This window comes from Vanessa cardui, chromosome 15 (assembly GCF_905220365.1).
Source record: "Vanessa cardui chromosome 15, ilVanCard2.1, whole genome shotgun sequence".
NCBI classification, from domain to species: domain Eukaryota; kingdom Metazoa; phylum Arthropoda; class Insecta; order Lepidoptera; family Nymphalidae; genus Vanessa; species Vanessa cardui.
Window position 1 is genome coordinate 4,682,860 of NC_061137.1, and position 576,716 is coordinate 5,259,575.

The 576,716-nt window shown below is 32.1% G+C and overlaps 15 protein-coding genes and 1 pseudogene across 32 annotated transcripts; 9 read left to right on the plus strand and 7 right to left on the minus strand.

The window, feature by feature from the left end:
• The first annotated feature begins 11,398 nt into the window (after positions 1-11,398).
• Positions 11,399-13,981, plus strand: LOC124535731 (annotated as a pseudogene).
• Positions 13,982-39,837: 25,856 nt separating this feature from the next.
• Positions 39,838-46,201, minus strand: LOC124535693 (V-type proton ATPase subunit D). Its single transcript, XM_047112002.1, has 6 exons — positions 46,044-46,201; positions 45,836-45,953; positions 44,545-44,692; positions 43,457-43,672; positions 42,180-42,310; positions 39,838-40,708 (listed from the first exon to the last, which is right to left on the minus strand). Exons 1-6 carry the CDS (start codon positions 46,082-46,084, stop codon positions 40,619-40,621), a joined length of 744 nt encoding a protein of 247 aa, XP_046967958.1. The 5' UTR covers positions 46,085-46,201; the 3' UTR covers positions 39,838-40,618.
• A 278-nt stretch (positions 46,202-46,479) lies between these two features.
• Positions 46,480-48,976, plus strand: LOC124535793 (zinc finger protein 234-like). Of its 4 annotated transcripts, none has more exons than XM_047112145.1 (4): positions 46,480-46,780; positions 46,869-47,296; positions 47,541-48,016; positions 48,101-48,976. In XM_047112145.1, the coding sequence occupies exons 1-4, from the start codon at positions 46,649-46,651 to the stop codon at positions 48,334-48,336; spliced, it is 1,272 nt and encodes a 423-aa protein (XP_046968101.1). In that variant the 5' UTR covers positions 46,480-46,648; the 3' UTR covers positions 48,337-48,976. The 4 variants fall into 4 exon arrangements, with proteins under 4 accessions (XP_046968101.1, XP_046968102.1, XP_046968104.1 ...); XM_047112146.1 differs by having other exon boundaries at positions 46,869-47,293; XM_047112148.1 differs by having other exon boundaries at positions 46,869-47,293; positions 47,553-48,016.
• Positions 48,977-50,191: 1,215 nt separating this feature from the next.
• Positions 50,192-51,414, plus strand: LOC124535817 (heme transporter hrg1-B-like). Its single transcript, XM_047112179.1, has 3 exons — positions 50,192-50,469; positions 50,706-50,879; positions 50,954-51,414. Exons 1-3 carry the CDS (start codon positions 50,346-50,348, stop codon positions 51,109-51,111), a joined length of 456 nt encoding a protein of 151 aa, XP_046968135.1. The 5' UTR covers positions 50,192-50,345; the 3' UTR covers positions 51,112-51,414.
• Positions 51,415-52,200: 786 nt separating this feature from the next.
• On the plus strand, positions 52,201-95,619 carry LOC124535784. Its single transcript, XM_047112118.1, has 7 exons — positions 52,201-52,408; positions 90,039-90,230; positions 90,542-90,722; positions 92,469-92,573; positions 93,208-93,359; positions 93,853-94,359; positions 95,218-95,619. Exons 2-7 carry the CDS (start codon positions 90,050-90,052, stop codon positions 95,565-95,567), a joined length of 1,476 nt encoding a protein of 491 aa, XP_046968074.1. The 5' UTR covers positions 52,201-52,408; positions 90,039-90,049; the 3' UTR covers positions 95,568-95,619.
• Positions 95,620-99,016: 3,397 nt separating this feature from the next.
• On the plus strand, positions 99,017-162,073 carry LOC124535788 (spectrin beta chain). 12 transcript variants are annotated; one of them, XM_047112131.1, is made up of 39 exons: positions 99,018-99,330; positions 128,175-128,348; positions 131,161-131,312; positions 132,231-132,404; positions 133,353-133,641; positions 135,067-135,238; positions 135,925-136,053; positions 136,935-137,147; positions 137,592-137,789; positions 138,754-138,883; positions 138,973-139,122; positions 139,900-140,039; positions 140,407-140,531; positions 141,476-141,606; positions 142,213-142,358; positions 142,768-142,891; positions 143,907-144,157; positions 144,912-145,071; positions 145,561-145,699; positions 145,990-146,171; positions 146,756-146,870; positions 146,959-147,083; positions 147,163-147,353; positions 147,781-148,943; positions 149,280-149,541; positions 149,691-149,895; positions 150,078-150,272; positions 150,390-150,569; positions 151,152-151,396; positions 151,485-151,708; positions 152,384-152,580; positions 153,151-153,909; positions 154,226-154,373; positions 155,212-155,274; positions 156,137-156,139; positions 158,604-158,697; positions 159,136-159,315; positions 159,684-159,854; positions 160,741-162,073. In XM_047112131.1, the coding sequence occupies exons 2-39, from the start codon at positions 128,213-128,215 to the stop codon at positions 160,742-160,744; spliced, it is 7,665 nt and encodes a 2,554-aa protein (XP_046968087.1). In that variant the 5' UTR covers positions 99,018-99,330; positions 128,175-128,212; the 3' UTR covers positions 160,745-162,073. The 12 variants fall into 12 exon arrangements, with proteins under 12 accessions (XP_046968079.1, XP_046968087.1, XP_046968084.1 ...); XM_047112128.1 differs by lacking the exon at positions 156,137-156,139 and adding an exon at positions 157,414-157,557; XM_047112127.1 differs by lacking the exons at positions 155,212-155,274; positions 156,137-156,139 and adding exons at positions 156,644-156,757; positions 157,414-157,557.
• LOC124535886 (tigger transposable element-derived protein 1-like) lies at positions 122,059-123,489 on the minus strand. Its single transcript, XM_047112286.1, has one exon. It carries the CDS (start codon positions 123,487-123,489, stop codon positions 122,059-122,061), a length of 1,431 nt encoding a protein of 476 aa, XP_046968242.1.
• A 171-nt stretch (positions 162,074-162,244) lies between the features above and the next one.
• On the plus strand, positions 162,245-167,851 carry LOC124535789 (brachyurin-like). The gene is made up of 7 exons (XM_047112137.1): positions 162,245-162,446; positions 163,553-163,684; positions 164,476-164,629; positions 165,082-165,180; positions 165,728-165,864; positions 166,955-167,011; positions 167,176-167,851. Exons 1-7 carry the CDS (start codon positions 162,279-162,281, stop codon positions 167,293-167,295), a joined length of 867 nt encoding a protein of 288 aa, XP_046968093.1. The 5' UTR covers positions 162,245-162,278; the 3' UTR covers positions 167,296-167,851.
• A 1,358-nt stretch (positions 167,852-169,209) lies between these two features.
• Positions 169,210-173,836, plus strand: LOC124535688 (brachyurin-like). The gene is made up of 5 exons (XM_047111996.1): positions 169,210-169,448; positions 170,539-170,815; positions 172,235-172,330; positions 172,606-172,805; positions 173,716-173,836. The coding sequence occupies exons 1-5, from the start codon at positions 169,242-169,244 to the stop codon at positions 173,818-173,820; spliced, it is 885 nt and encodes a 294-aa protein (XP_046967952.1). The 5' UTR covers positions 169,210-169,241; the 3' UTR covers positions 173,821-173,836.
• Positions 173,837-175,408: 1,572 nt separating this feature from the next.
• LOC124535624 (brachyurin-like) lies at positions 175,409-178,528 on the plus strand. Its single transcript, XM_047111898.1, has 5 exons — positions 175,409-175,652; positions 177,061-177,337; positions 177,496-177,591; positions 177,744-177,943; positions 178,306-178,528. Exons 1-5 carry the CDS (start codon positions 175,446-175,448, stop codon positions 178,411-178,413), a joined length of 888 nt encoding a protein of 295 aa, XP_046967854.1. The 5' UTR covers positions 175,409-175,445; the 3' UTR covers positions 178,414-178,528.
• A 639-nt stretch (positions 178,529-179,167) lies between these two features.
• Positions 179,168-219,471, minus strand: LOC124535623 (fasciculation and elongation protein zeta-2). Of its 2 annotated transcripts, none has more exons than XM_047111896.1 (7): positions 219,007-219,471; positions 188,996-189,104; positions 187,559-187,690; positions 186,393-186,513; positions 183,157-183,413; positions 182,397-182,472; positions 179,168-181,647 (listed from the first exon to the last, which is right to left on the minus strand). In XM_047111896.1, exons 1-7 carry the CDS (start codon positions 219,414-219,416, stop codon positions 181,565-181,567), a joined length of 1,188 nt encoding a protein of 395 aa, XP_046967852.1. In that variant the 5' UTR covers positions 219,417-219,471; the 3' UTR covers positions 179,168-181,564. The 2 variants fall into 2 exon arrangements, with proteins under 2 accessions (XP_046967852.1, XP_046967853.1); XM_047111897.1 differs by lacking the exon at positions 219,007-219,471 and adding an exon at positions 207,830-207,848.
• Positions 219,472-220,342: 871 nt separating this feature from the next.
• On the plus strand, positions 220,343-223,305 carry LOC124535611 (dnaJ-like protein 60). Its single transcript, XM_047111880.1, has 6 exons — positions 220,343-220,522; positions 220,592-220,685; positions 220,758-220,927; positions 221,411-221,575; positions 221,669-221,771; positions 222,995-223,305. The coding sequence occupies exons 1-6, from the start codon at positions 220,461-220,463 to the stop codon at positions 223,091-223,093; spliced, it is 693 nt and encodes a 230-aa protein (XP_046967836.1). The 5' UTR covers positions 220,343-220,460; the 3' UTR covers positions 223,094-223,305.
• Positions 223,306-225,629: 2,324 nt separating this feature from the next.
• On the minus strand, positions 225,630-231,311 carry LOC124535848. Its single transcript, XM_047112237.1, has 5 exons — positions 231,195-231,311; positions 230,116-230,200; positions 227,941-228,124; positions 227,116-227,327; positions 225,630-225,875 (listed from the first exon to the last, which is right to left on the minus strand). The coding sequence occupies exons 2-5, from the start codon at positions 230,190-230,192 to the stop codon at positions 225,671-225,673; spliced, it is 678 nt and encodes a 225-aa protein (XP_046968193.1). The 5' UTR covers positions 230,193-230,200; positions 231,195-231,311; the 3' UTR covers positions 225,630-225,670.
• A 1,430-nt stretch (positions 231,312-232,741) lies between these two features.
• On the minus strand, positions 232,742-327,543 carry LOC124535590 (arylalkylamine N-acetyltransferase 1). 2 transcript variants are annotated; one of them, XM_047111850.1, is made up of 5 exons: positions 327,442-327,543; positions 250,485-250,609; positions 249,924-250,104; positions 245,380-245,585; positions 232,742-233,028 (listed from the first exon to the last, which is right to left on the minus strand). In XM_047111850.1, the coding sequence occupies exons 2-5, from the start codon at positions 250,553-250,555 to the stop codon at positions 232,845-232,847; spliced, it is 642 nt and encodes a 213-aa protein (XP_046967806.1). In that variant the 5' UTR covers positions 250,556-250,609; positions 327,442-327,543; the 3' UTR covers positions 232,742-232,844. The 2 variants fall into 2 exon arrangements, with proteins under 2 accessions (XP_046967806.1, XP_046967805.1); XM_047111849.1 differs by lacking the exon at positions 327,442-327,543 and adding an exon at positions 278,538-278,772.
• A 3,025-nt stretch (positions 327,544-330,568) lies between these two features.
• On the minus strand, positions 330,569-338,919 carry LOC124535695 (zinc finger CCCH domain-containing protein 14). The gene is made up of 12 exons (XM_047112004.1): positions 338,678-338,919; positions 338,434-338,476; positions 337,806-337,970; positions 337,020-337,663; positions 336,197-336,441; positions 335,510-335,656; positions 334,850-334,973; positions 333,964-334,145; positions 333,253-333,366; positions 332,411-332,931; positions 331,403-331,603; positions 330,569-330,797 (listed from the first exon to the last, which is right to left on the minus strand). Exons 1-12 carry the CDS (start codon positions 338,714-338,716, stop codon positions 330,592-330,594), a joined length of 2,631 nt encoding a protein of 876 aa, XP_046967960.1. The 5' UTR covers positions 338,717-338,919; the 3' UTR covers positions 330,569-330,591.
• Positions 338,920-341,053: 2,134 nt separating this feature from the next.
• Positions 341,054-395,392, minus strand: LOC124535752 (G-protein coupled receptor moody). Of its 2 annotated transcripts, none has more exons than XM_047112069.1 (9): positions 395,101-395,153; positions 358,230-358,309; positions 352,564-352,704; positions 350,017-350,187; positions 347,044-347,171; positions 345,385-345,538; positions 344,104-344,330; positions 342,749-342,892; positions 341,054-342,123 (listed from the first exon to the last, which is right to left on the minus strand). In XM_047112069.1, exons 2-9 carry the CDS (start codon positions 358,298-358,300, stop codon positions 341,864-341,866), a joined length of 1,296 nt encoding a protein of 431 aa, XP_046968025.1. In that variant the 5' UTR covers positions 358,301-358,309; positions 395,101-395,153; the 3' UTR covers positions 341,054-341,863. The 2 variants fall into 2 exon arrangements, with proteins under 2 accessions (XP_046968025.1, XP_046968024.1); XM_047112068.1 differs by having other exon boundaries at positions 341,865-342,125; positions 342,667-342,892; positions 395,101-395,392.
• Between the last annotated feature and the right edge of the window lie 181,324 nt (positions 395,393-576,716).

Sequence of the window (576,716 nt, forward strand, 5' to 3'; positions counted from 1 at the left end):
AATACAATGTAACATTATGGAATCTTTTATTTATCTCTTTCAGTGTGCATAGACAAACTAAACAGATAATATTGTTTATTGATGTTTATTCTTAAGCAGATGTAGATATTATTGTTGTTAAAGGTTCAAATGTACACAGCCTTATCAGGAAATCAATTCAAATCTCGCTTTAAAGCCGACGCTCGTAAGTCTCTACAAAATTAGGAGCCCTTTTGTTTAAAGCAATTGAGACGTTCCTTCTTTGTTAACCTTTTTAGTTTAGAGTCATGCGAACTTATGCATATAATATACAGCGGGAATAAAAGTCTAGACAGGAAAAGTAATGAATGATCTCAAATCGATTATAAGAGTCTAAACTTAACGGTACGCTTTTTTATATTTTTATTGAATATCTTGAATAAAAAATAATTTAGTTTTTTAATACTTTGAAGTATTTAAATGAGGAAAGTACAATGCAAGGATATTTTCCTATGCGGCTTTATTCAGGCAGCTAAAATTCGGTCCCCTCGGCTCCAGTAAGCAATTCGATCACGGTCCAGTCAGTACTACTCATTCATATTTTATGATGAACATACCAGTTGCATTTCATCACCATAATTATAGTTTGTACATGTAGTTTTTAGTGTAATGTACGAAACCTAGCGGGGGAAGCGCTGTTGTGTTGTAACTACAGATTGCACAATTGCCCTGAAAGGACGGCAGCCGGGATAACCTCGTGCTGCTATACGCAAAAGCAAGGAGTGTGCTCAGCCTTTGAGGAGAGCTCCGTCGAGCCACGAGCGGAGCACAGCATGAGCAGTACGTATTATCACAACCCCGCAGCCTCTCCAATCCATACTGAAAACTATCATCGCAGTGGTTACAGAAAGTAAAAATTCCTCAACGGTTCTTCCCCCATGGGACCTGAGTTAATTTCTGAAGGTAAGGTGTTTTACCAAGCGTACCAGCTGTTATATCCCTAGATGGGAACCATACACTAACAGTTAATGCTCATACAAACAACAATGCTTTGTACAAGCATATTCATGCAGGTTTTTTGGATATTGGAGACAGTGATATTACAGGCAAGTTATAAGCGTCTTAGTTACCACGGTTAATGACTTAAGAGTTATTTAAAATAATTCATATACCTTCAAGTGATTATCCATAGGCAGTGGTAACTTACCTAGTATTTATGACACCTTATATAATACATATATGAAATACTCGTAGCAAGACGCGAGCTAAGTCTTAACTCTTACCAAAAATAAATAATATAAGTATAAAAAGATAATCGTCTCGCTTCCACGCAACAATCGGTATCTCTGTATACAAGTTTAGTGGATTATATTTAAATCACGCGATTATGACGCGCGACAAAATTCTCATGTTGTTTTTTGTGTCAAGCAAAAAGTACAAAGTTGCAAAGTAACAATGAAAAGTAACTGTGTAATTATTAAACGTTAATATTTATTAAAATGATAAATACATTTTAATTACCATCAATATAAGCTTGCCGGTATCCCGTTTTGCAGACATTTACAAGATATTCCTGATGCCTGAAGGAAGATTTCCTTGGGATGGTGGGTGGCCATAATAAACGTGTTGCCTACGTATTAGATAGATGACTTTACAATAAAATATACATCGGTTCTTATGGCACCCACAGTTTGGTATATGCGTTGGTTCGGTTGAAAACTTGAAACGTACTACAATGCAAACACACTATTAAAAAAATATGCATTTATTATATTTGATTACAATCAAAATACCTATTGAATGTTCATCCAAGAAATGCATACCATTAATTAATTACCAATAACAAATAATTTTATATAACGTGAATACATCACTCAATAGAGATTAAAAATATTCGGAGAGCAAAGTGGAAGAGTAGATTCAACGAATCCTACGAAATACCCCTGCAGCCAATTAGCGCAAATCATAAAGGATCATGCTGCATGCATGTTATTCGAAGCCTTGTTTCATATTAAAATATTCGGTTGCTCTTAATAAAATTTTAATTAAATTTATTTTATATCGTATTATGACGAACCAATTGATTAAATATGTGTATCATTAACAATAGTTTACTGTTAAAATTGAAACTGGATACATGTATGAGAGTACATATTTCACTCGGCAAATGCAGGTTTCATCACGTTAACTTCCTTCAACACCAATCATAAAAACATTTAATTATTGAAATTCGGTGGAAAGCACAATGTTGGGTTATTCACCTGTCATAAATAATACTACTGTATTTGTAATTTACAAATGTTGAGACGAGATGGCCAAGATGAATGGAGAAGGTCGACATCGTGAGGAAACCTGCATGTGTCTAATTTCATAAAAATTCTACCACATGTGTATTCCACCAACCACCAAGTGATGGAATATGTTACAAACCTTCTCCTCAAAGGGAGAGGAGGCCTTTACCCAGCAGTGGGAAATTTACAGTCTGTTGTTTTTTGTTACAAATATCTGTTCATAGTTTTTATTTGGTATCGTTAATATACACATATTCATTAACAAAAGAAGCAGTGATATTATTTTGAAATCAATGCACATAACGCGCTTCGTACGCACACGTTCATAGCACGTTTATGCTAACGTAAAATGTATTATGTAGAGCCGAGCAACGCCTCCGGCGTATAGTTATGGCGGTTATCCAAAATGTAACAACTTACGATCAAAAATCTTAGTAAAGGTACGAAAAATGAAACCATTATATAAACGATATCTATGAACATGATCAAACAAAAATCTTTCGACCATTGAATTAAAAATAAAAACAAGTACATATCAATAAGGTCTAACCCACACATGTATAAGTTCATCAACTATCAATCGTGCAATAATTAAATGAATGTTATAACATTTCATAGCTTTTGTTTTTCCAAGGCCCTAACTTAACGGCCTTGTCATAACTTGATTACTTAAACTTTAATTTACAACGTTGAAAATGCAAGAACAATACCACAGCTATCACGAGCGGAATGTAGTCTAAACTTCTGTTACATTGACGACAAAATACATCCGTAGTCGACAAAATGAAATCAATTTCACCGCAGTCTTTAAACCATTGTAATAAGATTGAAAATCGCATAACAATATGTGTATACGTATTTCGGTAATAGCAGATTAATTTGGTAAAAGCTCGTTACATTGACCGATTAATCTCGGCCTTTTTTGTAACGCTTATGTTTCGGTAATAGGATCGATTTTTGATTGGTCGGGGGGTGTTTTAAGGGTGGAAATGACAACTTCGTGGTGGCCAATGATGGGATGACTCACATCACTATCGCCATGCATTCTTCACTCGTCCCGTATCCGTTTCTGTATTTTTTTTTTATTTTTTTCACTTACACTCGTACTTTTGTGTCGACGTGCTTAATGGCTTTCGGTAACCAGCGTCTATTACAAGTTGAAACTGTTAATAAATATGAATAATAGAGCACAAAACGAATTTTAAAAAAGTATAACCATTTTATTATAAAAATAAATTTTAGTTATTACAAATATATATTAAGAAAAAGTCATAAGTAATAATATATTACTGTGATAAATTATGTTAACAACATGAATAAGCTAATTATGACGGGTTTGTTTTTTTTTTCATTTCTCTTTTTAAGCATTGCCATTTACACCTTTTTTGTGACTTAGTGTCTGCTCGTAATGAGTCTTAATTAGTATTTAAATAATCTGTTTTAAAAATATTTGAAAATAGAATATTAACATGACAGCTTCTATGGAAGCGTTCGCCATCTTGTAATGAATGTAACCTTGTATTAACATTAATTTGTAATAGCATTGCAATAACAAAACGTCATAAGGTGAAAGAACAAAATGCTTTTATTGACTGCCCATTTTTTAGGTGAACGCTATCAGTATTCTGAGTCGAAATACGCAATATACATACAAAATGTACCTATTCTAAAATCAGAACAATCTAAGCCTTGTAATATATCGCGTGTGCCAATAAGAATAAAAAAATAAAATTTTAGAACATTCATTGTAAACGTTAAACATAATTATTATTAATAATAAAATATTAGAAGTGTCTATGGATTTATATAAATAGGTTTTGGAAGACTTCAAAAACAGACAGTATTATGTTAACTTATTCGTTTTAATTAAAATGTTAATTAGTAAGACAATATCATATGGAGTTAGCGGTTTAGCGCATTGTGATAAAAATAAATATAAGTAGGTATATTGTTTTTCGTATGCCCCTGACTCAAATGCTCCCACAAAGTCCCGCTGACCCAGAAAACATTAGCGAGTATATGACGAATTAACTACACGTTGATTAAATAATATTGTTACAGAAATCTATTATAATACCATTTTTTAAATATGTATTCCTACTACAAAATATTGAATATTATAAATCCATTGATATGTTTAGTTCCTAACGCCATCTATTGTAAAATTACAGAAACTACGTAAAATAATTTCTACAGGCTTATTCGTAAAATTTTAAATATTAACATTAGTTATAAAATGAATATAATAAATATCAGTTATGTTATTCGTTTAAAACAAAGTTATGTTTGTCTCTATTAAATATAGAATAACTTCCACTTACATCGATTTTCAAAATTTCTTCAGAATATAATTGCTACCTGACTAAGAAGTAAAATAAAAACATTCATTGTATTTACTCATACAGTTACAAATATAAGAATTTTAATACTAGTTTTCGCCCGGGCCTTCGATCGCGTTGAGGGGAAGGAGGAGAGAAGAGAGCTATGAATTAGAGAGAAAGAGATAGGGATATTGTAAGCAGTTTCATTTCTTCTAAAAAAATTCTGTTTGCTTATTTTATTTACTATTATTCGCACAATTTATTTTTATAATATACTTTTAATCTTGAACTGTATAAAGATGCTTGCTTAACGACTTGTAAGTATAACAATGTTGATTAAATTGCGTATCTATTACATCTAAACATAATACATACATACATTAATATACAATAATGTATTTGTTTCATTAGTGTATACAGAGTTATTAAGTCAACAATATCAAAGATAAATTTAGATCAAACCTTTATTTGACCTGATTTAGACAGGTAACTTCAAAGTTGCTAAAAGATTAACAAACTATAAATAGACAATAAGTTTGTCAATCATCTTACCTAGATGTCAAGGTAAGCTTAAAACATAATACAGCATAATTTATAAGTTTAGTAAAGTATAAAGAGTTATTTATATTACATATATATTACAATTACTATATAAAATTATACGATTAAGGAGTCCGTGTATGTTGACCGTACAATTAAATAAATATAAATAAATAAATATGAGACAACATCACATACATTACTCTGATCCCAATGTAAGTAGCTAAAGCACTTGTGTTATGGAAATCAGAAGTAATGACGGTACCACATTTACAATTACTATGTAAGTGACGTCGAAATCGGTCCAGCCGGTTGCCGAGATTCGCCCGAACAAACAAAAACTGTCAAAAAAAAAAAATTATTATTTTGATATATGCACCTTGTATACATACATATGCATTTAGTAAAAAAAGGGTTATTTTAATATTACGCGATTATTAAAATTTTAAGATTGTTTGTGTTTGTCTAAATAGCAATTTCTTACAGATTTTTTTTAAATTGTATTGTATTGTATCTGCATATCCATGTAGATAGATAAATATATAATTTTACCTATTTCATACGTCTTCAAAACTTTGCTTAGCAAATGACCGTAAATAGAATAATTGAAAAGTGTTAAGCTTGAGAATATATTCTACAAAATATTTAATAAGTACTGACAACGTAATTAAATCATTCATTGCACGTCTATCTTTAGGCGTTGCTTATAACAAACAGTTCAGTAGATGGATACAAAAAATATTATTTCGTTTCGATTTCGAACCATCAGGTAAAAGAAGTTGCACGACGAAACTGATGAGGTTATCTATCTGTCTCTTTCTCTCCGTATGTCCCTTCTATCTCATTAATAACCACAATTGAATAGTAGTAGAAACTTTGTAACTGTAACTTGTATACGCCATTTTTTTTTACATATATAACTGTTACGAGTTCGTGTATTTTGAAGGAATTTCTAGATTACATTTGTTTAAGGTTTTTTAGCGAAGACTTCTATTACACTGCATGAAATATTCTGCACATATACATAATATGTATTATATAAGCATGTTTTTTTTTAAATATATGCTAACAATTGGATTTTATGTTTTGTTTACTCAACAAAAGTGTTTTAAATTTCAGCAATTAAGCTCTTCGTTGGATATTTCTTTAAATTTATGCCTAAACATTTGATCCAATCATTCAACATTCACAGGTTATTTTAAATATAAGATCGTATAACAGTTAAAAATGCTGTTTATGTTTTAACATGTTATTTGATTACGGTATCCAGCTGCCAAGTTAATTGTATTAGATACTTAAGAGACATTTTACGCGTTTCGCTACCAAATTAAAAGTATTAGCTACAGAACAAGAATAAGCTCATTTACAATTTTTATTTAAAGATTTTATATTTACTTTAATTTTAACAACCTTATTATTAATTTGCCATTTCCTAAAATTGCCATCCGGCAAGCATTCCATTAAGGGTCCTATAAGGATACATACATATCTGGAGCTATATGCGTATAATTCACACAACAACAACAGCCTGTCCATTTCCCACTGCTGGGCTAAGGCCTCCTCTCCCTTTTGAGCAGAAGGCTTGGAACAAATTCCACCATGCTGTTCCAATGCGGGTTGGTGAAATACATGTGTATTATGGCAGAATTTTTTGAAATTAGTCACATGCAAGTATTCTAACGATGTTTTCCTACACCACCGAACACGAGATAAATTATAAACACAAAATTAGGACACGAGTTACAAAGTTGTGCCTGCCTGGTTTGAAACCGCAATCATTGGTTATGATGCACGCGATCTAACCACTGGACCATCTCGGTACTTTCATTAATTTTAATTCACACAGAAATAAAGAAAATACATTTGTACTTACGAAATATTCGTAAAAAAATGTCGTCGATTAACACTGATATTTTACGATCTTGTTCGTTCACTGAGACGTAAATTTTATAGGTTTGTAACACTTCTCAAGTAAAGCCATTCGACCAAAATCAAAGAACATATTGTGATACTATATAAAATAAGTTATTACGATATAATTGTCTGAAGAAATCGACAACTATTCAAAATCTTACATTAAGTTCAACAGTCATTTTCTATGCAATTGACATTTTTCCTATGCCTTTATATAATTAATTATGTACTAAGTACTTGCCATATAACGCCACATATTATCCAATTACGAAAATTACTTAATTAATAACTCGTTTATAGGCCACAACTAATTATAAATATGTTCTGTAATTATATTTACTAACATGTAGTTCATACAATTTTATCATATATAGGTACACAAATATTTAACACATGAAGGATTGAATCAAGCCACATGTTATATTATTAATTATTTCTCGTTATAAGAGAGATAAATTCATACGATATATTCTAACTAAGTTATAAAGATTATAAAATAACTAATACATAATAACAATCAATTTATTTTCAATTAAGTAATTTATTAAAAAGGTCGTAAGAATAATATAATTTCTTAAATAAAAAGTCGTTCTTTTAGGAGAATATCAATTATTTCTTTTCGACTTAATTAATTTTTGTTTGGACCTAACTGAACCTAATTGATAGATTGATACAACTAGGAGATTGATCAATCCAATTCCTAAGGTAACAATTTAAATAGGTATGAGTAACGTTAATTGATAAATCTATATCACATATCATTTAATTGGTTGCCCTTTTACGAATCTACTACCGATTAACAATCGCTATTAAATATCCTTTACACTCGAACAGGTGGTGTATGAAACGTTAAACAAAAGACAACCTATCACAACAAATCAACTCTGTAATAATCAAATCCTTAAAGCGTCATAACGAAATTGTACTCTACACTCAAATACATAAAATTTATTTTCCCATCAAAACCTGACCCTAATAAAATAAGTACGAGCCCTATTGTTACTTACGCAAAGATGTAATCTCTTATTTTATTATTACCTGACTTGAAAGGGCCGGAAGAGCGTATCCTGCGAAATTTAACCTTATACGAATGCCACAAAGTTTATATTCATTTGTAATTATTAGATTACAGAAGTGTGGTCCATAGTAATTGTACACGGTCACTATACTACAGTGAAATACTGCGACTTTGTCCTTAAAACAAGAGCTCTTTATTCGTACGTATTGTGAGCAGATCTTTTGTACAACTGAAACCTAGAATATGATAAAAGAAATCTAGGCGTCGGCGGCTAGCCCACCCATTTTAGTACAATATATCTTCCAAGGAATTACGTTTCGTATATTATATTTTTTTGTAAGAAAGTAATTTGTTTCAGAAATTGCTTTGATTATAGAATGGTTCTCTATTACCTATGATATATATCAAGATGTTTCCTTTATTCTCGATAACATTGATATTGATATTGTGTCTATTTTTTTAACTAGAGACCCGATCCGGCTTCGCGTTACAATAGAGGTCCATAAAATAGAGAATATTTAAGGAAAATTGTTTTTTATTACCAGAAACCCTTCGCTGGTGTTCGTAGAACAAACTCACCAAATATCACTATTGCATAATATAAAACAAGGACGCTTACCACTGTCGGTCCCTATATATGTTTAAAATAACACCACAGATTTTGAAGCAGTTTTTTTAATATATAGATTGATTTGAGGGGATGGTTTATAATACATGTACAAGAAAGTAGAGAATTTAAAAGGTGGTTTCATTTCACCCGTGAGAAGCTGGGATGGGTCGCTAGTAAAACATAATCGGAAAAAGCAGACACAAATATTTATTTTTCTTTATATATAATTATACGAATAGGTTGGTAGACTGAGAAATGGGCTGTCTTATAATTAGTGGCTCATAGAGTTTTAGCACATGCAAAAAATATTAAAAATCACATAGTCAATACTTCAAAAACGTTACGAACTAAGATATCCATATTATTGCATTACACAATTGTTATTATTACTGCTTTATTGTTAATGATAATCGTTATTTAGTTAGCTGATAACAATCTAATCCGCAGCCTCCTAAACTCGTAATAATTCGAAAGCCTTAACGAAAGGAAATTAAATTTTTGAAGTATTTAATAATATTGCTCTTCAACCTGAAGTTTTAAATAAATCTTTGTAGGTATTATATAAAAAGGTTAGTCGTCACTTTTGCTTAGCATTGAAGAAACATTAGCCATTCTTTGTATCGCTAACACGCCGCCAAGTGGCATAAGCTATTATGTGTAGCTATAATCACACTAGCTCACTCATTAAAAGAACTATTAAGTAGTGTATTATCGATCAAAAATTAAATGAAATTATTGTGATATTTATTTAAGCTAATGACAACTGTATTGACTATTTATAATATACGTAAATTAATTATGTTTAATATTTATTACTATTGGGAATTTGTACATTATTTCAATAAAATAAAATTTTGACAGCCACTGACTATAGACTATATATAGCCCTTTTTTACTCGCTTTTACTCAATGCATATGTACACAGTACATATACCAAACTAACATTTTTACATTTTTTTTCATTTTGACGGAACTTTCACTGGTAGATAACTGATATATAATAATAAAGAGTAACTTAGGCTACAAAAACATACATTTTTTTGTTAAATTCAAGCGCGTACAAGGTTGCGAGCACAGCTAATTTATAACTAAAAGTCATATCGTATTCAGAAGTATTAGTTTTAATCTTGCTGTAAAAGCATGAATTTTCATTCAGAACTTATTAGGTAATATCTCTGATGTCCTCATGCACCACATTCCGTATGGGCGTGATTCACTGTGTCCATGGCAAATGGCGGCTCTCATGGTGATAACTACATAAAACCTGCATGTATCAATTTGCACCTTCTTCCCTCATAAGGGGTTACTCTCGTTTCCAACATTTTGTTGTTCTTTTTTTCATACACAATCTTGTACTTTATTCAAAAGGGTTAATCAATAAGTTACACTCAAAATGAAGAGACATAAATATCATCAATAAACATTAAACTTATACCAGAAGATGCAGAGCGTGTCGAAGAAAGTTTTTGTAGATGTGTATGTACCTGTAGTATTATATAAGTATCTACATTTCACAATTGCACCCGATTTAAAAGTCTGTTGACGTGAATGCATACAATAAATACGCTAAATCTAATATATTACATTTGTATTAAACAAGTTAATATACCAGAAGTTGATTAAATTGAATAGATCTTCTCTTAATCGAATTTTAAAACGACAATCGAATATCTCGGCATCGTGAACAAGAAAACACATTAAATAACATTAGAATGGAGAATTCTATACTCAGCGACAAATGCTGTCATGAATAATTGAGTGCACAGGTACTATTATCAGACTGTATAAAGATTGATGTGTTGTTTTATATGTTACTAGTGGTCGGACGCGGCTTCGCTCGCGTTTCGGTTGTCATGTGTTAGGTAAGAAAGTATTATAAATATATATGAGTATTTCTATGTCCTTTCTTTGTGTTGATACCAAATTTCATGAAATTCGGTTCAGCGGTTTGGTCGTGAAAGAACGACAGACAAACAGACCGACAGAGTTACTTTCACATTTAAAACATTAATTTATTGTTTCGTCGGCCGTTGAGGTAATTGAAGAGTCGCTTGAAGTCCGCCTTCGTTTTCCAAGACTTGCTGAATATGGGCCAGACATAGTGATTGTGACCGTGATGGTAATACCACTTTTGAAATGTAATTTCAGTAGATCGGGATGGCCAAAATAATATTATCATTTTACAATGATGCTTCAATCTCTCTATCTCTTGCTAGAATGCCTCACGCTATAGTCCAATTGTTTTATAATGACAGCTCAATAATATTTAAAATAAGAAATAGTGTTACATGCCAGTATTAAATGCTATGCCATATAAAATAATATTAATTACAATTAAGTTAAGTTAGGGGGGGAAGCTAGGGTATGGTGTGGTGGGAATCGCTGTTAGTGAGATCAGCATTACCTATAAAATGCCAAAGAGCCTTCTGCTGTACTCGGGGCGGAGTACCGTATTAGCAGAGCCCTAGCCAGTCCACGTCCCCGTCGTCCTCCCTGGGACCTGCTGCAACTGCGCCGCCCCGCGATAACCCTGTTGCAGCTGAGCTAACGGATGCAGGGCGAAAGGCGAGTATTCTGCGCCTCAAAATAGAATCAACTCACAGGGAGGACCCCGAAACAAAACCGAGCAGATCCGCAGGCTCTGAAGCGGCAGCCCCGCTAGCGGATTAAGGCACAGTGGGCTAATCACCTGCTTGCCCGACAATCACCGATTCATGAAACTGAAACAGAGAGAAACCGGACCGATCATTTACCGACGACTATTGGCATGAAAACACGGACACGAATTGCCTTTTGGAATATACGTACGCTCACCGACGATAGCCGATTAGCCCAAGCAGAAGCAGTAATGAGATACAAACTGCACATACTCGGTCTAAGCGAAGTGAGGAGAAACGGTTTCGGGGAGCTAAGAACGTCTGGGGGCTTAACTTTGCTGTATTCAGGTAAAGAATGTGAGGAAGATGTACGCGAACACGGTGTTGGGCTCCTCCTTTCTAATGCAGCGAAGACTAGCCTTCTGGACTGGAAACCAATCTCGGACCGGATCATGTACGCCCGATTCAACTCAAGAGCCCGGAAAATCTCAATTGTGCAGTGCTACGCCCCAACCAATGCAGCAACAGAAGAAACCAAGGACAACTTCTACAATGCCCTCAACACCACCCTGTGCAAAATAAAGAAACAAAACATCGACATCGTCATGGGAAATCTGAATGCAAAAGTTGGGACGGATAACACAAACCGCGCACGTAATATGGGCACGCAGGGACTTGGGTTGTGCAACGAGAACGGGGAAAGATTTATTGAGTTTTGCCAGAATCATGACCTAACCATCGGAGGAACATTATTTATTCATGGCGACCACCACAAATACACCTGGAAATCACCCGATGGCGTCACAAAGAACCAAATCGACCACTTTGCCATCAGCTCTAAATGGCGTTCGTCTTTGCTCGATGTCCGTAACCGTAGGGGTGCCGATATGGATAGCGACCACCATTTGGTCGTTGCTGAAGTTCGACTTAAGGTTGCGGTGGCCCGCGCAGCTGGAGGACCTGGCAAAGTTGGAAGGAGGTTCGATGTGAGTAAACTAAACGATTCAGTGACTCGAAGATCGTTCCAACTGGAATTACGCAATCGTTTTGCCGCACTCGGAACAGCCTCAGACTCATTGGACGAAGAGTGGCATAACATCAAGGTAGCGTATACTGAGGCTAGCTCTACCGTTTTGGGGCGTAAATCACCTCACTCGAAAGAGGACTGGATGTCACAACGCACATGGGATCTGATCGAAGACAGGAGAAATCTCCACCTAAGACTCCTTGAGACTCATGATGATGCTGTTCGAGCCGACCTTAACTCGCAATACCGCCAAAAGCGTAAGGAGATCTATCGCAGTACACGCAAGGACAGGCGACTGTGGGCTGACGGTATTGCTGATCGTGCTCAACAAGCTGCTAATACTGGGAATTTGAAGGAACTTTACAGCGCAACAAAGTCCTTGGCTGGGAACAATAGGGCTAGGAAGAGGAAACCCACAAAATCTAAAGATGGTCAGCTTGTTGTGACATCAGAAGGGCAGCTGCTGCGTTGGCGTGAACACTTTGAGGAGGTCTTCCGCTTATCTGCAACATCGACACCTGACGCGATAAATGTTAGTTCCCCACAACCTCAACTACTCGACATTGATACGGAACCACCATCACCATCAGAGGTGGCAAAAGCAGTCCTCTCTCTGAAGACCGGCAAGGCGCCAGGGCTTGACTTGATCACAGCCCAGATCAAGCATCTGGTCTCGTCTACTGGACATCGGGGTGCCTCCGAAGATTGTGCGCTTGTTGGAGATTATTTATAGAAAATATTCCTGCAGAGTTACTCACGACGGCCTCATTTCGGAAGACATTACAGTGCATGCAGGTGTCCGCCAAAGCTGCCTCCTATCGCCTCTTCTTTTCCTGGTCGTCCTTGACGGGATAATGCTTCGCATCACAGATAAACGGCGCCGCGGGATAGAATGGGGATTATCCAATATCTTAGAGGATTTGGACTATGCCGACGATCTCTGCCTGCTGAGTCACACCCACGCCGACATGCAAGCAAAGTTAGATGATCTACGGCAGGAAGCAGCAAAGACAGGACTGAAGATAAATACCCGGAAAACCAAAGAAATGCGATCTGGTGTGAAGAACAACTCACCGTTGCTGATTGGCACAGAGGCGGTGGAACGCGTCCACCAATTTACTTACCTCGGGAGCGTCGTGTCGGAAACGGGGGGATGTGAGGAGGACATCGCCTCACGGATCGCCAAAGCCCGAGCTACTTTCGCGCAGTTGAGACCTGTTTGGCAGTCACGAAAGCTGACCCGAAGGATCAAGCTCAAAATCTTCGGGTCCAATGTCAAAGCCGTACTGCTTTACGGGTGCGAGACGTGGAAGGTCACAAAAGTCATCTCACGCCAAATCCAGGTCTTCGTCAACCGATGTTTGCGCCGCATTCTCGGGATTTACTGGCCCGAGACCATCTCCAACTCAGAACTGTTGGAGAAATGCCGCGAAAGCCCCATTGATCGACAGATTAAACGCCGCAAATGGGGATGGATTGGCCACACACTCCGAAGGGATCCCGAACACATTCCCAAGCAAGCCTTGGATTGGAATCCTCAGGGGAAGAGGAAGCGTGGCCGTCCTCGTCAAACCTGGCGTCGCACTGTGACAGCTGAAGTGGCGAGCATCGGTATGACGTGGAGCGAGATGAAGCATGAAGCTCAAGACAGATCGAGATGGAGAACCTCTGTGGACGCCCTCTGCCCCATCTAGGGGTCATAGGACTTTAACAACATAACAACAACAGTTTTACAAATTATTGATCAATTAATTACAATAATAATTGTTTATAATAAAGTAAATTCAATAGCCCCTGCCAAATTAATAATATGCAATAATAATGTTATATAAATTATGACATAGAATCAAATGTCATAACACCGTATTGAAGGCTAAGGTTACTCTCGTAACATTATATTACTGGAAGCAGCCTATATCCTTTCTTGGGGTCAAATTTGCTTCTTGCAAAATTTCGTCAAATTCGATTCAGCGGTTTGATCGTGAAATAGTGACAGACAGACAGTCAGAGCTCCTTTCACATTTATAATATTAATATAGATTATATTGTATTTTTTAGAGAAATATTAAATGTTGTTGGCTGAAAATTGTATTTTAATGTAGAACGTCTATTGACGCGGCGTGGGGTAAGTCTCTTGTTTCGCCATGCCCTGCCGCCATCTGCCCCCATCTATGTGCGTTGTATGTATCCTATATACCTACTTTATATATACTATATAGCGACAGAGTAGGCATAGGATAATAATAAATAAATTTATTTTATTAAGGAAATTCTATGACATTTTATCTTAACGTCGTTTTCCCCACTGTCGTTATCAAGTTACATTCTCGATTCGCTAAGAATGAATTACTTCTAAAATGTCATCTTGAGAGCTTTTGCAAATTACAAATAATAAATAGATGAAAAAACAACAACTTAATAATTATATGTTCATTTCAACAATATACGTTTTACTTAGTACGTATATAATTACTACGATTTGTTTGTTTTTGAAACATTGTTTAATTTTTTTTTTGTTAACATGCGATTCTAGCTTATGTGCAGCATTCATTTTACCACTTTTTTTCTTATCTGCAAAATAATATCCAATAGGCCTTGTGCTAAAATATTATCCGTAAACGATTATATACCAACAGCCCAGGTGATCCTTTTGATGGTATTGAAGTTTATGTATCTGTGGCAAGTCATAGCAAAGATATCGTATTTAAACTTCTCCGTGAAAACATATATGCCAACTTCCATGGTGATCGGTCCAACAGTGCCAAAGTGTGTATAAATTAATTAAAAAAAGCCGCCTGCGGCGTTGTGATTGAGACTACTTATTACCTAATACTACATTGTCGGAACTTAATGTGAAAACGCAATATATTTCTGTCAAAATAAATTAGTGTTTCATTACAAGGACATAGAAATAACTCTCGAATATTCCAGGCACAAAGGATTGCCATCATCGTTTAAGCATTGAAGTAAATGAAGGTGTTCATCATCTCGTATTCGGTAGTGGAGAATTTTCCTTCATCATGAGAAAACTTATATGAAATTCGTCGCGTTTGATCAGCGCGTAGTCTCTACTCAACTAGACTACTGGGAGTGTTACTTTACATCTTTTACTTTTATAAATATCAGAGCTAAAGTGACCTTTGAACTTTGTAAAAGTATCAAATCTAATCTCTTAGAAGAGATTTTAAATAAAATGTACATAAAGATCTAGGTAAGATGATTTGCGTAGGAAGCTCGCTACGATGTATCTATTCCCGTTGAGGAAAAGTTCGCTGTGTAAAAATAGTGGCAGCTCTTGACGTAAAACTTGAGACTAATAATATAATAATAATATAAGATTTTTTAAATTTTCTTTTCACAAAAGTTGTAACTTATAAAATAGAAATGCTTCAATTTTAAAACTCTATTATCGATATTATTCCTATATTTCGAAATGTTAATTCAAAATCCCAAAATAAGTTCGCAATCAATGATACCATTAACAATGTGAAAAAAACAATAATTTGCATAAATTTAGAAGTACATACACACATATGGTAAATAACGAGGATAATTGCAGAGGTGAACCGGTTCAATAAAACAGACCTTCGCGCTCTACATCAAACCACCTCTCTTTCTCTCCTGTATCTTTCTCTCTCTTATTTGACATCTAAGATATTGCGAACATCAATAATTAAGACAGTTCGTGAAATACTGTAAAATTATTGTAAATACTAGCTTCGAATTTTGTAATATTGTAATGAATAATTGACTGCTACATGATTATAGAATTTTGCAAGACATTTAAATATAACCTTCTATATAATATACAAGCGAATTGCCCCGGCCTCGCACGGGCGTAATAAAGATACTATTTAGTATCAATATTACATACGATCAATACGTACCAAGTTCATAGCTTTTTTTTTCGTTAAACAATACAAACCGTTATGTCCATGCCGCTTAAATCTGTAACATCTTCGAAAATTTTCATTAAAATTACATGACGCAAAGCGCTATATTGATTAATATTAAATGTACAATGTCTTTACTCAATTGGATTAAGATTAATGAGGTAGTGCTTAAAATCGCTTCGAAAATAAGCCCTTTCTTAACGTAAAAAGTAATTTAAAATTTTTTTTATTGTGGTTTGAACACGTGCATCTTAACCGATGATTTCGGGTTCAAACCCAGGCAAGCACCACTATATATATATGTTCTTAATTTGTGTTTATAATTCATCTCGTGCTTGGCGGTGAAGGAAAACATCGTGAGGAAACCTGCATGTGTCTAATTTCGTTGAAATTCTGCCACATGTGCATTCCACCAAGCCGCATTGGAACAGCTTCGTGGAATATGTTCCAAACCCTCTCCTTAATGGAAGAGGAAGCCTTAGCCCAGCTGTAGGAAATTTACAGGCTGTTACTTTACTTTACTTTAGAAGTCGAAAACAAATTAATAGCAAAACAGTTTTATCCGAAGTTAAATAACACAATGACAATTTACTTTTTATTAACACGAATTAAAAAGTTGATGCTTTGAATGGTAAGTTGATTGAGAGTTGATTTCGGAAGACCGAAATGCTTCCGAAGCAATAATACATAAATGAATTAGATACTTATTTAGTACAGTTATGAAACTAATAATGGTTGTTTATGATGTCGATAAATTAAAAAATATATATTAAGATCGAAAATCACAAGTAACAATACATGGTTAACTGTGAAAATAACTAATTTTATTTTATTAATTTCTTCATCGAGTAACATAATAATGTTTTGGAAACACCTTTGTCAATTTTAAACATTAAAGATGCTATAAATTAATAAAACGAATTAATAAAATTAACTTGGTGGTAGGGCTTTGTGCAGGCCCGTCTGGGTTGGTACCACCCACAAATCAGTTATTCTACCGCCAAATAACAGTACTCAGTATTGTTGTGTTCCGATTTGAAGGGTGAGTGAGCCAGTATAACAGGCACAGGTTGGTGGCAAATTGACGATGTAAGGAATAGTTAATATTTCTTACAGCGTCATTTTCTATGGGTGATGGTGACCACTTACCATCGGGTGGCTCATATGCTCATATCCGCCAAGCTATACCATAAAAAATAAATTTAAAAAAAGATAAAATAATGATCACGTGGAAAAATGTTATACAAAATATTGTAATTGAAAGATAATTTAAATATAATCTAATTCTCCGTATTAAATACTATTTACTAAAAACAGTCCATTACCTATCCTATTATTATAAATGAACCCCATTGAATTGATTTTGATGGAACTCGGTATGAAGTAAGCTTGAATCCCAAGAAAAGACATAGACCATTTTATACCTGACATCAACGACCGTTATTCCTAACACGCGAACAGATCTGCTGGCAACAATTATTTCCTGATACATTAACATATACGTGTACCTATGTATGTATAACGTGTGTACTTGCTATATTCATGATATAACAAACTTTTTAATTAAAATGCATAATAAGATTGTACAATAGGTATCAATACTAACTGTCCTTTAACATAGACAAAAATATATTGTCAGAAGACAATATATATTTTTATCTAAATTACATTTTTATAGAAGTAATTTGTTTTATATATCGCTGTTCAAAATGTGCTGCCGCAGCACAGTAACGAATTATTTGTATAAAGAACGATTAGTATTAATCCAATACCCTTAAAAAATATGTATATAATCATTAAAAAATGACAATATATGTATTTATTTATGAACATTGAAACAACATTGGACAAGTGGACCACAATACTAGTCACCGCCATTAGATCCATACATACATACACTGTAACTATATACTTATGACATGGCACAAACGACATTTCAGTATCAAGAAATAACATATAAATCAATACTACTAGATAGACGGAAACCAGTTATGATATAAGAAATTTTTACACGTTGGTGTAAGCAAATATAGAATACGGAATAGATTACTGACCTTATATTGCTTGATATCACGATAACCACTGGGTTATTATTACGTTATTTGGAGAAAGAGGACAAAATAAGCGGGCAGACGTCTATGACGGCTTGTAAAGACGGCGGTACACTGCAAGCAGAACAAAGCTATAACGTAGTATCGTTATTTATAATGCCGGTTTTTTTTTTTTATTGGAGATAAGATTAAGTTTTAATTGCACTAAAAAACCTTATCCTATATCTCTGTCCTTATCTGTCTTATTGTATTGTATAACTAATCATTTAATTTAAATTTAAATGAATAATTATAATAGGATAATTAAAAAAAAATCGAAACCTTACTATAAATATATGGAATGCTAGCAGCATTTCTTAAATCGCATTGCCGATCCACTTGCAAGAAATGAACCACTCTGAACAGAAGAGGCGAAGCGAAGTGTGACATTTTTAATAAAGGTACTACTACTACTCCAATACATATAAAGATATACAATTGAGACAAAGGTGTTTTTTTTTGTAAAAATATTTACATCAAGCTGTGCCCGCGTCCTCGTACGCATTTGAATTTAACAAAACAAAATATGATTAAGTAACTCCTTATTATATCAGTTATCTGCCAGTGAAAGTCCCGTCAAAATCGGTCCAGCCGTTCCAGAGATTTATAAACAACGCACCGCACATTATGAAATAACTGTATATCAAGAAAAAATCAGATAACAATTAGTTACAATAGAAAGAAGGCGGAATCACTAAAATACAACATTAATTGATTTACAACGTTATAGCTGCTTGACAAACATCGCTAACCAAAAGCAACACACGTTTATAGTGTAACACTTGCAGTGGAAACCTAACTCTATATCTGACGGGCGTTACCAGTGAGATTCTGCCGTTGAACGGGTCTTTTTTTCCCTCTCGAAAACTCCACGTACCAAAAAAGGTGAAAACGGTGCCTTTATGAGGATACGAATCTCTATCCGTCGCAGACTTAGCTAAACGATGTGATTTTTGTGTCTTCATTCTTACTCATTAAATTTCTGTAATATTTTCTGATGTTTTGTTTATTTCATAATTTATCATTAATAGATGATCTTAAATTAAATATTTTTAAACTATTTCGTTGTAGTAATTATTGAAATAATTCTGAAGAACTGTTTGTTTTTCAATTACTATATATTGATGCATAAATGCATTTTGTGGTATTTTGTTCAACGGCAAAAAACAAAACTCTAATGTATTTTGATATTTGATTGAATATCAATAAAAAACTTACACATATAACATCATTTTATACTCATTGATCATAACAAAACGCAATTTGCCTCTTTAAATCACAATAAAGGTATGTATTTCAATTTTGTATTACATTATCTTTAATCAAAAACAGTAGTGTATCTAGTTACACTTTTTATAATATATTAAAATGATTTAAAATTGATAATGTCTCATGAACTGACTACCACTGATGTATATACATATGTAATCATTACGAATGTATACATATACATATGTAATGATACTATTTTGTAAGTTTATTTATTTTTAATATAGTTTTGTTTTAAAGAACAAAAAATAAACATATTTATACAGATATCAAGATAGCAGCGCTTAACGCCATCTCTTGGCAAAGTGTCGCAACAAATTATCAATGTGATTCGAAGGAAATATTATAATATTAAGTACACAGAAAATGTTATGTTTATGTTATTCAGAAGATAGATTAACAAATTAATTATTATCAATTTACTTAAAATTGTTAAATAAATAAGAAATCGTTGTAAATTCAAATACAAATGTAAAAAATCGTACACAGATTGGATAACGAATAAGGTTTTATATATTTTTTACCCCAGTGAGAACAAGTCTCGAAATAATAATATAGTAACGCGAAGCATACAATGTTGCTTATTATGATTGTGTTACACGCGCTGAATGCAACACTTCGTATTTGTAAGTATGCGGGATCACGTGCCGACCAGAGTTAAAATAGACAGGCTATTTGCTGCATTGGGAATCAAACCGTTGCTCTAAATTGTCGATTTAATCATCAAACAAATAAAATTGATATACTGCTCAACTTACTCGGGAATCTTGATCATTTCATGTATATATAACTTTATTATTGTTACTTTTTTATTACGTAGGTTCAACGTAAGCTTATTAATTAATACTCCGAGATTTATCTTTAAAAACTTGAATGTAACAAAGAGCTAAAAACTAAAAGTCTGCGACTTTATAAATCGCCCAACCAGTCTTGAGACTGGTCGACTCCGCCATATGTTGTCTGTCCCCGTTACACCGTACCCCCTGTAATAGTTACGACGATATCGTATCGAAATTTGTAGCTAAAAGGCCGAGGGGCAAAACACGTGTAGATAAATAGGGGGAAATGCGAATGGTTCCACAGATTATATATATCTATAAATATGTCAATAATTTATCGGCTATTGAAATTTAAGCATTTTCTTTCATATAATCTATAGCGCACTTTTTATTTCTTCTAAAAGAACACCAACATTTTTTATAACAAACAAAACAAAATTGTGTATCAATCTCATTGTGTTAAAATGGTGTTAGATAACAAACAATTTAATTTAAGTATCATTCGTCTCTTTTAATCAATAAAAGTATAATTACGTAAGTTGTAATAAGATGTTATATACTATGTATAATGCTGTGTAATAACGTAATAGTTAAAAAAGTTTTTCTGGTAGAAAGCAATGCCCTTAAAATGTCTCCAAGGCTTCTCGCTCTGCTGTTTTCCAAAAACGATGCCTCCAAGTAGCTCTATTGTTCGCGTTGAATAATTATATGCAGTGTACAGCGTCTTTTTGTAACGCGAAATACACTGAATTTCCTGAGAGTAAGTATTATCATTCGCCTGTGCTGAAATTTTAATATCTATCACGAACAGTGTGGAAGATTCATTGCCTCTCAATATCAATGAACAATGCTTTAAAAACAAATTAACAAACTTAAAATAAACCTTATTATTAAACATTAAGAACTTATTTTAATTGTCGATTAAAATGTACATACGTCATACTAAATAAAAACGAACCAGTAAGTAAGTAGTATTATACTTATGTTTTAAATATCGATTTAACACTTTCATACCTAACTTTTATAGATATAAAAGCCAGCAAATTGATTACCAAGAAGCTAAATATAAAACTAACAAATCATTTTCAAAACAATTCACAGACAGTGACATTATAAATGAACCTAATGATGATAGTGACTATTTCCTTTATTTACATATAAAATAAGTTATTTTATCATTTCATGTATTTTATACTAGCGACCCGCCTCGGTTTCGCACGAGTGCAATACTGATACTAAATATACATAATTTGTTTATTTACTATATTTATTTATTTACTATATCTTTCTTAACTATATTGTCTTTGTATCAGTGGCGGATTTACCAATAGGCTAAGTAGGCCTATTGCTGACAGAAATATCACCTAGCTGATAATAATAACGGGAATGAGCCGATGTTATAAAGACGATAGAACACAAATCATAAAGTTGCAATTACAAAATAAATGTAATTAATTTTAATTTCAAAAGTCAGCAGGTGCGGCAAAAATTGAATAGCCTACTAGCGGCAAATTTGTAAATCCGCCACTGCCTTGTATTATATACAAAAACCTTCCTCTTGAATCACTTTATCTATTACAACTAACCGCATAAAAATCTGATGAAGGGACAGAGAAAGCGACTTTCTTTTTATACCATGTAGTGATTACAATATTATACAACATACAGAGAACAGATGGTAGGAGTAACTAAAAAATTACTCCAAAAAATGGTTCGCAAAGGTCCTCTTATCGATTATAGCGATCTCTCACAGACAAGCTTAAAAAAAGGTTTGGTTCAAACGTGTGGAGTTAAGTGCAGTAATATAACAGTAAACTATACATATTTTAAGTCATTGTAACTCGTGAATCAATGGGAAATAATTAGAGGGGAAAGAAAACTCATAGATAATTATAATTTTATGTAATTCATACTATTGAGTCTTACTTATTGGTTCATTCACTATAAACTATTTTTCACTGCAGAGTCCCCCGATCTAGTCATAGACAATTATTACTTTTTAATAAAATCATATATTCCTAACAAGCGTGACATAGTTAGATGAACCTTCTTTATTTTATGATATAGGTAAGCGGACGAGCAAATGGGCTGCAATTACCATCCACATAGACAATAACGCTTTGAGATATATTAACCACTTCGTACCTACATTGCACTGACCTTGTAAACTAAGATGTTATGTCCCTTGTACCTATAGTTACACTGGCTCACTCCCACTTCAAATCGGGAAACAACAATAGTCGGTCTTGCTGTTTAGCAAGAGAATATCTCATGAGTGTATAGTACCTACCTAGACGGACTAGCACAAAGTCCTACTACTAAGTACAAGTATTTACTACCTATATTTCCAATGCGCCACCAACCTTGGGAACTAAGTGTTTATGTCCCGTGTGGCTGTAGTTACACTAGCTCGTTCATCAAGCACAACTATACTAGGTATGTATAAGTAAAAATCTTTAACGACCTCCATGGTCGAGTCGTGTGTACATCGGTTTTCATGGGTAAGCCATTCCGAGGTCTCGGGTTCGATTTCCGGTCGAATCGATGTCTAAAAAGTTCATTAATTTTTTGTTGTATTGAGGTCTAGGTGTTTGTGGTACCGTCGTTACTTTTGATTTTCAATAACACAAGTGTTTAAGCTACTTTCATCAATATTTATTCAAAAACAATTGTTCAAACACACGTTTTACTATTGAAACACAATGTTATATTATCAAATAAAACAAAAGAAAATTCATCCATGATTAATCAACGATTCGCTTATTTTAAGTATTGAAGTCCTTAAAATCGATATGCTTTTCGGGACGGCTTGTTTGTGGGAACGAACGAATAACGCTTTGTTCGACCCGCATGATATCTTGATACAATTGATTCATTTTTCATTGAATAGGTCTCTTTATTACTCATTAAAAGAGTACTTTTAGAAAAACGCCTTGATTTAGGCTCGGGTTCCATCACAGGTCACTAATTATTGTGAAAAACAGGATAGTAAATCTGTTTATTTGTAGAGCAACTATGCAAATTTCTTGCCGTTTCTTTTCGCTGAAGGCTGCTTTCTGAAACGACGGCAGTATTTAAACATGGATGATTCAAAAACACTTCATTGTGTAAATTTTACTAGAATCAATTTTGATTATATTTGATTTTTATTTAATATTAAAGATATCTTAATATTGAGAGAGAAAAAATATTACAATAAACTGGAAACTAATTGTGCTAAGCGTGTGCAACAGAAAGGAATATATAATAATTTTGATGTACATTTATGTAGAATGTAGAAGCTTGCCATTTTATTTCGCTTATATTATTATGTAAAATATGAAATACGTAGGTGTACTCGTGGCACTAATAGCCAATTAGTAGGTACCTAATAACGAATACAATTCGTAAGCTTTCTACATAACATAGTATTCTAAAAGTAATGTCTGTGTGTTTATATGAACTAATCTTCTTTCTATTGTGAAAGATAGAATAAATTATAACTTTACGCTGCAACCCTAATGTGCGAAGCAGTGAGCACAAATATCAACCATTTTGTTCAATAGTTCAACTTCTTCATTATGACGACATATGTTTTAAGAAGGCTGCAGTGTGTGGGCCGTCAGTGATGGTAGGTGAACCCTAAACACCGGCAATGTAAGTATAATTATAAAACACTCTTACGTCAGCACTGTATAGCCAAACGAGAGTGTGAAACAAACAGTATTGTCTATTATAACACTGGATAACTCACCATTCAAATCAAAGTGAACCTCAATATGAATTACTGTTTAGTGTTAGAATATCGTATACCATTATTTTATTGATAAAGATAGAATAACTTATACGCTATTATGGAACAGTGAATGGGTACCCAATGGACCTGCATAAGGCTTATTCTGTAAACGATATGCAACTGTTATGGATTCGAAGCAACCATGATATATATGAAGAGTCGAGATGGCCCAGCGGTTAGAACGCGTGCATCTTAACCGATGATTGCGGGTTCAAACCCAGGCAAGCACCGCTGATTCATGTGCTTAATTTGTCTTTGTAATTCATCTCGTACTCAGTGGTGAAGGAAAACATCGTGAGGAAACCTGCATGTGACAAATTTCATAAAAATTCTGCCACATGTTTATTCCACCAACCCGCATTGAAACAGCGTGGTGGAATATGTTCCAAATCTTCTCCTCAAAGGGAGAGGAGGCCTTTAGCCGAGCAGTGGGAATTTACAGGCTGTTGTTGTTGCTGTATGATCTGAAGTTAACGCTGTGGACTGTAAACTAGTTTGCTAGAGTTTTAAGAGTTGGTCGTTATGTAATAGATATAAAGGTCCCATGTCCTTGGAGTTTGCTTCATATCTAATTTCATCTGTTGTATGGTCGGAAAAGTAAAGCAACAAACAAACAGACAGAGGAAATTTCTCTTTTATAATTTAAGTATAGATTTAAAAATATATAATGAAGACTTTGTTGTTCGTTAAAAACAAGCTTCAATAACTCAGAAGGGATGGTTTTAACCTTCGCCTGTGACCTTCAGATGTAGACACAGCTGGCTCTACGTACAAGAAACGTGTGTGTGTGTGTGTGTGTGTTATACGAAATTAGTTTGTGTGTTAGTGACGTATGAAATATTGTTGCCCGCGTATTTTAGCTAGTTCATGAGAAATGATTAAATGTCATCATGTTCTGACGTTGAAAATATTTTTACATATTTTTTGTAATGTAAATGAGTTCTTAAAAGATTTTTCGTTTGCTTCTTCAGTAATATCTTTCTATCAGTCAACTGAAATAGGTATTACTTTAGGTTATGTTTTATAACAGACATATATAAATTACCAATAAATTTATTAGAAGAGCTGACCTTTTTTTTATTTTTGTTTAAGTTGTAGTGTTGCCAAATTTGATACAAAAAAGGAATATTTTTGACGTAAGCAACACTTCGTAGATAATATATTTAATCTGTAACTTAAAAAGGCAATGTCCTAACTGTCAAATAAATAAGGTATACTTGTTTTCGAACACATCATCAAAAATCTTTAATGAAATAAATTTCTGTTGATTTTCTTAACACGGAGTTTATTTTCTCGCAAGGGGTCTTTACTAAATACAAAATAAATTCAGCCTTAAAAACTGGCTTATTAAAACCTTATCGCTACATAGCGATCTCTTGAAGCAACCAAATATATATTATATAACAAAATATATTGCAGTGCATATATGCGTGCAAACAGGTGCGCTTTCTGCCACCGATGGGCAACAAATCCGACGAAACCAGAAAGAGCTCATTTCAACCAAATGCTTTACGTACTTTCCGAGACACAGGAATGTATACAGACTTCTATTTTCTAGACTCGAAGTAGTTACTGAAAATCTTTCGATGGAGGTTTTCTATCTAAAATCCGTTTCTATAATAAAATTCCGCAAACATTTTTAACTTTGCCGTCTCGTAAATTCAAATCGTTTATAAAAAATACATTGGTAAAAAAGGCGTATTATTCGATACAAGATTTTGTAGATGATTAAAATGCGTAGAATTAATACCTGTTGACTTCCAGGCAGGATATATTAATTTAAGCAATTGTATTAACTAATATGACTGTATTTTTTTAAATGTTGAAAAAGAGTAACTACTTACTGAGTTTCTTGCCGGTTTTTCTCGGTAGAATCTACTTTCCGAACCGTTGATAGCTTCACTTAATTGTTAAACGACGATTCAATAGTGTTTGTAAAAGCCCACTTGAATAAAATTTATTTTGATTTTGATAATAACTTTTATCGGCCTGACTTTTAAGATGAATATAGGACTTCGAGATCTGTGACTATATATTTAGCCATTAAACCGAGGAGGCAGTCGTCTTGATCTTTATTGTATTCCCTAATATGTAAAAATGATAATGGATTTATATTTTGGCTTGTATGTTGAAGGCACGTCACTTGATATCTCGATATAATGTTTATAATACGTAAAGTAAGCGGTTGTGTGTAAGTGCCTACGAATGGACCTCGAGGAAAGGCCGTGGAATCCCTGGGGAAATACAAGTAATTGATTAAGAAGCTTAGGTGGTTCTTCCATACTAAGTGGTTATATCATAAATTCTAAACTAGTTTTAGAATTTTGAATTATATTATTCTGTTACTTATTTTACTAAGTAGTATACAAAGCAAGAAAGTCTGTTTAAATATATACAATTTCAATGGAGTGAGGATGTCAAATATATATAAATCCCTTTAACTACAACTACATTAAAATTATTTGAAAATAATGGAATTCTTAGAATTAAAAAAAAAATTAAAACTTATGCAGTAACTATTTTATTAATATTGGTATTTATTTAAGCACACATGTAAAAACGTCAATAGCAACTGCATTTTTAAGTATTGCGTCATGGATATTTATCAAAGTTGTATTATTAAAATATTTAGTACATAAATATATAATACTTACAAGATATTTTTTTTAAACATATAACAGCCGAGGGTAACGTACGATTAGCATTTTTTTTAATTAAAAAAAAATTGTCTGTGTATAAAAAATACTACTTTACTTTCTCCATACTAAAACGATCAATGCTATCTTCTTAAACTTTCTCACTCAAATAATATGTGTTTACATATTTAAAAAAAAAACTGTAATGCCCTAAATTAATTAAGGTAGTACTAATATTCCTATTTACCCCTCCTTATAATCTTTTACTTCTGCTAGGAGTTAGAAGTTAGAACGCCAAAGTGATCAGGATTGATTCTGCGACTTTTTACATCGCTAGTCAGCCCTTAAAACATTACACTATTAACGCTTTTTAATACACCCGAAGACGACAGATGCTTGTGCATTAGATAAATCACAAGATATCGATTGACTATCATATGCCTGCAAATAAATGTCATGCAGGTACTACAAACTACAAAACACAAACAAAATATAAAAAGACAATTATGCAACTGTAATTCGATAAAAATTATACAGTAAATTTGATTTAACTCTGATTTTAAGTGTTACTGAAGAAAGCTCACTCGAAAGCAAGAAATTATATATAAAGAGATTATGAATCTATCTAAATATATTTTACTATACTTTTAAATAAAAAAGTTGTGTACGTGACAAAAATTTTATATAACATTTGGCCTTTTAAATATACAAATTTTACTTAGCGAGGTCTCATATCTTAATCTTTGGCCTTCCGAACAGCTGACATTGACAGACATTGAATTATAACGTGGTTTATAACTTAAAATCGTGAAAAAAAATGTACTATCTGTGGAAAAATATTTGAACTTATTTAAAAAAACAAGTTTATATTATTTATCGTACATATTTGTCCGCTTTCCTTCTACTAGATATTGATTTGAATATTTGTATGTTGATACACAGTCAAAACAAAAAACACACAGACTACAAAGTATATACATACTAATAGACACACTACTAGAGTAGTATGACGTTTGTTGAGTGTCAAACCTAGCTGTCACTCACACTAACATAATAAAGTGGGCTTGATTATTTTAGTTATTTTGTAATTCGATAATTTGTCTAGATATAAAGGTAATATAGAGATAAATATTTTCTATTGCTATGTTCCAAATGGAATAGACAGCTACGCATTTCATACTAAGTATTATTTAGGACTACCATTACTTATGTAATTATGTTATGTCATACTTTTTGTCTAACATAATTATTTTTAGATTGTACATGTATTTCTAATGTCATACAACTGCGAAAGATACACTAGTAATTGCATATTGTATGTTTGTCGTATAATAAATTCAAAGTCTGAAATCATGTATTAGGCCTGCTTTCTCGCTAGTAAGAATACTCGCCCCCTCGGCCTATGATACTTATTGTTTGGTATTCATGAAAGGAGTACCTTTGTGCATCATAACATATCCTATGTCGCTGCCAAAATATACAAATGCAATATTAATTGCGTTAGTTTCAGTCGCGTTCGGATAAATTAAATATGCTAGTGGGTGGCACGCGAAACCTTGCGTTTATTCAAAAGATTTTTACACATTTTCCAACCTGTGACAGGTTTCGTTTGGATTTAATTTCAGTTTAATCTGACAACGTCTGTTTGCACGTTTTATACTTGTTTTTTTTTTTTTTTAATATATACATATATACAGCCAAAGTGCCGCTCTCTGAACGGCGAGTAACTTTTTCTGCTGTCTAAAATTTATTATTTGCTAAAAAGTAACAATTTAGTAAATTATAATTAAAAATCCCTTTGGCTCTTCAAAATAAGACCATAACCGATCTTCTACATGCAGCTATCGTCACATAATTACTGGGACAAGAATCGGCAGACGCTATTAATATATGAGATGGTGAAACTACAATTAGAATTGAAAAAATCTTTATGTTAGCATAGTTATAATTATTGTGAAAGGTCATAGAGTATGTAATATCATGCTACGACTTACGACCCACGGGACGAGCAACGACGTTAAACGCGAATGAAACAATGGGAAGCAACTACTTTAATATTATGAGATACTAGTTATCGAACGCGGTTTCACTCGCGTATTAGCTGTTGGTCATCAGCTGATAGGCACAAAAATTTTTCATGTTAGCCTAGTAGCATTCAGTTCAAGTTTGTTTCATACCAATTTTCATCTAATTATATTCAGTGGTTTGGAAAAAGTAACAGACAGACAGATAGGGGAAGGTTCCTTTGCATTTATAATATGTTTTTTATGGTATAGGTTGGTGGACGAGCAGATGGGCCACCTGATGGTAAGTGGTCACCATCACCCATAGAAAATGACGCTGTAAGAAATATTAACTATTCCTTACATCGTCAATGTGACATCAACCTTGGGAACTAAGTTGTTAGGTCCCTTGTGCCTGCAGTTACACTGGCTCACTCACCCTTCAAACCGGAACAAAACAATACTGAGTACTGTTATTTGGCGGTAGAATAACTGATGAGTGGGTGGTACCTACCCAGACGGGCTTGCACAGAGCCCTACCACCAAGTAAAGACTATGTAATTTTATATAAAACCTTATTCTTGATTTTTTTTAAAAAAAAAAAAAGTCTTTGAGGAGTTTGTTGTGAGATGTATTGAGCGCCGTAACGAGTACCAGGCAGAGAGATCGGTTGGCATTATACAAATGTTTCATAATAATATTTTCTTATAACATTTTATTTAAAAAAGTGTCTCCGTCTAAACCCTTAACCTTAATATCCTTCGAAGTGGAAGAAAAACAATGTATTATTCTCTTTGTAAACAGTAATAAATGAGTAGAAGTTTTCTGTTATCCCTGGCTGAAAATATTACAAACCCATATACCTGCATAAAAGGAGTATAAGGATTCAATTTTTAATATTATTGAAGACACACAAGAACATGAAATTTACTCTAATTACGTCCATAGTCTACAACCAACCACGACAAACCGGACAGGCTGCGTTTTTTTTACGCATGTTAGTATATCCATTTAAAATTAATAGTATATGTAATAAGTATGTAACATACTTGGAACAATCGTACTCTGTATAGTTTATTAAGATAATTTCAAAGATGTTGCAAATTCTATACCTTACAACCAATCAGTTGGTGTTCAACACGGATAATTAAGCCTAAATAATATAATTACCTACTCACAATTCGAAAGATACATGAAACGAATATCGGACAATATCTCGTATCATATAAATATATTTATAATGTGTTTTTTTTCGAAATGTTGCTATGAAAAATAATAATAAAGAAATTATGACAAATAAATGGAATATATTATGGAAAATAAATCGTTGTATTTGAGGTAAAAGCAATTTATTTTCTTAATATTATTTTGCGTTCTTTTCCACGCATACGGAAAATCAACAGGAAAAGCAATAGAAGATTTTAATAAACCCAGCTGGGTAACAACGCCTTTTCTGTTAAGATAAAAGTAAAGTACTCTTTGTCCCTGTCAACATAAGTAAACATCATAATATCGATTTGGTTTTTATATAAAAACGACTGTACAAAAAACTAAGACAATATTTTACCATTAGTGAAATTTAGAACAATAAGTACATATATTTAAAAAATGGTTTCTGAATATAGCTACTTTATAAACGTTGTAATTAAAATTTATGAAACACTTGATACAACTTTACTTGGTGGTAGGGCTTTGTGCAAGCCCGTCCAGGTAGGTACCACCCACTCATCAGTTATTCTACCGCTTAATAAGAGTACTTAGTATTATTGTGTTCCGGTTTGAAGGGTGAGTGAGCCAGTGTAACTAAAGGCACAAGGGACATAACATCTTAGTTCCCAAGGTTGCTGGCACATTGACGATGTAAGGAATAGTTAATATTTCTTACAGCGTCATTGTCTATGGGCGATGGTGACCACTTACCATCAGGTAGCTCATATGCTCGTCCGCCAATCTATAAAATAAAAAAAAACAAATTTTATTTCTTACGTCATAGTATTGTGTAATAAAATTTTTGAATCATTCAATAAATCCAACATTTTGATTAATATTGGTATATTCATTGATTACTTCAGGTTTTTTATTTGTATTGATACACTCTAAACAATGCTATACATACACTCAAAAACGTTAGAAAGCAATGGATCCCGTCGCTGCTGCAGGACAGCATAAGAGAGCGTCAAGTCACTTGCCGTCACTATTTACAAAGTCGGTCTTACTCGTAACGCGCCTTTACATATTTCACATAAAACCTCATTATCGTATGTATTTATACAAGCAACAACAACAACAACAGTCTGTAAATTCCCATTGCTGGGCTAAAGGCATCCTCTCCCTTTGAGGAGAAGGTTTTGGAACATATTCCACCACGCTGTTCCAATGCGGGTTGGTGGAATGCACATGTGGCAGAATTTCTATGAAATTTGTCACATGCAGGTTTCCTCACGATGTTATCCTTCACCGCTGAGCACGAGATGAATTATAAAGACAAATTAAGCACGTGAAACAGCGGTGCTTGCCTGGGTTTGAACCCGCAATCATCGGTTAAGATGCACGCGTTCTAACCACTGCGCCATCTCGACTCATATGTATTTATGTATGTCGATTATTAATACTGCTTACTTGTAAAAGTTGTTTTTTCAATCCCACTAATTTTAAAATTCCACAATCATCTTGCTGTTTCATGATATTAAAATATTATCCATATAGCTTGAATTTCTAAACAAGTTCGCTAAACTACGAACAAGAAAAAAAAAAGTTAGAGAACCACTGCCGAAGATCAATAGAGCTCAGCGTACCTTATATATAGTATTGAAATACAATACTGAGACTGGTTTTAATAATTCTCTGAACCGATTTCACTAAATATCAATCTCATGAAGCGTGTGTTAAATAAAATACAATATAAGTGTATACAAAACACATTTACTTATAAGAAATTAAAAATATCGTGTTTGGATATCAGCTTCAACTTGAAATTAATTGAGCTAAACTGCAGTTTATTTTTATTAATCGTTTATTGTGTATTTTCTTGATGTAGAATAGATACGTAGAGTTATAGATATAAGTTTATTAGAAATATTTATTTTATTTTATTTATAATATACTGCGATAAATAATACAAATCCAGCATTTTTTACAAAGCTTATACATAGATCCGAAACTCTCCAACGATGATCACTCGTGACGTTTACAGGAAACAACACTCAACCCCCGCCCCCCGCCAGCCAGCCGACCCGCCACCCTCGTCCCAACCTCCCTTCCGCTACCAAGAAATAAGGCAGATTACTAGAGAATTTTCATGCAATATTTTTAACGTTATTACAAACGTTGTGCATTATTACTCGTAAACAGTTCATGTTTAGTAATTTACTGATACACTCATATACTGTGGTGGAACTTGTACCTTCTAGTGTGGTTAGTTCTATTGTAATTCACATCTATGTTGTCTATGGCTAGGATACTTAGATTTAAAAACACATTGCTTAGCAATTAAAAAAACGATGTAGTTTATCATTTAATAAATTATCATTTTTAATTCAGTCCACCAGAATTTGGTAGAGTTGACAAATCCTTCTACAGTACACATGGCTGTTGGTTCTGTCTGTTTCTCTCTAATCGAGACCTCTTGCCTCATCGGATTACGTGTGTATAGACAGTTTACCTGCCTTTGACTTGTATCATATCTGCTGAGCTGGCAACTCTTTTCGCACAGGGAAAAAAGATTTCAGTTAAATATTCTCCAAATGATCTGATCTGATTTTATATGATCGTTTGATTCTTCAACAGCTATGTCAAAATCTCGTCAAATCAGATCGTGATAGAGATATAATAAAATGTGCACTGGCTTTCGCTCATATAATGTTGCCAGTACAGTTGGCAAGTATTTATTGCAATCGTTCGTTATATATGGGCCATATTTTTTTTTTTATTTCGGGGCAGGAAGATAAACATAACCGCTCTACCACCCGGGCTAATCATCCGGTAATGTAGACTAATTTATCCTTAGATATTGGCATTGTGAGGAAAATTATTCGTTAAATGGTTTACCAATAAAATGGCAATATCAGCCCTTATTGAATAAGATGTTGTTTTTGTGTTAAGTAACCATTACAGACATCATAAATTACCAATACAATTATTAAACATATACATATTTTAATCATGTTGATAATCACTTGGATTCATTTGGAAATAACAAGTATTATTTTGGTTCAATACAGAAATGAAAGAGGTAACCACTTATGTAATATGTATGTTACGTAATTATAATGATAAAATAAGTTAGTTGTTTGGCACCGTACCACATTTCGTGTTTCTTGTTAGCAGATGCCTAAAGACACCATAACAATTACTTAGCTATTGTAACTATATAATTGACCCTGAAAGCGTTACATTTTTTGCCATATCTCACATTGATATATTCATATCAAATAAAAAACTAGAATTTATGCAGGCGTGGCCGCGGTTATAAGCATGTGTAAGAAGTAAGTATTCACCTCGTAAGAGTTGATATAAAATGGCTCTCTGTACCTAAATCAGATAAATTCCAAGTATAAAACTACCGTGAAAATGAAATCCAGTAGAAATCCTATTAATCTGAGATTATACCGGGTAAGCAAATAATCAATCTTTCTCTTTTGAAACTATTTTTTATATAATAAATAGAATTACAACTGAACAACTTTCGACTCTAATTTAAAGGAAATAGAGTCTCTTAAATCGCCTATTACTTTAGTATAAGTTATATAAATTGATTTTAAGGTCTATAAGTGGTAGTGTTACATAATTATAAGAAACCTAATTCAATATCTTCCGAAGTTCTCATATACACTATTATTGTAGCACCATACCAAAAGCGCTCATTTGGTTTATTAAAAAGAAAATAACAGATTCGTTCTCGTATACTACTTAGATATTGCAATACTTATAAATTTGTACTAGGAAAATTAATAAATAAAAATCCGACACGAAAAAATAAGCTAAATTATACAAATACACAATATTAATGCTCTCTCTTTCTCTCTCAGTGCTGTCTCTAACTCTTGCTAAACCTGGTACTCAACATTTCATTACATATTTGATTATACCAACCGTGATGGCCCAGTCGTTCGAACGACCGATTCTTAACCGAATATTGTGCTTTCAAATGGGGCACGCATTATTAATTTTCATGAAGTTTTTTTTATCCAATTAGTCATAAATTAGCTGCAAATTTTTCACATGTGCACCAATCAGAATTGGAGAATTTTAGTGGAATAAAATTCTTATCTTTACTTCAAACGGATAAGTTTGCCCAGTATTGCGACTTTCACTTTATGATAATAGTCTCAACCTAATCATTTTCCTTTTGTATTCACAAACATTACTGCTCGACAGTTGAAAACGAGCGAGCTAGTAAATCGGACAATTCTAAATTTACCTCGAAACGTATAATTACTTTGGACCTCCTGTAATTCGTTTACGATTAATATTAACAAGAAAATTGACCCTGTATAGATTTGTTAATTTAAGTTGAACGTATCATAAAAAACACGGTTCGATTCGATTCAAATTTTGATATGTTTTTTAAATTGACTTCTTGACCTTTGTAGGTCTTTTGACGGAGATAAGTTTGTCTGTAAGGGATGACAAATGAACTTAGCTGTAGTTTCGAATATTAAAGTACAGTTAATATTTTATATCGTATTCATACTGAGATGTTAAGTGTAATTTTTTATTTTAAACAGGCAGGCTATGTGGCGAATGGTTACTACCCATAGACAGCGCACTGCAAGAAATTTTAATCTTCCCTTGCATCTTCAATACCAACCAATATAACGACAGCATGTCTCTTGATCATTTCTGCAGTTACACTGTCTCATTCGCCCTTGAAACCGTTTTCAAAGGATAGAATATATGATGAATGGGTGCTACAAGGCCTTACTCAAATCCCTAATATCGTGTCATTTAATTGTAATAACTACAAAATGTAGTATGTAATAACTCTATCGACTACTTGACAGCTACAACTGGATATTAGATATTACGTTTCTTACTTGAGTAATTATACTGGCTTATTATTCAAATCGGAATATATCAATACAAGGTATTGATGCTAAGTGATGGAATAATTGATGACTAGCTGATACCTCAACAGACGGGCTTGTATTAGTAAATTCATTGTACTGGCCGAAGAGTTCAATAATCAATTATAAAAATAATTATACCCTATATAATAATACAACTAAATACGTAAAAACACGTGAATAATACTTTATAAATATTAATGATATCAGACTAGACTAAACAATAACATCATATATATTACAACGTAGAAATACAATTCATTATTAAGAACTTACATTGTTTTAATAGTAGAAATAACGATACCAATTTAACGTTACTTCAGGAGTAAAACAATTGAAAGAAATAAGTTCAAATAAGATTGGTTCAGAATTTCAGGTTGGTTGGCGAATAAATAAGTCTGTTCATGCCCAAACAAATATCGAGTACCTACTAAAATATTTCATCGGGCTGCAGTATTATTCTATTGAAAACCACTTCGTGGTATGCTATTGTTATGCGTGTACATCATATAAATTAATACAGTTTTAAAGAACGACGATCATTTGAAATTCAGACTTCAGAGTCATACCAATTTTCTAAATTAATTGTGAACTTTGGAGCTTTGAAACGCAATGATTTTGTAAAAATTATACACTAAAAACTCCGAAACGGTTTTCAGGTAGGCATAACAAATGCGGGTTGTTGGAATACACATGTGGCAGAATTTTTATGAAATAAGACTCATGCAGGTTTCCTCACGATGTTTTCCTTCACCGCCGGTATCCAATCCGTCTCCTTAAAGGGAGAGGAGGCCTTAGCCCAGCAGTGGGAAATTTACTGGCTGTTGTAGTTGTAGGCATATCGAAAAAACATCGCTTAATTTATTGATAATATAGTATTCATTTATAAGTATAAGAAACAAAGAATCACATTTGTGAATTTAAAGTTAGTATGAAAGAATAATCTTCCATTGCTATCTATAATAATACCGCAATACATGTAACGTTTGTTTTTGTTCCATGCCGTTTCGAAATCATACGGCCTCAATGATTGCTGACCTTCATAAGAAAATGATTCTCAATAAATAGCTCATTTAGGATTTTTTAATTTAAATAAGTATATCAAGTTGAATATATTTCGTACAGCATTAACAATAATTAACAACTTTATTATCGTTTGCTCACACATAAATGATTACACAATTTTTTTTTGAGACATTTGTTATTTCTATTAAGGATTTCCTGTGTACTTGTATCTAGGTAGGAGTACCGATATGACAGATTACCAGCCTCTCCTAGCCCTAAACCAGTTGGTGCTTTACGCAAATATTATCTAATTTTGGTAATAGTGTGGTGTTAGGTTTATGCTAGTGTGTGTGTTTTCATACGTGTTTACATCCGAGTTTGTAGTGTGTACTATGAAACAAAGTCATCTTGGGATTAGAATATCTTGGGCTCACTAAGTGTGTTCCCAAGTCAGCATTAGTTGCTTGTTGCTGAAATTAATTACCTACGTTAACGCGTTGTGTATTGTAAATGCATTGTGTGATTTGTAGCGGAGAATATATACCTGTTACGCATACCAGTATTCAATCTATTCCCACTTATAATATGATGGCCCGGCGACCTAACAAGAAAGAGTTCCGCTCGATGGCTTTCCGAAGCAAAATAATGTAAACATTGCTAACTTCCAAACTTCGGGCGACTAACTGAGAATTTCTTGACAGAAAAACCGTTTTTTCCCGACTAAGATTAATCTCGGCATTAGTATCCTCTCCACTAGACGAGAAGCACATATCATAGTCTTTTAACATGTAAATAATATAATGTATGTAAATACCTACCAACCTATATGTTTTGATCCATAATGTATAAAGTACACTTTGAATTTCTTGAAATTAATACCAATCATTTATTTCTAAGATCTAGAACGATCAACTAGTTCCATGAATACGATACTAAGTGCATATTTCTGGCTTGTACTCGACTAAAACACAAGAAAATTCCCCCGCCACGTATCCATAAGAGGCACAAAAGCTTGTTCTACATTCATCGCGGGATACGCCCGCGTCATAGTAAATGAAGTCGCAATAATTCACCCCCCGGTTACCGGATACGTTCCTTTCGTTGAACGAACGCCGACTAGTCGAGCGACTCGTCGATTGGTTTATCAAGTTTCATATGTAACACAACTAGAAAATTATATGTTACATTCTGTTAAGCCTCTTTATAATTCCGTCGTCTTAACTGTAAAGAAACAATATATTTTAAAGTCAGTTCAAATACAGATTATTGTTAAGGGTAAATTAAAATCACATTTTGTGTTAATATGTATTTTATGTTAATCGTATATTTTTTTATAGGTAATGAAACCTTTAAAATAAATTGATTGTTATGAAATATAGACAATGTCATGCGTTTGTCAGAGCAAATTTTTACAAACGCGCCAAAAAAATTGCGTAAAATAAAATATAAATTTATCGGAACCTTTTGGAACAAAATTCATCGTCAACAAAGAAAATAAACGAAAAATGAAATCGATGCGGTCAAACTCATATTTAAGTTCTTGTACGTCGTGTTATTCAGGGCGAAGTTTTCGAAAAAAATTAAATTACAGCAGAATCAGACACGGGCTGAAGAGGTCGGTACCGGCTGCGATTGTCCTCTGGGCATTCCACAAAATTCCTTCAAAAAACGGATTAACTTCTCGGAAAGTGATAGGTTTCCTAAAACGTCATTTCAAAGTCGCCGACGATCCACGGCGAACAGGAAAATCTATTGGTAAAATGTTACGGTGCGCTGTTGAGTTCGGTCTGATAAAGAAATGTGGTAATAAATATTACCTGGTAAGAAAAAGTAAATAATCTTCATGATTTGGTATAAAATTGATTGTACGTTTTAAAATAAAACATCGTAATTATTACATTTGCATGTTTTCTTTTTATTATTTATTTTTTAAACAATGAAGCTAATGGAAACGTGAGCTCATAAATTGGTTCAAACAGTATGACAAAGTTTGTCCGTTTGGAAATAGAATGAGTGGTAGGTACTGGCCAGCAGAGTCGGATTAAAAGGTCTGGAGGTCCCCGGGCCACAAAGCAGTGGAGGCCCTAGACAAACAGAAGCGTGAGCAACCTAATAATTATATTATCATGAATGAATTACTTTTTCATTTCAATCATTAAGCTATGATTTATATACTTGTATATTGTATTTATTAACTTTTAAAATATTAAATAATAACATTATTATAATTTGACTATATCTTGGTATTTGTTAACTTGCTGAAAAATGTGGCCCCCACTAATGTGGAGGCCCCAGGGCAGTTGCCCCGGTTGCCCTCCCCTAAATACGGCCCTGCTGGCCAGCCAGACATACCTCTTCTGAGAAGCCTAAAGTGGGTCTAATCATTACCTACCTTGTTGATACTACGTTAAGTGCACATAGGGCCCCAACGAACTAACATATAGCCACTAATAGTAAGGGGCACGACCGCCCATAGGCATTGGCGCTGTAAGAAAAATTAACCATTCCTTACATCGCCAATGCGCCATCTCTCTTATGCACTAAGTTGTTATGTCCCTTGTGCCTGTAGTTACACTGGCTCACTCACCATTAAACCTAAAACACAACAATGCTAAGTATTGTTGTTTGGCATTAGCATGTCTGATGAGTGGGTGGTACTTGCACAAACCCCAAACCCCAAGTAAAAATAATAAATCTTTAAAATAAGAGAGAAGAGAGGGAAAGAGAAGAGAAACAAACGGATACAAGGACCAGTAAAATACTAGATAAAATATTATTTTTTAAATAAATAAATAACTCTATTTTTTTATAACGTAAATTCCTGCTTTAATATTAAAAATAATAAACAAGTAAACATATGCAACAGAGAACTCGGACATTTAATACATAATACTAGAACGTTATGAAGTTTTTGTGCACAACATTTAAAACAAAAACAAAACACTATTTTGCAAATTAATATACGATGTAACGCCACGTTATATGATAACCCGAATGGAATCGAACCGAGCACAGACATGCTAAGGCCAAATCAAGGCCAAACCAAAGCTGTACCGCGACAGTGCTATCCAGCACTAACTAGTTTGGATCCCCAAGCCTGACTGCGTTAATGCAAGAGAAACTTTTGCCCATGGCAACCGAAATAAAAAAAATACAAATTTAATCGCGACAGCGTAATAACTTACAAAATCATATGACCTAATATATTCGTCAATTTGACACGTCAATTTACATGCTGTAACGCCACGCTATATGCAAAGCCGAGTCGAGTAGTACCAAGCCAGCCAAGCTAAAGCTAAAGTCAAAGCCAAAGCCAAAGCTAAAGCCAAAGCCAAAGCCAAAGCCAAAGCTAAAGCCCAATGCCAAAGCCATAGCCAAACCGAGCCAATCCAAGCCAAGCCAAGCCAAGCCAAGCCAAAGCCAAAGCCATAGCCAAGCCGAGCCAATGCCAAAGCCATAGCCAAGCCGAGCCAAGCCAAACCAAGCCAAGCCAAGCCAAAGCCAAAGCCAAAGCCATGCAACGACTATTAGCGACGTCACATCCGATTATACATTGAGGGAATTGAATACCCGAACCATTCCTTACGGAACGTCATTCGCTAGCTTATGCTACGGAGTCTGGATGACAACTGTAGTAACTAGAACTGTAGTAAAAAGAAGAGGGACGTCGCTATAGCAACGGGCAAACAAGATAGAATAGAGTTGTAAGAAATTTAAAGGACGAATAATAAAAGATATTTATAACATGGTAGTTATTATTACCTTCCGCTTCAAAGCACTTGCCCTCTCTGACGCGAGAATCTATAGCGACGAATAGCGTCGAATGGCGCGATAGGGAGCTATTTCAATAGATTGTGTAAATCATCAGTAATCGGTTTATTGAATTTGCCGATGCTACATCTAAGTTGTGTCGTACTATATTCAAATAATTTCACATAACTAATGAATACAACACGATTAAATTTTACCTTTTATCTTTTAGTTTTTTTTTAATATTATAATAAATATTCAATTGTGTTTCATAGGTAAAATAAAAAAAAGTACAATTTCATCAATAATAATATTTAATATTTCACTTTTAAACTTGTATTTACATGATTACTTAAAATATACTGATCTATAATCAAACAACAATTCAAAAACCATAAATATTTCGGGTGTACTTAAACAGATTTATGCTCAATAAGCTTACGCGGCCTTTAGACCGATCTTGACGTTTTATTTGCAACTACGGATATTACAGATAATATAAATTCACGTGACACAGATAACAAACGGTTACAGATAACGAATTAATGTTATCTTTCCTATCGTAGTTTTACAAATAAAACTTAAAATGTATTTCACTAAAAAAAAACTGCTGGAATGCTTACATACAAGAACCTACATATATGCACGAACAGCCAATTTTACGTACCATCGGACTTTAAACCATAACACCGGGTGATAAGTTATATTTTCAAGCGAACAACAATGACAACATTATATATACAGAGCTATGAACACTGTAATATCATTAATTTCTTTATTCAGTCAAACCGGAAAGCCTTAAGTGTAATTTTTATGATTTAATATTGGATAAAAATTAAAAAAAAAATCTAATAAAATTCTCCTTATTATACATAACAATAAGAATATAATCAATAGTTACTTTTAAAAGATAAAAATAATACTGTAAAAATGTGTGCGACGATTGAAAGTATATAAAAATAATTGTCACCGACTATTAATAGAATATTAAATTAAGGTCAGGTTGGGATAGCAATGTTTGGCTCCAATTTGACTGTTTGCACTACGAAGATTAAATAGAAGGATCCTAGATGGAACTTAGAAGAGCAAGTCTTCGTCTCCCTCGTCGAGTAAGTTGGCGATGTTGTCGCGCACGTCTCTGCTCGCCAGGAGCATTGCAGCTTTTTTCTATAAACAAATAAAATAGCTATTTCACATGTTACAAAAATAGTAAATACATAGAACTCCAGTTTTAATATTTAAGTACAATTTAAGTCATCAAAATTTAATAGTAAAATCCAATAGACAGGGGCCATCTGAAAATCAGTCTTGTGCATTAGCACAGCTTATACTGAGATGAACCCCTTGCTAACTACACTGTGTTCTTTAAATTTATTTATTTTTTCCTGTATAATCTATGTAATGCATGTGTGTAGCAAAATAAATGGTTTAATAACTTGAAAATAGTTTTCAAGGTAAAGTGTTACTTTAAAACAATTATTCAAAAATATAAGAAACAGTTAGTATATTAGTACGAAATGTCAAATGGAACGTAAATTATTTTTTTAATTTCGAATTGGAGAAAGTACGGCTGACGTAATCGTTGAAAAAAAAATTGAACATAATTTAAAAAAGGAACGGATAATCTAAAACATTTTGCATTCAAAATCAACGTATATGTATTTAATTATAATTTTCAATAAATCTTTTTTTTAAGATGGAAGCGATTGGGAGTTCAGTTACGGGCACAGGTGCAAAATACGCTTATTAATGAGTATGTAGTTTGAATCTGTTAACAAATTCATTCGTGAAGAAAAAATATACATCTTAAAATTACAATACTACGCACAATTTAAATAAAATTGAGACATAAATAACTATTAACTGTGGACAACAATTATTATTGGAATGAAATGTTCGAAATCTATATTTATTAATAAAAAAAAATACAATATTGACACTATCAAGAAAACTGTATAAATAAATAGTACACGATGTCATATACAGATGGCAGTTGATAAAGATCACGTGCAAAACTAAGATGGTGTAGTTCGATCGTAGTTATTCTACCAATAAAGAAAAAGATTGAGGAAGCTCAAATAATTCCTACGGTTTTTCATGCTGGCACGAAAAGACAATCAAAGCCCAATATTCTCTATTCAAACAGCTCATAAAAGCACTTGTGAATAACCATATTTCCGTATTGAATTAGATATAAAGTTACCACCAGTTCAAAAAGATTCTAACGAGCGAGAAAATCAGTTTAAATTTTTATATATCCGGCCTAAAAATCTATCCACACTCAATCATTCACCACACTTTTTTATCTTTACTATAATCTTGTTTTGAGCATTATGAGTAATATTTATCCATACCTTTTGGAAATTTTGCCAATATATAACAGCAAGTTTTGTGTCAGTCACTCTAATGTTATTTCAAAAAACCTTTTAAAATCGAGACAACTGTGACGCATTTCCTATTGTATAATATTATATATAACAAATTATCGATGGCGATTTCTCTCGCATTTTAGAATTTAGTTGTTTAGGTATAAAGAAGCCTATGTCCTCAAGATTCAAGTTTGCCTGATAAAAAATTTCATCAAATTCGGTAGTTTGGTCTTAAAAGCGCAAAAGCCTATAGATTCAAATATGCTCACCGCTTCTGCCTTATCCTTGATAATCTTCTTCTTGTCCTGGATCTTCTTGAGCCGGTAGAACTCCTCACGCTCCAACTCGTCCAGTTCGGAAATGATGTACGCGAGTGTACGCTCCAGCCGTGGGATGATAACTTAAATTACAAAATTATACTTATATACATTTCATGAATAATAAATGAAACTCCAGTAGATTGTCTATTCAAATCATCAAAACAGTCCTTATAATAAATACATAACCATAAAGTAAAAAAAAAAGCTGAGATGGCCCAGTGGTTAGAACGCGTGCATCTTAACCGATGATTGCGGGTTCAAACCCAGGCAAGCACCACTTTATATATGTGCTTAATTTGTGTTTATAATTCATCTCGTGCTCGGTGAAAGAAAACATCGTGAGGAAACCTGCATGTGTCTAATTTCATCGAAATTCTGCCACATGTGCATTCCACCAACCCGCATTGGAACAGCGTGGTGGAATACGTTCCAAACCCTCACCTTAATGGAAGAGGAGGCCTTATCTCAGCAGTGGGAAATTCACAGGCTGTTACTTTACTTACTTTATACATTTCATGAATAACAAATGAAACTCCAATAGACAATGTCAAAACAGTCCTTATAATAAATATGTAACCATAAACTAAAAAAATATATCTTGCCCTTTAGATAAATACAAATGTAGATAAGGATGTTGTGTAAGCAATTAATGCCATTGATTATTGGATTTCAGAAATATAGATACAATAATTGATATGCATTTCATTTCATACATAACATTTAATATCATTTGAGGATTACTTTTTATTTTCAAAACTATGACATAAAAATTCTAGTCCAAGATTGGCGGTGCATCGCTGACTTCAGAAGTGATTAATATTACTAGCAGTAACTATGTCTATTGGCATTGGTGACCACTTCCCGTCAAGTGGCCCATTTGCCAGTCCACCTATCTATTTCATATAAAAGTGATAATGTAAAACAGTTAACTAAATGCTTATGCTTCAGAATCTAGGATTGTGAAGAAACAAGAGATTAAATTAATCATTAAAATGTGACCAAAACCACAGCAAAGGTATTGTATTTTTTGTAACTGTAAATTTACAATACCTCGACCAGAATAAAAAAAAAATTAAAGCATTGAATATTAACTAGAAATATTTTAAAAATATTGTGTTAATTACTCATTAGACCTACTAATTTGATCTAGTAATTTTATAAGTCAATCAAGAACATTAATAGTAAGAGACTTTGTATCAAATAATTCATAAAGAAACAAATATTACCGTGCTCAATGGCATTGACACGCCTATTGGTGACCTTGATAACCTCATCGAGGGTGACGAAAGACGTCTGGAGGGAGGCCAATTCGACGAGCAGTTTAACTGCGCTCTGGAAGTTCTTCTTCAGCTTGGTGAGCTGCTGTCCACCTCGGGCGAGACCAGCCAACTCATATGTATCGGAGCCATCTTGGTATGATTCGAAGATTGGGAGGGTGACACCTGGAAGAAACAATTGTTATAGAATGGCAGAGTTATCAAAATCGTATTATAAACATAAATATTCACTAAACTATTATGCTTTAATAGTAACTAGAAATGGTAATAAACAGTATTATCAGAAAACAGACACTACTATAAATTTAGTGGTTAAACCTATGATCTGTCTTTCAGCTACGGTGTCCCCCAACTAACCCTGCTGGATGTGTTCTGTCATCACTCTACTCCACAAATACTTTACTCTTTCGAATTTCACGTGCCCCTGGTCTTTGCAAATGGTATCCTCCTTTGCGTTAACAATCTCCAGGGTGCCTTACTAGGATGCTCCATTTTTCTGCGTTACATTTTATCGTCTCTTACATACTACACATATAAGTCCATCTATCAATAGTCTCATTAAATAAAGCTATAATAATAATTCTCTTTGCCTAAGGAGAGCGGAGTTAGCCCCTTGTCCGTTATAACTACATCTTGGTGCATATCCAAGTCAGTGTGGTGAAAATGCTCCCTCAGTTAGTATAATAATATTCATAGTCTATCCAAGTCCTCTTTTTTTTATTTGTATTCCTCTCATCATGCAAATGAAAGACCTAATATTTCTGCCAGCTATAAGCTAACCTCTTGATTACATCTTAAGTTATCTGGTTACAGAAAGATGATATTTGTCCAAATATTATATGTATTCGTATTTTTTAGTTATTATAACTAAATCTATGTTAAGGATAAAAGATTGGTTTAAAATAACAATCAATGTGTTACTGTTGGATGAAACATGCTTTATCAAACAGAAGTATCCAACTTGCAATGAACAAACATAACAGAATAAGTTAATATTCACCTTAAAATTATAATATGTATTTAAATGTAGGACTTACCAGCAACATTGTCTTTCTTGGAACGGATCTTAATTTGAGCCTTAGTAACGTTTTGCAACACAACTTGGTTAAAATCTCCAGTTGTGAACTTAGCCTCAGCCAGTGAAAATGCAGCCTCTTTCATCACTTCACCCATAAGGGTTTTAGTCTGAAATATATTGTATCTTACATAATCATAAAGCACAATTTATTATCTTACTATACAATTTTAAATACCAATTTATGTATAGAGAAAATATGAAGAACATACATACATATAAATTCTTTTATTCTTTATATAGTAACATGCTCTCCATTTTCATCTTTAAATAGACAATACTGTACCCCCTTAGGACATGGAGTTGTTGCATGTTATATAAACAATAATCTTTCTGAATAAATGGACTAAATAAAAATATCATTCTTTTAAAAAAGATTAAACCCCAACTTATCTAATAAAAAATTAACATGCAAATTTTTTCCAACAATTATGAAAATCGTACAATTCTTATTAGAATTCAATATCTATCAAAATATAACTATTTACAAAATATCTTTATTAAACAAATTAACATAACATATTATGTAAATATGTAATGTTAATTTGGTGTGATTAATGGCCAGTATAATTCATAATTAAATTGAATATTCTGCCTTGATAATTCCAAAATTTCATAGTGAGTTTTATATGTGATATCAGAAGAAATTCTAAATTAATAATGTTACCAATAAAATAAGGAAATATATTTTTAAAAACAAAAATTAAAATCATTATTTAGCTTGTATTCAATATTTATTTGATCTTATATACTGTGATTAAACTTTGCAATACTGTTATGACTAATTATTTAAATTTTAAAATTAAAAATACTGAAAGAGAAAAACCAGTGTTTAACTAAATACATATATTATATATTATAAGTATCATCATAAATTGTTAAAAAGATTGACCCTTTAAATGTATTACTTGGTATGTTACTAGGCCAAATCACTTTGAGATAAAGTTTTAATTAATTCTGGTCTTTACCTTTGTTTTCAACATTTATACACTTTTATGCATAAAAATGATTAATTTTGAATTTTATTTAGTTGTTTTTTTTTTATATAGAATTACCAACGTAGTGACTACCTTCATAGTAACTATTTCATTATTTAACTAGAGTTACATTTATTAAGCAAAACTTATTTTTAGTCACATTATATTTATTTTGTATTGATACTAATATATTAAGAATACTTAATTATGTCACTTAGAATATTTTCAAAATATTTAATTCACGACTTTTTCTATTAATAAAAAAGATCACCTTACCTCGATAATTTTTCCCAGGATCATACGGAACCTAACTTGTAAAGCATCTGCTTTCTTTTTCAAGAGACCATGGCCTTTTTGTGCTCCAGCCAGACGGCCTTTTATTAACATTTGAGCCCTAAAACGCAAAATAAAAACCGTATCATCTACGAATAATTTTATTACAAATTGTATTACTTAACGATTCAATAATTAATATGTAACTTACCCCCGAGAAGGGAAAATCGCTAATTTATCTTTTCCAGACATATTGATTTAGGAAAATATTGGCGTTTTATCCCTATTCAGGATTTTTACTCCCAATTCCAATCACCTGATGACAGAAGACAAGTTGGTGATAAATGTGTGTCTATGGCTGGTCTTGTGATCTCGTTTATAAAAATTTTAATTTAGTATATGTATCCAATTTATACAACAAAAATCAAAACATATTTTTATACAAATAAAAATAAATACCAAAAATTATTGCTATATTAATGATTCACAGGTTAAGGAGAGGTTTCCTAATTTACTTACTAATTAAAAAAAATAATCAACATTTTATGTTAAGTAGTCCATGACAATAGACCATCAGAAAAACGTCTTGATTGACATATGTTGTTTTCTGTTGTCAAACGTCAACCCTAATTTATAATGTTGTCAAACAAGTGTATGTAGATTTGTGTGAACTATCAAAAATAATAATTAAATAATATAAAATGATTGATCTTGCAGGATCGTACGATAAAATATTCGAATGAAAAATGACGTCTGTATTTTTAAAATATCATGTATGATTTTAAATAGTCAAGTTATTAAGTTTCATTTCCTAATATGGAAGAAAATATTTCAATAAATTTATGCAGAATTTGTTTAGATAGTGGGGCCAATATTTCTATATTTGCAAAGAATGAAGATGAAAACTGTGATATACAATCTAATCTATCATTATGTTTGAAAGAAAAGGTATATATTTATAATAAAAAATAATCTCAAATTTCCTTAGTTGCACTGGACTTGACCTGAATCTGAGCATTCTTTTTTACATTTACAGATAGAAGATATAGAGGGTTACCCACGTTTTATATGTCAAGCATGCAATGATATATTAAATACGGCATGTAGTTTTATCAATAAATACAGGGACACATGTAAAATATTGGAGAATGGATTAGATATTTTAAAGCATGAAAATGAGGAGCTCAGTAGTGTAAGCTGTAAAGAACAGTCTGAAGAAGAGATTGAAATAGAAACTATAAAGAATGAGTATAAAAGTGATGATGATGACGATTTGAGTGATCATTGTCAAGATTTTTTCAAACCATTACAACTTAAGCTTAATTTAAAGTTAGAGAAGGAAAAAGTACCGAAAGTCATAAAGAGGAAAAGAGTGGTTGCCAAAACTAACAGTAAACAAATCACAAATAAAATAGCCTCTTCTATATTAGAAGGCGAATTTGCATGGAATGGTGATGAATGGTGGTAATATTATTTAATTTTATTCTATGAAATCTATCTAGTATTAAATTATATACTCTTTTATAAGATTAAAGAACTCTGCCTGGGATCCTACTAAATTTAGTTTTAAATAAGAGATGAATTGTAATTACCTTTAAAAAACAATTTAATATCAAATTTTAAATTGAACAAAATTTTTAAATTTTTACAATACTCCAATACAATACGATACTTACAACTCCTATCCGGTTTTGAAAAACAATATTAGTTTTCTTTTCAGTTTAAACTCCAGCAAAAATAAGCAATCCCTAGACAAGTCAAAACGGATAAAACAGAAACCTGAAATTCGAAAAAGAATAAAAATAAAATTACCAAAAACAAAGAAACCAAACCCACCAAAACTATGTGATTTATGTGGTGAAGTATTTAAAAATCAAGATAAATTATCAATCCATAAGAAAAATGTACATTTCAGGAACCCTGTTAAATGTATACATTGTTTGAGATTGTTTGTATCTGATTATTACCTAAACAGACATGTGAAAAGAAAGCATGAAACAGATAAAAAGTTTATATGTGCAATATGTGGACGAGGATTCGCCTTTAAGGGAGAACTTAGCAGTCACAATAAAAATGTACATAACAAACACTTGAAACCAAAGAAACAATATAAATGTAAATTTTGTAATAAACTATACAAATGTGCTAAATCTGTAGTAGTTCATGAAAGATCGGCTCATACAGGTATACTGTTATTTCTTGTTATCTCTTCATACCTACATCTGGCTTATCTTAACTTCTTCTTCATAGACTCTTTATGTGTTTCAGGTCAAAGGCCAGCTGTTTGCTCTGTATGTGGAAGCAGTTTTTTCCATGATGACTATTTAAAGGAACACATGCGACTTCATACTGGGGAGACTCCATTTAAATGTCCTATCTGTGACAGGGGATATGCTCAACGATGCAATATGAAGAGCCATCTCAGAATACATAAAAAATCAGAACTTGATGCAGCTACTTTGAGTAAACTGAGGCCTAACTATTTAAGACTTCTCAAAGCATAACTTTACATACATTATTATAAGCTAGTTACAGGACACTATATTAGTGTCCAGTTAATAATTGTTATTCTTCCAGAAAACATTTTCTTTTTCTATATAGGTAAATATTTTTAAGTAAGCAATTAACGTTACTGTCAATTCACAGTAAAAATAAGGCAATATTCAAAATTATTTAAAACAATAACATTCTCTATACAAGACAAAACACTAATTAGGTCTTTTTGTTTATTAAGATTGGGATAAATTATCTTGCTTAAGTTTGACCATTATTATTAATAACAAATTATATTTATTGAAGAAAGTAACATCTTTAAAAAGGATGGAAATATTATATTTAAGAGTTTGTTTTAAACATTAAGTAATTATTACCTAAGTATGTAGTTAAAATAATTGTTTAAGACCATTGATCATGGTGTAAAAAAATCTATTTTTAAGAATACTGTTAATAGATGTCATTATTATTTGTTACATTTTCATTGTAAAATGATATTATTTGTTTCCAAATTGTAGAAGATTATATACAGTCTTCAAGACTCCTTGCTATGTTAAAAAAAATTGTTATATATTGAATATTTTTTCTGTTTTTAAACTGTATAAAGAATTTCAAAACACTTAAAGGAAATCACAAGCTAAAATAAAAATAATCTTTACTTTTAACAATTTATATTTTTTAAACGTACCTTGTAACACTACATTCTTTCCTAAAATTTACATTACATTAGGAAACTTATTGTAGCTATTGCACTTTTTGTCTATCTAATCCTAAAAAAAATCATTAAAATAAAAAAGGTCATCCACATATACATTATTCATAGTAAGTATATAAAATTCAATATTATATCTGCATTAACAAATAACACAAACTCCTTTAATTAGAATAATGTAGGTATCCTTCATGCATTGCAACTTTTCTTCATAATTTGACAGAAACCACATTTCAATTTCTTTTAACTCTTCATTTTATAATTTTAATTCAAGTGCTTTTAATCTTAATTCCTCAGTATTTTGATGAATAGTCTCTTTTTACATAGAGTCATTTTTAACTTCCCTGTTCTATTTTATCTTTCATGTAACTGCCGCTTAATATTTATTAATTTATTTACTATTTCGACTTTTCTCTATTTTGTGGCGTTTTGACCGATGTTTTATTTTAAAATTTAAATTGAATTTTCGACGTGGAGGCGAGATTCGACAAATTTACTAACTTTATTATATCTATTCAAATGATGTTGTAGTAAACAGATATGTTATTAACGCGCAAAAATGAAGACTAGAAAACGTCCTAATTGTGACGTTTGCCTTAAGTTGTTTTACGTAGTAATACGTTATAATACATCATAATTACGAAGTAATACATTTTGCGTAATTAAAACATCTAGTTACCCCTTTTACTTATTGTTTTTATCAAGCTATCCTTTTTACTTTTAACGAAATGTAAAAATAAACTAAAATAAACGGTCCCCAGCGCGGCACACTTTTTTCTGTTGTTTAGTATGGATATAACATATCTGTTTATTAGAATATCATTGATCTATTCTATTTAGGTGGTACAAATAAATACATCCACCTCCATATGTTTGAAAAAAAGACCATTCCAAATATTAAACTAGGTATATCTCAACCTGAATTGAGAAAAGAAATTTAATAAATAATTATATGCGCTGAATATAAATATTTTACATTCGTAGATAATGTCGAAATATCGAGCTCCACCGAACAAAAATAAAAAACATGGTAAAAGTCCCGAAATTAATACCTTCAGTATTTTATTGTCTTTATTATGTTATATATTGTAGATTAAAATAATGGATTATAGCCATAGTCTATACAAATAAGAGCATCACTATAAGAGACATTTTAATTGACATTTTAGTTGTCAAATGTCAAAGCTTAGAAATAATTCGTTTCGGTGTCGAACTTTTCTTTATTATTATTTACTACACTAATAGTATTGTTATTTTGTTTTTCATAAATTTTTTAATCATATAGTTAAAATATTTTATCGAAAAACAATGTTACGCACCAAAATTCATATAGCCATAAGTGCTATTGGTGCAATATTGGGATTGTCAGCGTTTATATGTTTTTGCATTGTTTATGCAAACATTGAAGCTGGGATGTGGGCGTTATTGTCCGGTAAGTGTTTTGACTTTCTCAAAAGATTAAGTGCAAATTTTAATTTAAATGCGTTTAAACAAGTTTAGACTGTAATACTAGAATTATTTTTAATGAAAATTTCTCATTTTACTTTTTTGTTATATAGTTTAATTACATGTACATATTGATAATACTTATGAATCAGACTTATAACTAAATGATAAAGATTACAACATATTATCCGTATTGCCTCATAATTACTAATTTTGTTTCAGGCATACATGCATCATTGACTTTTATGCTACATTGCCATTATCTGAAAGAGTCCCTACATGTCAACTTTTCCAGAAAGGCTCTTCAGTATCTAGGAGATTTTGGAATGGTCGGTTTTGTCTCTGGAACAGCTCTTACACTGTTTTATTTGTTTTTGGAAATATACTATAAAGCTGGTAAGTTATAATTCAATTTTTGTGTATGATATAGATTAGTTATAATAGATATTCATTTTATTTTTAATTCTCAGATGTTCTACCAGTACAAACAAGCATAATCATCCGCATGGTATGGTCCTTCATGATGCTTAAATGGGGTCTATTGTTATACATATTTACAAAAAAATACCTACGCACCTATAACGATCATCAGCTGTTCTCTGAAAACCCAAACATTGAAGAAACATAATTATAACAAATTTTAATATTTTGTTTGAAAAATAATCATTTTGATGTAGTTAAGTAGTTACATAAGTGATTTATATACCACTATTATTGTGTATTATATGATATTATTTACAGCAACTTTAATGTATCTTTCAGAGACAGTCTCTCTTGAAGATACAATTAAATTGGTGTAAATATACATAGTTTATATAACTTATTGAATTGCAAATTTCCTTTATGATTTGATTGAATTATATTTTGAATAAAGAATAGATAAAATAATGGCAACACTCATTATAATGATACAAACGCATCATATCTTACAATATGTATTGAAAATTTTGTTTTGTTAATTTTGGGTATGTATATGATTTTTTTTTTGCAATGTAATTTTAAAATTTTAAAATTTCTATTGCTCTTTACTCACTTATCAACTATTTATTTTAAACTTTTAATATTAATGAGTAGTTTCTTTTTTTGGCATATTACTCTACCTTTGGTTTAAATTTGCTTGTAAATGCTAATATTAGTATAAAACTTTGTGATATTTTTTTATATATGTAAATCATATAAAATTGACTGAAATTGAATATCTGTAGTTGTATTAAAAATGCTTTACCTTATGCTCTTTTTAAATTGTAAGTTGTTTTTAAATTTATTTTTATTTTTGCACGATTAAAATTTGCCGTAGTTTTATTTTGCATTTACTTTCCAAATTGTGTTATTATGATTCGGTTTTAATGAAATCTTCATAAACAAAAACCAGGGTATGACTTAAGGCATTATTTATGTTAAGTAGTTAGTGGTGATAGTAAATTTCTCAAGCTGTAATGTTTTATAAATAGTATTACTGTTAAGATTGAAAATTTTATCTACTATTTATTATCTTTACATCGTATGTATTGTAATTAGATAAATAGAAAATAAACTTGTTTTTTTACAAATTTCGTTTTATTTTTAAATCCATTTGACAAATAAATTAAGTGATCTTAAAACAAATTTGTTGTTTGGTTTTCTAAAAGGATCAAAAGTCCTAGTTTTCAAATACCCATGTAATCATGCGCTAGCGCATCCCGTTAAAATTGTTAAGAACGTAAGAACTTATAAGAAAGATGCTTTGAAAACATTCAGTGCAAAGACAAGCGAGCGGCGCGCCACACGTGAAGAGATTGCTGCGTTCGAAATTTAAAGACGCGCGGGAAAAATGTTAAGAACTTATATATATGATTTCGTGTAATGAAATTAATTTAAACAATTAAGTGTTGTTTTTATTCATTTATAGTACATGTGGATTTATTTAAAGTAATACTCCGTTAGTGGTAAGTGAATAGAAATATTTTATTAAATAGTAATTTAAATAATATCGTATTCTTTATGTTGTTTCGATATTAACTTTTATCGTATGCTGTATATTAGATTTCAATACTGTTTTTGTATAAATATTTTATTTACCATAATATCATAGACATTTATTTTTCTTCTACCAAAATTTTATTAAAACTTCCGCCATTCGAGCGCTATTTTTTAAAGTAAATTCAAAGACAAGATAAGCTATAAATAACAACATCATTTTATGTACATTTTATATATAAGTATAAAATGTACATAAAATATAGGACTATAAACATGGTAACTATAGCTTGGATAAGCTATAGTTACCATGTTTATAGTATTCGAATAATTTCTATTTCATGTCATATTTTATTTGCGAAAGTACAAAAATACAATAGCGTGGAATGTATCGTAAGACGATTCGTCGTTATTTTTTAACATAACATAGTTTTTTTTTTTTATCATAGCTGTCGATTTTTTTAACGCCGTTGACTATATTGAATTTGTAAGAAAAACTTGACTTCCCGTAATCCCAACAATAGTAAGAGTATAATAGAGATTCGTGAACTTAAAAAAATCTTCAAAATATGCACACAAAAAATATAACAAGTTGAATTGGTGTTTTTTTCAATACAAACGAAAGTTACCTTATTACTAGTATTTTATTCGATGTTTACCTATATTTCTACTAAAGCTGTCAAAAGAAGAGTACTGTCGTATTTAGTTTGAAACCATAAACACCCACAATAACAAGCCATTTAAAATTAATACCTAAATTATTTGGTTTATTGCTATATTATTTTAAAGCTAAGAAAACTTTAAAATTTTAATGGTAACTGAACTGAACAAGACAATAACATAGGTCAATGGTATCTAAATGAATTCCTTTTTTTCAACTCGAAGATTGCTGATGCTATTAGTTATGGGACCTAATTAAGTGTCGTATGATATAGATATAGTATATAGACGATTTGTTAAAATATATCACATCTAAAAATACCAGCATCTAAATGCATAATATGCAAAATTTTCATTTACCCATAAAATTAATATAATAAAATTAGTAATAAAAAATTAAGGTTACTTTAAATTATTATATACTGAAATATTTTCTCGTAAACAATTATAGAAATAAAAAAAGTATAGTTGAAAATTTTAGATTTATAAATGTAATGGAGAATTCTCTATTTGAAAGCAATAGACATTGTACTAGAGACATATAATGGGGGCATCGTTTGAGCATTCGTTCCGTTCCGCTGAGGGCATCGCTAATGGTTCGTCGTTTGTTATTCAGGCGGAGCAAGGTGCAGGAAGAGGAAATTATGTAAACATTCTAATGATCATGATTATATTATGATTAATCTCGAGACGAAATGGTGAATTATTTATGCAAAAATAAATACATAAACGGAAATAATAGATACATAACATTCCATTTTTGAATAAGAGTTCGTTTGAACGGTTGAAATTATAAAGTAACATACATAATTATGTGTATATGGTACATTATAAATGAGATCGGATAATCTATATTACGTAGTTAAGTATTTTTCAGAAGAGATAAAATTTAAATTACAAGGAAAATTATATTACACTTCTTGATCTTAGCTCTGAACAGGATAAGGATTTATAACTTTTAGCTATGAGAGAAAATCATGATAAAATGCCATAACAGGCAACAGCTCAGCAGGCTGTCAGTATGTTCGATGAATGTGGGTACATAATTTCCAAAATATCGGACATTTGTAAACAAATCTAAAAGGTATCGATTTAAGAATACATATGTAATTATAATAATTTTTGCAAGCATACCTATTTAAATTGGAGATTATGGAGAAAGCTTATTAAAAGCTAGAGTATGAAATTCTTAATTATAAAACTTAGTGTCTAACTCTAAAATTCTCTCCGGCCATAGTTTCAGTTGGAATTTACACAATACCCAGTAGATACTAAAAGAGACATAAGAGTCGGTTCATAAATAAAAAAATAATATCTCCAAACACACATACACCGAAGCGTATATAAAAAATCTCTAAAAATACTGGGTATTTTCAATTTTATAACATGTAGCTACGTATATTTAGAAAGGAATTAAATTATTGCACTAACTTATTTTGTAATAATGCTTTCAAATAATCGAACACAAAATGCATAGTAATAGTTCTTGGTCACTTATTGATATTCTATTTTCTTTTTTGCAAAATTGAGGAAAACATGATCTACTTATTAGTTAGCCTGTTACGATATTTTTTCTCTAATTTCTATTTTTTATGGCAACATTAAATTTTGCTGTTTAACTTTTAAGTGTCGAACAAATTGAACAAGGAATGTAGGTACTATACTCCAGTGGCGTGGCAGGACCAGAGTATTATGGACAAGATACATTTTCTGAGATCCTATGGAAAAGCAACATCTCCGAAATGTATTTTTTTAAATGTTATCAATACTTTATATGGATTTTGGATTATATGGATTATGGATATTATATGGATTATGGCGTTACTGGGATTGAAAACATTATCATTTTTGTTTTTATGTATGAAAAATATTGGTATGATTAAATTACTTAAGACTAAATAAATACACTAGAAATATGACATCTGCGTTTGATATTTATATTAATAATTTAAAATGTAAAATTTAAAAACTGAAGCTATTACAAAATATCATATATTATAAAGTATTTATTTATTCATTATGTGTTATGCCAGCTGTACATCCGGACTTCGTGTAGGAATTTCGGTACCGTCCCAACCAAAACACAAAGGACCTACTCAAATACGCACGAAATCGACTCAACCGATTAGAAGTTACATACACACATCCAGAAGATTTATATATGTAGATGTACATAAAGATGTTCCATCGTTAAAACTTTATGGTTCTACCAACTACGTGTGAGTCTGATTTGTCGGAGGAATTTGCTCAATAATTATAAACCTATTGTAAAATCCACCATAAAACGGTTCCATTTAATACGTTCACGTAAAATCCTGATTGAAATGCTTTAGTAGTTACTACCCATATAGCAATTCAAATAATAAAATCTGAAATAACTAAGCTTTCGTTTTTTATGTTTCTTTTTATATATTTACATTCCTCTATTGGATTGTTTAATATGGGTAATGGTATTAAACTACCAGCTGCCTAGGACTCGTTACGAGAGAGATCATTATTTTTATTATTTAAATAATGAATATGTCTAGATATCCTTATCCAGAACCCAGGCTACCTCAATGTCAAATTTCATTACGATCGGTTCAGTGGTTTAGTCGTGCTGTGGTAACAAACGGACAGATAGAGTTACTTTCTCATTTATAATACATATTCGTTATTGTACAGGTATTGATATATTGATTTTTTATTGTTATTGTATTATTAAACATCGTGTAACATGTGCTGTATACGTCTAGTTAAGGAATGTATATTATAATGGACCGTCCAAGTGTACATTTACTTTTAGCGGGATAATTCTAGTTACGCAAAACCGGCTAACTTAACTAGGTAGTCGACACAGATATCTCAATGTATATGGGGTAGCTGACTTTAACAGTAATCTAACTGAACACACTTTATTTATGTCCAAGATTATGTTCTGGATCTTGTGAACTTCATGTACACAGTAAACAGAAAACGAAGATTCGAAAGAGGTCGTAGCTTAAAATCCGCGACCGTAAATCGTACAAGTACCTGAATGATTTTTGTACCTAAAAAAAAAAGTAAAGTAACGGCCTGTAAATTCCCACCGCTGGGCTAAAGGCCTCCTTTCCCTTTTTAAGGGGAAGGTTTTGGAACATATTCCCCCACGCTGTTCCAATGCGGGTTGGTGGAATACACATGTGGCAGAATTTCTATGAAATTTGTCACATGCAGGTTTCCTCACGATGTTTTCCTTCACCGCTGAGCACGAGATGAATTATAAAGACAAATTAAGCACATGAATCAGCGGTGCTTGCCTGGGTTTGAACCCGCAATCATCGGTTAAAATGCACGCGTTCTAACCACTGGGCCATCTCTGCTCTCTTTTGTACCTACGTGTAATTTATATCATTGTCTGATATGAAATCAATGTTTAACATCGAATAGGAATACAAAAGAGATATTTGTACCTAACCTATTGTTAAAAGCATTAGCTATACAAATATTAAATAGAGGTAAAATGTGTTTCTTTGAATGTAGAGCGTAATCTGCCGAACTATAGATCTAAATCGAAAATGTCTTATCTGGTAGAGAGTTACATTATTCCGGAGTGCTATAGGTTAAATGATCTTATAATCGAAATCGCGGTAGATCACTAGTCTTACTTACATGCAAATAATGAACCAGTTTTCACACTGTTACCCGGGTCACTATATAAGTTGGCATATGTATGATACATATATTTTTTGTAACTCATGGCCAGATGTCGCTGAAGGATATCATCTATATCAGTCTATCTTTAGATACACTTCTGCTAGGTTCTGAATCTATAATAAGTATTTTGATTGTAAGATTATACATTTGTTGCAAACAATTGCCCAAAGCAATAAAATATTAATAAAAAATATATTTTAATAACGCTTGCAATACCTGCACACAAATTTTCGAAATGAAATATTTCGCTGTCTTGATTTATAGTTATAATTTATGTAGTCTAAAACATAGCGCACTTAATTATAGTAGAAATTGTAGTACATAGCTAAATCGAGGTTATCGTGTGTAGTAATTGTGCGATAGAGATTTACAAAATATCCGCCGTACCTTCGACCATTGTACATATCGGTTCTATTGTAGAACATCTTACATTGTGTTTGTTGCAAAACCCCATTGGTACGTACTAATAAAACGTATGAGTTTTTATTTAGGTACAAGTCTCAACTTATATGACCTCTACGCTCCATTTATTTTTGGGTACTTAAATATGGAATAATTAATTCAAATTTTATTGGTGTGGAGGTCCTATATATGAAATAAAATCTATTTCAAATGTTAACTAGTGAATTATTTTCAAAACAATCTTATACTTCTGGTGACTGTGACAACTATAACTATCTAGTATATTCAATTTTGTATTATTTAATTGCTTTAATAAAACAACTAACTATGCCATGTTCCTCCTTTATTTCATCATCTATCTGCCGGTGAGTAAGTCCCGTTAAATCGGTCCAATCCTTCCAGAGATCAGCCGGAACAAATAGACAGACAGGCGCACGAAAATTGAAGAAAAAAAAGTTAATTAATAATAATATAAACTAACAGACACTCCAATTTCATTATATATATAATTCATATGATTCGTCGCTTTGTTTTATCGTTTAAAAACATCAAGATAGAACTATGTATAAATGTATATGGTCTGTATTTTCGTTTGTTAAATAACATTTTATATTGTTGCTGTCAATCACTATTACTTACATGCAAGGTGAAAAGTATCGTGACAGTTCAATATAAAATGCCAATGAGAGAACTAAACAAAACGTGTTTGGAAAAATTAGGTTTACGTGACACAGTTGACTTAAACAAATGATGTTAGGTAACACAATAGGTACGTTGGAAGTAAAACTGATAAAACGAATGTATTAATGGATACAACATTCACTTTTCCAATCCTACTATAATTTTCATACCAAATTGCAATATAATTTAAATGAGAGCTATTAATATAGAGCTTTTTGTATTTATGTATAACTACATAGTTAGCGTCCACGGCTAGCTTATGTTTAAGGATCTAGAGATATCTATCTAGCCTAGCCTGCCTAATATATATCCTTCCTTAGAGTTCAATCTCGTTCTGTAAAAAAAATTTTCAGCAAATTTGGTTCAGTGATTACTTTCGCTGTTACGATATTAGTAGAGATAAAATTGATTTTAATAATTTAATTATTTTTGTAACTTTCAGTTTAATATTTAAACTTCTTTAAAAGTTTTATAGGTTTTTTACAAAATAATGTTCCCTTGAGATAAAAACAAATACTTCTTCAATAATATAATATCCATATTTATGAATGGTACGCGAAACAATTTATTTATTTATGAAAATAATATGATGTTACTGTAATTGTAATGTTACTGTCTCTGAAATAATTTATGTGATTTTATTCCGGAGATTATAAAAATACAACACTGTTCCACTAGGTACTTAATTTTTACTTCAAAAGATCCGTTAAAATTTTCGCAGACATTGAATACGCCATTTATCTCGGAACCATAATGAATACCATCGATTATTTTAGATCCGGCCGAATCGTGTCACTTCAATTCAAAGTCAGTTGTTTAATTAACTTTATTCCTCCATAGTTTAGGTGTTCAACTGATACAGATACACCTCTGAATTGTTTCAAAACGAATGCTCTTTTTTATTCAAATTTTTGACCACTCACTAACAAGGTCACTTCGTAATGTCCTTCTGTGTACATTCTAAGTAAGTAATAAAATTCGAGCTTAGTATTTTTACGCATTAAATATTGTAATTCGCTTAATGACAAGATAATTCCGTAATAATTGTCATGTAATATGAAGTCATCCTTCTTGGTCCCCAAATTTGAATAGATAGTAATCCTAAACGGATGTATAATATTGGTGACTAAATCAGACGCTTGTCTAGATAAAAATCTATGCATCGCCATTCCAATATGCAATACCTCAGCCAATCCGTAGATACATATTACCTATACAATTACACCGGAAATATTTTGTGTGTTTTAATGACGAATAGATGTAAAACTAATATAGATTCTGGTCGCTTAACAAAGGCGGCTATTAATTACTTGTTTAAAATACATCTTTACATAATAAAAAAGGTTGATTGTATTCTATTTCCTATATTTATATAATGCTTCTTGAGTATGTTTATTTTTTATAATGATTCGTTGAAAGTACCTTCGAGTATAGATTGGTATCTCATAATAGAAAGTGAAGAGAACTTACAAACCTTTTATGTTACGTAATTACATCTGAGAAATGGCAAATTACTTAAACACATAAAAAGGAATATATTTTATATCGTTACATAATGCGAATAACAAGATACGATCAGTTTTATATGTGTTTGTGAATCGTGAATGATAAACGTATTCCTATGTAATATAATATGTAACATCGATCAGTACAAAATAATGTGCCAAGAAAATTAAAGCATTTTTTGAATTAATTACTAATTTACTTTTAGAGAAGTCACTGTTTAATTGTAGATATATCTTTTTAACTGTCATATTTTACTTCAGCAATATTTGTTATAAAGAGGTTTTATAACTACTATTTAAAAAAAATACTGAACACAGAATAGTTAAGTGAACTTCAAACAAAATTAACGATACGCTGGAACTTTTAATTAACTGCGTAAAGAGGATGCACTTCGTAAAATGATATTGCATAATATTATGTTTCATAAATATGGTTAATAAATTATTCGAACATTCATTCGAAATCAATACTCGTACTCATGTTATATGTTCAAGTAAATACATCGATTTAGCATTTACTTTCTAGATTACATCTTGAATTTAAATCTTGTCTTACGTGTTTTTTTTGCGAATTTATCGTGATTCGTATTTTCGATTTTATTTGTTACCGAATTTTCGTAATCGCAATTTGCATTCGAAGAAACGCAATAACTTTTATTGAAATTATATAATTTCGACTGTAAAGCTTTGTCATGATTGATATGTATTAAATTACCCACAGTTACATTTTTATGTTTAAATCCCACTGTCTTTGGTTATGTCTACAAAAAAAAAAAAAAAGTTAATATACTCTGTAATGAAGTTACTTTTTTTTTAATTATTATTCGCTAATTATATTAAGACTTACGCATGGACTTTAAATACTTGTATTTGAGCGCAATTTTTTTAATCTATCTAAAAGGCATTGAATTCATAGGTATCGTGTAGAATCTCTCTCATCCCTTGTAGAATGAGTAACAAAATATGGAATACTGACTAACTTTCCTTGATTCTATACTCAGATGATATAACATATGTAATGCATACCGCGTGATGCGTCTCAATGTATTGCTTGTAAGTAAATCTTATTAGAATGAAAAGCAGATCTTACGATCTAGCGATGACGCGCAGAGACGCACTTTCATCACTTATGCAACCGAATACACTCAGACTTATTGCTAATTAAATAAGTATTTAAAAGTGTTATAATTTCTAAACAATATGTAGATTTCTTAAATTAATACTTCGGAATGCAACGTTTTGCTTTTTAATCGTATAAATTATAATTTATACATATTTTTATTCATTAAAACATAGTAAGTGGCAGGTTTCTATACGACAAAATATTCATTTTGTGAATTTATTTTAAATATGAATGTAAGCAATGAAATCGGTATAAAGAGGAAAGAAATAATAACTATTCCTTAGCGATAATACGCCATATCCTATCTAGGATGTTATGTTCCTTGTCTTTGTAATTAGGTATACAAACTCACCGTTCAAACGGCGTCATAAAATAATTTATGACTAATTTTTAAATAATGTTTTAAAATTATTTATACAATTATAATATTATAACACTATAATTTAACCATATACATCTATTTACTTTGTTAAAAAGCTAAATCTTAAACTAAAGAATAAAATCTGTTTCTTCCTTATACTGTCTAAGAATCAATAATTATTTAAATTAATAACTATAAATAGCAATATATAATAAGGTATTAGCTTACTTTCCTTTAGTACAAACGAGATATACATTTTAATTTAATACTTTACCGACTGTTATTAAGGCAGGCTATTATCCTATAATTATAATTGCATAAGATTGTTAATAAGATGATTATAATTTTTGATGTCGCATGCCATTCGAGATTAACCTCCTTTTCCAATAATAAGAAATAAACGAATTTGCCTTGTAATATTTATCTGTATTTTAATTGTGTTTTGATGACTGATTATGTAACTATATGATGAGGAATTATTATACATTTTTATTTTATTTCTGCATTAACATATAAATCTATTTATTTAGATCCTAAACTTATAACTACATGTGATTATATTTGGGGAATTGACAAAGATATATTTCTAGTTTTCTAGCGATGTATAAATTCCTAGTGACAACTAAAGAACATTGTAGACTATAAAAAAAGATGGATGATAGACATCGGAATGTTTGCTGTGCACATAACGGTGCCCTATATACTAAGGCACCATAGCGATCGATAATAGCTACTTCAGAGTTAAATTAAACATTTGATTCAATGAATTGAATAAAAATAAAACTCAATTTATCTGTAAATCTGTGTGACTTAAAATTACTTTTTATTATTTAGTGTGTTACTTGCCTTACAGCTCGGCAAAATTCGAATTTTAAAATCGAAGAGAAATTATTTAATTAGCAAAAGATATTAATTACGACATACATCATTAATTTTTATCTTATCAATAACAAACTTGAAACATTAATAGTATTTAAGATATTATGTAAACGAAAAAAATAAACATATTTATGCAAATTAACTAGATCTAGCTCATTAGTAATATGAAGAACCGTTATACGTCCGACCTCCATAAATCATTTCTGTACATTAATTTCAGCTAAATGTGCCACATAGATAAATTAAGCACATTCTCACACAAAACCAGTCCCACGTGCGAATAGCGACATACAATTATTGTAAGTCCAATAGCGAACGCTATAAATTTTCCAATTTATTTACTACTATCTAGTTCGTGCATCCAACAAATACTAAGCTTAAACTGGACCTACACTGAACGCCTACCTGTACCTTTCTCGAGGTATTGTAAGGCGTCTTTTACATGAATGTTAGAATATTTTTCATTTATTCACATTGCATTTCACTGTTATTTAAAAAAAAAAGTTTGTCTATGTTTATATCTCATCGACTATTAGTCCTCGACTAGAGTAGTCTAAAAAAAAAAACAATAATTTCACAGTGATAATAATACATGTTCAATTTATTTTGTAAAATAATATTGAATATATTCCACTGACATCTGATAGGTAAAAATTACACTTTAATAAAAAATAACCAGTAATATGTTTCTTGACGTATTGTATTTCAATATTACATCTATCGCAATATTCAGGCATCACCTTTCTTATGTCCTTGAAGGATACAATAGAAAAACTGCTTTGTAGGATGGAATAAAAACATAGATTATACGAGAAATATTTAGATAAGGGAGGATAAAAGATTGCCTTGTACATTATGCGTAATATATTATACCTACATAAATAAATCAATAGACAAGTACCTACATAGACTAAGGACGCGTTGTCAAAACATTATTTGGACTATTGTATATCGAACTTATTTCCTGTCAGGAATTAAATATTGTGTATAAGTAATTATTAATACTTTAAAGATGTTGTGTACTAAATGGAAAATTACTAAGCCCGCTTTACAATAGCGTACTCGTAGATTCATTAAATTGAATCTATGTAACTGATATCAAGTATTAAGAAAGCAAAACACACGTAAGCATGTAGTCCCGGCTCGCTTCACAGGAGGTAGAGAATGCTTCGATAACAGTTTATCTACTGAACAATGAGGTTCAGGTTGATTGCACTTGACTGCGAATGGCTTAGGCCTTGTACTTCCGCCAGTTGGATCACGCGAGCCTAAGTTTAACGGCCCCATTGAACGTTAGATATTTACTTGCATAGGTTTAATTGTTTCGTCTGTTCCGAAAATATCGTATTGCATACTTTTATTTCGTTTATGATATATTATCGATTTTATATTCTAACCAAGATTCTTAACTATTTTTTAAATTTGTTTATAAAATGAATTATTATTGGAATCTTTACATTATAATACAATGAAATGGACATATCTTCAAGACATGGTCTTCTTAAGAAAAATTTCAAATGGTTTGACACTTGTGTCTGCGTATGTGACTTTGATTTTATTTCCTTATCACGATGGTTAAATTCCAAACGAATTGTTTATATATATTAGATGTGTAAGTATACCTAGTTAATAGTAACGTTAAATAAAGTAGGGGTTGAAAAAGAGTCTAACATTAAAATTAACTTGTCTTAAATTTAATCAAATGTCAATTTAAAATGTAAATTAAGAAGAACCCGACAAGCTCTGCAGTTTTTCCTCAGTTGTATATACACACGTATATACTACATAAAAGACATAAAATACTTATTCCTTTTTTGATAACTTTTTTAAATAATATGTTTTTTTTTTTAGTATTTCTAAACATTATTCCTAAATCTGTCCTAAATCAACCACATCATTGTTTTTTCTGTAAATAAAAAAATATTAAGAATATACAAAGCTAAAATCCTTAGAGGGTTTTTAGTATTACTATTTTGTTTGTTTATATTTAGATACACACCTGAAATAATAGATGGAGTAAGTTTGCCGGCACATCGCGAGTCGCGACTGATATCAAATTACCGTCGTGATCTGTAGGGCTCGAGTAACGGGAACCGGCTGTCTTAAGGCTATTTATTAGACTATTATCGTTACAGTTACTTCAAGTGCTTTCCTTTACTTAAATTGCTTAAACAATTGTTAGTTCGAAGCTTTTGCGTAATGATGGTCTGCGGGACCCGCAAAGGCAGTACATGTACTACAGCCATAAATACATATTTATTAATGATGCATTATATTACTAATATATTGAATATTGTATATATATATTGTATATATATATTGTGTATATATATTTAGATGTGATTTTTATTAAAAATATGAAGACTTCTAAAGTTTGGCCGTTATTCTTGCGTTAGCCCTGATGTAAAATTATACTTTTTAAATATAATTTTATCGTATTTTTTTAAAGTTAATAATATTTAAATCATAATCAAACAAGGTAATATCTCTCAAGGAAAAACGTGACATGAAAGTAGAGTAAAAGTCTATAAATGTCCAAGTACTAGGCATATCTTTGAAATGGTTTATACGTACCGTATTCCACGGTTTTGGAATGCGGGACATGCAACAGAATTTCATCCAACTATCCGACGTCTTTATCGCCGTATGGGAGGAGAATAATTAATTATAAACACAAATGATTAATATCATGAAATCACAGCTTGCACGGTTTTGAACTTTTAACCTTAATCTAAAATTTAATTAGTTCCGCAGTACTTTACGAGTAGGAACATCAAATGAGTAATTGATATGAATCGAACCATTCATTTTTACGCCTCAAGCTATAGGAAAACGTATTACTTCCTAGTTCATCCAGCCATTACATGAACTTGATTGAATAAGCAAAGCAATTTATTCGTCTATATGCTAATACAAATTGTATGTATGCTTTATTGCAATTTGCGCTCCTGTTTCAAATGTATGGGATATGTTAGCCGGCCCACGCATACAAGATTTGCCTGTGTTTACCTCAAATAACGGTATTGCATTCCCCTAGGCATTCTGTGCTTGTGTATGCTTTGTAAATTGTAATAACCGCTTATATATTCTAAGGAGGAAGTTGTACATAAAACAATACTTAATTACTTAGATATTTGTACTGGACGGTAATACAATTATTATTGAAATATAAATATATATAAAATTTGGTCGATAGTTTTTATATAATAAAAAATAATTAAAAAGATCTTTCTACGAGTCTGGTCGTTTTTGACCGTTTTTGGGGAAAAGGCTAAATTTTATATAAGAAGAATTCAGCGTCCAAGATGAAATGAAAATGCCCAGTCTGTTGTAATGCGTGGATTTTCTATATTATGTTACTTTGCTTTCCAATTTGGCATTATTATCATAGAATACCTAATTTTGAATTACTCGTAGAATATAAAAATATAATATTTGTAACAAAGTACGAGCTCACGTGTACAAATATATTATTAAATAAAAATACATGAATAATCTGTAGGGTTCATTAATATGAACTGTATAAATTATACATGTATTATGATACTTAAATTTCAAGTTAATGTATAACTAATTTTACATTTAGAGAAAGTCATCGCTTTTATAACTCCATTAATTTTAGCTTCTGCTCCTCATTGTAGCAGCGGCCGTAAAATTTTAAATGAATTTATATCGACCATAAAAGAAACCCAAACCAAGTTATGTTGAATTTATATAGTTTAATTGCATCCACGAATAATTTACGTCACAGAAAACTTGTCTTATGTTGATATTATTTTATTTTTATAGTCTATGGTAAATATTATCTATGGTCACAATTTAGGTTGCATCTATCTTAGAGCGTTTACGACGAGTCTAAATATAGAATGACATGTTTTTCTTGTTTGCACAGATAATGCAAGCGATACCGTATTATGCACAGACAAGTTCAACTTTATCTAACGGAATGCCTGACCTACATCAGGGCTTCTCATTACATCACGGCACGTGTTCATGACTAGTCTAGTTTTTTTAGCAAAGATGACATTCATCTTGTTAAGGACATAAGGTTCAATTTGGTATGACATGTTTGTTTAGGTAATACCAGTAATAGGTAGCAGACTATAGAGCAAGTCATCGTTCTGGGCGGTCACGGTCAAGTAACGGTGAGTTATGCCCTAGAAAAGGGTCCGGTGAACTTTACTGACGTTATGGCTTTGTTATGAACTAAAGTTATTATCACATAAATTTTGACTTCTACACGAATATCTTCTCAGCGTAACCTATTTCTGTGATAATGATCTTTAGTAAATAGTCTCACACAAATTCCAGAAAATCTACAATGTGTTGGATTTATTTTTCTTTGGAAAGGTTTACTTTCGAATGAAATAAAATGATTGAACTGTTTTGTATGTTTGTAAGGGAAGGTGTTTAAAGTGATTTTATGTTATTAAAGTCATTTCTGTTACGACATCACATTACAATATTTTATTTTTGTCACCATCGATTTATCTGTTATGCAGTTATAAACACAAAAATATGTAAAATTCTACTTCGTTCTTGGTTAGAGATATTAGGTGGTATAGATATCATCATATAAAAACAAACTTATTAACTTTCTCCTTTCACTTAACCTTTAATTCATTTATTTTTAATTTGAAAGGTTTTTTTCAGATTGAAATATGTAGGTAGGTACTAGGAATTTTCACAACAAAAAACTACTACTAGATTCAATAATAACATTAAAAAAAAACCATATTTATAGGTACATGTGTGTGAATTCCCCGAATACATGAATGGAGCGGGCTTGTAAAAACTTATGCGGTTATCTCAACATCAAACCGTTTTTTGGTAATTGGCAGTGTTTATACTCCATTTATAACTAAAAGCCGAAATAAGAAATTGCACCTGTGGTTTGACTGTCTTATGTCCTGCACAGTTGGCTACTAATCCTATTCACCGAATACCTGGAGCGGGCTTGTAAAAACTTATGCGGTATCTCAATCGTATCGTTTTTTGGTAATTGGCAGTGTTTATACTACATTTATAACTAAACTTAAAGCCGAAATAAGAAGTTGCAGATGTGATTTGAACTGTCATTTGTCCTGCACAGTTGACTTCTAATCCTACGAATCCCTTAAGAGGCCGTTTATTAGTTGTATCAGTTATAGTAGTATCATAGTAGCGATCATGATTATAACGTAGTAATAGCACATACAATATAACATATAATACTTTAGTGTATCATTTTTAAACGGACCAAACATAACCACATTATTTGCTCAACTAATACTATAAATATTGGCCCGGTAGGAAACATTACCTATCGTTTGACCCTTGCCATTTCACCATCAACCACAGGGATTAGATAGCCTGGAGTCCCTAATCAGTACCTCTGCTTCAGATGCTGAGTTTGATATCATAGAACATTGACCGTTACATCGCGATTACCGTAGGATACCTGCAGGGAACCTAGACTAAGATGCCTTGAAAATGATGATGGTTCGTGACGAGATAGCGCTAGTTTACACGTTAAAGCTAACTCAGACCGGATGACATAATTAGTATAATCGTGTCTCTGCTGATTTTATTTGTGTATAACATGATTAACATGGGAACATACAGATGAATTTACATCTGCAAATAAAAATGCACGCAATAAATATTAGGTTTTTGGAGGTAAACTTCTGTCGTATTTTAAATAAGCAGGTAATTTTTCTTGTACAAAAAAAAATTTCTGCTGTCATTTACCTGAAAGTTGTTGCTATATATATTTGATTAATATTAAATAAATATTTTTAAATGAATTCATATAGTTTCTTTACAATACGACAAAACTTTCCCTCCAACGTATTATTATGCATTTTTTTAATATAAAAGTTAATTAAGTTTCTACAAATTGCTAAATCATGAATAGGTAGACTGGAATATAAAGGCAAAATATAATTACTATGATTTACAAATACAATTATTAATCGAAAACAGTTTCTTTTTATTATTTTACAAAACAAGATGAATACAAGTTAGATGATTGCATCTGAGTTACTCTGTCACTATTTAATTCAAGCATAGCGTGAGTCGAACAAATAAGCTTAACCAAGGACTATGACCCTATGGGATTTCTCACGGGTCCAATACAAATATTAAATAAGATCTTGTGAAGTGGCCTTGTAGATGTTCGATTTCGAAACTATTAAGTAATACTTTGACTTTTTAAAGTCACTCTAAAAGACTTATTTCATCCATGTGTTCTAATGTTTTAAAAAAAATTAAGAACGTTAAGTTCTGTAAACGTGCCAGTGTTAACTTCATAATTATGTCAAAAGCTTTTCAATATAACGTTGAATATATAATATTATTGGTTATACAATATTTAAAAAGAAATTCTTTCTTGAAATTTTAGTATCACCTTAGGAACGATTGTTAATTTTTCTTAATGTTGCTACTGTGATATGCCACATAAAATATCTAAGCACAATTCAATTTCATTTTGATCATACATTTTCATGATTAATATTCTTTCCGCTCAATAAAATGTACCTTGCATTTTCATACACAGGAAACCATCATGTACTTGGGCCCTCGGGAGAGACTGGGTTTTATGAATTATTTGTGTTTTCGCAGAGCTGTATTTAGCGGCAATAGAATATACCTTATCTTCTTATTTATTTAAGATCCTGATATTAGTCAACTTAATTTTAATATTTTAATATAACCAAATGAAAATAGTATTCGTGATTTTCGCGCACGTTAGAAAGAATTTAATTGTAAGTAATGAATACAATTATAATAATTAGTATAATTAAAAAAGAAACTGCAGTGTTTTGCTGGTTCTTCGCAGTCGGTATTTTTACTTTTGATTAATTGAATAATATTACACAGGCGCATACTAAAGAAAGTTTATTTTGAATTTGAATGTTAGGACGTATTAAACAATGGCATCTACAATTGGATTTACTACTAAACCAATTATGATCATTCTCGACTTTCACGATACCAAAGTCAAGGTTCTGTAGGTCATAGGCACAAGGGGTCGTCACGAGGAAACCATACTGATCGATCCTGTACTACATTATCAAGTTCGGTCATTCTATTTTGAACTCTATTTCGAAGCGATAAGATAATTTTTAAAATCGAATAAGTTATGCCGCTCTAGACATGTTAAATACGTGATAAGGATATGAAATTTGATAATTATGCGACGTAGCGGGATCGCGTTCCGTATAACGTAGAGCGTGAGCCAGTTTAAAAAAAAAAGAGTTCGAGAACCTTTTTTTTGTATACTTAGACGCATTATCAACATACAATAGTATTGTTACATTTTAATACTATTAAAGTGCAAGGTCGATAAGAACAATGGAATGTATATAAATCTCGGCAAGTTGTATAACATGGCAGAAACAATAAATAAATTTAAGTACCTTCTTTTAAAATTTCATAACGTAAGTATAAAAATTTAAAAAAATAGTTGGTTTGTTTATTGTTATTTCTCCGTCAATACGAACGCACCATAACTACTGAATGCATCTGTACGAGACTATGACCAATCGACTCGGAATATTCCGTAAATAGTAGGTAATAGGCTTTTTTGAATTTTCAAAATTCAAAAAAGCCTAAATTTTGTTGTCCCTTCCCCCCTCTAGTTAATGTCCAGTGATGCCTTTCTCAGCGATTACATTTTGAAGTACTGTCCAATTAGCTTATAATTTTTCTCTAAGTAATAAAGAGGTCTTATTTAATTAGGTCATGAAAATAAAAAAATCATCATAATACTTTTATTGTAATATAAATATTTATAGAGACGTTATACTAAAAAGAGTAAATTACATCAGAATTACGGATCAGATATGCAAATATATGTTATAGCTCCACGGGATGCATGATACTGTCGGAAATGTAAGTAATATTACTATAATCTTTATTTACGGGCACATTAGCCAGTGATATCGCGTTATTAATAACTAGATTGTGATTCGCTTGTGCAGCAGCCGACCTAAACCTCGTTTATCAAAGGTAATCATCATAGCTGTGCTGTTTAGTTTCCGGGAAGCACTTTATGAAAATTTTCAAAGAGGTTTTATTGAAAATACAGATATACATTTATTCTTTAATCTATTAGACACGGCATTTCTTGTTGTTATAAAGTTTTTTATAGTTAAGTGCTTTATTTACAATTAAATAATATGATATAAAGTTTACATTTTTATTAATTATATTAATAAAGCCTGTATATAAATCAACGAATGCGAACGAAAAGGATTTTAGTATTTATAAATATTTTTTTTTTAATATTTTTATATTACATAATAAACCTTATATATTATTATTCTGTTACGAAGATGGAAAGGACTTGAAACATATTACATAATGCTTTTTCCCTTCGGGTTGATGGATGTACAAGATTCAGAATTACATACGACACATGCAGATTGCAGGGCGATCACGACTTTCCCTTCACCGTCGAGCACGAGAAGAAATATATACACAAATTCAACACTAAAAATAGTCTGTTGTGCAGCTAGGGTTTGAACCTGTGGCCTTTGAGATCCACGTTTTCTACCTAACGAATACTTACCTTACCTACTTATCTTGGCGGTTAACATATCCAAGCAGGAAAAGTTAATGATAAAACAAGGCTAGATTTAGGGAAGGTAATAAATTTCCCACAGGTAGCAGGGGTAAGGCATCTTCTCCCTTTGAGGGGAAGATTTGGGCCATGTTCCACCAACTTTGCTCCAATGTGGGTGGACAGTATTCGCTTGGAGAATCTCTACTAAATCAATATATCTAAAAAAAATTCAAGCACTACAATAACGTGTTAAATAAATAGTTATTCTATAGGGTTTAGCTAATTTTGATTATTGAATCACGTCTCAAATCAACTCAGTCTTATAAAGTTTAATCACAGAGGCTCTCTCATGAATCCGGACTTGATTAGTCTAAACCAAAAATAATGTTATTCTTGTCCTTACTGGTTCACAAAATGTTGTCTTAAATTTTCGCGATTATTACACTTTGAAATAAAACTAGCTATAACGGATTTGAATCGCATATATTAAATACTTTTTTTAATTTTTGACATCCCGACGTATCGAGCACTTTACAGCGTTCGTGGTCACGGGTAGACTCAGATCGTATAGATTATTCTTTCTTTAGACTTATGATGCATACAGAATATACTCAGTATCTGTAACAGATGTACGTAACAATTGTGCCAAATGTAACATTGTTACATCCGAAGACGTATAATTCATCAAATAAAGGTAATGTTTAAGCACAGAGTTATTATGAGAAACGGTGATATTAATTAGCGGTTTTGTTTCGCTCGGTCTCGCTTCGCTGGGAAACGAGATGCTAAATGTGTTTTACTTGTTGCCAATTTCACAAAGTTTTTTTTCCGTAATGACAACTGCGGTCGCTCATTGGTCGAAATTCGACTGTAATTCGTTGCTATAAAATGAGACTTCACATCATAAATCCATTACCTGCTGCAAAGGTTACATGGCTTTCTTAAATTTTTGCAATCATTTTCGAGATATTAGATAGGCAAGGCTTCGCTGAACGAAACCTTTGTCATCATTACGATTAAAAAAAAAACAATTACAAAACAGTGCATATGTGTTGTGAACGACTGCATTTGAATACATAACATTTATATTTGAATGTATGTATAAGTATAATGTATTTGTAAGACACTTAATATAAGCTTCAAAACTAATCCATGCTCTTCATGTGGATATTTGGGGTAAACCGTTTGTTTGAATTTATCAAGCGTAGGTCATGTACTAGACACGTGCATAAATATTACAATTGAGATAAGATAATGTGTTCTACGATGCGATATCAGAAATTCGGTTGGAGAAATGAATCGCAACAAAATCGACTCCATGTTATTTTAACAAATCCGAACACTTTTCCTACCAAAAATTTTCACAGCTTCTTCAAGCTTTAGAATGTCTTCTATGGTAAAGGTCATTGACTCATTTTCGATACTAAGAAACGATTTATTTCTTATGTATTCTTGTAATGAGAAGACTAATTATAATTTACAGTTACATTGAATCACCAAACTTACTCAAGTGTAAACTAACGTCCACCATCCTAGGTGTTGATGAAAAAAATTTGTTACCTTAGTTTACCAATATACCGAAGACATTTTCGAACTTTATTTTTATCTCATTAGTTTCGTCACCAAAGAGTTTTAATGAAGAATAGTTAGGTGTGATGTATTCTGGTGTTCTTTAAATTTTTATCGAAATAAAGTTAATTATACTACGGTGACTACCAGTCCGCCCGGCTTCACACAGATGGACATAAATATTTTTTAATATTTTACTCTTTTGTTTATATATTTTTTGTTGCTTTTTCCGACATCTTACAATTGTCGTTCTAAAAAAAACCTTAATAAATTATATACCTAAACCTTCCTTATGAATCTTTTGTATACAAGTAAAAACCGCATGAAAATCCGTTCAGTAGTTTTGGAGTTTATACCGAACATACAGACACGGCCCGTGGACTTTGTTTTAAATATGTAGTGATATGTAGTGATTATTTTATTGATAAAAAGCAATGTATTATTTTACATTGAAAAAATTATAACTGATAATAATTTTAGACCAAATAAAAAACGACACACTTGTCAACATGTCGTATTATAATTTATGTATTAAATAGTGTTTGCTCGGCTCCAGTTGGATAACAATCACGGACCTCCGAGAGTGAAAGCGTTCCGCCGGATTCACATGTGATCAACCTCAGTTACGTCAAGATGCGTACGGTTTTCTTTGCCAAACGATGGCGATGATAAAGTATGAAGATCTATTCGCGAGTTTAAATAAAACAATTACATCTTTAATCGTTGACTTACTAAAGTAAAGTAACAGCCTGTAAATTTCCCACTGCTGGGCTAAGGCCTCGTCTCCCATTAAGGAGATGGTTTGGAACATATTGGAAATTAGACACATGCAGGTTTCCTCACGATGTTTTCCTTCGCCGCCGTTCATTGTTGACTTACACAGTGTTTAAATCATAACACCAAAGTTAGGTTTTATCTGTGGTATCTTATTCGAATCAAGTAAGATTTATTTTCAAATGCGCGTATTTTTAATGTTGTTAGTTACTTAATAGGAAAATATAACAATTTATTATCAAACAAATCAATTATGTCAACATTCATTACACGAAAAAGAGCATTTTCGAACGATTGAATATGTACGATTTGACATTTTAACATATTTTCTCATGACGATATATTTAAAAAAGAGAAATAATTTTAGATTCACGTTTTTTATTCTAAGAGATTTTTTGTTTAGATCTAAACAAAAAACCCATTTATAACCTCGACTAATATATGTAACGGTAAAAAAGTGATTTACATATTATAGTTAAATTAAAATAAGCAATAAATATGTTATAACGTTCATAACGGAACGTATATTAAAATAAAAAAATAAAAAAAAACACGCTAACATTCTAAATGACAAGTAACGGTTACAACACCAGAATGCAAACATACAAAGTTGTTTAAAGAGAGAAAACATTTAATGTTTTTATGCCTCCACGCATAACAAAGGAGTTTCATCTTGATGGGGAGACAAATTGACAGGTGTCTACGTCGAAAGAGCTTCGAGTGGGCCTCAGTGACTATTAAGTAAACTGATTTTATCATCTGTAGCTCAGCTTATGTAAGGTTTAAATGGCTTAATTAGAGGTTATTTATCGAAGTTGTGTTCTTTTATATTACTAATCGATTCGAATCTTCTTATCACGTATTTCAATTGAAGCAGGTAAAAAACATTGATTTGTTATTAGCTTCATATAGCTAGCTTACATATTATGATTTTAACAGTTCTTTATTAATATATCTTTAGTAGTTTCCGTCCGTGACTTAGCTCGCGTGTTAGAGGGGAGGTATATAGTTAGTAGGTAGTTGCTAATTGTATGTGCTATTCCAGACTAATAATATATCTCTGTGCCAAGTTTCCTGCAGATCCGTTTAGGAGTTTAGCTTGACTGTAATAAAAACGTCCACCCATCAATACAAACTTTCGCGTTCATAATATTCGTAAGAAGTACAACACTATTCCATATAATTACATGCAAATATAGAAATATGTTTATTGGTTGTTACTTCTCTCGTGATAGGAAGAGGCTATTCAACTGAGGCTATAAAAATATGATTTAATATTCTCTGTATCTTTTAACAAAACCTCTACTACCTGATGTAACTCATACGTTCTACTTGTAATAAAAAGTAGTAGAAACGTACGGTACTAGAAGATTACGTACCACTTGTAATAAGTTTGTAATTTTTATAACAGAATCTCTAGTAAAAGTGTGTAGCGTTCAGTACTCCTAGAGTCTGGTTACCGTTGCGATTTGCGGTCGTGTACGACTATGTATGATGTGAAATTATGTTTTCTACAAAGACTTTGTTATTGTTAACTGAAAACAATTAAACTTTACCTATTATTATAACAGTCGCTTTTTCAACGATAATTAAAAATAAAGATATCAACCAAAACAATACTTATTTTGTTCTTATTTTACGTAGTTATTTAAAGTTCGTAGCTTACAATAGATTGAAATAAATTGATATCAATCGAGGTTATTGAATTTCTAATGTCAAATTTCAAATTAGTATTGGGAAAATGCTCGTTAACTTTTAACATAAATATTAATCAAAGTATTGAACAAAATATTAATTAATAATCTTAAATATTTTAAATCTTATATTAATATTAAAATTAGTTTTATTGTCTATTGTTTGTCTTTGCTGAATCACCATCGATGCTTCGCCTTATACATAATAGAAAGAGTAGTAAGCTGCAGCAACATTGAGAGCATAAAAATAACGTCAATCAATGTTGGAAATGATAGTTTTTGTTTTAATAATAATTTACAAAAACAAAAAACGATTTCACCTACAATTTTCGTCTATTGTCAAGACCATCGCTTAATGCTATGAGCATTACCAAAAGATGGATGACTACGAATGAAACGCTGACAGGTTGACAGATTGTTAGCCTCGATTTGCAAAATGCACTTTAAAGTAAGTATGCATTACTTTCCCTGGCTGACATTCACAAAAAATAAACGTGAGAATTAGTTATACGTAAATAAGATACACATCTATGTCATGAATTCGAGAAACCTCGAACGAATCTACAGAAATTAAGGAGTTAAATGTACCGCAGTTTTATTAATCCCGGACTTAAAAACTCTTTTAACCAGTTTTTTGTACCTTCAAGACTAATCATTAAAGTCCAAGGCAGACCGTAAAATTAAAAAAAAAAAAACTTGTAACGCTTAGTTAATCGATTCAATAAAGTTAACGACGATAAAATTGAAAACGTCTCCACAATATATTGTAACTATTAACATCCAACTAAGAGACGTCCGTTTTCCTGTTATGGGAAATTAATATTCTTTTACTTATATTCTGCCGTTAGCGTGGTATTTACGAGAAAACACATTTCTCGGGTTTCCGCCGTCCCACAGAAGCAAGACTCATTACCAGGTAACGGAACCGATGCCTTGGTACTGTTAGAATCACAGAACATTCCGGTGGTTGTGTACTAGTTGCTCGCTTAATGGGTTACTGGCATTTATGTAAGGGTTACTAGGATACACGCTGTCGTGCACAAGTTTATTGTATAAACAGAGTATGACAGTTCTATAATACCATGTACAAATTATATACTTAGTATTGTGATTTTTGATGTATCTATTTTACGTCTACAAGCTTCGATCACATACTATATTTTCTTGGTGAATTTTATAATTTATCTATGGAAAATGTTTTATTAAATATACAAAGTACAATACCTAAAATTATTACTGTAAAAAAATATGTAACCGACTTAGATCTTTTCTCTTTTATGGTACGTCAACTTTTGAAAATTTTCTTTACTTTTTCATGTAAAAATATTGTCATGCCTGTATGGAAATTTTCGACCACCGAACCTAAATATTTATTTATTGTTTTTCTTTTTTTGATTATTCAAATATCATATATTTCTGTTTTATTTTGTAAGCGTAGCTTTTGTCACAAGACGGCCCTATTGTCTGCCCTCGAATGTCTCGAAGAAATATAGACCAACCCAAATTGAGACAGTATCTTATTAATTCAACCTCAGACACAAATTCATATTACACATACAATTGGGACACTAATATATATTTTCGCAAGCAATAAAATGTTTTAATCTATTAAATTACACTATATGTATATAAAAAAAATGAAATGGTAAAAAATGTAATCAATACACATCAATATGGTTGGTAATTTCATCCTTAATATGTCAACTATCAAATTTTTCTGAGAATTGGCCTTAAGATTATAGTCACCGACGTTATTTATCTACCGATTTAGGTAGGTATTGACATTGCTACCAACTATGAATAATAACGTATACTGACAATGCAAAAAACTTCACGCTTAATGTATAAAACCTTCAAAAAAGTATACTTTTGGGATATTCATAGGGATAGTTAAAACAGTCAGAGGTTTATTAATTATTAGTTATTTTACCCTTTTATAGCACATATATGATATGCTTTTAATTTTTAAATTAAAGTTGGTACGAAAGCAAGAGGAATGATAGCAAAATTGATGCATGGCTCAGTGGTTAAAACGCGTGCATCTTAACCGATGATTACGGGTTCCAATCCAGGCAAGCACCACTATGTATATATGTGCTTAATTGTGTTTATAATTCATCTCATGCTCGGCGGTGAAGGAAAACATCATAGGGAAAACCTGCACGTGTCTAATTTCATCGAAATTCTGCCACATGGGAATTCCACCAGCCCGCATTGGAACAGCGTGGTGGAATATGTTCCTAACCCTCTCCTTAGTGGAAGAGGAGGCCTTAGCCCAGCAGTGTTAAATTTACAGACAATGACATTTACTTTCCGCAATTTCGATCCTATGGATTAAAAATACACATGTAATACTTTTAATAAGGTTTATGAACTAGTAATCCGAGTTCCAAGTGTTTCGACAAACGGACAAAGTCATCATTTGAAATAAGAGACGAATATTTGCATAGTGTATTTGCTTCAGCTTTTTGCGCGGCGGTTCCGGCATTTATTTTGTTAACGTTTGCCGACTTATAATTCTATACATATAATTCTTAGAGAGCTTTGAATGAGCTTTACGATATGTAACTATTATATGTAGAGCTTTTTATACATATGACACTTGTCATGTTATATCTATATTCTATACTAGCTGTGCACGCGACCTTGTACGTCTTTGAATTTAACAAAAAAATATTTATTATTGTAGCCTTATTTACTCCCTATTATATCAGTTATCTGCCAGTGAAAGTCTCGTCAAAATCGGTCCAGCCGTTCCAGAAATATACATTTCCCAATTTTTCAATGACCAGTAGATCTAAAAAAAATCGACCATCACAATATAATATACCAACACTAACACCCACTAAGATACAAAATAATAAAATTTTCTACATGAATTTACTTATAACATTTTTGCTAATTTACTACACGACTTATTACAAGACGTATAGAATTTAACACGACATTCGTACAATTACTTACAACTCATAATCAGGTTTACATGTAATCTTAATTTACTCTGAGTACTTGCATTGTATATTGTATTAACGACACACTTGTAATTTTACAAAAAAATATTATTACAGTATAGTTAGTGTAGATGAAAAGTTTCCTATACGAATACATTATATACCTACGTAGAAATATTACATTTCCAACGTTGTTACTTGCCATTCTAGACGATATAAAAAGGCGAAACTCATCAATTGTTACGGAGCCAATGTCAAAGAAACTTGTTCACAATGCCTGTGAGAAATAATCTTTTACTGAAAGAATATCTAGTGTAAGATATCTATTCTATACAACAATATTCATTTGTATTCTGATTATTAGAATACAAATAAGTATTCCTATAAAATTTAAATATTCATTTCATCGCTTACAAAATCAAATTAGAAGTAAAGATTTTCGCTTGTATTTGGTCTCTTCCATATACTGTTACTTTATAAATGAATGACATATTGTATACAAGCTTCACTATAAAATTCATTGTTAAATAGCAGCCTGTAAATGGTCTAGTACTGGATAAAGGCCTCCGCTACACTTGAGGAAAATGTTTGGCACTCATTCTACCACGCCGCTCTAGGTTGGTGCATGAATGCACACAGCAGAATTTCATCCAACACATGCTGACTTCCACCAAATTGTTGTACGGCTAATATTTCACGAGATGAATAATAGAAAAAAATAATGAAAATTTTCTAAACTTCCTGAAATCGCTAAGCTATGATAAAATTTTAAAATGATACTCAAAAGTAAAATTACAGTGTTAAAAAAATACTTAAACCTCTGAATTTGTTTATAGTTATATATTGCTAATGTAAGTGATATTATTCATTAACAAAGCCGTATTTTTTAATGTTTATAATATATTTACAAAAGTACTAGTAGTAGTAGTAGTAACGGCCCGTAAATTTCCCACTGCTGGGCCAAGGCCTCCTGTTCTATTAAGGAGAGGGTTTGAAACAAAATCCACCACGCTGATCCAATGCGGGTTGATGGAATGCACAGGTGGCAGAATTTCTATGAAATTAGAAACATGCAGGTTTCCTCACGATGTTTTCCTTCAACGCCGAGCACGAGATGAATTATAAACACAAATTAAGCACATACATATATATGTATAGTGGTGCTTGCCTGGGTTTGAACACGAAGTCATTGGTTAAGAAGCACGCGTTCTAACCAGTGGGCCATCTCGGCTCTCACAAAAGGCCTACATGGTTATGACACATTAAAACAAAAGTACTTTTAGGTACTTAGCTTTATATAGGAAAAAGTTGTTCCATATATTTTGGATACTTAATATGAAGGACATCCAATGTGAAACCACAGAGTTCTCAAAGTTAGAACATTGGTGATGCAAGGAATGTTTAATATCTCTTAAAGAGCCAATTAATTAACCAACTCGCTATCAAGTGCCCCATATCATTTCCTACTAATTTACTTTTAATATAAAAGAATAGATAGAATATTTCAATGAACTAATATTTCAAAATGTTTCAGGAAATTATTACGTATGTTTAAACTGAAATGCTTCCTGTAAAATTAGTTATTAGCATGTCGATGTGCACGTCTTAGATTCTCTAAATTGTATACCAAATAAATAAGCCGATTTATGTGTAATTGATGTTTATGTTTATTCAAGCGTATGCTTCAAATCATGCTATGTACGCATAGCAAGAACAATATCAAACGAAAGAACTTATATATATTGATATCGCATTACCTGAATCATATCATAATATTTTAGAATTAAAACTGTTTGAAAACGTAAAATTAATTCTAAGGGTAATAAATTAACCGGCGATTTATTAATATCGTTCGTAATTTAAAAAAAAAACATCATCTTTATTGATGTATAGGAACGTCGACGATCGAAGTAGAATTAAAAGCAAAAATATACTAAAGGACTGAAATGGATAATCTACTAAGTATATGTTATTATAATATGTTTATATGCCTATACTAAGGAAACATGGTATCATTCAGACACGTGCATCGTAAAATATAGATCTGTATAAATTACAAATAATAAATGTGGCGGAAAGATTCGTTACACCAGAGTAGATAAGAGGACATCTTACGGTGTGTATATACAAATGTATACATATTGTACTATTTCCCATGAGGACCACCTATGTCTAGATAGACTTTCAAAGCTGAGAACTCGTCGAAAAAAATAGTAGCCAATGGATTGACCAATTAGTACACGCACATTAATACAGACATATATTGTCCATATTGTATATACAGGATATATTGTCCGTGCGTCGTGAAGTAGACACGTATAATTTTGTTGCTAAAGTAATTAATTATTTCTTAGTGTAATTATTACTCTTTAACAAAAACATTTTCACTGTTTGTGCTCAGTAATTGTGACATTATAATATTGTGAAATTTTATAACATTTTGTGTTGTATATTTGAAGATATTAGGCAAAAACTTTCTAAAATCAGTGCATTTAAAGGACATCTTTAACGTTCTTTAGTGATCGGAGTGTGGCAATGTTAATGAACTTCATATATAAAAAATATAAGTTCACTGACCTCTCGTAACACTGTTTGCTCCAAACACAAATACGAGGGACTTTTTTGCGATATATATACATAGGGTTCGTGGCGCAGCCGTAGAAACCGCGCTTATTATTAGTTATACCCTAGGTTCAAATCCGAGCTTAGCGTTAATATTATTTTTCTTATTTTTCTTTTTACTCATTAACCATGGCTAATTTTATGTGTGCTGGGTGCCCTGATGAACTTGATGACTCTCAGGCATTACAATGTCACAAATGTAAAGACAGATATCATGTCATATGCACACGAATATCGAACCAGGATTTTATAGAGATGAGTTTGGAAATGAAAAGTCTATGGACTTGCGATGCATGCAGATGCAAACAGCCTAGGAAAGGTGATCATTCCAACACTCCCGTACGCAATACTCCGGTTGAAATGGAATTTGTCACTCAGCGCGTTAAGAGCCGTACTACTATTTGCTCTTGTTTGTCGGCTACTAATGTTCGCGAAATAATTAGAGATGAATTGCGCAATATTCTAACTAACGACCTGTATCCAAAAATTCAAGAATTAAAAAACACTGTTGCCTCATTTGAAGTTGCTTTAACATCTATCAATTACGATATTGAAAAACTTAAATCGGAACAGTCCACCCAATCTGTACAGTTGAATAATTTAATTAAGGAGAATGAAAATTTGCGTGCTACAAACCAAACTGTCACAAATCGCCTTATGCAACTTGAGCAGCATACACGAGCGGCAAATATTGAGATCCAATGTGTTCCAGAACATAGACAAGAAAATTTAATAAACACTGTTCAACAGTTAGGTAAAATCATAAAATGTCCGGTAGCAGAAGAAAACATACATTTTTGTGCAAGACTTGCGAAGATGAATGCTAAAAGTCCACGACCGAGATCGATATTGGTTAAGTTCAGCAGTCCTAGGTTGCGCGATGAATTTTTAGCAGCTACTATTAAATACAACAAAAATAATAGTACGGATAAACTTAACACTAGCCACTTGGGAATCGCTAATACCAAGAAAACTCCAATATATGTGGTAGAAAATCTTACACCAGAAGGAAAACTTCTGCATGCTGCAGCTCGCCGTAAAGCAAAGGAGCTGGGTTTCCGCTTTGTCTGGGTTCGTGATGGAAAAATTTTTGTGCGTAAATCTGAAGGTTCAAACTATGTATATATACGAAATCATGACACTGTCAGTAATTTGTCATAAAATAACGCTAAGTTTGATTATTGTATTTACTTTTACTTAAGGGCCCTTTACAAAATAATATTTCTCTATACTATCAAAATGTCAGGGGGTTAAGATCAAAGACAATTGATTTATTTAATAACGTAATCTGTAACTCATACGATGTTGTAATTATGACGGAGACGTGGTTGATTGGGAGTGTTTTTGATTCTGAAATCTTGGATAGTCGTTATGTTGTTTATAGACGTGATAGGGAGAGTAGTGGATTCCACGCTTCGAAAAATGGAGGTGGTGTACTCATAGCTGTATCTAATCAATACAATTCTTCGCGAATGTTCAGTTTCGAGTCCGAGTGCGAGGATCTTTCGGTTTGTGTAGATGTATTAAACGCCCAAGAAAAGATTGAAAAACTTTACATCTGCGCTGTGTACATTCCACCTCCTGTACAAAAGCATATATTTAATCATTTCGTCGATAACTCGAATCGAGTACTAGAGTCCGTTACCGATAATATACTTATCGCTGGCGATTTTAATCTCAGTAGCATTACATGGTCATTGGATACACATAGTCATCTTTGTGCAGAACCCTCCAACAGTTATTTACAAAACCTTTTAACAGACTTTCTCTCATGCAATGAGTTGTATCAATTCAACTATATAAAGAACAATAAAAATAAAATTCTTGATCTTGTTTTATCGAACATTGAAATTCATACTACTTCATGCCTTGATCCTCTAACATGTGTCGATCCCCTTCATCCGCCTTTAGTTCTTTCTTTCGATTTAACAAATTCTACGTCGCTCATCCCTAATAGCAACATTACCAAATTTTGTTTTCACAAGGCAGATTACGCGAATATAAAGAAAGAACTAAGCGAAATTGATTGGAAGGAAATTTTGAGTGAGTGCTCCTGTGTTGATGATATGGTCTCATTATTTTATGCCCAAATTCGTAAATTGATATTAAAATATGTACCAAAAAAGAAACCCCGCAGTCATAAATATCCTATTTGGTTTACTTCGTGTCTGATTAAGTGCATTAAAGAAAAATATAAATATAGAATAAAGATTCGAAAATACAACAATCCTCGCGATAAACTAACTTTTGACTTATTAAAGAAAAGGTGCGAAAAACTTTTGTCATATTCTTATTCTAAATATATAGATCGTCTTGAGTTATCTTTAAGGTCTAATCCTAAGTTAATTTGGTCATTTTTAAAACAAAAAAAGGGGAAGAGTTCTTATCCATCAAAAATTAAGGGCGACAACATAATTGCGTCCAGCGGAACGGACATCTGCAAGGTTTTTGCTAAGCAATTTTCGTCAGTTTATAATAAGAATGATGGTTACCATGCTACCAATAATGGAGACATTTCTGTAAATTTATGTAATATTACGAACCTTAGTCAAATATCTTTTACTGTAGATCAGGTTTACAATGTTTTAAAAAGACTGGATTCTAATAAGGGAGCGGGAGCTGACGGGATTCCATCAATTTTTGTCCATACTTGCGCTAGAACATTGGCTTTACCACTGACACTAATTGTCAATACTTCTCTGTCAACTAGCACTTATCCTACCTTGTGGAAAAAGGCCCTTGTATTGCCTTTGTTCAAAACTGGTGATAGAGAGGATGCTAGGAATTATAGACCTATATCAATTATGTCTGTTTTTGCGAAGGTATTTGAGGTACTTTTATATCCTGTTGTTTCTTGGCACTTCCAACAATTCGTTGCACCTGAACAACATGGGTTTGTGAAAGCCCGATCCACAGCAACTAATCTTGTGTCCTTTGTTGAAGACATTACTGAAGTTCTTGATACTGGCATGTGCGTCGATACAATTTACACAGATTTCAGTAAGGCCTTCGATAAAGTTGATCATGGTGTTTTAATTACTAAACTAGAAATTATAGGTATTTCAGGCCCATTACTGGAATGGTTTCGGTCTTATCTTATCGACCGGTCTTCAATTGTTATCGTTGATGGTTATGCTTCGGAACCATTTTTTACGCAAACCGGCGTACCACAAGGTTCTCACCTGGGTCCTTTGCTGTTTAACATATTCATCAACGATATCAGTAGTTGCTTTAAATACTGTAAATGCTACTTGTTCGCTGATGATCTGAAGATTTTTAGACCTATCTCTACAGATACCGACAGAGAACTCCTACAGGAGGACTTGAATAAGCTATCCTTATGGTGTCGAAATAATGGCATGACTTTGAATGCTGAGAAGTGTCATGTAATAAAATTTTCCAGGAAAAAGACTTCTTTTGCGAGAACATATTTAATTGATGGTACAGCTCTGTCCGAAGTTCCTCACATACGTGATTTAGGAGTTATACTCGATAATACTTCGGTATAATATCCACATTGACAATATTGCAAACAAAGGTTTTAAGACTCTTGGCTTCTTTTTACGTAACTGCAAGCAATTTAAGAATTCACGCTCTAAATTAATTATTTATTCAGCCTTGGTACGTAGCATTTTAGAATATTGCAGTGTTGTGTGGAATCCTCACTTCAATATTTATTCACAAAGAATAGAAAGTATTCAAAAACGATTTCTTTGGCATTTGTGCTTTGATCTTAACCTAGTCAAAACTCTTAGGACATACGAAGACAGGCTTAAGTTCTTTAAACTTCATTCACTTTCGGATCGAAGACAGCTCCATGATCTCACCTTCCTGTATAAATTGGTGAATGGTGTCATTGACAGTCCCTGTTTATTGAAACAGTTAAATATTCGTGCACCGGTGAGGACACTAAGACCGTCGTCTTATACTCCATTTGTTGAAAAACCTACACGCTCACGTCAAAGACGCTACTCTCCAATTAATAGATTAATGTTGAGTTACAATGCCATCTATAAATTAACAAAAAATAATTGTACTCTTTCTACTACGTCACCCACTATAGATAAAAAGAATTTAGATAGAAAGATGGATATTGACATATTTTGTGATAACCTTGTGAAATTTAAATGTAATTTATTAAATTTTTATTCATCATATAATTCTAATTTAGAGTAATCTAATAATTATGATGGTTGTGATGCATTACTTATTAATTTGTTATTGCCTAATATCGGAAATCCTTGTTACTCAATTATTCTTCAATTGATTTGTTTTATATTTTATTTTATTGGACATTGTAATTATTTATTTTAATATTTATTAATGATATTAAAGTACAAATTTATAAATATGCTCAATTTTATCTAATTTGTTAGGATATGTTATTATTTATTATTTTAATGTTTATGTTGATGATTTTCTTTCCTATTTTTGTTTCTTTCAATTTGTAATTTTACCTGCATGTTGTGTCTATTTTGCTTTGAAATGTGTGTAACACCTATAATTAAGATAACATTTAGATTTTAATATTAGTTGTTTTATTATGCTCTACTCGCTTTTGTTAATGTATATCTTGTTGGTGTTAATAAATAAATAAAAAATAAAAAATAAATACAGACTGTCAAGTATAAGTTGGCGTTCCTGTGGCAGCACCTGCTACACCCTTTGCCTTGCCACTTTTTTGTTTATTTTACCAATACCTCCCTAGAAAATAATCTCTACGTCTCATTTTTGATAGATTTTGGGTAAGTTTTCTTAATAAGGGTAAATAAAACTAATAACATATAAATGAACAAGAAAAATTAGTACATGTTTTTGCCACATGACAACTTACACTTGACGCGCTATAAAGTAGAATGACGTTTGGCAAGTGTCAAGGAACTGTCACGCACACAAAGATAATAAAGTTGGACCGTTTGTTTTAATCCTTTTGTAATGCGACACTTTATCTAGATTTATAAGTAATCTAAGAAATAAATTGACAGTTAGTGGGTCGTGATTATTATTTTCCGGTCATAATAGGTCAATGTTTCGCATTCGAAGTTTACCATCCATTCCATTTTTAAACATTAAGGCGAATATGAAGCACGCCGTGTACATAATTGTCACAATCATTACATTATATAAAACAAAGTCGCTGTCCGTCCCTATGTATGCTTAGATCTATAAAATTACGCAACAGACTTGGATGCGGTTTTTTTAATAGATGGACATGGACAATATAATGTATATATAAGTCGAGATGGCCCAGTGGTTAGAACGCGTGCATCTTAACCGATGATTGCGGATTCAAACCCAGGCAAGCACCGCTGATTCATGTATTTAATTTGTCTTTATAATTCATCTCGTGCTCAGCGGTGAAGGAAAACATCGTGAGGAAACCTGGATGTAACAAATTTCATAGAAATTTTGCCAATTGTTTATTCCACCAATCCGCATTGGAACAACGTTGTGAAATATGTTCCAAATCTTCTCCTCAATGGAAGAGGAGGCCTTTAGCCCAGCAGTGGGAATTTACAGGCTATTGTTGTTGTTGGACAATATAATAAAGGAAAGTTGATATTTTTAGAAGTTTCTAATGTGATGTCATAAATAAACAAATCTGTAGTAGGTATTGGTATATTTAGTCAGTCTTGTACCTGTGCGAAGCCGGGGCGTGGCGCTAGTAATTGAAATAAACTACGATCACGACAATGTAGATAACGGTACACAGCATTATGAGCGTTTTAGACTAATGTCAGTCTGAGTAAAATATGTAATAATATAATTTATTGTGTATATGCCAAAATATAAGCTTCGCAGAAATGATTTGTTGTGCTAAATTAACTTTACGGCACGGTGCTACCGAAAATTTAAACGCTCGTCGGATTTTTTTATAATATATTCATTGATCAATTGAATTTTTAAAATTATGTAAGTTTTTATGACAGGTGATGTTACATAAATATTTTCCTATAAATGTAGAAAATTATGTTTTTATTATGATCCGTCAGTAAAACTGTAATAAAATTAAGTCAAAAACGTATTTACAGTTACCTATCTATATAGTTATTTGGTTGCATGACATCAATACTATTTAATCATATAACTTAACTTTTTATCGGTAAAATAGAATAGTTATATTATCATCATTAGTTTCGTCCTCGTGGAGATGAAAAATATGAAACAATCAGAATTCTGGCCCATTTCTGAAGCTTCCTGACTTAACAAATGAGATTTATCGAAGTAGAATTTAAAGGTACTACAATTACACGGTCACTAGTACTATCAGCCTCACACGCCGTAATTTGTGTCAAGTTCTATGAGCCATTGGCGAAATAACCTGTGCACAATATACCACACCGTTAAACTAGGAATTTAACTCAATTGATCATGTGATACTGTCCATTTAACATAAGTTACAACTTACTCGACATTTTGTTGTAACTTCTCTCAGTGGCGATCGCTACACGTTTAGTTTTATACCACAAATCTATACACTGTCATGGACAATTATAATAATGATTTTAAATAATGTAAATAATTACATTTATTGGCATGGCATGCCAGTCAAAATAAGAAACATTAAATTCAAACCATGCAAAATTTGTTATCATTACTTAAATGACAAAAAATGTAACTACTACTTGATTCCAAGTTCTACCAAAACGTTCGCTTCAAAAAGTGCTATTTCAACTAATAGACAATAATCCGTAACAACGTAACCACATGAATAATAGTACTTGAAGAAAATTGGTAATTACAGCCGGTTCAAAATTAGGCGGCATTGAACTTGGCCCGCGGTGTTGCCACGTAATAATACGGCGCAAGGTGAAAATTATAAATGCTATTATCTCCTGACATGTAATTACGATGGGATTTATGATATCTTAGAACAACGCGATACACATGCTCATCTATACTTGTATTAAAATCACGGAAGTCTATGTTATAGTGTCTAATCTCTGCGTTTGAAAACTTTAACTAACGTGTGTTACGAAATAATTAATAGAAGGTATGTTTATTTAAATTTTATGCACGTTTAGACGATTTCACTATTTCCTTCAAATTCGACTTCGATAAATCTCATTTGTTAAGTCATGAAGCTTCAGAAATGGGCTACAATTCTGTTTCCGCTTTTGAGGAAACAACTCAATCAAAATTGTCTTATTCATATCTCGATTAACGAAAGACAGTTTGCTTTGGTATATTTTAAGCTGTATGTCCCTATTTGCTTAGATCTTTAAAATTACGCAACGGATTTTGATGCGGTTTTTTTAAGATGAATAGATAATAAGATAGAGTGGTCCGAGAGGAAGAGGTTTTGTATATAACACATGAACAATATAGTAGAGACTAGAGAAACACATAAATAAACAAATTCTGTTGTATATTAAGTATGAGTATTGCACCCGTGCGAGGTGATAGATAAAGCTAATCACAGTCTCTGTCGCTATTTATTGAGTAAACCAGAAAGTCCCTATATAATAATATATTAATATTTATTCTAACATTTCAACAAAAACTGCGACAAAAATAGATTTTTAGATTAATAAAAAATACACCAAATCATATGAAAAGCATACAATGATGACATTCTATCAAATGTAAGTCTATCAAACGGTGTCCCGGTTAATTATAATCTATAAACGAACGTCGATCATACAGCCACCTACTTTTTAAAGTCGGTTAAAAGTACACCAGTAATCTATGATGCGACTGTAAGATATGACTATACTTTCTCTTATTTATTGCTAGGGCTTATAACGGTGTATAGATCATTAAACGTATCCGTTACGTTCTAAATCTATTTTGATATCAGTGAATTAAATTTAAGCCTCTTATATCCAATATTGTATCACTGAAATGGTAACAGATTGAAACCGTAAAATCTTAGGTCTATTAAAGTTTAAATAATTCTTCTATAAGGTTTTACGTATAATGACACTTTTCTATTAATGTATGTATATAAGGGTACGTTTTCTACTATTATATAAAAAAGAAATGTAAACGTCCCACAGTAAGGTTAAGATTAAGTATACCCTTTTGAGTTTCCATCACGCTTAATTATTGCGACAGATTTTCATCACACAAATTAATTTTTTTTTATTATAATTAAATATTAAAGACAATACAAAAATCTATGAAACTAAAAATATGTCGAACAAAATCCCGTCGAAATACTACTTTTTATCTAATTAATTCTAAAATTTCAAATACGGGCACAATTTTAACATTATTAAATAATAATACGTAATGTTATTGTGGTACATTCACACGCACGACGCACGCAACGCAAGATTACAGTTTTAATTACATTTAATAAAAAACTACATGCTAAAATACCTGTAATAAAATAGGCTTATTTTTCTCATCAACATCATATAACGTGTTACGTTTTGTAACATAATCACTGTTATTAATGATTTTTTGTGTTAAACTTACGACATTAAAAAAATACTAATTAGAAATATTACTATAAACAAAATAAAAATGATTGCTCTCTGGCAACACCGTAAAAGGTTAGCTAGGCTGTATAGAAATTAAAGTTATGAAGCTAAGGTAACCTTTATAGGCATCTGTCATTATCGACAAAATATAGGTCGCTTATTACCTTTATAGGCTAAAGAGATTTTCTTTACATAAAATTTGTTTTTCCCTGTTAAAGTTTATACCGAAATGCCAAATCTCAATGCCATTGTATGTTCTTTCTCAAAATACATATACCTAAATGTATCACCATTTACTACGTAATGCGAAACTATCATGGTATGCCAGTAAAGACAAAATCAAATGTTACTTAGTAGTGCATAACATTATATGTCATGACATAACTAACGTAAGCCTTGTCGTCTTCAACTGTACCAAACTCTGTTACAAATGGCGAAATTATCACGAACTGGGACACACTAATCGCTAGGCGGTTCTACGAATATAAACTATGCATTTTATTATATCTACTTCTCTATCAAGTATCCTAGTTTCAGACAATCTAGTGTTTATTCCTGGACTTAAAACAAATGAATATCTCAAGGAAAATAATTACCGTTTGAGAACAATGAAGAATTATGACGGAAAACACGATTCGGACACCGTTAGTTGACTCTTCCGGTCTTCGCTAACTTTGATAACCCATTTTGATTAGAGCTGTTAGTGGCTCAGTGAAACTGTTAAGATCATAATATGATAATTAAAATAAATACTTATATTCGTTCTATATATGCTGAAGTTATATGACCAAGTAGAGAATATTTGTCAGGATAGAGTTCGAAATCGATTTACGATTCGAAAATACCAAAAAAATTACATCGGAATTTATTTAATCGAAATGTAATTAATTATTTTTTTAACATTTGTTTGCGCAATCGATATAAATTCAATGTAATTTCACACTTAAATCCAGTCATAATTTTACGACATTTATGGAGTTCATTTATCTTTAAGATGAACAAAAAATATGTTATTGATTCCTCAATATTCTAGGTACTTAAATTCCTATAAAACATGTAATTACCTGGTCACTGATCTCTAATGGCTAATTACGTTTAGAAAAAAAATAAAACACCTGTCGTCTAGAGATTGCGACAATCCTTTAATCTAGTCTACAGTAAATTGTTTTGAATTGCTTTCATTTCCGTCGCTTTGACCACTGATCTAACCGCAACTTAGTATAATATACATATAACATAATGTCTAACCGTCGAGCAAAACTCTACTGTTGTTTATGGTAGTCCAATATGAGGTGAACGATTTTTAACAGTGGCGCTTGTCTGGTTAAGATCCCTGTTGTCTTAATTCAAAATCAAAACGTTTTTATTCATATATGTTTCTATAAACACTTGAATAGTCGTTTTACAGAATTATATTTAATGAAGTTACTACCGGTACGAAATGTAGATTCTACTGAGAAGAAACAGTTAGAAAATAGTTACTTTTATCCGTCATGCGAAAATACAAAGTTATATCAGTTAAATACAGTATGTATTTATATAGTAAATCCAGCCTAAAAGTCAACCAGTATTAACTCCACATTTTTTTATCATATATGTATACGACTTTTATCCGAAGTTTAAATGTGTTATTATAACTATAAGATACACATTACATATTTATACATTATTTCCAATGTTCTAAGCATTTATGTATGAAATATAAATTGTCTGATATTGTTCGCAGGGTGCGCCGATATGTGGCGACCAATACTAATTACAACCCTAGTGATATCGAGTGTCTATGCTCGTTCCAATCAGGTCAGGGACGTAACCACGTCTTGCGACAAGAGCTCTATTAGTATTCATCTTGATATGGAACAACCGTTCAAAGGACTCGTGTTCAGTAAGGATTTCTCCAGGGAATGTCGAGTACAAGGTTTGTAAACAAATTGGAATATTTCTTTTATATCCTCATGATACTTAGTCTACTATAGAAACTTCACTAAGAAAAAATAACGTTGACAAAAAAAAATACATAGTGTAAAAAATATTGCCACTTTCAAAAAACGATTAAGTACGAAATTAAATATTAAATTATGTGAATAGAGCGCTCAGCGGGTGATTAAATCAATTCTCGCAGCGATGATTACGTAAATTGAATCACAAAATATAGGCACTACTTACTACCGAACATTCATTTTTTCAGAAATACGAATAGTTATAAATTGCATTTTTTTTAATTTTAAGGTCAAATGCATACGAATGTAACTCTTCACTTACCATCAAATGCGTGTGGTGTAAGAACGTCTACCCTGAACACAACGGTGGAGGAGCCAGATGACAACGAAAATCTCTACTACAGTGTAGAACTGATCGTTCAAATGGACAGGCAACTACAGCAGTCTTCGGATCAGGAAATCATAGTCAGGTAATTTATATGAAATCCAAGCAAAAATAGTTAGTACTGTCTTTCCGATCTAGTGGTAGCCCGGAATTAAGAAGTTGATAGTGTGTTGAAGTGACAGTTTTTTTTATCTCGCTGGGCAAATGTTTTACGCGTTTCTCCCACAAGGAAATGAGGGCTGAGTTGGTCTTGCCGGTGCCCTGGACGTCGAATGCGCTTTGGTACACTTGAATACCTATTAAAAATCCAGCGGTTCCTGGAGTGACGGGATTGGGCGTCCAATTCCTAGGAGGAATTCCGAGGGCTTTGATTAGGGGTCTGACCTAACTTTATCTTACCTAACTGTGTCAATTAATCTGACGAAGTAGAGGGCAGTCCGAGCACCTATTATTACATATTCACATCCGCACTATAATGTCTCTTACATAGATGACAAGTATTTGAGGTTGTTCATATTGGCGGCGTTCATAATAGTGGTCAGAGAGCGATAATGAATACCCGTAAAACAATAAAATGAGCCGCCGGGCGATGGTGATGACTTACTATAGTCAGCAAGACCGCCCATTGACAATGACGAAGTAAGAAATGAGAACAATTCCTTAGATCGCCAATGCGATAAAAACCTAACCTAACTAAGATGTTATATCCCTTGTGTCTATAGTAACACGGGCACATTCACCCTTCAAACCGGAACAAAACAGTCCTGATTATAGCTGTTTGATTGTAGAATACCTGATATTTGGTAACTATCCAAACGAGCTTGAACGAAGCCCTACCACCAAATAAATTCATTCATAAATTCAATTATAGTATATTTTACCTGAATTCACGAAATACATTATGCAACATTTTACTCCGACACTATTCTACACACCAAACATTTTATATATAGCAATATGGTCCCGTTTGGTGAGCCTTGACATTTGCTATTGTTATAGGTTAGGCGTGGTATTGGCGTAACCGAAAGTAATAAACCTGTCAAGTGACTCTATCAATCTTCTAACATAGTATTAGTATCTCGATATAGAATTACTATAATTAAACACTTATATTAATATTATAGTGAATTTGACATTATTATTGTAGAGTAATTAATAAATTTAAGCAAATCTATGGCAAAGCTCTGGTACATCTTAATGTGCTTTACATTTTTAGATTTCTATTTTATAAGTCTAGTGTATATAGATATTCATTAGGCCGAGCCAATGACGAAAACATGTGAATCATAACCGAAAATGGATTTGAATTGAAATTGATCCAGAAATATAAGAAAAAACTTGGAATGACCTAAACGCTCACAGTTCACACTGACGCGTAGTATCAGAATTGAAAATTAAAGACTCGAATTGATAAAAGGTTGCCGGTAGCCTCATGTGTTTAATGTGTCGGAGATTTCCCACATTTATCCATCATGGATTGAAATAGCGTGGTAGTTTATCCATCAAAATTTCAACCGAGAGCTTTTGAACAGCAGTGGATCAGCAAGCTAACGTTACTTTACTTTTTTACTTACATAGGTTATTCTGAGATCTAAAGTCAAGCATTGAAATCAAATGAATTACATTACATTACTGCTTTAATAATAAATAAAAAAAAAAAAAAACAAATTTTCATTGATTCGAATTTCAAAATGTATCAATGATGCCGATGAATTTGAAAAACTAATGTGAATACAGAACTTATCTCACGATTCCAATAGATTAGGTCCTTGGTGTATGTATATGGTCATATTATTACGTATACTTATATAATTATTTTAATCTAACACAGGTGTAAATTGCAACCGCGTGCGATTCGAATAAGCAGTTCCGCGCTGGAGGGCGTCATTAAGTCCAGGTTGCGAGAAATGACTGGACAAGAAGGAAAACGTGTAAGGTAATGATCTTAATACAATTTATAATTATAGTTATGATTGAACTTCAGATTGAATTGCCAATACCGGGAACGGATAATAATACCATATGTAAATAAATACTTGCCAGTGGATACTAGTCGTATCAAACATACATTTATATGAAGAATGTTGAAAAGAAATATTGATATGGCTTAAAAAGAGTTTCGTAAAACTTCTTAGGCGGCGATTTGATGAAGACATATATAAATTTGAACTACGAGTTACGTTTATAATTATATTTCGTCTCTATCGTGTAACGAACACTATAGAGACGAAAAATATGACATTGGATAAAAAAAACAAGATCGGTATATATGTCTTTATTTTTTATTTACCGATGAATTTTTACTTCGTGTAACATTTTATTTATTATGTAATATTTCGATAAGTTTATTCAATTTTTTCTCAAATTACGAGATGAATCTGTGGCTTTACTCTCGTGAGGTGGTCGATTAAAATCCCCGGGACTAAAAAAACCAAACTATAACACCAATTTTCATTTAAATCGGTTCAGCGATTTAAGCGTGAAGGTACACTTTCGAATTTCAAATATTACTTTAGATACTCGCACTCGATTGTTTTGTTCTGCTACAACCGAAAGCGCGCTGTTCGCAGAACGGGCAGGAACCGGCAGGGCTGGGCGGGCGCGGGCGAGCCGGAGCCGCGCCAGCGCGTCGCCGACGCCGCGCGCGCCTGGATGCAGCTCGCGCCCGCGCGCGTCGAGGTGGGGCAGCCCACGCGCCTGCTCGTGCAGTGCACGCTGCCAGGTCTGCAACCCCCCCCCCCCCCACTGCTTACTCGGCATCACACCCTCCGTCATTTTGACGTTATGCTTAAAGTAAAAAAAGTAAAGTAACAGCCTGTAAATTTCCCACTGCTGAGATAAGGCCTCCTCTTCCATTAAGGAGAGGGTTTGGAACATATTCCACCACGCTGTTCCAATGCGGGTTGGTGGAATGCACATGTGGCAGAATTTCGATGAAATTAGACACATGCAGGTTTCCTCACGATGTTTTCCTTCACCGCCGAGCACGAGATGAATTATAAACACAATTAAGCACATATATATAGTGGTGCTTGCCTGGGTTTGAACCCGCAATCACCGGTTAAGATGCACGTGTTCTAACCACTGGGCCATCTCAGCTCGTTATGCTTATCCATTATTAATTAAAAAGAGATCTGAAAGATTATAATGAACTTTAAAATTATATCCTCAATCATGGTTTACGTTGCTTGATAGATTTCTATTCCTCTTTCCAGTTGGAGTCGGTCTCCGTGTGACCAACTGCGTAGCTCACGATGGTTTGGGCGAGGCGTCGCAAAAACTCTTGGACGAGGCCGGCTGCCCGATCGACGAGGCCATATTCAACAAGCCCACTCTGCACCGACACAGGCAGAAGGGCGAGATCGACTCGTCGGACATGGAGCCGGTTAACGAGATTAATTTGCAGAGTGACAGATCCGATCCCGATGACGTCATTCGAAATATGATGACGTATCAGCACGCTGTGACGACATTCGCTGCGTTCAAGTTTCCAGACAGAGCAAAGTTGCACCTCTCGTGTGGCATAGAACTGTGTAAAGGTGTTTGTCCGCACGTTGACTGCAAGTCTCTGCAGAAGCCGCACCACACGAAGGATGGCTTAGTCCGAAAGGCTCGATTAGACAAGGAGGCGAGAGGAGTTGTGATAGACCGGCTGGAAGTGTATAACAGCATCGAAGTCCTCGCGCCGAATATTGAGTTGGAGGATGAAGCTTCCATAAGAGGTAACTGTTGAACTACAGAAAATAAAAAAATGCGGTGTCCGAAATCTATCCCTCTAATTACTACATACTTAGGTTTAGTTCCTAAAGATTGATAGTCAGCTATAGTGAGTTTATTTAAAAATGAACAGATTACAATATATTTTTAAGTATGTAATCTTTATTTGCACGCTTCATATTTTGTACTTACGTCACACGCGGTAATTAGCAGTTCAGGATCTTCTATCAGCTTAAGTGTTAAGTGTTAATTTTTATTAAAATTACACAACAACCTAAAAGTACACTCAAAACTTGACTGAAATCCTCTTTCATTTCATTCATTCTTATCGTATCAGTCTATCCCATAAAATAATTAACTCTAAATCATACCCGATAACATGGCACTGTACTCGATAGAAAAGTAAGACAACTGGCTGATATTAACACTGCCCGAATAATACCTACTTCTTTTTTCATCAAGACCTACCTTTGGAGTTACCTTTGGAGTTACACAAAATATATTAAAAAATGTATATCAGAATTGTTTAGATTCGGTCTTCAGGACGGGACTCGAAGACAACCTTCACGATATCTTTGAATTTTCAGCGTCATATTAATAATAGTAATAATTTTGATAGTATCTGCGATAATCATTTTATTGATACGAGTTGTAAACTATGAATGGAATATATATCTAGGCAATTAAAGGACTGAAACCAAAAAAAGATTTTACTGCCTATGCTAAACCTCAGCTCAGCCCCAGTGTGGTTAAGTCCATATCCATAAGCCCAATTTTGTAAAATATTAATAAGACAAATTCAGAAATCACATTTAAGCTATAGACGATGACTTATTTATTAAAAGTGTTTTATTCCGTTGCAGGTTCTAGAAGAGTAGAAGGTGAAGAAGACTTTGTTCGAGGCTTCTCTCCGGGCGACAAAACAATTTGTCTTTCACCGGGGAAAATGGCTCTTGCATTCTGTATTCTAGGGGTCATATTCCTTTGCGCTATTGCAATCGCGTTTGCGTCACTAGTGCGGGCGAGACGGAGAGTTACACGCGAACCGATACACACATCTCTTTCATTCTACACTGGTAGTAAGAGTATTTTCTCTTCTAGCGGCAGCAGCAGTTCAGGGTTGAGTGGAAGCAAACTTCTTCTAACTGATAGTCCATACTTAGATCATCATTCATCGTCCAGCAACAACTGGCCATACAATAGGGCGTTCTAAGCATTTTTTGTGCTAACTCCATCGTACTTACAAGATATTTTTTTTTTTTGGAAGAAACAAAACGTCCTTTTATTAAATTTAAAATTAACATAATTGGCAACAATGCTCTCTAATATCTTCACTGATGTGAAGTGTTGGTATTACTTAAATTTCATATTTGTTACTTTTTATTTCTACAATAGAACAAGATAATCAGGTAATGTTAAGGTAAAATATTACAGTGGAAATTATTGGACGAAAAATAATTTAAATATTGAATAAGATGGCCAACAAGTGAACAACCACAACAACCAACGCCCTCTATAAATCCGTGTTGTAAACTAACTAAAAAAGTAACATTCCAATTTAAATGTTAAGAATGTTGATGAAAGTATTTAGGTTATAAACAGTATTTAACCTAAATACTACACTCATACAGAATTGTTAAAGTTAAAGTTCGTGTATTTCTTTATATATATGAACTTTATAGCGACAGTTTTGTATTTATTATTAAGGATAAGTATTAGAAAGATTTTAATTTGAGGGGATGCTTTTGTAATTTTGGTTTACTTAATAAGTGAAGATAAGTAAGGTGTGGGATGTTTGTTTTTTTAATAGTAATAATTACTATTTCTCATAAAAACATTAGCATTTCCTCGAAATCCTTTTATTTAATAATTTATGTTCTTTTAATATATCATTGTATGTTGAATTAATTAATGTGATAATTTTATGAATTTTCAAGTCTTGACTTTCCTATACACACTGTGTACTTGAGACTATTAAAAAAGACAGAAACAAATACTATACATGGCTTTTATTTGCATAATCCTTTTAAAAAATATTATTTGTATCAATTAAAAATTATTCCTGTAATACCTAATTTCTAAAAAAAAAATAAAATTTAAAATTATGGGATTGTTAAAAGGTAATAAGGAAAGGCCATACCATAAAAGTAATAAGAAAATATTACCAAGGTATAGTAGGACACAAATTAGATGTAGCATCGGAAAATGCAATGAAATGAAATTAAAACCGATTACTGCCGATTTACCACAACCAATAGAAATAGCTCCCTATCGCGCCATTCGTCGCTATTCGTCGCTATGGAATCACGCGTCAGAGAAAACAAGTGCATGTAAATCGACGCGTCAAATTGACGAATATATACAACTCACTGCATTCTTAACGCGAACAGGCTATAGGTCATATGATATTACAAGTTATTATGTTTGTGCAAAGATCATATTCGCATGAGAAATAAATACTGATAATTTGGGAGAGCGTACTCAATTCGGATGTGATCGGTTTTACGAATTTTACAGATGCGACATCTAAGTTGTGTCGTACTATATGGTTAGACACGCCAAACAAAACAAAGTCATAATATCTAACAGATATATACCATAATATGTATAATTATAGTTGTTACGTTTGCAATTGGATCAATATAGGAAAAATCTATTACATTTTTTTTATGGTATAGGTTGGCGGACGAGCATATGGGCCACCTGATGGTAAATGGACATCGCCATCGCCCATAATGACGCTGTAAGAAATATTAACTATTCCTTACATCGTCAATGTGCCACCAACCTTGGGAACTAAGATGTTATGTCCCTTGTGCCTGTAGTTACACTGGCTCACTCACCCTTCAGACCGGAACACAACAATACTGGGTACTGTTATTTGGCGGTAGAATAACTGATGAGTGGGTGGTACCTACCCAGACGGGCTTGCACAAAGCCCTACCACCAAGTAAATATACTCAATATCATACATATACTCAAATATCAATAAAATATATATATATTAATTAAACAATTCTATTTGTTTAGAAAAACAGACTAATGGTTATAGTTTTTCTGATTTTGTGCATAAATAATTTAACTACATAGTTAATATTTATCAGTTTCATTTAATAACAATGTTATAAATTAAATGAGATTTGCTATGTAAGTAAAATAAGCTTAATTTATTTTTCTAAGATTTTTTATTTGAGTATTTTAAAACTTACATTTAATGTTATGTACAAAACATTTGTTTTATTACTAATTACATTTATTTGTATACTCTAGTAGTTAGGTACATAAATGATACGACAAATAAATTGATATTCATGTTTACGGCGTTTATTTCTAACTGAAAACCAGAAGATTTAATTTATAGCTAACATTATTACCTAACATTAATAGTTGAAATATCAAAAAATTTAAATTGAAAATTTGCCGCTGTCTGTACAGTTGGTGAGAGCAATTATAAGAGAACTCTTTTCATCCCTATTCATACTCCTAAGCAGATAGGTGAATAGGCTATTTGACTGGTTTTTAAAATCCATTTTATATTATTTAGTAGAAGCTAAGGAACCCAGTAAAAGTTGTGTTTTTTATTTCTAGTACATATTTACCGAAAAATATCATATTAAAAATTCCATATTTAAATATCGCGCAAAAACGCTACTAGGACATTATGGCGCTGCAACGGTGTCGGTGACGTCATTTTCCTGTATTTTAATCTGTGGTACATATTAGAAAAGCAAAGTTTACAAGAAAGTGACTTCATCATAAGCCCGTCCAATCAGGAGCGTTTTGTGTCACATGACAAACGTTTGAAAAAATTCATTTTTATTTATGGGTTTTTGAATGAATTAGGTATTATTTTCAATTTTTGGTAGTAAATAACCATTTTTAAACTCATAATACACTGATTACAATAATTCACCATTTATTTTTCGCATTGTCAAATAGCCTATTATGACATCTCTTAGGATCTTAGACGTAATATAACATAATTAAAAAGCGCCTGCTTTAATATTTTTTTTTATAATAAAAATATATTAATGAATTAAATGAAATTATAATTTAAACAAACGTACAATTTTCTTCGTTTATTTAAAATAATAACTATACTATATCGTTTATTTAAAATAATAAACTTTTGATGAATTATGTGATTCGAGTATCCGAGCTAGTCATAGACAAAACATCGATTGGTCTCTCCCTCTCGGTCTTCTCCATTCAGTCTATGCTGGTGTATGACATCATTCCGAACAAAGATTAAAAAATTTAATATCAGAAGCGCCAAAATATTATCATACTATATTTTATACTTATTAAATGTATTTTTTCTACAAACATTTATTGAATCATCAAATATTTGGTAAGATTCTATTTTAAAAACTACAGCTGTCCGTCAAAATAATTAAGCGGATAAGTAACTTCTCAGCTGATATGGCTAACAAATAAAAAAGTACATATATAAATTAAAACGTTCCCTTCGAAAATGTTAAGAAAAAATAATATATATCACACAACATATTCGGTCTTTTGTACTTGAATAAATTACAATATTCAAAACATTAAAGTATTCATTTGTTTTTATGAATAATTTTTATTCAATACATAATAGTACTTCTTATATTATTATCACTATTATATCTGTATCTGTGATTGTATTAAATTTAGTCTATGACATGGGCGGTAAGGTGATGCTTTCGCGGCGATCTTTTGCCTTGCCTTGGACGCCGTGTTCGTACTCGTAGTCGCTGATGATATTTTGAAGATTTATATATGAATAGCGAGTATTTATAAGTTTGTTTTTTATGAAGTGATCGGGTTATGGTTTAAAGATAGAAAGCCGGTAAAGAAACAATTTTATATGTGTTGTATTTGACCTGAGTACGAAGATTACAGTAGTCCTGGAAACTGGAGTGATATTTTGTGAGTGTCGACGTTTATGTGTGTCAACTGTGCTGAGAAGCGTTACTTATTATTTCTGATTGAAGGTAAGCCATTAAAGTACCTAAATATAAAAGTATGTATTTAATGCCGTTCGCCAATTAGATTCAATTTCGACTTTTAGTTCGGAGGCCCACTGAGGTGACTCGAGCCGATTGGTGCGGTTTGTTATTAATTATTTAAGAATAAAAAAATATAGTTAATCATATTATAGTTTTAATAGATTTTATAAACGTAATAATTTAGTAGAATTCATAATTAATATCACTTACTTCAAGATTAAATAGATAAAGTACGGGTATTGCTCAATGTTATTAAGCTATAAATACTTTTAGTAACCAGCAGATGTACGTGTATTGATTACTAGAGATATAAAAAAAGATAAAAAACATATTTTAAATTATATACAACGTATAAATTGATTTATTTATAAAAAAATAATTCAGTGTGTAGGTCTAAAGAGATGAATAAAAACGTTTTATAAAAAAATGTTAACATGAACAAAAAAGGTATCACATTATTATCAAGTAAAGTAATATAAATAAAATTTTAATAAATTAATTTATACTGCTTTTACATAAATTTAATTAATGATGTTATTAGTTATATAGAATATAATTAATAATAACCTGCTCTAATGGTGTATAATGATTACAGTTTATCGGCTTGCACTTGCAGCCAATGGTTTGTGACTATCATGTTGCTAAGCATTTAAATCATTATGATAGCAGTTCATTGTTGTGTGACAAGGTCAGCTCTTAGTTACAATGGTTAAAATATATATTCTAAACATTATTAAAAGTTAATACAGCCTACCGGGTATTTGATTCTATAAGAAGATTCTAGAGTTAATATTAATGTGGCTCATTAAATATTTACATTTTATATCAAAAGACATAGTTAAAAGATGCCATATTACTTAAGATAAAATTACATTAAAGATAAAGAAGTGTGGGCAAAGTATTTATTGTTTTCTAGACAGTAAATAATAGTATCCTTGCCAGTTCTTTTCGCTATAACCTACTTTCCGAACCAGTGGTAGGTCTACATTGAATTCAACATTGTCATATGACGATTCAAGAGTACTTTGATTGAATTAAAAATATTTTGACATTATTTTCTGTTTGAATGTCTTCATAAGATATTGATGATGCACAATATTAATAGAGAAGTTAGATGTCAATTTATTTATTAGTTTTTTAATATATAAAGCACTATCAGCCATAACAAGAATTATAGTAGGCTACCAAAATACAATTTTTGAATGACACTCATTTATAATATAAACAATATCATTGTAATGAAATTACACTTAACTCTAATTATTGAACAGTGAAGAAACAACTGAAATAAAACTAATTGTGGTACTCCTTCAATACTTTTTTAAAAGTTTCTTAAAACTGGGAATTTTGGTTCAAAATGTCAATGTTATGGGGATTGGTATCATTTTAAGTTCTCATTGAAGAATTTACAGGATACAGATATTAAAAAAAATACATATAAAAACTTTACATTTAATTATTTAAAGAATTAGTATTATCTAATTAGTTAAGTCATGACTAATTGTCAAAAATTCCAAAGCTATGAATCTGTACTCTGTACAGGAAATCATTAGTTAATGAATCTTAAGTGTAATTTGGTCAAATAAATAAATACTCGCTTAAATAAATTCTATTAGGAGGTCCTCTCGAATATTGCCAAGAAAACCAATCCCGAGATAATTTAGCTAAATGTTCAGGAAATATTTTACTGTACATATGTAAAAATATAGATGCATGTTATTACTTAAATGGGATGTCAAATGTAGTTGAGTACTTTGTTCATATTTAATTATAAGATACTTTTAATGTATTAAATGATTGATTATAATTAATAAAACCTGTTACTTCATCACAGGTTATCTTTTTAATGCAGACAAATACAGAAAACTTCACCATTATCATCTAGTTATTACAGATAGCATAGATAATGTTGCTATATATTGATAATACATACACAGTTATGTATTTATAATTATAGTTATTATTTCAAGCTATATTGAGTATGTATAATTACTATTTAATATATTATAATATAAAGATAAATCTTGTGTAACAGCTGTTATGTAAGCTTTGTATTAAATCAAAATAAAGATGATTTCATACTATAATGTAAATGAGTCATGTAAAATAATAGGTGGGAACACCAATTCTGACAAAAATAGTTTGTATGGTAAATCAAAAGAAGAATTATTAAATCTAATTTTTTGAGTCAATAATAACTTGTTGCACCTCATGAATCATTTCCAATCCGAGGTGTATGATCAAATTCATCTATCAAAAGTAAGTGACCATGGGCCTTTAATTTTATATGACACATATGTCAAATGGCATATTAAAAATGATGACAGGTCAAACTGAAATATTGTTCATTGTTCTGTGACTGAAGGTTGCCTACACTTAATATGTAACTGTATGAAGGGATATGTAATATTATAGTTTACCACTCATTAGCAATTTTGTAGAATGGCACATACTATCAAGTGGTGATTTCAAACTTACAGGTGACTCATTTGTTTATCTTATTACTACTATAAAAAAATAATGACCTCAGTTATACTATAGTCTATATAAATATATATTTATACTTTGATGTTATATGACCTACATATAATGGCTACTAAAAGGCTTTAAAAAATGACAGTTACTTAGCCTGAGTTGTAGTTGTAGCCTTGTATAGAATGATAGAGACAGAAGTCTAACTGTTAGACACCTAACACCAGGCTAGACAACGGACAAACCTATTAAGGGTATATAGAAAAAGTTTTATTAGTAATAAACATCCCCATAGCCATCCTTTTTTATCTATATATTTTATATAATTGGACAACCAAATGGACTAACTGGTGTTAAGACTCGGACATTTACAGTCGCTGTACTCGCCATCAGATAATCTGAGGTGATATATAAATTCTAAACAAAACATACTTGTAGCAATACAGATGCTGATTAATTGATTGAACTCAATTATTGGTGCCAAATCTGTTAAACATTTGCGCCTTGAGAATTAAATTGGTGCATATAATGATAATATTAATAAGTGCTTCATAATTAATGACCTCTCTTAAAATTTGCACTACATGTTCCAAATATATGTAGATGCCATATACAGAAAATACAAGACAAAACACAGAACCGCAAATTAATAAATTCTACTTAACTTAAAACATCCTTCAAAATGTTTATAGTGAAACATATCTATTGTTCACTGATGTTTTATGATGACATTTACCCTTTCATTTAATGCAAAAAAGATATTTATAGATATTTAAGTCATCATTCTAATGTACCAGATGGCTGTTGAGATTCTAAGTAAGTATTTCAAGGACTTGCTTGCATAATGCATGCCACATAAAGTCATTGTGGCATACATAATTAATTTTATCATTTGTTCTAAACTGGTTTTATTTAAATAACCTATATTATTATATTGATATAAATAAAAACAATAATAGTTATTTTGAGATTGCATTAAGTACCTTTGGTTTGGCTAGACTTTGACTTATTTAAGACAAAAATAATTATTAATGCTGTCTTCTCCATCCTACGTGACATTGGCGAAATAATCTGTGCCCTGTCGGCACAACTAAAAGCCATTAAACCAAGAATTGAATTGAATTATTAATGCTTTTTCTAGCATTTTCATTGGTCTCCTGAAAAAGACTAGGTAGCATACCAAAAATTAGTATATAGCTTCAAATTTCCATACAAATTGAATACTTATTTTGAAGACCAATTGTATCTATATTGCGCCAATTATAATTAGCCCTCATATGATAATTGTACGAGCTATGAAAATATTTAATAAATATTTATTAGAGTAAAAGTTTTACAGAACATAATCCAACAATCTACTAGTCCATCATTTGTCATCAATCATTATCTAGTCAAATAGATTATAATAACAAAATATTATTTCATATAACATAATATATATTACTGCTTAAATTAAACCAACAATTGTAGCTAGCTGGGCTTGCTCTGTTAAAAAGTAAGTTCTGAGTTAAAAATAATTATTACATATGTGTAGAAAATTCTTCTTTACCCACTACAACATACATATAAAAAAAATCAAATCCAGACTCTTTAGAGTTCAATGGCATGTCTACCCATTTTCCGCCTTTGGATATAACACAATTCCCTAGTTGGATTCAATGCTGCATAGATATTTCAGAGGAAATAGGCAAGGTCATGATGAGAGGGGAAAAAAGAAGACCCGTATTATAATGTTGCCACATACGCATTATAACAGTAATCCACATTAAATTCACTAATAAAATAACGCTCATATTTTAGTACAAAACTAGGAACTGCAATATCGACGTCGACTTTAAAGCCAAAATTAACAAAAAGATGACGATTAAGTAAGATTTCCAACGTGTAATTTGCGATTTTTTTTTTAATAATTGTTTTATTATTCGTTTCAAAAGTCACGCCATTAATTCGCTGCGAGCAAGGGTGTATTGTGGGGTGGCAAGTTGGCAACAAAAGTGGGAGGGGCGTGCGTGTACTAGGGATATGCGGACTGCCGGCGCCAGGAGTTCCCGATCGATATTGCGGGCTCGACTCGCTCACTCCGAGTAAACTGTGTCGCGACGCGCTCGTGCGTCGTTCGCGCCCGGCTCGTGTGTTCATACCTTATAGAACTTTTAAAATCTGTGCCGTGTATTACTAATTGGATGTACGGATATGAGATAGTCATCGATTACCATTGGTATGTAGTGGTTGCTCAATACTCGACATAATGTATCGTACCCGAAATCCCGACGAGGAGATCAATAGTTTGACGGATGATGTCATAAGTTGTTCACTAATTAGGAAGTCTGTAGGTGTAGATAATTGCCTAATATGTAGTATTAACCTTTGAAGGTTTTCCTAAACACATATACCATTTATATACACAACTACAATGTTGAAATTTTAGCGTATTATTGACGTGCTTACTAATTTTTAATCCTATTTTCGATCCTGTTACAAAATAATAGCTAATCCTCGTATTATTATACGTCAATGTTTCCGCATTCTCTCGTCAATTTAATTTGTCTGCTGTCTCTTTCCACGCCCCCTGATGACCTAGAAAGCTAGCAAAATAGGTATAGAGAGCAGGCGCGGGCCTGGACCCATCTAGACAGTCCAATTCCCGTAGCGATTCTTTTCTGGAGCACATTGGCATGACTCATCTGGAATAGTTGTCACATCCAATTAAAAGGTCAATAGTAATCAACCCATGTAACCCGACATGTTGTTTTTTAATAGATACATAACTGCTTAATAGAAGCTCCATGTCTTTTTTTTTATTTCAATTATTGATTCGAAGTCTTTGATATATTTATGAATATTGAAATCGTGATTTAATTTGATGATTTTCATCGATTGTCCTTTATTCATGTTAAACTTTTATTAACACTTTATACTTATATTTTGAGTACTTGTTAATTTAATTTAAAATATACAATGGTATGCGTGACTGATTAACGAGCTAAAAATCTTAGTGATAATATTTAAGAAAGGCTTTTATTATCAGAAGATAAGTTTTATTTTTATTAAATATATAAGTTACGTAAGTCGTCAAGTGGGAGAGAGTATTTCGACACATATACATATAATGATTTTTACTTAATATTATGTAATGAGGTGTACTAACATTTTTGAACAATGTATATTTTCGATAATACTACAAAATGTCGTCTGTGCACAAAAGTAGACACACTCCCATAGCTTGTATTGTTTTGATCCATTCCTTATGTAAAAAAATACTTATTTAAATATGTGATTCATTTATAATTTTTTGAAAAGTTTGACCAAGTTTTTTGGCCTATTTTGTGATGTTTTACAACACAAATTATAAAAGTTATCCAAACATGAAGATAATCAAATTAAATTATACGACTAAGAATCTACCTTTATCGTGTTTCAATAAATTTAAATTTGCTAGACGTTTAATAAATAATTAATGATATAAGAGAGCAAGGCTAGATTGCGTTTAAGGTAAAACGGTTTTATTGCTCTCAACGGATATTAGACGGATGTCAGACGGATATCAATCTCAGTTCATCTCAAAATGGAATGAGTGTTCATCTTCGACAGCTATTGAGTTCATCCATACCTTATACCGAAAAATAATATTTTAGCTAAGACTTTTATATTAACAAGTAGGTAATTTTATCAAATCGTTATTGTAAGAAATAGGAACTTTTAAATTATTGATGTAACACAATTGTAGCATTTTTTTTGTGTCGTGTTATTTCTACTACTGAAGTATTCAAGCTTGCAAAATTTGGACTTTGACCCAATGAATACTTTATTTATTTTCAGTTGGATGATATTTTTAGTACGAAAATATAAATCTTTGTGTAAATTGATCTCTTTTCTACATTGTTGTGCAATCTTTATTAAGCATTGGTATCTCTCGGGCTTTTTCCTGGGTCGAAGTGTTAGTTAGCACTTATCCTTTATTCTACCACTAATATAATTTGGCCTAATTTTGAAGTCTCGAATTTGTCAGTGTAATTATAAGAACAAGCGACATCATACCAAAAGACCCTGTGAGCGGTGACACATTGACGGTAAAGAAGTTGTTTATGTTTTCTCAGCGTCTTCGGGTGAAGTTGACCACTTTCAGTTGGTGCATTTTCTCGTCTGCCTTTCTAAAATAAATAAATAAATTAGTTGGTCAAGAAAATGTAAATATAACATCGTATGGTTACTTTAACTTATATCCAGTACTAGCAGTCCATCGTCGAATAACCCAAGCTGAGCTCGCGACTTCGTGATGAATTTAGCAAATAAGTTATGGTTCAGTTTGCAGATTTTACTATAACTTAATTATTATTATGTATTAGGTGATATTAATTCGTCGTTGGAAGGCACCCGAGTCTTAAGTTACTCCTTATTAAGCTATCTGCAAAAATGAAATTTGCCCTTTTTAGTATCAAGTTTGTACCCTAGCTAGTCAAATTACGTAAGTACATGGACATTTCAAGAAAAATAATCGCTATATGCTTTTCATAACTTCATTCACAATAGTAATTAAAATGTAATTTTGAAACAATTCAACAGCTTATTATCTCGATGTAAGTAATGAACAGGGCTATAACAATTTGTTGATAAAATCAGAGAAGACTACTAGACCGTGTCATCCTTGGTGATGTCATACAACAATGCATTTATTTTGGCCTTTATGCAACAATGTTACGGTATGATGTCACACCAATTTGTGCATCTTTTAATCTCCTACACAAATCTCGTATTACTTTGATAATTCAGGCATGTTCGTTACAATTCACGTAGATAGATAGGCATGTAATTTAAATCATTATCATTATTAGTTCAGCCTGATTGTGGAATAGGTTCTTCTATGTTCTTATGTTGTCGTTTATGTTTTTTTATCGATATTCAATCGAACGGCTGTTTTTTTTTCTATCTGTATAATTTCTACTGACAAATGGGCTGCTGGTCTACCTACTAGTAGTCGTTCCGTATTGATAATCAACAATAAAGATAGCAAAGTTGACATGTATGGAATTGTTTGTAAATCATAGTTGGTTTTTTTTATCGTTTTACTTTGTACGAAGTTTTTGTTGGCTTTTGCAGATTTTTTTTCCGTACTACCCACTCACCAGTCATTTTACTCCCAAACAGCAATGCTGTGTAATCCAATGTTATGGTACAGGTATATAAGGGTTCAGCGTGGTCATCGACGAAATGATGTTGAAATAATTTGAAAGTGGCCACTTTCCAATAAAAGAATTGTTCGTCTGCTTTCAAATCAAATCATATCATAATATACTTTATTCAAGTAGGCTTTTACAAGCACTTTTGAATCGTCACTTAACAATTATATTAAGTAAACCTATTTCGGTTCGGAAAGTAAATTCAACCGAGAAAAACCGGCAAGAAACTCAGTAGTTCATTTTAAACGATAAATTTCATGCGACAAAAATCTTGAAATGTAAACGTGTATGAATTATTTAATACTTACGCCGGCAATATATTTGCTCTAGTCATATCTAAAGTTATGTAATGCACATTGTAAACAAAAAAAATATGTAAATATGCATAACGTCTTGCGTTATTCTAGTTCAAGTGTAGAAAAAAATCGTTGTTATTACGTTGCTAATTTTGTGTCAAGTACACACAGACACACAGATAAAAAAGCATGATATCATCGTTCGAATTAAACTCAGCGACTGTTTGTTTAAGAGTTTCATACTCTGTAACGGCTATTGAAATAGTCGCAAGTCCGGTTTCACTTGCATTGCCTAAATCAGATGTGTCTGGCGAAACAGCATTCGACTCGATTTTTTTTTCATGCGAGTAAAATAAACGTAATTTCATTTACAAAAAAGTATATTACGATATACGTATCAGAATTGACCTCCATTTGAAATTAATATTATTTCAAAAGTAACGAATTCTCTATCTACAAAATGTAACGTACATGCAAATATACAAAACATCGTAACCGCCTAAACTGTTAGACACTGGTCAATGCTATTAAAAATCTTTGATTGTTTCAACATAAATGAATGAATTTATTTATTTTTTTCGGAATATTTAATAAATTAATTTTTGATTGAAAAAATATTTCGTAATATATAAGTTATTTAAATATTATTTTCTTTATAATCATTCAGTCGGGTAATGAGTTACTTCATATTGGTTCTTATCACTTCGACTTAATCACTCCTTGATGATAATTCTGGTAAGACGACCTTCGATGCGTTATAATTAGTCCATAAACAAACTTTTAGTATGCATTTTACTATCTGCTATGTTTATGAAGTCAATCTATCTTCTGTAGTATTTAAAATGCACGATTCGTATACAGTGAACAAGTGCACCATAAAATCTGCATACATATTCTTATCTATGGACATGTTTTTATTTTATTCAGCGAATTAATATTCAAAATAATGTTTATTATTAATTGATATTTAAATTTCTAATGCCGTAAAAATTAAATTAAATGAAAGAGCAAGACAATCCTATACACAGAAGGATAGATATACAATTTTGCATATATTAATTTTATTTACCGACCAGTCTCAAAGTAACGCCAAATAGCAATACTTAATATTCTTATTATGTTTCGTTTGGAAGAGTGAGCGAATCATTGTACAGGCACAAGGGTCATAACATCTTAGGTCCCAAGGTTGCTGGCGCGTTGCTGTGATGTAAGGAATTGAAAGTGATGAATTTCTTACAGAGTATATGGGCGGTAGTAATTACAATCAGGGGCACATCTAATTTGCGTATATGATGAAAAAAAAAACCAAATGTGAATCGACTGGTATAGGCAAGGCATTTAAATGGTCTTATGGCTGACTGCGCTTTGATTGTATTAGAAAATATCAACACTTAATAGTGGTAATGTCTATAAACGTTGATGACTTATCACTATCACGTAACCAATTAACCCCTACACTGCTAATGTAAAATAAAGAAAACCATAGGTGTGGGCAAACTTGCGATTTAAAGTCCTAACGAATTCGTACCGATTTTGAGTGTATTTACTTATAATATGAATAAAATAAGTGTTGCCATAGTATTAGACGTTCTAGTATTTTTACCACTTATAGTTGTACTGCGCGGTTTCACCCACGTTAACATTACGCCGCCCTCGTCGCTCGTAACGTGTTATATTATCTAACCTATCTCAATACCAACGTATATATCAGGTTGTATTCCATTAATTCACCTGCATTAAATTTGAATGATGTATATCATACTTATTGTGAGTACGATCTGGTAAAATTTTACTCCTCGGTGCCTGCATGGAGATTATAGATCAATAAATGAACTATCTCACCCATGAATAAACTTTGGTCATTTCAATAAAGTATTTAATCTTTCCAACTTCATCATCTTACTAGTATTGATAAAATATGATATTATATTATATAACCCAGGAAATGAAAAGATTTCTCATGGGATAAAACTCGTGGTAACACATATCACTGTGGTTCGTTGTTAGCTCCAATGAAACCTGTTTCTTGTTTACGTTATCTCATAAATTGTATTCTATAGTAGTTATTAATATACGTTTGTTCAGACTTATTACTCGCGACGAGTCATATCAATACATTCGACTCTAATTTATCGTGACCCCCTCTGACCTCTGCTTGAGACAATGTTACATAATGGTCTTAATATTTTTTATTCAAATAAAATGTGTATTTGGATATGTGGGTGTGCGTGCTGATCTTAATGTATCATTTGTCACCAATTTTTTGTGTCGGAAACATTTCTCTCAAACGTAGCACTCAAATTGAATCATAAAATTTTACTTTTATTAAGCCGAATAAATATTCTTTAAAACGAACAAGAGGTAGGCAACCAAAGAAAAAGAAACAAGAATCTTTTTATTCTTTAACTTCGTAACCAATATCTCTATGAAATAAATATTTAGTAACGTTAGTTATACAAATATTTATTGGAAAAATAGCTCTCAGACTGTAACTTGAATATGAAATAAAGCAGTTTTCGTTATGAATTTAAGGTACATATTTCAAATATTCGATTAAATAAACAAAACACATTCCACAGTTACGGTTTCTGGAATCTGCTTCATACATGGTAGTCTAAATATAAGTTTGGACTAGACAGTTGCGAGGATAAAACTATCAGACGTGACGTTACTACGTTTTAAACATCGATAATATTTTATAATAGTAAAATGAAATGTTTAAAACCTTCATAGTTTTTATTACAAAGTAAAGGATTGCAGCGAGAAAACTAATAATTGTTGAATGCGTTTTCCGATACTTCAAGAGTCATAGGAAAGCAATTACGTACAAAAAAATAACACGTAATTATTATTGTATTCTTTAAGTATTATTCATAAATGTGATCTTCGTCTGAAATAAATTATTTCATCACACATGCATAACAATAATTGTAAAAATGCCAACGCAATAAAACTAAGAACATGAATTGGTGAGCCCTTTCATATCCGAGTATTTGAGCAACCAGAACGTTAATTGCGCTAACAAAACGTTCGTACGAGACTTTCTAAAGTATTCTTACTGCAATGGTGCCATTGTGGAGTACCATTACTCCGTACAGAACCCGTTTCCGACTTGAATTTTATTATGTACATTTTGTATACTGTTATGAAGTTACTCGGTGATTGAATGCTAATAAAGCTTTTGTGGAATGAACGAACCCATCGTACCTATTCACTCTGTACTTGGAAAGTAGACAAATGTGTATTGATAGCTTCATTTCAGTAAATGAATACATGTAATATGTAACTACGTTAATACATTTATGTGACGCCAGGGTTTATTAAAAAAAAAATTTAAAAAAGAGTCTCTAGTTTTTTTTTACTCTGGACAAAAATTTCAGCAACTGTATTTATAAAGTCAAATAATAATTATTCAGTTTGTAGAATTTTCATGAAATGAATATTGCGGTAAATCTTGAGATTTTAATTCATTGTTTTAAAATCACATTTTATATTCAGCTGCGAGTCCTGAGTCCTCTACCGGGGTCGACGACCTCTGAGCCAGTCCGTCTTGCACTCGCCGGCTCACGTAACAACCGCTTTCTGAACGTTCGCCTCTAACATAATATCCTATATTGATATAGATCAGATACGACCCATGGGCTAATCGAATTAAAAAAAAAATCTAAAGATTTTTATTTAAATGGACTAATAAAACTACTTGTGTGTCTAATATTTATCTAAAGGTAAAGCTACCGTTCGGATTATAGATTCTTCTGGTACTCAGTCATCCTTCAAGGATGAAATATTTTCATATCAAATGAGACTTCATTCCACAATTTTCTATTATATACCTACTATATAAATTTACCTATCGAATTTGAGCCAATTCATAATTACGACAAATACTCCTTAATTTTAATATAAATAATACAGTCTTCAATAAAATGTCGTATGATTGTCATCAGCGTAAGAATTAAGCAAGAGTCCAATTCAAGTGGACGTTGAATAGAGCATTCAATCTACAAGAACAATTTGCCGGTTGTTGGTCAGCAATTTGTGACAATCAAGCCGTCTTACGGTCATCCTCCCATGCTAGTAACTGTGATATCATCTCATGAATGAACTATGATGTAATGGATTAAAGATATTTAGTCGTCATGGACGTCGAGTAATTTTGTACCTTGGTTTAAATTTTCGCTTATTCTTTTTTTTTTTTTTTAATTTCGAATCTATTTTTAATCCTTGCTAGTAATGATTAATATTTCCTTTTTTGCAAATGTGTTTTGTACCTTATTTTAGGGGTCGCCCACAAGGTTTAGTTTTTTTTTTGTTTGACTAAAAAAGCATCAATATTTTTCTATCACAGTATATACTAAACTATATATTGATAGTGAAATTGTAATGAGCAAATCTGAGCTTGTGTAAAGTTCAAAATAGCGCCTGTAATAAATGCAAAATATCTTAAATATATAGAATGTTTGATGTGCTCAAATGAAGTGAAAATACTCTCACAGCCCTTTGTAGGCCTAAAAATAGATTCGATTTAATTACGTTCCCTTTATGAAATGATCAAAGCAGTTCATGTTTCTGTGACATAAGGACAAACAGAATGTAAGCGAGTTTTATGATGATCCTGTTAGGCTCTACTAGTCCCGGCTTTCATCTAATTAGAATGTGACTTACGTTTGCATAATACACATAAGCTTCTAATTTGTTCGACAAAGTATTAATTAAATTAGTTTAATCAGATTCGGAACGGAGTCGAGACGGCCCAGTGGCTAGAACGCGTGCATCTTAACCGATGATTGCGGGTTCAAACCCAGGCAAACACCACTATATATATATAAGTGCTTAATTTGTCTTTATAATTCATCTCGTGCTCAGCGGTGAAGGAAAACATCGTGAGGAAACCTGCATAAGACAAATTTCATAGAAATTCTGCCACATGTGTACTCTACCAATCCGCATTGGAACAGCGTGGTAGAATATGTTCCAAACCTTCTCCTCAAAGGGAGAGGAAGCCTTTAGCCCAGCAGTGGGAATTTACAGGCTGTTGTTGTTGTTGTATGATTAAACAACGGTCATATTGTTTGCAGTATGTCATGTCATATAATACGTCGATAAAAGTTTTGTATAAAAGTCGAGATCATGAAGTGCATCCACTTCAAACAATCAAGATCTTTCAGCCTTCAACTTTACTGTCTTTGTAAGTGTTTATTGGCACATATTCGCTTCATAACAAGTTATATTCCAGCGAGGTCAAAGTTAAAATGCAATACATTCAAACCTTGCGCTTTATTTAACACACACACACAAACAGTTCTTTTTGCTTTACCGAGAAACGCTTACAGTTATGCTTGACCCATTTGAGTCTATAGCTTTGTTAATACAAAGCACACATTGAGAATTTCTAATTGACCGATATTTCAGTCTTAAGGGATATGTTTCGAATCGAATTTTCTAGAAGATTTTATTACTTGTATACTTTATGGAGTTTGAGACAAATCTTGCAATTGTATTTTAAGCAAGTTCCTCTACATGATTGGAGTGTAGTGGTACAAAAACTTTTGTTGCTGATGGTTTAACTTTGAGTAAGACCAACAATGCATATCGCAAACATGACCTGTTTAATTTTCATTATTTTACTATCGGTCGATTTGGACAATCTAATCGTATTATTTCACACATATACACGATCTGATTAAACTGATAATCATTTTATTAAAGTATGTTATTGTGGTGATATTAAATGTCTTGAAGCTTATTTGTTCGATGGGTCCCCCAGTTTTATTATACGAAATCAATGTCGAATGTATGCATACAAGGTCGAACGTTTGTTATACGAAATTTAGCAATGACGTTCATTGTTGAAGGTTTCCATCTTCGTCCCGTAATTGGTAAAACAAATGAATGTATTAGTCGATGTTTTTTTTTAATTAGAAGATCTAATGAGGCAACATTAAATTAATTAATGTTAATCACCACTATTGTATATTTCATTTGCAACCAGTTGCAAAGTCAACAAACTACAAGTCAAAAATTTTCAAGCCCCTGCTCGATTCCTGGATGCTATCAAGAATCCGGACGTTTCCATTAACTTCCTTAAAAAAGCAGGAAAAAATATTTTGTCCAGGGAACAAAGACCGTTGGCAATTGATTATGTAAATGTACGGTAATTGTCTAACCAATTGACAAGTGACGTAAATTCCTCTTTGAACGCTATCAATTACGTTTTTTGGACTTTGTCTTTGTCAATTTTCATTAAAGGTTAAAACTGATTCGTAAGTCTAGTGGATATATAAGGCTGCAGATCCTGAGATATTAGATCCGAGTTAATTTGGTTAAGAAAGTCTCATTTGTAGCCTGGAATTATTGAGATGGCAATGCTTACAATATTGGTGCTGAAAGCAACGCCTGAACTATCTTTGGTATTATCAGTGAGGGTTAGAGAATAGAGAACCGGTATTTGTAAACTCGATTGTTTTCTGTCATATACCCTGGGCAGATAGATAACTCTTTGGATTTGACTGTTATAACCGAAAATAGCCAAGAAAATTATTACACCTGGGTGTGATTGGAGGAATAAAGTACGTCACGAATTCTATTTTAGGACTGGTAATGTCTTGTTTTATGTTGGAAACTCACTATGTTCGTGAGTTAAGGGTATAACTAACATAAAAAGTTTCATGTTTACAATATTTTTAAATCAGAATATAATATTATTAAAAAGGAATATACGACGTAAGATAAACCTCACTACTACACCCAAAATATCACTCTAAAGTTATGTTAATATGAATTGTGAAATATCTCAAAATGTAAACACGAATCTGATACTGTATTAAGTAGCGGCGTGAGTTATATTTCATTTTAAAATAAGTTTGACGAAGGAGGAAGTGATTCATGATGGTTAAAACATTTCGAAAAGCAGCGTATGAGTTAGTATTGCGGAGAAATTCTTCGCCTTGTAAATAATTCATATTGTGTTAGTACACGAACGCTCGCAATGTCTTAGTATCTCGTACGTTTTAAGTCCCCTTTAATTTAACGGTTCGATAATTATAAGGTTTCTTACTTATTACGCACCCTTACAACTTTCATCACGTCCGGCCGGACGTTTAGCCGTTGTTTGGTTAGTGTAACCAAAAACTCTTCAATTCGTTTGCGCTGTCTTGTTTTTAAGTTTAATACGAAATTATATAACGGATATTATCTTAAAATATTGATTGGGATTGATTATTTAAAAATACTGTGTCCTCTTTCTTTCGGGTGTTTAATTAATTATGTTGGAAAGAGATATCAGTGCTTAACTATATCCCCGCTAAATATCTTTCATAAGTTTTTCTTGCATAAGACCAGTTAAGTTTACATAATATGTAACCAATTGACTTCCAGGCCTATATTTATAGAAATTCCTTGATCTTACATGTAAACAAAAATGGATATCTGTCAAAGATTAATATTCTTCGACCTCGTTTGACCGATAAAGATGAAAGTTAAAACAAATCTGTATTTATTTTACTGAGAAGTTTCTTATTCTACCCACTTTTATCTTCTTTTATCACTTATATTCTACTCACCTTTAAATATCTCTGGAGAAGTAAATTTAAATACCATGATCATTAGTTTTTATAGTATACAGAGGTATAAAATCTCACGGCTTTTCCTAGCACACAATCATTTTTTATCTTATAGATCTATTTGTGTTATTTACTTGAACTCTTCATAAGAGAATATTACGATAGCTCATAAATTTACACTTGTGTTGAAGTGAACAATAACAATGTAAATATAATAGACACAATCACAATATTATATCTATTGTTATTTGTAATCCGATACTCGACAGATAACCACGACCACAGTTTCCAATTGATAATATATTGAATCGAATGAGTCTCGGTAAAACTCGGCTTCATTCGGGTCACTTAAATTTTTATACAAGCACGTTTCAGAAAATATTATGTTTTGTACGTTTTGTAATTTCAATAATAGAACACATGCGTGAGGTCTTATAGTTGAACAAACTTTTGTTCTGTGATATTAATGAACGAGTTATATTGACCTAAATATACGGATAGCGTCATCGCACTATAGACGCGAAGCGTTCTTCATAGGGCGTGGTCATTACTCGATGCATTAAACTTGATTTTAATGCGATTAATAACAATTTTTGCTTTAAGAAAATAACGACTATGTTAATGATATATTATACAGTACTCATACTAATGAAGCTTGACTATTCTGGAGTTGAGAGTACTATACAACTTCTAAACATAATAATGTAAAACATATAATTTAAATTAGTACAAACATTAGGATTTTGTAAAGAGGGTTCTATTACTTTCAGATACACAGAGAAATAAGTAAAGATATGCGGTTCAGCATATAACGTTTAGCATAATAATATATAATATGCAAGTCGGGATCGTTTAACGTAGTGCATGTGTCGTTATAAAACCGGTCAGACGCTCAAACGACAAACACAGCCGGCCTTCGCCACATTGCGGAGAGCCGACAACGCCCGCTGACGTCACCGCGCTTATGTCATACCAATAACATCAGTGAACCAAACAAACCTGCAGATCTCTGCCCTTTGGGAGGAACATGCGATCAATTACAAATGTATTATATAATGTTATAAAAACCTTTGATGTGGCTGCCAACACGAAACTCGCTCTTTTACACATTCACGCTTCAATTGTAAGCACGATTTTCTGAGAAGTGAGGATGATTCGTTCTGCACGAATAGTTCGTAAAGTAATGACAGAAATAAAAGCAGGTAAAATGTAGTATGGGAAACATTAAGTGTTTCATAGTTTCGAATGCTACGTCTTAACATTTTTAAATGTCTAAATTTATTTACGTTAAATACGAAAGAAATGAAAAGGTCTAGGAAACAATTTCAAATGCCAAGCGCCACTGATATACTTACACAAGGTATGTAGTTGGCAACTAATGAAATTCATCCTGCCGAGTAGAGTTCAGTGCCGACACCCACGTACGGTCTCATTGACTTCTAACTCACCCGCCCGGTATGAGATGCTGCAGCCATAATAATGACGACTGATCTATTATAATGACTGACGTGGCGATCTTGTTCTATAGAAAAGTATGAACGCGACTTCAATGGAATATATTTTCTTTTATATTTATCCATAATTGATCTGAAATTTGATTATCGCAATTGTAAAATTTTTAAGTCTACAGACTGCAGTGAAATTTTATGTAATAATTTCTTATGAAGAATCTCACCTAAGTTTACAAATGGTATCGATACTACTAAGTATTTAAATTACTCAACCAACCGTTTGTTAAACCAAACGATCGGAAAAAACATTCTAGTGAGGGTGAGGGGCGTTTCTCCGTATAAAGCCTGCCAAATCCATTTTCCTGCAGTGTTATATGATTTATTGTGCTGATCACAAACAATCAACACAAATACAAGCAAATGATGATTATGATGGTATTCAAACAGTTTTCCTTTCGAGGTTATTTTTATTTAAATAATATTACTCAATTATTATTAAAACCATAAACAAAAGAAAGAGTAATTGGCCTCTTTTCATCCAATCTCATCGAGAGCAAAGTACCTACGCGAATTTAAAAATAAAATCGTCGGGTTTATACGTGAAAATCATCAACCAAAATAAATCGGGAAATAGATCCGTTCGATAAGTGCCAATAGAAAGTATTGTCACTTGCAAAAATAATAAAGAAATTGGTGCTCATTTGTGACCAAAATTTTGAATTGTATAATATAAGTTAAACAAAATAAAAAATATATATCAATTGATTCTGATTCTCCGTTCAATTAATAGCCTGCATAAAGGTTTTATATTGTATTAAACCTTTTTTACGAAAGTTGTAACCAAAGATTTCTATTTGGAGGTGGCAATGTTGACCGGATATCCCCTTTGTTTCTGTGAAGCATCACGTTTTCGATCGTCACGTTCCGTTTGTGTATATTTGAACAAACATCAGCTATTTATGTCGGAGATTTGTATGAACATTTTGAATTGTTCCTCATGAATTTATTAATAAACAAAATATACTATATTCTATTAAAACTGTCACTTTGATTATTTTGCTTTTATTAAAAAGTCAATGTACACTAACATTCATTAGAATTACTGTTTTACTTTGAATAATTGCGTTTGTACACTACAGCTAAAGTAAACTTATTCAAATTGATTAAAATGACTATCTATCTTTTACTAACACCACACACAAGAAAGAGATAACATTATCAGTCCGGTTTAATAAGTTTATTTAAAAAATCGACACCAAGATTTGCGTCAGTGGATCAAATAAGAGAATTGATTACTGAAACAGTTTCATCCGTACAATTGAAGTGTTGGTGACTATATAAACTGGCATTCAAAATTGCTTCAGTACCTGTATAAATGAAATAAGATTTTTGAGCTCGAGTTATTTTAAAAAGATACGATGTAAGTTTGTGGTAGTCGACAGGCAAGGCTCGGGCGCGATCTATATTTGGGTTAATGGATTCGTCCGTGCTCCACAACCAACATGGGAAGTACCTGTTAGTTCGTCCGCTAATTCGTTCCAACCTCGGTTAGATTGTTTAGACCTTTGCTACTTATATTGTATGGTTTGTATATTCGTACTAACATAGTGTACAATATCTGGGTTGAAATTTGCGTAAACTTTGTTGTTATTTTTTTTTTTCAATGTTGAATAACATCAGAATCTAGACTAGAGTTCTGTGATAAGACTTTATTTGCGAATTTTAATAAAACGTATTATCTCAGTTTTATTATTTTTCTTTAATGTTTTTATATTTGTATTGGAATTTAGAATGAGTATAGTTTTATTTTATTATCAAGAGAATCCGTTAAAAGTCAAGTAGAACTTCACTAGTGGGAGCTAATGACTCTATATTTAGCACGTGCTGATGTCAACATTCGTTGGTATCTGGAAATCGTGCATCGCTTTACTTCATTTAATCACTTTACGAATATTTTATTATCGTGGGAATCATTTTGGGGGAATATTTCGCGAATAGGTTAACATTCAAACAATTTATATTTCGAAATTTGCCTTGCGTGTGTGACTTTCGTTTTTAACATGAGTTTTCCTGCATATGATTCTCTCAGTAAGTTTCACGTACCAGATTTATTTAAAAATGAAGAAAAAAATGCTTTTTTTTTGCCACTGTTCAACTAATGAGAAACCGATGACAGACATTGTACAATATCTTTCGAGCTCGGCCATAGAATAGGAATAAAAGTCGAAGGTTGATTACAAAAACAAACAAAACAAAGATCGTAGTGCGGTTAAAATGCAGAAGCGGTAAGGCTGTTAGTGGCAGGCACGCGGCGTACTGTGACGAACCGTAAATAACTAGGCTCTGCATCCGCAGGAACAGTTAGTCTAAATTGTTTATTAAAAATACACTTTAACACAATGCAGTAAGGACCGTAATAAGGGTCTTACTTGTTAATAGAGTACCGTGATTAAAATCGCATAGCTTCCCGCGGTTTTGAATGAACGGTACAAAATGCACATAGTAATGACGCGTTATTGTTTTCGAAATGGTTAGTAAGCAGAGATATGTGCGTGAGTACGAGTCGTTCGGCCATCATTAACACAGATAATATGAATAGGAAATCTATTCATATTATCTGTGTACGCAAATATGACAATGTGAATATGTAAATCTAAACTATCGTGCTTTTATTTTTATTTAAATTTTTAGAACGTTGTTTGAGCGTAAAATACATTTTTGTTTTGTGACGCAAAGTTATATTAATGTCTATATTTTGAAACACAAACTGAAACTACTACGGCATATTATGAAGGAACTAATAAAACTAAGATGATGTTATGGAAATGCTTAGGAAACTAGTTAATAGCCTGCGTTAAATTTGCCATCTATAAATAGAAGTGAAGATGCCAATACAACTGACCTCATAAGTTATTTTAGACAACAGGAAATATTGCGTTGACTCGGGCAATAAAATGAATGGGCTACCTACATATTACTTCGATTACGGTTTCAGAACTGTGTCGTATTATTTTTTTATATAATTAAAATTTACTTTTCGAATAATAATCATAATTTCCTATATTCAATATAGATTTTAATTATGATTTTAATGATGATTATTAGTTATGTATATTTGTAATTCGCAGTTTATAGTTTTGTTAGTGACCCCCTTAGGAACATATGACTTAACTGAAAATAGACAGAGGTTATAACTTGTTATAAGAAATGGAAAAGAAATGGTATTTTATTGATCAAACCCGCCATCAACCTGTAAGCAAAGTAATGTTGCTGAACTATTTCTACGTTGCAGACGGGATATCCGTTTTCCTTACCGGAATACACCGTAGACTTCCAAGTAGTTGCCATGAGATAATAAATATTCATGCAATTTTAAACTTTACCGCCATAAGTATTGGTTATTAAAATCGCTTACAGATTTTTACCTGTCTGCTATGCGGCATAGCGATTAGCGACAGAGGAAACTATATTTTGTCCCCTCCTTGATTGCATGACGTCTAGTGGTTCGGTTGATGCGATAAGTATGGGGGAAGTTACGGTAACTGAAAGGCCTCGAATGCTTAACGACTGCGGTAAACATCATTGATGTTTACTTCGTTTACTCGTGCTAGGTTGTATTTGAAGAAATTTGCCTAAGAAAACTGATTTCTATGTGATTATATTAAAGTGAACCAGTTGCTTTGAGCGAGGCTCCAAATACAAGCATTACGTTTTTCCATAAATTAATATTTATTCAACGTCGTGTGTGTGATGTCTTGTTCGAAATGTTCACCTTCGTGATTTGTTTGCTTAGGTTTTGAACATTTTTCATCTGAAAATGATTTATTGAAAGCACGATTTTTAATTAGTATAAATTTATGCCTTAAAAGTATACAACAAAACAACAACAGCCTGTAAATTCCCACTGCTGGGCTAAAGGCCTCCTCTCCCTTTGAGGAGAAGGCTTGGAACATATTCCACCACGCTGTTATAATGCGGGTTGGTGGTATGGAAAAAGTATAAATTAGTGTTACATTTGATTCAATGTCGAATATTTAAGGCGTAGCACTGAAACACCCTTTTCATATAACACGAAGGTATAACATAAAAATCAATGTTAACTCCATATTTTATGTGTTTCTTATTTTAATTACTACTCGGTCATGTGGCTTTAAGGATATCTGTGTACTTGAAATGGCCGAAGGGCACGCACTACGCCTACATGGTGGCTTTTTATTGTAGCCTATGGTGTACCGCCGCCATGTCTGCCTCCCGCGGGTCAACGTCCTCGCTCGTCTATTGGCTACGCTCGCTTTGTCAAACATTAGTTCCTTGAAACGAAGACAAATGACTTAATAGTTTATTAACTACCACTTCATGTTCGTGCCATCGCATCAATTACATCGGATTTCATAAAATCTTTTAAAATTTTACTTTTTCATATGAAAGATCAATTAAGTTATATAAATTTTATTGTAATTATTGACGATAAAATGATTCATTCCAAAGATTTCACTATTATTTATAGATTTGTATCTCCATAGCAAAGTGAGCTAGACGAGAAACCGGTTTTAAGATAATGAGTAATAAACATAACTAATATTATAGAACAACGTCATCCTGTAGAGTTAAACTAAGTCTTAAGTCATTTAAGTCGAAAAAAAGCAATTGTTATAAGTGTTTTTATTTTATTTGATATTTTTTATGTAATTCAAAAATAGTTTAAAAAATACTTAATTATCAGCAAATATATTAAGAAAAGACTTATAAGAGTGTTTTGAAATTCATGTTAACGTAATATAAAAGCTTGTGTTTCGAAGAGTTTTAAGCGAAAATATAATTTTGCCTGGTGCGTGGATTGTGCAAAGTGTATGGTGATGTAATATTAAGGGGACTACATGAGCTAAATGCAAGTTTTAAAATGCCAAAAAGTATATAATCCAATGCAATAAACCAAATGAAAAAAATATATGTTAATCTTCAGGATAGATGCTAGTTATTAATTGTGTTGAAAACATGATGTAATTAATTTGGTACGATAGAAAAAAATCGCAAAGTTACCTCTAAAAAAGTCTTTTTTTGTTTTTTAACTACACTTATATACCTTCAATAATTTTGGTCTTTTGTCAGATTATTCTACAAACAATATACTAAAAATTTATTATGTTAATTATTTAGTAAAATCAATAGATTTTTTTTAAATCAGATTTTCTTATTTTCGACCAAAATGCGTAAGCATGTGTGCGTGAGCGCCTCGTACAGACACTGCCGGCCGAGGCCTGTTGCTATACAGACGTGTCGCTCTTTTCACCGCATCGTTGCGAATAAAATCTCGTAGATTTTATTTTTGTGTAAATTTAATTGTAAATTAATTGTCGAATATTATTCTTTTATGTAAATAAATATATTAAGTTAAAATAGTCTAGTTGTAGTTAGCCATTTATTTTTTTGTTAAGTTATTTTTTATAAAGTTTAATTTTGTAAACATGGGAAATAAAGTACAATCTGTGAAGAAAACTAAAAAACGTTCATATAAATTAAAAAGCCGAACATATGAAAGATAATATGAAAAGGTAAGAGTATTTAATTAGTAAACATATACAGTAAAAGCTCCTTATTCGCGGGGTATATGTTCCGTAAATATGCCGCGAATACAGAAACCGTGAATATGGAATGGTAATTTATATGGGATTATAGGGGATACGTTCCTAGGTGACAAAATAAAAAAACAAATATATAAAAAAAACAATTTTATTGAAGTTTTTGACCATATTGATTAATTATTATCTTCAGGCTTAGGCAATGGTTTAAAGAATTTCGTAATTCTTTCTTGCTTGGCAGTTTTTAAGAGCTCCTTCAATTCAGACTGATATTCAGCAGTGGCATTAGCAATTTTCCTCTTAAAAATAAGACTTCGTTCCATAGACGGATCAATTTTCATAAAGAAATCACAAAGCTCATTTGCCATTTTTAAACCTTCACTAAGATTTTTCAAATTAAATGTCACGTTTTCAGTGCTTGTTGAAGCCTCTTCTTCAATAGGCTGTGAATTTAACATTTCCTCCAAGTCGGTTTCAGTCAAATCTTCATTTTGCGATTCAAGCAACTCCTGAATGTCACTTGATTCTATCTGGTCGAACCCATCTCGTCCTATTCCATTCGCTATTTCGGCAATGTTTGCAGTTAAAGTTTGAATTTGGACAGATTCTTCGTCATTTTCCGCAGTCAAAACAGGCCACAGTTTTTTCCAGCATGATTTCAATGTGGATGGCTTCAGTTCTCCCAAAGATTCTTTTACGTTTACGATGCATTCTGCTATGTTAAATTTCTTCCAGCATTCCATAACATTCATATCAGGATCACATTCCATATTATCCAGTATGATTTTGAAGGTTCGTCTAATGTAATAGAGCTTAAAGGCCTGGATTATTCCTTGGTCCATAGGTTGAAGCAAAGCCGTCGTGTTGGGAGGTAAAAATGACACTTTTATATTTGGATGCATAGTTTCAAGTTCGCGAGGATGACCTGGTGCATTGTCCAAAACTAGAACGGCTTTAAAGTCTAAATTCTTTTTTTTTAAATAAGTTTCAACTTCAGAAACAAAACAATTCCGAAACCAGTCACAAAAAATAGCGCTTGTAACCCACGCTTTCTTATTAGCACGCCAAAACACTGGCAGGTTGTCCTTGTTTTGATTTTTTAAAGCACGAGGATTTAACGATCTGTAAAGCATCAGTGGTTTAATGACACAATCACCAGATGCATTAGAACATAGCAGCATTGTAACTCTATCCTTTGCTGCCTTAAATCCAGGGGCAGACTTTTCGCTTTTAGAAATGAATGTTTTGTTTGGCATTCTCTTCCAAAACAGTGCAGTTTCGTCTGCATTAAATACTTGTTCAGGTTTGTATCCTCCATCAGCTACTAGGTTTGCAAATTCTTCTGGATATTTTTTTGCTGCAGCAGTGTCTGCAGATGCAGCTTCTCCAACGATTTTAATACTATGCAATGATTGTCGCACCTTAAATTTATTGAACCAACCTTCCGATGCTTGAAATCCTCCATCTGTACATTCACCACCACCACTACCACCAGGTTCTTTAAAATGTGCGTAAAGACGCATTGCCTTCTCCCGGATCATTGGACCACTCAGGGGCATCCTTTTTTGGTTGCGGTCTTCGATCCATAATGACAACGCCACTTCCATTTTTTCTATTGCTGGATCACGAACAATTTTCGCTGACAGTGAAGTTGAAGCTACAGACGACCTTATTTTATCTTCGCATTTTTTTATCGATCGTACAGTTGATTCGTTGACATTGAATGAGCGTGATATGGATGCAAACGACTCTCCAAGACGTAAACGATCAAGCATTTCTATTTTCACTTTAAGTGGTAAAACTGATTTTTTACGCGTCGAAACTCGTTTTTCATTTTTTTTAGTCGACATTATAAGTTAGGAAGACAACGGAAGAGACGTGTTACTCGATCACAATTTTTGTAACGAATGGAAAGATGAAACAATAAAACACGTAAAGCGGCTCTTACCAAAGAACGGAACGTCTAATATGTGGCAGCATTTAACAATATACTTTATGCATTGAGTAATAAGGTTGCTTTACTTAAACATTTTGTTTGTTTACATTCTCAAAAACACCGACCGCGGCGAAGGCGGCTTATGTCAAAGGAAAAGTCGAAGCATTGCAGCGTCTATATCATATAACAACATACTTTAGGCATAGTTGTAATAAGGTCTATTTTATATTTTTTAATAGTCCATTTGACGGCGCGTTTACAAAGGAAACCGAATCCTTTTTAATAATATGTATGTACCGATGTACCGATTAGATCCGCGAATAAAGAAATCTTTAGCCGCGAATATAGGAATTGGGTCGCATATTTTTTATCCGCGAATAGTGAAAACGCGAATGAAGGAAGCGCGAATAAGGAGCTTTGACTGTATATATTATAAATAATGATTATTGGAAACATTTATTAAAAACAATGCAATTAGTTCGCATAGAATCAGATTTTTCGACAGATTTCTTACAGTCACCATGGAGTATTTGGTCAATGCAAGCAAGTCCAAGAAGAATGTGCGGGTTCGATCCCCGCACTCTGAACTAAAATTTTATAATTTTTAAAGGACTATATTTAAAAATATATATATATTTTATAATTATTAAAATTTAATTCCTAACAACTATGCATTTATTTTTTCAGAATTAAGAAAATCGAAAAAAAATAACACGGAAGCTATTTCTATTACGTTAGAGTTTAATTTTATCAATTTTGTGTATAATAGGAAATATAGTTATGTATGGATGAAATTTAATAATAAAAAAAATAAATAAATACAAATTAGCACATCACATAAATATTTAGTGGTGCTTGCCTGGGTTTGAACCCGCAATAAGATACGCGCGTTCTACCCACTGGGCCATCTTGAAATATGTAATTTTTGTGAACCAAAGAACTAAAATATTTAGAAGTGTCATATACGTAATTCAATATTTTTTAAAGATTGGAAATAGTAACAATTGAAAAATTTTAGCTCGTAGCTTCAGTGAAAGTGGGTGAAATATTGATTGCAAGTATCCAAGATATTTTAATAACGAACGACGACGAACGAATAATTAAAAAAAATATTTTAATAAAAAAATTGAAACGAAATTTATTTGTTTTTTTGTTAAACCAAAAATAAATAAAAATATTTGAATTTAATTGAATCAGTTTTATTTCAAATATCAGTCAAAAACAATACAAATAATTCTAATATCCAAACTATTTTTATGAGATTTATGACTAAACCCACTGTGATTGACCGAGTTAACCAATAATTCTACTAAACTGACTTGACGATATTACTTTTATAGTAACTTTTTGATGCTGACTTTTTTAACTTAATTTTTTTTCTTTGTGTACCGATATTAGTAAAACGAAGAAACTCTACGCTTTTTGTCCGTGTACAAATTACGAACAGTTCCAATTTTATTTAATAAATCGCTTAACAAACTTACAAAATTTAAAAATAGGTACGATTTAATATTTAGTATTACAACTAATTGAATTGATACAGTAAAAATTAAAGAAAAAAATGTTTAAATTAACTATTTTTTGTACATAAAATAATAATAATTTAAGTTTAATTAATTCTGTTTAATTTTATCATAATTTTTTAAATGACACAAAGAAATTAAAATAATTCTGTTGTCCTGTCTATTTTTATGAAATCTATGATTGATAGAATTGATAGAATTGACTTCGCTTCGCTTTCGCTCGGCGCGGCGCGCGGCGGTTCGGCGCCATCTATTGGAATATTCAGGCGTAACCTCGCCGCCTCGCTAAGCGTAGTGCGCGGGGGGACATGCCGTTTTTGTCGTTAGACTCGTTAGTGTATGTATGTGTGCGCGTGATTCTCAAGGGCAATTAGCTCCTGTAGTCCCCTTAACATGAAACACACTGGCGTGTCTTAGATATTGTCGATTTCTCACGAGACAGCTTTTTATTGTTCATTGTCTTTTATTATTTGCGCCTGTCAGTTGGTTCTGAAGTTTACCTGGATTAAGAACGTACAGTATTTATTTGTTCCAGGTAACTAAATATCTTACCTTTGTCATTTTACTTTAATTAACAGACCTCTTAAAGATTTGTGACGTACGTACAGACTTCAATATTGAAAGCGAGATCATAAGATACTTTGATAGCGATCTCGAGTGAAATTTACAAATGTTACATAAAATTTACAGTAACAAATTGTATATCTTACAGTCTGAAAAAGGGAAATATATAGGTATATATACATACTGGTAATTAAATTGCGATTCCTAATACCGATTCGGTTTATATAACAAAATTAGCGTCACTTAGGATATACGGTATTATCTAGTTCTACGTATTCGTAATACTATACCTTTGACCTCTTATTCAAGGACGTGTGGTCAGACACCTTTATTTCATGTAATAAAAAAGAACTAACTGTCTGCTAGTAACTGTTGGGTTTCTAGGTCGTTCGCAATTCAGAACAGCTTTTGAAATGATTGGTAACAAACAATATAATGTGTTTATCATAAACAGCGCTCCTCGTTTATTATTTACACGCGTGTGTGTGTGTGTGTTCCGGCCTATGTGTGTATACTCAAACCAAATGTATTGTCAATCTCAAATAATAAAAATCTTTTAAGGCTCTTAAATGAATGTGTTATCGATATATTTTTTATTACTCTAAATTGGCTGTTGGTCATTTGCTACATCAAAGTATGCAATCCACTGACATGCCACATACAGGCTTGAGAGGTTGGAGAAAGAGATCTTCAAAAATAGATTAATATCGTTGTCGTATAGATGCAATTAATATTTTATGTTTGGTGAAATTACTGCCCTTTTTGATATCATCACAAGAAAATAATATAGGCATTTTTATAACTTGAATTTGAATTGTCAGTCTACGTATGTAGCAAATAGAAACGTAAAGGCACATAGAAATTAACGTAACTTTTTTTTTAAATCATACATCAATAAGATAACAATCGGTGGAGATTCTATTCATAGTATATGAATAAGACCTTATCAGTTTTTGAAAATAATTTGAGTTCGATGAAACAGTTCTGTATGAAACAATAATAGCAATATGAAAGCGTACTATGACGAAACTACAATTAATACAGTTTGCACGTATGAGCTCAGGCGCCGAGAGGCCGACTCTATTGAGGACAGTTTGTAGGCTCACCACCAATTAACTCAGCCCCTCTAAATGAATTCAATGTTGAAAAGTCTAGCCGAACGTAACATGTAAACTACACAACAATGTATAAGTATTTCGTTTCACCATAGTCATATAATCTAGTTGACATGTTTTTTTTTGTTTGTTCGATTCTAGCGTTTTTGATCATTAGTTGAAATCGTAGATTTTAAATACGATTTCATATAAAAAATGTTAAGTTATTACTTTTTTTAGTCCAATAGGATTATGTAAAACGACTGAAGAATAGTGAAATGCTTAATTTTATTATTATTTTTCTTATATTCTTTATTTGAATGAGAACGTAAGTTTCAAAGTACATGCGTTTAACATTGTAAAATAGAAGAGTCGCTAATTTAAGACATTTTATGAACATAATTGGATTTCATACTTACTTATTTTTATTACATTACATAAAGTAAACTCAAAAGGAATCCGATTAGGCGTGTCGATAGCGCTCTAGAATGGATATCTAATCTTATCGTTTAATGACGTCACGGCAAATAATAAAATTTTCTGGTACAATGCAACTCGACAGGATCGCAGAGCATTGTGAAAATAAACATGTAATACATACGAAAATAATTTGTGAAGCAGATTTAGTTTACCGTTAATTTTGTAAACTAAAAGCATTAACGCCGTAACTACACATGTGTTTTGTTTCTTTGACGCGCCTGTTAATACTTAGGCAACGTATTCAAGGTGAAACCTGTTTTGTAATCAAAATTTGTTGACAATGAGTTCATTGAAATAATTTAACAAAAGTTGATCTGCCTGCTATTAAGTGTACAACTCATGTATTCCTTAAGACAGTGATTTTTGACGAATTATTGTTTGTGCGGCTACTACGATAAATGCGCTTTGGTTTACAAAAAAATCCATTTACATTTATGTTCTGGCGACAAATAAAATATTCTCTGGCAATGTGATAGCTTTATGTAGAGATTATAAGTGCATTCAAAATTAAAAACTATATCATATAAAATTATATGTATTAGTGGTAAAAATGTTTTGCTTTAATTAACTCTCCAAATTAACACTTATTTAATAATATAAACGAAGGAAACCGATCGTTGTATTTTTAAGCAAAATTTCTCAAGAATTTGATAATATAAATCAGGAGATTTTAAGACGAGTATTTTTCTTTCCAGATATTTGAGCGTGGCGCGGTGAGGTGCAGTAGGTCGCGATGACGACCGACATCTCGGTGTCCCGCTGGGACCCGTCGATCGGCCACGGCCAAGAGATCATCGACGAGATCGAGTACGATGGCGGCAACTCCTCCTCAAGGCTTTTCGAACGATCGCGCATCAAAGCGCTTGCAGGTAAAACCACATTGAAGCGATGTGACCAATGATGTTCTATTAAACAGATATGTCATTAACGCGCAAAAATTGAAGACTAGAAAATGTCCTAATTGGGACGTTTGCCTTTACGCTTTCATCGTAATTATGCCAGTAATACGTTATAATAGATCATAATTATGTAGTAATACGTTTTGCGTAATTAAAACATCTAGTTATCCCTTTTACTTATTGTTTTTATCAAGCTATCCTTTTTACTTGTAACGAAATGTAAAATAAACGGTCCCCGGCGCGGCACACTTTTTTCTGTTGTTTAGTATGGGTATGACATATCTGTTTATTAGAATATCATTGGATGTGACGCTTACCGGATATAAACATAATTTCGAATTCATTATAAAAACATTTTACTAAAATTTGCTATTAAAATGTATAATTTATTCATGAAGTTCGGCGTCTGTTTCATTCGTATAATAGTTTAAAGCTGTTTTCTATGTTTAAGGACAAGTGTAGCTTATATGTAATGCATCCGCAGCCTGGATCACTTATACATACATATAATTTATACTTTAAATCATCGTGTTGCTATAAACACAGATAAATAATAAATAGAAGCGACATAACACGAGTTTGTTAGAAAAAAGACTGGATCTGGTTACTAATCTTTGCGTAAGGCTCGTTGTAGAATTCATACAAAAAAATGAGCTTTTTTTGTTACAAACTCCAAGAAACCGCCTTTTTATGTTTTTACTATTATTTTTGCACTTTTCTAGTCAATGACTCATCGAATAGGGTTATACTAAAACAATTTTTAAATCAGCTTACCGGTAGGCTTGTTACAAGAATTTAGTTTTCCGCTAAGCATCAGCAAAAAAAACTACTACTAGTTTCTATGATTTTTTATCTAATGAATACTGATGCAAATTGTGTTCTATGTGATTAAACACTTTTGTCGAGTCACTAAAACAATTCTAAATTCCGAGTAGTTCAAAAAATAGCATGAACTAAAGTTAGATCTTTGTCTGAGATTTGGCGTGCCACACTAATTCTATTGTGACCGGTCGTGAACCTTTGGGATAAACGTTCAATACATTTCTATTTCGTATCATAATATGATGTAACTTTAACCTAAATTAATAATATGAACTCCTTATAATACTGTTTATAATTTGTAGTTCTGCGATCAACTTGTAAGTAAGTGTAACGATAGGTATCCTCAGCGATAAGAACATCAGTATAGCCGATAATAATGCGAACCCAGTAATGTAGGTAAACGATAAAACGCTTGATATATTTTACTTTGTTTCACGAAACACATTAAAATATTGTTGTTATGTTATGATTTGTTAAGGCTTAAACTAATCGTACCGAGTTACGTTATAATATATTTGTAATACATGATAATGGGAAAACGTTTGTATTATTATACTCGCCTGTACTTGCTTATCATGACATTGCAATAACCACTGCTTCCGTTTTCCCTACAATGAAGGGATTATTAACAATTGGCACATCATTCGTAAATAGTTCCATCTTAAAAATCTTGAACTATTCAGTAGTTTTATCTGTAACTCGTACAGTTATCTGATACGGTCATAGCGTAGATACATTTAATATATATCGTCGAATAGTGATCACGATGATTTGTCTGTGACCAACCGGCTTATACCATGATACTTCGATATAATTCGTAACGAAAAATCAAAAGTGTATTCAAATTTAAAGACGTGAATTTAAATCGAGTAATAATATAATATTCAGAACAAGATTAGTTCATTAAACCTAACCGAGTGTTGTCGACATCTGGAACGTGCGTATCGAATATCCTTGTCCAGTGACCAGTTGAATTTTGTCGCTCTAATTCTTCCCGTTCTTTCGTCGAACGGCTCAGTCAATCGGTGTTGCTGATATGACATCGACGGAGTGCTATGATCTCATAAGACGTGGAGTCGATATCGAAGTGCCCGGTTTGGAACTTTACTACGACAAAGTTGTGTGCGAGCTCAGAGGTTGGTAACATGTGATCGTTGTTGCAAAGGGTAGTGCGGTGACTTGTTTTTTCTTATTTTTTTACGTGTTAAGAATTATGTGCGCGGTTAAAGTGTCGAATGTGTAGTGTGCGTTAGAGGTAACCATAAGGAAAATAATTACCATAAAATTTAGTGTAATAAATTCAGTTGAAATTATTGTCTATTGTGTTGCTAAAATGATTTACTTTTACGATTTGAATTTGATGTAATGTCTTAATATAAGAAAACGTTTACGTAATGTGCGTTAAATTATTATTGTATTGTATTATATTATATTATAATATTATATTGTATTATATTATTTTTATTATTAATATAAACTTTCACAAATTAGAGTATTGACGCACTTTTGAATAACCTCGGTTTCCGCTCTAAAGCGTAAGGCAATACGATCTGCTTCTCGTGTTACCTGTATTATTTACTGATGCCGATATCTAAGCGCTATGATTTATTGCAATGGATCAGCCTCCCGAGGGCGGACCGTCCAGGACCAAATCGCGGCGGGTGCCTCGCCCCGGCCGCCCCCACTGGCGGCTTATGTGTTAACAATCATTGTTTTCTTAATACTTGTCCGTACATATGAAATGATCGTCTATTATGTTTATTTCTATTTCAACATCGAAGGTCTTGTAGTTTTTATCGAATCACTGGTGTTTATATAATATGAGACGAAAGTGATAATCTTTGTGTATTCTCATCAAAGTTAATTGTATTAAAAATAAAATGTTATCTTGATACGTATCAAACTCAGTGCAATTATGAAATGGACGTGTAATTTATTATACAATATTTTATTATTTCAGACGAACGAGAAAGTGTACAAAAGAAAACTTTCCAAAAATGGGTGAATTCACACCTGGTGCGTGTGGGGTGCCGCATCAATGATCTTAACGTGGACATGAGAGACGGCAAGATGCTCATCAAGCTGCTGGAAGTACTTTCCGGAGAGAGATTGGTTAGTATATTCATTAGTCATGTTCCTCTTTACACGTAGTTTTTATTGAACATTCATGTGTACCTACCCCTATTTTTCTATCGCTGGAAAAACCCCGTTCCATTTTCCCCACATAAATTGAAGTGGGTGTGTGGTGACGCCGGTGTCTAGGACGCGAAGTGCGCCATAGTTCAACGGAATTGCCAGTAAAAAACCAGTGGTACCCTTTCCATCTCTTCGGGGGGCGTCACGGTCTTGCTTTTGCATGCTGTAACGCCCCGACATATTTACCTACCTATCTGAACTGAACTGAGATATAAAGCGAATCAATACGTATTAATTCTCAGGATTTTAGTCAACAGTAGTAAGTTTATTTAAACAAATTATTTGAATAAATTAAAAGCGCATACGACTCATATACATTTCCGCGCCAGAAATGCCTGTCAAAACTTTACGGACGATGAAGTTTTACTCTCATCGCTCATGTATTTTCACTAATGAGTAATCACTGACCAATTAGAATAATACCAAGCACTAATGCCTTATAATAATAAGCAGTTTATCTTATAGACAAACTCAGATTAGTTTAATTCTATTAATTATATAAATTATCCTTTAAATTAAAACAAAATTGTAATTGCTGCTATTGTAATTTGTAATATCCTCCTTTTTTTCTTGTTGCTCTAATATTGTATATTAATTTATGAGTGGAAACTTGATTGGCTTGTGATTTAATTTGTGTTTGTTAATATTAAGACTTATTGTAGTGTTTGTTTCCCAAATAAAATAAAATAAAAAAAAAATAAGCCAGTCAACTCGATGTAGATTAATGTAATTACAAGTTCACGTGGTTACAAAGAATATTTCTTATCTGTGCAAAAACAAACAATGTAATTTATATTGTGTAATAAAGCTCGATCTGTGTGTGTGTCCTTACAGCCTCGACCAACGAAGGGCAAAATGCGTATACATTGCCTCGAGAACGTCGACAAAGCGTTGCAGTTCCTGCGCGAACAACGCGTGCATCTCGAGAACATGGGCTCGCACGACATCGTCGACGGCAACGCCCGCCTCAACCTGGGTCTCATCTGGACTATCATCCTCCGCTTCCAGGTTTGTTGCTATTGTGGATATGAGACAACATCGCATACATTACTCTGATCCCAATGTAAGTAACTAGAGCACTTGTGTTATGGATAATCAGAAGTAACGAAGGTACCACAACCCAGACCCAAGACAATATAGAAAACTAATGATAATCTACATTGACTCGGCCGGAAATCGAACCCGGGACCTCGGAGTGGCGTACCCATGAAAACCGGTGTACATACCACTCGACCATGGAGGTCGTCAGATATGTCTATATATTATATGTGTGGATATATCTATATATCGCATCCTAAATCCCTTCGGGCTCAGATCGCTTTTCTTCCATTACTTAATTTTTAAAAATAAGACCGTTAACGGATTTTACAATATTTTTATTACTATAGATATTAACAAACGAATGCTTGACAGCTACCAAGAATCCAGTGTTGTCGTTTTTGTAAAAACGATTTCATACCAGTGTCAACTTCAAGAATTTTATTAACTAGTTACATCAAGACATAGTTCTTGATCGTATCGAAGGCGTTGCTCATTCTTCGACATATACATATAAAATTACATGTTAAGTATTGTTATAAAGTTAGAGCTATGAATTTTGGTGAGTAGAGTCCTTTTATTGGGTAGACACCAACTAAGGAAATGATTTTGGAAATTCGTTCCGTAAGCGGGTTAAATAGGGTTTGAAATTTCGGATAATATAGTCAATTTCTATGCGTGCAAAACCGCAGGTAACAAGCTAGCAATATAAACCTTTGAATCTACATCCCATAAGGGTGAAGATGCGGTTAAGCGTGGGATTAAATAAGCTTCAATTATTTGAATATAAATATATTTACACTCATATGATTTGTAAAATACTCCTTATTTGTATTAAATATTTTGTGTTAAAAAATCGCAATATGTAATGAGATAATATGTTATGATATGACTTTTCATTAACATGTATCGTTTCAGATTCAAGATATTACTATTGAAGAAACAGACAATAAAGAGACAAAGTCCGCTAAGGACGCATTGCTATTGTGGTGTCAAATGAAAACGGCCGGCTATAACAACGTGAACGTACGCAACTTCACGACATCCTGGCGCGACGGGTTGGCGTTCAACGCCATCATACACAAACACAGACCGGACCTCATACAGTTCGAGAAATTACACAGAAGCAATCACATTCACAATTTGAACAATGCTTTTAATGTGGCTGAGGAGAAACTCGGTCTTACCAAATTGTTGGATGCTGAAGGTTGGTTAAGATGTTCCTTCATTTGAATTAACGTTTACTTTTATTTGAGCCGGCTCTGTGTCTTTTTTCTGTTATATTTTATACTTGGTGGTAGGGCTTTGTGCAAGCCCGTCTGGGTAGGTACCTCCCACTCACCAGTTATTCTAACGCCAAATAACAGTACTCAGTATTGTTGTGTTCCGGTTTGAAGGGTGAGTGAGCCAGTGTAAGTACAGGCACATGGAGACATAAAATCTTAGTTTCCATGGTTGGTGGCACATTGACAATGTAAGGAATAGTTAATATTTCTTACAGTGTGATGGTGACCACTTACCATTAGGTGGCCCATATGCTCGTCCGCCGACCTATACCATAAAAATAAAATTATATGAATTCTTAGTAAAACAGCCTTTAGTTTGGATTTCATTTATTATATTTGGAATTTGTATGTGTACTCTTTCGTGTCAAGAAAATTGGCACATCAATATTATGGCACTGTCGCTGGGCGAATTGCCGTTTAATGGGTATTTGTGCATATACTTCTGCACAATAATATCCCCGGCACAGGTGAATAGTATTATCGCTGTGGCTGTTATCAGCCACTTTCCTAATTTGCAGTAATTTTGCATTATTGTCATTTATGAATAAATATTCAAAATATAAAGCGAGTCTTTATCGAATATCATCTAAGTTGCTAGTGATGATGTTTTTCGTGTATGTGATATGTTCGTCACGGCTTAGTCGTTATTGGAAATCATTCTAGTCGCAACTTAATCTAGAACAAAACAAATTAGTGCCGGTTTTGATTTAGATTTATGGATTTCGTTAAAGTTAATTTCATATCTCTAACCAACTCAAATGTTACAATAACAGATTTTGGTTATCATTAAAAAAATTTTTTTACAAGTAGAGACATATCTGCAGTAATGTTAACGTCTATTGGGATATGTGTTTCGTCATAAATAATCAAGTTTTTTGAGTCGAGATGGCCCAGTGGTTAGAACGCGTGCATCTCAACCGATGGTGGTAGCTTCACTTAATTGTAAAATGACGATTCAAAAGTGCTTATAAAAGCCTACTTGAATAAAGTTTATTTTGATTTTGATTTTTGATGATTGCGGGTTCAAACCCAGGCAAGCACCCCTAATTCATGTGCTTAATTTGTCTTTATAATTCATCTCGTGCCCAGCGGTGAAGGAAAACATCGTGAGGAAACCTGCATGTGACAAATTTCATAGAAATTCTGCCACATGTGTATTCCACCAACCCACATTGGAACAGCGTGGTGGAATATGTTCCAAGCCCTCTCCTTAATGGAAGAGGAGGCCTTATCTCAGCAGTGGGAGATTTACAGGCCGTTACTTTACTTTTTTACTTTACATAAATAATCAAGATTTCGATTAAAGAGTAAAATCAACTATTTTAATTATATTCTAATTTTTACAGACATCGCAGTTGAGCATCCAGATGAGAGATCTATCATCACATATGTGGTCACATACTATCATTACTTCAGCAAGATGAAGCAAGAGACGGTTCAGGGTAAGAGGATCGGCAAGGTGGTCGGTATCGCTATGGAGAACGAGAAGATGATGCAGGAGTATGAGTCACTCACCAGGTAACAGATCAACACCTTCATGTTTTTCTAATTTGTCTTTGATAATCGTAAAGTTTTCTGATATATATTTATGAATTACTATTATATACTAGAAGTCGCCAGCGGCTTCGCTCGTTATATGTTAGGCAAAAAACGTAGCATATGTCCTTTCTTGGAGTTGAAGTTTGCTTTATAACAAATTTCATCAAAATCGCTTCAGCGGTTTGTTCGTGAAAGATCAATAGACAGACAGAGTTACTTTCACATTTATAATTATTTCGAAAAGTTCTTTATCACTGATATGAGTTACGTTACAATCTTAAACTTTCAATCATAAAGTAAATTTGGATTGTTTGTAACAGCCTGTATAATACACTAGGCGGGGCGATCGGATCATATTGTTTTCGTCTTGCGTCATAATGATGAGAGTGTTTGTCGCTTCTAATTTATCTGTTTTGTATAATTTTCTTTGCCTACCCTATTTTTGTTTTATTTCTTTATTATTATTATTATTTCTTTATATAAATAAAATACGGTGACTATGGTACACGGTAAAGTTTATAAAACTTATGCTGTACTATAATAATTTGTTGCTATTTTGTATCATGCTAAAAGAAAAAAAAAAACTTATGAAAAGCGTAATAGGTAATTTTAAAGGTTATTATTTTTTTTGTCTTGTATTTCTATGGTATCTCGTGTTGTTTCAGCGATCTCCTCCAATGGATCGAGCGCACAATCGAAGCTCTGGGCGACAGAACATTCGCCAACTCGCTGGAGGGAGTGCGTCAACAGCTCATACAGTTCGCTAACTACCGCACCGTTGAGAAACCTCCTAAGTACGAATAATTATTAATTTATTGTTTTTTTTTTATTGAGGGTCAACTGTCACAACACTTATACAAATAATAGTGTAACCATATTTAGACTTGATATAAAGTGTGTCTCTCTAAGACTGTCATAACATGCAGTTTAACAATATACATATTTGTTTAACAAAACACTAGAGATTAACTACTTTTCATTTCGAAAATTAAGCAATAGTATACTCTATAACCTAGGAGCCAAGGAATCATTAAGGTATAGATTTAAAGAAATTAAGATATTGTCTGTTGCTTCTCAATACATATTTTGTAATGTTTTGTATGTACGGAAAAATATTAATGTTTTTATGAGAAAATGTGATTCTCATAACATTGGTACAAGGAACAAACACAATCTTGTTACTCCTGTTACTCGACTGCATAGAGTCAGTAACTCTTTTGTGGGGCAATGTATACGCTTCTACAACAGGATCCCAGAAAGCGTTCAAAATGCTTCTGTTGCCAAATTTAAAAAAAATTGTTAAGGAACGCTTGTGTGCAAAAGGTTACTATACAATTAGCGAGTTTATGTTTGATAGCACACCTTGGGAATGAAACGATCGCCTCCTGGCTATTTCTAATCATATACTACTATGTACCTTATAAATTTGACAAAAAAAAAATAACAGAAAAAAAAGACCCGCTGAGTTTCTATCGCCGGTTCTTCTCAGGTCAGGGTGTTCCTTTTTCCGAACCGGTGGTAGTGTTAATTTGACAATCAATAAGTAAGTGTAATGCTTTTATATTGAATAAAGGAATTTGAGTTTGAGTTGAGTTTGAGTTTGAATTGAATCAATATATGTAATTTAATTAGGGATGTAATTAATTTCATATCTATACGTTACAATTTTTTTCAGATTCGTCGAGAAAGGTAACCTGGAAGTGTTGCTATTCACGCTGCAATCCCGCATGCGCGCAGCCAACCAGAAGCCCTACACGCCCCGCGAGGGTCGCATGATCCACGACATCAACCGCGCCTGGGAGCGCCTCGAGAAGGCTGAGCACGAGCGGGAGCTGGCCTTGAGGGAGGAGCTCATTCGCCAGGAGAAACTGGAACAGCTCGCTGCCAGGTGAGTTTGATATTATTATTATTATAGTTATAATACTATATTTACTTGGTGGTAGGGCTTTGTGCGAGCCCGTCCGGGTAGGTACCACCCACTCATCAGTTATTCTACCGCCAAATAACAGTAGTCAGTATTGTTGTGTTCCGGTTTGAAGGGTGAGTGAGCCAGTGTAACAGGCACAAGGGACATAACATCTTAGTTCCCAAGGTTAGTGGCGCAGTGACGATGTAAGGAATAGTTAATATTTCTCACAGCGTCATTGTCTATGGGTGATGGTGACCACTTACCATCAGGTGGCCCATATGCTCGTCCGCCAACCTATACCATAAAAAAAATATCTTGATCTGCAAAAGCTATGATTTAAAAAACTTGTCTATAAAATCTTATCAATATTGATCTAGACTAATTTAGGTATTGCATTTTGTTAACATTTTTGTTCATTTCTAGATTCAACCGCAAAGCTCAGATGCGTGAGACTTGGCTCTCTGAGAACCAGAGGCTCGTCAGTCAGGACAACTTTGGCTTCGATCTGGCCGCCGTCGAAGCGGCCGCCAAGAAACACGAGGCCATCGAGACAGACATCTTCGCTTACGAGGAGCGAGTGCAAGCTGTGGTTGCCGTATGCTCCGAGCTACAGGCTGAGCGGTGAGTGGGGAATATTTTGATTACATTTAAGTTTGTTGTTAAAACAGATTTAAAAATCATTAAAAAAAATATATTATTTTAGTAATTCATGTGAAGTTTAACTTCTATATATTTTCTAATTTGAATATCAACATCTGTTAATATAATAAAATCCCGCAGACATTTTTAACTTTGCCGTTTAGTAAATTCAAATCGTTTGTAAAAAATACATTGGTAGAAAAAGCATATTATTCGATACAAGATTTTATAGATGATAAAAAAGCGTGGAGTTAATACCTGTTGACTTCCAAGCATGATATATTAATTTAAATAATTGTATTTAATTAAAATGACGTATTTTTTAAATGTTAAAAAAGAGTTACTGAGTTTCTTTGCCGGTTCTTCTCGGTAGAATCTACTTTCCGAACCGGTGGTAGCTTCACTTAATTGTAAAATGACGATTCAAAAGTGCTTTTAAAAGCCTACTAGAATAAAGTTTATTTTGATTTTGTTAATCGATATCTGTCTTAGCACATATATAATATGTAGATATACTCATCGTACAAATATTTTAATTGAAGAAATCTAATATTTAAATTCTGATCGAAATGTATGTATAGTACGACACAAATTAGATGTAGCATCGGAAAATGCAATGAAATGAAAATAAAACCGATTACTGCCGATTTACACAGCCAATAGAAACAGCTCCCTATCGCGCCATTCGACGCTATTCGTCGCTACAGATTCACGCGTCAGAGAAAGCAAGTGCATGTAAATCGAAGTGTCAAATTGACGAATATATTAGGTCATGTGATGTTACAAGTTATTACGTTTGTGCAAAGACCATATTTGCATGAGAAATAAATATTGATAATTTGGGATAGCGTACTCAATTCGGATGTGATCGGTTTTACGAATTTTGCCGATGCGACATCTAAGTTGTGTCTTACTATAAGTGAATGGAATAATGTTTTTGGCGCAGCTACCACGACATGGAGCGCGTGTGCGCGCGGCGCGACAACGTGCTGCGCCTGTGGGCCTACCTGCTCGAGCTGCTGCGCGCGCGCCGCGCCCGCTTAGAGCTGTCGCTGCAGCTGCAGCAGAACTTCCAGGTGCCCACGAGCCTCCACCAAACCTCATGTCCCGGGTAGGAGACTTCCACTAGAAACATCCTCTCATTTATTCATTTTGTACTTGACAGGAGATGCTCTACATCTTAGACTCCATGGAAGAAATCAAGATGCGTCTGCTGACGGACGACTACGGCAAACATCTGATGGGTGTCGAAGACTTGCTTCAGAAGCACGCTCTTGTCGAGGCCGATATCAACGTCCTCGGGGAGCGCGTTAAGGTTATTATGTGAAATTTAATTATGTACACGGCACACTAAATTGAAAAGTTTATGTATATAGTACATATAAATTAAATACAAAAAATATATAAAAATATATAACTAAAAATTATATATGTCCGATCGACAGCGACATCAGTACGATCGTCAGACATCATAGGGGCGTATTACTAGGGTAATCGAGCAACGAGGAAACCGCAAATACAGGAACACGTTTATTCTACGTTTAAAGTTCTTAATACATTAATTCAGTATCACACTGTATCACACTTGGCAACGAAGCGAATGACAGTTCCTAGGATGGAGGTACTGATCTTCACGAGAGCGGAGTCGTAAGTGAGTCGTCTCTGAGCGCCTCCACCGGGTAGGCTCCGTCGTAGCACGAAGTTAGTCGCGTCGTGACGTCACGACAGTGCTGCCGCCTCGCGGGAATCGTGCCGCGCTTCGTTACGCTAAGGAATTCATGACCGTCTCCGACATATAAAACAACAAAATAAATTTATAACACAGCAATAATTTAAATAAAACTAATTATAACGGATGAATCGCGTATATTAATTATTTTTAAACATCCCGACGTTTCGAGCACTTTGCAGTGTTCGTGGTCACGGGTAGACTTAAAAATAAAGGTAGTTTAAAAATAATTAATATACGCGATTCATCCGTTATAATTAGTTTTATTTAAATGTGTAATAATTGCGAAAATTTAAGACAACATTACAGCAATCATTGTCCGATGTTTCTTAACGCGTGAACAATGTATCATGTCACCTGCAGGTGGTAGTGGGTCAATCACAGCGGTTCCTGGAGCAAGAGGAGGGCGGCTACCGGCCCTGCGACCCCGCCATCACGGTGGAGCGAATCCAGCAGCTCGAGAACGCTTACGCCGAGCTCGTCCATCTCGCCGTCGAGCGCAGGTATTGCTTGTACAGATTGCTATCTGTGGAAAAATAAATATAAATATGAGACAACATCACATACATTACTCTGATCCCAATGTAAGTAGCTGAAGCACTTGTGTTATGGAAATCAGAAGTAACGACGGCACCACAGACGCCCAGACCCAAGACAACATAGAAAACTAATGGTAATCTACATCGACTCGGCCAGGAATCGAACCCGGGATTGGCGTACCCATGAAAACCGGTGTACACACCACTCGACCATGGAGGTCGTGAATATATCAGAACCTAATGTATTTCCCTGTATTATATATTTAAAAATGATTACACTGCTTGTTTATTTCGTGAAATTATTATATAAATGTTATATTTTACGTGCTAGAAAGCGCCTCGAAGATAGCCGCAAACTGTGGCAGTTCTACTGGGATATGGCCGATGAAGAGAACTGGATCAAGGAAAAGGAACAAATCGTCTCAGTTGACGACATCGGCCATGATCTTACTACAGGTTGGTTTAAAAGTACATTCTGTCAAATTAAAAAATTAAGAGTCGAGATGGCCCAGTGGCTAGAACGCGTGCATCTTAACCGATGATTGCGGGTTCAAACCCAGGCAAGCACCGCTGATTCATGTGCTTAATTTGTCTTTATAATTCATCTCGTGCTCGGCGGTGAAGGAAAACATTGTGAGGAAACCTGCATGTGACAAATTTCATAAAAATTCTGCCACATGTGTATTACACCAACCCGCATTGGAACAGCGTGGTGGAATATGTTCCAAACCTTCTCCTCAAAGGGAGAGGAGGCATTTAGCCCAGCAGTGCGAATTTATAGGCTGTTTTTGCTGTTAGTGCTGTCAAATTATAGAAAAAATATATTAAATATTTTGTGTCCAATCGAATTGAAATTCAAAGTTTTAAGTAAAAGGTAAAAAGAGATAATGAACATGAAATTATGCTTAAATAGTGTTCGGTATTTAGGCAGGGTAAAGAAAACTTCTTTGGTTTTGCTAAATACTTTTATCTGAAGATACAAGTGTTACTATGACAAGAAATCGTAGCGGAATGATATCCAAATTTGAAATGTAAAGGAAGTGACGTATGTACATAGATAAAAAAGGATTACAAATTTATTTAGAATATCGTAGTTAACATAGACAAAATGTCATATAAAATAAATGTATTGCAGGTCCACACGTAGGCGCCAACAAATAGTTAAAAAAAAAAAAAAAAATTTCCACCAACCCGCATTGGAACAGCGTGGTGGAATATGTTCCAAACCTTCTCCTTAAAGGGAAAGGAGGCCTTTAGCCCAGCAGTGGGAATTTACAGGCTATTGTTGTTGTTGTAAATAATTTTCACATTTTTTTACATCTCCATTTTTTATTTGCATTTATATAAATGTATTGAGTTTTATAAGAATACGATATAACAAATAATCCGTTGTCTCGCAGTGTACTTGCTGATCTCTAAGCACAAGGCGTTAGAGGCGGACGTGCTCGCTCACGAGCCGCAACTCATGAGCGTCGCGGCCGTCGGCGACGAGCTCATCTCGCAGGGACACTTCGGAGCCGACAGGATCCAGGTATGCTTATAACCACTTACTTAATGACTACAGAACATTAATATATCACTCATGTATAATAGGCTATTTGACAATGCGAAAAATAAATGGTGAATTATTGTAATCAGTGTATATTATGAGTTTAAAAATGGTTATTTACTAACAAAAATTGAAAATATAGGTATTAACCTAATTCATTCAAAAACCCATAAATAAAAATGATTTTTTTTTCAAACGTTTGTCATGTGACACAAAACGCTCCTGATTGGACGGGCTTATGATGAAGTCACTTTCTTGTAAACTTTGCTTTTCTAATATGTACCACAGATTAAAATACAGGAAAGTGACGTCACCGACACCGTTGCAGCGCCATATTGTCCAAGTAGCGTTTTTGCGCGATATTTAAATATGGAATTTTTAATATGATATTTTTCGGTAAATATGTACTAGAAATAAAAAACACAACTTTTACTAGGTTCCTTAGCTTCTACTAAATAATATAAAATGGATTTTAAAAACCAGTCAAATAGCCTATTATGTTATCATGTACAATTATTCCTGAATCCGGTGTTTGTAGTCCCGTATCTCGATTTAAGTGAAAAATATTAATTGAAACATTCTTTGCAGGAACGTCTCCGTGACATTCTATCCCAGTGGAATCATCTTCTCGACGTGGTGTCTCTCCGCAAGAACAGACTCGATGCGGCAGTGCGCTATCACCAACTATTCGCTGACGCGGATGACATCGACAACTGGATGCTGGACACGCTAAGGTAAGCTATATATACATATTATAATGTATTTTTTATATTTGATTGATCTGAAATATCGAGTCGAGATGGCCCAGTGGTTAGAACGCGTGCATCTTAACCGATGATTGCGGGTTCAAACCCAGGCAAGCACCGCTGATTCATGTGCTTAATTTGTCTTTATAATTCATCTCTTACTCGGCGGTGAAGGAAAACATCGTGAGGAAACCTGCATGTGACAAATTTCATAGAAATTCTGATTCTGATTTCATAGAACAGCGTGGTGGAATATGTTCCAAACCTTCTCCTCTAAGGGAGAGGAGGCCTTTAGCCCAGCAGTGGGAATTTACAGGCTGCTGTTGTTGATCTGAAATATTGTTTTCGATCAAATAAATTTTATATACTTTAATTAATTTTGATTGTATCGTTACAGACTTGTATCATCAGAGGATACCGGCGTTGACGAGGCGCAAGTTCAGAGCTTGCTGAAGAAACACAAGGATGTAACCGACGAACTCAAACACTACGCTAATGTCATACAGCAGCTCAAGCAACAGGTAAATTAAATTAGTGTAGCAAGGTTTACAATTCAAGTAATTGGGGAAAGAGTACTTATATACATTTTAAACGACACAATAGGCTATTTGACAAAGCGAAAAATAAATTGTGAACATTGTATCAGTGTATATTATGGGTTTTATAAATGATTATTTACTAACGAAAGTTGAAAATAATACTTAATTTATTCATAAATCCATAAATAAAACTGCACTTTTTTCAAACGTTTGTCACTTAACACAAAATGTTCCTGATTGGCCGGGCTCATGATGAAGTCACTTTCTTGTAAACTTTGCTTTTGTACCATATTAGCCACAGATTAAAACACAGGAAAGTGACGGCACCGACCCCATTGCAGCGACATATTGTCCAAGTAGCGTTTTTGCGCGCTATTTAAATATGGAATTTTTTAATATAATATTTTTCGGCAAATATGTACTAGAAAAAAAATAACGACTGTTACTGGGTTTCTTAACTTCTACTAAATAATATAAAATTGATTTTAAAAACCAGTCAAATAGCCTATTAATAGTGTTTCGAACCATGCAGTAAGGAATGGAAGGAAGTTAATACTGGTAATAGCCTATTAATAGTGTTTCGAACCATGCAGTAAGGAATGGTAGGAAGTTAATACTGGTAATAGCCTATTAATAGTGTTTCGAACCATGCAGTAAGGAATGGTAGGAAGTTAATACTGGTAATAGCCTATTAATAGTGTTTCGAACCATGCAGTAAGGAATGGAAGGAAGTTAATACTGGTAATAGCCTATTAATAGTGTTTCGAACCATGCAGTAAGGAATGGTAGGAAGTTAATACTGGTAATAGCCTATTAATAGTGTTTCGAACCATGCAGTAAGGAATGGTAGGAAGTTAATACTGGTAATAGCCTATTAATAGTGTTTCGAACCATGCAGTAAGGAATGGTAGGAAGTTAATACTGGTAATAGCCTATTAATAGTGTTTCGAACATAGCAGTAAGGAATGAAGTTAATACTGGTAATGCGCTGGCACAGGCGAGCGAGCTGAGCCCCGAGGACGCGAACAGCGGCGAGGTGCGCGAGCGTCTGGCGGCCATCGACGCGCGCCACGGCGAGCTGGCCGAGCTGGCGCGCCTGCGCAAACAGCGCCTTCTCGACGCGCTGTCGCTGTGCAAGCTGCTGGCCGAGGCCGACGCAGCCGACCAGTGGATCGCCGAGAAGGACCGCATGCTCGACACGATGCTGCCGCCCAAGGACATCGACGACGTCGAGATCATGAAGCACCGGTGAGTCATCCGCCATGCGTAGCGATATCAATATTTCATTATTATTTCGACTCTTTCAATATAAAAGCTTTGACTAAATTATATTATTATATATATATGTCGGATTGACAGCGACATCAGTACGATCGTCAGACATCATAGGGGCGCATTACTAGGGTGATCGAGCAAATAGGAAACCGCGAATACAGGAACACGTTTATTCTACGTTTAAAGTCCTTAATACACTAATTCAGTATCACACTGTATCACACTTGGAAACGAAGCGAATGACAGTTCCTAGGATGGAGGTACTGATCTTCACAAGAGCGAAATCGTAAGTGAGTCGTCTCTGAGCGCCTCCACCGGGTAGGCTCCGTCGTAGCGCGAAGTTAGTCGCGTCGTGACGTAACGAAAGTGATGCCGCCTCGCGGGATTCGTGCCGCGCTTCGTTACGCTATGGAATTCATGACCGTCTCCGACATATATTATATGAGACAACATCACATACATTACTCTGATCCCAATGTAAGTAGCTGAAGCACTTGTGTTATGGAAATCAGAAGTAACGACGGTACCAAAAACACCCAGACCCAAGACAACATAGAAAACTAATGGTAATCTACATCGACTCGGCCGGGAATCAAACCCGGGACCTCAGAGTGGCGTACCCATGAAAACCGGTGTACACACCACTCGACCACGGAGGTCGTCAAATATATTGTATGTGTAAAAACAGTCACAGTAGTAAAGCTAATTTATTTTTGTTTGGTTTCAGTTACGACGGTTTCGATAAGGAAATGAACGCTAACGCGTCTCGCGTGGCCGTCGTGAATCAGCTGGCGCGACAGCTCATTCACGTGGAGCACCCTCAAGCGCCCGCCATCCAGGAACGGCAGGCAGCGCTCAACCAGGCCTGGAGCTCGCTAAGAGAGAAGGTACATTGCAATTGTAAAATAAATTAAGCAATATGTATATGTCGGATCGACAGCGACATCAGTACGATCGTCAGACATCATAGGGGCGTATTACTAGGGTGATCGAGCAAAGAGGAAACCGCGAATACAAAAACACGTTTATTCTACGTTTAAAGTCCTTAAGACACTTATTCAGTAAAACACTGTATCACACTTGGCAACGAAGCGAATGACAGTTCCTAGGATGGAGTTACTCATCTTCACGAGAGCGGAATCGTAAGTGAGTCGTCTCTGAGCGCCTCCACCGGGTAGGCTCCGTCGTAGCACGAAGTACGCGACTAGCGTCGTGACGTCACGACAGTGCTGCCGCCTCGCGGGAATCGTGCCGCGCTTCGTTACGCTAAGGAATCCATGACCGTCTCCGACGTATATAATAAAAAACAAAAATTCAGTTGTCAAAAGTTATTTTTTTTATCGATTGTACATTGTAATAAAAAACAAATGTTTTAGGCGGAAGGAAAGAAAGACGACCTTAAATCAGCTCAAGGCGTACAGACGTTCTATATCGAATGCCGTGAGACCGTCTCATGGATCGAAGACAAGAAGCGAATCCTTCAACAGACCGACAACCTGGAGATGGATCTCAATGGTGAGATTTCGTAGATATATGTTATTAAATTATGAGTTTGCGATTTAAGCCCTTATTACATTTAAGTGTCCATATTGTGATAATTTAAAATGCATTTTTTTTTATTTTTTACTATTTCTTATGAACCGAGATGGCCACAGAAATTCTGACACATGTGCATTCCACCAACCCGCATTGGAACAGCATGATGGAATATGTTCCAAGCCCTCTCCTAAATGAGAGAGGAGGCCATTAGCCCAGCAGTGGGAAATTTACAGGCTGTTACTTTACTTTTTTTACTATTTCTTAAGGTGTGATGACACTACAACGTCGCCTGTCCGGCATGGAGCGCGACCTGGCCGCCATCCAGGCGCGCATCACGTCGCTGGAGAACGAGGCCAGCGCCATCGAAGACGAGCACCCCGACGAAGCGCGCCTCATCCGGGACCGCATTCACACCATCACGGACAACTGGGACCAGCTCACGCAGATGGTAAGCCTTCGGTCTACATGTGTGACGACAGTGTCATAGGAACCGAAACCAAATATCTTTAATAGTATATCTTTAATAGTATATATATATTATTAAAACTAACACAATATTTGGTCACAAGAACTGCTAACATAAGACAAAATACACTTTAAGATCTTTTCACATAAGTAAAAGTGAAAGCTACTGCCTAAATTCTCCGCGGTTTTATTTACATGCACAGCACAGCACAGCAACAGCCTGTAAATTCCCACTGCTGGGCTAAAGGCCTCTTCTCCCTTTAAGGAGAAGGTTTGGAACATATTCCACCACGCTGTTCCAATGCGGGTTGGTGGAATACACATGTGGCAGAATTTCTATGAAATTTGTCGCATGCAGGTTTCCTCACGATGTTTTCCTTCACCGTTGAGCACGAGATGAATTATAAAGACAATTTAAGCACATGAATCAGCGGTGCTTGCCTGGGATTGAACCCGCAATCATCGGTTAAAATGCACGCATTCTAACCACTGGGCCATCTCGACTCAAATTATATGATATAAAATAATTGATCAGTTACAAAATATTTATAATTTTTGTCAATGCAGCTCAAGGAGCGCGACGCAAAGTTGGAGGAGGCTGGCGATTTACATCGCTTCTTACGCTCCGTCGACCACTTCCAAGCTTGGCTCACCAAAACTCAGACCGATGTCGCTTCCGAAGGTAAAAAATCTTCGATATATTATATTACACATTTTGAGGTTAATTAAATTTATTTGTTCTAATTTCTAAAATACTTCAATGTTATCAGATATACCCGGAAGCCTCCCAGAAGCAGAAAAGTTGTTATCTCAGCACCAGACTATCAAGGAAGAAATCGATAACTATAAGGATGAATATGCTAAGATGATGGAGTACGGAGAGAAGATCACTGCTGTGAGCTCAATTTCCTAAATACATTTTTATGCATAAATGTTTATATGATAATAAATTTTTTTTTTTTTTACTTGATCAGGACCCTTCGACCCAAGACGACCCGCAGTACATGTTCCTGCGCGAGCGTTTGAAGGCGCTGCGAGAGGGCTGGGCTGAGTTGCAGCAGATGTGGGAGAACAGGCAACAGCTGCTGACACAGAGCCTCGAGCTACAGCTGCTGCAGCGAGACGCGCGCCAAGCGGAGGTCTTGCTGGCGCACCAGGAGCACAGGTCTGATATACTTATATTCGTATACTGTGTTTATTTATTTATTTAATATTTGGGAAACAAACAGATATAAAATATAATCAAATTACATAATACAGTTTAGATATCACATTATCCAGCGAAGTTTCCACCGATTGATAAAACATATAATACACTCAAATATTTTATCACAATAAGAAAAATAAAAAAATATTTGACAATATTAAAAGTATATAGTTAAGTTAATTTAAGAAGGTTACAAATTTTATCTTTATATTTAATTAAAGATAAATGAAATATATTAATGTTCCCAAAATGCTTATTATATTCGCGACAAGCTCTGATTAGAAAACAGTTAGCATTATGTGATGAATGACAAGTGGGAGTATAATGTTATATGATTAAAATATGTATGTGATTAAAAAAATCTTTTATTTTATTTAAATAACAGATTGGCCAAGGCTGAACCACCTGCGAATCTAGAACAGGCTGAAAACACCATCAAGGAACATGAAGCCTTCCTTACTACCATGGAAGCTAATGATGATAAAATTAACTCTGTTGTTCAATTCGCCAACCGCCTCGTCGAAGAACGACACTTCGATGCTGACAAAATCCAGCGTAAGGCTGAGAGTATACGGGCGAGACGAGACTCCAATCGTGAGAAGGCACTCCAGCAGATGGAAAAACTGCAGGATCAACTACAGCTTCACCAATTCCTTCAAGATTGTGATGAACTCGGAGAGTGGGTACAGGAGAAGAATGTAACAGCTCAAGACGACACGTACCGCTCGGCCAAGACGATTCACTCGAAATGGACTCGCCATCAAGCATTCGAAGCGGAAATCGCAGCCAACAAGGAACGTCTGTTTGCCGTACAGAACGCGGCTGAGGAACTTATGAAACAGAAGCCAGAATTCGTTGAAGTTATTTCTCCTAAGATGCATGAACTACAAGATCAATTTGAAAATCTCCAAACGACGACTAAAGAAAAGGGTGAGCGTCTATTCGACGCAAACCGTGAGGTTCTCCTCCACCAGACTTGCGACGACATCGACTCATGGATGAATGAGCTCGAGAAACAAATCGAAAACACAGACACTGGCACTGATCTGGCATCTGTCAATATTCTTATGCAGAAGCAACAGATGATCGAGACTCAGATGGCGGTTAAGGCTAAGCAGGTTACCGAACTCGAAACTCAAGCGGAATACCTGCAGAAAACCGTTCCCGATAAGATGGAGGAGATTAAGGAGAAGAAGAAGTCTGTGGAGCAACGTTTCGAGCAGCTCAAAGCGCCCCTATTGGATCGCCAACGACACCTCGCGAAGAAGAAGGAGGCATTCCAATTCCGACGAGATGTGGAGGATGAGAAGCTGTGGATACACGAAAAGATGCCTCTGGCAACCAGCACCGATTACGGAAATTCATTATTCAATGTCCAGATGCTTCAAAAGAAGAACCAATCATTGAAGACGGAGACAGATAACCACGAGCCAAGAATATTGACGGTTATTTCCAACGGGCAGAAGTTGATTGACGAGGGACATGAGGATGCGCCCGAATTCAAGAACCTTATCGAAGAACTCACTGCGAGGTGGCGAGAACTTAAGGGTGAGTTTTACTTTGTTAATAAGTAGATTTAACCTATGAAAGGCATGTAAAAAAGGTTACTTAAGGTGTAATAAATCAATAGTACAAGCAAATTTGAGAAGAAGAAAAAAATTCGTATCTTTGCTGTTTATTGTTGATGAGATTTTTCTGAAGCTAATGCTGGTTGTCGAATTATTTGACTAATTTACACTAAATAAAACTTATTATACAATTGCTTTGTCATCTGTACAGAGAAAATTTGTAATGTAGATGAACGATGAAGACGTTCTGATTCACGGTGTAAGATTTGCTAATAAAAAAAAATCTCTTAATTTTTTTTATTTTTTTATTTATTAGATGCCATCGATCAACGTAAGGACAACCTGGCTCAATGGGAGAAGGCTCAGCAATATCTATTCGACGCGAATGAAGCCGAAGCGTGGATGAGTGAACAAGAACTTTACATGATGGTGGAGGATCGCGGCAAGGATGAGATCTCAGCACAGAACCTGATGAAGAAACACGAGATCCTGGAGCAGGCAGTCGATGATTACGCACAGACTATCAGGCAGTTGGGAGAGACTGTTCGTCAACTGACCAGCGAAGAACATCCTTTGAGGTAAGCGTTAAATGAAACTATTTTAAGTAATCGCATTATACAAGATATTATGTTATTTCAATGAAAGTCAACCTTTATTATTAACCTTTTACAAATAATTTGTATTTTGTGTATGACGAATGATACAGACTTTTAAAATGATTTCACAGTGAACAGATTTCCGTTAAGCAATCACAAGTGGACAAATTGTACGCCGGTCTGAAGGACTTGGCTGGAGAAAGACGTGCCAAGCTGGACGAGGCACTGCGCCTATTCCAACTGTCGCGCGAAGTGGACGACCTGGAGCAATGGATCACCGAGCGGGAACTCGTCGCCAGCTCGCAGGAGCTGGGACAGGACTACGACCATGTCACGGTAAACTGCCAATTTCAATGGAACAGAAATAGCAATGGATTGAATTACATATGTCTATTTATGATAATGTTTATAGATTCGACAGATTATAAAATAAATAAACAGTGGTTTATTGGCATCTGTACAAATGCCAGTTTCATGAAATTATCGAATAAGACACATGTATACCTTATGCTGTGCAGCTTCTATGGGAGAGGTTCAAGGAGTTCGCTCGCGAGACTCAGTCGGTGGGATCGGAGCGCGTGGCCACCGCGGAACGCATCGCCGACCAGATGATCGCCATGGGGCACTCCGACAACGCCACCATCGCGCAGTGGAAGGAGGGCCTGCGCGAGACCTGGCAGGACCTACTCGAGCTCATCGACACCAGGACGCAGGTATGGCTCGTCTGAAAAAATGTTTGTCTTTCAACATTGAGACATTTTTAATATGTTATTACTTTTGAATAGACAACATTTGGATGCAGTATGAGTCGCTAATACGTTTGTCTGCAGATGCTGGCGGCGTCTCGCGAGCTGCACAAGTACTTCCACGACTGCAAGGACACGCTGCAGCGCGTGAACGAGAAGGCCCGCGGCGTGAGCGAGGAGCTCGGCCGCGACGCCATCAGCGTCGGCGCGCTGCAGCGCAAGCACCACAACTTCATGCAGGACCTCAGCACGCTCCAGCAGCAGGTACGTGATACGTTTTCAAAAGATTACAATAGGCTATTTGACTGGTTTTAAAAATCCATTTTTTATTATTTAAAAGAGGTTGAGGAACCCATTAAAAGTAGATTTTTTTATTTCTAGTACATACTTGCCGAAAAATATCATATTAAAAATTCCATATTTAAATAACGCGCGAAAAACTAAACGCTACCAGGACAATATGGCGCTGCAATGGGGTCGGTGACGTCACTTTGCTGTATTTTAATCTGTGGTGCATATAGTAGAAAAGCAAGGTTTACAAGAAAGTGACTTCATCATAAGCCCGGCCAATCAGGATCGTTTTATGTCACGTGACAAATGTTTGAAAAAATGCATTTTTATTTATTGATTTTTGAATAAATTAATATTATTTTCAAGTTTCGTCAGTAAATAACCATTTTTAAACCCATAATATACACTGATTACAATAATTCACAATTTATTTATCGCATGTCAAATAGCCTATTCTGCTAAGATTCCCTTTTTAAAATTGAGAGAATATAAAGTATCGGCAACGATTCGCGGGTTGGAAATCGCAAATGCTAACCGAACTCGTGGGCGTCGCAGGTGGAGGCCATCAGCAGCGAGTGCGGGCGGCTGGGCGCGTCGTACGCGGGCGACAAGGCGGCCGAGATAACGCGGCGCGAGGGCGAGGTGTCGGAGGCGTGGCGCGCGCTGCAGGCCGTGTGCGCCGCGCGCCGCGACAAGCTGGAGGACGCCGACCAGCTCTACCGCTTCCTCAGCCAGGTGCGCGACCTCACGCTCTGGATGGACGACGTCGTGCGCTCCATGAACACCGGAGAGAAGCCGCGGTGAGTCCCCCACCACCCTCTCCCCCCCACTGCGACCCGTCCCCTCGGGAACGAAAGCTACGCTCGCCTCGAACGCTTCCGATTGCAGCGATGTGAGCGGCGTCGAGCTCCTGATGAACAACCATCAGTCGCTGAAGGCGGAAATCGAAACGCGCGAGGACAAGTTCACGGCGTGCATCGGTCTGGGCCGCGAGCTGTTAGCGCGGCAGCACTACGCGTCGCCCGACATCCGCGACAAGCTGCTGCAGCTCACCAACCAGCGCAACGCGCTGCTGCGCCGCTGGGAGGAGCGCTGGGAGAACTTGCAGCTCAGTGAGTGACACGCTTATACTCTGTTCGCGTTAAGAATGCAGTCAGTTGTCATTGTTTACCGGCCTGACTCCGCCCCCTTTGACCAATCAAATCTTTTCAAATTACAAAGTCAAGTTCACATTTAATTAATTATTAACTGTTATTTTTATTTTTATAATTTAAATTTTGTTTATTTATATATTTATATTTAATTGATTCAAGCTGTACACGTAATAATTAATGTAACCTATAGCTGCTATGATGACGTTATGTCAAAATATGTAAATTTCTACATCGCGATGGCAAGATTCGCAAACGATTGTATATACCTAGTGTTAAGAATTTTGTCGATTAAACATCACGATTCGATTTTTTACTTTATTGTGTATTTTTTAAATTCATTATACTTAAAACAAATATAATTTGTTGGAATTTTAACATAAATATGCATACACCTTCACCCTGCTGTTAAAAAAAATTTGATTGGTCAGGGGGCCGAGTAAAGCCGGTAAACAATGACAACTCACTGCATTCTTAACGCGAACAAACTATAGTAGTTCATACTTACCTCTTATGACCTGAATAACATACCCGTTCATTTTTAGTTGTTGTACCTTCATTTTTAATTATTGTTAAATTGGATTGCTTTGACCGATGATTTTAAGCATAAGCGTAATGTCATATCCTTCCGCATAGTCCTGGAGGTGTACCAGTTCGCCCGCGACGCGGCTGTGGCGGAGGCCTGGCTCATAGCGCAGGAGCCGTACCTCATGTCGCAGGAGCTCGGACACACAATCGACGAGGTGGAAAGCCTCATCAAGAAACACGAGGCCTTCGAGAAATCAGCCGCCGCGCAGGAGGATCGCTTCAGTGCGCTGCAGAGGCTCACCACGGTCAGTGTGGCTATGGCTTGCTGTGGTGTTGGGCACTATCGATTTTTTTTTTTTTTATGGTATAGGTTGGCGGACGAGCATATTGGCCACCTGATGGTAAGTGGTCACCATCACCCATAGACAATGACGCTGTGAGAAATATTAACTATTCCTTACATCGTCACTGCGCCACTAACCTTGGGAACTAAGATGTTATGTCCCTTGTGCCTGAAGTTACACTGGCTCACTCACCCTTCAAACCGGAACACGACAATACTGACTACTGTTATTTGGCGGTAGAATAACTAATGAGTGGGTGGTACCTACACAGACGGGCTCGCACAAAGCCCTACCACCAAGTAAAATCGATTTTCACGATTCTGTACAAAAAATCATTTCATTGATAATAATGACATTAATCTTAGTTTAACATATTTTTTATCGATCTAGTAGCTAAAAATGATACTAATTTTTGGCAAGGGCTTTTGTGTAATGTTTTTCTTCATTAGTGCTCTTTACTTTAGTCGCTTGTTGTAATTTTCTCTGTAGTTGTACGTTTGGTATCTTTATAATCTTTTTCTTTACTACTAGCTTGAACTGAATGCAGCAACACTATGGCCTACCGCACAACCTTGGGATAAATGTGACGAATCATCCTTTGTTTTCCAATTCCCGCCTCCTAAACGAGAAAAACCTTCACTTAAAATCGCGACCAAAACTACTCGACCGGTTGGAGAAGTGGTATACGATATCATAAACACAAACGACCGATTTAAATTGCCCGAAAAGTTTAACAAAAGGAGTTTAAACATAAATTACTCCCAAAAACCGGCCACTAAAAACGATTCCTACCTTTGGTCGGTCGTAACGAACAATAGCCTATCTACGATTTCCGAAACGAGTAGTCCTCCAATGTCTCCTCATAGAGGACCTTTATCGCCTGAAATATACAGCTCCATATTCTTTGAATATACTCCTGAAAATGATAGGTCCAATGAGAAACTGGCTTCAATAGACTTCATGTTATGGGAAAGATTGTCCTATCAGCACGTCTACCCCAACGTATCTTTGTTAAGACCGGCAAGAAGCCACAGTGAGTCGTCCTCCAAATCCGGTAGCATAAAAGGTTTTATGAAAAGATTGTCGTTGAGAAAGAAGTCCATAGACAGCGACCAGAAGGCTGACGTAGCCGTGCTATCTCTACCTGGACTCACGAGTAGTATGAGGGCCGTCAATGACTTAGGCAAAGAAGTCAAAATTATACCCCTCTCCTCTTCCCTCTTATTGTTATCCCAAACACGCAGTTTATTGTTTCCGGAGGGTGCATGGTACTATAACTACTTGGATAGTGTAAGTGTGGAGTTGGTATATCGCATGAGCTTTGTATGTGTATTATTTAACAAATATCTATTAAATAAATGACGCATGATTTTTAGCATATATGTTTAATATTTGACATAAGATTATTAGCTTCACACCTAACTGTAAGTTAACTGAAGAATGAAGTGTAAAGTAATCGCATGGTAATATACATATATTTAATTTGAATCAACCAACTCGTCACTACTCAAACCCAGCTCGGCATTAACACGAACGGGCTTGAAACGTCGCTACCGAACTCGAGTCGGCCTCTTCCAAATCGTAACTCCTCGCGGTATCGTTGCAGTTCGAGGTGAAGGAGATGAAGCGGCGCCAGGAGGCGGCCGAGGCGGCCGAGCGCGAGAGACAGGAGCGCGAGGCCGCAGAGGCCGCGGCGGCGGCGGCTGCGCAGGACGCCGTCGACCGCGCCGCGTCGCCCGAGCCCCAGCCGCCCGGTAAGTGCCCCCCCCGCGCCCCCAGGCCCCCGCCCCGCGCGCCGGCGATGGCTCTTCGAACTGCGATACCTTACTTCCTAAAGTTGACTCACGGCAACATTCGAACGTTTTTAGCGGTTCAATGATGACCGGTAAACGTAGAACGCGCCGTAATTATGTGTGCGCAGTGTTTTGTCTTTATGGCAGTCCCTGAAGACTCGAGCTAACTCACCTGTTTTTCGAAGATTCATCGCCGTCGAATAAATATAATTTCTTATGAAAATATTCATCGATAATGATTTAGACGGTTGATTTAGTATTTTGGTATTTAATATAAATAGGATGATAATGAATTTTAAAGTTCTTTTTATTTGACGATCATGGAAAACACAACTTTTTCGAAAATTAACCTCACTTCGACTCACGGATTGCAATGTAAGCACGCATGTGTACCTTCTAGCACTATAATTGAAACAAACTTTCGAAATGAAAAAAATAATATTTCTACTAATAATCACCAAACTGGTGGAATGCTGCTTGCAATTTGCAATATCAAATAACAAGACTCTAAATATATTTAATAAAAGTAAAAGAAAAAAAAATACATTAAAAGACTTAGCACATTCGCACTGCGATACGGCTTAAAGTCTTACGGCGTCGCTTGCCGCTTTCCATGTGAAATTACCCTGTTTGTATCGCTTACTCGATCCGCGAAAGAATGTTGCATTTCATACAATAAAAGTATACTAAGGATCGATATTGTCCTTCGTTCGACGGTTTCTTTCGCGGGCCGAGTTTCGCGTGTGAGACAAAAGGGACGTTACTTACCGATGTGTTGTCCACACATGCACACGCGTAGTCGTAAGGAGAACATCCACTAAAGCGGCTGAGAAGGCCCAAGAGCGACCGCATTCCCAGCCAGGTAATCAGAGCGCTTTATATAAACCTACCGATGTAAAAAGATACCCAGCTACACGCATGTGCTTAAACATCGTAGTAATAAAGTGGGTGTCTTAATTTGGACGGGTTACACTGCGCTCTTAACTAGTAACGCCACGGGGTAGATTGTTTTTATTATTATTTTGTTTAGAAGCTTTAAAAGGCTATAAACCTTGTATTAGATCGGATTTAATTTTTAGGCTCTATTAGTTAAGGCTAAGCACAATTTCCTTACTGTTGCACCTTTTCTGTATTCACGACACTTTTTCATCTTCTAGGTGAAGGTTTTTAGTATCATTAATCATTTGTATTTGTTCAGTATTTCCGATTTTTATAGTTGTTACAAAATATTTATTCAAACGTATAAGATTATTCATTTAAAATGCCATTGTGACTCACGTTATGCCCTAAAACAATTATTTCCTAAATATTTTGTAACATAAAACTTTATACCTATTTTTTCACGCCATTTTAAATCACAAATATTCACAAATATAATATGTATTTTAATGAAATTTATACAACAAAATAAAATAACCGAACAACAATATCAGGTTTAGAACGACATAAATAAAACCCAAATTAAATTGTATTCGTTCACTATGAAGCTAAATTTCCGTTATTGACTAGACCTGTTTTTGTTGCAAGAAAAACTCGATAACATAAATCTAAATGAATATGAAATACATGTATTTTTTATATATATAATATCATTCGCTAATCACGGTGATGGTTTGATACTTCTCATTCTCACATCTTCGTCTTGTTTCAAACAATTTTAGTAAAAAAAAAACTGCTATAAATTTATACTGTGTTATTCTCTTTCAATGATGCCGTCTCCATAGAAGGTAGGTATAACTTACCGCTTGCGCATAAGCCTGACTCGCTACACTTGTATGCATGCTTTGCTTTTTTCCGTAGCTCGCTTTTAACGAAATATATGCATGTATTTGTTATATTTCAATGCAACATAGTTTAATTGTGTTTACTCAGTTCTCTTTACAATCTTTCAAATTTTTTACTTTTTTTAACATAACCAATGGAAATTTTTTATATACTTAGAGTCTAAGGGAGAGTTTAATTGAGATTACAATTATTCAGATAATAATTAGGTAGGACTTAACAATCAAGTGCATATTATGTAGTATGCATGATTTTGTGTTTTATATAAAAACCAAATTGCATATGCGTGTATTATTATTTTTTGTCATATTCAAGTAAAATATATTTCGAAAATTTGAATATGGACGTAAATAAATACACACGTAAGCAATCCGTAGCATGCGTAACCGAGCATGTACGCACGTAGCGTGTAGAGTAGACGTAACTAGCACGTAGATGTACGCATGCAGAGGCGCCTAGCCCCGACCCCGTCCCCGCCCCCGCCCCCGCGGACGGCCCGCAGCAGGACACGCCCCGCCCCTCCTCGTCGAAACAGACGCCAGCTAAACCCGCACGCCTCTCCAGTGAGTATGACACGTAGTGGTAACCGTAGCGGTGTCAAGTCGATTCGAAAACGCCGCAACCGAAATCACGACGGTAATGGACAAGGAAATGATATTCAACTCCCTGAAACTGCCCTTTATTTGGAAGCAACGAATCGACTTTAACACCGTGCTATTAATAAAATTGTGTAGATTAATATAACATTAGAGAATCTTCGACTAGTATTATTTTTTTTTATTCTGTATTGATTCTACTAACGACGCGCAGTGTATGTATATAGTGCATGGTTTCTAATTCTAACATTTGTGTTTTCTGGTGTTTAAATTGTTAAGTGTTTTACATGTTTTTTTTTTTTTGTGATATATACAACAATTAGCATGATAATGCTTTTGTTTATTTGCTGCGACGCAATTTTGTTTTTATGTTGCTTTGAATATTTTTCTTTTTTTGCCCCTCTCCCCCACCCGAACCCTATTCAACGTCTTTTCCTCAATCTTATTTCTTCTTTAATCTTACTATCAAACATAAAATCCCAACCTCAATATAAATGTATTTGGTACATCTTTAACCCACTATACGCACAATTCATTTCGCACTCGAAACGTAAAACTGTCTCTTCGTGCTATCACCAAATCCTGTATCCCGCCCTACGCATCCCCCACCACTCGTCGAACAGCGGCCGGATCGAGCTCGACGCCCGTAACGCCGTCCACCTCTGGTAAGGTGAAGTCGCGGTCTCGAAGCAAGTCGCCCTTCCGCAGTTTCCGCTGGCGCACCGCAAAGAAGCTGCTGACTGGCGCGCACCACAGCGACGATGAAGGTACCCACGGTAGCCGTTAGGGGTGGATGGAAGCTCCAATAACTATGTCGGTCATAGATAGTTTTACATGTCTTCATTTCTTGTCGATATATAACGTGATCATTTTATCTTCCGTCTAAAGAAAACACCAAAAGGTTATCTCGGCTATTATCTTTGCGTATCGCGTTTTAAGATATAATGTTTTATATTTTATTTGACTTTGTAATTATTGAATCGCTTTTTCATATATTTTTTTTTAAATTATAAATTGTTACCGGCCATTTTTCAAAAGGATCAACATTATGATAATGGAATATTATCTAATTAGCTGATTGAAATATTTTTACGAGAAGTATTTAATAGAATTTGCAATCAAATTCGTTATATATAGATATATTAATTAATATAAAATTAAGCAAACCATTTACAGATCTTCGTTTAAAAATATAGATTTTGTTAACGGACAATATATTTATCAATAGATTTATAAGATATTTTATCCTATTTGTTGATTAAATGAAAGCCTCTAAGCCTTTGAATTAAATTAATTTACAGTCAATTTTTTTGTTTATGTTAAATGATTCTGATTTTATGGGAAATGGTCAGGTAGGGTTGTTTTTGCGTCCATCCACTTCTGTACTCTACCGAATGATTGTGTACGTCCGCGAAGAATGCTTTGAGTGTGCTGTTGTGTTTGTGAGCGCATGGTCTTTGAAGTTTTTACGTTTATTTTTGAGTGTGTAATGCAATAAATTGTTATTATCTAGCAGACTTTCATTAAATTAGCTTTGAGCGTTTAGTATCAAATCTATCACTAGTGATTATAGAAATATATTCGATTTATTTATAGATGTGTACTTATTAGAATAGGTTTTTTTTATCTATGTCGTGTTTGTATTTCAGTTTTTACAGTCACATATTTTCAAATTTAATATGTTTCGTAGAAAATTGTGATGAATTTATTTTAATAGATGAAATTCGACTTCATTTTCTTTATCTATTTTTATTCTTTCTACATTGTTTTATTTACGATGAATGTAAATATTAATAAGGTTTATGTTACACAGAGGGCGCGAGCCCCGCCGGGGAAGATGAGGGCGTGGAGGGCACGTTAGTTCGTAAACACGAATGGGAGTCTGCAGCTAAACGAGCTTCCAACAGGTAAGGTTGTGTTTAGTATGATAAAAAAGTCACATATACATGAATACTTCAAACATAAAACAAAACAAACAAACAACAGCCTGTAAATTCCCACTGCTGGGCTATAGGCCTCCTCTCCGTTTGAGGAGAAGGTTTGGAACATATTCCACCACGCTGTTCCAATGCGGGTTGGTGGAATACACATGTGGCAGAATTTCTATGAAATTTGTCACATGCAGGTTTCCTCACGATGTTTTCCTTCACCGCTGAGCACGAGATGAATTATAAAGATAAATTAAGCACATGAATCAGCGGTGCTTGCCTGGGTTTGAACCCGCAACCATCGGTTAAGATGCACGCGTTCTAACCACTGGGCCATCTCGACTCTTCAAACATACTAAATATTTTTTCCAAGTAATTAAACAATAAGTCCAGTTATATTATTATATCTTGTTACAGATCATGGGACAAAGTATACGTAGTTGCCAAGGATGGACGCATGTCGTTCTACAAAGACCAGAAGGCGTACAAGTCGGCGCCCGAGCAGTACTGGCGCGGGGAGACCCCGCTCGATCTGAACGGAGCCGTCGTCGAGGTCGCCGCCAACTACACCAAGAAGAAGCACGTCTTCCGTCTCAGGTAACGGAAGCTACACATATAATTGTTGAAAGTCAATATGGCAGAACGAAAAATATTTTGTACCTTTTTAATTTTCTTATTCTATTTATAAACAAAGGAGATATCAGTATTTTGAATTACGCAGATTCATAATTACGTAGATTATTTTAGTTTTGAATGAAAAGTAAAAAACTTTTTTATTTAAAGTGTTGGGTGTTACGCCATGAAGAATTTAGAATGACGTCACCCAGTTAATCATGTATTGTCATCCAAACAGATTGAGCTGGATTTTATATATACATATAATCACATATATAAAAAAAAAATCAGCTCAATCTTAATATAAAAGATATGTGTTTGTAACCGTTGGGGTGTGTGCGCGTGCGCAGGCTGAGCAACGGCGCGGAGTTCCTGCTGCAGGCGCACGACGAGGCGGACATGGGCCAGTGGCTGGAGGCGCTGCGCGCGCGCGCCGCCGCGCCCGCGCCGCGCTCGCACACGCTGCCCGCGCACCACGCGCACGAGCCCAAGCGCCGCTCCTTCTTCACGCTCAAGAAGAAGTCAGTGCGCGCCCTCTCCTACCTATACTCGCCCTAGCCGGGGCTGCCGCTCGCTCGGTACCTACCTGTCATTTACGCGTCGAGTCGGCAGCCCTGACTGTTGTGTTGTGTCGCTTCTGTGTTGTGTCGCTTGTGTGGACCGTGTCGTGTCAGATAAGGGGAGCTCGAGCGATAGCTTCCATACATTAATTGACGAAAATATTGCGCAGTACTCTGTTTGCCTCGTGATAAATTACCTATTTGTATTATTATTAATATCACATTATCTGTTAATGTGATGATTATTTTGAGAGATAACACCGTATATACAGATAGATATTTTATTATCGTCGCTTTCGAATGTGACGCTGTTCATTCATCGTTGCTTTAGTTTTATGCCTTACTATTTTCGACGAGCGCGACCGATGCGATATTAATGAGTGTTTGTGGACGTTTCATGTACTCTCCTGGTTCTTGGGCATTATTCGTTGCTTCCTACTTAATATATTTTAATAATTTTCCTTTAATCACAAGTGTAATATAGTATAATTACCTTGTTATTTTGGGAAGTAATTGATGGCAACTGAATAGTGTGGGTGCGGTCTGCTGTATGAAATATTGCATACTGATTGACATGCGTAGTGTACGATTTTGAGAAGTACATTTTATGACGTCTATCAGAATGCAATGGTTTTACAAGAGCTTTTATAAAGTGACCAATTCAATTATTTTGAATACTCTTAATAAACTTCTACCTTATATGTAGAAGTTTATTAAGAGTATTCAAAATAATTCAATATTACAATGAAACTAAATATTTGAAACATGGTTAATTGCTAATGCTATTTTACTAATCTTTAAGATGTTCATTCAAAGCTAGAAATTGATTGATAACTCTCGTCCACAGCTAAGCGGCGAGGGAGCCCCGGACAGCCGCTCGTAACGCCCGCATCACGTTTCTCATTACGCACGCCGCGTCCCCGGCCCGACCGGCCGCCCGGCCGCCCGGCCGCGACCGGTCGGCCGGCGCGCCGGGCCGGACCGGACGCATATTTCTCACGACGCTTGCTGCCGTAAGCTTTGCTAATGATGAAATTGTGTCGAGCGGCCGCACTGACGACTGTCAACTGTTTGTTATTATTTTGTTGCGTACAAAAACGTTATTTAAGACTGTTCGATATTTGAGTGTTTGAATTGCTCGCCTTCGTCTGACATGTATTTATTGGCGTCGCCGCGCCGAGCGAGCAAAGATATATTTTTATCCGAGTATGATACGATCCCACCCCGACGTGTAATTGTTGTATCTTGTAACGATTATAAATTTAATACATTTTATGAAATTCTAAATACGACGCTATTTATGAATAGATGACTTTTAGTGTTTAACTCAGATGGAAAAAATATATATATATATTATTTATTTATATACGTATATCATATATGTAATTGATAAATTATAGTGTAAATTCATTTGAACTAGAAATGTATGACGTTCGTTTGAACCGAAAATTAAACTATCTTAGATGTTCTATTAGACTACTGATGACGACCAAGCAAAGATCGAAAAGGAATTCAAATCGCATTTGATAATAGACAGGATATGTATATGATTGTAACCGCATTTACAACACATAGTTAATTTCCCCCCCCCCCCCCCCCCCCCCGGTGTCGCTATATCCCGTGTAACGAGAGCCCCGCGACTCGATTAGAATTAATTTACATTGTGAAGTGTCTTTTTACTTCGACGTCGCTGTCGAGCGAGTGCCGCTTTTAAAAGTTTATATCAAATTATTCTTAAAAGATCCTTGGTAATGTTAAGAGGTGCGTAGTCTAGATGGTAGCGGGTACGGTCTGTACCGCGGCAGCGATATTGAAGTGTGTCTTTATGATAATACGAGTTGTAAGTATGCTTTATGCCTCATATCGTGCTTTTAAGAGATAATGTCTTTATATTATTACATATTAATTTAATGATTATTTTACTGCCAACATTTCACAAATTCGTTAATTAACTTATAACGTTTGAATTTCACCCTTACTAGATGTTACGATCACACATTTTTAGTTCTGTTCTCGTCTTATGATTATTGTATAGATTGCGCGTGTGTCGGTGTGAGTGTCGGACATGTAACTGCGCCTGCGCCTCTTGTCACACTACCGCATGTATAACTATGTTTAAATATTTTATTTCAAAATTTTACTTTTTTGAGGAAAATATAATAAATGATGTTTTCAAATAATTTCGTCTTTCAATTACCTTTACCTTAATACCTTACGACATTAAAACGTAATATCCGGGCACTTGAAATGTTTAGAGAATTCGATACGAGAGATAAAAGATAAATCCGTCACGTATAAAGATAAATACTTTCTCATCCTAGTTTCGATGGTTTGAACGATTTGAAATAGTTCGTGTTTTGGTCTTGTTAAGTACACTAAACAAAAATGTTTTCGTCGAATATGTATAAGTATAATAAAATGTTATTAAAAGTTATGATAGTTTTATTGTTTGTAAATACTTCGAGCTCTTGTAGTGAAGAAGAATGTGACCAGCTACCCACTGGGAGAATGCTTGGAGCTGTGACTAGTGAACGGAGTTCTAGGCCCTATCAAGTAAGTCAATATAGTAAGGACTTTGTATTTTTAAAAGTTGAAAAAGAGTAACTACTGAGTTTCTTGTCGGTTCCTCTCAGGAGAATTTACATTCCGAACCGGTGGTAGCTTCGTTTAATATTGTTGTTAAATGACGATTCAAAAGTGCTCGTAAAAGCCTACTTGAATAAAGTGTCTTGATTTATGATAGTAATGTCGTCTCTCAAATGACATTATTTTTTTTTTATTCAACAGAAAATAGAGCTCCATTTTTAAATATTACATTTGATATTTTTTCGGATACGACTCGTGTGGATTTTATTGTATGTAAGTGGTATCAAGTGTTAACAAATACAGTACTTACCGTTTCGAAAAATATAATCTAGATTTACAATTACAAAAAAAAAATCCTGCACAATCCCAAACGAGTACTTTTGCTTTTATGGTAAAGATAAAAATGAACTCTGTCACATATGATAGATGCACGCATAATTGACTATTTATATAAAATATACAATGTAATTAACACATCTTCGTAACTTAAGTCGTTGAGAAAAGTAAGTTATTGATTTCATTGCCGAAGCTTTAAATTTTACTTAATTTGTAAAATGAAAATGTACATGTATGTACTGGAAAACAATCTATCAATTTACCCTTTTTTGTCTACCAGATTTGGGGTGACTATCAGTTACAATAATTAGTATATTTAGTAAAAAAATAGCTATATTCCATTCATATATTTTTTTAACTGTTGTAAAATAATAATAGTAGGGATATATGTCACATAGTAACGAGATTATCTTTGGCTGGTATATATTTATAAACAAAGGTTTCAATGGAGTAATTCTGTCATAATATTGGGAGAAAGTTATTAGCGATAAGACCGGCTTTGCACTATTTGTATGATTAATTGTTTCCTGTTGCACTTATCTACATAATTTGTAATTTATAAACTTGATTAAAAATGATCAAAAATAACACTTTATATTGCGATCAGCAAAATCATTGCTATTTTTGATTTGATTATTTGATTACATTTTTTGTTTTATCTAGCAAGGGTAAGGTACGCTGAAGATATATGTGCAAAATAGGTATTAAATATTACGTTTAGTTTATTTCTATGACAGGTAGCTCTATATCTTCGAGTAGGGGAAACTGGAGAGATAGGCTTTTGCGGCGGATCTCTGGTTCACCAGCAGTGGGTGTTGACAGCCGCGCATTGTTGCTTCCATGGCGACGAGAAAGTGACGCATGCGCAGGTTTGATTTCAAAAATCGATACTATGAACAATTCTCTAGTAAAAAAAAAACTCCCAAAAATTACGGTAAATGTTTTAAAATTAGACTAGAAATAAATGAATTATCATATCTCTAAATCTCTTGATGTCAGGCTATCTTCGGCCATAGATGTTCACACTGAAAGAGATACTTAAAAATCCCTCGGCCCTCCTGATACAGTCAATGCCGGTCCCATCCCTATGCGCATTATCATACTGACTAACTCGATTAAACCCTGGGTAGTAGCTATACTTATATAATTTACGGTGTTCAAGTAATCAATATGGATAATCGGTGTTTCGGAAAATACGTAAAATAATTTGTTCTGCTCATGAACATTCTCTGATTATGTCAGATAAGGAAGATTCGCCTGTAAAGGATGTTGAGAGATATACCATGCACCAAAGTACACACACAGTTGAATACTATAACTTCGGTGCAGTTACATTTCATTGAGAAGAGCCGTAGTAAACGAAATATAATTCACTAGCGACCAGCTCCGGTTTCGCACGGGTGCAATGATGTGACGTCACAGTGGAAACTTCTAAAATTATCAGTGTATCTTTACTACATTGACCATTTATTATATATAAAAACCTTATTCTCTAATCACTGTTTCTATTAAAAAAACCGCATCAAAATCCGTTGTGTAGTTACAAAGATTTCAGCATACATAGGGACAGAAAGCGACTTGTTTTATACTATGTAGTGATGCATAAGATTAAAATACGAACAATATTATTTAAAGATGGAATATTTTTATATTATTGCAGGCAATTTTAGGAGCATATTCTTTATATGATCGTTATGAGAACGGTCGCCGGCTGATAAACGTAGACGAATTCATTGTTCATCCAGAGTGGGACCCGAATACTTTTGAGAACGATCTCGCCCTATTGAAGCTGCAAAACAGCGTACAAACATCTGGTATACTATTTACACTACATGATGTTATATTTTTGTTCTCTCTACTTATTAATGTGATTATGATAATAGATGACAAGGAAATAAGAACAGTACTCTCTAATTATAGTTTCAATTTGTTCAAGAGTTTGATGGAAAAGATTTTGATGGAAAAAAGTTGAGATGTAAAAATTGACAATATGGATGATATTTCCAAAAATAATACTTAATTGCTTAGAACTCTCATATTATCATATAAGTTTAATAATAATAAAACTTTTAAATATATTTTAACTAAATACTTAATGTATAACACCATTTAACAAAGAGGCTGTCTTTTCTTAATGAAAATTTTGTCTACTAAAACTTATCTAATTAGAAATAACAATGTACTATATGAAATGTATTTTAGTATTATTTCATTACCAATGTTATGATTAAAATAATGACAATTACACTTCCACTTCTTCCTTTAGATACAATAAATATCGTCCGTCTGCCTTATCTGAGTACCGTTTCATCTAATTTCGCTGGTCTCGGCGCAATCGCGTCCGGCTGGGGTATTGCTTCAGAAGGTAAGAACCGTTAGTCTAAACTACTTAATACAAGTTTGTATTAATATCAATGATTTCTGTGGCTTTGAGCTGAGATCACGCTATAAGAATTCGTGCCTACGAACGTAACATCGTAGAAAAATATTGTCGCAGGAGCAGGATGGCGACCAGGCTAGTTTAGAGGTTTTTTCAATATTTGGAGAACAATCTGCGCAAAAGGGGTTTGCAAGCCATCATCGCGTTCGAGACGCTTATCAAATAATAAGGGCTTGCGTTGCTATGACACTTACAACTCCATTCGTGGTAACCCGTTCTTAAAAGTAAATCACCCATCAAATATTATTGGCTATTACTCTATTCACTAATAATTAAATACACAAACAAATAAAACGCGCAACAGCAACATCAATAGCTTGTAACTTTCCCACGGTAAGGCCTCCTCTCCCTGTGAGGAGAAGGTTTGGAACATATTCCTCCAAGTTGTTGCAATGCGGTTTGGTGGAATACACATGTGGCAGAATTTAAGTATTTCGAAAATTGTAAATCAAATAATTTATTTTCAAACCAGGAGTTCCATTCATCTCTCCAACGCTCCGTGAGCAGCGGTTGACGGTGATCACGGACAACCTCTGCAACACGTTATATTTCCACAACTTGCCGAGCAACGTGATATGCGGCTTCAGTGTGACTTCTGGTACTTGCAAGGTAAAATTTTCATCGTTTTATCTGTATTAATATTATAAACGTGAAAGTAGCTCTGCCTGCCTGTCACTCTTTCACGACCAAACCGCTGACCAGAATTTTATGAAATTTGGTATGAATCAAACTTGTACTCCAAGACAGGACATAGACTACTTTTTTGCCTAACACATACCAACACCTTAAAATGTGAGGGAATCCGCGGGCGATTAGTAGTCTTTTATAAAGCTCATCGTTCATCGTTTTGTGTGATATAAGGAGCACCGAATGCGTTTGCATTTACGCAATGGCATTCGGTCCTCACGTCTTATCTCTCGCGACTTAGCTCGTGACGCACGGAACGTCGGATAAGTCTATTCGGATCTGACATATTACTGTATTTTTTCACGCTGACATATTTTAATGATTATATTGATTGAATAATTTCGTCTTAGTTGAGGCCAATAAAATATTTCAAAACGATACCATAATATCACTATGTAAAATATATTATTAAATATATACGTAGATTATATTATTATTGAGCAACAACAACAGCCTGTAAGTTTCCCACTGCTAGGTTTCCCTTCCCTTTAAGGAGAAAGTTTGGTACATATTTCACCACGATGTTCGAATGCAGGTTGGTGGAATAGACATGTGGCAGAATTTCTATGAAATTAGACACATGCAGGTTTCCTCGCGATTCCTTCTTCACCGTCGAGTACGAGATGAATTATAAACATAAATTAAGCATATGATAATGTGTGGTGCTTGCTTGGGTTTGAACCCGCAATCATCGATTATTCTCCTATTATTAAACATGAAAAAAAAATTACTGAAATTACGGACAAAATTGTGTAAAGTACGTCACGTGTTATAATTAATTTATTGTTATTATAATTGCATGGAATTTTATCTTTTTTTTATACTTGCTAAATCAGTTTAAATATTATTGCACCGGAAATAATCAGCCGCTGTTTTGTAATGACACTATGGGTGTTTAGATGAACTGTTAAATAAGACTATAAGATCACAATATTATTCAAAGCCCTCAATGAAATTACAATCAAACTGAAATATTTCTGCATACTTTTAATAAAGATTATTTCTTGTTTAGGGCGACAACGGCGGTCCTTTGACGATCTTTTCGAATATAACGGAAGAAACAATATTGGTAAGTTCCAAAACAGAAGAAATTCACTACAGTATTATTTGGAAATTATTTTGCAAATTTTCATCGCTCTTAATGCAATTTTCTAATAATAAATCTAGATGAACTGCGATCTCAAAATCATAGCAAGGTAAGTGTTATATTAAATAATTTTCACAAATTGACAGATCGGAGTCGCGTCCTTCATCGCCGCTGAGGGATGTAACAACGATATGCCGTCAGTCTTCACTCGTGTGCAGCATCGCTTGAACTGGATCAGCAACGTTACAGGCATTGCCCTTATATAACACAGCATACTGTCGGCTTTCTATAAACGTTTGTTTAAACACAGATTCTTCTCTTTCTGTCATCAATGATAACACATTGGGAAGAAGAAGACAACATTGTTTAGCAAATCACCCTTTAAATAATATTAAAAGAGCCAACTACACCGTCTCATACGATACATAGGAAGTTGTTAGTCAAAAAAAATCTTTGTTTTGAGAAGTATGAGACATATTTTTCAATAACAAGATTCGTGCTGATATGACAAGCGGTTAATACGGCCACTAAAATCGCGATGCAAGCGTGGGAAACGCTTTTGTTTCGCTCTAGTGGGCATAGTAGACTGCGTCACGCTTATTTCCGTAATTGTCACGTTCATTTCATTCACGGTTTAGTGGGCAGACTAATTTATAGTTAAAGCCGTTAATTATTATACTGTATATTATATTTGTATAAATGACATTTATTGATTTTAGTTAACTTATATGTTGAATAAACCATATGTAAAGGATTGATATTTGTATATTTTTTTAAATAAATTTGTAAATGATTTTGTTTATAAAACGTGTTTTCAACTTTTGTGTTTTTTTGTTCAAATACATATGACCTTTATTTATAATTACACAAAATATTGACACTATGATCTTTTATCTGTGCAACTATTTTGCATCACCATGATCTGTTATGCCAGTAAGTACTTAATAGATTTTTAGGTTCGCGTCCTCTATCGTGAACGTGATGAGCGAGTGAGACAGCGACCCAGCGTTCAGTATTCCAATGCGGAGACCGCACGCATACATCCATATAATAAAATTGGACTGTCTGTTTGTATTATTAAAATAGCTTAAATATTTTTTTACTTAATATACCTTTTATTAAATGCATATACATATACCCCTTCTCTCAATTTTTGTTTGTCTGTCTGTTTCGGCTAACCTCTGTAACGGCTGGACCAATTTGAAAGGACTTTTTCTAGTAGACAGCTGATGTAACAAGGAGTACACTACCGAGTTAAGGCTAAAATTAGTGTTACTAATGTTAGGAATTTCTTTACAGTAAGAGTCTTATAGGATTTTCATTGTTAGAAATAAATGGAAAATATAATTACAATACATTTAGCTACAGATACAATTCCTTTGGGTCCTGTAATTTAGGTTGTTAATTTTTAAGTTGTTCCTAAGGCAATGACTTAATGTCTGTCATGCGGACAATTCCACGAGCTAAAACTAGTATTTATTGAATAAAATCTAACAATCATAATAAATTGGATTATATTTTTATTTATTATACGCATTTACTATCTTTAAGATTGATATAGGGAAGTACAGATATAACAATAATTATTTTTGGAATTATTTCCTTGACTAATATATTTATATATTTGATAGGAGACATTTAAAGGTCGTACGTCGTACGTACCTAAAGATATACTTTCCTCATAAATATACATATATATTTAATAAAGAAAAGAGGATGAAGATAATCTCAGACGAACACACTTTTCTAAACTTTAATGTTGAGAGATCTCATCACATTACGGTCTATTTTATTTTATTTTTAAATATTCATCTTAATTATTTTTTAATAATCGTGAAGCTCATGTTTTAAAATAAAATGTGTTTAAGTGAGCTGAATTGAACACGATTTAAAATTATACTTTGACTAATTGTATACATACAATACGCACGCATGATTTTTTTTTTATGATTAACAGAAAGTAAGTGAAAATAAATTACGTATAATATATCACATTACATCAATACAATTGTATGACTAATTTAAAAAAAAAACCCAAGTATGACGTGACCGACGATTCTAGGCACACGAATACAGTTATCGAAATCGTTACTATTTATCATTACACAAATAATCCTGGATTAAATCAAAATTTACTGATTTTCTATTAAACACAGTATCGATAAGGGGTATATAAGTGTAACACAAATGTCGCTGTTATTTTTAAGTTAAAATGCGTTGCTCTATCGTGGTCGGTTTTTGTTTGGTGGCGGCAGTGTCTGCCACCTTAGAGGTGTCTACTAACTACCACATCGATATCGGTATCCCGGAAGCGACTAGGATAAAGGAAGCTGAGGAAAAAGTATTGGCTAACCAAAACAATGTAAAAGACAGGATAGTTGGTGGTGTTATATCGCCTCCGAATGCGTATCCCTATCTGGTAAGTATATTATAAAAATATTATGTCTTCTTGATAGATATTTCAACTAACTTCTGCCAAATCATTCTGCAAAAGACAGTGTACAGTTTGTCGAACATATGGGCTATAAACTCTCTATTACGTCAGTTTCATAGTCCTATGGATTGGTAATCCTTCACAACTTTTTCGAAATTAGACCCTGAGGTATGAAATTGTGACAGTGTAACTCCTGAATTTATGTAATAAGAAATAAGGTAGTTTTCATTAATTATTCCGTATTAGGCTTAGGAATATTCATTATTCACATGAGTAATTAAAAAATAATTAATTGTTCGTATATTTAACACAAGAATGTGCCTATGGAATATTACAATATCGAGTACGTACGTATCGTAAATTAAAATTTGGTTATAATCTAAGTTTATTCAAGTAGATTTATAAATGTGACAGTGAAAATTATTTTAAGTCGCAGAAGTATTTCCTAAATTTTTATTAATTAAGTTAGGTAATAAGATTAGGTTGCCGTAATAACAATTAGGAAAATAAGAAGATGAATTAATATAATAAAGTGTCGTAGTAACATTCGGATATAAAACTGTTTTAACTTGAAAACTCAAATGTTGCGAAATCTTGGGGAGTATTTAGGAAATAATACGAATCCTAGAATCAATAATAATTTATCATACGGGTTGGTCTAGTCGTCTACTTCAAATACCTGAGAACGTCCTCATAATACTAACCTTTTGAAAATAAATGCGACTATCTATACATCGAAAGTTATGCATAATTAAAGTCTTTAACAAATAATTATTTTGAGCCGTTGACATATATCTACATTACTACATATATAAATAAATTCGTATAATCGAGATTTTTATATTAATTCCGTTAAATTCAATTAAATGACAGTTCAATAAGCGGCCATGTTTGACGTTAACGGGTGCGTTCAGAAACTGTGTTCCAAATAATAATATTGTGCAGTTTTAAATATAAAGAATTAATTATTATTTATCTAGTATTTAAGTAATAAAGTGTTTAATTAAATTCAAAACAATTCAACTTTTAATAAAGCATAAAATATGTTCAGTAACAATACTTAACAATTCCACAGGCTGGTCTGCTCATCACCTTCTTCAATAACCCGGGCACCTCCGCTTGTGGCTCATCACTGATCAGCGCCGACCGTCTAATTACGGCCGCCCATTGTTGGGACGCTCCTGGCTCTCTATTCGTTAGACAATTCGTCGTTGTACTGGGGTCTCAGTTTTTATTCAGCGGAGGCACCAGAATACCGACATCAAACGTCGTGCTACACCCCGGATATAATGCACAATTCTATACAAATGATATAGCTATTATCTACTTACCGTATCGTGTTTCATTTTCCAGTAAGTGTAAACATATTTTCTTGTTTTTTTTTTAAGTAACGGATAAATGAAATATTTTCATAATCCTCATTTTACCCTGTTCGAGGATTTTTAAAAGTTCGACGGATTATAAAAAGTAGTCTATGTCTTTTCGTCAGTGTTGGGCAAATTTTAATTGCAAGAACAATTAAAGATTAACAATTAATTAATTTTTAATTGTTTTGTTAATTTTAATTAAAAAATAACAATTAAAAATACTGCTATAATATAAAGCTGGTACATATAAATATACAATATACCCGTGTGGTTCCGGGTAGTAGAATAGTGCCCCCATCTTTTCATGTAGTTAAATAAATATGTTAGCAACCAATAAAAGACTTGAACGAAGACGACGACTTGAAATGTTTTTGTTTTACACCTACGCTGCGGAAATATTGATCAATGCAACTTTATATTATATAATATAAAAATAAACACTTTTTTTTCTGTGGAAAGAGAGATTTAGAAAAAATAAGCTATACTTAAAGAGCCTTTGACCACATTTTTTTTCGTCTCAAATCTAATACTTATAGCTTAATTTTCCTTAATCTTTACTAATTTCATTTTGATATATAAAGTTAATTGTTAGTTTTAATTGTTTTATAAAACAATTGAAAAAGTTAATTGCAATTATTTTAATTGTAAGTTGCAATTGACATACGTTAATCAAATTAATTTAATTGCAAGGTGCAATTAAAAGTGTAATTGCGATTAATTTAATTGTAATTAATTTAATTGCAATTACTTTTTTAGTCAATTAATAAAATAATTGACAATTGCTTGATTAATGCCCAACACTGCTTTTCGTAGGGATTAAGCTTACTTTGTTACAAATTTCATCAAAATTTGTTCAGTGCTTTAGTTGTAAAAACGTATCAGATAAACAGACAGACATTTACTTTTGCATTTAAAATATTCGTTCCTTCAAATTAATCTCTCAATGATAAGTGTAGACGGTCTGTCGAGATGACATACAAAGATCCTTATAAAAAATAAATCATTTACTAAGTTGATTGTTTAAGCACGCAGAAATATTATTGAAGTTAAGAAAAAGTTAAATTTTTACTAACGATTGCACACTTGCACCCCCTTTCACATCCTTAAGGGATGATTTTAGTAATCAAGACATCTTATACATACGTATATTACCTTCCCCGGGACTCAAACTATATCATTATCAAATTTCATTTAAATCGGTTCTGCCATTTAAGCGTGAAGAGGAGTCACCTCATCATGCGAATACCGAAGAGGTGTTACTTCTTCATGCTTACGACATACGACAGCTACTTTTGCATATATAATTTTAGTATAGATAGTAGTCACCGATTTAGCAGCGCATCCTGTTCAAATTAATAATTATTTATTTATATTATTTTGTTGTAATAGAAAATTATATTTCAGCAACCATTCAACCAATCGCTCTACCACACAACAACTTATGGGATAGCTTCACGGGTGAAATCGCCACTGCCATTGGCTATGGCAAGACAAATGATGGTAATTACATTATTTTAAATTTATTTTACATACCAGCCATACCCAAAAATATAGAGTAAATTCCATGTTTAGTAATGAAATGAATGAATGAATTATACTTTATTGCACACCACAAACAAAAACAAAAAAAGAAAGTAAAACAAAATTAATAAAATACAAAAATAAAATATAAAAAAAACATTACAATTCTTATATATTCTTTTATTTTTATAAATAAAGATCTAAACAATTGATTATAAAACATTTTTCTCATACTCAACCATCTCGTCGTCCAGCTCAAACAGGAGTATCAGTGAATTCGTTGGTGAGTCACGTCAACCTACGAGTGATCTCAGTTCAACAGTGCCAGGCCGTGTTCGGCTGGAACTTCGTGCAACAGAGTACCCTGTGCACGGACGGCTTTGGCGGAATTGGCATCTGCGGTGGCGACTCTGGCGGACCGCTTGTTATCAATCGTAATGGTCAGGACCTCTTGGTGAGTTAGCCCGATGTTACTTTGTTATTAACTGCCATAATATTAGGAATAACTTTATCTAAATAAGGCCTTATTATAAAACTGTTTTTTAATTACGTTTAATATAACCATTGTTTTTTGCTAGTATTTGCAAATATAGAATAATAAATAAATATTGGACAACATCACATACGTTAATCTGATCCCAATATAAGTAACTAAAGCAATTATGTCATGGAAAATCAGACGTAAAGATGGTGACCACAAACACCCAGACCCGATACAACATGAACAAATGAACTTTTTCTACATTGACTCGGCCGGCAATCGAACCCGGGACCTCGATGTGGCGTACCAATTAAAACCGTCGAATAGGTCGTTTTAATATTAACGTCTATAATGGTTGTATATGTATAACAACAACAACAACAACAACAACAACAACAGCCTGTAAATTCCCACTGCTGGGATAAAGGCCTCCTCTACCTTTGAGGAGAAGGTTTGGAACATATTCCACCACGCTGTTGCAATGCGGGTTGTTGTAATATAAATGTGGCAGAATTTCTATGAAATTTTTCACATGCAGGTTTCCTCACGATGTTTTCCTTCACCGCAGAGCACGAGATGCATTATAAAGACAAATTAAGCACATGAAACAGCGGTGCTTGCCTGGGTTTGAACCCGCAATCATCGGTTAAGATACACGCGTTCTAACCACTGGGCCATCTCGACTCTCGTATATGTATAATCTATATTTTAAGATGTAATACATCAGTCAGAATATTGACAAAAGCAAATGACGAAGAACTTTTGATGAAATTTTGTCGCTGTTTTTTCTTCAGGTCTTTTTAGATCTCACGCCATCTTTCCTGGTAGTTTTTTGAAAATTTCAACATTAATAGGATATTACAAACTTGATTATTATTTTCAGGTGGGTGTGAGTTCATTCGTCGCTAAAGCCGGCTGCCAACTTGGTCATCCATCTGCGTTCGCCAGAATCACTAGCTTTTATAATTTTATTCTTCAAAACATGTAACTCGTATTGACTTTCAATTAAAGCCTTTTATATTTTATTTCAAATTAAAGCTCTATTTTGGCATTTTTAAGTATGTAATTATTATAAATCCCTTAATTACTAGACCACACACATGTTACTTTCAGTTTTAAAGTAATTGACAGTTTGAATTACTTTTGCTTTATACCATATTTAATACGAAAATGATTTAATGACTCAGTTTTCTGGCACATATTTCTTCTTACGTACTTTCGTTTTCTTGTGTAGCTTTTGTGCTACTTAAGTATGTGATAATGTAATAAATAAAAAAATGTTTGTGGTGTTGATGTACTACTCTTGCAATACATTCATAGTCATTATAAGACACTTCTCTTAACACTTTTATCAGCTGATTAAAGGGCGTAAGAGCTATTTCTTGGCAAGTTGTTGGAACTGATTTGATATCAAATCATAAGTTGTAGCTTCTGAGTTGTTAATTAGTTGTAATCAATCAAATCAACAACAATATTAAATTGGTACCGACGAATACGATTTTTCATTACAAATAACTAATACTTCATTTATTTATTAAGCATCTTTAAGTTAATGTAATTTACTAAATCCAAGACTGATTAGAGAAATATCTATTTTTTTAAAGGTGAATATGATTGTTTTCGATCGACGCGTGACGTCGATTACACGACAGTGACGTCGAGCTATATGTTATTTTTGGCGGTATTTTAATTCAATCGGTATTCAATTTAAGCTTACACAAATCGCCTTGCCTATTATCAATGAGAGTCAATTTATCATCGGTCAGATAGCTGTTTTCTGTGATCAAATTGCAGCTAGAACTTAAACAATTTATTTAGGAAGTAAGTTTTTTTATGGTATAGGTTGCCGGACGAGCATATGGGCTACTTGATGGTAAGTGGTCACCATCGCCCATAGACAATGACGCTGTAAGAAATATTAACTATTCCTTACATCGTCAATGTGCCACCAACCTTGGGAACTAACATGTTATGTCCCTTGTGCCTGTACTTACACTGGCTCACTCACTCTTCAGACCGGAACAAAACAATACTGAGTACTGTTATTTGGCGGTAGAATAACTGATGAGTGGGTGGTACCTACCCAGACGGGCTTGCACAAAGCCCTACCACCAAGTAAAGGTTATAATATCTACTTTATTTTTTTAAGTATATCAGTATTTGTAATAGTCCATATAAGCTAGTTAGATTTTGTGAGATAGAAAGATCATTATATAGACGACCAGCGACCTATCTTGTATTGTCGTCGTCATGTTATCTATTCCTCCACTAAAAAGTCAAATTAAATCACGAAAAGTAAGTAAAAATATAAGTACTTGCAGTCTAGGCGCGACATTTAGTTCCGATAGTATAGTCAGTCGTCACAATATAACAATCAACTGAAATAACACAATATTTTTATTTAATCAAATAAAATAATAAATTTTGATTAAAAACAATGAAACGTGTACAAAAGTAATTATCACGTTTATTGTCATAATTTATCATTTAAAAAAATAATAATCCTGGATTAAATCAGAAATTACAGATTTATTTTAAGATACCAGCGATAAGAGGTATATAAATGCAATAAAAACCAATCGTTATTTGAACCGCTGTTCTGTCGATGAAAATATGCGTTGTTTTACGGTGGTAGTATTTTGTTTGGTAGCGGCAGTTTCTGCCACCGTAGAGGTGTCTACTAACTACCATATCGATATCGGTATCCCGGAAGCGACTAGGATAAAGGAAGCCGAGGAAAAGATCTTAGCTAACCAAAGCGATGTTGAAGGCAGAATAGTGGGCGGTGCTGTAGCGCCTCCCAACGCACACCCTTACCTGGTAAGTCTAGTTATTACGTATTCATCGACATTTTGTGTGTGCATTAGAACATGAGCTATTTTTAGCATGTGTTTCAAACTCAATTCAAATCCCTTTATTCATATAGAAGAATGCTTTATATAAAGATATACTTTCTTCTTGATAGTCAAATTAAAAACTATCACCGATTCGGAAAAGAAAATACTCTGACCTGAAAAGAACTAGTGAAAGAAACTCTGGGATTTGTTTTTTGTCAATTTTATTATTTGCATATATTATAGAATAGAAAAATATAACTCGTTTAAGGATAATATAACGATTGAATGATTTCATTGGTTTTATGCAATCACAGCGTCACGTGCTGTATTTAAATGTTATCAGCTATGATTTATGAGAATTATATTGATAACATCTTTTTCGTTATCAAATTAATGAGCCAAACTGATTTATTTATTTATTTATTAATGTAACGCATATTAGATACATACGTATTTCAATTACTTATTTAATAATAGGTATGTTTCGGTACTACGTCAATAGTAAATATTGACTTTTTGGATAAAGCTTTAAAGCTAATGTAAGCTAATGTAGTGATCTGTATTTTTATGTTTAACATATATATATAGATATAGTGTTTGTATCTTCGAGTGTCAATCAGTCCTCTTTACCTAATTAACGGCGGGCGTTATCAATTATAAAAATCAATGCGTGCAGGAGCTTTCATGTGTCAATTTTTTGATTCCAATCAATATTGATAAATTCACCAATATTTTTTTCAATAGAGTCACCGTGACCAGGGCCTTATGGACTAGACCATTGCGAAAGATTAATTATTGTACATTTTTTTTATAAAACACAGAATATAAAAGAAATACTTACAATAATTACATATCTTCGTTTTTTATCTAGATTTCGGCCGACAGTTCGTGTGTCATGGTCAACTATTATCGCGTCAATTAATTATCTGCTAATGATAACAAATTGTAATTGTCACGTTTTTTTTGGTATGTGTCTAAATATTTTGAAACATTTTGCATCACCATAAGAATAGAAAAAGGAACTAAATCATAAATAAAAGAACATCGTAACATCGATGAAGATGCAAATATTTATTCTTGGAATATGAAAACTTTTGTAAAGATTGTAAGACAAAAACTTATATCAGATCTTTTTTATAGTAGGTAGAAATTTCAGATGCAATCTCGGCTGCATATATTCATAAGTAGGTAGCATCTTAATTACTTGATTTTATCAGGATAATAATTTGCATAATAAGTCTTATAATTAACTAATAAAATAATATTCCTTTTATTTTAAAATAGGAACAAATGCGTTGCATAGCCATTATTTAATGACACAAATTGTAGATAATAAGTAAGACGTTCACGACTATATAAAACAATCTTAACAATACTTAACAATTCCACAGGCTGGTCTGCTCATCACCTTCTTCAATCACCCGGGTACCTCTGCTTGTGGCTCATCACTGATCAGCGCTGATCGTCTAATTACGGCCGCCCATTGTTGGGACGCTCCTGGTAATCTATTCGTCAGAGAATTCGTCGTTGTACTGGGATCTCAATTTTTATTCAGCGGAGGCACCAGAATACCAACGTCAAATGTTGTGATCCACCCCGAATGGAATGCTGCATTTTTAAGAAATGATGTCGCCATTATCTACTTACCATACCGCGTTACTTTTTCAGGTGAGTACATTTTTTTAAAATATTTTTCGTGGTCATTTCAATAGTTAGCTAATTTATAACTTTTTCGAATAAACGCTCGAATATGAAGTATTTATTACACTTGAGTAGGTTTTTTAATCTATATCTTGTTATCTATATCTATTAAAATAATATTTCAGCTTCAATTCGACCAATTGCTCTGCCCCACAACAACTTATGGGATAGTTTCGTGTCCGAAATCGCCACTGCAGCGGGCTACGGCAAGACAAATGATGGTAAAATTTTTTTTTTTATTCACTTAAAAAAGCGAAATATACCAAGAAATGTATTTTCTTCTCTTTTTCCTCTATATGAGATTTGTAGTGTTAAACATTTGTTGCAATTTTATATAAGTTATTGTGATATTAATAAAAATCTCGTTGTCCAGCTCAAACAGGAGTATCCGTAAATTCGGTAGTGAGTCACGTCAACCTACGAGTGATCTCAGTTCAACAGTGCCAGGCCGTATTCGGCTGGAACTTCGTGCAAGAGAGTACCCTTTGCACGGACGGCTTTGGCGGAATCGGCATCTGCGGTGGCGACTCTGGTGGACCTCTCGTTATCAATCGTAATGGCCAGGAAATTTTGGTGAGTTTACCTTTGATAGACTTAGTGTATATAAGCCATTAGATCTGACAAAATCGAACAATCTATCTACAAGGTAAATAGTATAACGATAGATTATGTAAATGTAAGGCAAAGTATTAGTGGTAGTCTTTTTCAGACACCAGATTAAATTCTTCAGCTACAGTCACTTAGGCAGAGATTTAGTATCTCTGTCTATCTGACTGTCTATCTCTTTCACGGTCGATGCAATGGGCTGAATTAGAAATTATTTGGTATAAATCAAACTTAAACTTTAAGAAAGGAATCCTTCCTTTTTAAGAGTTATAGCTTGACGACCTTGAAGTTCATCCATCGTTATTGTTGACTGATTAATTTTATTTCAGGTGGGAGTAAGTTCTTTCGTCGCTAACGCTGGCTGCCAACTTGGACACCCATCTGCCTTCGCCAGAGTCACTAGCTTCTACGATTTCATAATGCAGCACATGAACTAATATTCTAAAAATGACTGAATAAATATATTGTTTATGTTTTATTTATTGGAATATTTGAGCATTTTAATATTTTTAAAAAGTGTTGAATTGAATATGACACCGTATACCGCATGAACATTAAGTATTTATTATTTATATACCTACCTCACGTGTAACTTGTACAAACTCCTTATTTAAGTGCTTTTTCATGTTATTTATAAATAAATGTTTTTTTTTTAATAATCGCAATGAAGTTTGTTTGAAGTTTCCGATAATTTCATTCAAATATAAAAACAAAGAAGTTCTCACGCTTACTTTACAAAAATGATTAGATACAGTAATGATCATAATTTACAATTAGTTATAATTATAACAAAAAAAAAATTGTCATGATAAATGTAACATATTTATGTTAATATTATTAATGTTTAATAAAAATATTCTGAACTCCTCCTAAAGGGTTAAACTAATTTTTATATATTTCAGTCGGACAAAGTCGGGATGGGCAGCTAGTATCATATATTTTAGCAACTAATGATCTGATAACTTCAATACAATAACATAATTGATAATGTAGGTATAGCTCTAGTATAATATATAAAGCACACTTGCCCACAAATATGGAGTAGCTATGTATATTGAGGAATAGATAGTATGTACTAATTAGTTCTCGAATACTATTAATAGCAAAAAAGGTTTTGTTTTATAAGTTCTCCTTTTAAAAAAATAATAGAAAGGTATTATGATTACCTCGTTATATGAGAAAAAAAGACCATTTTATTTCAAGCTCCTTTATTTTGACCAGGTACCACGCGTCCATTCTGATAGTTGAGTTATTTAAAATGACTATCTATAAAATATTTTTTTAATCGACAATAGATAATAAAAAAATATTTCATCGATATTTTCGGTTACACGATATAAATAATCAATATACCTCACTCAGTCCCACGATGTTGAGCCAAAGTCAGATTAAAGTTTGTGTGACGGCTCCGATTAAAAAAAAAAGACAAAAATAGTATTAATTCATTTATGTCATTATCTGTCAATAAATAAATTTTGACACTGACTTATAATTTCGACAATGTCAACGTACGTCAGAAGAGGTATTATAAATATTGAAAATCAAAATGAAAAAAAACCACTGTGCAAATCGTGATCGGGTTGCAAGGGCCACTAATGCAAACGACATTTCCCCGTTAAAACTCAATTCTAAAAATTCTTTAGAAGTCAATGACATGTTATATGTTATAAAACTATTTGCACTGTTGGTTCAAATAACACTTTTACAATTAGAGACGAATATTTCCGCCGTTTGTTGAATACATTGTTTATAAGACTTTAATATTGTTTTCCTGATGTCACACCAGTGCTATTCCTTTTGCCAGGAAACCTTTTTTTTTTTTTTTTAAGAGTTTGATGACGTGTACAATGGTCATTTGATTGGTGCATACAATTTTTAATTATTTGCTATAATTATTATTACTTATCAATTCTATTCATTTTCTGCTATCTCTTTATCGTGCGACTGTTCAAGGTTAAATAATGACGATGATGTATCACAACTATTTAAATATTATACATAATATCAATTTCAGACCTTTGTCATTCGTTACCATAATTCCCTCATTCATTTCTACACAATTACAGATACAACAAATTGGTGTTGCTACACGAAAATTTAAAAGTGTGCGACAAAAGCCTCCGCGTTACATTGCTAACAGAACATAATGTTTCATTTATTTAAAACCTTTAAAACGTTTTCAAATTACAACAACAACTTTACACATATTATCATGCATTATAATTTAATATCTTATTTAGTATTTGTCGAGCTATCAAAATGTTGAATATAAATATAATCTTACGAAAATGTCACAATGACATTATTTGCAGATGTCATTTGAAAAGTTACTCAATCGTAAGATTATCTTTAAATTATTTTAATCGTATAAAGAATTTGTAGAATTTACTTACTTTATAGATTGATATATTTTAAAATTAACAAAATTATGACTAAGAACCGTTGAGACTAGAGATAAAACCTATTTTATAATTTTGTAACCTAAAACTACGCTTATATTGCATAGTGCTCGGGATTAGTGACATTTTAGTTTAATCTTAATGTGACAAATTATCTGTTACATTGATTATTTTCTCTACGCAACTATTTCGTTTTACATGCTAATGGAAATCATATATCGATGTTTTTAAAACAAATATAACTTTGGGCTTGGCTTAAACAAAGTGTATCGTTCACTATTCATATTTAAAACAATAGACAATCAATAAAAAATTGAACATTTTTCCCAATTTATTTGTGTTAATTGTTAACATTAAGATTGGAGCCCTTTTAAAATATAATATTAATAATATCTACGTGAAGGCAAAGCTGATCGTTATTATTTACAAGCCTCTCCAGTTAAATTCTTAAAATAACTAAATTCACTAATTATTATTTACCTTGAGACGACAATTCCGGTTTATTCATTTCATATTTACACCGCTTTTTCATAAAACATTAAAAATAACCGATATCTTAAACAAATATAATAATGCAATGAACATTAATTGAAAACAGCACAGAATAAGTAAATCTTAAAAGGAAGCAATAATTAACAAACTACCATAATACGATATCACAGTTCATTTATGCAAAAAGTATTATAAATCATAAATATGCCAAAATCAATTTGAATACGAGAATAAGTTTATGGCAATAATAACTTAAAATACGAAAAATAAAGACATTTTTAAAAATACAAATCTATAATACACATGGCAACATCGAGAGCATAGACAAAGTTGCGAATGCGAGCATTTTTTTTATCTGTACTCGGACCTTTTTTTTTTAATTTACTTTTTTATCGTTTAAATATATAGAAAGTGCTTATATTAATCGCTGATGCGATACACAGATTAAATTTTATTATTGTTTTGATATGAAACAATGGCTTAATATTAAATAGAATGTGCTGACATCGAAATGTAGAAATCTGTAATGAAATTTATTCAAAACATAACTACATTTTCGCTTCTAAAATTGCTTTATAATGATGTGATAATCATCGTTTCAGATGACTACATCTTGAATATGAAAAATAAAGGGTTTGAAACGTAAATGTAGTCATGTTGTTATTGTTTATGGTATTAGCTAAATCTGTGTGTGTGTTTATGTCGGACACAGGACTTTGAGTATGTAGTCTGTTAGCAGCGTCGGCACGGTGGGGCTGTCTTCATTGATTGCTTTGAGAACTGAAAGAAAATTTATTTTTGTAGCTTTACTTTAATTGTGCTTTCGTTATAGACGTTTGGCAAAAAAAATTACTCCTTTGCAGAGGTGTGGCGGCCATTGGGAACTGTCGGAAAAGTATGGCAAGGTGATTTTCGTGAATGGCAATTCGACGATGACTAGCTATGCAAAAATTAGCCTGGTACAAATGGTTGAATTGTTTTATTTAAATTAATGTATTCGCGTCGGTATGGCGGGCTGTAAGTCACCCGAGAAGTATGGCACTACGCTACCGCCTACTTCTTTTTTTTTCGACTATCTGAAAATACAAGTATTTTTGTAGAAAAAATCTGTCGACACTTGTTATTTATCCATATTGGGCCGTCGCGATGACCATCATTTTCCTTTTTGCCTTTACGTATTTTGACTCCCCAAGATCCGCCATACTGGCATAAATAACCTAATATTTTGTGTCATAATTTCCCGGTCTATTAGTTGTTATTTGATTCGTTAATCAAGCTCGTAATACTGCAGATCCAGGAATCCTGAGTTTAAGCATTGGTGTGTGATTGGTCTATCGTGATACTCTCAGAAGCATAGTAGAATTTGGTAATATATTTATGAAATTAATTAATCTATCTTACTTATATAACTTATTATGGAATGACTTGGATTTTTGATCTACAGTCTATGGTTCGGTGACTTAACAGAGAAAAGTTTATAGTGTTATATGGCAAATATTATTTCTTAAACATATAATTAAAAAACTTACTTTTGATAAGAACTTGGAGAGATTGATTGTCGGGAGGTCCATTGTCCATGTGGAACGGAATCACTGTAGTCAAGTACTGAAAAGAAAAACAACGCATCTATATAGTTCAACAGAATATTATAATGATTTAGAAGTAACAATTTAATATTCCTTATTTCACATTGTCTGCATGATCATAGACAACAAACTGCTTGTACTTGTGTTATGGTCTAATTATTGTTTAAGTTTAGTATCATGCAATAAGTGATTGCTCTCTCTTATAAGTCCTACTACTATTATAAAGGCGAAAGTTTGTAAGTATGGATGTATGGACGTTTGTTACTCTTTCACGTAAAAACTTCTGAATGGATTTGAATGAAACTTTACCACAATATAGCTTATACATCAGAAAACACATAGGCTACAATTTTTGAGGTTTCTAATGTGAGGTCGTAAAAAAAAACACATTTTTTGCGCTTACATTGCAAACGCTGCCTGAATCCTACAAGATAGATCAAAACAATGTACTACAGTATTGTACAACTTAAAAAGGTCTACAAAAAAATACGTGATGTTATATGTTTATCTCTTAGGAATAACCCACAATAACCATTTTTATCCTTTACTTTGTACGAGAAATAATGGCATATTTACGAAGCGATTTTAAGCGATTACTAGACTAGACGGGACGAACCTGAAGTCCACGCGAACGAAGTCGCGGGCAAAAGCTAGTTATTGATAATTGTTTATCTTGAATGCATCTGTTCTGGTATCGGTTTACCTTGGGCTCGGAGTGCGAGTGGTTGAGGTTGGGCGAGCGCGGCGCGCCGGGCCGCTTCTTCTTCTCGATGTGGTGTTGGCGGCGCTTGTTCTGCACGGCAAGCAGCAGCGATATGAAGGTGTTCTTCAGCTCCTTCTCGTACTCCAGCTCGTCCCTCAGCGCGAGCTCCGCTATCAGCGTCTCCGAGAACTCTCGGATCAGCACTTCCAGTTCCATAAATATTTCGTTCAGTTGAGCGAGCGATAATTGACGTAGTTCTGTAATTCGATTAAATATAAATATATAATATGAGACAACATCACATACATTACTCTGATCACAATGTAAGTAGCTGAAGCACTTGTGTTATGGAAATCAGAAGTAACGACGGTACCACAAACACCGAGACCCAAGACAAAATAGAAAACTAATGGTAATCTACATCGACTCGGCCGGGAATCGAACCCGGGACCTCAGAGTGGCGTACCCATGAAAACCGGTGTACACACCACTCGACGTCGAGGTCGTCGTTATTTTAGTAATGTTATCGTTACGATATTTTTTTCATGATTTCATTCAACTTGACTTTGTCCATCTATTATTTTTCTTTTAGATTTTATATGTTATTTCTGAGCCTTCATTTACTGTCAATTATCCGCGTCGTGGTTTCGGCTCGAGGAGAAAGTTTGGAGCGAAAAATCATCGCGTATTTATTACATGGGTACATATATTGGGGCAGAATTGAATTGAAACATGTAGGTCTATTTACATTGTTTAATATCGACTCGGTAAAACTTACCCGGATGGGAACCCAATAATTAAAACGCACTTTATATCTGTATTTAACGGTTATTGTATATAAAGAATAAATTTAAATCTGAAATCTGTGTCATTACTAATAACTACCGCCAATCTTAATTTAGCTCAAAAATAATATTCGAAATAAAAAAAAATACCCGTAAACTTCGATTCTATATTCAGATCGATGATCAAAAGATTTGCGAATCAATTGAAAGTCTCGAGGTGAACGCTCTCTCGACATATTCGTAAACACCAACGTCACCTTATTTATCTAGATATCCTACGTATCGGATACATTCTGAGAAACTTCACCTTACGCTGGGGCAAAACAAATTACTCGTGTTACGATCGAACGCTGTGCTAGCAAAATTCAAGTTATGGATTTTATAACCTGTGTTACTTTTGCGATAGTTGTAAAAATATAATATACCTATTTATGAAATACAACCAATCATATCAATCATAGTAAAAAACAAAGTCGCTCACCACTGTCTATCCATGTATGCTTATACATGAATCTTTAAAATTTCACAACGGATTTTGGTGCGGTTTTTTTATTAGATTGAGTTATAATATATGGACAATATAGCCAAGAAAAGAGAAAGACCTTCGACTAAGAGGGAGTTGACGGTATATGTATAAATAGTTATAAATGTTTGTCTTCATGGTTGTAGGGGTTACCCTATAACATAAATGAAGATGAGAACTATGTCTTAAGCGAATTATTTGTAAAAACAGATTCCTTACTCATTCGATCATTTGCATGTCTTAGGTATGTTAAATAAAATTACAATTTAAAATTTAATGACTATTATTATTAGACTGTTTTAGAACGAACGCATATTTGATATTGTTCAAAAAAATAAACAATTATGTCAATTGTCTTTCAAACAATAGAATATTTCGTTCGGTTTTAAGGATGTTTATTTATTCTGAACTGTATGTTTTGAATTAATTCTACGATTAGGGTTGCCAGTATTAAAATTAATAAAATGGATGATTTCGAATTTTCAATAACATAAATAATATCAGATCACTGCGTAACGCGTATCAGAGCATACGAAGGCTTTGGTATATATACTCAATTATTAGAATGTACGTCAAACATATCTTTATTTAGATTTTTGACAGTTATCTGACAGTCTGACAGACGGACGAAAGACGAAATTTAAAATTTTACAGTTGAAATAATTTTGAACTGAAACTTAACACCACCACTGCTTATATAAGCACTTTGACACACTTGTCACTTTGTCACTTCTGAGTTGTATGCAAAACAAATGAAATTATATATTTTTGAAGTTTTCAATAAAATATTTTAACAAATTTCAGTTGTGAAAATCTACAGATGTTTTTATTATTGAAAATCAATATATAATATTCCGGATGATTACGTAATGAATGTAACGATAACTGTATTCCTGACGGCGTTGAGAGGTCATGTCTGTGTTACGTCGTAAAGTATTATTTATTTTAACGAGTTATGAAGCTCCAACTGCCGTTGTTATAAGCAAGACGTGTGATAAAACAATTAAATTCTTTACTGAATGACCAAAACTAATTATTTTATTGGATTACAAAACATATCAATAAACTATAGATATGATTAAAACAAATAACTATAACATGCATAAAAATATAAATAAATGTGCAATGTTGCAATGTCCAAAAAATGTTATATACGGATTAAATAATTAAAAAATATGTATATTATTTACAAATATTAGAAATAATTCCAAAGACCATATTTAATATATAGTTTTTGTGAATGTTTACTTATAGAAATTAATGTTAATTATTATGTATAATTTAATTTAAATCGTTTATAGTAGGATATGCATCTTCTTAAGTATTGGAACGGTAATGGAATTAAAGCAGTTAGGTTCAGATTTTCTACCAATAGTATTTTCACGGAATGGAAGCGAAGGCACTCAATAAATCATTTTTTAACAAGATTGTTTCCAACTTCGATCTTATGCAATACCGTTTTTATATTCCCTGGCACTCTCTCGTATTTCCCCGATTAATAATTTTATGATCCAGATTCTATAGTAGGTCAAGTCTTATAAAATATATTCAGGAATATCCGAGGTGATGGACGGAAGCTTATATTTGCGAGCGCTATTGTATTTTAACTTACATTTTTAATAAAATATTGACTTATAATTTTTATGAAATCTATATAATTAGTTCTGAAAAATTGATTCACTATCTCTCGGTCGTTGTAGAAGCATTAAAAGAAAAGAAAGCATGAATAATTTCATTTTGTAAAATGTCGTTCAAAAATGTTTCTACTATCACTACTGACTACTCGAATAAAGATTATTTTTAAAATGTCATATGTAATTACTAATCCTATATAAACGTCTACGTGTATATAATAATACACAAAAATACATGATTATATATATATATATATATATAATAACAATAGGATGAATGTATGTTAAACTCACTGTCTTCATATAGGGGAGAATTGAGCACCTCTTTCCCCTTTTCCAGGGCTTCGTTGTATTCTATCAGGTCGCCCTCCGACGAAGGAGTCTCCTGCATCATGTCATCTATTTCTTGTATTACCTGAAATCAAACAACAATTATAAAATTACACTAATGTTTTAAGTAATCAGAAGTATTTTTTCATATTAAATTCAAATCTTTAGTAGCTACGCGCCTAATGCAATAAATATTTTTATAAGATTTAATGAATATATATTTAAATTTGTTATTGATAATAAAAGGCTATTGTAGTAAAATAAAGATATTTATTGGACTAGAGATGTCTACTGAAAAAAGATCTAAAATTCCATCAGTATTATTCTCCATCTTTGTTTATCAATTATAATTCATTTAGATAAAATTCAATGAAAAGGAATTCGACGTCGTTTCTCGAAATTATGTATATAGTATTATATTACGTGTTGACTCATTACAATAAGTAGACAAAGTTGTTTTAGGATACTCTTAAAATCGAGCTTGTATAAGTAATTGATTCTACATTGTGATTATAAGAGTTTAAGATCCAATTAATTTTATAGTTATATTATTTAAGGCTTCAAGTATTGACATTAAATTTTAATATTATATCAATATGTTACAGATCCCTTATAGCTGTTGTATCTTAGGAACTACATGTATTTATTGAGGAAGATTATAGAATTTACTAGATGCATACTTTAGAGAGATAATGTTTTATATATTATTTTTTATGTAGTCTTCATATGTATAACGTAGTGTGAGTACGATAAATATTTGGTTTGATTACCTACATATACAATATTTTTTATTATGCATAGAAAATTGTCCCATAGCAAAATTTATTTGTGTTAAGCGTACTAATGGACTGAACAGATATAAACGAATCTTTTGTTTTAAAAACGTACATTTAAATTTTCTATGGTAATAATGTTAATAGGTTTTTATGTATTTTCAGATAAAAGTGTTTATTGTATGGAAATTGAGTAATTTTTCTACGATTACTTTTGCATCTGCTTTCATGAACAAACCTTAATCATAAACATTTGCATTTTTTTTTGTCAAACAAATGCATGAAAACGTAAGATTTATAATAATATAGCCTCATTATCTAACATATATATGTATTCGTATGGATTATAGAACTCACTTCATCAGCAGTCTTCACTGGGCACTCGTGGTCTTGATGCAGACCTCCCAAGATCAGCGCATGCATATCCAGGTCAGACGCGACCGCTTCGTCTTCAGAGCTATGTATCTCATCGTCCGGCGTCATAGCACCCTAAAATACAAATATATGATATTTATCATTTGCGAAACATTCGAAATGTGTTCCTAAAGGAGAGAATGACTAGAAAAACAAGTGGGTAAGTGGGTAATAAAGGAAATAAAATAAATATTAAGCTGTTAAGTGCGTGTTGGGCCTATAAGGATTCCTACTTACGAGTGGTCTCCGGCTCGCTCGCTCCACGCCGCGCTGCATCATGATAAACTTTAGCCATTTAGCAAATGCCTTTTTATTTCAGCTAACGTATAATGTCCAGTAATGGACAAGTTATTATGAAACTGATTTATACGCTCCAAATACTATATTAACTATTGTTGATAAGCAGCAAACTACTAGTGTTACTTATATTCATATTTGATAATTGAAATATTTTACGTATATTTTAAATTCTCGGTAAAATATTTTAAATTATCCATATTTCTTAAGGTATTCTCGAATTACATACATATACACATTTTTTATTCACCAAAAAGTTTTAATAACAATGTATAATGAAAAAATATTTGGAACAGAAGTAGCCTCATTAAAACCTTGTTTGGAGGTCGGTGAACTTAGCTACGTTTATACAACAATGGACCAAAACTTTTCTCATGAATGGCCTTCTAGCTCTTCGAAATATTTTTCTATGGCCCATTATGCAAAAATACAAAACTATACGAGAACGAACTTGCAATGTTGCATTGAGTGAGCAAACTACTTCAGTACATTAGTGTATTATAAGTGCACTACTGTGCCTGAGGTTGGTTAAAATTAGTGTAAACTTTAATTCATAATCTTCTAAATGGTACATATGGTTCATTTTTATCAATTTCAAATAGATTAAAATATTAAAGGTATTATTAAAAGAGACGTATAGGTAACATTATTTTAACCCATAAAGCCCTAAAACATTGCTGTAACAATTTATGGATCGCAAGTTGAAACGAATGTAGCCCAAAGTGTTACATATTATACAATATCAGATTACTGCTAAAGTGCTAAAATTCTTCCCAAAGTTTCAGTAGTAACAGCTCCAAGAACCGTTAATGGACTACGACGTTCTATTTGATATATTACATATTATTATGTTCATGTTTCAATGTGATATGAATTTCAAGTGGAACAAACAAACGTGTGACCTTAGATTTTAATATACTGAGCGGAATTGGAGCAGTCGTGAATCATATACGTCGCGTCTTGTATTTTAAGAAAGAATCAGAATATGAGTATGATATTTTAATTTATACGGTTATTATATTTAATTAAATCATTTCATTATTGTATTATTATGAAACGATTATGTATGTGTAAATTTTGTACCTTTTTATCGCTGAGGTTCAATGTTGGAATGTGCATCTTTCTCGAGAAGGACTTTGTCCAGTCAATTGGTAGGATGTTCCCGAAATTTCCTGTGATCGTCCACCACATTCTGTAACAAAGAAATTCATTCATTCATTCATTCAAATAAATATTATAATATTCATTAATATTAAAGAGCTTGTTTTCTGAGCCTGAAATATACATAGTAGTAAATTAAATATCCTAAAAATAAAGTATCAGCTTTATTTAAAATTTATTCGACAATACATCGCGTAATTTATAGAATGCTGTAACAAATGTCCCGATCGCCTACTTCGCCTTCTCTAGTCAGATTTATGTCAACTGAGATATTGTTCCGATATTTTTACAGGTTTTATCTTAAGACCATTTATTTCAAATAGGATATTTTTTGTCAATTGACGATAGTCCAATCATTGTAGATTATTATTTTGACGAAGGTGCTATCTTTTACAGGATGAGTTATTTTAGTATTGCTTTAAATGATCTATTATATATTTTTGCATAGAAATAGCAATGTTTTTAGTAATAATATGCGAAAGAAACTAAACCGCAAATATGATTTGAAATAATTCTCGATGTATTTCCCGTGAGGTTTGTGCTGGGAACAGCGCAATTGCGTCAATCTTCCCAATTATTTGCGTACAAGGTCAACGAAGGATGATGATGGCTTTTATTTCTAGGTACTGCGTAACTATTTTTATTATTTCTGTTATGCAATCCAAAACTCCGTGAATCATAATTGCACACATATGTATATTCTATACAATAAATAAGGTGTTCATTTTGGTATTATTATCGTTAATCAAAGTTGTTTGAAATGTTTTTTTACTCCTATGTTTATATTAATTATATTCGTGTTGTTATTTTGTTAATTTGAAATTCGACATTGAATTCGAAAAAAAATGCTTTCTATATTTTTAAGCAACTCTCCTTTATGGAAATTGGCATACAACTCTGGAAAAGTATTTTATTAAAATTATTTATCTTTTGTTTCAGATAAAAAATAAAATATATAATCACTTATTAAGGTCGAGGTACTGGGATGGTAAAAATGTTTGCGTAATATACGCAGCGAGAAATAGTATAACATAACAAATATACTATATCTTTTCGTAACCAATTATACAAATACCTATAAATATAAAGTTATTTAAAACAGTTTTAAATAACTTTATATTCAAAAGTTAATATTTTTCATTCAAGAGATTCTATACAATACTAGCGTATTATAATAGCTAGAAGTTTTCTTATCCTGTTTGTTCCTGAATCTAAAAGTTATGTATAGTATAGACCTCTATTTGTCTCTATGTGATGCCGGGACGGGCGTGCTTTAAAAAATATATCTTGAGGTGTGAGACGTTACGCATTTTAAATGTTTTCGAGTGTGATTGCAGGAACCCTGTTCATGAAACAACGCGAGCGTATGTGACTCAGCCGGAGACACAAATTGGCGTCAATTTGAGATCGCTCCGAACGTCACGGCTCAATTGAGGAATGTGTCACTTTACATTACATACAAGTAGTACGCACTCGCTGTGGTTTTATCAGAGTCTGCCTTAGACTCTCTCGATGACATGCAAGCGTTACTTTATATTAATAAACGATGACAGGAGTAGAACGCAATTGAATCATTTATTTGTATAACAGCTGGTGGGGAATTGTTGTATGATAAAATATTATGCGCAAGGTCTATTCTATATAATGCTTGTAACGTTAGCTAGTAGTGGTTAGTAGCTATTTAGCTTAGTGCAACATAAAATGTATTATAAACAACAATTTTAACAAAAAATACCCACTTCAAATAATACACTATTTCAAAACAAATGTAGATACAGTTATTGTTATTCTTGGAGCAATGGGATCAAACGGGAGGTACTAGGTTTCAAATAAAAAAAAGTCAAAATTTTTGAGGTACAACATAAAACTATACAGTCTAATTGATAACCAGGGGTTTATTAAAGGAGGACCATTTTTGAAGTCGGTTAAAAACTGTAAATACTGGTAAATCATATACTTATTGTTAAAAATAAGAATAAGGTATATTATAGAAAAAAGAAATCACTCTGTAAAATTAACTCGTAAATAAAATATAAGATGGAAAGGTAATTAAAAAGCAGCGGGTTTTAAGTTACAATGTGTACTTATCGGTAGTCACTCAAAGGTAATAAATTTCGGATAAAATATGCAGAGAATTAATAAATAAAGTACCAATTAAATGTAACCTCGTCATCTGTCACGAGCATTGGATCGCATAATTATAAATATTGATAAATTGCGATGACCTTTTGAAGTAGCAACCGAGAAAGTTTGCTTATCTGAAGTAATTTTATCATATCAACTACATATATAGTTGACTGAATTAGTCATATAACTGTTGACTGGTAGGCGCCCGCAGCTTTGCTCTCGTTTTAGGATGTTCGTTGTCATGTGTTAGGCAAAAAGGCTTCCTTCATAACAAAATTCATAAAATTCGGTTTAGCGGTTTGATCGTGAAGGAACGACAAACAGACAGACAGACATACAGAGTTACTTTTATTTATTTATTTATATACTTTATTGACCACCAATTTTTTGGGACAAAAGGCGGACTTAATGCCTGAAGGCATTCTCTGCCAATCAACCTTAAGGTCAATCAGAAAAGCATGAAGGCGATAATTAATAAAGAATTAACAATACAAAATATATATGAATATACTAATATAAATCTAAATTAGATCAATATAATCCATAGTTTATTGTACAATATGTCATACGACAATCGCAAATACATGTATGAGATTTATCTACTACTCATGTGTAAAAACATGAAAAAAACGTACAAAGGTCTCTATGTAGGAATAGTTTAGTTACAGTTCCAGTGTTATAACGGTCAAGAAAGCTCCTAATGAGCAGGTTGAGTGCATCTTGACATGCTTCCGACATGCGAGTGCGTACCTGACTCAGATTTTTCTAGATAAAGTAACTAAAAAACAAAAGAATGCACTTCACTTTGTAAATTTAAAAGTATGACTGACATTATTTACATCCTATGCAACCTCTTTTAAGTCGACCTTAGACTGTAAATAATGAAATAATTGTGCCTTCAAACAAGACAATTTTTGTATAAGTATATTATCTTTGCTCCTCTTATTTTTAAGTATAATTTATTTTGAACGCATACTAAAGTTATGTGTGTACAATTATCGCTACATTAATACCTACACAATTTTTTATCGATTCTTTGTAATTGCGTTGGTGTTTTTTATATTGTAAGGTACATCTGTTTATGTTTTATCTTTGTTATTGGTTGCGAATGACAATCTCAATAACACGAGGTCTGGTGTAGTCATTACGACCTTTGACGTAAGAGCGCCATATGGTATGTGGTTTGCAGATGACTATTCGCCATTAAATTTAATATTAACAGAATGGCGAACAGTTTTACGCTACATAATTTTATACTATAATTTGTATTCGTTTTATTTTTATATATAAAAAATGTTAACCGATTAAATAAAACAATACAGATTATCTTTTAGAAAGTCTGAAATGTGAGACTTAAAAACTGAATTTATTTGAACGTCATATTTATTTTGCGTGCGTTAAACTAATTTTGTATGAATAGGGAAGTTTATTATTTTTGTTGCTTCTGTTTTTTTTTATTTTTTTTTAACAATTTAAAAATCGAACATTAGGAATACGTGCATTAAAATCTACCATTCTTAGAGAAAATAATTCTGAATACATTCGTTGGGATGAGAAAATAGAGAAGAGAGATGAAAGAAACTCAACGAAGTTTTTTTTTTTATAAAGGAACCTCTTAATACCACACTTTGATTTTGCAAATATTTTGTCTCAAAGCGTGTAAACCAAATAGTACTAGTAATTGTTTTAGAAATATTCAGACTTTTGTTATAAAATTCTTTACATTCTATCGATATCGAACAATTTGTAAAACAAATAAAGCACTCGAATCGATTATTCGTTAATTACTACTGTTGTAAACATTAGGTCAAATTTAATATTGGCACTTGATAAAATAAATCGATGTTCAAAGAGAATACATTACGATGTAGTCGACACTTATTATCGATAAGTCACACATTAATTGCTTATTCAAATTAACTTTAAGCGTGTGTGTGTCTATTTCTATTACTATTATGAATGTAAATGTTTCGGCTATTCCAATCACAAGACGAATGAAAACAAAATAAACAACGTTGACATTGAATAACGCGATATTACTAATCGATATCGGATAATCAATTGTATTCGTTTTGGAATCGAGGAAAACTGGCGTGGTGGAATGTAGACGAAGTTGATATCGGAAAATTGAAAGTGAATACAAGATATAATTGGGAATATTTTTGTAAATAAGTGCTATAAGAATTTGAAATTAATTAACTGTTTGCTATCACTACATAGTATAAAACATAGTCGCTTTTTCTGTTCCTATATCCCTATGTATGGTTAAATATTTAAAACTACGCAACGTATTTTAATGTGGTCAATTGTAATAGATAGAGTGATTTAGGAATAAGGTTTTTGTATATAATATATGAACAATATACTAAAGACACACTTATAATATTAGAAGCCTGTAATGTAATATCGTAAATAAACAAATTCTGTAGTATATTTACTATCAGTATTGCACCCGTGCGAAGCCGGACTGGTCGCTAGTGTATAATATAGCAGAGCTATTGGTAGATCGCATGCAATGCGTAAATCTTTAATGCTTCTTCTATTGGAATAGAATTTGGTAGATCCACTTACTATACGAGTAGGAGTTACATGCAATTCGTAACTAATTGGATGGCAGATATACATTTAAGATCATAAATACATTTAATTAAGTTGGTTTGTTATCTCGAATCAGTATAAGAACATGTTACATGTAATACAGATCCATTAAAAGATGACAATCAAAATGCTTTTAAGTCGTAAATGAGTTTCAGGATGGTTGATTTTAGCAATATCTAAGGTACTCGAAGCATGAGACGTGCTTTTAATTCATATGGTTTCGCTTGATTAAAATTCTTGGTAATCAAGAGTTGAAAGGTTTTAAATAAATTATGTAACACCGAATTAAAGTTGACGTAAACCGAGACATCAGCTGACGTATAAATAACCCGCTCGAGGTAAAACTTTTGATATTATAATTTTACCAAAAACATTATTCAATACAATTTAACGTACCTATTTCAGTCGAATTTACATTTAAATTTTTGATTAATAAAACTATATAAATGTATTAATTAAACAGCTTCGATAATTACCGGATGGGTTATACAAACACATCTATAATAGCGACTTGAAATGCAAAATGTATATACTTTCCGTACTTAGCTGTCTGAAGACATTAAACGTGAGCTGTCTTTATTACTTTTAAAGAAATGAAAGTTGCATCTCCTAATGATATTGCGTACAAGGTATCGTGTGTCCCCGAACACGCACCGAAACCTAAGCCGATATGGCAATGGTAATATTTACCGTTAGCTATTGCGTTTAAACTCATCGTTAACAACGGACGATTTGACTTATTGTTTAGTGTGAGACCATTTGGGAGTCGAGTGAAATAAAATCGCTGAGAATATTATACTTCTCAGGCTTTCAATTTTGAAACAATGTCCTTGTTTAGTAGATCGCTATATAAAAATGATAAATCACAACTTTTACTAAGTAATTGGGTACTTTTACTGTTACATTTGTAGTCACCACAATGATGATGAGTGTTAGACAGTATAATAAGATAAAAAGCTTTGATAATTAATTTAAAAAACAAATGAATAACCTATTGCAATCTGAAGTCATTACTTGTCTGTCCTTCCTGATAAAACGATTCCATTAGCCAGTAATTGACCCGATTCGCTTGAAAAATTTAATCAAAAGTTCGTTTAACAGACCCAATTGAAATAATTTAATAATATATTTTGTTTACAATATAATTCAATGAAAACTTTTAACCCTTAACCAATAAAGATCTGATGTGGAGATGATGAGAGAGAGAGAGGTCTGATCTCGCGTCCTCTTCCAAGTATCTCTCATGGTACGCTCAACGACTGACCATTATTAAATCAAGACTTAATTACATTCAAATGTTTACGACATTGTCGCGTTTAAACGATATTTATTATTTGACACTATTTACAAGGGTAATTAAATTATGACATATTTTATTGAACGCACAACTAATTGTGATCGTTAATTTCAAAAGCGATCGTTTCGTTAACATGATTTGATACACATTCTATTAATTTCTCCTACGTATATAAAAGCTTTAAATGTTTAGTAAACGTTACACAATTCCTTTATATTTATAATTTTATTCGTGTGTTGTGGGTGTTATTGCTACATACCGATTTTCATGGTTTCTTAGATTGTTGAGAAATGTGTACCGGTTCTTTTAAACTGTAGAAAGATTGATATATTTCAGTCAATTACATAGCGCGTAAACGTGAGTAAATTTAATTATATCGTATGAAATCAATTAACGGCGTAATTTATTTCAACTTAACTCCAAAATTATGGTCCTTATACTTAGCTAAGCTCAGAAGCGTTGCTCCGATTTGAGTTGAAGCATTTATGGGTAAAATGTGAACCAGTGTAGATAATTGGTGTAATTACATATGCAAGGAGCATAAAGCCTTTGTTTCACGGATGACAGCGCATTGTAGGTTATGGCTAATGGTTAAGGCAATAACTGTATAAGTCTACTTTCTATTATATAACCAATATATTACTGCTTTCGTAACTTGTATAAGTCGAACTATTATGAAATAGTTATTAATCACAATTAGGGTTAAATCATTTAAATTTGATTTAATCTTGTGTATACATGGTTTTGCTTTACATATGAAACCTTACAAAATGTAAATGTACTTTATATCGTAAGTGTGTTAATTGGGTGTTATATAATATTATATAATATCCTATGTATTAAATTTCAATTTCCAAAAAATGATTGATATATTTTTAGTCAAGTAGCAATGTGTTAGTAAAATATAGCTGGTTTTATATACTATTACTTATTTATATATTAATAGATATTGCTTTCCTCTTAATATAGGTTTGAGGTAGACTTACAATGTATTAGTAAAATTTAAACTTACTTAGACCCATAAATTCACGGTTATATTGTTTAAAATTAAAATAAAATCTGAAGTAATATATTCTCGAAACGCCGATAAAAAAGTCTCTAGATACGTCGATTTTTTTTTCCGACGTTCAGGTTCTCGGAACTTTAAGTCAGACTGGATTTTGGACGCAACATTCCTCTCGAGCCGTAAAAGGAACGGGTATTACAAAGTACAAAAGCATGTTCATGTAATAAGGTCTTATGTCACTTTATAAGGTTTTATAAAAAATGATATTTTTTTATTAATATGAAATCTCAAAAATCATATTAATTACGATATATTTATATTTTATTGCATATTATGCATGATATAACATATTTTTCATTTTATATAAGACAGTTCATTTAATTGATCCTGGATCTTAGTCGAAGATCGTAATTTGGAATCATGAGTACCACTGAGCTATTCGCGTAATTTTGTCCTTATAAATTAATTTGTGTTCAACGCTGGTGAAGCCTCTAAATCGTCTCCTTATCAAATAAGGAGGCCTTGGCCCAGCACTAGACTTGATAGTCTTGCACTTAAATTTAATAAAATAATGTTTTAGAAGAATGCTTAATGTCGTAGAATATGTACTAATTATTAAGATATGCGATACGATCCTTACTTTTTTCGTATGGTAAGGCCATAAGTCTATTTTTGGGAGTTTCATTGTTACGAAACTTTTAAGACTCGAGAATTTTACATGTATCCCTATGTATATACATATATTTTTTCACAAGATATAAAAAAGTGTGGCTAGTATTCGTTTGGATTGAAATTAGCGATATTTGGTAAGAGCCGTAAAAGCAAGTCTTAGTACTAACTTTAAAATAGAGATATTTAAATAATACTGTCCCATAAAAGATTTCAAAATTGTTCTCCTAAAAATATAACATATAAATTATGATGGAAAGCTGATGACTTCATGTTTGTGGTGGAGACAAGAAACATAAATCTGATAATAGGTCAATGAATGGTGGTGAAAGGCATGAAAGTGCGTGAGGATACTTAGATCAATACTTTCGTATTATTCATAATTACTTCATGATTCTTCAAAGTCTTTTATGATAGGTCATATAAGCGAAATGCGAAAATATCAAAATCTGTTTCCAGTGAAAACACGTTGAATAAACATTTACGAGATTAATTCACACAAACAAAGTCGTATCTGTGTGCAGAGTGTATGATACACAAAAAACGGGGTTAAGTTCGTGGTATTTATGTTATCAAAGTACACAATGGCTTAGTAGGCCGTATAAGACCGAGTATGCAGAGAGCACGCTAATAAATCAAAGGCTGAAATGCCATCTTGACATTTATTAGCTCAGGTCATTTTGGCAAAGTTATTTATGTTTCATGAAAGCATATTAACGGAAAAGAAATGCCTCAAATAATCAAATATTAAAATTGAGGAAAAATATAAATTAAACTATTCCAATCACAAAAAGACAAAAGTCAAATAAAAAATTGTCGTGAAAAATTGGGCAGTAAATTGGCGTGACGTAATTGGTCGAGAGCTTGAATAATCTGTGATATTCATTATGGATTTTCGAAAATAATAGCGTTTACAACGTCGTCGAGGCTGTAATCGAAACTTAAGAAGTAAAATTTAATTGAATAAAAGTAGTTAAGTAGGATAGCGTTGTATTATAAATGGAGGAACATTAATCAAGAACTTTTAGCAGTGTAAAATATATTTCAGCTTTTAGCAAATCTCATCAAAAACGCAATTCTATGTTTGTTTATTTTAATTCCTTTTTCGATGGAATGGAGTATAGCAGATAAATAATAAGAGTAAAAAAGTTAAATTAAATGTTTTAAGCATGTGATCCGGGTTTTTCGTCAGAGGCTATGAGTAAATGCTTGTAAAATCAAGCAAACGTAGCCGGCCTTTGTGTACATACACGATTGTCATGGCGATCGTATATTCGTATATATGCCTACTTTCATCGATCAAACTATGTTAAAACCCATTCACAAACATATATAAATATAGGTATAATTTATTTAACATTATTTGTCATTAAATTCTTAACAACAGGAGATAACACCAACGAAACTCCGCATCAAAGATATATGTCATATGAAAACATATACATATATACTATAGGTATAAAAGCGATAAAAAATCTAGACTGAAAACGATGTTGATTGGTTTATTTTCAACTTTATTATTTACTGTAATGAAGACGATTCGTATTTGCAGTGAACTGGGTAAAGCCTTCAGACGTAGAGTATATACTACGTGTTAAAGCCGCTATCGCTGGGATGTGCTATTGATCCGAACCCCGTCGCCATAGAGACGGCGAACCGCAAACTGTTTATTTTTTCTATTGTATCAGGGGAATACACAATAAAGACTTTAAAAGGCAAATTTCAAAAAGATCATAAAAGACCGTAAATTACATAATAACTAATCGTGTTAATAGTTACAAAGCGTGACGTAATGATTCTTTGAGAATATAAGCTGTTTTTAAGTACAAACTTTAGTAGTTCTTATTAAAAAATGATCATAATGTTTAAATTATATTACATAAAAAATAATATAAAAAATAAGTATAATTATATTGTATTGTCTTAGTACTACGTTACGTAGTAGTTCACAATAATGATTGTTTTATATCTGTCCTATATTCACTATTGATCCGCAGGGGGTCGTCGTGATCACGGACCACACATCCCCTCTCGACCCACTTTAGTCGATCAATAACAGACTAGGTTTCGTTTTTGTAGGTTTTAGATACACTGTTATGATTCTATTTGCTAATTTGTCTCAGTAGTTTAATAGTAAGCCTTTATTAAGGCCGTAGAGTAGAAGTCTGTCCAACGAAAAACGTCGGGCTTTTCAGTTGCGAAATTTCCAATAAAGGTATTGATTTTAAATTACGGAAAGTACGTAAAGCTTGGTCATAATTTATACCAGGGCCCCAATTTTATTAACAAAATGTCAGTTCATTGCAAACGAATGGAAATGTAATCCAAGTATTCAACCGGGTATTTTACAGACACAACGGTCCAGTAGTTAGATTTGCTACATATTAAATAAATATTGGACAATATCACATACATTACACGGGGATCACCCAATGGAAGCTAATAAAGCACTAGTGTTATGGAAAATCAGAAATAACAACGGTACCATAAACACACAGACCCAAGACAACATAGGAAAGTAATGAACTTTTTTCGACGCAGCCGGGAATAGAACTCGGAGTGGTACTCGACCACGAAGGTTGCCAAAGTTGCGAATATTATCGGGATTTTACTATGGGACTGATATAAATAAGTGTAATCGTTCTTCTGTTACGATTAAGCTGGGGTTATATTTTTTGTGCATATAACATAGGGAACGTATCACTACTATTATGAGTTGGGAGAATTTGCCCACTAGATATTTTCCGAATATATAATATAAATATATCGGATTTTTAGAGTGAACTAATACTGAGAACACTTGTATTTGCAAGTTTCTAGCACAATTGGGAAACTTGAATGAATGGTGGTCGCCATAATAATGGTCATATAATTTATGTTCTTTCAACCTAGACTTAAATAATAAAAATGTTACGGCGCACGACTCCGTAACTGTTTGCTTAGAAAGATTTATGGTTGCGGTCGGTGCTATCAATACAGGGCAAAATTATCAATCATGGATGTAAAATAAACTTTGTACTGCGGTAATTTATACTCCGGCAGATTCAACGGGAAATATATGTACTAGGCGAAAATTTAAAACTGTATATAAATAATAAAAAAGTGTCACAAAAAGGAGTTACGTGAACGAAAACGAAATCTACGTGCGTAGATCATTTATAAGTCATTTTAACATTCATTTTACTTTTGCTTTGTTGTCAACTAAATTTATCATTTATGCCTGAAATAAAAAGTTATTTATCACAGGAATGACAATAATAATCAAACTGCATGAACAAAATCTCATGAAAATTAACATTATAACATGAATATAATAAAAGTAAGTTGTTATGAAATTTTCCTATAAGTATATTGTAACAATGAAACACATTAAAGAACCTAATGAAATTACGCCTCTACCGCTGTGTCATCTTAATAAAAACCGCGTCGTGTGATATAATAGCGTGGCGTCCCATTAAGAAAAGGCGGGGGAGATTCAAATTTAGAATTTTATATCAGTGAGTCAGATTCTTTTTTTTTTTCTCATGTATTTTACTGAGCCACGGCTCTAGCTGAAAAGTGAATGGGGCTAACGCGAACAAAAGTTTTTCTATTCTTTTAATAATCCGTTATAACACAAGCCGGTGTTTTATATATTTTTAAGTCGAGAAATAGTTTCGTTATTCGTATATTATTCTTTTATTGCAATACCTACGTCTTTTTTAAATTTCACAATAAACTTTATACGTTATTTTCAAAGCCTAAGAATACAATTCTACTATTACAGAAAAAGTAAGTTCAATAAATCACGTCTGAGTTTAACGTAAACGCTCTTTTTATAGAATTATAAAAACATGACGTTTAAGTAATAATTCACGGTTCATTGGCTCGAAGTCGGTGTATTATAGTGGTCCCCAAAATAGACCAGTTTGTATACATTTTTTGTGTAAGGCAGGTGCCAGATACCCATATCCGAACCACAGGTAGTGGACACCAGCTCAGTTTCCTCTTCCTCTAGAAACAGTTTAATATAATAGTAATTATTAGATAACGGAATCATTTTATTATTTTTGGGTATAATGATATCTTAGAGTCGACTAAACTTTCGGAAAGTTGGTATTTCTTTATTCACTGACGTTACATTTTATTACTAAGAATTGTATGAGTATTTTCTTACTTCATTAATAAACTATTCGATTTGTGAATCATTTTTAACTATCGGCGCCATTCTGTTAAGTTTATAATTAATTTCAATAGCTATACTCTATTTAAGAAAATGACTATAATAAAATGCGATGTTTTATCTATCTGGCTTATACCTAATATTGTATTTTATAGTGAGGAAGTGCACGCCACACCGTTGTTAATTATGGTGTTTTTTTATCTATTTCATTCTTTTTTTAAACATTATATCTCACTTCATATCTTATTTAATTAGATGATGCTGCATCATTTGAGAGGTGAATGCTTTTATATTAAAAATAGTTGACTGTAAACCGAAAATAAAAAAATGTTTCGTGTAACAGCTTTTAACGCTATTGGTACTCTTTCTAGCTTATTTGGGTTGGATTGACATTTCAATAGATTATTATGAAAGTACATACATGCTGCACCTGTATTTCAACTTAAATTAACACTTAAGTCAAGTAGGTAAATGTACCTCGATAATTTGTACGCATGTGTTTATATATACACAATGGCTAGAATCTATTGATAAAATCTTGAATACGTCTATGTATGTACACGCTTTGATATATTGAATATTATATTTAAATATCTCAATAAATGTGTTATTTGTAGTCTAATACAATGTAGCTTTAAATAAATGTCAAATAAACAAACTGAATCTATGACATACTCTATTCCAACTATAACAGGAAAAAAGCAAAATTTGACTCGATATTATTGATCGAGACCTTGATTAATCTATGATATTCTCTATGTTTTGCGAAAAAATGGCGTTTTGAACGTTGCAAATAAATATTTAAGTGTAAGAGAGCATTACATAAGATAAATTAATCATAAACTCTTAGTTATGGACAGTATATATTCCTTATATACTGTCTTTTATCTTATTTAATTTACATCCATTGGAATAGGCTCTAAGTAGAAGCCCCCTTTTTAATTTTCAAAATAAGACCTATTTGTCTTCAAAAATAAGATTTTCTGAAACTCAACTGAATGCATTGTGTAAAGAATTATCGTTGAAAGTAAAAGTGTCAGCTAGTTAAGAGTTGTAAGCCACTTGTCAACCGAAACAAGACGAGACCAATGCATTAGCATATGGCCTTTGCCGCACCCAGCCATCAAACAACAAATAATATATGGCCGCCTACTGTTTGCTTATCTTGTGCATGTTTGAGTGACGACATTATTAGTGAAGATTTAAGACTTTTTTATATGGCATAGGTTGGCGGACGAGCATATGGGCCACCTGATGGTAAGTGGTCACCATCACCCATAGACAATGACGCCGTAAGAAATATTAACTATTCCTTACATTGTCAATGTGCCACCAACCTTGGAAACTAAGATGTTATGTCCCTTGTGCCTGTAGTTATACTGGCTGTGAGATTAAATTCCATCAATTATATCAGAAACAGAATCGTCACAATTGTCTTTTGGGTCTTTACTTTCAGCCATTCAATGTCCATAAATTAATTTATTTCAAAGAATTTTCATTCCAGTCTTGGTATGTATGTATTGTTGATTGACCTCGCTTCTTTGAATGTTCTTACTCTTAATGAATGTCTTAGATCTCAACAATCAATTTTTTATGTCATGTATTACTCGCGCACATCGTAATGGCTTACTGGTATAAATCCAGGTACAATTGTATATTTAACCATTTATAGAATATACTTATTGTACACTAACCATCTTTATTTCACGCCAATATACATAAATAGTTTGGTTTTTCAACCGACTTCCAAAAGGAGGAGGTTATCAATTCGTCTGTATTTTTTTTTACGACATAAGTCTTAAATTTGCATTATGTATATGCGCGACAAATAACGGAACGGAAGGGAACGGAACAATTCTGAGGAGCACGTTAGCGATACTCAGTCGAATCTTTTATTTATAGGTTATTTGGATATTTGAGTCACCTTCCGTAATGTGGTTATGTTTATGTAATTATCATAGTCGAATATTATAATTGACTAGCTACCCACCCCGGCTTCGCACGGGTGCAATACTGATACTAAATATACTACAGAATTTGTTTATTACGACATCACATCGCAAACTTCTAAAATTATCAGTGTTTCTTTACTATATTGTTCATGTATTATATACACAAACATTCCCATTGAATCACACTATCTTTTAAAAAAAACCGCATCAAAATCCGTTGCGTAGATTTAAAGATATAGGGACAGAGAAAGCGACTTTGTTTTATACTATGGAGTGATGGAACTCCTATACGGCTCGCAGTTAGGGTGCGATATGGGGCAGAATTTCTTACTATCTTTAATCAAATTTTGTGTATGTGATGTGATGTCATATGATGTACGAAATATAGTTGGTCTTTTTCAAAGTTTTTTTGCTGAGTTCGATTACAGCTCTTTCGAGGGATCCTTGTAGTTTACGCCGCGTGACGTATTAAATCCGCATTTTCGAAAGTCTATTTTTGCTTTATTCGCAAGTTTCCTTTGAAATTGTCCTCGAAGTAGTTTCTGACTCATATAAACAAGACGCTTAATCTATCCATATTAAAAAAAATTAGATAGTCAACATCCGCTTCACTTAAAATCAAAAAATAAATAAAAATGATATGAATGAAAAATGCGGCGAAAGGCGATCAATATTTAGACAGACAAAGAGTTACTGTTGTATTTGTATTATAAGTGTAGATTTTGAGGTTATTTTTCCAACTACTATATCTTCCATAAATATTTAATTGGTCAATTTCTTAAGATATTAGTTCGGCTAAATAAATGTTACAAATATTTGGACAAAATTGTTTTTTTCACTTTCTGAATGCTATTGAATATCAATGCATTTACGTCATCACACATAAACGCACAAAGATTAAAATGTAGGTACACGCCTACATAAGGTCGGACCACCTACTCGCGTTGACGATTACATTTTGACTATCGGTCAAATGATTGCTCAAACAATGTTTAATCAAGTACCTGCTTAAATAAATATCTCATTGTGTCATCAAACATATGGTTGCTCAAATTTCGGTAAATTTATTATGTAAATAAATTACTACTTACGTATATATACGAGATATACTGTCAACGATATTTAACAAATTAATTTCTTCATAACGTAGATGTTAATGGAAGAATTTAAGACTATAATGCAGCTATCATGTGCATAAGTAGGTGTATGTCTCTTGGATAGTTCTGGTAGCGCATTGTAAGTATATTATGACCTCTGTTGTTATGTAGGTCGACTTGTCGACGCCATGACTTTTGTAGGTTTGATGGACTTTTCTTGGACTATTCGAATAAATGATAATTACTATTTACAATGATGCAAAGGCAATTGTGTTTAAAATTAAGATTTCGCTTACTTCATGAACTTCCTTTGAGCCTACATTTAAATATCAACTGAAAACTTTACAAAATACGGGTTTTTAATTCTGAGAAAAACAATAATGTCTTAAATGAGCTACGTTTATATTGATCTTTTAAATTAACCTATATTATGTTATTTCAACAGACTATTTTAGGTTGCTGGGATCATTCTGTAAGAGTTAAATATTATAACTTTAATATAAGTGAAATAGTATGTATTAAGTTTGAAAGTTAAGTTATAAGAGGGTTATTTATCGTCGTGTACAGACGTTTTATGTTCGTTTAATGTGTCTCGAGAAATATTTCTTTGTGATTGAATTAATGAGCATTTCTCACTTTTCACCTTAAATTATAAGATAAGTTATTCATACTTCCAACTAGTGCTATGTCTAAGTTTATTTAATGTTTATCTTGAACTATAAAAAAGAGTACGACTGTGCATTTGATATTTCTTTGTGATTAACACGTTTCGTTTCTTTGTTTACAGAACGAATTCCTTACATCTCTAAACAAATAATCCTATTTGCTTTCTTACGTTCAAGGACTTCGGTTAGGTGATAGAAGATTCCAAGGGGTGTGACCATATTGCCCTGTTGAAAAAAACTTTTGACATTCCTTAGTACTTTATTTTAAGCAACGATTAGGTAAATATATTTTGAAGGAAACGGCGGTATATAATATGTGATTGTACTGAAGAAGTTGTATATCGCTGTTCCGGTGTATGCTTAGTTCCTTAAAATTACGCAACGGATTTTGATGTGTTTTTTTTTTAAAAACAGATTGATTCAAGAGAAAGGTTTATATGTATAATACATGCACAACATAGGAGAGAAACACTGCCAGATTTAGTCGTGCAAAGCCGGGGTGGGTCACTAAAAAAATTATATTATGCTTCACGGTATGTCTCTTCACGACTCAGGAAGTTTTATCAGTACAATTTTGTTTTGTCCAAGAATCATATTTTATGTAAGCGACGTTCTCAATAGGTAACAGGTCGTTTTGTTTATCTGACTATAAAATACTTTCATGAAGCAATACAATAGGTCAGTTATTTATAGACGTGTACTTACTATCGAGAGAAAGGTGCTTACTTTAAGAAAATTCTTTAGTAAATGGAGTACTCTTGAGTTACAAATATATTACTCAACTTCTTAACTAAATAATTAAGAAATATTTGTTACTTAAAATTAAAAATGTTCGTCAATTGTGTCTTATATGTTCAATATTTTGAAATCATTTCCTCGTTTTAAATAATCAATTGTTAACTTTAAACCTATATCTGTGCATTGCACATATTCTTATCGTCATTTATTTACAAAGGAAATAAAGCAAGAAAATCTAGATCAAATTGGTATTATCGCAACGGCGATATAAGTTCATTGACCGCACTTCGAAAATGTAGCTGAGATGTACTTAATTGTTCAAATAAAAACGTTTTGCAGAAAAAAATGTTAAATGTTTGTTTAAATGTATCGTGGGATTTTAAAAGCTTATGTGTAGATCTAGTTTAGATTTAGCAAAATAAGCCAGTTTTAGATTCTGTATATACTAAAAACTATTTAATATTAAATAAAGAAATCTGATACATCGTAGACACAAATGCTTCAAGAAACGCTATTAATATATTCGGTTGAGATCATTTCTATAAAGAAATATAACGAAAATCAAAAAGGATTATGTGATTGCTGTAAATAAAGTCCTTAAGTTGACTGAGTGTATTATATTTAATATAGAAAAGGCTTTAATTTTAGAGAGGTGGTCATAAAATACCTTTAGCTGACAATTTTAAAATCCATTAGTTTAATGGGTTTAGAGTATCAATATATCAAGTAATTTGGAATCTTAGAACACATTACTATTCAGTGTTTTTATATCGTATTTGTTTTACGAGGGTAGTTGAAATCTCCTCTTAGATATTTACGTCATTTACAACAAAACCAAGTATACGACGTTGTACATATTTCTGACAATTAATTTAATAGACTAATCAGCCAGTTTATAGCATTTGTCTTAGAAGAGTTTATTCGTTTTTCGAAAAAATGTGTTGTGCTAGTGTTGTATCATTAAATATATGATAATCAAGAACGTTAGTAGTACACAATATAGCCGAGCTATTAGCAAATCGCATGATATAAGTAAAACTAATGTTTGTATATACCTTTCTTTGATTGGTATAGACTATAGTTATATCATGTTCTACAATGTTCGCTATGACGATGACAATTTATAAGACTAATTGTATTGACATGGTTTTAAATTGATCTATTTTACTTAATAATGTCAAAGAGAAAGTAACTTGATTATGCTATAATGTTCTGCAAATATTTGACGCTAATGATCAGATGAAAGTTGATTTTATTATTATTTTTGTGATATCAATTATACTATTTGAATTTTACAAGTCAGCGTACCTATTTAAAAAACACTACCTACGTTAATTTCATCACAATTTTGACAAGAGTGAATATTGTAAGTTATTAACAAAATACAAAAGTATCTGACATGGTGTTTACAAGACGTCTTACCCATTTAATAAACATTACGTAAATATCATTTCATTTTTGACAAGAGTGGTGGCAAAATACAAAAAGGATATGATTCGATGTAAACAGGCTATTAGGAGACGTTTCCATGTAAAAGTAAGTAAGTATATTTTTAGAATTATAATTACTGTTATGTTTAACATATGTGGTAATCAGCATGACGACACACACGTGCCCTTTTGAGGTTTCTTTAACGCACGTGATATATTAATACACAATAGACCTACACCTGGATACATTTTAAATAGTGTAAGTATTGTAATCGTAATCAAATGGAAATTATACTAGCCTCACCAATCGTGAATTGTAATTAAGTAATGTATTACAAATTTATCTTATAATCCCATTTCATGGCACCTGATATAAATCTACGTCAAATTAAACGCGTGAATGCGAGTCAAACAAATTACCGTTTTTTTTTCTTCGGTTTAGTGGTTTGGCTGTGAATGAGCAACGGACACACCGACAGAGTTACTTGAGCAATTAGTATAGATTTAGTTATTATTTTTCCAACTATTAAGCGTTATACACTTGAAATAATAACGAAAGACGAAAGTAAAGCAGCAAGGTAAAGATTTGTAGGAAGAATTTGTAGTAATATTGATAGTGCGTTTTAAAGATCTTCAACCGTCAATTAAGAAGGCAGACCCAAATTATCAATATATTTATCCTCACATTATGCACTATTTTAAACAGGTTTACACTGGCCTTCACGAATGTAGCTAAGTATTGATTTCACTGAGGCAGGTTTATTACTTTGAAACGAAGATCACTATCGCAGTATCATTTTATGAAGGACGAAATTTATGAAACTGAACCTATTGTATACTTGATACATCCTAAATTAAATAGCGGGTTATAGTTTTAAATCAAGATTTTTTTCTAGTGTTTCAAATATCCCTTTATGAACATTATGATATACTCGTATGAGTTAATTGTATGAGTTCATAAGTTTCCTTCCTGCTGCTAACTTCAAATCATTTATGCGTAACAATAACAACTTACTAAAACTGCAATATTCGTCCAGTCATTTCCTCCCGACGCAATCCATTATATTCGTACAAGCAATTGAAGGAGAAAACGTTTATCCGTCACGTCACTTTCGCTAAACGTGGTACGCATATAGAACAATATTACAACGTCCTTTTACAAAATACAGATACACACATTTCACGTGTATTGGTCGTTCATCTAGCTGAGAGTACGGGCGGTGTTACCAGGATTCGCGGCGGTCAAACCGGTCGACGTTTGTAGGATCCAGTTCGACCGTCTATACGACCTGACTTTCTTCGGCTAATACGTGCTTTGAAACAAAAACTGATCACATTTTAATGGACCGAATGGGGTTTAAAATAAAATAACTGATGAATTTGATAATATTTAATATATTTTGTTTAAAATGCTGATTATTCCTATTGGTAAACCAAAACTATTATGATATGGAAAATACAACTTACTTAAATTTAAAATAAATTAAGTTAACTTACAATTCCGTTTCCTTAAACATTCTGTATATATGCCTGTTTAAGGTGGATGAATAACTTGTGGATGATTAAGCAACTCACTTATAACTACGTACATATATCATTTAAAGGCCATATTACTATTGCATAACGAAGTTGTACCGACGGCTATCCATACAGAAAATAACTGCAGTTAAATTGACATCATAAATTTTCTCGATCATGCTTTAATGTTATTTTTGAAATGCCTAGAAATAGCAAAATTGTTACCTGCAAAATTATTTTATCATTGACATCCTAAGTAAGATTTCATATATTCCTGTTTATTTCAGTGATGATTCTATTAGCAAACTGCTTATAGTACGACTAAGAAATAAAATACAAATAAACTTAAGTGAAATGCACGTACAAATATGCATGCTTGGCTAAATGTGCTTTTTGAGACACAGATTTACACCGAACTGTAGAGGTAGTAGCGTATAGGAGTGAAAGAAACAGCAATAATTACGATGCGGCCATACTTAAAAGTTTCTAAAGCAAGTAAGCTGTATGAGGAAAAGGTATCCGTAAGTTGTTAAGGTTATAGGATAGAAAGAGACGATAAGCAAACGTGTCCAGTCTTACGGTTTGAGGATGAACAGAAATGTCACGATATACGAAGCGAGATGAGACCAAATTAAAGACAGGGCGGTAAACTTGTCGGTACGCACATAGATCGTAAATCATCTCTTTGAAGCTTAGACTATATTTAAGGCGTTGATGTAATTTCAGGCGCACGAAATAGGGTGGAAAGAGAGGGGAGCAGTTCCTTTATGCTGACCGGATGAGAACGCGACAGAAAGAACGCGTCCTTGGAGAGTTTTTGCAAGGTTAGCCGTATTTGGTATAGGCGAAGCGCAAATCCAACAATACTTAATAAGAGATGCTACTTACATATTCCGTAATTTGGTTGTTGTAATTTAATGTCAATCTAGTACTTCTAAAAGTTTCAATACATTAAAGTTAGTTCATTCAGATTTCAGACATGGAAATAACTCATGAACGAATCCACAATACTTCAGACAATTCTGAAAAGTGATTACTCACTAATATGATGGGTAATGTTACAGTTTTAGTCATACATGTAATCATACAAACAACTCAGACGTTGTGACGTGAATATCACAAAAATAGACAACGCGGTTAAAGAACATGTAAACAAAAAATAAAGTCCAAATAAATTTTAGGCAAATATCCATACTAACATTACCAACAAGTTTACATAGCAATGTTTATGTTACGCATTTTTTCTGTACTTCGTGCTACTAACTACTAGTGCAGGAAAAAAAACGCCATGTGACCCTACACATGTGCACAAATATCGTATCCGGATAATATTTTCAGCACTATTCGTTTTTTTTTATTTGCTACATCATTTTAATGTGCGTGTTATTCATGGTATCATTAATTTAAATATGATAAAGCATTGTTTAACTAATGAGAAAATGTTATTTAATTAATGAGAAAAGATAGGGTGTATTTTAGTTTTTGGGTTAGGTTAGGTTGTATGCCAATTTATTATTATTATTATTAAATACATAAACTAAAATAAGCATATTTTAATGCAAAAAAAAATTGATACAAAAGTAAGTTAGATTATATAAAATATTAAATAAACAGTAATACGTTTCAAGTCGCTATTTGTTTTATAACGCTGTATAAAATGACGTAACGGTTTCTGGTACCGGTCAGTACATCAATCACTGCAAGAACAAAAACTATTGCGAAGAGTAAATTGTCACTATGATTATTAACATCAATCATATGTATGCCGTGAAATGTAGTAATGTAACAGCATATAGCATTCCTAACTACATATATAATACGTAAGATTACGTGGAGGGTTTTAAATTATGTAAAAATATATAAGTACTAGCTGTCACTCGCGGCTTTGCTCGCCTTTAGGGGGTGGTTGTCATGTGTTGAGCAATAAACGTAGCTTATGTTCATCCTTGAAGTTCAAGTTTTCTTCACATCTGATTTTATCAAATTCAGTTCATTAGCTTGGTCGTGAAAGAGCGACAGACAGACAGATAGAGTTACTTTCACATTTAGAATATTAATATACATTTTAAAATAAAAAGGTTTTCTATCTTTATATTTGTAATAAGGACACTATATGACAACTGCAAAATCGTATTATTTATCCTACACTCACCTCCCGCTGCCCTCGTAAGCGTAATCTATTTTAAATTAATGGAAGGTCAACGCGTTGAGATGGACCAGGAATGTTCAATGCAGTTAACACATGCCGTGTTGAGGCCCTATTCGATTGAACGAGGATAGAATTATAGTAACAGAAACATTTAGATCCAAAAGAACTAAAAATTCTAAATATACTTCCATAGTCTCAATGTGCGTTTCTACTAAAATACTTGATAAATTTGGGTATGCTGTATCTTTTTTAAAGTGACCTATAGTACAAGCGCAGAAAATTGATACAATTTTCATTGACAAAGAAATTACAGAGAAATTGGTCACCAATGCGTGACAATTTGGCCATTGTGGTGATTGAACTTTAGAAAAGCGACGTTTGTAGTCTGTGTTGGATTTATGAATAAGTCAATGGATTGTGTAATTTTAAATACGTAAATATTTAAAAAAAATACTCTGCGTAAGAACGGTTTGTTATCGCGTTGGCGACTTCAAGGAAACACTACATATGGCGGAGATGCGTCATATGGATGCTAGCTGGATTATATTTCTTGCTCACTGTGAACTTTGAAACTTACGATTAAATAATATAAAGTATGTAAAAATATGGACCTGCACGGATCAAAACTAAAATTGTTCAATTAAAACCGCTATGTTAAAAAACAATTTGCGTAATGCTCTATTCGAGTTTTAGTTTTAGACATGATAAGGAATGGAATGAAGTATAAAGGTCATATACAATTAACTCCATTTTAACATAACTAGTAGTGATTATCTTTCATTTTATTTTAGTTTAAAAACACGAACAATATATAAAAATTCGTCAAAGCTATTATAATAATATCGGTATTGTCTGGTTAGGACGCCTTAATATTTGGCAATGATATAACTACACGATACGGATTGAGGTAAATATCCCTTCATTTGATTGATCTTTTGTTTGAATCAGTCTAAATAAGCAATGGCATGATCTTATTCATCTCACTCCAGTCTTTTATGTTTAGCAATCTGTTGAAAGCTTACAGGTACATTTTCGTACATATTTATTATTGTTATTACAAACATATATAAAACTTTTTAAGAAGCTTTTTAAAATGACACCGTGACGAACAAAAAAATCTTATGTATGTACTTATATTCACTCAACCATGTAATTGATGAGACCACACCTTTAGGCTTATACGTACTGTTGTTTTTTTAATTATTTAGATAAAAATACTTTTAACGTAAATAGTTTTAAGTAATTATTTATTTAAATACCAAATACCAGACCTAAACACAAGTTTAATGTGAAATAAAGTTTATATGTGTCTGACTAAGATAATTAAAATATGATAGAATATTTTATTTGATAACAATACTAATTCGTGGAATAAAAAACGGTACTTACTGAGTTTTGGACGTTTCTTCTCTATATAATTTATATTTTGAATCGAAAGTGGCGTTAAATAAAATCCTATACAAAATTTTATATACGTGGCGGCGGAGCTTTTTGCAAACACGTCTGAAGGTACCACCCACATACAGTAACTCCAAACCGTAATAGTTATTAATGTACTGTTCCGGTTTGAAGGATGAATATTTCTTTAAGGTGCCTATGTAGACGGTAAAGCAAATGAACAAATTCAAGATAGATATGACATGACTACCGTTAGCTTAGTTTATACGCATGATTATAAGATATGTCTGAACAGTACTATTATGTAGTCTACTCCACTTGAATAAGAAAAGGTAAACAAAAACCTCTGACCTTGAAATAACATGCTAGCATTAAACTCTGGAGTCTAAATAGTATGAGGAAAAGTACCGATTGAATTGTTCGGTAATAAAATGCTCCAGTAACGAATGATACATCTGTATTTGCTCACATCATCATCATTATTAATCTTGATATCCATAGACGTAATACGGAACCTTCTGTAACATTCATGTGATGCTAAAAATCTACGAAGATTCTCCTCGGCCTTACTCGTGTAACGTCAGACACGTAACGACCTAAATGCTATGTGAAAATAAAAATAACTTTTATTTTCGAATTTTGTTACGTTAAAAATTTCATAACTCTTTTTCACAGCAAGATATTTTTTTTCGTTGAGTTAATATTAAACATTAATATTAGTATCTAGTCCGTGAAACGAAATTCAAATATAATTATTTCTAATTAACCATCCATTAATAAATCATTCGTTTTACGAACATCCTTGGTCGAGGCGCAAATAATCTGAGTTATTAATTGTAATGAAAAAACAACGTTACATAACGGTGGAGTTGCAATCGGAAGCTTGGACGTAAATTTACAGTAATTTAAGTGTTAATAACTTCTTTTGTATTATTAATATACATTTATTCAAACATTTTGTGCACAATAAAGAAGTATAGGTTATTTTATTTACTGCTATTACTTATACGTTTCCAAATGTGTACAACCTTATTATTTAGAGTAAGTTATAACTCAGCATTTAAGTCATACCTTTTTTTTAAAACGATCTAGGCTGCACAATAAATTCTTTGCATAATTATAATTTTATTACACAATGTAAATTTATCTTGATTCTGGTTACAATTTAACGACTACCAAGATTAAATCTCTTCGTTTTGGTACTACACTTACATACATAATATGTTAGTTAAGTTAGCCATCCGAATAATCACTTACAATTACACAATACCACTTTATGTGTCTACATGAGCATTGTTCGAAATACATTAAGCGCGTAAATGGTAATAAACGTTTTGATCAGATCATTTGTCGGATCACCAAATTTAAACATTACAGAGAATACTTTAGTCCGCATTCATGGCACTGGTAACAATGAAACCGTGCTTTTATTACGTTTAAATATGAGAATAGATTCAACTTTTTTATTTTTTATTTTTAATGATTTTATTTTGTCGGAATATATATTTTACATTTGCTTAATAACAATATGAAGATACAGTATGATATAAATGCATAAAACTTATCGATCTTTTTAGTGCAGTTTTTTTATAACATTTTTTGCACAGATTGTTTAGTATCGCAATTTATTATATATATAATGGAGCTCATTTAGACGTTATAAATGAGCTCCATTTGTTGCTTTCAAACATATATTGATTAATGGCTATGATTGCTCATGCAATGTTTACATCAAAATTGCAACACATTTTCCATAATTTTACAGTAATCTGTATTCCATATTTCTAAAATATTCAAACCAACAAACCATATACAAAAAGAAACGCATGGTGTTATAAAAAGTTTAACACCGACTTTCTAATGAACCTTTATATGTAAAACCGGATTCATCGGCGTTACTTAGATGGTCATAAATAATAACATTTCGTAATTGGAATGCTCAAAGATGCTTATCTATTTTTATCAGTGTCTGATGTTTCATTACCATAGCGTATAGGTAAACCGACGTGCAATTATGTGTTCATGTGGGTAGATCTTCGCGAATTGTAAGACGCAGGTCATTCAACTTAGCCCGCATGAGTGGGTGATGCGATGACCAGTCTTTACCCATAGTTTTAAATCGATTATCTTTCATTTATACTCTGTTACGTAGTTTATATGTTATCATATAATATTACAAATAAGTGAAAATGGATAAAAAATACACATTACAAGAAAATGAAACTCACGTCCATGGTCTTGGTAATTTTATCCATTCATCATGCCATTTATAAATATGTACTGAAATTTTACACTAAAAACTATTCTGAAATGTACCAGGTATAAATTTTAGGTGTATTGGTTTAGTTCTTTTTCCGAAGGACGTTCCAAAAAAATTTCTTCTCATTTTTTTAGTACCGACCATACAATTGTAAACAAAAAAATAATCATTAAGAGTGTGATACAATATTAACTGTGATAATTAAAATTTAAATTTGAATAACAAAACAAGCCGTTGTTTGTTTAACGGGTGATGTGAATTTCTTACTCTGAAAAAGTAACTAGATTAAAAAAGCTACATTAAAAACTGTACAAAGAGAAGATTGACTGAATAAAACAATGCAGCCGGAACATTGAATTGCTAAATACGCCGTACGAAAGTAGAAAAAACAGTAACTTTGTGCCAAATCATTACAAGTGTGCAAATTATAAGCTGCAGACAATGAGCTCTGCTAATTGGTGTCGTATATTATCTAGGACGTGCATCCGCACCGGATAAACTGATACCGATGCAAACTGTCGCACAAAGATAATAGATATGAGTAGATAGCAAATTAACTCATTGCATTCGAAAACAAATGAATATTCCTTTGTCATTCAAGAGTACCTCTATGAAAGTCGGGGTCTGGAAAACATGATACAAACTGACTTATGTCACGACAAGCACCCGCATGCTCCATACTAAGCGGAATCGAACCCATATTAGCGCGGCACACAAATGCAGTCACCACTAGACTGATCAGACGTCAATTACAATTATCGTATGACTAATTACTACTCGAAAACATAGCATACATTTATTGCGTATCGTTTGAGTATAATTCTTCGAAATCAAAATTAACATAGTAGCTAAAGCCGTGACAATTAACTGCTACATATTTATAATTCAGTAAAATTACGCTTGTGGATATAATGGGCAGCTCGATGCCACGACTCAATAGAACACATAACACTATGCACGACGGTCTATTTAGTATTTATTATCTATATTGCAATATATACTAGATAGTTGATATCTAATTTCTGCTTATTTGATTACGATCATATTTAAAGCTTCAACTTTGTTTTGTTTGCGTGTTACATAAATAACAATTACATGATGATTGGTGCGTGAATAAATATATCGAACTGCAATACTATAATATTTTTTTTCAATTAACAATCTTTTTAGGTTTCTTCACAATATTCGACGCTGTATTATTAACAGTATAGATATGGTTTTAGAAAGTTATCCAGGAAGGCCACATTAATTAAGTAATTAAAACAGACATGCGATAAGTTTTCGCTGCATCGGTAGTATTTACGTTAAAACGTGTTTGAAAATTGAGACGAAGACTGATACTGCGGTTTTAAAATATGTATCGTTCACGCAAATAAGTGTAAGGTCAAAGGATATCGAACACGCATTACTGTTACCTATAAAACTGTGTTATTCTACAAAACTGTTAATCGAAAATAATGTAATAATAACTATTATTGCGTTCAAGGTTCAGGTTAGAAAATAGCTTCACATTATATCAGTTACTAGGTTTCTCTAGTGATCAAGAATCTTGTGTTTACTCGAGCTGATGTATATTTTTATAAGAATTTTATGATTTTTATCCATGTTGTTGTTAGTTGTTTTCTATTGCAAATTTAACGAATATTATACAAATATTTTTTTACTAATATTCAACGTGTTTATATAAGAAAACAACCGCAGATCGGTAAAGGTTTTTTATTTATTTTTTAAATTGACTTAAACCAACTAATTTAGAAAAAAGTTGTACTTATAATATATAGTTCAAATATTGTACTAGTAATTAGTTATTTGTTTCCAAATTATGAATGCGATTGGTATTTAACAATTTTGGTATGAAATTTATTTATTTAAATCCTAAACATCGTTTAATTCTTTACATTTCGTTAACATAGGTAATTAACAACTAACTCTTGTTTATATTATAGTTTAAGTTATTTAATTTTAAAATAAAATTCATTTTTTTTCATTTCATTTCATTTTAACATTTTCATTTGTTTTAGTAATTTGATCAATTTATACGGAATAATTATTAATGAATATTTCTAGACAGAACATCAGTAAAAGCTCAAAGATGTTGCAAATGTGATAGCAGTCATCATTTGTATTCAACAGGAACTGCAACGAGGCGGACGTGCGTCGTGTGCCGCGATAGATGTTAATACACGGCGCCACAACGTGAATAGTAACTTCGTTTGAATAAATACATTAATTTCAGTCAATGTCTTTAAGTAGGCAAACTTAAATTATAACATTAGACCAGATGCTGTGCTATATTATGAATTACTATCATTACATATTATAAAACAGAGTCCCCGCCTGTGTCTGTCTGTCCTAATGATCGCGATGAACTCCAAATATATTGAACGAATTTTCAAGCGGTTTTCACTAATAGATAGATGGACTTAAAAGGAAAGTTTAGGTATATATTTTATTAAGATTTTGAGTAAATAAGTAAAAAAGAAACGACAATTGTTGAACATTTCAGAAAAAAGCATAAAAAATATATAAATAAAAGGAAAATAATAAAAAAAAACTTAGGTCCACCCGTTTGAATTCCGGACGGGCCTCTGTAGTAGAGGTTGATGTAATCCTGAAAAATTGTTTTATTTACATTCGTCTAGATTTGGAAAGGTGTGTATGAAAAAACAAAGAAATATTATATCAGACTAACAAAATAAAATATTATTATTAATTTACTTTCTGCTTTATAACCAGTTATTTGACATATAACATCAGACATCTGGTGTTGTCGTGTCATAATAATCGCGTTAATTTAATAATATGTTGGCTTATACATTTTGGGATATTTTTGCAATATTGGTGAAGGGTTATCCAGTCATTTGGCAAGCCATATGGAGGTCATTCAATATTCGGCAAGGTGTTCTTGGAATCACACAAGGTGGTTAGAACATCTGCGCGCCCTGCATTCGACAAGAATCACTACAGAATCAATGCACCTGTTTAAAATAATACGGATGAATAATTTTCAAGTAACTATGTATTTCGGACATTTTATCTTATTTTATATAGAGTTTGAGTACCTGATTGGAATAGTATGAGGGAATAATTTTCGAATATTTAACTCAAAAAGGAAGTGCCAGCAATGGGATTGGATTCATTGGATTATTTTGTTATTAAAGCAGTGTTGTATGACATTTGCTTAAGAACTAATGTAGATTTATGTAGTATTAGCTCACAATTGTGCGTAAGGCCAACCTCTAATAAACTATTTTTACTGGGATAGATAATCAGTGCAATATTATTTCCATAGAAAACGATATATTCTATCGGATTTTAATGTTAATATTTTATATGAAATTTAAGCGAATTTAATACTACGAATAAGTCAGGATTTCCTTTCAAATATCTTCGTAATATCAAATATTTACAATTGATGATTAATAAATTTACTAGGTGACCCACTATTTTTTTTTCTTATTACAATTTAAACTAATAAACACTTGATATTATATTGTTCAACATCTGCTCATAATTAGATAAATGGGTTAATTGATTCCTAAACGCTGTTACGTTTTTATATCGATATATTGTAACCCTTAAAATGTTCGAAATTTATAAAGTTTATTGGTTTTCCCGACATACTTAGTAGCATTTAGGTCGTCTGGATTCGTTCCAAAAGTTTAGTTTGACATAAAAAGGAGAAACTTATGTTTACAAAACGACGTTCTTTATTGTATTACGTTACATTTTTATTTTAAAATATTACATATCTTAGAAAATAAAACAGCTTATTTATTGAATTATTTAATTAACTATGTATGTGTATAAGTAACAAATTCGTATAACAAAAGATTCAAAGTAACAACAGAAAGCTTCTCGCTAAGTAAAACAATGGAGAGATGTGGTACTTGTGGGAACATCGCTATTATGTTAAGTTTCTCATAAATAAGAAAGAACGTGTAAGTGTGACCATGAAGCAGTCTTGAGACAAGCCTTTTGAATGTATTCTTTGTCTAGCTTTTGATGGAACTGCTACGTGTTCGTATAAAAGGTGAAGCTTCATAACATAACGTATACGCCAACGTTAGTGAATACATGATCATGGCCATCGGCAAGCTTATATTTCTTATATAAGATTGTATATACACGTATGTGTATACACAAGTAAATCTTTTGAATTACGATATGAAATTTTATAAAATATGACTTATGTCAATAAATAATCCTTTTGTATAAAAATGAATCTTGTCCAACTCAAATTAGAATAAATGAGCACTTATACTCAATAATGTGATAATAGGTACAGATGTTTTCAAGTTATGCGTAATATTTAAGATACCTTTATTATCATTTTTATCGATCGCTTCTTCGTTTTAAGCTTTGGGACGAAAATCGACCTATATTTGGCGCATATCAATGGCACAATTTCTTTTGAATTATATAAGTTGCAATGTCTTCAGTTATTGATAAATACAAAAATAATGGCAAATTTATATGTTTTTATTATTTTAATAGTTATGCCTGTAATTTTTTTTTAAAGATGATAATACTACGTCGTATTTATTGGATCTGATCAAAGCAGGGCGCGACTGGATGCGTCATCGTTACCCTCCACGCACCCTCTCAAACACCCCCAACCAAAACATTGATCGATCCCGCAACTACTAACGCCATGCGCAAAGTCCGCCCTTTTTGTTTATGCTTCATAAATTTTTCTAATAAGAACCCTCTATCTTTATTACTGGATTATGCAATGTAGGAAAGTACGGAATCTTGAATATTACATTGACCCTCAAAAAAATGAAAATATCTAACGACTGAATCGATGATATCATGATCGCGATCCAATTGTAAACTTGTTTAGTGATAATTAATATCTACTTACTGGCATTCGTTCATTATTTCCTCCTGAGAACGAACTTGTACTGGAGCCAGCTTCTCCACGCTTTCTTCGTAATTTCCAAAACACTTTGTGATCTTCTCGTCAAAAGTGTTCACCAAATCTTCAAGTGACCCGGAGAAAGTCTCCGTAAAATTGTCGCCTTCAGAGTTCTGCATATTATCCTGTTTACACTTCACCGGTCTGGGCTCGTCATTATCGTTGATTTTGTTAGAATCGGTTTGTATTTTTACCATCTCACTCTTAAGGTTGTTAATATTATTGAGACGTATGTCATTCCCATTTATAGTCTTCTGTGGGTAGTCTGCTGTCGAGAGACAGTCATCCGCCTCTTCGATTTGGGCAAGCGGCGCCTCGAACTCTAGTTCGGCCATCCTGCCAGCCGCTTCTCGCATGACCGTACGTCCACCCGCGCCGATTATCGCGCGAACACTGCGCCGTACTGTGCCAACTGTGTCGCGTCGGCTCTATATCTATACATAAATTACTATACTACGGAAAGAAGCATCGTCAAGCAAAATGCAATCTGCACATAGTTTTTAAAGCAGGTGACTTCAAAATCTTAAGCTATAATACATATTTATTTATCTTAGAATACATTCTGAGGAGTTGTCATAAATGTAGATTTTTAATGATTTCAAAAAGCCATTTGGTACAATAATTATATAGATGATAAATACAAATACAAATATGCTTAAGAGCCATAATTGTATTTAAATTTTGTATATAAATTGTATATAATAATAGTATTTTAAAAATGTAAAATACGTTCGATCTTTGACCGATACTATATTACTTCAATTTCCTACTTTTACCTTTTCACTTTTCTAAAGTAAAGTGTTCAATTTACGTTTTTCTATTGTTTAAAAATTTGATTATTTTGATATTTTCTTTTTTCTAATTTTGCTTTCTTGATTTTCGTGTCAATATTTCGCGGCAACAATTTGAGTTTACTTAAATGTTGCCACTATAATAATTATTAATAATATGATAATTAATCTGAACATTTTTTGTAATTATAGAGTAAAAGCAAATATTAAATAAAAATGTGTATTAGAAATGATTACGTGATAGCAAATATTTTGATAACAATTTAGAATCCTCTTAGAGTCGTAACAACATTTAAATAGTAGTTAGTTTTTTTTTTTACATATTTAATTATGACAATTAATAAAAAATTTAAACGTCGTCAATTTTAATGTTATATTTATATAGATAATGAGGCTTTTATAGGAGATTTTAATATTTAAAAAATATTTGCCATAGGTAGTTTAAATATCTTTTTTTTACCAAAGATGAAAGTTATGTTAGTAGCTGACAATCATGATTTTTGACGTTGACACTACATCATTCTGAACAAAAATAGAAATTGCCAAAAAATACAATGAAAAACATTCAACATGATACTAAATTAAATTTTGGCCTTTGTTATAATCGTTATGTATTTTATTAAAAGAAATACTTTATTTGATTCGGCGTATAAATTTATGAGATTGTATAGGTAACATATATCATTAATTTAAGAAGAAAATATGGTTTGAAACTAAATTGTAACAGATTTTTTTTTCAGTTCCAGTAAAAAGACGCACTATGAAGTTCTTAACTTACAGAAAAACTGTACGGATAAAGACATAAAGAATGCGTTTATCCAGATGAGCAAAGAGGTAAATACATGTTAATACATTGTAGTATATTGATGGTAGTTATATTTGTTTGAAAATATGTATAAATTTCAGTATCATCCAGATAAAAATAAAAATGAAAAGGCTCAGGAAAATTTCGTTCGTATTGTTGAAGCATATAATGTCCTCGGTAAACCTAGCAGCAGAGCTCAATATGATCAGATTTCAGACCTAGATAATCAGAGTGCCTATTCATATGTTTATAAAACAAATCCATCTTATAAGTAAGTATTAAAATAAATATCTATGTTATTGATTTACAATTCCATTCATTTAATTGGTAATTAATATACTTCATTTAAAATTGTCTTGTTGAATCGGTAAAGGTCAGTAATTTAGAATAATTTTTATCCAACATAGGTATAAAAATTGAACTGACATGCTTAACTGAGATTAAATAAGATTCAATAATTAGAATATATCAATCAAAAAATATGTATTGTGTAATAATTTAACCAGCAGTGTTACCATGATCAATAACTTTTGCCAGTTTAAAAAAAAATCATACATTATTTTTTTTTTATTGTTTTATAATTTGCACACCTTCATTTATTTAAGAAATTTCATAAAAAATGTAATGTATCCCTACATATATTTTGTGCCAAAATAGATTTCTTGGTGTTGATTAATATTGTTATTATATAATACTTGACTACTTGACTTCTATCTATGTTGTACTTGGAAAATATATATGTATTTGTTTACAGCTGGAGAACTACATACCATGCACAATCTAATTATCAGAATTATAATGAAAAAACAGATTCTTATTATGGTGTGAAAGGGTGGAAAAAGATATCCAATACTGATTTGATTTTGATTTGTTTTGGTATCGCTGTCGTAGGTGTCATTTTACAAGTTGTTATTATCAGGTAAATATAAACTATTTCATATTTACAGTTATACAATTTGTGTATAAAATACTGTAAATAGATTTAATTTAAGTGAATTTTTACAATTTCCAGGGAGTCTTATTACTTCCATCGAAAGAAAAACGACGATAAATCTATTAAGCTGGCTGAAGAGTTGGAAAAAGTCAGAGCAACTGCTAGGGGAAAAACTAGAGACGTAATTAGTATTTTGATTATTTTTGTTACTTAGGAGAAATTAGTAATATATAATCATATAAAATTGACTATGAAATCAATATATATCTTTCAAAGAAGTTTTGAACAGTTAATTTGAAATTGATATATGTGTTTACTCATGAAGTCTAAATCTATATGTGATGTAAAGCAAATCTCATACAACATAGATAGAAGTACTTGACAGGTGTACATATAACTTTTAATTTATACTATATTTAGCTACCTAATACTCATTATTCTCAGTTATCTGGTCTTCTCATTAAGCGTATATATCTCATTACAATTTACAATTTCTTCTTCTTCCACATTAATCTTTTATCACCATACAAGTTTTATGGCAATTTCTGGTGGCTAAGACTAGGCAATTATATATATTAAAGTTGCAAGTTATGTTAGTAATGGTCAACAAATCATCTTTAAATTTCAATGGCTTTGATATCAGTATTTGTATGACATTATCAGTGATGTTGATTGACTATGTTGTTCTCATGCATTTTTATAAATATACAATATATAGTGTTGTAAATAAACTAATAAATGAACAATTCAATGTAGTTCTGTATTTTGGTTTGAAAGGTAAAAATAAAAATGTGCATGCATTTTTATTGACATACATAGTATCTTTTGTATCATTACATTGTATAGAACAAAGTCGTTTACCATTGTCTGAATCGATGTATACTTAGATCTTTAAAATTGCGCAATAGATTTTGTTGCGATTTTTTTTCATAGATAGAGTGATTCGAGAGGAAGGTTTTTGTATATAATACATGGACAATATAGTAAAATAGTGATAAATTTAGTGATGTGATGACGCAAATAAACAAATTCTGTAATATATTTAGTACAAGCATTGCACCCATTTGAAGCGGATTGCTAGTGTAATATAAATGTTTGTCTGCAAAGAAATCTTTGTGTCCTTGAAGCTCTGTTATTTCTCTTGGAATTTTGGATTATTTGGCCAGTCTATTATCCCTGTTATGAGATTTAGTGTATTTTATTACACCAAATAGTGTTATATCATACCATTGATTCAGAATGCTGACTTGATATAAATTTGTTTAAAGCTGTTAAATCTTTACTAATATTTAGTTTAAGTAGTCTATAGATATTTTATATTAATTTCTTGCGTTGTTTATTATTAACAGACAAAAATACACATCCAGGAAAAATTGTCAATGTATGTATTTTTTTATATTTCAGATGCAAACTCAAGTATTGCTGGATAAAATAGTGACAGCGGCGAACCCAAGCGTCGCCACAGCTTCACTTGGACAGACGTTAGCGGAAGATAAAAAGTGATTTAAATTTCTAATTCAAAATTTATATATTTTTGACGAAATAGATTTTACCTTTATCGAATTGTCTTTGTAAATATTTATAGTTTGACTTACTGGTTTAGATGGGTATTTGTAAATTTGATGTATTTTTTGTAAATATTTTCGAATGTACATAATATGTAATAACGTAGTATACGAAACATTGCATTAAAGTAATTTTGTAATAAAAAAATATTTCAATTATTTTATTTCGTAAATCTAAAGTAGTCTTAGTTCTATATTTTTCTTTTAGTAAGTTAACTATTAGTAGTAGGTATCTTTATACAGCTTAATAGCAAATTGTATGTGTATATATTCCTACTAGTATTCTTTCTGTAGTATGAAGTATGCAGTAGTCGATAAAATATTAAACTTTTGGCCGCTTTCCTTCGATAAGACTGACTTGCATATTGTGTCGGCAAACGGGACTACACTCAGTTACGCAGACATAGGCGCCACCCCCCCACCAGGGGGCCCCGCACCCACCAGTGGGCCCCGCCCCCCACCAGGAGGCCCCACCCCTCCTCCTCGGCTCTCTACTTTATATCATGTGCGTGGTTTGTATACGTCTATACTTACTTTATATATAAAAATATTTGTATGTTTGTTTGCATCATGGATTTGGTTGGTGGCGCTGCTATCGCTAGGCGCTAAGCAAATAAAATTCTTATTTTACCCGAACAAAGTGTGGAAGGGCAGTTAGTATTATTACAAAACTCTTATTTTTCAGTGACGCATTTGCCCCTATTTTAGTCTTTACGGTAATGATTACTATTAAAATTGCAGAGACCTATCAGAAAAGTGTTTCGTTCAATCTCCAGTACCAGATAAAGATTTTGCGTTCAACGTACCTCTAGATAATGTGAAAGTTACTTTATACGAAGTAATAAAGAAAATTGTGACATACGCTTGTTATTTCATAAAATAATTTTAATAAAACCTTTTTTTAGGTATACAACGTTAATTTTATACGATGTTCTATAGGGCAGATGCGATATTTTTATTTTTGTGTTTATTTTAAAGTACTCCATATAGGATCGACCACGAGTATATTAAAAATTTAAAACACCGTAATTTACCGCAAAAAATGCGGTTTCAAAATGTCAAATTTTCGTTCGAAAACGGATCTATATTTCGTATGACGTCACTGCTGTCTGCCACTGACCCACTGATCGTATGTACTTGTTCTCACTCCTGACTGATTTTCATACTTATGCATTTTTTCTCGATCTTTGAGATACTTTATTGGAAATTTTTAAAACGGACTATCGATACTCCGAAAGAAAGTTTTGTTGACGTATGTTTAGTGCCAATGTGTTCACCTACTTCATCAAAGTTTTCAAATAAATGGTTTTTGACTGTACATTCTGATACAAAACTGAGATAAAAGTGACTTTATACTGAAAAGAGGAATCTGGAGTCTGCTTTGACAAACACAACTTCTATTTTAATTCAAAAAACGCAATTAATTTTAGTTTCAATGTTTATTTTTTTACAACTATAACCTCAAATAAGTAATCATAACAGGAGTGATGTCATTGAACGCTAATAAGTGTTTTTGAAATACGTCCCATTTCACGTTACTTTATTTCGTAATTATTGTTAAAAAAACAAAATTATATCAAATATAAAGCTTGCAGTAGCCCTTCTTTTATATTTTTGTTTAACATTTTAATGGGTAGATTTTCATAAATATTATACTTGCATGTTCCCTATTCTGTTGATACAGAACGTTGAAACAATATTCAAGGAAATTATTCTGGATTATAAATTTCTGCCCTCGCTTTCGTTTTCATTTGAACACGTTTTTATATTATATTATTGAGTAACTAAGTTGTAACTTTCTCAAGTTCTGGTACCTGGAATCTGGAATATAGATATGCAAAAGAAGTTAGGTTTAATAATCTCTAAATATTCTCCTCAAGAGGAGACGAGAGTGCAAGATTCAGTTATCCAGGGAAGGGCCAGACCAGGACCTTGTATTGCCATTGACATTTTATGCAATTTTTAATTTTGATACCAAATAAAAAAAATAATGCGTTATAACTGACTCCGCAATCTCAAAAGCTTAGACTATCTGTGTAAACCTCTTTACAATATTCTTTATATAAGTACACTCATACAAAATGATATCACTATTCTATTGTTCAAAACGCCATTTATTCGTAACCTAAAATAAATATAATTTATTATTATTCAAGTTCCAATGATAAGCGTCAATTCAATATCAATTGTTGTTTACTAGTGTTTTGTTTTCTTGAAGTTGCAAAACACTAAACCTAGTTTAATTTTACAAATAATTACGCGGTCATAATTCATTAACAGATCATCTTGGATGCGTTTTGATATATTCGCATGTTGTTTGACTATCAAAAATATCTTCGCTAATTTTATGTTTTTTTAATCGATATAAATTAGTGATTGATCTTTTTTTATCGATTTAAATTGGTGAGTGATCGATCGATATCGATATCGATAAGATATCGTTGCTTGTTACAGGATGAAAGTGAAAAAAATAATTAATATTTTATAATTACGTTTATTGTAATACTGATAATAATTATAACGGAAATAATTCTTTTACGTATACACTATCTTCCAAATGCGGGGGCTCGGGCACTATTAGCGGTTTTCCGTCCATCTTTATATCTCTGTACAGCGCTTTGTAATAACATGTGTAACCATATTTTTCAGCTGTCATCGCTGAATAAGCGCTTGATGTGTCAAGACGTATTAGTCTGATACCTCGTGCTCTTACAGCTTTTCTGAAATAAAATGATTGTAGTTAGAGTTCCTATCTATTATTTAAATACATACATAAATATTAATTGATGGTTGGGCTTCGTGCAAGTTCGCCTGGGTTGGTACCACCTCATCACTAGATATTATATATTAAGGTTAACCACCTTTGGTTATTTAAAAAAAATATCTTACAGTGCCAACGTCTACTTGAGAGAGTAATCAAAACCAATGGCCTATTTGCCAATCTGTTTAAATAGCTAAAAATACAATAAATTTATAATATTCAGAAATTCAGTTGCCCTTGTTTGGCACTGTTTTTAAGAAGTATTATCCAAGTATATGTTATATTTATTATAACATATACATATATTATTTTATATTAGTCAATTCAGGAAAGGGATTTTTCCGTTTTACTTTTGAACGCAAAGTACACTAAAGCACCGTTTCTAATATGTTTAGCGCAATAAAACCTTTAAAGGAATTGTATTTAGTAATTTCTTTATTCCGATTCATATAAAAACCGATTTGTTTAAATTGAGTTTTCTATCGATATCAAACTTAACACCTCATTAGACATTCCAGATAATTCTAAAATTATTCATATCAACTATTGTTAGTTCTGAAATGGCAAATTTCAGTTAGTGGTACGTCGCGTAAAATTATACGCTCGTTGGAATTCGATACGCTGCTAATGTCAGTACATTAGCAGCGTATCGAATTCTAATTTTGTATTTTTTTGAGATGAAGTATACTTTACATAATGGAAACTGAAACAATAATCTTCTTAGTGACCATATCTGTTAAAATTGAAAGAGCAATGGACTAAGTAACGATTTAAGGACGATGAACGGATGATCATCTTGAATGACCTTTGATAAGCATGTTACGACAGAGATGAGCATTTCAATTTAGTTTTTTGTATATTGTGTATTTTTGCGAGTTTGAGTTTGAGTGCTTACATGAGGCTTACGTACAGTTTAAGTAAAGGGTTATTATCTTATCAAAAGAACTGTTATAGCATGCTGTACTTGAGCTATTAGTAAATTGCATGGAGTATTTTAACTCTACTCAACCTGTATGGGTCGAGTTTCAATAAAATTCTGATCTTTTTGTGGGTTGAAGATTATTTTTGAAAAGCTACGTCCAATTGATCTCGTAATATGCCATAAACGAAAATAAACAAAACGAGAATGCAGATTTAATTTGTCAAATCACTCACGTGCGTATCTATCAATAAGCTTAAGTAGTTTAGTAAGAACTCACTCGGTTTCTTCTGTTAATGCATTCATGATGCCTTTTCGTCTCCAATTGTGATCAGTTGCCGCGACTTTTACTTCTACCAGTTTTTGGTCGTGCGGAAATTTTTCCCACAGCTTCGCACCACTCTCCCGCCGGGCCAATATGTAGAGGATTTTTTGGAATTTCGGATTTGTGCATTTTTGGGCTTGGCTGAGTAAGTCGTTACCATTGTCATCCTGAAAAATCAACACTTATTAAAAATATTTTAGAATTATACACATGATTTTTATTTAATAAACGTATTATTTAATAAGCTTGAATTTTTTTTATTTTTTTTTTATAATGTAATAAACTGATTCAATAATATTAACGACATAAAAAAATTGTAGTTAACTTTGTTATGGGTAGAAAGGCTCTAATTTTAAAGGGTTATTTTGTTATGTGAGCCCATGTATTGCCTGAAACAGATCCGTCACAGATATAAATAATTTTGAACAGGTTTCGTGAAGGTTCATTTGTGAGGATTCCCACAACTGTTATTCTATCGCTAAACATTAATACTATATATTTAATATATTGGCTCACTCAATATGTAAAGGAACAAAAATATAATATAGAAGGCTCATTGAGAGAGTAAGAAGGGTTTTAGGGTGCAGTGGCAGTGTCTATGGGCGAAGGTGAAAACTTCCTATAGAATATACCATTAACATTAATGAAACTGCAATTTTAGCATATACTTACGTAGATACCTACACTTCGAATAATATTTGAGGATACTAACGTACTTTCGAAACAATGGTTCCTATTTAATTAAAAATTATAACAAAATAAAAGGATTAGTTATAATACCTCCTTCACGGGACACACCCCATTGATCAAAGCTCCAATCACGTTGCCATCATCGTCCGTAGCTTTAAAGGACAATCCTTCTAATAGTGATCCAGTGCAGTATTCGTCAAGTTCTGGGCATGAATCGGTTTCTGAGGTACAAAGACCAACAGTACGGTTTAACGGTTCATCAATGTAAAAAGTCCTATAAGTAAAAATATTGGGTCAACTATTAAGCATATCTATAAAAGCCGCTTTTAAAAATAACTCATCTGAATAAATTGATGTCATTTGCAATGAAAAAGAAAACATACGAAAGTATAAGAAAAATGATTTTAGGCTCAACTTTGAGGTTTATAACAGTCTAATAAGGCTGTTAATTAAAAAAAAAAACATACATTTTAGGGGACGTATTATCTTATCAAAGCTTTTGGTTTTGTTTTCATTGGTCTTTTTCGTGGCTTCCGATATAAAAAAATAAATAAAATCGGTCAACTATGATAACATTACTTTTTTATCTATGATAGTTAAAATTATTTTATATCATAAAAAAACATTATGAAAAAGGAGCATAGAAAACAACTGCTGCTGAGTTTTATAATTACAAGGTTATATTCATTAATGGTAATTATGACTTTATTATACAAATAGTACATAGTGTATACATACTTTGTATTTACTAAAATTAAAAAAAAAATACGAGACTGGAAATATACAACACTAGCAATCGCAATATAATTATTAGAAGCGAGTAAATTGAGAAAATAACGATTGCATATAAATTATACGTGATCAAGGAAAACTGTTATGTGAGTTACTTTACATTTTGTTTAGTTTGGAAAAGCCGGCGAATAAATGAGCTACTTGATGGTAAGTTATGTAATTAGTTTTGGCAAAAAAAAATAAAGAAAGATTAAACCATGATAACGCCATCTTAATCTGAGATCTAAGATGACACTTTCCTTGTGTGTGTATTTACTTCCTGGCACTGGGTAATTAGCAATGAAAGCCGAAATCCAGGAATATATAATCTATCTATATTTGAATGAATAATTAATCAGTGGATGTTAACTGCCCTAATTGGACATAGGCTCTACCGCAAGGTAAGAAATATGTTTCAGATTAAACTTTGGACTTATTATGCTTGGTATAATTGTATGATACGGGTTATTATAATTGTGAGATAGAAATCGTTCGTTTATGCGTCAGTTTACTAAGACCTTAAAATGTTTCAATATTTTATTTATACTTCGAAAGATTTAGTCGTTTGTCTCCTCAAATGAGGAGCAACGAAAATCCGACATTTCGAAAATTTTGTAAAGAATAACTGACTGTGAAACGGTTGAAGGGATCTAAACCAGATATTTTTCCTTACCCCGTCCTTACTTACTTATACTTTCGTCCTTAGTCCCATACACCTGTTAGAGATCCTGTTAATGGTGGCTATGAAAAAGTATTTTTAAGGCTCAAACAATCAAGTTAGAATTCGGTAACGACCCCCTATGAGAAAGGAAAGCTTTCTACCTTTGATTTCAATAGGTAAAGTATATATAATAGCATTTTGCCATTAAATGTTGAATATAATTTTGGGCCTCACACAATGACGTTAGAATTGAACTTAATGACTTCACTTAACGTAAGTGACATTTTAATATGTATATAATTTTTACAATTTCGTTTAACCTGAATTCCAATCCAAAGGAGATGTGAAACTGAATAATTCATATGTCTAAGTTACAGCAACCTTATAGGCCTAAAAATGTTATAAAGCTTATCTCATTGTTATTTATGGTAGAAATATGGTGCTGTTAAGAATAATCATGGTTACTAAAATTTGATTTATTGTAATCAACTGTACAACAAAATATATATCCTAAAGGTCGGCAGCGATGACTAATAAAATATGTTGCCAGCGTTTTTTTTTACTGTCATTAGCTGGAGATATAGTATCCCACTACAAAAGGACATGACGTAATTTAATCTGATGAATTTCGAGATGGTACTTTTAATTTGTTACTTATTAATAAGTAAATATTCAATCAACATGTAGGTACCAATTGGTTGTGTTGCATCACCCTGTAGCGGCGAGTTACAAACAAGTGCATGTAAAAAAATATTCATAAAAAATAATGTGTCTCGAAGAATTCACTATTGATAAGTTTAAAGTGATAATAATTAAACTATCTATATACTAACCTTTTTAATAATTTCATAACAGATTCTGCGTCTTTTTCTGTTATAGGACTGATGTTATAAGGTCTCTCTTTCGACATTGTTTTTCCTAATAAAATATAATAAAGATCATTCAATAATGTACTTAAAAATATGTGGTTATATATATTGTTATGTATGTCGATACATATAATATAACAAGAATAAATCAATGGGAATGTATATAAACAAATTAGATGGCTCTACAGATATAACAAGTAGAAAATAACTCAAAGTTTTTGGTTTACGCTCAGGTAACACTGCTGGTGAGTTTTCGTGTGTAACTGTTTTGCTTACAATTTACTCGTAACTCATTCTGGCGATTAAAACAGACGGCACCAGAAAACCTACAAGGTTGAAAGAATGAAATGGAATAGAAAAACCATCAAATCCTATTTCTTAACAGTATCTATATAAGTTATTGCTTTTACGAGTCGTAGGACCTTAAATCAGTTTTCTAATCAGTTATTTTACATTAAGAATAATAGTGTGCATTTATTTATTTAGCTATTTAAAAACGTTCATGTAGTTTTGTAAAATTTACGCGCACTCGCATCGATGAGATAAATGTTAAAATTAGATAAGTCGTATAATAAAAACTAATATATTCATTTTTATATTCGTTACGCGTTGAACAACAATTAATAATACATAAATGTAGAATAATAATGATAAAATAAACAGTATGGATGCAGGTCTGTATAAATTATTAGCCATTGTTTGTTATCGACTACTTTATTTATATCTAAGTGTATCGTGGAACTTGTATTGATTTGGGAAAAACAATGATAAGTTGTAATGTTATAACATATACAATATCATATATAATGATATTATTACCTATTTGTGTCATTTTAAAAGCTAAAATACTCGATCCATTGAAATTAATATGTGAGTTTGAGTGAGGTGAGTCCTGAGTAACAAGTAAAATCTTGTTTATAATAGTATTAGTTTTTCTATAAGTACAGGCAGTTGAACAAGGTACTATAGCTACGTCGCACGATCAACAAATCTTGATATTACTACTCTAGAAGTATAATATACTATAAGAAACACTAACATACCTTTTATAGCATTTCAATTTGACAAAAGATAGAGTTTGTCACTTCACTTTGCAATATACAGTCAATGTTTTGAGGCCCGCACGACCAACGTGTTTTGACTGCCCGCTCTGAGTGTTAACGGTGAATGATAAAAATAGTACTACGTATGTTAAGGCCAATACCTGATAACGTATGAAGTTATTATCAATACAACTATCATTACGTTTAATGTACCTACACATTAAAGCTTACATTTTTGCGTAAATATATGTAGGTATATTTTTTAATGTTATTTATATATATTCATTTGATTGACGTTATTTTTTTAAGGTATCAATACAAATGTAATTCTAGAAATAATTAATATAAGAATCTTGGACTTATTCCTTAACCTCAAAATAAGCAAATAATAAAGTAGGCAATATTAAGTATAGAAAGATCCGCTCCTTAAATTATTGTAATCAGTCGCGTCATCGCTTTGGTATTATCTCATTTCATACTTAAAGTAAACCAATACCATTCGATACTCATTCGTTGCGATTTTTATATCTAACTGAAATAATTTCAATTTGACTTTTATTAATTAAAACCTAATTCGCCTTATCTTCTAATATTTATCAATGAGACGCAACGTTTGTAGTGTGTATAATTAAATTTATAACGCGAGGAATAGTAAATCAATTGTCTATGGTAAAAAAACCAGTTGTGATTACTTATATTCTATCAAAAACAAGTATTTCAATTGCTTCTCGTACTTGACAATGTTTTAGAAATAAAAGAACGCATATATATTTTATATATAGTTTATTTTAATACACAGATATTATCGTATATATTCGAAACATCTACATTAAATAAAATTGATCACATTACAAGGATTTTTGACTACGGCCACAATTGACAATAGGACAGCAATAACAATAGAGACAGTAACACATGTATATTTATTAATTCCATAAAAATAAACTACAAGGAACTACTGTGAAGAATAAGGCTACCTCAACCTACAGTAGCACTTATATCCGATATCAATATTATCATTACATAATTTTGCTATATTTTTTTGTCAGGCGTCATCTTCCTCGATTAACTTTGCTATTATTTTTTGGAAGGCGACTTTATTTTGAGTTTTTTTTTTCATATATTTATAAGTGCATATTAACACAATATATACATACAAAAGATAATTTTATAAAACTAAAATATACAATTCAAGTTTTTTTGACAGATATTTAAAAAACTTTTTGTAAATTAAAATCTTTGTTTGTATCACAGCTAAGTCATAATTATTAATTGGGAATTTCTGAAAACATTTCTTTGCAATTTTTTAAATGGCATCATTCAGGACATGTACAGAAAATTATTAAAGTCTTACTAACAATAAGTGATATACATTAATATTTTCATAATGAAGAAGAGTGAGAACAATTTACAGGTTATATAGCTACGTAGGGATTATTTATTGTATTTTTTATTTATTTATATTGTTTGATGAGTACGTATTGTTATATGTCGTATTTATTAATCAATAACAAAACAGACACGGAGAGATTCCCCATTTTTTTTTACTTTTATGCGTCATTTTAACAAATTAAATTGCAAGAATTCAGATTATGTATACTAAGATTACAGGTAATTGTTTATCTTAAGATTTTTTATAAAGGTGTTACTTTAAATCTCTTTGAGATACACTCTGCCTTCAAGATGTGGCGGCTCCGGGTGCGGGGCGTAGGGCAGCTCGGAGTAGAACAAGCCGTACACCTTCTTGTACTTGAGGCGTTCCGCTGCAGCGGCTGAGAAAGCAGAGGTGGTGTCCATCCGTAAGGCGCTTGCTCCCAATTCCTTTGCTATCCGTCTGTAAAGAACAGTTAACGTTAACTCGGTGCAAGAATACTGAGGCGAGCTTAAAATGGGAAATTATACTAAGCCAATAACTTAGAATAATGAAAGTGTTCTAGTTTTCAACATATTGTTGTCTTATAACAGCGGGTTTTGCAAGCAATCAGTGCTTGCGTGATAATAAACATATTAATCAAATAATAATTAGTCATTTGCTATCACTTGTCTTAATTATACACAGTACTAAATAATATTAATTAGCGTAGCTTGTTACATATTCCGGAATCGAAAGTTCAAATATACATAATATACATACATTGAATCTAACAGTAGTCGCATTAGCATGGCTAGCAAGAAGTGTCAGCTATTCATCACTACATAGTTTAAAACAAAGTCGCTTCTCACGGTCTGTCAGCCCCTGTTTATGCATAAATCTTTAAATTGATATTTTTGGTATATTACAGAGTTCAGATGTACGGATATAGGGTTTTGTATTGTCTTAGAACAAAAACGTTGTGGAATTTATATAATGATATCGTGTAATATATTTAGTATCAGCATTGCACCCGTGCGTAGACGAGGCGGCTTCCTAGTATTATAACGAATTGATTAGCGGGGCTTCCTAATGTCACATATTCCGTCCCGATCCGACCTAAACTCTTCTATATAAAAACTGAATATTGAAAAAAAAAACAAAATGATATCCATAACATAACCCTAAAACATTTATTTATTCAAATTCCGATATCGTTTATGTAATGTTAGACAATGAACGGTTCTCGTGTAGCTAATTGCGTTTGAAAACGATTTAACTGTATTAACCAAGTTGGCTAAATGGGGTGTCTTATTGAAATTAAATCGTATTTCAGAGCACGCAATTAAAAGACCGGAGATACAAATCATGTAACAGCATTTAAACAATTTATTCACGAAACATTGTAACCTTCTAGTCATAAAACAAAGACCGATTTATTATTACAGTTATGCTCTATTTGTCTCAATATTTGTTTATCTACTACATACAACAACAGCCTGTAAATTCCCACTGCTGGGCTAAAGGCCTCCTCTCCCTTGGAGGAGAAGGTTTGGAACATATTCCATCACGCTGTTCCAATGCGGGTTGGTGGAATACACATGTGGCAGAATTTCTACGAAATTTGTCACATGCATGCATATTTTCCTTCACCGCTGAGCACAAGGTGAATTATAAAGACAAATTAAGCACATGAATCAGCGGTGCTTGCCTGGGTTTGAACCCGCAATCATCGGTTAAGATGCACGCGTTCTAACTACTGGGCCATCTCTACAAAATAACTACAAAACCGCTGAACCGAATTTAATGAAATTTGCTAGGCAAACTTGGACTCCAAGAAAGGCTTCGGATACTTCTTTTTGCTTAACATAGTGCAACCGACCCCTAAATCGCGAGGGACACCGTGGGCGGCTACCAGTACATAATATGATCCCATGTGTAGAAGCAGCGCTCGTACAACAAAAAATATAAGTAATATTGATAACTGACATTTAAGGTGTTCTTTTTTACCTGTGCCAAAACTGAACAATTTAAACTGAACAATACCAGACACAGAGAACGATTAAAAACGATTTTTATTTATTGCCCAAAAAGACTACACTTAACTATCTTTAAATGGTTTGACCTACGCCATTTTATTCTAGAATCTATAAATATAACTTTAAGCTACGGTTAACGAAGAAGTATTATTACTTAATGTAAGTACGATAATAAATAAAGGGCAATATAAATCATAGCGTAAGTTTTTTTTAAATCTTTTACAAATCACGCTTGTGAAATTGGAACCAGATTTAGTGTACAATATTTCAATGCGTGTTTTTTTTAACTTGAATGATTAATTATATTGATCAATGTTGCATATCGATCATATTAGGTAATGTATTCAAGATGAAACGCTTCGTTTCTATGGATGGCCCAGTGGCTAGAACGCGTAAAACTTAACCGATGATTCCGGGTTCAAACCCAGACAAGCAGCACTGAGTTTTCATGTGCTTAATTTGTGTTTATAATTCATCTCGAGCTGGAAGGCGAAGGAAAACATCGCGAGGTAATCTGCATGTGTCTAATTTTAATGAAATTTTGCCACATGTGAATCCACCAATCAGCATCGGAGTAGCGTTTACAATTATTTACTATAAACTGCGGCCATGTTTGTTTAATAAAATACATTGATTGTAAACATTTAAAGTAACTCACGTTAACATAGATTCTAAATTACTTTAAACGTATTTATATACACACATATATATTGTTTTAGTTCGAGGTAACCTAATTAACACTACAATTCGTTATTAAATAACGGAAATGTCAATCATATGGATGAAAATTAAATTCAATTGATTTAATTTTACTTATTTAATTAGTGATTATTATAATTCACAGAAAATTTAAGTGTGTTATTATATGATGTTTATCGTATATCTTTCGTTATTGTTAGGTATTGTTTAAGGGTCACAAGTCTTAAGGGCGTCGCGAAAGTATGCATAGGCGATTCCGTGACGTTCCTCAATAAAGGATTGGTTACTGTTGGTTAGGGTGGAGTGCACATCATCTCGAGGGAGCCTCGTATCCCATGGGGGGTTGTGTCAATGACTTTTCCGGAGATAATAAACTTAGGATGTGTATTATTTTCTGGTTAATTTGTTTTTCATTCTAAATATGCCTAATATTCCAAATTCTTCTTTATATTCTGGGGCTGCTTGTTTCTGTAGTGCGTCGGGTATGTTCGCAACGGTGCAAGTCAACTGTTTCTTTGCTACTATTCGTAAAAGACGTGGCTCTTTAGTACTAAGACTACGGGGTAGCACCAACAACATCTTAGGTATGATCTTTAATAGACTGGATTGTGTATATGCCAACCATTGCTGTGCCATTTCAAGTGGCATAGAAAAATACTTAAAAAACTTACCTAGGAAATAAGTTTTTATTCTTACTAACAAAATGAGTCGTTGTTACTTGATAAAATATAAATAAATAAATAATAAAAAAATATATATATTAATTCGCTTTTTAGTTAAATATTTTTTTAAAACAGGCTCCAAACAATCTGTAAGGGAGTCAATGATTATTTAATATTGAAATTTATCAATTATCAAACTTTCGCAAATAAAAAGAAAACGGCATCATTCAATTGACTTTGACTTATACCATAAATTGATAAAATATAATTTACATTAACATGATATGTAGGTATATACTTTATTATACATATGTAAAGTAATATAAATGTTAGTATTTTAGAATCTACAGTTTAGAATTTAGATACATATTACATACGTTTGTATGAGTAATGAATAAGAAACGAATTGTGACGACGAATTAAACGAACACTTCCAGAAAAATCATTATTTAAATCGAATGCTATTCTTAAAATAATAATCTTAAACAATTATAGCGCGATTTAAAGAACTAGTAACGCCATCTATGAACGTAAAACAAAGTAACAATTTCATATATGAACAGTGACTTTTCACAGAATATACCATCCAATAAGCATTCTTTCGATACGTTCATATGGACATACATTCACACTAGTTTTATTTAAAAACTAGTGTGAATGTATGTCTTTCATTTCCTGTTGCAGTAGGAGAGAACACGTTTCTTATTTATCTTACAAAATATATGAGTTATTTTAAGATAGCTATAAATTTTAATATGCATAATTGTGCAGTCTTTTAGAATAATAATTAAAATGTAACGTATTAGATTATAATTACGCAATTTGCATATGCACGAATATTCTATGCAAATAATTTGATATAATCTATTGATTAAATTGTATTCAATTAAATACTCGAATGGAATGGATAGATTAGTACATATGTCATAATAACAACATTTTATTTGTATATGTGTTATGTAATATGTTTGTTTTGAAAAAGGATTATAGAAATCATAAATTCTTAATTATGAGTTATATTATAAGTACTTTGAACACTTTAAAACTCTATGATTGATAATGTCAATGAAATATAGACTTTGAAACAATCTATTATACCTGATCACTATAGATTAAAATATATAAAGGCATAGGTATTTTTTCTGTCTTTTATGAGTTCCTTTATGTATTACGAACCGATTGACTTATAGCTTTATGCAGTTGTTACTGACACTTGCCATTTCTGGACTACTGCGATTAGCATATAATAATAGGTGTGGTACCAGTCGTGTTTCTAAAATAAAAAAGGAGGTAATGAATCTTATCCTACTGTTAATGAAATTGGAGAGTGTCAAACTGTCAGTTGAATTTGAAGAACCTTTTCCCTAAGGAAGATTACGTTATTAGATGGTAGAGCTTTGTGCAAGTGGTGGGTTGTTCCACCTACTCATCAGATATACCGCCAAACAGCAATAATCTGTCCGGTGAAATAGTGTTGTGTTCCGGTTTGTAGGCTGAGTGAGCCAATGTAATTGAAAGATACGATAAATTTTATTTCCCGAGGTGATGTGGTAATGGTTAAAAAAATCTTATACTTCCATTATAATAGGCCGTTGGTAACCCATTAGCATACTGTGGTCCATTAGCTCGAACGAAATAAGTGAGAATAGACGCAGGAACAAAGGCTTTACATGTTTTCTGAGATATTATATGTATACTTCTAAACTCCGAAATTCGTTTTATTGGTTGGACCCGGGTTTTATGAAATCCAGCTGATCGGTTTAACAACTTTTGCCTGCCGACTGCCTGTATGGTCTTATATGCTCTATGTGTAGCAGTTGAACTAACAATGCTCTTTGACAAGTTAATTTATTTTTAATACAAACCCACATTACTTTTGTTTGTTATTTTAACAACAAAATTTCTCTTTGTTATGAACTAATCATGACTATATAATAAGTACCAATGTATACGATTTAATTTAAAGGAGTAATATCATGTTAACTACAGGTATAGTTGACCTAAATACGACTAGTTCGGACTAATAGTCTAGAATTTTAATCATAGATTAGAAAGGAACGATTGTTTAGAATTCGAACGTTGAATAACAATATGCACAATAGACGCATGAACAAATAACGGTACCACTGCTACGAAATGCATTGACGCACTTCACGCACTTTGTTAAGATTTTATTCTTATATCATGATTTTCATTTTGTCTTTAAAATTAATATCATGTCAAATGACTTTTCTGTAAGTATCACTAGTTAATACTTTCAATGGATCATTATCATCATCATATCAGCCGTAAGACGTCCACTGCTGAACATAGGCCTCTCCCAAGGACTTGCATCCAGATATACCCCGCGGACTAGACCAGATCACATTTCAATTACTTTTATATGTCTACGAAACTACATAATCAAATTAAAAGTTAAATAAGAAGCTGTTAAGCCCATTCTGTAAAGAATATATGTTACATTATTTTATAAACGTTTTTATAAATGATCACGTCTTAAGTGTTTAATTAATCTCCATTTAGTCTAGTAGATATGACCCTTTATTTTATATGAAGATTACCTAAGAATTCAAATCAGGCTAAGCGACCGTGATAAATATATTTTATAATTCATCTCATGCTCAGTGGCGAAGGAATATGTTTAATATATTGACGAAACGAACTTGCAACATTTAACTCACTTAAATATATAATCCTTGGTAAGTTGATAAAATGGAGTTTAATTTAACATGATTGGTATATGCTTTACTTTTGAGTGAGCAAGATATGAAGTGACATTTCATAGAGTAGTAGTTTTATTATATATATTGTAATTCCTTCCTCCTTGTGCATTTTATGAATTAAATTGTCCTTTTTTCACCAAGTGGTACTGGAGCAGTGTGCTAAACCAAACCCCAAATATTGTTTCTTAAACAGTAAAGGGACTCTTTTTTGGTTGCATATTAAACGTATTTGTTTATTTACAATATGAAATACGTAGATATAAAAAGCTTGAGGCTATGAAAGTGTATAAAAGATAAGAGTCCGTATTTTTGAGATAAACTATATTGATAAAGCTAATTCTTTGAAGTTCAGATCAACTTGGTGTCTGATCAGTGGCGTAAATAGGGCGGTGCAACCGCTGCCCAGGCACAGGGCGTAGACTCTCAGGGGCTCAAGAATAGACAGACTGGGCAGGACTATTGTTTTTTATGTTACGTATTTGTGTTTAGTGTTCATTAATGGGCACCGCATTTGCAGTAGTAAGTTTTAGTGCGTGAGACAGTAAAATAGGTAAAGGGTCTGCTTAAATAGGGCGCAGTTATAGAAGCTCGCACAGGGCGCAGAAAAGGCTATTTACGGTACTGTGTCTCATACGATAATATTGAAACAAATTTAAGATTATAGTTCTTAGGAAGACAGAGTTAATATTTTGGATCTGGAATTAGCGAAATTTATTTTAATAAGATTTTATATTAAATATATTTTCTGTTAATGATAATAACATATAATTACCCATCAACACTGATGAATCGATGTGACTTTGAGAATATACCTACTTGATCAGTTTGTTTTTTCTTTTTATGTACACAGACGATTTGAATGGCTAGTACCTATTTTGATAATTATGCCAATGGAAACTATTTCGTCAATCTTTCAAAAAGTTTTACATCGAAAACTAAATCAATTTAACTAAAAACGTAGATACTATATACACGGTATTATTTTGTCTCCAGGCAATATATTTAAATGATAATAACAACAAAGCTTGACGTAGTAATTGTATAAAGTGGGTCTACTGTCATGTCTGCTCTGTGACAGCTTGTTAAGACTTGCCTGTTAAATTACATGTGAGGAATGAACAGCGTAATAATACAATTTTATTGTTTCACGCCACTTTATTAACAACGTATTTAGCGGGAGATGATGTAGCTTCATTCAGAGGACAATAATCTTTGTTTTCGTTACTCGGTACTTGCTACAATATTAATTAGTGTGACTTGACTTACCTGATAATGTATTGCAAAAATATTCCATGGCGATATATTTTAATTTTATTATGTTTCAGTTAAAAAGGTCAATAAACTGGTTTTAATATAAAACAATAAACATTTCAGTTTCATTAAAATAAATACAAGTTTTCTTAATAATTAAACAATAAATAAATTTAAGATGAAAGAAAGAGTAATGTGATAGTCTTAAATAAGTGTAACTTTAAGGTATATTCTTATCATTCTGCCTCCACTAGAGAAAGATTTTTTTATTTTTCGAACTGGAAATCGGAATAGGAATTTTATGAGGTATTGCTTGCTAATATTCATGGTGGATTTGTACAATAGAAAATTTAAATAAAATTGTAAATACCGTTAGATTATAATCTATCGCGCGAAATGTTAACTGTCGAAAGATTGTGAACCGTAACATACTGATTACAATTTAACGCATATTTTTGGATAGATACGCATCTATCAAAGTAAATTTCAATAAAAACTAACCTAACCTAACCGAAATATTATGAATTATCGAAATTGTATCGAGATATATAATCTAATGGTATTTACAAAGTTACGATGATATATATATATATATAAATATATATATATATATATATATATATATATTTAAAGTTCGATATCACGTAAGTATGTAACGTTTTAAAAATAAGAGGAATTATTATAAATATTTTGACAGTTATGTATATGCAGTGATTTTAAATTTTGAGACAAAATGAATTCGAACATAATTAATTGTATCGAAAAATAATTAGCAGATAATATTGACATATGTTATTCGATACAAGATTATGCAGATGATAAAAAGTATCCAATCAGTAGTTGTAAAAATCAACAGCAGGATATGTAAATTGTGCATAAATAATACTTTTATTTTTAATTAATAATACTTGCAATTAAAATAATATTTATTAAAATTAATCGTGTTTAGCAATAAAAAATCGTAAGGAAATCTGCATTTGTCAAATGATATTCGACGACATGTAGGTCACCTTGATTTTGTAAATTTTCTCTTAATAAAGATAATCAGATTTTGCCCTGCAGTTATTACTGGCTTTTACGAATACTTCTTTTGCAATGCCTATTTAACAGCCTGTAAATTCCCACTGCTGGGCTAAAGGCCTCCTCTACCTTAGAGGAGAAGGATTGGAACATATTCCACCACGCTGGTCCAATGGTGGAATACACATGTGGCAGAATTTCTATGAAATTTGTCACATGCAGGTTTCCTCACGATGTTTTCATTTATATTCCTATTTAACAAAAAAGATATTATTTTAAATGGTATCCCATAATATGGTATTCCATAATGAAAATTATTTCGGATTTAAATAGCTGTGCAACCATGATGCACCTGAAAAAGTGCTGAGCTTCTTGCCGGTTCTTATCAGTATAATCGACGTTCTATACCGGTGGTAGAATTATGTTTAATTGAAATAACAGACTATTAAAGCGACGATTTAAAGTGTTTATAACAGCCAACTATGCTAGTTGTAAGTGTATTTTAATTTGATTTACGATATCATCTACAATAACAAACGAACGTACTACGTACTGCTCAAATGAGTCAAAGAAGAGAGAAACAATTGACAAGGCCCATTCCTTCCGAAAAGACCACTATTAATTTTTGTGGTTCCTAAGAATCAGCCGTTTTCGAATCGAAACGAAATTTTACTATTGGATACTAACAAGCATATAAAGCTTATTGGCTTAAATGAAGGATAATACAATAATAACAACGTAGAAAATTTCATATATGTTTTTAAACGTTAAGGAATAAGTTAGAAGGTCAAATTTCGAGGATTACATTATGTGATAAACTTAACTTTATCTCTCCTTTATTGATTACATTGAAAATAATCACGAGTTCAGTCCCTACAACGATTATTATTGGCATATGAATAGTTGTTGTATTAAGTCTTAACATAAAGTTTTTTTTTTATTTCCACTCAGCCTTCAGCCATAAACGATAATGCCTAGTGTCACTACCGCGTATCCGATCAATAGAAGCGGCATGCTTGTGTAAATTATAGTATTATTGAAAAACTGAGGCAAACCAGATTATGTTTGAAATAATATAACTTCCTTTATTTATATTTGTTGATGATAAAAAGCTCGATCTGTTTATGGTAAGAATAAGATTTTATTTCTTACACGTGACATGAGATATTATAGTTTTATGCTAATTATACATGTGTACCTTATCGAGTTATTTCTTGACGCGATATGTATATTCGATCTATTCGTTTACTTGTGTGTAATCGATGATTTTTTTTACTAACTAGTTTTGGCTGAAACTTTGCCTGCGTGTTATTTAAACAAAAATTTCATCAAATTCGGATTTGTGGTTCAGTCGTGAAAGCCGTAACAGACAGAGTTGCTATCGAATTAAAAATATTAATATAGATAAAAACACTTAATTAAAAACTTCCGATTAAATAGTGATAAAGATATTTGTAATAAGCACAATTGTTTCGATAGTAGGATTATGTTCTTCTAATTAATATAGGGCTTGAAAAAAATATTCCACTAAGCTGGTGGCTGTGCAGTATGCAATATTCAGTAACGCTCTCTCGCGTTTGAACTTTCAGTTTTAGATAAAAATTAAAGCATTTTAGCCCATTTTAGTTAATACTTTGACTGACAATATAACGCTTTTGAAGAAATGTATCCTATGATAAAACGACATTAGCGACTTTAATTTTAGTAAAAATATCTGTTTATATATCTTTTGGTTTGGATTAAGATGTTTATATCGTATACTAGAGAAGAATAATAAATAATAAATATGAGACAACATCACATACATTACTCTGATCCCAATGTAAGTAGCTAAAGTGCAGACCCAAACCCACGACAACATAGAAAACTAATGATAATATACATCGACTCGGCCGGGAATCGAACTCGGGACCTCGGAGTGGGGTACCCATGAAAACCAGTGTACACAACACTCGACCACGGCGGTCGTCAACAAATAAATCCGAAAAAATGATTCTTGGATTATCATTGGTGTTACAATCTTCAAATTAAAAGTAGGTATACAATTTTGTTGTGAATAATAATTATATACGATATATTTAAAACTTATTTTGATATCATAATTTTCGTTTTATCATTGTAGTATCAAGCTTGCCTTTTTGCAGTTTGATATAAAAATATTGTACTCGTTATTATTTATTTGACATTCTTATTTTTGGAGCGTTCGGTCTGTTGTTACAAATAGAAAAATACTAGAGTCTAATAATTTCGAGGTAAAAAAACACCTGTATTTCTGTTTCAAAACAAAGAAAAAATTCCTAGAAGTTGTAGATTTTTTGTCAATGTAAAATAGAAAGTTCTTACATAGATCACGAAGATATGAATATATTTTGAACCCTATCTGAGTTGAAATAAACATATAAACATTATTATTGTAGTTTAGGTACTTATACTGTTTTTATTTTAAGGACATAATTTAATCAATAAATCTATACTTAATGTATTTATTATATATCTTTGCGCAAAAAAGTAAAAATATGACGGATCTGATATAAAGTAAAGTAAAGTAACAGCCTGTAAATTTCCCACTGCTGAGATAAGGCCTCCTCTTCCATTAAGGAGAGAGATTGGAACATATTCCGATCTGATATATTTTCTTCAAATTCAAACGAGATTAAACGTGAATGTCCCTCCCAAATAAAAAAAATACTTAAAAAAAGAATGAGGATATAAATACACATTCTTTTTTAAGACGATAATAATGAAAGATTCGTCAATTACTTTTAATGATATAACATGATTGAAATACCTAAACATTTCAACTGTATAACACTTAATAACATAAAAAACAATAGTCGCACTTTTAAATTGTCAATTAACTATACCTGACTATAAAATGCAAATTCATTGTTAAGAAGTTCTAGAATGACTCAATTTTTTTCTACCAAGGTCGTTAGATCGCCGTCAATCAAACTTTTTTAGTAACATTATATACGTTAAGATGTTAAGTAATTTAAAATTATTTCCTGATGATATATTTAGAATATTGTCGGACAAATGTATCAAAATATTAAGAGCAAGTTTGTCTTGAGAGTCTATTAAAATTTAAACATAATTATTAATATATTCTTTTTCAGAGATTTGGGTATACAAATTCATTAATCAAAAGGTCTGAAACAAATATGGATGCGAGTAGCCGAAGAAAGACCACAGTGGCATGCCCTAGGAGATGCCTATGTCCAGGCATGTTTGCCTCTGGCAAACTCAGGATGATGATGAAACAAAAACATTCTCAATATTATTTTTCAGGTAGTCCTGAATTTATTAAGATACTATTGATATTCGTGCTATTATTTAAATTTCTTAAATCAAGCTTCCAGAAATAATATATTTATAATTAATTACATGTGACAAGTAGATAGTTGTCTACTTTCTGATATACTAATTTGACGTTTTTTTTATATTATCTGTATCTGATTGATTTATATAAAAACTATAAAACATGCCTTTGCCAATATGTGTAAATAAAGGCTTATGAAAAAAAAATCAGATTCAAACTTTGAGAACTTGCTTTCATTGAAGAGCTCTACTGTCCACCTTTTAACTTCATAATCAGATCAGCTTGCTTGACATGCGAAACACATATCATTGCAAATTTTAAAACGATACAATATTTATAGTTTGTTATCTATATATGAGTAGAGTTTGTATAAAATAATGAAAATACATTATGTATTGTCTTTTATTAGTATTTATGTTTACCATAGGTGTGTAAATATCTTTTATTTTGTTATCCTATTCACAATACATTGTGCCGTATCTTGGCAACTGAAACCTCAGTATGTTTGGCACGCGACTGCTTATTTAAAAGTAAAATCAATACCGGAATAAAACATAAATGTTTGCTATGTATAAATTGCAACTATGCGCTTTATGATCATATTATGTTGCGTTAAAAATGCTGAGTAATGTATTAGATATATATTTATTGGAGACATAACAATAACATAATTGTTTTATTAAGCTGTTGTCTGATTTAGCATTAAATATCTTAACCATAAGATTTTTTTGTTATTTACATACAATTAAATATGTACTTAGGTATAGTTTTCTATGTAGGATGTTGGATTTTATCGTAATACATTATGTACATGTCAATTAAGCTCTCAGTTGACAGGATTATTTTCGAGAGTTATTCGATATTTAAATATAATTGTAATGACAATAATTGTTGTTGATGTTTAAGGAATTATACAAATATACCTTCCTCATGAATAATTCTTTCCATTGTTGAAAACTGTTTTGGAATTAGATAGTTTTTGAGATTATCGTGTTCAAACAGACAGACGCACACAAGTATATGGTAGAGGACTTTGTTTTGTAATATGTAGTGATTATAAAATTATACACGCGAGTTTTTGTACGAACAATTACATAATGTATCGATAAAAAATTACTTACTCTGTCTCCTCACACAAGACCCTCATGAGACCCCTTCCTCTCCAGTCGGAGTGGGTGGATGCTATTCTGATCTCGAGAACCGTGTGGCAGGACTGAGGCAGCTTGTCCCAAATCCTTGCTTCGCGATCCAGATGACCGAGAAGTTTTAAGATCCGTCGAAACTTCGGGTTTGGACAGCCTTCCGACTTATCCGTGTAGTCGACTTCCTAAAATAATACAACATTTTAGAATAAATCCAATTATATAATTAATAATATATCATATTACACTTTTCATATATATTAGGTAAGTATTTTCCAAAACCCTCTCCTTAATGGGAGAGGAGGTCTTATCTCAGCGGTGGGAAATTTACGGGCTGTTACTTTACTTTATTTTTTATATATTGGACACTTACAGTCGCTCACACACGTCTTTATTTGGATTTTTGTTAAAATATCTTTGTTAAAGTATAAGATGCTTTGAATTAAATTGAAGCCATAAAAATAACAATAACTATTTTTAATGGTATTACTCATATTCTCTTTCGGGTTAAGGGTTGAGGTACTTATGAAGTATGTTAAACAAATTGCAAATTATATATATTTTTTTGTAATTATCGTGTAAACGCGTGCAGTACGGTAACAAATCATGCAAACGAGGTCAGTTATACGCATAATTGAGTGGAAAAACTTTAAAAAAAATATTACAAATAAATAAAAATTGTATATAATTATAGTTGGTATAATAGAAAATCGTACCATGTATTTTTGTTTTTTTTTTTTTTTTTTAATATAAATATATTTACCTTTTGCTCCCTATCTCTATTACGATAGACAACAGACAAATCACAAAATACAGATAGTAAAATAACCAATTACAAAAATGTTATTTAATCTGCTTGTGTAAAATAAAATTAACAAGGAGATTGTATTATTGCCAGAATCAAAATTTCATCCCATACGATTAGGCGGAATTGATTTATAATTCAGTTACAGAGTTTTGAATTTAGAACACACGCGATAATTTTGGAGGGTAAACAAAATAATCTTATTTTTTATTTACGCACATTCCTTAGAAGCAAATCAAACAAATTCCTGTGGTATATTTTGACAAATTATAAAAATGTGTTTAATGTGGCATGGTTACAAGTTGTCTATACCAGTTTAAATTACAACTCATTCTGTTACATAAGTGAATTACAAAGCGATCGTGACCAATTCCTTGTGGCATTTAATTATTTATTGAGTATTAAATATCCGTAATAGATATTCGCATTTATTTCGATTAGGTATATGAATTTAGTTTCTTTATAATCAAATAGCGCCAAAAAATTGACTGATAAATAAATTCTGAATTCATTGTAATTTAATGCTGGATGTGACATATGTCTTCGTTAGGCATAGATTAAAATATACCAACGTTTTTAGAAAATTGGATTCCTCGCAATTTATTTTTTTAGAAAAAAGATTTGTATTTTTCAATATTTAAGAGTCGAGTGAAGCTCATTCGATCAGGTAGCTAGTAATTATGCAATAATAAAATCTATTTCTTTATTAATCAACATTATTGCAATACGAATCGTGGAATATTGGATTAGATCCTTTAAATTTAAATAATTAACGATCACTTACTACAAATACTGGGTTTTATTACCTCGTCTGAATTGCAAACAATCTATAATATTTTAATCAACAAAATATGTTTACATAGGGTTAGTTGCTTTTAATCAAATTATAACCTCTCATCATGTTACCAAAACCCTGGTGGCAAATCGAAACGATACGTTGACCAAAAATAACTCTAATTAACAATCACTCATAATGGAATAGACACAAAAAGGTATGGACAAGATATTTGCCGAGATACATATAATTCTTTAAAAAAAAGCCACCATAAGTTCTATTAACGATGAATCAAAAACGCTATAATGTAGCGATGTCAGCAAAGGAAGGTATGTAGTACATACGGTTATCATACAATTGTGAGTTCATGGATACGTAAATACTTTTTGGTAATCGCCAATCGCCTACTGGCTACTTCTTTGTTATATTGAATATTTGAAAACAAAGGCAAATTGAGAATAAAAAAATCCGCTTAGCTTCTCGCTCCGGTTGTTATACGGTCTGTTTTTTTTAATTTTCGGAACCAATGGTAGTTTTTAATTCGTGTAAAGTTGAGTATAGCTTTATCATTTAGGATATTGATTTGATTTGTTTTATGGAGTTGCCTTTGTTTAGACATAACAGTAACCCTATTTCGATCGCGAATACTGTTTCTCTGTATTGATTCCATAATTATTTGTAGGTTATTGATCTAGTTTAGGAGAATAAAAATACCTTTGTCAAAACACCTTTGTTACCGGCCAGCGAAAATTCTTAATTCAAAAATCTTTCTACTTCTAGCGGTCAATATAATGTCTATAAGCCAAAAGAAAAAATATAAGATTACCAAAATATAAAAAAAAACAAGTGTTTATACTAACTAATATTTAGTAAGTACGTTCAATAAGCAATATTTTAATCAAATATTTCAGTTGAAACTGCGAGATTGCTTAGCAAAAAGGGTATTGTTTTTTCTAATAGTAAAAGAGGATCTAATTGGTTTTCTGTCATTCGCACTTTGCCTTACAAATTATTTTACACAAATAAGGAGGTTCAATAAAATTGTTATTATGGAGATATCTGGTTTAGTTTCAAGGAATCGTATTATATTGTAGGCATGTAACGAATAACAACTGATAATTAAGCGATTTACAAAGTTAATTGAATAACGTTTGTAATTGAAGTATCGAGTCCGTAAATACCAATCCCATAGTTGGGCAAAGATTTACTTTTTTAAGGAAAAACTTACTGCTCTATATTCTGTACCACACAGCTCTAATGCATATTGGTTGCAGATAAGACCTTTTGCTTCAGGTTTCCTTTTTTTTTGCTTGAGAGATATAATGAACATAAATTAGATGCATAAAAAGTCAACGGTGATTGTTCATAATTGTAATCACGATTATTAGTTAGGTTATAGTTGTTCGATCAACTGGACCATCTCGGCTATTCGAACAAAGAACAAATTATCTTCAATATGCAGATTGGATAAAACGTAACCCCTCAAGGTTATTAAGATAACATTCTCTGAATAACCAGTACCGGCAATATTATCGATCCAGGGCGATTATCTCATAACTGCATATTAGATTATAGGTATCTAAAACAATCGAACGAATGCTGACATATCTCGATAATTAAAAATCACATTGCGTCCGGCGACATTCAATCAACACCTGCGCGGAAGTTTCGAGTTTTATTATCTTACAATGAACCTTACATTTTGTTTTAGTTTATAAGGTATGAAAATAACAGTTGCTCCGGTCTGTCAACACTACAAAAAATAATCAATCAACATCAGCCAAACCCGATCATCTAATTTATTCGAAGATGATTGAATGATTTACAGCTTGAATTTTAGTTGGAAATTCAAATTAGATCCTGAGAATCCTACAGATGACTTGGCAGATACTTTTTGATGGGTTATCACAATCAAAACCCTTTTGTATTGAGTGACAACTCGCGCAAATGTTAATTGATGTTGAAATTATTACCGAAGTTCAATATCAAATCTACAAAAAAAAAAAAACTATAAATATTTTCAAAAACACCTTAGAAGATTGCCTTAAAAATTAAGACACCCATTTGCCATTACAGTAATTCTAAATGTATGTTAAAAGGCAAAAACTGTTATCAAAAGTATTTTAATGTGAACTAATATCATTAAAATTAATAAAACAACATCAATTAAAGTAACACGTGATTCAAACGTTTGCTTAATTTTTAAATGACGTAGTCGACGCCTCTCTGTCTGTGAATGAGTAACGATATCTTGTTTCACTTTTAATAGTTCGTCTCACGTATTATCATAGTCACGTGCCATTTCTTTTCATAGAATTGAATAAGAATAATTAATGATGGTGTTCGAGACGCTTTCCATTTTATTGCTAGTTTATATTCCTTATAAAAAATCGAACAAGGCGATAAAATTTGGGTTAAAGATCTAAAAATGTGTTAGAGTTCTCATACAGTATTAAACCATTTTTTTTTCAGGTGGAAATCAAAATACTTCCTAAGATTAGTTAGTACTTAGCCGATGAAAATGATATAGCATTTTTCCCTATCTAGAGTATATTTTTGATCTACATCGTTTAACAATAATTGGCTTGACAACCTACCTCATTCAAGATTTTTAAGATTTATAAATTGTGTGAAGACTTGCTTTGGTCAGTATGGACATGAAATTAAATTATAACTATTTCTATTCAAAATCATTTCTCTTATTAATTATATAATTGATAAAATTCGCTTGTTTTATTGTTTGTAAACAATTATTATATTTAATATTATTTTATGAAAATAAAAAATAATTCAAATACCAACATTACCGTGAACTTATGTGAATGCGAAATGTATATTATATTTTATTTATGATATGTTGAGTAATTCCTTAAGAAATTTCGGTTGTGATCAATATATATTCTGTTTGACGTTCATAAAAATTAAGATAAGATATATACTTACTTCTCTTTTAACAATTCCATTGATGACCATGCCGACGAAATCTCCATTTTCATCGATTGCAGCTACTGACGCGCCATCACTAAGAGTGGAAGATGCATAGTCCTCTAGTTCGATGCAGCGAGACTCAGGGGTTTCAAGCAGGTTTATTGTCAGGTTCAAAGGCTCGTCGCGGAAGAAAAATCTGCGAGGGATTGTTATTGTTGTAGTAATCAATAAATTATTAAGTATCTGCATAATAATGTTTTTGTTTTATTTTGTTATCATAATCGTATATGAAAATTAAAAAAGAAATTGATTTAAGTTGAGTTAAGCACTACAAATATTGATACTCGACTAAGTAAATTTTGTACACCCTGTAACAAGTCAATATCCGCCCCCAATTTTCTTCGCTTTTGCCTTAAACCGCCAATTTCCAGCGGAAATTTGTTCTTTTTTTACTATATGATGAAATAATTTTTAGGGTGAAGATTTAGAAAAGATTGAAGAAAATATTTTTTTTTATTTAATGAACCAAAAACATGCAAATATTAAAAAAAAATCTTATCGAATAAAATATAGTACCTCCTCAAGAAGTCTATTACTGGTTCTTTGTCCTTTGGCGTCAATTTGCGCAGGGTGTAGGAAGGGGCCATGGTCCGTGGCCTGAGTTCCAGCTCAGAAAGCTGAGCCGGCAGCTCGTCTGCCAACTACAAAAAGAAAACAATATTTTAACATTAATCACAATTCAATTTAGAACTAATTAAGTCCAATTATCAACACTAATTTCTGAAGTGACGTTTATAACGTGGTACATATTTGTAAATTTTATAATTTTTATAAAGTACCTTATGGTTTGGTTAGTATTTAATAATTACTGTATGGAGAAGCTGGTAATGTCTGAAGCCGCGAATACGGGTGATGCAAACTGACATGGGATGATGGGACATCATGCGTCAGCGTCACCGTAACACGATATGGTGGACAAAAGATATGACAAAGTATTTTATTGTCACATGCTTACTCATCTTCAATTTAAACAGGACATATAGACTCATACTCACATCTGCCAGAAACCGGACAAGAGATGAGGGCCATTGTTATAAGTGAAATAGGGATCTATAGACCCACAGTCTTACGTTTATAGTATATTTCATCGATAAATACAAAGTATGTTTAATTTGAGACATCGCTATTTATTAACTTCATTTTTACGATTTATACGAGATTTACATATTATAGGGTGCGTATAAGTCAATGCGCAAATACAGATACATTTTATATTCCCTTTAATCTTATAATCTGATTAGATGGTAATGCGAAACGACCAGATAAAGTTCAGACTCAGGACAGGAATACGTATAAAACATTACCAACATAGACAGAAAAAGTCAATAACGTTAATGGTCTGAGCCGGGAAATGAACCTAGAAATTCATAGATCTGCTGCCACATAAGCTAGTAAAGTAATTTTATTATACGTTAATAAAGTTATATAAATTCAACACGACATTCATTAAAATTGATATTTGAATTTTGAACGGTGCACAATGTATAATTAAAACAATTGGTGCCAATAGTGCCTCTCTCTTTAACCCTTAAATTGCAAAATGTAACGAGATCGTGACTTAGAGGTGGCGGGTAGGCTATAATGTGTCAATTTTGGAACTGTCACACAATTAAATGCGTTGTAAATAAGTGCAATACGTTCTAAATTTGCATAACAGATTTTATAATGGTTATGCAGAGTTCCAGCATAATTCAGCGCCAGCCTTTGTAATGTAGGTTAGGTAGGCATTCTATGCGGTGTTAAATTTGCATCTGTCTTACTTCGATAGTTAAAATATCTTTTGTTGTAGATAATCTAGATTTAGTTTGTACTTAAGCTATACTATTTTATTATAGTCATTAAATTCTATGAATATTTCTCAGTATTCATAATCATTGTAATAGAAAATATTTAACTGAAGTAGAATTAAACAAGAGGGCTAAAATTATGTACATAAATTATATGAAAATTATTTTCAGGTTAAAAATGTTGGTTGTAGAGAAGTTTTCCCGAGAGCTTGGTGAGCACCAAGGGAATATTTACAGACTGTATGTATTCTATCCCTTTCATGAGAAGGTTTTAAAGCTTATTCCACCATGTTACTCTCCGGGTTGGCAGTTTCGCATACGGCAGAATTTCGTTGAAAAAAGACACATATAGATTTCCTCATGATGTTTTATTTCACCATTGAGCAAGAGATAAATTATAAACACGAATTAAGTATATAACATATCCTGCAATCATCGGTTATGATGCACGCCTTCTGACCATTGAGCAATTTCGACTGTTTTTCTCTAGTATCATAGCATTATAACATAGACCTTGCAATGTCTATTTTAATTTTTTTTTCTATAATGTATATTGCTCTTGACCTATCAGGGCTAACAATGTATCCATTTGGGTGAGGCAAGTAGATTTAGCTAAGAATGGGAGCCCAAAGAGCACTCAAGAAATAAATGTCCCATCGTAAATGGACGGCGTTTGTTTCGACAATCGTTTATTAAATAGTATCATTATTCATTAGAAAAGTAATTAAAACTGTTATTTTCTTGCTCATAATTTGATGATAATGTGATTGATATGATTTGTGGTCTAACATAATATAATGTATAAAACTAAAGTAAATTACTTTATAAATTAGATTTCACCAATACGAATGTTATATAACTTACAATTATTGTTATTACTGGTACTCAAAACTCTGCATATTTGTTTAAAATAAAACGCGTTTTTAAAATCGCGTATTAAGCAGCATAAACGGTACTAATTTACCTAATTTATCAACTTAGAACATATTCGTACGTTAGCTTTCATTATCTTTAAGTAATTCTACTTATATTGTAAACGAAAAAATGAATTTTATTATTTATTTATTTAGTATGGTTTCAAGTTGTAACTCTTCAACTGGTCATCATGAAATACCAAAAAATTGGCATGCGTTTCACTACGATCAAAAATGTGACAAGTTTCATTTCTCTTTTGCTTAATTTAATTGTAAAATAAAACTATTATGACTAATAGTAATATTGATTAATTTTATTTATAATTAAGACAAAGTTATTGTTTTTAATTTGATTATAATTTTCGTCATTTACCTCTTATCCTTATGGACCTATTTTTAAATTAATTAAAATTTTATTAATTGCATCTACGCCTTGTACATTCATCAAGTTTTATTCAATAATTGAAAACATTTATTGGTAATGATTTTTATTTTAAACTTTTTGTTATTTATGAATTATATTCTGTCATGTTTGTTTCCATAGAAATAAATAAGTGGTTAAATTGTACAGCGGTGTCTACTGTCGTGCGTCAACTGATATATATTCCGCCAATTATCCGTATATTCAGCGACAAATGCAAACATATTATTGTACCCACAATGGTATTAACTTGCATAATGGCATTTATTGTATTAAGCGCGGAAATGCTTTTATTACCTTGGCTGTTATTAAACGATTTTGATTTATGTATTATACCTTGGCCTTTACGTAGTTAGTTCGTGAAATTCTTACTGTGATATCAATTTGCTGTTCGGATAACTGAAGTCTAAATTAGAAGTTTTTTGCACGACTTATCGTGAAAAATCTGTCAACGATCTGTTTTGCTTCCGTACAGCGAATGCGTGCGGAACTTCGAAACAGTAAATAAAGGTGAAATAAAGTGCGTGCAACTTAGTTCACTTGGTCGAATTGCAACGTGCTTATGTCAGACTCGTTTCATCTCAATAGCTAGTTTATATAATGTTTAATTTTATTGTTTCAATTATTACTAAAATTTTATAAATGTTATTGTGACTGATCTTTGTGTGAGTATATATAAGTATGATCATAAAGGTTTCTCTCATCTCATAGTTATCTTGAAGTTCAATCATTAAAAAGAGAGTGAATACGTGAGCTTTCTTGCGAATGGGTCAAATAGGAAAACACCAAAACGTTCGAAAATATTTAATAATTTTAATGGAGTTTTCACTTCGATTTTACAGAAATTATGAAGCAAAACAATGATTTTGTATACCAGCTCTTATGTACAAAAACATCTTCTCAATATATACCAACTGAGTTAGACGGCGCTCTTTAATTTCATCTCACTGGCGGTTGTCAAGACTCTCAACAATGAGGTTAACGAACTGAGAATTGGACATTTAGAATTATCCAAGGCTACCCGAGCCATAACTTTATTTGATTTAAAATATGAATGTTCTTAAAAAAATTGAAATCGACTCACATAACTAGCTATTTCAATAAATACATTTACTAATTACGATATATTCCATGTAATTTAAAATTAAAGTTAATATTAAAAATTAAAATCTATGCATTATGTTCTATTGTAAACATGGTAAAATGTATAAGAATTAATAAAATACAGTTAATGTTTCTAATACATGTTAAGTTTATAGAAATTTCATAATTCTCCAACAGAGCAGTTTTCAAAAATGAGGCTTCACGTTTATATGTATAATACGTATAAACATTTGACTGTGTCGCTTGATAAAAGTATTATCATAAAATGACAATATACTGCGTTTATTTACGTTACCATAAATCATAGTTTCTGCAAAGAAGTAAAACCTTTTTTCCATTTAATAAATCACTCGAATGCAGCAACATCTCTGGTGTACTTATTTTATTAGGGCAGAAGCAACTTGAAATTCCATAACAAAGAATATAGGTCAGCCACGAGTATGAAACGGGTTACGAAGATACAAGATAACCACGATGTATCAGGTTAAACTTTTTCTACATAGGTTTTCTATAAATACATTTATTTTGAAAGGATTAATCAGAGCTTGTTTGTTACAAGAATGCATAATACAAATTTTTAATTTATTTTCTTTATACAATGTGTTTATTTTCTGTATCACGGAACCAAAAAAAACTGTCAACTTGTTACAACTTGGAAGTGAATTCACCTTCAGTGTCTTTTTAATAAAAAAAAACATAATAATGTTATTAACAAATTATCAATGAGAAAGAAAATTTCACTCGAATAAATATTGGTAAGCCGATAATGAGCTTTCTTTGAATTTGCCCTTACAAAATAGAAAAAAAACGGATTAAATTAGTTTCCCAGAATATTAAAATAACACTGTTTTCTAAATCTTTAAATCAACGTCGGAACACTAGTCTAGTGCAAATTGCTTCATTAAATAATGACTTTTTATTTTTGACCTCCAGAAACATCGGAATTAAAATACAGACAATGTTAAAATTTAAAATAAACACAGTTGTCCTATAGTTATTGTGTGTAATTATAATATATATATATATATATATATATCTTCTAGTAATAGGTATATATATATATATATACATATATATACCTATACACCTACTTTAACATTAAAAATTTAATAGTACTTGAATTAAAACTCGGTTTGGTATGAATATTCAAAGGCAAATGTCATGAGATTTTGTTGTCACAATAAGACTTAAAACAAAGTAACTGTATAACAAATAACATTTTATTATTTTAACGTGTTATTTATTAATTAAATCTCCGTTTACCACTTTCAATTTCATTAAAACCAAATAATAAATACATATGTTTTCGTCAAAATAAGCATTTAAAAAATACAGCTTTCAAAAATTATAATTACACACACACACACACACACACATTGTTATTTCTTTGCATTGCATTTGCAAGTATGTTTGTTTGTTAGTGTAAATATTATATAATTTAATGTAGAAGTTGTTTTAGTTAATACATTTTTATTGTTTGTTGATTTTTTAAATACAAGATAAAATTATTTATAAAATATCAGTAATGTCTTATAATAAGAATACATTTAAATAATTAAATGAGTATTTATCGAGTTTAATTATAACTTTGTTTGTGATAATTTACAAATAAGTCTTATTTTATAGGAAATTATTTTCCGACAGCCTCAGACACTAACTTAAACTTATATCAATTTTGATACTGTGTTTGTACGTTTGCAGTTAAACCAGACCAGTCTGATTTCCGGGTTTTATTTTTGGTATAGAATTACTATAAAAACAATACAGTATAATGAATATAATATACTTGTGTTTTTTATTGCCAATTTAATATCTCTGTTATTAGGAAGTATAATTTGAACGGATAATCTTTTTTAGCGATTGCAGCAAATTGATTTATAAAATATCAAGCGACCCGCCTCGTTTTCGCAGGGGTGCAATGCCGAAACTAAATATACTATTTCTTTTTTAAATATTTGTGACATCATGCTAGAAACTTCTCAAATCTTCAGTGTTTTTACTATATTGTCCATGTGTTATATACAAAAAGCTTCCTCTCGAATAGGTCTATCTCATAGGGACAGACAGCGGTAAGCGACGTTGTTTTAAAGTATGTAATAATGATAATGATATGTTAAAATAATGTTAAAATAACTTTGTTTTACGTAACCCAATAAGTAGTTCATTTAAAAATAATATTATAAACATTATGAGTATTACATTCAAAAATGGATGACGTCAAAACTATTTCTACGGACCTTTTTTTTGATTCGAATGTTTGTGTGTGTTTTTTTATTTGTATTTATTCAACAACTTTTCACTTTTGCTTGTAAAGGTTATAACAAAATCTTATTATTGAATTAGCTGATATAAAATTAACTTTTGAAAACGATGTTTTCTTTTTGGTTTCATATATTTACGGAAATAGTTCAGGCTAATAAAATTATTGTTTTGATTTACTAATTGAAATCAATAATTGTAATAAAGATAGTGATTTTTTTTATGAATATATTGGAGAATTCTGTTTTAAAATAATAGTACGATACTACTATATATCTGGTATTCTATATGTATCTGTGATGATTACCAAGAAATTAAGCCTCTTGGCTATTCCAATATTTCGCCGAATGAATAGTTGGATGGAAACGTAATACTTGCAATGTGTAATTTATTTTGTTAATTTTATGAAGTTATGTGATATTTGCGCGGTGTTAAACGATTTAGATGTCGTTATGATAAATTAGTCGGAAGCAAAGATAGGTTGATGCCTGGTCACGACAACATGACAATAGCATGCGGCTGTTGTGACGGAAATACTGTTTATGTATGAAGGATTACGGATAAAATTATGAAATTACATTGTCTCAGTAAAATATTATCGTGACAATTCATTGTATGTCACGTAAATGTCACATATATAAAATAACAGGATTCGACTGACTGATTCATCATCGCTAAGCTAAACTATTAAAGTTAGGGCCTTGAAATTCGGTGATTACGTTTTATCGAGACGTAGGTGTCTCAAGGAAGGAATTTTGGAAATTCTATCTTTTTTTATAGTATAGGTTGGCGGACGAGCATATGGGCCACCTGACGGTAAGTGGTCACCATCACCCATAGACAATGACGCTGTAAGAAATATTAACTATTCCTTACATCGTGAATGTGCCACCAACCTTCGGAACTAAGATGTTATGTCCCATGTGCCTGTAGTTACACTGGCTCACTCACCCTTCAAACCGGAACACAACAATACTGAGTACTGTTATTTGGCGGTAGAATAACCGATGAGTGGATGGTACCTACCCAGACAAGCTTGCACAAAGGCCTACCACCAAGTAAGGGTAAAAACTCTAATATGGTTTGAAATAGGTTTTGAAATTTCAGGTAATGTAATCTATTTCCCGGCGAGCAAAGCCGCGGGCAACAGCTATTTTTAGATATATGTTGTACATGTGTGTGTGTGATGTCAGCAACGATAATGTGTATGTATGTATTCGAGTAGTCATTTGTTATCCTCTCGACTAGGCTTACAAATTTTAATTAAAAATACGACGACGATTTTGCTGATTTTACACGGAAAACAAGAACGCCGCTTATAAACAACGTGGTTACGAGCACTGCTAAGATAAAGGATTGCTGAGGTTTACCAAAAAGTTAGAATAAGCTCGACCTACTTTCTAGACTCTGTCACGAGTTGATTGAAATATAGTCTCGAGATTATGCCTTCAATCTTCTTGTTTGGGCTCAAACCGATGGAATATTACGCAGCTGACAGTTAATTTAGAATTTACTCGAATTTATTTAATATAATTTAAATATCGAATTCGTTACATTATTATAATCTTTGTATAAACAATATAGTTGTAAAGTTTAATGGTATACAGTGCCGCCCTTGGATACTATACTAAATACCATGCCATTATTGAAATTTTTCATCAATTAGATAAAGATTTAATAATTTTTTTTTTATATTGGAAAATATTTGATGATTATAAATTGTCGAGAACATTTTAATTTTGCCGCACATGTAAATTGCACTAGCTCTAGTTAATTTAGTGCTGATAGTATATGTTCATTATTTACTTTATATAGATAAAGATTTTACCAGAAATTAAGATTCAAAACCAAAATGGATTTACAAAATCCATTTATGCGTTTATTAATAGAATATTAAATTCATTTATTAAACCTTTTATGTACTTAAGCCTTTTTTCGATTTATTATTTTTAGCGTGAAAAACAAGCACATTAAAGCGTGAAACACGTCTTTTATGGAATAAACTATATATACCTAATTATTTTTAACATTCACTGCGGCTTTGTGCAAGTCTCTTTGGGAAGGTACCTAAGGTGCTACACACACATAATCTATAGCAAAATAGCAATATTTAGGCCCATGGCACATTAACCAATATGTTGGTACCAATATAATTGTTAATTTGTTTTAAATTATCAAAAATGAAACATTGAAACTGATACATGTAAAATTGGTTTGTTTATAATATCCTCATCATCTGGCGGTATAATTAGGCGTTTATTTAACCGTGACGGTAGTTTAAAAAATTAACTCAAAGTAACGGTTCATATACGCAAATTAATTTAAAATTCCTAGAAACTCACTTATCAAAAGCAATACATTTGGTATCGGTTGAATTGTGATTAGATTCATAGAACAATTGTTATTTGATATGCATTTATAATTCGGTGCAATATTGCTGTTGATACATATGATAAGAGTATGAAATGGAAAATAAAACTGCAACAAATAATTTAAATGATATGATTCATAATATTATGAATACAAGATTAGTGTTGCACTCATAGCTCTATTTCTGAACGATGATCTAATTTGAATAATAAGGCCAGTGCGACGTATCACAGAATCTGTGGAGACCAGAGAATTTGTCGTGAGGAATACTTATAAGTGTTATAATAAATCTCTCAGGTTTTGTTAATAGTAAGTAAGTAAAACCTCCTTGTAGGTCAAAACCTCTCCATCACAACTCTTGGTTTTTTTTTGACATGGAAGTTATTAACAATTCCTTAAATATATTCAACAACAACAACAGCCTGTAATTTCCCACTGCTGGGCTAAAGGCCTCCTCTCCCTTTAAGGAGAAGGTTCGGAACATATTCCACCACGCTGTTCCAATGCGGGTTGGTGGAATACACGTGTGGCAGAATTTCTATGAAATTTGTCACATGCAGGTTTCCTCACGACGTTTTCCTTCACCGCTGAGCACGAGATGAATTATAAAGTCAAATTAAGCACATGAATCAGCGGTGAACCCGCAATAATCGGTTAATATGCACGCGTTCTAACCGCTGGGCCATCTCGACTCGAAATATATAAATATATTCAACAATGAGTAACTGCATAAATCATGACCACGTGTAATGGTGGCAGAAAGCGGCAAAACGAACTAAAATTAAGCTTTTTGTACGACTCCAAAGTTCAGGTGTTTTAACATCAATAAAAACATAATTTCGGATGAGATACAAATATATGAATCGTAACAATACTAACACTAAGAAATACAATCAGAAACGATGTTTTGATTTAGAACTATAAACAATTAACCTATGTTAAAATACCGGCCTATTAGAATAATAACTATTTTACGTAAAATATATGTATTTTAACATCTCTATAAGCGCTTATGAATGCTAATGAATTGGAAATAGATCCCGGTTAGTGACAGCAAAACCACCTTATCTTTACTGTATCTGATTTTAAATGACGTAAATTGGTATTCAATTCACTTTGTGTTATGTTTAATTGCGTTGAAATTTAAAACAATTGCCGCATTTAATTTCAAAGCTTATAACACAAATCTGTATTACTTTTGAAAGTGTGTTTATTTTTCCAATTATTTCGTTTGATTGTCGATAAAAGAAAGATGATAAAGTAATAGTCGCTACTAAGTTTCTCTTCGCTTGCGTTTTAGGTTGTTTTATGTCATGTGTTAAGTACAAAAATTAGCTTCATGTTGCATTATGTTCATTTATGTTCTTTCTTGGAGCTCAAGTTTCCTTCACACCAAATTTCATCAAATCTGGTTCAGCGAATAATCTTGAAAGAGCGACAGATAGTGATACAGACAGAATTACTTTCATATTAAAATATTAGTAAAATATAAAACGTATATACCAAGTAAAAATTTAATTAAAATGGCAAAGAAACTCGCTAGCGCATCGCATATTAGAAAAAAATCTTTTGTATATACTGGTGATTAAATTTCCTATTTACTTGTTATAACTATTTAGAAAATTTTGCTCCGATCAAATTAAAGAAGTAATGTATTTTAGATTAGATTGGGTGTGAGTATGTTTGCATTTCCTGTATGTAAAATATCCTGTGTTATTTTTGCAAAGTATATTAAATTCGATGAAACAATATGTACATCCTAATATTATAAAAGTGAATATTGTTTATACTCTTATCTGTTTTGGCTACTTCATCGTCATCATTAAATTTTGCATAACTACAAAAAGGTCCTTTTCTGTACCCCTGAACGTACGAAATAGGATATTTTTATTTTTTTCACCCTAAAGTAACACCTGATCTCTTCCTCCCATATGGACACAGGTGTTAGCTTTTTATTCCTACATCCTATATCGTATATTTTTTATTTACACCGAGATATTAAATAAAAAAATACTAAGAGAACCTTTGGCTTATTTTTACAGAACATATTTTTAATCGTTGTTTTACAAAATAACTCTTAGTTGCTTAATAAGCAAATGAGGTAACTTTAAGAGTTTACTAAGTTTTACGGATATTATTTCATAATTCATGAAGTTTTCAATTATGCTAATTACAAAATTTCACTTCGATATTTCCATTGCACTATGCTGCACTCTCGTCTATAAAGAGCTCACGTTAGCTCACAGTTTCTAGTTCAGTGGCTTGGAGCAAACTAGTGCCGGTTGATATATATTATCTGTCATTAAACCTTTTTTATACTCAATTAGGTGGCATTATTTTTAATCTATACTTTTTTAAACATATTTATTCTATAAAAATTTGCCAACATTACATCATTTCATGGTATAAAACAAAGCCACTTACCGCTGTATGTCTCTATGTAAGCTTAGAATATTTAAGAAGTTACTATGTGATGTCGTAAACAGACAAATTCTGTAGTATATTTAAGTATCAGCATGGCTCGCGCGCGTAGACGGGGCGATTCGCTAGTATATAATAAATTATAGAATCATGATCACAAATGATTTCTGTATGTGCAAAACGTCGTATGTGGCAATTACGTTTCAATTGAAAACTTATTATTCGAATATCAACAGTCGTTTTGATTATAGCGAGAAATAAATTTACAGTCTTGCCACGGTACCAAGAGTGTCAACGAAACTTCAGGTAATTCTCTTTAAATGGAACTAGTTTAAAATTCTCTTGCAAGATTCGACCTACATTTGTAAAGTTAAATAAAAGCTTGTTAAAATAATCTTGATCAAAGTTTGTATGCACACTAATGTATAAATTCACGAATTGTTTACGTGAAACAAAATTAACAGGACAAGGAATAAAATAATTGACTTATTTTCCGGAGTCTGTAGGGGCCCAACATTTTGGCCATTTGTCAGCCTGAAATGGGTACTTATAGATGGGCTTTGTTCAAGCCCGTAGGGTTATTTATCACCCACTCATCAGATATTTTCCCGCCAAACAACCGTACCTACTCAGTATTGTTATGTTCCGGTTTAGGCAAAAGTTGGTGGCGCATTGGAGAAGAAAGAATGGTTAATATTTCTTACTGCGCCATTGTCTATCGGCGGTAGTGACCACTTACCATCACGTGACCTATATGCTCGTCTGTTAAAATATGGCATAAAAAAGCTATATATTATTCAATCAGATCTTGACGTTATAAGGAACCTAACAAGCTAAGATATATTAGTGTACACCGCCTTACATAACTTTATGAAAGCATAATAACTGTCGAAGTTTGCGAATATGGTAATGCGCTGTTCTGCATCTTACATTATTAAGGAAGTAGGTCAAACGTTAATAAGTTTACATACATCCATTTAATATGCATCCAAAATATTTAGATTAATATTTAAATCTTACGTTTATTTTTATAAAAAAAAAAAACTATTACATATTTTTGTTGGACATCGTTATCCCTTGTGCATTTTTCTAGAATGCAACTTGTGTATGTGTTTATAGGTGTACCATAAAGATGTATTAATATTATTATATTAATTAATTTATATTTTTAGACTAGCAGAGCCCGCGACTTCGTGTGCATTTGAATTTCACAAAAAAGTCATTATTGTAGCCTAAGTTAATCTTTATTATGTCATTCAAAGTCCCGTCAAAATCGGTCTAACCGTTCCAGAAATCGGCCAAAACAGACAGACAAAATAGTAAAAATGTTATTTTCGTATATATACCATGTATTCATACATATGTATTTAGTAAAAATCTTAATGTTATAAACCGTCACTCCAATTTAATTATATTTATAGGTAAGCCATTTATTTCAATGGCCGTTTACATATAGAAGATGTGCAATCGTTGTTATTTTATGTAAAGCACCCCGTACTGTAAAGATGAATGAAAACTAAGAATTTAATCCGAGAGATGTAACTTTTGATATAATTTAGAAACTAGAAAATCGATTGTCATACTTAACCTATCGATTATCGATTCTTAGACTCGATATTAATACCCTAAAACGTCTAAGAAATATTGTACTTTGTGCATACTGTTGTGTAAAATGAGTAATGCAACAAGAACGGAAATCGAGTATGGTAAATTAAATTAAACGCTAACCACAAATGCAATTTGTTAGCCATTTTATAAGAACGAGGAAAAGAATTATTAGTTACTAAATTAAAGAAAAAAAAAAGCAATAATATTTTACCTTGTTAAAATTCAAATCGTTAAACAATTAACCGATATTATTACGGAATGAAATAATAGAATATAATAATCATATTATAATAATCTATATCTACTGTATATGAATTTGATAATAATAATTGGTAATCTTACCTTTTCATTACATAGTCGCTCACCGCTGTCTGTCCCTATGTATGCTTAGATATTTATAATTACGCAACGTATGTAATTGTGATGCGGTTTTTTGAATAGATAGATTGATTCGAGAGGAAAGTTTTCCGTATATAATAAATTGATAATGTAGTAAAGAAACACTGATGATTTTAGTAGTTTCTAATGTGATGTCGTAAATAAACAAATTCTGTAGTATACTCGTATTTGTTATCAGTGTTGTATCCGCGCGTAGCCGGGGAGTCTCACTAGTTTAAATATAAATCATTTAGTATTCATCTACAAATGTAGATACCGAAAAGTCCTTCTCGATGAAGTAAAGTTTAGGGTTTAAATCTGGACGAGCACTCTCAGTTGTCGTGTGCTTAATTTGTATTTGTATCTGCATTGAGTTAATTCGTTGATCCTCACTAAGCCAGCTTCTCGGAACTAGCTCCAAGATCTTACATTCAGAGTAATTTACCCAGAAGTGTGACGTTATTATCGTACGGGTGTAACTCCTACAAAGCTACTCCTACTACCCCCCTTAGTTTTTAGTAATGTGTGTACGTTGCGAAAACTATGCTAAATTTCTAGTCAACCGGACTTTTTGGAGGTCCTGTGTTGTATAACTCCACTTTTCTGAACTTACTAATATTATAAATGGGAAAGTTTATATTAGAATCAAATTTAAACGTTTGAACCTTTTTTGTAAATTGTAAATGTACATAAGACATGTAAAAGGCACTTGCAAGTCAGAAAACTCCATCATATTCAAAATATATGTTTATGTCATTTTAAATTTATATATAAGAAGTTAAATTATTACTATTAGCTTTGTTGTGTGCGTTGCGAATAGACGGCTATGATCAAAGTCGACGTCTAACATGATAATTTACATAATTGCTATCCAAAAGCTTCGACGACAAACAACATACAATACAATTCATACTAACCTCCATTAAAAGATAAACTTTATACCGTCTGACCTACATTAGTTACGGAGATTATATTAATTATTATGTAGTGGAAATAATAAACAAACGACGACTGCCTCTCTCTCTCATTGCACATAATTTTGTTGTCTTATCACATATCTTTATTATGTTAAAATTAATTAAATATTTTATTTATGGCTAGCGACACGACCCGGCTTCGCACGGCGCTTCTAAAATTATTATCGGAGTTTCTTTATTAAATTGTCCATGTACTATATATAAAAACTTTCTTCTCGAATCACTCATGTGTAGTTTTAAAGATTTGAGCATATATAGAGATACATAGGGACAGAGAAAGCGACTATGTAGTGATTATAGTTATAAAATTAATTAACTAACTTCATACGTACAATAAGATAAAGTACAAAGATAAGATTTCTCGTAACAAAAACTTTATTGACAAGTGCATGACGCGGGCGAGGCGAAAGGCGATCATCGAACTTAGACCTTGATAGTGATCGTGAGCGAGGTCCCGCTCACTGAGTCAACGGGTCTTAGTAAATTACTGGTTAATCAGTCGAAACGGAATTGAATCTCGTTATATATCAGAACAAAAAGTTGTCGTAAAATCCCTGACCTTTTGTACCTGAAAGTTTGACATGTTTTAATCTTTCGATCGATTGTCGTGACAATTAATAAATCGTAATTAATTAATATTTAATAAAGTTGTATAGTTATATTTAATAGTGTTTGATTAGTGCGGGAAATTCAGTTATTATTATTATTGAAAATTTAAGGATGCAGCAAAACAAAGAGAAGAAAATTAAATCTTCAATTTTTTTTTACTATTGGAAAACCTTTGCCTACTAAACAAAAAAATATGATATTGATTGATCTTTTTTTATTTATTTTTTATCAGAATAAATTGTTTTTACATACATATTTGTATACAAGCACTTAATGTTATTACTTCTTATGTTAAAGAATCAAAAAATAAAAATAATATTCTTTGAAGAATTGAATAATTAAATGTAAATACCACCGGTTCGGAAAATAGATTCTAACGACAAGAAAGAACTTGAAACTCACTTGTTACCCTTTTTTGTCGTTTAATATCAGACTATTATTATAAAGAACAATAAATAACATACTAAGCTTTGATTTTTTTTTAATTATATTTATAGATTCATTTTTAATAACTAGTTGATGAATAAAAATAATCGTCTTATTAGTTAGAAAAATTATATTTTCGTTTTCCTTTGTTATAACATACTGTTACATGCAATAACAAACGCAATCATGCAAATGGGTAATAAATACATCACTGTAACTAGAAAACGATTTTGTAATGCTGAATGAAGGCAGTAGTCCAGTAATAATATCCCGCCTGAAAATTTTAAAGTTATATATGAATTATTTTGATTGTTGATTTCAAGATATACTACCAAATGAGAAAGCGTCGAAAAAATAGTGACTAATAGTTTGCATACGTTTGTAGTGCAAGTATAGTTATCACGCACACCAAGATAATACATTTGGCTCGTTTGTATTAGTTATTTTGGAGTGCGACACTATTTTGATGTATGACGGTACGGCGGTAAATGTACTATTAAAATGTGAAAAAAAAAAACGTCTTAATCAATAGAACTATTCTGTAAGTAATAAGTTTTCTGAAATTTCAGACAGTGTTGTCCGAATTTCTATTATAATGTATTATTTAAAAACTTCATATAACTTATAACTTGTCTCATGACAAGGGTGATCTGTAAGTACTCTAATAATTTTCTAGGTTTTGTTTTATACAGGCATATTTTTAATATATTATTCTATTGACACATGGTTTTCAAAAAATACGATATTGATCTAAAAAACAATAGTAAAATAGATAATAGTGAAGTATGGATATCGGGAAAATAATTTAATGTAATATTGACATAAACTATTTGTAATTATTTTTAGAAATATATACATAAATATGTAATAATGAATTTAAATACATTGATTTATCTTAAGTCTTGAATCTCGGGAAGAATTAATAAATTCGAATACAATAGTTGTTCAAAATACTTTAAAAAATGTCAAGCAAAACTCTAAACCGACAAAAGAATAATATGCAAATTTGAATATAGATTGTTGTTGAAGATATTTTACTATTAAATGAGCTTTAAAAGCTTAGCTTGCTATAATATCTTTGTTTCAGTTAATTTGATCTAAACGACCGATCTCAGAGAATAAAAGAAACGTCTTGCTATGAATATTGTAAACATTTATTCACAAAGAGGTCTAGTGAATTTATAAATTACGATAATCTATTTACCTTATAATTATCTTTCAAAATGAAAATGACATAATATCGTATCTAACAGAAATCATCGAATCATAATTCAACTTGTCAAGAATGTACGTATAAATTAATCAATGTTTCAAATTTACCATAAATCAACTATTTCATTAAGCATTCAGCTGTATAAAGAGTAATTTGTGCCTTTTTGGCATTCCGTCAAACGTAATACGAAAGAGAGTGTTCGTAGCACAAATGCTAGATGTAAAACCTTCTTGGTTTTTTTAAAATACGTACGAAATGAAAATGTTCTAGTGCAGTCTTTGTTTCAGAGAATTTAAACAATGAAAAAAAAAGCAAGCACGAGTTTCAGTTGTGATTGTTTATTTGCTGCAGCTTTTATTTTAAATTCAATATAGTTTGCGATATTTCTATGCATATTGGAAAGTATCGAGTTTTACTCTTTATTTTTTTGTTTTAATAAATATGAAACGTGTACTGCAAAACAAACTGGTCATATTTTTCTGAAGTTATTTTTATATTTGTGAATTCAGGCAAGATTCTAGTAATTTCCTAGGTGCCATTTATTTTAGTAGATGTCAACTTCAAGTTCTTTCACAACACATAAACAATATTACATAGTTTTTAATAAATTTAATAATAAAATATATAAAATATATGTGACAAGCGGCCGTGACAGATGTTATTATAATGAGTCTTCTATATAATTCGAGAATAATTGTTTTTTTTTTTACTAATTTGAGGTATTTCACTGTTAAAGGTAATATTACATTTACTTATATATTACGTAGGCTCTGAATTATAAGTATAAAGACTGGCCCAGATTTAACCGTAGCGATTAATATAAATCATTGTGATTGTTGTACCCTATTAATAGAAGCAAAGTACATTATATTAATCCGGGTCAAATACCCATAACAAACGGATCTGGCACAATATTCTTCGAATTTACTTCGACGTCCTGCCGAAATATCATTGTTTTTTTACATACATTGCAAGTCACGAACGATTTATTAAGAACCTCATCTTTATTATGTCATTTATTTCTAATGACGCGCCAATGTGACTGACAGTTAATTGCGGTGACGTTTATTTTAATTATATCATTATTTTAAAATGGCAGGTTTTAGAGATATCGTTTGCGTGGCCATTCGATCATTATGTATTTATATTTCGAATACTCAATTATATAACACTTCATAAAATACAACTAATCACATAATTGGGTAATTTTCCAGTAAATATCACAATTGTAGCACAAAAAGGTAACCACAGATAGAATTATCTAGAAACATTTATAGTCTAACGATATTCATTTAATTTCTGGAAAATTTATTTTCTATTAGTATAATGACGTAGAATTATGATATAGTACTGTAATAAAACTACTCACGTAACATTTAATTATTTCAGTATATTAATTTATCACTTGATACAATATTAAGTATCCGCTTAATATATTAAAATTAACTAGTCTTCACCACTATTCTCACAAGAATGTCCTTTTTTTCTTTTTCGTTCCCAATCAATCCTCTTGTGTTCTTTTTCTCGTGCCAGGCGGTACCAGTCGCCACACCACGCCACGCCACCCGAGGAAGGCACGGGCTTGCACCAATATGTTGTCGATCTCGATAACCGAATCAATAATAATACTTAAAAATGTTATTTAATTTAAAAACAACGTATTTAAAAATTAAAGCAGTACTAAATATTATTACTTCAATTAAAATTATTTAAAAATCATGACATTCGGCCATCCGACATCGTGCCGACTCCCGGCGCACGACATGCTAATCATTATAGTTTATATATAAATACACCCTTTGCTAATATATGACATTAATTGGTTGGTATATTATATAACCACATAACACTTAGCTCAATTCTCAACACAAACTTAACTCTACACAATATAATAATGATACATAAATTTAAGAGTACAACTCAAAGGTTAGCGCGCTAATAATCCTACATACAACAAATCATGACATTCGCCAATTAAGCTAGTAATCGAATTATTTATAAACATATTATATAGTGAATATTGATAGTTTGAAATAATTAAAGAAAATAGAGCGATTACATTGGAATAAATCATTTGTGTTAATTCATACATTACATATTATAGTTACATTTACATTTGTTTTTATTTCAACAGATGTGTGTAGATCACACAGTGAGTAATTTATACATATACATATATATGCACATACACACACATATGAACATATACATAATATTTTTTTTTCATTTAATAAAACACACGCTGTACCAAAAATAATTGTTTCCAGAAAAATATTTACATGGATTTAGTATAAGACCCTGTACACATACATTCAAGCGCTATTGTGATCACTATGCTCACTGGAACTGTTATTGTCTGAATTATATACCTCCAAAGCCTTTATATGTATCCAGGGTCTCATCCTGTCTGCCGCTATTACAGTCTTATAGGGCTTGCCCGTTCTATTGAAGCCTGGGACATCGGCTATCGTATATCTATCGTTTCCTAGAACCTCTAGTACTTTATAGGGACCTATGAACTTTGACAAAAGCTTTGTGCTCTTCCCATCATTGGCAAAATTGTTTCGCAATATCTTTACCAGGTCACCGACTTTATACTTTACAGCAGAAATTCTGTTTTTATCATGTCTTAGTTTCAATTTTTCTTGCTCATTCTGTATGTTAGAGCTAATATCTTGTCTAAGTTCTTGTAAATTAGAAGTCATAGATTCATCTATAACATTAAGTTTATTTGCCAAATGATCCCGCATTTTGAGTCCAAACAAAGCTTCGGTCGCCGTTTTTTGTGTTGAGGCATTCACAGTGTTGTTAATGCCCCACTGGATTTTCCCCAGGCACTTGTCCCAGTCGCGCTCGTGGCCAAAAGAATTTTGTGCCGCTAGTGAATTAAGAATAGTCTGGTTGAATCTTTCGGCTTGACCATTGGCTCTGGGACAAGCGACCGCATTCAATACATGCTTAATTCCTTGTCCCTCACAAAAGGTCTTAAAGGCTGTCGACGTGAAAGATGTACCGCGGTCAGATATTATCCTTGCCGGAATACCGAAATCATAAAATATTTTCTCAAGGACTTTGATAGTGGTTTTGGTTTTAAGATCTTTTACTGGTCTAACGAACACGTATTTTGTGAAAGCGTCGACTACGGTCAAAATGTGAGTATTACCATCCTTACTGCGAACAAATGGCCCTAAATGATCCATATGGACAGTGTGAAAAGGTATATTAACCTTTTCAATTGGGTATAAATGTCCAGACTTTCGTTTTGCTGCAGTATCTTTGTTGTATGCACACTCTAAGCAAGCCGCTACATATTTTTTTACAAATTTTCTCAATTTTGGGAACCAGAAATTGCTTTGTATCCTTTCTAGCGTTTTAGAATAGCCGTGATGTCCTACTTCGTCATGATTAGCCCGACATACTTGCCACCTTGCACTTCGTGGCACAACAAGGCGTAATTGGTCATCTATTTTTCTATAAATAACGTGGTTTTTAACAACGTAATTTTTGCGAATATCCCGGCACTCTAGGTCGTCTTCCGGTTTTAGAATTTGCGAAATACGCGAGATGTCGGGGTCTGCTCTTTGTAAACTTAGAAGCCAGTTGTCCTTCTCTATAGAATAAATGTTAACGGATAAATGTTCCTCTGAGTTCGCGGGCAGAGTGGTATTTCGACTGAGAGCATCAACATGCTGCATTTGTACCCCCGGTCGATACTCTATACTAAAATCAAATTCGCTTATTTGCAGCCACCACCTCGCTATACGCGGAATTAAATCTCTTTTTGTTAGTGTCGTTCTAAGTGCAGCACAATCGGTGAAAATCTTAAAAGGTATGCCCAAAAGGTAAACCCTAAATTTTTTTAGAGAACATACGACGGCTAGGGTCTCTAACTCATAGGAGTGCAAATATCTCTCCTCTGGTGTTGTTTGGCGACTAAAATATGCTACTGGTTTTAAAACCCGCGATTCTTTCTGCCATTGCATCAATATGCCCCCTACGCCAACAGAACTGGCGTCGGTATGCAATTCGGTCTCCAATCTTGGGTCATAAAGGGCCAAAACAGGACGACTAGCAAGACTTTCCTTCAAAAGGGAGAATGCCTGGTTCTCGATCTCAGACCACTGCCATTTTGCCTCTTTCTTTAATAGAGAAGTCAACGGTCGAGCGATTTCCCCATAACCTTTTATAAACTTGCGAAAATAACCAGTTAAGCCAAGAAATTGACGAACTTCGTGTGTATTGCGAGGTGTGGGAAATCCCTTGACCGCTGTTATCTTAGCCTCACCGGGTTGCATGCCTTGTGAGGAAATGTCATATCCCAAGTAGCTAACTGTGGCATCGAAAAAACGGCACTTAGAGAGCTTCAAAGTTAATCCGAACTCTCTAAAAATTTTGAGCACCTCCTCTAGTCGCCAAAACATCTCGTCCACTCCCTTTGATGGTATCAGCACGTCATCCAAATAGGCTAACGCATATTCAAATCGCTTATTACCGAGAATTTTGTTGATCATCCTCTGGAAGACGGCTGGCGCGTTAGCGAGTCCGAAGGGCATTCTTAAAAACTCATAATGCCCATCAGGCGTGACAAAGGCGGTGAGATGTCGGCTACTTGGAGCCATTGGGATCTGATAATATCCTGATGCGAGATCGAGGGTGGTAAAGAAGGTATTCCCACTAAGATTAGATAACTGATCTTCAATGAGAGGAAGAGGAAACCTATCTTTGACTGTTTTATTGTTCAATGCCCTAAAATCTACACATAGTCTCTGCTCACCGGTTTTTTTCTTTACCATTAAAATTGGACTAGCATAATCAGACTTTGACTCTTGAACGATATTGTTTTGTACAAGTTCATTAACTGTTTCTCTGACCTTTTCACGTTCGGAATGAGATAGGCGGTAGGGTCGGTAAACAATCGGTTTGTTATCCACGAGATCAATTTTCATTTCCACGTCAACAGCACAGCCTATCTCACCCAAGTTGGTAGCGAAACAGTCCCGGTATTTCTGAAGTAACGAATAAAGCGCATTTGCTTGACTATTGTCAAGACCTGGTCCAATCTTAATGTCGGCTTTATTGAGGGGTTCTATCGTAGAGAAATTCTCTACAATCCTGTTAATCTGGTAAGCAGGCCGTTCAACAAAGGGATTTGCTCTAGATATCAAGGCGTCCTTTTCAAAAGTTAAAGTACTATCGGACAGATTGGAAATAATGACCCCACCTTTGCCGCAACAAATACGGTAAGCGCCCGGCAACAACCGGTATTCCTTCTGTGGTTCGACTGAGTTATAGCCCCCAATAAAAATATCTCCGGTAAAATCATGATCTATTTGCACAGGGACAACGCCGGTTTTCGAAATGTTAGTGGTATCGGTAACGTAAGGTTTTAATGTATCCTCATCGTTATCAAATGGAATTTTATTAGGACTTAGATAGAACGTCAGATTGTCACTATTCTTTAAGACTGTAACGAATGGCTGTTCTGTAAAGTTTTGTCCAATAATCACAGATACCTGCATGTGCGCGTCATCAACCACTAATACTTCGATAATCGATTCAATGTCATCAACCCTCACAGAAACGAAGGTTTTGTACAAAGGTATTACAGAAGACTGACCAAACCCTCTTACAATTGGAATATTGTCATAATTTTGTGCAAGTTTCAAAAACTTTGCATCGCTTTTACGCAAAAGAGTACATTCACTCCCGAAGTCTATGTAGGCTTTGAGAGAATGGTCATTGATTGTGATAGTTTTGAAGAACTTACTATTAGGGTCATTAATTGTGTCAATTTTTAAAGTGTTTTTTTCAAAATTCTCTACGTTATTGTTTGAATTACGATTTGTGGATGTTAAGGAGTCAAGCCTGCATCGGTCGCTGTCATGTCCTACCCGATTACAACGTTTGCATATTGTTAGCGGCTTAGTGCATTTAAAATAAGGATGACCTTTAACGCGACAATTGTAGCAAATTACAGAATTTAAATTTGAGTTGCTGGCACCCGTATTGGTGTTTGCAGAGTTGTTGGGCTTTTGAAATGTGCGTTCACGCGGTCTATTATTGTAACTCATAGCCTGTTGTGGTTTTTGGGAAGAAAGGTAAGTAAGCAAATCTTCTGGTTCCGTACTATCGAGAGCCTGTGCCCCATTCCTAACAGATCGGTCGCTTATGCCGTACACAATACAATCAACAGCCTTCTTACCAGTAATTTCACACATACTTAACAAACCCAATTTGTCATAAAAATATTCCCGCAAGCTCTCATCATTACGTGATGTGCGATTTAACATTTCTTCCAAGAGACGTCCGTAATTTTCGTCGCTGGGGAATGCCTTGCGTAATTTCAGTTGCCACTCGTCCCAAGTAAATTTGACCGTCTGCAAAGACTCAAACCATTTCTTAGCCAGACCAATTAGCTTTTGTAAAGAGTAGTGTATTGTCTGCTTATCCTCCCAACCGTATATAGAGGCACATTCGTTTACTTTTCGCAGCCAGCAATCAATAGTTTGGGTCCTGCAGGACGGGTCAAATTCAGGAATAACATTATTAAAATTATTGTTACTACCAAAATTATTCTTTGTTGACTCTCCCTTCCATTTGGACAGAAGTTTCAGCACGTCTCTAGAGGTTAGCCTGCTTGATAGCTTACGCGTCCTTCGCGGTGAAGACTCATCAGCGGATGATGACGAAGAAGACGAGTTCCTTCGCCTTCTTCGTTTAATCGCCTTCTTCGGCCGCCGTCGCTTTGGAGGCGTAACCGGCGGCGTGTCCGCTTCATGATCAGATGACATTGCCAGTAAATTCTAAAACGTATAAATATTATCTGAGACGTAATCTGTTTACCATACTATGTGCAAAAACAACAATAATTTCAGCTCAGCTACATATGTACATAGTCCATCTCCTAACATTATCCGATGAACAAACATAGTTCACCCCCTAACATTATCCGATGAACAAACATAGTTCACCCCCTAACATTATCCGATGAACAAACATAGTTCACCCCCTAACATTATCCGATGAACAAACATAGTTCACCCCCTAACATTATCCGATGAACAAACATAGTTCACCCCCTAACATTATCCGATGAACAAACATAGTTCACCCCCTAACTTTATCCGATGAACAAACATAGTTCACCCCCTAACATTATCCGATGAACAAACATAGTTCACCCCCTAACTTTATCCGATGAACAAACATAGTTCACCCCCTAACATTATCCGATGAACAAACATAGTTCACCCCCTAACATTATCCGATGAACAAACATAGTTCACCCCCTAACATTATCCGATGAACAAACATAGTTCACCCTCTAACATTATCCGATTCTATAATACTTTAAGACTAGAGAATAAGAGAATAGAGATCAATAAGATAATTTATTAGTAGATGGACACAGAAAAAGAAAATCAGCATTGCGATTTATTAACCAAGTAAATATGTAGTCAGAATGGTAGATTATTTATAATAATAAATATATATATATATCATCATATTTTTATTATATATATTCTATGTTAAATATTTTAATAAGCCGGTCAACAGCTTAATTCAAAAAGAAATAAGCTATATCAAGATTATTTGTCTGCTGACAGTATTAAAAATTCATTAATTAATTAATAGTGTATAATTTACCGCTGTGGGCGTTAAAACAACATCCTCACAGACAAAATATCTCGATAATATTTGCTTAAACATACCTTTTTATCCGGTCCGTGTCACTTCTGAAGTGTAATAAAACTACTCACGTAACATTTAATTATTTCAGTATATTAATTTATCACTTGATACAATATTAAGTATCCGCTTAATATATTAAAATTAACTAGTCTTCACCACTATTCTCACAAGAATGTCCTTTTTTTCTTTTTCGTTCCCAATCAATCCTCTTGTGTTCTTTTTCTCGTGCCAGGCGGTACCAGTCGCCACACCACGCCACGCCACCCGAGGAAGGCACGGGCTTGCACCAATATGTTGTCGATCTCGATAACCGAATCAATAATAATACTTAAAAATGTTATTTAATTTAAAAACAACGTATTTAAAAATTAAAGCAGTACTAAATATTATTACTTCAATTAAAATTATTTAAAAATCATGACAGTACATATATAAAAACGTCTATATAATCTAATATTCTCCGTTATATCCATATATCATCGTAAGTATATCCAATAGTAAATGTGCAATTGTTTGCAGTATAAATAACAATATATATATTTTTAATTTTCAATATAAATTATATCAGATATACAATAAAAGAGGTCAAAAAACCATTGATTCATTTGATACGCTGCCAATGTCTAAATAAAGCGAGATGCAGTTCTCATGAGTTGTACGTTTACTTATATCTTAATGCAAGTTCATAACATACAATCTGTATTCTGCTATTTTCAACGTAAGGTAAAAGTCTGATTGCTAGAAGATGTAAATCTGATAAGCATAATTGAGGTTTTCATTTTCTTAATTTGTGATTATAATTCATTTCGTGCTCAGCGAAGCATTTCTTTTACACGTCAATAGACGGAAACATATTTTCACATAATTAACCTGTATATCTATCTACAATTTCTTTAGAAGATTTAAGCCCTTAGATCAGCTGTGTAATAACAACACGTTTCTCTACTAAATGCGCAACAATCAAATGATTTGTCTTCAATATTGTTATAGATGTAGACTTTGTACGTTCCTTACACAACATCTCTTATTAAACAAATCAATAGCTTGTCATTAAAGTCTAAATATAAATCGTCGATGTTGTTGAATCGTTTTTGTATATATATGATTTTTAGCAATGTCATCGTACTAGCAGCGCTCTATAATTTCAAAGTTGATCTTAATTAAACGAGTAAAGTCACGTAGAACGACAGAACTATAAAAACATTAATGAATAAGTAAATTTCAATTTTAAATGACTTTAAAATTATCATTGTTAACAGACACGTGTCTTGCTTTGAATCTAATATTGTAATATGTTTACTAATCAACACACTATCATTGCATGTGATTAATTTAATATGTTATATAATATATATTATAATATGGTAATCTGAGGATTACTCAGTGTAAGGGTTAGCTCGTCTGCGTACCACAAAAATGAATAATTAGATTGTGCTCTGGTTTGAAGGGTGAGTGAGCCATAACTGCAGGCGGCACATAACATCATCCCAAGGTTGGTGGCGCATTGGTGATAAGAGAAATGATTCATATTTCTATTAACATTAGTGAACACTACCTATTCAGTGACTCACGTGTAAGTCCACCTAACAATCAATAATAAAATGCTATTAGCTATACTGACACAAGTTATCAGTGTGTCAAAATGATAGAGATTAGTGGTACTTTGTTGCCAACTTTATTGTCTACAAAATGATGATTAGTTATCTTTTATTTTTCATATCTTTTTGTTTTAAACACTATATAGACTCTTCTCGTTAATGTTGGGTTAAACGGTACTGTTCGTACGTTTCATTAACATTATTTCACATTGATCAATGATTGAGTTTGAGGCTAATGTTAAAGAAAAATAAATAAGGCATACTATTCTTATTTAGCTTGTCGAATTAAAATTGTTTGAAAGGGTTTACCTGATATACGAGATATACCTGATGATAAGGAAATTAGCCTAACTAACTTAACCAGTTTATTCAAATTATATTATTTTATTTTATTTAAGCGGATTAATTTGCCAAACACAGGCAAATAATTACTTAATTTTTTTTATAGTTATCAAAAATAAAATACTCATTAATATATATTTACTTGTAAAAGTACTACCTACATGAAAAACAAAACCACTAAATCAATATAGGTACTTAAAGTTGCAGCGAGTTTCGAGGAGGTAGTAGGTAGGTATATAATAATTATAAAAATAGTTGCGTTTCGGAGTTTTACCCGCTTTAAAATCACGTAATACACTTATTCCAAACCTATCTTATTTATGATTTTTAGTATGCGTTCGAAATAAAATAAACTTTATAGGTATTTACCTAGAACTTACTGTAAAGTATATACTTATCGTTTTTATAGAACAAAACGTGTTTATGTTAGTTTGTTAGGCCTATCCGTATTCGCTTAATCAGAACATTCGAGGTCGAGTCCAGAGCACAATCTCTCCATTGTGTCTAGATAAAATGAGGATATGCATTCTATTTTAATTTTAATAACCTTGAATAATTAAAAAATAAAAATCGAAAATTAAAAATAACATAAAAGCAAAATTTTTACTGAACCGTTTTGAAGAAATCATGTTAATCAACTACGTACTGATATTATTTTGTTCAGCAAAAATTCAGCATTCAACGAAAATTGTTATTAACCAAGTATAAAACTTAGCACAACTCGATTTTTTTCAATATTGTGTGTGTATAATTTTGTACTGTGAATATTATTTACGAATTAGCAGCTACTAAGTTTTTAAACTCGATCAGCTATACGCTATCGTATATATAAGAACAAAGCTGTAAACTGTCATTCCGAAAGATCAATTTTAAATTAACAAGAAAGTGTTACATTTTTTAGTAAAATAACAAGTTTATCATTCGCAAAATATTAACCCAGTTCCTTGTTACAATTTCGTTAACTATAATACGAAACGTAATATACTAGAAACTAAATGTGTCATATCGTCATTTCGATAAGTAAATTAATATATAAACTTTTTTAATCTATATGTATGAAATTAAATGCTAAATAATTTGTACCTACGTAGTTTCACTTGTTCAAGGTACAAAAAATTTAGAATGGACTTATTAAATAACTATTTTTATATTAATATTGTCTTATATCTTCGGTCTTAATGTGTAATAAATAGATATATTGTTTGATATTTTGTTTGACTTTAAATAATCAATCTGTATCATCTATCAGTGATTTTTGGAAATACTTGAAACAAAATAGAAATATCGAGATTGTTGATGAATAACGTCAGGTGAAAGAAGAAATGACCTCGACCCTCGACTTCGAACAAAAAAAAAGGTACAACAATAAGTATCCATATACTGCGCTTATATTATTATGTATGTACGTTTATGTAATAACACACCTTACGTATTTTTAATAAGCTTTTATTCATAATACTTCTAACACTTTTAAAAGCATTTGTATAAATTCGTAAATTTTATATTAGTTTATAATAGGTGTATTAATATTTAATTAAATATAAATTAATTTAATAATATAATAAATGTGACATATATTTAATAAACGATTATCTAGACTATAGTTTGTCTATATAATAATTTAAAAAGATAACAATGTTATTTATATACTATAGCATATATTTATTTCAGACAGCAAAAGCCCATATAAAAAGATCTAATTTGAAGATATTTTTTATAAAAAAAAAACAAATAAGTTACCTATAATATACTTGTTAAAGCTATGTCATAATTGTAGATAATTGTGAGGTTTTGAATACAATAATATCTAGATATATTTTACAAACAATAGAAGCCATTCACAAAAAATGGCTCCGAAATATATTTTGACAACTCGTTGCACTTTAGGAAATAATTGGGTATAATAAACGCATTTTATTTATTTATATCTTTCGTGTTGAAATTATTGTTTGTTTTCCTTTATTGTATAAATTAATTCACTCTTGTTCTTAGTAATCACCTAGATATATTCAAATATATAATGTTATATATCTAGCAAAGGTTTAATTCGTTAACTGATAAGACTTTATATCATCCAGTTACCTAGTCGATGCGACTAAATCTTAAAGGATATTTTTTGTATAGTAGCATAATTCAAATTATTTTTAATCTGTTATTGAAAACACATAATGTGTATAATATTGTTTGCATAATTTTCACCTGCACCTCAATAAAATTATTTTTGTCTGTCTACCGCCACAAAATATTTAAATTCATAGTAAGGTACTTTATAAAAATATGACTACTTAAAATAATTTCATCAGTAATTTTTTCATTGACAACAAATCGTATTAATTAAATTTTAATAGTGTGTGACATTGAGAAAGTGCCTAAGTTGCGTGTTATTTTTTGTAATGCATTGTATGGAATAATAAAAAAAAAACAAAAAAAAAACATATAAACATATTTACCGTGTATTTATCAATCCTTGTTTTTTCATGACCGAAATGACCCTTCTCCTTCATATTGATAATGCTCCTGGCACTTGTAACCGCCATTTTGAAAAACTAAAAAATTAAACCGCGTCTGTAAATTTTTCGCGCGCGAATCGATCTCAGCTCTCGCTTGCACCCCGACGGGATCGCGGCGAGATTCCAAGTCGGAATGGTTGCGAAATCTTGCTTCTTTTATATAAAGCTGTAAACTGAACGCCTCACTCCTGTCCCTTTCATATCCGCGCGGCTCTGGCTATATGTAAGAGAACGCGTTTTAGAACTAGACTAGTAGTACTGGAAAGCACAGATAACTAAATAGGTCATATATGTTTTTTTTTTATTTTAATAATAATGCAATTCTTTCTAGCGCATCTAACTATATTTACGTAATAAAAAATATTATTAATTATTTTTTAAATACTGTAAATACTAAATATTATTTTTGGTATATTTATACATTACTTTAAATAATGGTTCTACATAGTAGACAAGGCTTATTGATAACTGTATAGCAATGAACAAAACGAGAAACAAAATTTCTCAACGAACTCCTTTTTTTAATAAAATTAAAATACTAAAATTGCATATCTAAAAATTTGTAAAATATATTCAATGTTACGGTTGAACGCACTTATAAAAAAATACATGAAATGCAACCATTTTGTTTTTCAAATCAATATTCTACATACGAATTATCAGAAATTTGCACATTACATACTCGTATATTTTTTTTTTAAATACAGATAACTAAACTGATCATGAAATATGATGTGAATAATTTATATACACGCTCTCGGTTTCGTCTTTAGAATTTGCTAGAAAAATTAAACAAAGATATCTATTTTAAAATATAATTACACTCTATTAACCAACCATTAACCAACCATATACGTGTTGTATTAAAAATAAATATTAATATGAGTTATTAGCAAACCGCATGAAATACATTAATATAAAATTTGCTTATCTTTATTGGAATAGGCTATTACTACAGCCATGCTTAATTGTTTATAAAATAATAAGTAACCTGAATCACAAATAAAGGCATAACACGTCGTAGAAAATCTTTAATAATTTACGAAGAGTATTTTAAAGGATGCACACAATGATATTCTAATAAACAGATATGTTATATCCATACTAAACAACAGAAAAAAGTGTGCCGCGCCGGGGACCGTTTATTTTAGTTTATTTTTACATTTCGTTAAAAGTAAAAAGGAATAGCTTGATAAAAACAATCAGTAAAAGGAATAACTAGATGTTTTAATTACGCAAAACGTAGGTATTACTACGTAAAACGACTTAAAGGCAAACGTCCCAATTATGACGTTTTCTAGTTTTCACTTTTTGCGCATTAATAACATATCTGTTTACTACAACATCATTGAATGCAAAAATCTTTGAAAGTTACAGACTAATTATAAACATGCATGTGACGAAATGATTCATCCAGAAACACGTCCTTAAAAATTGCTCTAGTTGGCTAACAACAGCGTCAGTTTACGTAACCTCAACTACACTGACCTCTAAGTTATAAATAATTTGAAATGCATACAACTTAATTTGAATATTATGTGTCTATTTTTAAATTATTTGATAAATATTAATCTATTTATAGAATGTTCAAAGCCTGTTTTGAATATTTTTCAAATTAACTGTGCAAGTCGCTAATGATGTATGTTTATAAAAAAATGTTTATATTTTAATTATTAGTTTACCTTTATAATTATTTGCCAAATTAATACATTTTTCGTTTAGTAACATATGTATGTGTATACTAAAATGTACGTATGGTTAGTACACTAGACAAACTGTAGTTTTGGGTAATCGTTGCAGGCTTTCAATTAATATGAATATAGAATCGAACACGAATTTATTTATCTGTTAATTCGTGGCCTAGATGTATTTTAATAAAATTGATTATCTGATAATACAGTAAGTTGTAGTGAATAAAATTGATTTAATTTATTTTATTCTATATAATAGTCGTCATTGTAGGTGTAATTTCACATGTTAAAAGTAAATTGGTAGTTAAGCCGTTTTGCCAATTATTAAATCAAAATATTTTACTTTTTAATAATAATAAATAGTCGTCTTCACATTTCTTGTGCCAGGAAATTAAATCGTATGCCTATCGCTTAATCTCAATCCTTTAGATTATCTGTATGCAAATTACGTCGTATGGTTGTTCCGTGGCTATATAAAATAAAAATGAAAAATCAATAACGCTGTTAGCTATGTATTACTTATGGCATAATTAAGTCGGACAATTAATAGTAAAAGTGAATCCATACGTAGGTTGTTAGAAGTAATTTTAAAAATATTTTATTTACCTATTAAACCTCTTTTGTTGCTTCTCTTTGTTTTTTTTTTAGCCTGGCAAAACAAGCAAAAATTGGTTAAATGGAATTGATTTTTACGTTACACTGAAGTCGATTATTACTCGAATTAAATCATTTTTGTTTTATAGTAGGTATATACTAATAAACTGTTGAAGATTAATGTTTCTCCTTGTAATAATTTATGTTTTAATTTTTCAGTTACTTTGAATTCATACGTATATAATAAGCGCTTAGTTACAATAGTTGTTAATCAAGTTAATTATATTTATACTGCGCTCAAAATTAATTACACATGTGCAATTAAATAATGATATGAAATATTATATTTTATTATATATTTTCTTACACTTTTACAAATGTCGTAATGAGAGTATAAAACACGAATTTTATCTTCCGCGTTATAAAGAGGACCAGGTATAATACATAAATTATGATCTACAACTGCATTGCGTTTTTTGTTTTATATCTTTTGATCAAATAGATATAATATAATTGATTAATTTATATATTTTAATAGCTATGTTAGATCAGCATATATTTACGTAACCTAAGCTTATGTATTAACGTAATGTTAAATAATTTGGGAACATTTGACTTAATGAGAATATACTTAATATTCATTTTGTTTTAACAAGAATTTGCTCTGATTGTTACCAGCTCGTTTTTGAGTATTCTCTTGTTAGTCATCCTTACACGCCTCATGTTAATGTCTTATATACAATGTTTCAAATGAAAAGGTTTAAATGACAACTATTGTTTCAGAATATGGTTAATAACGCCTCTGACGTTAAGAGTATAAATAAATTAGTATTTTATCTGTTGTTACTTCTGTTTTACGTATTCGAGCTTTGTAAATAATTTATGACTAGGTATTCTTATTATAAATAACCTGAAATGACGTATTTTTACGGTGTTAATATAAAATTTCATAAAATATGATTATTGAATATATAAATCAAATGTATCACTTTATTAAAAAAAATCTTTATCCTAATATAACCGTTTTGGAATCGATCGACGCTTCTGAAATATCATAACAGTATCATTTAAAAAAAAGTGAAGTAACAGCCTGTAAAGTACCCACTGCTGGGCTAAGCCTCCTCTTCTCCCATTAAGAAGAGGTTTTGGAACATATTCCACCACCAATGCGAAGTGGTGGAATGCACATGTGGCAAAATTTCGAGGAATTAAGACACATGCAGGTTTCATTACGATGTTTTCCTTCACCGCTGAGCACGAGATGAATTATAAACACAAATAAAGCGCATATATATATATATATATATATATATATATATATATGCGCTATATATATATTGGTGCTTGCCTAGGCTTGAACCCGAAATCATCGGTTAAGATGCATGCGTTCTAACCACTGGGCCATCTCAGCTCAGTAACATTTGTAATACTCAAAACAAATAAATAGGTTTAGGTACTTCAGATAGGACAAAATACCTTTTTATACAAATTCGTAGACAGTACAGACTATAACTTCAAAATAGAGATTCACAGTTGCTTGAATTTCAATATTTTATAAAGTCGAATTTAATTTTTGTCTAGAAAATATTGTCAAAGCAAAAAGTTCAGCTAACTTATCTTATATGATAATCTCATATGTAAAATATTTACGTACGCTAATCATAAATACATTCGTATATGTATGTATGTCGTTGACAACTAACCTCATTAGCCATTCAATCCAATCGGCAGCCTGTATGACATTCCGTTAAAAAATATTCCCTTCATATAAAAGTGTAATAGGCTGGAACTATTTTAATGTCTCATTCAGCCCGCTGGTTGAAAGGCTAGGCTGTTAATTAAAAGGCTAATTAAACTAGTTGGCTTCGACATAATTATACATCAAAGTCATTCCATATCAACTTTAGAAAATTCACAGACTTCTGCTACTAGTCTTTCTATTCCATTTTATAGTTTGAACAGGGCAAATTTTAATTTTTTTAGGCCGTATAGTATATTTTTTTATGGTACGGATTAAATTAATTTAGAGTTGACATAACATACTTGTGAGGCAAACCAAAAGTGATACAAACAACCGAAGAAAAAAAAGCAATTATGACTTATTGCAAGGCAGGTTGGGTATTATCATTTATGGGTTTTAAAATTAATTATTTAGAGTGTTAATCTTAACTTAAATACTAAAGCAAATGTCCTAAAAAAACTGACCAGATATACTATGTACAACTATAAACAAAAAACGTAATCACAACATTTTTAATATTCGTTTTCATTTGAATAAATTTATTTAATCTGTTTTAAGTCTTAATTAAAATTATTTTAATGTTTTATTTATTTTGTAATAAAACTGCAACTATGTTATAATAGACCGGATTAGCAATTGTTGGTAAGCTATACATATATTGATTTTTTGTAGGTCTTTTTAAGCTGGATACAGCGACGGAGACATAAAGTCAAGAAGTAATCAAAATAACCTTGCTGAGTTAGGTTACGATGAAATTTGAAAAAGATAGATAAATCAATATTTATCTATTTTTATCAAATTTCATTAACTTCAATCAGTTTAAGAATTATATTATTGATATGATTATTACGTAAATAAACATGAGACTTATATTTTTAAATTGCAAATAAGCGCTTCAAAGTAAAGCGTATTTCCTAGATCTAGACTCATATGTATTCTATATTATGTAAATATCTTTAAAAATGCAGCCATGGCGTGTTTTTTATTGCAAAACGGATTAATAAAGGTAATTTTGTTAAGTTGATAATTTATGGATACGCTTATCAAATAAACAATTAAAATTAATTGTCATTTCAATAATAAAACGTACTTTTACATTTCCAAAAAAATCAGAGGGGATTACGGCGCCAGTCACTTAGAAGGTTATCATAAACACGTCATATAATTTAATATAATTTCAAGTATTTACTATTTATGTATTTGCGTGACAATAACCGTGTACGTAATAAATATGAATGTAACTAAATATTTGAAACTCGATGAATTTATTATTGATTAAAATTCTTTATTTATAATTTTTTGAATGTGTGTTTATAGCTGAATTATTAAGGATAATTTTTCTGTTAAAGTGAAATATTTTTATTTATAAACTCATTAATGCCGTCAAAATATTCTCGAATCCGGAAGTTCGCACTTGTGCATTATATTAATATGTCCTGTGCATACGGCTAGTTTTCCTTGAGAATTGGTTCACCGTGACCTAATTCGGCTAAGAGGATATACTCATAAATGCTGGATCACTTTATTATTACTATCGAAAACAAATGGGCCTTAAGATACTGTTAATTTTTATAATTTTTGTTAGAACAAATTTATTTTGTTTTGAGAAAAAACACGTTTTGTAAAGATAACATTAGTATAGCTAAAATCACCCAGGACTACTATTTTACTTAGTTTAGTTTACTCCTCGGATGGTTTCTTTTTGCAGAATAAAGGGATTAGCAACAAGCACTAACTCTATAATAATACGGTTCTGTTAACGGTATATACTTACACTTTACTAACTGAAATATGTTGTTAGTAACTCAGCTGGAGAATCTACCATTTTATCTCGGTGGAAAAATACATTGGCGTATTTCCCCTATATGAAGTAGAATGGGATTATGTGAGACGCGCTGGGGGCGACAGGAATCACTTGCACCTATTACTAGTCGAATAATACTTTATTTTTACTCAATCTTTCGGAAAAGTTTGCAATGGCTTAGCTAAGAAAATAGAAATTTTAAATATTTATTTAGCAAAGAAGTCGATACTTTGTTCCTAAATAGGAAAGTTATAATTCTTCATAGTGACTTTCATTCTCCTTTTAACGTCGAATGAGTTGAATTTTGTAAAATCCTATAATTTCAAGCAATAAATAAATAAGTAATTTGTACACAAAAGTTTCATTCTGTTAAGGCCACCTTAAGAAGTGCTTTATATGTAGGTCACTTATTCCAGTTTTTAATCTAACTAACTATATAACATATAACTTTTACGCCGTCTGAAAGGTGACGTCACTTCTCCGACTACGTCACGGTGATTTCGTTCTACAATAACACAGTAGATTTACGTATAAATATTATCTCGAAAAGAAGTCCAACAAGATACAATAAATGCATAATACTTCGCTATTAGCAAGCACCGTTCGTTATAAAAAAATTAATAGTAATGTCAAGATGAAGGTATTTTAGAGATTGTCTGGTTCACCGTTTCCCGTGTAATTTTATTGCTCTACGTTAAACATGGATGTAATTTATCAACCAGAAGTTTAGTTGATTCCAAGATATAGTTAAAAACAAGATTATTACAAACCGCAATGACAAACTCGTTAACGCGTTGTCTTAAATGATTCTATGAATAAAGAAATGATTTATGATTCTTAAGACGGATACAAGTAATACTAAGTGGCTTATGTGCGTATGTTAAGTTACTTGTAATTGCAAGTTGCTACTGTTATGATCGATGTCTGATTGGAAGTTAGATGTGTGCTGGCTATGTCAGCTAGGTGGATTAGGTACTATGAAAAAAAATATGGAAATACCGGAGTAAAATATGCATAATAAAGTTAGCTGTGACAAGTATAATTCAATAAATTAAGAGTTGGTGAATCTTAACAATGTTTATAATTGTGTTACCTATTGAATCGGCAAGAATCGTCAGAACGAGTTTTATTTGGAAATATAAGTCCATAGGATACTAAATAAATTAAGTTTTTACTGTTAAAGTATAAAGTAAAGTAAAGTAACAGCCTGAAATTTTCCCACTGCTGGGCTAATAGCCTCCTCTCCCATTAAGGAGAGGGCTTGGAACGTATTCCACCACGCTGTTCCAATCCAGTTTGGTGGAATGCATATGTGGCAGAATTTAGATGAAATTAGACAGATGCAGGTTTCCTCCATTCCCACGATTTCACGAAATGAATTATAAACACAAATTAAGCACATATACATAGTGGTGCTTGCCTGGGTTTGAACCCGCAATCATCGGTTAAAATGGACGTGCTCTAACCACTGGGCCATCTCGGTTAAGATATAACAAAAATTCAAAGGAAAATCGTGGGATTAATTAACACCTTTTTGGAAAATACGTATATTTTCCCGTCGTCGTAAAGAAAAGAAAATAGTTTGTTGTTTATTTATAATCAATGCTTAAGTTATGAGAACAACGAATTTATTTAGTTGTTTCTTACTGACTTGATTATCGCTAAAATCGATAAAAGTACTCTATCAGTACCATAACACGGTTGGTTAAAGTCTTTTTATGAGGCAATTTAATTTTCATTTAAATGTAATTCAATTTCAAAAGTTTTCATTTTTCTATTTTTGTATATTGTTTTGATACAGTTAAAAACAATAACAACAACAGAAATAATTTCCAAAAATAAGATTAATATAATTGTTTCAATGTTAATTAAACTAAAGATATAAGTATTATTTTCGTCGACTACTAAATGTTATAATTTTGTTATTATAGTTTACTATGGTAATAAAAAAATATAAATAAAATCCAAAAAAAAAAATATAAACCTCATTGTATAAAAAATTGCGAGTGCGAATTTTTTTTTACTTTAACACAATTGGACACTTTGACATTTAAAAAAAATTATAAATGTCACGTCTTAATTTTTGTTAAAATAAAATTTTGCACTTGATTGTTTTAAAATGTAAATCCGTTTCAATTATTTTCTTCCTTTTGTAGTTAACATAAAAGGATCTAAGATTATCTCCAAGTAAATTCGATTATTTTTATTATTAAAATTTTACTATTCACTTTTCAACATGAAAATATATTCAACCAAAAATGTCCAGTCTCCTCCTCTTTATATGTTCGTTGCCATAGTTACATAATTAAAGTCATTTTGTGACTATGACCAGTTATAACTCATGAATTAAAAACTTATTATTGTATATATTACATAGTATTAACCCTTTTACCGCCAGAGTCGGATTTATCCGACAAAACATTTCGGGCTCATTCCGCCTGAGTCGGATTTATCCGACACAAAACCCTGTCTATTATATATTCAATTTCTAAAGTTATTATGATGTTTTAGCCTTAAATACATATTATTTTCGAAAGTTTATCTATTCTACCTTTTATTTAGTCTTATAATTCACATTTAATATATCAAGAAACAAAATTTTATTTTGTTTCTTGATATATTAAATGAAATATTAAATGTGAAATATTAAATGTGAACTATTTCATTACGGTAAATTTTCTAACATTATTCAGGAGAAAATGCATTGACTTCCAACGCCTGTGTCGTATTTATCCGACCGTAGTGATGAGAAATAATGTTTAAATTTATAAGATATGGAATATTTATAAACAAAAATATTGTATTAAATACCAAGTTATTTAATAAAAAAAGCACATCAAGTTATTGTTATTTAATAACGTGTTGTTTTTACACTGTGTAAATATATATTTTTCTAAGAAATTAGCGATTTAGTTATTTCTGTATGGACAACTATAAATGCAAATTTCCATCCCTAGACTGTGTCCATTTTGCTAATATAACCAGCGCCTGTGTCGGTTAAACACGACCGTTCATGACGTCACAACCGAGTTGAACCGTATGGAACTTCCCATTAGTGTTGCGCGTGTTTTTGTAATAATTTTATGTTCCTGTTTTAATTACCATGACGACTGCTTAAGAATTAATACGGATTCTAGAAGGTGATCACGATGACAAATTTGTGTCAGACGAAGAATTTAATATTGATGAAAAGGTAATAATAATTTTTACTTCAACTGAGGTAGGGTTACAGCAGGACATATCCTCCTCGAAATATGGAGTAGCTCGACGGTGAGTAAGGTGACGAGAGCTCCCGGGGGGTGTTCAGCAATGCGCTTGCGGTGCTTTTAGTTTTTACTGTTACAAGCTACGGTTGTCACTTACCATCAGGTGAGCCCTACGCTTGTTTGTCGACTTAGTTGTATAAAAATTATAATAATAATTGTAATTTATCGATTTTTAAATTTTCATTCAATAGTAGTAGTAGAGTATGCTGTATTAAGTATGTATGTAGTTGTAGGTACCAAGCTCGTAAATACAACATCATTATTATAGCGAAATATCGACATCGACATCGAAAAATGTACCCACGACCCTATTTGTTGTAGGTATTATTTATTGTTAAATGTGCCGGGCGCTGGGGGCACGCCAATCGGTAAAAAGTCTGGCGGTGAAAGGGTTAAATAAATACATCATAATATAATATATTGGCTAATTAACCTTACAAACAGATGAGTGTATATTAATTTCCCTTAAATCCAGCTTATATTATCATACCTAGATGCAATACCTACATATAATTTAATTAAAGTTTGATTAAAATTATCTGGAAATAAGGAGTAATTATGTTGACCTTTTGGACCCCAACGTTCATATAAGAGATCGCTTGTCACTGTAGCTTCGCAATTCATTCGACTATGTACACAAATGAGTAGTCAAATTTTACAAAATTCTTATATATTTTAAAGTTAGACCTTTCTAAAGTATAATTTTTTTTATTTGATTATTTCAGCCCAAGATGTAGTGCGCTAGTCTGGAATTCCTAAAGTAACATTCTGTAAATATCTCTATGCCAGAGTAAGGTTTCCTCACGATGTGTTCCTACACCGTTCAGTACGAGATGACTTTTTAAAATTCAGCGGTCTTGGGTTTGTCTGGCTTTGAATATTTGGTTTGGTCTTGGTTTGTCTGGCGCGATAGGTAGCTATTTCTATTGGTTGTGTAAATCGGCAGTAATCGGTTTTATTTTCATTCCATTGCATTTTCCGATGCTACATCTAATTTGTGTCGTACTATACTTCATATTTAGTGTTCATGTCTGTTAGAAATTCGTGCAGATATAAAAACGTTGATTATAGAGAGATTAATTTTAAAATCAATCCGTGAACCGTCGTTGTGTGCCAGTTTTTGTAACGATAATAAGACAAAAATGTTATTATAATGGAGATTACTGCTCTGTGTTCATTTGAAACGCATTGTTCGTTTTCTGTACCTTTGAAGGTTATTTGTTTTCGTACTGTAATGGTAATTTAACTAATGAATGGAGCGTTTTCGAACACGTCATTCTAATTACGGTTTGTAATTTGATATCGGTTTCTATGTTAATTAAATCTTTTAATCAAAATTCAGCTAAAACTCAATTAGGGAAAGACTTAATTTCAAGTCTTCATTCCATTTTCTCAAGCAGATATATTAATGCAAGAGACATAGCATACATTTTCAAAAATTTAAAGGACCCGCTTGTTTCTATCGCCGGTTCTTTTCAGGTCAGGGTAATTTCTCTCCCGAACCGATGGTAGTGTGTAACTTGATTTTCAATAAGTAAGTGTAATGCATCCATATTTAATAATGGAATTTGAATTTGAGTATGAATGAATATTTTGTGTTTATTTTGTGGCTTGTTTTTGGCTTAATTATAAATTCGAAAGTAACTCTCTCTCTCTCTTTCTCTCTCTATCTCTCTCTTTGTCTAACTATCTACGCGTTGCTCTTTCACGGCCAAATCGACCAAACAATTGAACCGAATTTCATGAAACTCAAGGAAGCACATAATGTACTTTCTTATACAGAGGAGCCAATACTATATACTCTCGACAACGACTCTATAAACATGCAAAGAAAAATAAGTTTAGAAGCTGAGTCTGTGACGTAATAAAAAAAAATCGCAGAGTAAGTAAGTCAGTGAAATAACTTTAGTTGTCATTAAGCTTCAATGCTTTCTGAAATTTGTACGAGAGTATAGGCAGAGGACAATTTTTAAAGTTTGTAGTTTGTAGATGTATGATACTGAGTTCATCTTTGTCCTTTATATATGTATATGCATTATTTAAGCAACGCATTCAATCAGTCTTTTAAATATAGTTCATATAATAATATAATATTGACGACCCCCGTGGTCGAGTAGTGTGTACACCGGTTTTAATGAGTACGCTACTCCGAGGTCACGGGTTCGATTCCCGGCCGAGTCGATGCACATTATCATTAGTTTTTTATGTGGTCTCGGGTCTGGGTGTTGGTGGTACCGACGTGACTTCTGATTTTTCATAAAACATAGATCTATACCCTTACACTTGGTGGTAGGGCTTTGTGAAAGCCCGCCTGGGTAGGTACCACCCACTCATCCGATATTTTATCGCTAAGCAACAGTACGCAGTATTGTTGTGTTCCGGTTTGAAGTGTGAGTGAGCCAGTGTAACTATAGGCACAAGGGACATAGCATCTTAGTTCCCAAGGTTGGTGGCGCATTGACAATGTAAGGGATAGTTAATATTTCTTACAGCGTCATTGTGGGTGATGGCGACCACTTACCATCTGGTGGCCCGTATGCTCGTCTGCCAAATTCCATAAAAAAAGACAATATTGGACATAGGTGATTTTTTTTTTATTTTGACGCCATCTGGGCATACTCACGGAGTTATTTTCACAGTGTAAATATTTTTTTGCACACATCTTTGCCCAATACTTTACTTATAAGGGTCCTTTGTTCAGCTTTAGCTTTTCCGGTCTGCTATTTATACATTAGTCCGGAAATATCTGAGCTATAATTAAGTGCTCCATCGACATAGTGGCTTTGATAAAACCTTCGATTTTTCGAAATAACAATTACATACGTTTTTTAATTTTTATTAATATTTCGTAATAATTAACAAAAGTCACAATTTTTTAAATGTATTTTATCTTTTTAACATTTTATTTTTAAAATTTAAGTAAGTATGTACATATCACTTAATATATCTCTGACATGACATATGGCTCTTTATATTACTACAGCATATGTTGGAAAAACCTTCGATTAAAAAAATATATATAATTTTAATTTTTTTTTTAAATTATGTAATACTTTAAAATTAAATAAAAGCAACAATTTAATTACATAATTTTATTTTGTAAAAGTCGTTAATTATATTTTATAAATTGAAAATATAATTTATTAATGCATAAATAATAAGAAAAGCAATAAATTATTGATACAATAAAATGATGAAAGTTTTGCTGGATTTTCCACTTTGTTCTATGATTTATAATACGTGTAGGGCGTTTGCATTGCTCTGACTACATGATTCATACATTTGTATTGTAGCCTTGCATGTTCTCGCCGAATACCTAGAACAACCGAAAGCTGGAACAATGTCCCACAAAAAAAATCTTGTATATACATGCTTGAGACGTTACTAATTCTTGGGCGTGATTAAATAATTTAAAATGACATAAAATTAATTTCTTCCTTTTTAACCACTCACAAAATAGAACATCCAAAACTTAATTTTTGTAATAAAATAATCATCGTGAAATAAGATCAAGTGTGAAGTTGCCTTTTTTCACTAAAGAGTGCTCTTATTATTGTTTCGTAGCGCGCCAAAAGTGTAACATCAAAAGTTCAATGATAAATAATTATCCTATTCGTCCTATTTCCTTAATAGATATATTTTTTATACATAAAAATATTAAATTTATCTTGGGTACAGCGAAATACCCTATGAACTTTTTTCTGATTGGTTGAAAAAATAAACAACAACCAAAAACTCATTTTGTAGGATTTAAACACGCATATTAGAACAAGTCGACCGACATAAGACACAAATTAGCATACACCTATACAAAGATGTTTATTGTTGTGATTTTTTTTCTTTAATACCAACGTAGTTGAATTTAATAGTAACATATCGCTCTCCTAACATATTTTATAAAAAGAGTTCACTACATGGATATGAGCTGCAGACAGATCTGCGGTAGATCCTTGTTATCTAAGCAAGTTCAGCAAAATATTTCTAAAAATAGAAATGGTATTTGTTAATTTTATTTTAATACCATAAAATAGTATATAATCATTTTGTATGCTTTATATTATTTTACACGAGAACTTGTTTTATGAAAAAATAAAATTTTGTTCTTATGAAGTTGTTATTAAAAATATCATTATTATCAAATAGTAATAAAATAAATTCGCGAAGGTGAACTTTAAGTCAATTCTGAATTGCATTTTAAAAATGATCATTCGTAATGATGTGTCAATTATGGATAAACTAGACTAATACTATATAAAATATAGTTTGACAACCGCCGTGGTCGAGTAGTGTGTACACCGGTTTTCATGGGTACGCCACTCCGAGTTCCCGGGTTTGATTCCCGGCCGAGTTGATGTTGAAAGTTCATTAGTTTTCTATGTTGTCTTGGGTTTGGGTATTTGTGGTGCCGTCGTTACTTCTGATTTTCCATAACACAAGTGCTTTATTTACTACTTACATTGGGATCACAGCAATGTACGTGATGTTATCCGATATTTATTTATAAATGAACTAAAATTCAATTCATAAATGATGTCGTTATCGCATTTTTTGATTATGGCATGTGATGTTGTTGGGTCTGGCAATACAAAAATAATATAGACACATTAAAAAAACATAAATAAAATTATAAAGGTTGAAAACCTTAATATATATAAAACAATTTTTTTAAAACCTTCAAAAAAGCTATTATTTTTTTAAAAACAACCTTATGGTCGACCAAACTGTCTGTGTGTGTTTTCCGCTCGCTTTTTCGAATGAATAAGTAAGGAAGAATACGTAATTGTAATGGAAACCAGTTCTATCGATAGTTCTAGGAAATACTTTAGTAAAATCTTATTTCATCGGTTTAATGAAAATAAAAGTTTGAATTACGAAGGTAATTGATTCTGAGATACGAGTAATAATACCTTTGGAGTAGAAGCAAAAACACTCATTATTACTTTACTAAGTAATATCAGTTCAATTCGTTTTTTTTGTTTTCATTTTAATTTTTGATTGGGTTTTTGAAATTGATAGTCGTCGCCCATTGGTCAAAATTCGACTGTAATATATTGCGTAGGAAATGAGGCTTAACTGGATCATACCTTGTGACTACTACAGTAAAAAAATTCAATCTTGTCATTGAGATGACGTGTGATGTCATTGGCAGTATGACCATAAACTATTAATGTTTCATATTAAATATTTATACAGATAAACTTGTTATATGTGTTGACCGTATCGTAGTGTGGGTAATATTTTAATTTATTTCTGATGCATATTTTAATAAAATATTATCTTTCTGCACACCTTCTCCACTTAAACTTTAGTAATGTCAAATTTCATACACCATCGCGTGTTTTTTAACCCAAGAGCCAGTGATCGGCAGACTTACGTTATAGTAGCAAGCTCCATATTACTGTCAGGTATGCTGCTTCACCTGTTGGTGAAATGGCGGTTCACTATTCCCATCGAGGGTTCCTTTGAGCATGCCATGGAGTCTAAAAGCATAAAAATCGACTTTCAGAACGAAATCGCAGCAAGTCTGCCCTTTTGATATCTTAATATATATAAAAAAATATATAGAAAACTTCAATGGCAGACACTTACTCCGGTTCCTTCTATCTTTTTTTTTTTTTTTGTTGACGCAGGGTTAATCTTTATAGATACCCGACTCTTGGGGGGAGGCCGGGTTATGTGAGATTATACTCACTAAAATCCCCTGCGATGGCCGCCACAGCACGGAAAACGGAGAGGCTACGGGATCTTTCGCAGCACGTCCGCGGCCTCTCCCGTGCGTTGCTCCGCTCGTGGCTTGTGGAGCCCTTCTCAGGAGGGCGAATATGGTCTCGCCCTCCCCGCACCCCTCGCTGGTGCGTACAGGCGTGCGGCAGTCCGGGGCCATACCGGACTGCGGTCCTCCTCTCGGCCGTACGAAAACGAATGCGTGAGAATATCTTCTATCTATATACATAAAATAATAAGTCCTGACAGCCTGATTCACCATAAAGTATTAAAGTTAGGGACTTGAAATTTGGTAAGTATGATCAATTTATTGAGTGGACACTTAGTGGTTTTTAGTGGGTGCACTAAGAAAGGAATTTTGGAAATTCTACCCCTAAGGGGGTGAAATAGGGGTAAACGCTTGTATGAAAGTCCGTCATTTTAAACGTAGAAACATGAAATTTTATTTTTGGGATACTGATTAAAAATAAGTCGACATCTATTACTATTTTTGGATATTCTATCCCTAAAGGGGTGAAATAAGGGTTGAAAGTTTGTATGGTAGTCCTTCATTTTTTAAGTTAGAGATAAGAAATTTTATTTTTGGGATACTAACAAAAAATAGGATCGGTAGGACGGCCAGACACACAGACAGACAAACAGACATACTTTCGCATTCATAATATTAGTATAGATGATACTTAGCTGGTCGAAACCTTGCCATTATTGCATTAAAAATCAATAAAATTTAATTCTTCGATTAATGGCCGACGGGGGCCAATAAAAATCACAAGGGAATGTAAAAAAAACGCGTTTTTGATTTGTATGCTTGACAAGTGTTGTTGACATTGGCAGTATGAACGTATTATTTTCTTTATTGTAATGTATTTGTAACACACATATGAACACATAGCTGGCTTCATGAGGTGTAAGATGGCTAATTAAAATTTGACCTTTACGACTTCTCCATATAAATCTGGATCATCGCCAATCTCACATTTAAAAATCAAAATCAAAATAAACTTTATTCAAGTAGGCTTTTAAAAGCACTTTTGACCACCGGTTCGGAAAGTAGATTCCACCGAGAAGAACCGGCAAAAAACTCAATAGTTACTCTTTTTCAACATTTAAATAATACAAAGTCAAGTTAGTTAAATTCAACAGGTATTAACTCCACGCTTTTTTATCATCTATAAAATATTGTATCGAATGATATGCCTTTTTGTAATATACTTCGTGTAATATACCTACTTAAAAAATTGGAAGTAATGTTTTAAGCATATATTTATTATTTAAAACAACATAAAAACAGAGCTTGAAATTAAAATTAGGAGATATTGCATCGATTAAAAGTATGTAGATTATAACATTACTTTAAAATTTTACCAGAACGATATTTTACAACGGCAGATTTCTTTCTTTATGTAATTTGACCTACATCCTTAATTTTATTTCTGTTTGTATAATTTTATGTAAAACCCTGGCATCAGTTGGTAATGTTAAAGATAGGGAACCTTTCTAAGTTATTTGAAATTACAATCAACGCGAAGATTTCATTGATTTTTCATTTAACATAACCACAAATTATAACAATAACAATACAATATGCATACTGATCTGTTGGTCAAACATCTAAGTATTCTGTATTATCATCGACTTGGATTACATTATTAATTTGTAAATAAATAGCTTGCGTTTTGTAACCCGATCTAAAGGGCCTGATTGACGAGCGAGCCATAAGCTTGCGGTATGGCATGCAGCGGCTTTATTCGAGAATCGTTTGTTTGTCTGTTTGACTGCGTAGTTTTTTCTAAATTTATGGTAAAATATGCTCTATATCATATACGAATAAGGACAAGGACAAAAATATTGAGAGTTTAGTTCAAACTTTAAAAGCCTTTGTCGGTCTTTTTTGTACTGGTAGTCGGTATAAAATGTTTAGTACAGGGTCGCCAGCGTGGGTACCACCCACTTGTCACAATACAACTTATACATATAATATTAAGCAATAACATTGTAAAAGATTTATTGACTTTACAAGTTACTGCTTAGTAATTTCAACAAGTTTCAACTTCACAATTACACATAAATATTTAGTTCCAGTAAGTGCTACATATTTAGCATTAATAGAAGGACCGCACGAAAACTACGTCAAATCAACTATAAGCACAAGTACGTATTGAAATTGGGAATTGACGCTTTAGCGTTATAATTATCGTTATACTTGCAGGAAAGAAATAAAAAAAAAAACGATATCTCGTGTTAAATTAAGGCAACATCTCGAACTGACATTAGAATTTAAATATAACTTTTCTAAAAATAACGTTACTGACGCGAAAAAGACGCCATTTTCACGCCCTATATTTAAGTAATGGCTCTCAGTTACTGAAAAAAAGGAAAATTTTATATTGATAAAAGAAAACTTAAGTATTGAGTCCCATAATCATCATTTTGGTTACAAAATACGTTTCGATGTATTGGACTATAAGTACGTACACAATAATATTCATTTGGCTTACAAAGCCACAGAATGGTAAAACAAGCTGCTACTGTATGATTAATGCATATATTATACATGTATATATAACAGAGCAGTATTTTTGTGGCGCTTTCAGTCCCTGCCATTTAGAGCGTAAACACCCCAAGATTTTCAATCCACCCCAAGTCCTATGTATTGAGTAACGAAATAAACGTATGTAAATACATTGTTTTAGTTATGTAAATGCATTTATTTCTATGAAATTTTAAGGTAATTCTCTGATCTGATCTGGTCTGAACCAGATCTTACTAGAATTACCTTAGATAATGAACCTTATAACAATAGTAATATATTGTTCTTTTATTGAGTTTGGTTTGGGTTGTTAGGCTTAAATGCCTTCGACCTTGAATTTTCATGTACATATTATCTTTCCACAACCGTATAATTATTAATATATATTCATGCGTAACTCTTCTAGTATTTGTATTTTTTTTGGTGTACCTGCGTTCTTTTTATTTCAGGTAGCATATCTGTTTCATATCAGCAATACTGAATAAAGATTATACGTATAATATGTTACCAATAATCAAGGTATAGTAACAATACACAACTGCTACTTTTGTATAGGTAACTGTGTATTGACCTTTTATATTTTGAAATTTATTTAACAAAATAGTTATTTTTGAGCCTAGGTTACTCCATATTACATCAGCTATGTTACAGTGAAAGTTGAGCTAAAATCGTTCCAGCCGTTCTAGAGATAAGCCAGAACAAACAGACAGATTAATAAAAATTGTTTCGATTCGATATCGTGATGTTTTGTTAGAGGATTTGGCCACAAGATTGGCTTTACGGCCTCGTAAAGCTTAATCCACTTTTTGGAAATAAGTTCCGGTTATTTATAAAATGCATAACTGTTTCGTCCTTAAAAAGATTACAGATAAACAGAAATTCAATTATAATTTTATTACGGTGAACAAGATTTTTTTTCATATTCAATGCATTGATACTTTGACCTTTAATGTCTATTGTGCTATTTTATCGTGTTGTCGACTATATTATATTCGTTCCGAGTTTTAATTTATTTAAGAATATATATCATAGCTTAAATGTCAAGTGAGCGAGATTAGACAAAGTCTGCGCTTGAAAAAATTCGGTAAATGTAGATAATTAACGTTTGGATTAAATAAAAACTACACGATACCACTAATCTCGACTGGGGACTTGAGTAATGTTTTTTGTTGTATTATTTTGTTTACAGCTGGTACAGACCACGACAAAATAATAGTATAGATTGTCAAATATAACGAATATGCTGATTTCCTTTTAATCAACAGGTGTTTAGTACGACACAACTTAGATGTATACTTCTTTTCTTTACGCGGAAGTAAGACTATTTGAGATTAATTGAGTGTAACGATTACCACGATTCATACATTTTAGGCCACAATGTGAATTTCAAAGAAGCCATATTGTATATAATAACATTTTTTTATTATAACAACAGAGTTCTGGGATCATTGACCTCAGTTTTCTTTGATGAAATAAACAGCTTATGGCTGTTCTAGTAACTTATTAAATAAAATAAAACCTATGTATTTAAACATATTTTGTCAAATATTGGTGGAGTATTCAATTATTACCATCGTCGTATACTTTATTTATAAGGTTTACAGTCTGTTAAAATGTCGACTAAACAAATATATCGAACATCTCCTCGTTGTTTGCCCCTTTTATCAATGACGCATACAATTATAATAATACAATAATTGCGGGCGATTACTTCTCTCTCTAATATTGCTGACAATTAATTATTTATGAAACGTATCTATCTTTTCTTAGTTCCCTTCTCAAATTCAAACCGATTATTTTAATCATAAAGATTATATTTTTGTCTTTAAATATCCATCCATCCATCCATCCCAGCCCATTTCCGCCCACTGCTGGACATAGGCCTCTTCCATTGCACGCCACTGAGATCGTTCTTGGGCTACTCGCATCCAGCTCCTGCCTGCCGCCTTGCGTATATCGTCACACCACCGTGCCTGAGGACGTCCTACACTACGTTTGCCGAGACGCGGTCTCCACTCTAGAACACGTTTCCCCCAACTTTAAATATACCTATTTGGTTTCAAAGACCTTGAAATATTTTGTTTGTCTGTCTGCCCACGGCTCCTCGCTGAGGTTGGGACAAGTGTAAGGTAAAATTTCATAATAATCGGTAAAAAATAATTCAGACGTGAAAGCATAGAAATTTCTATTAATCGAACATTTCTAAGGTTAGTAATAGAAAATACTTCCACACCAAACCTATATACATATAAAACAAGTGGTACAAGGTTCATAAACGCTTCATAAAAAGTTTTTTATAAACTCGCTAATTTCCTTTTGCGGTAATCCACATATCGGAAAGGTCGAAAGTACCGTTAGTTGACATTAAATAACTATGAATAATAATAATAAGGTACTAATATAAAATAAAAAATGAATGTATATAGTTGTCGGTCATTTCGCAAAACGATAAAGTAATAATAAATGTTGGACGAAGTAGAAATTATAAACGCTAATAATTTGTAAAAATAATTAAAATATTGATTTTGTTATTTATTCACACATACTTAACCGTTCATAACTTTCATTCTATATTTAATTTAAAAACAAAAAGAAAAAAGGTTTTATATTCGAACCGGAATAAAAACATTGCACATGTTAATGCACGTGTATTGTTTCTGTATGCTTACGAAGTCGCTGTATAGCATATAAATATATTCCTAGGACATATAACGGTTTTATTTAATCAAAACATGGAAATAACCTCCATTATTAATTCTCAGTTTTATAAAAAAAAACGTTTAAGAATGTTCAAGAAAAAGAGAGGTGTGTCATTTATTCATTACCGATATCAGCGCTACCGTGTTAGTATCATATATACATATTTGTATATGCCGTTTTGATATACAACAACAACAGCCTGTATATTCCCACTGCTGGGCTAAAGGCCTCTTCTCCCTTTGAGGAGAAGTTTTGAAACATATTCCACCACGCTGTTCCAATGCGGGTTGGTGGAATACACATGTAGCAGATTTTCTATGAAATTTGTCACATGCAGGTTTCCTCACGATGTTTTCCTTCACCGCTGAGCACGAGATGAATTATAAAGACAAATTAAGCACACGAATCAGCGATGCTTGCTTGGGTTTGAACCCGCAATCATCGATTAAGATGCACGCGTTCTATCCACTGGGCCATCTCGACTCGTTTTGATATATACGCGGTTTTTTTGATATCTTGATTGGTTTTAAAATACAGACAGTCCTCGACTTACGCCGTTTCGATTTTCGTCGAACAATGTTTTGACACTATTCCGCGAGCATACGTCAATTGTTTTGATTTCCGGCATAGGAGAGTTAGAGATTGACTTGTCGCAAGGTCAAGGCAAGAAGAAAAATATAAATAGCCCAGTCAATAAAGCCCAAAATCCCTCACAAATTCGTAACATGGTGAAATTTTGTAGGTTTGTTTAGGGAGGTAAAATAACTTACCGTGTGATTTTGCAGCGTCGTGGGTGGAACGGAAGGGGTTGTAAAGGGGTGAAAAGCATTTTTTGTTAATACCATTGTTAAAAAAAATAATAACACGCTGCAAATTTTGCAATTATCATGTTTATAGCATTTTATAACATACATTAAATTTTAAGCGTTTTGCATTATACGTAACACTGTTTATTTAAATGCAATCTATTATGTCTCGACTTACGTCGAATCGATTTGCGTCGCGTATTTCAAGAACCTTACGTGCCGTAAGTACGAGGATTGCCTGTAATGTAATGGTCTTATAATCGATAAGTTACATAGACTTACATTTATTTGGCTCATAGGTCATTATTTAGTTTAAGTACATAACGGCATTATAGGTCTACCACGGCAGAGCGGAGGTGACGCTTGATCATTATGGGTTAAAACTAGGCTTTTACTTTTATTACAATTTATGTTAAATGTTGATTTTAAAATACTTGCAATAAGCCTGCTTGAATAGTAGAATAGTAGTATCTAGAATATTGAGCTAGTTATTCAAGAAAAATAATTAAAGTATCCATTCAAAAATAAAAAATAAATGTTACGTAAATAATTCAATTGAAACACAAACCTAAGTATCTTTTAATACTATTGGAAGCAATAATCATACTTATGAAGAGTTATTATATAATTAGTATGAATAGCTGAATTGTTGCAAATCGGTATTAAATAAAAAATACAATTGATTGTAAATGTTTCGCTTGACCAGTGAGAAACGATATTGTTTATTTGTAGGTGACAAGCAATTATAAGAGATTTATCTTTAGTTCGCGTGAAGCCAATTCCCAAACAATTAACTTTACGTGACTTCGTAATTTGAATATCAGTAGTCCTAAATTACTTTAAGCGTCGTTCTTAATTAATTAAACAGTAGTTGTAGCTATCAGAAAAGCAAGTTAACACTAACAAAAACGACCTCCGTGGTCGAGTGGTGTTTACACCGGTTCTCATGGGTACGCCACTCCGAGGTCCTGGGTTCGATTCCCGGCTGAGTCGATGTAGATTATAACTAGTTTTCTATGCTGTCTTGGGTCTGGGTCTTTGTGGTGCCGTCGTTACTTCTGATTTTACATAACACAAGTGCTTTAGCTACTTACATTGGGATCAGAGTAATGTATGTGATGTTGTCTTATATTTATTTATTATATTATTTATTTATAAACAGTAAGTTAGCCAGTAGGTATGAATGAATTGACACATGTGTCAGATTATCATCTGATTTCCTTCTATGGCAGCACGACTTGAATTCTAAAAATCATGTACATGCAAATGGAAACTCAGAGCTGCGATTTGCATCCGCAACGGCTGAGAATCACATAATTCACCCTTGAATATCTTGGCTCAATCTCTGAAATCGTCAATGGATTATAAACAAAATTAAAAAAAAAAAAAAAAAAAAAAACATTGGTTAAATTTAAAGTAAACATTTGAAAATAAGCTATAGAATTAAGTGAAACGATGATTACGATTAATATATTTCTCATGTAAACCTAAAACAGGAGGCAAGTCTGGCGAATAATAGAATAAATATTATTGGTTAGGTACATATTTTTTAAACTGGTACTAAAACCTTTGTCAATAAAATAGATTTAAATGAAGTGCCTCATGCCTTTCAAGTTAATCACCAAGTTTGGGTTTCTTTAATTCTTAGGTTTAGATTAAATAATTTCGACACCAAAATAAAAACAAGGAAAATATGCATAAATTTATATTGATTATTGTCCTGTAATTATTCCTTTTTTTGTTAAGATTTTGGTCATTAAATTAAAAGACAGGAAGTGGTTGAAGATTTCGATGAAATTAGTATTATTATATTACTATAAATAGGTCATGTCAATATTAAGCGAATAACACACAATGTCGCTTATTTGTCTAAATTATATACTAACAACTTTTTATTTATGGAACTATTTACAGAGATATACAATTAACGCAAGCCTTACCGAGATAATAGGAGCGTTAATGTCATAATTGGCAGGCGTTGGCAGCACCTTGGCTAGCCATTGATATGATTTATATTAATTAATCGGCCTTGGATATTGTCGTCGAAGGCTTAGTTATTATTGTCTTTGTTGTTTATTAATACGGTATTTGAAACATACAATTGTTTTCTAACCCTAGATATATATGCTAATTGTCTTAAAAATGATAAAATTCAGAATGACCACAAATTAAACCTTAAACACATGGTTCACTCAAACGCAGGCGCTACGGTAGCATGCGTAAGCGATCCCGTGGCGCCCGCCGAGAGACGGTGAGGGTACCGCTGGTTTTTTAGTGGGTAAACCCGGTGGACCTGGGCGCACTCGGCGTCCAGGACACCGGGGACTCTCCCCCACACTTTCCATCACGTGGAAGCGCGTAAAGCGTTTTTCCAGCGAAAAAAAAATGGTTCACTCAAACGCGAAATGTTGGTTACCGACATACGGTGAAATGCCTTTGTGATGCCCGTATCCTTTAAATGTTAAAATTAGTCAATATCGCATAATACTCTCTGACATTTCACGAACGTGTTCCAAGTCGTCATTCGAGCTTATTTGTATAGATTAGCTCTGCAAGTTTCTATTTAATACAATAATTAAGAAAAACCATCACCTGCCACCTTTTTAAAATTTTCGGGCGTCCGACACTACTTTTATCTGAACGATGTTTCTACCCTAGCACGCGTTGGTTCTATCGGCAAATAAGGCGTCTGAAGACATGACAAGCCTACTTCGAGATCTCGATGACTTTAGTTTTCTGGCGACTTTTTTCATTTCGGATTCTATGTGCCGGAGAAATCCCAAGCATCGGGCGTCCCATTGCTCGCTCAGCAACCTAAATTATAGGACCAGTCCAAAGGTCTTTGTAGTTTGGAGTTTTCACGTTTCTAGTCTTAGCCTCCTTATTACAATTTTCCCGCCCCAATTCCATAATTTGTTCGAGATATTTATTTATTTAAATAAATAAATAGAGATATATTCCTACAGAACTTAGATTGGCGAGCCGTTTACGGACAATGTTCTCAGCGGTATATGACGATTGACCATTATTTTGGTGTATTTAGTGTTAATGTCAGGAGCTCCTTAGCTCTCGAAGAATTTTGTTTAGCATCTCTTCCAAAAGCAGCAGAGTTTCAGGGTCATTACCCTGTTGGCCGTTTATGTGAACTAGTTGTTATAGATACATAGATTTATTTTACATAACAATCAACCTCTGCCCAATAAACTTCATGAATCTTCAAATCAACTAAATTACTCTTCGATATGACACAAACATGATGAGAAAGTACGAATATTTGGATAAAATTTACCAGCATCGTTGAATTAACGTCGTCGTAAGTTCAAGACTTCGCAATCGATACAAATAAAAATGGTCCATGATAGGTGCAAAAAAGAAGCGGAAGGAATTTTGGCTACCGAGCAAGATATTGCAAGCTTATCGTATCACTCAATTTATGATTTTGCCTAATCGATACGTTCAGATTTTTTTGTTTTAGTTCTCGTTTCATGTCAACTATTTATACCACATTTCTATTCCTTTATCAACATTTGAATTTGTAAAGAACATCTCACAGCCTGTTTAAAATTGATTACTAACTTTCAATAAAGATTTTATCGTTAAATTGTATTCTACTCTTTTTCTTCTGGTTATTTTGTTTGACATATTTATAGTGTGCCTCCCAAAATTTTCCTGATTATGTTTTTGATTAAGTGGTTAAAAATTCACTTCAGCTCAAGAATCTTGTTCCATCTTTTAGATCTAGTAAATTTGGTTTAGTATAAATGTTATTATACGTATGTGTTGCAATAACATAATTGATTCCAAAGAAGATTACTACTTTAAACATTAAATCATTTTGGATTTATCTGAAAAAGAGAGCATCGTATATTTTCAATGAGTTTTTGGCGATGGCCCTCTCCAGCTAGATGAGAGACTACTCAACTTGATGTTCAGAACAGTATCGGAGAGCCCAATATCGTGTAGCGGATTGAAAGCGAATGATATTGATTGATGACATTTAACAGCGGATGATCTAGATCTAAGTTTCTCTCCAATTGGAGACTTGGGACATACTATTCTATTATGATATTTAGAATAGAAAGTTCTAGTTATTTATTACTTGATTTTCATTAAGAAATTAATATTAATATGACATATAATTAATCTCTGTGTATACCTGTGACGTGTTTTGTACTACGAGATCCCTATTATCGCTATGATATATAGTATTGTTACTAAGATATGTAATTAATAAAACTAGTCTAATTGGTAACTACATAACAGGAACATAACAATACAAAATGTAATTGCTTGGTATTAAAATAACTATGTACATTGTCTAGTACTTTATGTAAATTAGTGATTAAGAATTTAATTAAATATTTATTGGCATTTCAATTAAAACAGACAAATTATCTTGTAAATAAAGGAAGATATCAGTAGTAGTGAGTAGTACATAATTGGTAGCAGAAGATTTTATTATATATGAGAGTTTTACAAAGAGAGCATGAATGCCAGTATCAAGATCTATCTCCGCGCGTCATCGCGCTACATAATTGACCTAACCTTAACCTAAGTTAGCATGACCATGGTAATTTATGCCTTTAACAAAAAAGTAATAAAAAAGTCTTAAATGCTCAAAACACCACACGAACAATGTCAAAACCGTAAAGTTTTAGTGATTACTCATGTACATTGTACATATATACACTATATGTACATAATATATTTTTTTTAATTGTATCGTAAAATATTAATCGTAAATGTGATTGGATTTTGATTCTTAATATTGGTTTAAAAATGAACATAAATAAGACATAAAGAGAATAATAAATTACTATACTGTATTATTGTCGATTTCAAAGGATAGTGAATGGTTCATTCACTCTTTAAATATCAACTCATACTCATGGTATGAGGAATGGTTTAAACTTCTTTCATTTCAGTGACGACGCTACTATGAGTATTAATCGGTTGGCTATCTGCTAATCTATACTGAGTGAATGAAAAAAGGAAGTATAAATAAAATATTTAAAAAGAGAACATAGTTTTTTTTTTTTTTTAATTTACATTTGTCTACTCGGTTAAAAATGATCTTGATGCGAATTCCGGTAGATAGTATCAGTATAAATTACTCTTGTTGTCTCACGAAAGTGCCTTGTCCTTTAAACAAAGGAAGTTAATGTCATTCAGAAGTCATAGGATATCTTGACTGAATATATTTTATCTATATGCACTATCTAATATGGAAAATATTATATCTATTAATAAGATAGTCATAATTTTTTTTTAATTTTGACCACTTATTAAAATTGTATTGTGTAATTATTTTGAAAAACTGGCCATCAAAAGGACATAAATGAACGGTTTTTAAAAATTTGTTGTACAAAAAGGTCTTAAGTCATTGCCAAGTTAAGGCTTGACATAAATCTTGATTCAAAAAATTATTAACCACATGTTTCTGTCAGAAAAGTGAGAATTTCGAAACAACACTTTTGGACATTTTATACCACCGATCGATTCACTCGATCACCTATTATATATACGATTCGATCACTTAATCGATTTTCATGTGATGTCATCACTTATATTCCAAAATTCACTGTCTCTTTATTAAACAATACGTCCGTATTAAGTGTAACAGTGTCGTATACGATCAACGTCATCATCCTAATATTATAAATGCGAAAGTTTGTGAGGATGGATACGTTTTTTGTTACTCTTTCACTAAAAAATCTATTGAACGGATTTGGATAAAATTTTACAGTAATACAGGTTATAAATCAGAATAACAAATATGTTACAATTTATGATGATTTTATGTCATATGGTCATAATATAACGATACAAATCAAGTACCCGTGCGAAGCCGGGACAAGTAACTAGTAAACTATTTTTGATTTATATTTTTTTTTAATATTTTAGTTTAACTTTTTATATTCGACTGACCCTCGCTCCTTCGTCATACATCAGTCCATTGTCATTTCAGTCGGCGATTTGAGCAAGCTATCTTTGTCAATGCTTCCTATTCAGATAATCTTATTTCTAAATTTATCATTCAATAACACTTAAGTATATACAAAGACTCTGTTCTGATTTAATTTTTGATCTTATCGTCGATATAATAAGCTTATTTATATCATATTATTGCACTTCATTTCCTCTCCACTTCAGCAAAAATGTTTTGTCATGATACGATGGTGTTAAAAAAGGTTAAGGATTATATTTTCCTTTTGACTAATATAGGTCAAACAGTCATTTTCATCAAAGACAATTCAAATTATATCTCAAGATTACTAGAGAATCGAAATTCCCTCATTCTCAAAAGGCCTTATGTGCTGTCCCAGGCTCGGTGTCTAAATACGGTGAAAACATTTTCGCCCGTTGCAGGAACAAGATGCAGGTATAATAATAAGCAACATTGAACCACTTAATCTTTAGGCATATCAAATATACATACGTAATGGCGGTATAGATCTGTTCACTTTCTGATCGTTAGAAGGCGTCCACTATAAATAAAATCTAAGTAGTATTTTTTGCTGTCCTTATTCATATATCAATCAAGTCCAGCTAAGACGCCTTGTGAATAAGAGCGTTTCTCATACTAGTTCAAGCCAATAATTTAATGTGAAGGAGCGCCTCCTTGAGTGGACAGATAGATATACATACAATAGTTACTGCTGAGTTTCTTGACGGTTATTATCGGTAGAGTCTACTTTCCGAAGCGGTGTTAGCTTAAAATTTAATTAACTGTATAACATGTTGATGCAAACGTACGTACTATTATATTAGCCTATTTCAATAAATAATATTTTGTTTCAATTTATACAACAATATTTAGACAACATACAAATAATTTATACACATTAACGTAACGTTTAATTGTATAATAAGACCAATAAGTCAGTGATGACAAAAAAAAGTCAAAAAAGATACTTTAATATTTTTTTATCTATATTTATGCGAATACTGCATTTAATTAAAAACGAATATATTTTTACTTTTAAACATGTTCCAAATTTTCATGTCAATACTTTGCTCAATATAGGTAGAATAATATATAATCGAAATTTATACATATGTATACAAATATTTATTGTCGTATAATTTAATTACGAGATTATCTGTTATTATTAAACAAACAATAACTTTAATAAATCTTTGTTTAACTAATAAAATTTGTCTAGTATGTAATCTTCAATATCGCATAATGTCGCACTTGAAATTACTGTATGATTTACAACCTTGGCCTCACCTATCGATGACAGTGAGTATTACCTCCAGGTTAAAGTAAGCTCGGTAATACTGAACGCCTAGACCTTGAACCTAGTTATAGATAACAAATAAACAAAAATATTTTAGAAAATATAAAATATTTGTGTAAGTAATATAATTTCTATTAATTTGAGCAATAACAACAACAGCCTGTAAATTTCCCATAACTGGGCTAAGACCTCTTCTCCCTTTTTGGGGAGAAGGTTTGGAACATATTCCACCACGCTGTTTCGATGTGGGTTGGTGGAAAACACATTTCTATGAAATTGGACACCTGCAGGTTTCCTCACGATGTTTTCCTTCACCGCTGAGTATGAGATGAATTATAAACAATTAAGCTCATGAATATTCAGTTGTACTTGCCTGGGTTTGAACTCGCTATCATCGGTTAAGATGCACGCGTTCTGACCACTGGGTCATCTCGGCTCTATAAATATGAGCACGTCCGGTGAAAGCAAACATCGTGACTATTTTCTTTGACTGGTGACTATAGAACTATTTCAAGATCTCATTTCCCTTTATTTTAATAATAATACTGCTTGTATAAAGAAGAGTTCAATTTTATTAAGAGAAGAAAAATGACAGAAGGCTTTTAAAACAGGCCTTTAGAAAAAAGTAACAGGTATGTTCTGAGATTTGTTTAAGGCCCTTTTAAACGTTATGGATACGATATTCTATTTGACAAACTAAGTTCAAATGGCATATTCGAAAGTAAATAGTAATAAAGTTACGAAAATGTTATGTAACAGCGTCTTCGAATCGATTCATAATATATGTTAATAAACTCCCATATTTAGGTACGGTTTACTTGCTATTTGTCTTTTATTACCTATTTGCTGGTGATAATCTTAATTTTCAAGGACAGACATGCTATAAACACTGAAGCAGAAAAATCTGGTGATAACAATGTTGTATATTATGTCACAGTCAAATTGTTAATACCTGTTGATTATTATCTATATGGTGAGATTTACATTTTAATGCATGGCAGTAAATAGTAGTACTATTTCATATATATCTTAATTAAAAAAATAAACCAATAAGATTTAGATGAATATGACAACATTATATTTAGACAGCTTTTATAACATCGCCTAAATTCAGTATGAGTTTTCGTATTTCAGATTATAATCTATCAATTATGGAAATTATATAAAATGAGATTGTTATCTCCCTGACGATTATCTCATGTGCAGTATCGTTTAATATCTGAAATAGTTGAAAAGAAAATTTTCAAAATACCATAAAATGATTTATGTTTGCTCAAAATGATTGATGATTGAGTTATGTTACCAAAAGGCAGATCACTGTGGATTAATCGCTATAATTCCATTAAGTCATAGCCAGCTAAATGAATAAAATGTGCTAATTAATGAAAGTAAACTGACAGTTTTAGTGGAAATTATTAAATTGACAGTTACAAAAACCTACAGAAGATGAAAGCTATGATATAGACCATTATCTAAGCTAAATGTGTTCGGATTTATAGTCAACTGAAACAAACAATAATAATAACAAACAACAATAATGCGTGTCTTCTTGTATTAAAACAAGAACAAATATTCTCAGAAAATGTAAAATTATCACCCAGACAGGTTAGATAAGAGAATATGTACAAAGATCAGGATTTATGATATCATAATTAAAATGCATATTGCATACTATAAACTCCTAAACTGTTATAGATATAACTACCATCAGCAATATAAATTTTTTGGTAATTATGAATAGTTGTATGTTGAAGAACAACGTTATCGTTCTCTACTTTAATTTTCTTAACCTGCTTTCCGAGGCTCACTTACATTTTGTTCATATAATAACTCAATCACTTTTATTGGTCAAATCTATAGCTTTATAAACTAAACAGTCAACAACCCAAATTAATTAATTAAATTAGTATAATATACGAGTTTTTATTTATTAGATTACAACTCATGTCAATTGGTCAGTACAATAAAAAAGACTTAAGACTGAACAGCCTAATTTATTATTCTTAATTGATATTTGAAATGAAATAAAAATAATTCCTATCATAATCATCATTGATATAAACGTGGAAGAGACATGGATCAGGAATAAACCCTCGTAGTACTTATACTGCAACGCCTGGTTTAATATTATTAACGACTCCCATCCTGATAGTTCCCTATGTTGCACGTAATCAATAGCCTTAGATAAGTTACAGTAGACCGAAACTGTTTCGAAATAAAATATTTTTGAATCTGAATTTTGAATACTATTTGCGGGTTACTTTGCAAGCCCACAAAAATAATTTTAGCCTTACAACGTTTTGATTTTATTAATTATACTATATTGATATCTTTAAAACTAATAAACATTTCTTCAAGATTCAGAAATTGATGAAAATCTGAATTTAATAGATTTAATATAAGAAATGGGGATACATTTCTGAAGTTTGTTAGGTACGTAGTATACCTATCTTGTCATATAATGACACGTTTTAAATCTCCTCGCAACATTGTTCTTAAGTAAACCTTAAGGACATTATTGCATTTATCTTAATACAAAAAAGACCGTTCAAAACCACATTTTGCACTACACTTTTTGCTTCAATTTTTTTACACCTGATTAACAATGCAGTCCACAAAAATAACAAATAAATACACATGACATTCCTGTTTTGGTATTCCCGTCAAAGTGTGCGGTTAATGAAACGGACTTGAATCCGGAGATAAATTCTATTTATAAAATAAGTATTTATACGTGACCAATAAATACTGCTTCGTTTAATCTCATTAATTAAACATAACAACAACTGCGTTACAATTTTGTAATAAGAATAACTGGTTACATCCGGGTTTCATTAATTATTCTAGCGTTTATTCTTCCTATACGTCATTAGATAAACATCTATTTTTGAAATGCAAAAGTACCAAACTTGCATTTAAACATAAGGATAGCAGCCACGCTGTTTAAGCTTGAACTATTGTTTAGAATATATTATAAAGTTTATGCGCCACTGTCTAATACCTTGAGAGTTCAGGCGCAGATTTAAAGGCTTAACGTACTATTAAATATAGTATTTCGGGAATATAACACTGTAATGTCGCTTTCAGCTCTTTGGTGCAATAATTATAAACTTCGCCTCGACAGGTTCGTGTTCTCTCAAGGGAATCATTTACGATTTTAGATTTACGATTCAACGGGGAAATCCTGCTAGCATTCTTGCCGTCTATCGACGTGATATTGATTTATACAATAGTTATTTTTATGATGTCTACTCCACATGATTCAAAAAGTAATTATATTTGTATTGTATTCTGTTTGTATGTAACCCTAATTTATTTCATTTCAGTGCCAATGAACTATTATAATGTGTAATATGATTGATCATTTTGAAAACAGTAGGTTTTTTTTATGTGATGTTATACGGCAAACGACTGGAAAGTGACTAGAACCGCCCATGGACATCTGCAACACCCGAGGGCTAGCAGATGCGTTGCCGGCCTTTAAGGAAGGAGTAGGTTCTTTTCTTGAAATCTCCCAAGTTGTACTGGTTCGGAAAAACCGCCGACGAAAGAAAGTTCCCACAGATTGATGCATTTAGAAATGTTAGGTAAAGTATGTAGGACTAAATACGAATACATTATATTTATAAAAAAAAACTGCATGGGTTAAGTATTGATGAGCTTAAAGTGACAGACCTCACTTGTATACATAAGAACAAAACGTTGCGTATTGATACATTCATTTATGAAGGTGTGACACGTGAAAATTATTAATAATAATTAATAAAATAAACTTAAGAAATGTGATGTAATTAAATATCAATTTTACTTTAAGTTCGATTCAATTATCTATATGAATCAAAATTAAGTCTTTATCCTTCATAACGTATATGATAATTTGTAAGGATGAAAAGTTTGTGTGTCATTTACAAATATATATAAAAATCATTCATGAAGATTAAGCCGTGCCATAATTAAGAAAATAGCACCGATAGCAACTCGGGTAGAGACATAAACATCACGACTTTCAATATATATTATAGACGATGTATATAGTAAATCTTCATTAAAAGTAAAACACCTCGCCTTATTGCCTCCGCTGGTGACAGCGCGGTTGGTTATTTTTTTCGTAGAGGATCGGAATTGCGGTTCAACGGGAAAATGCTCCTGGCGTAGAAACTATTTTAAATTCTTATTTGTATATAGTTAAGTGTAGTGAATGACATTCTCGGGCACGGTGGTGTGACGACTTACGCAAGACGGCTGGCAGGAGCTTGATGCGAGTAGCCCAAGAACGATCTCAGTGGCGTGCAATTGAAGAGGCCTATGTCCAGCAGTAGACGCAAATGGGCTGATGGATTGGGGATTGGGATATAGTTAAGGCAAAATATGATTATAGACCATATACAATTTGATTAAGTATACGTTTAAAAATTAAACTATCTTATTGCGATTGCAGCGCAACGCGCTCTCTAGACCAAAAAATCACGCATAATAAAATAAACAAATATCTTATTTTTAGACATATCCTGCTATAAATAATGCAAGCGATTTGTTTTAATTTAAAGAATTCAATTTTTAACGTATAGTTTTGTTTTACGAAAACATATCATAATTAAAAATGAAAAATAAAAGAGAACGTATCTGGTGAACCTATTTAAAATTTTTTTTTGTCAATTACTTTTAGGCCACTTTATGGATGAAGGTCACCACTGACGCATTTCAAAATGAAAACCGAAGTACGACGGAAAAGGTTGTTTGGAAATAAACAAGGTAGCTTATTTTTAATATAATGTACATTTACCAAAAGTAAATTTATCGTTACATTATTAAAATACATTAGATTTTTAAACGGTAAGTGTTTCTTTTGCCATCTTGTTCAATGACCAATAGCGAGCAAATATAACTATGACACGCCCATATCACACGTATCCATTTATTTCAAGCGGTGATGGCGTTAGAAAAACGTTTGATAACGACTTAGCACGCAGCATTTAGGAGTGTGCCAAGGTCTGGACTCTATTGCCTCCCGTGTGAACATATGTGGTACTTCTGTACTTATCTTTGTATGACATAAGAAGGAAACATTCGTAATTCACCTGGAGGAAAATGAGTACCACCGAATATCTGCAACACTAGAAGGATTGCGATGCCGGCCTGTGCTTTTAGTCAAAATGCAGGCGCACCTAAAGGTACTTAGGTACTTTGAATTAGGCTTCGTTAAGTTGAACATCAAATAGTAGAACAAGATTATCTATGAAAATACAAAATTGAGAAGTGGCCAAAGGTCGATGGCAACCAGTTGCTCTCGTCTTTTTTTTTATAAAAAAGACACTATTTATTGTACCTATTAAGTACTGAATACATGTACTAAAATTATTATATCAGAGTGAATGCCTAAATCACTCAAAATAATACTTATATTTTCATTCTGGACGAATCTTCTATGTAGTAAATTTTTTCGTGTATATTATTTTTTTCAATTGATTTTGTGTATCGAAATATTTAATATGTCTTGATTATATTAACAGTTTTAATAAATGTAAACGAGTCGAATCTGTAGAGAAATTTCTTATTCCAAAAAGATAAGTTTTCTTTGTATTTTTAGGCTTAATCTAGAAAAAAAAATCTTAGGACTTTTAAACTGAATATTTTTCAACCGACTTCCAAAAGGAGGAGGTTATCAATTCGTCTGTATTTGTTTTTTTTTTTTTTTTTATGTTTGTTACCTCATAACTTTTCACTGGGTGGACCGATTTTGATAATTTTTTTTTTGTTTGAAAGGTAGCGCTTCCCGTGGGGTCCCATTTTTTTTATTTTTTTTCCGATGATGGTATCCATGTGAAAACGACATAAGTCTTAAATTTGCATTACGTATATGCGCGACAAATAGGTGAATAACTGAAAATCACGTTAACCAATTTTGATAATTCTTTTTTTATTATAAAATATATACTTCAAGGGTAATTTGGTGAAAGTTTGGTAAGGTTCTGAGCACAGGATCCATGACAAAGTAACGGAACGGAAGGGAACGGAACAATTCTGAGGAGCACGTTAGCGATACTCGGTCGAATCTTTTATTTATAGGTTATTTGGATATTTGAGTCACCTTCCGTAATGTGGTTATGTTTATGTAATTATCATAGTCGAATATTATAATCAACTAGCTACCCACCCCGGCTTCGCACGGGTGCAATACTGATACTAAATATACTACAGAATTTGTTTATATACGACACCACATCGCAAACTTCTAAAATTATCAGTGTTTCTTTACTATATTGTTCATGTATTATATACACAAACCTTCCCCTTGAATCACACTATCTTTTAAAAAAAACCGCATCAAAATCCGTTGCGTAGATTTAAAGATATAGGGACAGAGAAAGCGACTTTGTTTTATACTATGTAGTGATGGAACTCCTATACGGCTCGCAGTTAGGGTGCGATATGGGGCAGAATTCCTTACTATCTTTAATCAAATTTTGTGTATGTGATGTGATGTCATATGATGTACGAAATATAGTTGGTCTTTTTCAAAGTTTTTTTGCTGAGTTCGATTACAGCTCTTTCACGCCGCGTGACGTATCCGCATTTTCGAAAGTCTATTTTTGCTTTATTCGCAAGTTTCCTTTAAAAATTGTCCTCGAAGTAGTTTCTGACTCATATAAACGGAACGCTTAATCTATCCATATTAAAAAAAATTAGTTAGTCAACATCAGCTTCACTTAAAATCAAAAAATAAATAAAATTTTAACAAAAAGAAAAACCGACTTCAAACAAAACACTATTTTAAAACAAATGAATATGCACGAAAAAGTAAGAAAAATAATTGCGTATTCAACATATTTTTAGAGTCTTCCTAAGTTAAATGAAATGAAAAATATTAGACTACTTAAAAGTCGATTAACGATTATATCATGTAGTTATAGTTATTGGTATATTTGGAGCCGGTGTCAGCCACGGTGCCCTTGCCCCAACAATCAAAAGAAAGAAGCGATACGAGCCCCTTGATTGATCCAGTATATTATTGTGTAAAAGGTAATTTGTAAAAAACATATTTGTTAAAGTATTCTCGTAATGTTTTTTGATAGATATACTGTAGGGTTTTATTGGCTGACACCGACTCCAAATTTTATTTATTGAAAGTCACATCGTAAACTAAAAAAATCCAAACGTGAGTGGTTCTTTTGTATTAAGGTGGTTTAAAATATTACAAGTTTTATAAATAGATGCATGAGAAACAAAAACATAAACACTATTTAAAAAAAATAGCACTCAGACGTTAAAACTCTATTCACGATTTGTATATTAACCATATGAAACATAATTACATACAACATTATTGAACAACATATGACTATGTTACGATTGGATTAACTTATAATATTAATTTATCTAACATGTCCCTGTGTAATTATGTTATATATGCATCATAAGAATTAATAACATTAAATGCTTAAATATATACAAATATGAACTAAAACTAGTTACTGTACAAATCTTAATCGCGTGGAATGGTGGCAAGAGTGCTAGCAGCATTACCCCGTTGAATCGCAATTCCGATCCTCGGGGCAAGAAACGAACCAGCCCTCCTGTCACCAGTGGAGGCAATGAGGCGAGGTGTAATACTTTTGATGAATCTTTCTGCAACAATACACCAAGGGCAAACGTTTCGAAAGCAAATGGAACAAAAAAAAAAAAGTAATTTGACATAAGACACGATAGTCCAAGAGCCAGTGATCGGCAGACTTACGTTATAATAGCAAGCTCCATATTACTGTCAGGTATACTGCTTCGCTTGCTGTTGGTGAAATGGAGGTTTACTATTCCCATCGAGGGTTCCTTTGAGCGTGCCATGGAGTCAAAAAGCATAAAAATTGCTAAAATAAATATATAAAATTAATTAACCAACAGCAGATGAAGCAGTATATCTGATAGTAATATGGAGCTGGCTAATAGTCTGTCGATCACTGGCTCTCAATCTATGAATATTTAGATCTTTTTTTTACTTCATCTTTTTCCGCAGCGGCTCTTAACATTGTTTTTATATATGCATCATCTCCACATAATCTACATTCTGTAATCCTTTTTAATTTAATTTAATCTAGTTTAATTCAAGTCAGAACCTTCAAAAATAAAGTATTTTTAGATTTTACTATATTACGAAAATAAATAATTTTATTATTGTAACGCGTTAACTGCTAAGTCAAAGGAAATGTTATAATTAAAATGCTATTCTATAAATAAATAAAAATAGAATGTATTATAATTAAATAATTTGTCTGTAAATAAATGTCTTACATGCGGTATTTGTATTTATTTTTAGCCACTGACTGAATATGTTTTGTCTGCCTTTTAATTAGTTGCTAATTATATTTTTGGTTTCGTAATTTTTTAAAAATAATATAGATAATATCGCAACCTTGCATGCTTCGTGTTAAATTTAGAATAGACTATCCTCGCGTATGGTATTATCATTTATTAATATATTTTTATAGATAAACTACGAAGGATATGCACTACTTAACCGAAAATAGAAATTGCTTGTTGTATGATGTATGAGTAATCACGAGAGCCTGAAATAAGTTTATAGCAATAGTTCTCTCAAAAATTTGACAGGACCTTAATTACATAGCTCGGTCGATCTGTTTGCTTTCATTACACCAGTGCGAGTTTGATGTTCATGTATTTAAACTCTTGTAGTTACTGGATGACTCTTGTGGGTTGTGGTATATGAGTTACTATTGTGGGTACTGGATGATTTGGAATCATAAAATTTAAACACAATTAATAATTCCGTTGTGTTTGCACGACTTTGAACGAATGATCTTACATGGTAGGACATGGTAGGACTATGTGCAAGCTCGCCTGGGTAGCCAAGCAGAGATACTTATATTTTTGTGTTCCAATTTTAGAGTGATAGTAGATGAACCAGTCTAACTAAAGGCACAAGGGTCTTTTAGTTCCGAAGATGGTTAAGCATTGGTGATGTAAGGAATTGTTTCAATTTCTTGTATGCAAAGTCTATGGGTATTGGTGACCACTGATCATCATATGCCCCATTGGTACGTTCTTTTAATAATTTTATTTAAAAAAATCTTGGTTGTGATTTACATATAATTTTTATCTCTAGCATGCCATTCTCTTGTTGAATTAATTTTATTAAATACGGGTTTCAATCTCAACGAATGTCTTAATTAAAATAAAAAAAATATATATTATTAAAGTTGATTAGTTTCTTCGGTTAAACGGACCAAATCTAAACAAATCTATTTATTTAAATAAGTGTAAGTTAATAAAGAGAATTAGACAAACTAATAATTTACTATGATATATTCGTATCATCTTATAGGTTTTAATAATAATTGATATTAAATAATCTATTATACAAACATTTTATTTAATAATATTTCCTTAAATGACGTGAATTTTTTAAAAAATATCAAAGAGAAGCCGGGCATTATTCTCAGATCACAGTGTGGTTGTAAAAATAAAAATTAAAAAAAAAACAATGCGTCAACGCGTATTTGTTTAGTGGGTTCCATTTTTAAAAACAATCACAAAGAAAAACGACTAGTTTCGAAACACACCAAATATGGTAAACGAATTGAACCTTGGCTTGTTATGATATTGTATTTTGTATTCTAAAGCTTTAGTATAGAAAGTAGTTTTTAAAAAAATTACATCTATATTTTATCGTTTTATGATATTTTTTATTTTCAATAACAAGGACTTTTAAAGAAAAAAGTGGAAGTAATAATAAAATCAATTACAATATATTATCGTGGGTGATAGTTATTGCATACTTTAACATTACGAAAAATTTCAAGAATGCCTTGTTTTATAATACTTCATAATCGGAATATTATGATTGACTCGAATTAAAATAAAAAATTACTTTTAAAAAAAATATTACACCAGAAACTTCCATCAGTATATACCCATGTACAAATCTATATTAACAGGTATTGTACAATAATGGTATGGCATTGTTACAATGTTAGCGGCATTTTTCCGACGAAAAGTATTGCTCTCAAATGGAAGACTGCTTCCAAAATATAATACCCAGTTTATTGAGACTCTGCATTAAATTTTTGGGCAAGCATTTGCATTGTTAGTCTTCTCGGGTTAAAATTTTTCAACTGCAAATGTCACAAAGATGGAAATGAAAGACGAATCTTTGCTCCGTTTATAAGGTCAACGATTTCATCAGCAGTCTTTGGCAATGTTTTTCTTATATAAAACAGCAGCCTGTAAATTTCCCACGGCTGGGTTAAGGCCTCCTCTCTCTTTTAAAGGAGAAGGTTCGGAACATATTCCACCACGCGATTCCAATGCCGGTCGGTGGAATACACATGTGGCAGAATTTCTACGAAATTAGACACATGCAGGTTTCCTCACGATGTTTTGCTTCACCGCCGAGCACGAGATGAATTACAAACACAAACTAAGCACATGAATATTCAGTGGTGCTTGCCTGGGTTTGAATCCATAATCGTCGGTTCTAACCACTGAGCCATCTCGGCTCTCCTTCTTCTGGGTTTCTTGTATAAGATGGAGTCCATTCAGTTTTCAGCTCATACCATAATTTTTTACGCTAACTCAAGTCATACACTTATTACACGACGTAATCGACTGCTAAGCCAATTTTCGATATTATTATAATTCGTCCAGCCGTTTGAACATGATCGAAGGACAAACATGTAAATAAACTTTCACATTCATAACATTAGTACCTAAATATTAATTTATACTCGACAATTATAGAGACTGATCATTGGGATACTTGAGTTTTTCAATATCCGTGAGCATATTGTAATAAGGCATTTTTTATCATAGTGACATACCTAATTCTGTTCGAGTCTGTGATTTCTAACAGACCAAATAGAAAAGGTCGCAAATTATCGTACCGATCGATCTCCTTCCAACATTATGTGGGCATATGTTCTTCTAAAATTGGTTACATGAAGCAAACAGTTCATATATTTGTGGATGTATCTAAAATTTTAGAATAATCTGATTGTTACAACACAGACAATTAATTATTTTTACTACCTGCATTAAATAGTAAAGTACGTCATGTATCTGACTGGTATTTTTAGTTATGTGTATAAATTATATTTAAGACAATATAAGGTAGGTTACACATAATGGGGACGATATGTGCTTACTGTACCTCAGGAACTCATCTAGGAGAGTAGTCCCACATGAGCGACTAACATTCTAGGCGGAATGGTAGTGGTACGTAAGTGATCTCGTGTCGTCCCGCGAAGGGACTGAGTGGTTATGCTAGGTTCTTTGTAAGTGTTCCGCCGCAGTTAACGCTACAAATCTCACGTACCCCTAATGATGTGCTTGAAACACGACTCGTTGAATATGGTTGACATATACGCACCACTCTACCAAATTTATCAAAATTTATTTACAAAATACTAATTAAAAAATAAAATTAATATATTCAACCACCAAATAACAGTACTTTCCCAAGGTTGGTGGCACATTGACAATGTAAGGAATAGTTAATATTTCTTTCAGCTTCATTGTCTATGGGTGATGGTGATCACTTACCATCAGGTGGCCTATTTGCTCGTCCGCCAACCTATACCATAAAAAAAAAAAAAAAAAAATTGATATACAGTAGAAATCTACACTAATATTATAAAGAGGAAAACTTTGTTTGTTTGGTTGTAATGAATAGGCTCAAAAACTACTGGACTGATTTTAAAAATTCTTTCACCATTCGAAAGCTAAATTAATCCCGCATAACATAGGCTAAATTTTATTTTGAAAAAAAAAAATAGGGTTCCGTAAGATATTTTGGGTTTTTCGGACAAAAAGGAAAAAATCTACCAAGAAAGTTGATTTTTTGCGTATGATGCCTAAACTATAAAAGATAGAACTATAAAATGTTCTAACTCCGGTCCTTAGAGGGCATAATGGCCTCCGACTCTAAGAACCTCATCAGATTCGTGTCTGATGTTGGTCTGGCTGAGGTGTTGTGATCACGAATTTGAGGTTTATCACAATAGATCCAAGCGCCGGTTGCAGTAATTCTTCAAATGTGACCGTGCCTCAGCAGTAGGGATATTAGATGACTGATTATGAACCGTTATCTACGCGGGCGAAGCCGCGGGCGACCGCTAGTAATTTAATAATTTGCTTCACTGAAGGTTCTTACGTCTTTTTTTAATTTAACGATTAAAACATGTAGATACGAATTTATCTTCCTATAATATAATTTGAATGCCTTACAAATTACTTTAAAATTAGTTTTATCTTTTAACGATCTATTCATGTTTGCAATTTACATTTATATTCCTGACGTGTTAACATTTATTTATATACTCTACATATGTTTTCTCTGTTTTATTTACTTTGACTAATAATCAACCTCCTGTATTAAATAGAGAACTTTCGATTCCGGTATGTATCAAAGTCAAAGTATTTATCTATATCAATAAACTAGCTCTCCGTAGTCCCAACTTCGTATGCGCAAAATTCGTACAAAGTTACCCCTTCCATTGCTCTTTAAAGTTTAATTTTGTTTAAAAAAATGTATATGCCTGTATATTCTAGTTTAGTAACATTTCTCTCTAAAAAGCAAACTTTAATTATGTATAGTAATATATTTGTCCTGTATCCTGTATGCAGTATTATTCCGAGCAAAAAGCATGTTAACGCCTTTACACATTTTCCCCATCTGCGTAATGGTTTTCGTTTGCGCAGCTAAAATTTTACTTTCAAGCTTTAAGAAAGGATAGAATTCGAAAAGTTTCATACACGCGCAAACAACAAAATAGGTAGTTGTTTGCGTTATAATTGTAACACTATTTTATCACTTACTAATGAAATAACACAAGACAGACAGACAAACAAGCACTGTAGGGGCTTATTATAATAGACTTCACTTGTAAAATTAAATGTTGTCATCGAGCACATGTCCGTATTGTCAAGTAGAAACATGCAAACCGCGAATCCTATATTATAGCTGGTCTATGACACAAACCGAATGAACTTTTGCGCGAGCTTACTTGTGCAAACTGTGTTTGTTCGAGTATAAACAAAGGCTAAATGGAATGCTTGGGTGGAATTTTACTCTCAATGCAATTAAAGAAGTGTCGTTTAAATTTTTTGTCATGAAATATATTAAAACATGTACAAAAAATTCAATTCGAACATGACCTTGGAAATTTTTATGTTTGAATTTCAATTATCTTATCGCACTCAAAACTGTATCGACGCGTTTTATTCATTGTTGTAGGTCAGGTTCAGGTATCCTTGACTTTTAACATGTATGTATTACAATACGAGGTGTGCTTACGTACATTATAATTAATATAATTACTACTAGTTATAGTTTAAGCGGTTTAACGTTAAGTTATAAATTATTCATCAATAATTAAAGTATTTGTAAAGAAATGAATTGTTTACTTTTTGTTTGAATTACAGGACATATTTTTTGATTGATATAATAAAAAAGAGCCTTCATATGTACCTATTCATGCAGATATTATACTATAATTATCTGTGAAATATGTATTATAAGAGATATGAAAATCTCCACACTTTTGACACATACTTCATATATTTTTTAAATATTTATTTTATGATACGTTTATAAATATATAATTAAATGATAATTTAATAGCTATGGAATACAAATTATATACCAACATAAATGAGTTGGTTCACTTTCGTTAACACTAGGAAGGAATACTAAGATATTGAGAAGCAAAAATCTTATACAATAATAATAATTGTTACAATTTAAACAAAGGTGGTAAGCCGTTTTCACCTTCGTGAGGCAAGTGAAAGGTTACCGTGTAAAAACATTTCGAAATTTGCCGGAAATTTCTAGAGTTTTCTATTCGACCTTGGAAGGTTCAATTCGTGAACGGATGAACGGGAATTTAAATGTCTGAATGGAAAATTTTAATCGCAAACGATATTCCGGTTTTTGTACTTTTTTATGTTGCATATTTTTTTTGTTTGGTATTTTAAGACATGCCTATAAATAGGTGTTAAAAATTATGTGTCGTATTAAAAATATATTATACAAAACATTTTACTTACCGGTTACGTTTTGTAAAAGTTCTCAAATAGTTCAAATAATTTAACTTTTATTAATAAAAATAATTTTGTAGGCGTTATAGTTTTATTTTTGTTATTTGATTATCAATACTTTGTAAGTAAATATTTTGATTCAATCGGCCCTATTAAGAGCGATTGTAAAATAAAATCATTAAGTATTTGTAAATTTTAAATTCAGTACAAATTTACGTAGAGTTAAATTCAAATAGAAAATATAGTATAAAAAAATAAAACAAAGTATTACATTCTCGAAATGCTATAAGTTATCGAAAAAATAAGTAAATTAATGCCTTAATGGGCTATAATTTTTGAATTTTTTGACGATTTTAAATTATGTTGGCACTTACTACATTTTTTTAGATCGAAAGATAACATTAATTGGCACTGCATGTAATATCAATAATTTTTCAAATCAGTCGCTATAGCTCCGTTGTCACGAGAGCACTGTAGAAAAAAAAAACGGCCAGTGTGAAATCGGGATGGAAAAGACTAGAAAGCGTCGAATACAAAGAAAAAAAACCGCCCGAGGTTCTATGATCCCTTCAAAGTCAGACTTTTAAATAGGACTTTCGTTAAGCCTCCGGTTTTGTGATATTGACCTTGATACCCAACATCTCTTAACAGTCCACTATGAGTGACGTTCTAATTTCGACCGGGTGTGTCGTGCAAGATGTTATCCCGAGAAGATCAAGGACAGGGAGCAATTCGAACCCGAATTTTCACAGAATTGTACCAAGCTCCATTTCCTATAGCGACAGTATAAACGACAACAGGCCAGTACCAAACACGTCTCACAGAGGCCTTCCTAATCCTAGGAGTGTGCTTCCAATAGCCTTTTGAGATAGGTTGGTAGCCCGACCTTAAATTTTAAATAGCAACTATATTAGTGTTTGAAGTCCTTTATGTTTTGTCTATAACAAGTCTATAACGGTTTCGAATCGTGGATAGTCCTTGCTGGAACACTTTATAAAGTGCCAGAGCGTGAAATACAGCTTATTTGCTCCGAATAATATTATATAGAAAAATATCGGTTTTTGTTTCTTTTATCTCTGCATCAGTCGGCTCAGGTAGCGTGTTCTATATATAAAATAAATGAAACTCCAATGATGCAGTGTAGTATATATGAAAAATTATTCACACTAAATAATATAATATAATAATAAATATATTCAAATGTCTTATAGTCATGGTCATTTTCGAGATGTAAGTAACTTTTCCATGTTAAAAAACAAAAGTTGTGTAATTAACTGGCGTAATTAATACAAATTGACAAACGATTAGAATCTATATTCCTTATAGCATTATTCTAAGAAGCCTAAATATAACATATTAAGGAATGTCTATGCAATTTTATATCATGGTCGAATTAACGTTTGAAAAAAGAGCAACAACTGATGTCATAATTATTACTTTATTTATGTATCGAAGGTTGTTGATTTAAATGTAGATAAATGAGTTGACACGCTTAGAGGAATCGATACTGCTTTACTTATATAATAAGAGAAAGATTTTAAAACAACATTTTCTTTTAAATACTCGAAATTATAATATGTTCTTCATCATAAGTGCTAAAGTAAATTGAAAGTAAAGTAACAACCTGTAAATATCCCACTGCTGGGATAAGGCCTCCTCTTCCATTAAGGACAGGGTTTTGGGACATATTCCATTACGCTGTTCTAATGCTGGTTGGTGGAATGCACATGTGGCAGAATTTCGTTTCCTCTCCTCACGATGTTTTCCTTCACCATTCATCACGAAATGAATTATAAACACAAATTAAGCACATATGTATATATAGTGGTGCTTGCCTGAGTTGAACCCGCAATCATCGGTTAAGATGCACGCGTTCTAACCACTGGGCCATCTCAGCTCCATAAGTGCTAACTAATCATTTATTAATTGAATAAATTATAGGAAATTATTATAATAGGTATTATAGATTTATTTATTTCGTTAATTTGTGTTGTGTTAGTTTAACATCCTTTTCTGTACCCTTGATTGCGAAATTTCATGATAATATACTGAGTACACAAGAACGTAACAGACAAACGTAGACAAACTTATTTTTGCATTTATATTAGGCTTATTATTCAAAAATAATAAGTAAAATTCTTTTTTTAAGCCAAAATAAGTTATGTTTTCTGTCGGTAACCGCAACTGAAGTGATATCTTTTTAAGTCATGTGACAATCAAATTCGACCTTAAACTTTGCGTCAATTAAACGAATAGCGTCATATAGCGCTCAAAAAGTTTTGAGTTAATTAAAAGAAATATATTCATAACTCACAAGACCCATATATTAAAATGTACTCGGAATGTTTTGTTACTTTAAACGTCATGGGGCACATTCGTTGTTGGGTTTTCCTGTCAAGACATTCTCAGTAAGCAGTTCGGAGCTAGGCTGTGTTGTGAGTAGCTACATTTCCATACCTCGGAAAGTCCATAACGTCTTTAAACCGACCTTAGCATTTTTTATTTTTTGACGTGAGACGTTTCTCCACCACTTGTAAAAACCAATATGTAATGAAATATGTTATATAGAGATCACTCATTATTTTCGAAGTACAGGATATTTCCAATGTGTCCGATAAGCACTTACCACACCCTAAATGTCAGTTTGCCGCAACGGCTCTCAATATAGTGATTCAGCTGGGATCGGAGCCTACACTGTCACCAGATCCGATATAGGGAACCGTGAATCTTCTACCTGTACCTCTGAATAAGGCTTCGCTGAGCCACAGTTCTGACTCGTTCCACCTCCACCGACTTTAGACAGTTGCTGTTTGTTCTCGCAACCACCTACAAGCGGTGCACTTCTCCAACACCTTAACTTGGAGTTCCCAGGGTAGATAGCTCGCGAGAAGTTGTTTCAGTCTAAGTCTCCACGCGGTAATCTCGTCTGGCTATTACCACTATGAGTCTCTGTGGTCTCCGCAATATATCCTGTTGCGGCTGATAGAATTGACCCAAGTAGCATCGTATAGTGACATGAAGTAGATCACATCGGCGTATAAACACATGCTCGTTATTCCCCCTTTGGACCCCACGTTGGATAGTAGAACGAAGCTGATACCGCATCTGAACCCGATTATCATCCAGACCATTGTAACTCCATCGTGATCCATCGTGATCTCTCCATATGTAGACCTAGGTGAGTCTTCTCACCCATCACTAACTCACGCCTTTAGATATATTACCTAAGTGTATAATCTTTATTCGTTTATCATAATTATTCGCTTTCCCTTACCCCATCTATGTAAAAATAAATTTTAAATAGTATTAGGGACCTTATATTTTCGCTTTGTCAAATGTTCCTGGCTGATCATCTACTTAACGAATTCACCTTTTGAATTTTTTTTTTTCATGAAACGTAACCGCTGAATATTAATAAATGCGCTTGTGACAAGTCGATTCTATTGATGTGGTTAAAAAGAAGCGCTTACTAAGATGCCGTATCTTCTTAATTAAAAATGTCAAGTTTTGACCCAAAAACGTACACACATATAAAAAATGCAGAAATACCATAATGAAAATATTAACATGCTTTGTGTAATTTCCACGGGAACGAGTAAAGAAGGACTTTTGTTTGCTTACCAAATAGCTCTTAATATTAAATTGCAGGTTACGGTACTTTTTAAAATAAATTTAATATATTCTTTATCTTACAAAATTACGTTAAATTAGCTATTGCGTTATAGTAATTGGTATTTCTATTTTTAACTACGCTACCGGATTTTTTAATTAGCCTTTATCTACAAATATAATTTGTGAATAGACTAAGTTAAGTGCATATTTGCATATATTTGCTTCAAACGATATTCTTTAAGCAACTTATCTAAATCATGGTATAAATATCTAAGCTGACCTCTGTTAAATATTAATAAATTGACGTGTTTATATACCAAGTATTTAAAAATAGAACTGATTAGATTTATATCAATTCCGACGTTGTTCAAGACAAGTACGATGAAGGCTAATTGTTAATGTTTAATCCTTGTAATAATTTGTAAATGAAATTTTAACTAAGCTTTTTTATATGACGTTGATTGTTTTTTTAAGCTACATTTTTATTTATTGTCTTATATCGTCTGGTAAGTAAATAAAAAATAATGGTGCGCTTACTAATAATTCGTTTAGAGCTGAAGGTAGGGCAGATCTAAGGTAAGCTGATAATTTATTTTCGTTGGCTTTCGTGAGTGAACAGATCGATACTTGCAGAAGGTCAACCTAAATAATCTGGAAATATTATGTGGCACTGCTACCATGATTTGGGAAACGACAAACTTTTTTTGTCGATCGATGATTTCTATTCGAAAATCGATTCTAAAAATCCGTCAAGTGAGATTCGGAAAAAAATAAAGACCTCAAATGTTTTGTGGTATATTTGTTGTATATGTAACTTTATTTTTCTAACAGAGCTGACTGGCTTAATTAAAAGTGAATACAAAAAAAATCACACCTAGACTAGTAGTTGACTTTGATTGATTACTCGCCGAAATCGATTAATCCGTAAAAAATTGGGCCACAAGCAATTCTGTGTATTGAAGAACATAATTATTGTCACGATGGGCAGAAAGAGTTTGGAACCGAATATGAAGTTTGTCTGGACTTGCGGTAAAAATGAATACTTCGGCTGAAGTTCTTCAAGATTTCTTTCAATTTTGTCGCACTTTCACAAAATAACATGCCGTGACTTGTTTACATATCTACTTCAATGATTGCTGTATGTCTCTAACCCACACTCTGCACTCACAGTTTTAAAGTTCAAATACCCAGTTAGCTAATAAAATACTAAACGTGGACTTGTCAATTTTGTACTGCAACATGAGTGCAACTAGAAAATGAATTTGTTTTCAGATAGTAAAAATATCACATAAACAAAATTTCGGCCAAATGCTGGGGTTCGGTCGAATCTCCCGAAATTCAGAATCAGAATACTTAAACTTCTCAAAAGCTTGAAAATTTTAGAAGTTAAAAAAGGTTATATTGTAATAATATAAGTATTCCTTATGATTGATGTTTTACTATACATTTGAATACACTGAATATTACAAAATATTAAATAAATTTTGAAAATAGTCTGTAGCAGTCAGTCAATTAATAACGTATTTTTTTAATTTATTTAAATATTGTGTATACGAAATTCAACGAATCATATCTATTAAAAATATTGTAAAAGAGTATTTAAACAATACACAAAGTAAACTAACAATGCTTCCATTATCGATAGGCTAAAACTGTATAGGACTTAAACTGTAGAACGTAAATAAAACAACAAAAATGTATATAAAAAAAACAAATTCAACCTTTTTTCCAAGAGAAGAGGAAGAAAAAAAACGTGGTCAACAATTTAAAGTTACACTTTTCTAAACCAATACAACATATCCAAACATTAACCGTATCGGTTTACATTTCTAAATGACCATAATGGCGGGACTAGGTGATATATAGCCACAAATCTTGAAGTTCTGGGTTCTAATCGGGTCGATAAAAGTTCTTTGATTCATCCGTCGACAAATTCTCACTAACGGCCCGAATTCTGGAAGTCGCAAGTGTGGACTCTCCCATGCCTCAGGAAGACCAACGTGGGTTGTGTCGAAATATATAGGATAATGAAAGGGAAAGTGAAATGACTATGACCTATGACCTATGACCCTATAAGTGCATCTGTTTACGCATACATTTTTGCTTGCTTAGTTGGCTGGTCTCCCTGGAAATCTTTAGTATCAACACAGCACTATCACGTCGATGAATATGCAAACGAGATACTTAATTCTTCTTACGCCACATCCCTATTAGTAATCTCTACCATGTAACCATATTATACATATAGAAATTTCTATATAATGTATAGTTGGCCAGTCACTGGTCAGTTTAATTTTAATTTCAATGCATTTCCAACATCGCATTAGCACTTGAAATAATCCAATAGTGTTTTGTATTTATGCAAGCGAATGCAATTGATAAACGTGGCAAATGAACTGTACTAGAAAGATAAGGAATGTTATTAAACTATTTGCGTAGATCTACACGTTTCACTCTTGATAACTTCAAGAGAATTATAATTATGTGCAGTTTGAATTATATTGTACGTGACAACGAACTATTGTATGAATTTGTTTTGATTTTACCGGAATGAGAATAAATAAAGGATGCGATCAAGGTAAGACGGAGTAATAATAAATTTGCCCTTAAATTTTTTTGGACCCTTTTTTATTTTATGGAATAAACCAGCATGAAATAAATTTGGAGAAAAAAAATTCTGTTAAATTATTACGGAAATAGATTCTTACTGTTAGGAAGTTTTTATTAGTTTTTTTTTTTTTTAAAAGGAAAATCTTATTCTTTTCCATTTTTAAAGCGACGTGGAACGGTCAATTGTTTTTATAAATTATATATTTCATTTCGAGAGTGAACTTTTATGAACTCCTTTAATAGGAGATATGTGTGTGTGTGTTAGGTTTTTTTTTATAATTTGTAGAATGAACATTTAAGTCACAAAATTAAAAAATCTGGGTTAGTTTACTACACATGAAATATTATTTATTTTATACGAAACGTTTATTACATCTCTATCAAATGCGTATCAGTATTTTTAATGCGTTATATTGCGCATTAAAATAATAAATGTATATTATAATAATATTTGAATATAATAGAAAAGTACATACCTTTTTCGAATTTTCTCTCCTAATTTTTATTTAAAATTAGACAAGTTTCTTGTGTGAATTGTCAAGTAGTCACTGATTTATTTCACTACAGTGTAACGGTCGGCTTATGAATGATTACAGGATGAAAGGGATCTACGGATGTTTCATATTCGATTTTATTATGCGTGTTTAGAGCTCTAGGAGTAAAGTCAGCAGATACAGACCTAAGCGTTTTTTAACACTCAATCATCAAGATCACAATTATAACGTATGTACACAGTGATAAAGAATAAAGAGTTAGTTCAAATACTAACTAATTTTTTGATACATATTAATGTTGCTAGAAATGACAAAGAAAATATAATTACACTAATTTTATAAAGATAATTTTTTTTGTAAAATTTGTTTAATATGATACTTTAAAACTATAATGGGCAACAGTTTTTGATTACATTCGTTCATTTATTCATCGTATAATTTTTCATTTATGTCGCTTTTCTAACAAAACGTAACACTTGCAAAAAAACTTTATGAATCTCCAAAATGTCAGAAGCATTATTATATTATCGATCTCCAAATATGGTGGTTGTTTTATACTAAGTATACCTAAGTCTTAATCAAAATAAATATCGTGATTAAACGTTTTGTGATTTCAAAAACCAATACATGTACTTTGTAATTTAATAATCACCTTTTGTAGACATGGGGCTGCGGAAAGACTGGCTAATTTGGTAATAAACATCATCAATAATAATAAAGAGGAAAGAGCAATATTCCTCGACAACTGATCTCTTGCATATACGTATGAAAGGTGTACATTTATGCCTTTGATATAATCTGTTAAATCTTATATATTAATTAGCGTAAGCCGGTTTTGTCCCAGTGATTATGTGACTAAAGTTACACGTTGAAGATCTTATATGGTCTTATTTTGAAGAACTACAGCCGTAGATGTGATGAAAATTAAAGAGGATTCTTGATACCAATGTACAAAATTGTTACGAATTAACAAATAATTATTCTAAGGGAGCAGAAAAAGTTACTGGCCCGTTAGAGAGCGGGGCTATGGCTGTACAAGGTATAAAAAAAAACAAATGTAAAACGTGCTTTGAGTGAAACGTTGTCAGTTTATAATAAAATTAAATCAAAACTAAGCCCATCATAAAGTTATGGAAATTCCTAAAGTTTTGCAGGAAATCCACTAGTCTGTACGAAGCATTCGTTTTGTTTAATTGTTCGAACATAATTGAGTAAGAAATAATTACAAACGAACTTCATTAACACCAATGTCAGATATCCAACTATAAATCATGCAAATATCACATCAAATGTTTTTTCTGACCCTCTCAATTAGTTACTTGTCTGAGTATTTAAGATTAAATTATCATTGATATTCTTTAATTGAATACCTTTAAGAGAAGTGATCGTATGATAGTTCTTAGACATGTATGACATAAATATATTGTAGGTTTTAATCTTCTAAAGTACTTGCACTAAAGTACTTAAGCATGTATTTAATGAAAACAATTATCTGTCTACTTTGTCAGGATAGAAATAGTAATAAAAGAGTTTATTGGATTAGTTTAGTACTTTGTATTTAATAGCGAATATATTTATTTAGTTACTTCAATAATTCAGGAGTTTATAATCATAGATTTTGGATTATTACATATATGGTGGTAAATTGGAATAAGTTTTTTTTTTCCGATTTAGAATTTCTGGCAACGATTGCGTTATAATTTACCTAAACATTTAATGATATTAATTGTGTATTTTTTTAAACACAGGGGTACCAACATATTACATGCATACATACATGTAGGTAAATTGGGAATAAGATTTTTTTCCGATTTAGAATTTCTGGCAACGATTGCATTATAATTTACACACTTAATGATATATTTTTACATAAAATTATTGATCAAAATCAATTCCATAAAGGTAAAATAATATTAAACATTAAGTTAAATAAAAAAAATACAAATACAGTATAGGTACGTAACAAGGAAGCGTAGGTAAGTCCGAAAAACTAATCAACGCAACAATTGGCCCAATTGCTTTTGGGATCAAGGTCAAAGGCAATTGAATAAGAGGGCCCAAGATGTAATAGTATCAATGGTGACTTTTTTTATGTGGCCCACGGTAATATTCCACCTCACTAATCAGCAATTCACGCTTTTAATTGTGTAATAAAACTACTGATTTAAGGGCAATGACATCTCATTTTTTTATAAGTAAAAGGACAGTCACCGTCTAAAATTAACTTAATTGTTATTTACAAGAGGTTTTGTAATTAAAATAATATGTTTTTTATTTTATCTAACATATATATTGTTCTATAATATTAAAAGACGATGTTTTCATGTGATTTATTATAACACTTGAAAGAAATTCGCAGGACAATCAATGATCGATATTTACAACTTTATTTGTGTGCTTTATGTATTTTAAAAATATGTCTTTACTGATATCAAGGGTATACCACCCTTGATACCAATAACTTGGGCCGAGTAGTTTACAGTGGTAGATTTTTTTTTCTTCAGTTATATTTTATACTATTCGCCTTTTTTATTTAACAATTGCCATTGCCCAATCAATTGCGTTGGGACCAAAGAGAGATATATCTCTCTTCTGCTAAGCTTCCTGACTACGACACAGCAGATGATTAATTTATTAAATACAAAGTACTTATTAAAATGTTCAATACTTTATTTTAAATATTAATTTGATATAGTACAAATTTGCAATTAATTCACATTGTCAAAATGTTAATCAAAAATATCAAAACTGATTTTGCTGGTTTTTGCGTCTATTGTAATCGGTAGGTATTTTTAAAATTACTTTGAATACCTATTTGTAAAGTTTGAATAAGTGAGCGGTAATGCAAAGTGTGCTACATAATCATATAATTATTAACTAGAAACATATTAAGACTGTGAATAAAAAAGGTTGAAAAAAATCATGACAGCCCAAATATCTGTAAATAGCCTAATATCGGTTGTTTTTAAACAACATTACATCGATGACCTTGAAAACGTTACAGGAAACTATATAACTAATAACCGCTATGACATAAAAAGGCACACACAATTTGTTTTTGTTATATACTTTTTTTATTTAAACGTTGGCAGAAATAAAAAACCAAAAATCCTCTAAATAAATTTTATATTATTAAACAGTATATTTCCATTTTGAGGGAACATCATTGTGGTAGAAATTACATTCAAGCTTATTTGTGCAGGCCTTGCCGAATCTACAGGGTTTAGGGTGGTAATAGTGACAGGTGGGGTTGACGCAGTTTGGGTAGAATCTGCACATACTAGGTGGTACCACCGCGGATATTGACTTGTAGTTCGCTGCAGGCACTACATGGGATGCTGGAAATAAAATAATTTATTAATTATTGGGATAGAATTTAATAACTATTATTTACCTAACATATATTTATATAAGTATTTTTTAAATGACAATTATAAAAAGTGAATGCGTGATTAATGCTGAATAATTGAGTAAATACTGTTCTAGATTGGTTTATTATTATAGCATCTGAATATTATTTTTCTTTTTTTTTTTAAGTCGAGATGGTCCACTGCGCGTGCATCTTAACCGATAATTGCGGGTTCAAACCCAGGCAAGCACCGCTGCTTCATGTGCTTAATTTGTCTTTATAATTCATCTCGTGCTCTGAGGTGAAGGAAAACATCGTGAGGATGCATTTGACAAATTTCATAGAAGTTCTGCCACATGTGTATCCCACAAACCCGCATTGGAACAGCTTGGTTGAATATGTTCCAAACCTTCTCCTCAAAGGGAGAGGTTTATAGCCCAGCAGTGGGAATTCACAGGCTGTTATTGTTGCTGTTTGTTGAATATTATTTTTATTTGCGATTTAATTGTTTACCATACAATAATGAATCTCACATTGGTTCAAAGTATCGGGGTTAAAGTTACACAATACTTGTATTAGAACAAACGCACTCACCGAGTAGCGGCGCTGAGGGGGCGAGGGGCGCGAGGGGCGCGAGGGGCGCGGCGGGCGCGGCGGGCGCGTGCGAGTACACGCAGCCGCGCCGCGTGCACGCCGCCGCGAACTTGCATCGCGGGTGCTGGAACACGCACGCGGAACCGAAGCGGCACAGCGGGAACGAGCGGCACCACACAGACTTGCGCTCAGCCTGACTCACTGAAAACATAATCAATCAACGTCAGGAACCGCTGACCTATTCGTTTTAACACTAGGCTATTTGACAATGCGAACAATAAATCGTGAATTATTGTAATCAGCGTATATTATGAGTTTAAAAATGGTTATTTACTAACGAAACTTGAAAAATAACACTTAATTTGTTCAAAAATCAATAAATAAAAATGTATTTTTTCAAACGTTTGTCACGTGACACAAAACGCTCCTGATTGGCCGGGCTTATGATGAAGTCATAATCTTGTAAACCTTGCTTTTCTACTATATGTACCGCAGATTAAAATACAGCAAAGTGACGTCACCGACCCCATTGCAGCGCCATATTGTCCAAGTAGCGTTTTCGCGCGTTATTTAAATATGGAATTTTTAATATGATATTTTTCGACAAATATGTACTAGAAATGAAAGAATCAACTTTTACTGGGTTCCTTAAGCTCTACTAAATAATATAAAACGGATTTTAAAAACCAGTCAAATAGCCTATTGCCGATACGTTCATTTTGATAGAATTTGAACTACAGGGGTGGTCATTTTTGTGTTTTCACGTTTGTGATATTATTTTTGTCAGTTTCACCTGCTTTTCTGAAATGCCTACATTTTTACAATTACTATCGAAGTGAATTAATAAAATTATGCTACTAGTTTTATCGCAGTAGATGGCGCCCTGCAAAGAAAATTCTTATGCAGTATATTCTAACAAAAAAATTACGAACCGTACCATCAAAAAGTTTTCATTATTTTGTCTAAAATTTTTTTGGTTATTTTTCTTTTAAAAATTATAATACTCACGTGGAGGCAAATCGTCGTATTTATGGGTGTTAGAACTTGAAGTCAACGTGACGTGACTGTCACTGCTAGCACTGACTGTCCTCTCTCTCACTCTATCTTTCTCTTTCTTATCTACATCAAATACTATTGGCGAGGCTTTTCTTTTTTTGACAGGAGGGGAGTCGTCAAGTTTGTTCACAGACTCCATTTCTTCGGTGTTTTTTCTCGTTTCAACTAAATCTTGATCTTGTTTGATAATAACTTGAGTATTACTTTCTTCGCTTGTGTTACTTAACCTCTTTTTTAAAAGATTTGTCGAATTTCCTGTTTCTTTTTTGGTTTCAGGTTTTTCAATAGCAATATCTTTGGTTTGTTTTTGTGTCTCTTTCTGCTCTGGTTTTCTGGTTTCCTTCGGGTCGTCGTCATCAAGGATTCCCTCCGTCAGGAGTTTCTTTGCAAGGAATGCATTCGGATGGTAGCCATCCATCGTAACTATGAATTGGGTCCCTTTGTCTTTATCAACTGTGGTGTTATGTATTGTGCTGTAAACAATAACAAGTTTAACTATATTAATTGAATATTGTTAAGCTATGGAAAAATAATAAGTATTTTAGTCCTTCACTAAAATAACTAGTGTGTCATTAGTGAGTTTCTTGCCTTTTTCTCGTAATTAATGATGCACTAGTTAATTAAAGAGATTTCTGTGTTTATAACCTTATGAATATGCTAAATCCATCATTATATCAATCATGCTGGTAACCTTTGTTGTTTTTTGCATGTATTAATGCTCATTATTTAATTAAAATATTATAATAATATGCAACAATTCCTTATTTTAAAGTAATATTAAATTTATAACTTACATAGTATCCATAAAATTGTCGTCTAGTCGACTCGACGCATTCTTTCCCTTACTATCGGTATTGTGTATTACTTTAGTGATAGTTTGTGGTACTACTTCATCCTTCTTCGCGTTTCTATAACGAGAAAAAATCAATACATTAATAAAAAAAAGTGCCTGTGGTCAGAGGAACCAATAGGCTATTTGACTGGTGTTTAAAATCCATTTAATATTATTTAGTAGAAGTTAAGGAACCCAGTAAAAGTTGTGTTTTTTTATTTCTAGTACATGTTTGCCGAAAAATATCATATTAAAAATTCTATATTTTAATAGCGCGCAAAAACGCTACTTGGACAATATGGCGCTGCAATGGGGTCGGTGACGTCACTTTGCAGTATTTTAATGTGTGGTACATATAGTAGAAAAGCAAAGTTTACAAGAAAGTAACTTCATCATAAGCCCGGCCAATCAGGAGCGTTTTGTGTCACGTGACAAACGTTTGAAAATTTGCATTTTTATTTATGGATTTTTGAATAAATTAAGTATTATTTTCAACTTTCGTTAGTAAATAACCATTTTTAAATTCATAATATACACCGATTACAAAAATTCACAATTTATTTTTCGCATTGTCAAATAGCCTATTGCTTTATTTGGCTTTTATAAAGATTTGATACTAAAATAATAAAAAATAATATTAGGTAAAGATTTTTATGTAGGTAATAAAACATACTTTGAGTTTTTGTCGTCTCCTTCGCTATCAATATCGCCCAAGCTGATGGTATCCCCCTGGCTGTCCGAGTGTGTATCACCGGGCACCTGTATGACAATCTTCTGCGATTCCATACATCGCCGCATCGGCAGCACCAGCGCACGCTTTATCTTCTGCGATTCATGGTCTACTTTCGGTGGTATCTGGAAAGTGTTTGATTTTTATTATGGACAAGACAAAGGCTTACGTTCATAGACAAACAATCACACATTTGATATGTATTATGAGCTTATATTTAAAGTATGACAATACATTTATTATTACATATACATGGTTTTTTTTGACATTATTCGGGTGTATATACGACTCCACTCCACCTGATGGTAAGTGGAAGTGGAGTCCAAACGCGAAGACGACTAGTTCGGACAACTAGAATGAAGGCACGACGTTTGAAGGCACCCAGGTTATAAGAGGAGGGGAATACGTTTGACTTAAACTTAAACATGGACTTTTACACTCATGGACTCCAAAGATATTTTAGATTTAAAAATATAAAATTATTCCAAGATCATTTGCAAGTCGAGTCGAGATGGCCCAGTAGTTAGAACGCGTGCATTTTAACCGATGATTGCGGGTTCAAACCCAGGCAAGCACCGCTGATTCATTTGCTTAATTTGTCTTTATAATTCATCTCATGCTCAGCGGTGAAGGAAAACATCGTGAGGAAACCTGCATGTGACAAATTTCATAGAAATTCTGCCACATGTGTATTCCACCAACCTGCATTGGAACAGCTTGGTAGAATATGTTCCAAACCTTCTCCTCAAAAGGAGAGGAGGCCTTTAGCCCAGCAGTGGGAATTTACAGGCTGTTGTTGTTGATCATTTGCAACGTAATGCTCACTCACATTGAGGAGGCTCTTGTGCGCGTCAGCCACGGCGCGCAGAAGCAGGCTGGAGGCGGGCGCGCCCACGCGAGGCCTCGGACGCACTCGCACCACAGACGCACAGCGACTCTCCAGCACCGACACCCTGCAACACACATGAAAACATACAATGAAATAATTTTACTTCATAAATTAATTGCTCAAGTATAAATAACTTGGTGGTAGGGCTTTGTGCAAGCCCGTCTGGGTAGGTACCACCCACTCATCAGTTATTCTACCTCCAAATAACAGTACTCAGTATTGTTGTGTTCCGGTCTGAAGGGTGAGTGAGCCAGTGTAACTACAGGCACAAGGGACATAACATCTTAGTTCCCAAGGTTGGTGGCACATTGACGATGTAAGGAATAGTTAATATTTCTTACAGCGTCATTGTCTATGGGTGATGGTGACCACTTACCATCAGGTGGCTCATATGCTCGTCCGCCAACCTATACTATAAAAAAAAACTGTAACCCCATTAGGAATGTATGCCTCATTAAGGCATACATTCCTAATGGGGTTTTAAAGATCACAACCAAATAAAGGAAAAAAATATTCTATCTACACCAACATGGCTCAACATGATGACGGCCCATAATAGTTGTTTTTTGTAATACACATTACTTTTACTCTAATGCTTACTTTGAAGTGAGTCTCTTCGATGAGGACTCTTTTTCATGTTTTTCCTCAGTTACAGAGGTTTTCCTTTGAGATTCACTGTGACTCCCTATTCGACTCCTCGAAGATCTGGGCTTTGGTCGAGTTTCAATTTCCTTTTCTGGGGTAAATCTGAAAATTTTATAAAAAATTTAATATGCTTATAGCAATAACGAAATTGAGAATGTTGTTTTTTCTGATGTTGCTGTATATTTTGTCCCAGGAGTTATATTCGTCTTTAAAAATCAATTGGTTAGTGTTAGTTTAGAGTTTCTATAACTAACAAAATATATTAGTATCTGGTGACCAGTCATGGAACAACAAGAAGTTCATACATTGACTCTTAGCTATAAGTTTGTATGTCCATTGTATACGAAAATATTCCAATCTCATTTGTGCAGATGACTTTGTTTATTATCAATGTGTCATTTCAGAGAAGGTATTATATAAGCTGTCCTTCACAGTTTGACTTGTTTGAAATTTGAACTATTAACGTGACAAAAGTGACATAAAGTCATCTTATATATTTATTAATAGACAAAGAGTAAAAAAAACCTAGGGAAATTAAAATGTTTACTTAAAACTGTTGATAACCTCAAATTAATCTCGAATGTAAACCTTAGTAACGAAAAGTTTTTTCTTACTACCTTAAAGGAGTTTGTAATTAACAACCTTTCAGGACTCTCTGCTTTTTTAGTTGATTCTTTTTCTTTGACTTCTTGAACTGCTAATACATCACGTGCGCCCAATCTTTCGCGAATTGGTCTTTTAGGTAGATTCAATTCTATCTGAGGCAGGGTTTCTGGTTCTTTGTGTGTATCTTTTGGTTTTTGGACATCTGGTAATGATTTTTGGATGGGAAAGAGTGTTTTATTAGTACGTAATGGGGGTGTGACCGGAGGTGGTTGAGATATTTCCTGAAACAATACATGTACAACACACTTAATTATTTATATATTATATAGACAAAATTAATAAATAAATCATATTATTCATTAAGAGTAGTTTTAGAAAGAAACGCCTGGAGTTAGGCTTGGGTTCCTTCATAGGACACTAATTACTGTAAATTGCACATTTACAACAACATTGTAAATCTGTTTGTTTGAAAACAGCAATGCGAATGCGAATTTCTTGCCGTTTCGTCTCGCTAGAAGCTGCTTGCCGAAACGTTGGTAGTATTTAATTGTTGACGATTCAAAAACGCTTCATTGTGAAGTTTACTTGAATAAAAGCACCCAACATATAAATCTTTAACAAAATTGCCAGTTCAAACAAAAACAATTTAATGTTGTATTTATAAATCAACGAATACTTTGCTATGACGGAAAACATTATGAGAAAACTTCCATCTTATGAGAAAGTCTGCCTGATATACATATAGGTTATATATATGGGTTGTTTATAGGACTTATTTTTTATGTCATTATATTAAATGGCCATAATGTCATCTATTTATTTAAAATTACTAACGATCAACTTGATTATATTAACATACCTGTAAAACATCTTCAGCAAAATCATTCATAAGTTCTTCTGCCTCTGTTCTAATATTCAAAAAATCCTCATCGTCAGACATTGAGTCCAACTGCTCAACTAGCTTCTGTCTCAAACCTTGTATTTTTGCCTCTATCTTATTCATTTCCTGGATATTATCTTCACTATTACTTGGTTTAGGAGTATTGGTACTTAAATTATCTGTTGTTTTCTCATTATCCTCTGAAAGTGTTGCATCTTCGGACTGTGAAGATATCGTTGCCGGATCAATTATAGGCACTATAGGTCGTTTCAGTTCCTTCAAAGGAGTTTTTGATTCAATTATTTTCAAATCATCTTTATAAGAATCAAGACTTATTCCATGGTTCTTCAGAATCTGACCAGCAAATACATCCGTAATAGATGGTTCAGAATCTTTCTCTATATTCATTAGTAACGGTGGTATATTTGGACGAATCATTTCATGTTTGCTTTTTTTCTTACTTTTATTGGACTTCTTTTCTTCTTTCTTACGTGCCTTCTCTTTTTCTTTTTTCTTTGACTTTTTTGAAGATTCACCTTTTTTTGTTTTTGTTTTATCTTTTTTTTCTTTGTCTTTTCTTTCTTTGGACCCTGATCGTTCTTTCTTTTTCTCAAGCTCAGCCTCTATTAAACAAAAAGATTTAACTGTGTAAATCTCAAAGGATATTGTAATAAGTATTTATGTAAGAATATTAAGAATTTTCCATTTTTATACATAACCAAGGGTAACTCAAACTATACGTACCTAAGGGTAACATATACTTACTTAATGGAGTCACTGTGACTTCTTGAAGTTTCTTAAGCACTTGGTGAAGCCAATTGACAAACATTTCAGTATTATCGCCGAGGAACAACTGCAAGTCATCCTCCATCTGGGCTCTTGTACGTTTATTTGCAACCATAACCATCACATAATCAGGGAGCTCGTCATCTGTCGTAACATATAACCACTATTAATTTAAAGATAATTATTTCTGTATATATTCTATAAGACTGTCTAACTCACAATTGAATAAACCAAAAGCATCACTTTTTGATACATAAAGAGACTTTTTTAGAATGTAATTAAATGTAAGCTCGAATTTATTTATGTTTAAAAATTAATGCTTCCTAATTTGTTTAAACAATTGATGTTAGATAATATTATGATGTAGTAACAAGAGATAGGTATAAACTTATCTAACCTAACATGTTAGTAACAAACAATCTAACTGATTCATCGGAGAATCTATATCATACTGAATAGAATTTATTACTCTAGCTGTTATAACAAGAACAAAACGACATTTATTTTCTTATTACTATCACAGGCTTTATATTGGACATTAGAAGGAAAGTGTATCAGATATATTAGATGCTACAGTTTATAAATAAAGGAAATTGTATAAACTTACCAACATAACAACCCAATTCAGTCAGCTTGGCCTTGATTGCTGACTAAAAAAACACATTATACTAATTAGAAAACAATATTAGTTATAATAAAGATTGTTCTACTGTGACAAATATGTTATAAATTACACATTAAGTGCACGTATGCTTGTGCTAATAATTAAAAAAAAATGGTCTTGGGCGTTATGGGACAATTATACTTATTTATTTTATTTGCACATGCAAACAATTTTAGACAATATTTACCCGCATCTTTAGGCCAATTTCGTTGCCGATACCATCCATTTTTGAAGATTTTTATGTACACGTTAAAAAGGTGTAAACAAACGTAATTAAGGCATCACAAATTAACCATATTTCTATAATAAATTTATACACATAACGAAAATAACTAGGTGAAATTCTTAGACCTATTACAATTATTAATAATTTTTTTAACCAAGTACTACTACAAATACAATTAAAATGTAGCCATTGGCATTTAATACTTGAATGACAGTTTTGACATAAATTTTGCTTTTGACAAACCATAAATTGTTTTGTAGGGTTGCCATATGCCATATAATTCGAAATACTTTTCAGAAAATCAACATCTTGGATTTTATATATATTTTATAGACTATCAATTTAAATAAACGATGCTCTAAATATTAACAGTCTGAGAATGATATCGATCTTTATGCAAAGTGGAAAACGATCACAGAAACAACGAAGAATAAATACAGTTAATACGGTTACAAAAGTATAAATACGGTTTTTGTTTCTATGAAAAAGAAATATCGTTTAACTTGCCTATCTTGATGTTTATGATACCATATACCATTTGTAGTCATGTCGGAATTTTATTGGAGTACATACAAATTATCTCTTCTTAAAAGGTTGTGGCCACAACAGGGATTATAATGTATTGTAATCATATATTGTTTAAATTACTTATGCTATCAATATCTACATATTAATTACGAGGTTCCTTGACACGTAGTTAAAAAAAAATCTCATTAGTTAAGTTGAAATATGCTGGAAAAACAATAGATGCACAAAAGTACAGCGGAAAGTAAACCATATAGGCGGTAGACAGTATTTCTTTACACCCTTACTCTGTATCGTCGTGTTAACTAAGAAAGGAACGATTAAAACATCCCGAGGCATATTTGTGAGATACGTCAAAGTTTGTTTTGTAATACGGGTTTGAGGGAATCAACCAAACTTTTCCTTGTTCTGTCCAGAACAAATATGCTAAATATTCTTGTTAGTCTGTCAGTCAGTCTAACCGATCTAGACCCCTGTCATTAAGGTAAACTAAGCGCAATCATGGTATAACTATAGAAATAATAGATCGGACATATCCATGTGTGGAAAATCTAAACTCATAAGAAATTGGTTCGCCAAGAAATGATGTGCGACAGCACTAAAAACGACAAAGCAAAGAATATTAAAAATATTTGGTATGCAGTCACCACGCGGCCGTTGATGAAATATAAAAATCTGTGTAGGCGCTTAACTACAATGGGTACACAAAATAAAAAAAACCGGCCAAGAGCGTGACGGACACGCACATGAAAGGGCCATAAGATGGGCCATAAGATGGAAATTTAGCAATCTCTATTTCTACCCTGGCCCGTGTAGGTAATTAACATTCCTACTTATTTTCATAGTTTGTAGGTACTTATTTCCATACATTACCATTTAGTTAGGGCAACTGCACGTCATAAGATGGTCGAGTTGTATAAAAATAACTATGTATGATACAGAGTCTGCTATAGTTTTCGTTTAAAGTACTTACTTAGAGGTATATAGCACATTTTTTCAGAATTATTGTAATAGTATTTCAAAAGTTCAGGGGGGGGGGGGACGCTCTATTTTTAACTTTTAAATAATTATTTTCGATAATACCCAAATTTCGGATTATCTGTATACATCTGTCCACCAATTTATGTGGTAATCGGTGCAGAAACGGCGAAGAACGAGCCAGGACAAACAGACGGACAGACATGACGAAACTAAGGGTACTAAAGGTTCCTAGTAGACTACGGAACCCTAGAAAGAAGACTTTCAACTTCTGGTTGGCTATCTGTCATCCGATCAAATTAATTATGACAATTATGTATTGTCGTTATTATTTTGTGTTTTCTTTAAATAGGCTTGTTATATTTTATAAAGTAAGTAATTATAATTAAAATACTTTATCTTTAAAATTCCGCAGCCATTTTTAACTTTACTTACAAGATTTTATAAATGATAAAAAAGTGTGGAGTTAATGCCTGTTGACTTCCAGGCAGGATTATGTTACATATATAATTGTATTTAACTAACATGACAGTATTTTTTAAATGTTGAAAAAAAATAACTACTAAGTTTCTTGTCAGTTCTTCGCGGTATTATCAACTTTGTTACTACCGAGCCGGTGGTAGCTTCACTTAAAATAGTTGTTAAATGACGATTCAAAAGTGCATGTAAAAGCTACTCGAATAAAGTTTATTATGATTTGATTTGACATAAGTTAAATGGTAAAATAAAATGTACACAGTCATGGTTCAAATTCAGTTTATTAATTTATAACAATTTTCATAATATTACAGTAAAATAATTGACAATGACAAACAAAATAAATTAACTTAACTATATATTTAATTGTATCAATTTATTATTCTTAAGAATTAATATGGCATTGTGTTACTTATACATGTCAAAATAATAATATTTACAATACAAAAAAAATGCTCAAACTTAAGTAGATAATAATAATAATATTCAACAATACTGATACTTGTTCATGAAGTACTCCATAATAAATAAAATATTGTTTTAAAGAGATTTTGTTTTTGTCATGATCATTAAACATATATTGAGCTTCTAATAAATATAAAACAAATACCTTAAATTTTATCCATTCATTGAAGATTTATTTGAATTAAAAAATTTACAACTGGCAACATCCAAGGAAACAAAATCTTTGGTCAATACGCACTACTTAAAATTAATTTTATCCAAAATATTTAATAAATTGGAATGTGTTGGTTTATTATTCGAGGTATACATTATATTTTGGAATGTATCTTAGGTGTATGAACATTACAATTTATTTGTAACATATTTACCACAGATATCCGATGTCAATCTAAAACGACAAGAAAAATATCGAGCACCTTTAAAAAAAGTTAAATACTGAAAATGTGTCTTAATTAAAATTTTACATAAATAATAAATTTAACACAATTATCAATAACACTTATCTCCTATGCATAATATAAATACAGTTAGTTGCGGTGCCTAAGTGTCGCTCCTTAGCAGGACGGATGCGTTTCTAATTATAAATAATTATATAAAATGTCTTTTATTTAATTACGTCATTTAAGAAGAATTGCTATAATAATATCACTCGTGTGCAATTTTAATAAAAACTCTTTGGTAAGTCATGCTAAAGAGCGACCTTCAGGCATCGTAATGGTCCAATTCGAATCTTGTGATTTTCATGTTTTGCGATCCAAGCCCGCTGGTAACCGTCTCGTGTCTGTGCCCTATACTTGGTAGACTCCCCGTTGACCTTACAGGGTACATCCTCCTCGATCCTGGCTGCTCTATCTTCCTGTAGGCAGAGACGCCCGAGGGTCGGCTCTCGACTCCCCCAGCGACACTTGGCTTAGAACCGTTCGTGTGTTGCTGAAGCTGTATCCGTGACGCTCGTTCCATTTCTCTAAAAGAATTGGGGACTAGTTATTCGGTGATAAGATTCGATCATTTTTTAAATTAGAAACACACTTATTCAAAACTTAAAGATTAATTAAAGAAACCAACCATACTCAAGTCATTTTAGATTTAAGTGATATCGATGTTCATAAATATATACATTATACATATATTTGAAAAAAAAAATACTGTTTTAAAAGTGTAAAGCTTAAAAATACTATGCTATAGTATAACTAAAACCAAACACATTTATTTTTGAAAATTTAAGAAATGACTGCGTGAATGTTTATTGTGATTTATTTATATGGTGGCATGCAACAAAACAGCACAGCAACAAAAACGTGATTTAGAGGTGTAACAGAAAGTTCCTCTGATTTCACCACCATACCAGAGAACACAGAATTTTAGAATATAGAACTCAAAGCAAGCACCACAAAAAAGTTCCTCTGATTTCACCACTGTTCCAGAGAACACAGAATTTTAGAATATAGAACTCAAAGCAAGCACCACAACCCAAACGACAATGAGGACGAAGCGAGCAATGATACCTTCATGTTCGTATATAGGAGGCGAGCGCGGATGTGCGCTCCGGTTTCTTGACGTGGCATGCGGGCGATGAGGGATACGCACCGCTCGTGAGGCCGGACAGGCGCGACAGCGGGCAGCACAGCGCCGCCGCGTACGCCGCGCGGTACTGCGCGTTCATTATCACGTAGATGATCGGGTTCACGCACGCGCTCGCGTACAGAAGCAGGTAGCCAGCGATGTGGAACACTAATAAATAAATAAATAAATAAATTTGAGACAACATCACATACATTACTCTGATCCCAATGTAAGTAAGCTGAAGCACTTGTGTTATGGAAATCAGAAGTAACGACGGTACCACAAACACCAACCCAAGACAACATAGAAAACTAATGGTAATCTACATCGAATCGGCCGGGAATCGAACCCGGGACCTCAGAGTGGCGTACCCATGAAAACCGGTGTACACACCACTCGACCACGGAGGTCGTCAACTCACTTACGCTACTGCAAAAACCAATCTTATGCATCTATTCTAATCTTATATAGAGTCGAGATTGAATTGAACGGATGATTGCGAGTTCAAACCCAGGCAAGCACCGCTGATTCATGTGCTTAATTTGTCTTTATAATTCATCTCGTGCTCAGCGGTGAAGGAAAACATCGTGAGGAAACCTGCATGTGACAAATTTCATTGAAATTCTGCCACATGTGTATTCCACCAACCAGTATTGGAACAGCGTGGTGGAATATGTTCCAAGCCATCTCCTCGATAGGAGAGGAGGCCTTTAGCCCAGCAGTGGGAATTTACAGGATGTTGTTGTATGTATCTATTCACTATCAAAGTCGCGCCGCTTCACGTTTAATTATTATTATTGGCATGCATTAGTATGAGTGAGTGGCGATGTTCTAGCGTGAAACGACTTTAGTGTGAAGACATAAAAAAAAACTGATTAGTTTTATTTTTATATTTGTTGGGTTTATTTAAAAATAAAATGAACCTGGAGGAGCGCAGCTTCGTAAGCAAACACAAAAGTCAAACGTTGTATAGAAAGTGAGTAATGCTATTTTATGAATTATTTGCGTAAAATTAAATTTATTGCAGGGATTAAAAAGGTAATAAGACTGTTTCATTACTTTATTTAAAGACGGTGTAATAAATGGCATGTTGTCACCTACAATCCCATAAGAAATCAAAATAGACTGTATTCATTGATATTAAAAATATTAAACAAAAAGTTAAACTATCGTAAAAGTACTAATGGTTCGGCTTGTAAATTCAAAGGGGAAGTAATGGCATGACCAGAAACATACTAGCAATGCTATCTAAAAAACTAACTGGTGGATTGACGCTATATATTCTAACATGGATTTGCAATGTGCCTTATCACTAGGAAACAAAACGATGAGACATAACATTACTAATTGAATTGCTTTGAGATAAAACATCAACTTACTTGGGTAATGTACGTGACTATCGGCGACTTTGGCGATAGTGATGGGCAGGTAGCAGACGAGGAAGGAGAGGAAGATTGCGAGCACCATCTTCGTAATCCTCCACTCGTTACGGCGCGCTTTCGTCTCCCTCGTGTCCTTTATCGTTGACCGTTTGTCGCTGCCGTTGTTCAGGGTACCGGGGTTTGGGTGTTGCGAACGTTGATGTTCACGCATTCTCTGTTCTGAGCTGAAATTTAATATTAAAAGTAAAAATAACAGCCTGTATAATGAGGTTTTATTATGTTTTGTGAAAATTTAGCAGTGATTTTCCGGGCGTTAAACACAATTTTTGCTTATGACCTTATTATAATATTGATAATTGCCGCTGGAACATCTTAATTTACTTGAAATTTCATTATAAAAACGGGGTTCAAAAGTACATTATACGTTTTGGTTGCCTCATAAAATTGGTGTGGTTTCATTAAAACGAATGTTAAAATAACATTAATTGTAAAAAAGAACATTTGCAGTAAAATGCATAAAATGTATTAATTTTAATAAAACACCATTTTTATTTGGCCACAAAACATCACTCTGTAGCCTGACCCCATAGATACGCAAGGTATACTATTTTATGACTCCATAAAACTCAATATAGTATAAAAACGTCAGCTCCCCATTTGTTCTTGCTCCATAAAGATAAAGAAAACGCTTCAGAGCATAAAACATTCGTATTACCTGCCTTTTCCACTCATACATTTATATGTATCAAAGTATATTAACACTATATTAATATATGCGTAATGTAATATGCCCAAAAAAACTCTTATAAACGAATTGGTCACTTTCTTCGGAAAAAATTAGGACTATGTATGAACCCTCGAACATAAGCTTAAAAAAGCTTTCATGTGAATTATAGAGCCGAGATGGCCCAGTGGCTCGAACGCGCGCATCTTAACCAATGATTGTCGGTTCAAAGCCAGGCAAGCAATACTGACTATACGTGTGCTTAAGTTGAGTTTTTAATTCCTCCAGTGCTCGGCGGCGAAGGAAAACATCATGAGGAATCCTGCATGTTTCTAATTGCATAGAACTTCTGACACATGTGCATTTCAGAAATCCGCATTGGAACAGCGTGGTGGAATATAATACAAACCTTCTCTTCAAAGGGAGAGGGAAACCATAGCCATGCAGAAACCATGCAGTGGGTAATTTACTAGCTGATGTTGATGTTATATGTGAAAATATTAAGGATTGTACTCTAGTAGAATATATATTTGTATAAAGTATTGTTGTTTTACCTGTGGACCACCCAAAATATTCGAGCGTAACATATCAAGATCAGCAGCGCTGGCACAATGAAGGCGATCACGAAGAGAGCTGTCTTGGCAGAGCGGCCGTTGTCATCTGGCACTATTGAACACGTGCCTAATTCCGGATCGTAGTCGAATTTACCTGACGAGCAAATTTTATCTTAGTCGGTTACAAAAATCCATAACACCTATTTCACAGCTTTAGATTATCTTGAAATAATTCTACATACATATAGTAGAGCAACTATTTCACAATAAGGCCCTAAAATTATGCACACGAAAACCTTTTGTTTTCGTGTCTCGCAAACTAAAAATCAATCAATAAGCTGCCCAAAAAAATTTTGTTGGATCAAAAACTCGTTCATACTTTCGTTAAGGAACTAAATTTAAATAGAACACCTATAAATCATTTTAAAGTAAAATAAAAATGAAATCAAAATTAACATTCTCATTTAGCCCTTTTAAAGTTTAAAGCAGAACATCAGATGAAATGTAAATTTATACGTCTCGTAGGAATACAGGGATAATTCGGGAGACAGCTTGACTGCTTCGTTTAATAGGCCTCAGAATATTTAGTCTGTAAACTTTTATCGTAATTTACCGATGTAAAAGGCTACTATTAAAATTAATATTTTTTTAATACGTTCGTTAGTGAAATAATTTATACTTTCGTTAGTGAAATAGATGAGCCGATATGGCCAAGTGGTTAAAAGGCATCTTAACCGATGATTGCGGATACAAACCCAGGCAAGCACTATTGGATTTTATATGCTTAATTTGTTTTTATAATTCATCTCGTGCTCAGCGGTGAAGGAAAACACCGTGAGGAAACCTGTATATGTCTAATTTCATAAAAAATCTGCCACATGTGCATTCAACTAACCCGCAATGGAACAGCGTGGTGGAATATGTTCCGAATGACTTCTCCTCAAATGGAGAGATGGCCTTAGCCCAGCAGTGGGAAATTTACAGGCTGTTGTTGTTTGAAGTAAAATACGTGTGCTTATTTGTTATTAAATCCACTTTAGTGACGTCATTACAATGATCCTCTACGCTACAAGGGTTTAAAGCATCTAAGGACACATTAACGTGAAACGGTTTATGTCTAGGATTAAACTAAATGTGCATAAAGGTTTTAGAAATTATTTATTATCGTACATTTTCATGCTCGGATACGTTTTATTGTTATATCTTATCTTAAGTTGTAACTGCAAAATTTGTTTCAGATAATTTCAACTAGATGCTTGCAAAATAGAAAACAGTTAGAGGATTCTAAAAGTATATGAAAATATTCGAAGGTAAAACTAATTTGTTTATACAAATTTGTGTTCTTCCTTTGTCTAGTGGATATAAGGCAATAGATCCCCAAGTTCTGGTTTTAAAATCTAGATTTTGTCGGGAAAAAGTTACGGCGTTACTGTGTATATACTCCCGAGGCTCGAAAAGCAAGCAAGTCCATTGTTCTTATGTGCGAGTCTGAGATTATTCCGCTCAGATTTGCCGCCCTATCGGATTATCAGAGTAAAAATGAAAACAGTAAAATTTCACCTGTGTTTGCACACAAAATCGTGTACTATATATATATCTTCCTTGAGATTGGTTGCATTTAATAAAATCGGTTGGATAACATCATTATCTCCAACTTACCCCAGACTCCAAGAAGTGTCGGTATCTGCATACCGTACGAAAACATCCACGAGAACACGATCATGAGAGCTATGTTGTGTTTTCGGTACACACGCGCGTACCAGCTGTGGTGAGCAATCATTATGTACCTGGAAACATCAAAGTGAGTATATATCGAATAATACAAAAAAAAATCATACTATTGACTAGGTCAGCTGAGCTACAAAAAAAATGGAGACTAGAGTTAAGTTTGACTGAGGTTTCAAATCCGAATATATTAAAAATAAAGTAAATCAATGTTTGAAAATGTATACTGTCTTTCGCAAAGTGGACTAAATTTTGACTTAAATTTTTGCTGTGTTTTAAAAAGCAAGTTAAAAAATGATTAATTTAGTTTTTTTTCATTGCATATTACTTCAGCCCTTTCTGTTAATTTTTATAATATAGTATAAAGTTAACAATAAAATAACAATGAAATAAAAAAAGAGCAAAGTAAATAAAACTGTACAGTATCCATTTTACCTCATTAAACTTGTAAACTTGCGTAAGTAAGAGAGACAAGGGCTTTTTGAACCAAATTTGTCTTATTGACATTTTCGAGCATGGACGGAAACCGTGTATGCTTTAATCTTGTGAGTGATTTGTAGCTTTACTTCGTAATTTCATTGATGTAAAAATAGTTGGTCGTCATAAATCTTCTTACAATTTATTACAGCCTAATTCTGTTACAGAATGATTTGGAAAATTTATTTTCGATCATATACTATTACGTAAGAGTGAATTCTGTGAAACGAAGTGAAGTGAAAATATCTGATACCTATTTTATTAAAGGTGTAACTTGCTAACGTATCACTATAAAAATCGTAGTGGTTTTATTTGTTGTCGATGCCTAGGTATACTTTTTAACACACTATATAACTCATTTCTAACCCATCAATGAATTTTGATATATAATTTTGTTGGTATAATGTCGGCCTTACACTGAGTCATCTTATTACATTCCTGAATTAAAATAAATATATATTGTAAGATGTCAAAGGATTTCAGTCAACGACCACGGACCTCTTTTGTTTTCCTACTCTTTCCGTTGCTAATGGTTCTATGATAGTTGTTAACTGTCAGACACTGTTTGATAATATATCGGTGTGACCCATATGTGATCTGTAAATGATTGTATAGCTTACTAATTTGAATTCTACTTATCGTGTGTTGCTAAAATGTCGCTTAATTTGTAATTTTCTTATTAGGTATGATATGATTCTTAATTGATGTTTCACTTCTACTCTAACAATATATTTAATGTTACCGATATAAAGCTTTTATGGGAGTCTATGTGATAATATTTATTGCCTCCTCTGGTGACAGAGAGGCTGGTTCATTTTTCGCCTAAAGATTCGGAATTGCGATTCAATGGGGAAATAGGGAAGTATTTTTGTCACCATAAGGCAAAAACAAGTATCCGAAATACGCTGTTTCAGAAAATAACTATTTGAGTCTAAACTAGATAAGATAGCTCTTCCTATATATAATTCTTTATTTTGAGATTGATTTATTTTTCTAAATATACGATAATATACAAGTAATTTATTTTATAAAGTACTTTTGTCAAATAATACATATATTTCATATAATATACATTTGTGAAAAATTATTAGTATTATGACTGTTCGATATCCTGTCCAGTCTTCACACAGTTAAAATATATTATAGAACAATGCACACAAAGAAAAAAAACCTATTGCCAGAAACCTTTGCAGGTTTACCCAAAACAACTCATCAAAATTGGATAAATGACTTAGAAACGCACCCTGGACAAACATACAAACAACAATTTTTATAATAAGAAAGAAAAGATAAACTGAGAAATAACGGATAATTCTTATAAAAACACTTATCGTGTAAAATAGTAATTATTTATAACATACCAGCGTTTCGTTACGCGCGATTAGCTTAGATAAAGATAAGAAATAAGAATAATAAATAAAGCGGGATTAATGTAAAAAATATACGTGTTGAGGCAACCATGTGCGCAGTCTCGTTTTGTGCTCTGTCAACTGTTACAAACAAAGACAATACCGTTATCCCTTGACCTACACTTAAGATACCACGGCTGTGACCAATGTGAATAAGTAACAAAGGTTTTGCATGCTATGCATTTTTAATCACCAATTAGCATTCTACGTGTGACTTTTAAGGGTCGCAGTCGGCACTAGTTATGACATTCGTACGATAAAGCTATGTTTTGTGATGTTAAGATTCAATGTTTATGTTTTTAATGTAATATTATTACTATTTTATTCTATAATCTATAATCTATTCTATATTATATCATCATTGGAAGATTAATGTAGAAATTGAAGTCGTTTACATATATTCAAAACAGTAGAGGTTTTAAAATTGAACCCTGTGATACACCTATTTTTTTCTAGAGCGCCATTTTATCATGTCCCGTAAACTAATCTTAATGCATAGAATAAGGTATTTGGTTACATAGTACTTGAGTTTTTCTAAAATAATATCATGCCTTACACAATTCGAAGACATAAACGACTCTAATATTTAATTTTGTGACCTCTCCCACGCATCATAAATGTGCTCAAGGTTAGGACTAGACAATAGCGATTACCATTTTAAATACAAAATAAAAAAATATACATTTGAAGAATCACATTTTTAGCAATACCTATCTTAAAAACAAGTTAAGCGTTATTATTATATAAGAGTAGGTACAATTTATTTAATTAAAATAACATAATGTTTAAGATTTTACATAATTAAAGGTAAATGAAAATAAAATACGAGCAAAAGTAAGGAAACAAAACAAAAATATGATCTAGGGGGCTACGAAGTGACAGTAAATGTTGACCTAGTCATGAAAAATATTGATATCTTGGGTCTGAAATTAAACCTTTAAAGGCTTTTAAAGGCCCCTTGATTAGTCCTCGAGCGGGCAACATCATAAAATATATTCTCAACGATTCGTAAGGTACTTACCTATTCAAGGTAATTAGCGCGATACTCAATAGAGACACTCCCACGTTTCCGTACCGTAGGAACGGTACTAGCTTGCACAGAACTCCCCCATGGGACCAGGTCCTCGTCCAGAAGCCAGATATGGCGAACGGAAGCACCACAGCGCAGAATAGAAAATCGGCTATGCATAAGCTGAAATTAAAAAAAAAACATCATTAAATAAGTTATCCCATCGGTGGGCGTCTTTCTGTCTTAAAGAGAAGGTTTGGAACTTATTTGCCAACACTGTCCCATGTTGCAATATTTCACTCAACGCATATTTAAACGTGTCTATGTACTTGTCTTATAAAAACAAAACTCAGTGACGATTGACTGGATTTGAATCCTTAATTTTCGATAAATTCTAAGAACAGAAGCAGTTGATTAATATTGGGACAAATATTGATCTAAAATTGTCTAATAGTATTCTTGTTATTTCATCTTAGAGTAAAATACATTGCTGAGCAAAATTTTAAAAATAAACAATCGTCTCAGAAATTTACATATTGGAACACGTAATTGAAAAAAAGCAATTCATCTACTCAGATGAGAAACGTCTTGATATATTACTTTAAACTTTTGTGACTTTCAACGAAATCGAGGACAAAGAAAACACAATAAGCTTCTTAACAATGTAATACGATTGAGCCTTTTAGCTCAATGGTTTGACTAAGTCATTGGAATTGAATAAGATTCGATCTTCAAACCTAAGAGGCCCATAGTTTTAGGTGTCCATTTAGCATAAGCTTCACGCTAAACTAGCTGCTGTCCAGACTTCATATGGATAAAGTACATACAAAGTTCACATTTTCCCTTATTCTTTTCTCTTCTTAGAGTTGAAATTAATATCCGTAATATCCGTAAAATGATTTCTTAGCTATGGTACAAATTTCAGACTCAGTTCTAGATTCAATAGTTTTATTTTCGCGTTGATAGTCTTTCAGGAAAAAGATTATTTTAATTAGATTGGTAGGAAAATTCGGAATTTCTTGAATCGCTCATGTTGTTTGTTTTAAATAAATTAATAATCATCTATTATTTTAAATCACTGAGAATTCAGTTGCCACTGTAAATACTGTTTGTTTTATTCACGCCGCGAGAGAAAAGGGAAACATCGTGTACTAGATTAGAGTTAGGACATATTTCTGTCCCCTGACTGATATTTATGATAATTGTTTTAGGCCTATTTTACGCTTTCATACAATATAAGAGCCAGTAGAGCTATTCTTTAAGAGTACATTCGAAACTCACTACAGAACACGAACAAGAAATATCAATAAGAGAAAATTGTAAACTTTGTCTTTAACAATTACGAAATTTATCGTCGTTCAATATTTATGATACGGATTTCATAAATCGGTTACAATGTCATTTCTTACAGAATAACTCTGCTTTTCCTTTGTATTACAATATAACAGTGCGAACGTTATATGTTTTCATGTTATGTCAAACCAATATGGAATTATTACGTTAGTAGCTGTCTTAAGATGAAATATTCTCAGAAATTTGCGATCGCTCCCAAAAACTTATTTAATGGTTTTAATCATTTTATGCTAAAAAAGAGGTTTTATAAAATATTATAAAACCCCTTTTTATCATAAATTTTATAGAGATGTTTTATTAAATCAAAACTCGGCAGAAAAATACCTGATACTATACAACATAAAACGGCAAACTATTATAAAAACCATCACATTTTAAGATTTATTTAAACAAATGTTTTAGAATTCAGTTTAACTTGCTTACAAAAATGACAAAAGAAAAGTTGTAATATGCTCTTTAGCTATTGTGGGGTCCCATATGCTGTCGGTTGTCCGCGAGGCCTTGTCAAAAAGTGTCTTTGCCCTAATATTTTGTTGGTGAAATATTTATTTGAACTAGATTCAATCCTTTTTATTTATGTTTTTCTAACTTTGAATCGGATATCTCATAAGAATAATAAATAATTCTAATTAAGTAATAATAAGAATTCTAAAAAAACATATTATTTGTTCAACACTTTAAAATGCATTGATGAATAAACATGAAACCATTTTATTAATATTAAAAAATATTTAGTTTCCTTTGTAATTTAATTCTTTAACATTAATTTGTTATGTAGTCTTAAATTCATATGAAATTGTTGTATGTATTTAGTAACAACACTTTATTTAAGAAGAAATTGCTCATAGAAATAAACGTAACTCATTTTTGCATATTACATATATTTAAGAAAATAATTGTACTAATTATGTAAGTAAATATTTTGTCCTAGCCTGGCATATAAGTTAATAGAAATGCGTACAATGGATGGTTAGTCTTTTCTCTTTAAACTTTGTTAAATTCAAGATATATGTACTTTTAAACCATTTCTGTTTTGTTAACCGTATCATCTAATGTGTCTGATATCCCTTGTGCCTGTATTGACACGCCCTTGGCCGATTCATTCTACAATCCGGATCAGAGCAATATGATTGCTGACTTTTAGCGTTTTAAATAATGAATACTAGAGACTTAGTTGGTACATAGTAATAGTTTAACTGAAATTACCTTATAATAAATGCAGCCGCCACATTTCTCACTTTGGGACACTTTAGAAGTGCTACCACTGTGAGAAGATTACCGAAGAGGCCGACGACCATAATTATTCCAGTGATAACAGCAGCGAATGTGAGAAGCGCTGGAGAAAACCTTCAAACAAAACATAAAATATTATACATATATGAATAAACACAGGCGTAATTTTTTCTACACTATCTTACGTTAAGGAAACTTATTCCATAAAAACAGAAAGTGAAAGAATAAAATCCATAGATCTCTAGGCCAAACTCATTTCCCCACTTGCTAAGGAATATTTTATCTAGAGAGAGTAATCTAACCTATGTGTGAGTTTTTACTGAAGCCTTTATCTAATTACGTTACGTTCAGAAAAAAATATTTACTGTATTTGTAATCACAATAATTTGTAAGGTAGGTCACATAACTACTACTAGTAGATTAAGTATTTCTCGATTCCACTGCTATTTTACTAATATGTACAATATTGAATTATTTTAAGCAACATGCACAAATAAATGTAAATAGATCTAAATTTCAACTATTTTAATTTTATTGTAAAGCGTAAACCTTGTATATGTGTGTGTGCAACAGTGCAACATGAATTCATATTAAAAAGAATAAATGTTCCTGCAAAATATATATGTAATTTGTTATAAACTTACGTTGAGGCGGCTAATATAACAATGTAATGATACTTGAAATTAAATACACAGACAAGTCTTATGTAATGGTAATTGTCGTTATTAAATGCTTATTATAAAACGACAACAAATGTTAGAACAAGATAACATTTCTTATTCGTCTAGCTAGTTGGCTAGACAGGATTTAGAGGAAATTAAATGTTTAAACGTAACGTTACGAAAGATAAAAGACCTTGTTATGAAATAACACAAGAATTCTTGTTTAAATATAAAAATGAAGCGAATGAATAAAATATAATACGAGTTTAAAATTTTTATTATAAGTTTTAATTTACCATGTTTTGACAATACTTTTTTTAAATAGTAAATCTATTTAATAATGTAAGCTAGTGTGTCTCGTGATTTCGTTGGATTAGTTAGATTTTTTTAATATTGCAACATCATATTATTACAATCTATTGTATAAATAAGTACATATAAAAACGTCGTAGTAACGTAATTCTTTTTGAAAATGGATGGTGTAGTATTTATTCCTTTTTATCGAAAATACTAATTTTAAAATTGGAAAATATTTAATATATATTTTACGGCTTAATCTAAGTAAAGGCACAAAATATGATATTTAAAAAGTAACTGTTTTGACAAAGGTACAAATTGTGGTACAAAAGTTCGTAAATGTTCAAAATTACTCAATACTATACATGTATTCATTGAAAAAATCACAAATCAAATCTAATTAGCACCTAAAAATAATATTTTTGCAATATCAAGCAAAAATCTTGAATAGTTCCAAAAAACACATATATATATATATTTGATCAGAAATATAATATTTGGTCAGAAGGATGAAAATGAAAAAGAAAAAAGTTTATAATTAACACAAACGTTCGTATTCAATTTGGCCGAATGAACTGCTTTCAAAGAAAAAACCGCTTGGGATAAATGATAAAATAAATATTAATAAATAATATTGCAATCATTTCATATATTTTTGGTAATCTCTTTTATCTGTTTTCTTTTTTAAGTTTTATGGCTGATATGCTTATGAAAAGTTAATATTAATAAAGCTACTACCACATTAGACTGTATCTTTTCACAGAACACAGTTCATATTATGCAAAAAAACATTTTACACTATTATGAAATGAATAAAATAACATATTAAGGTTATATGCATTGTTAAAATAAAAACGACACAGACAATTTTTAATAAGACGAACTTTTGCTGTGACCTCGATACGTTCTTACTATTGGTGGACGAAACGATGTTCGAGGAAGAGAGTTTAATTCCTTCCGGTTCCGAGAACACTATATTTTATATATTTCAGCCGGGTATAAGTCATCACCGCAACAAGCTTTAATCAAATCTAACCAGTGGATTCCATGTGATGCGTTGACGGATAGAAGAATATTTAAAAAAAGGTTTTATAATATTTTAAAAACGTTTGTATTCGTAATTATTATTAATGATATCAAAATTAATAAGAGTACATTTGTATTTGTTCAGTAACTTGTACATTGTAATAAGTTCAGGACAGAAGGCTAATTTCTCTTGTAAAGATACGACCTCACATTCACTTTTATTTGGTTTCTTTTTTCTATTTATTTAGTACCTTGACATATTCACCTATATATAACGTAGACAGACTATTTATTTGTTAGACTCTTTAAGCCTGTAAATTAGCTTACTTATTAAAATTGGAATACACAGTCTTGATACTTGAATGTATGATCCTTATTCAATTATAATTGATGATTTTTGACTCCACTCATTAATTAATTTAGCCACAGTCAGGAGAGCCTTGTCTCCGTATACTTTATGTTACAAACAAATGCTTTCTTACAGCGACGTAGAACAAGCTCTAAGAGATTGCAAAAAGTAAAAAACATGACATAGAACTACAAAGTTAAATTGTCGCGTATTTGAGCGAACTTTTTTACATTTCTTTGAACCTTTTACTTGTTTTTAATTTTAATTTACGTAATTTACTTTTTTATATGAGAAAATATATTTACATGAAAGGTACATTTATTACAAGATTTTATCAAGTAATGAACCATTTGTATTTTAATTATAAAGACATTATAACCAATCTTGAAAAAGTACCACATATATTCTTAACAAAATTTTTTATTTGTTTAATTTTTAAATAAGCCTTAGTATATTTAGACAAAACATTTCAGTACTTATTGTTACTGTATTTATTAATCGATTTTCTTTTACTTTGTTTTGAAGACGAAACAAAATAGAAAATAAAAGAAAAAAAAACAATGTTCAAAGAATGCAAATTAAAATTGAACTCTGATTGTGCGAACAATATTATAGTATAAAATAAACACACGCTTAGCGTTTGGCGACTTAAAAGCTACTTATTTTACCTACTATCGAGGTTATATTAATTATAACAAAAAAATGTACGAACTTTTAGATTTATATTATTTTAAACTGAAATAAATCGTAATGGCTCTTTGTCATGACCTGTTTATTCAGTTTTTAAATCTTTAATTTAAATAAAAAATATTTTTTGTTCTTTAAAATAATAAAACATTTTTTGTAGATTTCATTTAGAATTTAATATGAAAAACGTGCATAAAAGTCTAGCAGGGTCGCAACAAAATGGTAATTCTAAATTAGGCAATCTACATGTTTTATGTTTGCACAAAGTAACATAGGATCTCTTTTAGACGATCGGATTGTTTTTTTTTTTTTCATAACTCTTTTCTCTACATAGCGTTTTACGCGTCGATGCCTTTTTTGAGTACCTACTTACAGTTTTTTTTCCGTATTTGAAGTATCATATAATGGTTATATTATTTCTCTCTAATGAAATACATTTACATTTTAAGTATAAAATAATATTTAATATACCTATTCATTTATCATTCACATACTTTTCTTTTTTATCAACTTTGTCACTAAGACTGGTACATCCGTGGGCCCAAGCTAAATTATATAAACTGCTCAGAGTCAAATCCTTGAATTATAATCTATGCTAATAAGAATCATTTTTGTTGCATTACAAAAGCGAAAATGACTAATAAAACAATATATCTAAAACTAACGAAAATACTAGAAGACACAGCGTGTTTCTTATAAAGTTGTAGTATATAATATCATATAAGTAACCGCATCATAGTTATACTCGCTTTCAAGCTGTTATAATATTATAAATACCAAAGTAACTCAACTTTAGATGAAATTTGTTATGAAATAGTTTGAGAAAAGGAAAGAACATGGGGATTGTTTTCTGTGCATTTTATAATTTGACGACCTCCGTAGTCGAGTGGTGTGTACACCGTGGTGTGTGGTTTTCATGGGTTCGCCACTCCGAGGTCCCGGGTTCGATTCCCGGCCGAGTCTATGTAGATTATCATTAGCTTTCAATGTTATCTTGGGTCTGGGTGTTTGTGGTACCGTCGTTACTTCTGATTTTTGATTTTCCATAACACAAGTGCTTTAGTAGCTACTTACATTGGGATCAGAGTAATGTATGTGAATATATTTACATATTTATATTTATTGTTATTAAAAAATATTAATATTATATATATATAAGTTGCTCAAGGAAGCACCACAGACGCGCACGTTACGTACTCTCAATACGATAGCTGACAGAGTTGATTTGTTTTGTTGCAGTATGAGTGAACTCACAATAGTTGCTACTTGGAATATATCATATACAATTTAGTATTATATATATTATTATAACATGGTTAGATGTATTAAATTTGTTTTTTTTAAAGTGCTGTAATATCGAATTGGGGCACAATCCTGTAATGATATGTATACAGTGTGGCATTAAATAAATAAATAAATAATAAATAAATATTATGCAAAGTCGCAGGTTTTACTTAGAACATTCACAGGACACGTATTCATTTAACTTTGTTTTGTTCATTTTTTATTTATGTTATATATTTTTCAGATATGCATATGACTGACAATCTAATGGTAAGTGATAGTAGACTACCCAACGCGATGACAGCCAGTATAATCTGAAAGAATGTACTGCCCTTACCATGTCGGATCACAAGATATCGTTATACGCCCCTTAAAGGAAACCAGGTTACATGAAAATCAATTAAATAAAACGTTCTGCCTTCGTAGCCAGGGAGTTTGTTGGTGGCGCTTTCCAGTAAAATTATAAGGGTAGCCTTTGAACCAGTCCAAAAATGCTTGTTAGAGCTTAGTTGAATGAAAAGATTTTGGAGTAATAGATTGAATAAAAAAATTACCCACAACGCATGGTTGACTGAAAATTAATATATTTAACAAAGTAGATTTTCATAAATAAGTAGGCCACGTGAAGTAAACAAATTTTGAAAATAGTACATTCAAATAAAACCTTTTATTAAATTAATGAATAATGAAATTCAATCCGATTATCGGACATCGTGTAAACCAATTGTATGTATGTATGTCCCCAGCCTTAGTAGAATTAATTCAAGTAACCCAACCCTTACGCACTGCAGACCGGATGTCTTTTGTGCCTAGCTTTTATTGCTATTACATGAAAATAAGCGCGGCATGAAGTGTCGGCGGTATTGTGAGTGCTTTTAATAAGAAACCTAAGGGTTTAAAACAAAGGTTTAAATGTACTGAATAATGAATACTACATTTAGTTGTAAATGTACTCGCGTATGCGTGTACTTCATAGAAATAAACAACATAAGACAAAAAAAATATATTATATTTAAATTTAAAAAGCGATTTCTAAGCATATCCTACACTAGTTTGTTTTATAATGACATAAAACGTTTAGATAAAGAATACCATTAAATATTACATTTGTACATGTAAGTAATTACAAGAAACCGTTTAATTTTTTTGATAAGGCAACATCTAAAATAAAGTGAAAGCGAGCGCAAATAAGACGTCACAATTTGAAATGAGTTTATTGTTAAAGAAATTATAATTATTTTTTATAGATTTTACTTTTTAAAATATAATTATTTTTTATAGACATTTTTTTTACCATCAATATTAAAATATAATACACAGATATAAATACTTACTTGGAGAGTTCGCTCTGTTGTACATTAGAAGTTATGTCATCTGTGAAATTAAGAAGATCTGCGTCGGCCATTTTGAATACCTAGAAAGAAAAACGACATTTTGTTATAATAATGAAATGCATTATATTATTTAAATAAAACATAAAATGAGAAATACCACTTAAAGTAACATATCTGCGAGAAGGATTGCTTAATATGCATAATAAAATCCAACCACGATAGATTCAATTTAAAGTTTGAATAGTTTAATATCTAGCTCATTACTTTAATACAACTTTACATCTGTCGGTTACATCATCTGGGGTTACCAGGACAATTTATTGTAACCTCCACAATTAGGATCAAGAGTAAATTCAACTGAATTCAAAGAGGTCTTATCTATAACTTGTTTTACTCGATTCGTTATGCATGCTTGATAATTATTTACTTTTTCAACGAACTGTTTACTTTTAAAAATCGTAAAATTATCTTTTTAAATTGAAACGTATTAAATTTTCGACATTAGCATCGAATATTTTACCGAATCCGATTAATCGCTAAATCTGGCAAATATAGAAAATGTAAAATAACATTCTGCCGAAATAAAAAGTATTTAGTACGTAGTTATTGTTAAACAAAGTTTTTTTTTGTTTAAAACGTCGTCAAAAAATAAAAAATACAGTACGAAGATTTTACCACTTGTAACTGATTATAACTGGCCACTTTGCTGTTTACCAGTTTAGTTGCGCTTCGCTCTTGACAACAGGCGTGACAATTAGTTTTATGCCAAATATCCTTTCTATACGCTCAGACGGTGACTCAAAATTTGACAGGATGCTCGAATAAGGACGCGACTACTGCATAACCTTAAAGTATGTACAGTGTATGACGACAGGATACGAAAATTTTGTCATAGGTGATTGGACTTTTTATTTCTTTGTTGATGAAGTTACATAGTATCTGTTTTTAATTATTTTATCAATGTATATTTTTGGTTGTCTGTGTGATGTTATTGTCGGTTTTTCTCGGTTAATTTGAAATTCCAAATCATTAGGCAACTTTTAGAATAAAGTATATTTTGTCACCGTAATATTTGAAAACACTAAAGACATAAATCTCAAAGGAAGTGACATGAAGCGTTACAAACAATCATGGAACACGAATTTGCATTTTTATGAATAAGAAATTAAGTTAATTATAACATAAATTAACGACTTTGATCGCGAAAGTGCTATACATTAAAATTATTATAACCGGATAAAATTATAAGCACATTTACCTTAATTTAATGTCGTTAAGGCAGAATCGTTGCTATAATTTATGATTATTATTATAATTACGACGATATTAATCAGAAAATTTGGCAATTTTCATTAGGAAATTAGTTTTCTCTCACATTTTTTTAGAATGAGGAGAACATTTATCATTATTAGTCCTTATATGATTATTGATTATGTAATAATAATATCATTACGTATATAAATAGATAACAGCCTGCAAAAATACCATACATTAGCTAGGATCCATTCCCTTTGAGGATAAGTATTGGAACTTCTTCCACCATGAGACTCTAGACTGTAATGGTTAAACGTATGGCAAATTTTCATCCGACCCATGCTGGTTCCATCACGACGTTTATCGTCGAACATGAGATTATGGAAATTATACAGCGTAATCAGCAATCTTTGTACAAGTAATTTGTACTAAAAATATCAAACGAATTCTCATTAAGAATGTAGGTACTGAAATACAATTAGATATATTGAAATGGTTTTAAAATCATTACCATTCAATCCGATCGCTCCCGTATCATGCCACTCCTTGCTTTGCCTCAATGAACCCATACAATCCTTCCGTGTCAATGACCACAGAATAATAAGGTTCAATTATCTAAATTGAAACTCACAGATTATACAATAGACAATCTGTAGGTTGACAAACAGCTACATGATCTAACGCTAGACCATCTATTGTGTAGTCCAGATTAAAGTAATGGGTGCGTTTGAGTTAGATAGACAGAAATAAATGTTTGTGCCATTTGTAGAATTAGTGCACAAAACTACTCATCTCGACTTAAGATTTTCAAAAACAAACTAACTAGTTATACGGGTGAAATATATATTTTTTTAATTAAAAAAGGTCGTGTTACCCGGTCGCAGCCTCAACCCGTCTTAGTCAAAATCCTCTCAAATACAAATAAAAAAATAATCGAAATATATTTGAAATTATATTATCGTTAATTCTGAGTTAGTCCTTAATACCGAAAATGCTTAGCTGAAATGCTCGATTGGTTTTTTTTTAAATTGAAAATTAACATTTTACATATTTAATTTGACAAGTATTTGAACAGATAAAAATGGAAGGTCGTGTTGGATTAGAAAAAATACTCATGACTGGCTGTCTGACATCATCGTTTATTTTTAAATAAATATACGCATAAAACGTCTAACTTTTGGGCTCATTAATGACAATTTACATTTCTTTTATATTGAATTGAAATTAAATACAGCATAGTATTTACGTAGATCCAAATGCATAATTATGATGCATGAGTGAATGAAAAAAATCAATTATGTACGTTTCGTGAAATAAACCAAATATTAACATGTGTGCAAACTCTGTAAAAATACGGTATCGTCGTCTTATGAAGTACATGCGTTCACTGTATATTCCACCCCGCTATTATAGTGCAATCTGCAAAAAAAATGTGTGGCAGAAATGTACCTACCCAAAACGTGCATATTTTCTTCCAGTACACATTTGATTTGAACTCATTAGAATCATCTTGTATCCAACTCCAATCGGAACAAAACGTGGATACAAAATCTGACAAACGAACATGACAAAGTAAATTGTCACAACAGTTGTTTTAACCACGGAACCCTACAAATACTGGTCCTTGTGTGACCTATTTACAATGAATGAGTTTACAGACCTGTTTCGTAATATGGATTGTCAGGGTTCACATGAGACTTTGATCCCCTTTAACAAATGAATTTCGTACTCCGAAATATACCTAAATTATTTATTATTGGCTTTATTTGCCATAGTAATATCGGAATTTTATGAACGGGTTTATTGAGGCCTGAAATCGCGGTTCGAATTCTGAAAATAAAAAAGCTATACATTGAAAATGGAAAATTTAAAATATGATTAGCAAAATTAGCAATGGATTGTGTTCCAAAATTATTATTTTATTAATTTTTATTTATCATAAATAATAATATAATTATTATATTTTTATTGCAAAATCCATTTTAGTATAGAAGAGAAGGAGCTTATTTATTTCTTTATAGTACGTATATATATAAGCAAAGTTTAAGATGTTTATTTAAATGCAACAATTTTGTAACTACGATATTATTTAACAACATAATATTTCGTTTAGGTCGCCAGTCTAGCCAGACTAATTTCAACGCTATATGACAATATGTATATCAGATGACCTCAAGACGGAATTTAAACGACGCTTTAGCATGTTCTATGTATGGCTAGATTTATGTCTTATGATTAACTCGGTTGATATTAAAAACTCTGTAGTTTATATTTTATACCCACTTATATTATAAATCTAATTATCTGTTCCGAAGTTGTCGGTAACAGCTCGGAGTCTGAAAAATAGCGGTGTTTACACTCTCGTCTTTCAGATTCAGATTTTGAAATGTACGTCATTTACGAATTTGGACCAATGCCTAACAAAGATTTTCAAATAATATTTATATTATTAGATTATTGCAATTGAAGCAGACTGGATACGGAAGATTTATTTTAAAATAAAAATATAAGGGATAGTCCCACGAAGAAAGAACAATCGTATTTTTTCAGCTACAATTTTAAAGTCGGTTGTTGTGGTATTCATTTGTTCGAAAAAAGTAGCTTACGTACTTATGCTATTATTTTTTTATTTTCATGGTAACTTTTATTTTAGATTTTTTTTATAGTCTTGATAGTAAGGAACTAAGGGCAAACAAAAAACGATCATGTGAATTATTATTGTTTAAAATTTAAATATAGTATGGAACAGTAATCAGTATACTGAATTTCATATCGCCAACTTTAACCAATAATCCCTAACGCTAAACGACAAGTGTAAGGTTGACATTTCCATTGATATTTGTGTTTGTTAGTTCGTTATGGTTTAAAGTCTAAACAACTTATAATGTAGTAATTATTAATCACAAAATCTGACACCAATTTTATTTGACTAAAACGTGATTTAAGTATTCAAATAATTGAGTATTGTACAGACTTATTTAGGTATATGTGTAGGTAGGTGTTTGCCATAATACAATATCAGATTTATAATAATATATTCCAAGGCGACTTCTTGAAAGTCCTATGCAGATCTATCTAGGTACCATATTTGATATATCAGGTATGACTCATTTAATATTAAAAATATATACTTTAAGGCCTTCCGGACCATCATTGCACATTGGTAGTGGTAAACATTCCTATACTAACTTCAGTCGTTCTTTCTGTTTAAAATAAACAAATATAACGATATATTTTCTATTGATCTTCATGGAGATTTGTGATGCCACTTGGAGCAGAACAGTCTATTTCCACACTAATGAACAAGTAACTATTTATCGTCAAACATTAAATTATAAAAATACGGTACAGTTTAAGCTAAAAATGAAAAAAGTAATTGGAGCGATCCCACAGTTGTTTAAAGAACAATTAAAGGCACTTAACGCTACTTGTTGCTCAAGCTTGAGTCGGTTAAGAAATATTTAATGTTTTGGAAAAACCTACGAATGAAAACTTTTTACAAGAACCTCTTTTAAATTGTAGTTCTTTTCTATTATACACACGAGTAATGAAATTTAATTAATAATTTCAATGTGTTTACTATTTAATATAACGGATTTATAATGAAAATATTTTTGTGATACGGAAGTCCGTGAATTCTCGGAGCAAATAAAATGATTCACGTTTTAAGTATTTCGTATTGTACGAATAGGTACGTTACACAAAAGGTATTTATTGTTTTCGAAAAACAATAGAAAACTGTGTTATTCTGGATCCAGTTTAAATGTGGGTCGCTGTACTCGGATAAGATTACCAGGGAGGGATAAAAGGAATTCATTTTTAGATTTTCGACATATTTTTTTAGGGCAAACGTCACAAGATTTATTACTATTTACCATTGCTTCATATACATGAAACTAAGACTTTAATATACTTTTTCTTTGTACTTCAGATTCGATTGTTTTGTCAATATACCCAAGTCGTTGAGAAGCATTCACAAAAAATGTTATCAATCAGAGATATTCTCCATTCATTCTTGTTTTTGTCATTAGAAAGCGTAGATCTATCTTAAGGATTAATTACTTGATTATACAAGACAGAAAATAAATCTGATTCGTTCATTCGGAGTCGTTGAGGGTCACGCGAGAGTCGTTAGGAGATTCGGGTCCACTTGAGATAATGAAAACCTATGTGTTAGAACTTATATTTAGCCATATAAGTGGAAAAATCTTTTCTTGCCTCGTGTAACTAAAGTCTATTTTTGGCTAACTCTGTAATAAAAGGCGTTGTGGGTACCAGCGATATTCTAACAGCAAAGTAAGATCTTAGTTCTCGAGGTGGTGGTCAATGACGATACTATTAAATAAATAAATAATAAATAAATATGAGACAACATCTCATACATTACTCTGATCCCAACGTAAGTAGCTAAAGTACATGTGATATGGAAAATCAGAAGTAAAGAAGGACCACAAACACGCAGACCTAAGACTACATAGAAAACTAATGAATTTTCTCCATCGACTCGGCCGGGAATCGAACCCGAGACCTCGGAGTGGCGTCCCCATGAAAACCGGTGTACACACACTACTCGACCATGGAGGTCGTCAAAATTATTAAATATTACTGAAATGCTCATTGCTGGTTTATGGGCTTTAGTCACCATATAATATTAGATGACCCACTTGTTAGCCTGTTATCTTTTCTAAATAAAAGAATATGGTAATCTCAGGAATATTAATCCCGTATAAACAGAAAGAATTAGGTATTGCTTTAATTGGTGAAGGTTGTAAAGTATATCATTTTACACTACGATTCTGCATCAGAAGATATTGATAACGCTAATTGAAACGCTGGCTTTAAACATTGAAAAATTTGGTACCCGATAGTTAGTGGTCACCACCACCCATTAACGTAGGTGGTAAGAAATGGTAACCATTCCTTACACCAACAATGCTTCGCCAAAGTTGGGAATGAAGGTTATATCACTTGTGCCTGTAGTTACACTAACAGAGTACCGAACCAGACGAGTCATAAAACCACTAAGTAAATGGCGGATTTCAATAAAATGTGTATTATTCAATTTTAATTATTCGCCATATCTTTTATTATTTAAATTCATAGAAAAACATGGAATACATTTGTTACATTCGATATTTGTTCCGCGAATGATGGCTATTGATAACGCAATATTAAAAAAAAGTTTTAACAAATATAAAAAAAATGTTTTACCGATTTATATTCTTAAAAATGGCTTCGTTTGACACAAAATGTCAATGGTTTTTACACTATATTTCAAAATATATTTTTAGCGTTCACAATCTATATATGTAATAAAACTACTCACACAACATTACTTTATGTCATTATATTAATTTACCAATCTAAATTATTGTATATAATTATATCCTTTGATCGTCCATCCACGAATTTAGCTTTCTTCCGCCCTGCCCGTTCAAAATCCACCGTCTTTTTTTTTCTCGTGCCAGGCAGTACCAGTCACCGCACCACGCCACGAGAGCAAGTGGCGGGAGTCCCACATCACAGTTTCGATAACTGAATCAATAATTATACTAATAAATGTTATTTCAAATAAAAACGTATTTAAAAATTAAAGCCGTACTAAATAATATTATTTCAATTCAAATTACCTATATAAGAATATTTAAAAAAATCATGACATACTTATATTACTTTCCATACACATAATTTAGTGTTTGACATATTTTCGAACACTTACTTCAGAGGGTTTCAGTCAATGATATTCTAATAAACAGATATGTTATACCCATACTAAGCAACAGAAAAAAGTGTACGGTGCCGGGGACCGTTTATTTTACATTTCGTTACAAGTAAAAAGGATAGCTTGATAAAAACAATAAGAAAAAGGGATAACTAGATGTTTTAATTACGCAAAACGTATTACTACGTAATTATGATGTATTATAACGTATTACTACGTAAAACGACTGGAGGCAAACGTCCCAATCAGGACGTTTTCTAGTCTTCACTTTTTGCGCGTTAATAACATATCTGTTTACTAGAACATAATTGGTTTGAGTACATTTTTCTTAATCATGTTTAAAAACGCGACCTAAATCGGGAATCGTGGCATCGCGTTTTTAGCACTGCATGTGATGAGAATTGTTGTCACTTGGGATCTGACTTTGTTCTCATTTCCGAAACCGTCGAATTTAGGACAAGAACGAATAAGAATGTTTAAAAAAGCTATTTAAAAACAGTACATTAAAGTATAATAATAGATTAAAACGAAAGAAACGTTTTTTTTTTTAATAATAACATGACACAATAACAGTAAAACCTACATTTTATAGACATCATGTTATCACTTTAAACTAGAACCAAAATTTCCAATAGCTTTTGGAATAACATAAAATACATAGTGTATAAATTAAGTTCTTAATTTTATATTAACAACAACAATTTATTAATTGGATTTTGAGCAACATTATGTTTTCATAAGTGGAAAATTTGAGAGACTTAACTTAGGTACCAAACCGGCAAGTTCTCAGTTAATGATAGAACTAATTATCGAATGACCAGTGATTGTATTTAGATTAATTAAAAAAAAAAAACTTTCTTAAATAGAAAACATTTTTTTAAATTTTTTCATAAATGTCGATGTTACGTTTCTGTTCTTTGTACACTAAGAGCAAAGTATTGGTTTTCATTTTTAAACGCTAGTACAAAGAGTTGCATATAAATAAATATTTTAACAAAAAGAAAAACCGACTTCAAACAAAACACTATTTTAAAACAAATGAATATGCACGAAAAAGTAATAAAAATAATTGCGTATTCAACATATTTTTTAGAGTCTTCCTAAGTTAAATGAAATGAAAAATATTAGACTACTTAAAAGTCGATTAACGATTATATCATGTAGTTATAGTTATTGGTATATTTGGAGCCGGTGTCAGCCACGGTGCCCTTGCCCCAACAATCAAAAGAAAGAAGCGATACGAGCCCCTTGATTGATCCAGTATATTATTGTGTAACAGGTACTTTGTAAAAAACATATTTGTTAAAGTATTCTCGTATTGGTTTTTGATAGATATACGTAGGGTTATGTAGGGTTTTATTGGCTGACACCGACTCCAAATATAACAATAGTTATAACTAGATGATATAATCGTTAATCGACTTTTAAATAGTCTAATATTTTTCATTTCATTTAACTTAGGAAGACTCTAAAAAATATGTTGAATACGCAATTATTTTTATTACTTTTTCGTGCATATTCATTTGTTTTAAAATAGTGTTTTGTTTGAAGTCGGTTTTTCTTTTTGTTAAAATATTTATTTATTTTTTGATTTTAAGTGAAGCTGATGTTGACTAACTAATTTTTTTTAATATGGATAGATTAAGCGTTCCGTTTATATGAGTCAGAAACTACTTCGAGGACAATTTCAAAGGAAACTTGCGAATAAAGCAAAAATAGACTTTCGAAAATGCGGACTTAATACGTCACGCGGCGTAAACTACAAGGATCCCTCGAAAGAGCTGTAATCGAACTCAGCAAAAAAAACTTTGAAAAAGACCAACTATATTTCGTACATCATATGACATCACATCACATACACAGAATTTGATTAAAGATAGTAAGAAATTCTGCCCCATATCGCACCCTAACTGCGAGCCGTATAGGAGTTCCATCACTACGTAGTATAAAACAAAGTCGCTTTCTCTGTCCCTATATCTTTAAATCTACGCAACGGATTTTGATGCGGTTTTTTTTAAAAGATAGTGTGATTCAAGGGGAAGGTTTGTGTATATAATACATGAACAATATAGCAAAGAAACACTGATAATTTTAGAAGTTTGCGATGTGATGTCGTAAGTAAACAAATTCTGTAGTATATTTAGTATCAGTATTGCACCCGTGCGAAGCCGGGGTGGGTAGCTAGTTGATTATAATATTCGACTATGATAATTACATAAACATAACCACATTACGGAAGGTGACTCAAATATCCAAATAACCTATAAATAAAAGATTCGACTGAGTATCGCTAACGTGCTCCTCAGAATTGTTCCGTTCCCTTCCGTTCCGTTACTTTGTCATGGATCCTGTGCTCAGAACCTTACCAAATTTTCACCAAATTACCCTTGAAGTATATATTTTATAATAAAAAAAGAATTATCAAAATTGGTTAACGTGATTTTCAGTTATTCACCTATTTGTCGCGCATATACATAATGCAAATTTAAGACTTATGTCGTTTTCATACGGATACCATCGTCGGAAAAAAATTTAAAAAAAATGGGACCCCACGGGAGGTACTACCTTTCAAACAAAAAAAAAATTATCAAAATCGGTCCACCCAGTAAAAAGTTATGAGGTAACAAACATAAAAAAAAAAAAAAAAAAAAAAAAAAAAAAAAAAAATACAGACGAATTGATAACCTCCTCCTTTTGGAAGTCGGTTGAAAAGGAATATTGATATCATTTACATTCGAATAAATTCATGCTCTCCTGTAGCGTAAGAGAAAACTATTTAAAGATCATATTTATTTCCAGAATATGTAAGCAGAGGAAGTGAAGTGATTAAAATAACGTATGTTCAAGCAACCTTTGTACTTGATGCTACCTCACTTGATACAACGAGAACACAAACTGCTAAGAAAATAAAATCATTTCTTATTTAAGTATGAATTTCTTGCTAAAGATATTCAATGAAAAGGAAAATGTCTTCGACTTCATCGTTTGTCATAGGATTGAACTTGCATTAAAATTGATACTTATTCCAAATGCTTACAAAGTTAATGATGTGACAGTTTTGTAGATACTAGCTATTCCTCCCAAAATTACATACATAAATTAATATGAAATATTTATAAATAATAACAATATGAGCTCTCTGGGAGAGAAAAAGAGATCGTGATGAGCCGAATTCAAAGCGCTAAAATGACTATCTTTCTAAACAGATTAGATTGACAAGCATATTTTTACACAACATCCTCAAAGGTTTTTTTTTTCAAGAGAGAGAGAGAGGACCCTTACCTCTTGGAATGTTCCCAACCAAGGGACAGAACAAACTCGTTGATTCCTTAGAATAATAACGCATAAAATGTTTACAGTGTTTTTAGTTTTCACAGATCTTAAACATAAATTTATTGATAGAATGGTTTTACCTCAAACACTATTCAATATAGGTATATAAACAAATTAATGTAGATAACATATCTACCATGGAACTGTAACTATGAAATGGAAGTAAATATATCACTTGGATTAGTATGTTTCTTTGTAAATAAGGAAGAAATAAAGACACAATTTACAAACAATTTACACATAATATTGTAATGTATGTATAATCTAATGCTTCTTACATTAAATGAGAAACAGGTATATGCTATTATAGTGAATGGCCTTCGCGATATACTCAATTATAATGACACTATACTTATATAACAGCATTGAATTGGTATATCCCAAATGTCGTTCGTTTTTTTCATTAGTATCCCAAAAACTAAAATATACGTCGGGGAGTCGGCAAGATTGTTTGGTTCGGGGTCATCTTCGACTTACATATTCACGAAATAATACAAAAAATCTATCTATATTTGTTTTATGATACAGCTATAGCTGGATTCGTATATTATTTTTTTACGATATTTTATCAGCCGCGACACGATATCATATCCTTCTTGACAGCTGTCATTCCTTGTTTTTCTAACATGACCAAAAAAGCTTGGCCTCACTAGCCATCCAAAAACAAGACTCTAAACTAAGTGATTACAATCAAAGTATTTAATTATCTGATGCTGCGACGTATATATTAGGGCCTTCCGTCTGGGTAGGTACCACCCGCTAATCAGTTATTCTACCGCCAAATAACAGTAATCAGTATTGTTGAGTTCCAGTTTGAAGGGTGAGTGAACCAGTGTAACTACAGGCACAAGGGACATAATATCTTAGTTCCCGAGGTTGGTGGCGCACTGACGATGTAAGGAATAGTTAATATTTCTTACAGCTTCATTGTCTATGGGTGATGGTGACCACTTACCATCAGGTGGCTCATATGCTCGTCCGCAAACCTATACCATAAAAAAATCTAAATGTTAACTTAAGGCTAAGGAATTTTAAAAATAAACGTATTTCAAAATTATTGGTTATTTCCATGCTCGCTGCGTGTGGGCGTCGGTGACAATTCAAATTGCCTGAATCATACTCGTATCCTACGATCAGACGTCGGGAGCGATGCACCAGCAATTAACTTGTTTAACGCGACGTATGTTAAGTGGTTAAGCATTGTCTTTAATAAAGGAAACGCCTACGTTACTGTTTTATTATATTTGTCACATTTTCTATATTTATGTCCCTTTCTCACTCATTGGATAAATTGAAAAAAAAAAACAACAAAACAGCTGGCAGAAAGCACTACAAATTGGGGATTATTTATAACATCTTGAATTGTTATATTATTATAATATTATGGTGCTTATCTATAAAATTGCTTGAGTATATACTATTATTATATTATAATAAATGTAATTTGTTTATTTCATTTTATTTAAACTTGTCACTGTTGCCCTTTAAGACGGTCACTGAAAATCAACGTTGAACTACAGAGGTCATTGTAAGTCTGTAAAGAGTGTGTCGCAAATAAAGTTATTTCAATTTCAAATGAATTCAAATCAAAACATTAATCATTCAACAATAAAAACAATACATAAAGTAAACAAAAGAAAGCAATTACTGAAGTTTACTTTCGATATTATATAATAGGTATATTCAGCGTTGCCAATATTAAAATATTTTACCGATCAAATACTTGCAAATTTAAATAGAATATACCCGATTTTAGAAATTCAGCTATTTGATTAGCTCTTTAGAAATGGGTTCATTGCACACGAGTTAGCAGGTAACTCGTGTCCTTAACGTAACATGCCAATAAATGCCTCACAAGTGGGCTGAGATTTTCTTACTCCTCAAGAACATATTTTGAAGTTTATAATAAGGTCCAATTCAGGATATTCTATTGTTTTAGAATTTTGTTATACAGGTGCCGATTTTCTTTGATGTTTTATAACATCGCGTAGCATGGGATAAATATTAAGCACATGAAAAGTCAGTCGTGTTTTTGTGGGAAAGTGGAATATGAGTCTACATATGTTTACTTGACTGAGCTTACTTAGCTCTTAAAGAATATATAAAACAAATAATTTGTGTTACCCAATCATACTGTTTTGGTTTATCAAAAGAAGTAAACAGGGCATAGAAAAACATTCCACGGATTATTAAATTTTAATGGAAAAATCTAATTGAATTTTGATTTTCAACAACATGAGGAAAAATATGAAAGAAATAATTAAATAACAATATCTTTAGCCTTACCCGACCTTTACCCAGACATTCAATAGGTGTTTAATTGAAGTACGGTGAACGATTTTGTTGGACGGTCAGTACTTTATTTATAAAACATATTGTCAATATGATTTGATAAAATTAAATATACTAATATTATAAATGTGAAAGAACCCCTGTCTGTCTTTGTCGCTCTTTCATAAACAAACGATGAACAGAATTTTATGAAATTTGGTATGAAGAAAACTTGAATTCAAGGGAAGGACATATGCTTTTTGCTTAACACAAGACAACCAACCCCCAAAACGAAAAACCCAAAGCGAAGTCGCAGGTGACAACTAGTATTAACATATATTGATTGTAAAATTCAAGGACGCTTCAAGGTATTTTTCGTTCAATAATTTTACTGTATATTGAATGGCATCGTAAAGTATTCACTGCAAGACCAGACGGACATTTTTTATACTTCAGGCACTCCATTCTACCCGTATCAATTTTAATATTATATAGTTACGATGGCTGTGTTTTATACTGTCATAAACTTAAATTCATTACCTTTTCAATCTTTTGTAATCTGTTCAATTTAATTAAATTGTTTATTAAAACGCTTCAGTCGTCAAAAGTATATCGTTCGTTATTTACTGTTGTAACGACTGATGTCGGATTTCAGTAATTGAAGTAATAACTTAATTCTGACTAGCGACTCGCCCCGGCTTCACACGGGTGCAATGCTGATACTAAATATACTACAGAATGTGTCACAACATTTACAGTTTTTCATTTTGTAGTACATTTGTAGTGAACTATCTCGTTTGCAATGTAAGCGCAAAAATGTGTTTATTTACGACATCAGTAAAATTATCAGAGTTTCTCTATTATATTGTGCATGTATTATACATATAAGTTATCCACTTTAATCGAACCATCTATTAAAAAAAAATCTCATCAAAATCCGTTGGGTAATTTTAATGATCAAAGCATACATAAGGACAGATAGCGGTAAGCGACTTTGTTTTATTCTATGTAATGATAATGATAATGATTTTTAAAATGTTTAAGATAATTTTACTTAAGAATATGAAATAAAACGATGACTTCAAACTCATTTAATTGTTTATGACTTAGTTACATTTAGTTCCACAAATCAATTTACATTTGGGTTGAGCATTAAGAACGCCGACCCGATATAAATTTAATACACAAGAAATGCCTGTACACTTATTCTATAACAACAAACTCGAAACTTACCACAGAATACGACCGTGAAATGTCAGAAAGTGATATCCTACAGTGATTATTATAATAACAACATTTAAAGGATGCCTTGAAATAGTATACAAGTAGGTTTTAAGCATTTTACGAGTGAGAAACGCACTGAGATCTTGCGGAATATCATATGGTATGGTATTTTAGATGCACTCAAAATCTAATAGATTTCGTTGATATTATTTTAAAGGATTCATCTAATAAACTGTTGCTTTATGTTATAGATACGTATTTGAAGTAGATTCTTTTAAATATACTGGTTTGCTGTGTAAATTCAAAGTACGTCTACAATGTGTTAAAATATTTTTAATTTTACATTTTTGATACCAAACAAAATATTGATTTAATTATAACCTTTATGACCTTTGTTATGTCGTCGTGAACTTGGTAACAGTTTTTACAGACATTTTACCTCACCTTGGCGTGTTAAGGTCGTAACTGCCATCCTTTTAAGAAATCTTAACAAAACTATCAACATTTCATTAATAACAATTTTCCTGTTGTTAATCTCACATTGACACTACTACAGAATATTGAAAAATATTGCGTTATTAAAACGAGAATATTAGCAAAAGATTTTGTTATCGTGACAAAATCGATATTCAATATGACGTAGTAAAGATTTATCTGAAGAGAATAAGTGAAGGTTCTAAATCAATATTCTCTAATGCGCATATACATACTAATACATTATTATACATTGTGTCAGATATTGATCAGATACAAAGAGGTTTTCTTCACAAAGTTTTCCCTCACCGTCATGCTCTAACCAGTAAGTATAAACTTGAATGTATATTTTTTTAGTTTGATGTTATTATACACCGATGTCGGTGGCAAACGTAAATGAAACCGTGATCTTAGTTGTATCCGTTAACAAAGCCTTCATAACGATCGAGATGAGTCAGGTCTCAAAGAGAATGTGCTTGAGTCAACATTATCGGTGAATCAGGCGTCGAATGGAAAACGTGACAGTCTTAACTAATAATCGCTCGTTAGTTCAGCTACGTGTATGATTTACATAATTAATGACTGAGAATACAAGTAATTAACAAAAGTTAGACAATTATGTAATCTGGTCGTCAAACCGATTGAAATTAATTTACATAAATATCTAGTTATATTTTTTGAAATAAAATTTTGGAATTATTTTATTTATATCATCTTGTGTTACATAAACGCAAATTTTAGAAGTATAATTTTTAGTAAACCTTATCCTCAAAAGGAGAGGAGTCCTTAGCCCAGCAGTGTGAAATTTAAGGCTGGTTATGTTATGTATAGAATCAATAAATCCTTCTTAGGGCAATGTATCCGTTTCTAAATTAAAATTCCATAGATATTTTTAACTTTGCCGTTTCGTAAATTCAAATCGTTTGTAAAAAATACATTGATAGAAAAAGCATATTATTTGATACAAGATTTTATAGATGATAAAAAAGCGTTGAGTTAATACCTGTTAACTTCCAAGCGGGATATATTAATTTAAATAATTGTATTTATCTAACATGACTTTGTATTTTTTAAATGTTAAAAAATAGTAACTACTGAGTTTCTTGCCGGTACTTCTTGCCGGTAGAATCTACTTTTCGAACAGGTAGTTCCACTTAATTGTAAAATGACGATTCAAAAGTGCTTGTAAAAGCCTACTTGAATAAAGTTTATTTTTATTTGATTTAATTTTGAAATGCAAAATTTAACTCAATTCGAGATCATCGATATTGTAAAGATTCATTCCATAATTGTAATTTCTAGTCGAAGATATTGATTTGGTATTTATTCAAGCGTTGTTATTCACAGTAACACGACAATATCAAACAATTCGTCACGGCTTAGTGGTCGCCGCTCCATAATTAAAGCCATCGTTTGTATTGCCATTTGTGCGTCACGTGTTCGAGGCGCGGGTGTACAAAGTACAGTCAGTATCAAAAGTTGATATTCAAACAATACCTTTGAAATTATAACTTAAGAACAGATGCAGTTGGATTCTAATTTAGCTACCCGAATATTTTGGTTTAATTACATGCAGATGACTGTACTAGTGATACTATTTTTATCGCAACACGACTAGTATTGTTTTAGTTTATTGTTCAACATGACTTTGAAAGAATAGAAAGTTAATAATTTTCACTAAATTATTCATGTAAAGAGTTTAGAAACATACGTTTCTTGAGTGAAATCTAGTCGCTTACAAATAGGTCGTATGTGATATTTATTAATAGTTACTTTCGAGACTGACAATTTGATACTAGTTGTGAGTAGTGTCATCATCGTCATTATCATTACATAGTATAAAACAAAGTCGCTTACCTGTCTGTCCTTATGTATGCTTAGATCTTTAAAATTACGCAACTTATTTTGATGATGTTTTTTTAATAGATAGAGTTATTCGAGAGGAAGGTTTTTGTATATTATACATGGACATTAAAGTAATTTTGGATTTGGAGTCGAGATGGCCTAGTGGTTAGAACGCGTGCATCTTAACCGATGATTGCGGGTTCAAACCCAGGCAAGCACCGATGTTTCATGTGCTTAATTTGTCTTTATAATTCATCTTGTGTTCAGCGGTGAAGGAAAACATCGTGAGGAAACCTGCATGTGACAAATTTCATAGAAATTCTGCCACATGTGCATTCCCAACCAACCCGCTTTGGAACAGCGTGGTGGAATATGTTCCAAACCTTTTCCTCAAAGGGAGGAGAGGAGGCCTTTAGCCCAGCAGTGGGAATTTACAGGCTGTTGTTGTTGTTGTTTGGATTTGATGTTGGTATTTGTTATTGCACCGGTGTAAAGCTAGGGCGGGTCGTTAGGAATTTAATTCTGATAGCTAGCATCTAGTCAATAGTTCAATAGATCTGATGATGTAAATTAGTATAAAACATGTTTTGCATATGTTATAGTTATTCTTAGTTGTGTAAAAATTATATATGAGTAATAAAGGAATTTACATTAAATCACATTCATTTGTTTACGTAACAAATGTCCCTTCGTGACGTAAACAGTAATTACGCGATGTAACTCATTTGATTTAACAATACCTACGTCCGAGCTACTAACGAAGTTCGGCTGGAAATTTAGCCAGATGTGAAAAAGCACTGGAGATAACAATCTGTTAGTATAGTTTGTTATCTCCTGCGCTTTTTTACACTTGTATATGTACTAGTATACGTAAATAATGTACTAGAGTACGTTTTTAAAACGGATTCACTTTCTATTTGTGTTTTTATAGCCTATTTCAACGAGAACGGCAAGCAAGTCTTTCTGATCTCCTCGTTTTGAGTACAGATCAAAAGGACTAATGGTTTATCCGCTAATTATTAATATCCTTTCTGTAACCTGCTACTAAAAAATCCTTGTCAGAAAAAATCTTTTACAATAAGTATCTTTTACCTCTAAGTATCTCATACTCTTCAAGTATTAAGAATGCAATAGTTTAATGTTAATTTATTGTTTCAATATAGGTTATTGTTATTATTGCTTTTATTTATGTTTTTCGTTTTCATAAAAAGCACTCAAGATTTTCATATTGAGTGATTTTGGAACAGTAATATTTAAGTGTAAAACAAAGAGTTTTTAATTTCTAATTACTCGTGTAATAAAATATTGCTGATAATCTATAGACACATTATATACAGTATATAATAATACAGAAGTATTTGTTTATAGTTATTAGTTTAAAATAAATTAACTATTTATCGAATTACAGCTACTACAAAATTGTTTAATTAGTTTTAATGTTATGGGAATAAAAGGACATTGAACTTTCATAAGTTTTAATCAAACGTTTTAAACTCTCATGGGTGTTTCTTGTTATTTATATTTCGATTTTATTAACTAATTACTAATATGGTGTTCGTAAAGTAATTATCTTACTTTTAAAGTATATAATTAATGAATGCTTTTGTTTCCCGTCACCAGAGATCAGATTATCAGCGAGCATAAGAAGTGATTTCTGGACTTAGATTAAAATGGGATGGACTTATTCAATTCATAAATGTATCAAATGCCATATAATTTGTATATATTAATATTTAGGGATTTTATTTAATTTAATAAAGAACTGATTTAAGTAATCAGTGCTTACAAACACGATTATTTTCTATCATTACATAGATGTCTTCCAGGCAGATTGGAAAAGAGTAACTCCTGAGTATCTTTCGGGTTCTTCTCGGTAAATCCTTCATTCCGAACCGATGGTAACTTCACTTAAGTTTGGTAAACGACGATTCAAAAGGATATGTAAAAGCCTACTTCAATAAAGTATATTGAATAAGTAATAATAAGTAAGTATATGTTTGATTTTGAACCGTATATTCCACATAGTATACGTGTTCTTTTTTTATTACTATATATTTTAATAATGGCATTGGTGCTTATGAACTTTTTCCTTTAAATATCTTATAAAGCTAAGATATTTTTAAGATAGAAGCAGCGGTCGTAATGTCTCATCCCTTTGTATAAATTATTATGCAAGATCACAATGATGATATTGCAGAGATTATAAACATTCATGTTTCTTGTAAAAGGAGTACTGCAATACGAAACCGACCGTGCAACGGGTGGTCTTTGTTGCGAATATATTTAAGAAATATTGGACAATTATAATCGATATCATTGTTTTTGGACGAATTGTAAATGTAAAATATTTACATTCCTTCATTTAAAAACATAAAAGAGTAATAAGACGTTTCTGAAGGTAGTTTTTTGGATGGAAGGCTCACTTTAGGGTTCACTTGCACCTTAAAATAAGACTTTTTTTTATTTTGCAGTTAAAATATTACATGTTAAAGGGTCTATTATATGGCATGGCATTGAATAAAACCAATTTTTATTAATCAGTATTATTCGTTCCGTGAATTTTATATTAGTATTTAATAGGCGATATTTTTTTTCACTTTTAGTTTGATAGTTGAATGTAATGATAGTATTATATACAACGGAAAAACAGTTTATAAGACTAATGTCACCTTAGAACATTTAATAAATAAACTAATTTATAAATTGTCCAAAACTTTAGATGCAAAATTTTGTAATTTGTGAAAGTGGAACACGTCGCAATATTCGGGCAGGTAAATTAAGATGTCAGCTTCCCTAAAGAATAGTTTCCGTTACAAATTGCTACGACCTACTCGCATCCCTCGCAAAATATATTGAAATCAGAATCGGAACCGTGAATGAAATAGATCAAAAGGGCGGTATTTAATGTGAATGTGGATGTAAATACAAATAATCTTCAGGATATGCGTCTAATATCTCAGAATTATTTACCATACTTAAGGTTATATGATATATTACGAAGTGACTTAGTTTAACAGGAGTATGTAAATGCTTGATTCCTTGGTAATAAGTTGTCGTTTAACAATTTAAATTATGTTAATAAACATCCATCATGGTATCGTTGTTTACGTAGCTTAGGAATATTTGAGAATTATGCAAGATTGAAGTTCTAAGTTATATTATGTTCGAATATATATGTATATAATTAATACTCAATCAGAAGTAAATAGACCGGCTATTACCTAGTGATTGGAGCACATTGGTGCTATGAGAAAAAAGAATTATTTCTTACATTGCTGATTTGACATCAAATTGGGGAGCTAAGATGTTGGGCCTGCAGTTACAGCGGTTTACTCAGTATTTACAGCAGAATACAAATTCTGCATATAAGTTTTTTTCGGCGGAATATCTGATTAATTTTTGGTGCATACCCAGATTTGCTTGTACGAACCTCTACCACCAAGTAAAGGATCACATGAAAATCAAGGGAAAATCTTAAAATTTTCTAAGTAGATGAATGTTATATAATTTTATATACCTATAGCAAAGAATAGTGACAATGTGTACAAAACTAGTAAATCAGTGTAGTTTAGGGGTAGCAGAAAAACGCTTTCTCAATTTTGGTAAAGTATTCCGTAGAGTACGTAAGCGGCTAAATCTGAGGTAGGGGATCACGAACATATCAAGAAAAGCATTCTCAAGGAAGATTAATGTCCGTCGGCTTCCAGTAAGAGGTAGTCACATTGTTTATTTTATGCAGGTTCTACAACACCGCCAAAATGGGCCTTGGGCAAGAAAATTACGATGATGATGAACGATTATGATACCGTGTTAAGTGTCGCATATTCATTTTGATAACACTTCACGGTTATTTGATAAAGTACATTTTTATTATTAAACATTCACTCTTGTTATAAGTACAGTGGATTAGAAGGCCCAATCCTACTAGGTATTATATTCATGTATGTCATGTTTATTTTAAGTAGGTACAAGTAGTTTTTGTGGTTTAGAATAATTTGTGTAAATTTAATTTTTTTTTAGGTTTTATTATTGTAGTATGAAATTTATTTTACATATAATGACTACAAACAATATGTTATGCAATATTTTTTAATAATCGTTGTTTGTTATGACGCAAACTTCACAACGTTTATTTACAGAATGTACATAGAGGTATTGACGTCGGTTTCATAGGAAACAAATTAAAAAAACTCTTCACAGAGTATATTAAAAATGAAAATTTATAACCAAAAATTTTCAACCTTTTGAGTAATTAAAAAAATTTAGTAGATCAAGAAATGGTCTTGAGTCATCAAAGCACAGTCAAAATTTATAAGCCGAGGAAGATGAAATTGGGAACACGGATCTATTATATAATATAAACATCAAGTATTAGCAAGAAATATATTTTTGAAAATTCAACTTCATGTTCAAGAAATAGGGTAAGTTAGTATGAATTTTATTCGTACAGGTAGAACCGGAAGGCAGTTTATCTACATATGTCATGAATCATTATCACGAGAACCAAAATTTTAGTTCAATAACTTGGTTACAGTTTAAAAATCTGTTGTAAGATTTGACCCACACGTACTAACAGGTAAATTCAATAAAAGCTCGTAAAATCGGGTCACTATCACGTTGAGTCATCGAAAGTGAACGTTATGAATACATTATACCTACGTTTCTCACGAGACGACGGCGAAACGACATTTCTATGACGTTTTGACACTACTACTGGAGATTTCGAAACTTCGATTTCTGACGTATTTATTTGTTAAGATTAGTCTCAGTAGCATCTCGGAGTTGGTAACACCAACTTCCAAACTCCAAGTTGCTATTGAGCAAATAATAATGATATAAAATTGTCCGTGATGGCTAAAATGGAAGATTACGAATGTGCAATTGCGCACATCATCATATTATCTTGAAATTCGATCAGGAAGACTTCAAATAATTAAATTAAGACTTCAATTATAGCGTTAATGACTTAATTCATGAAAATACTAGATTAGTATTTATCTCGTCTAATCTTACTTTCGTTATTGTGAGAACAGAAACAGTTAACTATCCAAGTTTCAAAATTTTCGAAATGTTTTAGAAAAAATACGGTTTCAATAATCGATCAATGATATCGGAGATGTATTAATAATACTATAAAGATTTATATATTTAGTGCTAAATCTTTTTCTCGTACATGACATCGTATGACGAATATTTTTAATGTCAATAAAACACGTCAGTTTACGCTAAAGGTGAGTAATAAAAAATATATTAGTGACTCATCTCATACGTAATAGATACAGCTATTACGTATTATATAAATGATCAGATTTCGTTTCTGGTAACATTATTTCCTTGTATATGTCAAAATGCATCACTTCCAAAACGATGACGCGTTTAAGGTTATACAATTTGTCTATTATTTATTACAACACAAATGTTTGAGTAAATTTTGTTGTTTAAAGAGGGATTAGTTAAACAATGCGGTCTTCCTCTTTTGAATGTTTAATCAGTAAAGAGAGAAAGAGAAAAAACCTGTGTGTGAATTGGCTTCATTTGAGTTACATTCCATTAGTTAAACATGTGAATCGTAGCTGAACGTTATGGATCAAACTACTGATTCATCTGGTTCTCAATTGATTTCTATATATTTTTTCTGCGAAATCCATCCAACCCCAATGCGTTGGATGGAATTCTATCACATGTATTTACGAATGTCAGAGAAGCCAGCTGGACTAAGCTCCAAACTCTTTCTAAGCGTAATATTTTTTAGTAATTTAAAATTAACAAATTTCAATACATAACATTTTTGTATTAATTTTTAGTACACTTATAATTAAAACATGCGTCCAGTATATGCGGTTGCATGTCGAGTTAGCTGACAATTAAGACTAATTGGGTTCATTTGGGGGGCACAGTCCATTCAATGCGGGCCATGCGACAATTACACATGATACATTTAACCGATGACACGATATCATGACCAGTCTTATTTTTGTGCAAGCAACGTTTTTACGTATGGCAACATTTTTATTAATTGTCACCCGCGGCTTTGCTGGCGTTTTAAGGTTATCATGTGTAAGGCAAAAAAGCCTATATCCTTTCTTCGAGTTCAAGTTTGCTTCACACATAATTTCATCAAAAGCGCTATGGTCGTAAAATAGCGACAGACAAACAGAGTTACTTTCACATTTATAATATTAGTATACATATAATCTTTATCATTTTCACAATGAAAGTGTAACCTTATTTTTAATATTTCGAGGAACTACAGCCAATTAGTTAATCAATTTAGTAAATAGAATTAACTAAAATAAAAAACTGCAGGTAATTTGAAACGATTATAAAATAGAACAATACTTTTGGATTATAGTTATATGTACATCCAGTAATACATGTATTACAATAGCAGATTTAATGCGATTTCATAACACATCAGCTTTATTATTTTAGCAACGTTGTCGATATTCAAAACGTTTCAAAATTATGTCATCTTAATTCAATGTAAAAAAATTGTCTTTAATTTCATTGCTATGGAAATACGCCTGCAAATCAACTTAGCCAAATAGTGTTTTTCGATCAATTGTTCAAATAGAATTGGTTAAGTATATTTCAGTAGCCAAGACAGACAGATTTCAACAAAGTTACTAAGCGTTTCTTCCAATCGAACTGCCATTTATTTACCAACTTTTCCTCTTATCGAAGATAATTTAGAAACATACTTTTAGAGTTTGTTTGTTTCACCCAAAAATATTTGTATGGCTTATACTATTACGGTATTCAGGAGAACTTTGAGATCATATTTTCGTTTGGTAACAATCATCTGACGAAAGTATTTGGGTTGTTGGTGTTGCTATATTGGAAAAAGAAATTTCGAAAAGGATCGACTGGATGTTCGTGCCAAATAAAAGATGATAAATAAGAAAGTTGTATGTAATGTTCGTGGGTCATATGAACTACTTGAATAATTCAGACAATAGTTTATATATTATCATAATTACAACCGACGTAATATTATTCTATTTCTTCTTTCTTAATATACATACGATCTGGGGTTTAGTAGATTTCTATATTTAAGAAAAGTAGAGTTTAAATTTTAAAAACATTTTTAATGACCTTAAAATAGAGTCAATATAATTACAGGTATAGGGGATATAACATCTTAGATATGATAATTGTGAAATGTTTTAGATATTTCTTGTAGTCCTAGTGTCTATAGTTAAAGGCTACTAACAATCTAGTGGTACTTACGTCATCTTATTTCCTCGATACTTAGAATTATTGAATAAAGCAGTAACAAGTTATGTTTATTTAATAATTATTTGTAATTGATGTTTATTAATACTAATTATAACTGATAGCAACTCTTTAAATAGAAACTATGTGAATTACGTAATTTTGACTCATTTTATATCTCATATACAAAAAGTCTTTGTGCTTCACCTCACACAACGTCGTATAACGAAAACAAAGCTTCCTTAGAATTTATACAAATGCCTTTTAAAGATCGCATAACAGTTTAATATTATCATAATAACGTAAACCGATGTCTGTTATCTATGTGCGGTCACTTAATTCTTTTTTAGCTGACATTTATTCCAATATGATCTTTAATACTTGTGATGTAAGACTTATAATAGGTTGTGAACTTTTGAGATTATATAACATTCTATTTTCTATGTATATCATATTAAATTATTTTAAAATATCACGTTTTCTCATGTAAAAGATATATTGATACTAATGTAATAGCCTAGGGTTAATTTAAATTCATGATGAGTCGATTCGAAATTGATACATTAATTAGCAATTGAATTATATTCGGTTTGGATTTAATTTACGTCTATTCATTTGCAATTAGGTAAAATAAATCACTTCTCTTTGTCTATTTTAATAGTAAATTTGATATTTTACAAAACAATAAAAAATAATTGTCTGTCTGTGTGATACGTACGCCTAAAGAAGTCCTTTTGTATAAAGGAGGTTTTATGTTTGTTTGTTTCATAAATTAGTTATGTGGAATAATAAATGAAAACAAGTGACCTACATGTTGGTTAATCAAATCTAATCAAATCAAATTTTTTTTTTCAAGTGGGCTTTTACAAGCACTTTTGAATCGTCAATTAACAATTAAGTGAAGCTACCACCAGCTCGGAAAGTAGATTCTACCGAGAAGAACCGGTAAGAAACTCGGTAGTTATTCTTTTTCAACATTTAAAAAATACAAAGCCATAACGATTACTTTTAAGAAATATTAACCATTCCTTACAGTACAACACCAGCCTAGGGAAATTCGATGTTATGTTTCTTGTGCCTGCCAGCTACATTGTTTCACTCGCCCTCCAAACACAATAATACCGAGCATTGGTATTTGAAGATAGAATATCTAATGAGTATTGGTAACCTACCCAGATGGGCTTGCACAAAGGCACCAAACACATTTAAAAAATTAAGCCACACCACCGAGTCAGCTCTCAGGTATCTTCCAATAATAATCTTAAACCCATGTCTGATTATTGTTTGATCTATCGCCCCAACTCACAAGGGCATAATATATCAAATTTATCACAGACAAAGTATCTGTTCAGACTTCACGATTACTGATATCAGCTAAGGTTTAAGGTTATTCTGTTTTTAATAATATATTTACCCTGAGTTAATTCAGTATGAGATGGCGCAGTCGTTAGAACGCGTACATCTTAACCGATGATTTCGGGTTCAAACCCAGGCAAGCACCGCTATATATATGTGTTCTTAATTTGTGTTTACAATTCATCTCGTACTCGTCGGTGAAGGAAAACATCGTGAGAAAACCTGCATGTGTCTAATTTCATCGAAATTCTGCCACGTATGCATTCCACCAACCCGCATTGGAACAGCGTGGTGGAATATGTTTCAAACCCTCTCCTCAATGGAAGAGGAGGCCTCAGCCCAGCAGTGGGAAATTTACAGGCTGTGACTTTACTTTTAATTCAGTAAGTAACGTATTTAAAAAATAATAAGTTATGTTAAAATTTTTTTTTTTTTTTTTAAATTCAAGTAAAGTTGATCTTTTTATATAAGTTCAATATCATTGTTATATAAAGTATTTAAAAATACACGTCTCTAAATCTTATGTCTCAAGATTCCGGAAATTGAAATAAACTTTCTTATCACTAACTCTTAAGATAACCTCCGTCTATTTAACGTTTCTATATTTGCGGCCATATTTGTGACAGCCATAAATAAAGACGAACATATTATTTGCAATTAGTCACACATTTATCTCATTTAAGGTCAAAACCTTGTCAGCTATGTCTATTGTATTAATAATGTAATTGATTGTTTGATTCATTAATTTAATTTACGACTAGTAGTCGCTCGTTGCTTTGCTCGCGTTTTAGGGTGTTGGATGTCATGTGTCAAGCAAAAAAGTAGCATATCCTTTCTTGGAGTACGTATCCTTGGAGTGCATATCCTTTCACGGAGCTGACGACCTCCGTGGTCGAGTGGTGTGTACACCGATTTTCATGGGTACGCAACTTCAAGGTCCCGGGTTCGATTCCCGGCCGAGTCAATGTAGATTATAATTACTTTTCTATGTGATCTTGGGTCTGAGTGTTTGTGGTACCGTCGTTACTTCTGATTTTCCATAACACAAGTGCTTCAGCTACTAAGATTTATAGGACATTAGGATCAGAGTAATGTTATGTGATGTTGTCTCATATTATTATATTATCATATTATTATATTATTATGGTGTTTAAGTTTACTTCATACCAAATTTCATCAAATTCGGTTCAGCGGTTTGGTTGCGAATAAGCAACATACCGACACACAGAGTTACTTTCACATTTATAATATTAACATTGATTAATTAAGTCATCTGATGATATATATATTTTGAAATAAGATTATCCTTTTATGTTCTTTTTAAAACTGGTACTTGGTGATAGGGTTTTCTGTAAGCCATTCTGTAGTAGGCACCCTTCAGACCGCTCATCAGATATTCATTAATACTCAATGTCCATACAGAGTCTGGGTAGACAGACTCGTAGACCGGTCACGAAGAACCCCAATCACCCTTCTCAATGAAAAAATAATATACTTGTGCCATCTTCACGCTGATCGATCAAATGCTATGAAAGTCAATCAATTCTTAAAACAAATACTCCATATCCACTTTTATTTATAAATGAAATTGATTGTCAGCGATTTGTCTCACTTTGAAATCGACCAACGGACAGGGCGATCCTACTAACCAATTGTCACTTAATCGTATTCGAATTGAAATGTTATCATTATCGTTCAACCAGTTTTCTATTCTACTAACACATCAATCCAGTAGAAATCGATGTTGTATCGAAAAATAATCGGGTTGGTATCACAACCTATATAAATTAAGCTTTAATCGATTAAGTTCTCTATTTTTGTGAGGATTAATCGAAATTAGAACCCAATAGAATCGGAAATTTATTCGTCATATATTAGTAGAATTAATCCCCATATGATTTCTTTTAGGAATGCACATATTTTTTTCGGCGACGCTTATTGGAAGTGTTTGATAAGACTTAAAAATTACGAATATGGCTACTTTGACCTAATACTTGGTATCAGCGATTAAATATCGTGACAATCCGTTCTGTTAATGTTCCTAATACTTTCTTATCTCACAGTTGCTCGAGTTAGTGTTACATATAATTGCAGTAATAAAACATTCGATAAGGATAAAACGCTTATAGCGAATTTGTTTCGTGAAATTTCGTGAGGAACTTTGGAGACTGTTATGTTTCTCGGAAAAATGTCCGTAAACAAGATTGTAGATGCTGTGGGTACTTGGAAGGAAAACTTATAATTTCAAATATCAGTATCTGAAGAAAGTATTATTTCCAGGATTTCTTCCGAGAAGAATAAATTAAACGCTTAATATTTCATTATGTTATTATCCGAAGAAGAGATTATTAAGAATAAACTTAAGTAACAATGATTAGCCTCGAATCATTGGGTGGATTAAATATTTCTTTGCAAATTAACGTCAAAGTAAACCCCTAAATAACCCGCGGCTGTTTTTCCTCAGTGCCTAACTATTTTAGCGAGGGTCAGGTTTTCTTACGATAATTTTCCTAACCGCCGAGCACAAAACGAATTTTATAGACAAATTAGCATATTAAACTTACTGGTGGGTGGTGCTTGCTTAATTTTTACCCGCGATCTTATCGGGTATTCTTGTCTTATGATAATACTTGACTTATTATATCTATATAACGAAGGATTTTTTTTTACTACATCTTATAATTTTATCGAAAAAGTAATCAAATTCCAAGGGACAAAATCGGAAGTATATCCTCTGAAACAATAAAAAAACATTCCAAATCAGTTCATAAATGACGTCACTACTAGTAGGTAAAAATGTAAATAATGAATCAAACAGAAAACGACTTATAGTCTTGAAGTAAAAAAAATCTTGATTGCGATAAAAAATGTTATATATAAAATAACTGGTAGAAATAATTGTATTTGTTGACTTAAACTCATTTCCAAGGGTATAATAGTCTTGCCTAATGATTATTCGTATTTGATATAATAATACTTTTTTTTATTTAAATTTGAATAACTTCATCAAATAACAAGGAAGTGTGTCAAGCAATTAGATAAATTTATTTTACGATTATAATAAATTTGTAACGCACATTTTGATAAGTTTGTAATGTCAAGTGGCATTACTTATTATCAACGTCAATACATCGACGTCACTTTATAATGGTAATAATTATAAAATCGTCATAACTACCGTATAAAATAATACTAGAAGGATACATTACGTAATTGATAATATAATAGTTGTCTATTTATTCTGGTATTCGATAGATATACTTCAGTTTCAGTATATTTTAAGTAAACATGGGATATCATATCTGGGGAAACGAAATAGTTCTTTTTTTACGTATGAATAAATTTGTACGCACAATTCTAAGACGCTTAACACGTATTCTGTGAAGTCGCGAATATGATAATCATTAATCGGTTCCACACGTTGCGTTCGTGCGTCTTCGGCTTTCGCGCGCATTTTGCAAACAGATTATAGAACGGGTATTATGTTTAAAAAAAAATTATCTACTCATTCAAAAAAAGGAGTTAAAGGTAATAAAAAGATGGAATAACGTAGAAATTTCGAATTATTCGCCTTAACGTTGTTCTGATTTCCGATTGCGAGGGTTGAAAACGATTATATATTAAAGAATAATGTCTTTCAAGACGAGAAAAAAGGGACACAGATAACCAATATTTTTAAGATGCCATATTTCTAACGATATTAAAGTGTAGGCAAGTCATAGACTCTTGTGTAAGGTTCATAACACTTAGGTCACTTAGCCTAGAAAATAAGAATGTAAAAGTTATATCTGCCAATACTTGAACGATACCTACTAACTTTGTTGTCAATGAAGTTGACCAGTCCGTGGAACCTTCTTCATTTCAAATATTAACATGTTAATGTGGGGTGTAGAAAAGATTCATCATTTCATATCAATTTGATGATACATTTCAATTTTGTTAAATTATACTTGATTTCAAAGTAGGCATGTATAAAAAAATCATAGACCCAATCTTGCCCACGTTGGTAAGTGATATTCGTACGCAAGAGTGAGCTCAAACACAACAGCACTCGCTGCGTCTTCACTGTTATCTGATGAGACGACAAATCCATCATGACCACATACATTCAGATATAGGCATAATAGCCTAATGCCAATTTCCGGACTACTGAGAATTTTTGAAAGTTTTAATCCGAACAGAAGTTTTCTGAAGAACTTTGTACGAAGTCTTCTAAGTAAGCTTATTAAGTAACACAGTGATATGAATATAAATCTATAAATATGAATTTATAGATTTATATTCATATCAAGGCAAGGGCACTGTGGCTGACACCGACTCCAAATATAACAATAATTATAACTACATGATATAATCGTTAATCGACTTTTAAGTAGTCTAATATTTTTCATTTCATTTAACTTAGGAAGACTCTAAAAATATGTTGAATACGCAATTATTTTTATTACTTTTTCGTGCATATTCATTTGTTTTAAAATAGTGTTTTGTTTGAAGTCGGTTTTTCTTTTTGTTAAAATTTTTATTTATTTTTTGATTTTAAGTGAAGCTGATGTTGACTAACTAATTTTTTTTTATATTTATAGATTAAGCGTTCCGTTTATATAAGTCAGAAACTACTTCGAGGACAATTTCAAAGGAAACTTGCGAATAAAGCAAAAATAGACTTTCGAAAATGCGGATTTAATACGTCACGCGGCGTAAACTACAAGGAGCTGTAATCGAACTCAGCAAAAAAACTTTGAAAAAGACCAACTATATTTCGTACATCATATTATGACATCACATCACATACACAAAATTTGATTAAAGATAGTAAGAAATTCTGCCCCATATCGCACCCTAACTGCGAGCCGTATAGGAGTTCCATCACTACATAGTATAAAACAAAGTTGCTTTCTCTGTCCCTACATCTTTAAATCTACGCAACGGATTTTGATGCGGTTTTTTTTAAAATATAGTGTGATTCAAGGGGAAGGTTTATGTATATAATACATGAACAATATAGTAAAGAAACACTGATAATTTTAGAAGTTTGCGATGTGATGTCGTAAATAAACAAATTCTGTACTATATTTAGTATCAGTATTGCACCCGTGCGAAGCCGGGGTGGGTAGCTAGTTGATTATAATATTCGACTATGATAATACATAAACATAACCACATTACGGAAGGTGACTCAAATATCGAAATAACCTATAAATAAAAGATTCGACTGAGTATCGCTAACGTGCTCCTCAGAATTGTTCCGTTCCCTTCCGTTCCGTTACTTTGTCATGGATCCTGTGCTCAGAACCTTACCAAACTTTCACCAAATTACCGTTGAAGTATATATTTTGTAATAAAAAAAGAATTATCAAAATTGGTTAACGTGATTTTCAGTTATTCACCGATTTTTCGCGCATATACATAATGCAAATTTAAGACTTATGTCGTTTTCATATGGATACCATCATCGGAAAAAAATTTAAAAAAAATGGGACCCCATGGGAAGCACTTCCTTTCAAACAAAAAAAAAATTATCAAAATCGGTCCACCCAGTGAAAAGTTATGAGGTAACAAACAAAAAAAAAAAAAAAATAAAAAAAAATACAGACGAATTGATAACCTCCTCCTTTTGGAAGTCGGTTGAAAATTGACGTTTGTTACAGAGATCGAGATAATTTTGTTTTTAGGTAATCTTTATACCTACCAATTTATCTTGATCCGCGAAATGTAATTTATTCATTACGAAGTTTAAAATACAGGTGAGGAAAATAATTTTACAAATTAAACTCGCGTTAAGGATTGTAATTAAATTACAAACTCAGTACGGTGATAAGAGATTATTAAAAAAAAAGCGTAAAGAAATTGATGTCACACATGCTTCACTAGTTGCGTGTAATGTGTTTACGCAGTTGGCAGAATTGAGGTCATTCGATACGATAGGATAGACAAAAACATTAAAATTAACTACCAAATAATAAATATATTTGTTTGTTTTGGTTTTCTCTGTCAAACTCTGTACTGCTTATTATAAACTTTATGAAAGTCCAAATCAGAAAGATTTATCAAATTAGACGTTTTCTTTATCAGAATGATTATGTATATTCAATGTCTTTTAATTTTTTTTTGTATAAAAATATTCAATACAACTGGCGCTCTGCCTATTGTACATTGAACTATGCCCTACATATTGAAACCTTCAAACGATTGCCAATAAAAAGTGTACAAAGTCTCATCTCTGCTGGATGAGCGATGCCTAAACATGTATGAAATACAAAAAAGGATACGACAAAAACAAGCATTACTTTTTATACATGCGATGACACAGATAATTAAACAACATTAAGGGCGAAGTGAATTTGGATATTTATTAATAGAGATAGTACTTGTATATATATTTAAGAGAAAGAGAAAGTGGGCTCAACATGTATAGCTAGTGAATTTCCCAATTGCTGGGCTAAAGCCTCCTCCCTCTTTCGAGGAGAAGGTTAGGAGCATATTTCACCACGCTACTCCAGTGTGGGTTAGTGGACTCACATATGGTAGAATTTAGTCGAAGTAAGACACATGTTCTCTCGATGTTTTCCTTCACCGACGAGCACGAGGTGAAATTAAGCACATAAAAAAATAAATTTTCGGTTAAGATGTACCACTGAGCTATCTTGGCTGGGGCTCATATAATAAATAAATAAATAAATAAATATGAGACAACATCACATACATTACTCTGATCCCAATGTAAGTAGCTGAAGCACTTGTGTTATGGAAATCAGAAGTAACGACGGTACCACAAACACCCAGACCCAAGACAACATAGAAAACTAATGGTAATCTACATCGACTCGGCCGGGAATCGAACCCGGGACCTCAGAGTGGCTTACCCATGAAAACCGGTGTACACACCACTCGACCATGGAGGTCGTCATAATAGAATTTATTTCATCATAGACTAGTTTATTATAGTATCCACTTCGTCGTATCTCTCATCGAATGGTGCTCAAGCACATCTACTTCTGCACCATTAAACCGATCGTCATGATACAGGAAGCACAAAGTCTAGGGAAGGTTTTAAAGGGTAATAATAAATAATGTTAGTCACGTCGATTATCCTGGATGAGGCCTACGATAGCTTGTATTTCATGCTTGAATAGAAAATAGGCTGGGTTTGGATCTTGAAAATATTACTTTGTATTAAAAAAAGTTAGGCCATTTTTATATATATCAGACAGAAGTTCGTGACTTGTTCGCTTTGACATCAAGAATTGTAGGCTCCCATGAGAACCATTTCATTTCCCTAGTAAAAAATATTATTTGGATGCTTCAGACACGTGTTTAGATAATTAAATTGAATATATTTAATAATTCAAGACTGACAAGACTCCTTAAAGTCTCATGAGATAGATAGATCAGAAATAGAATTCTACCATACATCGTCACTTGTTACTTTGTAGTAACAATTACAAAGATGGTTTTTAAATTTTTTCATATGGGGAAAATAGCAGAACAACAGTACGATTTACATTATGAAAGATGAATGATATAAAACTATCAGAGATGTCCAAGCCCTTTAAAAACCTAGATCAGCAACTCTTGTGTGCTTATTTTTGGTTATCTGAGGCTATTTTCGTTCTGTCACATTTAACCGAATCGTCATTATTTCTTGGAATAAATAACAACTTATTATTGAAAGTAATTTTTAAAAGCTAATAGAAATTCAGGAAAGACAAAGAGAAAATCCTCTTCCTTTATAATATTAGTATCAATATAAGTGCCATTAAAAGTTTTAATCGTCTTAGTTCTAAACAGTATTATAATCGAAGTTCAATTTATTGGTCAAATAATATGAAAAATCTTCGAAGCGACGTTCTAGTACAATCGACACGGTGTCCTACTTTCAAATGTCTGGTTCACATGTATTTCCTTTTTCATAGAAGAGACGATGTATATTGCTATGTAATTTTTTTTTTCGCACCATAAAAATCAATTTCATACAGATACTTTACATTTCTCTTTCACGTAGAATATAGATGTATTGTCTATATTTCCCTGAAGTGTTGACTTATATAGTATTTGAATATTTAGTTTATTTTATACGAGTTGTCGCCCGCTGCTTCGATCCTGTTTTAGGGGGTTGGCTTTTTTTTTAATCTATAACTAACTAACTATAACTATGAGACAACATCACATACATTACTCTGATCCCAATGTAAGTAGCTGAAGCACTTGTGTTATGGAAATCAGAAGTAACGACAGTACCACAAACACCCAGACCCAAGACAACATAGAAAACTCATGGTAATCTACATCGACTCGGCCGGGAATCGAACCCGGGACCTCAGAGTGGCGTACCCATGAAAACCGGTGTACACGCCACTCGACCACGGAGGTCGTAAAAATCTGTTTATTTTATTTAGAGGGTTTATTCTTAGTTGGTTGTTCTATGTTACTGTTAGGCAAATAAGTAGCCGATGTCTTTCCTTGGAGTTCAAGTTCGCTTCACACCAAATTTCATCAAATTCGTTTCATTCGTTTGGTCGTGAAAGAGTAACAATCTGTAGACAGACAGATAGACAGACAGACAGAGTTACTTCCACTTCTACAATAAAGCTTAATGTTGTATTTTATGTATGTTGTGTATTCAAATACAAACATTTTGTGTACATACGCTCATACTCACTGCCACTGAGTAATGGATATGTATTAAGAATCTTTGGGTCGGATGATGCTCCTTCCTTCCTTCTGTAATCGTAGTCTTTCTGCATTATTAACTTTTGTAGATATACATAATATACTTACGAATAGTAAAAGTTCGTTATTGTCATGTACTTAGCGATACTCTTTGCAGTTTCTATGTTATTTTTATGTAAGACATTGATCTGATCGTCTCCTATTTCGTCCACATCTTTAAGCAACGTTTTCCTCAAAATTTCAATCACAATTGCTAATTTTCTCGCAAGTTAGTCCGGTGTTGTTCAACATTGTTTTTTTTTGTTGCTATGATCTTGTATTCGTTTATATTTTTATATTTATGTTTAACAAAATACCACTCGTAAATAAAACATTATATACTTATAAGTACTAATTAGCTCTAATTGAAACTTTTGCGTGACTTGACAATAAGTACAAAGTTTAAGTTAATTAAATAATTAGTAAGTCATTAGACCGAGCTTACTCAGTTTACACGTCAGGTAATTCACGTTATGATGCATAATATGCATGTGTAGGTGTTAATGACTGACGAGACATACATGCAGTTTGCTGCTGACACTTCTTAATTTATTGAAAATCTGGAGGCAATATTTGATACTTCACTTCCTCTAGGCTGCCAAGACGCTTTTCCAAGACGTGTAAGGCTGCCTAAGGCTATTGCAGCTCGAATGTATGTATTGAGGACATTTAACTACACAAATTAATCTATAGCTTAATCTATGAAGAGTATGACCATAGCAATGGTTTTGAGAAAAATAATACATACAATCCCGGATGTTATATATACTCACCTATAATTGTTTTAACATTTTCATTAGTTAATTGTTTAATATTCGTTTGCAAAATTTAATGAATACATTCTATAATTAAGTTTGATTCAGTGTCAAAATTTACAATTTTATCACGATAGAATATAGTAATTAATTGAAACAGTCATATAATTAAAATATAAAACGGACAATGGATTTAAAAGTCGCCTCTCATAACTCTCGCAATTAAAAATTAAGTCGAAACATATACATACTTTCGCTTTATAATTTATATATTAAATATGAAATAAAGTTCGAAAATTTGCGTGGCAAAGTTTGCTCAGGACTTGGGCGTTTGGTATCGATAAATGAATAATTATAAAATGCTTAGTGTTGCTAGTCACTTGATAAAATGTTCTGATGTTATAGATACTTAATTAAGGGCAGCATTTATTTAGGACTGATGTGTTAACTTTATCTTTAAGTGACCCTAACTGAAAACAAAGTTTATTGTGATATTTGTAGAAAGAAGTGCCAAAACTATTCATCGCATAATGTGATCAGTTTTTCAGGAAACAGTTCTCTATAGTTTCCGGTAAAGATAGTAATGAAGGTTTCTTCCAAACACATTTGCGTATTTTGAAGGAGTAATTTGACAATACTCACAAGACGCATTCAAAGCGATTACTTTTTTTTATTGTTTGATAATATATCTTTAATAATATATTGGTTTTTATTTACTCTGTGGTTGGGCTCTGTGCCACTTGCCAGATATTCTACCGTCCAACGGCAGTACTCGGTACGGTTGGGTTCCTCATTGGACGACTGAACCAGTATAACTTTAATACAGGTACAAAGGACATAATGTCTTAGTTCCGAAGGTTGGTGGCATAGTGATTATGGAAGGGAATGGTTAATGTGTTATTGTCTGTAATTTTCTACATAAAATATATGCATATGTATACTACACTTAGAAAAGTTTCTTATAACCATTTAGATTTTTTTGTCACTCTGTAGTATTATCTTTGAAGCATCTCTGTTGAAATGAAGTGATAATTTTATTTATCTTAATTATTTTGTTTTAGATGGTTTGTGTTTCACTTTTGAGTATTATGGAATTAGAGCTATTGAAGAATATAAATATTCAGGCAACATTTATTGAGTCCTTATTATTTTCGTAGCTCATATCCTACCATAAAAGTTTTATGTTTTATGAGTCGCTATAACCATTTCTTTAGCCACCGGACTTCCGTGCCTCATTAAATCTAACCAAAGCTGTGGTTCTCGACTGAACTCTGGACAAAATGAACAGCATAAAAATAGGTTATTTATAACCTATTGTCAGTTGATCAGTATTATAAAACTACTTATATTTATTCCCTGTTATGCAAAATATAATTATGCTCAATATTTTAAAAGAGATATATTTTGACATACGTCTATATGTTTTCTTAATATAATTATAATTGTAAATTATTAATATGTTTAATTGTTCACATATGTAACCAAACTACCAAACCACATTGGAATGTAGTAAAATAAACTCCAAACCTCCGCTCCACAAAATGTCTCAATATTAGTGATAAATATATATAAAAAAGAAATATGTTTTATAGACATATTATTATTGTTAATCGACCTCTACGTGTGACAGGAGGTCTGACTCATTTTTTACAGCACAGGTAATCGGTATTTGATTCATCATTCAATAAGGAAATTATACTTAATTCCACCATAATTATAAATATTCTTAATTAAGTCAATAATTTTTATAATATTAAATTTCGTACTGAAGTAAAAATACAACAGTCAATTTCTATGTATACCGTTGCTTATGCAGTATTGCAACGAAATATTTGTAATCTTGCAACTAGAGACTTCCTGGATATGTCTTTAGTATAAGAAAAATACTTTCAGTGTTGTTACAAAACATTAACAAACACGGAACAGTGGTATATATAGGTTATTAGTTCCTATAATATTAGATTCATTCAAAAATGTATAAAAGATAAGGCGTGTTATACTTTACAAGATTATAAAAATACTAACGAGTTAGTATGTAATGAATTTCATACAGGACATGTAAAATTAATTATATCATATAATTAATTATTACATGTACATGTTATTTGGAGTAACTATTGTGTTTCTCGGTAGATTTTCGTTCCAAGCTATTGGTAATTTCAGATTAATCTTATAAAATTCAAATTAGCTCGAAAGACCGTGCAACAGAGTATCTTTGATTTTGACATTTTTAGAATAGTTAAATGGTTAAAGGCAAAGCAAGATAAAAAATGTCAGGTAGTTTGTCCAAAAATACTATTGCAGTTAACGCGGGGGTAAAGAAGCAACGCCGCACATGTCGGATGTTATATAAATAAATATTTTATAAATACTTTTCTTTATAGAAGAATTGACAATAAAAATAATACTATTACTTGAGAACAATTTTTGAATACTTAATAACATCTACCGTCTCAATTAAAAAGTTGAATAATTTTCAAACCAACGAATAGTAAAAATTTAAAAGTGAGATTTTTGATGAGACAATTAAAAAAGAAACATATCGCAGAGTCATGCAATTTCACTACTTAAAATTCACTAGAAATATCCATCTATGAAGTAAAAGGTTTCCGGAGCAGCTTTTTGAATCTTATAATTGCATCAAGTGTCTATTATTCACGCAGATATTCGAAAATATAGTAGAATATCACCCCAAATATAAAACAACACTTACCAAACTTTCAGCTTTTGTATAATCCAATATTATTGTGTCCCCGTCAATTGTACAGTCATATAACGTTTAATTTCTTTAAATACATTTATTAAAGTATAATACAATGTCGTCACTACAATTATTCGGATCGTATATTTTAATGTCTCGGTCATCACAATAAGTAAAAATTAAAATCACTTCTCAATGTTTATTTACAACGATAAAAGGTTCGCGCCAAATTTTTTTCTGCACGAACGTACGTGCATCGTCAACGGCCGTATTTGTCACACTGAATGTCAGAACAACTCTGACATAACGTATCGGTAGCGCACAATGCGCACACGCATTGTAAGAACCGAGTAAGCGGGACGGATGACTCATTCTTTCAATGCCGGCTGCGTCATTCATAAATGTTGAGATAATTGATTATGAACATTACATTTACGCAATAGAGTTTAAATTCGTCTACAATAATATTGAATGGAAAATGTTATTTGTGCGATTTTAAGCTTTATTTTTTAGAGATTGTGGTTCATTGATATATAGAAATCTTACCTGATTTTGATGTGGTCTGGGGTTTACAGTGACTCGCAGAATGACCACTTATGCATGCAAATGCGAACTTCAAGGATGAATGCTACTATTTCGTCAAATTTGCTTTTCTATTACTTATGTTAATGCGTGACTAATATGCGTATGTATTTCAATTTATAGTAATCATAGTATTTTATGCTTAAAGTTGTATGTAAGCATGATCCTATTTATCCATTTGGGTTAAAGCGTGATGTTATATTATTTTTTTCAATTTTTTATTTCAAATAAAACCCTCGTTTCATATTTCACACCTACCAAGGTGCAAAAGCCGCGATGGCCCAGTGTTTAAAACGCGTGCAACTTAATCGATGATTTCGGGTTCAAGCCCAGGCAAGCACCACTATATATATACATATATATGTGCTTAATTTGTGTTTATAATTCATCTCGTGCTCGGCGGCGAAGGAAAACATCCCGAGGAAACCTGCATGTGTCTAATTTCATCGAAATTCTGCCACATGTGCATTGCACAACCGCATTGGAACAGCGTGTTGAAATATTTTCCAAACCCTCTTTTTAATGAGAGAGGAGGCCTTAGCCCAGCAGTGGGTAATTTACAGGCTGTTACTTTACTTAATTTACTTAAGGTTCTGAGAGTTGCCTCAATACAAATTTAGTATAGATCTGTGAGTTTTTATTCAATAGTCTGAACTCAAATTCAATTTACGTCGACTAAGCCGTCATCCCTAAGACAAGCAATCAGTAGTCCTATATCAACTTTCGTAATCGAAAACGTTTAGAACTAAAAGAACTTTCTCGTCAGATGATCCGCCACTCAACCCCAAAATATCCGGTACAAGATGTTGATAGTAACGAGAACACTCAAGCGATTTGCCGTTGCTTGGGAGTTTTATCTTTTTTCCCTAAACTCTAAGTCGTAAATCTCAGTCAGTATTGAGGTGAGATTTTGTGATACATCTTTTGTAAGTTGAATTATGTCTTGTTTTTTTTTACATTTGACGTTTCCCGATCAAATAGCTAAATGGGAATGATTTTTCCTGAATTATATGAAATCAGATATTTCTTTCTATTTATTTTGTTTGAGAAGTCGTATATTCTTAATAAAAGAGAAATTTGATATTTTAGATTATTATTTTATTTTTGTTTAATTTTAATAATATTTACGTGTTTTTATACTACATCATTTGAGAGCTTTCACAAAGATACACTTTCTTTTCTTACACATTTTAAGTTTCAAGACCATTCAAAATATAATAAGTCAAAAAAAAGTTACACAGTATTTAAATGATTTAATTAAACTAATCGCTTCTTATTAAGAATATTAAAAGCTTTGTCGACGTAATGAGTAATTGTTAATCACTATAAGAGATTTAATTAGTTTTATGAATGACCATCTAAATGATGTCACCAATATTAATTATAAACGTAATTTTATATTGTAACGATTTATTTTGCATTTTCATGCATCCAAATGACGCTTACATTATATTCTATATTTATATTATAAATGGAAAAAGTAACTCTGTCTGTCTGACTGAAGAGCGAAAGGATCTTTCACGACCAAACCGCTGAACAAATGGGTACGAAGCAAATTTGAACTTCCATAAAGGACATAGACGCCTTTTTTTCCTGATGTCATAAAAAACCAACACCCCTAAACGCTAGAAATGCCGCAGGCGACTACCAATTACTTATAAAAAAAAAATTAAAAATCTGCTGTCTTAATCAAGTCGCGTCATTGTCCTCGTGGACAATACGTAAAATTTGTATGGAGATAACGGGTTCAAACCTGGGCTAACACCAATCAATATGCTTAATTTTTGTTTAGAACTCATCTCATGCTCGGTTTCTAATGAATGAAACAATGAACACCGTGAGGAAATCTTTGCATGTATCTGACGAAAATCTGTACCATGCTTATCCACCAATCAGCATTGTAGCAGCGTGGTGGAGTAAGATCAAAATAAAAATCAAAATAAACTTTATTCAAGTAGGCTTTAATAAGCATGTATTATGTATTATATAATTTTTGAATCGCCATTTTACAATTAAGTGAAGCTACCACCGGTTCGGAAAGTAGATTCTACCGAGAAGAACCGGTTCGGGAAACTCAGTAGTTACTCTTTTTTAACATTTAAAAAATACAGCGTCATGTTAATTAAATACAATTATTTAAATTAATGTATCCTGCTTGGAAGTCAACAGGTTGACTCCACGCTTTTTTATCATCTATAAAATCTTGTATCCAAATCTTTTCCTTGAAAAGGCAAACCTTCTATCAGTACTGGAACATTTACGAGCTTCTTTTTTCTAATTTTCAAAGTCAATCATTATGAAGTCCCAAAACATTGACAAATATAAACATATTAGCTAATATAGAAGCGAATGAAGTCATAAAAAGTTCTTAAGATGTTTCGAAGGCTGTAAGTTGGCCGGTCAATAGCCTGCGTCTGGCTTAGCGTTAGTTCTAGACTTAGAGATACTGTCGTTCTATGTCGACCTAAAACTATTTAATTGTGTTCCAGACTATAACAATAAAATTCTACACATATTGACTGGATAAGAACACAATGTATCCAGTTACTAATAGAAATAATTGTAAAATGCTTGAGTCGAGATGGCGCAGTGGTTAGAACGCGTGCATCTTAACCGATGATTGCGGGTTCAAACCCAGGCAAGCACCGCTGATTCATGTGCTTAATTTGTCTTTATAATTAATCTCGGGCTCAGCGGTAAAGGAAAACATCGTGAGGAAACCTGCACGTGACAAATTTCATAGAAACTGTGCCACATGTGTATTCCACCAAACCGCATTAAAACAGCGAGGTGGAATATGTTCCAAACCTTCTTCTCAAAGGGAAAGGAGGCCTTTAGGCCATCAGTGGGTATTTACAGGCTGTTGTTGTTGTTGTTGTAAAATGCTTAATTAGTTTCGCTTATTGATCTATATGATAAATAAATAAATATTGGACAACATCACATACATTACTCTGATCCCAATGTAAGTAGCTAAAGCATTTGTATTATGGAAAATCAGAATTAACGAAGGTACCACAAACACCCAGACCCAAGACAACATAGAAAAGTAAAGATCTTTTCTTGGGAGCTTGGAGTGGCTTACCCATGAAAACCGGTGTAGTCGACCACGGAGGTCGTCAAAACGTATGATATACATCACAAACCACTAATTACCGGTTCAAAGCGATGTTAGTCAAAATGTATATATATCAATTCGTATGTTACAGAGTAGTTAGTCATGCGAGAGTTATAACATTTCACCGTAACTTTAAATTAATCTGCTATTAATTTCACGGGCGAATAACTTTAATCTTATTCGGAAATCCAACAGATTTCCTGAGCGTGATCTTCACTATTTACATCTAATAAAGATTTAGACAGAGATATATACGAACGTGAAATGATTCATTGGTTTAATGGTTGATTTATTTTGAATTAGGTTCTGAAGTCTTGGATTCAAATCCCGGATCTGGTTAGTGAACCTAAGTTAGATTTATCTGAGAAGCAGTTGGTTTGTCCCTTATAACTCCTTCCCAATGTCGGATTAGTGACACAAGAGAGACACAGTTGTGCTTATTCAAATATTTCCCCATTATGACATTGCCTACGTACCTAATTACTTATTACACAATGGGCTTGAGCGATGGTCAATGGCATTAGGATTATCAGAAATCCTAATAGTTGTCTAGTCGCGTGGAAGCAAAGCACACTATATCTAATTCTACAGATCTCGCTAATTGTATATCTCAGAATTCAATAGTTTTGCCGGTTATCCTGGCTAACATTTCGGAAGGATAATTAAGAAATCTATATCTATATATAGTATACGATACTGTCACTATAGTAGTTACATCTCATTATAGTACCGACTAGTAATGATTTTCGTAGACTTTATTAATTATCCAAATATCACGTGTTTCTTTACTATCCTTCATCATAAACACGCAAGTTATTAAATTTCAACGAAATTCTACCATGAGGAACCACCAAACTACTTTATATATAATAGGCACGCTACAAACCTTCTCCTCAAAAGGGAGAGGGAAATTGACAGGTTTTTGTTGTTGTTGTTGTTATGTGTAACAATGAATAACTACTCGAGCGATCCTTCAAGTATTTGAACTTTATTTGCGTTTCGTAATATACAAATGCTAAACATTGTAAGGTGGCTTGGAATTTATTGAGTTAAAATTTAGATTTCGTTTCGTTTATTGGTTATGTTAAAATTTTTTGTATTTATTTCTAGACTGATCAATGAAAATAAAATATTTATTTTTAGAAGCAACAATTCGGAATATCGATTAATAATTAGAATAGAATAATAGAAATGAAACTCAGTGAATTAAAATAACTCGTCTATCATTTACGAATGAAAAATTTATTAAATATAAATAGAATTAACGAACTTCTCTTTTTTTATTGATACGTTTGTTTTCGTCGAAATTTAATTTTATCTTTAACCAAATAGCTTTTAGGATGTCTGTCTGCAAATAGAAAACTTAGCAAATCTAATTTGAGCATTGCCGATACAAGATGAAAAGTACACGAGACTCAATAATGGAATTACACACAGAATAACTGATGATACTAATTTTTCGTTTTTCAACCGACATCAAAAAGGAGGAGGTTATCAATTCGTCTGTACTTTTTTTTATGTTTGTTACCTCATAACTTTTCACTGGGTGGACCGATTTTCATAATTTCAAAAATCATTTTAAATTTATCCTGTTCCAATGATGGTCTAACTAAGTCATGTAATCGTAAATCGACTTTTAAGTAGTCTAATACTTTTCATTTCATTTCACCTAGGAGGGCTCTAAAAATATGTTAAATATGCAATTATTTTTATTACTTTTTAGTGCATTTTTATTTGTTTACTGCCTGAAAAGAAAAACGGATATGCACTGTAACATTTCTTGCTAAGTTTAGTCTAGCATATGTTTTTTTATAGCCAATAAAGTCAAAATTGTTTAAGTAATCATTAATTAACAAATATGAAATAATATCATATAATAAAACACAACAGTACACTCCAAAAAATTAAATAGAATAAGCAGGTCGCATAATGATATTACTATGTTTGTATTTGTGTCATTATTGTGGTTATATATACATCAACCAAAAATAAAAATATATGATTATATATATAGAACAATGATATTCTAATAAACAGATATGTTATACCCATTCTAAACAACAGAAAAAAGTGTGCCGCGCCGGGGACCGTTTATTTTACATTTCGTTACAAGAAAAAATGGATAGCTTGCTAAAAACAATAAGTAAAAGGGATAACTAGATGTTTTAATTACGCAAAACGTATTACTACATAATTATGATGAAAACGACTAAAGGCAAACGTCCCAATTAGGACGTTTTCTAGTCTTCACTTTTTGCGCGTTAATGACATATCTGTTTACTAGAACATCATCGATATAGAAGGTATCGCTTCTTACGATTTTGCGAGTAGTTATGTAATAGATAATCTATTTATAAGTAGAGGTATTAATTTCGGGATACTTACCATGTTTTTTATTTTTGTTTTATTATACTCGTTTGACACACGAGTCTCGTGAACAAGACATTCGTAAATAATGTCGAAATATCGAACTCAACCGAACAAAAATAAAAACATGGTAAATATCCCGAAATTAATACCTTTAGTAATAAAAATAACCATTAATTTAAAATGTTATATCTATTTCTAAGATTTTTTTTTGTATAAAGGTTACAACTAATTGAATGTAACCAGCTAATGTCACTTTTGAATCATTTAATTACAGGATTAATCAGCAGCTTGGAATGTAGATTATACCATAATGAACCGGCAGTAAACTCAAAAGTTATTACCAACTGTGCCACTAATTAAATTACACGAATTTTAATGACATACAATTACACTGCAGTTTATTCTACACGAAACTAACAATTTATCTATACACTAGCGACCCTTCCCGACTTCGGACGAGTGCAATGATGATACTTAATTTAGTAGAGAATATCTAAAATATGTTTCTTTACTATATTGTCCATGTATTAAACGACCTCCGTGGTCTAGAGGTGTGTACACCGGTTTTCATGGGTACGCCACTTCGAAGTCCCGGGTTCGATTCCCCTCCGAGTCGATGTAGTTTACCATTAGTTTTCTATGTTTTCTTGGGTCTGGGTGTTTTTGGTAAAGTCGTTACTTCTGATTTTTCATAACACAAGTGCTTTAGCAACTTACATGGGATCAGAGTAATGTATGTGATGTTGTCTCATATTTATTTTTATATTGTTACTAGCTGACCCGGCAAACTTCATACTTAAAAAATATATTAAGTATGTGACAAAAGTGTGAATAATTGCATATCTCTTATAAGATATATTTCACAAATAATTATAGATCTGCACGAATAGGTACATGACTTTTAGGCCTGGTATCGCAACCAAATGGGTACAGGGGCTCACCAACGTATCTTATTTCTAGTTGTGTTTAAGTTAATATATGAAGACTGTTTTTTATTGAAAAAAAAGAGAGCGAGAGTCGAGATGGCCCAGTGGTTAGAACGCGTGCATCTTAACCGATGATTGCGGGTTCAAACCCAGGCAAGCACCACTATATATGTGGGCTTAATTTGTGCTTATAATTCATTTCGTGCTCGGCGGTGAAAGAAAACATCGTGAGGAAACCTGCATGTGTCTAATCAGCAGTGGGTTGTTGTGCAGCAATATACGGGTTGTTGCTTTACTTTACTTTATTTACTTTTTTATACCAAGTTGCAAAGGGGAGATTTCGTCTACGTAATAACTTCTGTAGAACCTTCCTTGGGTAAAGGGCTCCTTATCGGAAGCCCACCGGTTTCTATCTTGGGTCACTCGTATCCAGTTGTCTTGTCATCTTGTGAAAGGTCTTCCTCTGTTTTGATCCCTTTGTGGAACACAAAGTGATTGTTTTGTCCATTTATCTTGCTTTAGTTTTGTTGAAATTATCAGCATACTACGTTCTAAGTCGCGTTGGCAGTTGGTAATATGTTGCTAACTTTGTTAGCGTATGTCCAAGTCTGACAAACATAAGTTAGACACGACAGGAAACATGTGTTCATCGCTATGATTTTAATATTTACTGCCACATTGCTCTTAAATATTTGTTTCTTAGTTCAGTGTTTTGTTTTCTTCGATACACTTCTAACTCAATATAGGCCGGTTTTTGTTTCCAAGGAGATATTTTTCTGTTTTGTTATATTGCTATAGATTGAGCTTTTTAAGAACGGTTTTAATATTACAATTGAAGTAAAATTTGGTATAGTTGATGTAATTTTGGATGTATAGGACGTATTGACAGAAAGAAAGAAGTACTTTTATTGTTACATACTAGACAAAACATTGGAAATTACAACTTAAATTTCACATGTACAGACTGTCAAGTATAAGTTGGCGTTCCTGTGGCAGCACCTGCTACACCTTTTGTCTTGCCACCTTTTTGTTTATTTTACAAATATCACCCTAGAAAATAATTCTCTACGTCTCATTTTTAATATATTTTGGGTAAGTTTTCTTAATAAGGGTAAATAAAACAAATAAGATATAAAAGAACAAAAAAAATTAGTACATGTTTTTGCCACACGCCAACTTACACTTGAGTTCAGTACAGTCATAACACATAACCGACTTTCAGCGAGTGGCTTTACCACTCATTACGGAAAATCATTGCGAAACTGATGATAAAAACAATTATAGATAAAAAAATATGTCTTTATGAGTTAGATTGTTCTTAATTTAAACAAAAAATAATTTAGGACTCCTATGTACCCACAAACAAATGGGTTCTCAATGAATAGGGTTCCGTGACACGAATTCGACTGGATATAAATGTCACATCACCTTGAAATGAAGTGTTACCCGCTATTTGTTTATCAGTCCCCTCGCTCCGTAATAAGGATGTTGAATGTTCCCGCTCTCCGCTCATCATAACTTCTTTATTAACCGCTCGTATTTATATCGTATGTATAACACTGGTTACATTGATATATAGGAAATAGTTTGATACAAGCGTATATGTCGCGTCGACCCAGATATCGAACTCAAATGTCGATGGTAACTTAAATAAATGACAAAACTCATCAATTAAGTACAGATAATCTATAGAATAAGTACTTTGAGCCCCGAAACAAAGCTTATTCGATGCTTTACAATTGAAACTAAAAATAATCCAACATACCTTTAGGATATATGATTTAATCCTAGAAAATTTCAAATGATATTTTTAGATTAGCTAAGTTTAGTTGTAACTCTCTAAATGTTAATATATTTGGATGTATAGAGTGGGTGTTTATAATTTTAGAACAAATTATATATGGATTCTTACTTAGAAATAAACTAATGTTAAACTAAAAGTACATTATTTGTTATATATATATACATATAAGTCATGCAAAGCGAATAACTTATTTATTATTTGTAAGATTTGGTCAAAATACAAATCTATTACTTATTCGCGATCGCACGTTTTTATTACTGGCAATCATATCTATACTCAATTCCAATTGGAAAAAAGTCAAATAAAAAATATTTGACATCGAATTGACTCGAACCATTGGTCGAGAGTACGAATATAATTGATGATATTCATTACGGGTTTGCAAAAACATGGTGAGTTGACAAAGCTATTATCGGATTTTGGGAGTGAAATTACAGTGAATATAAGTAGTTTAATAGGGAGGGGCGTAGGGAAAACGTGTTCTAAAGTGAAGACCGCGTCTTGGTAAACGTAGTGTAGGACGTCCTCAGGCACGGTGGAGTGACGATTTACGCAAGCCGGCAGGCATGCGAGTAGCCCGAGAAAGACAACAGTGGCATGCACTTGGAGATGCCTATGTCCAGCAGTGGACAAAAACGGGCTGATGATAATGATGATGATAAAATAGGTTAATGGATTAATGTTGTATTAGAAATAAACACGCACCATATAGCTGAGCAAATCACGTGACATACACAAATCTTAGGTTTGTTATTCATCATTTATAGTGGTAAGTAATTTCATCAAATATAAGCACTATATTATTGTGCTTATGTACAATGTGTTCACATGTGCGTAGCGAAGCCGGTTTGCGCTTATAACTGAGTGCATTAGTGCCGACCAATAATACCACTTTACGCACAACATTACCATATAGGAAATTGAATTAATCATATTCATTGCGTAATCCATCTATTAGTTTATTAATTGTAAGTATATTACGATGGATCTTCTATAATTTTTATTTTAATTAAATTGAACTTTGTGCATCAAAATGTAATTTTCTTTTTAAAGAAAATAATTTATGTACAGACAAGACGAAAACAGTTTTAACAAATATTTTCACCTGGTATGTACAAAGTTTTAGGGTCGTAACTTTCGTATCTACACGTTAAAGTTTGAATATTTCATATTAAATTCATAGAAATGTTTCATTTCAGTATTTCGTAACAAAGTCACGTAGCAGCTGACAACTCAGACCCGTTCCAGTAAACTACGGTGCAATATGCGATGTCTGAGCCGTAACCTGCGCAGCTTTAGTGTGTATCTACTTAATTATGCAAAAGTGCAAATCGATATTTTATTAATTTTATTTATTTAAAACAGAATAAATAGATAGATTGGAAAACGAGCCACATGGTCCTAAGTGGTCGCCACTTAATCAAAAATATACTTTATTCAAATAGGCTTTTAAAATACTTTTTGAATAACTAGCAAGAAGCTCAGTAGTTACGCTTTTGGAACGTGTAATATAGAAGATTATGTACGTTTAATACAATCCTATATGTACGTAATATATACTGCTTGGAAATTAATAAGTATTGGAGTTCCACGATTTCTTGTATATAATGTTTGGTAAATTAATTTGAATTCATGAATAGGCAAAGTTATAAATATCTGCGGAATTTTATTTTAGAATCAGATACCTTGCCCCGAGGAGGATTTATTGACAATACAATGATTATCACTGATTCTGTCAAAGGGATCAATATTAATGTGAATATACATAAAAAAATTGTTTTACAGTAGCAAATATTTATCATAGTTCACATGGCCAATGAAACGCTATCATTCGGCAATAAGATTTTATGTCGCTTGTGTCTATAGTTAAACATGATTACCCAATGATAATATTGTTACATGACGATGATGAGTGGGTGGTAGGTTACCTGACGGGCTTGCTAAATAAAATCGATGACAGGATATGATGCTTCAATTGGAGTCTAAAATAGACGTACACCTCTCGAGTGGACAACGAAAATGGATCGCAATGTATTTGCAAGTACCATTTATTTAATCATCTTTTAATCGAACTCATAGAAGATCTCTCGATTTAAGTGTATTTCATAAAGGAAATTACACCAGCACTTGCAATATTAGGTAGTAAAATAAATAAGAAGTGCAATTATTTAAAGTATATTCGTGATTTCAAGAATCGCTTATCAAGATATCAAAAAATATTGATATTAATCCAAATAATAATCAGTTTCCTTCTTAAATTGTAATTACTATATGAGTCTCAGTTCCATAGTCACTAAGTTTCAAGCATGGGCATCGATGGGTAATGTTGCAGCAACAAAACACGATTAATGATCGTGTTAATTTATTATTTATATCGCTTAGCTATAACTTAGAACGCGCGTCGGTTTCAATGGTCGACCGCTCTGGCCGACCGCCGCTTGACAAGTGTCAAGTACTCAGCCGGTGAATCATTGACTCCGTCGAGCGCCGACAGATGGCGCTAGCGTTCTATTGATGACACGGATGCAACAAATATGTGAATTGAATAAGCGATTTAATATATTAACAGATTAATAATATTTATAATTATTATACGAGTGCGTGTAACACACAAGGGCTTATAATGATGTTATTAGATAATCGGATCGTTTTGGTGCAGTGATGCAATGTATTATTCATCGTACATCTTAACTGATAATTACGTGTTCAAACCCGGGAAAGCATCCCTGAATTTTCATGTGATTAAACTTTCGTTTACAATTCATCTCTCGTTCGGCAGAAAGGAAAACATCGCTAGCAAACTGCATGTGTTTAATTTCGATGAAGTTCTGAAACTTGTGTGTTCACAGATCAGACTGGTACAATTAGCTTCAAATTTTTCATAAATAGCTTTATGATAAAAGCGAAGATCTTAACCCAGTAGTGGGAAATTTACAGTTCAGTGTTACTGTGCATTTAGATAGTGTAACTTAATTATTGCTATATTTGGAGTCGGTGTCAGCCAAGAAAACCCAACTGTATATCTATCAAAAACATTTTTTTTTATTTAAATGCTTTATTGAACACCATGTATATAAACACATTTGTATGGGACAAAAGGCGGACTTAATGCCTTAAGGCATAAAACAATGTATGGATATGCTTATATAATTCTATATCTATATCTATAATATATACATATCATATATAAAATAAATATTGATCTATACTGTCTATTGTAAAATAAATTATATATATAAAGATATAATAAACAGAAGTCATAAGAGCTAGGGGCTATCAGACAATATGTGCTCACGTAAACGAGCTTTAAAAGTAAATTTAGAGGTAGCTTTTCTAATATTTTCGGGTAGTTTATTCCATAATCGGATAGCTTGAACGGAGAAGGAATTAGAGAGGAAACCGGAAGAGTAGGGAAAGAGAGAAGGTAAGAATCTTTAGAACGTAGTTGACGATTTTGATTGTCACTAAGAAATTTGAATTTACCTTTCAAATACTCGGGAGAGAGAGGATCAAAGAGAACAATATGAGAATACTTTAAGAAATATGTTTTTTACAAATTATCTTTTATACGATAATATACTGTGTCAATCAAGGAACTTGAATCGCTCCTGCTGAAGCGCGAGCCCGTGGCTGACACCGGCTCCAAATATAACAATAAATATAACTATGTTATATAATCGTAAATCGACTTTTAAGTAGTCTAATATTTTTCAGTTCTTTTAACTTAGGCGGACTCTTAAAAATATGTCGAATACGCAATTATTTTTATTACTTTTTAGTGTATATTTATTTGTTTTTAAATAGTGTTTTGTTTGAAGTCGGTTTTTCTTTTTGTTAAAGTTTTTATTTATTAAATGAAAAAATAAAATAAAGTACATTACGAGTTGTACAAAATGCATTAATTTATTTTTTATATTAGTAGTTACATTGTTCATTGCGTTATTGTTATTATTTGGCAAGTAGTTTAATAAAAAGAAATGCACGTTCCGAAAAAATACTCTTTTTTCAGTAAGTACTCTTAACGATTTCTTTATTGTTGATTATATTAATACAAAATTATAAAATGTAATACATTTTTAAATGAAAATTAAATAAATAAAAATTTTTTTATGAATAATTGTGATTTAATGTTAAACTTTATACAAATTATTATTATTTTTCATTGAAATTCACAATTCAATTGACGGCGAATGTTTTCGCTGCTTTGATCGTGGATTATTAAAATTTTCGTCAAACTAAATATTTACGTAGCGTTTATTTTCTTTACGAATATTACAGATGTATATATTCATGTATTTTATTTGTAAAAAAAAAAAACATTTATAACCTCGAAGAACGATATTTGTAATTATAAACAATATTTGTTTAACGGGTTTTTCCAGACCTCAATCGATTTGAAATTCTATGTGTTTATTTATTTAATTTAGATCACCATTGGTATATATTGCATGACATTATATATACATAAAATTACAATATATAAGTAAAACACTCCTAAATTATATAATAAAAGCTAAACTGGCACAAACATAGACAAACATAACGGCTAAGGGTTTAACAGATTTAGTTTAGATTTGTTTCTGGCAGGTTACGTTGTTTCCCTTACTTTGTGATTCATCATATTTATTCGGAGCACCTACAGCTTAAATATAATATAAAAGGCAGTTGGAGTACTTTGAACATTATGGATCCCTTAAATATTTTGTAACATTAAAATATCTTTCCTCAGAAGTAAGTTAATAAACCATCAAAACAAAACTATAAGAAAAAAAATACTGAAAAGAAGTTCCTTTTGTATGACTGTTTTATACAAGTGTAAAATTATTCGAGAGATAGAAAAAAATATAAGTACAATGTGTTCCTACTAAACAGAGATTTTATTTATATTTTTATCACAATATACGCGCAATAAATGTCATACGGATGTTGACAATGGATGAAAGCGGCGCTTATGTGAATAGTTATTACTTTCTTTCTCTCAGCCACGTTCAATATTAAAAAATAGCCATTCAGTCATAATATATTGTGCAAAATATTTGCTTAATATAGTTGCTCATATCCTTGCTGTAATTTTTGTATAGATGACACACTGGCTTCCTTAAAAAAAATAGTATAGATGTGATGTTGTGTATCGTGAACTGCATAGTGTACTATATAACAGCGCAGGATCCGAACAAAATGACCAGCACTACGCTTTTTAAGGTAGTGGCGCGTTGGTTATTCTCTTTAGAGAGTTTTTTAGTCGTAGTTTTATCGACTTCAATGGCATCCCTGGTGCCGAAATATAACTGCGTCAAATTTTCTTTATAGTCTGAAGGTTGAAGTACTTCGGACAAAATCCGGCCAACGAAGGACCAGGAGCTTTAAATGAAGAGTGTGTGATACTTCAAAGATCACTGCTACATATTCCTCGACTTTTATTGACCTATCTGGCAATCAACATTGACCATTTATTTCAATTTAAAATAATAGTGCGACCGAATACTATAAATTCTGATGTCTCGTGGAATAGCAATCATTTTCAAAGCATTGAAATATGTCATACTTAAAAAGATCAATCAACGTTATAGATGACATTCGTTTTATTTGCAGTAAATTTATAGCTCTATCCATCTGAATTCAGTATAGTACGACACAAGCAACATGTAGCATCGGCAAAATTCGTAAAACCGATCATATCCGAATTAGGTAGGCAATCCCATATTAGCAATATTTATTTCTTATGTGAATATGATATTTACACAAACATAATAACCCGTAATATAAAAAAAGACCTAATATATTCGTCAATTTGACACGTCGCTTTACATGCACTTGATTTCTCGGTTTGAACTAATGCTAGAACCTATAGCGACAAATAGCGTGGAATGGCGCGATAGGGAGCTATTTCTATTAGTTGTAAAAATCGGCAGTAATCGGTTTTATTGAATTTGCCGATGCTACATCTAAGTTGTGTCGTACTATAGCAGTTTATGAAATTCTATACAGGAGTTTCTATGAAATCTGTGTGCTATAATATGATCTTTATAAATTATTGGCGTGTCTGTAATAGTTGTGCAAGTACTTTCAATGCTCTTGAGCTTAAATTATCTCTTCGACTAATTTAAATTATATGACATAATTATTGTTTTACATAATATTAGCATTTACTTTATATTTTGGATTCCAGTTTGAAGCATGAGTGAACTAGTATGGGGCTCAAGGGACATAACATCTTAGCTCCCTACGTTGCTGGCGAAGGAATTGTATTTCTTACTGAACTAATTTGAATGGGCGGTGGTAAGCAGTGGTTCAATTGGCCATTCACCTACCAATACTCTAAATAACGTTCAACGTTTTATTCCATCTAAAATCAAGTCAAATAAAATTATTCAAAGCAATAACTTATCGCGTTATTAAAAAAATTGGTTTGTAATAATTTCCTATTGTTAAAATATACAAATGTTAATATATACAATACGAAATTATTATAATTCACCTTTTTTAGTAACGTAATCAGTTGTTGTTCTGAATTACTTTATTTTAAGAAACGTTTTCCTAGGTTATTAAAATAAATACATTGTGAATAAAATAACAATATTAAAAACGATAAAGTAATAAGTTATCGTTTAGAATTTATTGCTTCAAAATATTGACGAAAAAAATATCTTATTCAAACGTAAATGAAAATAGGTCGTATTCATAGAAATTATTGGTGCGTAGCGTTCAAGATGTCTGCACCGAATTAATGTAGGTGTCAGGGAATTATTGGATGTTATATTGAAATGAAAAATCCCTCGACCTACATGTACAAACGTCGTTCACAATAAAACAATTAAATTTTTATATTTTGTGTTAAATAATATCATATCATGTAAGATATTTAATGTGCTTGTTTTTTATATAATGAAGGGTATATTTATCGTCTTATAAGTACTGAAGTACAAAGATGCTCGGGGCTATTAATCCTTATAACGTTGTGTTTCTTCAATCCCTAAACTAAAAGAGATTACTTATTACGCGACGGACAAAAACATATGGTTGTATTTAAAAAAAAAAACGCCTCTTGCAGAAACCCATTTGATATTGGAAGCCAGGTCCAATTTTTTTTTAAGTTGTTAGGTGGTAAAACCCCTCTGGGTAGATGTCATCCACTCATCAGATTTTCTACCGACCAGCAGCAATAAAGTTGTGTTCCGGTTTGAAGGGTGAGTGAGCCAAGTAACTACAGGCACAAGGGGCTGTTATGCCCCTTAGCTCCCAAGGTTTGTGACGCATTGGTGTAATGTAATTTTTTTTTATTATTTCTTAAAGCGTCAATGGGTGTTCGCTACCGCTTATTATCAGGTGGGCTAACTGATAGTAAGGGGTAGCGAACGGCTACGAATCACATAAAAAAATATATCAAGTTTTGAGTTACGAGTGTCACTCCCGAAAGTATGTATCACATAATATGTATCACAAATATATATATAAATTGAAAACTTTAATTACGCCTCGTAGAAAATTCTACCACCCATAAGAAAAACCAATCGCTTGAACGGATTCATCGAAATTGAACGTTTCTTATGATATTTTCGGCTACGTAAATTCGAACCGCCCTCACAATTCCTTAATGCAAGAATATTTAATAAATACATTTTTGATTGGAGCAAATTATTATCAAGCAAAATGCTCGAATGATTATACGAGGGAATCATTAATAATAATAATGATAACTCTCTGATGTGACTGGGAAAACAGTTCGACCTTTCCAATCGATCCTGTCGAGATGACCTATAAAAATACGTATGTATTTAGGTGTATAAAATATTAAAAATCATTCTAGTCCAATTCGTAAATTTTGTAGGTATGATTATTAAACCAATTTGTAATAACAGTAATAATTGTTGCTTTTAACATTTGTTGGTTTTAATCGTAAACAAATATTTTATCTATTCAGTTATACATATACATGAATATGTTAATAAGTACTGTAATACAATTCATGAATTATATAATAATTACACTGAAAATTAAACAAATGACTAAAATATGAAATATATATTCAACTTATATATAATAAGTTAGTTAATAAACAAATAAAAGGCACCCAGAAAACCGATACCGCTCCGAGCTAGTTTTATAAGGTTATATCTTGAGTGTGCTGTAAAAATAGAGATAGGTATCTTTAACAGCGATGTTCACGGAGTGTTCTTACTTAGCGCATACATGTATAGTCTGTGTGTTAAAGAGACGCTAAAGCTATGATTACTTTTATTGATATTTTTTTCTGCATAAGAATTATTAACATTAAATAAGTCCATTAAGTTATCAATAAAGTTCCTATAAATGTTCCTCATGACGGCGTGGAATGGTGGCAAGAATACAAGCAGGGTCATTCATAGCAACAAACTGATAATTACAGACTGCTACGTTTATTTTATGTTTTCAGATCAATGATGAGACTTACGGTGGCGGTGGTGGTAATGGAACGAAGAATTGGGAGCTTTGGCATATTGGATTCGATTATAACTGATTGTTCAATATTATATCATTAGTTATATTAATACTGATTAAGTAGAGTCATAAAAGATTAATCGATATAAAAAAACCGGTCAAGAGCGTGTTGGACATGAAAGGGTTCTGTAGCCATAAGATGGGCCATAAGATGGGACAAGATAGCAAAAATAGTTACTTTTCGATAATTTTAAAAACCAAATTTTGGATTATCTATATACATCTCTCCACCAATTTTCGTGGCAATCGGTGCAGAAACGGCGGAGAACGAGCCAGGACAGACAGACGGACAGACATGACGAAACTAAAAATAAAATCAATAAAGAAATGCTTATTAAAAGTACCTTATCAAATCAACTTTTGAGTTAAAAATTGAAATTCATTATGTATTCGTCGAGCAAAATTTCGCTTACGCGATAACTCAGCCGAGTTTAATTGAATTCTTCAAATAATTATTATTTGAAAGGTTTAATTTTGTTTCATATTCAAACCGTGGAAATGGACCAAGTGCTTCATAACTTTTGAATTAACGTCTTTCAAGATTCAAAAGGACTTATCAAGACTTGTAATTAGTAATGTATTTAATTGTTATTTTATTTTTGTTGTATTTACGTTTTGTTTTGAACAATTCTTTGCTCAAATAGGTTAAAATGATTTTTAGTTTTCTTTACACTGATGTTTTTGTGGAAAATAGTAGGTAATAATAATAGGTACATATCTATAGCTATAAAAACAGGAATAAATCGTTTAGGTTATATAAGGCTGATTCAAATGGAGGTTAATAAATTTATATTTAAGTTCACTATTTTAAGATAGCTTTCAGAAATACGCTACGTTGGTTTTCAGAAGAGACGATTTGAGTGATAAGTATCTGAAGATGATTAAAACTTGTGATTACGCCCTACTTATGAATAAGATTGTATAAGTTCAAAATTAGAAGCAATAATCGAAATGAAAATTTACGCTGATTCAAGGATTTTAAATTAAAAAAAATATATTTATTAAAATAATTGTAAAATCCTTCTTAATTTTAATTATAATTTGCCTATTCTGTCGATTTTTAACACCACTGCTACACAGACTAAATGACAACATAATTTAAGTTTTTGCACGCGCTCTGTGTATCTTACACTTTGGTCCAGGGTTGATGAACAACTAAGGTTGTTTCGGATATTATTTTTTGTTAAAAGTCGCTATCTGCTGTAACTGATGAGAAGTTACCATCGCCCATAAAATTTGATGCTATTAGAAATATTAGCCACTTGTCACATCACCAATGACCCACCACACTTCGAAATTAATATACTAATTACACAATAATACTAAGTTACTGTTTGATGGTAGAATATCTGATGGTATCTCTTCAGACAAGCTTTCAAATCTCAAAGACAAAGCTCTAGCCCTAGGTGATTAACCTTCCCAGCTATAATCTATAAATACATATAACGTGTTTACATAGTTCAAATAGATTACTTTTTAATATTTTCTTAATAGGTAAATATTTATTACAAGAAATAAATATCTAACATTTGCTTTCGATCAAAAGTTAAATAGTCTCAAAGTGTAATTATTATTATCCATGCCATTTTAGTTTATTTACAGAAGTTTGATTAGTTTCGAGTTGCAATATTATGCTCGTATGTTGTAGCACCAATCTCGTTCCATTTTGTTATAATGAGGTGCAACGTCCTCAACTTTGTGGATGTTTGATATGGAAATCGTTTTTAGACTGTCCCCCGGGAACTTCTTCCGTCTGTGATGATAAAAAATAGCTGGATGTTGAACTTAGTACGATAGACAGGCAGAGAATATATACATATAAACATGTATGCATGAATAATCGTTAAGAGTTGCTTAACGATTATTTTCAATTTCATCAAATTTGAGAATTGGCACCGCAACAACAAAAACAACAGCCTGTAAATTTCCCATTGCTGGGCTAAGGCCTCCTCTCATTTTGAGGAGCGGGTTTTGGAAGATATTCCTACACGCGTATCAATGCGTGTTGGTGCAATACACATGTGGCAGAATTTCTATGAAATTAGAAACATGCTGTCACTCACGATGTTTTCCTTCACCACCGACATTCAACTGATCTGAATTTTAAACAAAAATTAAGCACATAAATGTTCAGTGGAGTTGTGATATTGTCTACGTTTGAATCCGCTATCCATCAACCACAGGGCCAACTCAGCTCATACTTAAAAAAATCTAGCATAATATAAGGAAAAGGCGGCACCACAACCGAATTAGTAAGTGAGGAAACCTGCCTGTGTTTAATTTCAATCAAATTCTGCCACAGGTGTGAGGCCTTAATCCAGCAGTGGGAAATTTACAGGCTCTTGTTGTTGTTGTTGTTTTTCAACCGACTTCCAAAAGGAGGAGGTTATCAATTCGTCTGTATTTTTTTTTTTTATTTTTTTTTTTTTTTTATGTTTGTTACCTCATAACTTTTCACTGGGTGGACCGATTTTGATAATTTTTTTTTTGTTTGAAAGGTAGTGCTTCCCGTGGGGTCCCATTTTTTTTTTATTTTTTTCCGATGGTGGTATCCATATGAAAACGACATACGTCTTAAATTTGCATTATGTATATGCGCGACAAATCGGTGAATAACTGAAAATCACGTTAACCAATTTTGATAATTCTTTTTTTATTATAAAATATATACTTGAACGGTAATTTGGTGAAAGTTTGGTAAGGTTCTGAGCACAGGATCCATGACAAAGTAACGGAACGGAAGGGAACGGAACAATTCTGAGGAGCACGTTAGCGATACTCAGTCGAATCTTTTATTTATAGGTTATTTGGATATTTGAGTCACCTTCCGTATTGTGGTTATGTTTACGTAATTATCATAGTCGAATATTATAATCAACTAGCTACCCACCCCGGCTTCGCACGGGTGCAATACTGATACTAAATATACTACAGAATTTGTGTATTTACGACATCACATCGCAAACTTCTAAAATTATCAGTGTTTCTTTACTATATTGTTCATGTATTATATACACAAACCTTCCCCTCGAATCACACTATCTTTTAAAAAAAACCGCATCAAAATCCGTTGCGTAGATTTAAAGATATAGGGACAGAGAAAGCGACTTTGTTTTATAAGTACTATGTAGTGATGGAACTCCTATACGGCTCGCAGTTAGGGTGCGATATGGGGCAGAATTTCTTACTATCTATAATCAAATTTTGTGTATGTGATGTGATGTCATATGATGTACGAAATATAGTTGGTCTTTTTCAAAGTTTTTTTGCTGAGTTCGATTACAGCTCTTTGGAGGGATCCTTGTAGTTTACGCCGCGTGACGTATTAAATCCGCATTCTCGAAAGTCTATTTTTGCTTTATTCGCAAGTTTCCTTTGAAATTGTCCTCGAAGTAGTTTCTGACTCATATAAACGGAACGCTTAATCTATCTATATTAAAAAAATTAGTTAGTCAACATCAGCTTCACTTAAAATCAATAAATAAATAAAAATTTTAACAAAAAGAAAAACCGACTTCAAACAAAACACTATCTTAAAACAAATTAATATGCACGAAAAAGTAATAAAAATAATTGCGTATTCAACATATTTTTTAGAGTCTTCCTAAGTTAAATGAAATGAAAAATATTAGACTACTTAAAAGTCGATTAACGATTATATCATGTAGTTATAATTATTGTTATATGTATTTGGAGTCGGTGTCAGCCAATAAAACCCTACAGTATATCTATCAAAAAACAATAAGAGAATACTTTAACAAATATGTTTTTTACAAATTACCTTTTACACAATAATATACTGGATCAATCAAGGGGCTCGTATCGCTTCTTTCTTTTGATTGTTGGGACAAGGGCACCGTGGCTGACACCGGCTCCAAATATACCAATAACTATAACTACATGATATAATCGTTAATCGACTTTTAAGTAGTCTAATATATTTCATACATTTAACTTAGGAAGACTCTAAAAAATATGTTGAATACGCAATTATTTTTATTACTTTTTCGTGCATATTCATTTGTTTTAAAATAGTGTTTTGTTTGAAGTCGGTTTTTCTTTTTGTTAAAATTTTTATTAAGAATATATATTAATAGCACAGTACTCACTCAACCTAAACAGTTTTTTTTTTATATCGCGATAGTAGGCAATTTTAATGTATGTATGTAACGTGAATAATTTATATACGGAAAGGAAGGTAAGCTAAAGGGCCAAAATGGTACTTTAGGGTTAAAATGAGGTTAAAAGTTTTTACTTAACATCTCATTTACTACTTTTCTGCTGACGACATGGAAATGTTTCGTGTATTGAGGTAATATGTTCTGAATTGTAACATAGCTTTCAAGGGTCGATCCTTAAATGGTGTTGTTTAATCCTGCATAACATGATAAATAAATTAACTATGAAGTTTGTCACTCAGAGAAAAATATATAATAAAGTTGGATACATAGCATAATATATGATACGAAAACATTTGTTACTAAAATTCATTGATGGTATAAGTAAATATATAAAATCTAACGCGAAACGTATATAATAAAGGTATTTGTGTAAAATCCAACCGCCCACCATGTGCATCGAAGTAATTAAATATCGAGTTTACTGAAAAATAAAGTGACAAACTAATGTCCCTAGCATCTGTAATTATTTTAGTGGTATAGAAATGTTGCCGATTGTTATTTGCTGAAATTTCAGTGTCAGCCATTATCACATTTTACCGCCTGTATCGCTCCACCCCTGTATGCACACGTTGGCTATTTATATTTTCTTGTATTTCTTCCCTTGTTCATTTATTAAATTCAGTAAGTGTTGTTGTACGTGTGTGCGTGATAGACTGACTTATTTAGTGTAAAATACGTGCAAGTGTTTATAATATTTATAATGCTTATAATATTTTGGCGACGTTTCACTCACTATAATTATATATATGCATTGCAGCAAAGTAACAAGAAACAGTTTCTAACTTTTCACCGCTATAATTAATGAGCTCCCACTGTATATTTTGGTTTTTAATAATAAAATAAGTTTAATTAGAATTCTTCTTTAGTGTGTAATATAAATAGTAACCAAATTTATTTCTCACGTTCTTAAGGTAATATTAATTAATTACGTTTTTTTGTAAGCTGTGCCCGTTGATTCATATTGATATCTTGCGATTACTAAAACGGCATACCTTTGGGAAACACAATGCTGAAAGATTTTTATATATTTGGTCTTTTCGGTTTCAAACAAAGAAATATTAGTAATATAAATGAAATAACAAAACTGTATTTAATTACCAGAACTCCAAGATCTATTTAACCTGACTATTGAGTTCTTAGGTTGGAATCGTTTCGAGAAAAGATGGTAAGGCCATGCCCGTTTTGCTCGAGACTTGGCTGGGGCACTACCGTGCCCCCAGATTATATAACAAAACGCTTCAACATTTATTAAGGTAGTATTTTGCTTTAAGTATATTATTAATTATTCATGTAAATATTAATTGGATTCCCTGGACTAAAGCAAAGGGCCGCGGTAAAATAGCGAATTTGTTTTTCATTTCCCACAAATAAATGATATAACTTGTTTACATAATTCAGACGTTTAAAGAGATTACTTATTTTGAGTTACCGAATAAATCATAAATATTTAATATTTATTTATACAAGCAATTTAAATACGAATAATATATAAAGCTATTTAAGTACGGCTTAGTATAATTTCGGAGATGGGTAAGATTTTTTTTTAATTTCTAACTTCTGTTTTTTATCTAAATATAAATAATATATACGCTGAGTTCGCCTACACAGTCCGTCCTCGACTGGCTTCGCAAAAACACGTCAGACGAATATAAGCACAAAAGAGGCTTCAATACGTAATCCGTATAAACTATTTGTTGTATTTCGTGAGTCGTATGTCTTCCGAATATTTCGTATTGTATACAAGAAATTAGTTTTTTATTGAAATAATTTGTACTTGATCGACAAAACACTCACATGAAACAAAAAGTATTTTCTTTTTCCAGACTTTTCCTATGGGGGATTGGCTTCGTGACGTCACATTAGGCATTCAAAAAGTAAACACTTACATGTATGTACATACATTTCGAAGTACTTGTAGTGTCTGTCTGTATAATTATATATAGCATGTAAGTATCTGGGATAAATTTACCGCTGTAGTTATTTTTCTTCTCGCTATGAACCTTATGATTCCGATAAAAGATTTAATCGTTAAAATATTGAATACTATATTTTTTAATTATAATATTATTTCTATTTATTAAACTCATTATAATATCATTAAATGTTCGACTATGTGTTCATTGATATTCAAATATTAATTACTTTAATTTTAAGTAAAAGGAAGTAACACGTGAATATCCTTACAATTTTATTTAAAAGTAAAAAAATACCCTATAAAAAGTCTTTAATGTAGGTATACACTACGTAAAATCCAAGTGACCAGCCGACAAGCATCACAACGCTTCCAACGGAGGTGTTAGCTAAACATTGACCGTCACCGCAATCACCATACCTTATTGAGGAATATAAACTTAAATTAAGTCACATGATTTTTTTTATTACTATGTGTCTTGCTGATTATTTTCGGTAGAATCTGAATTTCAGACCGCTAGTACCTATACTGGATATGGTTGGTTAAATGTCGATTCAAAACACTTGTAAAAGCACTGATAAAGCATACTTTGATTTTTGATTTGTTCGTTTACATCAGTGATTCCCAAAGTGGTCAAGGTGGACCCACAGGGGTCCACGGGAGACATGATAGGGGACTACATAGGCGTGAATAAAAAATGGGGGTCCAAAAGATGTGAATGGGGGTCCACGAAAACTTAACTGCTTTTGATAGTAAAGCGCAATAATGTAAGCATAGTTATATTAACTTATTTACTTTTAATACTTAAAGTGTTAGAAAATGTACTATTTTTCGTTTTTATTTTAGCTGTCGGAATAAAGGGACGGAACTCAGAAGCGACACAATTTTTATTTTTTTGTGACTTTAAGAATGTGGTAGAAATGTAGCAGTAGGGGGTCCACCGAAACCAATAAATTCACGAGAAAAATTACTTTGGGAACTTCTGGTTGACATAATAATAGTTTGGTTTTATGAATTCCAAAGCGGTTTACGAAAATTTACAATTAATCGAATAGGTTCTTTAGGCCATTTACTGCTCGCCTATATTGAAGAAGTTTACCTTCCAACAAATCCAATTAATATAGTAATACTTACTTTATAATAACATAGCTTATAGTTAAACCACTGACAGCCACGGCGACCACGACGGCAGCCGCAAAACAAGTTTCAAATATCGCACGCAATACTCCCTTTAGTATTTTGAAAGTCAATTTCACTAACACGCATGTTAGCCTGATGAATACATCCATTACATATTATAAGTACCATTTAGATCTGAAATAGGTTTAATTATTAAAATAGATATAATATTTGGAGAACGTATTAAACTTTAGCGATAATTCGGATGACTGGCCAGTGATTACTTTAGTTTCGGTATTAGAATAATTATAGGTTTATGGTAATAACAGTTCTTGGAATTATTTTAAGCTCAGTTATGAAGATATTGTAAAGCTGAAATAAAATTATTTTTAATAGAATATTAATATTAAAAAAATGTAAATATATCAGCCATTATATGCCTCACTATCACGCATATCCTGTGGTATAATTTTATTAAAATCCTCATGATGTTTTCTATAACCACCGAGAATGGGTTGCATAATATCACACAGAAATTCAGCTTTTGCGTAATTTTGAGCCCGTAATCATCAGTTAAAGTGCACCTTATCAACCGACTTCGGTTACTTCGGTTCTTATTATTTTATTTTTTTACAGCTCATCATTTCTCAAATCTTGTAAGAAAATAGATTCAAATATTAATTTAATTACATATAGAAAAATACAGTATTGTTTAAATAATCAAACTTTAAGTATATTTATACCTGGAGGTGAGTGGACACCACTAACCTAGACATTCTCACATCGCAAATGTACCACCAACCTTATGAACTAAGATGTCTTTGTCCATTGTGTCTGCAGTAACACTGGCTCACTCACCACACTTACTCATACTAACTAACTCACCACACTCACCACTCACAATAATAAACATGCTGGGTTGTACCTACCCAGGCGGTCTTGTTCCTCTTCTTCTAACTGGCACAGACCACATATTGAAAGCTATGTGAACGAAAAATGAGGACAAAATACCTTTTTACCCTTATATTGTACAGTCAGTTAAAAATAGAACAAAATTAATTAAAATTTCAAAGATATTTAAAGGTACTAACATTTAATTTGATTAAAACACTTTAAATTAATACAACGAATAAAATACGCTACTTTCAAGTTGACAAATGATTGTCAGATATAGGCAACATTCTAATAACAGTGAAAATACAACACCTGTATTTTCTGTGTCATATAAAAATTTATTTGTAACAGATAATTAATAATAATATATGATCAATAATATCAACGACTGTAAAATTATGAAAACTTAAATAACTCTCAAGAACTTTTCTTTAAACATCGAAAGGTCCTTTTACTTTAAGGCTTCACGTCATGCTTGAGACTAAAAATAACTTATCGTGTTAATTAAATGAAAACATAATTTCGCTCAATTCAACGGTGTTGAAGTACGTAGGTGCCTTTCAAGTCATTCGTTTGAACATTCAAAAGTTCTAAGCAGGCAACTCAATCGTAGAAGCTGTTTCATAAGTTTTTAACTTTGAAACCGTGTTAAGAGTATACTTGGAATTCAATTGAAATAATTTTTTCTTAACTTTAATAATATGTGTCTAATTACCAGTGGAAACTTAGCTGATATATGTAATTTTGTATATTCCTATCACATAAGTTTATCTTATTGTTTGTTTCCCTAAAATAAAATAAAATAAAAAAAAATAAAATAAAAAATAAATAAAAATGCGTAACGTAAAAGTTAGTTTATTCGTGACAGCTAAGATTGTTGGATTAAATAAAAAAAAGGCTTCGAAATTATGTATGTATGTGCTCACTAACTGAGCCAAGAGGTTAGGTGACCTGAATCTTAAATGACAATTCAAAGTTGGAGCTTAAGGAAGCACTACTGAATTTTCATGTGCTTAAATTACTTATAATTAATCTCGAATTTCAAATCATCTCGTATGGCTTAAATTAAATAACAACCCTCATCCTTTTTACGTATGATACACGTATGTTGGTATGTATATATTTTAGTCCAAAATTATAATATATATTTGTTAAACATTGTTTCCGATAAAATAGAAAAAAATTACACGTAAACATTATTTGTTTCTGTCATTTACTTCTGTAACGATTATTCAAATATTTTTGAAGAAATAATTATTTAAAATTGTACATTGAAACTACACATTTCAAGAAGGACGAGTGTGATATTAAAATGTTCACATTCTTGTATACTTTACTGTTCATGATAGTTTTAATTAACGAAGTTTTATTGCTTTACTTTAGAAGTGACAAAATGTAAAACGTTCATGTGAGTGCTACAGTAGAGTATTGTATATGAAGTAACAATACATTCAACATCTTACGTCTTACTACGTAACACATAACATCCAGTATTGTATACAAACAGAGTACCAATACACTCGATATGTTACGTCTACTACGTAACATTTTAAATAATACTATAAAATGTAGTACGCTTCTACAAATTTGGCTTTAATCCAGGATAAAAGTGGATGAAAATTCCATAGTTGCAACGTTTATTGGATATCGTATAAAATTGGGTCAACTTGAAGGAATGGCAGTATCTATTTTATTCATGGTTGTTTGTCTGCCAAGATACTAAAGTGATTATACAGCTTTCCAAATACTATTTAAAAATAACATAGCATATACATACATATGTATAAGGTTTGAAGGCTTAATCTTGTGTTGAAAGAAGAATCTCAGATTATTATCTATGCGCTTGTCTGTCGTGGGCTGTTTAACGAGGCTTGACGAATATGTCAAAATTTCCCCCTACAATTACATACATATTTATTTCTCACGATTTACATACATATTTCTCACGATGTATGTGTCATCTTTGGGTACAAGATGAGTATTTTTTTATAAATAAATAAATAAAATAAGCTGCAGGCTCACCTGGTGGAAAGTGACTACTACTGCTCATAGGCATCTGCGTCATATGTGAACGCCTTTAAAATGTATACATTATCATCTTGAAGGTTCTCAAGTCGTCAAGTTTGACAAAACAGCAAATATAATTTAAAAAGTATCTATATCGCAAATGCAAATTCGATAATATTACAAGCTTACATTGGCCGAAGAGAAGTTTTATATTTTTTTTATAAAATAAAAATAAATTAATATTTCAATTTAAGTTATATTCATCGCAATGTTTAACAAAAAAAAAACCTTAATAGCAACGGTGGAGTTGAAAGAGGAAAACAATTATTTTCTAACAGTTAAACGAACAAAGTGCACAAAGAACCTTTAGTCTTTGCACCTTGCGAAGATAAAGAGCCACTCAAGTAACAATAGTTCACATAAATATTACAACCATTTCTTACAACAAACGTAATTGATTAACTCAAGTAGGTCTCGGAACGAACTTCTCTTGGCAACTTTTGTGATCTTTAATTCATGACGTACAAAGAGAACATCGACTTCTCCCCAGAGACGAGTGATTTTACCTTCATTTATTACTTTCGGATTATCGTTTCAGGCGTTTCTTAAATCGAGCGTGAAGCCTTCCAATCTAATGAGATAGTTGAAATATAACTTTGAAAACCTATTGAAAAATTATGAGATATTTTCAGCTAAATCAAATATCAAAATCAATCAGTTATTTATTATGAATTTCGGATTTCACTATCAAATGAAATCAAAATATACTTTATTTAAAAGTAAAAGTAAATAAACAGCCTGTAAATTTCTCACTGCTGGGATAAGGCCTCCTCTTCCATTAAGCAGAGGGTTTGGAACATAATCTACCACGCTGTTCCAATGCAGGTTGGTGGAATGCACATGTGGCAAATTAGACACATGCAGGTTTCCTCATGATGTTTTCTTTCACCGCCGAGCACGAGATTAATTATAAACACAAATTAAGCACATATACATATATAATGGTGCTTGCCTGGGTTTGAACCCGCAATCATCGGTTAAGATACTTTATTTAAATAGGCTTTTATAAGCACTTTTGAGTCGTCATTTAACACACACACACTATATTAAGTAAAGCTACCACCGGTTCGGAATGTAGATTCTACCAAGAAGAAGCGACACGAAACTTAGTAGCTACACTCTTTCAACATTTAAAAATACAAAGCCAATAAAATACAATAAATATAATTAAACAGTTGACATACAATTTCGACAACCATTTGAAATACTATGAAGTATATTCACAAACTTCGTCAATTAAGTGAAATATCAAAATCAATCGGCTCCTTAATTAATATGTCTTTGCGAGTGTACTTTATTGGCTTTGTATGCTATTAAAGTGTGTCACGTATATTAATTTTCGGCTGATATTTAACGAAGAAAACTGTTCGAAGGAGTTAATTAAATTAGTGGGGCGTTTGAGGTGTTGTATAGCAGCGGGTAATTGCATAACATATAGATTTTATGATAAAAGTGAAATATGATATTTTGTAATAATATTATACAAAGGTTAATTAAGAGGTAATTCATTTATGTCGAATATGTTAATAATTTTAAATAGGTGTATATTATTTTTATTATGCAGTTCACTTGTCGGACTTGCATTTTTGTCACTATTCCACGTGATACAGTACTAAATTTTTAGTTTTTATTTATACATATACACTTAAGGCCTTAACGTCAACAAGTAAAAGTAGTACATTTTAAATACTTTTTTACTACGTATTGGCCTATTTAGGATCGTAGGGAAGCATCGGTCAGCTTACTCTTACCACAATAATGCATTGTTATTGAAAATGAAACAATATGTAAATATTCAACTGCATGTGATAAGTTATAATAATTTGTTGCATACGATTTGGCATAAACACATTAACAAACATTGCAAGATAGATAAAAGCATATAAAATTATTAATTTGTTGCAACAAAGCACATTCATATTTCTTACTGTGCCATTGGACCAACTGGCATCAGATGATCCATTTGTTCATCCACCTATCTTTACAAGAAAATAAAAAAGTTTCATATAGTTTCTTATATAGCATAACTCATTTACAAATTAAGTTATTTTTTAATATAATCGAAAAAGGTAGGTTAACCCTAAGTTTCAAAGTATCTAGTTGATGTGGATTTATAAATTGTTTGTTAATAACTCTTTAGTGGTGTTTTGGGGGTCAATATTGGCTATTACGTCGTGACGAATCACGCGTTTGAGTGAGCCGGAAAGTAAACCATGTTTACTTTGGCCCATTTTCTTTTTAGTTCCGACACATTCTGTTTATTATATTTTTTTATGTGTATTTATATTTTTAGTGAATTGTAAGCCCTTTTTCAAACACACACACACACACACATGGCCAATAATAATATAGTCATAATAAATTCGTTTACATAAGACCTACATATTTTATACTTTTACTTACATGTATACATTTTGTATCAATTATTTATATGCGTGTGCATCCTAACCGATAATTGGGGGTTCAAACCCAGGCAAGCATCACTATATATATATATATATATATATATATATATATATATATATATATATATATATATATATATATATATGTGTGTTTATAATTCATCTCGTGCTCGGCGGTGAAGGAAAACATCGTGAGGAAAGCTGCATCTAATTTCATCGAAATTCTACCACATGCGCATTCCACCAACCCGCATTGGAACAGCGTATTCCAAACCCTCTCCTTAATGGAAGAGGAGGATTGTCCCAGCTGTGGGAAATTTACAGGCTGCTACTTTACTTACTTTATTTAATCTAGTGCTCGGATGTGAAGGGAATGTTCATTGGCATATATCAATTAATGAACATGCAGCGTAGCAGCATGTCGGAAGAGTAGGGCTTAGCCCATCAGTGGGACAGGCTGTTACATTATTAAGAGCTATAAAATACGGTGTTTTCGTATACTATTTCAAAGATCATAACTCAAAATATTTCTAACTTTATTTAACGTGATACAAACTATACATATCACACAATAAAACAAATACATATAGGTTTCGGGATCTTGAAGTTTTTCGTTCCATTTCCGAAAATCCAAAGTTATAATATTACCCAGGGGATAAGTCAGGAGCAATTCGTTGTATTATTCATCAAGAGTCATAAATATTACCGCAAATATCTGTGGATTTCATAGAGAAGCTAGGTATTATGGGTGACATAAATTGTGGTTTATTCATTTAATCCACGAATTATTAACTACTATCATTTGCAAGTGATTTCATCCTTTTGGTGTTTTATCTATATTAATGTTCTTGTCTCGAACCAGGGACCCAATTCGAGTTTAGTAAAGTATTTTTCGAGGTCTCTAACCCTTTTATATATTACGGTCAAAACATATCTATTAATTTAGCTTCCTGTCAAACATAATTCCGTTATTTGGTACACCCTTAACATCAGAGTTGAAATCAATAATTCAAAAATATAAGACCAAATATTATTTTTATATGGTAAATATCAATGAATATGAATTCCGAATAAGGAAATAGAAACGTTCTTTAATAAATATTTGTCCAAATAAAATACATTTAACACAAACGAAATAAGGTTTTGATTTTAAAAATAAATAAGAAATATTGCAAATAAATGTGTTTCCTTCGCGTTGTGTAACGAAGAGCCACTAGCTGTAACTAATCACAATGTGAAAAAATAAATTTTTAATGATCTTAGTATTCTGTAGTGTAGGTACCGTAAATAAAGCGATTATTTACAAATAGTTCTGAGACAACAAAACGTTGTATAGCCATCGTCTCTTGTTTATAACGCCAATCAATACAGACAGTCGAAGATATATCGAATGAGTTTTTAAGAACAGTTTGTTTTTCTATGTCAATTAATGTCTATCAGAGGATCGGATTTGTTCATTAAATACGTTTAAATTTTATTTGTATGTAATTAGGTTCTTATATAAATAATTCTTATGTAAATAAAATACTAGAGGTTTCGTGGAACACCTGAATGGAACGAAATTATGTTTGCTATATGTTATAAAGAAATAAATTAACAACGTTTGAGAGTATTTAAATAAAAAGAAATTTTTAGTAAACCTCGTGTGAATAACGGAAATAAAGCTTAAAAATAATATATAAAACTGTATATAGTAGAAGGAGATAGGGATAAAAAGAGAAAGAGAGAAATAGGTTGTCTCGAAGAGCACAATGCTTTCTTCTTATATGATTTCATCCAACTCTATTGATAGCCATTTAGAAATATAACGAATGACCGACCTTCAGGTGATATTACCATCATTTAAATATTCTAAACCGATAAAATTATACAATTATAAAATTTGTGAATCAGACCATTTAAGTAGCTTAACGGGGAAGCCCAAGCAAATGACACTAATTCCAAGTTACAAATATAATATGAATATTCATAAGAATACAAATCTTGGGTAAGCTTCGGGTAAAACAGACATTATTTATAGGGAAGTCGGAACATTTCGGTCTTGGGCTTACATTGTTACAAGTACACGAATTAGCATATGACCTCGCCTCCAGCCTGATCAAAAGCATTAACAAACACAATGTACAATTACTTAACACGCTTAAGTTAGAGAATAAAGATTTTATCTCTATTAACGGTGAAGAGATTATTATGGTAACTGACTTAAAAAAAATCTACTAAATTTACCAGATGATCAGACACGCTTTGGAGGTTTTGATGGATAATTAATTAATACATACCAGACAATGTCAGCCGACGGTATTTCATGGGATGGTTTCAATTGCATAGATCTAACAAATGAGGGCTTTGGAGAATAGGTCTGCTTAAAATATTTATATTTAAAGATAATCAATATACCAAGTAAAATTTTAGACGTTCGTAAAAAACAGAAGTTTCAATAATCTCGGGTGGTGAAGGATCGCATAGACGACAAACATACAAGAATTCATTTTATTTATCAATTTTGCCAGGAAGACAATCATACAAAATTAATATAATCTGTGATCAATTTTAAACTATTTGCGAGCTGACTGCAGTTTATAAAATTATACTCTATCATTATTTGCTTTTAAATTTAAAATTATATAAAACAACTTGGACTATTTTATGCCTTTAAAAATAACTAAACTAAAAACTTTTTGAGGAATTATGAAAATACGTTATTATAAATAATGAGACATGCAAACAAAAATAGCTCTTTACTCTAAACTCTTTAAACTAATTATTATGATTCAAGTACTTGTACCTAAATTCCCCAATAAATATTTCAGGCCGTCATACTCGACGTAATAAAATTTGGCATAAATGAATTTGGGATTACCTTACATTTGACCTTTAATATTAATACAATTTTTGATTTCTAGTAATGGATTAAAATTGATTTTATATAAATAGCAATGTCAAAATTATTTTTCGATCTCGCCTGTCAAGCACATCAAATGACTTAATACTCAATTTAAGCCAGCGGAATTATATCAAGAGTTCCCCCGTTTTTTTCGGTAAATGATAAAAATAATTGCTCCCTAAAAATAGTTATCAAAGATTTTTCGAATAATTTTATTAATTTAATATTTTTAGACTAGGAGGAAAAATGTACACATATATATAGTTGACCGATTGCTTGACTAAGACCTCCTCATTCTTTGAGGAGAAATTTTGGAGCTATACCACTACGGTTGCTCAATGCGTGTTGTTGCATAAACATGTATTTTATTGAAATCGGACTTATGCAAATTTACTCACGACTTTTTTTCTTCAGCGCCGAACAAGAGAACAATTTAACTTTACGCAATTGCAATATTAGTGGAGCTTAAACTGGGCTTTTGGGCTTCCTTCTTGGGCTTGAACCCGCGGTCATCGGAAAATTTTCTAATCACTTAACTACGGCTCATTTAAAAACCAGCGCTAAGCACTATTGCAGCAAAATATATAAACCACCCCTTGAGATTTTTAGCGGTTATCTTATTAATGTGTTGCCACCAAATTGGGCTTAAAGTAACAGCCTGTAAATTTCCCACTGCTGAGATAAGGCCTCCTCTTCCATTAAGGAGAGCGTTTTGGAACATATTGCACCACGCTGTTCCAATGCGGGTTGGTGGAATGCACATGTGGCAGAATTTCGATGTCGATCAAAATTGGGCTTATAAAATCAATAAAAATAGAAGCTTTTTTAACTATTTGAAATAAATAGTATGATAAGATATAACATGTTATCAAATAGGTTTGAACAATATAATGATCACGTGATCGTAATCATTATAATAATATTACGAATATGAAAAGACTTTACCTTTACTAAATTAAGATTAGACAGAGGTCACACCCCGTGGGAGTAAAATTATCCTCTCAAGATTCCATAATTCCAAGAACAGCCCTTGTTTTTTGTTCGCTCTTTTGTTTTTACTTTTTGGTCGATTATTTTTATAAATCTTCTCCCTTAAAAAGATAGTCTTTTTTGTGAGATAAAGAATTTTTACTTAATTATATTTCGTATCATTAAAATAGCCAATTTTCTTACCTCTATCATATTCACTTACGGTTAGATTTAAAAGGCTGCTTATGATAAAATGGGAAATCCGTTATTCACAAAACGTTATTCAGATAAGTGAATAAATATTTTTCTGACAACCTTTTAGTATTTTTTATTATGTCTTTCGAGCTCCTTGAAAGTAAATTATTTTATCAGATTTCATCTTTCTTTAGGAAGACACGTGAAACAGCTTATATCTATATCATTTTGTCCAAATACAATTGCAAAGGTTTAACCGTAGCATTATAAAAACTATACGCATTCAAATAAACATATTTAAATAAAAAATGAATGTATAAAATATAAAGAGGTAAAGTAAAGTAACAGCTTGCAAATTAGCCACTAATGGGCTAAGGCCTCCTCTTCCATTAAGGAGAGGGTTTGGAACATATCCCGCCACGCTGTTCCAATGCGGTTTAGTGGAATGCACATGTGGCATAATTTCGATGAATTTAGACAAATGCAGGTTTCCTTACGATGTTTACCTTCACCGCCTAGCACTAGATGAATTACAAACACAAATTAAGCACATATATATTGTGATGCTTGCCTGGGTTTGAACCCGAAATCATCGGTTAAGATGCACGCGTTCTAACCACTGGGCCATTTCAGCTCCATAATATCCTTATTTTTCCAAAAAAGAATACCTTCATCTAAAAATATTTTATTGTTAGCCACTGCTATTATAGTATGACCCACTGCGAAAGGCAAGATTTGATTTAACAGAATAACTTCTATTGCAAAGCGGTAAGATTTAATAATTCCGACAATAACAGTTTAATTTCACGATCCGAACATATGGTAGACAGCTTTATAGCTGAATATCCATAGAACTTTATAGTTTTGTCTGTAGTTTTGGTTAACATACTCAAAATACTAATTGTCTCTTTGCCGTTTTACGAGAGCATCACTTGCTGTCAAGATTAATTAAAATGTTCATTTATAGAGAACAAATATAAAATTTGTTTTTACGAGTTTTTCGAAAAGTGGCACTATTAACCAAAAAGTTAAGATAGATAAATGTTTGATCTGGGGTTTAGACCCAAGACCTCGAGACCTTAGCTGTCCATTAGGTAGACCAACGAGGGGATCATATGGAAGGCTTTTATCCTTCTTCCATGCAGTTATCGAACAATTGATCGAATTTATTAAAGAGAAGTCTTTCTTAAGAAACTGACGACTTTACCGTGGAATATTTTTTTTTAAATTATTTTATCTGTCACAATAACATAGATACTTTGATATCACTAGACGTTGTGGTGTAGCCTTACGTTGTCAATAACGATATCGATCAAAGAATCAAATCCGCAATTGACCAATAAAAATAGCATTAATATCACTTAATGTGCTCGAGCTGAGACATCATAAACATTAAAGGAATACCAATGAAACCCCTTATCAATAAAACATTCAGTGCCTTCTAAATCACCTTTTTATTTTTTATTAAGATTCTACGTCATATACCTAATCGTTATTTCACATTGCACAGACTTTCTTGGAAAACAGCGAGTATTATATTCCCTACCTATATTATCTTTAACATTTTATTGTTTAGTGTTGTTTAATAATAGAATCATTACCAAGTGTTTTTCGTTTAATGTTATAGAGGGTTACAAGCAGGAGGCTCCCCCGATGGAAAGTGATTACCACCGCCCATGGACATCTGCAACACCAGGGGGCCTGCAGTTGCGTTGATGGTATTCAAGTAAGAATTACGTTCTTTTCTTCTTGAAATTTCCCAAGTCGTATCGGTTCGGAAAAACCGCCGTCGAAAGCTTGTTCCACAGAGTGTTTGTGTGAAGCAGAAAATTACCTAAAAATCTCGCTGTTATAGACTTTCGGACATTAAGGTAATCCGGCGAAACTTTGAGTTTTGACCAGAGGTCTCAAGGATTAACTAATTAATCAAGGATTATAATGTGTTATCATAGAACTGATTTTTATTTAAACAATCGATGTCCTGTAATAATTCTAAGTTAATGAAAGATAATATGACAAAATATGTTAAATAAAGTGCAAATATATTATAATAGTTACTTAATAATCAAAGCATAAATAACCTAAAGCGAATATAAAATAGCAGAAGCAGTGTCACATTTAGTTTGTTATATTTTTTTTTTTTGATAGCGCATAAGTGTGCGAATTTAAACAAAAACGTCCAACAGCTAAAATTGACTTTTATTGTTGCTGGAAAATGCATTTATACATCTCTCCCACCACAAGCGTGGGTAGTACGTGGGACTCGCAGAGTACCAAACCACCCACTAAAAACCAACGTCATATCATGGTAGTGTCTCGGGATCGGTTACGCATATCATTGTGCTACTTAAACTTCAATTACAAAATAATTCCTTGTTCTGCAGTGACATCGTGAATTTTTGGTCGCCAATAATTATTTTCGATTTTTGATATAATTTTAATGAACTTAAATAAATATTGATGGAATATTATTGACGTAAAAAGTCTTGGAAGACTTCCCTAAGCTGAAAAAAATATGTCCATTGCGCATTCTTCCGCAGAAAGAAATAACGAGGTTCATTACACAGGAACAATATTTGCGGAAGCTATTCGAATTTTAAATATTTAAAAACGAAACAAACACAATTTCTCAAATTAACAATACTTCCGAATTGTGTTTGTCTCAAATTGAGAATAATTTGAGAAATTGTGTCTGTGACTACGTAAACATATAAAATGTAATGTATTTTAGGAACGATAACGCTTATCAAATTGACGGGCGGCAAGTAGACTCTGTTTTATTTGGTATAGCAATTGCTTTACTGGAAGTGATTTCCTTTGCTCCTTCCCTTTCCTTAACTTAAGACCGTTCTCCTGACTGATTCCCTAAGCTGTTTACTAGCAATCAAAGAAAATCAATTTCACAGTAAGCGAAGATTTTTTATCATTCTGAATATCAGGGAGGCTTAATTTAAAGTCATCCACAGGGCTTAGAAATTTCGATACCCTGATTTCTGAGTCATTGTTTATACTGTACTAATCCTCTTGATTAAAAATATACCTAGGACCTGATCCTCTGAATCTCTAAAATCGTTCCGCATAACTCGTGAAGGTAGCTTAAGAAAGTCACCTGAATATCTAAAACAAAGATAATAAAAAATAGATTAAACAAAACATAACATTGAAGCATTTGATTTTATCAAATACAAATTCCCAACAGAGCGAAACTACGCACCTATTCGTTAATACATATTAATTAATGAATTAAAGTGACAGCTCTTTTCCTTATTAGCAGATATATGTACCAATACGCCCTTGATTTTTTTTTCACAGACAAGCAAGTTGTTGAGTCACATGAACTATTGGCCATTGACACAACTATAAGCCATGAAATTAAATTGAATATTTACTTTAGCGGAGAAGTATATTATTGATATCGAAATCAAGAAACGTTTCTGTTTTATATATATTTTCATTTATAAAAATAATCTGGGAATATAATTAAGTACGTCACGAATTAATGACATTGGGTTAAAATAATTGTAAGCAGTGAATGCATTTATTTTATATCACAAATGTGTGTAGTATGTAGGTTACCTCTATATACAATATACATCGCTGGATCTAAGGAAGTTTTTTTTTTTCATTTATATAGCTTTTGAAATTTTATTATTCAATGGTGGGAAACATCTCTGTCTAAGTTACATAAAAACAGTTTTAATTGTTTTATTATTTTTTTTATTTATGGGAAGCATTTAATTCTACTGTTCTAATAAACTTAAGGATATGATAATTAAATGAAAATAAATGTATACTTAAAATAAGCTAAGCCAACAATGTAACTCGTTTAATTCATGCTACTATTAATTGTACTGAAAGCACCGGAAAATATCAATCACCGTAACTTTGGTTTGAATTAATTTAATTTAAATAACTTGGCAACCCCAAGCTCACGTTTTATTCTATCTTATACTGTATTCAATTTTCTTCAACAGACAGTTTAATTTGTCTTCTCATATAAATTTACGTAGCATGCAAATATTTGTACGCGGATTTCACCGCGAGAAGACACACACTAGACTATGCGTGACAATTTTACAGTTTAATTGTATAAAGAAATATTAATGAATTAATATATTTCTTTTGGTTTCTCTGGCTTTATTTTTCTAACAGAGTAGAATAACCACCAGACCACCCACACCACCACCAACCATAACCACCACCAGAACCAGAACAACCTTATCTTTAGGATTATTTGTTGAGAGTATCTATTGGCCTCAATTGGTGAGGAACTAACCTACTAACATAACCTTTTTAAAGACTGCACATACCCTTAATTAAAATGGTAAAAGATGATGATATTATTAAAATGTTGATTTTGCGTAAAAGAGTCGAGATGGCCCAGTGGTTAGAACGCGTGCATCTTAACCGAAGATTGCGGGTTCAAACCCAGGAAAGCACCGCTGATTCATGTGCTTAATTTGTCTTTATAATTCATCTCGTGCTCAGCGGTGAAGGAAAACATCGTGAGGAAACCTGCATGTGACAAATTTTATAGAAATTCTGCCACACGTGTATTCCACCAACCCGCATTGGAACAGCGTGGTGGAATATGTTCTAAACCTTCACATCAAAAGGAGAGGAGCCCAGCAGTGGGAATTTACAGGCTGGTGTTGTTGTTGTTGTTGATTTTGCAACAATTCGACTTACTAGTTACTAAGTTTAGTTACTTCCTTCACAGGCATGATATTGTTCGTATAAATATGAAATGCTTTATTGCCAAGTTTATTTGGCATGCTATATAAACGGTTTGTTAACTATCTTTTCCCAAAGTATGTAATCTGATTATTTTATGTTTTAAATTATACTGACGTCATTTTGTTATATGTATTTTTAAACAAAATAAAAATAAGTTTTTCATACATTGAAGTATAATTATTTTTATACCTGTGTATTAAAAAATAATTTAGTATGATTTTGTCTTAGATAATAATTATGATTCAATTAAATACACACAGAGCGCCTAATAAAATGTATGCGTAAAATTGTTGGACTACTATTTGTCGTCAAAATTCATAGCGGCGCTATCCTCGAAAGTGACACTATCAAAAAGTTATAACTAAGATAAGTAAAAGCAAAGAAATTATTAGCGAAGTGTTTTTGAACCGAAATTTATCGTAAACGTTAATTAATTTGTTTAAAATTGTATTTCAGTGTTTTACTCTGTATGGAATACACGTGTATCGGCTGCTATTATTATGCGTAGGTCTGGAATTCATTTAAAATAAGTTTTAAAATGCATTAGATCTTCATCGTTCTGCAATTTATAACTCAAATGCAAAGTTTATTTTCCAAAAATAGATTGCCAACCGGAATCTTCTTAAGTAAATCAACTAAGCTATTTCCAGGACTACTTGTGTCTTCTTTACACTTGAGTTTAAATGTGTAGGAAGTCTTAACAATTAAGAACGAAAGGGTAAATATATCTCTCATCTCTTTTACACCGTTTACACTGTGTAAAGTGTAAAAATTTTTATTAAAAATTAAAAACAACATCTATACAATAAACATTTATCTTAATAACGATTGACTGAAAATGATAATGATAATATACATATATAAGTACATAGTAGTAGTAGTAACAGCCTGTAAATTTCCTAATACAGGGCTTAGGCCTCCTCACCTTACGAGGAGCTTAGGAGCATATTCCACCACGCTGCTGGTTGATTCACATGTAACAGAATTACATTGAAACTAGACACATGCAGAATGTTTTCTTTACCGACGAGCTCCAAATGAATTATATAGTGAAATTATACACAAAAAAGATAAAAGTTAGGATAAGATATTATGATTGCGATGTTAATAACAAAAACATAATAGATAAACATTTAGCTATTGCTATTTAAAAAAAAGTAAGCTCCAAACCTAACCCCTGATACAACACCCTTGTTTAGCAGTAGAATATTTACGGGGCTATCGAATAAAAAACCTGTAAAAATTCATATGCCTTTGTTCCAAAATTAAATGTTATTTTATAGCTACAATGTATTCTATAAACATTCTACACTCGATTCAATCAAGCCTTGTTCAGTTTTTATAAGGATATTGTGTAGAGTACTTTTCCTCCGCACAAAAGAGATAGCATCTTTACCACGAACTAATCCTTTCTTCTTATCACAATACCCTCTGTTTTCTTATACTCTGTCGACCCTTTACTTCACTTTATTTAGCGAAAACACGCAAGTCTCATAGAACCTCCAAACTTGTGATATATAGTTGAGTTTTATACTAGCTAGCTAATGGAGCCATTAGTCCTTTGAAATTGTCAATAATTCATTTTAGATTACGTAACAGTAGCCGCCTTTATTTATTCTGTTTGTCTTCAACGAAATTGATAATAATAACTCCTTTTCTAGAAAATATGGTGTTAGGTTCGTAAAAAAATGGGTAATGTCGTTCGAAGTATGAGAAAATGCCGCAAACGTCGTCTGTTTAGTGTACTAAACACTTTTAATGTGAGTTAATTTTAGTACCTTCTTCTTTTAAGAGGAAAGTGCCTGTTAAAATTGTTAGGAGAAATTGTCATCTGTATATCTGTATATCTGTAGCTGACCTTCAGCGTTCAAATTAGTTTTCATTAACGAATATTCTTGATATACCTACTTATCTACGCATCTACACACACACACATATACATGTATATTTATTCACACAACACACACGTATGTTCATAAGATATTTTTTTCAAAGTAAGAAACCCTTTTGTGTATTGTATTTACACGAACCTCATTCGCAATAATACCAAAAAAACTTTCAAGGTAACTCTTACTTTTACGTGTATTATAATGATGAATATCTGTTTCGTTGTTAGATATTGTTTACTTGGTCGTAGGGTTTTATTCGAGCTCGTCCAAATATCACATAGGTATTATTGTGTCAGCCAGTGTAACTACAGGCACAAGGGACATAATATTTTGCGATTTCCAATGCTGGTTGTGCATGATATTTTCTTTTTCATTTGATATAGTTTCAATTCTGTTACCTAATTTAAATAATAAGAAAATGGATCACAGAGAAATTATTTATTATTTATTATGATGTTTAAATAAAACTAATTATAACGGATGAATCGCGTATATTAATTATTTTTAAACATCCCGACGTTTCGAGCACTTTGCAGTGTTCGTGGTCACGGGTAGACAGTCTACCCGTGACCACGGACATGTTATGTTTAAAAATAATTAATATACGCGATTCATCCGTTATAATTAGTTTTATTTAAATGTGTAATAATCGCGAAAATTTAAGACAACATTATTATGATGTGTTACAGTGTACTACACGCTTTTGCTAAAGGACCGTACACATCTATGTAATACGTATATAAAAATGAATTCCTATTTTCCTCGGTCACGCCATCACGCGTGATCCGCTGGACCAATTTTGTTACTATTTTTTGTAATGTTTGTTATTGTTAGAAGAAGGATTTAGAACATTAATTTTTTTATATATTATTATATTAACTTTACTAATATAACCACTGTTGATTCAATTCAATTCTTGGTTTAATGGCTTTTAGTTGTGCCGACAAGGCACAGATACCACTGTTGATGTAACCGTTTGAAATAGCTGTCACTTTTTTGACAGTTGATGGAATGGACAGAATAAGATAAGATAAGATAAATAGATGTATTGATCTTTTTTTTTTATTTTTTTTTTAACTATGAGACAACATCACATACATTACTCTGATCCCAATGCGCCCTACAAATGTCGTTAATATCAGATTGGTCTGTATTGTAGTAATCAAATAATTAATATATGATTTCTTAGTGCACATTTCACGTTTGAAGTATCGTTAAATAACTCGCTTTGCCGTAACGTCTTGTTTGTGGCATAATTCTTGAAAATCAGTGTTCCTGTGGTCAGTTGTATATAGTCGTGTCCTAAAACCATTTTGCAGCATTTTCCTATTGAATCTTATTTTCGATCCTTTGGGAAGAAATACCAATTAGCCCTCCAGACTAGTTGAGGTAGTAAGGCGGAGTGTTATACTTTTAATGAAGCTTTTTGCACTTCTTCTCCAAGGTCTAAGTTTCCAAATATTTCAGATAAATATTACACTCGAAGTATTTTAAGTAAAATGTAGTATCAATTTTGAAAAAAGAACCAATAGGCGTAACATCTTTCACAAAATCAATATAAGATATAAAACTTGAGAATGTATTCATTACCTAGTTGTTGCCTGTGGCTTCGCTTTCATTTTAGGGGTTTAGTTGTTATGTGTTGGACAAAAAAGAAGCCTATGTCCTTTCTTGGAGATCAAATTTGCTTCATACCAAATTTCATCAAATTCGGTTCAGCGGTTTGGTCATGAAAGAGTGACAGACAGTCAGAGCTACTTTCACTTTTATAATATTAATATTTCTTAAGCGAATTAGTTAATTTGTGTCTATCATTTCCCACAAAATAGATTTATAATCATTCTAACAATCTTTTTCATTGCGTTTTCTTATCAGGAAATTTAAAAATCAGAAAGAGTTAGCAGTTTCTGTCTAACCGAACCATTCATGAATAAAGTTACAGTTGTTTAACAAACAAGATATGTGGTAATAAGATTAATAACATGCACGGGTCTGACCTCATCTTATGAAATTATATCCATCTTGTTCTTCCAAACATCTTGTCCTTAACAAAGCCCCAGATTAAGCTACACACTCTAACGAACCCGCATTAAGACATATTAATCTTTAGGAACGGGACAAACTTCACTCCCCAACATAACCACACAGTCATTGTCTGGGCGTAGAAAGAAAACCAGAACAAATTCATATCTAATGAAGATTGTCAAAATAACGTCACATATGTTTCGAATATTATTAATCAATATATAATTAACAACAACAACAACAACAACAGCCTGTAAATTCCCACTGCTGGGCTAAAGGCCTCCTCTCCCTTTGAGGAGAAGGGTTGGAACATATTCCACCACGCTGTTCCAATGCGGGTTGGTGGAATACAAATGTGGCAGACATTCTATGAAATTTGTCACATGCAGGTTTCCTCACGATGTTTTCCTTCACCGCCGAGCACGAGATGAATTATAAAGACAAATTAAGCACATGAATCAGCGGTGCTTGCCTAGGTTTGAACCCGCAATCATCGGTTAAGATGCACGATTTCTAACCACTGGGCCATCTCGACTCCTATAAATATATAATTAAAATTATTTCTAATTGGGTAGTTATGCGCTATAATAGCTTTTAGAGTTTTAGGCACCTATATGAAGTTACTGTAGCAAAATAATTTGGTATAAAGAGGACGATTTTTCGTAGTATGCGCCATAATAAATTAAAGATTTTTTAAATGGAGTTAATAAGGGTTTGGCAACTTTTGAAAGTCGAAAGATCTGTCCTCTGAGAAACATTTGCCTTAAGTTTGAATGAAGTATGATATTTTTTACAGCTAACAAAGTCTTGCTAATTCCATAATTACGTCTATGGTTGCTACATTTGTTACATTTTAATTCGTCTTAAATGTTGTAGATGATAATAAAGCGTGGAATTAATACCTGTTGACTTCCAGGCAGGATATATTTATTAATTTAAGTAATTGTATTAACTAACATGACTGTATTTTTTTTAAATATTGAAAAAGAGTAACTACTGAGTTTCTTGCCGGTTCTTCTCGGTAGAATCTACTTTCCTAACCGGTGGTAGCTTCACTTAATTGTTAAATGACGATTCAAAAGTGCTTGTAAAAGCACATGAATAAAGTATATTTTGATTTTTGATACTATAATACCATTATTATAGTAAAATTAATTAGAGGATTTTCCAAATTATACGAGATTGCTGTTAAAGGGTCGGGTCACCTGGAAACAGGTTTTGAATAAATAACTCATAATGGAACGAGCTACATTATTAGGAGTGTTCTGAGAAGAAATTCGAAAATCACCGCGGAACGGGAGCGTGAAATGACAGAATGAGAAATACGACATTACTAATCTTTACATAGTAAGTATAAAACAAAGTCTGGTCTGGTCAAAGTCTTACCACTGTATGCATAGATCTTTAAAACTACGCAAAGGATTTTGATGCGGTTTACTCGTTATAGGCGAGATGGCCCAGCGTTTAGAACGTGTGCATCTCAACCGATGATAACGGGTTCAAACCCATGCAAGCACCACTGAATATTCATGTGTTTAATTTGTGTTTATAATTCAACTCGTTCTCGGCGGTGAAGGAAAACATCGCGAGGAAACCTGCATGTGTCAAATTTCATAGACATTCTGCTATATGTGTATTCTACCAACCCGCATTGGAACAGCTTGGTGGAATATGTTCCAAACCCTCTCCTTAATGGAAGAGGAGGCCTTAACCCAGCTGTGGGAAATTTACAGGCAGTTACTTTACTTTTTTAATTTTACTCGTTATAAAAAATAATGACTTATTTACGAAGTGATTTTAAGAAATAAGGCATTAATACTTGTCCAATAAATTTTCTTATATTCATTGTGTATTTAATATAAAGCAACATGGCTCTCTACAGTAAACAATTTAAATGAAAATTTTCGAAGATATAGCAGATTAAAAATGCAGGCAGACGTAGCAGTCCCATGAAAAAAAGCTATGTAACGTTGTACGTAAGAAATTCTGTCGTATATTTAATATCAGCATTACACCCGGGTTGCTAGTAATCATTATACACTTGATGGGATATATACATCAAAAAAGCGGGACACTATCAGTCGATTGTGATTATTCCATGATTGAGATTCAAAGTGAAAATAACATTCGCGCAGCCCCTATTGGAATGCATAACTTATTTATGGTTGACTCACTTTTCATTTTTAAATTCGTTGCATGCACTCTGAACCCATCATTTTTGTCTGTCGTGGAAAGGATTTTGCTGTATCACGGTCTTCCAATCGGATGATATTACCTGCGCACCTGCCATAAAATGGTTATAGAAGTGTTAACTCAATCTCTGTGGCATCTATGTCTATTGGGAGTGATGATGTGAAAATTTTATCCTGGAATTTTTTAAAACATACATTTTGGTGTCTCAACGGTATTTATACAATTCCAATGGTTTTATAACTTCACATATAAAACTATTATTATCCGTCAATAAAGTTGCTAGTCCAAGCCGTGACTTCAATATTCATTCACTGTATTAGCTTCTATATTTTTAAAAAGATCTTTCTAGTATTCCACTGCTGATAATCAGCATAAGCCGGTTTATTCGAAAACTTAAATATATAGGTGATTACCTATATTAATGGAATAATATAATAGAATCCATATTTGTCACGCTAATGTACAATCTGCCTTAAATTTTAAGGTTTCATTTTTCAATATCAACACAAGTTCTCCATAACGTAACGAAATCTAAGAAACAAATTAATTGAAAGCTATTTCAAGACATAATGAATAATAAAGTACCTTTGTTTTGAGGATTGCAAATTATTGGGAATTGGAAATTCAATTGAGAATTGAATTTCAGAGCACGTGATGTTATATGTATTTATTTTATACTTAACAGAACTGAGATAGTTCATATAATATAAACTAAACTAAAGTGTACGGATTCAGACCTGAGAAAACACCGCTCAATTGAGTTACATTGTATATTTAAGTTAGAATTTAAAAATCTACACAAAAGCCAGACACCGTAAGTAGTATTAGCTCTAAAATTAAATATTACGCGATACCACTTAATACGACAGAAGAAGTTTTTCTGTATAGCCTTTTCCCGGAGGATCGAAATTGCGTTTCAACGGGAAATATTGCTAGGATTCTCGCCACCATTCCACACGGTCATGTCGCTTTATGCAGTAATCACTATTAATTAATATTTAAGGAATTAAAGTTAATACTTATGCTAAAATAAATTTTAATAGTTTAGAATTTTATAATTTTACGCTTGGAATATTTCGAATTGTTCATTGAATACAAAGAGCTGAATATGTAAAAATTTGCAAGACATGATTAATATCATTATAAAATCGGTTTCTCTGTACGGATTCATACATACTACCCTTTTGTTGTGAGAGAAGGCCACTATTCTCACAATAAGGGCGTGAGTACGGTGCGCGCGGTATATTTTACTACGATCTTCAGACTACCGATGACTTATTCTCCCCTATTCTGACGATAGTATACCAAGTAGTCAAATATCACAAATACCTACGTCAAAAATCTTTTTCTTCTCGTTTTACTTTATTTAAAGTAACAGCCTGTAAATGTCCTACTAATTCTAAGACCTCTCTATTTCAGCAAGGTTTGGAGCAAATGAAACTATGCAACTCTAATAAGGATTTTTTGGACAGATATGTTGCAGAATTTAATTGAAATTACACACATGCAGGTTTCCTCATGTTCACCAAGCCAAACAAAAAGTGAACTATAAATACAAATAAAGGAGATGAAAATTCACGAGCATCGGTGAAAATCTTTGCTATTTACTATACATACTTTTTTACTTTATAGATGTTAAACTGTTACAGTAAAATATCACATGAAACATCAATTGCCAACCGCTGTATGACTTCGACATTTAATTGGATTTATCGATGCTAAAACACGATTTATTGGCATTATAATTCATTTTGGTTAATAACAAAATTATACAAGTATGCAAATTGTATTCGCACAATATAATTAAAATGCAGAATCATACACCGGTAATGAGCACGTGTCGTGGACATTCATTCGGATTAATATTTTATTATTAAGTACGTGTATATACGTATTTGAAAGCGATAAGGTCTCTTTCTCTTTCGTGTCTTCTCCATCCTACGTGGCATTGGCGAAATAATCTGTGCCCTACCGGTACAACTAAAAGCCATTAAACAAAGAATTGAACATTGAAGTGACATTGAAATTAACTGGTGAAATCTAATCGTAAGTTAAAGTAATAGACACAAATAAGTCGCAATTAAAAAAATTGACTAAAAAAAAAAACAAAAACAAGTTTAAGTAACATCTTGATTTAACTGTTAACGGCGGCGACATCTATTACTTCTGTATATCTATCTATACGTCAAAGATCCATACGACTGGGCTGATTTTAGTGATTTTCGCTGTTAATGTTTGTTGTTTATAATGACCCTAATCGGCAGTCTTGAAATATATGTTTTCAAAGTATTATTAATTATTATATGTAAAATCAAAATCAATTATGTATTAATTTTTGTTAATATATAGCAATATTATAGCAGATTTATACGTAGTTTTATATTTATCCTATAAGTTTTAACAACTTTACAGCTTAATTTTATGTCCTTTATCCAAAGTTTATCTGGAAACTGTGGAGATTGATCTTGACCACTTTATTTAATATAACACTTTTATTATACTGTATTGGCTTACAAAAGTATAAAATAAAACTTTAGTCTTTTTTTACTTAATTAGGTAATTCTTCCACATGTTTATTAATGCAACTATGTGTGTTATTATGTTTACATACCCGTTGATCTCATGGCTTGCTCGTCTGGCTACCGACACAGAGTTTCTGAGTTCGACGCTCTGGACAAGTTCAGTTTTGAAGTATGCCGGTCTAATTGGTACAAATAGTAAATGATGTTGGCAGCATATAAGTGATGTATGAAATCATTAATATATTTCTTGCACTGCAAATATGTAGGGGATATGACCATTTAGCATCAGGTGAACTATTTGTCCGTGCTTCGACTTTAAAGTACATTCCAGTTATATATGGCATTTTAATGAAAGACAAAATTTCAACCAAAAATCTACTACAATTGGTCCTTAACTAATACAACGTATCACATGCATATAACTTTAAATTTATCATCTATACATTTATAAAGTTCAGCGAAACGCGTTTGTCATTTTTACTAAAAATATTGAATGGAAATCATGTTGACAAAAGTCTAAGGTTTCTAAGTAAGTACTTGAAAAAAAGGTTAACGCCTCATAACAAGATGTCTGTTTGAAAATATTGACAGAGGCGCCCACTGTCGCTCGCAGTCGAGGCTCCTTTAATGGCACCCTGAATAAAATTGTTTACTCTCTGGTCTCCGAATTCATTTTTAAATTGCTCAAGCCCGAAAGGAAAACTTATATTACATTTGAATAAATCAAATAATGTCTTCAGAAAAATCAAAATTCATTTGTCGTAAGAATATTTAATTTTATAATTTACAAATATTTTTGCAGCTTAATGTATTTACTTGGTGGTGAGGCTTTGTAACGCCTACACATCAGATATTCCAAGGCCAAAAAGTAATTTTGGTATTTTTTGTTCCAGTTTTTTCCAGTGTGAGTAAGGTACTGTAACTACATGGACAAGGGACATAACATCTTAGTTGTAAAGGTCAGTGGCGCGTCGGCAATGTAAGGAATGGTCTATATTTCTTAAAACACCAATACCTATGTGTGGTGATGACTACTTTCCATCAGGTGGCTAAGTTCGCTGACCGCTCATGTATTTAAAAAGTTTGAGGTTGTCTATTAAGAAATTCTCAGTAGATGTACAAAGTTTGAAAGTTAGTATTACTTATCCCCCAGTTTCTCAGAAAACGCGTTGTCATTGATCCTGTCCTGAACTAGTATCGTTTGTCAAAATGCCAAATTTGCTGTCATGACGGTAGTATGAGTGAGAAAATAGAGTAAGAATACGTACGTACGTTCACATACAATCACACACTTGAACATAAAATAATATTATGTCCTGCTCAGTTAGTTTAACTTCCGTGAAAATAGATGCGCTTGCCAAATTTTATCATAATGATATCATCCCTTAGGAATAACAATCGAATATTTAAAATATAAAAATCCAGGTAGTTTTCCTACATACAAATAACAAGAAATATGATATTCGTATTAGTTTATTATTTATATGTGTTGTTTTGTTTACAAAAAATATGTGTTTATATTTTATGATTTCAGATGTTGCTTGTTATGTTAAGAAGATTTTATATTGAATCTGTTGCATGTTGGTACATCGAAGCTAGAACACATAGAAGCGTGCAATTCTTTGGAGATTCGTTCAGTCTCGTTTTCGTTCAGGTTGTTTAGATTTCGCCAATGTTCGCGGTATTGCTTCTCAGTCGACGAAGAAATTTCAATGTCAGAAACTTGCTGTTATCCAAACACCTTCGATTTGCACCTGCACTCGTAGTCGCGGCGTCTTTTATTTACATTAAGTGTTCGATTTTTTTATAGCTTCAAGAGACTGAATACTTGATTTTACAGTTTTAAATTCAACTCGATATCTACACGCATTACTGAGATAAACGACCTTGAAAGGTTGCAGGACGGACTACAAAGTGAACCTAATGACAAAGGCGCCATTTTTTTCCTTTTAAGGTAAGGGACCCTAAAAACAAAACAATACTTTAATTTATTAAGATACAAATAATTTCCTCGGTACATATCATAGTCGCGTACACAAAATATAATGCTAAAAAATATTCCCAGCAACACACTACTGAATACGTACATTTGGTTATACGTCTACATGATTGTCACTACTAAGATACAATTTCTTCGTAGTATTTTCTCTTCAGGTACACTCCGAACTGATGTTAATTTGAACTTCAATTTATTGTGTGATTATGATGTTAATGATATTGATGTTTTTTATATTGAGTCTGATTTATTATTAAATAGACTTCCTTGCGGGTTTCAAGAAACACGATCTACAGTATTGCTGACCACAACACTCTGCTTATGCGAAACCACGAAATGGAAAATCGTGACGCTGTAAACAATGCATGACTTAATACGCGCTAAGCTTGGACTATTTCGTCTATTTGTAGTCTTATTCGACATATGTTTACTGGGAATACGTATAAATTTGGTTTCATATACTTGTTAGTCGATCTTGTAAATACATTGTTTAAATTTAGACGAACGATGAAAAGTAACTATAAATATTAACTGTAGTGCGCGGTTGGAAGGTCAGGAATGCGAAAATTGTTATGTGACTTTTGTATTTAATCGATGAAAATACTGTATATGTAAATAATTTAAATTCAGCAGTGACAGATTTCTTTTGTTATCATGAAATTAGAATATCAATACAGGGACTACAATCAGATAATAAAAAACTGAAGGAATGATCGTCAATACCTAGGTAGAAACTTATTGATAATTTGAATACATAATTCAATTTTGGGTTTTTGTTAAACTACAACCAAATATATTAAACTGAATTATTACATGTATTAACGATGTTAATTTGTTTTGAAATTAAAATATTTTAATTAATTGTCATCGTTTATGCTAATTATAAAAAGAAAACAAAATTGTTTAAACAATGTTTTATGTAACAAGAAATATAAAGTCGTATTATTGAAATAAAAAAAAATGGACATCGTTAAGATCCATATATGATCCACGCATGGATTAATTAATTGCAATATATCCATTCGTAAAATATCAATGATTTCAATTTTCCTTGATTGAAAGGCTACACTTTTATCTCTTTGATATTTCGTCCAATTTTAATAAATTAAAAATAAAATAATTTGAAGTAAAATGCTTCAGTTAAATTTGAGGAAATGATTGAACAGCCTCTTTATGTGAGGAGAAATTAATTTAACACAGTTCGCGTTGCAAGGCCAATAAATGTATTTTTTTTAAATGAATCATTTCAAATTGCCATCTGTTATTGTAACTTTGGGAGGAGATTAATCGTAATAAAAACGTAGCGATGATAAACTTAGTTATAGTTCGCTAGAATGCTCCAGGTAGTGGAAGACTATTTTTGCTCTTAAAAACTGTAAAAATATTACATCTAGTAACTTTTAATACAATTCAGTTTATTTCAAATGACAAGTATCACAATGAGTTTATAGTTTTAAAATGAATTAAATCAAAATATGATTAAAACTCCGCTAAGTAAAATAAAAAAAATTACAATCCTTGTATATTTTTGGTGCTACAAAATCACAGACAATATGTATACATTCATAAAGACAGACACAGGCAGCTGTCAAATTTATAAAAAGACTAAAGGTGTCTCCTCCTTGGAGAATTAAATACATAGAGTTTTTTAATGTGTGGGTCCTAAACTTGTTCCTAAACTGTATTTGAAAGTCGTGCAATTATTTTTTCTTTATATATCGTGCTGTCTGTCGTTATACCATATTATTTGACATATTGAACGTTATTTTAATATGCTTGAATTTTATTACAAAAGTATTGCAAATTGCATATTTGAATTTAAAATTGTTGTCGAAATTTTTGCATTGAACTGTACGAGTTCGTCTTTATCGAGTAGTGGTCTTGTTGTTTTCGTAGTATTTTTGATTCCTCAGTATGTTTGATTGGTATTTGACCAGTTTTTTTAGTAATATGGTCATCTCCATTATGGATAGTTATTTTTTAAGATTCTATTCCAGAATCTACTCTGTGCTTGCTATTTGTGCCTATTTCATAAGTCTCCCTAATCTCCCGAACTAAGTATTATAGTAGCTATAACTTTTATTCGTAAATTTCACTTTATGAAATCGTTTAAAAGAAGCATAAAGTTGCAGGTGAGCATCCTGCAAATACTTTCACTTTTAAAAGTGTAAATTTTTATCCCTCAACAGTCGACAGATTTACGATTATAGTTACACATAAATATCTTTCTTGTCAAGTCTGGGCATAATTTTATGAGCAACTTAACACGATATTTATCGATTGGCGATTTTATTACAAGATTTTTATATGTATTGAATCCTTTAAGTAAATAATCTTTTGTTACAAAAAGTTTATATAGCAATTTTACTGATATTGGGAATAACGAATTCATAAAAATAGTGATTAAAAACTGTTTTCAGAGTAAGAAGAATAAAAAAAGTATTTATTACGCTTGATTATTATCATCAGACATTGTGTTCAACTTCAGGATATGAAGGAATATGACCCATACGGATAATATCAGTTTGTGAAGTAAAATAAACTTTTACAAAACTCGAGGTAAAACTCGTCAGGTAAATATTATTTTACTACAAAAAAACTTATTCAAATTATACTTATTAATCTATTCATAGATATTCTTTTTAAAAATGTAAATGACTTTAGGTTACAAATTTTAAAACTCAATTGCACATTAACATGTAAAAGCTATAAATTTTAATAGAAATAAATTTAAAATGCCTTGAATATGTTATAAACTTTCAACCGCCAGCAACTTGGTGTCGAAAATCCAAAACAACGTGATTTTAAGGCATTTTCTGCCTCACACAATTACTCTGTGAGACCAGCTTTAGCCGAGGGGTTTTTCCAAACTGATTTGAATTGAGAACTTTCAAAAAAGAACGTATACGTTTCTTAAAGTCGGCAACGCAACTGCAAACCCAACTAGTGTTGCAGATGTCAATGTGGTAATCACTTTCCCTCATATGTTAGTTATTCTACTGCCAAATAACAGTAATCAGTATTGTTGTGTTCCGGTTTGAAGGCTGAGTGGGCCAGTGTAACTACAGGCACAAGGGACATAACATCTCAGTTCCCAAGGTTGGTGGCATATTGACGATGTAAGAAATAGTTAATATTTTTTTACAGCTTCATTGTCTATGGGTGTTGGTGACCACTTACCACCAGGTGGCCCATATGCTCGTCTGCCAACCTATTCCATAAAATAAATAAATAAAATAAAAATCTGATTCACCGGCTATGCCACCACCTATCACATAGAGAAGAAAAAAAAATGTAGGTGATAATCGTTTTCTATGTTGGGTGAGCCTCCTTTTTTCGCTTGTTACATATAACATAATAATACTTGAAAATAAATTCGTTTTTGTATTTACAATATAAAATGAGAGACTCTTTAGCTCAGATTACAAAACAAAGTACTCGAATTGCGTATCGCGAATACGAAATCCGAAACTTACGTGTACTTTTGTTAAAACACATGTTTATATTTGCTGTTTCTTTAATTATATTATTTAATATACCTGTATGTATCAAATAAGTAAACTTTTATAAGTGAGTTAAGTTGGTAGACAACTTATTAGGCTTACAATTTTAAGTTTTATCGTCAAGTGTGTCCTCATCATACATTATGTGTGGGTTACGAGTATCAAATAACATATCCATAATCACTCAAACAGTAATAACCCAGCGGTAAGAGCATATACATCTTAACCAATGATTGTGATAATCATTTTATTTTATCAATGATTACCACCTTCTTAGCCGATTTCTTAGACATTTTCTGCCTTGCAAAACCACTTTGTGGAACCAACTTTCGCTACGGTTTTTCCGAACTGATACAACATGGGAACCACCAAGAAAAGAGCGTAGGTACTCCTTCCTTAACGACCGGCAACGCACCTGCAAGCCCCCTGGTGTTGCAGATGTCCATGAGCGGTGGTAGTCACTTTCCATCAGGTGAGTCTCCTGCTCGTTTACCACCTATGTCATAAAAAAATATGGGCTTAAACCCAAGCAAGCAGTACTGAATTTTCAAGTGCATAATGTGTGTTTATAATTCATCTTGTGCTCGACTACGAAAACATCGTGAAGAAACCTGCATGTGTCTAATTTTAATGAAATTCCGCCGCATGTGAATTCACCAACCCGCATTGGAGCAGCGCCGGTGAATATGCTCCACCTTGTCTTTAAAGGGAGAGAAGGCCTTAGCCCAGCCATGTTAAGGCTGTTGTTGTTTATCATCAAAATGTAAGTAGCCTTACACTATTTTGAGTGAAACTATAACATACTTTCATTATTAACTGTTTTCTATCGTAGCACTTTTAATTTAGTTTCTAAAATGAAACATCTGATCAAGATATAGTTTCCATTCATATAGTAAAGGTCATGAGGTAATTTAAAAAATAAATTCAGTAATACTTAAATGTTACTAAAAAAACTAAAGAGTTAACATAGTATTATGAGAACGTTACTGGATAACAATGAATATGATAATCCAGGAAGCAGACGAAAAATTTTTCACTAAATCTTTCACGATATTTTTTTATCGATAAATATCTACTAAATTTCACAATTTCTTTCACAAACATTTTAATAATTTCTTTTGTTTGGCTATAGAGATGTTATTTACCTCAGTGGTTTGTTTTAGCTTTTACAAAATCGCGTATTTTGTGTTCACTGAGCGTTGTAGAACAATAGGAAGTTTCCTGGTATCTTAGCGGCATCAATTGCTTGTATAATCATCTGTCTTTGTACAGAATTATCTGTTGCATTCTGATAAAATTAAATTAAATTCTATGCTTAATTGCTTAGTCTACCTGGGTTTTATATTCATGTTTCAAAATATAAATTTTACACGTAAAAGGTTCTGAGATAAGCTGACAAATTTAAACTACATGGTATCACGTATTCCTCGGATATTCAACCGTGTAATTGTTTGGTTGTTGTTGGCGTGTAACTGTTTAGGTTTAAAGGGAGAGTGAATTGTAATAACTACAAGTACAAAGGCCACTGCATAAGCGTCATGAAAGTTTAATAATCCAAACTTCGGTAGTGGTAAACACCTACAATCATAACTTACTTCAGTGCTCGTGTTAGCCCGTTTGCCTAATTAAGGTAGGCATAACAATAATAGAAAGGAGTTTTCATACACTTAAACCTTGTATTTTACATAATGTTAGAAATGCTTCATGACAAGTCAAGTCATAGTCAAGTTTCCGACGGACGTTTATTGATTCAGGTCGAGATTAGGGCTGAAACCCTATCCTACGAATTAAGCGAACCATTTAGCGAAGACGCGTAGGTTTCCAGATGAGAGGTCATGAGGTTAAGTTTAAGTTTTCAGTGATGAGTTTTCAGTTTGAGGTATTTAGGAGTTATTAGTCAAAACTAAAAAGAGTCAGCTAAAGGTAACAAATAATCTTTTGGGTATAAAGTAGAATCGGAAAATGGAGAAAAACTTCAATGAAGTCTAATTTTCGCACATATGAAGATGATAGTCATTTTCAAGTTTCCGGCTTCTTCCATTTTTACATTCGCTTATTATTTTTATTCCAATATTGAATATAAATTGTATGGGATAATACTGCTACACGTGCATCAGCCAACTACAGGATGTACGTGAATTTACTATGCGATGAGTTTCGCTGAACTAAAGTCTGAATTTTGTAGGACTTTTTTCTGAAATTCCATAGTAATATTCATGTGAATTTTGCTGTCCACATTAGATCTTAAGATTGGTTAACATAAGTATGATGTATCAACTTGAAGTATTAACTTATGAACTGTTCTGCCCAACTGTAACAATTGTATCAATATGATTTTCCTAATGGGTGAGCTAGCCAGTAAAATTAAAAGTGCAAGTAACACGACGTCTTGTATCCCAAGGTATTTTTCTATACCAATAAAATATTCACAAAGATATACTTCTTTCAGAATAATTCTTTGCACAGACATGCCGTGGTTACTTTTATTATAATATTATGTATAGAAGCTTAGACGTGGTTCTACAGTTCTAAAAATAAATCGAAATACATTGATACAATGGCGTTTCATTATAAGACTCCGCTCTGAAATACTTTACGAGGAATTGAAAATAATTCTTAAGGAAAATTGATTCACTTATTTCACGGATATCGTTGTTTTGTAATTGAAAACGTTATTTCGATTCGGCTGTTTCGTGATTTAACGAGAAACAATAGATCTAATTTTGGTACATATAAATATTAGGCAAGATAAGCTTAGCAATGTTTGTTTACGCACCTCGTATGCACTACTCATTCTGCAATACGAAGTAATTTATATCATAAATTATAATTTATATCTGATAAATACTTACAAAAACAACAACAACAACAACAACAACAACAACCTGTAAATTCCCACTGCTGGGCTAAAGGCCTCCTCTCCCTTTGAGGAGAAGGTTTGGAACATATTCCACCACGCTGTTCCAATGCGGGTTGGTGGAATACATATGTGGCAGAATTTCTATGAAATTTGTCACATTTAATTTAATTTTCTCACCTTTTGAAAAGTTGGTCAAGAGGATTTCAAGGTCAACGACCCGTGTTAAGTAAACAAAGCACACATTATTCACTTATCGTCTTCTAAGGATTTTTCGGGTTCATAAAATATTATATATACTAATATTATGATACTAATACGTTTTCAATTGACAAAGACATCATACATAAATATATACATCAACAGCCTGTAAATTAGATTGGAGCATATTCCATCATTGCGAGTTGGTGGAACGCACATGTTTCCTCACGATGTTTTCCTTCACCGCTGAGCACGAGATGAATTATAATGACAAATTAAGCACATGTAACAGCGGTGCTTGCCTGGGTTTGAACCTGCAATTATCGGTTAAGATGCACGCGTTCTAACCACTGGGCCATCTCGACTCTCGAGAGATCAATACTTAAACTAAAAGGCATCCTTGTCCATCTAGTTCCTTAAAAATGTTATATATTAATAGAATAAGCCGATTTTTGTTCCAGTAATTAAAGGACAATAGCTGTACATGAAATAATCGCTTATAACTCATCCGACGAGCTCCAGCCGTATATGTTTGGAAAATGAAGGAAAATTATTGTAATTAATTTAAGTTGATTTTCCTCAACTTTTACAACATTAAATGAATTATTCACCTGTACCTTCCTCATAAATTATCTGCTTGTTAAAACCGTGTGAAAATCCGTTCAGTAGCTTTTGAGTTTATTGCGGTCGGGCAGACAGGTGCGCCGAGAGACTTTATTTTATAATATTATGTAATGTATGAAACCTTCCTTTGAATCAAAATACACTAAATTTTAGGAATAAAAAAATTATATTTAGATTTATTACGTGCGCGGCAATTATTTTTGATAAAATATAAGAATTATCAATGATTCATAATTTAAGAAATATTACACATTAAAAGATAATTTACAATATAAAACCTAAATATTACTTTTAGTAACACATGCACATATACAATGGATCTGTTTATGTGTGCGTGTGTGTAGATTGTACAAATTCAGACGCGTAGGGAATCGGCTTTCAACACATCCATTTAATAAATATGAACAAACTTATCGTACACCATATCGTCGTTCTATATTTAAGACGATATCATTGAAATTATATCATATTCTTTTTTATGCCAATGCCTCTTAACCAGTCTACAATATTACTACACACATAGTATAAAACAAAAACGCTTTCTCTGTCCCAATATCCCTATCTATTCTTAATTTTTACTGTGCAACATTTTGATGGTTTTTTTTTTTTAATAGATAGAGTGATTAGAGGTGAAGGTTTTAATACACAATACATCGACAATTTAGTAAAGAAAAAACTGATAATTTTAGTAGTTTCCACTGTGATCTCATATCATTGCATCCGTGCGAAGCCGGAGCGGGTCACTAGTTTGCTATAATTGTATGCTTGTCTCGGGCCTGTCTTGTAAACTTGCCAAAACATTACATATTCTTCAATACTCTACTAAGAAACGTTTAATAAAGATTGTATTAAATATTAGTCCATACATAAGGAACATTAAATATTCTCCTTAAACGTTGAATGCGCAAATTATTATGGAAAATAAGACTTATTACTCGAAAAGAGATTATGTTATCATATAACCTATTCCATACGTATATGTTATAAATATGTAGAAACCTTAGATTTACTATGTCTTGATTATAATATCTTTATTAATAATCACTACATGTTATAATGAAAAGTCCCCAACCGCGTTTGTCTGTCTGTATGTTCGCGAAAAACTGCAAAACTAATGGTTTTTCATGCGGTTTTCACTAATAGACAGAGCGATACATAAGAAAGTTTTAGATATATAATTTTTTCAGGTTTTTGCGTTAATAAGTTGAAATAAAACAACAATTGTTAAACATGTTCGACAAAAGTAACATAAAAGAGATAAAGATATAAAATAAAAATATAAAAAAAAAATATTTCCACACGTGCGAAGCTGGGATGGGCTGCTAGTACATCACTATTCTACATACTTAACTACTTATATTTACTTTAATTTTACTTCCAAAGTTCCGATAACAGCTTCGTCGACGTTCAAAACGCAAAACCATAATGAATATCATATATGAAGTGCGATCAATGACCTTAAATTCGAAGTCAATTTTTTTTTCTCTTTTATCCTTTCGTGATTGGAATAGACGATAAAAAGGGCAGTGCTATTATTCCTTAACTTTAAGGCTGGATAGGCAACTTAATTTATAAAAAAAAATGTCATAAATACTCTTTTTTTAATTATTTTAATAACTCCACAGCCGCGTTTTTGTTCAGTTGTATTAAAATTTTGAGTTATTAAAAACTACGAAATCTTGTAAAGTGTTCATTGATAGTAATTTCGTATTTTTATTAACTTTAATCTAACTACAGCTACTTAGCAAATACCTAAGGCTCTGACCGGTTTTTAATAAAACTATGTCGATAATTTGAAACTCCAAGTACGGCCTACATTCCCTGGAACAAACAATACATAAACGTTGATGAAAAGTTATAAATAGTTTAGTTGATAAATTGTTTAGTCGCATAAAATAGAATTACTTGTCGGTACAACTATCGTCTCAAACGCTTTATATATACAGTATTAATTATCAGAAATAAAATAAGTAATCAGCACTAACAGTTGCATAATAAGCATATTTATTTGTTTCGGTATTCGAAGCCACTTTAAATAGCTTTTATTCATCTCTAAGTCTGAAAATAACGATATACATGTAAAACCCAAATCGTCACCCGTTATTTTAGCCCTTTCAAGGATGAATCGTTAAAAGTTGTATGAACTTCCTCGGGGCTCAAACTATTTAGACGTCAAATTTCATTTAAATCATTTATACAGTTTAAGGTTTAAGCATGAGGTAACAGACAGAGTTACTTTCGTATTTATAATATAAAGTAGATGAATACTTACTGAATTCAAACTAACCAACGATTATTAAGAATCTGTTTACTATTAAAACAAGTAAAAAACGTATAATGAAAACAAAAAATAAATAATAAGTTATTTGGCACATGGTTATCCTTCACCCTTTTTTAACAAATCGCATTTCACAATATAAGTTATTATATATATGAAATTTTGTGTGTGTAGTTTGTTGAGAATAGATCCGCGGTAAGAAATATCCATTCCTTACATATTCAATGCTCCGCCAAACTTTAGAACTATGATAGTATGTCCCTTGTTCCTTTGGTAATATACTAGCTCAGTCACCTTTCAATTCGGAATATAACAATACCCATTTTCCTTTTGCTGTTTTGCGGTAGAATATATGATAAATAAATATATGAATATGTCAGCAGCATGTACGATTATAAATACCGCAGATGTTCGTCATATTATCCGGAAGACGAGAAGTAATTAAAACATTAAACATTGAACTGTTTGCTTCCTTTACCTTAATTGAAAAAGTTTCTTAATTAAACAATAGTACAAGGAAGTTAAAAAGTTTTACATAATGCCTACAAATGTTTATACTTCGTCGTCATCAGCTTGTAAGTAACTTGAAATACACATTAAAGTATCCTTTGTGAGTTTATTAAAGATTATATAGCGGGACTTATAATGTCATTCTGATTCTGAAGACTCATTTGTATAGAATAATAGAAATATTATTTGCATAATAATACGTCGCTGCAATATACAACAATCCATATAATGTCTTACAGTCGTCGCATCGCAAAGGCGCAGCCTGAGTATGTGTTATATGTACATCCGTTCCATCACCTGTCATCACCGTAGCGTGTCATGTATCGAAAGCAAAGAAATTTACGACAAGAATGTTTGTTTACGGTGATACGCAATTTTGATGCGTATATCATATATTTTTTATAGTCAATGTCGCATATCAAATTCTGAAACTTCACTGTCGTAGTCTTTTGTGTATGGTGAACTTGTAATGTTTGAGATGAGACCCAGTACGTGAAGCTGCGGTCGTTTTCAAGATTTTATTTTACTATTTTTTATGGAATAAGTTGGCGGACGAGCATATGGGCCACCTAATGGTAATTGGTCACCATCACCCATAGACAATGACGCTGCAAGAAATATTAACTATTCCTTACATCGTCAATGTGCCACCAACCTTGGGAACTAAGATGTTATGTCCTTTATGCCTGTAGTTACACTGGCTCAACTCACCCTTCAAACCGGAACACAACAATACTGAGTATTGTTATTTTGCGGTAGAATAACTGATGAGTGGGTGGTACCTACCTAGACGGGCTTCCACAAAGCCCTACCACCAAGTAAAGTCAAGATTTTTTTAGGAAATAAAAAAATAAAATCTTCGTTTAAGTCGAACGATGTCAGCTCGGCCAGTTGGTATATTCTGATATGTTCATAGTATAGATAGTGTTGTGGACCGAAACCTTTATTGTTATACTACAAACGTTTGTCAGGACTATTTATTCCTCACACAACTGTACTTCACTTGACAATATATTTCAAGATCAATGTACCGAAAAATTTATGTACACAAACCAATCAAAGGCAAACCGTTCAACTTGTGAGAGCAAATAAATTCGACCCGTCTCTCCTTAACGCTGTCTGAGGCAAGGCGCCCAGGAGAATACATTTTGTATCCCACTTTGCATTTTGTCTAATACAACTTAATTTAACTTCATAAGGATTTTTTGGATATTAACTTGATCAATTTGCTTGTATTTAATGTATCTATTATGTTAATATGTTAATGTTCATTTACTTGTACACAGCTCACATGGCGTATATAATATAAAAACTAAACATAATATTTATAAAAGAATACTTATACTTGTTACATGTATATATCACCGTATCCCGAGCATCCGTTCTACGACAATTCATAATTTGACCGCTTTCCATCGATAGATAAATCTGTATATCCGAAATATCTATGTATACCGAAAAATAATACTTTAAATTGCAATCTAATTGCAGATTATATCTGACTCGTCAGATTGTAATTTAACGAATTTTGTAACTTTACGGTGACATATATGTATAACAAAGATAGTTAATGAAGACCACGATCATCAAATTTTCAATTAGATGGACGAGACATCGTAGAAACTCAAATTATATATTTTTTTTTATCACTATCGTTTATTCTCGTTTTATATTTTTTTGTAATTCCTTTATTTTCTGAAGGCTGTCAACCCGTGACAAGAAGCTAATCCAGTCGCCGCCGCTAGCGTACTAAATCATTCTTTATATATATTATCATTCTTTTAAGTGCCAGATAATGCAATGGATTACATCTGAGACATACATATATATATAGATCATTATTTCTAGAGTATAGGTATATATTTGTCTTTTACCTAAACGATGACCTCGTTCGAGCAAATAAATAGGGCTTAGTTCAAATAGTAAGTGCTGCGTAAAGTAAAACAAAGTTGTAGTAGTAAGTACCTGGTTTATAACGCTGAAGATGCTGAGGTCTAGTTTTAGTTTTCAGGCCACAAACAATTGGAATGTGCTGTCAATTTTCAGCTCAGTCACTTACCTGCTGAGCTGCATGTAGCAGAACGTGCATACAAGTAAGGAAATAATGAGGATAACATGAGCTTGCCCACTCAGTTGTGCACTGGCGTTTATATCGCAATATGTTACGTGTCGCCTAACGATGTAAGAAGTCGCAGTTTCGTTACTTACCCTTCAAATATTATTGCCGTCGACACTTCTAGTACAAGGTATATGCTTGCAGGTATACCTATGAATATTAGTAATTCCTTAAAATGCAGCCGTTGTTATTTTTATATGAACAAGAAAAAGGTTATCTGTTAATACTGCGATAACTCTTTCTCGATGCTTAACGCTATGACTAAAATCGGCAATAAATATAATCAGATTAATAATTTGTTATATTGATCATACTTTATTTCATTGATATAAAGAAATGTAAGAATCGCTTAATAGGTTAACGAATACTAAATTCTTGGTATTACGTTAAAATTATACCGATACGGATATGGAAGGTAAGGGAAAAAATTTGAAAATGATATCTCACATATTATATCATACGGTCTACTCATAAAATATTACGGAAAAGTTGTCTCAAAAAGTTGCTAGATCAATTTAAAACTAATATATAAAATTCTTCTCTATGTGACTTTTTAACGTAATAAATTTCAATTAAATTTGGATATGATTGAGTTAATCTTGGATGGCTTAGTTTGGACCCGGTAGGTGACGCTGTGATCGGACTCTTTATTAAAATTATTTTTCACCAAGATTTTAAAAGTACTAGGGCTAATAATGAAATAAGTAATCAAAAAATAGTGCGACCTCCTTTGCAAAAAACCTTTTTATAGTTTTCACATAATGCAGTCGTTACACATATTTGGAGATGAAAATGAACCGGGAAAGCATTTTTGGGTTTTTCTTGATATCTTAATAACGGTGAACGATATGAGGAAAATGCAAAGGACCACAATTGTAGATTCTAAAGAAGCAACAAAAAAATATTCCACAAAAATTAATGTATCTCAACGGAGAACCGAGTTATTACGAAAAATGGAAATTTAACCCTTTTTTCAAGATGGCGTAAATTGCACGAGGCTTTTTTGGTCGACAATTTAAATAAAGCTTTTTAGGCCCCCTCCGTGTAATATCCAAAAATTTTCTTTCTCAGTTCATTTGCATTTCTCATCCGTCTTTCCTTATGTAATTAATGGACTAACAACAATAACTAACAATGTTACATTATTCTAAACTAATTAATGCATCCTGTTTTATTATTTTTAAATTGATACACTACTAAACCAATATACATAAAAAATATAAAACAAGATTTCGGTAGGAGGATAGTAGCAGGTTTCGGTAAAGGTTATATTTTATAAATAGCCGTAGTTCGTAATTCACCCGCCGTACATGAAGTCTTTATTTAAAATATTTGAGACGGTATTTTATTTCGAACGACTAATTTTAATCACGTTAATTGACAAATATCACAACTGAAAACAACACCTCGTTAAGTGGCTGCAGTTTTTAAGTGAAGTAAAGTGATATCATAATAAATCAAATTTGTAATATAAACTTTCTAAATAAAAACCTTTATTAGTCGTGGTGGGAAGAAAACCCTATCAACAAAACTTCTATTCTAATTTATACGACAAAGTCAATGTGTTGGGGTCAATGACATTTTGAATATTAAAGAAAACAATGAAATATAAAAGTAAATCACCGATAATACGGCATAATTTTGAGCAGGCTCAGGATGTATTCCGGTTGGATTGATGAATGAATCTATGTATTTGCAACGACTAGGGACATTCAGAATTTTAACGAAGGCGGCTCATTGACCGAAAATTGTGCACGTGGAAGACAAGGCTGATACAAACCAATTCATTCATTCAAAAAGTTTAAACATAAAAAGGTTTTAGTCATTAATAATGACATTTCTTAATATTTTAATGCGAAGGAAGTGACTTGACTTTCGATTCATGGTAGTTGGTACTTGTAACCGAATTTAAGTCCTATAAGATTAAATTAGTTATTATTAGGGTATATAAAAATTAGGTAATTATGTTATACGTGTGGCATATTATATTATTATAATGATGATATTGTCCTTATCGATTTCGACCACGACGGGTAATCTTAACGGAGACTAGGTAACGCAGATCATATTGTAGTGCACAGCTATATGCGCAAACGCAGGTGCATTCTCAATTTCTATATTCTTATCATCTGTTGGGATGGCAAATCCGATGCGACCGGGATGAGTTCAGGCGCATGAGCTTTACGTGTTTTCCAAGACAAGGGAATCAAGAGACTTCTTCCAGACAACGGGTTTTTACAGAAAAAATTTGAATAGAAAACTCCAATATTATTTTATCAACTCGACTTGAAGCCAGAACCTCGGTATATATCCAGCCATTATACCAAAGAACAGTGAATACGATAAGAGTAGTCATACTAGGTACGAAAAGCTACAGATTTTATATTATCAGCATTCTGCAATCAATCGATTCAATCAATAAACCCAAATTACAACATTGGTTAGTTCAATTCATCTAAGTAGAAGTTGCAAATTCCCTCGAGGCACTGAGGATACATAAAAGGGCCGTAACAAACCGAACATGCTGTGAATATTAAATACATACGTCGTTGTTAAATCAAGACACGTCGACAGACTTAAATTATCTACCTCTACTTGCGAAGGAAACGGCGAAACAGTTAGTTTTGCAGATGTTGATTGATATTATTGGTTATTGATGTTTATTTTGTATTATTCTATAATAGAGAAATATGTTATTTAAGATAACCTTATTTGGTAGTATAATTTACTGTCATGGCTCATTATGCTATCTTCGGAGCGGCTGATGTTATATATGATTCGACGGCCATTCTCGTCGGTGTCTTCCTTTGATTTTTTTATGTATATTAAATTTTTTAGAATAATGATATGGGAAATTATCATAACCAAAACACAAAACAAATTAATAATAACGTTCTATTTATGGTAGTCATATTTTGAAGAACATTTTCTTCATTTTCAAACATTGTCAGACTAAGGAAAAATAATTATGATGTACATATATATATACATTATTTTACTAAGAATTATTATAACTACAAACAATAAAAGACAAATCATAGCCATGCAAATAGAAATGCAGTTTTTATATTGCTGGAAAGAAAATAAAAATACAATAATAATGTGAAAAGTAGATATATGAAATGTAATGAATAATAGATGAAACTCAAAATGACTCCCTAATCTTCCAAAATAGTAATATAACGTGTATTTTGGAAGTCAAAATTCACTTTATTACCACGTAGAATCGTTAGAAAAAAGAACTTATCGTAGTGAAATGCTAGTTTCGTAACTATTTTACCATATTATAGGTATACATTTCGTTAAGCCTAGTAACTGCTTTCCGGTCAAATAGATTGATCGTTCGTTCAACTTCACACTCAATAAAGTTTGAAAGCACACCTTGTAAGATGACAACATCGTTTTCCACTCAAGCCTTATTCGCGCAAACCATTTACGATGAGCTGCCAATTTATCGAGTTCCTGTTTCAATTTATAATCTATACGCAATCATCCTGTTTCGTATTGCTTGTCTGTGCCGTAACGTTGCTTCCCGTATGCAAATGCAAATTTAATAATAGCTTTATAATAAAATTGCAAAGTGGCTACGTTATATTCTACGTTAAGTATTCTTAACTTATCTCGTGAAGGTCATGCTTATTTATTTATGGACCACGTTAGCACTTTTATTGACAAATCTTTGTAGTTTGCAATTTCGATTGTACAGTTTTATGATTGTTACGTTACGTGCCATGAATATTTTCGAAACAATTGCATCCGATTTAAAAGAGAAGGAACATCTCAATTCAATTGTATGTAGAACGGCATCATTTACATTTGGTTACAAAATAATCCACTCCTCCATATGATAATAGAAAAAATGGTACCACCTCTAAGAGTGACTTTATTGATATACATTTTTAAAATATATTTTACGGATACACTTAATTCTAAAATGAAGTATATTTAAAGTTTTTAAATTAAATTAAATTTTTGTGTGATCTTTTATTACTGTTTAGTACAAACAACAAAATGTCTGTAATGCCTATTCTCCAAGAGAAGAGCGTTATAGCTTTATGACCTGCTACTCCAATGCAGGTAGTTATTAATATTAACTGATATTATATTTAAACTGGGTAGTAAACTAAGTATAAATATTATATCATTCAATAAAGTATCATCATCTCTGGTTACTACTGTTTACAATATAAAAAAAACAATAGGAAAGTAATTCTATTTTTGAATTTTGATATAAAAAAACAAGCTTGCAAAATACAAAATGTTTTTATAAACACAGGTTTTGTTAGTGTATTTTTTTTCACGTACGTAACTTCAATTAAGCCCGTTGCGTTGACTATTAAAAGCTCTTTAAAACCAAGCAATACATTACGTTAATATTTAAATGCTTTTAAGTAAATGATCTCTTGTTTCAAACAAACGGTATTAAAAAGATACGGCCTGTAAATATCCCCACTCACACACTGGTTGGTGAAAAAAAACTTTTACAAGTGTGTAAAAGATTTTCATCCATTACGTGCATGTTTCCTCGTGAAGTTTTCCTTCATCTCCAAGCATAAAGTTTCGAAGGTGCTTGCCCGGATTACAATCCGCAATCTTCGTTAAAGATTCATATTTTCTAACTGGACTTTAACTGATTTATTTTTTATTTGATAGGTGAATAGACATAGCCGGTTTAAAAAATAATTGACTTTCTGATGGTAAGCGGTTACCACTAACTATGGATAGCAATACTGCAAGTATAACATTAATTATACAACCGACACCCCATCAACCTTGGAAACTCAGATATTATGTCCCTTGTGCCATTAGTTACTATGGCACACTTTAAGCCGGAATACAACAATACTAAGCATTGCTGCTTATAGGTAAAATATATGATAAGTGGGCGGTACTTAGATGATCTTGCAAAAAAATTTACCACCAAAACATCACCATCTTGGCAAGGCAAACTTATATTAAATTCACTTTTTGTAATATTTATTATCACTTTTATACTAGGTCATGCATTTGAAACTTTTATCAAATTCCAACGCCAAATAGCACAAGGAAACTTAAAGTCGTTGACACGGATATAAGCCCTATATTAGGTCTCCAATACGGCTTGGCACTCTTAGCGCTGCCTCTTGCTGTGTCATAATGTAGACTGCCTGGATTACAAACGGAGACACTAAGTCTGTGCCATTAGCATTCTATGCAATGTCCTAGCTTCGACAGAAGTTGGAGAAGTGGGCCATCCACAGGTCACTTTACGCTAGTTAATATTTTTAAACGAACATTTCGAATTCAGGTTAATGTTTAAATAAGTAATATTTTCTTTATAATATGTTGAAAAAGCAATTAACTTTTTATGAAGTTTTGCTACTTTCATGTAATTAGTAAGTATTTGTTTATCTTTTTAATTAATGATTCGTAGAACTAACTAGCTCGGCTACAAATTGTTAGCTTGTCTTCTATTTGATGAATGAAAAAGTAAACATTAAAAATAAAACATTTTTTTTTTCCGAAAAATTCATTAATAAAAAAGTTTCATGCATAAGATAAAATGGACTTAAACGCCAATTTCATAAGAATCTGACCGATTCATCATCAAAATAAGTACAATAAACTTTTTTTGTATAATTATAATACTTAAGTTACTTTTACTACTAATATTCATTCATTCAATTTCATTCATTCATACACTAGTAAATGGTTTTGGTGTGTTGTGTTATGTAAATCGTTCGTAATATTCGTGTAAACAGATATTAATACAAATATATATTGCTTATCCCTATTAAGTAATATCTAACATTTACTTGGAAGTGCTAAATGTAATTCAATTGTAATAATGGACGCAATAATTGAATTCTCGAGATAGAATTTAACCTTAACATCGAATTGAAAATACCTAAAGCAATATATAGAACCACACCTTATATTACTAAATCCAATTGATACGTTTACAATACTGCAATCAAAAAGTTATATTTGAATCAGTTATACTGGGTCTAAAAAGATGAATAAAAATATTTTTTTAAAAGACACTTTATATTACCGAGTAAAATTGTATATTGGCATCATTGTACTCTCGAGAATACTGAAGACGCACATTAGGGCAAGTTGCATGGTCAATAGTATTACAACCTCTTATTCAAACCTTGAAAAAAGTCAGAAAAATAAATCGATATTTTAAAGACACCTATTTTTAAGGCATCACACATTTTTAAATAATGAAGTTTTTCTTTGATTCTAATCTACTTCTAGACTAGCCTAGACTTAGACTAAAAAATAAGTACGAAATTATGAAAAATTGAATTTACAAAACATTGTTAGGTAATTGAAGATGTAGACAAAATATAAAAAATTACCTTAATGTAACTCAACAGATAACCTGAACATAATTGATCATAATTTCCCATAAACAGGATCCAATATTTGATACCTTATATGATAATATATTTCCTTCCCTATTTCCTATTAATTCCGAGATCAATTCATATTACGTAGCTTATTAATAAATCCTTAGAAGTTATCTTATTTCCCATGATAAAAGTTCTGGAATGTAGTTATGGAATACAACCTTTAATTATTGATAATACATATACAATTCTTGGTATATTTTTTATATTACAATAATTCATATTTCATTCATTCACATATTATAATAATTCACCTTAGGTGTTATAAACACCAAACCCAATAACATCCAGAAACCATTGGTACTGTAGTATTGCACGTAGTGAAACCCAATTGACGCACCATATGGACCAGTATTATGTACTATTTGGGGATACCAAATGGGCAAATTGATAAAGACCCAATGAATACACTACCTTTTCTAACACAAGCTTAGAAAGGGTTCCTCAAAAACGAAAGATACGAAATAGATACGCTCACAACACAAGAGGCATTGACGATGTAAGAAGGCGTTTTAATTGTAAAAGTTTTAACACTGCGAATATCTTTCAGAATTGATAAAGGTATCGTTGGCTGGGTGACCTATCGATTTCTAACAATATTGATACTGAATGACATTTTTTTAAGTTACACAATAAATAAAAGCCATAAAAGAGTAAAGTGACAGCCTTTCGCACTGTCGGGCTAAGGCCTCCTCTTCCACTGAGGAGAAGGTTTGGACCATATTCCAACACGGTGTGCCAATGCGGGTTGGTGGAATGCATATGTGGCAAAATTTCGATAAAATTATGTCTCCTCACGATGTTTATAGTGGTGCTTGCCGGGATTTGAACCCGAAATCATCGGTTAAGATGTTTACACAATAATTATGTCTTGAGAAAATCAACTTTTTGAAATGAGAATCATTATTTATGGATGTTATTTTAAAAAAGAGAAACAATTTTTATAAATTAGGGCTCATCTGGCTAAAAATTAGATGATGAATTGTTTTCTGCTATTGAGAATTTAGACTCATTGTTGTTAAAACTTTTTTAATAATTAATTATTATAAATATAAAATTTTATTCATCAATCACTGTCCTTTATTTAAGAGTATTATAAATTTGTTTACTAATTTCATTCTGTCAAATATGATGTATTTTCAACCGACTTCCAAAAGGAGGAGGTTATTAATTCGTCTGTATTTTTTTTATGTTTGTTACCTCATAACTTTTCACTGGGTCTTAAAATTATCAAAATCGGTCCGATTTTGATAATTTTTTTTTTGTTTGAAAGGTAATGCTTCCCGTGGGGACCCATTTTTTTTTTATTTTTTTCCGATGATGGTATCCATATGAAAACGACATAAGTCTTAAATTTGCATTATGTATATGCGCGACAAATAGGTGAATAACTGAAAATCACGTTAACCAATTTTGATAATTCTTTTTTTATTATAAAATATATACTTCAAGGGTAATTTGGTGAAAGTTTGGTAAGGTTCTGAGCACAGGATCCATGACAAAGTAATGGAACGGAAGGGAACGGAACAATTCTGAGGAGCACGTTAGCGATACTCAGTCGAATCTTTTATTTATAGGTTATTTGGATATTTGAGTCACCTTCCGTAATGTGGTTATGTTTATGTATTTATCATAGTCGAATATTATAATCAACTACCTACCCACCCCGGCTTCGCACGGGTGTAATACTGATACTAAATATACTACAGAATTTGTTTATTTACGACATCACATCGCAAACTTCTAAAATTATCAGTGTTTCTTTACTATATTGTTCATGTATTATATACACAAACGTTCCCCTTGAATCACACTATCTTTTAAAAAATAAAATCCAATAAAACCCTACAGTATATCTATCAAAAAACAATACGAGAATACTTTAACAAATATGTTTTTTACAAATTACCTTTTACACAATAATATACTGGATCAATCAAGGGGCTCGTATCGCTTCTTTCTTTTGATTGTTGGGGCAAGGGCACCGTGGCTGACACCGGCTTCAAATATACCAATAACTATAACTACATTATATAATCGTAAATCGACTTTTAAGTAGTCTAATATTTTTCATTTCATTTAACTTAGGATGACTCTAAAAAATATGTTGAATACGCAATTATTTTTATTACTTTTTCGTGCATATTCATTTGTTTTAAAGTAGTGTTTTGTTTGAAGTCGGTTTTTCTTTTTGTTAAAATTTTTATTATCACTATTGTTAGTATCATTATTTTTTGCCTTTCTGATGTGAGTGTAATCAAAAGTAGTAGATACTTTGTTTGAGGCTAATAATCACGAGTTTATGTTTGATTAATTGATGCTTATAATTCAACATTCATGAAAATATCGTAATACATTGCTTCTGTCAAATAAAAATCCCCCTAATACATTGTAAGCAATGCGCGCATTGGAAACTTGTGATGAAATCATTTTCAAAGATCTCCTCAGCTGTAAAACTTTTACAAACTTACCTTTTCTTCATAGCTTTACTTTTTAATTCGACACAAGGGACACATTTACTTTAATTTCTCTTGTTTGAAGTCTCTTATGATTTTCCAGAGTGATCGTCGGCCCACATCAGGGCTAAAGCGAATAAATAACAAGAAAGTAATAAGTTTTCTCTGTTTATACATCTATCAAGAAAAGTGACAGCCTCAAAGTTTTACAATCAAATATGTATGTAATTTATTTTTCGTATTTCAATGTAGGGTACAATAGTAAACGTAGTATACTAAGTCATAGCTTGTCCAACATCGAGGATGAGAATTTAGTATGTAAGACTGATGTAGAGTTTGTGTCGAAAATACGTTTCCACCCGATGTTATTCAAATTGAAATTTTTATCTATTTACAGAATAGAAAATATTTACAGTATAAAATCATTTTATTTTATTATAACATGTAATGAAACTGAGATTTTTGACAGTTTCACTGGTACAGTCTATTTGCAGTCTATATTACGAAGAAGATGTTTGACATGTATAATTGTAAAATGACAGTTCAAAACATTTGAATATCACATGTCACAGCTCCGTCGGATCTTATCAGAGTGAAGCGTTACTTCTCCGCCTTCGCGAGTCGAAGCGTGAGGTAGCAAATTTTTTTTTTACAGCAGGCGAGTAGATCGCTTGATTACAGACTAAAAAAAGTCAATTTGTTCAGCAATGATATATTCTTCTGTTTAAAAAAAAAAAACATTTTACGTATTCGCGATATCAAAAATTGAAATGTAGTCAAACGGTATTAAAATTTAGGAATACGAAGGTTTTCAATTCGCACAATTTTACCTGTACATAAAATAAAATTGGATTGACTGTTTGTAATATTAAAAGAAACGCTTTTTACTAAATGCTTGTGTATACACGGTACATATAGCAAAATAACATTATATATTTTTCAATTTTATCTGTCTGTCTATTCTGGCTAATCTCTTAATAAGGAGTAACTGAGACCACAACTATTTTTAACGCAAATTCAAATAGGCACAAAGTCGCGGCTACAGCTAGTAATAAAATAAAACCAGTCAAATTCTAAATCGCACGATTTTTCTGTTACGTACAATTTAGGTTCAATTTAAGTTGGTTACATACTTCAACAAAAATATTATACTTGAACCATGTAAACCAATCAACTCTCAATTTCTTTAAATTTTCACCCTCCCTCTAACAGCCCGTCTATAGCCCAAAAAGAAGTCAAGCTACCTCAATAAAAATTATATTCGAACATCAGTCGGAATACTATATTTTTTCCTATAAACTATGCAACGTCATATAGTATATTTATAGACATTATTTAAGTAAATCTTTTTCGAGATTAATTATTTCGTAAAAATTAAACCAAATTTGTAAAAAGTGATATTAGAGATGTATTATACATATGTATATTTGATTTCCCTGTGTGAAATTTGGCCCAGGGCTTAGGGTTACTCTCAACGGAGAGTTATGTAAACTTTACAGAACATATTATAGAAGTTTAGTTTATACATTTGAACTACAAATACATGTATTATCACACTCTTGTAGACCTGTGGGACTCACTCAACTCAGCGATCAGATACAAGATTAACTTATTTAGTGAATTATTAAACAATAATCAGGAAACAACGTTACCAGATGAGCCGCGCTATTCCCAGAAGCGAGAGTCCTTGTAATTAAAACAAGCTATCCCAAAGGCCTAATAAATAAGATATCTTACATTTGAGACATATTGTAATATTTAATTTAATAAGCCGAGATGGCCCAGTGGTTAATATGCTTGCATCTTAACTGACGATTACGGGGTCAAACCCTGTCTGGGTTTGCACCACTGAATATTCATGTGCTTAATATGTGTTTATAATTCATCTCGTGATCGGTGGTGAAGAAAGACATCTTAAAGAAACCTCCATGTATCTAATTTCACAGAAATTTTGCCATATGTGTATTCCATCAACCCGCATTGGAACATGTTGAATATGTTCCAAACTTTCTCCTCAAAGGGAGAGGAGGCCTTAATCCAGCAGTGGGAAATTTACAGGCTGATGCTGTTATTGTTTTAATATTTAATATACAATCTAAAATATTTAGTAACCATTTTTGACTATGCTGATATTGATGTCTGCTATTTAGATGCAAATGAAAAGCTACACGCAAAAGTGCCCATTCGTTTCATTTTTGAATTGCGCAAAAATCATATTACAGAGTTTCGAAGTCAATTAAAGTGGCTATTCGCTATTCGCCTTTCCCGGAAAGTTCGTATATTAGCTCTACTTTTTAATATTTTCAATGACAATACCTACGTTCTCTTTAAGTTCTAAAATTATTTCTCGAAAGAGACGTTTCCGGTCTTAATATCTTTCTTCTTAGCATTAAAAATATTTTTGGCTTTTTAGTAAATATTAAATTTTTGCAAGTCTATTTGATGGTGATGTCGTCGTGACAGTTTGACGACTTCTTTACATTCCACATTCAATTAAGTACCTACCTAATATAAAAGTATAGTCACAATATATTGTATTCAAGTGGGTCTTACAAGACCGATTTGAAAGAAATCGAGTAATGAAGTGGCTAGAATATAATCAGCATTTCCCCTTTGAATCGTATTTCCAAATACTTTATGCGGAAAAAGTTCGAAAAGAGTTTTTCATGCAACCCTTATTATACAGCAGATGCAAAAAATCGGTGCAACTTTAATAAAATCTTTTTACACGCAAACGAGGAGATTAAAACCTTTTTGAGCTTTCCTGGAATTAATAAGCCCTCACTCCCTCCTCCAGCCTATTTGTCTGAGCTATTAGTCTTTAAAGAAGTAATAAAATGAATGGGTTTTTTATTGTTTCATTTTATAATACCTCTTAAAAAATATGACTGGTTATCAAAAGGTAGTTTAATTTATATAAATTTATTTTAGTTTTGTTTACGACCGTTAGGTATACGACCTACTATGTATGCTGTATATGGTGTTGAAAACAGATCCTAACGTTTCAATATAGGCCGAGTGACAATATACTTCTTGACTTCGTGGTGTTCTAAGTAAACATTTTTTGTTTTTTATATACATATTTTGTATATTATTGTATCGTAAGTCTGTATGTAGATTGCCATAAATAAAGTTATAACAATTTCATTTTCTTAATAGTAATATGGTATCAAAAATAATGATATGCGAAAGCGGTACTATAAAGCAATTTTACACCTTCGATAGAAAGAGTTTAATAAAAGGATTTTAATAACCATGTATATAAACCAATATATATAATGTCTCTCTTTTTACAATCTTCGTTTTCATCTCTTATATATTACGATACCATTAACTTTATATCCAACAAACATAATATATAAAGTATGAATGTCTAAAATAAACGTTTATTTTCGACATACATCTATAAAATATATCAAAAGAGAAAAACCCAATAAATTTTTTTCACTGGTTCTTCCTTCTCAGGTTCTTTTATCCGACCGGTGATGGTTTTTCATTTAAAAATCAATAAGTCTAGTAATCAATAACAACTTAAGTTTAAAATAAAGTAAATATTTTTTTTTAATTTCGGATAATTAACAAAGATAAAAAACACAGCACATTATTGCTAAATGTGTTTCTCACCAGTGCTAAAATAGAAAGGACAATTTAAATTTATAATAAAATAAGTTGTGAAATTTTGTATTTCGAGCGACACCTAATTTGTGGTTTACAACTTTGTCCTGAAGTTAACATGACACCCTGCAATGTAATGCAGTGAAAAATGAAATAGTATGCAAATATATGTTTAATATAAATTTATATTAAACATATATTTGCATACTATTAATCTCGTGACTGGACTCCAAGTTATTGTAAAATCTGCTATACCTCCAGCATCGCAAATAAATAAATTCGAAATTGTTGCGTCTTCATTCCTCCTGCAAATAGAGTAATATGTATCAATACATTGTGTACATAAAAGTAAATTTCAATATTGATGCTGTTATTGCAAAATATCCTATGCAAAATTATATATACATTACACGTGGATATGATTTTGCTTATTCTATACTAATGTTATAAAATTTGTTGGTTTGTATGGAGGAATGGGTCACAAGTCACAAGAACTAATTACACAATTAAAAAAACGTGAGGTCGCAATTCGTTTTTAAACGAAAACCCGGGCAAGTGTCAGTTGGAATTACGCAATGAGGGTTTCGTACCACCAGACGTATAGACAAGTATCCGCTTATATAACAACAGACTTAGACTTTTCATTTTTTTTATCAATGTACCGGAAATACGTCATGTCTTTTGATTACGTAGACTTACAGGTTTTACATTTTCACAGCTCAAAGGAACCGAAACTTCCGTAATTAATTTAATGTTTATACCTCTATGCATTCCTCAGAAAAAGGTTTATGACTGATATGTAAAAGGTTCGTTCTTCCTGTAGATACGGAACCCTAAAAATTCAGTAACATACGACTTTTTAATTTTTCCCTATTTTCAAATGACCTCTGACGATGCTTAGCATTTCAAGTTGTTGAAACAGCTTAAGGATTAAAAACATGAATAAATATGAAAGTATTCTACGAATTTCAGGTACACGGTAAGCCATCTTAAATAAATTACGTTAGAATCAACATTAGGGTAAAAAAAATGTTGGAAAAAATAGCGTAGGTCGGTAAATTAAGAGTAGCCGTTACCAGCACGGGTGTATAATTAATAAGTCGTTAGTTAAATTACAATATTCTAAGAGATAATGATGGTGAAGCTCATTATTTGAACGAGACGAAGGACGGTGTAGTTTGTTAGCAGTATCGAAATCATAAAACTATAAAGAGGTTTACCTAAGGAGATAGCACCAACATATTGAAGCAGTGTAAGTATCTAAGGTATTATAAAAGTTGCACCGTTTTTGTGCATTTACTGTATAATAAGGGTCTTTATATTCTACGTGGTGTGATGTTATCCTATGATCTGAAAGCATAAGAATCATATATTGCTGTCTGTAAATAAAAAATGCAAGTAAAGTATATAGCAGTCTGTTTAAATTCCACAGTTGGGCAAGGACCGCCGCTTCCTTTTGAAGAAGAAAGTTTGGAGATTACTTCAACACACTTCTTCAATGCGGGTTGGAGGATAAAAAATAATAGTAATAAAAATTATAGATAAACAAAGATATGTACGGACATGTTTGGTCAGATCTTTTTATTTAAGGAAAACAACCTTCGCATCAATGTAACAGGGGTAACCAATGACCTTCAAGTCACCATCTTCTTTGCCACACCACACCACCACATGGTGGTAAGTCTTTGAACCAGCCCGTCAGGATAAATAATTAACTTGTCATAATATTATTTTCTTTGTCAAATTATAATGAATTTAGTATTATAACCGAGTTGGCCCAATGGTTACGAAATTTGTGGTCTAAATTTTCATGCAAAAATCACTGACTTTTAAGTGAAGAAAAACAACGTCTAGTTTCAACGAACGTCTGCCATGGAATTCATCAACCCGCACTGTATCAGCGTGGTGGAATATGCTCCAAACTTTCTCCTTAAAGGTCGAGGAGGTTTTAGTCCAGCTGTGAGAAATTTACAGACTGTTATTGTATATCATTTTTGTGTTCCGTTTTGAAGAGTGAGTGAGTCAGTTAATGTCACAAGAAGCATAAAGCAGCCAAGACTCGTGGTCTATTGATAATATTAATTTTTGTTTCATATTCCTTACAGAATGGCGGTACCACTCAACATCACATAGCCAATTAGTAACTTCGCTACCTCTTTAATTTTTTTTTATGGTATAGGTTGGCGGACGAGCATATGGGCCACCTGATGGTAAGTGGTCACCATCACCCATAGACTATGAAGCTGTAAGAAATATTAACTATTCATTGCGTCGTCAATGTGCCACCAAGCTTGGGAATTAAGAATATTAAGATGTTATGTCCCTTGTGCCTGTAGTTACACTGGCTCACTCACCCTTCAAACCGGAACACAACAATACCGAGTACTGTTATTCGGATTTTTTTTATTTAAATAATATGTAATCCACTTACACAATACTTTTCGATTTACTCCATACAAATAATGTTTATTATCTTTATTTCAATCTAGAGAGGAGCGTGGTATATCACAAGAAAGTCACGTGATACAATTGTTGTTATTATCATGCATTTCACATTGATACTGCATCATTAACATACATGTTCTATAAGTGACGTCACAATAATTTGACAAAAATAAAAAAAAAACATCAAAAACTATGATCAAAATCGAAAAGACTAAAGTGCCCTAGCATAAAAAACAAGTCTCTAAATAGTTTGCCGTCATAATCAATACTTCGTATTGTTGTGAGTTGCTTTGTATGGAGATAAGTGAGCCAGTATAAGCCAGTATATTATATGAGTATAAGCCAGTGAGGACATAGCATATCACACATTAGCAATGTTTGCTTGACGACGATGTGACATCAAAAGATGTAGCTTATATTTATTTAAACACTAATCTATTGATAAAGTGAGTATTTACCATTAAACGGCTTATTTGGACACCTGTCGCTTACACTAAATACAACCTTTTAATATTCCACTTCATGCAAAGTAGGAGTCGAATGAATGACGTGTTACAGAATTATTTGTATATATACATAATAAATAAAATAGTAAAACAAATTAAGCGCGGTGCATGCCCAATTATGTGCGTGCATGTATTTCTGTATGAAAATTCCCTTCTCTAATCTGCAAGAACTAATTATTGATATAATGTATTCGTCCTGTCGTCCAACCTCCATGGTTAGACTGTGACAACTGTACTACTGTAAATAACTTTACAAATATATGTATTTAAATTTAGAACGGCTTACATTAATGAAATTATTATAGTTGATGGTATATGATGAATCAGTCTTTCAAGATAAACTTAATCAAAACTATAATTTGAATTAATTACCAAAACAGAAGTATTAATGATTAACAATTAACATGTTTTTAAAGAATATATAAAATAAATAAAGTAAAAAGGCTGAAGAAAGCAAATAATCATTAATGCATATACGTCTTGGTGGCGTTTGCAATCGAAACACTTGGACGCAGAATAAAAGTAAGAAAAATTTTAAAAGAAATAACACCGCGTCTTATTGCCTTCACTAGTGACAGAAAGGGGTTTTTATTTTTCACCCAGAGAATTGAAATTGCGATCCAACCGGGAATTGCCGTTAGCATTCTTGCCACTATTATATAAAATTATTTACAATTCTTTAAATATATGATGTCATGAATTTTTGTATAAATTTAAGCTAAACCATTTAGACGAAATGTCTGAGAAAAAAATGTGGAACAAATATCTGTATATAAATCTATGGTTTTGCATTAATTACGAAAATAAAGACAAAAGTAATCACAGCGTGGGAATATGTCTCCATCCCTCTAAGTTGATTGACCCGGCAAGGCGGCATTTGATAAAAATGCCCAGAGGCTGAGCTACTGCGACGCGTTCTTAGTTTTCAGCGTCCGTTTAATTCTGAACGCTGAAACAGTCAGTCGGCGTTGAGCCATGCTTGAGATAGGACATGCGAACGCCGCCTCGAGCTTGCAACTCATCGCGTCGCGTAAATAACATCGATTGTTTGTTATCGGACTAAAACTTTTTTAACGATAAAGCGAAATTAAATTACGAGTGCGACCGTGCTGTTTAGTGTTTTAGATACTAGATTAAATGTATTTAAATTACGTAAATTAATTATTTGGTAAAATAATAGACATTATCAAAATTGAAAAAAGATTGTATTTAAACTATTGGTGTTTCCATTTTTAAACAATAGTTGTAAAATATTAAATTTAGGAAGTCGATTATTTTAAATATAACAGAGAAAAGCATTGAATCTTTGACACATAATAGAGATTTGGATTTCCGAGTGCTGTTATTACGAACTCGACAGTTATTGCTTAGTGTTTCTCGAAATAATTGAATCGTAATTACAATGGGACGTTATGACATTATTCTGGTGAGTTGGAACTAGTACTTGGTGTTTTCGCTTCCCGTACGACAACGAACGGAAACGGATTCGAGGCACGAATTCGAAACGCATAAAGAAGTTCGAAATAGCTTCGGAGCCGACCACCGCGCGTCCCCGACAGAACGTGAGTGCGTTTTGGTTTGTTTTCTCACATCCTAACATGTGTTTGCTGTAACAATTCACATTATAAACGTAATCTATACAACGTTAGCAACTTTTCACTTCCTACGTGATTTAATTTCGAAACATTTCGAATGACGCATGATTTATAGCCGTTCACGTTTGTTTGTTTTTTTAAAGCCTTTTGATCTTTTTACTGATTTAGATGAAAGTTTTTCTATTAAACATATGCTAGGAAATCTATGGAATACATATCTGTGATATTTTAAAGGCCAATGTTTACGATATCTGAATTATATCATTTCATTAGCATGCAAAGTATACCATATTCGATAGGCTTATGAATAAAATTAATACGCCGTATTTACATATTCACAATTAGAAGTAGTCGTTTTTCTATTTAAGACGCTACATAAATGTCTCGCTAAACTGTTTTGTTATGCTAATTTACCATTTTTGTTTCGTGAAAATGAATACGCATTTGGTAAATTTATTTTAGCACATATTCTATCTTATATGATATCATTTACAAATACGTCTTGCATTAAATATACAGACGTTTTATTTGGTTAATATTTTTTTTAAATTACTATTTTTATTGGCTGTTTATCGAAAAACGTAAACTCAGTTTTGTGAATACAAGATTTAAAAAAAAAAAACAAATTCGCTTTTACGTTTTCTTCATTGAATAAGTTTTGTATAAAACGTAGGGTATAAATTATGATAATAAATTTCCTTCGCGCTATTACCCTTTCATTAACCATCTTGTTCAGTATTCTCTAACACGTAATGATTCTATCTAACGTAATATTTTTACGTTAAGTACATACCAAGATTTAAATTTGGCCAGATTTGCAATCTGTTCCTTATGTCCGTACTTCCTGCCCTTTATCTGTTTATTCTATGAAATTATTCATATGTATTAATGAAAACTTTCGAGTTTAAATAGAACACGGATACAAATTTTTCATAGTTATTTTATAAGGAATTCGAAACGTTTTATACGTATATTAGAATAATATGATCTCATTTTTGGTAACTATAGATAACTATCTATAGTTTATTATATATTTCGTTATACGATCGGTCGTTATTAAATAACGTTATTTTAATGCAAAATTACGCGACCTTAATAAAAATTGGAAATCACACTTTTAATTTATATTACGTCACATTTGTTCATTAATTTTTAAAAAACTGTCTCGTTTGGAAATTCATAAAACACAAACTCAGAGTGTTTCATTTCCCATACCCAAGACCCTAAATTTTATTTGTATGATCGTTTTATTTGCTAGATGTTTTTTTTTTGTTAAATTGTTTAGCAAACTTATGTTCCTTTACGATTGTTTTATATATTTCACATGATTTTTTTATATTTCTTTTTTTAGGGTATTGTAAAGGCGTCCCAATTGGGTGATTATTTATGTTATTTATATTTTTTTCTCCTACTATTTTTTAATTTGTAAATAAAAATAACAATACATGAAATTTTTAAGTTTTAATTGGCTCGCATATTGAACTTGTTAGTTTTAATAGAAGACAATTTAGTTCTCGATTTATTGGTTCAGGTTTTTGTTCTCGTATCTGAACAATCTCATAATCTATATTCAAACACTCATTTGAAACGATTTTTCATAGTACTATAAGGACCATTCTATTTTGAAATGTTGAAACTGACGAAATAAATATTTTTTTTATAATATGAGCCCTATTACATATAGTAGTAGTCTATTTCAACCACAAGAGGTCAAAAGCTATACAATATTTGTCATCGAATTGAAGCGACGTCATTGATCGAGAGGTTATATAATCTATCATTAACATTATTTTACGTATAAAATGTGTTTTGAACGTCGAAGAAGGTGTTATAGGAAATTGAATATTAAATTAAAATCTGTTATTTCTGTACATTATAGCTGCAAGGAGCTTTTACCAAATCGCATGAAATATGTAAATCTCCAAAAGAAATTTACATATTAATTTCGTATATTACAAATTCTACGGTTTTATAATATACAAAATTTATGATACGACTTTATATATTAAATAAATGATATGGATATATGTATATTTTTTTTATTTTGCCTTCATCACATAATAAATACATACTATTTATTTAGTTATTATTATTATTAAAGTTATTCATTTCGGGATATTTACCATGTTTTTTATTTTTGTTCGGTGGAGCTCGATATTTCGACATTATCTACGAATGTCTTGCTCACGAGACTGAACTGAAATGAAATAAATAACTTTAATAAGATACAAGCATTCTAACCACTGGGCAATTTCGGCTCGGAATAAACAGAGAAAATCATAATATGACTAATTATTATTAGTTAGTTATTGTACTACAATATCTTCATGGATTAAAGGGCTATAAAACTAAGTTAGATAGTTTATAAACTCTATAATATTAATCTGAGTAGAGATGATTGTTGAAACTTGTTCAAACAAAAACAAATTGCAGTTCTAATAATTTTATGGTAAATTGTTAAGTGTTTTTGCTGAAATGGACAAGTAGATAAAACGCGTGGGTGTATTTTGAGAACTGGGGGTACAAATCCGTGTATGAGCTTTGTAATGGCTCTACTGGCTTTGTTAAAAATTTGTATTTATTTATAGGCCGATCAAAATCACCATTATCATTACTTAATAAACTAAAGTAGATTGTCGCTATGTATGCTTAGATCTATAAACAACAGAATTTACATTACCGAAGCCGGGGCGGGCCGCTATTATACATTATAATAAACAATAATTCAGTAACAGTTCATTTTATGTTGTATTTTTTTAACTTGAAATTTTTGTACAAAAAAATTGATTACCTGTCGTTAATTTTGAACAAAAGTTTTGATCGATGTGAATGAATAGAAAATATCATAACGCTATTTTCACACAAAAAAATCGTTAAAAATTCAATACACGGTTTGTACGTTAAATGATTAACGACTTATATACGTCACGTAAGTAAACATCACTAACAAAATTTATCGTTAAATAAAATTTATTTTATTTCTTTCCTATGTATAAATTGTAACATTAATCATCATATAAAATATCAAAAACAAAACAATGTAATATTAATTATTTAAATTCGTCAATTGTTTTAAGTCTTTGTCTTAAAAATGTTATGAAGTGAAAAAGGTTTTTTTCAATATCTGTATTTTAATTTTAATTATTTTTCATGTAATTGAGAACAAACTTAAAGAATACAATTATATTTAGTGTGTGCTATTGAATATTGAAAACGCAGAGTAACTAACTTCACATTCATATATTATTTATAATACATACGTTTGTAAGCAAACACAGGTGCGTTCTTTATTCTTTCATTTACATAGTCCGAAACAAATTCTGGCTCGAACTGAGCCAACAGTACAATGAGCGTAAAAACCAGCTTCCTTCCGAACCGTTACTGAAAGTGTCGTTTCAAAAACGTCTATAAAACTTCTTGACTGTCCCTAAATTCGATCCTGGATCTTCAGTATAAGGACACGTTTGCCACAAGACTGCTGACAATATTTTTTGCTTGTATAATACCAATGAGCTGAGATGGCCCAGTGGTTAAAGCGCGTGCATCTTAACCGATGATTGCGGGTTCAAACCCAGGCAAGTACCGCTGATTATTCATTTGCTTAATTTGTGCTTATAATTCATCTCGTGCTCGAAAGGAAAACATCGTGAAACCTGCATGTATCTAATTTCATAGAAATTCTACCACACGTGTATTCCGCTAACCCACATTAGAGAAGCGTGGTAGAATATGTTCTAAGCCTTCTCCTCAACGGGAGATTAGGCCTTACCTCAGAAGTGCGAAATTTACAGGCTGTTGTTGTTGTATAATAGCAATACTTTAACGAATTTGAAAAATAAACTGTATTTTCGTTTCGACATATAAAAATAATAAAGATATTTTAGGGTTACACCTCTACAAATATAGACTACATTACATGGATTTAATGTAGCGCTTGAATATGCTGTATATATATTTTCCCAGACCATAAACGATAGCACTTGCTCGGAATAATATGATATTTCCTGGACAGAAAATAAACAATAATGTAACTAAATTTAATATTATTTCATTATATATTAAGGTAGGCCGCACAGTTTATTTACGATATACATCTATACGTCATATAATAAAATTGGAATACCTGTTTGTAATATTAAAGTAGCCCTTTTTTACTCAATGCATATGTATATATGTATGTATACACGGTTCATATACAAAATATATTTTTTTACAATTTTTGATCCGGCTATTCTCTGATTTTGACGGGATTTTCACTGGCAGATAATTAATATGATAAGGAGTAACTAAGGCTACAATAATACATTTTTTTGTTAAAATTACACGCGTACGGGGTTGCGGGCACAGCTAGTATTATTAAATAAAACTCTTGCGTAAAGTATGTGTACTTGCGATAGCTAAGTGGGTCGGACAAAGATGAATAGAAAAGGGAATTGTTACCTCGAAATCCGGGCTCTTACTCTCAAAGACACTTCTCTTTTCGGGAGCGCACCTTTAATCTTCACACGATTGAAGTACGAAGGGATGGATGATGGTATTTGTGGGATTGGAGAAGACTTATCTTTCGTAGCTTTTTGACTTTGGCTATGACTAGTTGACTGTGTTATACTATACACACGTTGCAGTTCAATGTTTCCGTCTATGATTTATCCAAAATAAATCTTGATATTATATTAGACTTGATAGTCTATGATAGAACTTCCTTGAAAATAGGACTTCGTGCTCGCTTACTTGAAACGGTACTGACCACAATTTAACAGGCTATATTAAGTAAAGCTACTTCCGGTGAAAATCACGCGTTTTATTGACAAACACAAGAAAACACATATATAAATATATATACAAGAATTTCGTAAAAATAGGATTATTTGTCTATATTAAGAAAGCACATTTGATTAAAAAAAGAATATTTAAAATAAAAACTTGCTCACTTAATTATATATATGAGTAAAATGATTTTTATGAGTTGAATGAACCTCAGACTGGTAAGGATCTATTCAATTTACTAACGTATTGTCCATAAAACAAATGCTCTTTTTAAAACTTCCTACGGATGTCACGAAACGAACGTTTAGAATTTAGGCCCGGGTGAGCGTGACGCATGGCCACAACAAGAAGAGCTTCATAAAATTTCGCTAGGATAAGACAGTTCTCAGAAATCTGTTCCGAGAAAAACTGAACAAGGCTAGATCATAGCTAAGCTCTATCCTTGTTTTAAATTCAGTTAAAGAGTTCTTTAATTTCCCTTCGATCTTATGAAATTGTAGAGATTTTTATGTATTCGTAAGAATAAAGCTGTTAAACATATTGTCTATAGGTATTTCACATATTTATTTTATTATTTGTTCCGTATTTATATATTGAATATTTTTAATATTTTAGTTTTTTAATTAAATTTTCGTTACGGTATTTTAATAGTAAACAACCCCTATGAAATATTTGAAAATGTATTTTGTTTTTTCATTAAAAATGTACTTTATAATAAGTTTGAATCATAATAAAAAAACGTTTTTTTATTAATTGTGATTATAAAAATGGCGTAACATGTGAATTGCCATTTAACTAAATCTATAAGTATATATTTTAATATTATAAATGTGAAAGCAACTATGTCTGTCTGTCTGTCTATCTGTTTCTCTATCATGACCAAACCGATGCGCTGATTTGAATTTGATGAAATTTGGCATGAAGCATACCAAAAAAGGACTGTTCGGTATTTAGTCAGGTTAAAGAAAACTTCTTTAGTTTTGCTAAATACTTTTATCTGAAGATACAGGTGTTACTAAGACAAGAAATCGTAGCGGAATGATATTCAAATTTGAAATGTAAAGGAAGTAACGTATGTACATAGATAAAAAAGGATTACAAATTTATGTAGAATATCGTAGTTAACATAGACAGAATGTCATATAAAATAAATGCAGTGCAGGTCCACACGTAGGCGCCAACAAGGACATAGGCTGCTTTTTCGCCTGACACATGAAAATCAACGCCCTAAAATGCGTGCGAAGCCGCGGGCGACTAATAGTAATAAATAATCCTTTATTTACATGTTTCACCGCTCGTAGACTATGTCATTTGTTATTTAAACTCACTTATTAATCCTAAATATAAAAAGACGACATCGTAAAAACTTCATATAATTTTGTACTTTTTTATAAGTTCTAAAATAACTTCAGTAAATATTTAAATTTGAATTTTTACAAGCGAAATGTTAAAGTATTATTTTCACATAATTTTATTTTCTTTACACTTTATGTTAATTGGAAGAATGAATATATGATTGTAATTATACGAAGCAAATAGGCCTTCTGAATCATTTATTATATTGACAAAATAAGCGATGATATGACGTTGCATATAGGTATATTTTTCGCAGTATATGTTTTTATAAAAAAATATAAAATTCTCTTTAAACGACTTGACGTAAAACTGTTTTATTAAGTATTCCACTTGAAGTATCAATTCCAATATAACATAACAATTATTATATGCAACCAAATTATGTACTGTATCTTATTAGTTATTGCGCACTCGAGTTAAGCATTATCGCTCTCTTCAACTTCATAAATTAGTAGAGATATATAGATTTTTTTTTACTATCAAGTACAAGCAAAGCAAAGTAACAGTCTGTAAATTTGCCACAGCTGGGAGATAAGGCCTCCTCTTCCATTATGGAGAGGGTTTGGAACATATCCCACCACCCTGTTCCAATGCGGGTTGGTGGAATGCATATGTGGCAGAATTTCGATGAAATTAGACATACGGAGGTTTCCTCACGACGTTTTCCTTTACCGTCGAGCACGAGATGAATTACAAACACAAATTAAGCACATATACTCGTACACAGTGGTGCTTACCTGGGTTTGAACCCGCAATCATCGTATAAGACGCACGCGTTCTAACCACTGGGCCATATCAACTCATCTCAGCTTTTACTATAAATAAAATTTAAACTTAGAATATTTGTCAATATGTATCGAGTAGTTATTGATCGCGGAACTACGGACTGCGATCGTTAACTAGTTACAGGTGCGTTGTTGTAAGCATACTGTTTTATACACACTCCGATTTGTTTGTTTAAATCTTATTTTTAAACGACATCCTGTTCGTGACTTCAAGCTATTAAAGGAATGATCTATTTTAAATAAACTATATCACGGGAATACGCCAGATTGACGTGCTACGGAAATACTGAAATACGATACAAGCTTTGAAATATATATTATAATTATTTCAGTAAGCTATTTAATACTGATGAGAGTACCTACAAAGCTTGGATGAAATTTAGTATCCTACGTAACTTTGGGATTCCATTAATTCATTATTAATAATATTATAAATAATAAGAGCGATAATTATAACCTCATTATTAAAAACATGAGAGCATTCTGAAGAATTCATCAATCCGAGTGTTTATCTGGAAATTGTTAAAATAATATTTTATGCGATTAATTTATTTTATATATAAATATTAATCGATAAGTCTCGTTTATTTTTCTGTCTGACAACGGTTACGTTTAATCCGATTTATATAAAGTGTCGCTTATTTTAATTGACGTAGACAGAGGAAATTGACATTTCGGGCGCTTTCTCTGCGAACGATGCCAAAACTGTAACAGATTCACGAAACTTTTTATGAAAGACGTTCAGAATGTTAACTGAAAAGTATTCAATAAAATCATATTTTTTTATTAAAAAAAGTTGACAAATAATAACAGGCGTGTACTCTGCAAGATGTATCAGCTTTAGATATAGTATTAGATAATTTAATTAAAAGCAAACAAATATTTTGGCACATAATAGTAGCAGTAATAATAATTAAATACATTATTGTACACCAATGTCACATATATTGATGACGACCTCCGTGGTCGATTGGTGTGTACACCGGTTTTCATGGGTACGCCACTTAAGTCCCGGGTTCGACTCCCGGCCGAGTCATCATTACATCGATAGGTTATCATTAGTTTTCTATGTTGTCTTGGGTCTGGACGCTTGTGGTACCATCGTTACTTCTGATTTTCCATAACACAAGTGCTTTAGCTACTTACATTATGATCAGAGTAATGTATGTGATGTTGTTTCTTTGTATATTATTGTTGTTGTATTATTATTATTTATTGTAATAAGTATATAGGTACCCCATTGTACACCTAGGTAGTATTGTTGATGCAATCTGATGTCGTAAGCTGTGTCTGTACTGAGTAGATTGGCCTTTCGATCGCTTGGCATTATGATATATTATGTCTCTGTATTACGCTGTCGATAGTGCATATGATTTAGACGACGAGCTTGATAACGTAAATAAATCAAATGAGTCAGAACCTTTATTCCTTATGGAAGCGTTACATTTTTGCTTATTTACCCAAAAAATACCTTAAACCCCAAAAGAGTCGGTGAAACTTAAAAGAATTTTACCATAAATAATTTAGTTTATAATAAAAATGAATACTAGTATACGTTTGCTATAAAATGCATTGAACTACTACTACTGAACGACTACAACTGAACTACAATATTCATAGAATTCACTTCAAGTAAGCGAATGTCAAGTTAGATATACGAACTGCGTTTGATTAAAATGCACTTGGGTATTCAAGTTTCTAAAATATAAACTTTCTAACTTAGTCTCACTAACAAGAGAGGTGAGACAGGCGCAAAACTCCTTAATCAGGGTCCTTTCAGAGCTCGGGAATAGGTAAAGAGATCAAAATCTAATATCGCGTCTGACATTGAAAGTTTTAATATATGCACACAAACTAAAATAAATAAATAAATAAATATGAGACAACATCACATACATTACTCTGATCCCAATGTAAGTAGCTGAAGCACTTGTGTTATGGAAATCAGAAGTAACGACGGTACCACAAACACACAGACCCAAGACAACATAGAAAACTAATGGTAATCTACATCGACTCGGCCGGGAATCGAACCCGGGACCTCAGAGTAGCGTACCCATGAAAACCGGTGTACACACCACTCGACCATGGAGGTCGTCAACGATTAATTTGAATATAGACTTTTGTATGTTAGATAAATTGGAAATGAAAAACTTGGGAAACTTTTGACTTTGCATCGGAGGACTGAGAGTGACGGGCGGAGTAACTACGACTGGAGTCGACGACCCAAAACGCTTTATCTGATAAATTCGAACGTTCAAAACTTGACGATGATTTCGTAAAATTCGTTGATATTTTCTTTTCGAACTGCCTGCTCATTATAAATATTCGTTCCCGAGGCTGAAAGTTCTTGCTATGAGACAATTTATAACAATTATTACGTCGAAAACTTTCTCAAAAGAATTGTTTGTTTTAATGAAAATGTGATTACTTCCATCGCTTACAGACTTTGTAGCTGTAACAAATAAACATAAATACATAACACTATTCCACTTTGGCGCTAGAAAATTTGATAAGTCTGTTACCAAAGCTATACTGTATATATTAACAATGTTTACATCCAAAATTTATTAGTTACTAGCTGTGCCCGCGACTTCGTCCGCTTGGATGTGGGTATGAAACTGGGTATTTATGAGGATAATAGTAATTAATATGTTGTAATTACAACAATGCTTCTCGGTAAACAATATTAGTTGTATTGCCGTCTGGAATCAAAGCGTATAAGTTTTTGGGATTGCTCACGCGCGATAAAGCTACATAAAGTTGACCGCGCGAAAAACAGTTAACTGTTAAATCCAAACCCGCAACTTTCAGCGTTTGCCCTTGCGCTTTGTTGATGGTCATTGCATAGCATATGCTTACTGGGAATTGAACCCGTTTGAATGAAAATGGAAGGTTATTGGGAATCAAAGGAATTCGAGGTATAAAAACACTCTCACCGGCTCCACACCCCGTTAAAACTTCTGCTTCTATGATATTTTTCTGCAATTTTCTGCAGTAGGGTGGACAATATTATTAACTTTTCGAAGTTCTTCAAAAGAAGTAGGACCTCTAACCGTATGCAAAAGCAAGCGCAGGTAAACGCATTCAGAATTATTGGGATGTACAGTATATACTCTACCGATAACATGTTCCTTATAAATGCTTGATTCACCATCTACGGGTGTGCCACGTCTTCTGCGGTTAAAAATACCCCGTTGTTTATTGTAAGTATAATATAATGGAACTTCATTGTAAAGTAATGTCTTAGCAAATGTATCTGTGTTGCAAAGTTCAAAGAATGCAAGTAGAGTGGTTCGTCTTGAGTTTTCTAAGCGTTCTCTCACGTTATCGGGGTTAAAATACACCCGTTGTCCACCTTCCAGATATACATCGAGGTGGATAACGGGTGGATATCTTATGTGGACAGGAAAACTTAGAATACGCGAAACAGCTTCAGAAGAGCTAATATACCGACCGGACTGAAATCTTGTAATTTCATCGTTATTATTATTTGTGAATCCTACTGTTGCCTGGTCACTACCCTTGTTTACATATTTGCATATGTATTTAATCGATTGGACACTATTACAAACTTCAACGTTAACATGAGCTTGAAATGTTCTGGATAGTACCGGTGAATATGGTACTACCCATTTATTATCCACTTCTATTTCTTGGCGGTTTACTTTAATTTTAGCTGTGAAACCACCTTGTTGGGGGGATTTTCTGCGATACAAAGGATATCCGTTTTCCCCTGATATTGTGTGGTCTGAAAGTGCTCGAGGATATTTTTTAGAGCATTGACCATTTTGTATACAGGCAGAATTCCTGTTTAATGTGCCGCAAGGGCCATGTACCATGTTAGTCCTTACAATTTCGTACAGAATGGGATCTTGATTACGATCAGGAAATTCAGCACTTATAATAGAATCAATAGCATCAGGCCTAATTTTTTCTTTTAACCATAGCAATATGTGGGCATGTGGTAATCCTCGTTTTTGCCACTCGACGTTGTACATATAGCATAAAGATAAACCGAATTTTTTTTTTGTGCTTATGTCAATCAACAGCTTAAGCCTTAAATGAAAAACTCGGGCTATTATATCATGCCTATCATGTGATGCCTGACCAGGAAAAAGTTGTTCTGAAATTTCAATCCACTTTGGGTTCGTTGTAAAAGTAATGAAATGGTCAGGACGACCGTATTTACGAACATAGCAAAACGCGTCTTGCGTTCCTTCGTACATGTAACGTGGACCTCCTATAAAACTCGATGGTAAAATGACTAATCGTCCCAAGTTCTCCACGTTTTCATCATGTTGCATTGCATCTCGCAAATGCACAAAATCCTCAGCACGTAATCGTGTCTGGTTAGTACGTATATAAACTAACCTTTCTGTTTCGATTTTGACATACATGTCTACGATGAATTGATTAAACAATCCTCGAAATCGCTGCAAATAATTAAAATTGTTTTGTCTTATTTGTTTTTGATATGAATAAAACTGAAGGGCAGAATTTTTTTTTCTATAATTTGTAACCCTGGTAGTTGAATCGACTTGGTAGAGTCCAAAATTGTACCCGTCTTCCCCATGACAATATATTATAGGATATTGCAAGGCATCATAAGCTCGGTGTGTTTCATAAATACGCTGCAAGCGATCGTCGTGAGTGCGTAATACAATGTCTCGTCTATCGCATTCCTGATCAACCATGACTATTGCAACTTCATCTACAACAGGAGCATTATACCGTCCACGATGTTCTGCTGCAGGACGTCTATCAGCCCTAATTACAACTTTGTAGTCATTATTTTGATCTCGTGAGATAGAGTCTATTATATATATATATATATAGAGTGTAGTTCAGCTATTAGGTTGATGTTCAGATCTGAAAAATATCCGTTACGGATATTGGCCTGTTCATTATAATTTGATACAAAATATTTTTGTAAAAATCTAGGCTCATTTTGGGGAAGCAACGATCCTATAAGTTGATATACTTGGCCTTGCACCTTAAAAGTTGGCATAAATGGTCCTTCTGTAATTTGTTTGGCGCCAAAAGACGTCATTTGGAATGCATTATTAAAATTACGTACAATATCTAAAAAAATTTTTGACTGAGGATGGTTACCATCGAGTAATGCTTTTAAGAATTCTGGAGGCTCACGAAAATTATTAATGAGCACTTTACCACTTGAACAGCACATTCCATTTGGTTCTTTTCTCCATTTTAAAGCGTTACAAAACTGGCAACGTATCTCCATACCTCCTAAAGAAGCGAATCCAGAGTAGTTTATACTGGGCGTATACAGAAATCCTGATTTTTTCTTTGTGACCCAAGGAAGAATCACTATCTGAACTATCATCCGAGCCTTCTATCGAATTCGAGGATATTCTATTAATTCGATGTCGAAGTCGATCGGCACTTAATCGTGACTGACGTTGGTCTACAGTTTCTTCGTGCCGTATTTCCCTCACTCTTTCTCTCTCTGCTAATAAAAACAATTCCTCTTCCTGACGGGTTAGATTATAATATTCTCTAGCTGTTTGTAGTCTATGTCCATGTTCATCTTCATTTTCAAGAATTGTGAAGAAGAGATGCAGTAAGTCTTGCTGCATGAATCTGTTCCGATTCCTGTGATCGAATTATTCTCATCCGTTTAGCATGTCTGCTACATTGGCTGAGATTAGATTTTTTTCGAGGCGTTCTCACTAACTTTGATACAACTATTATATTAACAAACTAATGTAAGTAAAACAACAAACGAAACTAACAAAAAAAAACTAAATTAAAATCTTCTTACTGCTTAATTATTTTACTAAGAAAATGTTATTAATGAAATGCACGTACAACACTATTATTTTACCTACGTAAGTCAAATTATTACTACTAACGTAAAGAAAAATTAAAGAAAAAAAAATAACCTAAACGAAATCCTGCAATAAAATCTCTTAATTGAAAATATTGAAAGAACTACTATTAAACACTTAATACTAATTTAACAAAAAACTATTAAATCTAATTAGAATGTGGACTCCACAATTCCACATACAATTCGCGTCAGGGAAAGAACCTGAGCTGAGACCGTATTTTAATTTTGTTTAATGACCGTTTCTCATTAGCTAACGAAGCCAATCAGGGATAGAAACCTGCAGAACGTTAAAACTTAAAGTAAACAATTATTTTAATCAAATAATTGATTACTTATTGTTATTATTTTTGACCAAACGACCCAAATATTTATCACTTACACTTCTACATTCAAACACATTTATCAACAGGGATAGAACTTGCACGGTGGAAAGCTGCCTGGGAACGACATTATTTTGACAAAAATCTTGACACCGCGTTTTAGGAATTGTGACTGACGGTACAGCGCCATCTAACAAAATCAAACGGAAACTACTAAAAAATTTAAACCGCTGCGCTTTGGGTTTAAGATCTTTTGAACGGAATGTCCGATTTGAGTAATTCAAAAAGTAATTAGTAGGTATTGAAACAGACTTGAATATAAAATAATTTATTACGGTAAGGATGAATACAATATTGTGGCGTTTTATTTTTAATTTGATCAGATTGATTGATGTGATGATCTTTAGATTGACATAACTTTTTTATTTATGAACCGATTGAAACAAAACAAAGACTAAATGTTAATCCCTGCAAACCATAACGAAATCGTGAAACTGCATCCAATTAGATTAAGCCGTTTTTGAGATTAGCGCGAACAAACGTACAGACAAACAGACATACAGACATACAGACAAACAGACAAAAATTCTAAAAATCATTAATTTGGGTTCTATTGCGTATATAAAGTTCCCCTAACAAAGTTTTTCTTATTTATCTTGCATGTACAGACACCGACCTTTTACAATTTTATTATATGTATTGATGATGTTCCATGTTGTTATAATTACACCTTCCTCACTCTTAGTTAAATAAAACATGAGATGTTTTATGTAGGTAGATGGACTTGAAAATGGGCGGTGGTGACCACCTAATGTTAAGTGGTCACCACCACCCATAGATGCTGTTATAAATATTAACCACCCCTTAAATCTCCAATGCACCACCAACCTTGAGGAATATATAATATTATGGCTAATAATATTATGGCCCAAACCGGACTTCAAACCGACAGCTTGACGGTAAAATATCCGATGAGTAGGTCTGTTCAATCGGTTTTACAAAAATAATAAAATTATATTTTATTTTATATATTTTTAAAAAGGTATTCCATTTATTATTCTATCAAATTACTAATGTTTAATTAATTAATTGCATGGATTATACATGGCATATGTAGATTTTTCCTTTAGAATTATATGTTAAAACCAAATGTAATCTATTAAAGCTTGTCACGGACATAAATCCTCTTTGGTGTGACTTTTAGCATGCTAATGACTTTTACGTAAATTAAAAACATATTGGCTATTACATAATACAATTCATAACTAGTTAGCAGTCAGAAAATGCCTTATTTTATAAAACCGCAATTAAAGAAGACCATCCATTGCAAACATGATGCTAAGCATTTAATTTCAGAATATTTTTTGTATATCCATATTATAGTAAGTTAGTTAAGTAGCTATAGTAAGTTAAGATTTATTTTTATTATTAGCAGCATTTTTTCCGTGATTATTTTTTTTCAAGCAATAGTAACCGTATTTACTGTCACAGTATAATTATGTAATCTTTTTATAGGTACTAATCAAAAAAATGCTATGTATGTTATATAACTACTATTAATGGTAGTAAGTTATAATTAGAGTAATATTTTTATACACTATTTTTACAATGATCAAATTGGTATAAGTTATTGATTTAATATTATTCTTTGTTTAAAATTGGTGTTTTACTTATTTTCATTAAATTTTAAATTATACAATATAAACTTAAAAAATACGATCATTATACTTACACAGGTTACAAGAAATATAAACTAAATAATAAGCTTCGCTTAGCTTTCTGCGCGGTGGATAATTTACTCTAATCACGAATTTATTTGAAAGCATGGCTTTGAATAATAATGATCTTTTGTGACTTCGTATTATATTATTGTTCAAAGTTAGTTTGTATTATTTGACTTACATTATTAAGCAAGGTAAAATCATGTTTTGATTTGTTATTTTTGAATGTTTTTTTTGTTTGCACTATTATTATTTGATAACGTTTTTATTATTTGTCTACTAGTATCCGTTTTGGATGACACCGACGTATTTTTGGAGGTATTTCTATAGTTCGTATGTTCCTCACTTTTAAAACAATTTACGTAAAATAGTTGTCATCGTATTATATATGATAATAGTGCCCCGTGAATCCCCTCAAGGATTGGAGCAGCATCAGCGGGCTGATTGTCAGGATTCGACGTTACGGTACCATACAAAAGCGCTCCCGTGCGAAGTGAGACGGAGAGTGAACCGCCAATATTAATGGTTACAACGTCCGTACTGGACTAAATCCAGCAGTTCACTAGGTCCAATATACTCCCTTAAATGCGTAATCCATTTTTCCAGCTGATAAGGGACTTAATAGTACTCAAAGCTATGCGCGCAAGTACTCCACTGTATCTGGTAAATTCACCTACCTCGGAAAGTCTAGAAGTGATACGAATGCATATAATATACACACAAACATTGCTAACTTTCTGACTAGCTCGTCCAGAGTATTTTTTGACGGAAAGAATAAAAAAAATATTTTTGGACGACTCAGAATTTGAACCGAATACTTCGGATTTTTTAGTCTTATAAGCTGATCACATCAATCAAGTAGAGTAACGTAAGAGTAAGAGTAAAGATATATTTGACATACATTATATACATAAAATTGATAACACATATAATCATAAAAATGTAATGACTGAAAAAACAATCTTCAAGAAACTCTTTTAAATCCATAAAGGCATGTAAACCTTTGATTTCTGAGAAATAAAAGTATTTGTCCTTTTAAAAGTTCTTTATTTAAATTCCATACGAATAAAACTCGCTTGCAAAATTCATTAACTTGTCTTATCCAACGAATATAAAATAACATAGTTTCATTTTAAATATTTATTTTGCTGTTTTAATTACTTTTTAATTTATGAAATTCCTTCTTTTGTCGGACATAATGTAAATTGTTTCAAGTATTTCTTTTGAAAACTCTTACTTTCTTTAAATTAGCCATTATCTCTCTACGGAACTAGAAAATAAGGTATTTTTAAAAGGTATTATAATGATACAATATATTAAGATTGATTTAACAAACGCTTGATGTCTGAATAAATCATTTTACCATAAACATACCTATGTGGTATACTTGGTGGTAGGAATAGAGGCTTGGGTATGTACTACCAACTCATTTCATATTCTACCACTAAATAGTAATAACTTAGTATAGCTATGTTCCGGTTTGAAGGGTGAGTGAGCCGGTGTATTCACAGGCACAACGGACGTCATTAGTACCAACGCAACGCTGGTGATCACTTAATCATCGGGTGTCCCATACACCCGGTACACCCTAAATATTAAAAAATAAGTTTGTTTAATTTTTTTAGCAGTTATTAAATTGGTAGAATAGTAAGATTGGTGCTGTCTGGGTTTGAACTCACAATCATCTGTTAAGATGTGCGCGTTCTAACTATTGGGCCATCTCGGCTCTATAATATCCTAACAAGAATGATATATTTTTTCCATAAATAAAATATATCTTACCTAACTTTGCTTTAACATAATAATGTATACGCAATATCTACAGGCTCTCCTTTAAATATTCGCGAATAGAAACACCGTGAGCTGTAATCCTTATTCGCAGTAACAACCAAACAGATTTACTGAAACGATACAATTTCACTAATTGGCCGTACCCAAGAACGCACAGTTTATTCTGCTCTTGACTTTTGGAATTCAGAAAACTAGATTCTATAGAGAATACTTGTATTCACGCTTGGCGCACTAGAATAATAGCATGCTACAGCTTGCGCCCAACGAGCCGAGTAAATGACGTCTTGAAGTGCTCTGCAAACGAATTTGAATTCTAATTACATGCGTTTAGATCTAAAATACAGCAATTATCTCATCCCATCATCATATGTGTACTTCACTAAGTTAAAAATTGATAGATTTTTTTTTTTCGTAATATAATCGTAACGAACAAATTATACCCAATTCAAAATCTCCTATGCTAATCCGTTTATCAATACAATTGTGCTAAATGCAGAGTTTATCTAACTTGGAATGCTTATTCTAATATCTAGTTATTAAGTATTTTTATTTATCTTTAGAAACCAGACCGCTAGTTAACCCTCCCAACTTCTGGTTATTATCTCCCATTGACATTTTGATCGCAACAAATAACCTTTCAATCTAAGATTTCATGCCTCTTGTGTCTGAGGTTACCTGTATTGATTACCTTGTTGGTATATCTTGCTAGGCGGCAGATCTCGAGGTTTTAAGGACTTTAAGATTATCTGTCAAGAGATCCTTAGTAGCAGCCCAAACTTGAAAATGGTTGTTATAAAGCTGCTGCGCAGAAAATAAATAAAGAGTAAAAATAAGGACGTGAAAAAAATATTAAATATATATGAATTTTGACTACCTCCGTGGTCGAGTAGTGTTTGTATTTTATTAGTTTTGATGTCAACCACTGAAATTATAATGCTATACACAAATTATTACAATTCTAACTTTGTATTGAATTTCGTTCCGCAAAATCAATTTTGATTTATAGCCCCTCTTAATAAACATTCATACACACTGACTGGTATTTCACGTCACGTTATAATTGTTTCATATTCCTGCTCGCTACATTGAAATTTATACGAGCTATATGAAAACGAGAATACCTCCAGCGAATATTTAATAGGATTTTATAGAATAGGATGCCCTATTAAGCTTTTCCATATTCAAAACCTCTTTTAGGATTTAAATTTGACGTCTTACTTCGTTCATTTGTTAAATGTTGTTAATATCCAACAATGTCTAGGTTAAGATGAGATCAAATCATTCATTGAAAGTTATTATGTTTCAGCATCGTATTGCAGACTAATAATCTCGCGTGGCTTTTATTATTTTATTGGGTCATAACATGATGCATGTGGTTACATTACAGCTGTAGCTATGAAAGATAATTTAAAAAACGATTTTAATTAATAGAAAGTCCCCGATCGTAAAATTCAATATTTAGACATAAATAAAACTAATTCCTTGTTGATAAACAAAACTTTAATTCAAACAAAAATTGCTCTCGAATACAATTTTATATTTATAACAATGAATAATACTTTCAATATGTATTAATCGTTTTTCAAAATTATTTTTTTTGTCATCCATTATAATTATCTACTATAGGTTTAATACGTGTGCAATATATATTCTGTAACATACAGATCCGGTCATAAATACATACGGGTCTACGTAATAAATAAAAATGAGTTAAAAAAACAAGATCCGTAAACGTCATATTGCCTGAAGCATCTCCTGACTAAAGAAACACTATACATAGCATTAGAGTTATTTTATATATCTTATATGATGACGTCTGTACATCTTTATTGTATGGTATCAAATTTCAAACGTCAAACGATCCGAAGCCTTAACAAGATTTTAAAACCGTAATTTTTCTTTTATTCATAATCGGTTTTTATTGGGAATTAAATTAAACTAATATTTTGACCATGTTATTTCACAAGCTCCAAGAATAGAAGGCTTATATTAAAAGTCAAATCAAATATAAGTATTATTTTTGTGCCAGTAATCTAACGCCTATTCTTCAGTTGTACAAACTAAACAAATTTTCATAAAATTCATTGAAACAATTACGATACGCATAGAAGACATACATTCATTCATTCTTAATAACATACTCTGTAATAACACAAAGTTCGCATTAAACAGTTTATTATCAAGATCACGTGCCATCTGACTACGTTTTTACTGAGAAGAAAAAAAAACATAAGAAGTTTGTCTTTCTATCTACTTGTTTGTCTGATTTCACTTAACTTAGCATAATAACGATTTATACATAGTTATACGTTGATGTTCTTGGTAACAAGTTTCTCGTTGAGACATAATATTAGTCTTGAACCAAGTTGAATGCTGTAATAGCAATTGCGTTTTTAAAGACTTATTCCTTGTTTCGAGCGTTTTAAAATGACTTATTAATTGGATAATTTTAATAATAATATATTTAATATTAACTGTTATAATATGATAAGAACTCGTATCATTTTAATAAAATGTATATTGAATAAAGAAATAAAGGAAAAAAAAGTTGCAGGTTCGATCCTGGCTTGTCATTTGACAAGAATGTCAAATGACAAGCTTAAAAGGATGTGTAAATAGGAATATAGAGAACAATGGGACTGACATATTTTTTATAGATAAAAGTCCCTTAAATAAAGAATAAAAAAAATACCTAATTCGTTTGTTACTAATCTAAAAAAAACAATTGGGGAAAATATATAAATAAAATATTATGAAGAATACTTCATTAAAAAAATTCAAATATTTGATACCTATATTTGTTTTTTTTTTTACTTTTTGCCAACCTAATAATATAACAATTTATAAAATGATTTGCAGGATCAAAAGGAAGGTATCCTAATTAGTTAATAAATAACGAAGTTACGATTTAACAAAGAAATATCCCAACAAATTGATAACCTACTTTTTAAAAGTCGAATAAAATCCGAAAAGACTGCTATAGTCAGTATAATATTACACACATTCAAACATCTCATAGACTTGTCAAAACAAATCAAGCGTGTAATGAGGAGAATGAGTGAATGAACGAGCTAATATCGACTTGTAATGTCTTCTTCCCGGCTCCATTATTAGATCAATTCAATGGGACCGAATGATTGAATTGGTTAGTAATGTCACTTGTAAACTTGCCTTGACATGTCAATTATAAATATACTCTATTTCAGCATTAAGAGAGAAAAAAGTACCAGAAAAACAACTTTTGACAGCAAATTTACTCGGTATAATTAGTCGAGAGCCTAATTAATCTGTAATTAATAACGAATTTAAATTTAAATAAAGATATAATAATCATAAACTTAATAGTACACAATGTCGATGAGACATTACGAAAAAATCCTGAAATACGTAAATCTGCTTTGCTTTTTTTTCCTTCCATTGCAATAGTTTATAGATATATACATATTCAAAATGCTAGCGTAGAATTGTTTACATACGATTTTTGTTAGACATACAAGAATCATATATCAAATGTGTAAAAATAATTTTATTTAGTTTGACGTATATTTATTCAAATTCAACAAAATCAAATATGTGCCACATATGTTAGTAAACAAGCGCCAGATCGTGTTAATGCTTTAAACATACTAAATGGATTAAATATTAACCTACTTCTTGTAAATATTTAAATATACTTACGTATCCTAGGAATAAAATCGTAATAGATGCTACTAAAATACGATTACTGTATCAAATATTGTCATGTATACAGCACATCGTCCAGCCGATAATGTTTTTATAAATAAGTAACTTCAACAGAAGTAAACGGTATTTAAATGTACCCCAATTACTGGAAAACACAGCAGGCGTAAAATTGTTTATAATAGTTATAGTTTATATAGTTATTAACTTAAATTCATTAATAATTATTTATCATTTAATAAATAAACATTGATAGACGTTTAACTACGAGGAATAGTATGATATGAAAAAAGTTTATTTACTTGGTAGAACTTCACTATCAAGTAAATATAGATTTTTATTAAACACTTTTTTAAAAGTCAAATCACGATGTATGTAGGTATTTGTCGTATATTGATACTGTTGTTTTTCTCTTACAATTATTAAAAGGTCTAAGTTCAATTAGAAAACAAGACGCTAAATTCACTTAATAAAACAATAGATGCTTAAAACCGCGGATATTTTATACATTAAATAAAATATCACCTTTTTTTCAATAAAAAAATTATAAATTCAATTTTAGTTACGAGTGTATGTATGAATATGACGACCTAGAATTATTAATACAACTAAAATATGAATTTTTTTCGTAAATACGAAAATTAAACGATAATAATTACTTGAGTTGAATATAAATTATTTCGCTTTCGTTTTTAAAACAGTAATACTACTAAAATTTTTATATACTTACTACCAACGCAAGGGCGTGCTCTTTAATACGCATTTTCTTTGGCCCTTAGTAGTGAAAATTATAGTATGCGTATATTGTGTGTAGACTAGTTGTAGATGCAGTAGTACTTTATATTAACTATAGATCTATGTTTAAAATATCGTCTTAAAAATAATACAAACAAATGGTTCTTCAAAACCATTAAAACAAATGACCGTTCATTCTTAATTTGTTTAACAACAAAACAGCAAGACAGCGCTGTTTAAACAATTAAAACTTAAGTAGAAGAGCGGCAGCTTGTTTAATTTTAAATCAGATGCGCCGTTCGCCGTACCAATTCCTATTGGGACATTATGCCACCAATTTATAAATAATTAAAATGTTTCAATGTATTTTAAAGACAGTAATTAACATTTTATTCGTAACAAATAACCTTACAATCTAAGATTTCATGCCTCTTGTGTCTGTGATTACCTATATTGATTACCTTGTTAGCATAGCTTATTAGACTGCAGATCCCAAGGTTCTAGGATTTAAAGATTATAGGTCAAGAGATCCTTAGTTCCAGCCCGAACTTGAAAATTTAAAAATTCAATGTACTAAACATTTAAAAGTTTTTATGTATTTTTGAAAAAAAAAACAAAATTGTATAAAGTCTTAATAAGAATTTTCAGCCTTTCAGTAGCAAAACAATCAGTTCATAAAATTACTAAAGATTAAATACTACTCGTTTCGTATTACATACCGTCAAGCATCTGTATATTCCTTAATAATATATTATAATAATGTGTGAGCGGTATCGAGTTAATAAATGAGGATAAGGATTTTATTTATGGTATAGGTTGGCGGACGAGCATACGGGGCCAACTGATGGTAAGTAGTCACCATAGACAATGACGCTGTAAGAAATATTAACTATTCATTATATCGTCAATGTGCCATCAACCTTGGGAACTAAGATGCTATGTCCCTTGTGCCTGTAGTTATAATGGCTCACTCACCCTTCAAACCGGAACACAACAATACTGAGTACTTTTATGTGGCGGTAGAATAACTGATGGGTGGTCGGTACCTACCCAGACGGGCTTCCTTAAAGCCCTACCACCAAGGATTGATTTAAGGAATATAATCTTTATTTAGAATAGATAATTAACATCACGTGTACGAAAGAGTATGCTTTAAAAAGTTTGTATTTAATGATATTCACATCACCTGCGCGCTAGTTACCACGAGATTTGATAATGTTAGGGGAATGCGAGTCATTTGTAAGCATAGCATTATCATAATTTACTTCCTTTTGCATGTTTCTGAAGGCATTTTTTTACCCGTAATAGGTTAGAGTTTTTACGTAGTCTTGCCTGGTGTTGAGCATCGACACGGTCTACGATGTAGCGCGCTTGCCTAGATAATAACTGTTAACCGAAGATTTAAAGACACCAAGTTGATTCATACCTATGGGTAATACAGATTATAGATTCAGGGAAATAAATTTAAGTTGAAATAAAACGCCGGCCGCCGCCAAAATGGAAATTATTTGACGTGTATTTTTATGATATTTATAAATACGTGGTGTACGTGAATGCTCTGTACAATTCTAATGGCGTAATCGGAGATCATATTTTCACACACTCTTCGCAGTTATTTAGGCTGTATTTCGGCAATAACGCGTCTCATGTTGGCTTCTAAGTGCTCAATTTCATGGATATTAAAAAGAAATTCTGTGTTTTATTAGCTACCTTTATCTACTCCTTGCAAAGTAGAGTACTAGTACGATTAGGTAGTACATACAAAACGTTTTGCTATATTTTCGGTTAATTTTGTACTTGATTTAATTTTCATTCACCCACTATCGTTATTATATAGCTACCTATAGCGACTAAGGTAAATATTAAATGTAAAGTTTGTTACTCAATCGAATCATGTAGATAGTAAATGCTTAAATCATTAATAATAAAATTCCATGTTAGAAGTATGATATACTAAAAATAATCATGTTACATATATCTCAAGCAAATGATCAATAAAAGGGTTACAGGCGAAAGCTTCAGAAAAATAAAACTGAATATAAAAATATGATATTAAAGTTTGTATGAACTCTCTTATTTTTTAAAATATGTATATTAAAAAATTTGTGAAATGTTATTTTGATATATTTAAAAAATCTTAATAAATTGACAAAAAAAGAGCTAAGTATGTCATCAAACGCCGACCATCATACACATTTTAATTAACTCCTTTAGTATGGAAATGAGGATACTTGAAGTATATCCAAATTTCCGAGAACGTAGCCTCAATAGATGGTCATAGTAAGTTTAGGTTTCTACAATATATGTAAACGTATATCAGTAACGTATTGTTTCATATTTCCCTTCATCCCTAGGATTAAACAAGATTGTATAGGGTTTCTGTAAATGCACACAAGTGCTTAAAAGGATAGACTATGTTATGAACGTATTTAAACTGTCTTAATACTAAATGTATTATTCCCAAATACAGAACTTATTGAGATGAACCAGTGGTTAGAACGCGTGCATCTCAACCGATGATTTCGGGTTCAAACCCAGGCAAGCACCACTATATACATATATGTGCTAAATTTTGTTTATAATTCATCTCATGCTCGGCGGTGAAGAAAACCATCGTGAAGAAACCTACATGTGTCTAATTTCCTCGAAATTCTGCCACATGTGCATTCCACCAACCCGCATTTGAACAGCGTGGTGGAACATATTCCAAAACCCTTCCCTGAATAGGAGAGGAGGCCTTAGCCTAGCAGTGGGAAAATTACGGTCTGTTACTTTTTTTTTTACTTAGAGAACTTATTTTATTTATGACACTGTTACAATTTACATTACTACAATATCATTTTATACAATCTGTAAATAAGCTTCAAGCTTTGCGAATTATAAAATAAAGTAATAAAATTTTATTTGAAAAAAAATAAGATTAAATATTTTGATAAGAGTTTACATAACTGATTATAAAATCGTTTGTTTCGACAAACTATTAACACGCAGCCAAACCGCTGATCCAAGATACCTGACATTTTAAACATAAGTTTAATTTACAACGTAAACTTTCGCTGATAATTCCGAAATTTCTCTTTAATTGAGAGGAACGATATTGTGTAAAGTCAAGATCAGCTAGTAACTAAATTGTTTATAATTGATGATCATGCATTAATTAAATTAACATACTTATATAATTGAGTTAGGAAAAGCAACTACCGAAATTTGCCGTTTCATCTCGATTTAATCTACATCGAAGTGGTTGTAACTTTAAATTTAATTTGAGGAATCTGGCCTACATTTATCCGATACACTAAAAGCGTTTTTGCATAATCGACCTCATTCGTTTCTTTTAGATTTATAGAAAGAAACGTGAAACAATTATTTATACAGATAACGCTTTTATATGGACGAAAAAAAAAAAAGATTTGTTGTTTTGTCGTCTAATTTCCTGATATTATCACAAAGTTTAGGATTGCGGCTTTCGTGTGACAGTGTCGTTTTCTTCTATAAAGATAAGCAAAAACTATAGCTGACTGAATATAGATAAGTCTTATCTACGTAACTTGGCCTAAAAAACTTGAAAACATCCCCTTCGAGACTTACGCATATCTTGTTGACTTGAAATTTATTCAGTATCATAATTCATCAACAGCCTGTAAATTCCCACTGCTGGGCTAAAGGCCTCCTCTCCCTTTGAGGAGAAGGTTTGGAACATATTCCACAATGCGGGTTGGTGGAATACACATGTGGCACAATTTTCTATGAAATTTGTCACATGCAGGTTTCCTCTCGATGTTTTCCTTCACCGCTGAGCCCGAGATGAATTATATAGACAAATTAAGCACATGAATCAGCGGTGCTTGCCTGGGTTTGAACCCGCGATCATCGGTTAAGATACACGCGTTCTAACCACTGCGCCATCTCGACTCATCATAATTACGTATATTTAATTCAAGCGTCGAACTAGGCCGAGCTTGCGTCTCAGATGCTTCAGTCTTCCTATGACGTCATACAATTAAAGTTATAAATTATGCAATTAAAAGTGACATGCTAATATATATTACAACTGATAATACTCTGTTGTTGTTAATGCGCTTATGATAGAAAATTGTTTTTTTTTTTCTAGCGACTTATTTATAATTTGATCAATTAGAATACAATAAGCGCGAAATTCAACAGTTATTGTTTATTTATAGCAAAATAAGTTTCAATAAATTGTTTTTCTATTTTTTTTATTTTATAGGTTGGCGGACGATCATAAAGCCACCTGATGGTAAGTGGTCACCATTACCAATAGACAATGACGCTGTAAGAAATATGAACTATTCCTTAAATCGTCAATGCGCCATTAACCTTGGAAAATAAGATATTATGTCCCTTGTGCCTGTAGTTATACTGGCTCACTCACCCTTCAAACCGGAACACAACAAAACTGAAAACTGTTGTTTGGCGGTAGAATAACTGATGAGTGGGTGGTATTTATTGAGCATAAAAGGCTATTTTTAATAAATAAGTTATCCAAATAACTAACTACCTATTTATTAAAATTGGCCTTTTATGTTTGGCCATCAGCGTTGGCCCTGATTCGCCATGCTACTCATAATGCAAAATTTCACATAATCGGATTAACGTTGCGTGAAAACGTACATGGACAACGATAATACAATAACGAATATATACTAAAAATATATTTATGTAATATGTTACAGACGACTTTATCAAAGTTACTGTACCATAATAAATAGAATGGAGGCGTTAAATCGTAAATCCGATTCTCGAAGCGGATCATAAATATTCCTGTTACCGATGAAAATAATAAAATAAGACGGATTGAGGAAATTTAATACTTTAAATTCTAAACGATTTGACTATCATATAATTATACTAATATACATAGGTATTATACGAATATGTAACATTGGTATCTGTTTTATGTTATATATTCGGATTTTAACTACGACTATACTTTCTTATTGACGACTTTTGGTCAGATTCCCATAGAAAACGAAATAAATGTATGACTACATGTCATACATGTAGTAATATCTTCAAGTAGTATTCAGCCATGTAGGCTTACCTCTCCATATAGAACTTTCGGCGTGAATAACGCTCGTACTTAAAATGTTTTTATGTGCAATTAATAGTAAATAAAAATTTAATGTAATTTGAAATATTAATTTAAAAATTTTAAATAGAGAGAATTCCAACGAACACTGTACCTGTACTAGGTATGAATTAAAATGTCTCGATATGAGGGCAAGAAATTATGGTAGGAATGGCTTAAAGTAGGAATATCTTATTTATTGTCTCGTTCACTACGTATAAAATGTATCACACAATAAATAATGTCGTTCAAAATAATTGTAAAAAAAAAATAAAAAATATATTGGTTATGTGACGCGTGACGTGTACAGGGTGTTACAAACGCAATCCTAATCCGATTTTTCTGAGGGATATAGATGGATTTAATTTAGGTTTATTTCAGTTCTCGTTTTACATATTTTTTATTTACATTGATATATCTGCATATCTGGCACATATGTCATGTTTGCTTTAAATATGTATAATACTAGATCCGACTTAATATTATAGCTTCATTTTTATTTGAGTAACTAAACAAAACACTGTATTAAATATATTATTAAGGATAACGTTAATAAAAATTAAAATAAAACGTCCTGTTTCATTCTTTTAGATACAACTTTTACTTGGTGGTAGGGCTTTGTGCAAGCCCGTCTGTGTAGGTACCACCCACTCATCAGTTATTCTACCGGCAAATAACAGTACTCAGTATTGTTATGTTCCAGTTTGAAGGGTGAGTGGGCCAGTATAACTACAGGCACAAGGGACATAACATCTTAGTTCCCAAGGTTGGTGGCACATTGACGATGTAAGGAATAGTTAATATTTCTTACAGCGTCATTGTTTATGGGTCATGGTGACCACTTACCATCTGGTGGCCCATATGCGCGTCCGCCAACCTATACCATAAAAAAACAACTCAAGATTCACCAACAGTTCACATGTGATTTATAAAACTCGTCACTAAAACATCTGATTTTGATAGACTGATATCCATAAATGGTCCTTTCTAACCACAAGAGAAAAAATAAAAATCACTTGACATCGAATTGGTCGAATTGAGAATTTAAATAATCTGTGATGTTCATTATAGGTTGGCGAAAAATGGCCGTTTGAACTTCGAAGCCAATCAAAACAAGTCAAATGGCTTCAATAACGCCATTATTTTGTTTACATTTCTTTTAATCACAAACAGATAAACCAACGTAAATTTTCGATTTTTTTTAATAGTAATATTACTTAGTACTAGAATTTCTTTCATTTTATCCAAAACGTACAGCTTTCTTTAAGCAAAACTTTTTATGTAAAAAAAGTGAATGCCGTAAAGGTTAAGGCTAAAGAAAAGGATTTGTAGCTAATTCCAACACACTACTCCAATGCTGCGGTTTGGTGGCTGCAAATGCACATGCAAGTTGTCTTACAATGTTTCCACCGCCAATCACGAAATTCATTATAAACACAAATTAAACATGAAAATCGTTCTTAACAGAGCCATCTCGCTTCTTGCTACTTATTCTTACGACTTTTATCTAGATTCTTGATAATTCTTCTCTCAGTATCTCGCAGCCGTTCGTTCGCTGGAAAAAAATACCTTATTAAGATAAGCCTTTATACGTATTCATTTTCTTATATACTTAAGTTTACGGCCTGTGTTGTACAATAAAGCGATTGTGAACAAGAACAACTATAATGTGAAAAGTTTTTATAATACTTTCATCCATTTATCATAAAAAATACCGTCTTTTTACTTATGGAAATTGAAAAGCGGAGTAGCGAATGAGACGCATGACATGGTCTTTGATCAGATTTTGGCGCGGTATGAAATTTAAACAATTCGTTATATTGCCAACGCGCCACTATTTGTCTGTTATTACATTGGCACACTTAAACTTTGACTGCAGGAACGCTACTGCACTAAGTATCAACAACAATAACCTGTAAATTCCCACTGCTGGGCTAAAGGTCTCCTCTCCCTTTGAGAAGAAGGTTTGGAACACATTCCACCACGCTGTTCCAATTTGGGTTGGTGGAAGACACATATGGCAGAATTTCTATGAAATTTGTCACATGCAGGTTTCCTCACGATGTTTTCCTTCACCGCTGAGCACGAAATGAATTATAAAGACAAATTAAGTACATGAAACAGCGGTGCTTGCCTGGGTTTGAACCCGCAATCATCGGTTTAGATACACGCGTTCTAACCACTGGGCCATCTCGACTTGAGTATCATTGCTTGTCGATAAAATTTACGACGGTCGGGTGATACCTTCCTACAAAAGTATTACCAAGTGGTAGTATTTTAGACTTAAGGGTAAGAATACTAGTGTTAAAGGAGTTACAAGAGATTCCCTCTGACACATCGGTTTAAAATCTATTGCTGGCGGAGCATATACGGTTCAATTAAAAAAAAAAATAAAAGAAAAAAAAGTATTTATTCTTTTTAATGTTCTGTCAATTACTGAAAGATCAAAACGTTTGGATGTGAATAACAAGGTTAATGATCCTCTTTTGGTATGTAAAGAAAACTGACGATTTTGTTTAATATTATCTGACAATTAAATAACTAGAAAATACTACTAATTTATGTGTCATAAATTCGAAACAAGCTATTTCATGGTAATCCAATCAAAATAGAAACTTAATATATATACCAGTAACTTTATCATATAATAGTAAATTATTTGATTTTGTGTTTCAATGATATGTAAATAAGCTGCCATCGACCTCAGCATCTTTCAGTGTTATCGTGGATTAAATTTCCTCTCACAGATCAAGTTGCACTGAAATCAGTCGAAATCTCAAGAATTTTATAGAGCTTCCCAAAGTTTTTCAAAGAATACCTTAAATATTTTTAGGTAATATTTCCAATATTTTTCTTACACCACAGTAGTATGTTTTCTATTCAAAACAAACAGCTCAATTTACAATCAAATAGAATAAAGCCGTTCCATTAATTTAAAAATAAATAAAGAATAACAATCTTACAAAGATTACAAATATGACGTACAAACTTCCACTTCAATGCAAACACTTCAGTTTGATGAATACACATGTGGCAGAAATTCGACTGTCACGTGAGTGACTTCCACGCAGAGCACGATGAGTAATAAATACAAATTAAGCATCAATCATCATCGGCTTAAACTATCAACGTAATTACTACTGTTAATACTCATATCGGCTTAATACTTTTGAAAGTTAGTATGTTAGGTACTGATTTGGATAACAAAATTACGGAAACCAGAAAGTGATTACATTAAGTAAAAACTAGAAAGAACCGGCCCAATCTGGATTATAGTTGTAATCCAACTGAAGACACGTGTATCGGGTAAGGTTAAAAAATTACAAATAATTAGGTTTAGCCTATGAGAATCGAGGGGGAATAGAATTAAACATTATATTTACATATCCCATGCTATTCGATAAAAGCTCTGCTATAAAATGCACTACATTACTTTATCAATACAACACTACTAATGATACTTCCAAATGCCGATATAAACTTAACTGACATTCAAAACCTAAGGTTTTCGAAAATTTTAGATAATTTTACAATAATGCTTTTTAGATTTCATACACTTATATAAAAACCGGATTATTATATAATAGTATACTTGTCCTTTATAAATTAATATTATTATCAAATTTTACTTACTAATTTTTATGTTTACTTGATTTTCCAATATTAATATTAAATTATATAGAAACTTTTTTCACTTGTATATAATATCACGCTATACGTTTCCTAATAAATCCTATGAATTAAAAATATATATGTAAATACCATAGTCCAACAGACTTTTACATTATTTTTTTTTATAATATTTTTGTTTCTTGTTTCTAGACTCTTAGGTCTACTCACAGTCATTCTGATCGTTGCAACAAGAGATAAAAACCTCTTTGCAATAGTTTCTTTCTAAATGAAAAATGATTTTTTACTTCTGTTGTGGCTGTTGCACGGAAATTGAACAGCATATTTTATGTAAAACGTGAAACGGTAAAAATGTATTTTGTAACAGCATCCAATAGCAACACACTTTTGATCGTTTTAATATATTTTTTAAATTAATCCTAATATTTAAAAGGTACCTACTTTGTACCTCATCATTTATCAGATTTATTTATCTATCGTAAGTTAAAGTTTATTATACATAATATCTGAGACACATGTGTTTGAATAATTTTTTCGAAGCTTTATTACATAAAATATTATTTAATTCCTCAAACAGCGTACCTTATTTATTATTCAACAAAGAAAACATTTTCCTGACCTAAATGTGACCTAGAAATATGTAAAGCTGGAGCTTTATACGATCTTGTTTGATTAACATCCAGTTTCTGAAACGCTGATGAAAGATAGATGAACTAAGTTAGCTCCAATCTCATTGGTTTATATTACGCCATCGGCTGCCATCGTCCAATCATCATTCAGAAAAGCGAAAGTTAATTTAACTCCTGTTTGCTGGTCCATGTTCGACCAGCAAACAGTGTAGACGTGTGTTACATTTTTATTTAAATTTTTAATTTTCCGATATTCAATAGTAACTCATAAGCCCAGTGAATAAATCTCAATTTTAATTAAAAGTGCCTTTCGACTAAAGACTGTTTAATCCTGAGTTTTGTGCTCTTAAACAAAAGCATCGCAAGCGCAGCACCCCGCACACCTCGGGTAAAAGAGAGCGTTGCATTTTTCATCTCACCTAATTAGCCAAGTGTGAGTTCCTATTCGGCTTATCTACTGTACCGATGATGCATACAGACAAAGGAGCGAGTACGTCACGAATATCGTCATGTCTACTAACTGGAGGTGGCTCCCAACCAGACTTAGCGAAACTCAATGTTGATGCATTCGATCCTAATAATATTACACAGCGTAAGCGTAAACAACCGGATTGCGAATGTAAATATGAGATGCACGAGCTACGCAAGGAAATGTCAAGTATTAGTGCACTTTTGCAAAAATTTATTGACTGTCATGAACAAAATATATCAGATATAAAAAGTCAAATTGAAGAAATTAAAACTTCAACTACTAATATATCATTTGAACAAAATCAGATTAACCATAAACTTTCGGAACTTGAAAGTAAGATACTTAGTAATGAAGCAACTATGAAAGCTCAAGAATCCGAAATTTCTCATCTTAAAAATATGACGTCAATAACGGCTTCCTCTTCAGCGAATTTATATAATAATGAAAAAATTATTCGAGAATTACAAGAACGCAATTTGAGAGAAAAAAATATCATTTTAGTAGGTTTACCGGAACAGACTTCTGGTGACTGGAGTAAACGACAGTCCTTGGACGAATCAGCCGTCAACAATCTTCTTACAAATATAAATAGTGATTATCCAAAATTGATTACTAAAATTTTTCGTATTGGAAAATATATTCCAAATAAAAATCGGAGATTGAAGGTTTGTTTTAACAGTCGTGATACAGCTATAGAAATCTTGAAGAATAAAAATAAAATACCTAACAAAGAAATTAAAGTATTCTCCGATCAAACACCCGCTCAACAAAAATTTTTGAGTGAATTAACAGAAGAACTCGAGCGTCGAAAACAGAAAGGTGAAGAAAATCTAATTATAAAATATTACAAAGGTATGCCTAAAATAATTTCTACATCAAAAAACCCACAGTAACTCAAATCTCATCCATATTTAAGGGATCTATTGAAAATGTCACATATCAAATACCTAACAATTATCGAAGCCTACACACAGATAAATCAAGATTAAATCTATTTTACGTAAATATTAGAAGCTTATGCAAACCTGGTAAAATGGATGAGTTAAGATGTATAATTCAGTCTATACCCTCTAAGGTACACATCATTCTACTTACGGAGACATGGATTAAATCCGAGGAACAAGCCATACTATTAAAACTTCCCAATTACACGCACTATTACAACTATAGATCTGACAAAATTGGGGGTGGTGTATCAGCCTATGTACACAATGACTTAAATCATAGACAAACGGAATCATCATACATAAACGGCAATAATTATTTGTGGATTTTACTTGAAAAATACTCTCTGGAAATAGGAGTTATTTACAATCCTGGTGACACAAATTTTAACTCCTTTTTGGATGATTATTATTTTCAATTACAACAACGAAAAAGAGCAATAGTAATTGGTGATTTCAATATTGACCTTCTTAATATAAACAGAAAAGCTAAATCGTACAAAAAACTTTTACAAGAGTGTGACCATCAAATACTTAATGATATAGATGAACGTTTCTGTACTAGGGAAACGGCAAACACAAAATCGATAATAGACCATGTATCAACAAATCTTAGAACAAATAATTTTCATATGGCTTTACTGGATTCAGATATATCAGATCATAAGCAAATCTATCTTGAAATAAAAAAATACAATCCACCACCCAAAAAACGTATTAATTATGAAGCTGTAGACTACGATAAATTGGAAAATTCTCTAAAAAAAGACATAAATATCCCCACTGAAAGTTTTAGTATATTTTACCAACTAGTAACTTCACATGTCATCGCAAGCAAGATAACTAAAACTAAAACTCTTAACCTCCCAAAGGAAGATTGGATAAATAATGAAATTATGCATGATATATACAATAAAAATGAACTATGGATGAAACTCAAAAACAACACAAAAGATGATGCTTTAAAAACTAATTTTATAATGGCAAGAGATAAAACCGCAAGCAATATAAAAGCAGCTAAGGAAATGTATTACAGTAAGGAATTTGAAAAGTGTCAAAGGAAGCCTAAAAAAATGTGGACATTAATTAACGACTTAGCAAGTAATAAAACAAAAGAACAAAGTTCTGCTCCCCCAAAACTTATAGTTAACACAGTAAGTATAACAGATCCAACAGAAGTTTGTGACACATTTAATGACTTTTTTTCTACTATAGGGTCAACTCTTGCGAATGATATTCCTCCAAAACTACAAAACAATAAAACACAGACTTTACCTCGTATAAACCATACTAATAAACTATCTTTTTTAGAACCTTGTAGTGTAGATGAAATCAACAAAATTATACAAAATCTCGATTCAAATTCTAGCGTTGGTATTGATGAAATTAACACGAAAACTATTAAACGAATTAAGAACTTAATTATTTCTAGTTTAAATTCATGCTTTAACATATTACTGTTGGAGGGTAACTTTCCCGATATTCTTAAAATCGCTAAAGTTAGCCCAATTTATAAGTCAGGTATAAAGACTGACCCAAGTAATTATCGTCCAATCTCGGTATTGCCAGTGATGTCCAAGATCCTTGAAAAAATTTTATATACAAGGTTATTAAATTATTTAGATTCAATTGATTTTTTGTACAATAAACAATACGGATTTAGACCCAGATCGAATACACTTTCGGCCACAATTGACTTAACGACTAAAATAAGATGTAGTATAGATAACAAAAATATAGTTCTTGGAATATTTATCGACCTAAAAAAAGCCTTTGACACCGTTAGTCATTCAATTCTCTTAGAAAAACTCGAATGTATTGGTGTCACTGGCAATGCCTTGAATATGTTTCGATCTTACCTCACTAATCGACATCAAATTGTTAAAATTAATAAGTACCAAAGTAAACCTGCAATTATTAACTATGGAGTGCCCCAAGGCTCAATTTTAGGACCTTTGCTCTTTTTAATATACATTAATAATATTCATCAATTGGACTTGCATGGTGAACTCACTCTTTATGCTGATGACACATGCTTGTTTTATTTCGGATCCTCAATTAATGATATTATACGTCAAGCGCAAGCAGATCTCAATAATCTTTATATGTGGTTCCAATCAAATCTGCTCACTATTAATATTAATAAAACATGCTATATGATCTTCAAAGCGAAAAATAAAAAAATACAGCTTCATACACCTCTTACAATAAATAATATACCTTTGCAAGAGAAAAAGCAAGAAAAATATCTAGGATTAAGACTTGATACATATTTAACATGGAATACACATATAGAACATATTACAAACAAACTCTCTAGCCTAATCGGTTCATTGAGATCAACGGTTCGATGTTTACCTCGTCGAGTTCGCTTAATGATTTATAATAATTTAGTGAAACCACATCTTTTGTATCTCATCGAAATATGGGGTGTGGCATCAAAAAGCAATATAGCCCAGCTTCAAATTGCTCAAAATAAAATAATTAAATTACTTTTTCATTACCCTTATTTAACACCTTCAGATAAAGTTTATAAAGAAACCAAATTAATGAATATTAAGCAATTATACAACTACACTACTTGTGTTCTTATACGTAAAATCTTAGACAAAAAAATACACACAGAAATATCTTTCGAAAGCAAAGGTCAATTACACAAATATGCAACTAGACGTGCTAGCCATCTAATACTGCCTAAAACTAGAACTAAGAGTGGAAAAAAGATGATTATTTTTGAGGGAGCAAAACTTTATAACAATTTACCTAAACAAGTAAAAACTCTAACAAATTTTTCTATTTTTAAATCTCGACTTTATAACCATATTCTGTATAACGATTCTCTGTTAAAATAATTAATTGAAACTGTTATCTCATCTGTTTTGCTGATCCGAACGAATTGTTATATTTATAAGTTAGAAATAAGTTCTCATGTAAATGACGTTGTCGTAATGAGAATAAAGTTCTTTAAACTGAACTTCGATCTTTGTTTTTAAATCCAGAGGTTGTCTTAGTCTATTCAATGAAAAAATGTATAGGGCGTAGTTATATACTTTACACAAAATTAAAAAAAAATATTTTTATTAACCGTTTTATTAAAAATTTTAGTAACCGACTTCTAAAAAAGGAGGTAATCAGTTCGATATGGATATGTGTAACATTGTTAGTATTGGATTATATTTGCGTATGATGATCCATTTAGGCTTCCAAGCACGTGTGCTAAATTTCGTAAGTGATGTTTGTATGTTTTCCACGCATTTCTCGAAAACTAAAAGTCGTACTGATATAGTCATTTTTGATTTCATTTAGATACACTTCAACTTGTAACTTGTAACTTGTAACTTGTAACTTCAACAGTACACTGTTCCCATAACACAAGTTTCTCTAAAATCGATCAATAAAAGTTTCATAGATGTATACATTTTATATTTTTTATTCACTACCTGTTTCTTATTTCTAAATTGGTTTCAATTACTTATTAATTAATTATCATAACGATGTTATATATTATATTATTATTGTGTACAAGAAATAAAAAAAGCAGACGCTACAAATATTGATTCATTGTTAATTTGATAATAACAGAAGCTTTTGCTTTAAAGAACTCCATAAAACAGTAAATTTCAAACAGGCTAACTAGAACAGGTGTTTTTTAAGCGAAAGAGGCCAATACCATGTTGTTATCATTTGCTTAATTATACCGTTTAGTGCAGAAATGTACCCACCCACAGAAACACTAATAAAGGTTGATGAGAAAAGAGAAAATGCGGTTATGAAGTTTAAAAATGTTTATGCAATGTCTCTAAATTATATTTGAATTTAATCCACAAAAAAAATAATATTACATATTGAATTATCAGTAGCGGTTCAAACAGTAATTTAATTCATGCAATCAAGAGTATATTTTGATGTTTAATTATATTATTCCACGTGTTATTAATTATAGACGAAATTTTTTAACCCAATTTGGAATATATTGCTAAATTATTATTTTTAAATACTTTCATGACGTCACAATATTTTAAGAGTTAATGTCTCTTCTGTCATAAAAATCTATAAAATGTATTGTAATTATATTGTGTTTCAATTGTAAAGTATAACTTTGTCTAGGTAGGTATTAAAAAAATATTTCATTTGAGTAATCATCTCTTCGGTAAGGTTATAACGAATAAGAGCTATTATACGAGATTTAATAATATGATTCAATTATAAATTATGATTAAATGCTTTTGAAATATTCTAAATAAACAAAGAAAACAAAGTTCAGATGCGGTGGTACTGTTTCAATTGACCATCAATAAGGAAGTGTAAGACTTCTATATTGAATAAAGTTATTTGAGTTCAGTTTGAGTTTAATGAAAAAATTAATTCCGATAAATAAACAGCTTATATGTGAGAAAACATTTATATTAAGAACGTGACATATCCCAAGTTAGTAAACTATTATTCAAAGGTAGACTGCGACATTTCATGTTATATGAGGAAAGTTACCAAATTAATATGTGGTTTACATCTCGCGGAACGGAAAAGTATTGGAAATGACGTGAACTTTCATAACCTATATACAAGATATACTCAATTAATTATTACTTATATGAAAATGCTGAGATGGCCCGGTGGTTAGAACGCGTGCATCTTAACCGATGATTTCGGGTTCAAACCCATGCAAGCACCAGTATATATGTGCTTAAATTGTGTTTATAATTCATCTCGTGCTCGGCGGAGAAGGAAAACATCGTGAGGAAACCTGCATGTGTCTAATTTCATTGAAATTCTGCATCATGTGCATTCTACCAACCCGCATTGGATCAGCGTGTTGGAAGATGTTCCAAATCCTCTCCTTAATGGGAGAGGAGGCCTTAGCCCAGCGGTGGGAAATTTACAGGCTGTTACTTTACCTTTTTTTATTACAAATAATCTCATATCATAAAAGGCTTTAAACAAAATAATGTATAACAAATTCGTCATGATCTCTTAATAGTATAAAATAATGTCTTTCATCTATTTAGCTACACAGCGGATTTAAGTGCAATTTTAATTAATAAACACAATAATTTAAGAGCAAGATTTATATGTATAACCCATGCATTTTATAATAAAGTTCAATTTTAGATTAAATAACAAATATTACTTAATGTTGTTAAAGTGGTACATAGACCCTTATTGTACCCGTGTCAAGATGGAATGGGACCTAGTTATACATCAAAATACTAGAACTGCTTGTCAAAAACATTGAACCTAAGTAATTAAAATGCTTCTAACATCTCACATTTGGATAAAGAGATCCTCTTTATTTGAACATAGATTTCTGGTAGGTCACCACTATCAAAAATTGGGAACACCTAACAACTATTAATTTTATATGAAAAACAATTACAACAAACAAAAAACAACAGCCTGTAAATTCCCACTGTTGGGCTAAAGGCCTCCTCTCTCTTTAAGGGGAAGGTTTTTTTTTGGAACATATTCCACCACGCTGTTCCAATGCGGGTTGGTGGAATACACATGTGGCAGAATTTCTATGAAATTTGTCACATGCAGGTTTCCTCACGATGTTTTCCTTCACTGCTGAGCACGAGATGAATTATAAAGACAAATTAAGCACATGAATCAGCGGTGCTTGCCCGGGTTTGAACCCGCATTCATCGGTTAAGATGCACGCGTTCTAACCACGTGGCCATCTCTGCTCCGAAAAACAATTAAGTAAACTTAAATAATAAAACAGGCGATGCTCTATTTTATTCGATGTTTAATGTAGAACTAAAAATATATATACTAATATATACTGAAGCTTAAAATATCTAATAGCTTTACGCCTTGCCTTTTATTTTAATTCTATAATTAGTAACTACAATTTTTTTTATTTTACCATCGTCTGCCATTACTATTGTTCTGTAATATATTATGAAGTATAATGTTCAAATATATGAATTAATACATTAAAATATTTTTCCCTTTTATTTCAAATAAGTAGGGTGACTGGTAAATAGGCCACTTGATGGTAAGTGGTCAAAGTACTCAGGAACATACTAATGGTTCCTTATGCTCGGAGTTACACTGGCTGACTCACCCCTCAAACTGAAACACAACAATATTAATTATTGCTTTTTAGCGGTAGAATAGTTGGTGAACTACTGGACAGTACCACCAGCTATAATGTATAGAATTCATAATAATAAAATAAAAAACATTGATTGTTAAAAGTTATAAAATATTGGTTTTTTCTGAAAGCAATTTTATAATTTACCTTAAAATACATAAAAGACAATACTTTTATTTATAATTTTGTATTTTCAATAAGGATAAAAACTTTATTGTTCGTTCGTCCGTCTGTGTAAAAGTTTTTTGGGAACATTTATTATACTCGGTACTATTTTTCTCGTAACTTGGAAAAATGTTCATCTTCTTTTTCTTAGTCGAAGTGGTCAATTTGTCACTTGAAATACTCACATATTGAATTCCTTTTAATAGTATTCAATTCCTATACTGTTTCAGATTTGAATATATGTGCTAAAATAAATGCATAAAATATTATTTGAATACATACATGATTTGTTTTAACAAATACAAATAGTTTAACTTGTATTATATTTTAATAAGATTTCAAAGATCGAAACAGCGCCTTGGCTGGTACACGAGCATCTTAATATATCGTTTATTATATAATTTATCTTATGTGTATACGTGTGCAATCCTGATTTCGGTTAACTATTCGGACTAAATAATGCCCGACATGTTTTAGTGCCACTTTAAAGCAATGGGGTGGTGTATGTAATCATATCTTTTTCTCGAGTGGAAAATTTACTTAATTTTATATTTCCGACTATGAACCCCATCTTTAATAATTCAGGAATATACGCATCCTGTACATCAACGTAACGAAGCGACATATTTTATATATAACGTTACCCCTTGTAATTTTTCCAAATCGCTTTCGAATCGTGTATAAGAAACGCTAATAGAACGACCAAAATCATTTAACGGAACATTCAATCTAATCTAAATATATTCCCGATAAACATCTTGAATATGAAACGGTTCACGATTGCGTTTATATAACTCCCATAATATTTTTATAGGGCGGCATTAAATGCTGTTAATTGATACTAAAGTATTGAAAATAACTTCGGAATTTCGGTACTCTGTAACTGTTCGTACAAACACGTGGTGTTTTATTTATCTGAGACCACAATAAACTGGGAGTACAATAAATAAAAGTGTTGGATAATGTATATTGAGCGTATCGGATGATCCCACACGGAGTTTACCGTTAACGGCGATAAAAAGTATATAAATAAAACGAGTGCACTGCACAAAATTAATACAAAAGTATCGTGACGTTCCGAGCACGTTCAGACGAGTGTGTATTATACGTACGAGTTTTATAACTTTGAATTAGTCGTAAAATATAAACACGACTTGCATATGAACTCCTAATAATAATTATTATTAAATAATCTACGCTTGCCGAAGATTTTATAGCAGCATAAATAAAAAGGAATTTTATTCTGGATCGCGTTTTCTGTAGAATATAGTTGCGAATATAATTTTTAATAATGACAGATTTTTACATATATTTTCATATTATGATTCTTACAGTATTTGCAATGTTTCGCGAGAAGATTTGATGTTTGAGAAATTGCACCACGAAGTGTATTTACTTATCGAGTTATTTGTATGCACTGAGCGTGCACCCAGCGATCTGGCTGATCTTTAATAACAGGCAAACATTTATCCCGGCGTGGCAGGTGCCGAGCTTCGACTATCGATTTGACATTCACAAACTCATGTTTTATTCGGCTACGACACGTCTGAATGAAATCAATTCGCAGCGTGTAAGTTTGTCGACCATAAAACAAACGTTTGCAAAGAACTAGATATTCTTAAATAGCTTCTGTGTTTTAGATATGATTGATGATAACATTTGATTAAGATGTATCGATTGACGTACGTAAAAGTAAAATTGGAGAATTAAAGTAAAATATTTAATTATTTTATACACACAGATATAATTTTGTATCTCAACGATACATCTAGAACTATAGCGTTAAGGAACTTATGTAAAAATTAAAAGACATTTTGAAAATTTCATGTATGATTTGTATCAACATTATCATCAGTTATGTTTAATCTAGAAATGATCATTTCTTTACAACAACTTACTTTTCTTGAAGGCCGGCAACGCGTCTGCAAGCTTCTTGTATTACAGACGTCCATGGGCAGTTGAAATTACTTTCCGTCAAACGAGCCTCCTTTCTTTGGCACCTATAGCATATCTATTAATAAAATACTGTATTTTTTCTCATACTGTAAAATAAAGTGCTCAGAAATGTTTAATCACCGAGTTGAATACAAAAATACGTGTCGTTGTCAATTACAATATAGTGGATGATCGCCAACAGAAAACTTTTCACACCCTTGAGTAATACAAAATTAACCAACTGACCTATATAATCGAAGTTACGTTTGAGGTCGCATTTGTAAATAATTCATAATATAACTGTCTTGTATTGTAAATATAAACAAGAGTATTTATTTATATGTTTTCTTAATAAATTGATTCTGCGGTTGTATTTGGAAGAATATTTGCGAGCGATGATCCTTTTAAATCGTTTGCAATGTTACTTGTATCAATTTAATTTTCGGCCGAAATTCGCAGTCATAAAATGTTAAAAGTTAACTTAATTAAAAAAAATAAGCTGCCCTTTTTAACTAATTAAAAAAATACGGTCGGTGACTAAAATGCTGTTCAATGTTTTTAATTTACTTTTAGTATTCGATATTTTCAGTTAAACGAGAAATTTATTTATTTTTATCGTCTGGATATTTTTAGTGTTTTAGACAAAATTGCAATATAAAAGGGTACCAATCCACATCTTAAATAATAAAAGAATTTCAATTTCATATTTGGTTGTAATTCAACTTAAAATATTTTTAAATTTGGAATTATTGGAACCAGCAGTCAAATGAAGTTCTTTTTAGAATATCTTATTTAATATGTTGACGTGTCATCATCATCTATCTCGTCGCTTTTCAAACTTGTGGGTGCTTATATGTTTCCCAAGAATCGTAGGTAAACCTATCGTAGATAGAGAAAAATAGTAAACAAACTTGAACTTGGAATACAATTAATTCTTTTTAATTTAGTATTTCTTAGAAAGTAATTGAATAACTAGAAACAAAAGGGTTGTTTGAAGTTCGATGCGCTATAACCGATTTTCAGAAACATATCGACCTTTCAAACGAGACCGCACGACAAAGGCTGTGTCCAGATCTACCGGAAGTAATGACAACGCCTGCGTTACAGCATTCACAAACACTACACTCGAATTTCGACATCAAAACAATTGCCAGCGAATCAAGCGAATATGACCAATACACTAAAAATAATTAAAGATATATTTTTTATATCATTTAATATCAAATTCCCACAAACTATAACTAAATAGTCCATAACAAACCTGACCAATTTTCCAAGGTCGTTTCCAAGGACGATCCCTTGTGAATCACACGCAGCATTTGTGCATGTGTTCCCTAGGAACCCCGGACCTGACCGGAAAGAGTTTAGGGATTCCTGGAAGAGATCGCTGTTTTAGCGATAAAGCTGCCTGGAATTGCATAATGTAGTAATAAGGCACAAGTAAATAAATATAAGTGCTATGCGAAGCACGGGTAAATACTCAGTATTGTTGTGTTTCAGTTTGAAGGATGAGTGAGCCAGTGTAACTACAGGCACAAGGGACATACCGTCTTAGTTCCCAAGGTTGGTGGCACATTGACGATGTAAGGAATACTTAATATTTCTTACAGCGTCATTGTCTATAGATGACGGTGACCACTTACCATCTGGTGGCCCATATGCTCGTCCGCCAACCTATAACATAAAAAAATAAAAAAAAGTGTAGACTTCCAAAATCCAGTTTGTAGAAACATGGGAAACTATTCGAAACTCAGTGTATTGCGAAGAATGATGCGTCAGATAAGCCAATTAATGTTTATATACAACTTTAAAACTGGAGCTACTCCATTGTAATTGAAATGATATACTAAAAATAATTGCTTACAATGATTTTTTTTTTATCATTTTATTTTCTAAAGCTTTTGTACGTGTTGATTATTTTAGCAAGACAGGTCACAACAAAAAAGGTCTATTTTATAATGAAAACGATAAATATATATTTCTTTCTGAAATTACTGAATTAACATCAGTCTCAATGAAGGTCTTTCTATGACAAATTAATTAAGATCGTTGAATTTTCAAGTAGGGCTACTTTTCACTTACCATAATTTTACGGATTCTGTGTTCCACGACTGTGGTGACCAACAGTGGGTTGAACAATAATAAATAATGACAGGCGCAAAGGACGACTTTACATTCAATTGCAATCACTTAAAATCAGATGTTCAGTCAGCTGTCAAATAAAATTTAAAAAAATACGTTCTGTTTTTAAAATAAGAATATATTAATTATCAATATATTAAAGACACTTCCAACTTAGTTTAGCATTATAATATAGTCGTTCTTCACAAAAGACAGAATATTTGATCTTCTTAATATATATCAATACCAATTTCAAAATTCAATATAAAAGCACATCTGTTCCAAAAATATCTCGTCATTTAATTAAGTAAAGACAAATAACAATTTATTAGCAAAATCATAATACATGTAGCCAAAACTAATAAAACCCGGACAGCACTGTCATTTAATTTAAACCGTTAACGTTTGCATTCAATGATACAGCCAATATTTATCGGCGAATTACTTTCATAAAAGATTTGACTGTTTTATCAATTTAAAAACCTCTTATTTTCTTTATAGCTTATCTTTTACCAAATACAAATTTCTTTTAAAATGTTTTCGTATGACGTAATTGACAGATTAACAACATTCTTACGTCTTTTTGGTTATCAATAAGCAAATGTAACACTTATTTATTTAATAATGATTTTTGAATATGACTAACAAACTGTTTAACACTATTACGGATAATTTATGTGTGAATTCAAATGCGTATTAGTTTACGTCCGTATTACTAATAGATTTCATAGTTTCCTGGTACCTTGAGAGAGTTATACACAGATAATATATGCCATATTAAGACCGGAGTATAACTCAATCAATTGAAGGTTGGTGTTGGTAAACTAAAAATGTCATGTCATAAATTAATGATTAAAAAAATTCATCTGTTTAATAATACGGCGCTGCATAAAGTACATTTTACCATATAATTACTGTCGTCTCGTGTAAAAATAACATTTTAATAGAACTTGAATTATAAATATTTAAAAAGTCAATATGTATTCGTAATTATTTTGTGAACGGTACACAGTGCATATTGCGTACATTTAAATTGCGATTGACGTTTTAAATGGTACTTTTCAGAATTATATACAAATAAGTACAAATTTATCAAACAATTCCTACAAACTGAGTACAATTTATCGATAATTCTACAAAGAATTTTACATCTGGAAAATAAAGCTTCACTATTACCGATAATGAAATGAAAAGGCTGACTTACGACTGTTCTGTTCGCAATGAGCTCTATTATATGCGCAACAGTTAGCAAGAGCATGCAACCGCTTAATGAAGCAATTGAAAACAATAGAAAACAACACTATTGAAACGTCGATGGTTTGTTGTTATTTGTATTTATCGAGGCGTGAGGTTTTTGAACGTAGAACTAAAATATCATCCAGTGGTATTAATTACTCAGACAATTCTTTGTCAATGAATGAATGAATGAATTTTCCTTTTCTTTGGCCGACAAATCTAATAAAATAAGAATTGATTCAATTTGGCTCAATTTGATAAGTTACTTAACAAGCCTGTCGTTTCAATGTAAAATGAAAATATCAACGTTTCAATAAGTAAATCCTACAAAGGACAACGACAAGGTATTTTCCTTGTCGTATTTTCAGTAAAAAATTTGACGGTATTACTCTATTTTCAATAATTTGATAATATAAATGAATTTATATTAATTAATCCTAGTATAGAAGGCAATAACATACGATAGACTATATTTTATATGTATCACCACCAAAAGTGTGAAAGAATATTTATCTCGGCATAAATTAAATAATTGGATTGGTTAAAAAATACAAGTAAAATACGTGCATTAAATATATAATAATTATTTCCTCGTCTTTAAAATTAAATTTATTCTAATATAGCTTAAGAGAATAATAATCCAGATATTGACATGCAATGAGATAAATGTTTTTATCATTACTGAACTGTATTCAATACTGCTGTATTAATAGATTGTCTTTTCGCTTGTCAATTTCAGTCACTTACACCCTTATGAGGATATCAAAGAACTTGACGTATGATTGCCACAGCAATTTTTTCACGTAAAAATTGGTGGAAAGGGGGAATATATCTATTCAGATTACAGTAACTTCTTTTAGTTTCATTAATACATCAGTTTTCACTAATTGAACACCTACGAAGCCACCCACTAAGATTTATTATATCACATTGAGTAATAGTTTTGTAAATGTTAAAATAATTAATTGTTTACGACCTACGATAATAATAAGCATCAAAAAATATTGTTTATTGTTAGAAATCCTACATAACATTATCTTTCTGTCTTTCTGTCTGAATAAAATAAAATCAAAATATTTTCATTGTATTGCATGATGAACAATACTGAGTACTGTTATTTGGCGGTAGATTAACCGATTAGTAGTTGGTACCTACCCAGATGGGCTAAGAAATAAATGTAATAAAATTCCTACTCGATTCTTAGATAAGCAATTATGTTAATACAGACGGGTATTACAAAATTTATAATATGCAGTAATTATGCAGTGTATTCAGATTTTATTAATAAACTCGACTTTATTAAACCGTTAATCATACGCGCAGACAAAATCTCATAGACAGCTTAATAATGATAATTAATGTTTTACGTAGAACACTTAATTAAACGAGGAGACAAAGCATGGATCTGTGTAAAGTATTTTAAAATATCTCATGTTCATGAGTTAATGACACTGTCTTGTCAAACGGATTTAATTAAAAAATGTTTTATCAAATATTTAATATTTCAGAATCTAATTATAAAATAGTTTCGATGTTTAAACCAGTTTTAATGCAAAGACTGTAATCAAAAGACTACTGTAAGAACTCACTTCGTATTTAGCTAGTGAATAATTTAAAACTGATATACGTTCATCTACGATTACGACTACGATTTTAAGACTACTTCTCCTTGATCCTTTACAGTTCTGTTCTGTAGAGCTATTCTGTAACAAGATACTCGAATCTCACCGCAGTACATGAGTGTGAACGTCAGTATGTCATATTTGACATTGACTGTAATAATAATAAAACGTATGCGGTACAAGTATCAAAATGGCATATCGCTGTAGGTATCAAGTATCAAAATGGTTATCAACATTTCAGGAGTAAGATACGAAATGTTTTCTTACAGAACCGTTCTGCTACTGAAAGTTTCGAAATTATTGTTACTGAATTAACTTGATGTTACCGAAACAGTAATTCCTGTGTCTGTCAAATTAAATACAATGGCATTTTACTAACTACATTTATTGCTGTCATTCGTTGTCTTGTTATGTAAATTTTAATTGATATTAAATTTACCGACTTTAGACGTTTACAGCCAATCAATGTTACAATGTTAATTTTATATCTTGGATACTCCGCTACCTAGTTTTCTTACCTTTTGAAAAGCTGGCCAAGAAGATTTCAAGGTCAACGACCTGTGTTAAGTAAACGAAACACACACTATTCACTTACCGTCTTCTAAGGATTTTTCGGGTTCATAAAATATTGTATATAATGGAGCAGCATGTCCGAGCCCGTTTTTAAAAAAACATGAAGTGAATTGTTGTCTTAGATTTTCGCGATTATTACGCGCGCTCGATTATTCGCGTGCTCGAAATATCGGAAAAACGAATAATTCATTTAACAATCAAACAGTTTTAAATTATTAAAATAATCATTTTTGGACACGTGTTTTTCTTAAATTCGTGGTTTCGCGCCGACATATATACTAATATTATGATACTAATACTTTATAAATTGACAAAGACATCATACATAAATATCTACATCTACAGCCTGTAAATTAGATCGGAGCATATTCCACCACGCTGGTCCAATACGGGTTGGTCAAAGGCACATGTGGCAGAATTTCTATGAAATTAGACACATGCAAGTTTCACGATGTTTTCCTTCATCGCCGAGCACGAGATGAATTATAAACACAAATTAAGCACATGAATATTCAGTGCTTGGGTTTGAACTCGTAATCATCGATTAAGATGTACACGTTCTAACCATTAGGCCATCGTGGTTCACTAAATATATACTTTGTATTTATATTCCTTATTCGACGTAGTTAGACAGAAATGTACGTGTCGCCTATATAGAATAAGTATGTCAAATTTGTAGGTCTCATAAATTTGTACGAGTAATTTATGAAGGTTTCAACCTTTTAGACATAAATGAAATTAATCGCTTTGATATTTGATCGTTTTTTATCAGCATACAGTGTTAATCAGTTGGGTGATTTAAACCTAAAAGTCTAGGAATAAGGCTTTATTTATAAGCATGCGAAATCAAGACAGGATCGTAAAATAAATGGGTCATAGCTGCGAGTTTATGTACGCGCTTGATACCTGAAATTTGTACGGATTTCTAATTGCCATAAATTCTACTGCTAAAGACGCAGATATTTTAGCATTTATATTCTCTATTTTAAAATCCAATTTAGTACAAAGACTGCTATGGACTTATGCTTTCCTATCTCTCTGTTATCTTCTTTTCGGATATTCCATTCTGTTGCTAATGACATGAGATGGCTCGCTAGATGAGACGACGATCTAAAACAACTGTACAAAGATCATACCTGGGACGTCTAGATTTCCACGTGTTTCCTAGTATCGAAATCACTACCACGATAACACAAAACCACTTTTTGCATTTTGTAGAGACTCATCATATGATATGTATTCATCTATTACTTATTACTATTATATTATTTATAGTAAAGTAACAGCCTGTACATTTCTCACTGCTGAGATAAGGCCTCCTTTTCCAATAATGAGAGGGTTTGGAACATATTTTTTATACTATCTTATGAATGAATTAATATTATATTTTATTTCAATTGATGTTGCCATTTTACTTTAAGTTTATCAAATATATACAAATAACCTTATCTATAAATAAATAGTATAACTATGCTATTTTGAAATAAAATTAATATCAACTGGAACTTTGCGTTTGAATCTGGGTCAATCGTTGGAGCTTGAATACTTGAAATACTATCGGAACACATACAATATATGAATATTTCTGAACATATAAGAAACATATATATATATGTATTCTTATTTGTATATGACCATAACTGACACATTTCCTAAGGATTTTATTAGTTTAAAGAACTGAAGAGTAACACTATATAATAAGTATTAAATGTGTATAACACAAAACATTGCCTTTCACAAATCAATTTCATACCAATACGGTATTAATTCTAACATCTAGCTTTAAATTTTGTACTGCATGATAAAATTATTTTAGAATACGCTAACGGATGAGAGTTATGGATATTTACTGAACATATTATGTTTAAATTCGGACACTTAAATTCGTTCTGTGCTCGATGTTTTGAAACTGAAATCTATTAACCTTCTACCACATGTTATGTATATCAACCAGAAATCTAAAAAGAAAAAAAAAGTAGCAGCCTGAAAATATCCCATTGCTGTCCCAAGTCCTTCTCTCCTTTTGATAAATTTTTGGGAGCTAATTACACAACTCTGCTCCAATGCAATTCAGTGGATACATTTGTAGCAGAATTTGTAACAGCGAGTATAACATTATTTTATTTTTAACATTAACGATCAAAAATGATAATTTATGAAAAATGTAAGGGTAAAGTAACATACTTCTTTTGATGTGTTATAGAGCTAATTCCACCACGCTAATTCAATGCATTTGCATGCATGGTTGTTGGATATATATGTGGTTGAATTTTATTAAAATAAGACACACGTTGAAAATAAATTAAGAACGTAAAAACTTAATGGTCCTTGCCCGGCTTTGAACACGCAATCATCTGTTGAGATGCTCACGTTCTAACCACTGAGCGTCTAAAAATGACAAAGACGATTACATAAATCTGCCCAAATTTATTACTCAAATGTAATTTAGACGTAGCTTTTCTGATAATTCTGACACTTATGATATATCAGGTATCATCCCGTTAACGTTTAACGCGCGTAGAAGTTGAATGGACCAATTATTTTTATATAAAATTGTCCATTGTCCAACCTTGTTAACTCTAAGAGTCTCCCTATAATGTACCCTTTAAAATACCTCGCCTCAACGCGAGACACCAGTCTTTACATTTTCTTCCCCTTTATAAGTGTGACTATACAAAGAATATGTAGTTGTTTAGTTCATGTAAAAATTATGACATAAATTGTAAAGAGATATATTAAACTAAAAATAAATGTACGAGAAGCTCGAAACGTATTTGAGTCTTTTGTTTTACTTTCTGTTTTTGTTTTTATTTTTAATGTAAGTTGTCATTTGTTTGTTTTAATGTTATGTGAAATTTTGATTGACTCCAACTCAAACTTGGCTGGTTTTTTTAAATCTATTTCACTTCCGTACGCTAAATATGTAATATATGTAATAATAATATATGAAATGTTACATTCCTACCAAAATAGAGTAAGTTTAGAAGAGTAATAGCATGAAACTCTTATTGAGTTTCTATCTGCCAACTTCTAAACATTCCAAATCTTAAAACGAACATTCCCAAGGTAGCTTTCCGTTTAATAAATGTCAAATTGTAATTCTCGTCAATGGAAAAATTTGAATCAAATATCTTTGATTTATTCCTCAAGTACATACTTCTGATTATTTTATTTTATATGTAATAATATAATATGTACCTCAAATTTCATAAATAATCTCGTAATTAGGTCAGGCTTAAATTCAAGCACTATTATATAGTGCTATTATTATTATTGGTACTTCACGTCCAATTACCACTCAAGTACAAATATAATTATATACCTTTTAGTGTATCAGATTATCAAAATTAAATCAAAAACCTTGATAAATAAATAACCCATCTATATGTGAAAGGTTCAATCCTGAGTCTCTGGGCTCGTACTTAATACTACGTAATCACGTTCATATTTTGAAGCAAAATGGGAAGATATTTATTTCCTTGAATATGTATGTTTTCTGATTCTAATTATGGTAAAATATTTTCTTATAATTACTCTCTTCAACAACAAAATTAAAACATTACATATATTTATTAATGTAATGAAGTTGAATGGGCGAGGTGGTAAATGGTCCCTAAAGGAGATAGATATAGCTGGAAGTTTTATTGACAATTCTTAACATCGCCAATGTTGGCACATTGGATGTTAAGAATTGTCCAAGCTAATGAACTGAGGAGCTATGTTGCTTGTCTCGGTAATCAATCTGTCTCATAAATTTGTTTTACAAAACCAAAAATCAAAATATTCTTTATTTAAGTAGAATTTTACAAACACTTTTGGATCGTCATTAAGTGAAGCTACATTAAAATTCAGAATGTTGATTCTACCGAGAAGAACCCGTAAGAAATTCAGTAGTTACCCTTTTAAAATATAGTCAATTATCTTTTATGTTATACTCATTTAAATCTAAAACGTGAATTATTATGTTCATTTCATAATAAGGTTTATAACGACAACGATTCTCATTGACCAATCCCACAGGATGCTATCCATAATTCTCCTATCTACGCTACCTGATACAGCCTCTTATATCACGCTAATGCTCCTCATTTATATGGCTTAACAAGACCGTCTAGGGACATGAAGTGACGTGTATAAATTGCGAAAATGTGAAATCATACTGTGATTTATTCCTTAAAAGAAAAACTAGTGACAAATTTAACAAGGAACGTGTAGAAATAAGGAACGCTTTTTCCTAAATGTTTGGTGTTGCTGGATAGACAAGTGCCAGGTTTCCTTCCGATGTTTTTTACTTAAAACCAACCACGAGGTCTAAACTAAATAATTACCCTTAGTTTTAAACACCATAGCGTAAAATACACTTGTTGGGTACCATCATTATATGTTTAAGTACTAAAAATATTTGAACACGCTCTAAAATGAGGATATTTTATTCGAATAATTATCATAAAGATATCACCCATTAGTATTATATGTCATCATGAGTTGATCATATTTTTACCAACTAATTTTCGCTCGCAGCTTCAGCCAGGTTTTAGGACCGGTATTAGATAAAAAACAAACTCATTCATATTTGTTATACCAGCTATATTAAGATAGGGTTTTGTACATTAATAATTTAAACAGAGAGCTGTAAATTCTCATTAAGAATTACATCAAGACTTGGTATATTTGAACTAAATATGAACTTCGTTTGAACATCTAAGATTGTTATTCAGATTTGTAAAGGTAAACCTTTCTGACCTACATTATTATTTCGATGTATTGAACTTGATCAATAAACAGCGCTCTGGTGAATATTTTTAATATAAATTTGATCATTTATTTTCACGTCCTCTTAACCGATTTTATCAAGGGAAGTGATTTCAAAAGATAAAAGCCCTGGTACTACTTGTAGTACCTACTTATACTTACCTTACCAATTATTGACTTATGGAAGGTATAAGTAGAAGGACCGGGTACCTTCCTGAAGATTTATTTTTCCTTACCTTATATAATAAAAAGGCGTTTTCGCTCACACCTATTCTGACGTCCCTAAAAATTATAAATTACTACTTATATCAACTCAATAACACATTTTTGAGAGTTGGATAAGACGCTTTTATCATTACATAGTATAAAACAAAGTCGCTTACCGCTGTCTGTCCCTATGTATGCTTAGATCTTTAAAATTATGAAGCTCTTTTTAATAGATAGATTGAATCAAGAGGAAGGTTTAAATGTATAATATATGCACAATTTAGTAGAGAATAACAGAAAACTGTGAACATTGTAAGACATTCTGCAGTATATTTTGTATCAGTAGAGCAACTGTGCGAAGCCGGGGCGGGTCGCTATCGCTTAAGATGAAATAATATTGTGTGATAAATTATAGTTTTGTATATAAGTTGAACTGGCAAATTTTAAATGACAAAATAATATGTAACAAATAAACTAGTTTCTGGGGACGCTGCGGGATCCAATAACTGCGGGATACATGTAATTAGATCGAACCTTACTGTAGTAAAACTGCCCTTTTTATATCGAATCCAACCAATCCCGACTCAGATCAGAGAATAACAAACCCAACCCGGTATCAATATCGTCATCGTGAAATACATTCATAAATCGTAGAGGAATATTAATGAGTTTTTGACGGACATTCTGATCAAATATGTTCATTTTTACTTTCGATACGCTACCGCAATCATTGATTTTTGAGAGAAATTCCAAAGCATATAATATAACACAGAAATAAAATGATATGTTATCACACATTTAAAATAAATTCGATTGGCTGAATGATTCAAAAGTAAAGCTCTTGAGTGAAGTTTATGTAGTTTGGTAGTGTTAAAACTCAATGAATAAATTTATTTATAAACAATATAGAATACATTATTGTATCTAAAAATATTCATCACATAAACTTCACTAATCTAAACTATGAATAAGTTGTCGGTCTAGACAGAACATAAAACCATATAAATTGAGAATCAAAACTTATATCAAGTGAAACCAATAAAACATACGAAACCAAATAATATATATAAATTGAATGAATAAATTAAAGTATCACAAGGAACCATTAACCACACTTTTCCTAGCGATTTTTCGCGAGCATGAAAATGATGAAGAGGCTATAAAGAGGACACCAAGTCCATCATAAATGATCCGAGGGCTGTTAGAATTCCTTTAATATCTTAATAGTGACGATAAAATATCTTCAGGTCACATCGAGATGGACATAGGATTTTCATCGTGTAAGAATGATCTCCATTAAACGTGGCCTAGATGAAGCTGCCCTATTTCTAAGTTTATTAACAATACTGGCCGCTATAAGTTTAATGTGTCAGCGATGATACAACCTCCTTTACAAGTAGCCATTAAATATTTTATTGGATTATTGTGTGGGGACATACATCTCGCTCGGTCAATAAACACAGATTTAAAGCCAGTCATAGGTATGATACCAAATTGCTTATATTAATATTAAGCATATATTCTTTCTACATCAACCAAAATAATACTTACTATTAAGCAGCCTGAATAAAATAAAGGCCATCAATATCACGCAATTATACTTCAACCTTCTCTACTAGTAATAAGAAAATCCTTCTTACTAATAGAGGAATGTTTGTAATAAACATATTCTTCATACTACATTATATATTTATTAATTTTATATTTAGACTAGCATCCCCTGATTTAACCTTAAATCGGGATGGGTTCAATTTCTAGTAACTACACCATTTATAGATCATACATTTTAATTTTTAATTCTTGATTCAAAAATATAGAACTTCCAACCTCGTCTTGGTGACCCCGTTTACACTCTTAGTGCTTGAGTTTTGTCTTCCGTTTCAGTTTTAACCAATGTCTTTACCCTATAAGGGACCTATCTGCCAAATTTCAAGTTAGTCTAAGTTTCAAGTAGTATGTATTTCGCTTTTATTATAGATTAGAGTTTCCTTTTCACTGCTTCAGGCATTCCACTTCATTTACGGTGCTCCATATACATTATATCCATTATACATATTCTACTCATCTGGTACTTATATAGTATTTGATACTACAAAATACTAAAACAGTTTTGCTAAGAAATAAGTAGCATGTGAAGAGTTAATTGAAATTAAAATCGATATCGAAATAATCTTCAGCATCAATTAACACGAATATTCTGGTCGATAAGTCATAAAATATGTCCGACCTCATTGGCAGAGATAAACTCCGATATTTATATTAATTAGAAGAAGTTTCGTAATCAAATATTAAAGTTATAGTAATTTCGTCTACATTCTGACTATAATTATTAAATTTCATCTGGGTTACTCGCCTGTCTCAGCGAATTAACCTAATATACTAATCAACTTATAGTACGACACAAATTAGATGTAGCATCGAAAAATGCAATGGAATGAAAATAAAACTGACTACTGCCGATTTACACAACCAATAGAAATAGCTCCCTATCGCGCCATTCGACGCTATTCGTCGCTATAGATTCACGCGTCAGGGAAAGCAAATGCATGTAAATCGACGCGTCAAATTGACGAATATATTAGCTCATATCAATGTTGAAGGTAATAAATGACAAATTATAACGTTTGTGCAAAGATCATATTCGCATAAGAAATAAATATTGATAATTTGGGATAGCGTACTCAATTCGGATGTAATCGGTTTTACGAATTTTGTCGATGCGACATCTAAGTTGTGTCGTACTATACCTATTTATATTGGTGGAAAAAGTCCAATTGTTTCTTGTGCGTTTGAATTCAGATATTCCCTTTAAAATGTGATGTTACGATTCAAAAGTGCTTTTAAGAGACAACTTAAAAATTTTGATTTTGATTTTCGAACGTTAGACCGTGGTGTAAAATTGTATTTATTATCTGTAAACGAAATCGTTTATTTTTATGGAAATATTATTTTATGAAAGATTTTTACGTTTCTATCTTGTGAGATTATATAACAGTTTTGATTAAAAATTGATGAAATTCCTACAAGAAAATGGAACGCAATTTTCTAGGAGAATTGACTAAAATAATGTTCTGGTCAACGTTTTACATTTAAAATTTTTGTAAAGCATAGTGCAAACTATTTCACTTAAAATTGATTATGTATGAAAATGTAACAATTATTAGATATTTTTTTCCGTGTTGTTTCAATTATCATTTTACCGGTAGTATTTAAATTAAAATCTGTATTCTACATTTGATAAATAAACAGCTTTCATAAAAAAAAGCAAATGTAAAAATTAAGAATGCAGTATAGTATAGTAATTGCTATATCAGTGTTCATAATAAAGCGAAAATAAAACTACTTAGACCTCAAAAATCAAGGTTGTTTGTATGAAAGTTAGTTCTTCTGACAATTGTTACTTTGCATAAATTAAAACACCGACTTCCTACTTATGGTTGTTAGGATCATCAGTATCAATGAAATGGGTTAAGGGTTAATCGTTTGTAGTAAAAACCAATGGACATTATACAGACGTGCACGTGAGTTAAGCGATAAAATTAGCATAAGGGTGCCTTAACGACCTGTAACCAATTTGCCCCTTTTCGTAGCTGTAACGATTTAAAATGGTCCACATTCGTTACTGAGTATAAAATTGCTTTTTAAACCTCCGTAAAACATATCCGGATTGAGGTCGGTTTAACCCGCAACGAGGATGAACGTAAAGTTCAACGTACGACAAGTTTTAACACAGGACATTTCAAAGTCGTACTACCGTACTGGCTCCAAATTTAGTATGTAATAAAAAATCGGAATAATACTGCTTCGAATTAAACAAGATACAAAGGTGGGATATAATTTAAAATGTCTTGGTTATGACGAATATTATGCGTTGTCATTACTCCTGTATCGTGTTTAATTAAAATAATAATAAAAGTTAAGTACGCTAATGATAATTAATGAAAACTTATTATGATATTTTAAACGATTAGAACACTAAAATATCTTCTATTGGACAATTTTATTACCACTTTTTACATGTTAGTTAAGACTTTATGCAAGCCCATCTGGCCAGGTAAACCCACTCATCAGATATTCTACCTCCAAACAATAGTACTCAGTATTGTTAAAATCCGGTGTAAAGGGTGCATAAGCTAGTGTAACTACAGGAATAACATGGTGGTGTAGGGACGTTCCTTGTAGCTTAATTATCTATGGGAAGCGGTGACCACTTGCCATCGAGTGGCTCATTTGTTTGCTTACGTATAAAGGCCGTTATATTACTTTTTTGTTTTTCTACTGAGATGTTGTTTTCTTTCGGGAGTTCCTCATTCGAATTAACACATATTGATTATTGTGAAATAGGTACATGTGTGTTTAGTATTATTATTTTTACAAAAGCATATGAACTTTGTTATCAATATAAAAAAATGTCTACACGTTCTAGCTCGATTAAGTTACGTCACTGATGTCAGAAAAGAGAAAAAATGAAACGATACGTAAATCTTAACAAGAACATTGTGGGTTCTAACACAGGCAAGGATATTTATCTCGTGCTCGATGGGGATAAAAAATATCGCGAGGAAACCTTCATTCGTCAGATGATAATCTGAGACATGTATATCTGCTAACAGTTATAAACAAACAACACACACTTTTTTATAATATTAGTAGAATAAAATATTTCAATAAATATATTATTACTCAATTTCTTATAGAGCGATTTTATTGTTTAATGATTAAGTACACTTTAAGCTCCTTAATCGTTCATATATTTAACCGTAAAGTATTAAAAATATAGCATACTAATAATCAAACCAAAATAAGGTAATAATTTTTACATTAAAAAGTTAATATGATATATTTTTTTATAGTATAGGTTTGCGGACGAGCACATGGGCCACCTGATGGTAAGTGGTCATCATCACCCATAGACAATGACGCTGTGAGAAATATTAACTATTCCTTATATCGTTATTGTGCCACCAACCTCGGAAACGAAGATGTTATGTCCCTTGTGCCTGTAGTTACACTGGCTCACTCACCCTTCAAACCGGTACACAACAATACTGAGTGCTGTTATTTGGGGGTAGAATAACTGATTACCACTATTATATAATGCTTATAAAAACAGTTATATTTTGTTTGTATTTGATTATAAACATATTTTATATGTACTCCACATTGATTTAAATGTATTATAAATATTCGGTGTTAATATTATACTAGAACATGGATAAAGTTGTAGCAATTATGAAGTAATGGATTGTTTCTTTTGAGACATTGTTTCTTTGAAATATACTACGCCGTCCCAAAGGATTAATCAATTAGTCACATAATGTAATAAGCAACTACGTTGTTATCCCATTTTCCTTAACGATATCTTAAGAAAACAAATAAAATGTTGAGGAAATATCCTGTGTAGCATATTTATATATAAATTCGAACCTCAAGTCTCTTACGACAAATATTTTAAAGTAATTGCGAATATATGTTTTAATAAAAATTATATTTTCGAGTGTCGTGTAAATTAGGTATTAGCATGCTTAATTTAAATATGTCATGTTACATGAATATCATGCTAACCGGTAACTTTATACATAATTACCGAATTACTATATGGGCTGAGCCTACCAAACTATTTATAACGCGTAGATTCACCTATTGATTCACAGATTGTTGTTTTTACACTAAAGTTTGTCTACCCCCATAATTTACCTTGGTCGAAATTCTCTACTACGCAAATATAAGAAAATTTTACAAATAAAACAATACCTACTTAGTCTTATTAAGTTTTGGTTTAAAAGCGGGACGAATTAACCAGTGTAAATCACACTGAGTAGTATTGGTGGTGCTGGTATTGTAAGTAGTTAAAATAACTCACATTCTCACTGACCATTGGCAAATTGACGAGAATTGAGTACGAAGTGCTCACCTCTAAATGTTATTAAAATATAGACACTTTCCGCCGTCTGTACCTTTTAAGCTACGTAATGGATATGATGCGATTTTATTAACTTTACAGTGTGATTCAGGAGAATGTTTAATGCATAATATGCATTAAACATTAAACACAACAAGAATCACACTGTAAAGTTAATAGATAAGCGATCGGCTAAAAATTTGTAAAAAAAAGTATCCTTCGGTCGAAGATAAGATTAATTACAATCCCCGCTTGCGCTTGCTCTGCCACTGTATTTCATGTTGAATTAACTTTATATTATAATACTTGCATATTGTAAAATTCCAACTTTTCTAGCTGGAAAAAAGGATTTTTTTAACGCTGTTTTTAAATCTAAAGCTTATGTATCTATCGTAAAAAATCTTTTTACCCTTATGAAATCAGGACGAATAGCTAGTCTTATAATAAATTAAAAATATACTAATAAATATTTACGTCAAAATTGTATTATATACACGAATGTGTATTATATTATGTACATGAATGACAGTATAAAATAGCTTACGTAATTTCCCGACATAAAATTTCGGTTCTTCGCTTATTACAAGCTGCGACCGCATTTCGCCCGTGTAGGCATTTAATATGGAAATACATTTTTTGACTATCCCCTGAAAACCCTTTGCGTTTACGGATTAAAAAGTTGCTAGCAGTATAAACACAGTTTCATACGAATACATACATTTAAATTAAATTAAGTAATATATATATATATATATACATATTAATATATATATATATATATATATATTAATATGTATATATATATATATATATATATATATATATATTAATATGTATATATATATATATATATATATATATATATATATATATATAAATATTTCTTTAATCTTTTAATGTATTATTAATATACCGAATTGAATATATACATAAAAATAATAAACCAAACCAAGTTAAGTATAACAGACATGCTTATTGTAGAGCACACTCAAGAAAAAATTAAACATAAATTACAGGTAAACACGTAAAACGGTGTAAATATTAAATTACAAAGTAAGTAAAAGTAGAAAAATTTAATTGCACTTTATAAATTAAAAATAATAACACATATATAATAATAATAATGTAGCCCAATAATTAAATTATTATTAATATTTAGAATTGCTGCCACTATTCCACTCGATCATGATTTGTACTGTAACTATTTTAATTCTTATGTGTATATAATTAAAACCTTCATGTTAAAAACTCTTACGTAAAGATATTTTTATTTAGCAAATTGTAATAAAAGTAATTAAAATTTAACCTTATTTTATACTCGATAAGACAACAACACCAATAATGGTCGTACGAGTAAAAACATTAATGGATCTCATTTCACAATATCCGCATAGCAATTAAAATGAAACGTTGAATTTATCATATGATTTCTCGGAATTAAGCCTTTTCAGTGCTCGTCCCGAGAGATTGATAGGGACAAGATAAAACTTTACGAGGGTAAATCAGATAAGCGATCGGCTAAAAATTAGTAAAAAAAAGTCCTTCGGTCGAAGATAAGATTAATTACAATCCCCGCTTGCGCTTGCTCTGCCACTGTATTTCATGTTGAATTAACTTTATTACCCGGATTGAGCACAATATAAACCACAGATAATAAAATAGGTGAAATTGTACTAGGAACGTAACATGCGATTAGTTTGTTACACGGAAATGAACGCAGCTTTTAAAGTAAATTAAAAAAAATAGCAACCAATGGTTTAAATGAAGCTCTGAATACATCGCGCTATCGAGAAAAGGTTATGCTCCAGGCAGGTAAAACCGTGAGATGTAGTTAGTTTAACAGAAGCAATACACTTACTCGTATTTTAATACCAAGCGCTTTCGAACTAACGGCTGGCTTTCATTGAAATAAAAAAGGCCTTTTCCTAAGTATGTTCAATACATTGTATTATATATAACCGAAACGGCTTACTTGTTAAAACAAAGAGAACCTTGACTAAAGGTTGCGGGTTTAACCTCGGATAAACGTCGCTCCGTTTGCATATGCTGAATTAGTTTTTATGAAGTGACACATTATTAGCGTACCAAAAAGTGTAAAAGTAAAGTAACAGCCTGTTAATTTCCCACTGCTGAGATAAGGCTTCCTCTTTCCATTAAGGAGAGGGTTTGAAACATATTCCACCACGCTGTTCCAATGCAGGTAGGTGAAATGCACATGTTGCAGAATTTCGATGAAATTAGACACATGCAGGTTTCCTCACGATGTTTTCCTTCACCGCCGAGCACGAGATGAATTATGTACACAAATTAAGCACATATATATAGTGGTGCTTGCCTGGGTTTGAACATCATCGGTTAAGATGCACACGTTCTAACCACTGGGCCATCTCAGCTCAAAAAAAAAAAGAAAGAAGAGCGTACACTTTCCTTAAAGGCCAGCAACGCACCTGCAAGCGCCTGGTATTGGAGATTTCCAGGGTGGTTTTAGTCACTTTCCATCAGGTGAGCCCCGTGCTCGTTTGCCACCTATCACATAACAAAAAATCCTGCATTGATGCGGCTACTGAAATAAGCTTTAAATCTTCATCTTGAGAAGGGCCGTTACTCAGCGGTGGAATGTTACCAAGCCTTTACATTTTCTTACTTTCTAAAAGCCAAAATGTTTTGAATGGATTGGGTAAGTAACACTATTTAATCATTAATATTGTTATGTATTTTTTATAATGTTTATCAATCAATTATTATTTTTTGTTTTTTTTTTAATAGTTGGTAGTTTTTTTATTAAATTGAATGGGAGATCATTAAAATCAAATGTCTAATTTATACACTTTAATTATTATTACAATGTATTTAAAGTTGATTTTACCACTAAAGATCTATTTGTTAATTTCGGTTATTATTATTGTTATAAAAAAATACTTTTGATATATCCAATTCTCTAATAAACCAATTCCTCGTAAAAAGATTATGACAGTAAATTCTTCATATAAATTAATATTTACTGAGACAAATTTTACAAACACCATGACTTAATGCCACAAGAACGATGGAATGTCCACAAGTTGTTACCGCTACGCATATGCTTTATAAAATATATATTTTCAACACACTTTTGTGATGGATTAATTTATTAACGTCAAATATGCAAATATCATTATAGTGAAGAGTCCTAAGTAGAATAAATTACTCTATATTTCAGTAGAATTAAGCTCGGTGTTTTTGTATGACTTACTTTAATCCTTTAAGAGCCAATTTAATCAAGATAGTTGTTACATTTGTACTATAAATCATTTTCCGTTACAAAGTGGACTGTGAAAGTGTACAAAGTAGATAAATAGAATTAATATATTTTTTTAAACATTTAACTTTTTTGAGATTATAAAGCTGCTGTCCGCTTTATTATAAGATTATTCAAATTTCGAATATGTAAAACAGTTCTCGCAATAATTTTTTTTATATAAACGGGTTACATGATGTAAATATCCATTATGAATTATAGACATTGGCATTAAGGAAATCTCAACCAATCCTCTTCACCAATGCACAACCAACATTGGTACCAAAGATTTTAATTCTGATTGTCTGTAATTAAACAGACTCACGCTTCAAAACGAAATACATCAATACTAGGTGACTAAAATAGTAGTTATCGAACGCACATAACATATAAAATACATTATAAGGTGAATAAGTTAATACGAATCGTGCTATTCTGTAATCATTTATTTCACTTGCTAAACATTATTATATTAACATTTGACACGAAAAGTAAATACTAACTAACATTTCACTTACATTACACTTATACAATTTTGACGCGAGATACATCAATAAATAAGTTTTACATATTTGAAAATCGTTCTCGATTTATAATAATTGATAGTTTCTAGTTTGTTTCACAATATAATTATTCCAATGAATCTGAATATTCGGTAACGGTCAGTTTGACTTTTTCAAGGTATTTATAACGTAAATGGATGCTATAAAAATATTACCTCTCCAAAAAACCAGAATAAAAGAAGAAATAAATATAAAGAAGCAAGAATAAAAGAAACAAAAATGTATGAAAGGGTAAGATTTGAGTAAAGTACTTTACATATTAAAATTATGCTCAAAAGAACTGAGATCTTAGTTAATTAATAAAAAGGAAAGCCACATATGTAATCAATAAACGAATGTCAATGATTTTGAAATTTATTAGTTTCGGCCGTTGAAAAATGCGTAGGTTTGATCTAAAATCTAGTCGGCAACATTCATATCATTAACGCTGAATTAAATTAAATTATAAGATTCAGTTAGGCTACTTAATTTCGTATTTTATGTATCGGATCCCATACAAAATAACTTATGTAAGAGTGACTACACGATAATAATAAATGGTTTAAATTAAGAACAACTCTGAGCTTCTTCGACCGAGCTTACGCACTACGGTTTGGTTATAAATGTCCCCGAGTTTCATCCAACATGTAGAAAATTTTATCAAGCGTTGATAATGTGTTCCTTTGACGTAGAACATGAGATTTATTGTACAATTTAACTCTCGAAAACTTAGCGGCGCTTGTCAAAAATTAAATTACTAGCAGTGCTCGATGTTCGCGGGTACTTAATTTTGTAGTACTTTCTTGAGTTGTTAATATATTATTATTTCTTATTGAATTAAATAATCACAATATTCTTGAACATTTTAGGATCTTGATTATTTTATTATTATATCGTTAAAATAACTGAATGCATCCGTAAATGTCCATAAATAAATGTATTTTATAGAAATGATTACAGTAAACGCAATTTAAAATATTTTAAAAATACTTCAAATTCATAAAATAAAGAAAAAAAACAAGTGGCATTTAAAATTTTTTTGATATTTGATATTATTTTTATTGTTCAATTGAATACGAGCATAACTGTACTTATGTTAATAAACTTGTATTACGTAATGTACGTATAAAGTGCTGTCGTGACTTTACTGTTTACTTTAAAATGCTAGACGTATAGCTATAAGCCTAGTAGCCATCTTAAGGCTCTATATCCCGATGCCTAGGGTTTTAATCCGGGGACGGGCCAGCACTCCGGAATTTTGAAGTTAAGCGTTAAATCAAGCTTAACCATTGGCTGTACAAACACAGTTATTCTGATCGTGAGGAATTGCTGAACTACATTTTTTACGAAATAGGTAGGCTGTCCGGCAAATGGACCAACTGATGTTAAGTGGTTGCCACCACCCAAAAACATTAGCGCTGTTGGACAGATTATGGTTAATATTTCGCTACCGTACTTCGCTATGCGCCACCAACCTTGGGAACTAAGATGTCCGACTCCGCAAAGTCAATAATTATTTCTTGGGGCAAGGTATCCGTTTTTATAATAAAATTCCGCAGACATTTTTAACTTTGCCTCCTCGTAAATTCAAATCGTTTATAAAAATATACATTGGTAAAAAAGGCGTATTACTCGATATAAGATTTTGTAGATGATAAAAAAGCGTGGAATTTTAATAATTGTATTAACTAACATGACTTTGTATTTTTAAATGTTGAAAAAGAGTAACTACTTAGTTTCTTGCCCGTTCTTCTCGGTAGAATCTACTCTCCGAACCGGTGGTAGCTTCACTTAATTGTTAATTGACGATTCAAAAATGCTTGTAAAAGCCCACTTGAATAAAGATTATTTTGATTTTATGTCCCTTGTGCTTTTAGTTAAACTAGCTTACTCACCATTCAAGCCGTAACACAAAAATACCAAGTCTTGCTTAGCAGTAAAATGTCTGATGAGTAGATACCATCAAAAAAAGTAAGTGTAATCATATCCTAAAACATTTAGCTAGTCTCCAATCAGAATGTTTGCAAGCAAAGTGGGTATAACATAGTCAACCCATTTCAGGAATTGGGTAAGTAATCAAAACATCAACTTTTTAAATATCGTAATTGAATAAATACCTCAAACTGTTCAAAATGATATTGTCAAAGCCAAGCAGCTATGTACTATAACACGTAGAAAAACATTAACTTTATATGGCAGACGACTTTTATATATTTCTTTAATTTACGAGTGTATCTGTCTAAGTGGGGAACATAAAGAGCCATACACGAGAAAGCACTACAAACAATACCCTGACTTAAAGTCGTAGTCGCATAAAGTACTCTGCATTTCGAAATGGCACATAATATATATAAAAATGAAGAATTTTTTTGTTCACTTGTTTCTATAAATAATACCGGTTAAGAAAGCCGAAGTGAATAGGTCAATAATACATCCCAATGACTCACAGGCCGAAATAGTAACGTTTAACGTAAAACCGAAGAAACTAGTATATTTATAAAATAGTATAGATGTGTGCGTGTGATTATTATAAAATGTAAGTCGAATAAGTTAGCGATATGAAGATCGCTTTAAGTAAGTAAAAAAGAGAAAGAGTATGGCGTGGGTGCACATATTAAATACAAGCAAGACTTTAAAATAACTTAATTTAATGAAGATTATCCTTTGTTTAGTTCTAGTGCATACCCATAAAAATTTAAATATCGATTTATAATTGTAAACTTAGTCTATCTATAACTGTATTTTTAATATTGTATAGTTAGTATAGTTGTTATGATTATTATGTTATACGTAATATAATTAAGATTTTAAAAAGTTATATTTCTTTTTTCTAGTAAAGACAACGCACATTTATAGGTTTGTTTCAAGTCTACTTTAAGTGCTCTTTCGTTAATAGTGTTTAATATGATCTTGGTATAAGATCAAACGAAGGAACTGAAATGAAATGATATGCATTAGACAACTCATCTGAAATGGTACTCGTCCTCACATAATATGGTATAATATAATACTACTCCATTACCGTATAATTATACGATATTGGAGTATAATGTACATAGAAAAGATAAATAAGTAGATGAGTATTGTATTCACTTTACTTGGATTATGATGAATTTTTTTTAGGAATATATGTGTACTTTCTACTTAAAATCTTAAGCAATTTAATTGTATTTTCAGTATGGCTTCCATTATAATAGACAGTGCACAAATGATATCAATATAGAACAATGATTACATATAGAAATCTACAATTCATATATATATAAAAACAACAACAACAACAACAAAAGCCTGTAAATTCCCACTGCTGGGTTAAAGGCCTCCTTTCCCTTTGAGGAGAAGGTTTGGAACATATTCCACCACGCTGTTCCAATGCGGGTTGGTGGAATACACATGTGGCAGAATTTCTATGAAATTTGTCACATGCAGGTTTCCTCAAGATGTTTTCCTTCACCGCTGAGCACGAGATAAATTATAAAGACAAATTAAGCACATGAATCAGCGGTGCTTGACTGGGTTTGAACCCGCAATCATCGGTTAAGATGCACGCGTTCTAACCACTGGGCCATATATATAAAAACACACTTTAAGATTTCCTTTAAAATACAAAAATAGCTGTTTAGAAGTACCAAAACAAGTATTATTATATTACATAATCTGACGGGGCAGATTTCTCATCGATAGATTACAATATAGCGAAAAATAATACGTTGAATTTCAATCATACTTCTCAGTTCACAATGTTTCGACAGATTGCAATCTTAATTATTTTTAAACATCCCAACACGGGTACCCGTGACCACGAACACTGCAAAGTGCTCGAAACGTCGGTATGTTTAAAAATTATTAATATACGCGATTCATCCGTTATAATTAGTTTTATTTAAATGTGTAATAATCGCGAAAATTTAAGACAACATTAGATTGCAATCTGTCTCGTCAGATTGTAATCTAACGAATTTTGTAATCTTACTGTGACATATATAATAAATAGTTTGAAAATCAATGAGTGAAAGAATAATTTGAAAAACTAGCTATTGTTTTCTTTTTTAGTCCACACGTTAAAAATTGAACAAGCCTGTCTGCGTAGGCACCAGCCACTGACAATAATATAACCCAATGTTCAAAACGATATAATAATAAATCAAAAATGTACATAGAAATAAAATATTTAATCAATTAAATACAATAAATTATTGATTATATTATATAAAAGATTATAAGAATATTTATAACATAAGTCAAACCAAGCATCGTACCCTACATTTTCAATAAACATCCGAAAGGAAGGACTCCCGAACAAACAAGTCGGGAATGCGTAGCTAATAATCGTGTTTGTATAGATTTCTGAACTATTTATAAGGGATTCCAGTGGTGTGTTTAGGGGTCAATATTAGCAATTACGTCAAGATGAATCACTCGTCTGAGTGAGCTAGTAACGAACCATGTTTCCATTCGCCCAATTGCTATTATAGTCGAGTGAAATGTGATATGCAATATATATATATATATATTTATTTATTTATGGAATAGGTCAGCGGACGAGCATATGGGCCACCTGGATGGTAAGTGACACCCATAGACAATGACGATGTAAGAAATATTATCTATTCCTTACATCGTCAACGCGCCACCAACCTTAGTGGTATCCAAGGTGCTATGTCCCTTGTGGGCCCAGGCGGGCTTGCACAAAGCCCTGCCACCGAGAAAATTAATTTATATTACAAAATAAATTTAAATAAATTAGGCATTTTTGTCTATAAAATAAAAACACTTATTCCACACCAATTTTGTCCAAGTAAATAGCAAAACCCACATTTTGGAAAGACTGTGAGTCGATTGATCAAGGAAGGAACAATACTACGAACCTGTTAAAATAACTATTATTTCTGTTTTAATAAGTTAAACTAAACCCAAAGCCAATATAATAATATGAACATCTAAGGTTTCATAATAATAATATATTCAGCGTTCGAATTATTGGTTAAAATAGATGGTTTGAGTTTTTGGCAGTGTTTGATATTAATTAGTCTGAGGACGACTGAAGGTAAATAGATTTGAATTTAGAATTACTGACTCGACTAAAATATTTTTCGACAAGGACAAAACGGCGAGGAAAGAAGACGAAGAAAGAATTAATCGGTCTTTGTAATATTTATAACAATTTGTCTAATCACCTCGCACTTAGTTTAGCGGCTCAAAGAAATTTCTTGTACTAGATAGCGATCTCCACTTTCAACGTTTACACAATTTAAATATTAAATTTTAATTACGCATAGAAAATGTGCTCGCATTTTTATTTAAAACAAAGTTTCACTTAGCAATCCAATTCTACTTCTGAATCCACACATCCTTATTTCCGTTTTATTTTAATGCTTTATAAAATTCAGGTGTAACATATGTTGAAATAGTTTTAGTTCATCTATTAGAAACCCATCACCGATTTTAGAAGTATTGCGATAAGCGATACTATACCTGGATATAGCTAGACGTTTCTTAAAGCCCGGCAATGCTCTTCTAAGCCAGAGATACAGATGTCACAGGGCCCTGACAGTCACTTTCCTTTAGAGAGCCTTCTGCTCGTAACCAATACAAAAAAACTCAATAATATGACGAGACCAATTCTTACACAGAATGCAATTATTGATTGTTTATCTTACGTAAAAACATTTAAAGTACAAATTTAATCGAATATAATTAAATTCAAATGAAATCGAAGTGGTTAAATTTATAAACCATTAATTCACTGTTTTATTTCAATTAATCTATTTCTAACCGCACCTGATTTATCGCATTCACCGCAGTGTTGCCAACAATCTATTTTATCAGTCTGAGACATTTAATCGTAGCCATCAATTACGAGCCTCTCCTCAACCACAGAATACCAACAAAACAATATAATCTCTTCCCTATCATCAATCTTACCCAAATATTTAACCACCGTTCCCTGGAGGTTTTTGTTTATAAAGAATGTTAAGTATTCTGGCCTATTTACTTCCGCTAACTTCATCCCTTAGGGCCTATGAACAGATACAAGGTTAACGATTTAGATCCAGTTAATTCAGACCTTTTAGCCTTTTAATGTTGTGAGTTGATTATACAAAAAAATAACTTACAATATTTAATTTACCTGTGTGTGCGTTTCATATCCAATACATTGCTTATAATAAAAAATGTGAAATAAATAAATTTCACAATGAGTAAATCCAATTATAAAGGATTGTAAGATGTTTCTTAAATATTAAAATAGAATTCGAAGAAAAGAAAAAACAAAACCGTTAAAACATTTTTTATATTATATTGTATTATTATAAGCTCTTGTTTGTTTGTGCGTACGTGCGAGCCTATATATATAGATGTACGAAATGTGTGTATGCCACAAAACTCTTTTTGCCCTTTTTTTATCTAATTTTGAGTTCGCTGGTACTTTGTAAAAAACGTAATTTAAGACCAAACAAAACAGTAAAAGTAATATAATCTTGAGTATTAAAGTATAAAAGCATTTTAGTACATAATCTCGCGTAGAAGCTTTAAAAGTATAAGTAGAACTACAATAATTCCCTCGTGAATAGTTGGGAATAATACGAGTAATATATAAGACCTGTATTCTACATAACGATTATTTTGTTCGGAAATATTAAGAATAGTACATTAACCTATTTCATATTTGTGTCCTGTTATACTCGAAGTAGAAGGCAAAGAAGGGGCAATATAATACTACCATTTGTAGTAAAAGTTTCTTGGCTGGAAAAATTCTCTGGCAACTGTTAATACTTTATACTTTTTATAACATCGTTGTTTTGTTTATATGTTCTACTTTAGCCTATTGGATAGATTTTATGGATCTTAAAGTTTTTGATTCCAATCGTGGGTCGATCGTAAAAGTATTGATTTCTAAAAGGTAACATAAGCGCTGAGTAGAAGAGCGGAGATAGAAAGTTATCTTATAATCTCTTCCGTGTAACTCAGAATGAAGGTTTGCAAATATTCTGCTATGGTCACTTTTTTTATGAAATAGGTGGCAAACGAGCAGGAGGCTCACCTGATGGAAAGATGACTACCACCGACCATGGACATCTGCAACACCAGGGGGCTTGCAGGTGCGTTGCCGGTCTTTAACAAAGGAGTAGGCTCTTTTGTTGAAGATTCCCATGTCGTATCGGTTCGGAAAAAACACCGGCGAAAGCTGGTTCCACAAAGTGTGAGACAGAAAATGTCTAAGAAATCGCGCTGTTGTGGATTTTCGGACATCAAGGTGGTGCGGGTGAAACTTAGAATTTTGACGAGATGTCCGAAGGTGAAATTCAGCAGCCGGGATTAATCCGAACAATTCCTCATTCCCCGTGAAAAATTTGGTAGAAGATGCACCTTCGTAAGACTGTCTAAAGATCCCAATTATAGTAGAGGAAAACAGAGATTTATTTATTTGAGTACGCACTTGTTTACTGCTATAAGTCTTGAGTACAGGATGATCTAAATTGTTCAGGAAATTATTCGTGACCCAGAACTTATTTACTTATTTAATATAAGGTTTGCTAGCGATTTTGACAATAGTAATTTTTACAAACATATACAATTATATACATCCATAGATTATGTAAAATAATTCAAAAGAAAATCTTTATAAGCTAAGTAAACTATTGATTCTATTACTTGTTGAAAAACAAAGATGAAAAATTATCACATTTTTATATATGTTTTGTCTAGTATTTTAGAGACGAAAATCTCTTAAATAATTGAACAGATTTCATTATCTTCTTTCGTACGATTTATAATTAGATTGTACTGAAATAAACAAAATTAAAAGATATTTTGTGCTCGAATGTTATTCGACTTTTTCTTAAATATAAATTATGGTATTAAAACAACTTTACTAGTTAAGTGTGAAATCTTGATTTTATATCAACGTATCGAGTGTCCGCGCTAACCGCTCAAAGTTGAAGAGTTTTTATGACGAAATGTCAACGAGATCGTCTCGAAAGTTGTCCCCACTCAAACTTGAACTCGTTTAAAACGACGTAAACCAGCCAGTAAAAACTTTTTATTTTTATTATTAAATCGATTTTTTTTATAAATTAGCCTGCTAATTTGTGTATTTTTACCCAATAGTCAGGGGCCACCTGAAAATCAGTGCTGTGCATTAGCACAGCTTATACTGAGATGAACCCCTTACTACCTACACTGTAATCTTTAAGTTTAATTACTTTCTTCTGTATAATCTATATAATGTATGTGTGTAGCAAAATGAGTGGTTTTAATGGCTTAATTTGTTTAAGGCTTCGCTTTAATATAACATAACCAAGTCGATATATACCTAAGTAAATCTTATACGTCTATTATAAGCGTCTAGTTTCAGTATCGAATTTAAACTTTCTCTGAACATGTATGTCGGTATGTAATACAATCATTTGATTATATCGAACTGGCTTGGAAGACCAGCTTAGAGGTTTATATAGGAACTCTTCAATTACTCTAAACTTAAGAGGGTCCTACGCCTAAATACTCTCGAGTCGTGTCGAATCGATGTGCCGTCGGATTATAAGAGAGAGTGAATTATAAGGGAGGGGATAATGCATCTGTGTTTGCGCACACACGTATAGAATCCCCTACAGAGCTTAGGATATTCTTATCTATATATATAAAAATGAGTTGCTGTTCGTTAGTCTCGCTAAAACTCCAGAACGGCTGGACCGATTTGGCTAATTTTGGTCTTGAATTATTAGTGGAAGTCAAGGGAAGGTTTAGAAGGTGAGAAAGTATGATAAAAATGATAGAAATATAATAAAAAAAACAATTTTGGTTTTCCTTAGAAATAGATTTATTAGAGAATTACCATTGATTTTCTATGATTATCGATGTAAGATAATAAAATATTGTTGTTTTAAAATCAATTTTGCATTATTTAAAACATCGCTACGTCTGTTTCTATAAAAAAAGTGGTATTTTTCGATGTCACTTTATAACTCAAGAACGGGCTCATCTATCCAAACTAAATTTTCAGGGTTTGTTTGGACTATTTAGTAGATGGTTTATGTGAAGTTTGCTCAAAATCGGTCGAGTGGTTCTTCATTAATTACATTTTTTGTAACAAATAAATTCAATAAATGGCGGGTCATTTTGTTAATGGAGATTTTTCAGACGAGCAATTGTGCTGTTAAATTAAAAGTAAGTATTAATTAAAAAATGAGTACACTCATCCACCAGTTTCAACAGGTAATACGTCTTATTTCAATTTATTATTTAAAAGTACAGTGTTTGCATTTATTTTCATGTCTAAATATACAGAATAAAGTTACTACAAGCACAAAATTATATCTCGAAATGTGGTAAATTGTATCATCAGTAACTCATTGATACGTGTGCTAAAATAGAAACTGAACGTTATAATTTTTTTCGTTTCAACCAAGCAAAATTAGGATCCGAAGAATATTGCAAGATGCGATATCAAATGATGCTAATGTAAATGACATCGGGCGATTGACTATATTGCCATCTTCGTTCATTAGTTGCCCACGGCATATGAACGAATATGCACAAGACGCAATTTCTTATTTACGAAAAATGGTTGACCGGATCTGTTCATTACATTTACATGTAATCCGCAGTGGGATGATATTAAAAACAATTTATTTGAAGAACAGTCGACAACTGACATTACAGCACGTATTTTTCGGCAAAAATTTAAAGCACTTATGGATTTAATTTAATTATGTTTACTCCATTGAATGGCAAAAAAGGGGATTTCCTCATGCACATATATCAATATGGCTGGTACATAAAATTACTCCGGATCAAATCGATAACGTTATATCAGCTGAAATTCCCGATCAAACTCTTGATCCAGAGTTATTTCACGTTGTCGTTAAAAATATGATACATGGTCTATGCGGTGAGTTACCTATGAGTTCGTTACATCTATTTCTCGATTTTAATAATTTCTTCCATTCGCAAAAAAAACACCGATATTCTAAACATCGATTAACATCGATGTTTAGAGCTCCATAAACATCAAGTATCAATGTTCGATATTGATGTCATTATCAACGCCATAATCATGCTTTTGTAACATAAGTCATCCCTACTTTGTCAAACATTTGATGCTGTCCCCGTTATGCAGAAATCAAATTGAAAGAATAGTTATATCTTTATAAGTACATGTTTAGGATATACAAAAAGAATCTTAAATTAAACTAACTTCAGTTGTTTACTGTCTATCGGATCAATTTTATGTACATAGATTCTTTAATAAATCTTAAGTTTTGTCACATATTACATTTATGAACGCAACCATAGGAGTTTCCCTGTTTCACGCATGGACAATTATACGTCACGTTGTCGCGCGCCGGATAGCCTTCATTTCTGTTTATTCACGCACCACAAAACAAAACAAAAAATATAGTTTATCAGTCAGCTTTAAATTGATTAACAGAGTGTATTGTTACTGTGTGTGTGTCAATATCAAATTGAAAACTTTTAAATAGCCAGTATTTTAGACAAACTTTGTTTTGTAAGTATCTAATTGTTGTGATGATAACATATCATTTTTGAGCAATATAAAGTAGAGTCATTCGGGCCAAGTGCACAAACTTTACTGTTTTCAGCCTCAGTGCGTAGAACTAAAGCAAAATTTGAGAAATAAAAATATAATTTCGAAAAGAATATTTATACGGCTATTCAATTTATACCCGAATAAATATTCTTTTTCATAAAACATAAAAACATAAATCCCATTAAAAAAATATCCCGTAACAAAAAAATAAAATAACATTTTGATAATAAGTCGGAATGCGGACAGTTGACCCATATTGTGGGTACATGTGCGGACACCCGTGGGATAAGTAAACGCAATAGGTTAAAAGCGCATTCTATAACTAATCAACTTATAACAAAGAATACTGAAATTAAACAGATTATCGAAAAAAAAAAATTATAAAGACATTGTCACAAATATTTAGTTTTCTTTTAAAATCAGACAAACAAAATTATCTTTCAGGTCCCCAACGTCGTTTCTTTACTCCTTCTACCACGATTCGCAGTCTTGCGCAAGCGCACAACAAAAGACAGCAGTGGGGACTTGAAAGCATTAGACTGAGGAACTCTATTTTAGTTCCACTATATAAGAACAAAACCCTGCTGAAGAACTATCGTCCCATATCCCTACTGAGCCACGTCTATAAGCTGTTTTCAAGATTGATCATGAACCGTCTTGCCCGAAGATTCGAATAGAATTCCGGATACGGCACCATAGACCACATCCATACAGTGCAGTAGATTATACAGAAGTCCCATGAGTATAATCGGCCCCTGTGTCATGCTTTCATGGACTATGAGTAGTTGACTTAGTTGAAATCTGGGATGTTCTGGAGTCCCTGCAACGTTGCCAAGTTGATTAGTGACTCATCCAAGTGATGAGATGTCTCTACGAAGCTGCCACCATGTCCGTCCGAGTACAGAATCAGCAAACAAATCCCATACCATCAACATCAATGACGAATACATCTGTCACTTGAGATTCGCAGACGACAGCGTCATCGTGGAGAAACGGTGCAGAACCTACAACAAATACTGAACGATCTGGCTGATTCTTCTATGCGTATCGGCCTACGAATAAACTTGGATAAAACCAAGATCATGTTCAATGAACATGTTCTACCGGAACCGATTGCGATACACGGTACCGTCCTCAAAGTTGTTCAAAAATATGTCCACTTCGGGCAGACTTTGTGATTAGGTAGAAACAACCTTGAGGGCGTGGTGAATAGAAGAATTCAGCTGGGTTGGGCAGTGTTTGGGAAGTTTCGTCCAATCTTTAGATCGTCGATCCCACAGTGCCTTAAAACGAAAGTCTTCAACCAGTGCGTCCTACCAGTCATAATATACGGAGCCGAAACGTGGACACTCAGGATAAGGGTGATCCACCAGTTTAAAGTCGCTCAGCTTGCTCTGTCTCAGGGATAACCCTGAGACTGAGCAAGCTGAGCGACGAGCGAGGCTCGGCGTTTCTCTGAGGGATCAGAAATGAAGTGATCCGTCAAAGAATCAAAGTCATCGACATAGCCCACCGGATGATTAAGCTAAGTGGCAGTGGGCTGGCCATATTTATAGTAGAACCGATACCCGTTAAGGAGAACGTGTTCCAGAGTGGAGACCGCGTCTCGGCAAACGTAGTGTAGGACGTCCTCAGGCACGGTGGAGTGACTATTTACGCAAGGCGGCAGGCAGGAGCTGAATGTCCAGCAGTGGACAAAAACGGGCTGATAATGATGATGATGATGTTATAAGTGTGCGCATGTACTCACTTACCCGCGCACACTTTACCCAGAAAGCTAAATATCAATTAAAATGACGGCCAATTCCCAAACGCTCAACATAACCTCTAATCACACTTTACAATCGAAAGAAGAATGTGTAATTTATCGTAATTAAAGTTGAAAGTAAATCAACGAAAATACTTTTTTATATTATAGGCATGTCGCAACTAATTTACCATTTAGGCCCCACTGATTTGAATTTGAATTTGAACGCCTTACGACTATATACACCATATTAAAAAAATATTGATAGTGTTGTTTTTAGTGTAAGTATCAGTTGTTTATTGTTACAGTTCAGATCACCAGTTTCGGTGCGTGCAATGGTTTCTATGCACATCACATTTAAACCAATTTAAGCATTTCGATTATGGCAGTACGAAGTTTGCCGGGTCAGCTAGTTAAGAAATAAAAAGGTTACAAATATTGCAATGCAATGGGATGCAATAATTTAATCATTAGCATTAATAATGGTTAATTTTACACGTCTGATACACTGTGATTTCGGTTGTCTATAATTAACTTCATTTTGTGAAAATAATAAAAATCTAAACAAAAGAAAACGTCCGTATCTGATGATTCATCGCAATAAATACTTTTTAAGTGCAACCAAGTCGGCAAACTTTACTTTATTGGTACTCATGATATACGTTTATGTATAGAAATATATATGTAAATATTTTTAAATTAGTGCGGTTAAAAAAATTAAATAAATTAAGTTGTTCAAAGGTAGGTACAGATTTTATCGGACAGGTAGCTAAATAAATCGTCTAATAGCATGCAGTCACCACATGTATATTGACAGATTTTAAAACTCGTAGGATAGATTATATATATCCCACACATTTATTGACACCGATTCTGTCACCATTCAAACCCAGGAATACTATCTATTGATTACCGTTTACTAGGTTATGAAATTAAAAAAAAGTAAGTAAGTAAGTAACCTCCTTTTTGTAATGGAATAGAAATAACTATTTTATTGAATGAAGTTTTATTATTGCTCAGAGCATCATGGTCCTTTGTCACCTTGACCTAATAAGTAAAATAATGTTGTTATAAATAAAATAACTGAGTTTTCCTACTGAGTGAGATTTGCCTACACTTAAGTTGAATAAATCGAATTTAAGACTGAATGGCCATTAAAGAAAATTACATAAGAAATTAATAATAAACCTATCGTTAAGCATTTATTCGTATTTTATGTTATTATTTATTTATTTGATTAACTCGGTATCTCATAGATATGAATCATACAATAAAATATCGTTCTTACGAAAATTTTGGCCATGTTGATTAGCCAACAGGCTAGAATGCACAAACAGAAATGCGCATTCCATTCTCTTACACTATTTTTTTTATAATATAATGTGCAAATGAAAAAGCTCAACAACAACAACAACAACAGCCTGTAAATTCCCACTGCTGGGCTAAAGGCCTCCTCTCCGTTTGAGGAGAAGGTTTGGAACATATTCCACCACGCTGTACCAATGCGGGTTGGTGGAATACACATGTGGCAGAATTTCTATGAAATTTGCCACATGCAAGTTTCGACACGAGATTTTCTTTCACCGCTGAGCACGAGATGAATTATAAAGAAAAATTAAGCACATGAATCAGCGGTGCCTGCCTGGGTTTGAACCCGCAATCATCGGTTAAGATGCACGCGTTCTAACCACTGGGCCATCTCGACTGTCAGAATGAGCTTTGCTGAAACGAATCGAAAAAGCTCATCTAATGGTAATTGGTCACCAACGCCCGGAAACATTGGCGCTGTAATCAATATAATCACTCCTTGCATCACCAATGCGTTACCATCCTTCGCTAAGACGCTTAGGTCCACGTGGTTAAAGTCAAAGTCAAAGTCAAAAATCTTTATTCAAAATAGAAGTGATTACACTTTTTATTGATAGTCAAAAAATCTACCATGCAGTATGATGCAGTACAAAATCTAATTAGTGTGTAGTATCTACCCAGACGAGCTTGTATAAAGCCCTTTCACCAAGTAAGAGTGGTACGTCGATATTTCGAGACAGGCAATCAAACAGACGCAGATGAACCGCAAGACTAACGATTTTACATGAGTTAAAAGCATTTGACTGCCATTTACCTTCGCTGCTACTTTTTTTTAAATAATTTCATTAGAATAACGTCGCTGCTATAAAATATAAATAAAATAGTATTAATTCATATAAGATTTCATACGCAACAAATCTATTTGATTTGATAACAACATTTATAAGTCTAAAATCTAAATAATTACACACTATAAAACCAAGTCGCTTACCGTTGTCACACAAAAGACAGATTTTGATACGTTTTTTTTAATAGACAGAGATCACTCTATCTACCTCTCGAATCATCGAGAGGTTGGTTTTTGTTTATAATACATGCACAGTAAGAAAATAAAATACTGATAATTTCAGAAGTTCCTAATGTGATGTCGTAGATAAACTAATTCTGTAGTATTTTAGTATCAGTATTGTACCCGTGCGAAGACGGAGCGGGTCTCAGGTCTCGGGAAATACCTCTCACTGATTATCACAAAATGTCAGAAACTATAACACCTGCAAGTTTGAATACAGACATCGTATACACCCGCTAAGAACGGATTATACGAAACTCCGCCAATTTTAGAGTTAAAACAAGGGATGCTAGTTTGTTTAAAACTCCAATTATTGAAGTAATTATGTGAGAAGGGTTTTGAAATGTTATTTAAGTATAAGAAGAATTATTTAAAACAACTTTTATAAGAAGGGATGTTTAAAAGTATTTTAACGTACACCGCGTGGACCGTGTTGTACATAATAATATTAGAAATATATATTTGTTTGTAATAGATGAAATATGAGTTGAGATTTCCTAGTGGTTAGAACGCGAGCATCTTAACCGATGATTGCGGGTTCAAACCCTGGCAAGCACTACTGTATATATGTGTGCTTTGTGTTTATAATTCATCTCGTGCTCGGCAGTGAAGGAAAACATCGTGAAGAAACCTGCATATATCTAATTTCATCGAAATTCTGCCACATGTGCATTCCATCAACCCGCATTGGAACAGCGTGGTGGAATATGTTCCAAAAAAGTAAAGTAAGTAAAGTAACAGCCTGTAAATTCCCACTGCCGGGCTAAAGGCCTCCTCTCCCTTTAAGGAGAAGGTTTGGAACATATTCCATATTTGGAACATATGTTCCAAACCCTCTCTTTAATGGAATACGCGACCTTATCTCAGCAGTGGGAAATGAACAGGCTGTTACTTAATTTATTTTTACTTTAGATATAAAATATGAATCTAGTGAACAGATTATCCACCAATAACATTTTATTTTATATTACTAACGATAAGACTTAGAATTACAACTGAAATAACTGCGGATAAATCCCACGTCACAGCTAGTTTATTATACAAGTCGAATGTATCTTTCTCCGATAGCTTCTTAATGTATCAATATCCCTTTAACCACAGATGATATTCTAAAACAACAGAGCTTAGCACTATTGATTTTCGTTGTAGCGAACCAATCTAGTAACAGGAATATTGAACAGAGCGAATAAAGACATACCAACTTTAATTAAAATCAATCGAGTGGTCGTATGTATAATATAATATTAATAGTATTTAAAATGGATTTTATAAGCTGTCTCTTACATTTTTATACGTGGCAAATAATTTTATTCTTGAGATATATTCAATTCCACTGTACGATAAATGCAAATGTAATATAAAGTTGTATAGGCTGCTTTTTATAAGATAGGTTTATCGTAGAAAAAAACCCTGTATAACTTTATATTTCAACTTAATCGATTCATTCGTAATTTAATTTAATATTATATAAATGTTAAAGTAACTATGTATGATTGTCTGACTGTCTGTTATATTCTTTCACGACCAAACCGCTGAACCGATTATGATGAAATTTGGTATGAAGCAAAATTGAAATACAAGAAAGGATATATGCTACTTTTTTCAGATGACACATGACAACCAATACCTAAAAATGAGGAAAGCGACTACTAGTATTTTATAATTTAATAGCGATCTTACTCGCATCAACAGATAAATTAAACGTTTCGTAAATAAACTCCTATGTACTAGTATATATTATATCAAATACAACTTTCAGTACTTCATATATAGTCCCTGTTCTTCGTAGCATATATCTAAAATATAATTTCTTGCTAACTCATAACTGATATTTTCTTAACAAAAGGTAAAAAGGAACAGATTAAAGTACCTAGTTTAGTCTTGGAAGTAATGTAGAGAAGTCTAAACACACCTTAATCGAGATGAGTGCCTTTGTACGGCATGCAAACTTTCCACGTGGGATCTAAGTGATCTGTAAGTGAGTACTTCAATTATAAAAAAAAAAACTTTATAATAATTATAAATATTGTGACCTTTTAATATTCAATTTTAATTTCAGCTCTCAAGCGATGTAAAATTAACGAAATTTGCGTCGATTTACGAGCCAATTTCACTAATTAATCTGAAACATCCGTAATACCTGCTTATTTAATTTATAAAACATTTTATATTGTAAAATATTTTGATTAAAAGAAGTTAAAAATTGTAAGTACTACTTATTCTACATACGAAATAACTTTGCCATGCTAAAATTTAGGATAGTAAAATGTGATTATATTTTTCACTTAGACTTAATTTTACTAATAAAATGTACTTTATGAAAATAGCCCCTTGACCCAAAGTATAAAAATAAATTAAAAAACAAGAATGTATTGTATAGGTATACGATGTTATCCCGACTTTGTTTTTGTATGTGGTGGTGTTCAATAATGAAATGGAGTATCCTGCAGGTATCAAAACAGTACTCGTATCACAAAGTAAGTTAGAATTCCCACGCTTCCTAGTTTCCAAATTCAATACGTAAGTGGAAATTCTACATTTTACGGTTGAGATACGATAGCAATCATTGTTAACTGTAATTCCACTAGCGACATCTATACAGAGAATAAAATTGTGTCTGTTTGTAATATTAAAATTGTAAAATAGTTATTTTTTACTCAATGCATATGTATGTATGTGTGAACGGTACAAATACCAAAAAAACATTTTTTGTCTGTCTGTCTGTCCGTTTGTTCCGGCTAATCTTTGGAAAGGCTGGACCGATTTTGACGGGACTTTCATTAGCAGAGAACTGATATAATAAGGAATAATAATTTAGGCTACAATATATACTTTTTTTTGTTAAATTCAATCGCGTACAGGGTCGCGGCCACAGCTAGTATACAATAAAATCATACAAATCGACGAATACAATACAGTACATATGTATTTCATTTTCTCTGGCTTTTAACTGCAATTCCAGTTACAATCACAAGGGATTAGAGTATAAGCTTGCTAAATCAAACTCCGCGTCGTTTGTGGCAGTATTTATATTGCAACCAGTATACTCGTACGAGACGTACCTTTTAGATTTGAATATTTAATCTCCGTTTAAAGTTTATACTTGAACATACTATAGTACAGACGGGTAAGAAGAGTTCGTCACCTTAAGATCTATTTTCGTGTGCACAGTATGAGCGATAATCTGCTTTACCGATTGAGAATGACATATTGCATTGTCATGATTTGATGTTTAGATTCAAAAGGTACTAACAGTTTAACACTTGATAAAGGAATGAATTTGAAAACTCACGAAGGTTTTCTTTCTCTGACTGTAAATTACTATTGAGCTCTCGGCTTCGAATTCCGGTCCAAACTAAAGTTAATGTTTTTCGGAGAAAAAAATTACAATTGCAGCGCGGAATTGGAAATTGTTAGTGCTTCGGAAAATAAGTAAAGCCGTTGATCCTGCAGCTGAACTCATTTAACGCACATACTAATTTCTATAGTTGTTTGTAAGAGAGCCGTGATGGATCAGTGGTTAAAATGTGCGCATCTAAAGCGATGATTGCGAGTACAAACCCAAAACATTTTATATGTGTTTAATTTGTCTTGTCTTTATGCTCGGCGGTCAAGAAAGACGACGTGAAGAAACCTTCATGTATTAAATTCAACCAACCTGCATTGGAGCAGTTTGATGCCATTATCTCGAAACCTTCTCCTCAAAAGGAGAAGCGGCTTTACCCAACAGCGGGATATTAACTACCTGTTACTTTATAATAGATCATTACTCAATGATTCTTCTAAGTGATTAAACTACCCTTAACATGCCTACTACAATATTATATACTACTATTAAATTGTAGACAAAAATTTCGTAACGTAACCCCGAGCGAGGATTTGAAACTGCAGCCTTTAAAGTACTACCTAAACCAGTGCTATAGTTAAAACATTTTTTTCTGTACAATATAATATTAAATTATCGTTACACTTTTATTTTACTTGACATGTAACTTAAATCTTAAACATATATCGATAATGTGTTTACAATCTATATAAACAAATTCCATATTTAATTTGAGTAAACCATGAGGGAAATAAATGTCATTTTAGTGCAACATCACAAGCAAAAGCAAGTAAGTAAGTACTTCGAAGGGTACAGGATTGATACAGTAATTTAAATAAGGAATACCTTTGAGGAATATACTCGAGTAACTTAACCTACATCCTAAAGCATGCAGAGGGAACGCGTGTAGTGTAGTTACGACACTTTTACTCGTAACTTCGTTCGTATTTAAAGTATTAATTGAATATTAAAATCAACTTTATTATTAGCGTTTTTAACCCAGAGGATGGGATTGTGATGCAATGGGTAAATTCACCATTCCACGCGGTCAAGATTTATACAGTAACTATTTTTAGTTCATATTTGTATATATTTAAGCACTTAATGCTCTTAATTCTTATGATAATTTCCTGTAACTAATTTAATTAAAAATTTAAAAATATAATTACATTATAATTTTAATTTGTTACAAAACCATTACCAAATACCTTCATATGTTTATCGTTGTCTATTATCTATCTATCTATATTAAACACGAGTATAGTTTAAAAAGCCGAGATGGCCCAGTGGTTAGAACACGTGCATCCTAACCGATAATTGCAGGTTCAAATCGAGGCAAGTACCACTGAATATTTATGTGCTTAATTTGTGTTTATAATTCATCTCGAGCTCAGCGGTAAAGGCACACATCGTGAGGAAACCTGCATTTGCCTAATTTCATTCTGCCACATGTGTATTCCACCATCCCTCAACGGGAGAGGAGGCCTTAACCCAGCAGTGGAAAATTTACAGACTGTTGTTGTTGTTTGTTGTATTTTAAACCCGTGATAATATTCCACGACGGTGCTTGCTATAGTTATATAAAAAAAATCCCAAAAAAAAGTAACATCATCATCCTCTTCATCATCAGTCAGACGCAATTCATTGCTGGCTGAAGAGTGCTCTTGAGCGCCAAAACGCCTTCCACATCATCATACGAATAAGAATGTAGAAATATTTTTTTATAAATGAATATAAAAAATTATCTTGTCTCAACGTCAAAATCATAATATGTATTTAAGGAAAAGTTTTATACGCTCATTAAGATTAAAAATAAATCTTCCCCATGGAAAAATAAAATTAAAGAATAAGTCAACATAGTTTTTATTGTGTTTATATGTCAATTGTTTTAATTTTATGACCTTTAATTTTAAAAATATTTAATCCAACATCCCATAGTTTTATTAACCTTTAATACGTAAAGATTCCTAATAACAAAGTATACAGTACCTTAGTATATTCATACTGAGTCTTGTTTGTTATTTTAAATAAAATTAAAGCAGAGTTGTTACGAGAGTAAGCAGAAATATTATTCTAACTAAACCTGTAGTCTATATTTGGCCCGTATTATATAAGAGTGTATTTTTACGTGTGTATTTTTATAAATTCATTTAAAGCAATAAATTAATTATTAGAACTACACGAATAAGCTTCAACAAAAGCCCTGGAGAACGAAAAACTATGTTACTTACGTAATTATCTTGATAACAAGATATAATGACATAAGGGGAGCTTGCTCGTTTCTTGCCCAGAGGATCGGCATTGCGATTCAACGGGAAAATGCTGCTTAAATTCTTCCTACCATTTCACGCGATCATCATTGATACAGTGACTATTTTTTTAGTTTATATTTCATCATAGCTACGTAAATAAATATACGTTTTATTATTTTTTATATAAATAATATTTAAAAATCCTTTCCGTGTTTTTTTTTTCTATTATTATATAAAATAAATAATAAATGTTGATATCCGATTTACACGTCCGATATAAAATTTAATATATCATGCATTTACCTTTGAAACTGTATATATTGACTTAGATACATCACTATATTTATAGTCACTTAAAACTGCAACCGAGTCTATAATTAAACCGAATGCCTGTCATTCTATTTGCTGTGCTGAAGTCTTACGTCTTATAAGACACGTGTTAGTATCCTCGCACGTAAAAGCGTTTGCTACGAATGAATATATAAATGAGTATGCTATTAATAAAATAGTGAATTTATTTCAATTAGTAATAAATAAGGTCTATAATTTTAAAATTATTTTTAATGATGTTTCATTTACGCAGACGGTAACAGACTCTTTAGAGGAGAAAAACATGTTTTGACACTTCATGACTTTACCAACAAAATGGAACACGTACTTTTTAACTCTAGGAGAAGCTTTAAACGATTAAAGTATAACGTTTATTATTGTAATAAAAAAATAAATAGAAATATTTTATTATCAAAAATTTAATAAAAATATATTTTTAAATTACACAGTATTAAATACGTTAAGGTTAAAGTAAAAGCTTTCATTTAATCCATACATGCTAAAGCTTAGTAAAATTCACATCTTGCATTATTACACGTGATAAAAATTGTTATCACGAGGTGCGGTTGGAAAGATAATAGCTGTAACTTTATCGTTTTTATACCTCTATTTAAAAAAGTATTACAAAATAAAATGTTACACCTTATAGCTAATTACTTAATATAATCAAAAATATATAATAACATATTAAAAAAAATGAGTCGAAATGGCCCAGTGGTTAGAACGATGCATCTTAACCGATGATTGCGGGTTCAAACCCAGGCAAGCACCGCTGATTCATGTGCTTAATTTGTCTTTATAATTCATCTCGTGCTCAGCGGTGAAGGAAAACATCGTGAGGAAACCTGCGTGTGACAAATTTCCAATTTCCACCAACCCGCATTGGAACAGCGTGGTGGAATATGTTCCAAACCTTCTCCTCAAAGGGAGAGGGGCCTTTAGCCCAGCAGTCAGAATTTACAGGCTGTTGTTGTTGTTGTAATCAAAAATGCCACATTCGAGCATAACGCGATCCCTTCGCGTTGAATGGCATGTATTAATCATAGTCGACTGTCATTTGTTTTTCTATTTTCATTAACTGGTTCAGTATTTTAATTCTAATTATAGAATCGACGTTTAGTCGCCTTATATTTATCTTATTGTCTTTTCGACATAAAAAAAATCCAAGTTATAATGATATCAAACGCTTACAATAAGAGCATGTGTGTAGCATGTGATAGTAATAAAAAAAAAACGTCTTCTTAAGTCGACACGTGTTGACAGACGACGTTCACGACGCTCGTGTGAATGGCGTGGAATACGACTAATTAGAGCGAAACGCTCTGAAATGCTTTAGGAACGACACCGCTATTATAAAAACGAATAATCAATGGATATAATAGAATTGGAGTGTCTGCATGTAATATTAAAATTTTTACTAATGCATATGTGCACGGTACATGTACAAGAATAACATTTTTTTACAATTTTTGCCTGTCTGTCTGTTTGTTCCGACTAATCTCTGGATCGGCATTACCGATTTTGATGTAATAAGGAATATCTATTCCTATATTATTCAGATAAATAGGCAGATAGTTGATGTAATAAGCAATAACTTAGGCTACTTTTATTTTAGAAATATATATAAAATTTCAGTTGCCCGCACAAAGAGCTGAGCTAGTACCAATTATACTCGATATTAGTTCATGTCGTGTTCTATATCATTTATTATAACATTAATTATTTTACAAATATTGTCTTAGTGTGTACACTTGGAAACAGCTGGTACTACATCGAATCCTATGTCCAAAGATTGTCTGGAAGAGGTCATTCATACCAAAGATACCATTGCGTTTATTCTGGATTGTTTGTTTAAAAGTTTATTATTAAATATTGTTCAATGAACAGAGTAAGATTTAATTTGAAACAAGTACAAAATATACAAGACTATACAAACAAAAATGCAAAAAATAGTGTTGATTTTGAGTAAGGATATTTTAATTATACTTTATTAACATCTCTTATTTGTTTTTAGTTTGTCGGAAAAAGTAAGTAGGTACAGTATTTCTTTGAAGTATTTTTTGGTAGAATTATTAAATAAATATTAAATGTAAATGTACTAGCTATAAAACTTATATATTGACTGTTTTTTATTTATACACATTAACTGAACTACGGGTATGAATAATCTCCTTAAAAGTAGTTTTTTCTTTAAGTTTTATCTAAGTATTAATTGACACGTAGGTACTTATAACCGCATTATGCCTACCTGTTTTTTAGGATGAGTGAGTTAGTGTTTTAGGACAACTGACAAGTGATACGAATGGTTATACTAATGTGTGCGGACGAAAGTAACCACTAAACAATTTTAGGATACACTAGGAACACTACATTTTTTCAACCGACTTAAAAAAGGAGGAGGTTATGTTTATTGCCTTATAACATAGTTTTTTTACTGAGATTGATTATAGCTCTATCGAGGGTGGTACCTTGTAGTTTATGCCGCATGCATTAAAGCCGCATTTTCTTTTGTAATTGTCCTCGAAGTAGTTTCTGACTCATATAAACGGCACGCTTAATCTATCCATATTAAGAAAAATAGTTAGACTACATCAGCTTCACGTAAAATAAAAAAAATTAAGAACAAGAACAAATTCTTTTAATTTATTTTGTAACAGATAAGATTAAATTTTCTTATTCTTCATTATTATGTTAATAAAGAAGAATTTTATTCTAAAATCGTTTCAAATTTGCTTAATCTTAATTTAACTTAAATCTCTCGTACTTTGTCGTAATATAAAACAAATAAAAACGGTTTACGGAGCTGAAGTGAAGACCTATTTATTAATCGCGAAATGCAATAACTTTGCCGCATTTTTATTTAGTTTTAAAAATATATTTATCGAAATTCAGTATTTAAAATTCATAACCGCTTGAGATCTCATTAATAACCCATTTTCGCCCATTATTGACGATACTTGACGATAGAGGGTTTATTTTAAAATTGAGGAAAATTCTTACATAAAATGTAAAAGAAGTAAATAGTACTTTCGTTTATGCAAACGGTCCTTACTTTAAAATTGTGTAATTTACTTAAGGGGCAATTCAATTGATTATTTATATCAGTGTAAACTCTATATAACGACACTGAACGGACTGTGCATTTTATGGCGTTATAGAGAGTGGTCGTTAAATGAAGAGAAGAAAAATCAGAATTCGAAAAAAAAAGTTTATTTTAGTCTATTGTTAGTAGTTATGTACAAAAAATATATATCTTATTTGAACGCTATTGCGTATACTCTGTTATTTTTGACTGACGCCTTTTGATGCACCAGTAATTTTGTTGTATATTTTTTATTATTTTATTTCTATCTGATATAAAGGAAGTAATTTTGAAATAAATTAGATTCTTTCAGAACTTCTTTAACGCTTGGTGGAGGCTCAAGCTCATCCGTCTCATCTTCTTCATCTCTTTGTTCTTGAACCTCAGTTTTTCTCATTAAATCCAAAACTTCTATGTCTGTGAGTGAAGTAAGCAGGCAGTTGTCTACTTCGATGTAGGTTTGAAAATTTACCGTATTTCCAATCCACTCAGTTAATGGAAGGTCGTCGTCGCTATCAAACTCAAGTTCTGTTTCCACCTCATCAATCGTTGAATACATATGATAACGTTGTAATCCATGACTCCTACTTATTAGGCATGGTCACACGTCTACACGTGCAAGCAATCCCAATTTGTAAACAAATGAACGAATTTTATAGAAAGTTCCTAATGCGTGGTGCCGACATTCGAGTTTATTGAGGGCTAGAATAATAAAGCGACAAAAGAACGTACACAGATGCGCAGTTTTATCTGATTTTAGCAACTTAAAAGGTACTTTTTATTTCTCAATTGTTGTCGTTATTGAGAGTGGGTGTGATGCTATGTAGAGTGTATCATTGTATGGAATACAAGCAAAACCAACTAAAACCAATTGATTTCGACGCTTTAGAGAGTTTGCCGTTAAATCGAGCGACGTTACATGGAGTTTACACTGTATTTCTGGTTGTGCAGCGCGGGTTTACTCGTCCCGCCATCTCAATTGCTCGTAATTAGCTTAATTTTATTTAGTTTATACCTTAATGTTCGAAAATTCACAACAGCGAGAATTTAAAAATATTTTCTGCCTTACACAACCATTCTGTGAAATTTGCCTTCACCGGCGGTTTTTCCGAACCGATACGACTTGGAAACTTTCAAGAAAGCGAGCCCGGTGTTGTAGGTATCTGTGGGTGGTGGTAATCACTTTCCATCAGGTGAGCCTCCTGCTCGGTTGCCCACTATAACAAAAAAAACGAGCTATCTAAAACTAAATCTTTTTTGGAATCGGAATCCTTATGTTAAGGCGCTTAAACAAACAAACATTCGGCTCGTAATATTAATATGGACTGATAAAATATTCACAGTTACCCCTCTGTCGTTTCCATGGAAACTCGATATACAACGTGAGTTTCATACAGATGAATTTGTAAATAAAGAAAAAAATATGTCAACGAGCGCGATCTTTTAACGGTGGTTAATAATTGAATCGACTTCCACAGTGAACTGGATTCGTATGTTTTTCCATTTTGTATTACTGGCGAATCGTAAAGTTTTGGCATTAAGCCATTTACGCAGTATTACGAACAAATGACACGATGTAGACTAATCACTAAAGTAGTTGGATAATTGACAAACTCTGTGATAATGGGCGATTATTTCAATTAGGGAGATTTCTTGGAATTTTGTTATTACCTAATTTATACACATTGGGCCGAGATGGCCCAGTGGTTAGAGCGAGTGAATCTTAAGCTATGATCGCGGGTTCAAACCCAGGTAGGCACCACTTTATTATCATGTGTTTAGTTTGTCTTTATAATTCATCTTGTTCTCGGCGATGAAGGAAAACATCGTGAGGAAACCTCATGTAAGTTTCCTCACTCTGTCTAAATTCGACGAAGCTCGGCCATGTATCCCGCATTGGACATCGTAGTGGAATATGGGAGAGGGAGAAAAGGCCTTAGCCCAGAAGTGGAAAATTTACAGGATGTTGATTTTCATTTACTTAAGGAAATTATTTATAATAATATGTGCAATTATTAATTTCTAAACTAAACCTTATATTAACCGAAGAATGTGCATTGCATTGTGGTTTCCAATTGTGTGTCCAACCCATATTGAAGCATTTTTGGATGGGAGCATGCTTTGCCCTTCAAGTTATATCTCTCTGTATTATTGATTGATTATTAATCTACAATATTACTAAAACAAACAACTTTATTATATCGTGCGAGACAGCTACGCTTGACGCTTGACAAACGTCATACTACTTTGTATACGAGTCTGATAATGCGTGTACTTTCCTTACTATATTTTTTTCGACACGTTCTTCGCTTTCATATTACATCTAGTTATATAAATAGTTACTTTTTTCTTTTATCTGTGGATATCATACTCGTATATGAAAATCTTTAATCATCTGATAGAAGTCAAACGAAACGTAATGTTATCTAAATTAAATGATGAAAATTTCATCTGTTTTTGTCTAATTAATAAAAAAACACTTACATTTTAATATTATTATTTCGTAGTTTTTCAAATTATATTGTTTAATTAGAAAACTTTATTTTACAGGTAACCCAAATCGACGAGAAATATAGTTGATCATATATTTATCAACTGAAAAAAGAAACACCGGATTTCGGTGAGTTATATTTTATATCACCAATATCTCATTACAGAACAAGTATATACAATTTCAGTTTGTCACGTAAGTAGTCTAAATTTAAAGCGAGCGAAACTGTTAAGACAGAGCTATTTATTTAATAATATTATATCCTACAATCTTCACCTGCGTGTATTGTACAAGTTTTATTTTTATGATAGAGGTAGGCGGATGCGCAAATGTTCCAACCAATAGTAAGTAATCGCCGTCGTTAATGCGCCAGCAATTATTCGAAATAAGAGGTTATGTCCTTTATGCCTGTATCACTCAATCACTCATCCATTAACTCGTAACTGGAACGCAGCAATACGCAGATCTTATCTGCTGTTACGTGGATGAATATTAAATAAGTGTGTAGTACCCACGCAGACAACTTTGATCAAAGCCCTATCACCAATTATATTAGTTTAGTTATTTACAGTTAGTCTGTAGGCGTAATAAAACACAAGGTGAGCTTATTTACTACTAGATAAATAAACAATTAATTCATTAATTTAAGCGTTACAGATAGGCTTAATCATCGATTAATAATTAAAGATATAAACAAATTACTTCAACTATTTATTATATAGGTAAATAATTAAAATCAATTCTAAAAATATAAAAAAATAATTTTATAAAACCCAATAGCGGTACTCATATTACTCGACTGTTATAGTAAGGAATTAAAAATAAATTGAAGACGAAAATAAATTTTATAGCCGAGCTATAAATAAAATAACTCGTGTACTTTTAGATTTTAATTCAATTGAAAAATGTATTATGTTCACTTATTAACACACTTGGTAAAAAACGCATCGTATTTGTTTCTACCAATTTTTATTTAAATAATAATGTAATACAAACATAAACAACGATGGCCTCCGTAGTCGAGTAGTGCGTACACCGGTTTTTATGGGTACGCCACTCTGAGGTCCCAGGTTCGATTCTCGGCCGAGTCAATGTAGATTATCATTAGTTTTCTATGTTGTCTTGGGTCTGGGTGTTTGTGGTACTGTCGTTACTTCTGCTCTTCCATAACATAAGTGCCGTAGCTACTTACATTGGGATCAGAGTAATGTATGTAATGTTGTCTCATATTTATTTATTTATTTATTATAAACGGAACAACAATGTCTTGTGGTCTGACTAGTTAAAAAGTTGTAATTGACTATGAACAAATTAATGTCCTGGCTTAGTTCATACATTCGTATAAATCACTGAGGCTATCTCCGAAATAGTAACATAAATATTCTCAGAACGAATGAGATGCTTCATATTTATGTAGCTCAGTGGGCCGTGTTAGTTAATACCTGAAAATGCTAACGTCCGACCCACTTCTAATACATCAGAAATACGCTTTTAACTTTTTTAAATATATCTAATTAACGAGTTTCGTTTAAATAGGTTACTGCCAATAAACTAATAATAGTATATATACTTATTCCACAGAACCAGAATTGAAAACGTTCGTGTCTATGACGTGAATGGTTTTTAGTATATTTGTATATTTTATTCAGTTTTAACATCGGTTGAAAATTGAAATTTTTAGTGGAATAAATATTAAGTATTTTTTTTCTAAAATCTTCGTATAAATATACGTACAAACGTAGATGATACTATTTCAATTTAAAATAGAAACATTTGAGATATTATGTATTAATATTTTTTAAGCCACACAAGCAAATGTATAGTGTATAGAGACGAAACGGCCCAGTGGTAAGAACGCGTGCATTTTAACCGATGGTCAAGTTTCAAAACCTGGCAAGCACAACTGAATTTTCACATGCTTATGAGTTTATAATTCATCTGGTACTCGGCAGGTAAGGAAAACATCGCGAGGAAACCTGTTTGTGTCTAATTTCAAGAGGAGGCTTAGCCCAGCAGTGGGAAATTTACAAGCTGTTACTGCTGAATAAACTTGGTATTGCAACACGCTTCAAAATCCTTTTTGTAATTGTATTTACATGTGATGCCTACACGAAAGTTTTATAAACAAATACATCATTTGTATTAAATAAAATTATTACAAAGTATTACAAATCTTAGACATAAATCATAAATATCTGCTATTCTTGTAGGTTAACTATAAAATAATTTCAAATAACTAAAATTCTTTTATTTATATAGCACTGAAAATAATTTCCAACTAAATATAGAGATGTTTATTTCGATTAAGTGTTGTTGTTGTCGTGGTTTCCCCAACTTATCTTAGCGAGCTCGTTTAATCGTCGGTCTTATTGCTCGTATTATCACAAACATCGCATAATAATTGATGACTCTCATTTAAAAAAATACTCACTACCAATCCATCGCTATTTAAAATCTAATAATAGATATTTACTTGGTGGTAGGGCTTTGTGCAAGCCCGTCTGGGTAGATACCACCCACTCATCAGTTATTCTACCGCCAAATAACAGTACTCAGTATTGTTTGAAGGGTGAGTGAGCCAGTGTAACTACAGGCACAAGGGACATAACATCTTGTTCCCATGGTTGGTGGCACATTGACGATGTAAGGAATACTTAATATTTCTTAAAGCGTTATTGTCTCTGGGTGATGGCGACCACTTACCATAAGGTGGCCCATATGCTCGTCCGACAACCTATACCATAAAATATATATATATATATATTGATTGTTTGTAATATAGCAATTAATTATTGTGTGTAAATTAAAAACACGTTAAAATATTACAAAAAAATTAAATTTACTCAAAAGGCACACAATGTGTTCCTCTCCTCTTATAACCGGAGTGCCTTCAAATGAGGCGTGAAGAAGCATCTTGCGGGCTGGTATGGCGAAAGAGACTAGTGCAGCTCATTCTTGCTGTCCATAAAATCAAAAAAATCAAAATCAAAATAAACTTTATTCAAGTAGGCTTTTATAAGCACTTTTGAATCGTCATTTTACAATTAAGTGAAGCTACCACCGGTTCGGAAAGTAGATTCTACCGAGAAGAACCGGCAAGAAACTCAGTAGTTACTCTTTTTTAACATTTAAAAAATACAACGTCATGTTAATTAAATACAATTATTTCAATTAATGTATCCTGCTTGGAAGTCAATAGGTATTAACTCCACGCTTTTTTGTCGTCTTCGCATTTGGACTCCACTTCCACTTACCATCAGGTGGAGTGGAGTCATGCCTACCCGGATAATATATAAAAATATAAAATAAAGTACTAGAATCTATTAACGAAGATTATGTAACAAACTATGAAACTATGTATAGTAGTATAGTTTTTGGTTTTTATATTTTTAATTTTATTGTATTCCTTCATTATAAATGTAAAAAAAAAAAAACAGAAATAATGATCGGTAACCGATTTTGGACAAAAGAGATAACCAACTGTACAGGATTTTCTATTACTCAATCGTCTGTGTAAACATAGATGCCTTGTCTTTTCCTTCGCTTTCATAATTCAATGGGATGTCATACAACATGACTGGTTCAAGCCTGTAACCAACCTCGTTATCTTAGGCACAAGTTTTTTTAAATGGCGATGATACCAATAACCTCGAGATCTGCAACATTATTACCTAGCCACTAGACCAAGAAGTTAGATGAGCAAAATAAAACCAAAAATACGCACTAAACAAAATGACAAATACTCGTATCATATACAAGGATTGATCGCCCTAATATATAAAAAATAAATCACAAAACGCGTTCCGCAAATTGAGCACGGGCTCATTCTATCAAAATATATACTTATATTTCATTACAACACTATGTATTTTCTTTTATAGTATTTATACAATAGTAGTAGTGTTTACTAGACTCCGCGAACTTCATTGTGGATTCAGAGAAACTCAATCGCTTGGTAAATTGAAATGACGTAGTCTTAATGTAAATTAGATTACGTGATCTTTGATTATTCTAATAGAATTCGTTGTATCATGTTCTTGAAACATTTACATTTATTGTTTTCTTTTCGATACAGTTATATCATTTCAATATATTTGATATAAAACACGTGGTTCCGAAATAACAATATTTTTTAATAGGATATTTCTTGGTATATGTATTTATAAATCACAATTATCCTATTAAGATATAATTGACAGACGGATATATATTTAAGCTATATTTGAACATTTTTTTTCATGGCCCCAGCGGGCGCTCTAAAAAAGTAGAAGCACGTAAAACCTGAACCCGTATCAAATTTGCTGTCGCATCGAATTATGAATGTAGAAAATATACAATGTACCTGTAATTGCACACATGCTTGTGCATTCTGACAGGATAGCCGAAAATGAAATTCAGCGGTCTTTAATAATAGGAAATTCTTCGGGACATTCCTCGTGAAAAATGAGGAGTGATTGAATATTTCTGCGCGCAGTCCAAGTATAGACCGATTGGACATAATTTGATTGTCAACGATTCGAGCCGCTTTACGGTGAATGCTGTCAAATGGAAGAACTCCCTTTTTAAATTTACTCCTTGCCAAATTTGCTCCTTGTTTAATTTTAAGCAACGTGCTTAGATGAAAAGTCAACGACATGGACACAAGCTTTTTAAACGGCATTTTAGCTTAGCCTTCCAATTAATCGCAGAAATTACAACGCTTGAACTGACACCACAAATTATTCCTTTACGGCAGTAAATGGAATTTCCAAATGTGGAAATACGTCGAATGGTTTATTTTTAGTGTATAGCACGCTTGTCGAGACACAAGATAAGCGCAGGTGTGTTGTAAAAAATGCGTTCAAACCAATGCTCAATCCAGAACACATGAGATACCATCTGTCAGAAGAGCATCACACCACTTAGGTAAGGGAGTATTGCCATATGTATAGCCATAACCACCTCATTCACAATTAAATTTTTACCATAATTTTTCGTATCATAGTTTTATTGTTGGTAAAATTAAATTTGTTATATTCGCTACTACGAAGGACATCATAATAAATCTATTTTCGTTACGTAAAATAGCGTAATGTAATAAAGTCCAACGTAACTATAATACAGTTGGACCCGATTCTAATGCAATAACAAAAATACTTTTTGAAACAACATCTACTAAAGGAACTGAACAAGGAAGTAAGTTTCTTTGTCCTCCTTATGAGCTCAATCACTGTAACACACAACACAAACAATTTAAGGAAAAAAGAAACATTTCATACAAATAGCCCTATAAGAAAATACTTAAAATTATAAAATTTCAAGTTAGATGTGTGTTTATGTATCTTTTTTTATATTTTAGCAACTCAAGCGATGGGTTGGTTCACCTGATAGTGAAAGTAAGCCCTAAAAAGATTATTATGAATTCGTACAAAAATGAGACCTGGAATCTATGTTAACCTACATTTGCTTTGTGTTGTTTTATAAATAAAGACCTACTTATAACCGATATACTTGACCTTTTCGAAATCTCAGGCTTGTAAGTTGTCACTAAGAGTGAGCTGAGCTGACAGAAATCGTGACCTTCTCTCTCTTACTTTCTATCTGTATACGATTTTATCAAATATTACTATTTAAACATTTTTTTATGTTTAAATTCACCAGGATTTTTCAGTAACATTTTCATTTCTTGTCCATTAATTCTTTACAAACGGTGCAAATTTATTTTATTGTGTTTGTTATTTAAAACATTATATAAAACAAAAGTAACTTCATTCCAACTCGTGTCCCACGACACCTGTTGTTTTTTATTAAACAACTTTTGCTCGCAGCAATAGTGTACAATGTGTAACGGCTAAAGAGTGTTTAATTGCCTTTATATCTCACAGAAAACAAAAGTTCCACGGTGACTTCTTTACATAGTATAAAACTAAGTCGCTTACCGTTGTTTGTCCCTATGTATGCTTAGATCTTAAAATTACGCAACAGATTTTGATGCATTTTTAATATGTAGAATGCTTCGAGAGGAAGGTTTGTGTATATAATACATGGATAATATAGTAAAGAAACAAGAAGAAATCTGTAGTATATTTAGTATCAGCATTGCACCCTGACAATGCTGGGGCGGGTCGCTAATTAAAAATATCCCGTTAGCTTCTTAAAATTTTCATGTTTCCTGTATCATGATGCGTTACTCTTAATAAGTAACAGTGATCCAGGCAATATATTTTTCTTCAATGTCCCAGAATTAAAATTGAATTTTTCATCAAAGTATAAAAATAAGAAATCAGCATGAAATAATATTTATAATATACACAAAACAAAACAACAACACACAAAACAGAATTAAGACGTCGTTGATTTTCTCCACTTATTTCTATTCATTGCTTTTTCAATCCAGTCGTTTCCTACCGCTTGCTGAATTTTTTCAGGCCACCTTACCGTTGGTCTACTTCTTTTTCTATTATCTAATGACAGTAAATATATAATCTCAAAAACTATAATAACTGCAAATTCGAACTTTGATAGTAAGGTACCTACGTCATATACACATCCGCTAAGAATAAATTTCATGAAACCCCAAATAAAAGGGCATAGAAAAGGGTTTGTAAATTTGTGTGTTACGCGCGGATAAAGCCGCAGTTTCAGCTTGTCTATAAATGTAAATGAAAAAACTTATCCTTTTTGTTTTAGTTACAGGCGTTGATAACTTGACCTATAAAATTTAATTTATCTATGAGTAATTATATCAAGTAAGTAGAACAATTATTGACTCGATACACTGACGTAAACCTACAATTCTGCTTCTATTTATTACCTTTTCTAATGAATAAGCCTAAGTACACACAATGATTCTGTTAATACCATATTTTGTATCATTATTTTTTTTCGTTACAATAGTAATCAAATACTACGCAAGAAAATATGAACCGAATTTTCCTATCTACAAAAACATGTGCAAAACAAAAGTTTCCTAAAGGAGCTTATCAATTTATTTTTATTTTAGTAAGAGTGATTTTTCTTTTTGATGTTCTTAGATAAAAAAAGAAACAAAGAACCGTGCTTTAGCTTTACTAGAGAAAAACAAATAATGTTATAAAATTATTATAAAAAATTGCGATTACTAATAAATATTTCACGACCTCCTTTGAATGTCGACCTCCTTGATCGAGTAATGTGTATATCGGTTTTCATGATTACGCCACTCCGAGGTTCCGGGTTCAATTCCCGGCCGGGTTGATATAGAAAAAGTTCAATAGTTATCTATGTTACCTTGGGTCTGGTTGTTTGTGTTACCTTCGTTAATTCTGATTTTCCATAACACAAGTGCTATAGCTACTTACATTGGGATCAGAATAACGTATGTGATTGTGTCTAATAAGATTTTTTTACAAACTGATATCAATCTCGCATTATATACTGTCAGCCAAAAACCAGATACAGTAATCACTCCATCAATGTTTTTATATGAAACATCGCCAAATAATCTGATGTAAACGTCAACTTAGACAAACTAACGGACTCCAATCTCGAATTTATTACAAATCGTAAAACGTATATAACCCATTTACCTAATAATATATTCGTAGAACGACGGAAGAGAATGCTAAATAAATAAGGCGTGTATTTTTTATGATGAAAAGATTTACATGTATTATATCATTTATTTCATTTTTATCTAGATATATATTCCTTGATAACATTATCATCAAATGTCTAAGGCCTTTGTGTAATATGTCGAACAATACTCGATGAAAACTCGCAGCTAAAATGGTAAATCATTACATAGTATAAAGCAAAGTCGCTTACCGCTGTCTTTCCCTATGTATACTCAGATCTATAAATTAACACAACGGATTTTGAGACGGATTTTTTTTAATATATAAACTTATAAATATTATATAACACGTACTTACTATAGTAGAGAATGCCTGAAAAACTGTGATCATTGTAAGATATTTTACAGTATTTTTAGTATCAGCATTGCAACCGTTCGAGCCGGGGCGGGTCGCCACTTAGATAGTAGATATATACATATAAATAGATTTTATTGATGGATGATATATTACCTACAAAAAAAGTTGTTTTAGACATGGAATCTAGTTTGTTGCAACTTGCGATGCAGTACATTATATGCTATATCGTTCATGATAGTCGTATATAGAGCTTAGCAAATATTTTAGCGTAATTTGCATCAGATAGTTCACAAACAATTATGAAATGCTGTTTTAACGCATTCCGCGCTTTAGTTTGTTATATTGGTAAATAAATATGGTTTGAAAAAGTTATTATAACGTTTGGAATTATTAAGATAATAAGGCATTGTAGAAACTATTTTATTATATATCGTAAAAATATGATTACTATGAGCGACTAGTCCGTCCCGGCTTCACGAGGATACAAAAAAGGTCTATGTACAACTTTTATATTGAATGTTCTTCAAAAAGAAAAAATGTGGTTTGGAAAACAACATGATATTGAATTTCTTACCTCTTCTACTATATTATACATAAAAATCTTTCGATTTAATCAGTCTGCCTATTGATGAAAATCTCATTAAAACCATTGCGTATTTTAAATGAACTAAATCTCGGAAAGTGTCTTTGTTTTACATGGTGTAGATTGTATCTACTATCGAATATTTTTTATACATGTATTTAATAAAGCGCATCCTGGTCGTATTTTTTTATCAGTTTATGATATAGTGAAATATAATCATTCATTTGATCAAATAAATAAGAAAAATGACCGTTTATCGATCGCAGTGGGTGCCAATGAAACTTGGCATGTGTGTGACATTTTATTTTGAATAAAAAATATATTGTTCTTCTCCCAATGGAAATTAACGGTGCATGCAAACATTGAACACTAAACAGACCAAACCGAATCACTCTCTCGAGTGCACTCATAATCCTTCTATACAAAATATACAGTTATACTAATAATAGTATATATAGTAACACTTATATAATCCGGGAAACCGTAGTAAAGACGAAATTGTCGTGTAACTCTAAATTTAGGCAACCAGCTTTCTAAGAAACGACTAAGACAAATATACTGTTATACATACATGTTATATGTATACATATACATCTATATATACCAATTTATACGTAACGTATTTTATTATTATAAAACTTGATAATATGCGAAAGTGACTCAGTCTGTTGCGCTCTCACGGTTACACAAGTGAACCGAATTTGATGAAATTAAGTAAGGACGCAAGCTTGAGCCCCAAAAGAAAGATATAGGTTACTTTTTATACCGAACACCTAACGAAAAACCCCTCAAATCGTTGAAGTCGTATAACAACTAGTGCATATTAAAAAAATAAATTTTATTATTCTTCACAAATCAAAATTAAAATATACAACAAGCACTTTTGAATCTTCATTTAACTATTAAGTGAACCTATCACCTATCACCTATCACCTATCACTAAGAAACTCAGTAGTTATTCTTTTTTTCATACATTCTTCATTCATCTATATTTATAGGAATGATTCTAAAAATTAGTAGCCGAAATATTTACTAGTAGTGATTTATGAAATAGCTTAAGTTTAATAGTGAATCCATGAGATCGAGAGCGCGTTCAAATGTTCATTGATAGATTATAACAATTTATCTTCAACAACAGATGAAATTCAGTACTCTAACAAATAGAATAGGAATTCAAAGCGCGCCTGTGTCGATGTGTCTATTGTATCAAAATTGTATGATAAATGTTTTTATTTATTGCGTACGGCATGATTTATGAACTACACAGATTGGAAACAAAACCTCATACACCTTTTCTTTTATCGCTAATGTCTTTATGAAGTATATTTATTTACATATACAAATTCACTTTGATTAATGTTTTGTTAGTAGAATTTCTTTCAATTCCATACAATTTTTTCTATTAAAATAATCAATATTTCTGAAATGTTTGTGTTACTTTTATTTAGCGAATGACCTATACATAATCCTTATTAAACATTAAAATCCGTTTTTAAGCAATACCTAGCTATCCATTACAGTATTTTTTTTTTAATTCTTTCGGCAAACAAATTCACGGACGGCTAATATAACACTTGTTTAACTAAGAAGACTAAAAAAACTTACGTAAAAATCATACAAAAATATATTCACAAAAAGAGGCTTATTTCGCTAAATAAATATCACACGTGTACAATTTTTTGCGGGACCGTTGCCAGCAAAATCTTCTAAAATTATACATCGAAATAAAAAACATATTTTCTGATGATACTGTCACTTGCAGAAAAATCAGTTTGAAGATTGTTTTCGCGCGGAATATTATTACAAGAAATCAGTAGGCTAAGTTATATTTTCGTGAGAAAACCGATTATAACATAGGGTTTTAATAAAATAATATATTAAATTAGAAAATAAGCCAGTCGATGGATACTAACTGATGGTCAATGGTCAACACCAGCTAGATATAATATTAACCATTCCTTATAGCCAATGTCCTATCAACCTTGAGAGATAAGACGTTATATCCTTTTGCCTTAATTAAAATGGAAGAATACTAAGAATTTCTTTTGGCGGTAGAATATCTGACGAGTGGCTGGAACCCAGACGGACTTGAACATTTTTTAAATTTTTCTTCTAAATTTTATAAAAAAAAATCAAAATAATCGTTCATATATTTTACAAACAACAGAAAACCACAAAATATATTATAAATAAATACAGAACATTCTAAATTTTCGAACAATAATATGTTTTATACAATGTTAATAATTTAAACATTATAATATGCTATAATGTACAAAATAATTTACATTATTCAAACATTTTCCTATTTTATTATTTACTTTTACATTTTCTTGCTCACAATAGCGCCTATGAAATTTATCACACATATTTCAACGCCCAACAACAATGCTTTTAATTATGATATATTGTCAAATTCTGGTACAAAGGAAATACTGTATAATACGAAATATGTTACGATGATGAATTTTAGACTGTTCCACGATACTGTTACGTAACCTTATACTAAATAACCCTCTCATCTTTTATGTCTTTATTACTCTAGAATATTATCCTCTTGCACTACATAGCATGCTTATACGTACGTAAAAGATAAAATAATGTACGTAACTAGAAAAGAGCTTGTCATTATTCTACGGATGATCTTGATTATTAGTCGAATGACTATAGTTGGTAAAGATCCTGGCTTAGGTTATATTATATTAACTTCGACCTAAAAAAATTGAGATAAAAATCATTAAATTTCAATATGTACTTCTACGGAAATAAACTATAAGTTAAATCTCCACAATCATAATGATTGAAGCAAATTGTTCTACAATTAAGGCTGCCCGCTTACCTCAGGGTCTACCTTTCTAATTGTAAGCCTAGATTAAAGTCTACAGATATCATCTCATGCATATTATGGTAGTCATCACCCCCATCGTAGATTAAGTATGTGAAATCTTCCTTACGATTTTTCTTTTTCACCTAAGACGTGATGAATAATAAGATAAATTAAGCACATAAAATCTCATAAATGCTTGCCTAAATTTGAAGCACCGATAAGGAATCACTTTATAATGACTATATACCTCTGATATGTGATACCATACAATACCTCAATGAAACTTTAGTACAACTGTGTTTACTTCCCGTTTTCAAAATCATGATATTATGTAGGTGTTGTGCTCCGGTATGAGGGGTGAGTGAGCCAGTGCAACTACAGGTACAAGGGACATAACATATAAGTCCCCAAGGTTGATGTTGGCGCTATGGCGAAGTAAGGAATATTTCTTATAGTGCTATTGTCTATGAGTACAAACGTATGCCATAATAATGAACCATGAACAAGATGGGTATCAATATATTATTTGTGTTACGATAAATATAATATTAACTCCAATACATTATTTCTGCGTCGTTACCATATACGGTTCGGGCTTCATTTTCACGGATAATTTAATCTTGTCGGTATATGTCTAAAACACAATAGAAATTATTGGACGTGACGAAGGGTCAAACGTTGTTCCTTTAGTTTTTTTGTACTTGTTATTTACGCTCAAACCTAAATTATAATAATAAAATACAAAGTGGTCTTTATTCAAGTAGACTCATAAAAGTACTTTTGATTCGTTATAATACAGTGACGACCTCCGTGGTCGAGTGGTGTGTACATCGATTTTCATGGGTACGCAACTCCGAGGTCCCGGGTTCGATTCCCGGCCGACTCAATGTAGATTGTCATTAGTTTTCTATGTTGTCTTGGGTCTGGGTGTTTGTGGTACCGCCGTTACTTCTGATTTTCCATAACACAAGTGCTTTAGCTACTTACATTGGGATCAGAGTAATGTATGTGATGTTGTCATATATTATAATAAATGTGAAATCATTCCTAGATTGATATTTCTATATAATGTTATGAAAATAATTGTGAAACTACCACCGGTAACGTAAAGAATATTGTAATAATATATTCTTCACAGTTAATTAATTTCTAAATAAAGTAGAATTTTTAGGCTGTTGAACAATTAGTTTAGTAATTAATTGTACAAGCGCTCCTGTCGCAAATACAAGATTCAATTAACAATTGTCGGACTTTTAGAGCTAGTTCACGGTGAGACGATAAATATTCGTACAACCTAAATTGTCGTAGCGTGAAATTATTTAATTTTAGTGGTTGGTAGAGTTATTTCCTACCTTACGACACGACATCTGATCGTACGTGACTTACTTTCTGCATAAGACTTTCAAGATTGTACGATCAACTAGACAATACATTTGAATAAAAAAGGAAGGTAAGCAAAAGGCAAATAGCAGGCTATAAACGATAACTATTCAAATAATATGCCAGTATATTAAAGCTTAAACAGCCATAAGTTAAACAAAAATATCGATAAAAGACTAATAAAAATAAAAATAATAAAAATATCGACAAGAAAACACCATAACTGTCGGTCAGACCACGGAGAATGAGTTAGTAGCGTCGACTTTAAAAAAATATAAATAATACCTTAGCCTTAATAAAAAAATTAAAAAACCTTTAGTATAAAAAGAATATTATGTTTTGCAGCACTTAAAAGCTTGAACACTTTGTTTTATTCTCGAGGGCTCAGTGATGGATATCTCCTGTCAAGGTAAAGTAAGCGTTTCGTAGCATCAGATATTTATGTGGCCGTATTTCATTTAATAATAATTGAAATGACTTTGCGAAACTGTGACTTGGTTGTAGGACTAAATTGAATTACTTCCTTTTTGATTTCTATAGAATTGATTTCTAAAGTCTATAAGGTACAGTGCTCTATTTATATGAATTTAGATAAAAATCGCCTGATATATTTAGAAATACATACTCCCCGTAATTTTTATCAACAACCGTACATAGTATCGAAGCAATCGGTTGACCCATATGTAAACGGTCGAACAACAATTAATTTTAAATAAAGAATCATCGATCCGACCGATTTCAAGCCCAAACTCAAGGTAGTTCAGCTAACTACATAGAACACGTACATATATTAAATAAGTGTAAGCGCCAACATAGGTGTTTTCTTTACTTTATTACTTTCATAATCCAATGGAATGGCAAATCCTACATGACCGGAAAGAGGGCGTCAGACGAACAGCTTCACGTGTTACCCGCGGAACGGGTATGTACAAGCTGTTAACATACAGTTGTACATATTGTACAGCTGTTCCTCTTATATTTCGACAGTAAAATTAATTAACTTACTATCGGCCCTAAGTGGGTTTTGAACCCAGAGCTTCCAGATCTGTAGCCTACGGTGTGTATTATATCAAGCCACAAAAACAATTAGGCAATAAAAATTAAGACTACATATAATATTTAATATAAATACAGACTTTCTCGCTGATATATTTTTTTAATAAAAAACCAACCACGAGTTGAACGTTTATTAAACATTTATCTATAATTAGAATCTACAACTAGTTTTGCTTCTTAATAAGTGTTAAAATCAGTAAGTTTTATATTACCTTGCATTTGTTTACCTTTTTTAATTTAAAACCGATTATTCGTTTTCACGAGCTACTACAACAATATATGTGTTAGTCAGGAAACTAAATTTGAAACTATTATCAACCAAACAATTTATGTAAAATTTTGACACCTTTGTTGTCGTTGACAACCCAATATTCAAATTTTTGTTTTTTACTTGGTTGTTGTTTAGTTTCGTAATAAATAACTGTATGTAGAAAAAAAAATTTAACCTAATAACTTATTGTATTACTAAATCAGAGTATTGCAATGACTTAAAATAGACCATACTGTTTAAATAAATATTATTTAAAAAAAAAAAGATTTATTTAATATGATTAATTAGTCTTATTCTTTGAGATAGTGAGCATAGTGAGACGAATATGGCAATATATATTGAGAGCTGCAACTATTCTCATATAAAATCAAATTTGTTTTCTAAGTAAGAAGTTTCACACCAAACTTTTCTCACTAATAATAAATGCAAAGCTTTCTTCGTTAATTTCTCCTTTTTTCACATAGCAACGGAGCAGTCGATCGACATAATTTCTTACCGGATACATTTCCTTGTTATCTCGAAAACTAATGGAACGAAGCAGCTACCATTGAAAACTTGTAACGACTTTTTTCTATCTCTAAACTAGGAGAAAGAAGTGCGTTTATTGGTACGTATTATATTCAGAACACCGCCCTTCTAGGGATATTCCTTTACCTGATTTGATTGGAAATTAATATTTCGATATCCGATCCAATCTCGTCGATTCCATTTTACAGCGGCGTGAAGTATATTGATAACATGTAGATTAATTCCATAGTTATCTAAGAATTTAAACGTTATTAGGAGAAATAAATAATAATAAACATTCAATACATTTCAAGGGTTACCATAATTAAAACATTAATCTCGGTACCAAATCTGTAGCTTAATAGTTTTAGTATTGAATATGTGATATATATTTATTAAATAAACAAATATGTTATGCGTGGTAAGACTTAAGTAACTGTTAATAACCTGCTTTTGTACGCATTATGTGGAATTATCTAGAAACAATAAAACAAATCAATTTTTATTTTACTCAAGCGGGCCGCTACCTTTAACTTGAGTCAGGATATAAAATTATATTGTAAGTACAACCCTGCTGTACAGTATATGTAATATTATATCACCTTACTTTAAATACATGTATGAATTAATTACATATGAATACTAAATTTTTTTTTGTGATATAGGTATATATTGATTTATATAAAAAAATATCATGGAAATAATTTGGAATTGGAATATGGAAATTCGATATTCTCCATACTTTGACTTTTCGTCGATTTTATTCGGAAAGGAAAATGGCCATCTGACGGTAAGTGGTCACCACGACTCATAGACTTGGGCGCTGTAAGAAATCATCGCTTACTTTGCAAACCGGAACAAGACAATACAAAATAATACTCTTTGGTTATGGAATATCAAAGACCTACTAAGTAAACTTGTGAGGTTTAATCTTGGTTCGATATTTCAATAAAATATTAATAAAATTTTATCCTAGTAGTATGGATATTAAATTTTTATTATAATTAACTATTTTTCTGAATAGTTTTGATAACAATTTTATTGAAACTTAGAGTTTGTATCATTATCCTATTTAATAAGGTATCATTTTTAATAAGACCAAGATCTGTTATAATTGGTGGATTATAGATAAGAGCTTTAAATGGAGTAGAAAAAAGAGGATTTGATTTGATTTGGGGGACTTGGGTAAATTCAAAAAAAACTATCTTATAATAAGATTGGACTTTTAGGATGAGCGCAAAGTTGAATAATTAGCTTAAACGGGACCTAAGAATATGAAAAGATAACTGTAATCAATTTATCACGAAATGGTCGCATAAAAATTGTCATCTCCGTTGAAGCAGGAGATCAACACATTAACTTTCAAGGCGTTAGTGAGAGAAATCTTCATAGCTAATAAAATTATTCTGAAACATTTATATAAACACTGTCGCGGGGACAAAAAAAAACTTTTGTTGGTTAAGCAAATTTAATTGAGAAAAAAAAAAATATTTTATAAAATAATCTGATAAACAAAATGATTTTAATTTACATAAAAAATAATCATCAGGGGTGAGGTCGTTGACGGTATCTGGTCATGAACATCAACAATTTAAAGCTAATATTAATGTGTAGGCATCTTTAAATTAAGAACGGATAAAGCAAGCAGGATAGCTCAAACCCACGAATGAAATGCATCAATAAAAGCTGTGCAACCAAAAGCAGCAGAAGCAGCGGTAGCAGCACTGGACATGCAGCAATTCCTCGGACGAAGCAGATGCTCGAACTCAGCAACAACCCTCAGCTGAGTCCGCTCAGCAACGCCGTAGTACTTCAGAATATACTTTATTTAAAAGTATATATGTATATAAATACATATAAAAAAAAACACTCCCTGTGAACAAAACAACTTATTACCTATCTTGCATAAGCACTAAGAAGGTCCTAAGAATGCCTTAGACACAGGTACAAGCAATAAAGAGTTATTAAAATTCAACAATAACTCATAAGATTGAAGCTATTGAATTGGATATTTAAAGCGTCAAAAATGTACAAATTATTGCTTAATTTGCAATAACACAAAACGGAAAAGCAAGAACTATATTTATATTTACGAAATAGTGCCTCTAAATGATTTAAATCACTATAGGATTCGACTTAGGTCATCCAATACATGGACAAGGTCTATGTTCAGTTTTTGAGTAAAATATGAAGAAATTAATATAAATAATTACTGAGCCATATAGGATATTGATTAACAAAGGTAATTAATGCATGAACTCACCTCAGGAGTGTTTAAATAAATAGATATTCGGCAACGCCTGTCAAATAATGCACGTGGCCGGTATTTAATGACGACTGGAATTGAACGAAAAATATGATTAAATATCATTCTAAAAACCAC

What these genes read in the sequence shown, in the direction of transcription:
- LOC124535693 (XM_047112002.1), bottom strand. Translation starts at nt 46,084, where the DNA reads ATGTCTGGAAAAGATAAATTAGCGATTTTCCCTTCTCGGGG. An exon ending in TGTCAATGCCATTGAGCACG is followed by an intron (nt 42,311 to 43,456) that starts GTAATATTTGTT and finishes TTGTAATTTAAG; the next exon opens with TTATCATCCCACGGCTGGAG. An exon ending in TCAAGGATAAGGCAGAAGCG is followed by an intron (nt 40,709 to 42,179) that starts GTGAGCATATTT and finishes ATTTGTTTATAG; the next exon opens with AAAAAAGCTGCAATGCTCCT.
- LOC124535793 (XM_047112145.1), top strand. Translation starts at nt 46,649, where the DNA reads ATGGAAGAAAATATTTCAATAAATTTATGCAGAATTTGTTTAGATAGT. An exon ending in TGGAATGGTGATGAATGGTG is followed by an intron (nt 47,297 to 47,540) that starts GTAATATTATTT and finishes AAACAATATTAG; the next exon opens with TTTTCTTTTCAGTTTAAACT. An exon ending in TGAAAGATCGGCTCATACAG is followed by an intron (nt 48,017 to 48,100) that starts GTATACTGTTAT and finishes TATGTGTTTCAG; the next exon opens with GTCAAAGGCCAGCTGTTTGC.
- LOC124535817 (XM_047112179.1), top strand. Translation starts at nt 50,346, where the DNA reads ATGTTACGCACCAAAATTCATATAGCCATAAGTGCTATTGGTGCAATA. An exon ending in GATGTGGGCGTTATTGTCCG is followed by an intron (nt 50,470 to 50,705) that starts GTAAGTGTTTTG and finishes ATTTTGTTTCAG; the next exon opens with GCATACATGCATCATTGACT. An exon ending in GGAAATATACTATAAAGCTG is followed by an intron (nt 50,880 to 50,953) that starts GTAAGTTATAAT and finishes TTTAATTCTCAG; the next exon opens with ATGTTCTACCAGTACAAACA.
- LOC124535784 (XM_047112118.1), top strand. Translation starts at nt 90,050, where the DNA reads ATGTGGCGACCAATACTAATTACAACCCTAGTGATATCGAGTGTCTAT. An exon ending in GATCAGGAAATCATAGTCAG is followed by an intron (nt 90,723 to 92,468) that starts GTAATTTATATG and finishes AATCTAACACAG; the next exon opens with GTGTAAATTGCAACCGCGTG. An exon ending in CGTGCAGTGCACGCTGCCAG is followed by an intron (nt 93,360 to 93,852) that starts GTCTGCAACCCC and finishes TCCTCTTTCCAG; the next exon opens with TTGGAGTCGGTCTCCGTGTG.
- LOC124535886 (XM_047112286.1), bottom strand. Translation starts at nt 123,489, where the DNA reads ATGGAAGTGGCGTTGTCATTATGGATCGAAGACCGCAACCAAAAAAGG.
- LOC124535788 (XM_047112123.1), top strand. Translation starts at nt 128,213, where the DNA reads ATGACGACCGACATCTCGGTGTCCCGCTGGGACCCGTCGATCGGCCAC. An exon ending in GGAGCTCGCTAAGAGAGAAG is followed by an intron (nt 145,072 to 145,560) that starts GTACATTGCAAT and finishes CAAATGTTTTAG; the next exon opens with GCGGAAGGAAAGAAAGACGA. An exon ending in ACGGAGAGAAGATCACTGCT is followed by an intron (nt 147,084 to 147,162) that starts GTGAGCTCAATT and finishes TTACTTGATCAG; the next exon opens with GACCCTTCGACCCAAGACGA.
- LOC124535789 (XM_047112137.1), top strand. Translation starts at nt 162,279, where the DNA reads ATGTTTTCGTCGAATATGTATAAGTATAATAAAATGTTATTAAAAGTT. An exon ending in GGAGTTCTAGGCCCTATCAA is followed by an intron (nt 162,447 to 163,552) that starts GTAAGTCAATAT and finishes TTTCTATGACAG; the next exon opens with GTAGCTCTATATCTTCGAGT. An exon ending in CTGGGGTATTGCTTCAGAAG is followed by an intron (nt 165,181 to 165,727) that starts GTAAGAACCGTT and finishes TTTTCAAACCAG; the next exon opens with GAGTTCCATTCATCTCTCCA.
- LOC124535688 (XM_047111996.1), top strand. Translation starts at nt 169,242, where the DNA reads ATGCGTTGCTCTATCGTGGTCGGTTTTTGTTTGGTGGCGGCAGTGTCT. An exon ending in CGAATGCGTATCCCTATCTG is followed by an intron (nt 169,449 to 170,538) that starts GTAAGTATATTA and finishes ACAATTCCACAG; the next exon opens with GCTGGTCTGCTCATCACCTT. An exon ending in CTATGGCAAGACAAATGATG is followed by an intron (nt 172,331 to 172,605) that starts GTAATTACATTA and finishes CTCGTCGTCCAG; the next exon opens with CTCAAACAGGAGTATCAGTG.
- LOC124535624 (XM_047111898.1), top strand. Translation starts at nt 175,446, where the DNA reads ATGCGTTGTTTTACGGTGGTAGTATTTTGTTTGGTAGCGGCAGTTTCT. An exon ending in CCAACGCACACCCTTACCTG is followed by an intron (nt 175,653 to 177,060) that starts GTAAGTCTAGTT and finishes ACAATTCCACAG; the next exon opens with GCTGGTCTGCTCATCACCTT. An exon ending in GTAATGGCCAGGAAATTTTG is followed by an intron (nt 177,944 to 178,305) that starts GTGAGTTTACCT and finishes ATTTTATTTCAG; the next exon opens with GTGGGAGTAAGTTCTTTCGT.
- LOC124535623 (XM_047111896.1), bottom strand. Translation starts at nt 219,416, where the DNA reads ATGCGAGAAGCGGCTGGCAGGATGGCCGAACTAGAGTTCGAGGCGCCG. An exon ending in CAGTGAAGACTGCTGATGAA is followed by an intron (nt 186,514 to 187,558) that starts GTGAGTTCTATA and finishes GTTTGATTTCAG; the next exon opens with GTAATACAAGAAATAGATGA. An exon ending in TTCTCCCCTATATGAAGACA is followed by an intron (nt 183,414 to 186,392) that starts GTGAGTTTAACA and finishes ATCGAATTACAG; the next exon opens with AACTACGTCAATTATCGCTC.
- LOC124535611 (XM_047111880.1), top strand. Translation starts at nt 220,461, where the DNA reads ATGTATTTTATTAAAAGAAATACTTTATTTGATTCGGCGTATAAATTT. An exon ending in AAAACAAATCCATCTTATAA is followed by an intron (nt 220,928 to 221,410) that starts GTAAGTATTAAA and finishes ATTTGTTTACAG; the next exon opens with CTGGAGAACTACATACCATG. An exon ending in TTACAAGTTGTTATTATCAG is followed by an intron (nt 221,576 to 221,668) that starts GTAAATATAAAC and finishes TACAATTTCCAG; the next exon opens with GGAGTCTTATTACTTCCATC.
- LOC124535848 (XM_047112237.1), bottom strand. Translation starts at nt 230,192, where the DNA reads ATGTCGAAAGAGAGACCTTATAACATCAGTCCTATAACAGAAAAAGAC. An exon ending in GTTATGAAATTATTAAAAAG is followed by an intron (nt 228,125 to 230,115) that starts GTTAGTATATAG and finishes TTTTACTTATAG; the next exon opens with GACTTTTTACATTGATGAAC. An exon ending in GGGTGTGTCCCGTGAAGGAG is followed by an intron (nt 227,328 to 227,940) that starts GTATTATAACTA and finishes TTGATTTTTCAG; the next exon opens with GATGACAATGGTAACGACTT.
- LOC124535590 (XM_047111849.1), bottom strand. Translation starts at nt 278,624, where the DNA reads ATGGCGGTTACAAGTGCCAGGAGCATTATCAATATGAAGGAGAAGGGT. An exon ending in GTAATAGACTTCTTGAGGAG is followed by an intron (nt 250,105 to 250,484) that starts GTACTATATTTT and finishes AATCCCTCGCAG; the next exon opens with ATTTTTCTTCCGCGACGAGC. An exon ending in GTCTTGTGTGAGGAGACAGA is followed by an intron (nt 233,029 to 245,379) that starts GTAAGTAATTTT and finishes TGTTCTTTACAG; the next exon opens with ACGGATAGCAAAGGAATTGG.
- LOC124535695 (XM_047112004.1), bottom strand. Translation starts at nt 338,716, where the DNA reads ATGGATGGTATCGGCAACGAAATTGGCCTAAAGATGCGG. An exon ending in AAATTGGCCTAAAGATGCGG is followed by an intron (nt 338,477 to 338,677) that starts GTAAATATTGTC and finishes GTGTTTTTTTAG; the next exon opens with TCAGCAATCAAGGCCAAGCT. An exon ending in TTGCTGAAGATGTTTTACAG is followed by an intron (nt 336,442 to 337,019) that starts GTATGTTAATAT and finishes GTATTGTTTCAG; the next exon opens with GAAATATCTCAACCACCTCC.
- LOC124535752 (XM_047112069.1), bottom strand. Translation starts at nt 358,300, where the DNA reads ATGGCCGACGCAGATCTTCTTAATTTCACAGATGACATAACTTCTAAT. An exon ending in CAACAGAGCGAACTCTCCAA is followed by an intron (nt 352,705 to 358,229) that starts GTAAGTATTTAT and finishes TTTTGTTTGAAG; the next exon opens with GTTTTCTCCAGCGCTTCTCA. An exon ending in CCTGTCCGGCCTCACGAGCG is followed by an intron (nt 342,124 to 342,748) that starts GTGCGTATCCCT and finishes ATTCTTTTAGAG; the next exon opens with AAATGGAACGAGCGTCACGG.